Genomic DNA, 527,666 nt, shown 5'->3' with positions numbered 1-527,666 from the left:
ACAAGAGTGATCATTCATCTATAATTGAACCAGAAGAGTCACAGGTATTAAAAATTATGCCAGAGTGGTCATTTATCTAAAATTGAACTAGTAGAGTCACAGGTATCCAAAATCATGACGAATGAGCCGTCGCATGTCTAGTTTTGGTACAAAAACTGAATTGACACACAAAACGGGTATCTCCAGTGGCCATTCCTGGGTTGTTTCGGTGGACCAGAAGAACCAAAGTGGTCATTCATCAATTATTGAACTAGAAGAGTCACAGGTACTCAAAATCATGAAGATTGAGTCGTCGCATGCCTACTTTTTGTACAAAAACTAAAATGTTCCACAATACGGGTATCTCCGGTGGCCATTCCTTGGTTATTTCGGTAGGCCAGAAGAACCAAAGTGGTCATTCATCAATAATTGAATTAGCAGAGTCATTGGTATACAAAATCATAAAGATTGAGTCGTCGCATGCCTAGTTTTGGTACAAAAACTAAAATGTTCCACAATACGGGTATCTCCGGTGGCCATTCACTGGTTATTTCGGTGGGCCAGTGGAGCCAAAGTGGTCATTCATCAATAATTGAAATATCAGAGTCACAGGAATTCAAAATCATGAAGATTAAGCCGTCGCATGCCTACTTTTGGTGCTAAAACTTAGTGGTCCCATATTACGGGTTTCCTGGTGGCCATTCCGGTGCTCCAAAAGGACCAGAATAACCATCCATTCATTCTTTTGGCAAAATATTTCCAAACATAAAAAACGGATATATCATATTTGGACTTTAAATTAAAAATTGGATCCATAAATGAACCTTGATACATTTGATCATGTTTGACATTAGCTGAGTCGACAAAAACATCACAGGGGTTTTAATTTTAACACTGGGGGGCTCATTCATTAATTTCATAACGCTGAAGGGGGTGGGTGAGTATCCTCATGATGTTACGGCCCATATAAAATATATAGATTATTCATACAAAAAGCGTTACAACGGAGTGGGTGGGTGTCGAAAATTACCATTTTTCGCGTTATGAAATATATGAATAAACCCTGGGGTTGTTCCTATCTGACATTTCGAAAGGGACACGGAAAACAAAATACACCCAAAATTTGAATTTGAACCAAGTGGTGTGACAAAAACTAAAAAAAGAATATAAAAAACTATTTTTGGGCTTAAAGGCCCAAACGCAATGATAGCGGAACGGCAACGGAATGCGGTACCGGTTCGCCAGCATGAAGCACACCATCTCGACTGAGCTGACAACGAATAAAATTGAACAAACACTGAGTAGACAAGCTTGTTGTAGTTCATGCTGGCGAACCGGTTCCGCTTTCCGTTGCCGTTCCGCTATCATTGCGTTTGGGCCTTAAGGTGGAGATGAATCGAAGCCAAAGTTCAAATTTTCAAGAGCACGGATCTGGAGAAACATTCGTTTAAGCTGCAAACTTAATCGATTGGTCACTAGCTGGTGGTGACCAATCGATTAGGTTTTCAGCTCAAATGGATGTTTGGTTCTCCAGATCCGTACCCTTGAAAATTTGAACTTTGGCTTCGATTCATCTTCACCTTAAACAATCGAAAAACATTATACAAAAGATGAGTAAACAAATGTTTTTAACCTAAACTTAAGCGTTTGGGGATTGTTCAAATATTACGTAACGCAACAGGGGGAGGGAGGGGGTCTTACCTAGTGTTACGATCCATACAAAAATTGAAAAATTCCCATACAAAAGCAGTTACGTGGGGGAGGGAGGGGGTCCAAAATTGGCAAATTTTGCGTTACGTAATATTTGAATGAACCCTTGGCACTAAAATTGGTATAGGGCTAAATTAGGGCCCTATTCATGGACCGAGTGAGAATAGTATGTACATCGAAGGATAAGTCAATTACCTACTCCAACAGTATCAACATTCCGTCCGACAGGTGAAGCGTACACATGTAATATTTATCGAACGTTGACTGTACCTTAAGGTGAAAATGAATCGAAGCCAAACTTCAGGCTTTCAGGAGCACAAATCTAGAGAGCCAGACAGCAATGCAAGCTGAAAACTTGATCGATTGGTCACTCGCCGATTGTGACCAATCGATCAAGTTTTAAACTTAAACTACTGTCCGATTCTCTTGATTTGTGCTCTTCACCTTAAGTTCTATAGGCATCTTTATCTCAATTTTACAGTGCAATATAAACTATTATACACTAATCCCACACACATGATCCACTTACTACTGATTTGTGGTAGATAGATCTCCCCTTTGCATCTGAGCCCCTCAATTGTAGATGTACCAAAACCGGATTGTTGCACAATAAAATGGTTAAGGTTAGAGGGCGCTTGAATAGAAGAACATTAAAAATAAATTCAAAAATTGTATTGATAGTTACGAATATTTTCGGAACGTGTTATTTCACTTCACACAATCATCAACACTCTTTCATAAATTCCAATGTACGGCGAGCCCGCGAGATTGCGCACTAGCGCCCAAACTGAACTGTCTTTGGAATCATATGTTTTGCCAGGGAAAATCGATAATCCGTGAGGAAAAAAAGATTTCATCACGAGGAGGATGTAAACACGAATCGCTATCCAGAACGGAACAACATATTGTAGCTTTGAAAAATTGAATCAAATCCCGCGAAGTGGAACCATGCAGATGAACGACAGTGGACACGAAACTGACGACCGGTTGGAAGCGCTGTTTTTCGACAATCTGGATAAAAACGGCGACAGTCTTGCCGTGGTGGTGAGTAAGCTTGTTCGAAGTTTTATTCTCAATCATGGAATGCCATCATTGTAACATCTATTTTACAGGACAACCAATCAGATTCCGATGCAGAAAGTGATATCTACTCGAAAATCAACGACTTCGATGTAGTTTTCCACGATCCGAAAGGAAAAAACTCCCATCCGGTGGGGACAGGTGACCTCACGAGGCAGATTCCCAGTAGGGAAGCACAAACAGATGAAGTGTCCACGCAGATAAAAGCAACGACCGGAACGGCTTCTTGCAACAATCGTAGGGTTCTGACCAGCGACAACAGTACCGATTCGTACGCGTCTTCCATAACCAATAGCAATGTTTCCACGCAGGAAGATGAAGCACAGCCCAATCAGAAGCTGACCCAGATTAATACGTGCAAAATTTTGCAACGTAAGCTCGAGCTGAAAGTGGAACGGGCTAAGCGTAACTACCGTCAAATGTATGAAGAGCAGGTAAGATGTGTTTTTCGTCGTTAATGATCAGAATAATAACCATAAATCATTTTCAAGGACTTCAACCACGAAGTGGTACCAAAATCAGCATCGCTCATACCCATTTCTCGACTGCCCATACCGGGGGGTGCCGTAATCGTGCGAGACCTGCACCAACTGTTGGTAGATGTGAATCCGTCCGACGGCAACAGTGACGAGGACGATCTGGAGCCGGTTTCCTTTTTCCCCAAACCGAACCGCAAGATGGCGCAATCGGCGCACACGCGTCAGGAACTGTCCGACACGTTCAGCATACAGGAAATGACGATCGAATCCGACCAGGAGGACCAGGAGCAAGACTTTGAACAATGCCGGAAGTTGTCCAATAGCAAGGGCTACAAGAAAATTCTCAACCGGGGCCTGAGCGGGGAGAACGACTATTTGGACAACGACGCAGAAGATTATGAGGACGATGACGACGACTCGCAGAACCTGGAACTGCTGCCGCCGAACGTGGGCTACAATCTGAAGGAATGGGCACAGCGAACGTTGTGTTGCTTCCGCCGTAACGACTTCATGTCATGAGAGTACAAGTACGAGCTGGTTGCCGCCGGTGGTATCGACAACGGCTGATGGGAAGTTGATGAGGGGAGCAGGGAAAATGGGATAATATCATGGCTTTGACGTAAAATATTAACGAACGTAAATACATTATTCAAAAAGAAACGGAGTTGTTTGAAGAAATCTTTAACGAATATCACAAAATTTGTATGGGTGTATTTAATGCGCGCGCTGAAATTCGGCACTCACGTGGATGCCTCAAGTGTAGTCTACATCTAGGCGCAGTAGTTTCAAACTAGCGAGCAAGTCCACTACACGTGAAACCGTTTTTATGCAGAATTTGTTTGAAAGTTACTCCCACGCACTCCAATATCGCATCATATAAAAATTCAACGGTCATATATTTATATCTATAAATAGACGTTTGAGATGCATAATCAGACTAGGTATTGGTATTTACGAAGACTAAGTCCCCCGAAGACACCTACCCGATTTGATGCAATTGCGCACTTTTATTAGCGTTTCCGCACTTGTAAAAACTTCTGCGATAGTCCAGTTGTGAAAAAATGCGCAATATCGGCATGCCCCTGTATATATACATCACCTGCAACAATTGACAGTACATAGGGTTACCTAAGACAAGACGTGTCAGGTAAAAGTGCAAAAACGAAACCAATTGCCTGTCAAAAAAGACCACTTCTCATTGGTCGTTTTGGCAAAGGCCTACTTTCACATCGTTGAGTTGAATTTCAACAGGGCACTTTGTTGCTATCCAGGCCGTGTTGCTAGTTCATAAATTAGAGTTATCACCAAAAGTTTGAACATTTCGCATAAGATCTTTTTGTTTCAAATCTTTTTAAATCCGATGTCAGGTTTACCGCATATGTTCCTACAAAGCTAAAATAACTACAAAATGCTTATTTGAGAGCAAAATAATGGTATTTTTTCACTTTTCTCTAAAAATATCACCGGTTTTACAAATATACCTGATTTTTTATAAAAGCTAACATCCTCTATTGCATTGAATGAATGAAGCGTGCAAAAAACTACCAAATTATAAGCCTTGATGTTTGAGTTTGTTTAGAAGATTTGATTAAAAAGGATACTGGTAGCACTGGCTTTTGCATCGTCAAGGTTATTGACTGAAAAACAACGGGGCAGTCTTATACACTGAAAACATTCTACAAGCTCGATCAATGTGCTTCACACGTGAATTTTCACTAATTGTTAAACACATCAATCGATGGTATAAACCCAGTCGCTATCGACAATCCGAATTCAAGTGTAAAACACGTTAATTTACAAATTTTCGATAAGTTTGCTGTAGATTTTGTAAGTGATTTCTTGGTGCTCTGATACCAGGCACCCATTATGGGCGCACGGTTTCCCAAAAAATGACATGTTAATAAACATGTCACGCGAGGGTAGCTAATGTTAGTCCTTGTCATGTTAGGCAAACTAGTACTACTAGTGATTGGTATCGCAATAAAATATAGATCGAACTTGTGGATTATTTTTAGTGTAGTTGAGCTGTCACGTCCTGTCCTAGAGGGTTACCAGACGTACTCTTTTTAGAGTACAAGTACTCTTTTTTGCCTTAAAAATTTGTGTACTATTCTTTTTTGCTAAACGGGCTCAAGTGTACTCTTTTTCAGTTATTACTGACGATAATCGTCAAATCAAATAACTGTAGTAACCGAAACTCAACTGATCGGCCAAACTTGAGCCGAACCGACAAATAAATACACTATTGCAAACACCGTCCGTTTGCTACCAAAGTTGTCACCAAACTGATCGAGTTGTTTTCAAAACTGTCTTCTTTTCCACAGTTCTCGTTTCGCCCGATCCGCTTTTCGTTTTCTTTCGCTCGTCGTTTGACATCTCTTGTACACGCTTAGCATAATACAAGTAAAATCGAAATCAATTTACTCTATTGTTTATATTTCAATCTATAACAACTCTATTCGCTTACTCTATTCAATTCACTCTATTTTTTATATTTCAGTCTATAACAACTCTATTCGCCACAATAACCTGTTGAAAAAATCATATCAACTTTTTCCCAGGATAAAAAAGATAATTCACCGTTTTTTTTTGACAAAAACTGGCACACAATCAATCTACTAATTATTTTCAATAGAAAAAAGTCAGTCAAAATTCAAAACCACTTTGTTTCGAATAATTTAATCTTATCGAAGCAACTTGTTTTGTCAAACGCTTTTTAAAGAAACGTCATTTTGACGATGCAATTTTTGATGAACGTGGCAAAAAAGATGTGGGAATGAAAAGATTTCAGTTTGAAGTGTAGTATGGGAATCATAAAAAAACTATTAAATCAATCAAATTCCTTAGTTTCATAATGTTTTAAAAAGTCCTTAATAAAACATAAATCGAAAACAATGCTTGAGGTTCTTTTTACACATTTCACTCTTCTTATTTCTTCTGGTTCCTTCACATACTCAAATTGTTCTACATTTTCTTAAGAATTTTTTCACAAATCTCATTTGAAAGACAATATTATTTAAAAACAATCGAACGACTTTTGGTATAGTAAACATAATAAAAAAAATTGATAGAAAAATTCGATTCACTTAGAGTCAATGTTCAATATAGTAAGAGAGTATGGCATGAGACAAATAAGAGTTAAATTTCGTAAAATATTTGATAAAAACTTGAGAATAGTGTCTCCCTGAAAAACTTAATTTTAATTTATATGTAGGAAAAGTGGCTGTGATTAAAGGCCCAAACGCAATGATAGCGGAACGGCAACAGAAAGCGGAACCGGTTCGCCAGCATGAACTATAGCATGTCTGTCGACTCAGATTTGGTTCACTTTCGTTCGTTCAGTACGGTGTGTTTCATGCTGGCGAACCGGTTTCGCTTTCATTGCGTTTGGGCCTTAAGAACCAAACTTTTTTTTTTGCGAAAAAAAACGTCGAAATTATTAATTAGTAGTACATTTAAAATTTTTCAAGGTAGGCTAAGTGCACTCTTAAGTACTCTTTTACAGAGTTGAAAAAATGTACTCTTTTCAATAAGAGCAAATATGGTAACCCTAACAGTACACAGGATACCTTGGACCCGATCCATCTTACACTAATGTCGAATAGACCATTTCCGTGAAAAAATTTTATTAGCTTATATGCTTTCTGACAATTTACTGAACAAACTTTCCTAAGGAACCGATATGATTTGGAGCCTTTAACTATTAGAATACGATGAAAAACTTGCGGCACTTTAGTTTACCCCTCGGTCCCCTGCAATGTGTTTCACCTCGAAAAAATGCAGACCCCTTTTTCCCCTATTGTATTGCCACCACGTTGTGGTGAATTTAAGATCAGCTGGCATGACCAGATGATTTTTGTTTATGTTTTCATTCATCATAATGGGCTCCGCTGGTTTCGCTCCCCCTTCCTTCACGGTTCCTGAATCACCGCGGAAACCACCTTCACCGCTTCAGCCGAATAAGACCGCACCCGGCGAACACTACACGGTTCTGTGACGCAAGGATTGTAGTCGACAGATGCCTGATCTCTCTGTTTTCTGCCGACGAGGATTGAATAAGCCGGAAGATTCCCGCCTAGAGGCAGCAACAGCCGCGCAAGGAAATTTTGAGCGGCTGTTGCTGCCTCTAGGCGGGAATCTTCCGGCTTATTCAATCCTCGTCGGCAGAAAATAGAGAGATCAGGCATCTCAAAATTTCCTTGCGCGGCTGTTGCTGCCTCAAGGCGGAAATCTTCCGGATCAACATCCAACAGATAGATTCAGGCATTTGCCAGCATGAATAGTAAAAATAGCCTTCTACAGAACCAGCGGTACCGTAACTGTTGGGTGGATAAGAGATTTGTTGTTAGGGGGTGGTTTTGAATTTTGAATATGTGGAGGAAAACATATTTTCCTAAACCTGAATCGGGTTGGAGTTGAAACTGTGATTCAGAACGGGTTGCGCCAGTTCCAACCTGGTTTAAAAACGTTTGTTTGTGTATTTTCAAGTTAGTTTCGTTGGCGCTCCTGTTTGGGCGCCCTGACCGGGATCACGGTCAGTTTGAGCGCGCACCTGATTTGACGTTTCCAAATGTAAACAAGCATCCCAATGCAGGGGTGGAATCGAAAAACTGTTGCAAAATCACCACGCTGATTCCAATAGGGCTGAACAAACTGTGCCGCTTCTCGAATTATTTTTCAAAATGTGGTGAGTATCCATGTTTTCAAAAATTTGTAAGAAAATCAGGAGTGCATATAAACAAAATCTGAAAGCGTTAACATTCATTAAAAATGATTGCCTTTCGAAGAAAAATACAAAAACTGGGGGTTAGATCTGACGGAAATGGTCTATTCGTTTTCGAACCTAGGTTGGAACTGGCGCAACCCGTTCTGAATCACAGTTTCAACCCCAACCTGATTCAGGTTCGACCGAACTACAATTTGCTTGATGTTTGTTTGTTTATGTGTTGATCACCGACCCAGTTCCTAAAAACGAAAACGACATAAGATAAGATCGGACTCCTGGCTTATTTTAGTTGTTCTTCTTTTCATCCATGAGCCCACTTGTAAATTTGGCACCCTTGTGTGTGACGTTAAAACAGTGTTGCCATTTGTATGGATACCGTCTTCCACAAATCACCGTTTCACAAATCAATAATATTTCTTAATTATTATTTATTTTTTAATTGTGATGATTAGGTGAAATATAGTATGACTCAATGATAAAAACGACAAAATTTAAATTCACGACGAAAAACAAGCTATGAGAGGCCATCCAGAGCTGTAATGTAAGGTGCGCGGCGACAAAGCAATACCATGCTAACATACTATTTTTGATTTGCAGTATGCTATGAACGTGGGGCTTCTTAGCCGTGCGATTAGTGTCACCAGGCATTTAGCCACATCGTGCTAAGGAGTGTGGGTTCGATTCCCGCTGCAGACTGGAAAACTTTTCGTGAGGAATGTTCATGCACATAAACGTACTTTTGACCTAACCCAGAACCCAAAATTAACAGTTAACCTTTCAGTCGTCGCGCGGTTAGCTAGCGTCAGAACCACCACGCTGCTGTTGTGAACGAAAAGCGAGGTTTTTTCAACAGTGTTGTACAGAATACAACAGCGCGACGACTGAAGTGTTAAGGTGACACGGGAGACCATGTTATTTTCCCTGTCTTTCGTCTCACTCTAACAATTATTATCAAAACTTTGTGGAAGCAAATCTCAAGTATTAGTGAACTGATGAAGCTGAAAATTTATTAGGTTCTGCACTACATATATACAGCGGGGATTCGATGGTTGGAACACGACTACCTTCCATCTAGCGAATCCGACCCGTTAGTTGGAATAACTGACAGCTGGTGAAAATGATCCAGACTAACGTATCTGGAGAGCAAATCGTCACGAAACGCACATATACATACACATTTGTTCTATATATGGAGACTCCAATGCGACGGTACTCAGACGTCAATGTCAGTTTGACATCTTCTCTTGACATTCAAGTGTTTTTTAGTTGGATTTTTTTCCAACCAGCGAACATCCAACCATCGAGTCATTCCATGTAGCGGACCCCCAACAAGCGAATCCCCACTGTAGAATCATAGTGATACATTTTTCTCATCGATATATGGAGTGATTCTTTGGATTTGCTTCTTGAAATGGATAGGGTGATTATGATGACGTCCCGTGCGGCTTAAAGGCTTTGAACTTCATTTCAATCAGGTTTCGCTTCACTTTTTTGTTTGGTTTACATCATTCGGCTAGTTGACACGAACTTTTATGCACAACCGCAAAAATAACAATCCAACATAGTAATAGACCATTTCCGTGAAAATTTTTTATTTGCTCATAAGCTTTCCTTTAATTTACTGGACCAAGTCTCCCAAGGAACTCATATGTTTTGAAGCCTCTAACTATTGAAAAACAACGAAAAACTGGCGGCACACTTGTTCACCCCACGGTCTCCTAGAAAAACTTATCTCTCCGATGTTTTAAGGAACCCATTTTTCCCCTATGAATTTATCTCCACGTTGTGGTGAATTTTGATCAGCTGTTCCTCCGCGGTCTACACTTTGTTACTCTTCGAATTTGTGCATGGTGACGTCACAAAAACAAATGCTATCTCTGTTGCTCTTTCATCATGGTCAACTAACTATCCTGCTCTTTGACGTTCCCTGCAGGAATTGTTTACGTTTTGTCATAAGGATTTGTCATTCACTGCTGGAATTGTTGACATTATTTTTATTTGAAGTTTGGAGGTTATATCTATCTCCTCCTATTATGCCACTTCCACAGTGGCTGAAATCCCCACATCCATCCCGGAAACCTCATTGTTGGTGCTGTTTATGGCCAGCTATATTAACAGGTTCTTGAACGGAGCCATAAGTTTCATTGCGCCAGCATACACATTTCCGCGTTTTTGCTTTTATCAAACATTTGCCATCATCACAACAAAATCCTTCACGACCAAGATCCTTCATCTCCGTCGCATGAAGCTGCTGTGGTGTTCCGGTTGAATGGTTTTCAACAAGGGTCCTGATCTCTCCTGGTTTTGTGGCCAGTTGAAAAATGGCGATGAAAATTTCACTGCGTGTCAGTATATCGTTTTTGAATCTGATCCCAATCCGGAAGAGTTCCCGTTTCGAAGTTGCAAGAGCTCCTCATTTGATCCGGATTTCGCCTGGGAATCTGTTACGGCGGTCGCAGAACCGGAAACGAGCAGGACTTTTCTCGGAATCCATTTCGAGGACTTACACGGAGCACCACAGCAGCTTCAGGCAACGAGATGAAGGCGATGGTCTTGTAGGATTTCGTAGCTGCATTCCAACGATGATGGTCATTTTTCGGGTAGTCCTTATCATTCCGGAGACGGTTTTAGGCAATGAATAGCAATTTGGTAAACAATAAACTAGAAAAATGGCTACTCATTTTTTTCTATATGGGCGAGCGAGTCAGTTCTGTTGCTTGTGGGAATGATGGGTTTAGACATTTCATCATGTCTACAAACATTCAATGCAGGGGTGTTAATAAACGTTGCGGAAAAATCTCCACTTTGAATGCCCAGAGGGTTGAAACAACTGTGACGCACGACGATTTTTATCTCAAAATGTGGTGAATATCTATGTTTTCAAAAAATTATAAGAAAATCAGGAGTGTATATAAGCAAAATCTGAAAGCGTTAATATTCATTAAAAATGATTGTCTTTCGAAGAAAAATACAAAAGCTATGTGTAAGATCTGACGGAAATGGTCTATTCGGCAACACGGGCAAAACCAAAAAAACGCATCCGATGGTAATTTTCCACACGCAGCCACACACTCGCAAACATCAAAATCAACCAATCAGCGACTGGATCACAAACTGGATCCAATTTTATACTCAGTTGTTCGATCTTTATCTTAGATCGTACAAGCCATTTATGGCAATTTGTCACCTTAAAAAAACATCTCCATCCGCATGTCTATTGAGCTCTCGCTGAGTGGTGTCACGAACACGTGCGCAAATTTGCTGGTTGAAAATACTGCCGTTTGATTTTGCTGGGAACAGCTGATCTTTGTTTATATTTTCCACCAGCACTCTTCAAGTAGTGTTGGTGACATGTAACGTGTATGTACACGAGTGCAGAAACCACTATAGCCTGTGTAATTCTCACAAATTTCTAGTTAATTGTTTTTAGCGTGTGAAGATGTACGACGCACGCAATGTGATGGATTTTACTAAGGTGGCGCAGATGATTGAAGCGTGCAACTAATTCTCTCTTTCATTCTCCCGCTGTTCTTATGCAGCGCAAATAGTGACGATCTTACAAGCCATTTATGGCAATAGACCATTTCCGTGAAATTTGTTTAATGGCTTATATGCTTTCTGTTAATTTACTGAACAAACTTTCCCAAGGAACCCATATGTTTTGAAGCCTCTAACTATTGAAAAACAATGAAAAACTGGTGGCACGACAGTACACCCCATGGTTCCCTACAATTTATTTTTCTCCGATTTTTATCGGACACCTTTTTCTCCTATGATTTTTGTCTCCACGTTGTGGTGAATATATGATCAGCTGATTCGGATCAATCATGACAGATACCTTTGTTTATATTTTCATCCGCCTCTTCCACCGTGGCTGGAATCAACAAAACCATCTTGGTGCTGCTGCTGGCCGTCAATTTTTTAACTTCAGTTCCACCACCGGTATTTAAATATGTAGAAGAGATCCAGCACGACGAAATCTTTCACGACAACGGCTGGTATCCTTTCCATCTCTATCACCTGTGACTGCTGTGGTGCTCCGCTTGAATATGAAAATGTTCCCGCTCTCTTCCGGATTTGTGGTTGGCTGAGGGTAGCGAAGAAATTTTCGCTGAAATCTGGAAGATCGCATCTCTTTAGATTGGTCATCATTCTGTTCGGATCTCTGCATTTTCAATAGGGTAACGACTGTTTATTTTGTTCTCAAACGCTAACAGTTGGCGCCAGCAGCAAAAATTACAGACAACAACCTTTCGAACATTCAGTTTCTCTTACCGGCCGCCGAGCGACGACACTGTTGTTTGTAGTCTCCCACTGATTGACTGTTTAACGATAAACTTGCGACGATCGACGCGCCACCATGTTTCATATAACGAAGGAAATTAGAACTAACTTGGAGGTGATGATTTGGAGGTTATTTGGCAATTTGGAGGTTAAAATCCCCTCCAAACACTAGCGATTTTGCGGTGGGATGTTGACGTTTGATGACGAATTGCGCTACGCTGGATTCTCAAATTTCTCAAACTTTCAACACAAGCGCATGGAAGAATGGTAGTCGGAGAACTGTCAAAACGTATGAAAAATAATGAAAATCGTAAATTGCTTGCAATTAGGAAACTGCATCAAAAAATAGTGATTAGAAATCAAGTGTAAAGTGAATAAATAACTTTTTGTGTTTAGTTCATCTTCCATGGTGCTTTCTTTGCTTCAGGATTTCGTTTTTACTACCATTGAAAAAGAGCCATCTATTGCCTTTTCACTTTTGAATATCGCCCTATTGGAATCGAGTGATCTGAAACAGTATGCTGTCACACGGTGAAATCTTCCCAAGTTTGCCACCGGGAGCGGAACCTTTTTCGAGGACTATTGCAGAGCACGGCAGAGGCTTCCGGCGGGAAGATGAAGGGGATATTTGTTGTGGTCGTGGAGGATAGTCGGGGAGATTTATTAGCGTAGTGAAACGGGGAAGTATGTATACTCGATTGGCCATATGGTTCCGGAACAGTTTGACGACACAAGCAGCAGGTATCAAACGGTATTAATTGCAGCTTCCATTGGAATGCATCAATCTAAACAGTATGCTGACGGACGATAAAATCTTCGTCCCAAGTTTGCTGCCGGGCACAGGGTAGTTGGGGGAGTAGAACCCTTTTCGAGGACTATCGCGGAGCACGGAGAGGTTTCCGGTGGGAAGATGAAGGCATGAAGGTGTTATTTGTTATGGTCGTGGAGGATATTTCGGGGAGATCTATGAGGAAGTTTATGCATACTTCATTGGCCATATGGTTCCGGAACGGTTTGACCACATAAACAGCAGATATCGAACGGTAAGGGAGCGTCCATTTATTACGTAACGCTGAAATTGGAAATGTTTGACCCCCTCCCCCCCTCCGTAACGCTTTTTGTATGAATTTTGTTTTGTAAGAGCCGTAACGCTTGAGCCTACTCCCCCCCTCCCCCTAGAGCGTTACGTAATTTATGGATGCCGCCTAATTGCTATCCGTTGTGAGTCTCAGATTTCTACGAAGTTGTCGGGTCGTCGTGTGCTTGATTTGAAATTGACATTTCGTTAGGTCTACAAACGCTTAACGCAGGGGTGAGATTAAAAGTTGTGGAAAAATCTCCACTTTGTTTACCCACAGGGTTGAAACAACTGTGCCGCACTACTCAAAATGTGGTGAATTCTCAAGTTTTTAAAAATTTATAATAAAATCAGGAGAGCATATAAATTAGATCTGAAAGCGTCAATAATCATTAAAAATAATCGCCTTGCGAAGAAAAATATAAAAATAGGGGGTAAGATCTGACGGAAATGGTCTATTTGTCACCTTAAAAAAACATCTCCATCCGCATGTCTATTGAGCTCTCGCTGAGTGGTGTCACGAACACGTGCGCAAATTTGCTGGTTGAAAATACTGCCGTTTGATTTTGCTGGGAACCGTCGATCTTTGTTTATATTTTCCACCAGCACTCTTCAAGTAGTGTTGGTGACATGTAACGTGTAAGTACACGAGTGCAGAAACCACTGTGTAATTCTCACAAATTTCTAGTTAATTGTTTTTAGCGTGTGAAGATGTACGACGCACGATGCATGTGACTGAGCGTCGCGACGCACCAACTGATCAATCAGTCATTGGCCAACCACGCTGTGTTTAGCATTTTTCAGCAAACAAAATTGCCAACATTGTTGTTTTGTGCTCTTCCAAACAGATAAATTATTCTTCTAAACGTTGAAATATCGGTGTAATTTATCAGTGAATTACAACATTCTATACTGCATTCAGTATGAGCGACTTCGACCCACCACTGGACAGAGCATACGACCCGGAGTATCCCCTGGAAAGTGACGACGATGACGAACGCGATGCAGGTGATTTTACTGCTACAAACCGTTCGCGAATCTCAAACAATTCGCAAGTGCCCCAGAAAAAGAGCCGGTGGTCCAGCCCGGAAGCACGCCCAGCACCGCCGGAGCTGTTCTGCATGAAGACCTACTCCCGAAACGAGCTTTACCCAACCGAGCTGGATCCGGATTGTTACCCGCCCTGGGCGCTTTCTCCCTACTGGCCCGTTTACGTTTCCAATTTCCGGCTGAACAGTTTGGATGAAACGGAAAGGAACGCACAAATTTCAACCTACTTTGCGTGCAAGGGACTTCTCACCAGAATGATCTACATTCGGGAAAACGATGATCCGTTCTTCCGTAACCATCAATCGAAAACCTTGCTTCTGGATATGCTGGTTTACTTCACCTGCAAAGCGGATGCCGATCGTGCAATCCGTTGCTGTGACAGGACAACTTACTACGGACACGTACTGAATGTCTTTCCCGGAAGAGTCCCGGTCTATTTTGATCCGAGCCTAACGGTACGATTCAAAATTCCGAAACAGTACTCCGTTGAGCATACGGAAACCCCTACGGAGCGTGGTTTCAAAGCTCGATATGGACCGGGAATCGTCTCTACGATCGTCAAGCACTCCGAATGTAAACTCTTAGTTGAATTCGAGGCCCGGTACTTGATGAATCTCGCCGTAAGTCAATGTGATTTGTGGATACCGTCTCGCCTGACGGAACCTGTCCGCAAGCAAAGATACCTGGAACAGGACTGCAGGTACGATATGATGTTCCTGTTGCAGGAGAATCCAGGGTTCATCGATATGCTTCCACCGGAGAATGTGTTGCAGGACTTGCTTCACGGGAGATTGCCTCCGGTGAACAAAGATTGGGATGGATGGGCGTTTCCGAAACAACTACCGGATGAAATTTATAACTCAATCTACCGCGATAAGATAGAACGCAAGGAAAGGATGAAGGAAGACGACAGCGTCAAATGGGACGAGGTCCCCGCGAGTCTTGCCGAAGAAGTGGACCGTCAGAAGGAAGTTTTCTTTGGAATTATTCAGCATCAGCAAAAGCCTGAGGAGACATCATCAGAAAGCTCTTCACGCAAAAATCCTCAATTGCTCCACCGTGATGTTGTGGAAAGGAAGCAAAAGGATTTCGAACGGAAGTTCGCCATGATTTGTGTGCCGAATAGAAACAACGCCCGGAACGTGGCCCAAGGAAGACGCATCGAGGAAGGCCCAAGCGAAGCGATCAGCCGTTTAATGCCGGGCTATTTTCAGCAGAAAAAATTCAACGCTAAAAAAACAGAGTTTTTGACCAAAAGGAAAAAACTTCTCACGAAGGAAGGAGTGGTGCGTCGGAACGGATTGTTCTTCGATCTGCTCCGATTGGAAAGGTCGCTCGGAAATATGACAGGCAAGCGCGCTAACTTGCAATGCGATGAACTGAGGACGGGACTCATTGCCACGGTGCACAGTATGGTAAGTGGGCCTTATAATATGTAGGGTAAGGATGGGCAAGATGGATCGGATGTTACAGTAGGTAATTTCCCAGAATGTCAATCCTCAGAATGATCAGAGTACAGCTTGATCGAAAGAGCACATTTTTCTAAGTATAACACATTTTTTTGCGCTTCAAACACTAAATCAGGGAATCATTTAAGATTTATCCGATTTATCTGAAAACACATTTGTTCCAGATTTCACATTTGTTAAAAAAAAGGTTGACTTGGTTTTCGTCAAGCGTTTCCGTATTCAAACAACTTGCTTAGACTCACTTTGGTCTCGAAATATTCAAAGGAATGATTAATAGAAGAAATGAACTCCACATTCTGTACCATTTAATTCCGCTAGAGTTTGTATCCTTTGGCAGATACGCGTATTTCGACCTCAACTGTAAGGTCGTCTTCAGTGTCGTGTACTAGACTTGACCATTTTGAATTTGAATTTTGAGAAAAACTGAGTTAGATAAGCTACAAAAACTAGGTGAGCTGTGTTACCTATTTAGCCTATGAAATGAATGATATTCTAAATCATATTCCATATTACTTTACCCTCTAGAATATTTGTACTTATAAATCAAATACCCTGTGTGTAAAGTTTAGTTTTTCGTTAGTCTTCTTAGGAAGTTTTACCACTTAAACAATAAAAATCTTAATTCAAATAGTAAATTATTCGTGTCCGAATGACAATACACAAATAGCGCTTCAAAAAATCTTACCGCATTGTGGCCCATTGTTTGCCTAAATTGAAACCTACTTTTCATTCTTATTACAGGGACTACAGAAGCGGTTTTCTCAATATTATTCGAATTTTCCAAAAAATCTGGATCTCTTGCACATTGAGGAACCGCTGGATATGCTTACACCCGTTTTCTTGGGCAACTTCTTCACCATCGATCTAAGCCAGAAGTCACGGAATCAACAAGTCAAAGGCTTTTTTGCGGTCAGAGGCCTGTCCGTTTGTATGGTCTACCTCAATGAAAGCGATGAATTTTACAACTCCTACTTGAAGCAGATCAAACTTCTGGACATGTTGGTATATTTCCGTACCAAAGAAGAGGCAGAAAAGGCCATCAAATGTGTTCACGGATTGACATACCATGGACACAAGTTGAGTGTTCTTCCCGGGCGACAGGTTAAATACTACGAACCGAACAGAGCAGTATTTCTTGAGCTAGATGACGACCCAACTATTGCAGAAGGAATGATAGGACAATTTTTAGGCTCCGAAGCACTTCCTATTGAAGACCTCAATAGCGTAATGCGCTATCCTAAGAAAGTCATATTTTTGTTCAACAAAACCAAACAAGGGAAAGCAGTTGCCCAGATCGAATTATCAGCGAAGCTAGTTTCTAAGCCGTTTCCGAAGAAACAACGCTATCTTGAAGCCGACGTGAAAACCGATCTCTTGCGGAAGATTCTCCGCGATGCGGACTTCCTGAACGAACAACCCCAGGACGGCACCGCTCTACGGAGTTTGTTCGCGGTCAAATCATTACCACCGGAAGAGGACGATATCGGTGCAGTGGTTTGGGATGGTGACTATCAGCATCGTAAGGATCTGAACGAACAAGTTGTCAAAGTGCTGGTCGAATGGAAGAAGACTATGAAGAGTGTCGCTGAGTCATCAAAACCTGCTGGACAGTTGATGTAATACCGGTGGTTTGGATAATTTGCACTAATAGTACAAAAGTGAACTTGAAAACCTTGAAATTGTTATACTTGTTAAAGAAATAGTTTTCTTTTTCGTGAAGATGTTTACGTTTATCGTATTTCTTATTAATAAACGACGTGATTTCATAAACGCAGTTGATGTTGGTAATCTCTGTCTTGTGTCCGATTTGAATATGGTCTTCCACAACGTTCTATATTATGAATGTATTCTGCCTCGCGTTGAAAAATGGATTAACCAACGTGCGAGATTTGATTTTGATTGTTCAACTTCGCCGCGTCGCAACTCGATTCTCAATAGTGCGCATAAGGGTTTGTTCATTAATTTCATAACGCGAAATATGCTTATTTTGGACACCCACCCATCCCTTCGTAAGACTTATTCGTATGAATATTATGCAATTTTTGTATGACCTGTAACAATTCACGGACACTCTCCCACCCCCTTCAGCGTTATCATAATTGTGAATGAGCCCTGTAGTGACCAGCCTTCTTATAGAGCCGATTTTCCTTTCAAATCAAAACACACTTTCCCGATCACGTTTTTCTTTAAATTTCAAATGAATTTTAATAAATAACTGACGCACTTGCTCGATCATTATCAAAACACATTTATTCTTCCCGAAATATTGCGGCGCTCATTTTAAATCCACATCCAGCGGAGGCGGTAACGCGCAGAAGATATGCGCGCAATTCAAACGCAACGTAAAAATTCAAGTAGGCTTGGAGTTTTTCGTTCTTCATGGACGCAAATGTTTCAAATTTGCTAAATCTGAAACATTTGGTGATTTTTATTGTCACTGCGACGATATATCGACATTTTCAGATAATCGCATTACGTGGATTTATCTTGCAGAGCACAATACATCAACAAACTGATTCCTCTTTTTCTTTCGTAAACCTATGCCTACTATGATCTGAATAGACCATTTCCGTCAGACCTTACCCCATATTTTTATATTTTTCTTCGAAAGATGACCATTTTTAATGATTATTGGCGTTTCAAGATCTAATTTATATGAAGTCCTTATTTTCTTACAATTTTTTGAAAACTTGGAAATTCACCACTTTTTGATGTCAAAACCACAGACAAACAGACATAACAGCTAGAATAATTATCAATTTAAAACATAGTCACGTGAACATTTATGCCCAATGCTAAACATACTCCATTTTGGCCAACCATGAACTAGGTGGCGGTAGTGAGCAAACGTCAAACTCGAACAAAAGCGATGCGAGCGCCACGGGTGGCCCGTCGGCCAACTACCAAATATTAGAATTGGGAACTATTTTGCTGTGCCATGAAAATAATTAGAGTGTTACGTCTGTTTGTCTGTGTCAAAACTGTCGTGCGGCACAGTTGTTTCAACCCTGTGGGTATACAAAGTGGAGATTTTTCCACAACCTTTAGTCATACCCCTGCGTTGCGTGTTTGTAGACATGATGAAATGTCAATGTCAAATCGGACAATCACGACAATAGGCCTATTCACATGACGTCTCAAATCAGCTGATCGGGAAGCACTTTGACAGTTCTTCTATGAAAATGACAGGCTCGTGTTAGCACCGGTCCTTCACCGATGTAAACAAATGCATAGACGGATCTGTCACATGAAAAGGCCTATCAACAGAAATGGAATAATCCATGTTCTGAATCTACTCAGGTGGAGAAGATCATCGATGCGTGTCATTGTTCATCTCTCTTATTCATCCGCTGTGCTTATGCCGCGCAGATTGTGACGTCACTATTTGTTCTGAATAAGCACAGCGGAAGAATAAAAAAGAGAGCTAGTGGCTCGCATCAATTATATTTGCCACCTGAGTAAACCAGAACATTGCGGAGAAATCAGTCGCAAGCTCAGATGCATATTTGTTATCAAACTGCCACCGGAAAAACAATGAAACTGCCACCGGAAAACAATGAAAAACTGGCGGCACATTAGTTCACCCCTGGGTCCCCTACAAATTATTTCACCTCGAAAAAAAACGCAGGCCCCTTTGTCCCTTATAGCACAGACAAACAGACATAACAGCTAGAACAATTATCAATTTAAAACATAGTCACGTGAACATTTATGCCCAATGCTAAACATACTCCATTTTGGCCAACCATGAACTAGGTGGCGGTAGTGAGCAAACGTCAAACTCGAACAAAAGCGATGCGAGCGCCACGGGTGGCCCGTCGGCCAACTACCAAATATTAGAATTGGGAACTATTTTGCTGTGCGATGAAAATAATTAGAGTGTTACGTCTGTTTGTCTGTGCTTATAGTTTTACCTGTTGTTTGTGGTGGTGGGTTTTTGATCAGCTGGCATGACAGATGATTTTTGTTTACGTTTTCATTCATGATATGGGCACCACATACCACACGATCGTCATCATCGTTTTTGCCGTTTTTTGTTGCTAGTGCTCCGTAAAAATCACCGACAAAATCATGGATAAGTTTTGGCTCACGTCATCAAGGTCCTCAGCCGCACCGGTTCCCAGGGCCAGTAGGCCAGGTGAAGGTGAAATTCTCAGAGAGCAGAACCGTAAAATCATCCGCAACGTCAACAGGTCCAGTACGCGAAGATGGCATCCTGACGCTGCTGGAATCCGAACGTAAAACCAGAAAATTTAGAGAAGTGTACTGAGCTGAGCGGTTTCCGTTTGGAATCAAGACGGGAGAGTGGCTGACTTACGATGTCCGGTCCGATATAGTTCCGGGTTGTGACATTTAGATTGCTGTGTAACAGCAAATCCATAAATCCTATACTAAAAGATGAATAAAGGAAAGAGTATAAGAGCAAGTTTGTTTTTTATTTTGTAGAAATTTTCTTCCAAGGTTCTTCCTCTACTGCGGAATGTTGACCACCGTGACCACCGGATTCATTTTAGTCTTCTCCCGCAACCGTCGAAGCACAGACAAACAGACGTCACACTTTCATCAATGTCCATCGACCACCTTTTTAACGGTCGATTCAAAAATATGGTAGGTGGCCAATCCGCCACCCGCAGCGCTCGCATCGTTTTGCCCGTCGGCCAAACACACCGATTTTAGCATTGGGCGTACATGTCCTCATGACTATGATTTTGATCGAGATTTGTTCTAAGTGTTACGTCTGTTTGTCTGTGGTCGAAGGTTCTACTGAGTCCAAACAGAATAGGGTAACGACTGTTTATTTCGTTCTTAATCGCTAACAGTTGGCGCCAGCGGCAAAAAGTACAGGCAACAACCTTTCGAACATTCAGTTTCTTTCACCGGCCGCCGAGCAACGACACTGTTGTTTGTATTCTTCCCACTGATCACGCTACGCTGGATTCTCAAATTTCTCAAACTTTCAACACAAGCGCATGGAAGAATGGTAGTCGGAGAACTGTCAAAACGTATGGAAAATAATGAAAAACGTAAATTACTTGCAATTTGGAAACTGGATCAAAAAAGTAGTGATTAGAAATCAAATGTAAAGTGAATACATAACTTTTTGTGTTTAGTTCATCTTCCGTAGAGCTTTCATTGCTTCAGGATTTCGTTTTTACTACCACTGAAAAAGAGCCATCTATTGCTTTTTCAGTTTTGAATATCGCCCTATAGACGCCTTGTCTGATCTTTTTCTGCCGACGAAGTTTAAATGATCCGGAAGATTGCTCACTCAAGGCGGGAAGCTTCCGGATCATAAGTCAACAGTTCAATAAGGCATTTGTCGGCATGAGTAGCAAACATAGTGATATTTAAAGTCGTTTATAATGAAAAATAGCTATTACAGTAAGTGTTGGGTGGATGATAGTTTTGTTTTTTTTTTCGGGATTTTGAGTTTGTGGATTGGAATGTTATATATTCCTGTTGGAAGACGACTAAACGCTAAAGTTTAGAGAAAAGGACAAAGTGATTTTTAATGTTCTACATTTGCATGTTTTTCATATTCTTGCACTGATTTCAGGAAAATTGAGATCCGACTAATGAAAATGCTAAGTTAAGTTTAGGAAAGAAAGTTATTTGAGTTTAGTTTCGCTGGTGCTCCTGTTTGTGATGCCCTGACCGGGATCTCAGTCAGTCTGAGCGCAGATCGGATTTGACGTTTCTAAATGTAAATAAACATCCCAATGCAGGGGTGGGATCCAAAATCACCACGATGTATACCCATAGGGTTGAACAAACTGTGCCGCATCTCGTTTTATTTTGCAAAATGTGGTGAGTATACAGGTTTTCAAAAATTTATAACAAAATCAGGAGTGCATATAAACAAAATCTAAAAGCACAGACAAACAGACGTCACACTCTCATCGTTGTCCATCGACCACCTTTTTAACGGTCGATTCAAAAATATGGTAGGTGGCCGATCCGCCACCCGCAGCGCTCGTATCGTTTTTGTTCGTGTTTGACGTTTACACACTACCGCCATCTGTTGGCCCGTCGGCCAAACACACCCATTATAGCATTGGGCGTACATGTCTTAGTGACTATGGTTTTGATTAAAATTTGTTCTAAGTGTTACGTCTGTTTGTCTGTGATTCCAATAAGCACTTTATTTAAAAGTAATAATCTAACAAAGATATATTCTTTGAACTCTATATGATGCGTTGCCGAATATGTTTTAAAACTTTCTTTAGAATCCTTGTTTTCCATATGTGACGGAAAGAGGGGGGAATTTTTTACCCATTTTTGTAAAATCGATGAGGAGTAAATAAAACCCATTTTATGAAGTTCGAGGCAAATGTTGGGCAGAGGTGGACACGGCACAACGGAAGCGAAACACCGAAGAAAAGGAACCGGACTTGGAATGAAACACTTGTGTGAATGAAACGAGATAAACTTTAATAAACGTCTGCTCGGGTTGAATAGTAACGAATGAATGATAATCAACTGTACTTTGCACTGTTGCTTCGTCTTCTCTTTCTCAATGATGCGCTTTTGGCGCGCTCGTTCGACGGTGCAGTGGGTAGCATTCAGGGTTGCCACCTTGGTTACCACTCACCGAATACTGCACGGAGAGGAAACAGCATTGCATATTCCATCACTCCTCCTCAATGCTGATCCTCGCTGCATTCCTCGGAATACCTCCTCCTGACTTCTTGCGCTCCTGCCGTCAGCTCTTGCTATGCCTACAACGTATTCCGACAGATGACTAGGCGGGACACCTCGATTACTCCTCCTGGATCGACGCATGTCTTCAGGATTTTCGTCCGCACTAGAATCTTGAATTTCTTCTTTCACTTGCAACGGATCTTGTTCTCCTGCCGTATTGTCCAAATCAAAATAGTCTTCTTCTTCAGTTTTGTCCAACTCGGATCCTTCGAAATTGTCTACTTCGGTAGGTTGTGCCCCCGAGAACCACTCAACTTCACTACCTTCATTCACTTTCTCCCGTGATGAACACTTCGGATCCTGCATTTCCAAGAATTTCGCATCTCGGCTTATCGTCACCATATCCGTTCCGGTATCTACGAACCGGTAGCCTTTATGCTCCTCCGAATAACCGATGAACGTCAACTTTCTCGCTTTGCTCTCGAACTTGCCACGTTTCACTCCTGGAACATGCACATATGCCGGACATCCGTATGCCTTCAGATGCCCCAGCTCAGGCTTGCGACCACACCATTTCTCATACGGTGTCGTATCTACTGACCGGGACGGAAGCCTGTTCTGCAAGTATGCAGCAGCAACGCAAGCTTCTCCCCAGTAACGCTTGTCCAAACTAGCATCCAATAGCATCGTTGTAGCCATCTCCTGTAGCGATCTGTTCTTCCTTTCCGCCACTCCGTTTTGCTGAGGCGTATACGCAGTCGTATACTGTGCCTTAATACCCTCATCAGCAAAGAATCGTCGCAACTCTTCGTTGGCGTACTCACCACCGCCGTCAGATCTGATCACTCGTGGTTTCCGCCCAAACAAGTTCTCCACGTACCTCACGTATTGCTTTATCTTACCAGCAGCCTCCGATTTCTTCTCCAGAAGATAAACGACCGTGTATCGACTGAAATCGTCGATCATCGTCATCAGAAATCGTTTTCCACCAGGTGTCGTCGTTCGCATTGGACCACAGAGATCTGTGTGGACCAACTCCAAAACACCCTTTGACTTTCTTTCCGCTACTTTCGGAAACGGACTCCGCGACAACTTACCCTCCAAACATGGCTCGCAAGTTTGTCTGATGCCGCAATCCGTGACCTTCACGCCTACGCCCAATTTGCCATCGACAATCTTCGACAATACTGCCGGGTCTCTGTGTCCGAAACGCTTATGCCACTGATGTTGACAATTATGATTGTGCATCTTACCTTCCACTTTCCTTGCGACTTCCGCCAGCTTCAGCTTGTACAGGGATCCAGTCTGCTCTCCGGCAACAACCACCTTACCGCTGACGTCGCAAATGGAACAGCCATCCTTTCGGAATTTCACCACAAATCCTTTCGCGGTTAACTTGTCCACAGATACCAGTCCACTGGTAAGGGAGGGAACATACAACACATCGCGTAACTTTACTTCGATTGTATTTCCATCTCCACCTACACACAACACTACACCATCACCGCATCCAGCTGTGGCAGCAACTTTGCCGTCGGCCAAAATCACATTTGGACCAGCCTTCTCCTCGAACGTCGTGAAAAATTTCTTGTCACTTGTCATGTGGCAGCTCGCTCCACTGTCTATAAACCAGCATTCACGCTGTCCATCATCCGCCACCATGAAGCACACACCGGCACTGCAGGTTTCATTTTTCACTTTCTTCGCATTTTGCCTGCCGCTCGATTTTTCTTCTGGCTTCTTCTCGTCTTCGCCGCTTTTCTGCTTCGCCAGATAAAGCCGGCAATTCCGACGCACATGGCCAGGCTTGTTGCAGAAATAGCACACTCGTTGTGAAACACCACCCACACTTTGCATTGCACTTTTCATCGCTTTCATATCAAACGAATCACCGGATCGTTCCTTCCGCCTCTCGAATTCATCCAGTAGCTTCGATTTTACCAGTTGCATGGTGATATCGGCATCGGCACGACTCTCTAGGGCCGTCACCAATGTTCCGTAGGAGTCGGGCAAGCTGCGCAGAATCATCGCGATCCGCAGCGACTCTTCCAGCGGTTGCCCCGCATTCGACAAACGGTCGAATAAATCTTCCAACACTACTAAATGACACTCGAGATCACCACTTTCCGCGAGATTCACATTGCATAGTTTCTTCAATAAAGACACACGCGACGTGACCGTGTTCTTCTCGTGGTATGCTTTCAACTGTTCCCAGAAAGCTTTCGCACTGTCCGCGTTTTTCACTAAACCGAACTGATTGTCCTCGATACATAAACCGATGGTGGCACGCGCTTTCCGGTCGTCTTTCGTCCACTGATCGGTAACCGGTTCCGGCTTCATATCGCCCACCACATACCAGAGCTCCTCCCTGGTCAGGAGCATCTCCATCCGGAACTTCCAGATCTGCCAGTTGTGGTTGCTCAACCTGGCAAACGCGAATTTGTTCGGCTCCGCCATTTTGTTATCCCAAACTGAATCACCACAGCAGGAAACAAAATCCAATCACACGCGGCGCGAACACCCGAAACAGGAAAACAGTTTCTCACACTTTCTTCCTAAACTATCCGGAAATTAAATTTCGGATTTCCTCTGGGACCATTACCTGTTGGGCAGAGGTGGACACGGCACAACGGAAGCGAAACACCGAAGAAAAGGAACCGGACTTGGAATGAAACACTTGTGTGAATGAAACGAGATAAACTTTAATAAACGTCTGCTCGGGTTGAATAGTAACGAATGAATGATAATCAACTGTACTTTGCACTGTTGCTTCGTCTTCTCTTTCTCAATGATGCGCTTTTGGCGCGCTCGTTCGACGGTGCAGTGGGTAGCATTCAGGGTTGCCACCTTGGTTACCACTCACCGAATACTGCACGGAGAGGAAACAGCATTGCATATTCCATCAGCAAATACCCTTTAATGAGTAAGTTGTCAATACCCATTAAATTAGTTAAACCACTTTTCATTGAAATGGGTATGAAAGTACTCATTACTGGGTACTTCAAAGTAAGCGTGTAAAAACAAACTTTTAACCGTGCACTTCTGTTTGTTGTTTTGTGTTTGACGTTTTTGAGGACTCGCAACAGTAATATCACAATTTCGGTAATTTTTTGTGGAAATTCAAATAAATTTGCCTTTTTTTCGTTCTTAAAAAACGTTAAAACCCCCCTAAAACGTGCCATCATTTCAGACCCAGTATGTGCGACACCGATCCCCCGCCGTGCAATGCGTACAATCCGGAATATCCTCTGGAAAGTGACGATGAGTATGCCGGAAGTGGAAACCCATTTTTTGCTGCGTCTTTTGAAAACATCTCTGATTCGGAAGGTTTAGAGGCCAAAAATGACGATTCAGATCATCCAGACCCAAACCCTGTGCCCAAGGTGTACACGGATTTGTTCTGTGTGAAAGAGTACACTAGAGAAGACTTGTACCCAACGGAACTGGATCCGACATGTTACCCGGCGTGGACGCTTTCGCCCTATTGGCCCGTGTATGTGTCCAACTTCATGCTGAACAGTTTCGACGAACTGGAGAGGAACACCCAAATCGCCACATATTTTGCCAGCAAAGGACTTCTGAGCAGAATGATTTACATATGGTGTAAAGATGAGCCTTATTTCAAAAGGCACCAGAAATGTACTCTGGTTCTGGACATGCTGGTGTACTTTACCAGCAAGGAAGATGCCGATCGAGCGATTCGTTGTTGCGATAAAACAACTTACTACGGACACAGACTCAATGTTATGCCCGGGAGAATTCCGCTGTATTTCGATCCGGAACGAACGATATGTTTCAAAATGGCCAAGAGGGCTATCCATGTTACGGATACATGGGTGGAACTAACCCTTCGCAATCTTGGAATCGAGAACATCGACACCATCGTGAGGCATTCCGATTGTGAGGTGTTTGTGGAGTTTGGTGATGTACACTCAATGAGAAAGGCTGTGTCGGAATCCAAAAAATGGATCCCTTCTCGTTTGACCTGTCCTGTTCGGAAACAACGGTTTCTGGAAGACGATTGCAAATATGACATGATGTTTCTGATCCAGGAAGATCCCTCGTTCCTGGATATGCTTCCCCCTGAGTATGCGCTGAATGATTTACTGAACGGAAAGCTGCCTCCGGTGGTGAGGGATTGGGACAACTGGACGCGTCCAAAAGCTTTCCGGCCAAAGGTGCATGAAACAATCAATCAGAACCGGTTGAAGCGGAAACAACAGTTGATAGACAATGCCAGAGCAAGACAAGAGGCGAAACGCAAAGGGCTACCCGTAGCCCCTAAAGGGCCCAATCACGGGAAGAAAACAAAGTACGAAGTACTCCGTCAGAAGCAAGCCATTCTTGGTATACCTCGCAAAACCGATTGGGGCAGGCAAAATTTCACCAAACTTTCGGAGGATCTGGCTTCCATGAGAATGAAACTTTTGACGAAGGGAGAGGTTGGAACGCTGGCGGTGCGCAATAAGCTGTTCTACGCCATGTTGAAGCAGGAGAAAAAGCTCGGAGGTTTGGTCGATAGGTATCATGACCTGCAATGCGATGCTCTGGAGAATGGTTTGACTGTGGCCATCATCATAGCGGTAAGAATGTGTTTAACCCTTCTTGTATCGATGTTCTCTGGTCAGGCTGGAATTTCAGGGTTCGTTCTTCCGTATAAAAGCAGATATATTCTACGACATTCCAAATTTTTATATTAGGTGAAACTGTCTAATAGGAGCTTAAGAGGCAGGATCCGTCATTGATTTCGGAATTTTCAAAAGCAGTTTTTTCGTTCAAAATCAAGAAAAAAATACAGAAAAATGTGTTCACTGTACTCTACTCTCCTACCGAAACACAGTGGACATATTTTCATAGAATAACTTTTAGTTTTGATCACAAAAACTGCTGCGTCGAACGTTAATGTTCAAGGATCCGTCACGCAATCATCGTCATCATCGAAATTTCAAAAGCAGTTTTTCTGTTCAAAACTAAAAATTATTCGATGTAAATATGTTCACAGAGTTTCGGTTTGATAATAGAATTAATACAATGAACACATTTTCATGTAAAATTTCTTGATTTTGAACGAAAAAACTGTTTTTGTAAATTTCGACATCAATGGCGGATCCTGTCCCCGTTAGGTGTCCAATATGGAAAAAGTAGGCGTTGAGAAACTAATGCTCACAGTTTGAAGCTTATATGATTGAGATGGCTAAGCACGATACAATTTATTTTTTTATTTTCATACAAAAAAATCTTATCATGGAAGGTGAGGGGAATTGTTATGGGCTTAATTCCCAAAAATTGTCTTACGTGATTAATAAACAGCCCCTTATGTAACTTATGAGAGGGTTATAACTCTGCTTCTTGGTATTTGTAGGAATGAGGTCCAATAGGCAGCGCTGTAGCGTACGGTTGCCAAAACGTGTGACTCTTCGGTAAAATTTTGTATGATCCGTATAGAATTAGAACGAAGAAATTCGTAGACATAACCATGGAAACTTCAAACCTAAGAAAACAAAACGAAACCTAACAGGAGTCAAGAGATAAGAGTTTGATTTTTCATAGCAGCCCCAGCACAGACATTTCTCTAAGATCTAAGACATTTTTTTTAGAATTCCGCGTGACATTAAAAGTATTACTGGATGTGTTTTTCCATGATTTACTATAGGACTTCCATCAAAATGTTTCCCTAGGGGATTTCTCCAAGTATTTTGTTTAGGATTTAGGAGCATTCAACCAGGATTTTTCCAAGGAGAACCACGGAAATGGAATTTCTTCAAAAATTATTTCAGAAATCAACTGAATTCTTCCAAAACTTCTTTTAGAAATTTTTCAAGAAAGTCCTAACTCCTCCAAGATTTTATCCACTAATTCATCCATCGATTTACCTGGGACATCCACCGAGATTCCCGGGCAAGAAGTCTTCTAAAATTCAATCAATAACTTTTTCAGAAGTTTTTAGGAATTTCCTCTAAAAAATGTCGTTTAGGATTTATATAAGATTTCAACTACAGTCGACTCTCCACATCTCGATGTTCTACATCTCGATATCTCTCCCTATGTCGATGATTTTTTCGGTTCCTTCAATATGCATACATTTTCACTCTCCATATCTCGATATCCTCCTTATCTCGATATCTCCCTATCTCGATGTGATTTTCGTTCCCAATTTTCTCTCCGTATGTCGATATGCCCACTATCAAAGGCTACTAGACTAGATTTTAGAGATTCAAAACAATTTGCGAAGACGAAATGACATCTGTTTGTTTTTGATTTTCCTGGCAACGGAGTGATTTTCAATCTAGTATTCGTTAAAAATTTGTTCTATGTCTCGATCTCTCCCTATCTCGATGGTCCCTTCGATATCGAGATGTGGAGAGGCGACTGTAGGGATTTATTTAAAGATACCTTCAACAATTACTTCATAGATTCCTTCTACAAAAATCCCTTCAGTAATTCTTTGAGATTTGATTTCTTAAGTAAATATTTTCTCATGAATTCATGAGGTATTATTATGCCAAGAAAATTTTTCTGAAACATAAATCCGTGGGGTATTTTTGAATAAAATCGTAGAGTAAACTCTGATAAAACTTGTGTTAGTTTTATAGTCACCCTTCATGAAGTTTTCGATGATTTCTCATATAATTTGCTCATATAATCGAAAAAAATCTATCGAGTTTCGGAATAGCATTCCACAGTATTTTCTACAGATATTTCTCGAAAAACATTGGACAGAATCTCTAAGGTACCGTGGGGCAAGTGGGTAATGGATTTCGCATAGTTGGGATTCTTCAAATCTTAGAGACTTTAAATTAAAACAAATGAGGTCGTGTATATTTTTTAGCTTGACTCCCACCAAATAAAAGCAGTATGCTGAAATTTATTTTTATGTAAAATTGAAGAAAAAAGTACAGAAAAAGTTTTTGAAAAACGTCTCCTTACGTTTTGAACAATAAATTCAAAAATTAACAGTTATATGTACGATTTTTATTACCTTTAACATTTGTTAAGGCGTCCCAATGAACAATAACATAAGTAACATGTAAACAAAGAAAATTTTATTCTTGTTTCTTGACTGTTCTTCTGTTCAGTTATGTTTGTTGACATGATTCGACAACATTATAACTGCAACATTTCCAATGATAGTTCTTACATCATGGGACAGCAATTGCATTTCTGCTCTGTAGAATTTACACCGCTCGTTATTTGTTAAGAAAATCGGACCCGAAGAGCCGGGAGAAATCAAACGGAATCCTTCAATTAAGTATTTAGAAACTTTTTTATGTGGATACACCTGTATCCCATTTTTTATGTTTTGAACTAGCTTTACATAGACATTCCACGAGATTTCCGTGCGTTGTCTTATATTGGAACTTTCCAATCAACGTCTTCCTTTTAATCGGCTGTCCGAAGTAAACATATTAATATCGTAATATTTGGCAACCTTCTTTCTTAGAGAAGTTCCATTATTTGGCCATGATAATAGCTTTTAACGCTTCAAGTATAGTGTTTCTTGAATTATCAGCACATTCTGTTATTCTATGATAATTGTGAACCTTGTATACTTATAGCTACCTAAAGAGAAAACACAAATTCAATCTCTAATGAGAAACTTTTCACTTGCCCCACATAATTAGAAAATTGACGGTGTTTCAATTTAGTTATTTTTAGGCCTACGTCGAATTAATTCTAAAACTTTTTTTATTGTAATTTAAAACTGTCAGAGGGGACAACTTAGAAGTGGTGCAGAAAATTATTTTCCGCGACTTTTGTCCACTGAAAATATTAAAATAAGATTGCACGCCACCAACTTGTTACGGAGTGATAGTTGACAGGTTAACAATCTTTCGCTCTATTATGCAATAATGGCTGAATAATCTCAGAAATCTCTTACCTATCGTAATGTTCTCAATGGCCTCAAAGTTTTACGCATGAGTTTAAAACGTTAATTCACATATTCAGTTAAATATACCAATTATTTTCACTTACCCCATTTACACACTTGCCCCGCGGTACCTTATAGAAATTTGTCTAGGAATGATCGGAGGTATTATTAGAAAAAATGCTGTAGTAAACAAATATGAAAACATAGATAAACTTTTGAAAAAGGGTTTTTTGAGAAACTTTTTTTTAAATGTTTGGTAAAACTGCAGAAGTAATACTTGGATGAAATGCTGAAAAAAAAAACTGAAAAAAGAGATTTCGAAGAACTCTTCAAGGAATTTTGAAGCATTTCTGGGAGGAAACGTGGATGAATTCTTGAAGTAATCCACATGAACAAGCGGAGGAATTCTTGCAGGGTTTCTTGAAGAAAAAAAATGCCTTAAGCATTTTTTCAAACACTCTGGAATGAATAGTTGTGGATTTCCTCGGAAGAAATTCTGTAGAAATCTTTGGAAGATCTCCTAGAGTAACAACTGGAGAATTAGGTTGAAGGATTAGTGAAAAAAATCTAAGGGAATTCTAGAACAGTTTTGGAAAAAAAAATTAAAGCAATATTTGAGGAAATTATTAGAGGTAGTAGCTTTGGAGTTCTCAAGGATTTCCTGGAGCAAGTTCTGGAGAAATATTTCTAAGTATCTTTTGAAAAATTGCTGGAAGAATTTGTGGGATAGAGATCCTGTAGGAAATAAAATTACTATGATAATTCCTGAAGATTTTCCTCGGGGAATAAATAAGAAAGAGATTTCAGAGTCCATTCTGGCTAGAATAAATACTTTAGAGACCTTCCATTAAAATTAGACTTTTAAGAGACTTGCATTAAAATATAGACCAAGTATCTACCGGTGCTGCCCTTAGGATCATTCATTGGATCAACTTTTTTTTATCATTCATATTAAAAATAAAAATAAACAAATGGACGAACAGTAAAAAATCTGTGAGGAGTAACTGAAGATTCTCGAAAAAATGATTCATCGCGCAGAAACTCCATCAAATATTTTTCTGGAATTTCTTCGACAATTCTGCAAATAAAATCTTTCAAAAGTCGTCATAATCTAAGTATTTTCTTTTGCAATTCCGTTGCAAATCAGCCTACTTTTTATTAACAGAATGGATAACGTAAATGCCTACTTTTCCTACTAATTAAAACAAACGGTGCTGAAAAGTAGCACTTTTCAGTTTTGTTTTCGAAGTTGCCAAACTAATACCTGAGTGCGTCCATATACCATTCCTTAAATTACTTTATTTCTCAATGACGCACAGTGGGACGAAATAAAAAAAAGTGGGACATGTGTGTTTGTGCTGAAACTATTGGTTTTAGCGTTTCGACATGTTCTACAAAGTTTCATCATTTATTGAGTACTTAATTTGGACACTAAAAAAATTTCACTTAAAGTGATATACACTGAGAAAAATAATTAACTTTTTTATTTATTGTCAAAATTGAAAACTGTCTAAGGAAGTATTGTAGGCGACATCATTTCATGAAAGTTTGTCGAAGACGGAAAAGCTCTATCTCCTACACTGACGAAGTTAGGGGGTAAAAATGATGGGTACCCCCTTAAAATTCATATTTTCTCCATAACTTCTAAGTTTGAATTTCTACATTTTTACAATGTTCTACAATGTTTAAGGTGCTGTAAAAATACACATTTTTGCCAAAGACACTAGAGCGCTAGCTCTTTACGTTGAAGATTTACGAACGATTTTCTGATTTTTTCACATCAAATTTAAGTGTGCATATCTTGTAAAGTTGCAAGTAGTAGAAGCTAATTCTAGCATCATGCTGTTCCTCAACCTATTCCCTTTTTATATATGTACGAATAATTGCGGGGTCAAACGGGGCTCATCGCACTTTGTTTAATTGAAAATTGTATTTCCTATAATTAAATATATATTTTTTGTAGTTTTTATTGATGTGGTATAGATTTTAAGTTTTGTTTACATTTTGCTATGGAATTTTTAATGTTTGCCCATTTTAAACTATGATAAAATGTTGTGTTCCTCAGTTTTTGTCAAAATTTGGACAGTTATATTTTTTAAAGTAATGTTTATTTTTCCGTGTATCTGACAGCATTTTTATAAGTGTTTCAAAGTGTTAAATACCGCTATAAGATCATAATCAACTGTTCAACTGATTCAACTGTACAATTTGATTGTATATACTACAATCTTAGTTATAAAAAATAATTGTATTGCACTCCTGATTGATGATTGATGATGATGATTGATGACAGCATTCTATACACTAGAAAAAAATCCAGTAATTTTCACGGAAACAACAACTTTTCCTCTACAGCCATGTCAAATAGAAACTTGAACAATAAACATTATAAATTTGCCGTTCGTAAAATGGGCCAAGAGTTAAATATCATAACAAAACATAAAAAAATAACAGATAGAAAAAAAACAATAATTAATTTAGAAAACATACATTATTTATAGGAAATACAATTTTCAATTAAACAAACTGCGATGAGCCCCGCTTGACCCCGCAATTATTTGTACATATATAAGAAGGGAATAGGTTGAGGAACAGCATGATGCTAGAATTAGCTGCTACTACTTGCAACTTTACAAGATATGCACACTTAAATTTGATGTGATAAAATCAGAAAATCGTTCGTAAATCTTCAACGTGAAGAGCTAGCGCTCTAGTGTCTTTGGCAAAAATGTGTATTTTTACAGCACCTTAAACATTGTAGAACATTGTAAAAATGTAGAAATTCAAATTTAGAAGTTATGGAGAAAATATGAGTTTTAAGGGGGTACCCATCATTTTTACCCCCTAACTTCGTCAGTGTAGGAGATAGAGCTTTTCCGTCTTCGACAAACTTTCATGAAATGATGTCGCCTACAATACTACCTTAGACAGTTTTCATTTTTGACAGTAAATAAAAAAGTTAATTTTTTTTCTCAGTGTATATCACTTTAAGTGAAATTTTTTTCAGTGTCTAAATTAGGTACTCAATAAATGATGAAACTTTGTAGAACATGCCGAAACGCTAAAACCAATAGTTTCAGCACAAACACACATGTCCCACTTTTTTTGATTTCGTCCCGCTGTGTGACGTTATCAATTAGTGATTCTGATTTTACATCCGTAGGATGATCCAAATCCTATTCAGATAAGAGATTCTGGCTTGGAATTGGTTCATCTAGCAGACGTAGAGGAGGCAATCCATTTGCTCTCCAAAAAAGTCGTGATCTTCATGCGATCAATCGTGTAAGCAGTTCGGTACATGAATAATTAAGTGAACAATAAAGTAGACAACTGTGTACGGCATCTTACCTGGTTTGTCGTAGAATGTAGAATATAGCCCAGCGATGAAGGTGTGAAAATTCGTGACAGTGAGATTTGTTTTGTTTTCATTGTGTGGGGCTAAAACTTCACGTTTTATGTATCGTTTTAGCATCTCGGCACATTGAATCGTCGATAGCCGTGTGGTGTACGCTCGGGCCTATCAATCGTAAGGTTTTTGGTTCAATTCCAGGTTGTTGCTTATTTTTTGTTTTCAAATTCTGGTTTCTCGTAAGACGAATTTCAACAAGATTTTTTGACGTGAATTTTCATTAGGAATATTTAAGTATTTTTATAGTCTATTTTCCTGAGTGAGGGAAAGATTGACAATAAATAGAGCAATGAAATTTTGGCATTTTTGTTGCGATGAAGCATTGAGTAAGATGATGCAATGAAGCATTGAATGGTGACCGCCCAACTAACAATTTTAGCGCTATAAGCCAAGATTATTTGCTTTGTGCTGTATAACAGTTGAATTGAAGCAGCGAACGCAGCAAAAAAAAAGCTGTCAAAAATAGAACGATTAGCGTTAATACAGCTGTAACGCAAACGTTTTGCAGCTACAAATCTTAGCTGAATAAATTTCGTCAGTTATCGCTTTTGCTGCTTTCACTAAGCTGTAACTCAACATCGTAAAAGATAGCAACCTAATGATGTGGAATAAAACTCGCCATCATCAATCCGGCTGCTTCTATACAATATGATTTGTTATGCTTCTCAATATATATTTAAGAAGCGCTTTGTCGTTAGTTATACAGCGAGCATACAGCAGTATGCTGTAAAACAACAACTTGTGGCGCATCTACTCAGCTTGTTGGATGTAAACATTGAGTTTGACGTTTCGCACCCTTTTACAGCCTGATGAAGTGGTGTAAGCGTGGCGATGGCATCTTATACGATCATTATAAAATATTGTGTGAACCGTTTTCGATGTAGAACAAAACGGTGTGTTTTCTTTGCCTTTCGATATAGACTGTGGTGGCAACAAGGACAGCGTCGAGACTTGTGGATGCAGAGATCGTGAGTTCGATTCCAAGCGGTGGCAGGGTTACGTTGGGAACATTAAATTTTCAGATACTTATGATATGAATTCCGGAAGCTGTGAAAACAGCTTGAAAATAATATTTAATTGATAATACAGCGAAGCTGTATAAAAATTATTCAACAGTTGCGAAATGGTTGAGAAAGCGCTTTCCGAAGATGTTACACAGCTACTTGTCGTATAACTGTCGAGATAGAGCAATGATCGATATGAACAAGAGCTACCAACACAGCTTAAAAGTAGCTGAGTAGATTCGCCAGATTTGTTGGTAAAAGGATCGCATAGAAGCTTTCGTTCGTATGTACAGCGCCTTTACTCAGCATAAAGCCGTATAAAGAGGGCCTAGAGAATGTTTACATTTGCACTAAATGTTAGTTGGGCGTATATCACCCATTAATGCACATTTCATTGCTACAATAGAACAATGCTACATTGCATTCATAAAATGGAATTAAAGCATTACTGCACGCATATTGCAGAATAAAAGCAATGACGCAATGCACTCGTTGAATTAAAGTTAAAATACGGTAATACCTTAATGTTTGTGGTTACTTGGGTAGGGTCCTTAAATATTTAATGAAATTTTGTTTTTACTTAATAACACGAAAGAGCATGTTACTGCAACTACTTTTGCAATTTTTCCCGCTCAAATAACGACTATATCATATTTAAACTTTAATTTAAAAATTGGGTCCATAAATAAACCTTGACACTTTAGATAATGTTTGACGTTCGATTAGTTGACAAAAACACCACAGGGGATTTAGTTTTAACACTGGGGTTGTTCCTATCTGACAATTAGAAAGAGACACGGAAAACAAAATACATTCAAAGTTTAAAGCAAGGGGTGTGCCAAATCCTTAATAAAACATAAAAAATGTTTTTTTGACTTAAACAAACGAAAAACATTAAAAAAATGAGTAAACATGTGTTTTCGGCCTAAACTTAAGCGTTTGGCACTCAAATTGGGACAGTGTTTTAGGACCCTTTTCATGCATTGAAATGTAGATATTTTAAGTACGCATGAAATCATTTTTTAATTACTTATGCTAAACATTCATTTAACTCATTTTGTCTCGAGTTCGTCAGAAATGAATTGTGCTCTGGAGTTACTGTTTATGTGGAACACAGGGTTTTATTAAAAAAAAAAATACCAGAAAATTAGCCTGAGTTCCTATTTCTTGCTTGTTTTTAAATGTTGCAATCTGCTTTGATTTTTTTCATGATGTTCTGAACTACAACCACGATCTTTTTTTTTGAGAAATCTGTAACAATGTTGTCTGCAATCGAAAATTTTAGCATAGCGTAGACTGACTAAATGTATATATAGAAGAACCATCTCTGAAAATTTATGCCCGGTTTCGATTTTGAACTTACGAGCGGTTTTCAACTACGAAAGATCAAAGATTTTGAATGTATCGTGTTTATTTCAGGGTGAGAATACACGCTTCCCACAGTATCCAACCAATGTGGAAAAGTCTGACGAGCAGGAACCGTTGGACAAGCTGTGGCCCGTCTACGTGGGCAATTTCCCAGTGACCGATGTGGAACCCAAACGGCGTAACCAGCAAGTTTGTGATTTTTTCGCTTCGAAAAGCTACACCGTGAAGATGGTCTACCTGGACGAGAATGACAAATTTTACAATTCCTATCTGAAGCCTGTCAAACTGTTGGACATACTGGTGTACTTTGAGTCCAAGGAAGTGGCCGATAAAGTTATCGAAACATATCACGGCGTAATGCATCGGGGTTCGAAATTGAGCGTGTATCCTGGTCGTTGGAACGTATATTACTACACGAGTCGTACAGTGTATCTTAAAGTGGACAAAGATCCAATCATTGCCGAGCAGGCTATAGAACGAGTTCTACTCAATACTTCCCCGGAAGGCCTACATGGTATCGGTCGCTACCCCAAGAGGGCCTACTTTAGCTTTTGGAAACCTCACCAGCGGAGAGCTGCGGTAGGAAGTGGTTTGAATTTGGTCTTGATTTACAAGTCGAGACCTAAGCAAAGGTTCATAGAACAAGACGTGAAGCCCGATCTGCTGCGTAAGATACTGAACGATCCGGATTTCTTAAACAGTCAACCGAAAGGAGATGATTTGAAGCAGCTGTTTGTTGCCGAATCGGTGCCCCCAGAGGAAGGTGGCGAAATAGTTTGGGTCGGCAATTATCTGCAACGCAAGCAGATGAACGAAAGGATCGGTAGGGTGCTAGCCGAATGGGAAAAGCTACAGTGATTTTTGTGCTACTTCAAGTAAGTTATGATACTGCTTTTTATTTTATTTTCTTTTGTTAATGGATTTTGAATTGAATTCAAAGCAATGCATTTTTACAAGAATGATTTGTAAAAATATGGTTAAATACATTCCGGACATATATGTTGGTTCCTGTTCACTTTTATTTTAGTTTCATTAAAATCCATCGTCATCGGTGAGTATGTAGCGCTAAATACTGTTTTGTGCAACAAGGCTCGTAAATGTCAATCACGAAGAAAAACGATCCATGCGCCTCTGGGTGTGAGGTTTTAACATAGAAAAATTTAAATGGCCGTTTAATGAGTGGTCAATGAACATTTATACAGTGTTATGTCTGTTTGTCTGTGTTATTAGGTTCTTAAAACATGTTTCGTGTGATGTTTGAATCCGTTTGCGGTATTAGAATTTGAATCTTGACAGTAATGTAAGAGGGCTAGTAACAGGACTCTGTTCAGAGACTTGGTCTCTATTTTGATGCAAATCTTTAAAAAGACTCTCTTTTATTAACGAAAATAGTATTTAAAGTCAAGACTAAAGTTTTCCTTCTCCTTACGCTGAAGTCTGATCCGAAAAACCTTATTAGGAAACCAAGGTTAACCGATTAACGCCCAAGGTATCTCACAATTGAAATTTTACTCCGTATTTGTTATTCATAGTTGTATTCCCATAAATTAAATCTCATTTCACTAAACAAAGCAAGTTTATGGTAGGGATCAAAAAAAAACTTTGCAAGTGTGTCGTCCGTACAGGGTGACCAGTGCACCGGGAAATCGGGAAAACCGGGAAAAAGCCGTGAATTTAGAATCACCGGGAGAAACTGGGAAATATACGGGAATTTTAATAATCAAAATTTTGTATACCAAGTAATGTTTCAACCAGCACGATCTAAACTTTAGTGGATTTTTACAAAAGCTTCAGAATTCGAATCCCAAGTTAGTCAATAATGTCAAGAACATATTCTTTATACAAATGTTACTACTTGCTCTAATCCAGTAAATAATTAGCCAGTAAATTAAAAACGTTTAATGAAGAAACATCTTGCAAAAAGTGTTCCATGAAGCATTTTATGTCAAAAACTACAATGCTTGCAATCTTGTAATAGGATCCTAAACTGCCCATAAAAGCATAACTGTCCCATATTGATTTTCGAACCAACACCTTTTTTCATCGCAACATTCATGTTTTAATATGCACTTAACGAGGCATATAAAAATTTATACACTTTGTTTGAAAATGTTGTGGAAAAATATGAACTTGGTGCAGTCCCATATTGAAAATTAAAGGCAAAACAGTATCTATATGAACTTTGAATCCCAATAGCAACTGTAAAACTAGAATCATGTTCAACTTTATATTTTTTACTGTTCAATATTAGCAAATTACGTATTCTGTGGGGTAGAGCTAAATGAATATTGCATTCGAAAATTTAGTAGAAAATTATAAAAATTTGTATGAAAATGCAAACTTTAAACTTTGAGCGCTGTTTTCTCAATGCCTACTAATTCCATATGGGACAGTTATGCCTTTATGGGCAGTAAAGCCCTGTCCCAATTTTAGTACCAAACGCTTAAGTTTAGGCCAAAAACACATGTTTACTCAATTTTTAAATGCTTTTTGTTGGTTTCCAGCCATAAAAGCATTTTTCTGACTTTTGAGATTTTGTCACACCCCTTGCTTTAAACCCAAATTTTGGGTGTATTTTGTTCTCCATGTCCCTTCCGAAATGCCAGATAGGAACTACCCCAGTGTAAAAACTTTGAGCCCCTGAGGCATTTTTGTCGACTACGTTAACGTCAAACATGATCAAAAGTGTCAAGGTTCAAATTTGGACCCATTTTTTAAATTAAAGTAATTATGGCATAACCGTTCTTTGAGCGGGAAAATTTGCCAAAGTGGTTGCAAGAACACGCTCTGTCGTGTTATTTAATAAAAACAAGTTTTTATCAAAAAAATTAGGATCCTATTCACTAAGATCAAATCAAATGCCTTCACAATCTATGATATTCATTGTAGATTTGCCATTCGCTTCTTGTTTGGGCTTGGTAAAAATAGTATAAAATTCTAATCCATTTCAGTTAGACAGTTCAGACGGTTTTTTTTATCAGAAATAATTGCGCTGAGAAAATGTTCTAGATTTGTGGGGATAAAACATAACAAAAAATTCTATGCTGATGACCATGGAACGAAATGTTGAACAGTTGATAAATTAATTTTAATGTCTACCAATCTGTGACCGTTTAAAATTTAAACTATGATTCATTCAAAGATTGGCTCGATCCCATCATATAAACAAGGGTCAAACTTTTTTTAACACTGAACTTTTTCATAACAAATTCCACGATTACTTAAAGTGGCCGTCGTAAAATATCGTTTCATAGATAAAACTGGAATTTAGCAGAATCAGTACAGGCCTAGAAAATTTGAATGCGCAGACAAGTACTGTCCTATTTATAGGACACTGGGCGTTCGGGGCTTCTGTCCTATTTTTAGGACACTGGGCGGATATGGGTTAATAGCTATTTCGACACTACTCGAGCAGTCTACAAGAGGGGCTTTGGTGAGCTCTCTCTAATCCGGCAATGCTGCTTAAAAGTTTTGCGCGTAATCAGATGCGACTTCGAGTAGTTTGAGTCATTCCAGATAGTTCCGTGGCGGGCGTCGGTACCGAATGTTGTTCTCAACGGAAAGTCTTTGGCGCATTTTATCCATCACAAGGTTCTGACGTCGACTGTATCCGAGAAGTGTCGTCCATCAATCAAAACTTGGTCGATTTGTGATTCACTCTGTTGGGGTAATCTCTAGGTTTACCGATTCGGGAGACTGTGCTGGAAGTAGGTACTACGTATGGCCATGTTCTTGGAGGTGGCAAAATCATTGAGTCTAAAGCTGTTTTCGTTCGTAAGCAGGTGAGCGCTGAACTTCCCTAAATTCGGTCTGAATTCCTCCTGGCCACCCTGAGCGTTGAGATCTCCGATAACAATTTTGACATCATGGCTTGGGCAACTGTCGCATTCATGTTTCAGAATGTCAATTGAACTCCCAAGACTATCACCGAAATCACTAAAATTCCCATAATACGCTCCACATTGCCACATGAATTCAATCTAGGCTATTTTGGCTCATCGACACCTCATTTTTTTCAATCCCATAGATTCTTACCACAGTTGTGTGGTTGTAGGATGCCCATTGAAATCTGAAAAATTATAAGATAATCACAAGAATCCAAGGGATGCCAACGGCAACTTAAGCATTTTTACCGGAATCCACAAGTTACCACTGATTTTTTTAAAAAAATCTGACCAAAACTTGAGGATTGCAACTAGAACGCGTTTTCCGATCAACTTACTTTCTAGATAAAGTTAAACTTGAATCGAATTTTCGCGTATTTATATAGTTCTAGTCTGAACCATGATCTTATAAACCGAACAATCCGCTGTTTGATTAAGGTGAAACTCCTTTGAATCCACTAATAACTGTATAAAAGTAGTGGTACACAAAAAATATTCTCCTATTTGTTGGTAATGCAGAAAATAACAATTGATAAGATGTTGTTGCCAGTAATCGCTACTTCAATTTGAGTTTCGACTAAATAAGATTGCTTGATGTCATACGTAACCATTAACGTATCTGACAGCCCTGCAAGCGAGCAGCCGGCGTAAAATTAGAAAAATAAAAAAGGCGAAATGCTGTGATCAAGTGATTGTTTTTAGCACGGTTTGGTGAATTTTTAAGTTGTTTTCATCAGAAATCCACCAATAATTGTTCTTTAATTACCAAGTAGTGAAAGTAAACTGTGTTGGAGGTTCTAAGTTTAGTGAAAGTGGTAAAATTCGGCGAAAAGTGTTCTTCGTTCGCAGGCGGATAAGTGTAAACAATTTTAGCAAAGTTAAACGTCCGCGTTAGAAATTAGCACGGTTCATGAAATTTCCACCAGCTACTAGTGTTAAAACTACGGAAATCGTGAAGCAATAGTGTTCTGATGTCTCGTTAGCAATTTGGGAGTGAACTTAGTGTAGGTAAGTGAAATATTTTGAGAAATAATGTGGACTTCCAGAAATGTGTTTGTATATGTGAGGAAGCCATTTTCACTGCCATGACAGGGATTCCTTCCTATATGTCCTTAACCTCTGCTGCCGACAGGTTCTGCACCCAGAGCTGGTCGGAAGTGAAAAATTGATCCGGATGTGGACGGTGTTGAAAGCGTCTCTGGTGGGTCTCTCTACTGCTGCCGACAGAGCATGTTGTCTTATCTATAGCTATTGTCATCACAATTATCAAAACTAGTCCTAGTTCATTACTGTTCATGATTTGCATTTATTAGTTTCAATTTATTTTACCGTACAGAGAAGCAGCGTAACATCTACCTAGCATAACAGAAGCGACTACTCGCTCATGGCAGATCTTGAATACTTCCAGTTTATTCGTTTCACTATACCAATAAATATGTACACAATGTTCGACTTATGCGGTTTGCTCTATTTCTGGCGAGCATTTTCAACAGATCCTTAAAACAGAAGCCTTATCATTAGATGGAAACTTATAAAACGGAGGAAGGGATCAAAACCCATAAATTTGAGGAGATAACCCAAATAGCGGTTAAATGCATTTACTGGAAAGTTTCGTTTGACTTAGCATAGGATTTTAAACTTAAGAGGACAAAGCTAAAGATTACTAGTAAGACCTAATGAATTTGGTTTTTTAGCGTTTTCTCTCTGCACCATAAGTTAGAAGCGATGAGAGTGTGGAGGTGATGGTATACGATAACGATTGGTTCAACCTAGCAGCTAGGAAAGAATGAAACTCTACGGAGTGAAACCAGTTACATTAGCTTTGGAAATTTCGTTTGTATATTCCACGTAAGCTTGTGTTGAGGACTATTTAACTTAGTTTGGGTACAGGAATTAAATGCTACTGAAGTCTAGAACTAACAGAAAACTACACTGAAAGCAGCAGATTCACACATTCGGTCCATCACTCACATGCAGCCCACAAACAAATTCGTTTCGATTCGATTAACTTCCACCCTTAATGGCGTAGCTGTCCTGCTAGCGTACAAGATTTACAGCAGAATCGTGCATAGTACTTGTGATTACAGAAGCGAGCCTGCACGATCAGCGCGCACTTGGCCAGGAATGGATTGTCCGTGCACCCGGCCGGGATGTACACACCTGTAGTTGGGAAAGAAATTCGATGAGCATCTTATGGAGAGCAAATTTGGTTATCGCGGGACGTACCTTCCACCCGGATGGTGTTTTCCTCGAACGCTTCGGAGTGTTCGTTCCGTGCTAGACATTTGTACGATCCCGAATCCGACGGGAGGGCCCCAAATACGTTCAGTGTGTGGTCGTCTTCGATGTAGATACGGTTGGTGGGTTCCACAATTCGGCCGTCCTTGTACCAATTTACCGTGGGTCGCGGGTAGCCATCGACCTTACAACCGATGGTGATGTTACTGTTAGGGGCAAACTGTGTTCCGTACGGTAGATCTTGACGGGCCGATACCGGTACTAATGGGGAAGAGAACGTTTGAGATTAGTGGGATTATAGAAGTATGAATCGACGCAATTAGTAACATTCGAATGTCGAACAAAGCGTGACAAGTTAAGGCTGACGAAACTTACCTGGTTCAGGGACATACACTGGTGGAGGAGGAGGCGTGTGGACTACCGGTGGAGTTGGGCGAGGATATTGAGGGGGGACAGGCCTAGGTCTGTAGGTAGGAGCGTGAGTAGGACGGGTGTGGACAATGTAGCGGAGATATTTCTCATCTACCGGATCGGCAATTTGGACGGGACCATAAGCCTTCAGCGTTACGGTTCGGGAAATACCCTTACCGGCACCGGAGTAGGCTTGACACACATAGGAACCCAAGTCGGACAGTCGCACACGAGTGAATTGAAGGGAGTAGTCACGATTGATTAGCTTTATTGGCATCATAAAGGTTTCCCTCCACCATGTTACGATTGGTTTCGGATAGCCACCGGCCGGGCAGCGAAGCGACGCCGGTTCATTCAATTCCACCACCTGAGTAGCGTTACTGTCACCCACGATGTAGGCATCCCTCGGGACAGGGTCTGCACGCGTTTTTGTGTCAAAATGTTAAGAGCACGTGCACAATGGAATTTAAGCGTGTGGGTAACAGAACAGTTTAATACACCGCAAAACCAAGCACCAAATTAGTGTAAAGGAAAGCAGAGTCATACAGGAAAAGTAGAAAAGAAATTAGAAATGCAAACATTTGTAAAGTAAGTTTGAAATAGCACAGTTGTAAAAGCCATTCACATGACGTTCGGCAGTCATGTGTAACTTACCGTTGACCTGGAGTTTGACCTCTCTGAACACTGGTTCGCCAACGCCATTATCGGCAATACACACATATGTTCCACTGTCAGTGCGATGTAGCTGAACGATCTGTAGATCCCCGCTCGAAGTCAGTACGAATCGACCTTGGTTGGTGTTCAACTGTAATCAATGAAATCCATTAGCTTCAGTCATTCTTGTACATGGTCACTTCAACTTACGACAACTTCTCCCTTCTTCCAACGTATCGATGGCGGTGGGAATCCAGTAGCGTAGCATCGCAACGTTGCAATGCCGCCCTCCTCTGATTTGATGTCCAGATCTTCGTCGGGTACGGTCTCAAGGCCTGGAGCCGCGGCTTCTCCTGTTGGATAGGACGGAACGGGCTCCGCTGGTGGCTCTACAGGTGGAACACAAACCGTAGCACATCCAGCTTGGCAGCACTTGTTATCACTGCGACAGTCGGCATCCGTTCGGCAAGCATCCTGACAAACCGTTGCGTTAGCCAATCGAGGACATTCGCCTTCTTTGCTGGTAGGTCGACAAATAGCGACAAACGTGGCTCCATCTCGGTAGTCGCTCTGCAGATCCACGGCGCATTCAGTTCCAGCCGGACATCGCACGGCAGCACAAGGCTCTTCGCAAGAGCATCGTTCACAATCGTTGTTTGGATCGTACGATCGGGCAATACCGTAGGGACAATGGATCTGCCGGCACTCCTCGTTGTAGCTCTCGCAAGGATCGACTTCGTTTGCGACTGGAATATTACATAGGGTAGGTTAGAATTCCATGAATCACTGACAGAATTACGGATTAGTCACGAATAGAATAGATTTTGAAAAGGAAATCGATTAGCAATGACCCATCTCCAAGAAACATTTCGACGGAAAACAAGTAGAGAAGGAAGTAGAGGAATACCCAACACGTGGTTGATGGTTGATCATGAGTTTGCCAATGACAGAACGAAGCCGATGCGATGATGAGCGATGATCAGGATCCAAACTTACGCTCCTCGTTGGACCTGGCAATATCAGCGTCGCAATACATGCGACACTGATCGTATGAGTGGAAATTATTTCCATTCCCGTCGCATCCGCTGTAGATGAATGCAAAACAAGTTTCCCGATCCGAGTCGTAGTACCAACGTTTTTGGTAGTTTGTTTCCTCGGAGATACTGCAGAGGCCAATTCGGGGAGGAAGGGTACACAGATCTTGGACGATAATTTCTTTGTTGGGAATATTCGATTATTAATCGCGAGGGTACTTTTTAGTAAATTCAACGGAACTTCGGTTCCGCTGACCCGCCCCTAAATGCTGACGCAAATATAGAACTTCCCTAATACGACGACCAATACTCACCATGCTTATCCACGCAAGTCGATTCGCACTCTTCCGCGGTAGCAAATCGGTTTCCATTGCCTTCGCAGCCGCTGTAGTTGAATGGATGACATGCTCTCGTTCGCGTATCGTAGTAGAATCTCGGAATGGCTTCTTCGCATGGTCCGGCATCCTTGGCATCCTGACAAACATCTGGAAGTGAAAGTTAGCATTCTGGTCAATACTGTTTCACGTGGATTCAATATCAAATGCCTTACCGACTCCTCGATATTCTCCGCATTGCCGTTCACACTGCTCTTGCGATCCAAAACGGTTTCCATTGCCACCTTCTCCGCTATAATAATTCTGTTCGCACAACGAGCGTTCCTTGTTGAACACGTATACGATATCCGGATGGTCTCCGGTGCCGTATTCGTACGGTTCATCGCAAACATTTTCAGTCGGCTGTGCTGGGCGTTCTGGCTCTTGTTCTCGTTCCTGTTCTGGCGGAGGAGCCGGTGCTGTCCTACATTGTCGTTCGCAGTCCTGTTCCGTGTAGAAGTTGTTTGCATTGCCTTGGCATCCACTGAACGTGAATGTGTGACACCGTTGGCTGCGCTGATCGTAGTACCATCGTGTCTCATTTTCTTCACACCGTCCGTAGAATGGTCGCAGTGTACAAGCATCCTCAACACTTCCGCAAGCACTTTCGCATTCGTCGTATCGTTCAAAGTTGTTCTGATTTCCACCACAACCGGTGTACGTAAAGTCCACGCAGATTCCCGAACTGCGGTCATAATGGTACCGGCGTTCGTATTGCTGACAGCTTCGGTCACCGGAGTCCACGTCAAGGAAGCAATACCGACTGTCAAATTCTTCTCTTTGAGTGGGTTGCTCAGGCTGGGCAGGTTCTGGTGCCTTTGCTTCACCCTGGACGCAACGGTTGACACAAGCCTGTTCATCGACAAAGTTGTTTCCGTTTCCGCCGCACCCACCGTAGTAGAACTGTCGGCAGCGAGATTCTTTCGTATCAAAGTACCAGTGGGCAGTATAGTTCTGACATTCTCCAATTTCCGCAGGCAAGAAGCAGACGTCCTTCTCTGGAAAGGATGCATGGGACGAGAGAAAAAAGAAGTTCAAACTTTGGGATCTCCACACAAGCCATTTGCTGAGTTAGTTGTGAATTCAGGCGGTATAATCCAAAACACAGTCAACGATTAGAGGGGTTGGAATAAATACGGGTTAAGAATTTTGGTTCTTCGTCGTTGGAATGTGTAACAATAAATGTCCGAATCGGAAGAATTTTATCGCTACACTTCAGATGGTAGTAGCTTCTTGGCCAGAACAGTCTTTTTCAGTAAGCATAACACATTCCATCCCAAAGCGTGAGGTTACTTCAACGAAAGAAGAACTGCAGCGGCTACTTACCGACCTTCGGTGGACACTGCTCTTCGCACTGGTCCAGCGAGATAAACTGGTTATGATTGCCACCACAACCGGTGTAGTAGAAGGGCATGCATTTATTATCGTCCCTGGCAAAGTGCCAACGGGCCAGCTTGCCATCACAACTGCCAGCCTCCATTGGCATTGTGCAGCTCGCTAGTGGTAGTAGTAGTAGTTATAGCAGTAGTGTTTCAAAGTACAGTTAGAAGTTTTAGGAATATTGCTATTGAACTTAGCCGTGGGATGGTGTTTGTTTTTTTTTGTATTTTATGGCGATAAAATGATCAAGCTCACGAGCTAAAACTATGATTAGGGACACCACAACCATAACCGAAACAGATATACTCATTCCACAGCCATAAGCAAAGTAAACGAGAAAGTACTTACGCTTGTGAACTCCAGGTTTCTTGCAATGGTAGTTGCAGGAACTCTCCGTTGGATAGTTGTTCTTGTTGCCCTTGCAGCCGCCGTAAAGGAATGGTTCGCAAGCATCACGCGCCTTTTCGTAGTACCAACGTGCAAATGTTCCATTGCATGGTCCAGCTTCCATTGGTTGATCGCAAGGTGCTAGAACGGAAACATTCTTTTTCATACCCTGTTCAAAATCACCAAACTATGTTCATTCCATTATACTTACGCATCGCATCGTCAACCACGCAGGTGCCCTTGCATTCTTCAAGCGTTTCGAACCGATTGGCATTACCCAAGCATCCACCGTACGTGAACTGAGCGCACGTGTTCCTATCCGTATCGTAGTACCACATCGGGTAGTATCCAGTGCACGGTCCGGTAATCTTCGGGAGCTGACATCTGTCCTTTCCATCGGGCATTTCGCAAACATTCTTACAGTCTTCAGCTGTGTCGAATCTGTTCTTGTTTCCATCGCATCCACCATACCAGAATCTTCCACAGCCACCGTATTCCACATCGAAGAAGTACTTGACTGTGTAGTTATGACAGGTTCCCATGTCCTTCTTGAGGACGCAAGCCTTCTGCGGGGACTCGGGTACCAGTTCGCAACCTTCAAATTTGTTTCCTTGGGCTTCGTTGACACCATCCGGACAACAACCGTACTTGCTGGTAGCACATGTGCATCCTTCAAAGTTTGGTCCCTGCGCAGCTGTTTGTCCGTCCGAGCAACACTTGAACTCGCTGTACGAGCAGTGGCATCCATGATTGTGTGGTCCCTTGGCGGCAGTGATTCCATCTGGACAGCATCCAAATTGGAACGCATGGCATGGACATCCGGCGAAGTCAGGTCCCTCGGCCTCAGTTTCCTTATCTGGACAACACCCGAATTCAGCATACTGACAGCCGCAACCCATGTTGTCGTGGCCTCTAGCAGACGTCTTATTATCTGGACAGCATCCATATGGCGAATACTCGCATCCGCAGCCTTCCAAACTTGGACCGCGAGCTGGGTTGATATTATCTGGGCAGCAACCATAAGGCGTCTCCAAACAGCATCCCTCCCTGCTCCAACCGTGAGCTGGCGTTTTACCATCCGGGCAACATCCAAACGGCTCTTTGACACATGAAGCACATCCCTCTTCGTTCGGTCCCGTTGCTTCAGTAACATTATCAGGGCAACATCCATAAGTCGAAGCTGCGCATCCAGCTTCCACCGGAGTTTCCGTAACTTCTTCTGCGGGTTTTTCTTCCTCTGGCTCCTTAACTCCTGGACATCCCTTATAATTCGGTCCCTTGGCTTCGGTAACCCCATCAGCACAACAACCATGCTTGCTAAGCACACAACCGGCCACAGTTGTGGTTTCCACTGGGCATCCCTCAAAGTCGTTACCCTCAGACGGGGTAAACTTGTCTGGACAGCAACCGAACAGTGTCTCGGCACATTCCGATTTCGGGCAGCCTCTATTTTTGGGGCCCTTCGCCGGTGATACGCCATCGGGGCAGCAGCCATGTTTGGTTTCCTTGCACGTTTCTGGTACCGGGCATCCCTCATCGAACGGTCCTGCTGCTTTGGTTTTTCCATCCGGACAGCATCCGAACTTGGACTTCGCACAAAGTGGCGTTTTTGGCCTTGGCTTGCATTTTCTTGGTTTCTGTTCCTTCGATATAATCGAGGTGAGTGTATAAGGCGTGCTAGATTCATCGTCAGCATCTCCTCCTTCTCGAACCCAGATATCGAAAGTGCTACTTTCCACATCGGTGCTCGAATCCGTTGACGAATCGCTAACGTCTGTTGAACTTTCAGTAGATGCTTCACTCGATTCGGATGCATCGCTGACTGAGGACACGGTTGAAACAGCTTCAGTACTAGATGACTCTTGCGTAGAAACTGTTTCTTCGGTAACGGTGGATTCCGTTGGACCAGTGGATTGAGTTTCTTCCATAATCGTCGTTGCATCAGATGATTCTGTACTTGAGCCTTGAACGGTTGAGCTAGAAGCATCAGTAGCTTCAGTAACATCAGATGAGTCGGTAATATCAGATGCATCTGTGCTGCCTTCTGCGGCAGGGGTGGAGCTCTCAGTTGAGAAGTCTTCGATGATCTCATCATCCGTTGATAAATCTGTCGACGACTCGGTAGAGGATTCTGCTGTAGTACTCTCAGCTTCAGATGATGCGGCACTTGAGCCGGCGGTAGTTCCCGATGATGTTTCAGTAGTAGATGCATCTGAAGAAGCGGCAGATGACTCAGTTGATGAAGAAGATTCAGTTGTTGAACTGGAATCCGTTGAATCGGATGAGCTGAATGGACTAGAACTTTCAACGGTTGTATCGGATATGCTGCTAACTGATGAACTTTCGGTTGTCGTATCAGCTGAACTGGAGGATGAAGCGCCTTCAGTAGAAGATGCAATACTACTGCCTTCGGTGGCAGCTTCGGTTGAAGCCGATGCTTCAATAGAAACGGCAGTTGTGTCAGAGGCACCAATTCTTGAAGACTCAGTACTAGTTGCTGAAGTTTCCTTAATCGATGATAGCGATTCCAATGTTGGGCCACCCGAAACACTATCTGAAGAAGCAGTTGCTTCCGACGCGTCACTTGACGCATCGACTGCTTCCGTAGTTATCTCTTCATCATCACCTGATCCCTCCCCTGTTGCAGGTGAGACCGATTCTCCGAGACGAACATCAATGTCAAATCCAGATCCTTCAATAGTAGACACATCCGTTGCTGTATCGACTTCAGTTGCGCCAGTTTCAAATCCAGTTGCATCACTCAGCATCATTTCATCGGTCTCAAGCGAAGACTCCGTTGTGAACTGTGTGGATTCCAGATCAACACCGTCAACAAGTGTACTATCATCGGTAACCATTAGAACATCATCAGGCGACTCGGTTGCCTCTTCGTCCTCATCTTCGCACCATTCTTCATCGTCATAATCATCCTCTTCCAATGGCTTGCTTGTCACATCCACCGGAATGATTTCGTCATCTGTGCAGTCGTGACTATTACACGACTCTGTACTCAACTCGATAGTATCCACCTTGCAGTTAGTCTCAGCCACTACACTTCCGTTTGCAATGCATAATACCTTTCTAGACATAAATCCTCCACCACACGCCTTAGAGCAATCCGTCCACGGTCCAGTGAACCATTGTCCGGGACACTCTGCCGGTCCCTCACATTCTCTCTCATTCTCTGGCCTCAATGCCGCATCACACTTATAGTCATCGTCCGCACGCTTCAACGACTGACCGTCGAACACTCCGCATACCACCGATCGCGTTTGTACACCATTACCGCAAACAGCGGAACATTTGCTCCACTGGGACGTAAACCATTGGTACTCGCAAGGAGTTGACTTGCATTCGCGTTTCAGCTCCGGCAATTCACGGTTCGCGCAGAACTTGTTGTCATATACCGTTCCCGACTTGGAAGCGCAGTACACCGTTCGAGTTTCCACCATCGAGCCACACTCTTCGCACTGTCGTTGAATAAGATTATCAGATTCTTTTCGATAGAAATTTGGATGATAGAACTTACCCCACTCCACGACGAAGCGATATAGTCGACGCCTTCGCAAGGTCGCAGCATACAGGTTTGCTTTTCTTCCGGTTTATCGGTAACGCATTCCGAGTCGTCTAACACCGTGATGCGTCCGTCTTCCTTCCGATAGCAGATCACTTTCCGTGATTGTTCGCCTTCGCCGCACAATTTGTTGCACTGGAGAAGAACGTACGTTGAACAGAATGTTCGTCAAACAAAAAAATATGATTAACTTACAGGAGTCCACTTGCTGACGTACCACTCCGGACAGACGGTTCCTCGGTTGCACTCCTGCTCTGTAGCTGGCTTGTTGCCTACGTGTTCTAGACAGACGGCGTCCTCAACCTTTTCCGAAACTCTGGAATCGATATTGCGTGATAGTTTATCGGTGAATCGGCTACAATGTTCGTATACTTACCCTTCAGCGTTTACTTGTTCGCAGTGCACATCTCGAGTTTGCTTGCCTTCGCTTCCGCACGGCATGGAACAATTACTCCATGGTCCTTCACTCCATTGTGGTGGGCATGCTTCCAGTGCACATTTCTGCGACTCGGCCGGTCGTGCCGTTGCGTCGCATAAACCTTCTTCAACTTGTTTCAAAGTCGTTCGACTATTGCAGGTCACGTTCCTGTGCTGAATTCCACCGCCGCAACTTGCCGAACACGGTTCGTATGGCGTGTAGGTCCACGAATAGGTGTCTGGCTCGTCAACTGGCGCGGCCTGGGAGGGTACGCTGTATTCGTAGCTTACCCCGACGTTGCGGTCTTGAGACAGTAAGACCAAATAGACGGCTTCGCTGGTTGGTCCTAGGCAGGTCAACTTATCGGGAGCAGCAAAACCTTGCGGCCTTCGTTCGTAATGCCAATCGCTTCCAGCGAAGTGGATCGCTCGTGGAAAGTCGATACGGTAGTTGCCGTTCAGATGGTAGAAACCCGTCAGGTTTCGAATAGCTAGGTAATTGTTGGATGGGCCGCGTTCGCTAATTGCGACGTTAGTTGCTCCCGATGGGATCAACAAGAGATCGTTGTAGCCAACTTGAAGATTATTGGCGTCCAAAAGTCCAGTAACAGTTTTACAACCACTTCCATCTCCCTGGCAGGTTCGGCACTTGTCCTCTTTGGCGTTGGATCCGAGCATCATGTCACATCCAACTGCTTGACAAGTTCCGTCGACGCAGACATCGAAGGATTCGTCATTACACCGGGTACCATCGGTTACCTTCGCTTTGTGGCGGTAGTAGAATCGCTCCCCAATGGGCATACAGTTGAGCTCGCAAGGGTTCGGAGCTTTCGTGTATGGCACCCACTGGTACCGGTGGTTCTCGAAAGGAACACTGTTGAACTCGGAACATTGCTGCTTCCGGAAGTCCAGTTCGCCTTCCGGACAGTCCTGTGGAAAAAAACAGACACTCATTGATACGTTTTGCGATTCCGTACGACCTGAAAGAATTCAATTTCGTCGAGTGAACCCAAGCATGATAAATTGTCATCATTATTCATGTATTTCGGAGCGGCGAAAGAAGACACTCCATTCGCAAGGAGGCGTCTCCTGACAGCAACAGCAACGGGCCACACGCTTCTTCTCCTAATAAACCAATCTCAGAAATTGTTTCCATTCTTGCCCTGGGCTTGGAGTGTGTGTGTCTGTGCAGTAGGAGTGAATCGCGAGCCCCAGTCTGGTTCTGCAAGCAGCACAATGATGTAATAGAGGGTTCCTTTTGCAACATTGACCAGGAAACGTCGGGATGCCGGTAATGGAATCATTTCTTTTTTGTTGTGCGCTATGCGAAACATACAAGAAAGGGTATGGAACCACTCGAGAAAGTTTTAGTAGCTTTTCTGGGATTCTTGCGGAAATTTTTGTAATTTTTTTTTTGAAGAATATCTTTGCAATTCTTTTGGAAATCCTACTGGGATTCTTCCGGGGATCACTCTGAGATTCTGCTCGAAATCGTTTTGCGATCATTACATGAATTTAGATTTTTTTAGGGAATCGCTCTGTGATTCTTGTGGAAACCCCTTCAGTTTTCTTCCGGGAATGCTTTTGTAATATTTTCAGAAATCTCTCTAGAACTTTTCCGAAAATTTAATTTTGAAGTCGTCTGGAAATCTCTATGGTATTCTTTCGGAAATCCATCTGAAATTCTTTTAGATATCTCTCTGGAGTTCTTACATCATTTTTTTTAGATTCTTCCAGAAATTTTCTTAGGATTCTTCCCGATATCTTTCGAGAATATTCCGGAAACCTTTCCGAGATTCTTCGTTTTGAATTTTCACAAAAATCCCCTTGGAGTTCTTCCCGATACCTTTCGAGGATTCATCCGGAAACCCTTCAGTAATTATTCGTTTGGAATTTTCTAGAAAATCTTCTTGGGATTCTTTCGAAAAACCTTCTCATTTTCTTTCGGAAATCCATCTGAAATTCTTCCGGAAATACCTCTGATATTTTCGAACATTCTGTTGTGATTCTTCCGGAAATTTCTCTGAGATGTTTACGTTAAAGGATTATTCTTGCAATCTCCAGAAATTTCCCATAAATACTTTTAGATATCTCTCTGGAATTCTTACATCATTTTTTTTAGATTCTTCTGGAAACTTTCTTATTATTCTTCCCGATATCTTTCAAGAATATTTCGGAAACCTTTCCGAAATTATTCGTTTTGAATTTTCCCAGAAATCCCCTTGGAATTCTTCCCGATACCTTTCGAAGATTCTTCCGGAAACCCTTCTGTAATTGTTCGTTTGGAATGTTCTAGAAAATCTTCTTGGGATTCTTTCGAAAAACCTTCTCATTTTTTCCGGAAATTATTATTTCGGAAATAGATCTGAAATTCGAGATATCTTCCAAGGATTCTTCTGAATATTTTTATCTTATATTTCAGGAAACTCTTCAAGTCGATCTGCTTCAAAAAATCACTCCAGAATTATTCCAGAAATTACACTAGAATTGTTTGACAAATCCCACTGAGATGCGCTCATAAATCTCCATGGAATTCATCCGGATATCTTTCAAGAATTTTTCTGGAAATCCCTCTGGACGTAGACGACCAACTAACGCAAGACGTTTCATGTTAGACTTTTTATCGCGAGTTCTGATTCCTGAATTTTACTTTCACCCGATTCAAGTCTAGTAACCATTGCTACACTGAGGAAACGGAACGTATGAGGTACATAAGAATTTCTTATGGAATAACGACATAAGAAGTGTTTTGTTCTTCATTCGAGAATCTTATAACATTCCACAACAGACTTATGAATTAACACTCATTACATAGACAGATATAATTCCATAAGAAACTCTTTTTGGATATCAAACGCATTGATCATTGGCATTTATAAGACAATCTAATGGAGTACGATTTTCTTAACAATTTCATACGAAAATCTTATGGATTACGTGGAGAGATGCTAATAACAAAATATTCACGATTGAGATTCATAAGCGCGCGTATGACAATGATTAGTAACACTTGTGAAAAACAGTCGACTTTCTATCAAAAACCACGTAAGAATTGCATACGAAATTCTTTTGGAATAAAGACATAAGAAGCATCTAATGAGACTCATAAGAAAAACTTGTCAACTTCCATCGATCATTGCGTTCATAATACAAATAGGTATAATATCATAAGATACTCTTATAAAGGATCATAGATATCAATTATGGAATTCTTTAGGACCATTATGTATTTAGAGAATCGCTCTTTGAATTTAGGAAAATAAAGATATTCATAAGATCTCTAATGATAACGACAAGAATTTCTTGTGAATATCGGACGTTTTGTGTTTCATAAGAATCTTATGAAAGAGAGAAAACCAGTCAAGAAATCAATTCATCAATTCGTTCTCTTATGAAATTCGTACGCAATTTCTGGCTCAGTGTAGGTGAATCGATCTGCTCCTTTCATTCTTTTCATCCCGCCATTGGCAGCGCATGCTGTTGATTCCATCCGCGTCAGCAAAGCTTTCCCTGGGGTTACCAGGCACCCAGCAAGCGAATTTCAACACATCCACCCGATAACGATGGTAACCCCATTTTCACCGGGAAAACACTTCCGAAGAAGATGAAGATGCACCGCGTCCGTCGTCATTTGTTGAACGACACGTTCATGTTCCTAAAGGGCATCCAAAACAGTCACCTGGTATCGTTGCTTCATGAAGGTATCAACTGCTGAAGTCGTTGTTTTGTTCCACAACCACCCATCAGCGAACCGAACGGTTTATGTCGGTCGGCGTCGACGTTGTTTTGTGTACAACTCCATCGAGTTCCACTATCGCAGGGTTGGTAGCAGATCTGTTTTTGGAGACTTGGACTCTGGTTTAATGCAAATCTCTAAATAGACACTATTGTTAGTTCTCTCAAGTCTCTATTTAATTCGAAACGGTCTCTAAAGTCATTTTTTTCCCCTTATTTTGCTTGCAGTAAATCCTGTTGAAAAACTCTAGAGGTTCCTAATGAAACTCCAGAGACTACTACACGATTGTTCCACGGGTATTTTTTTTAATAATTTCTAACGATATACTCTCAGGGACGTGATCCCAGAAATTCCTCTAGTAATTCCTCCACCTAGTATCCCAGAAATTCTTCCAGCGGTATTTCAAGGGATACCTAGACATTATTTTTTTTTTCAGAATATGCTCCAGGAAATCCTTGCGCACTCCAATGTACCATTTTGACGCAGGACATGTCTTGAAAGATGTAGCGCAATCAAAAGTAAAGCAAGTAACCTAAAACAAAGCTCTTGAAAGAATTCCCTCGGAAGTTCGTAAAAATCACTAAACGAACTCCAGAAGAAATCTTTGGAGTATTATTTAAAGCAATCTTTGGGCAAATTCCTGACTTAATTTTGGGGAAAAAAATCTTATCTTCTAATTATTTTTAGGTTTCTTTTCGTTTTCTTGGTTCCAATTTTGGCTTCTTTTTGCTACTTATTACTATAAAGTTCCAATTTTCAAGTAACTTAGTCGCTACCAGTCCTGCCATCCACAACGTTTTTTCTTCCATCTTTTCGGATGGACTGGGTGGATGGTCCTCCCTCACCATTCAACGGAATGAATCGAAAGCCATTGAATATGTGTCTTTGACATAATAAAATTTATCGACACAATTATTGGCTTTACCCCGGGACCCGGACCCGGTTCCCATCCGGCGGGGACCCGGATTGCATCGTAGTGCACGACGCCGCCCCCTTCGGATGGCTGGGGAGTTTATTCGAAAATTGGATCTGTTAGTGCAGCTACTACCTAGTACTATGGGACGGCTGCAGGGACGGACTCGCGAGCCAATAGACGACGACCGCAAAGGAGGAAGGCCACGTGGGTGGAACAAAACCGGTAACTGATATGCGATTATTTGTTTCCACCGGAAACAGACGATGCGGTGGTTTTGATATGAGGGGAGGTGTTTTTTTCTCTCGTTCGAAAAGCTTTGGTCTATTCTTTGCTAAATTCGCTTTTTTCGCTACTAGGAATGTTAGGTTTGATGGGGCGGGATGGTCTCTTTGGACTGGTTTGGTGGTTCCACCTGGAAGATATTTTTTTCGGTTGCCTATCTCGGTTGGCAGTTTTGTTTTGGTTTGTAAAAGATAACTTTATTTGTTGGATAGGTGCCGAAGCGGTTATTGTTCAGGGTGTTCTAACCTTCTCATATCAGGAAATAGATACACGTTGTAGCTGAACCATCTTGATTTATGTATTTTTCGCGAAGAACAGGAAATTGTTAGGAAATTGCTGAATTATGATACTACTTATCATTGCGGTGAAAATTAATCGAAGCAACACCTCACCCAGACAACCAGAATGCATATATAACGAAATCACCTTTTGCGTTATGCGATGCTTATATGTACAAAGTTTCACGTATAAGATGCTGCGAAAAAGCCTTATACGTACAAAAGTGGAGGCGATATACGTACATATATTGTATGATCAAAAATAACATGCAATGCGAGTGTGTAGATTTTGTTGCGAACTAATCTGTACTCTTATACGACTTGATTTATCATAACAAAAAATATTTGACAGCTGCTACGGATTGATACGACTTACTTTGTATAAGTATACGGGATGAATCGAATTGTACATATGCACTCAAAAAACAGCGTTTAAAGCGAGGAAACTCATTGATGAAACGATTTCACCCACCCTGTAGTGCGGGTGTGATGCAATGTGTATAAATAAACGACTTTTCACGTAAACCGTTATGCGACTGCTGGTTGTCTGGGCAACTTTTCCAGAGTACTGTACAAGTACTGTAACAAGTCTGAGGTATCGGATAGTCAAGTACGCTGAAATTTGTGATTCGATTAGTCATCAGCGAGTAATCGATCAATCAACTTTCAAACTTGAACAGTTGACTTTTGCTCTTTATTTGTGCTCCAGAAAATTCAAGGGTAGACGTTATATGGAAGACTGGCAGAGCTATTACTTCCATGATTAAAATTCAAATATGAGATTAGTAGCTTTAAAAAAACACTGCCGAAGTGAATCAAAAGTGCCAAGAATAGGATCCGGCTCTTTAATTATTTAGGTACTTGTTTTATAACTGCTTTAGATTCCATGTGAATAGAGTTTGATCAAATCTACCTAAAATCTCCTGTACGATGTATCACTTTGAAGATACTACGTTCATCTATAAACAGAAAACTTTTCATGTGGTATAATATCGATAGATCTCCAGTATTCCGTATTCATCCCGCCACAAAGATTCAACATTTCCTAATTGCACCAATCAAAGTCAATCTGCTCGATTCAGTAATTCCCAATCCGATTACGGAATGGTGCGGCCTCGGTCTTTGACTCCGGGGTGGCCTTCACACGGCTTGAACCCCGCAGCAACCGAACCGTCATCGTCGTGCCCAGTCAGTACGGCCTGGGTACATAAAACACATGTTTGCGTTAAATGGTTCTCCTAAATCTCTTTCCGCGCGATGTTCATCACCGGTCCTCTATAGATCAACTATGGGCGTGTGCCTTCTCTGCAGCTGCTGCTGTTGCTGTTACACGATTAGCGCGAACATAAACATTAATCCGAACGCGAAAGTGCTAAAATGGCTCTATAAACATCATCATTTTCCTACGCCGACCCGGGTGCGACCTCCCACCCAACGTGGCCGGTAGGTGGCAAAAGGGTCGGTCGATGTTAACTCTGTGTTTCGCATGGTAGCTCCAGAACTACAATGAATTTCGACGAATTCGAGACTAGTCGAATCACTGAATACTATGCAATAGTTACTAGATACTAGAATATGTATCCCTACTAGTCGAATAGTCAAAAAATTGATTCTATAATAAAACTATTGATACACAATCAATTTACTGTTGAAATACAACTTTTTTGTAACTTATTTCAGAAAATTTTGCCTATTTGCAACTTTGTATGTTCAATTTTTTTTATAAAAACACTTTTTTTTACTGTAAAGAAATAGTCGATTAAAGTCGTGGGAAAGAAAGGGTGAATTCAAAATCGTTTCATATGATGTCACTTTAGGATTCTTAAAGGACGTTATAGTGAATCGTGAATCGTTATTGTTGGTTTGGTAGGAAATTGAAGTTCCTTGAAATCCGGATATCGAAGATCACTGTAACAATAAGAGATGGGGTTGTACAAAACATTAGAAGTCAAAGTACAGTTAGCAGTGAACCTCACTAGTTAAGGTTATACTACTCTTAAGGAAGTGTGAGTGAGTATCAATATCTACACGTCAATCAATAGAGCTTAGTGACATTTGAACTCACGAAAACTCGCATACGCTCGTCATGTACAGTTTGTTTTTGTTTTCCCTCGATTAACTTGCACACGCTTTTCAGACTCATCAAAATACATATGAAAATATTACCCAATTTAAAAAAAATATAACCAGATTTCGGGTGGTTTTCGAGACAGAGTGCATATTACCCTCCGAGTTTCACAAACACATCTACACTAGGGCACCCATACCATTGAGCGTGATAACCACTATACTAAGTTACAGCAGAGGCGCTGTCATCTCGTTGCAGCTTAAATTCATGTCGAAACCGCGGATCTTCAGTGCATCGAAGAGTATGCGAGTACTTCCAATGAAGTTGAGAGATTTGCAGTTCCACGTACCGAGTTTCCAATCGCTATTTCATTTTCGTCGCTGTGGTCTTTGCGGATTGTTCTGGTCCGTATTCGCTCGTTGACGTTCCTGTGCTAGTGTATTTTTACGGTTGGCTTGCAGGACCTGATACCAACCCCCTAGATTTCCGAAAGACCTAAGAGTCCTTCTCTGGCACTCGGACGATGATCAGCCGCCCCTGACATGGGGAACAGACGCTGTTGTGAGCCACTCCTAACATGGAGAACAGACGCTCCAGGTTTGCGTTGCGTTGCGTGGTAACGGAGTATTTCGTAGATTGCATACTAAAACTGTCATGTTAGAAACTTTACAACACTTATTCCAATTGCTTAGCTTAGCTTAGCTTAGCTTAGCTTAGACTGACTACACATATCAATGGTTGCTATTCCGTGATTGACCGAAGTCAGTGAAAATGCACAAAGAATCAACTAGAAGTTCGGCTGGGATTGGCCATAATCTTCTTCAGTGTGCATAATTCAGTGCCTCTATTTATACAGGGTCAATAACGGCGCCGGCCACGTCCTTGCAGTCAGGTGGGATTGGGGGAAGGAATGTTAGTGTGTAACCTTTGCTTTTTGGAGACCGTGTTTGCCTCTGCATCTCCACAAAGGCTACTGGGAGGGATGTTTGTTAATGGGGAGGATCGTTGGGTCATAGGATTCACTTTGATAAGCGATTAGACCATGATAAACAATGATTTGTGAGATATATACATACTTATACGTAAATATAATATTTTCATTTGATATGAACAATTTCTATGTAGAGGAAAATAATGCCGACACTTGAGGTGACGAACCATTCAAAGTTTGTTGAACAAATACCTAAATGTAACATTCCTACAGCTGTCAGGACGAAAGCATGTGTTATTATATTTTACTCATTTGAAAAGAAACAAAAAACTCGATTGGTTGGGACATCATAGAACACTCTTATTATTATGCCGACACTTACAGTGGCGAACCATCCAAAGTTTGTTGAATAAAGTGAACCTTTCGCAAGTCTACACTTGTAGTGTCGAACCATTCAAAGTTTTTTTTAATTACAAAAATAAAGGTATATAAAAGGTGTTCTGAAAAAAAAAATGTTAAACATAAATAAATCATGAATCAGAGTTTGTGTCGACACTCACAGTGACGAACCATCCATAGTTTGTTGATAAATCATATATTTTATAGATTAGAAATAGTAGCATGAAACGAGCTCACCAATTGATCCGTTATCCTTGACTGAGCAGCCACAATCCACTTTCGGCTTCACTCGTTTGCTCGGCTATAAAAAAGCACTCAGGAAAAAAATAAGCGCGCGACCCAAAAAGAATAAAAAAAAACTGTTCGGGCTTTCTTGACGCACTGCCCAGGAGCAAGCGTCAAGGTCGAAGGATCAAACAGAACTAACCGATCGCGGCACTTTTTCAGTTACTCCAACCGAACTCACCGATCACGCCACTTTTTCACTTACGAGACCGACGCGCGACATGTTTGATCCTGCCCTCGTCGCTTGCCCCGGGAAAAGCAAGTGTCAAGGTCGAAAGATCAAACAGAACTAACCGATCGCGGCACTTTTTCACTTACGAGACCGACGCGCGACATGTTTGATCCTGCCCTCGTCGCTCGCCCCGGCAAAAGCAAGTGTCAAGGTCGAAAGATCAAACAGAACTAACCGATCGCGGCACTTTTTCACTTTCTTCAACCGAACTCACCGATCACGCCACTTTTTCACTTACGAGACCGACGCGCGACATGTTTGATCCTGCCCTCGTCGCTCGCCCCGGCAAAAGCAAGTGTCAAGGTCGAAAGATCAAACAGAACTCAACTCTACAGAACTCCTTTACAACACTTATTCCAATTGCTCATGGAAACTATTTTGGATCAAATAGTTATCCAATCGGAAGTCAGAGATGCAAAGACATGATAATTTCCATTGCCAGCCACGCCCATCTTCTCGGTTACGAGGAAAGAAAAGGAAAATGATGATATGACACCCAGGGCAGGCAATCTACACTAGGGCACCCATACCATTGAGCGTGATTACCACTATACTAAGTTACAGCAGAGACGCTGTCATCTCGTTGTAGCTTAAATTCAGGTTTGGCTATCCAGCGTTGCAAATGGGAAAAATAACTGAAATCTTCAATTTAATATCCCATTCTTGTTCCAACAAATTGAGTAGATAAACAGTACTCGGCTGAATAGGGCAGCGAGAACTGAAGAACAAGGATTCCATCGCACAAAGGAAAGGCATCTCGACGAAAGGGTCATAGCTGATGCACAAGATAATATGGACCGAAACGATATGTGAAGATTTTATGCGATGGTGCGCAGCACAATACCGAGCCAGTGCTCACCATGTGCATTGGTCGTGAGAAGTATTTACTGGACAATGAAAGGTGAAAGGAACACTTTCAGTAGTTGTTGAACGGTGCAAATGGAAACTTAGTTGGAATTGTTAGTAAAGACACGTCTGATTGTGAACACGTTTGAACAGGGAATTTTTTTTTTTCTATCTTTATTAACGAGATTTTAGCCCTGGGCTAGTTCATCTCGGGACCAACGGCTTTACTTCCCTTCCGAAGGAAATCGTCACTGAAAATTTTTAGTGACTATCTCGGGGATGGGATTTGATCCCAGGTCCTCGGCGTGAGAGGCGTGTGTTCTAACCACTACACCAGGTCCCTCCCCTTAACTTGAACAGGGAATGATTTATTGGGATATTATAAATTCATGCCTTACTTCAACTCAACGTCCCCCTTAAGCTATAATTTGTTAACTCCTAGCGATGCCCTTGCTTCCAATAACTTTGGGGCTGGTACCGCTTTGGTGAGGATATCTGTCAGTCGATCAATCGAAGCGACATGTTTCAATCGTGTGGTCTTCTTTTCTATCTGCTCTCACACAAAGTGATGCCTTATATCAATATCTTTGCTTCTTGGAGAATATCCCATCTCTTTCTCCACTAGACTGATGGCACTTTTATTGTCGCAGTTGATCAGGAATGGTGACAAGATTCCTTCAAGCTCAGCAATAAAGCATCGCCACCAAAACGCTTATTGAGTCACGGCTGACAGTGCCATATATTTCGCTTCAGTAGTGGAAAGCGCAACATCAGGTTGTTCAGGAACACATATCCGCTTGTAAAGCGCCTTGTGCCCACATCATTTCCCCAATCAGCATCGGTGTAATCTTGAAGTTGATTGGCAGTATTCTTTGCATAAGTGAGGTTCCATGTTTTTGTTCCTTCTAGATACCTCAAGATACGTTTCGCAGTGATCCAGTGAGCTTCATAAAAACCACTCACCAGGTTCACACCACGACAAATATCTGGTAACATTGAGCATGGAACTGCAAACCGACTAACTGCCGAAAATGAATTTTCCTCATTTTATCGCGTTCAGCTTTATTGGTTTGTTACTTCTGATTGGGATCCAAGGGTGTTTGTACCGAACATTCAACCATTTTGCATTTTCCAACAATTCGTTTATAAAGCGTTCTTGAATTCGTTTATATAGCGTTTTCCGATAAATCCTTCTCCTTTGGTAATCTTGATTCCCAGGACTTGCTTTGCCTCTCTTAAGTCCTCCATTCGGCATTTCTTGGCAAGGTCTCGTTTCACAGCTTCGATCATTTCACCGTTGATGGAATAAAAAAATCATCAACGTGTATTGTCACGATTAGAACTTGATCTCCTTCAATGAAATAATAAACACAGGAATCAAATTTTGATCTCTTCAGACCCATTCGTTTTAATTCGCTGTCCAGCTTGAGATTCCAAACGCGGCTGGCCTGTTTCAATCCATAAAGCGCCTTCTTTTTCAACATACACACTCGGTTGTTCCATTTTTCAATCCTTCAGGCTGTTGCATGCAAATTTTCTCGTCTCCTAAATCACCTTGTAAGAACGCGGTAACTGCGTCTATTTGATGAACTTTCATGTCGAACTCTACAGCCATGGCCATCAGATACCGAATTGTTGAATATCGGAAAACAGGTGAATACGTCTCGGTATAATTTACGCCTTTGATTAGAGAACAGCCTTTCATAACCAGTCTCGCCTTGAAACGTTCGATCGATCCATCCGAATTGGTCTTGATTTTATGTACTCATTTATTTCGTAATGCTTTTCGGAGTTCTGTTTGGTCTTTCGACCTTGACGCTTGCTCCTACGGGGGCGAGCGACGAAGGCAGGATCAAACATGTCGCGCGTCGGTCTAGTAAGTGAAAAAGTGGCGTGATCGGTTAGTTCTTTTTGATCCTTTGACCTTGACGCTTGTTGCTGGGCAGTGCGTCAAGAAAGCCAAGTTTTTTTTTTCCTTTTCGGGTCGCGCGCCTTTTTTTTTTCTGAGTGCTTTTATATAGCCGAGCAGACGAGTGAGGCTGAGAGTGGATTGTGGCTGCACAGAGAAGGATAAAGGATCAATTGGTGAGCTCGTTTCATGCTACTATTTCTAATCTATAAAATATGTATGACTGCACATTTTATCGTTACAATTGTGGGACGTAAATATGAATTTTCAACAGACTATGAATTGTTCGTCACTGTGAGTGTCGACACAAACTCTGATTCATGAATTATTTATGTTTCACTTTTTTTTTTAATTTTCAGAACACCCCTTTTTACCTTTATTTTTGTAATTAAAAAAAAACTTTAAATGGTTCGACACTACAAGTGTAGACTTGCGAAAAGTTCACTTTATTCAACAAACTTTGGATGGTTCGCCACTGTAAGTGTCGGCATAAGAATAAGAGTGTTCTATGAAGTGTGTACCAATCAAGTTTTTTGTTTCTTTTCAAATAAGTAAAATATAATAACACATGCTTTCGTCCTGACAGCTGTAGGAATGTTACATTTAGGTATTTGTTCAACAAACTTTGAATGGTTCGTCACCTCAAGTGTCGGCATAATTTCCCACTACATAGAAATTGTTCATATCAAATGAAAATATTATATTTACAAATAAGCATGTATATATCTCACAAATCATTATTTATCATGGTCTAATCGCTTATCAAAGTGAATCCTGTGACCCAACGATCCTTCCCATTAACAAACATCCCTCCCAGTAACCTTTGTGGAGATGCAGAGGCAAACACGGTCTCCAAATAGCAAAGGTTACACACTAACATTCCTTCCTCCAATCCCACCTGACTGCAAGGACGTGGCCGGCGCCGTTATTGACCCTGTATAAATAGAGGCACTGAATTATGCACATTGAAGAAGATTATGGCCAATCCCAGCCAAACTTCTAGTTGATTCTTTGTGCATTTTCACTGACTTCGGTCAATCACGGAATAGCAACCATTGATATGTGTAGTCAATCTAAGCTAAGCTAAGCTAAGCTCATTTATTTCGTAATGCTTTTCGCCCAGCTGGTAATTGCGTCATAATCCACGTACGATTTTGTATCAGCGTTTCATACTCGACGTTCATTGCATCAATCCATTTCTCCCCGCTTCACAATATGTGTTAGACTCTTGCTGTCCTGTGAAATGACAAGCTTCTGAGAATAGGCACTGTAGGTTACCTCATAATCAAAATACTTACCTGGGTGTTGGCGCTCCCTCGCGCTGCGCCTTACTTTCTATCGGTGACACTGAAATTTGCGGAAGGAGCGCAGTAATGCTAGCTGGCTCCACAACGGTTGCATCGAGCTCATCAACGGTCGATTTGCAGCCGTCCATGCTTTCTTCGTCACTTCGATCATTTTCAGCAACTGCTGGTGTTACATTCGGGTTTGAGTCTTTTACACATTTTTGCTCCATGTTATTTACGTGTACTGTTTCTACTTGATCACGATCACTACTACTCATGCTTTCATCGATGATAATCACGTCTCTGCCTATAAATACCTTACCAATCTCCGGATCATACAGGGTAGCCCTTTGAATTCGCTGCATATCCAATGAACAAACTGCAGTAAACTGCAGTTCCAACAGCTTCCGCTCAGAACCGCTTGGTTGATTCGGCATCGAATAATAAAGCCCTAGCTCGATCGGTTCATCCTCTTTGCTAAACCATTTTGTTCGGAATCTTATGGAACTGTTATGTCGTGTAAAATGCCGTGTTCTCGAATGTAACGTTCAAAATTGCTTCCAACATACTCCTTTCCATTTTTTTATTCTCATTTGCTTAACCTACTGAAAGCTCCTCTTCGCCAGCTTGTGCATCACCAGAGAGAATTCAAATGAATTGTTGAAGGTAGTTTTTGGCAGTGCACACCGCATAAAAACAAAGGCGCCACTGTATATGGGATTTAACATTGTGACAGCTTTGCTGTTCTGTCAAACACACAAGGCTACGCTGGCGCTATCTATGCTTTCCATAGCGGCCGAGTGCTAAGGACGATCTTCGGCGGCGTGCAGGAGAACGGCGTGTGGCGGCTAAGGATGAACCACGAGCTCGCTCAACTCTACAGCGAACCCAGTATCGTGAAGGTAGCTAAAGCTGGAAGGATACGCTGGGCAGGGCATGTTGCAAGAATGCCGGACAACAACCCTGTAAAGATGGTGTTCGCCACGAATCCGGTCGGAACAAGAAGGCGTGGGGCGCAGCGAGCTAGGTGGATGGACCAGGTACACCAGGACCTGGAGAGCGTGGGTCTCAGTCGAGGATGGAGAGAAGCGGCCATGAACCGAGGGAATTGGCGAAATATTGTTGGCGAGGCTTTATCAAGATAATTGATGTAAAGCCAAATAAGTAAGTAAGTAAGTAAGTAAGTAAGTAGCGGCCGTTTTGGTTATTTTAATTATCCATTGACAGCTGCTCGTTTTAGTACAGAGTCCGTGTACCTATTCTTCTTTATCGATTGAATCTATGGTCTTATCCACTGGTGTACTAAACTAGCTCGGTCGAAGAATTTTGACACTAGAGCGGGTCCAGATCACGTGGGGACCATACGGGAGCGTGCCCCGCTCAAGTGTCACAATTCTCAGACCGAGCAAATTTAGTACACCGGTGGATTAGACCATGGTCTTATCCACTGGTGTACTAAACTAACTCGGTCGAAGAATTTTGACACTAGAGCGGGTCCAGATCATGTGGGGATCATACGGGAGCGTGCCCCGCTCAAGTGTCACAATTTTCAGACCGAGTGAATTTAGTACACTGGTGGATTAGACCATATGTGGATCTGATCTAAAGTTGCGCCCCTCTTTTACACTCTACCATCGCCAGTAGATGAAAGAGCACGTGGTGTTGGGTATCAGTCCAGAGTAAAGTCCATTGTTCCTTGTCGTTGGTCGATTACCGTGTTATCCGGCATGTTCGCCCAGAAAAGGGTCAAGTTGTCAGTCCACTTTCATACGGCTTTGGAACGGGTGGAGTTCGTGTCGTTTTCATGCGGACTGGCGAAGGCTTTTTTGTTGGGGGAACTGGAAATCAAACCCATGACCATCCGCTTATGAAGCGAACATGCAGCTAACTACGCCACATTGCCCAACTCCTCTTCATTATCGGTCCTAAATAGCTTCAATATCTTACCAGTTTGAGTCTCAACGTATACTTTGAAAACTTGGTAAGCAGCCAGTACTTCTTCCTTCGAATTAAAAAAATTGTATTGGCTTCTTGAACTAGACTATAGTTGATCGGTTCAATACTCAAACAAATTGTAGCCAGATCTCGCAAAGAGGCTTCTTCATCGACCACAGCATCGTCCGTAACATGCACAACATTCCAGTTTCCTTCCCGTATGAGTACCATTTTCACTCCGAACGCCCAGGAGCTGTAGTTCTCTCGTCCTCGAAGTCTCTCCGTAATGGGCAAGGAAACGCTGCTTGTGAATCTCTGGGTTGTTCTGGATCTTTCAACATGAGATCCATCCGGTAATCCGAAGCTACTTTCCCTGGTTGTGAACTGGTTTGAACAGGGAATGATTTATTGGGATAGGAATAGGGGGAAATATAGTTAACGACTGTCCAGTTTTGGACCCACCGACCATTGGAGAGGCTAAGCCTATAAGCAAGCTGAAGAACGTGAAAGCTGCTGGGAAGGACGAAATCCCGATCGAACTTCTCAAGTATAGCAAGCCCAAGTAACATTGGTAGCTGAATAACAGCTTATTCAGCTGAATAAGGTGATATTCAGCTACCAATGTTTCTTGGGAGGTTTACTAATCTATCCATCGAGTATATCTGATGGTATAGAGTAATGAAGTTGGCCTTTCGGTTAGTTGGATGGATTATATGCCCAATCCACAACAAAGGGCACAGACCGTAATGCGAACTGTGAGGGACTATCCTGCTGGATTCGACGTACAAAATACGGTCGTGTATCCTTTTTAACAGACTGAGACCGCTCAAGAAGTCTTTCGTCGATGGATACTAGGTTGGTTTCCGTGATGGCCGCTCGACAATGGACCAGATGTTTACCTTGCGAATGATCTTAGATAAACTTCGAGAGTAGAATTTGCAGACTCATCACCTGTTCATTGAATTCAAGGCAGCGTACCATTTCCTTGAACAGTAATGAGCTGTGACGGATATTGTCTGAACACGGTTTTCCGGCGAAACAAATTAGGCCGATACGTGCAACGCTGGATGGTTGAAATCAGGTGTTTTGATTGCAGACGAGGTGTAAACCTCGTGTGTAACGTTAGACGCACTTTCGAATTACTGTTTAGCATTGATCTGGAGGGTGCTATAAGGAGATCTAGCTTGTGGCACATGGTCCTTAGCTTTTTATAGACACGGTCATGTATGCTCCTTGGCTTTGCAGGCGATATCGACGGAAACCATTACAGATCATAGCAGGAAGCTTTCGTGCCTCTGTAGAGGTGTAATAAGTTTCGATGTGGATACTCTTTCGATCGACCTACTCTGAATCGGATTCAATTCTGAGCCACCCTAACCCAACAGTAACGAATTCAAACACAATCATGATGTCGAGTGTGCAGTGCATTCTTCCACGGCCTATTGTCGCTGCTGTCATCGCGATAGGTGTCGAATTGCTTCGCCTGAAACACACATGAGACCCCCCTCCACAAACGCCCATTGTTAATCGTAAATATTTCAATCTTGAAAATCAAATATTTGCACAACCTCGCGCTTACTCATGGACTGGCACAAAGTACCAGCCGACAGTTCATAGGAAAAAAAGAATCACCTACCTGTATGTTGCAGGAGAAATACTTTCTGCTGCCTCCTCGGCACAGTGGCTGACCATCTGGACTGTGTTCGGGTCGGATTGTGTTACATGGGGCGGATTTGTTGACGGAGGGAAATGGCATATTTTCCGCGAAACAATTTCCCGTGGCGCGTGGAAAGAAAGAGAACAAATATTTAGTCTAAATTCTAACCGGGAGTGAAGGTGCACACGCACACGTGGGGGTTTATTTGAAATATGCTGATTTGCTTTAATTTGCGTAGCTACTTATAAATCAATTTAGTTCGAAAACATTGAATTTACTTTACTTACTAAACACCTTAAGTAGCAGTTCAAGCTTTATTACGGCTTTATAGACACTTGTATGGACTTTGTTCCATTGTAAAACCATGATAAAACCTGAAGTATTACTTGGAATAAGTTTTGTATAACAATGCCAATAGAACTAATCGAGTTCTTTTTTGCGATCTGAAATATTGTCAACACTAATTTTAATATCCTAGACTTGGCGTCAATTGTTTCAGATAATTGGCATTCGACGGGCTGAAAAACCATGCGTCGATGTACCAGTTTCATTCATTCACATGTTGGCATACACCGCTGGTGGTCTGAATTGATAGATGGAATTTAAACAATTTCTACTGTACAATGTCTAGGTTACATAAGCCTTTTTCCGGGTGGAAGATTCACACCCGGTCTGCAACTTATAAGCATAAGCAAACTCTATAAAGTGTGCGTGAGTAAACATATAACTTCAATCTATGGAAAACAAACAAACAATCCCTCAATAGGTTCCCTCGAAATCGGAGATCGGATTACCTCGTGTTGAGACACTCTCGAGTCTGGTGGGCCACTCCGCCACCGCAGCTGCGCGAACATTCCGACGGGGAACTCCACGGTCCCCACTGGTCGTCCGGCGAGTCATCGCCACCCGGAATTATATAGCTCTCCGGTAAGTAGAGATTACTGCCATACTGTCGTTTGTGTCGGCGGAAGCCAAACTGCAATCAGAAGACGTTATCAAACGGTTAAGGATTTATGATGACTTCCTCGTGAGGACGACGAGGACACATGTTGGAAAACCATCTACTTCATCTGAAATCAAAATCGTTACCCCACTTGGGCGCACTGTAGTAACTACCTCCATAATGTTCACAGTACTAATCCTAAAACGAAAACCTTGTTCGGTCGTTACAAAACCGAAACCCTCTCCCAACGGTCCGAGCCTTTTTGGCTGCAGGCGAGGTCACACGGTGCGTGCACGTGGATGGTGGTGTGCATTGATGAGTGGCGTCGATGGGATCAGGACGTTTTCCCATCGAAAAACATTAAAATTGGTTGCGTCGAAGGGTATTATTCTAGCAGGTTATTCGGATTTAGGCCTGAATTTTAATGGAATTTTTACGCCACCTTTGGTTCGCAAAAATACTGGCATAAGTGGTGGAATGGTATTTGCTATGCTGTAAGCTGGACAAAAGCACTCAAAAAATTATACTGACTTCAAATCCGTTCAAAAGATTATAGGCGACCGTTTATTGTCATAAATATTCATCGTTTAACATGGTACATGTTGAATGGCTTTCCCTGAAAGTAAAAGCAATTCTTTGATTACGCTGTTTATAGCGTTGTATCGAATCGTTGATTAATGAATAAAAAGTATCCATAACTGAGCGATCTAGCTGCAACTTTCTCCAAATTTTTCAAATTTATCCGAGTTATTAAAATAGATAAACTTTTGGAATGCAAAGCATAGATCAATTTAATTGAAAAATATCAAAAGAATCTATTAAAGAAGTTCTGAGGCAAAAACTAAAGAAAATTTTTGCAAATATTTGTGGAAAAAATACTGGATAAATCACTGCGGTTTCAAGAAGGCATCCCCACAGAATTCTTGGAATAGTACTTGCAAGAGCCTGCGCGTCAATTTCTTGGAAAAGTGTAGGTGATAGAAAGTCTAATAATTATCAGCTAAAAACAAAGCCACGTTGAAGATGTCTGAGTTATAAGCTGAGATGCAGACTCTGTTCCAGTAAGGACGTAGATAGATAGATATATTTATTTAAGAGCTTTGTAGCACGAGGCTGGTTCACATCTAAAGTAAGTACGTATTGTCAAGAAAAAGAAGAATCTGGTGGAATCCCTGAATGGGGAAAGTACTGGAAGCATTTTACGATAAAAGGATTTCAGGATCATCCTTAAAGTAACTCTTTATGTTGGATATAATTCCTGAAGAGTTTTTGAAGAGATTGTAAAGTTTTGGACTGAATATTGTCCTTCTACATTTCTGTTCCGTAAAGAAATCACGGGAGGTATAAATTAAATTGTTGAAAAATCTATTCGGCGGAAATTTTTACAGAAATACCTTGAGAAATCCAGAAAAAAATCTGTAAGTTTTAGAATGAGCATCTGCAGGAATTATTTGAAAAGTTCTTGGAAGAGTCATTCGAGATATTAGACGACTGAGAAGATTTTTTGAGGTTTTCCTGGAAGAATTTCCGACAAAATATTCCTAGATATCATTGTGCAATTTATAAATAAATATTAAAGGGAATTTATACATCGTATTTTTCAAAATTAGTCTTACCAAGTTCTGGGCTCTAAGAAAATTAACTTCTAGTACAGGCCTGCCCAACCGTTTCGAATCGTGGGCCAAATCTGAGAAACAATACTGTGCGGCGGGCCAAACTGTCCAATTTACAAGCAATTCTAACATTTTCGTAAAATCGAACAAAAGTCAGTCAGTTAAGTAAGTTTTTCTGGAGAAATTCAATAAAAGTAATTGACACAGAGCATCTTGTTCAGGATTATGTGACACACCTTCCCAGGCCTCAGAGATGATCTTGTCCGCGGATTTTGTGAGAATTGTTTTCTGGATAACATTGAAATCTAGCATATAATTGCTTTAAAATGCAGCACAGAGCTCCTTGAGAAGGATGTCCGGGATTTAAAGAATCAATTGATTCATCAGTCACAGAATACTGTCAAAAATCCGGAAAGGCTTCTGTCAGAATTCGAATCTAGATCCTACGTGAGAATCTTGATTTGAACCTAGATTTGGCGAGAAGCCTGCCAAAGGGATCCGTGAGAGTTGTGCTCAGAATTCAGTCTGAATCGCTCCCAACAAGTTCTTTAAAATCATGTACTGGCATCTGTTAGAATGCTGCGCTGTCGTAAGAATCCTACACATAATTCTATAAGAAAACCATTTGGGATTATACGAGATCCCTATCCAGGATTTTGTGAGAAATATGTCCCAAATTCGGCAATAGGCTTGGCTAGGATTCTGTGGAATCATATTAAAGATTCTATGAAAATGTTGTCCAAGTATCCGATAAAAATTATGTCTAAGATTCTTTGAGAATTCTTTTCTAGATTATGTGAATTTCATGTCCAGTTTTCGTGAAAATTTAGCCTATTATTCCGTGAGGCTGTGTTTGACAAAATACATGGAAGGGAAATAGTCCTTTTAATCTATAAAATCAAGTTGAATTTGTTCTGAACTAAGTACAGATCGTTGCAAGCTAGACTGACGTGTAGGTAAAACAATTCTAACAGATATTCAAACTCCAAGTAAAGAGCTAGCGTAAAAAAATCAAACTTAAGTATTAGCATGAAATTTAATCAAATGTTGAAATAATTACCTTTCGTATGGGCCAGTTATGGCCGCACATAGAGTCGCGGACCTACGTTGGACAGCCCTATTCTAGTAGTTTATTTGAAAATATTCAAGAAGAAATTCATAGAAAAATGTTTTTTATCCAGTTAAAATATCGAACAACTTGAGAATGAAGAATAACTTCTGAAATAAAAGTTGATAGAATTGCAAAATGAATGAAATATCCTCGGGTTTTCTACGAATGGAAGAAACTATTCCTACGGGTGTTGAAATTTCCCTTAGAGCAATTAAACCAAACATATTTTTGTTGTTAGCTGAAACTGCACGGAAATAGTGTCAAATCTTACCGAAAAAGTTGCTACTTTTGGTTTATCAGATTTGAATAATCGTGAATAATTAGAGGAATAACACATGTATTTGAAAACAAATATTTCGAGCATCCCTAACAAAAAGGCAAATTTGGTAGGTCGCTGATTTCGACAGCTAAACTTTTAGTGTTTTGGATATGTATGCTAGAGATTTCTGGTATCTTCGACAAAGTATTTTGAAATAAGTTGCACTACATTTTGATCCCTTTGATTTTGATCTAGATTACTTTTAACTGATCTGGATAATTTTTATCTTTTACTGTGAACGCTCTAAGTTTTGAAAACTTCATTCTGCAATGTTGGTTTTGATTTTATTTTTCGATATAAATTTGCTTTTATAGTGTAGTGAATATGTTTGAGCAGGAATATACATTTTTGATCACACACAAAATTTAAATTACTTAGATTAGATTAGAGCAATGACATGTAGTTTTTCAACATTCATTCGATTGCAGTAGTCTAGAGAACATTTTTGATTAGTAATAGAAATTCGAAATTACACTCAAAAATTTGCTTGAAAACTTCAACAATTTCTAGTTTTTAAACTGTGTGCATATAAAACAAATTTCAAAGTAATAACATGTAGTTTTTTTTTGTTTGAGCAGAAATATAAATTTTAGATTACACTCAAAATTACTTTTATTGAAATACCTACGAGAAACCCTAAACTTTCATCGTGTTGGCTTGTGAAACAATGTTCAGAGCAATGGCATGTATTTTTTGTAGCATCAATTCTTTCATAGAAAATTAGTGATTATGTTTAGGCAGAAATAGTGATTTTTGGAAACACTCATTTTTGTTTTTTAACTTCTTAACTACAATATGCTCATGGACGTCTTAGAGATTGCTTAAAATGATAATTTACTCAATCGATTCAAAAATTAGAATTTCTTATAATTTCATTGAAGAAATTAAAATTTAAAATATGATAAAAAAATCATTTTTATTATTTGTTAAAAAAAAATCCAGTTTATGCTAAAAAACTACATGTCATAGCTTTGAAGTTTGATTCATAGGCAAAGAGGTTAAAAAATGATTTCTTGAAGTTTTGAGTGTGATTTTAAATTTCTCTTTCTACTCAAAATGTCCTCTAGACTACTGCAGTCAAATTAATGTAAAAAAGTAAGTGCTTTAAATTTTGATTCAGAAACAAACAGTCAAGAAAAACAGGTTGAATGTTGTTGAGTGTAATCAGAAATTTATAGTTCTGCTCAGACATGTTCTCTGAAATTCTGCAAGCAAATTTGTGTCGATAAAATGTATCATTGAATGTCATGACAGAAAGAAGTTTTTATCCAGGACGTTCCTACTAAGAGATAAAACTGATCTAGATTAGTTATAAGTTATTTAAGCCAAATCCAAAGGAATCAACTTAGTCCAAAAAACTTTGTCGAAGATTTCGAACCTCTAGCACTAAAGGTTTTGGCATGTGAAATCCGCGAATTCTACAAATATGCCTCGTTAAGGATGCTCGAAACACTTTTTTGTCTCAAATGCATTATTTGTTTAGATAACTAGGTTCATTCTTCATTCCGGTTTGAAAAAAAAAAATGAATTATAACATTTGCGGTAAAAATTGACACGATTTTAATGCCGCTTTAGTGTGCGAGTCAAATTTGTACTGGTTTCATTGCTCTAGGAGTAATTTGTACATCCCTAGCAACTTTTTTTTGTCACTGTAATAGACTATCGAATATGCACATGACATACGTGAAATAGTTTTGAAAATCGGTTGAGCAGTTGCTGAGATATGACTGATGGATATTTAAGTAGCAACTGATTTGATTCTAGGGCTCCTAGTGTTAATCTGTCGATTTGAAATGGTTAGTGTAGGTATTTTCGGGAGCAGTACTTTTCTGATCCAAAAATTTAAGTGTTTTATAAGAAGGAGCGAAACTTGTGCTTCAAATAAATCGCAATTAGGTATACCTACGATCATTGGTCGTGTTAAATTGATGCGCGATAACCGATTCAACCATTTGAAGGTATTCCGGCGTAATAGAAATTTTATGTTGTACGTGTTTGATTTATCGCATTGACTTAAAATCCTGTTTAATGTATAGTTTTTTGATCAAGTGTTCTTACATATCAATAGAAACAAAGCATCCAAAAGCAACATAGTTTGGCGGTCGCATCTGAGGACCACGAGGGCTGCATGCATATCTATCTATATAAATAAAAATGGAGTGGTGTTCGTTTGTCACGAAATGGTTTGAGAACGGGTCAACGGATTTACATAAATCTTCCACTGTTTCATTCGACAAGAGATGCGACGTGTTCGTGCGTAGAAAAAGTTGAGAAAAGTCTCAGGAATAATCAGAAAAACGGGAGAAAACTAATCAATCATTTTGTATGAGAGATTACATGTCATTTTTCAAAAGCCTACTTGATGGCTAGACGAAGTTTGCCGGGACCACTAGTTTTTAAATAAATGGTTTTCCTGTGTCCGTCATTGCTACTAATCCTAGGTACTTACCCGCCTTGATTGGGATAAACTAATGTGGTAAACTACAATAAATACTACTATCTGTAAATATCTGAAAAGAAACCAGAAAGAAAACATACAAGAAATTAGAATGAGTTTATCCAACAAGCAAACAACACTTGACACAATCACTTTTAAACTAATTAAAATTTTCGCATTCTTCACAACTTTGATCTGCTCTCGGCTCTCCGGTCTCATCCCCACTAATCCTCCCCTGGCAAGTGGAAATAAGGATTCTTCTGTTGAAGTAAAAACAAACTACTCTGCATTCAACTCTCAGCAGACAAGGGGAAAGTGTCATCCAGGTAAAAGTTGCACTTGGTCGCCTGGTCCGCTCGGATGTGCGGAAAGATTTGCATCCTCACCAACAAGGGATCCAAAACCGCACTTGATCCCAACCGGAAATAAAATAGAAACACACCTTGACGTCCGTCCGAGTCCCGGCACTCCCGGATGGGAAGGCATTGCGGTCCATTTGACCGTACGTTTCGTTCTTAGTCATCCACCTGCCGCCACCACCTTCCCCACCGAAACCGGATAGATCCGTATGCTTTGTGTATTTTAAACATGCCAAAAGCCGAGGATACAAACGGGATTGTTGTACCGACATCCAGAGCTCCATGGACTGATGGCGACCCCGCAGGGAAACCGAGAGGGAGGTAAGTCGAGTCGAGTCGAGTTTTTCAATTATGTCAAGTGCTTTTATTTACGCTACTTTGCCCTAAATAAATTGCTTTCGGTCCAAGTTTCGATGGGTGCTAAAGGTACTATATGGGCTTACTGCGCTCTTCCGAGTAGGAGCAGTCATCAGTTGTGCAGCAACCCTCTCAGACACACAAAAAAAGGAACTTTCCATCCACCCGGTTGGAATCCTCCGGTGTGAAAACAACGCCCGCATCCATCTGTGAGATTCCTGGCTGTCCGTCCGCTCCGTGCCTTCGCCACCTGTTCGGGAGTTGTCAGCATGGGCGTAGCAAAGGGTGGAAAGTGGAAAAGAGTCCACTGCGGATCTTGCAAGGGATCTGCCATGAAATATTCTGAAATTCACCTTCGATTGAACCTTGTTGTTAAGTGATTTGAATAGTGTAGTACAATCAATTAGTATGGTAACAACCATTTGTAGTACTGACGTAGTATACCTATTGTGGAAGATTACGGATATATTTAAAACATTTTGTTCGAATAATTTATCATGATGTACAAGGAAACGATGACCATAACTTAAACAATTTAAAACTGAAGCATAGTGAAGCTTGAGAGTATTTTACAAGAATTGCATTGGTATAGACTGCAGTGGAGTCGGAAGACCATTGGCAACAAACTCCAAAACGTTTTGGATGACTTTTTTTTACTGCAACATTTTGTTTCCACATAATAAAATAGTGTAAAAGGGAAATGTATGTAATTTCTATTCTACTTGACCAGATGTTCTGAAACAACTTTGTCCTAAGTATTTCAAATTCATTCCCATCACTCGTAAAACTACATCAAATAGTGAATTTCATGAAAAAATATTGAGTTGTGCTCAAGAATTCCTTTTGTATCAGAAAAAAATTCCTCCATAAATTCTACTTCATTGGCTTTTTGATTGCTTCCAGAGTTTTCTGAGCACTTCCATCTAGATTTTTGAGGGGGATCCCTGAAAGAAAATCTTCCATGGTTTCCTAGTGCAGATAAATTACAACAAATAACAGTGCTTACAATTCACAGCAGCATTCCTTTAGACAACTCCTGAATTCATCGAAGTATTTTAATGAAATTTATGGATATTTTCGTAAAACATTAAACAAATTCCCTTATTAACTTCATCGAAGATTTTTGAAGTATTTCTGCAAGCGTCTTCAAAGGATTCGACGAGACACAAACCAAAGATATCTACATATACGCATATCTCTACACAGGATTTCCCCAAGAAAGGTGTAATTCTATCCATGAAGTTGATATAATTTTCTAAATTGACGATTCTTAAACACTTTTTCCAGGCGTACCATTTCAGATTCTTTTAGGAATTACGTGAGGCATTACATCATAGATTTCCTTCGGAAGACCCGTGCAGAGAGCTGGATCGGAAGCCAGCATGGAGGAGCGTAAAGTGACTTATCAGCGGGCCAGAGCCGCGTTTAAACGGGAGAGAGCGACAAGTAAATCGAACTGCTGCAAGGAGTTGTGCCGGGAAGCTGACGCAAATCCCTGGGGCAACGCCTATCGAGTAGTAATGGCGAAGATTTAGGGCCCAGTAACACCATCTGAAATGTGCCCCGACTAACTGAAATTGATAGTGGACGGTCCTTTTCCTACGCATGCACCCATCGCGTGACCACCCACACCGTACGCTGACGCAAATGAAAAAAAAAATGCCGGTTTCCAAGTTTCTAACGCCGAGCTGATAACGATTGCGAAAGGATTGAAGCTGAACAAAGCTCTCGGTCAAGATAGTATCCCCAGCGTAGCAGGCCAGCAATCTTGGCGTTCCCAGATATATTTGAAGCAGCGTTGCACAAATGTTTAGCGGAAGGGCAGATAGAAAGTGCAGAAACTGGTGTTGCTGCCAAACCCGGGAAAACTGCCAGGAGATCCTACTTCATATAGACCAATAGGCTTGCTGGATACGCTTGGTAAACTTCTGGGGAAGGTCATACTGACAGGCTGACGATCTACACGGAAGGCGAGAACGGATTGTCGAAAAGGCAGTTCGGATTCCGTAAAAAGACTTCGACGGTGGATGCTATTCGGGCAGCCTTCGGGTGCGCGGAGAAAGCGTCCAAGCAGAAGAGGAGAGGCAATCGATACTGCGCAGTGGTAACAAAAGACGCCAAGAACGCGTTCAACAGTGCCAGTTGGGAGGCTATCGCCGCAGACCTACACAGAATGCGGATCCCCGAATATCTGTGTAAAGTTCTGCAAAGCTACTTTCAGAACCGGGTACTGGTTTACGACACAAACCAGGGACGGATGTCAATTGAAGTAACGGCGGGAGTTCCACAGGGATCCATACTTGGTCCAACATTGTGGAACATGATGTACGATGGAGTGCTAACTTTGATGCTGCCGAATGGAGTCGAGATCGTCGGATTTGAAGATGGCGTCGTTCTTGCGATAACTGGCGAGACTGCGGAGCAGGTGGAGATGCTGACGGCGGAATCGCTAGACACCATTGAATCGTAGATGACTGAAGTCAAGCTGCAGTTGGCTCATCACAAAACGGAGGTGGTGCTGGTCAGCAACTGCAAGGCGGTTCAGCATTTCGAGATCAACGTCGGAGGACACTCAATCTCATCGAAGCGCTCTGTAAAGCACCTTGGTGTAATGGTCGACGACAGGCTAAACTTCAACAGACACGTAGACTATGCATGCGAAAAGGCAGCGAAAGCAGTCAAAACTATAGCTAGGATCATGCCCAACATTGGAGGACCAAGAAGCAGTATGAGGCGTCTTCTGGCGACCGGGCAATCGTCCAACTGAGATACGGAGTGCCGGCTTGGGCTGCAGCGTTGACAACCAAACGCAATCGAGAAAAGCTGGCAGGTACATTCCGGCTCATGGTTATACGGGTGGCGAGTACCTACTACACTATATCATCGGAGACAGTGTGCGTTATCGTCGAAATGATCCCCATCTGTATCACTCTGGTTGAGGACATTGCATGCTACCAGCAAAGGAACACTAGGAATGTTAGGAATACCATCAGATTGGATACAATAGCCAAGTGGCAGCAGGAGTGAAATAAGTCGGAGAAAGGGAGGTGTACCCACAGGCTCATTGCACCGATGATGTCAGAAACCGCAAGCGTCCTAAATCGGGACATCATCGTGCAGAACATGTGCCAGCATGAAAGCTCTTAGAATGCGGTGAACAGGGGGAAAAGGCAGATTATGTGATTGCTGCAAAGGAGATGGCGAAGACCAGAGAGCTCTCCGGGTCGCAATCGGAGTAGGCTAGATCCCCCGTCGGGGACAAGACCGAGTAGCGGGCGTAGCATAGTATCGGTAATAAGTCGTCGGGCGCCTGCAAACCGGAAGTCATCCTCCAACCTGGATTGCAGAACCGACCCTGGCACTTGGCTGACCAATGTCGAGTCGGAGCAGGCTGAGTCCACCGCCGGGGTCTAGCTGAGTAATTCGCGTAGTAGCACTGACATAAGGTAGTCGGGGCGTCTGTGAATCGGAAATTTCCCTCCATCGGAATCGCAGGACCGGCATCTGCTCGGCCAGCTAGGGAATAGATTATCGGCAACCGGAATCTCTGAACCGACCTCGGCAACTGGTCAACCAGGAGAGCTTGAACAGCAATAGAGGAGAACGGGTCGTCGTAGAGCAGCGAGATGCACATGAGCGTCCAGTGGACGTTCAAGGGCTCTGGCGTAAAGTCAGTCCAAAAGAAGAAAGCCCCGGCGTGATTTTCAACCGCCAATTGAGAAAAAACAAGTAATCGCAGAGACACCGTGGAAATGTCGTAATGAGCAGCGTTTTTGACGACATTAAGAACTAGTCAGGGCAAAATTGCCAGTCCATAAGAGCGCCACCAATAAACTAACAATTGAACCGGATACCTGGTATTCAAATTAAATTTAGTCGCCTTTTCGGACTGTATTCTGCAACTTTTCATGCAAAATTATATAATGTTGCATGCAAAAGTTTTGAATAGACACACAAAATGAGAAAGATGTTGAAAAGTAGTCGTTTTGTGAGAACATTATGAATGATGCCTTTAAGGCGTTCACCACCTTCCCCCATAAATAAATTCCTGGCTCCGCCCATGGTAACCAGCTTGCCGAAAAAAGCAGAATAGGCAGTGATACATACACACACATCACTCTCAGGAAGGGTGTTTCTGGTGATACCGGCTCCCAAAGTCCGAAAGACGTTGGATGGAAGTTTTCGAGAGGTTTGCAAAAAACACAGCCGAACAAGAGGTTAAACACTAGTTTCTGCTGGTGGTGAAGTGTGCTTCTCTGGGCAAATGGGATTCAAATTAATTTGAATTGTCGTAACAACGTGTTTTGCTGCTTGGCTCAACCTTTTCTGTTCTGGTTGTGGATCCCAAACATAATTACCATGATGGAGTAGGCCTTGGGGGGAAAGGGTCAGAATGACTCTTACCTTAATTATTTACCAGAAGGTATCTTTGCATGTTAGAAACTTTTTTGCTGATGTTTCACAATATTGAGGGACTAATTTCAAACGGTCTTGCTATATAGAACATTTGTTTTTAGTAAATCAAACTGAAAATAAATCGTTGAGCGCACCACAAACCAGTTGTCCTACAACATTTTCGAAAGTCCATTTTTCGTGCTTCCAAAACATAAACCTAACGAAAAAATTACAGCAAAAAGTTGAAAAGCTGCCTCTATCCACCCTCCGAAAATGACATCACACTCGTCAAAATTTGACCTTAATCTTGGTTCAAGTCCAACGCGTGGGCTGAATCTCGCATCCATTGCTCCAAATAAATCGCACTTGTCGTTCCCTGCCGGTTGAAACCAGTCACAATAATCGTTCACATGTTCATTTTATGGCATTGGCCACCAAAGTTGGGTTTATCTGATACTCTCAATCGGTCGGCGGCCCAGCCAACTTTATTGACAGGAACCGGGCGGATTGTTTACATGCGTTTTCGCACGCATGCCACGACACACAGTCTAATAAATGTAGGCGCTGAGTAATTTGGCACGCGTCCATTCCAAAGTGTCGGGGTTCTGGGTGCCCAAGTATAGTCTACCATGGGGAAACACACGATCGGACAATAAAGTTTACTTTAATATAAGGTCATTAATGATTAGGGTGGTTCAAATACGAAGGATTGGGTAAAGCCGATCCCTTTATTTTATTCTCAGCATTACATCCTCACTGGACTACAAGCTCGGCCATCATCCCCACAGAATTCTGCAATGTTTTTATTTTCTGCAATTTGAAGAGGGATTCCTACATAATTGACATCGTTTAAGCAGTGGAGCAAAAGCTTCAACATTTGCATCAATCTAATGACCATGTTTAAATGCTTTTCTCAAAGTGGTCATATCTGCCATACCATTTTCGTTTGGATTTAATCTAGCCGATCAAGCATTCAAAAAAGTAGAAATATTAGTAGGTTAATGCTTCTACTATTCTAACTTATGCAATGACAGACTCAATAAACGTAGAGCTAACATTCTTCCAGTGGAAACATACAGCCACGAAAATAAAAAGAGCGCTGGAAATAAATTTAGGCTCTAATTGGATGTTGAATCTCCCTCACTAAATCACATTCCATTCATGGACCATACCATTTCTCAATGACAAGGTGAGCAATTCTCCGGTACCGACGCCAACCAAATCGGTTTCCCCGCCTCTATCCACGCTTCTGAATTCCCGGGTTAGACTAAATAATCGTAGATTATTTACTTGGAAAATTAATTTAGGTACCTTCGTTCCCGCCGCACGATGGTTCTCCGGGCGTAATGTTCCTTCATTCCGGAAGACGTGCGTGAGAAACTTGCACGCACATACGGCCTCGAAGCGGAAAATCGGCGGAGATATTTATAGCTCAATGAATTTATGGTCTCCATAATGTTTCGTTTATGAGAGAAGCAATCGGGGGGGATTTCGATTCAGACGCAACTTCACCGAGCACACGTCATAGTTGGGCCAGCTAGCGCACAAATAAGACGACTTTTAATTAGGAAATTATCACATATGCTCAACATTTCACAGCTACCCCCGTTGATTTAGAGGGGGTTACCGGCAGGGCTGGTAGCAGGTCTCTTTTCAGGGACTAGATCTTTATTCCAATGCAAGGCTCCTAATCTCTGTCTATGATGGAAGGATTCTAAAAAGTTAAAAAAAAAATTAAAGAGGTTCCAAGCAGTCTCACGTGACTATTCCACAGGTTCTCCAGAATTTTTTAGAGGAAATGTTCCAAGAATTCTTCTCCATAGGTTTCTGCTCGAACTTGCAAGTAATCTCTCATGAATTCGTCCAGAAATAACTCAAGGGTTCAGATGAATTTCTAAAGAATTTTCTATAAGAAACTCACCAACACTCCACCGCTACTCCTTTAGTCCTTCAAGCAATAGGAAATACTGATATATTTTCCAAGGGTGATCCCAAGATTTCCTCTAGCTATTTTTCAGTTTTTTCCCACCCAGATTTCTCAGAAATTCCTCTTGAAATTCTTAAGATATTTTTGCAAATATTCCTTACATACTTCTCGATGAACTCTTCAAAGATTTTCCCTAGAAGCTCCTGGTCTCCAAGATTCTCTAAAAATTGTTAGAAAATTTCTTTCAGTCTTAAATTTCTCCAAGAATAGCAACTGGAATTCTTAGGATTATATCAGGGATACTTATAAAAATGTTTTTCAGGATCACACAACTTTTTTTTGTCCAACATGTTTTCATTGTTCTCTTATAATTTTTCTTATAATTCTTCACAATGATTCGTGACAGGTTATTTCATAATTACTTCAATGATTTTTGAAAAATTTCCTCGGCAGTTCGCTGGATAGTAACATTCCTGGATAAATGATTTGTAAAAATCTTAAAAGGAATGTCTTGGTCAATTCCTCAATGTATTCTTGAAAAAAATCCTGGACCCTCATTCTTGTATACGGCGGATCCACTTTCGATCGAATCCTATTCGTTCAAATCCATGGCCTACTTAATTTTACTGTCGTAAACGGGAATGCAAATGCTCTTTCGATCGAAAGAGCATTCGAACGTAAACTAGAATAAGTGTAGGTAATACAGTCAACTCTCCCTTACTCGATATTAAAGGGACCATTGGAGGAGATATCGAGTTACAGAACACAAAAGCAGTGCAACTGCGTTCCAAGGGACCATCAAGTTAGCCATGAAAACCACATTTTACTATGGTTCTCTATCTCGATATCGAGATATGAAATATCGAGTAAGGGAGAGTTGACTGTAATCTTAATTAAATCTTGAGCGAAAATTTTGTAGAAATTTCTAGGAATCAGTGAATATAAATAAAATCCCAGAGTTGTATGCAGTTTATTCAAATGATTATAAATGTCATTTTGAAAGACGTTTATAAGTTCTAGAGCGCTACAACAGCTAGTCAACAGAGTATTCGAAAACTGTCGATACAGTCGCCCCATAGTTATGAATACCACACAGATATGGATCAGAGTTGGATTAAGTGGAGAAAATGGAAATAGAGTTGCAATTACGTAGAACCCATTTTACCCACGTGAATCTTCAATCTATAAAGCATTACAACCACCTAAAATTAATGTCTAAGCATATTTTTTTCCGTCCGTAGGAAATGAAACATCAATCGTTGATTCATAAGTATGGGCATTGAAAACCGTACCACAGTTATGAATCAAACATAAGATGATTCCGAAGGAAACGCCAAAACGTATTTTTTCACTAACACATCATTCACTTGCCACGCAGATAAACTGTTGTTATCCAGGTTTTTACGAGCGCTAATAGGTTCGCTTTCTGGTAGGGATCAGTCGATGTGATGTTTGGCTTGGGTCCGTTCAATAGGCCTTTTCACAAGACGTTTCGAATCAGCTAATCTGGGTAGTGTGTGATCCTTTGACCGTGACGCTTGCTCCTGCCGGGGCAGGTGATACGGTCAGTATCGATCATGTTACGTGTATAGTGTAGTGAAAGTGTGTAGTATTTTGCGGTAAGCACAGTGCGGCGACGGGAGAAACAGCGTTACATCCTGGTAAATTCATTCTTTATTATTATTTACTCACCTATTACCCTATGAAACTAAATACGTGCCAGGGTCGAAAATTTAATTTTCGATTCAGGAAGTGTAAAAACATTTCAGATATCCATTTGATATCTGGGTGTTTTTATGCGGGGCTTACTGTATATGAAAATGACCTCAGAATGTGTGTGTATTTACTGCCATTCTTGAAAAGGGTCGTTGGAATTTCAGTAGAGCTATCACCTTTCATCTCCTGGGCTAAAATTGTCTGCAGATATAAAGATATCGAAGGGTATCAATAAATACATGCATACAATTTTCTTCCATAAAAGCACTGCCGGTCAGTGGGAGGTGGATTGTATACACACACACACACACACACGTTTCGAATCAGCTAATCTGGAAGCTCTTTGACAGTTCTTCTATAGAAATGACAGCCTCGTGTTTACACCGTTCCTCTACCGATGTAAACAAATGCATAGACGGACCTGTCACATGAAAAGGCCTATATAAAATGACCCAAGCCAAACGTCAAATCATCTGATCCCTACCAGAAAATGAGCGTGTTTGCGGCAGCCATTAGTGTTGATCCATAAAATAAATCGATTTGATCCATAATAAGGATCCTTTTTTCTCACTGATCTGTGGGATGGACAACGTTTGAAATTTCTGTCAAAAACGACACTTTTTCATAAATAAAAAAGTTTTGAGGTGTATTTACGAGAATAACTATCTTCAGCAGTGTCAGCAAGGTTATTTTGTTTCAAACAGCGTCACCGTAATTTTTAATTATATTTTGTAACATTCATAGAATGTTCATGACTTTGTGAAACGCAAGAAATACTACAATGGCATGTAATGCTGTAATTATTGAGATTAGAACTTTACAACTGCATTTAAGCTTAGTGGTGTATGATAAGCACATTAATTTAGGCGACTTTGCGGAACCATGCGTACACGCAAAAAAAATCGTCGAAATCTTCTTGACGAAAAAGATTACTTTCAAATGTACAAGAAAAGCGGGTGGGATGTACTACAAACGTAGTAATTTTCTTCGAAATTCCATGGTTTTATGCATAGGCGTAGTCAGCTACAATAGTATACTCTTAAAAATAATGGAAATTACTGTGGACGTAATTCATAGTATGACTGAATGACTCATGATGTAAATGATAAAACGACACAAAAATGTGTATGTGAAGATGTATTGAACAAAAAATGTTATATTACACGTTAATGGACACGAAAACGATGTCACTGTGATCGGCATTTCCCGAATCAGATGCTATGGTATTTGAAATGTGATATAAATTCACGTCATTCGGCTCGCTTCTTTTATATGCATCCAAAAGACGTAAAATCACATGATTTTTTCGGAGTGTGTAATTTTTACCACAGTTTTTTTTCCCGTGTATGTTGTTGTCGGTCAATGTGACCCAAGTTATAATCGTTATCCTTTACTTCTTTACATTACAGTTCCACTGAAACGGAGTCTGCTGTTTCGTGGTCTCAGATCATTTCCACAATTATTATCAAAGAAATTAATTTGTTTAAGTTGCCATTTTGTATTTGATCATATAAATTATCAATTTTGAATAGAATGGTCATACAAAGATTTTCGCTTCCAAATTCCATTGGAATGTGGGTAGTAACGTAGGGTATGCTAGTTTGAAAGTAATTAAAAAAAAATGTAAATTGACCTCTTGGAAAATAAATTAAAAAAGTAAATTTTGAAGGACAGTGGTCACACTATTATGGGTCACCTACTATTATGGGTCATTCCCATTTGAAATGCATGCAGAACAGTGTCACTAATGATCGTGACAAGGTGACCCATAATAGTGTGACCACTGGATATCCTATTTCAAAATTTCAGTTGATTTTAATAAGATTTATTTCAAGGTATCCAAAAGGGAGGTTGTCCAATATGTCAGTTTTACCATTCCACCATTTTGAAATGCCGTATCAGTCTATACCAGCCCTGGTTTGCAAGCACGGCAACCCAGTAAATGATTCTCTCTCTTTCCCACTACAGATACTTGCTTCAAAATCTCATTATGGTGGTGTATTTCGCATAGAGTTGGCATAAATTCTTCGTTGCATTCCACGGCGGAAAACACAGCAATCAAATTAATGCCAAAAACTCGTAAAACCGTGGCATATTTTCCGGTTGTTCATCACCTCCGCCCGGTGACAGACCGCGCATCTGGCCAAGCTTACATTTTACATGTCCAGGGAACCATATTAAACCGATCGAGATAAACCCGGTGGCAAAATCTACCCCGTCGTCTGCACGAGTTGTTACTTGCTTGCAACCGAATTACATGTTTCGGAGGGATTTCGGTCCCTGTTCGATGTGTTGACTGCTCTCTCTCTCTCTCTCTCTCTCTGTTGTAACTCCCCGGCAGCACTTTACCGGGCGCCCATTAAACGGTTTATGCAGTTGATTTAATCAGCTCTCGGTTGCCGGTTTTCCTTCCGTCCCCCTCCCCGCAATAGGTTCACGTTGGATTGGTCATGTAAATTTGCTGATTCAATTTTTTCCGTTTTGCCAGGGTAGTCGGTATCAACATTTGGACAGAGACAGAGAAAGATATGATGGGCTGCTTGGGACTCTCCGGTGGGAAATTGCATTATAAAGAGATGCTGCGATTATTGCACTAATTAATGGGGACCCGGATTAAGGTGAAACAGTTTGGAATCAACTTTTAAGATTGCACTGAAACTTCAAACGCACAAATCTCGCGATGAAAGCATCCAACAACAATGTACTTTTTATTTTGGCTTTGTGCACTAGCGGAAAGCTTAAAATAAGAAGATCAGAAACGTTTGCCAACTATTTCTCCAGTTTTGTGCCCTTGAAAACGTGAGTAGGGATACAAGTCGGCCATTTTGCCGGCCATCTTTGGACTCCAAGATGTTTCACCTTAATGGCGTTGGTAAATTCGGTTTTGGAAATTGAGTTGGATTTTTTTTTTAATGTGACAGGAGTTACCAAATATCATCTGATAACAATTCTCTCTAAATATGTGAAAAGAATAAAAAAACAATAATTTAATTACCATGGAATGAACCAGTGTAAGGCTGAAAATCTCAATAATGAAGAAACAAATAACAGTTACTTACAGGATTTTTAATACCGTAATCCGGGGCAACATTATCAAAAAAAAAAAAATCATTGCCTACAGGTAGGCCCTGAGGAGAAGCTTCCAAGCTTCTGAGGAGAAGCTTCCAATCTTATGAGGAGAAGCTTCCAAGCTTCTGAGGAGAAGCTTCCAAGCTTCTGAGGAGAAGCTTCCAAGCTTCTGAGGAGAAGCTTCCAAGCTTCTGAGGAGAAGCTTCCAAGCTTCTGAGGAGAAGCTTCCAAGCTTCTGAGAAGAAGCTTCCAAGCTTCTGAGGAGAAGCTTCCAAGCTTCTGAGGAGAAGCTTCCAAGCTTCTGAGGAGAAGCTTCCAAGCTTCTGAGGAGAAGCTTCCAAGCTTCTGAGGAGAAGCTTCCAAGCTTCTGAGGAGAAGCTTCCAAGCTTCTGAGGAGAAGCTTCCAAGCTTCTGAGGAGAAGCTTCCAAGCTTCTGAGGAGAAGCTTCCAAGCTTCTGAGGAGAAGCTTCCAAGCTTCTGAGGAGAAGCTTCCAAGCTTCTGAGGAGAAGCTTCCAAGCTTCTGAGGAGAAGCTTCCAAGCTTCTGAGGAGAAGCTTCCAAGCTTCTGAGGAGAAGCTTCCAAGCTTCTGAGGAGAAGCTTCCAAGCTTCTGAGGAGAAGCTTCCAAGCTTCTGAGGAGAAGCTTCCAAGCTTCTGAGGAGAAGCTTCCAAGCTTCTGAGGAGAAGCTTCCAAGCTTCTGAGGAGAAGCTTCCAAGCTTCTGAGGAGAAGCTTCCAAGCTTCTGAGGAGAAGCTTCCAAGCTTCTGAGGAGAAGCTTCCAAGCTTCTGAGGAGAAGCTTCCAAGCTTCTGAGGAGAAGCTTCCAAGCTTCTGAGGAGAGGCTTCTAAGCTTCTGAGGAGAAGCTTCCAAGCTTCTGAGGAGAAGCTTCCAAGCTCCTGAGGACAAGCTTCCAAGCTTCTGAGAAGAAGCTTTTAAAGCTGAACAGTGAATACCATCACTGATAGAAAGTAATTTATCGCTGGGGAACCCCTGCTCGAATGCTAATTGGAATTGGATGTTCGAGTGCGAAAATGAGCTGCCCAGTGTGTCGTGTTAAGTGATTTTTTTTTCCCGATGACAGATAATTGATTTCCGAAAAATTACCACCACTGATCAAAGTACGCTGCAGATTGGAACCATCCTCCTTAATGAGCCAAAGGGCCATACGATAATCTTGCCCAATCGAGCTTAGCTGATTTGCCGAAATTGACCAATCCCGGAGATTTACTGATTGCAGCGTAAATCATGCAAACATACGCCGATCCCAATCTGGGCACTGCTGCGGCAATCTAAATTAATTAGAAGGCTAACAATCGGTGGTCCTTGTGGCGGTTGGAAAGAGTTCAACCGGTAAATCGGAGGGGATGGACTAGAAGCTCTGTTTTAATGAAGTACATCTAGTTCAGCGTATTTCAATCATGACCGAATGAAAACTCAAAATTTACAATGGCAAACAATAATTGACAACAAAAATTCACTCGTGGACTAGTTTGGGATCTGGTGTATTTGCGTGTATCGGATGCGTGCCGCGTGTATCAAATTTTAGTATTTATTGCACGAATAACGCAAATGAACCGTTAAATGATGTTTGCTGGAGAGAGGTCCGCCAAGCATCCGAGCAGCAATATGGGTGCAGCTCTACAGCTGCAGCAGCATAGAGGCAAACAGGGGTGTAATTAATAAATTTTGTTTCAACATTGACGATGATGATCAGGATGATAATGACATCGGTAATCGAATGGGAAAAATATTATCATGCCTTAGGAAAAGGCTAGTTTATTGAAAAGTTAAGAAAATAATTTCAAACTAGCAATGACTGGATATAAAGTAGCTGTAACAATTTCGAAAATAGTATTTGAGAATATGTTTCACGCCGAAAAAAACGCAAAAAACAGTAGCAAAAATCGAAAATTAACATTAAGGACTTGAATATTTTCCAAAACCACTGAAAATAAGCATCCATTATTAGAAAATTTTCAAAGAAAAATCAGAAATAGAACTTGAAGTCTTCTAAATTTTTTATTGTCTTCATGGTTTTTATTGACAATTTTTCAATTTTTTGTGTGCTCTCTTCGAATTTTCAAGCGCGTAGTTGAAATTTTTCATTGCGATTTATTTGTTCAGTGTTAATTATTATATATGCCTTGAAATATTATAAATTGTGCAGTGTTAATTTTAATTATTGTAAAATTATATTTTTTTTTACTGCTAGTTTTTATTTTATCATTGCTTTTATATTGATTCATGGTAGAAATTATATATTTTGGGGATTTTTTAATACCGAAAATGTTTAAACTATTAAGTATGTCTTATTATTACATTGACTACTTTTTGATGAATCACAGAAAGCCCTCTTTTTCTAGATGCTGGTTAATTTGGCTGCCGTACTCGAAAGGTTCCTCCCATCCCGTGACTTTCCTCATTTGGGGGCATTGTTCCCCATCACAGTTGATGGCAATTTACTGTACTGCGGAAGGTAGCAATCGTGATTAGACTAACGAATCCGCAGCACCGCACAATGCTCTAATTGTTCGAAATTGTGGCATGTGATTGAACTTTACCCACTGAAGCCTCTCATCATATCCGACTGGTGCCTGCAATTTCCGTTCCAGTTTTGTTGCTGGAGTATATGAATTTTGTTGGCAATTATGTTGCAGTTTTTACAGCTAATCTATTTCAGATGTGCTAGGCTTGTCTAACTAACGAGTTCGGCAAATAGTTGAAGGCCCTGCACGGAATATCTGTCTTTGAATGATTGATACCAACAACTAATTGGAAAATGTGTTATTGACATATTCTCAACAAAACGGTATATTTAAACATCAATCAGTGCATCAATGATATCCAACATCAATAACCAATCAAATTGTAAACGATTTGAACCTAGAGTTTGTTTGCAGGACCTTGTCCTATTTCGAGGCTTCCACTGCATAATCGCAAACGAGCACATCTAACCACATCAGACTTTGACAGGCAAAAAAAGAACTGACATAATTTCACTTTCATCCCAGTCTAATCAACTCCGAGCATCCACACTGGACAAACAGTTATTGAACTGTGTTTATTATTACTACCGCAACAGGGTTTCAGATGAATTTCGCGCACCACGCGGTCTTCCGTCGCTGCTCACAAATAATGTCCATCGGCCCATTTCCCGCTGTGAGGGAGCAACAAGGAACCTATGAGATAGATTCGTGCGTGTGCAGAGTGGTTTTTGGCAAGTAAATGGGAAAATTAATTTAGGTTGCGATCTCCCGCCACCGAAAGTGTTTGACCTGCAATCTTTTCAATTCTATATTCACGATGACATAAGTTATCTATTGGACAACCGACAAAATAATCAATGAATCGACTCAGTTTGACAAAGAAGCATGATGTAAATGTGTGCAACTCATTTCAATTATCCTGATTCACTCAAGCTCTTTATCACAACTACAGGGTGTCCGCAAATTATCCGTACAAACTTTGAAGACATGGCTCTATACAATCAAGCATAATAAATTCAATATTCTTGTATGGTTTTGAACATTGGCTTATAATATTCTTAAGGAGTAAATTTGACACATTTCCGATTTCAAATATTTGCAAAACCAAGCCAAATATATTGAGGTGTCTTAAAAGGAGCCTACAGTTTTTCGAGCTTTATTACGGAAGAAAAATGTCCATAGAACTCACTGGATTTAGAACGTATAATTTTCTATTTCCAGTCTAACTTGAAGCCAATAAACTGTAGGTAACCTCAAATAATAATATGACATTTGGATTCATTTCTTTTACATTTTAGGAATAACACATCTCCGGTATGACTTGCGGCCCTTAGAAAAACCGTCTCAGAAGAATTTGAATTTGCCTATCTCAGTAGCAAGCAATCATTTCGAAATTATTTGAAGTTGTATTTTGTGTTAACATATAGATGTATTATGAAAGGTACATGGACATTGATTTTTCATTGTTATCAATGTGAGAACATCATTCCGATATTTAGCTGTTCGGATAATTTGCGAACACCCTGTAGAATTTCAACGCAAAATTATATCCCATTGCTTGTTATGGCCATTTCAGTACGTCGAACCGGCTCTAGAGGAAGTGGTCAAATATGAAAAAGAACATACCCTTATCATGCGATACATTAAATCGTGCCATTTCCGATACCATGATATGAGCCTAGGCACATGGGCGTAAATAGCCATCAGACTTGAGGGGGGTCACGGCCCCTTCTCATGAGAGATAAAAGTCGTAAAGGATTTAGATAAGTTTACAGTGTTTGTTTTGATAATATTAGTGAACTGATTAAAGTGGCACACTTTCATACAGATCTACCTCTACCAAAACCTAAAAACCGTCTAAAATTGATTGATCAACTTTCCATATTACCAAATGCTTTTATGGAAAAATAGTAAACGTATTCAAAAATCGCTTTTTTCGTGTTATATTTATATTTCCAAGATAACGTATTCAACCCAATCTCAATCAAGGTTCAAGATCAATGTGGAATTCTACCCTCTTGAAGCCGAAAAGCCAAAAAAAAACCTAGCCTTTAAAGAAAAAAAATCGCTTGCTAGTTTGAACATATGGATTATTTTTGCTCGACATTTCATTTCTCTAAGCCACTCGAAACCAATATTTTACCATAGAATTGAATAATACCATTTTTTGTTAGAGTTAAGGACTTCACATCTTAAAGCTGCCTAGCTATCATCATATTGAAGGAGCAAAAATGTTTTTTTTTTTTTTTTTCAAAAAACTGTCGTCATTAAACTTGTATGATTACAGTGTTTTGAAGAAAGCAAAATGGAAGGTATTTTGCTCAAAGATTTTATAATATCAAATTAGAGTAGAGTAGGGCAAAAGTTCAACCTTAGTGGTATAATCATTTTTTTTTTTCATAAGAACGATAGCAGTTGTAAATAAATAAATACCCACAGTGAACCTTCAACATATTTTTTTATAATTTTGCTAATGAAACTTGTATCAACATATTTACCCATTTTTAGTTATAACAGTTTCAAAATTGATTGTCTTAAACGATCTTTTGCCCCACCGGTCGGGCAAGAGTTAGAATCTAGTGTAAGGCAAAAGGTCGCTGGCCACACAATCAGGCAAATTTTGCTAAACTTAAAGATAATATGTGAAAATGGAGTATTTTGTAAATTTCTCCCCGAGTTTATATGTGGGTCGAACTTTTGCTCAGCTGATTCGAACTTTTGCCCCGCTATGGCCCAAACATTGATTCCAAGCATGTATGTAGTAACTAATATACCTCAGATCAACCTGATGATAGAACTAGAAACACCTTTACATAAACAATCGAAGAAGATTTTATCCTTATTTGTTTCCATGCAAAGAAAGTTTGACCAAAAATTACAATTTTTACGTTAAAAAACAACAAATAGTTATGTTTTTTCCAAATCTCGAACCTTTGGCCCACATTACTCTATTGTTCAATTTTGGGTCACTAAAAATCGAAAAAGAAACCTGTTTTCTAAATATAAATGTACGACTGAAAAATACATATTTACTAGAGAAACTTAAAAGTAGATGGAGTACCGTGTACCTTTTAATTCCGCTCCTAAATGCTTATCTTTGACAGATACGCGTAATTCGACTACCACTTGCAGTCTTCTTCAGTGTCAGTTACTCGTATCCACTGTGAGTGGATACGAGTAACTGACACTGAAGAAGACTGCAAGTGGTAGTCGAAATACGCGTATCTGTCAAAGATAAGCATTTAGGAGCGGAATTAAAAGGTACACGGTACTCCATCTACTTTTAAGTTTCTCTATTTGAGATTCTGCTCAGAGGATTCGAACATTCATTAAAGAGGACATATTTACTGAAAAATATAAAAGCTCTTTCTTGAAAAACAATCAATTTTCATACGGGAGACTGACATAGATGTAAGTGAAGGTCTAACAAACGGCTGTGTCGTTGGACTTGGTAAAATAAGGAAACTGAGCCAAGAGAAATTAAAAATTGTTTTTGTGATTTTACATGCATAAAATTCTAATGTTAGTGTAACTTACAGAAAACCGTTTGCAGTTAGTCTTTCTAGATTCTTTCAAACTTGCAATAAAAAAATATACATAAAACAAAGCAGAGGCAAGTTCTATCTAAGTATCGCAACGTCTTTTAATTACTGAAATTTTACATGAATGCAGATGTATTTAAAATAATAAAACAACTCTGAACAGGAATGATGTGGGGATGGACCTGGTGTAGTGATTAGAACACACGCCGAGGACCTGGGATCGAATCCCATCCCCGAGATAATCACTTATGACGTCTACTTACCAGCAATTAATATCTGTTCCTAACGGCTCAGATACAAATTTATCGAATGGCTCCTGAATTTGAATACAAAATATTTTAAAGTTTGTGAAAATATAAACTTGGCTTGATGCATCAATTTTTATTTTTGAGACATTTTTGTTTTGATTTACCATAACTCTCATACCAGAGGCGTCCCGTGAGGAATTTGAACACCTGTGCACTGACTCGTACAAACCGTTTATTTTGAATTATGAATACGAATTTTTCAATTGATTTTTTAAAATGTATTTCAGCTTAAAATGTAATTTCTTATTATTAACACCTTAAAATGTAATTTCCAACACTGTATGCAATCTTGAAGTGTCTGGAAGCTATTATATTTGTTGCTTATTGGACGTATTTTTTGTTTGTTTTCTTCGTTTCAATCACTAGTTGTAAGTTTCAAGAATTTTGGATGATTCCAATATACAATGTTTAGGGAAAAGGAAAATTCTCAAAATTTCGCTGATACCAAGGCGATGAAAGAAAAATTTTGCGTATTAATCGCGGTCACATAGTTTGATAATATTTGACATAAAAATGTATATTTACAGTAAAAATGACCTTCATATGCATAAATTTCAATCATTTGTCGTATTTTGCGAACTGAGATAATAAATTTAATATCATATTATCAAATTTAAAGCAAGAAGAAAGACATTTAACTTGAAATTAAACAATTAGAACATTTTTTATATACGGCTTACAAATAAATAAACCATTCTTATGAGCAAAAATCTGAACTTTTCTGAGATTATCATATAAACCTTCAGAATTCAACTATTTACGCGTTATTTTCCAAGTTTCGCGATGAAGGATAAATTCCGTGGATTTCGTGGCTTTGGCGAAATTCCGAATCTCCATTATTCCTAACGTCGTTATTCTATATAATAATCCTTATTATTTACAGCTTGTCAATTGTATCACGATATCTTAGCTTTTTGACGATGTCCAGCGCTGGTACATCTCTTTGTATACTTTTGTGGATACATCAAAGCTTTCAAGTGAAACGATGACTGACTGTTGAACGCTGAAACCCACTTTACGCCCACCGCAATTTATCAGTTGTCGGTCTGTTGAGCAAGAAAAACTATATTCACACATAGTTTATAAATCAATTCAAAGTCACATGAATTTTATGTATTTAATAAGATAAAACATAATCAATTTGGCCAATATGTTTATAACATATTATAGTATGTTCCAATCAATATTGCGCCTACTATCGCGCGACACCTGGAAGCTCCATGCAACATACATACACACAAAGCATGTATGACGTTGACGCTTTCTCTTCCAACAGCAGACGTCGTGACGCCAGTTGCGCGCGTTTCTCAATTCTTGCAAACCAATGCGAGCGTCATGGGCAATTTCTCTCTCGGGTGCACAAATTGGAGTGAACCAGATTTTACCTATACAACGCCACTGTTGCTCTAGAAATGTCAATACAAATGCACATTCCTGCTGTGTCCACCCAAGCAACCAATAGTTCGGATTGTACTTAAGCAGTGAACTCCATAGTTCACTTTTGGTATAAATATAGTTTCTGTGAAACTTTCTCGCTGATTAAGAGATCACTACGGTTATTAAGTGAACTTGATTCTCAGAAAAGTAACTCATGAACTCATCAACAACTTGAAAGTTCAGAACAAGTTTGAATTGACCTTTTTTTTGTACTTGAAGGTAACAATCAAACTTAAACGAACTTTATGTAAACAATAAAATTCGGTTAATTACTTAAAAAGTGAGCTGATTAAGCCAAAACATACCCTTTTATCCGAACTTTTGGTTGCTTGGGCATACACGCTATTTACGTGCACAAGAAAGACTGCACGGCTGAAATGAACATTCTCTGCAATACGATGGAGACGCATGGCAGTTTGTCTTGTTTGCTTCGCTATTTTCGCTTGCTGGTTGAGCAAGACCAAGGGGGGGGGGGGGGGTTTGTAGAATCAAACGGTTTGTTCACTGAGGGCGATGGACCAGTTGAAGGTGAAGAAATCAAACAACATTTTCAAGCAACTACACATTATGAATGTTGGAAGTATTGAGAATTATAATATATATATATATATATTTAATTTGTTAGTTTGAAATCTTTGACTGTGCAGTGCACCAAGTGCACCTTAGGACGAGACGCCACTGTCTCATACACAAATATTTCCCAGTAACAACAATTCGTTCTAGATAATGGATCACAAAATATCACAGCTTGTTTTAAAATTTGAAGAGACTTTAGTTTTCTAATTGACAATAGAACTGCAAATGAATCGAACCAGGTCTGCCAATTCTAAAACGTTCTTCAATGAATTTCAAATCGGGAAAGGGCGGAAAGGAAACATTATGACAGTATGTGACATTTTACAACTACAATGACCATCCAGAATTGTATATTCACGCAACATGCATTTAACGTGTTTAGTATCATAAGGGCATTTTTGATACTGAACACTAGTTTTAACTATATGATCATTTCTTTTCCATTTTTTTTTCGGGGGGGCCAACCCCATTATTCAGGGGGGCCAGGCCCCCCCCGGCCCCTCCCTATTTACGCCAATGCCTATGCATGCCATAAAACGTTTGACTTTGACTGCCCTGTTTTCAAGTTGCAACAAGACCTGCAGATGGCGGTAGCGTGAAATGTCAAACATGAAGAAAAAGGATGAATGCGCCTCTGGATGTGAGATTCGCCCATAATAAATTTGAAGTGATCGTAAAATGTATGGTCGATGGAAATTTCTCCGGTCTTACATCTGTTTGTCTACGCCGACATTCTACTGAAATCAATCAAAAATTTTACCATGAATTATGCATTGCATTCGCTAGGGTTCTTTTAAAAATGTTCGACAAAGATTTCGCAAAGAATTCGCCGGGGATTCCAAATCAAGTATATTACGCCAGAAATAGGTCAAGTATCTTGGGTGTATAGATGGACAAAACGGCTCATTTTAGTAAACGGATCCGATCCGAATCACTCATTTTAGTGAACCGGATCTTTTGTACGGTTCAGTGGCTCAACGGCTTGCAAAGGAAGAGCGAACCGAGCGAACTGAAAAAAAAGAGCGGTTCACTCCCTGTTGCGCGACATGCGTCGTACCTTTGGTATCTTTAGTTCTCTCATTCTTCGTAAATGTCTCCCCAGAAACTCACCAGAGGGCTCTTTCTCTCTCTATCTCTTATCTGTGTGTATGCAAGTGGACGGGGCAAAATAGTGGTTTGACTGTGTATGCTGAGAGTGCAGAGCTGCAGCAAACTGTATTTGCATGTGTGCCGTGGTCAAGCGTTATAATGAAGCCGAGAAACGAACGAAGGAGAATAGGGAAAAAGAATTGGCTCGTTCTTTTTCCGGATCACTTTTTGTTTGATCGAGCTGATCATAGAACCGACTCTTGCCAAAAAGAACCACGAATCACTCGTTCTTTTGAGTGATCCGGATCTTTTGAATGGTTGCGATTCTTTTTACTTAGGTGGATTAAGTGTAATTGTCGAAAGGACTGCCAAATAGTGAGACGACAAGCTGGAAGAAGCATCCAACATACCTTTGGAAATTTGTTTCGAAACGTAGATAAATGCAAGTTGCATTATGCAACGGTGTCTATTGCAGCCCACAGACGGTTTGACCAACATTGGTTCCACCCCAGGTTGATGCTCATGTTGGTGCTATGTTTCATCGTGTGTGATGCTGCTTGACGAACCAATTATTGTCTATAGGGATGTTGCACAAACATCGACGTCAGCATGCCAAATTGAAGCTTCGACGTTTCATGAGCTGCCGATGCAGTCAGGAATTCTCCCAAAATTCCTTCTTGGATTCCATCAAGAGTTCATTCAGAGATTCCACCTGGAATTCCTCCATAGATTCTATCAGGAGCAGTACAGTCAAATGTCAAAATTTTTGAAAATTTTGTTTATAGCACCTTCCCAAGCGATTTATTGCACCAGCAAATATTGCCAACCGATAGTAATTCGGAAAAAGTCACCAGGAAAAACATTTTCCGATGACTTTTTCCACGGGGAAGGATGATATTAGCAATATTAAATTGCCAAAGCCACATGATATTCATGACATTTAATAGCTCTGATCAGGAGTCCCTCCAGAGATTATATCAGGAATTCCTCGAAGCATCAGAATCCAGTTCTTCTAGGAATTCTATCAGGAGTACCCTTAAGGCTTTCATCAGAGTTCTGAGATTTCACCTAGAATTCCTCTAGAGATTCTATCAGGAGTTCCTCGAGGAAATCCATCAGGATTTCTTCTAGTTATATCATGAAGAATTCCTGTAGGGATTCTATCAGGAGTGCCATCAGGAATCTTATCAGGAATTCCTTCAGGGTTTTTCATCAGGAGTTCCTAAAGGGATTCCATCAGGAGCTCATCTAGGGATTTCACAAGGAGTTCCTCCAATGATTCCGTCAGGGGTTCCTTCAAAAATATCGTTAGGAATTCCTCCAAAGATTCCATCAGAAGTTCATCTAGGGATTCTATCAGGAATACCTTTAGGGGTTTCATCAGAGTTCTGAGATTTCACCTAAAATTCCTCTAGTGATTCTATCAGGAGTTTCTCGAGGAATTCCATCAGGATTTCTTCTAGATATATCATGAGGAATTCCTGTAGGGATTCTATCAGGAGTACCTTTAGGGCTTCCATCAGAGTTCTTCTGGGGAGTTTCTCCAGAGATTGCATGAAGAGTTCCTTCTGAGATTTCAGCTGGAATTCATCAAGATATTCTCTCAGGAGTTCCTCTAGGGCTTATATAAGAAGTTCCTCGAGGAATTTCATCAATATTTCTTCCAGTAACATCATAAAGAGTTCCTCTAGGGTTTCTATCAGGAGTGTCATCAAGAATCTTATCAGGAACTCCTTCAAGGATTCCATCAATAGTTCCTTTAGGGATTCTATCTGGAGTTCCTCTAGAGATTTCATCGGGAGCTCTTCAAGGAAGTGCATCAGAATTTCTTTTAGGGATTCCATAAGGATTTCCTCCAGTGATTCCATCAGGAATTCTTTCAGGAATCTCATCAGTATTTTTTTCAGAGTTGCTATAGAGATTCCATCAGAAGCTCCTCTAGAGATTACATCAAAAGCAGAGATTCCACCTGCAACACCTCCAGGGATTACATCAGAAATTCTTCTAGGGATTACGTTAGGATTACATCAGGAGTTCTTCTAGGTATTTCATCAAAAGTTTCTTCAGAGATTTCATTGGCATTTTCTTTAGATATTCCACCTGGAATTCCTCCAGGGATTCTATAAAAAATTTCTGTTGGGATTCCATCAGCAGTATCCCTGAGTTTTTCAACAGGAGTTCCCAAGGGATTTTATCAGGAGTTCTTATAGGGATTCAATAAGAAATTCCTACAGCGATAACAACAGAAGTTCTTCTAGGAATTACATCAATAGTTCCTCCAGGAATTCCATCACAGATTCCACCTGAAATTCCTACAGGGGTTCTTTTTCTAGGAGTTTCTCTAGGGATTTTATCAGGAGCTCCTTCGGAGATTGTACCTGGAATTCCTCTAAAGATAATATTAGGGGTTCCGCAAAGAATTCCATCAGGATTTCTTCTTGAGATTTTATAAGGAGTTCCACCAGTCATATTATCAGGAATCTCTCCAAAGATTTCATCAAAGATTTTATTAGGAGTTCCTTCAGAGATTACATCAGAAGTCCTTCTAGGGATTACAGCAGGAGTTCCTCCAGGGATCCCATCAGAAATTCTTCTATCAGAAATTTCTCTAGGTTTTCCATCAGGAGTTCCTTCAGAGATTCTACCTGGGATTCATACAGAAATTCTATCAAACGTTTCTCTAATGATTCCATCAGGAATTCCTCCAGGGATCAGAAGAAGAAGTTTTTCCAAGTATTCCATCAGAAGTTTCTCTAGGGATCAGGAGTTCTTCAATAGATTTTATTGGGAGTTTCTGAAGGGATTCCATCGAAAGTTGGGGTTGGTTTGTAATACGTTTCAGATAGTTTTTACGAAAAAAACAGAAATGTGTTTAGTTTCAAATTTCAATTGGTCATTAAGTGTGCTGTTTATCAAATGTGTTTTAAAATTTTTAAATAATAACTATGTTCTTTCAGCGCAAAAAGTTGTTATTTGACCCCCAACCCCCTTGGTTGCGCTCCTGCATTTGATATGTTTGACGGTATACACGCTTATTTAGCTTCAATTGTCCTTTGAAATTTGAGTTTTTGTCAGTTTAGAATTGGCATATTAGCAAGGTGGTGGAAGGATCTGATTTTTGAGCCAGGAAGGCTTTTCAGCTATTATGATTGAGGGAGAGTCCTTTTACATATCAGAACGATTGGCAGTCATTAAATATTTTGGAATCACTCAATTTCACGCAAGTGTTCATTTCGCACCGATACCTTTTTACCGGCCATGTTTTCGGCCCAATTTTCTATCTCACTTTTCTGAAATAAGAGTGAATGAATGAATTGTCTATATTTTCGAGACTTTCAGCCCTTGGCTAGTTCGTCTCTTATTTTGAAATATGATATGATCTATATTAGCATGAATGATTGTACTCGTCGTTTATAAAATTTGAAAACCAGCTGTATAACCTAAAAACATTGACATTTTATGGTCTTCAGCATTTGCTTAATGTGTCCATTAATCCCCTAATTCCACTAATCTGCTGAAGTTTTATTATGTGTCAACCTCGGAACCAAATTTACGCCACAATCGTATCACCCTCGTCAATACCTAAACTCCTTCGTTGCAGGAGATAGAAGGGAGACTCAGTGGCTGATATTGATCGGGATTTCAAAGGTTACGGATTGTGGTGAAGGTATCCACAAAGGGATGAATATGGGCTGTAATGGATAATTAAGGGAAATTGTGTTTCTTCTTTATTCTGTCCAACTGATAGTACTCGTCATTTTTAATACTTTTACTTCCGATATTTCTGGTGCTACGCCTAAACAACTGAGATCCTTGCATATCGAATTCATCTACACTTTGGCCGGGAACAACAGCCTATGCTTCCCCTCTGAAGGAAGACGTGACCAAAAATTCTGTATCTCATCCTTATTCCGATGTTGTGCACATCTAGATACCGAGACCATCGCGCCCAAATCCATCTTCTTCAATATGTCCCTACTTAGACAGAGCTTGTTTCTCAGTTTAGTGTTCTGAAATTAAATTCACAGCTAACAACCGAGAGTTTGCTTTGCTGATAGAAAGTACCAAGAAGAGCAAGCTGCATGAATACTCCTCAGATTTGATTTCCAATAAGGCAAACAGAAGTGGAAATAACATTTGAAATTAGGCCTTAGACTGGAATCTAGTAGGCTATCTTTCAGAAGACAGATCTAGGACCCTGCAGCGCACAAATACTGAGAGCAGGGTTGGGAAAAATCTTGAAATTCACTCTACAGTAGCCAAGCAAAGCCAATCACAGTCAGCGAAGCCAGTGAAACTCACGCCCATCGCTGCTGTAGGCAAATGCCTTGAAAATAGCAAAACGTCCGTTTCTAAGGGCAACCCAGAATTACTGTAGAAAAATGTTCTATTTCCCGCTGCATTTCCCGCATTTGGAGCCTTCAATGACATTCATGATTTAGAAAATTCGTGCACTCAACATAGGCTACTTGATGAGATTCACGTTTTTGGAACTACTGTACTAGAGAGCCACGTGATTTTCGCAAAAATTCAAGCCTACTACTATTACCATTTCCTGCACTGACTGAGAGCACTTCAATATTTTTCTCAGGGTTGCTTCTAGAAATTTTTCCTGGGAGTTTTCAAGAATTAGCCCCAATAATTATACTCCAAGAGCTTTTATTTTGTATCAAAATGCACCTCCATAGATTCACTCAAGAATATCTCCAATGATTTCTTGAGAAACCACTTCCAATTCAATAATTGTCTCAGTAGTATCACTTGGAATTAATTGAAGCATACTTTAAGGGAATTCATCAGAAATTCATCCAATGATTTATACTGGAATTCTTTTAAGAACATCCCTGCAGTAGTTCTGGCTGGTTACTATTTTTAAAAACCGAAAACCTGTATTTTGTGGTATTTCGTTGAGAGTCCCTCAAGCAGCGGTTCCCAACCTTTTCAGCGTCAGCCCCCTTTGATTTTATGTAAATTTCCCACGGCCTCTAGAAAAAATGTGACAAATAATATTGGTAAAGTTTATGAAAAATTCAAGTCAAACCTGTTTTGAAACCATCAAATTGAGTTAATTCAAAATAAGAATCAACGATTTTCTTGACCAGAAAATCTGCTAGAAATTGTCAGAAATTGTACCATGAGATTGAAACACATCACTTTTGAAGCCTGTCAAGAAAGCACGGGAATGGAATCCGTTTAAAAATCATAGGTAGGTAACTACCAGAAAGCATCTCTACAGAATCCTCAAAGTAATCTTCCAGGACCAAAATGAAATCGGTCAGAATCGAACCCTTCCGGCATGGCTTTGCTTTGTAGCCACGGACGTTACCACTTGACTAAGAAAGGTTCCTTTTGGATAGATCCTCTGGAATTTATGAACGTGGGGTTCTCAGACAAATAGTTGGAAATATTCCCCGTAAGTTCATTGAAAGAGTTCCTCGTCCCAATTTAGATAATAGAATCAGTAAAAATTTAAAATCCGGTTTAAATTACATTAACATTGACACGATTTTTTTTCGAGTGTCTCATAATACTGATAAGAGAGACGACGGATAGTGTGCAAAACTGTGTTAAGATGACAGGCGAACTTCCGTTTGAATCCCGCCTGGAAGTACAACAAGGTGAAGGTATGTACCTTCGTAACGCTTGCAGAAAACTAATTTGAGTAGGGTAGAAGCACCGGTTTTGGCCATACGCCAGTTGTAGCCATAGGGGATTATACATCGCTTTACATAGCCAATCAGCATGAAACCTTTTGTGTTCAGTAGATCACATTCACACGATAAAGCTACATTCATTTACTCGTCCAAATTGATTAAAAACATAAGAAAAGCCATTTGTTTCCCTTATAATTTTAACTCGCACACACCTAATTTGGCCACTCTCATGAGAAAGCAATGCGATTGGCCAATTTAGGAACCGAAGTTAAATCTCTGGCCGAAACTGGTTTCGTTGGCCTATATTGACCAACGAGATTTTCAAAGCGAAAAAATGGTTAGAGCTCAGTTTTGATATTTTACACACATAATATGGATTTTTTATTTATTTATTTATTGTACTACGTCTTCAGTTAAAAACTCTACAGACTGATGCTTAGAACTATAAAACATTACGGATGTGACATTTAAAAACATTTTTGGATTGGCCAAAGTCATGTAGATGAGCTATTTTATTGAAATTGCGCCAACAGAGATCTATCGGATTCTTCTTCTTTCTGGCGTTACGTCCCCACTGGGACAGAGCCTGCTTCTCAGCTTAGTGTTCTTATGAGCACTTCCACAGTTATTAACTGAGAGCTTACTATGCCAATGACCATTTTTGCATGCTTATATCGTGTGGCAGGTACGATGATACTTTATGCCCTGGGAAGTCGAGAACATTTCCAACCCGAAAAGATCCTCGACCGGTTGGATTCGAACCCACGACCCTCAGCTTGGTCTTGCTGAATAGCTGCGCGTTTACCGCTACGGCTATCTGGGCCGATCTATCGGATTATTCTCACCGAAAGCTTGCATTTGACATATTTGTAGTATAAATACGGCTTCCCATTTAATTTTTATTGACATTTTCTCTTAGGCTGGCCAAAACCGGTGCTTTTACCTTACAACTATTTGATTTTGCTGGGTGAAATGCAAATGCCTTATTTATCAAAATTGCACTGAAAAAAGTAATGTGTAGCACTTGGTGTAGCAAGCCAGAATGATTTTCTACAAATCCAGTCAATTTGTTTGCTTCGCGAAAAAAATTGAAAAGATGATGCAAAGGTTTTTCGATTGAATTGGAACTTGAACCCGTTATCCTCAGCATGTAGAGTTATCAGGTGAACAAAGAGCAAAGCTATTTATTATAGCTCTCAAACTTCCATAATATTTTGGTTTGAGGTTTTTCATTCCGATCGCCACCTACGCAAAATTATCATTTCTGTGCTAACTTTTAAATGTTTATCCAGATACAAAAACTCTCATGTGAAGTTTCACCGCCATCCATGCTACATGAAATCTCGCGGAACATTACTAAAGGACCTATCTAACATTGAGAGGCTCTCTTTGTTTACTTTCTCTTTCATTAATAACTGAGTCACATTAATCTCTTCTGTTGCGTTTTTTGTATGAAACGCTAGTCAAGGAAATTGACTTTCGATCTATAGTGAAAAACTTCCTAAAATCTTTAGTGTTCCACTGTTATAATCGAAAGAGAACGAGAGAGGAGAGAATCTCTCATTTGTACATAGGTCCTTTAGTAATGTTCCGCGAGAAATGCTTCCAGTAAACAAAAAATATTGACTCTATCCTTCCGAATTTCAATGAAAGTCGCAGCTCGTCATGAATGGGAACAAAGAACAACAATGTTTGCATATATTACCGACCTCTTCCACTCATTAAACTGTTTGTACACAAACGAAGTCAAAGCAAAGTGAAATAACATACAGTTCGGCTTCGGAGTGCCTATAGTCCGTGTCAAAACGAATCACTACAATGAACGCAAACTTTGAAGCTCCGGTTATGAGTTGATTGTTGATGCTGGCTTTGCTGCAAAAACACGAAAATTACACATTTCATACGGAGCGAGTGAAAAGGTTAATGGCAGGGTTTCAATTGATTCATATCTTCTCTACTGCAACCAATGCAATCGATCATTCTTCATCAGTTGATCCATTCATTGCAGACGTGGAGGAAACTCGAAGAGGGCGCAACGATCGCATACGGTTATGGGAAGCTAAATGCAGAACTGCATACTATAGCTTTGAGGGGCTGCAACGCGATGTTCATAAAAAATTAAATAAATATATGGTCTGTCAAACGGCGACTTCTGGTTTTCGTGAAGTACGTGACCCAATTCTCAGCCATCCGGTTTGGGTCGGTAAATTTATGACCATAACACGATGCAATACTTCCGCAACGATGCCAGATGAAAGGTTTTGAGGAGAAAAGGTGGAGTTTTGGAACAAACGAGATTGATTGCAGATTGGGTGGAACCAGCCGGAAATGTGTGATTGTTGTACGAATCATTGGCGTAGCTAGGATTTTTCCGGAAGAGGCCCAGTGGAGTGGCAGTATGTCTGATATCGAGGACCAACTATCCGTCGCAATAATCATGATTCCCACAAATCTTGTAGGTTTCTTGAATTTTAGTTATTTTACCTACTTTTTCTATCAGATATATCATTTTGTCTTGTGTAAAGCACATTCAGCAGATTTATACATTTCTTCTTTTAACTTAGAAAGCTTTCGATGTATGCAAGTTTAAAGTTATCGGTGTTTAGAAAAACTTCCTTCGTAGAATTCCTCCAAAAATCTTTTCATAATACAGGTCGGACTCGATTATCCGGAGTATCAATTTTTTTTTTCACTCCGGATAATCGAATCACTAAAAGAAAAAATAAAATCTACGATGAAAGAACATAAATATTATCTTTTCTCGTTGTTTTATTTATATGATGCAGTGGCGTAGCCAGAAATTATTTCTAGGAAAATATGGGGTTTTTTGAAGACAAATTTATTTTTAGCCACCACACTCAAAAACTCTTTTTCAAACCCCCCTTTTCATACCTACGTCCAAAACTGCCAAACTGTTCATAATTTATATTGCAATACTAAATTATCTCAAATTGATGCACAAAAACTGATAAAAAAGAACATCAAAAAACAAATTCCGGATAATCGAGTCTAAAATTGCGGATAATCGAGTCCGACCCGTACCTTTAACCATAACCTTCATACTTAAAATATTGAAATTTTTGTAAGTATTTCTGAGATACCTTTTTTAGTTCAATTTTATGAAAAAAAAGCAGCTGCCCCCTTAGTTCCCCTGTTCTCAACGCCAATGGCTACAATGTGATGAGATCTCTGACCGCCACACCCGTTCTAGTGAAAGGACCTCATTGTTTTTGTAGAACGATATCCAACAAATCAATAACCCATTGAAACCCTACAAAGATCTTACCCCACTTACCTCATATTGACTGCTGCTAAAGGTGCTATCGTCGTCTATCGAAAGCGTCCATAAAAGTGTCGACGAAGGGGGATGGTGGATGGGCACTGGTTGCCGGCTCGATGTGCCCCCTTTATCATAAAGGCATTTGGTTTTGCGGTCCGAAGAGGTCTCTCGCAGATCTAATCGAATCGATCAGGACTCGTCGTCGACAATCACTCTGCCAGCATTATCTGAAATCAGAACCAAATCGAAAGGAAAACACAACACGGAGTCAGTCGGAGATGAATAAATAAGCAGCCACAATTAGCAACGATACCATCGTTCGGCATTAGTATGTACAGTATTGGACAATACATTTGTAACTTTTTCGAATTTCCATCAAACTAACTTAGACATAACTTACATTTCAACATCATAAATTTGTGTGTGATTTTTCTAATCACGAGTTCAAAGTAATTACGATTTGTTTAAAATGAATTTCTTGACGAAAATTTATAAATCTACAAATTTGCTGAAAATAAAATAAAGCGTTTCCTTCATTTTTTGAATTATTGAAATTGATTAAGAAATTCACTTCAGTCAAACGGTTATTGCTTTTGAGCTCGTGTTTAATAAAGTAACTCAAAAATATAGGTTGAACTTTAACTTATGTGTGAAAAACTGTGAAAATGTTACTCAAATCCAAAGTTGGTTATTTTGTATGGAAAATCGAGAAAGTTGCAAATAATTCGTCAAATACTGTGCATGGATGAAGACGATTACCGTGATGATGGTGATGACGGCGGGTAAGTTTGATGTGAATCGATGAAACGCGAACGATATATCGTATTAAATTTGCATCAATTAATAAATAAACATTGAATGAGCAGCAAATCATCCGGTGCGACATATGCCATACTTGGGTGGAACAGAAGGCATGTGGGTATACCACGAGGAGCGCGAGCTAGAAGCATTAAAGCGAGCCGCGTGGTAAAGTAGATAGCGATGAGTTTCTTTGAGGGAGGGATTGTTTGCGTTGTGGGATAAGATTGTGGGGAGGAGGTTTGGGAATAAGGCAGTCTTAGACGGATTTATCGGTGAAGTTATTACGCTGGAGAGAGTGGTTTTGAATTAGAGATGTCTCTACGGCAACAATACAGTAACTAAACCAAAACATATTTTTCGTTCTCCGTTTTTTTTTCAAAAGCTCTCTCAGTAGAAAATACCCATTGTGCGAAACACTGTTTCAGTTAATTAAAATCTCCAGTAGTTTTGAAGTTTGTACATTCTGGACGTAAAGGTGTCATTTTAGGTTTTGTTCAGTAGCTCCGGTACTTGATTTCAGTATCCAAATTTCAAGGATCAATGATCTTGTGGCACATCAATGTAAATTTTGAGGAAATTCTCAGGATGAGAAGCATTTAACATTTTCGTAGGGGAAGGGGTAGTTAAATTAACGCCTAAAGGCAGTAGCGCAACCAGGATTTGGTTCTAGGAGGGGTTTTTTTAAATTTCAAAATACTTTCTGAGAAGATATTTTTTGATAAAAACAATCGAGTTGATGCATTTAAACATGTATTTTTTCATAGTATTACTAATTAAGAAAAAAATGCAATACAGTAGTGTGATACCCGTCAACTGCTCTTCTTCGGTGTTGAGTTCGAATATGTTTTGAAACTTTTCAACAATGAGAATGGCTTCGAGAATAATCGGGATAAGCAGTATTTTGTAAAAGAAATCATTGCCACTACTGTTGCAGTAGGTCGAAAGTACATCAGCATTACAAAACTAAATTACCTGAAGAAGACTAACAGTCACATCTTACAGAGTTGGAAATCTAGAAAATCGAGTCCAAAGGTCAAAATGAGTTCTGTGATAACACCCTAAAATTTTCAATACGACCATTAATCTTTGTTTTTAGATGACTTTGTAGATAAGCCTATTGCTGTGGGGTTGACCTTTAAAACCCCCCTTGGTTGCGCCACTGCCTTAAGGGTATCATCTTGTTTTTGATAGAAAAATGATAAATTTGATTATTTCTCTCGCACACAATAAAAATAGGGATGTTATCTAAACTGCCCATAAACGCATAATTGTCCCACGTGAATAGGAAATCCAGCAAACATGGGACTGACATGCGTTTATGGGCAGTAAAGCAGCGACATGAATTCAGACTAAAATAGCTAAATTTTCCCATATTTGTATTGTAGCAAGTACGCTTATAAATTCCTCGTTCAATTTAAGACTGTAAATATATATATATGACGCCACCGAAAAACCACTTGGGTCGTGGGCAGTGACCATGGGGAAGTGAACTTCCACTTGACGAAGTTTCTGTCAGGACATGGTTGCTATAGACAGTACCAGCATAGGTTTGGGCACTCAGAATCTCCTGCGTGCCCCAATTGTGCTGGTGTGGAGGAAACAGCGGAGCATGTCATGTTCGATTGCCCCCGTTTCATTGTTGTGACAGGTCGCATGCTCACTACATGCGGAGGGGACACGTCCCCCCGCCAATATAACAGCCGAGCAGTTGGTTTTTTTTTTTCATTATTTCACTAATAATTTATCCATCTTCACTACGTATAATGAGCAGTGAATCAAAGCAAAGCAAGCTGGCTCCGACCGTGTGTCTCAATTTTTGCGGACAGGGATTAAATCAAAAGCAAAATTGTCATGACAATCACAGGGAGCAGCATTGTTGCAAGCTTTCCAACTCGCGATAAATCAGTTATTCGAAACACAAAACCAAATTTGTTTTATGGATGCTGTTCAACAGTATGTCAATGTTTCTCAACACGGAGAAAGTTCTCAAAAATTGTAATGTGAAGCCCAAAAAATCGCATTGCACGTGGTGATCGATCATTGTCATATTCTGTTCAAGTGGTGATAAACTGATGTTGCAACAAGAATATGAGATGACAATGTCTTTGTTGCTGCTTGTTGAATGACAATTGATTCACTAGTAATGAGGTAAATAGTTTTAAAACCGATTACCGAACAGCTCTATATAAGCGTTAATTTAACAAAATTTCATTATTATTTCATTATTTCGTATTAACAATGTTTTGTATTCCAAATTCCTGATATACAAAAAGTGTTTTTGTGAAAATCTAATGAATTCTGAAGAGTATTCAGGAAAAAAGTCGCCAAGATTCCTGGAAAGATTCGATTAAAAGCCTTTCAGTTTAGAATCCAGGAAAGTTTCTGTTAAAAGTCATTGTAGGTTTCCGATGACAGTCATAGAAAGATTCTGATGAGAGTCTTGGAACGATGCTTAAGAGAATCCTGGTGGTATTTTGATGAGAATCGAAGAAGAATCCCGATGAAAATCTTGGGAGGATTGTGATGCAAATCCTTGGTTCCGATGAAATTCCTGAAAAGTTTCTGATAAAAATCCTGCAAGGTTTTGATAAGAATCCCGGTAGGAATATGATAACAATCCAAGAAGGATTATGATTAAAATCCTAGTTTCTGATGAGAATCCTAAAAGGATTATGTAGAGACTCTAGAAGGATCTTTATGGGAATCTTGGAATCCTAGATGGATGCTGATAAGAATTCTTGAAGGTTTTTGAAAATAATTCTGGAAGAATTCCGATGAGAATCTTGGAAGAATTCTGGTGAGAGTTCTGGTAGCATTCTGATGAGGATTTTGAAAAGGATTCTAATGATGATATTATGTTGAGAAAATTGAGATAATTTTGATGATAATCTCGAGAGCATTCTAATGAGATTCTGAGAGCATTCTGATAATAATCCTGATAAGATTCTGAATGTGGAATAGATTCTGTTGAGAATACTGGGAAGCAGGGTTCTGAATTTTCGTACCAATAATGCGAAATCTACGATTTTTCGCACGTAAGGAGAACGATTTTTCATTTCCTCACGTGAGCATCCTTTTTCGCTCACACTTATTTTCCCTAGAGTTACGTTGGAGGATAATCGAGAATCAATCCACTCTGGGGATAATTTCTTTTTCACTCCATCATATTTTCGCTCACCAACTGCTCCCGAGAATTATCACTATGTGGATAAACAAAAACTGGTGCCGGCGACGGGATTCGAACCTAGAACATTGCTAAAAACAACCGCGTGTACGCTATCCATGCTTCCACATTAACTTGACGAAAGCAGTGGTTAATTTGGTGCATAAAAGCAATTGCTGCTCGTTGCGATGTATACAGGAAAAGTTCTCCATGGAATAAAAAAAAAGAGAAAATGAACTTCTCGCAGCTGTGGAAATGTGCAATTACACAGCACAAGAAAAATGACATTTTTGCGTGTCTCAAGGATTAAATTACGTGTCTCTAATAGATTTGGGATTGCTGAATCTGATGCCGTTTTCAGAAATGTCCCTGCACGTCACAATTTTTAGCTACAGGTCGTCAAAATTGTATAAAACACTGGTTTAATTGATGTGTACATGAATTTTAAGGTACGATTCAACAAACTTTTTTGTGATCTAATTCAGCAAGCATGCAAAATAGGACTTCAATTTTCATTTCAGATAAAATTTGGTTGAAATTGCACTATAAAATTTAGATTCAAACAATTTTTACAACATGCTTGCAGTCTCCATAGAAAACTTCCCGTTTCTCTCGTATGACAAAATACAATACTTTTATAAACACCAAACAAATAATTTTTGAGTATCGATAGTATTATGAACTTTTCTGATAAGTATTGTTAAACACCTAAAGCTTGAAATCTATGGCAAATTGAGCAAATAAATTGCCTTACAAGCCTTGCATGCAAGTTGGCTGATATAGTCAAATTTTGCATTTTGAACAGCCAATATCTCAAAAACTAGACGTGCTATGATATTTCTAAAAACGGCATTGGATTCAGCAACCTTCGATTAAGTCAATAGCGGTATTTTGATGTTTGAGACAAAAACGTGTTCCGCATTGTTATCTATTTTCGCTTTGTTTTGTTGACGGGCAAAATCGCAAGGCAGTTTATCGCTGAAAATTGTTGTGATGGATAAATCCATTATCGTGAGAGTGAGTGAAAATTCGGAACCTTGCTGGGAAGATTTTGATGAAAATCTCAAAAGAATTCTAATGCAAAACTTCAGAGGATTCTGAAAATAATTTTGAGAGAGTTTTGATGCGAACATGGAGATGATTCTGATGATAAACCTGGAAAAATGTGAATTCTTGAAATATTAAGATCATAAATTTAAAAGGATAAACATAATAAGGATTCTGTGGTGATCCTGATGAGAATTCCGATAAAATTCTGATAAGAATCCTGAATTTCCTCTCCTCTGATGACAATCCTGAAAGGATTGTGATGAGGATCCTGACATGATTCTGTTGAGATTTCTAAGAGGATGCTGATGAGAGGTCAGGAGATTTTAATGAAAACACTCTAAGGATTCTGATAAAAATCCAGAGAAGATTCTGATGAAAACTCAGATAGGATTTTGATGGTAATCGTGAGAAGATTCATCGAAAACTTCTGAGGGTTCTTAACAGAATCTCATTAATTCTCATTAGAATCAAAACTTAGAAAATAAAGCATTGATTTTCCGAAATTCAAAATCCAAACTATGCTATGAAACCAGATATCCTGCATAGTTATCAAACTATTCAACACACTACAAGTTAACGCCCTATAGGCTTAAAAGTTGCATTTATATGCTGCAAGAAAATTGATCCTTGAAAATAAGAATTTGATCCGGAGCTAGATACCGCTACTGAAGACTGAACAGAACCTCAAATGCCATCTATACGTCCAGAATGTCCTAACTTTACCTTCAATAATTTCATTTAGCTAAAACATTTTTTTTATGTGTCGCATAATGGGTAATATCTAATAATAAAACTTGAATTTTTGAATCAAAAACAGTATCACTGCTGGAATAGAAGCCATTCCCGGTCGTGTATTTATTTGGATTGGATATCCAAATCGTGGTGGATGCATTTAACCGGAAGTTTTGAATGTTTTTGTGTTCCTGTTGCAACATAGTAAAGCAAAACTTACGGACTTACGGAATTTAACTTGCAATGAATCTAGTTTTTGCTTTTAATGGCAAACACTGTTCGTGTTATTAAGTTATCAAGTGCTCTTCAAGATGTTTCTAAGTTCATACTTGTTTTTCTTCTTCTAGAAACCTTTTTTTTATTGATTTGATCTTAACCCAATCTATCAACCTTTGTAGTCAACTGGTAACTCACTTTTAATTCGACTCTAATCTTGTTCTTGTTGTTTTTCAAATTATTCATGAAGCAATTTTTAATCCTTTTTCTTTTTTAATGATTTAAGAGCTGATTGGAAAACATATAATACATACATCGAAAGTCACCTTGACGATAACATTTCTTTGCAAACGATATTTGATATTCAATTCTTGACAATGGTCTCAAAACTTATTCTATTTTTTAGGTTGGGGGGATATTCAACACCACAATGTTAAGTGAAATTAATTATTAATAATCAATAATAATGTATTATAAATGACGGTCTTAACACATTACTCTGATCCGTCTTCATTCATAGCTTTCTAGTGAATTGTAAATTTTCAGATTGAATATCAAATTTTCCTTCATATCTCAAAAGCTGGTATTCCTCAAGGCAGCATTCTGGGGCCAATATTGTACAATATGTTCAAAATTGTCATTTAGTCTAGTTCTGAATCTGCATTTTCGAACTTTCTAGAGAATTGAAATTGCTATAAATTCAGACAAAGACGCACTTAAATCAGTTTTTCTGGACATTTTTTTTTTGCAATTCCTTTATTAGTATTATTCCAAGAATTACATTCATATTTGTTTTATCTAGGTGTTCTGTGTTAGAAAACACTATCATCGTAATACATTCCTAATTAGGCTTTTATTTACATTTTGTTAACAATAGATTACATTTCATTTTCCGTAACAGTTCAGATTTTTTTCAGGTGGGATGATTTAACCTGCTTATAAGAGGAAAATCTAAATAAATGTTCAAATTTTCATTTTACGATCATCCCCATGTAAACGCGATTCTTGTATCAGCAAATCTAGCCCTACCGAATCGCATTGAAATTCTCCATCTCCACGGCAAATTGCACACCTCGGTTCAGCACCCGTTTGAACTTCGATGAATTCTTTGGCGCAAATTAGGTGCCGGAATATTCATGCCCCAGCTAGCTAGTCGCTAATAGTTCAAAGTAAGTTCCGAAGGCGCACATCGTCGAACGGTGAACCTATAAATTACACGTGGGTGTCTAATCTCGGATAACGCCATCTCCTGTAAGACGTTTGTACGGTTTAATGCACATAGATGTAGAGTGCCTTGTTGTAAGGTAAGATGACGACTAAAGACACCTGCTTACATCCAATCGATTTGCTTCCCATTTCGGGGTTTGCTGCCAGGAGGAATATTGTGTTTCGTGTCGAAAGGTGGTGGGCGTTGTATTCTGGTAGGTGTTAACCGAAGGTAAACATTTCGTAGCGTTTGTGTAGCAATTATGCTTACGCTAATTTAGTGGTCCATATGGGCTGGGATGACGGGCGAACCGATGTTGAGTAAGCGCGCTCAGAACAGAACAGTACAATGATCCATTTACATTGGTAGCCGATTGCTGCGGTCAACTGCAATGTTGTAAATCCGTTGGAGGATAGGATTTGAGTCGATTAGGACTCTTTGCAAGCCGTCACACAATTGACCAATACAGATTGTGTTAAAAATATTGGATAACTTTTGGTGACTTGTAGAGGTTGTAGAAATACAGACGAACTAAACTGAATTCTTCATTTACGTGATGGATACGATACGAAGTTGAATTGGAATAAAATTGTGTAGAATCAAAAGGTTTAAAAATAAGACTTGTATACGACACAGCTTGTGTAAAACTATGTCATGTATTAATTTGTCTTGGCCTTCAAGGAACTTCGTGTCTTGTCTAGGAACTGTAACCAGTAATTTTTCGAAGGATTATGAATAAGTTCGATATCGAAATGGGATAATATAATTATATTATACCAAGATTTCAGTACAATGGCTCTTTAGAAAACAGCTCATCAAATCTACAAGTACAACGGAAGACGTTTCAGAGCATTGCGAACAAGAATAATAATTATGTATTTCTCGAAGGATCATGAACATTTACACGGTTCAAACTGCACTGCACTAAATGGAGGAATCACTGTACTCTTTAGGTATCACTCACTTAGCGAGCCAAAGAGAGCTTGAAGGGTGAAACAATTTTCACTTCAATGCTTAGAACGATTTGTCGTAGAGCTTAGCGAATCTTTCGCTAAGCATGATAGAGGAGCGTTTCTTTTGCTTCCTATACTAGACAAATCCTCCCGGCGACAACCATCGACAGGTGCATAAGTCCATTTACCTTCCCTGCTTGATAGAAAGTTAGAAAGCATTCCACTAAGCTACGGTATAAAGCTCTTCTTTCCTTTGCCCATACTCAAGGTAAACAAGTTTGTTTTCGACTCCTTGGTCCTCGACATCCACGATATATCTCGTTATGCGTGATTTTGTTTTTTCCTTGCTGCAAGATATACGGACTTCCTCCCTGACGAGCACCCAGGTGGAAAACACCTTCATGCACCTGACGAAAGCAAAATTGCATCTCCATAATGGCGAAGGCAAGACGAGCCTCTAGAACCCAGACGACAGTGTCCTCGTCCTTGTCGTCGAGATTGTGGATGGAAAATGAGCTTAGCTCGATCTCCGTAGGGCATCCTTCGTGTGGCAAAGGATTGATACCGTGCTACATTTAAAACACATTAAGGAAATTGATAAACAAAATAATATTTTCTAGATGGCAGATTATCCGGGTATATTTTTCACTTTGGCACCATTACTCGGCGGAGGTAAATTCTCCCGTCAGTTGCACGGCAAATACCTCCATGGGAGGAAAGGACAAAAATGCAACGACTAAATCATGGCTTGTATGGCAGCAAGTCTGTGTTTTCCGACTATAGGGTGAAGGACTAGTTGGGCACTTCCAGAATTCACTTTGGCATTAGGGATTTTTTTCGGACAAATTGTTTGAAATTTTGCATAAAGATTCATTTAAATACAATTTTTACAGCACGTCGGACTTAATTTGATTTCAACATATATTTTTGAGCGATTTTTCAATAACAACTTCAAAAGCAATAACGGTTTGATTGAAGCGAAATTTTTGAAAATAAAACAATAATTGACGTTACTCAAAAAGTTTAAGGAACATACCACAATATTCAACAAAGTTGTAGATCTAGACAGGAGCCTTCCGAGCCGAGTGGTTAGAGTCCGCAGCTACAAAGCAAAGCCATGCTGAACGTGCCTGGGTTCGATCCCCGGTCGGCCCAGGACATTTTCGTAAAGGAAATTTCCTTTACTTCCCTGGGCATAGAGTATCATCGTGCCTGCCACAAAAAAAAGTGCCAAGAATAGGCTCCATCGCCCCACGTATGAGGACAGCAAGACGACAACATTCGACGATGGAAAACTAAGAACAACAGGACCTTTTACGGATGGGGTCGATACATGGTGGCAGGAGCGATACAGACCGACTGGCTCTTGCTTTGCTGTGATGGCGGCGTCTGTGCAATGGATGGGATTGAATCTATCGATTCCGGAGGATTTGGCTGTCGTTCAAGAAAGCTACCGATGCGGAATAAATTAGTGGCACCACCAGAGGAGGAGCAACACCACCACCAGCCAGGCAGTGCTTCCGATGGGTTTCGGATGCTTGAAGACACAATTTATCTGGCTTTTTCGAGATTGGATTAAAAAAAGGGACTGCAACAATGTCCGGTTATGTCGTAGAAGGGACTGGCAAATGGTTTATTGAAGAAAAACGCGGGTAAATTAGTGTCTGGGAAGAAGATGAAGTTTATTGATACCGCTCGAATACTAACAAATGTATTGAAAGTATTTATTGTATAGAAAATAAGAATTGTTGTCATAAGCAATGTAAAAGGAGATTTTAGATGTTCGCACTATGCTATAATCTTTTTCAAACCAATAATCAAATACTTTAATGATTGTAGCCTGATAGCGAAAACCTGATCAAGGATCTTCATACTATTTGCGCAAGTTTGCCAAACCTGTGAAATGGATTGTTTCATAGAATTTTGAGGAATTCTTTCTGTACCATCTTAGTTTGGTAGTGTTTATCTGAAACCACAGGCGCATCGTCCGGCCTCTTCAAATGAGCGGCGGCAGCAGTAGAAATCTAAGCGAGCGGTTCTTAACCACCGCAGAAAGCTGATTTCATTTCATTTAAGCAGCCAAAAATTTGTTATATTTTGGTTAAGAAGGTGAATGTAGTTCTGCCCATACCAGTGACATACTTTGCCTTCAGCATTCACAACACGAGCGATCAAACGAACTTACGAAATTGTCAATTGGGTCCTAAAATGTTTAATGAATTCTTGTTTTTATTTAATAATACGAAAGAGCATGTTCTTGCAACTACTTTAGCATTTTTTCTAACTCAAATAACGGCTATAACATTTTTAAACTTCAATTTTAAAAATGATTCCAAATATGAACCTTGACACTTTTGATCATGTTTGACATTCACAGTTTCGACAAAAATGCCACAGGGCATATAGTTTCAACACTGGGGTTGTTCATATCTGACATTTCAGCAGGGACACGGAAAACAAAATATACCCAAAATTTGAGTTTAAACCAAAGGGTGGGACAAAATCTCAAAAATCATAAAAATACGTTTTTTGGACTTAAACAAATGAAAATCATTTAAAAATTGAGTAAACATGTGTTTTTGCCCTAAACTTAAGCGTTTGATACTAAAATTGGGACAGGGCTTTAGGACCCAATTTAATGCAGCTGACCAAGATGGCAGAAAACTGTAGGATTTTGTTTATTTCTATCATTTTTCGTAATGAGAGTTGCTTTCATTATATGTTTGTCACATTCGACATAACAAACAAGATTAAACTATTCTAGTTGTTTATGATTGGACATTTTTGAATTCTATGCAAAATTCATGATACATTAAAATGTCACCGTGTCAGACGACATTCGTTCCACAGTTTTCTATTGTTTCTCGATGTTCATTCTACTGCTCGTGCGGCATGTGAGTGGCAACAGTTACGGATGAATGTAGAGAAGTGAAACGAACGTCGCGAACAGTGTCGAATGTTTACAGAACTTGTCAATACTCAATATGTACCAGGTAGTTGTTTTGCTTAGCCAACGGAAAAGCAGATCAATTCACTCTTCAAGCCCTTCAGTATATGCTTACAGATTGTGCTGGAGCACGATCAACTTCTTCCTTATAAGATAGCCGCTCTAAGAATCCACAACTAGAGGGTTCGAGTTTCAGAATTCCATTTCATGGGCGCTGAAGCCTACATTAAAATTTTCCGCTAGACTAGTTGTTCAAATCAAATTGATTGCCATCCCATTTGCAGGGCTGGAAGCAAGTCACTTTTTAGTGACTTGGACACTATTTTCGACCAGATAACAAAAGTCACTATTTTTGAGATTTGATGATAAAAATCTAAACTTTAGTTCAGCTTTTCAAATTCAAACAGCAAACCAGTAATGTTTAATCGAATTTAATTATTCAAAAGACAAACTTTTTTTTTCTGATCTCACAATTAAAGAATCAAAAATGGAAATCTGGATAATTTAGTTGAAAATTCAACACATGTAAAAATTGGTGTCCGGTCCGGGTCGAAGTATGTTGAGCTGAAGTACGTGAGACCGAAGTTGGTTAGGCCGAATGGGCCATTAGGTCGACATTTTCAAAAACAGGAATCGTACATTTTTCATTCTTTTATTATAGGCTTGTTCATTTTAACTCATTCGGCCTAATGATACGTTCGTCCTTATCACAGTTTGAATTCACATATTTGGTCAGATCAAATTGGAATTCTATAAAATGCAAATTCAAATCAGATGAAATTTATGACTTTATAAACGATTTAGATCATTTATTCCAATTCCAATTCCACGAATACTGCAAATTTATACAATTTGAAATAAATATCCTTATATGATCTCTGGTTAGCTGGGACCTTAATAAACTCCAACGATCGATCGATATCGACAATATCCAATAAGCACTCTTAAAAATAACGAAAATTACTGTGGATGTAGCTTACGTTAGGACTGAATGACTCATGGTGTAAGTGATGGAACGACACAAAACTATAATCTTGAAAATGGTTGTGCTACTTTTCCCCGATTGTCGGTTCCCCGAATAGCCCAGATCCCCGAAAAGTTTTAGCTCTCACAATTGTCATAACTTTTTGGGTTTCAAGGTGGTGAATGGTTCATCTGATATGCACCCTTTTTTACTTGATTGGCGGTTCTTTCTAGTTTCACCATCCTCGGCATTTTTGGCAAGATGTGTTTAGTCGAGAATGACCTGATGGAAATGGGTCATTCGGGAAACTGACATTCGGGGAACTGATATTCGGGGAAATGACATTCGGGGAAACGACGTTCGGGTAAAAGTAGCACAATCCTTGAAAACATATCGAACAAAAAATGTAATTTTACATGTTAAAATGCGCGAAAACGATGGCACTGTGATCGACTTTTTCTGAATCAGACACTTACGTTTTCAAATTCGACATAAATTTACTTCATTCGACTCGTTTTTTTTATGTGCATCCAAAAGACGTGAAATCACCTGGTTTTTGGGAGTGTGTGAAAACACAATGTTGTTCACGATAAAAAAATATTTTTCCCAGCCACAGATTAGTCAATTTTATTTTTGACTTTACCGCAGGAAACATTTTTATTGTTTTCTATTACCGTAAAACGGGGTAACTTTGATAGTTTTTTCGAAGAAAACTTGAATATTTATGCATGCTGATTCAAAGTATTACAATTTATATTTTTAAAACAAGTACTGGTATCCTCACTATCGATTGCAGTTGATAGATTTCCAAAAGATTGATTCTTAATGAAAATATAATTTTTCATATTATCGAAAGTCGGTTTTCTGTTTTGGGATAACTTTGATAATGGAGCATCAATCGAACAAAATTGAATAATAGTTTTCGCTAAGGGTTTTGAGACCGAATTAGAGTTCTACTATAACAAGGCTATCAAGTATAAGTGACGAATTCATTATGACTTCATTAAATAGTGGTCGTAGAACAGATTGTTTGAAAGCATTTCAAAATTGCTAAAATTTTATAAATTTTCCATATTTGCATATAAATCCTCAAATGTACTTGATTCCAACGAAAATAGCTTTAACATGAAGTGTCATACTAATACTTTTTACTTTTGCATTCGTTCTGCTTAACATATTAGCAGGAACTTTGTTATTTCGTTTAGTATGTTGAGAGTCTCGCACTATCAAAGTTACCCGCATTATCAAAGTTACCCCGTTTTACGGTACCGCTGTCCTTGTCAATAGGCCCAAAATGGGTCTCTTACGAAAAAGAAGACGTTTAGGAAATATTGCTCAACGTTAACGGTTCAATTTATCATACAAAGCTTCAAATTTTCTAGTATTTCGGTAGTTACCATTTTTTAATTTGTTGCGAAGACCTATATGCCTTATTTTTCAAATTAGAATTCACAGATTTCATATTTTGCACATCTTACATGAACGTAGTGTAAGATTAGTTTATTGCAAGATGAAGTATATAAGAAAACATTCGTTTTGTATTATAAACGCATCTTAAAATCCTTTTGAACCAGGAATGCTTTTATAGGCAGCGAACCAACATTTTTTCGAATCAATTCATGTTGTTTTTTCTTAGAGCTGGAACAAATAGCTCAAAATAGCTCTCAGTAAGAGCGATCGTTAATTTAGCCTAGAAGAGACATCAATTCTTAAAGTTGTACCCTATCAAGTATCAAAGGAAAAGTCATCAACAAATTGTTAAACTCCTCTTTAGTCCGCTCCTGATGTTTTCTGTTTAAATCATGAATGTATCGCTTTCACTTTGTTGACAGGTGCACTTGTTCAAATTATAAAAAAGTTGTCTCGCCAGTCAAACATTCCAGGAAGCATAAGCCTCTAGCTCTGAGTCCATCTCAAGTGTCTGGAAAACGTCAACCAATCATTAACACACGGTATCGCATCAAGCGTTAGCAGAGCCGGAGCTTGCTTCAAGAGATCTGGGTTTGATGCAAGGGTTCAAGTTTGCCCCTTGGGTTTTACCAACAAGATACCTCAGGACTCAAATTGATGAGCCAGAAGTCCGGCCCTGATCGCAAGTCACGCTGCCATAAATCACCGTCCAATTTTCCAGATTTTTCCCACGTGTCGTCGATGTCATCGCTGTGCATTTTCTTGTTCTCGGCCCGTTGTTGATGACAACGCAAGCAGCCATCAACCCCCTGGGCGGTCTCTGCATCTCCTCCTCAATTCCTATATAACAAGCACCGCCAGAATGCGGTCGTCAATCGTCGGCTGGTTTCGGCATCTCGTTTGGAGGATTTGTCCCTGCCAGAAAGCCAAGTGTGAGTGATGCACTTGAAATTTAATTACTTTTTACGCTCTATGAAATGCAGCACGGTGCGCGCGCAGTAGTCCAGATTTATAAAATAATGGCACAAATTTCGGATTCTTAATATTTTACTCTTTTATTCCATGAGAAGCGTTGTCTAGCATGATTTAGGGTTCCAGACTTCATTTTGGACATAGTTATATTCCTTTGGTTTTTATAAAGTACCGTTTTGATTCACACTAAGTACTGCTTCAAATTCCGGAAACTCTGCTTTGTATAGTAAACATTTTACACGAAATGTTTCAATTTTTGCGGTTCAAAAGTTCTCATTGTCTAGGCTTATTTTAATAACAATTTTCCATAGAAATGTATAAATATTTTTTTGTGCCCAACTACCTTAGACGTCTCTCACATTTCTATTTATTTAAAATTATCCATCTTACGAAATCAAAAGTTCACCCACCATTCAAAAGTTAAGTGTTATGAAGGCTCGATGACACGGAGGAATAATGTAGAATGACTTATTTTATATGCTTTTTTATACTTCACTGAGTTTTAAGTGTCCGCAATATGAATGCAGCTGCATTTTGTGTTCAAAATTACGCGTGATTTCTCAACTAGCTGATATATTAGATGAATATTTAACTTTGTTTTTAAACTCAAAACCATATTCGGAATTTATTTGTCAGCTTTTTGAAAACTCGACCTCTGTGCGCTTCATCGTCTGGCAGATGAGTAGCTCGTAGGGAGACACGCCGACGACAGCGAGTGATTATCACCTACTACTCTCCCTCGCCGGTTGGGTGCGATCGCCTCTCGGCTCTGCTGCTCGCAAATGTTCCGTTTTATATGCATGCGTAATAATGATATGCAAGCATGTTCAAATCCGATGGTCAACAGCAGTAGCAGCAGCAGACGACAACCAGCCAGCCAGCATGTCAGTCGCATCATCGTGGTATTGAACAACGAGCAACATGCAGATTACACGGGCGTAGCCAGGATTTCCATTAGTTGGACGAGTGAACTGGCAAATTTATTTATCGTGTTTTTAGCAAAAACGTTTATCATTGACAGCCTTTAACCCTTTTTTGCTTGAAAATTTGAAGTGGATTCTCAGAAAACTGAGCCTCCTTTTTCACAAAATCAACAATTTCATATTTTTTTATTATGTTTACTGCTTCAAGAATTTCTAAAAAAATCATGGATTCCACCAATTTTTTTTCTAAGAGTTCCACTTATGCCACATCCAGGAATTTCCCAAAAGATTTCTTCAAATATTTTGCATCCATTATGTCAAGAAAACTCCTAACTTTTTTAAGGAATCTCTTATAGTTATTTTTTAAGATTCCTCTTTTTTGTGTTATCGTCAATATGTCATCGGACATCATACTCTTAATGATTTCTTGAGGCCTCTGCAATTAGTATTCCATCAAAGATACCTTAACTGATCTCTTTCCTGTATAGCTTCTCTGAAGATTCCTAATGCAATGTGTCTAGAGATTTTACCCCAAAAAGGAATTGAAAGATGTCTTTGAGAAATCCCCTTTAAATTCTTCTAGAATCTCCGCCTTCCGGGAATACCTTCTGCAGTTCTTTCTGAATCAATCCGTAGACTACATGAAAGTTTCAAATTGCTCATATTTTCTTAGTGGAGAGATATCATGGATTCGGAGCATTTTGTAGAAAGCATTTTTGGGTCATGTACACAGCAAAAAAAAAAAAATTACATTGCACGTAAACTTTTAAGATTGTCATGTAAAATGTGTTATAACTGAATATTCAACGATAAATAATGTTAACTGCCACATTGCATTCAGGAATGCTTGCAATCTTGAGTGGAAATGAAACATTTCATGATATTGTATCCAACATTCGCCAATATTGGAAGCCTTTTTGCATCTTGAAAGTAAAATTGCAAACGAGAATGCTCGGTTTACATGATTATACGCTGAACAATCTGCCAAAAATAATGTACATGGATGGATCGACGGCTTGGTCATTCCATATGCATTGTTTACGATTTATTTTTTAGCGTAAAACCGAGCGGTTTCACTTGCAAAATTCTTTGAGGGAAGTCGTTTTGCGTACAATTATTAGGATTTTGTTAGCAATGTTCGATATAATAGCTGTGTTTGTAGGATTTATCATTGAATAATACATTACAAATTGCTTTACATGATTGAATCTTAAAATACGTGACGTGTTAATCTAAGATTTTTTTGCTGTGTAGAGTAAAAATCACATAAACTTCCATTCAAAACTGTTTTTTTCTGGAATTTGGACTTCAAAACTGTTTTTTTCTGGAAAATGTTTTTAAACAAAAAGTAAAAAAAAACCGTACTTTATGATAAGTTACGATACATCAGGGAATTCAGTAATATAAAACTAACCTTGATTTACTCTAACGCATCCCAAAAATGAAAAAAAAAATATATCCATTATCTACAAAAGTGTATGAATAATTTGGTACAATATAAAGATTACATTTAGTAAATTACACAATTTACAAAATCTTAAAAGACGTGTCAACTACATGAGGTCGGGTATTGGAGGTCATCCAAAACGTTCTGGAATTCGGGTTGTAACGGTGCAACGATTCTACTACAGTATATACAGGGGGTTGTCAAAATAACTGGGACAGGCATGAATTGGGCCATCTTCGGAATGCTGTAACTTTGTCCAAGATTGACCGATTTTAGTTCTTTAAGAAGTACTGAATGGGGATACCGGTGATAATCCCGATTTCAGGATGCAGGTCTTATGTAGTAAAATTATTACTTGTTTTTGGTAAAGAAATTCTGAAGCGATTAGTGCGTACAGTGTTAAGGTTTAATCGCTTCAGAATTATATCTTCTATTTCCATGTGCAGTAAAATTTTGATTTTTCAACTGATGTCTTTGCTAAAAACACGTCATAATTTTACTGCATAAGACAGTGGTTCTCAACCTTTTTGCAGCAGCGATCACCTTAAAACTTCTAAAAACATCCCGCAGGCTCCTAAAATGGATGGTTTTGAAATGAAAGTGTATGCAACTCGTTGCAAAACTCGATTTTTTCAGCACTCGTCGTATTTATCCAACTCGGCGAGCCTCGTTGGATAAATGTACGACTCGTGCTGAAAAAATCGAGTTTTGCAACTAAAGTTTATAGAAGCCTTTCAAAGATCTTATTATGAACCAGCAGATACCCTTGGCAATCACATCCAAAAGTCACGTCTGTAATTTATTAAAAAAAGAATTGAAACTAAGCAATTCGCATAAATTTGCAAGTGGACTGATGTTGCCCGCTTCCCTTCCGTTACTTAAGCCAGCGATTTGGGACTAACCCCTGACTCTCACACAAGATTGACACATCAACTAGCTACGTCCTTGCAGCTGAGCTGAATTTGAAGGTATGTTTAAGTGAACACCTACTTAAGAGAGAAGCAAGAAACTCTACAAATTCTCATACGTGTGTACAAACAGATAATGCAATCTGCTAAATTCATCTGGAGTCCACTAAATTTTCTAAGAAATTTGCCAAGAGTTTCCTAAACATCTACCCGATAGAGCCCGATAGTAACTTCTTAAAAGGATCTTGCAAAAATCAATAAAAAAATCAAGTTGTTAAGAAGTTGTCAATAAAAGTTCTTGCTAGTTTGTTAAAAATATTCACAATAGTACAATGACTTTCTGTTTGAAATGTAAAAGATTCTCAATAAATTTGAAGGGTTTCTTTAGGTATCATAATCTTAGAAATTTTCGCCATGAAATTTACCAAAGAAAGGTTAGATGTCCTAAACTTGCAATAATCTTTTAAGAAGCCAACTGGAGGCTGTTTCAGGGGTTTGTTAAAATTTAGCCAGGAATTCTTCAAAAGTCTTGTCAGATCAAGAATCTTTGCAGTAATATTTTTAGAATCATTACGGCAGATATAAGTCAAAAATCTCTCAAATGATGTTTATAAATTCGAGATGATTTGACCAATGGTATGATATTTTAGAAATAGAAAATTCTTCTCCAATTTATTCAGTTGATAGTGCGCAAAAAACTTGCAAGAAATTTTCCGGGGTCTCGCCAGGAAGCTGGAACAACCTGCCAATAATTTAGCCAAAATTATATCATGAATTTCCTTTGGATACATCTTAGAACGATGTTATGTTCGTTCGCACTTAAAAAAAAAAACATGCACAGTCAGCGAAGTAAAATAGGGCTTGTTATCTCTTATTAGCAGAAAAAATTGGAAGTATTGATCTGTCGTTTATGTATCAATCATGAAAAATTACAATGGCTTCGCGAACACCCTGAGAAGTCGACACGGCCCCCTAGGGGTCCGCGGACCACAGGTTGAGAAACCTTGGCATAAGACATGCTTCCGTAAATCTGGATTATCACCGGTATCCGGTGGTCATATATGATCTACGTGGAAGCACCTCAAAACTAGATTAGTTGACCCATCCAGTATTTTTAAAGAACTAAAATCAGTCAATCGTTGACAAGGTTACAGCATTCCGTATTTGGCCCTATTTTTGTCTGTCCCTATTATTTTGACAATCCCCTACTTATGCATTTTTTGTAAAGTGACAGGTGCGAAGAAGATATTCTGTATTCTGGGAGGTTGAAAAAATGTCCCTCGTGAAAGGATCCTCGACCGGTGGGATCCGAACCCACGACGCTCAGCTTGGTTTTGCTGAATTTCGATTTCGTTCGATCCGTATTAAAAACCCTATAAAAATTTGAAAATCCTCTACAATAGTAATGAACAATTTCCTCAGAAACACTACTTGGAATTCGTTTAATTCAACCCGCAGTTTTTGAAAAAATTCTCCTTGATTCACTACAGATTTTTCTCAGGTTCTCCACCAAGAATTTATCCAGCAATTTCTCTTTAGATATAGCTTGCAATAATTTGTGTAATCCGAAAAGACTTAGAGAATATTTTGAGAAGTTTCCTGTGGGTTCATTTTGAGGTGTGTTACTAGAGATATTCATGAATAAATTACAGTAAAACCTTAAAGGACAAAAGATTGTGTCATTAAAAAAACTCCTGAATCAAATTAAGTATGCTTGGAAGAATGAATGTTCGCATATAACAGTAGTAGTAGAAGTAGAACTTTTTGATAAATTACTGGATTATTTATCTAAGAAACTTCTCTAAATGTTTTTCTCAGGGATTCCTAAAAATGCTTGGAGATGTTCATAGTGAAATTCCTTATAATTTTTTTTTGAATATCTTGAGGAATTATTCCTGCAGACATTCTTCGATTATTTTATGCGATCCGTAAGAATTTCATAATGAAAATTAGGCTAATTTCTGGAAAAATCTCATTAGTTCGTATCCACTCAGCAAATGGAGAAAAAAAAAATATTTCTGCCACCTTTGATAGATTTCCTTTGTCTCCAATGGAATCGTTTAGACGCTAGCTACAGTACTGAACAGAATAAAGTACGCATTGGCCGTTTTTTCCATACAAAATGATCAAGTTTGGAGTCTAAATTCCAGATCAATCGGAACACTAAAAGCTGAGATTCAGATCTCCAAACTTGACCATTTTGTATGGGAAAACGGCCAATGCGTACTTTATTCTGTCCAGTACTGTATATGCAACCCATTAGATATTAGATTTTTTTTCGAAATGTTCACCGGTTTATAGTTATCCTACTCTAGTCACTGTGTCAGATCGTGTAAATGACACCAACTTCCTTTTTCTTCAACATGTACTCCACTAATTGGTATAAATCTGATTCCAATCCAACTTATGCTTATACTTTCGACTGTGAATATCATGAAAGATCTAAATAATATGATTCTCATGTGAGAACTAGATATATCTGATAAGATGTATCCCAAAGAACTGAATAAGGTAAATTCCCTGTAACAAAGTATGAAGAAGTTTCATGTATTTTTAAGTTCCATCAGGACTCCATAGATTATTATATAGCGTATGAATAAGTCTTGAGAGGAATTCCCTTCAGATTCATGGATTTAATTAAATTAGAGGCACTTTCAAAACATACCTCTTTCGAGAGATGCATTCCCATCAAAGATTTATGGGATAGTCCATGGAATGGAGAAATTTTTTGAATAATCTCAGGAATATTATCCAGAATAATATAACACGCAATTCCAGAATAAATTCATAAGGAATTTGTGGAATAAATTTTAGGAAAATTTCTCGCATATCTATTGTGAACTGTTAATTAAACCTTTCCATAATTTATTGTAAGTCACCGTTCACAAATTAAGTTTCACTCTAAGAGGAGGTTGGTGGTAGGCACAAACGATACGATTCATACTATAATTTCATATTTTTTCATACAAAAAAGCGTTACGGAAACAGGGGAAATTGTTAATATTAGTGTTATGTAATGATTGAACACTGCCTAAGATCTCTTCAGAATCGTGATTATATAAAGGTTTTGAGGTATAAATCAAATTGACTCAATTCAAGCATAATTTTTCAAAACGACGTATCTAACAAACGGAACTCGTCGGATGCGAACTGGATATCAACAAGCAGCCAGGCTGCTGTCAAGCTAAACTTTTCATAAAAATCATCTGAGTGTGCATAGGAGTTCGCGATCATTACTGAGTCACGCTAAAAAATGTTATACATTTTATGTGACACTAAAACTGCTAACTTTTGGAGAAACGTTATACGTCTTATTGATGCATAAGTTTTTGAAAACTTTTGTAACATATACTTCCTACTAATGTACGGTTAGAAATTATCTGATCCAGCCAATATATTGGATTTATTTCCTGTATCAAATTGCATAGACTTTGTGTGAAGTATTTTAAGCGTGCACCTCGAAATTGGTTTCCTGCGAGACAAGCAAACAAACAACGGTTAGCACTGGTGGAAAATATTGGGTTCAAATTATTGAATGACCGAAACAATCGAGTCCGTACCCCTCAGCTTGGAACGATTCGAGTTTTGTTTTGAATTAGATAGAAAAAAAAACAACAATTCTCGCGTAACTTATGATCTTACACTAAAATCCATTGGTAACCGTGAGTGCGGCTCGACGATACTGAGCAAACGAATGGATTTACATATTCTTAAATAATGCTACGATGAGGAGGAAATACCCCTCAATATCCCAGTGGTGATAATTTATATCTCGGTCTATAAATTAACTTAACAACAACAAGCTACACACACGGTAATCAACGACTTTTAGGGCGATCTAGTTTTGCGAGAAATAAACCCTTTTGCTTGTCACATACACCATGATGATTCGTTGCTACTTATCATATCTAGATTGTTACATACACCTTGCTTGATGAGTCGGTTGGACAGTTCGTTTTACACTTACGTAACATCAGATACACCGGTATCTGTTTTGAAGTTGCACTTATGCCGGTTTGTAGATTCCCATAAAAACTTGATGAAGTAACTTAATTCATCATATGCTATGTTCAACTACAATGAATATTGATTTTCGAATATTTCTAATTTCAACTCGACTAACAGGTTCAGCGAAGGTACGGTTAGTAACAAATAATAGATGGAGAACGAACATTTATGAGAAATATTGTCTCAAAGAGGATACTAACGATGCCCCTCATCAGTTAGCCGATTCGTCAGCTGTGTAAAATCCGAATCCCTCGATTTCCCTTTCTTTGAGTGAATCTACTGATTTGTGTAGCCGCTGACCGAAATTTATGTTTTGTTTGTGCACAAAAGTCATTCAACTATGAGCGTATGTACGGTGTATTTGCTAGCATCAAAAATTTTGACAGTTGAGTCACTTTGCAAACGTGTAAGTGTATGTGCAAATAGGGCATTATTGAAATTCGTTAATAAAAATCAAGAAATGGTTTTGGGAATACTATTGTAGATTCAATATGTAGATTATGTGTCTATCAGGCACATGCAAAGCAAACATCGATTTGTTTATTATTTTAAAACGTGTGCTTGAAAAATTATACTTGAATTATTTTATATGCTGGATACAATATTTGCAAATTTCAAACACAAGCGATTTTTTGACATGGTCCAGGAGGAGCGGGTTGACGCCCCCTCTCTGCCCCGTCTGACTACTTCCTTGGTACATCATCGGCATAAAATTGTAGTGCACACACCCCTGGCAGAAAAGTGATTTTTTCTCCATCATCACCGTCATCGTGGGATGCATCTCTGCGGTACTGGCTCACCAGATTACCGGGTCGGATTTATATTTATACATTTTTTTCGTTTGTTTTTTGTCACCATGTGACTCCCCCCGTGCGTTTAACAAAGTCACTACCGCGAGAGGAGCATGTGACAAAAAAGCGACAAAACAGGAGGAACACATGTTTCGGTTACACGCGATGCGGAGGTTCATTCATTAATAAAAAGGCAGATGGATGGGGAACGGTGCAGGGAAAGGCATTTCTTACATGTTCTTTTCTCTGTTCTGAGATGTATCTATTACAACACACTCAGAGAGAGAAAAACCAATAATAAATAGATTTCCCCAGCAGGAGATCAATTAAAACATGGAACATGCTTTTCAAAAATCCTCTTATTCTAGATCATTCAGTTATAACAGTCATAACAGCTACATGCAATGAGCAACAATTCGTATGCCTATTATGCATTTTAGTGATGGTACAAGGTAGGTTGTTGGGCCAAAATGGTTTTGGTGGCAAGTGGAGCGGAGTAAGAGGCCAAAGCTGGTTGGGCAATGACGGTCTTGGCGGCAACTACAGGGGCAGCAGCGATCGCTTTGACGGCAACCGATTCACGGCGAACAGCAGCGTTGAATCCGTGGACTGGGTCGGCAGTGTAGTCAACGATACGCTTGGAACCGTCCGGCTCAACCAGCGAGTAAGATCCCTGGACAACATCTCCGCTGCGAGATTCATGCTGTTCCTTCTGGTCTCCGGTTAGGGCGTCGGAGATTCCGTAAGAGAAGGAATACTCTGGATTCGGGTCGTATTCATCAGCCTTGGCCAGTGGGGCAGCCACGAGGGTCTTGGCGATCGGAGCTGCATAAGCCAAAGACGCTGGAGCAGAATAGGAGATCGTTTTGGCCAAGGGAGCAGCAGCTTGATAAGTCGTAACAGCTGGACCGGAGATGACTCCAGCACGTGCTACAGCCACCAAAGCGCAGAAAGTCAGAAACTGCAAAATTGGAAAATTTTCATCAAATCTCCTAAAAATCTTCTTGGTTTTTAATCTCTCCTACCTTGAAAGCCATTCTATTCAATTGCTTGAAGTCGTTATCCACAGTACTAAACGAACAATCAAACTGTACCGAGATCAATTCTCCACGCCCAATTTATATCGTCTGCCGATCATATTGAACAGTCATCTGTTCGCCCCCATCAAAAGTGCTCCACCCGATCCGGACCGACGAGATTCTGCACAAAATTCAATTCCAGAAAAACCTTGACAATTCGGAAAAGTCTGGGGTCCAGTTCTGCCGGTTTCGTTTGCTGGAGCCGGTTTGGGTTTCGTTTTGCTCCTGTTGCCAAGGAGCCCACTCGTTACCGAGAGCTTATGCAATCGCGGTGCAATATTTCAAGTTCACAACGCAGGCAAAACATGGTTCGTAATTGTCGCAAGGTTTCGTTTTTTTTTTTCAGAACGGAGACTTAATATGGGAGGAGTGAGCGAAAGATGGGTGGTGACACACAGATGATCACGGTTCCATCCGACGACATACGACCGAAAGATGTGAAGGAATGGAACAAAAAGTGAAAGTGTTGAACAGATGCTGGACAGGACACGGTCAAACCTACCTCAATCTAAACCGCAATAAAACTTCGGGGAAGCCTGTTTCAAGAGTTGCTTTGGATGGTAGTTGTATAATGGATAATTGATGGGCACTGACATGAACAATGATTTTTGGTTTAATAAAGATAGGACAATTAAAAAACCTTAAGCGAAGACTAGCATTTACGTCGCACTGTTCATGGGTTTTATCACTTAATCAGAATTAATTGGTCAGATTTTGGACCATTTTGAGCTCAGTTGGAACGCTTGTAGCTATGGAGCAATACTATACCGAAGGTTGGCTACTCATGTTTCTAAAATAAGGTTGTTGGACCATTTCAACGCAGCTACCTTCCCAAACAAATCATAGATTTCATAGTTAGAATGGGTGGACACAGACCTCTTCGAGTTTGGCTGATCCTTCAATACGATTCTACCCTATTACCTACTCCGAATGGCACTAAATCAATTGCCATGACACCGATGTACACAGAAGGACACAGCACAGAACAAAGCCTGTTTCTCAGCTTAGTGTTCTCATGAGCACTTCCACAGTTATTAACAGAGAGCTTTCCTTGCCAATTGATAATTTTTGCACTCGTGTATTGGCTAGCACGAAGATACTCTATGTCCAGGGAAGTCGAGGAAATTTCGATTCCGTAAAGATCCTCGACCAGCGGAATTCGAAACCACGAGCATCAGCTGGACCGCTACAGCTTTGTGGCATACATAGGGATTAGTATGATTAAGAGTAATGGAATATTTATGGAAAGGGAATTTCAGATCATGGCGTCCGGGAGAAATTTCTGGTAAATTGTGGAGGAATTTTTATGATACTTTCTGATGAAATCCATGGAAGAATTTCTCAAGGAGTTCTTAGAGAAATCTTTGGAGACATTTTTGGAAGTCCAGAACGAATCTCTGGATATATTTCAGGTAGAATCCCTCGAGGATTTCTTAGGGTAGTTTCTGATAAAATCCCTGCAGGAATTCATCGGAGAATCTCTGTAGGAATTTAATAAGGGCTAGTACAAATCTTTAGAAAAAAAATCAGGTGGAAACCCTGAATAAATATAATATACAGTCGACTCTCCATAACTCGATATTCAAGGGACCATCGACTTATAGAATTATCGAGTTATGGAATGTACCGAAACAAAAAATCATAAAATCGAACGAAAAAATATCTGTATTTCTAATACATAAATGATCACCTCTGTAAGAAAATAACATTATTTTGTTGATTGTACTTTACAAACTATTATTTTAAAACTTTTTTGCGAAATGGTCGAAAAATCACATTATATTGACTGACATTATTTTTTTTTTATTTCCATGTTTTTCAACATGTATTACAATTTGCTAGTATTTTTTCTTCTCCGAACAAGAATTTGATAATGTTTCCTCAAATAAGAATGATTTTAAAATAGATATCGAGTTATGGAGAGAAATTTCCCTCTCACGTGACATCGACTAGTGGAGATATCGAGTTATAGAAATATCGACTTATGGAGAGCACTATGTATGGACATTTGAAGGGACCGAAAAATCCATCGAGTTATAGAGTATATCGAGTTATAGAACATCGAGTTGTGGAGAGTCGACTGTAGATAATATAGAATGATAAACTGGAAAAATCCTTAGAGTAATGCATGAAGTGAATTTCTTGAAAGTATCCCTGGAGAATTCCTGGAGCAAACTCTTAAGAAATCCCTCTAGAACTTCGTGAAGCTATTCCTTACAGAACCCCTGGAGTAATATTTGGTGGAATCCTCGGAGGAATTCCTGGTAGAACCCTTGGAAGGATCTTTGATGAAATATTCATGGAAGAATTTCTGTAGAAATATCTGAAGTTATCCTTGAAAAGATACTCATAGTACAACCTGGAGAAAGCCTTAAAGACATTCTTGCAAGAATTCATGTAACGTATTTCCTGGAGCAATGCTTAGATGAGTCTTTGGAAGGGTTTTTGGAAGAATAGCAGGAGAATTCACTTGAAGAATCTTTGGAGGAATCTCTGGAAGTGTCCTTGCAGTGATTTCTGAAAGAATTCCTTTTTAAGTTCCCGGAGGAATTTTTGAAAAAAATCCTGGATAATTCCCAGTAAATATTTTGCTGGAGGAGTGTATAGAGAAATCACTGGAAGCATTTCTGCAAGAGCTCCTTAAGAAACTTTTCGCTAAACCGCTAAAGAAATCCCAGTAATATCCTGCAGAAATTCCTGGAATAATCTTTAAAAATCTAGAGGAACTCCTGGAAAATTTCCTGAAGAATTTGCTGGACTCTGGTATCGAACAACAATTCTTTTTGGAGGAATCTCTAGCGAAATCCTTAGCGGAATCCCTACAGAAATCGCTGTAGATTATCTTGGAAAAAAATCTGGTCCCTGGAGGAATCTTTAAGGAATTTCTTGTATCACCCCTGGAGGAATCTTTGTTATAGTATCTTGAGAAATTTCTGGAAAAGTTTCTGGACATATTTCGAGAGGAATTCTTTAAGGAACTCTGGACACTCCTGGATTATTTACTGGAGCCCTATATGAACTGGACTCAAAATTTCAATTATTGTAAAAAGATATAATTCGTCAGCGATAAAATATCTTTTTACTTATAGGTGAAACACATATATTATGACTTGTCGAATGATACCGATTGCTTATCGTTTTGGTTCAAATCCCGGACAACTTCAAATTCCGGTATGGGAAAGATTTCATTAAAAAGAGTGCTTCGAGAAGGCCCGAGGAATAGTGTTTTTTTCCTCTCGCTTTCTCTTGCTCGTATGGTTGACAAAATTTGTTGCTGCCCTATCGACGATGGATTGCCAATTGGTGAGCTCGTTTCATGTTTTTGTTTCAGTTAAATAAAATATGTCAATAGATATCTTTATAAGGAAAACTATATGAATGCTACATTATGAATTTATGAAAAAAAAATCAACACAAACACGATTCATATTTTGCTAATACACATACCATTGGTCTTGTTCTGAAATTACAAAATGGAATGATTCGACACAAGAAGTGTAGACGTTTCCATTACAGACTGATAGAGTGCTATCTTGATTCATATTCTAGAACTTATCAAATTAAATCTATATGATATTACTCTTCAAGCCACCCTACCAACAGAAACTTTCTCATGTGTTTATGATGGAGATGCTTAGGTTTTTTTTTGATCTCTAGTAATAATGGATGCCATACTAACAATCATCCCAAGCATGTCCTCTTTTGTATTTGCAAAATGTAAGTACTGTTCGTCACCAGAGGTGTTGACATATTTTATGTTCAGTCTTCAACATTCAGACATGACTTTAAATTGAAACTACATTAATCACAGGGTTGCAAAATGGTGTGGGTTGCAAAATGGTGAGTCGACAACCAGGAAGGAGCGTCCAACATAGCTCTGGTCCTCACAAGCCCCTACCTCACGCTTCCACGGGTCTAACGATGACAAAGACCGCCAGCTAAGGGTTGCGTACTTAGCTGGTAGTGCAACCTGGGCACTGTTGTCCTTCTGACATCAGCTAGAGTGAGGAGGTGCCAGGTGGAAGCTTGGGATTTTTACCCTTTCCAAGCGAAACTCATACATACAGCCGTATGGAATACCACCTTTGGTACTTCCTTCGGGAGGTGGCCGAGCGTCTGGTCCATCTGACCAGGGGCTCAAGCATGGTCTACCTAGGATGTGGCGGGGGTTCATCAGTGGGCTCTGGTGAATCTCTACAAAAAACCACATATCTGTAAGTAACCCTGAACAAGCGACCTGGTACCGCTTTCAAAGTGCCTTAGCCCAACCATTGGAGTGCCAACCGGCACATTAGGATCGATGCCAGTAAGATCCTAATTACGGCATACTGGCTGCAAGGACAAGGACAAGGTCAAGGACTGTATCAACACGACGTTTTAGAGCTGACAATCGCTCTATTCCACTTCCTTAGTAAGAATGGGTGACACTATTCTGAAACGGCAGGTGGGCTAATGGAACGGTTGCCCCCGTCCCGTTAAAACCGTGGCAGGCCTCCTAGTACGTTCAAAGCTCGCCACCTTAGCTGGTGGAAGTAGGCTCAGATGGATATTCCTGACTAGCGTCGATCTGGCTCTGAACCCGGTACCCCATGAAGGACCGTGTCAGCCCTCGCGTGGACCTCACTGCAAGCAAAGGTACCCATGGGATCACAAGGACGACTACTTACGACGGGTGGAGATAGCGGCTTGGAGGGGGGACCCTTAAGCATGGAAGTTAACAACATCAACGTAGGTGAAACAGCGAATCCGTTCGCAAAAAGTGGCTTGCCGAGGTCGCCACCGAAGCAATGCCAACAGCAGGAGCTGGAACAGCAGCAGCTGGAACACCAGCAGAGCGAAGATGAGCTGCACGAGCAGCGAACACGTGCACAGGAGCGGCGGGATAAGTCGCAAAGTGAGCAGGAGCAGCGTGAGAGACAGCAGCAACATCAGCTGCAAAGTGCGTGGAAGTTACCCCCGAGGCAATCGAAGGTGGAAGCGGCGAAAACCGTCGTAGATGAGCTTCGGGAATTCGTCGATAAGAGGCACAACGTGCACAAAGACATTAAGGACCTCGTGGCAAGGATTCAAGGAACCCTCGGATCCGCCGTCAAGGACTGGAGGAAAGTGATGCAGAGGATTGAAGCTGTTGAAACCGAGTTAGCGGCGACCAAAAAGGCCCTGGCAGCTGCGGTAGTGCAGCCGGAAAAAACCGGCATAGCCCCTCGGAAAGACAGCAAGGGGAAAGAAAGGTCAGCGGGAATAGGAACTACGCCAAGTTTCACCCCCAAAAGACATAGGTCGTCACCAGGAGACGAAAGACAGGCTGTATCCAAGAAGCCGAAAAACGTAAATCCAAAACCGGCGGATGAAGTGCTCAGAGGGGGACCTGGCGATATCCCATGGCAAGAGGTCCGGAACAAGAAGAAGAGAGGCAAACAGGAGAGTGCCAGAAAGCAAAGGCCAATCAGGAAGAAGGCAAAATGCGAAGCTGTTGTCGTCAAAACTAGCGAGGACACTTATGCTGAAGTCTTGCGGGCCATGAGGACGGACCCTCAACTAAAGGAGTTTAGTGCCGACGTTCAGAAGATCAGACGCACCCAGACGGGAGACATGCTCATCGAGCTAAAAAAAGACTCGGTGAACAAAAGCTCGACATACAAAGAGCTAACCGAGAGAGTCATGGGCGAAAAGGTGCAGGTGAAAGCCATGTGCCCTGAAGTGACACTCCAATTGCGGGATCTGGATTGGATCACCACCGAAGAGGAAGTGAGGACCGCCATAAAGGAGCAGTGCGATCTGGAAACGGTGCAGATGACAGTACGGCTAAGAAGAGCACCGCTTGGTACACAGGCGGCGTCCATAAAGCTCCCAGTAGACGCAGCCAACAAAGCGCTGGAAGTCGGGAAAATTCGAGTCGGTTGTTCAGTATGTCCACTGAAGATCTCCCAGAGACCGGAGGGATGCTACAGGTGCCTGGAATACGGCCACCTGGCACGGAACTGCGAAGGACCAGACAGAAGTAAGCTCTGTAGATGGTGTGGCGACGAAGGTCACAAGGCGCAAGATTGCAACAATAAGCAAAGGTGCCTGATCTGCAAGGACAAAAGTCGCAACAGACACGCGACGGGAGGCCCTAAGTGTCCGGCCTTCAAGCAAGCGAGAAATTCTAAACCGCAGTGGAGGTAACTCAGCTAAACCTCAACCACTGTGACACAGCGCAACAGCTGCTGTGGAAGTCCGTATCGGAATCGAAGTGCGACGTAGCTATCCTTGCCGAGCCGTATCGAGTACCAGCTGGAAACGGTAACTGGATCGCTGATAAGGCGAAGACAGCGGCAATCTGGACGATGGGGAGGTATCCTATCCAGGAAATAGTGTTCCAGGCGGACGAAGGCTTCGTTATTGCAAAGCTTAACGATGTGTACGTGTGTAGCTGCTACGCACCCCCCCGCTGGACATTGGACCAGTTCAACGAGATGCTGGACGAGCTAACCGATAAGCTAGCCGACCGGAGACCAGTCGTCATCGCTGGCGACTTCAATGCTTGGGCAGTTGAGTGGGGCAGCCGTCTCACCAACCCAAGAGGGCGTAGTCTACTAGAAGCGCTGGCAAGGCTGGACGTAGACTTGGGTAACGAAGGAACAACCAGCACCTACCGTAGAGATGGCCGGGAATCAATAATCGACATCACTTTCTGTAGTCCTGTGTTGACGGGAGGCCTGAACTGGAGAGTCTGCGATGGGTACACTCATAGCGATCATCAGGAGGTCCGGTATAGAATTGGTGGAAGAACACAATGCTCACAGAGAGCGAGTACACCTCATGAGCAGATGTGGAAAACGAAACGTTTTAACGAAGAGCTTTTCGTGGAAGCCCTCAGAAGAGAAGAGCAGGTTCTGAACTTGAGATCGGAGGAGTTAACGGCTGCGATGGTACGAGCATGCGACATTGCCATGCCACGGAAGGTCGAGCCGAAATACAGACGTCGTCCGGTATACTGGTGGAATGAGACACTTGGCAACCTCCGCAAAAGATGTCTCCAAGCCAGGAGACGGATGCAAAGAGCCATAACTGATGGTGAGAGGGAAGAGCGAAGAGTAACATTGAGGGCGGCGAAAGCCGATCTGAAAAGAGAAATTTCGCTGAGCAAGAGAACGTGCTTCAAGGAGTTGTGTCGCGATGCCAATGCAAATCCGTGGGGAGATGCATACAGGGTGGCGATGGCCAAGATCAGTGGTCCAGCCGTACCCGCTGAAACATGCCCAGAGAAGTTGCAGATTATCGTCGACGGGTTGTTCCCACAACACGCGCCAACGGTCTGGCCACCGACACCGTATGGCCAGGAAGGTGAAGAAAGAGCAATCATTACCAATGAGGAGCTCATAGAGGCGGCCAAGAAAATGAAGCCGAAGAAAGCGCCTGGCCCTGATGGTATCCCCAACGTAGCGTTGAAAGCAGCTATCACGGCCAACCCAGATATGTTCCGGACATCACTCCAGATCTGCTTAGATGAGGGACATTTCCCAGCACAGTGGAAAAGGCAAAAACTGGTTCTGCTACCGAAACCGGGTAAGCCCCCCGGTGAACCAGGCTCGTTTCGGCCGATATGTTTGCTTGACACACTCGGAAAGCTGTTGGAGAGGATCATCCTCAATAGACTGATGGCGTTCACTGAGGGAGAGCGTGGACTGTCGGAGTGGCAGTATGGATTCCGGAAAGGAAAGTCAACGGTAGATGCCATCAAAACAGTGATTGACACAGCCGACAAAGCAAGGACAAAAAAACGTAGAGGTAACCGTTACTGTGCTGTCGTGACGATAGATGTGAGAAACGCCTTTAACAGTGCAAGCTGGGAAGCCATTGCTGTGGCGTTACATAAAATGAAGGTTCCGGATTATCTGTGCAAGATACTAGGAAGCTACTTTGAAAACCGGGTCTTGAGCTACAGCACTAGCGAAGGACAGAAGACGAGGTCGGTAAATGCGGGAGTTCCACAGGGCTCTATCCTGGGTCCAACGTTGTGGAATGCTATGTACGACGGAGTGCTGACGCTTAGGCTGCCAACAGGCGTCAAAATCGTTGGATTTGCAGACGACATCACGCTTGTGGTCATTGGTGACTCACTGGAAAGGGTGGAGGTTCTCGCTACAGAAACAGTGGACGCAGTCGAAAACTGGATGTACGAGAAGAAACTGGTGATAGCCCACCAAAAAACGGAGCTGTTTTGTTTATCAGCAATCGAAAAGTGGTGCAGGAGGCTGAGATTACAGTGGGAGAACACACCATAGCCTCAAAGCGGGAGCTAAAACACCTCGGCGTAATGATCGACGATCGGCTGAACTTCAACTGCCATGTCGATTACGCGTGCGAGAAAGCAGCAAGGGCAGTCACGGCGCTGTCCAGGATCATGCCGAATAACTCGGCGATTTGCAGCAGTAAGCGGAGGCTATTGTCTAGCGTGGCTACGTCGATCCTGAGGTACGCTAGCCCGGCGTGGGGAACCGCAATGAAGACGAAGAGGAACCGAGTCAAGCTTAGCAGCACGTATAGGCTGATGGCCATGCGGGTAGCGAGTGCCTACCGAACCATATCTTCGGAGGCAGTATGCGTGATTGCCGGAATGGTCCCTATCGGCTACGTTTTGGAAGAGGATAAGGAGTGCTACGAAGCTAGTAGTACTAGAGAAGCCCGGAAGATTGCCCGAGCCGACACGATGGTGAAATGGCAACGCGAGTGGGATACCGCTGAGAAGGGAAGGTGGACTTATCGCCTTATTCCAAATCTGGCGAAATGGGTGAGCAGATCCCATGGAGAAGTCAACTTCCACTTGACGCAGTTCTTGTCAGGTCACGGATGCTTCAAGAAATATCTGCACAGGTTCGGCCACGCAGAGTCGCCGCTCTGCGCTGAGTGCCCAGTCGTAGAGGAGTCGCCGGAACACGTCATTTTCGAGTGTCCACGTTTTGCTGCGGAACGTAGCGAGATGACAGCGGTCTGCGGTGCTGACGTAACCGTAGACAACGTAGTGGATAGAATGTGTAGCGATGAGGTGATGTGGAACGCGGTGAACATGGCGGTGACGAAAATAATGTCATTGCTTCAGCGGAAGTGGAGGGAGGAACAAGCCGGTGAACCGGAAGTCAGTCTCCAACCGGAATCGCCGAACCGACCTCGGCACCCAACCGGTAGGTAAGCTTGATCCACCGTCGGGGACAAGACCGAGTAGATCGTGGAAAAGCCCCGGAAATTGTAGGCTTCGTGGCCGTGCGGTTAGCGGCGTCAGTCGTTTAGGCATATTGTGCCATGAAGTGTGGGTTCGATTCCCACTCCAGTCGGTGGAAACTTTTCGTCAAACGAAAAATTCATCATTGGGCTACTGGGTGTTTCGTGTTGTCCGTTGCCTAATGTTTGTGATTGTTCAGTCTGTGCAGCCTTGAGCTGAAGACGGTGTAAATTGTCTTGCCAAATTGGTCGTCAGGGCACCTGTGACCCGGAAGTCTTCCACCAACCGGAATCGCAGGATCGACCTTGGCACCTATCCGGGCAGCATCGGTACCGGAAGAACTTCCACCTCCGGGGAAGTCTTCGTCGGGGTAGGGTAGATTCACCGCCGGGGACTATCCGAATAGTGCGCGAGAACCTGGAGTGCTAAATGGCATGCGTCCAGCACCGAGAGAACTTCCTTCGTCAGGGAGTTTCTGGCACCCATGGTATCGTGAGCCGAATGGCTGAATATGGCATGTTTAGATCACAAACTAGGAATACTAACAAATTATTAATGGGAGCCGAAGGGCTCAGCATGGCATGGATTAGGAACTAACAAATTAATGATGGAGCCGAAGGGCTTAATGAAGGGTGCGCGTAGCATGTGTCGCCTCTTCTTCGAAGTAATACCGCAAGGTGGTGCCGGAGAAGAATTCTTTACGGTGACGGTGTACCTAGGAGACTGTTTTTTAGTGGGTAGGCGCCCCATTGCGAATCCCACACAGTGCCAAACCATACACTGTGGCATGAGCATGAACAAATACAGGCCAGTTTTGAGAAGATTTTTTTTAACTCCTAGAGATGCATGAAAAAAAAAAAAAATTAATCACATCACTTACCAAGGTGAATCCAGATTGTGTAAGTTCTTAGTCCTTCCTCGTTAACAAAAACTCCTTTTCGTGACAACCATGAAGATGCAGAGGTATACTCGATCTTTAGTAACAATGTGGATGTCACACTAACATTCCTTCCCTTTCCCCGATGACCGTAAGGACGTGGCTGGCACCGCTATTGACTTTATAATGTTTGGAATTCTCGAAATTGTACTCTGAAGACGATACGCTACTCCCAAGCTCCGTCTGTTGGTTCCTAGTGCAATTCTGATTATTCGGAGTAGCAACTACGACTTGTACGGTCATCAATGCTCATGCTCATGCTCGTGAAAGATTTCATTCAAAATGTTTCAAAATTTGCCGTTGGAAAGTTACCAATTTGAAAGATGTTTTAATAAACATTTTCATTAGCAATCCATGTTGATTTACATCACTCAACTAGTTTTCACGTCTTCCTTACGGCTGAATGCACTTTATTAATAAATTGACTATAATAATTGTGTTTCTCAAGTTCTAAAGTTGTCTGGAATTCGAATCAAAGTGTCCGGAAGAAGAATGATGAAGAGGCCACACGTTGCTATTAATTAGAATTAAATTAAATTGTTGAATCCCAACCCACTATTCAAAATTTTAGTGTTTACGGATTTTAGACAAAATCTTTAAATACTTTTTAGTGAGATCTCTGACAGAAGCCTGATATTTAGTTGCACTCCAAGAATTCTCCAAGTGGCTTATGCTCACGCTTTTCACCTCTGTAACACAACAGATGAAAATTCCATAAAAAAGAGTGCCTTCACAACTCTGCGAGGCATGTTTTGTTCGGGCGGGTCACTCAAGAATTCTTTTGAAGTGTGAGTAAAGGTGAGTATGGCTGCAAGAGGGAAAGTGTGCCAGATAATCTCCTCGCATTTCAATGCACTCTCACTCGGATCGTTTGAGGCTTTATGTTTTGAGGTCAATTTTTACTCCTCAGAAAAACCTCAAAATCGCAGAGGAATTTCTGTCAAGTCTGCATCTAATCCATCAAAACCACTAACATCTCAGGATGAGGAATGTGTGCTCGTGACAACTGGAGTTTCGTGGGGCACGAATGTTTTCAGGGAAGGACTGCATGAGTGTATGGTAAAAGGGTTTTGCAATTTTTCATCCTAAATGGTTTCATCACTTTTTGTCAGGTTAATCCTGCATGAAATAGTTTAGTTCAACACACGGAATTCCGCATTGTATTATTTCGAGTTATTGTGCAACTCGGGAAGCCTCACTGACTGTACATTGTACTGTAGAAATCGTTGTTCTGTTCCATGCTTCGAAGAATACTGTTTCTGAATTCGTTTAATTAAATATTTGCAATTCAGTTTCTATGATTTATTTCTAATTAGAATTCCCAGTCAGATTTATGGTATACTTTGTCATTTTACTTACAGACGAGAATCCAGTTAATTGATTATTTTTCGAACTAACCTGCAAAGAAAGAGAGAAAATTTAAATATTACTAAAAATTCAAAATATTGTGTATTTGAAAGAAAGTTGTTGAAACGATAAAAATAGACCATCATTTAACCAGATTTTCACGTGCGGAATCAAGCCTCCTCTAGATGATTCCAGCCAAGTGCTCCCGGAAAAACCATCATGTTCCCGGAAAGCAAAACTGGTTTCAGCATTGCAAGAAATAACTACCTTCCTACTAAATGTCACGAACCGCATGAGCCGAACGCTAATGGCGCCACTCGCTTTCCGAGTTCCAGAGTTAAGCAACTCAGTTGCAGGCACATCTCAGTGTGGTAACACAATTTTATCGTCTTCCTGTTGAAACAGAAGTCCGAAGTCGTCAAGGTCAGAATTTTCAAGGTTTCGGGATTGAATCTTGAAAGTTTCCTGGAAGAGGGTTGTTGTTAACTTGGATCGATGAGCTGATTGGAGCTTATTGGTTTGAGTATAGTTCAATAATTCAATCAGTGCAGAAGAATATAGTTTCTAACCAAGGCTTTTAAGAAAAGGTTAAAAGCAAGATTAATTCGATTTGCACTTAGAAAGTATTCATTGGACGTCAAGATGGCTTTATTCTCAAGTTGTTATATTTTTAGTAACACATTTATAACAACATTTGTTATATTTTTGACATTGCATTTATAAATTTGTTGCAAATAACATCCGATGTCATAAACAGTAACATAGTTTGCAATAATTTTGTTATTTTGTAACATCCTTGTAACACATTCTGTAATAGATTTGACATAATTGTAACACGGTTTGTTATATTTTAGTTCAATTTGGTGCAAATTTTGTTAGAATTTTTGTTATTATTCTCACAGTTGAAAACCGGAATTTTTGACACACGAAAAACGGATTTTCTTCAAACCTTTAAGTCGGAGCTACGTCGGGCAAGGTGCGCTGGGTAGTCCACCAGATCCGCTGTCCAGCGCACTATGCCCGACGTTAGGTTCAACGCATAGATTTTGAGAAAAATCTATTGTCGCGTGTCGGTGATTCGGTTTCCAACTGGAGTCGCGATATTTTAACTTCTCTAACTCTAATTTCTACACGTGCGATCATTGGTCGCCAATATGTTCGTAGATCACGTTTGAACATTGTTGAAATCGGTCGCATCTAACCCTTATCCTATCCCATAATATATTGCAAGTTCAAATAGCGAAAACAAATCTGAATAATCAACTGAATTGTGTCGAATTAATTAACCATCTGCTGTTTGAGTTGCAATTTTCCGGGGCGTGTGACTCGCACAACCCGTGTGAGTTTCTAAATTCTTAAGTTTATCATCCGTATCCTTTCTGGCATACATTCCCCCGATGTTTGCCATCAACACAACAAAGTCTATGTAAATTCATAAGGGAAGCAAATAATAAAAGTAGATAAATAACATGTTTGCATAAAGACGTGCTCGAGCTACGGCAGGAGTGGAGTAGGTACTTCCACACCGGATCAGGTCACAGAATACCGTTTGGCGTTCCGTCGTTCGTTCACGTGTTCCGGTGTTGCAGCAGCTGAAGCTGCAAGGTGGGGGGACTAGGTGTGAAATGCGCCGTTGGGCAAAACGCGTCACCGTAATATATTCAAAAGGGACAGCATTTCAGTCAAATTCGATCATTTTAAACGATAACCCTATTGTATAGAAATTAGCACCTATTGTGTAGAAATTGACACATCTTACTGTAAAACATTTTTCAATTTTCATCTAAAAAATTAAAAAAAAAATCAAAAACGATTCTGACGACATTGAATTAGTTTTTACCTTAGAGGCGCATATTACCCCATTCTCCCTCAGGTGTCCTTTCGGCTGTTAAATGACGCCGTTGCTCGCATACACACACGTGAGGCGCCTTTCATCGGTTGTATCTCATAGCATGCAAACTTGTTAAATTTATATGTTTGATGAAGGATTAAATATAAGCAAAGCAGCGTACGATGAGCAACGTAACTTCGAAGACATTTCACGGCCCAGCAGCAAGCATCGTCTTCCTTGCGCAAATCGGACGCAACCCCATTCAGCCAGTGTTGGTTGGTGCCATTTGTCATGCCTGGGTGGATTTCACCGTGTATCGTAATGCGCTCAGAGGAAAGGCAAGCACCCACATGCACTGCACACCTATTATGTTCGGTAAGGTGCCTACCTGGGTAGCTTGTCGCAAGGAGATACCTACCATGGTGTGCTTTCGAGCGAAGGAATATCAGTGCTACAAAACATACGTACCTAGTACTCAGTAGTGGCGACGAGGAAAGATAAACATCACAGTACGGAACAGTAAATTGTATTGTCAACAATGGGAGCTTTCGCTGGGACTTCCAGCAGGGTTGAATTTGACGACTTGTAATGTTTTACAAAGCCATTTCGATTATTTCAATAAAACGTGCTCTGTATGGACTATTAAAGCTCTCAAATGGAGGACGGTTCCTCAGTTTATCATTCGCGAAGCATACAGAGATGACTGGATCCCATGAAAATCGTACGCATGCTTTTGATTTCAATCGCGTCTCATTATACCTTTTCATGTATGATACTTGAAAACAGAATTGAAGTTAATATACATGGTGTCCAATACGTTTGAATACACTTTAAAAATGTGTCAAAAAAAAAATGAAAAAAATATTCTTTTTTAAGTTAATTTCTTTTGAAGCAATAAACATTGAGAACCCTTAACTGGGAGGGGGTTGCTTTATGACGAGCTTGAGAATTTTCTATGGTTGACTATCGGATTTAACCCTGCTCAAATATCGGCACAGTATAGCACCGTTTGCAACATAAACCGCAACGGAACGCCAAACAAAGCATATGTGTGACAAGCCGCCTCGCAAAATACTGCGAATCACTCGTCTCCTCATCATCTCGTTAACATCAGTTCCAGAGTGCGAAGTTATGAGTATCGGCCAAGTGTGTGCTGATTTGCCGCTATCGTCTGGAATCGCATACCTTTCGAGAAGAAGCAGCATACCAATAAGTTGCAATGACTCGACTCGACGTCCCCAATCTCAAACGTTTCGGCGGCAGCCAGCCAGTGGTGGTAACCTTACTGAAGGATCCCGCCTGCAAAGGTGTAGATATGATAATGACGGAGGAAATTAGTCCCACATGTCAATTCTGTTGGCGTTGGCGAGTGGATCCTCTTCTGCGCTCAAATTGTATTGCAGTCGGTGCATTTCTCAACTCATCTTCTCTTCCACTATCCCGCGCAGTGGTCCTTCTGTGCGTGCCAATGTTATGAATAATAATTATCGGCATCGTCATCGTCAGTCGTCGACTTTGCTGCAGTTGCGCCAAGGAGATGCATCTTCACACGGAGCGGTGCTCCACGATCCGTTTTTATAAGAAATAAGTCGACCGAAATGCAGGAAGTTATCGTAAGCTTAATTACCGAAAGTATTGCGAAGAAAATTTAAGAAAGTGTTATACCGTTTTCATTCGTGTTACGGACAGCTTCAAATTTCGGACACTTAACTTTACAACACTTCACACAAAATTTTTCAATTTTTGTCGCCAAAAAGTTCTCACTTTCCAAATTTGTTTTAGAAAGCATTTCCGATAGATATCTATGACAATTTTTCACCAAGCTGAGGGTCGTGGGTTCGAATCCCACCAGTCGAGGATCTTTTCGGGTTGGAAATTTTCTCGACTTCCCAGGGCATAGAGTATCTTCGTACCTGCCACACGATATACGCATGCAAAAATGGTCATTGGCATAGTAAGCTCTCAGGTAATAACTGTGGAAGAGCTCATAAGAACACTAAGCTGAGAAGCAGGCTCTGTCCCAGTGGGGACGTAACGCCAGAAAAAAGAAGAAGAATTTATGACAATTTATAATGTCCAGCTGCTTTAGACGCTGTTGTAGTAATTGGGCAATCTTGATTTATGACTTAACTTTTCTATGATTTTCATAACCTGTCCGGGATTTGAATCAAAGTGTTCGAAATATGAGGCAAAGATAAAGAAGCGTCCGGAATAAGAATCATGTAAAGTCTACACATTTCTATTCATTAAAAAATATTACGAAATCAAAATCGTCATAACAGTTCGAAAGTTAAGTGGTCTCAAAACTCAATAACGCGGAGGAATCGTACAGAATAATTTATTTTATATTATTTTCGATGAATTATACTTCACTGAGGTTTGAAGTGTCCGTAATATGATTCAAAACGGTATGTGAGTATTCAAGTTCGCTAAGTTATGCAGATTTATTATTATTAACTATTTTATGAATATAACAAAATAAAATTGGCTCTGTAATGCATTTTAAAGCTTGAGCCTATGAACAATAAGACGAATTCCATGTCAAATCGGTCGGTCACAGAACTCGACCAGTTTCGATTTGGATTAAATTTTGCACATGTTTTTGGTATGAGCATGAGCATGAGCATGATTGACCGCCCGCAGTTGCTACTCCGTTATTGCAAGAACAGCTGTACTTACACAGGGAACCAACAGACACTACTCGGGATCAGTAGCATCCTCAATGTGTAAGTACTGGTGCTCTCATTATTATAATAAACAATACCGGCGCCGGCTGCGTCCGAATGCAGGTCAATTTGGGAATGGGAGGGAAATGTTGACGTGTTACTTGCTTTACAGAAGCCGAGGAGTCCTCTGCACTTCCACAAGAAAACACTTGGGGTTTGGATATGGGAAAGGATTCGTTTTGGTAAACGATAAATATATAATTCGAAATGAATACGTGAGCATATACACGAATGACCGACACTGATAGTGCGATTACTACGCAAACAAGACACGATACTGATTTCGTTACTCGCTCGACAGTAGCATACAACAGGTTCAATGTATCAAACTCTACTGACGCGTTTTTTTTTTTGTTTTTCACCGGCACACTTCGTTTTTTCTTCCGCGCAACGCAAACCGGACACAATGGATCCGGATTCCGTCGCTCGTCCACAAAGGAACATGCAACAGATTCAACGGATCCAACACTACTGACGCGTTTGGTTTTTTTCACCGGCACACTTCGTTTTTTCTTCCGCACAGCGCAAACTGGACACAATGGATCCGGATTCCGTCGCTCGCCCACAAGGAGCATGCAACAGATTCAACGGACCCAACACTCCTCTGCACATGTTTTTGGTATGGTAGAATAAGTGTTTTCCATAGAAAAAATGATCATTTTGACTCAAGTATAACTTTTGAAAATGGCCTACAAATTTTTGCATGCAACTTATTTGAAAAATTCTAACTTTGAAACTGTTGATTTTAGAGAAAAATATTCTATGAAGAACTTGTAGTGAATCGTTTGGACTATAAAAAAATACTCTGAAAAAATATTTTATTTATTTTCATAAAAAAAAAATCAAAAATAAAACTTAAATTTAAAATTACACAAAAACCTCATTTTTATTATTTTTTAAACTTTCACCATAGAATCTTGATAGTAAACAGATGTTTGGGGCAAAGTTTCATGATGGAGAAATGCTCAATTAAAAAGTTTTTCTAAGAACTTTCGGTCGATTTTCAAAATTTTGATTTTTTGTCAAAATAAATTCGTTTTGATGATACAGTAAGCATCTTGAAATGATTCTAAGCCATAATGATTATATGAATAATTCCTCTAGAAGTAGCCATTTTCGAATTATATCAAGTTTAATGCAAATAAGATTGTTTGTTTCTTCATTAATAATAATACGTTTTCGAGAGTAAAGACCATATTTCTTTCCACTTACTTATTTTCCTTGATGATTAGAATAATCGCAATCAAGTTAAATTATATTAAATCTGAAAGAAAAGCCCGAGAAGTGAAAAATGAAGCAGCCAGGATTTCGGTCAGGGAGGGGCGGGTTGTTTTGAAAGTTCATTCTCTAAATGAAAGCAAAAACGATCATTATGCAGAACCTCTGCAAAAAGGTTGCATAAAACATCAAATAATGAAGGACAACAATCCTACTTGTTCATTGATAGCAAGAAAACTAGAGTCAAAAAATGTCAAGAAATTGTGCCCTGATTCCTACGAACTTAGCAGTTTAAAGCCTTTTATGGCTGTTTTTAGCTGTTTTAGGCCTTTTGAAGCCATTTTAAGCCGTTTGAGGCTGTTTTTAGCTTTTTTGAACCGTTTTAAACCATTTTAACCCGTTTTAACACGTTTTAAGTCGATTTAAAACGAACTTATTAGTTTGTTAGCCAATTTTGAACCAAATTACCGTTTCTAGCCGGTTTAAGCCATTTTTGGCCTTTTTTTTTAGCCGTTGTAGGCCTTTCAAAGCTATTTTTAAGCCGTTTATAGCCGTTTTAAGCAATCTTCAGCCATTTCAACCCGTTTTAGAACGAACTTAGCAGTTGGTAAGCCAATTTTAAACCAAATTTCCCGTTTTAAGCCGGTTCAAGCCATTTTTGGCTTTTATTAGCCGTTTTAGGCCTTCTGAAGCCATTTTAAGCCGTCTATAGCGGTTTATAGCTGTTTTATGACAATTTTTAGCACAGCAAAAGAATCTTAAACTTACGTGACACGTAAACTTTTGTGATACTCATGTAAAACGAGTTATAACTCAATATTCGACGATAAATAATCTAAACTGTCTCATTGCATTCGAAAATGCTTGCAATCTTGAATGAAACTAAAATATTTCACGATCTTCTATCCAATATTCGCCAATGTTGCATGCTTTCTTGCATCTAGAAAGTGAAATTGCAAAAAAGAATGCTCGGTTTACATGATTCTACGCTGAATATTCTGTCATGTATAATGCACATGGATGGATCGACGGCTTGTCATTTGATGTGCGTTATTTATGATTGAATTTTCAGCGTGAAAATCATCTAAACCGAGCCGTTTTGCATACAACGTTCTTTAAGAGAAGACGTTTCGTGTTTAATATTAAGGATTTTGCTAGCAATGTTGGATATAATAGATGTGTTTGTAGGTTTTATCATTGAAGCCGTTTTGAGTTGTTTTAACATGTTTTCAGTCGGTTTTAACCGTTTAAATCCATTTTAAGCCGTTTTTAACAAATTTTAACCGTTTCAAGACATTTTGAGCCGTTTTAAAGCATTTTAAGTTACTTTAAGCCGCGTTGAACAATTTTTGACCTTTTTGTTCCGTTTAATGCCGTTTTAAGCCATTTTCCTCTTGTTTTCTTTCAAGAATAACACTCAGGATTCGGCTAGGGATTCATTCAATATTTTTTCAGGAATCAGATCAAATTTGTTTAAAACATTGTTCAAAATTTTATCAATTTTTATTTCTTGGACAATTTGAAGATATTTTTTTAGACATTACTCCTGGAATGGGGGACTGCAGTGGGACTTTGCCATATATATTCCGCAATTCTATCGCAGTTTTTTCATCGAACTCTTTGCAGGAATTTCTTTAGAGATTTTGAACGAAAAAAACATATATGGATATCTCCAAAATGTCTTTCAGGGATATCTTTGAGGAAAACTGTTAAAATCCTTTAACATTTTAAAGAAATACTTGGTAGGTTTCTTTCAGAATTACAGTTTTTTCATCGAACTCTTTGCAGGAATTTCTTTAGAGATTTTGAACGAAAAAAACATATATGGATATCTCCAAAATGTCTTTCAGGGATATCTTTGAGGAAAACTGTTAAAATCCTTTAACATTTTAAAGAAATACTTGGTAGGTTTCTTTCAGAATTAACATCAACAACTACTTTAAAAATCAAGAATTACTCCTAGATCACCATAATTCCTACAGAGCTTCATATAAGAGCTACTCTGTGTATTTCTTTAGGAAATTTTGAGTATCATTTTAACGAATCCTCCCGTTTTTTATCCATATATGGCTACATTATTTCTCCCAAGAGCTCCTGATAATTTCTGGAATTTCTTCTCAAAATACTTCATAAATTCTAAATTGGACTTTGACTCCAAGAAATTATACTGGAAATTTTCTAAGAATATCCCTTGCACAAGTTTATGGAATCCAAGAAGTAGTATCTTAAGAAAATCCCTTTGGATTCTGCAGACTACTTTTTGGTAGTGTTTTTCATACATATAGATTTTCATACAGCATTTAAAATTATAAAAAAAAATCTCAAAGTCGTAAGTAAATTCTATTTCCTCAAGAATTTCTGAAAAATCCATCCACAAATTGCTTCAGGAATTTCTTCTGAAAATACTTCAAACATTATTTCTGTAAGTACTGCGATGCTTCGAAATGCAGGACGCTTCGAAATCCGGACAGTGGCCTTTATCACAGTGCTTCAGGACTGAATTCATCCTAGAATAATCCGTGAAGGAATGTTTGGGAAAATATATTGGGAAAATTCCTAAACAATTTCCAATTATCTGAAGAATTTGGCAAAATTCGTTAATGAAACGCAATCAGCATTGCTTTCGAAACTGCTGGGATATCTTGAAACTGTTCAAGGCAAATTACTGGAAAAATCTTTCCAATTTTTTTTGAAGAATCCCAGTTTTGGACAAAATGTTCCCAGTGTAATTCCTTATTTGGTGTGAATTGTATTTATTCCAGACAGGAACGGAATTTCTGGAAGGATTTCAAAAAGAATTTACAGCTTACTCAGAACAATCTCTTTAAATAATCGCAGGATGTATTTCTTCGAAGATTTTTAGCGAAAATGGATTTTGGAGGATTTTAACTCTCTCGAAATTTTGCCTTCGAAGTCATTGAAGGCAAAATCCCTAGAGAGTTATCTGGATCAATTTTGAAGGAATTGCCTGAGGGATTACAAAAATACAAATAATAAACCTTCTATTAAAGTTTATTACTTCTATTATTACAAAGGATATCTAATGAAAAAAAAACCAAGCGTTGTTAAAAAAAACAAACAAACAAAAAATCTTTGGATGATTAAAATAAATCAAGCGTTGATAAAGGTAACATTTTGGATGAAGAAGAATGAATGAATTAAGAAATTTCCTAAAAATATGGAGAAGAATCAATACTTAAAGGAATTTCAACAAACTTCCCAGTATGTTTTTGCTAGACTTACGGAAACAATTCATTATTCCTTATATTATAAAAAAAATATATGCCAGGATTCCCATAGATGAATTCTTGAAACTGGTTGACAGAATTTCTATGTGAAATATTTGCAGAGATTTTATAGAAATTCTCGAATGGAATCAAAACAAATTCTAGGAAAATTTTAAGTGGCAGATGTAGAAATTCGAGCAACTCCGAAGACCGATTCCTGGAATGGACATTCATTTTAAGATAATTTTACATATGCTTGACCAATATCTCAGCACAATCCATTATGTATTATTGATTGTACCTTCAAATGATGTTTGATAAGATTTTCGACAGAAGTCTGATTTGTAATCGAATCAAAAACGATCATCTTTTATAAATTCAAATAAATATATTCACCAATGTAGCAAGATAGTCAGCTCTCTTTGGCTACGACTATGTTAAGCACTTGAAAACGTGTTTTATGGAGCTCCAGATACGAGTACTTATATTTATTCTACATACTTGAAACATATCGAAGAGTTCGATATTGGACAATTTTTGAATTTATCTTAACTGTCTAATTGCTTCAGAGATCTGATGTTTTAGTTGCGTTTTATTTCCAAAAAATAGGCTGCCTTAAATCTTGAAGTGGAATCTGGAGATCCCGAAAATTTATTCAAGAATGAATTTGATCGGTCCCGTGATCGCACTGAAAATCAATAGGGATCAAGAAATTTTGAACGATCGTGCGTTCCGCTATACATTGTGTTAAAATTGATTTGTTAAAACAAAATGATTTGTTAAAATAAAATTAAAACTTACCCTTCTTCTTCTTGGCATTAACGACCCCACTGGGGCAGAGCCGGCTACTCAGTGTAGAGTTCTTATAGCACTTCCACAGTTATTAACTGAGAGCTTTCTTTGCCAAAGTTGCCATTTTCGCATTCGTAGTTCGTGTAGCAGGTGCGATGATACTCTATGCCCAGGGAAGTCAAGGAAATTTCCATTAAGAAAAGATGCTGGACCAACCGGGAATCGAACTCAGACATCTTCAGCATGGCTTTGCTTTGTGACCGCGGACTCTAACCACTCGGCTAAGGACGGCTCCACTCACACTTAAGTGGCCTATTTTTGTAGTTTTTCGAAATCCAATTATGTAATATTTTAAATACTTGTTCCATTCATAGAATGGAATTTTATCCAAACAAAGAATTGTTTATTTCTTGATAATTTACACGCAAAAGGGTAAAACCCTCAAAAGTTTTGGTGTTATGAAAAAGAATAAATTTGGATAATTCGTCGAAATGATTTTATTTCCATACCATAATTTGGGGCATCATTGATCAGTTTTTTTTAATGTTCCTTTAAAATGTTTTTGTTTTTTGAACATTTTAAGCGATTTATGATTTAGTTATCTTGGGGTAACATCGATTACTCATACTAACAATTTTCGTTAATATTGACCGAATGTGAAGTCCAAACTCTTACAGCTCATTTGCTTTTCGAGATATTTTAAAATTGAAAGCACTTTGGACTGCGGAATACGCCTATATATAAGGGAATCGTCTACATTCAGCATTCTCTTCAGTAATTCGTCTATTTAGCTGAATTGAAGCATGGATTTCGACATCTAATGTTTGTTTTTGAAAAACGGTGAAAATTTCAGGTCAATTGGAGCACTGGAAGTCGAGATCCATTTTGTATGAAAAACATACGAAATGCGTAATTTATTCTATCCTGTGAAATTTCTTACATCAGTATCATTATGGTCGATTCCATTTCAAGTGAAAACAGCGTTTTCCTTATTATAACATTTGTTGAACTGAGAACTGTTGTGAGACATGTATTTAGTGATGCAAATCCTAGTTACAAAAAATTAAAACATAATTACACAAAAATACACCTACTCATTTTTTGCTAATTAAAAATAATTTTATAAGCTTTTGAATGTAAGAATCAGAAACGTTATTAATGCATTGAAAATGTTTCACTAAAAAATGTTGACTCGAACTTTCATGATCACAGGGTACAGTATCTTGCAGTCCGCACCATATCCTGAAGGCATCAAGGAGTACAGTCACTCTATTCGCAGTCTAGCGGATAGGTTTATCGGAGCCAACCGAACATAACAGGTAGAGAGTGCTTGAACCGATGGGCAGTATTATGACCGTAGAGATATTTAAATTAACAAAAAAATAAGAAATGATTCGCATTACAGGAAAAATTATCAAAACTTTATTGGTATTAAAGAAAAGTTAGTATTGTTCAATAATATATGGCGTAATTTGACCTTAATGAAAATCTTCGATAGATCGAGACAAAATATGATTTTGTCATTATTCAAACAAGAAAGTCACTTGAAGGCTTGAACCTTTTGTTGAGATTCCAGCGATTTTAGTGGGAATCTCACGTTGCCAGTTCATGGGATTTTCTCTTTGCTGGACTGTGAATAGAGTGACTATAATCAAGGAGGATTGCATGTTCAGTTAGCTTGAGAACCACTGCCTCTGATGGCTAAGTTTCAATAAGCGCGTAATTCAAATTTTTTTTCCGATATTTTTTATTTTGCAGGCTCCGCACAAAGTTAACAAGCAAATCTCGCGTTGAGTATCATACAGGCGTATCTGGAGTGATCGATTACTCTTCGTAGATTTTCTCTTCGCATTATTACACGAAATTCAATCGATTTTCGAAACATTTTACGAAGCAGTACGATGAAGGATGATAAGTACTTTCTACTCAACCAAAAATATCAGTCGAAAATAATTTCCCGGCCAAGTAATTAGCTAAAGAGAAAGTCGATGAAGAGAAATCGATCACTGCACTTACGTCCTTATGATACTGAACGCGAGAAATATACAAACCAATTTTTATCCGAGGTTGCATGGTATGTTTCTTCAACATTTTGTGATCACAGTAAATGCAGTCAACTTTCCTCTACTCGATATTTTGTATCTCGATATCGAGTTAGAGAACCGTAATAATATTTGGTTTTCATGGTCTCTTGGATCACAGTTGCACTGGGTTTGTGCTCTGTATCTAGATACTTCCCTAATTCGATGGTTTCTCCAATATTGAGTAATGAAGAGTTGACTGTATATTTAATTTCTTTTGAGTTTGTGGTTTATAGCATCATAAGGGTGTAACTTCAAATAGTGAAACACAGGTTTGATAGTTTTTTTTCCTGACAATAACGGTCATGGATACACCGTGCCCTACGCACAAACGAGAAATCATTTACGCTGATGAAGCGTATCGGTTTTGAGAGCTGCCCCGTTTACTTGGGAATGCAAATCGAAGTCGGAGAAGACGACGACAGCTCGTTTGAATGGCAAGTGACTTGGATCGTCTTCACCGTTCGTCCAGGACGAAGACATCGCATCGCCCGTTGTCATCGGAGCAAGAAATCACTGGAGCGAATATGCAAACAAAATTGCATCGGATATGAATTCTCAGAGTTGGGGTGTGTTCGTTAGATGGATACAACAGTAAGCTATAAGTCTGTTTAATTTTCTCCCTTATCAGCGAGTGCATATTTCATAGGGGGTTTACCAATTCCGAAACCACCAATTGGGGAACATTTTTCACAGTTTCCGTTCCGAGGTATGAAATCTTCGATCGAATTTACGATTCGTGGTTTACATCTTCCCGCGAGGAGCACCACCATTTTTCGGAAAGATACATGCGTGTAAGGGGTCTAGATAGCCATAGTAGTTAACGCGCAGCAATTAAGCAAGTTCAAGCTGAGGGACTTGGGTTCGAATCCCGCTTGTCGAAAATCTTCTCGTAAAGGAAATTTTCTCGATTTCCTTGGACAATTGTCAAAGAAAGCTCTCAGTCAATAACTGTGGATGTGCACAAAAGAACACTAAGCTAAGAAACAGGCTCTGTCCCAGTTGGGACGCAACGCTAGAATGAAGAAGAAGACATTCGTGGAAATGAATCGAATTGGGCAGCAAACGAGTGATGATTTATGCACCATGTATAACCGCCCCATTATTATGAAGCGTTGTAGTCGTCGTTGCTTTTCAGTTTTATCTCGACACAGAATGGGCGATCTTCCATTCATCTTTTCAATTTTTGTTTTGATCTGCTCATCTTCTCCGTTTACGTCTGCGACCTCTGGTTTGGATGACGGGTATTAATGACCAATTTGTGCCGCAGTGGCGATCAACGGTTATTCATTCATCGATTGGAGAACGATCATGAATGAAGTGTTTTGATTTGCATTTTACATTGGTCGGTTGAGGTAAGCAATACGTGATGGGAGTGTTAATTAATCGTATCGATTTATAAATGTTTGATTAGGGGGGTTTATTGCACATTCGAAATTGAAAGTTTATTCGATAATTTGAAGTTATGATTCAAAATATTGATTGAATGTTTGTGGTTGACCTATAACAATAACAATCAACTTTAATGCCTTCAATGTGTATTTCGAAAGTTATATTTTTATCTACTATGAGTCCTAGATACTTAGCTTCATTTGATCAACTTATTTAACATCATGACAACATGTTTACTTGAAAGTGTAAAATAGAGAGCTTTACGTTTATATCCGTATATTATAAGTTGAGTTGGGAAAGTACTGGGAAGAATCTTCCATCCATAGGTATAGAGAAAAGTATATTAACACTGATAATAAATCTTCAAGCTGTTTAGGGTAATATTTACCTATAAGTAGATGAAAAACCTAATTTAGTCGAGCCTAGTACACGACACTGCAGACGGCCTTACAGTTGAGGACAAAATACGCGTATCTGTCAAAGGTACAAACTCTAGTGGAATTAAATGGTATAGTACTAAATTCGGGTTTTCACATTCAAAAAAAAAGTACTTGAGTCGCTTGCATAAACGATGTATGTGATATGCTTTATCATAAAAGTGTCTCAATAACACAGCGCAACAAAAATGACATTTTTGCGTGTCTCAAGGATCAAATTATGTGTCTCTAGTAGATTTGAGATTGCTGAATCTGATGCCGTTCTCAGAAATTTCCCATCACGTCACAATTTTAGCTACAGGTCGCCAAAGTTGTATAAAACGTTGGTTTTATTGATGTTTACCTAATATTTGATGTATATTTTATCAAACTTTTTTGTGATCTTATGCACCAAGCATGCAAAGAGGACTTAAACTTTCGTTTTAAATATTTTTTGGTTGAAATTTTACGATTAAATTTAGATTAAATCGATTTTTTCAACATGCTTGCAGCCTCCATACAAAATTATTCGTTTCTCTTATATGGCAAATCACAATACTTTTCTAAACCATCGAAAAATAACTTTTCCGCATCAAAAGTATTATAAACTTTGATGATTAGTATTGTTATACACATAAAGTTTGAATTCTGTGACAAATTAAGCAAATAAATTTCCTTACAAGTGCAAGTTGGCTGAAATAGTCAATTTTTGCATTTTCAACAACCAATATCTCAAAAACTAGACGTGCTATTATATTTCTGTAAACGGCAATGGATTCAGCTATCCTTAATTAAGTGAATAGAGGTATTTTGATGCTGGAGACAAAATCGTGTTACGCAGTGTAACCAACTTTTTATAAACATATGGAATTATTATGATTTTATTCAATCGACTAAAATGAAACCCAATAAAAAAGGTTATATAAAATTTCTTTTTATTAGCAATACAATTCATTTGCCAGCTTATGAACATCCGAGAACAGAACAATCAAATCATTTTTTTCTTCGTAGAAAAAAAAAAGAAAATTCCAATGTCGTGGGTCTCTGTTTGATGATTATTAGAAACAATTTTTCTATTTCCGGATATTGATGGGTCTATGCAGAGGAGCATTAATTCATCAACAGCAATAATGTTTATTCTTGATGACTTTCTGGTATGTTTCATCTGAGTTTCCATGAACAGCCTATTGGTTGCTTCCAATGCTTCTTCGGATAAATTACCGATAGGAAATTCGAAAGCTTCCACCATGTTTGCACCAAGGTGTGCATTGTACTCTGTAGCCAGAACTCGCCTTGGTTTGCATTGTGCATCAGAAGTACAGTTACAGGCATGAAATTTCAATCGTACTTCTTCAGGTAGAGTTTGACTTAGAAGATCTTGGAATTTGGGAAAATAGATTGTTCTACTTGAAGATATCACTCGAAGGATTGTTCCAAAGTTTTTGATGGGATCCAAATTAACTCCTGTTATTTCCGAACTTGTTTTCGGATCTGCAAAAAAACCTTCATTCAGTGTTCCCATTCATTGAACGGTTTGAGAGGCCTTGTTATGCCAGCCAGGGAATGTCTGAAAACTCAGTGCAATGCCAAAAACATGCGTGCCACTCAGAAATTGATTGTGCGTCTCCCATTCTTTGCGAGTAAACTCAAAGCAAGGCGCAGGAGACAATTTGTTTTGGTGCGAGCCAAAGCAAAGCACAATCTCTACTCTTTCAGTCTCTTTCGTGAAGTCACAAAATCCACTCTAGAATATTTCCAACAAAGTATGCTTTGAAAGTGGACAAGCTTAATAAGTGCTTTGCAAAATCTTATTGTTGAGGATCTTGACATATTTGGTAAAGTCAGAAACATAAGGTGGTGACGAATTATGTTCAACGTGTTTAAGAGTTTTGACAGTCACATATTAATGAAATGAATTCAAGTGAATTTGTTTACACGTGTACGAAACGCAAAGAGTGAAAATGAGACAACTCGATACTATGCATCCCGAAGCACATTGCGAGTCAGCACAGCCAGGGTGCAGTCCAGAGAAAAATACTCCTGCACGTCTCTTTCGAATTTTGGGTGCTATCTCGCAGCAGCGCGTGTAGCACCGAAAGAGATTTGAGTCGCACCCAATCCCTGATGCCAGCCTTTGCAGGTGAACTTAAAAACTCTGCATCGTCAATTTTCTGATTGCGCGGAAGTTTAACTGGCTTTGCTAACTAGTCGGAGTTTTGCTTAACGATAATTTTGTATGGTCTTCCAGATTTAGCCCATTTTTGGTTTGTTTTGCTATAATAAAACAATAAAACTGTACATGAAATTCAGTTCATGATTTTTTTCGATTAGGTGAATCGGCAGAATACCACTGCTTGAAGCAATCTTTATTGATGATGGTGGCAACATAACCTAAAAATCATAAAATGACACACAATCGGCAAACATATGCTGGAATAACTTCCAGAATTCAAAATATACTTCAAATTTAATCTTAAAATGGATTTCAGAAAGGTACTTTGAGGTACTTTTTTGTACAGGCTAGAAGAATAAAAGAGTCATTAGCGTAACTTGGACTCCAATCTATAGGGGGCTAGGTTCATTCGATAAAAAATATCTTAAGCAAGGTATAAACTTAGCATGAGAGTTCAAATTTTTTAGGGAGGGCTTGAACTTTTCTAGGGGGGGCTAGCCTAGCCCCCCCATATTTACGCCAATGAAAAGAGTTTAAATTTCTTCTGTATCTTTCTCTACAATTGTTAAAATATATTACAGAAAATTAGATGGAATGACTCCTACTTACTTGATTCAACACGGTTAATAATCATTTTCATTTTGAAAATATAATTGAAATAGGAATTAAGCAAATTGAAAGGGATTGGATTCACACGAAAACAATGAAAAATATATAACGATGGAACAACTTGTCAATACGTGGTCTTTTTGGTTTGTTTTGAAAAGCGCACGAACTCTCTAGTATTTGTACTACACGCTCAAAACATTTGTTAACATCATGGCCTACTCGATTCGGTTGAATATGAAATTAGATTTTTTGGCTTTTGTCCAAAGAACGAAGCACTGTGGCGTAAGCAGGGGTATTTCCATTTGATTTGATGGATGAAAATTAGTTTGAATGAGTACGACTATTATTTACCTGTCAATCATCTTTCTTTGCGATTTGGAAGGAAACCTTGATTCCCCTAATGGAGTTCAAGATCTCCTGTCGAACTCCTCCAAATTCCTAACAACTGACCAAGATAGGCAGCACTCTTTGTTTTCTCACTGGAATCAAAGAGCCCGAGCTAGAGGCTGCTTTGATTTTATGTTCGGAAAATTTTGTCTAAAGCATCGAGCTGATTTCTCATTTAGATGCGATTATCATCATTATCCATTTCACCCTTGGAAAAAAGCGTGTATTCCGGAGAAACGTCCTTTCTTCCATTTTTGCCACGTTTACTGAAAGTTTTAAACCGACTTTTTTGGAAGGATGTTCCTTTTGTTTGTGATTGCAAACATGTTTAGTGGATAAACGAAAGAAGACGTGACCTTCTAAGAGGTTTTTTTCATAACGGTTCCAAGTAGGAATACCACCGCTAGCTTTCTCTAACAGGTACAACGAAAAATCGAAGGTTCAGGTCCAAACATGGATCGAAAAGGGATCAATGGTAGAAAAATTATTATTATTATTATTATTATTATTTGTATATTTCATCCGACTTTTGAGTCTTAATGAATAAAATCTTAGAACTAGTTATAAACATATCGCAAAAGCCTTGTCTTGAATTTCCTGGTCGTAATATTAAAATCGAACAGATGAACAACTTCGTTAAAACACTCCATCATTGATCGCACTGGTTCTTGGGAAGCGTAGTCTCGTCGTCTGAATGGCAATCGAAGAAACTCGGGACGGCGAATGGCGTAGTTTGGAGTATTGAAGCTAATCATTTGAAGCAAGTTCGGCGCATCAATCTCCGCAGCTATTAGTTTAGCTACAAACAGAGCTTTAGCCCGTTTTCTTCTTTGCTCCAATGTTTCAATTCCTATCAGAAGACAGCGACCCTCGTACGGTGGTAGATTTAGTGGATCACTCCATGGCAAGTTTCGTAGTGCAAATCTGATGAACCGTTTTTGAATGGATTCTATACGGGAAGCTACAGTGCTGTGCTAGGGATCCCAAACAATTGAAGCGGTTTCAAGGATTGGTCGAACAAGACTAACGTACAACGATTTGAGCGTGTACGGGTCTCTAAACTCTTTGCTCAATTTGCACATAAACCCTAATTGGCGACGTGCTTTGTCGATGATCTCTTCATGGTGATTCCTGAATGAAAGAGTGGAATCCAGACACACGCCAAGGTCTCGAATAATTTGAGTTCTGTTTAACAACTCTCCGTCGATAGTGTAGTCAAACGACACATGACTCATTTTTCGATGGAAGCTAACAACGAAGCACTTGGAAATACTAAGCTGCATCCTGTTGACACGACACCACGATACGAACTTGTTAAGGAGAGTTTGGAGCTTATGACAGTCTTCTTTACCATTTATCAGAACGTAAAGCTTCAAATCATCTGCATATACCAGGCAGAAGCCGTCTCCAATATGTATAATAGCGTCGTTCATAAACAGCGAGAACAAAAGCGGGCCCAAGTTGCTTCCTTGAGGAACACCAGAACTGCTCACAAACCATCGTGAAATAGAAGATCCTATTTTTACAGCCAGCTTCCTATCGCAGAGGTACGAACGAAGCCATTCAACAAAACTAGGCGAACATCCAAGCTTGCCCAACTTTGCAAGCAATATGTTGTGATCAACCTTGTCAAACGCTGCTTTCAGTTCCGTGTAAATTGCATCTACCTGCCGGCCTTGTTCGATATTCCGTAGACGAAACGAGACGAATTCACTCAAATTTGTTGATACACTTCTTCCTGGATAAAATCCATGCTGGCTCGTAGAGATATAATGTTTCGTCTGGCAATACATGTAATCCGACACAATAATCTCAAATAACTTTGAGCACGCGCAAAGCGACGTAATACCACGATAACACCGTACATCATTTTTACTGTCCTTTTTATGCACCGGAAACATAAACGATGCTTTCCAGCGTGTAGGGAAGGTACAGACTCTCAGTGAAAGATTGAAAAGATGAACTAGAGGCTCCAGTAATTCTTGACTGCATTTTTTCAGGATACACGAGGCAATTCCGTCAGGTCCAGGAAGATATGATGATTTCAACTTCTTCGTCGCTTTCTGCATTGCTTCAATTGAGACTTCGAATGTAGCTACTTCTACACATCCAGCAGGAGTCAATTCCATGGCAGCATCAGTGCTTCCAGAGTTCGAATCAAACATGGAACTAAAAAAAGAAGCGAACAATTCGCATTTGTCCAACGAAGTATTGGCACGTTTTTGATCCAGATACATTGAAGACGGCAAACCAGTTTCTTTGCGTTTGGATTTTACGAAGTTCCAAAAACATTTCGGATTGTGTTTTAAATTCTGTTCTGTGGAGGCAATGTGTTCTTTGTACAATCTGCAATTCAAACTGCGGTATTGGCGACTCGCCAACTGAAATGCCAACTTGTTTGCTGCAGTGCGATTTTTGCGATACAATCTTTTTGCTGTGCTGCAACGCCTTTTCCAACGACGCAGCTCAGTGTTCGACCAAGCTGGCTTTTTCGGAGAACGTCGACGTGGAACGAAAATAGCAAAAGCGTTCTGAAGGATAGTCGTGAATCTTTCAACAGCTTCATTTATAGTCGGACATTCTATGACAACCGCCCAGTCCACTAGCGTCAAGTGTTGGCTCAACCCAATGAAGTCGGTTTTTCGGTAATTCAACGAATTGATGTCAAACTCGTCCTCGAAGGTATTTTGCGAGGGTTCGCAGTTTTCGATGGTACAAGAAAAAGGCTTGTGGCAAATGTCAATTGGAACCAGAGGATCGTCGACTTCCTCAATAGTCAAACCGTTCAACAATTCTTCACTAACGAATAACAAATCCAACGTGAAAAGTTTTATTTTTGTAGCACTGGAAAGTACCGTTTTGGTAGCATTGAAAAGTAATGTTTTAGCACTGAGAAGTGCTATGTTATTGGTAAAGGTAGTTTTAAAAACTTCCGAAAGAGTGTACGATGCGCACTAGCACTGAGAAACACTATTTCAATGGTTTAGATAGTTTCATAACTTTCCTCAGCAAAAATAATTTCTATAAGAACAGCATGAGAGTATGCTACACACTAAAAAATAACTGATATCTGAATAACTGAATATTTATCCCAAGATTGATGGAATTGTCAGATCACCAGGTTGTTTCTGACCTCATAAATATTTTTTTTATTAGCACCAATATGCACAATAAATTTGATCTTGAGCATTACGAGTATCGCATAGCTCGGTCTAGATCAGTCTATGTTGTGAAAAACCATTAAATTTATAACTGTAAAAATTGTAATAAGAACTGTGAATCAAAGTATCCTTGTTGTTGTATTAGAACTTTCAGCTAGGGTGATTAAAAACAGGAAGTGAATAAAAGAGATATAAACAAAATGAAAGTTGAAAAGTAAAAAAGGAGATAATAGAAAAAAAGATGAAAAGGGTTGAGGTAATAAACAAAACAAAGCAGTAAGAAGAGATGTAATCAAGCTTCTAGTGGAGGAACGTTCAGGTATGGTTATGATAGGAAGAGAAGATTACAAAAGTATAAAAAAGAGATGAGAAAAGAGATGGCAACAAGAGAAGAGAGAGAGAGAGAGAGAGAGAGAGAGAGAGAGAGAGAGAGAGAGAGAGAGAGAGAGAGAGAGAGAGAGAGAGAGAGAGAGAGAGAGAGAGAGAGAGAGAGAGAGAGAGAGAGAGAGAGAGAGAGAGTTGGCATGAAAATATAGAATATTGTACCAAATCATGAACGTTAAAACAATAGACGGTTTCACTCATAAGAAAAAAATATATTTTTTCATCATTCAGGTTGCAATAAATTAAGGAACATAACAATCAGTTGCTCAGACATTCAATGAATTAGTGGTACAGGGCTGGGGAAGCATAGCTGGAGTAAGCTGGCTGAGAGATGATGGTCTTGGCGGCCAAAGGAGCGGCATAGCTGGCATAAGCTGGCTGGGAGATGATGGTCTTGGCGGCCAGAGGGGCAGCATAGCTGGCATAAGCTGGCTGCGAGACCAGGGTCTTGGTCACAGCTGGGGCAGCATAGGAGATGGTCTTGGCAACTGGGGCAGCATAAGCGGCATAGGCAGGTTGGGCAACAATGGTCTTGGCAGCAACGACTGGAGCAACAGCCTTGACACCCAAAGGTTCACGACGGACAGCAGCGTTGAATCCGTGGATTGGGTCGGCGGTGTAGTCAACGGTACGCTTGTAACCATCAGCATCAACCAGCGAGTAAGATCCCTGGACAACATCTCCGCTGCGGGATTCGTGCTGTTCCTTCTGGTCACCGGTCAGAGCATCGGAGATTCCGTACGAGTAAGAGTATTCTGGATGTGGGTCGTACTCATCGGCAACAACAGTCTTGGCCAGAGGGGCGGCGACGAGGGTCTTGGTGGCCAGAGGAGCGGCATAGGACACAGTCTTGGCAAGTGGTGCCGAGTAAGCCAGAGAAGCTGGAGCAGCGGCGTAAGACAGAGCTGGAGCAGCAGCGTAGGATAGAGCTGGCCCTGAGATGACTCCAGCACGGGCAACGGCCACCAGGGCGAGGAAGGTCACGAACTGTACCAATCCAAACAAACATTGATTAAAATACATTTTCAATTATAAGTTGATTTAAGAAAACTTACCTTGAATGCCATTGTGCTTAGAAAAGTGTGTTTACTATTCAAAGAGACTGATTGAACTGTGCTTGGAATAAGGATTCCAAATCCTTTTATACTCAAACAATTTTGGTTCACTACACTGGATATCGCCTTATTGCATCAGGTGGAGTTCGTGGAAGGAAATTCGCCAACAAATTCCGTTTAACCTGTTGACCATGCTGCTGTCGATATGTTAACAATCTGGATGAACACACAAAAAAAATCCTCGCCAAAAGTCTCCCGAGTTCAAAACCTTCAAACCGAAATTGCGAAACCTGATAATTTTCGGGGCGGTGCTCTAACTTTCAGAATGTTCCGCATATACAAACCCACAAAACACTTCCGCTCGTTCAGCAACAAGAGGCACACATATCAAGTGACATTTTACATGGAAGGGGCAACAATCCTTCTTCGGCGCATTTTTCACGGGCCAAAGGATAAAACTTAAGCCAAGGTCGTCTCTCCAGCCGACTGAAGTGACATTCACTTTGAGCACGGGAATCGCCAGCGAGTTTCTTCTGCCTCACCTCTGGACTAAAATAGTGCGAAGAGAGACCGAAACCAACGCCATCCGGTTCGGTGGTTGTGCGTTTTTGCTACGTGCACCTCGTTCGCGTTTTTCTCGCAAACATCGGCCCAGCAAAAATGCTACTACTATAAATTGATTGAGACAGTTTTATCCCGACACAGTTCGATCGCAAACAGCAACATCACATCACATTGTTCAGTATGGCTTTCAAGGTATGTGGGAATTGAGAATTTGGTAGCGGAAATAGGATTTTCGCATTGTCATAAATTAAATTAATTTGGATTCCAATTGTTATTTTTCAGTTCGTGACCTTCCTCGCCCTGGTGGCCGTTGCCCGTGCTGGAGTCATCTCAGGACCAGCTCTGTCTTACGCTGCTGCCCCAGCTCTTTCCTATGCTGCCCCAGCCTCTCTGGCTTACTCGGCACCACTTGCCAAGACTGTGTCGTATGCCGCTCCTCTGGCCACCAAGACCCTCGTTGCTGCCCCTCTGGCCAAGACTGTTGTTGCTGATGAGTACGACCCACATCCAGAATACTCCTACTCGTACGGAATCTCCGATGCTCTGACCGGTGACCAGAAGGAACAGCACGAATCCCGCAGCGGAGATGTTGTCCAGGGATCTTACTCGTTGGTTGATGCTGATGGTTACAAGCGCACCGTTGACTACACCGCCGACCCAATCCACGGATTCAACGCTGCTGTCCGTCGTGAACCACTGGGTGTCAAGGCCGTTGCCCCAGTCGTTGCTGCCAAGACCATTGTTGCCCAACCTGCCTATGCCGCTTATGCTGCCCCAGTTGCCAAGACCATCTCCTATGCTGCCCCAGCTGTAACCAAGACCCTGGTCTCGCAACCAGCTTATGCCAGCTATGCCGCTCCTCTGGCCGCCAAGACCATCATCTCTCAGCCAGCTTACACCAGCTACGCTGCCCCAGCCTTGTACCACCACTAAGTCACTTGAACCGGAAGCCATACGAAAGACTGATTGTTGCTTAATTTATGAAAATTTATGACGGATAATGAATAGATGAAAAATCATCCAAAAATCAAGAGGTTGACGTTGTTTTCTTATTCATACGACTGTAATTGGTCTAATGGGACGGAAATGTATAAGTGCGGTTTCGCGCCATAAAAAAACTTTCGCAAAATTGATTGATATTTATGAACATGTGTTCGTTAGGTTTTCAGATCAAACGATTGTACGAACCAGTTCCCAATTTGGTTGTATTGATTGTTTATTCGATTAAGTTGGCTACTCGTTTGACGTGCTTGGCTTCTAATTACGGACATAGTCGAAAATCTACTAAAAATAATTGCAGATTGAAGTTATTTATTTGGTTACCCTTTCGCTAAGCTTTGTGTATTATAGATGTATACATACTTGTTACTGATAACAGTTTCTGCAGAAAGTTGAGCACTTGGAGCATAATCAGAGAACAATGAAGCAGCACGAATTGAAAGAAAAATATGTCCCTGAAGAACTTGCAAAATGTACTGCATTGTATCTATTACTCATTATATTAGAATTACTATTAAACTATTTGGAAAACATGTTAATATTTAATTTAATTATATCATTTTTTTAAGTTTTCAACCAAATTGAAAAACATTCGCTTGAGTTGAAAGATGTTTCAAATGAGATCAAGTATGGGAAGATACTTGGATTCTGAATTTGAATAGAATGGGCGTTGCCGAGACAAAACGACTTTTTGAACCACCTTAATTTGGATGTGCTCTTTACAAGATATCTTGTTGAGATATAACTTGTCCTAAAAAGATAAGCTCAAATGTTTCTAGTTCATCAGTTATCTTGTGAAAACAGTTAGGTTACGTTAGAAAAAAATTTCACCGTCTTCGACGCAGTCCTAACACAATTTTATCAAACAAAAAACGGAAAATTCTTCACTGGACCGCTGATTGCTGCGCGTATCCGTTGCCACGCATCAATCAGTGGACCAGTGAAGATTTTTCTGTGTGACGAAAAGTTTCTTGGGGTGGGAATTGAACCTCCACGCAATAATCCTAAACAACTGACATTGGTTCAACTTGATGACATGCTGAAGGTTTTTCTTTTTCATAAAAATTTACAGTCAATCTTCCATGAGTCGATATTCCTTTACTCGATATTGACTTAAAATCATACTAAATATGACACAAATTTATTTCAAACTGCAATAAAAATCAAGCTTGCCAACGACAATCAAGGCAGACTAGATGAAAATCGCTAGTTTTCTTTTGTTGTGTACCTTCGATCGATTGGGACAAACTTGGAAAAAGGGCCAAAGTTTTCTATGCCTTTATTTTTCGATTTTATTCGAAAAAGTAAAATGATGCGTGTTTGAATACTTTATATTCGATCAAAATGAAAGGTGCTATCGTGACATTACTTTTGAATAAACATGAATAGCTTTTCAAGTGATTTTTGTCACATTTGATGAAATGCAAAAATATGTTTTGATCAAATACGCACTTTTATAAAGTTTGTCCATTGTTCAAGATCTGGGCTCACAGTGACAGTTCGTGACAGCAGAATATCGGCTTACCTTGACGTACATAAATTTCGTATCGGTTTTTCCCTCCCAGGGTAGGACAAATGTTGGCAAATGTTTTGTGCACAGTGAAGCTAAGAAATTGTTTAACCCTGGACTGGAAATTAAGAAAGTTCTACTGCTTCGAAGCGTTCTAACGATATTATCACTAGATTGTTTTGCTCAACAGAAAAAAAAACAACATAATTATTTGAAACTGCCTTAATTTTGTTTCCCATACAATTAGTGTAGAACGAAAAATTGCTGAAAAAACTTCAACGAAGATTTTATCAAAACTAGGTTTTGTCACTGACACCCCTTTGCTTCTAACCTTCTCATATTCATGCCAGTGGTTACCAAAAGACTTAAAAAGCTTTTCTTTTTTACAGGGCGGTAGCGACTGAGCACCTTAAAATAGTAAATTACCCGAGTAGAAGCCAAGTTCTAACAATCAAAACGTGACATTGATTTGATTGACATAAGAGATAAAAGATCTGAAGATACTAACATCCTGGAACTTCTTAACCATAGCAAAGTGAGATGTTTGCAGATTTCGGTCAAATTTTGATGTTTGAATAGCTCACAGCTAATAGTTAGATTTTACAAAAGCTAGACATTATATGTCAATGTTGTTCCAGGACAAAATTTTAGATATCATTTCCAGACCTTTATCTCTTATATCTATCTAGATAGTAGGGGAAGTGGTGGTAAAATGAACAGGGGTGGTAAAATGAACACCGTGCTTTTTATCGAGAAAAAACAAATTTCGATGGATTTTTCTCACGCACGTACGATTTAGAGCATAAATCTGAGTGTTCGAGTTGATACGTAGGTCAATTGAATTAAAAATATCAACGAAAACTAAGATTTTCGAAAACCACGTTTGAAAATTAGAACAGACGTAACTTTTGGCTCGGAAGACTTGAGGTTTTTCGGTGAGGTGAATATCGTTATGATATGATGTCAAATCTGATACCTTAAGAATTGTTTTTGAATGGGTTACAATCATTAATGGATGTATTTTCGGTGCGGCAATAAAAATTTTCAGAAATATTTGTTTTGCTCACGTTTTTTGCATGGTGTTCGTTTTACCACCAACCGCTGTTCATTTTACCCACATAGTGCAGGTAAAATGAACATTTGCATCGCTTTTTGATAGCGTTGAAATTATGTGAAAATTTAGCTATTTTAGTCTGAATCCATGTTGCTGCTATAGATTACATCCCTATTTTTGATGTTGTGCGATAAAACTATAGAAATTTCTCGTTTTTCCATCAGAAACAAGATGATTTCATTAAGGTGTTCATTTTACCACCCCTTCCCCTACCTCTAATAGCTAATCGTTCACGTTTGGCGATGATGATCGGGAATAATGATGGTCAAAATGATTCCCTAGCAAATTGTTCTGTTTGTTGGCGTGAACAGCTACCCATATCGAAATTTGGTATTACTAAGCTTTTTACGCATGCTCGGGTAGAAACCTCTTGAAAGAAAAAAGAGATGAAAAATAGACCTAAAAGGAACCAAAATGAGTCCGAAAATAGACCAAACTGAAATCAAGGAGGTCATTTAGTGATTGTTTCGCAAGAAAATTCTCAGCGAATATTCCTAGGGATTTTCTCCTTGAAACCAATGTTTAGGACACTTCAGGAATTGAACCAGGATTTTTTTCAAAAAGAACCACAGAAATTAATTTCTTTAAAGATTATTTCAGAAATCATCTGAAATCCTCATTTTTTTGAGAAATTGTTCAAGAAAGTACTTACTTTTTTATCATTATTTTAGCCCTGGGCTAGTTCATCTCGAAAACAACGGCTTTAATTCCCTTCCGAAGGAAGTCGTTACTGAAATTTTTAGTGACTTTCTCGGGGATGGGATTCGGGGTCCTCGGCTTGAGAGGCGTGTGTTCTAACCTCTACACTATGTCCGTCCCCCATAAAGTACTTACTTTTCCAAGATGTTATTCAGTGATTCATTCATGGATTTCACTGGGACATCCTCTAAGATTACCGGTCAAAACGTCTTCTAAAATTCAATCGAAAACTTCTCCAGAAATTTCTAAGGACGTTTTTTAACATTTTTTTCAGGGTTTATATAAGATTTCAACTAGGTATTTCTCTAAAGATACCTTCAGCAATTGCTTCAAAGATTCCATTTAAAATTTCTACAGAAATTCATGAAAATCATGTAAACCGAGCTGTTTTGCATGCACCATTCTTCGAGAGAAGACGTTTCGCGTTCATTATTAAGGATTTTGGTAACAATGTTGTATATAATAGATGTGTTTATAGGTTTTATCATTGAATAATACATGAGAAATGGCTTTGCATGATTGAGGCTAAAATTACGTTACGTGAAAATCTAAGATTTTTTTGGTGTGTGCCTAATTCGTTTTAAGGATTAGTGGAAAACATCTGGAGAAAAATTCTAGGATAGTTTTAAGAGAATAAAAAATCAAGGTAGTACCTGAATAAATTACTGGAGGTATAATTTTGGAGTTCTCAAGGATTTCCTGGAACGAATTCTGGGCATATTCTTTTAAGCATCCTTTGAAAAATGCAGGAAGGATTTCTAAGAGAATTTGTAGAGTAATCTCTTGAAGAACTTCTGAAGAGATCCCTGTAGGAGACCCTGAAAGTAGTCTAAATAAATTAACTATGATAGTTCCAGGAGTTATTCTTCTAGGAATCTGAGATGAAATTCTTGAAAAGTTTGTTGAACTCGTTATAGCCTCTGAAGATTTTTATGGAGCCTGTATAATTTTGCATCAGGATTCGATTTGGTAAATTACAAATAGGAATTCAGATTGATTCCGTAGAAAATATGTACTCAGTGTACCTCTGTTGGATGTAGTCTCCACATTCGCAAAGTTTCGATAATTTCTGTAATACTGTTGCCAACCACATGTCAAGTTGGCGTTAAATCCACCCGTTCTATATCACGATTTTTGATTTAGTAAGCTTTAAAGAAAGTTATGGCATATGGTCAAACAAGAGCTGTAGCGGAAGATTAATCTTTCGCGATTTCTCTGAATCAAAGTCAATTCCGTGGCAAATTTTCAAGACATTTTCCTGGGTAGAATAGGAAAGGATAGGGTCGGTTCAACCTCAGTAGACAGTCCCCTATGGTCTTTTACGACCGTTTTGCTATGAATCGTTGCATAATATCTTTTGACGTGTAGGTCCGGAGCTGTTTATCTAAATACAATTGAATCACAGCTCGATTTTGTTTAAAAAATGATTGAAATATATAGTTTCGCTTCAAAATTAACCTCTCTTGCATTTATAGTGTTCCTATAGTAGCACTACCGAGAGATACTATTTTTTTTAAACAAAATAATTGAAGCATTAAGACCTTTTTTACATCAATCGAATGCTTTTGATTCATAATTAATGGAAAACATATAAAAGTTTCGTAAAAACATTATTTTGATTTGTGTTTCTACGCCGTGAAGCTAGTGCTTCTATAAGAACAGACATTGGATATGGTGCTACTATAGGCACTTTCCTATAGTGGTACAAGCGATTTTAATTACGTTCTCGTAGATTTAATATTTTTTCCCACAAAACCAAGATAGAAAGCTTCAGCTGACGTAAAAATATAGGCGCTTGGTTTATGTTTCGATTTTATAGGAATATTTGTTCTTAGCTATGCAGCTATTGGTACACCGACCTTACATAGAAAAATAGGAAATTTTCCATTTTTATGGCTTACATGCTCCTCCTTGTTCCATTGAATTTCCAATACCTGTAAATGAAGAAAAGAAAAAGTGTTATTTTGATTGACTAATTCTCACAGACTAAGTATGCAAAACAACATAGAAAAAAGGCCGGAAAATATTCAATATCAGCAGCTTGAAATAAATTGTAGGTTCAATTCTAGCCAGTTACATAAGCTTTTAGCATAATGTTTTCACAACTACACTTAATGTTGGTTAATTTATTTGTATCTGCTTGTTTTGAACACTTTAAAAAATGACTTTCAATAACAGTAAAATAGAACAATAAAGTCGTTATCATAATCATCGTCATCATCGAAACTTCATGAGCAGCTTTTCTGTTCAAAGCTAGAAATTATGCGATAAAAATATGTTCACTGTGTTTCGGTTGGAGAATAGAATTTTTTTTCTAGTGATTTTTTTTTATTATGAACTAAAAAACTGTACCCGTCAGTATATAGTTGAAGGTTCGTTTCATTTTTGCGCAATAGTATACATACAGTATTATTGCAATAGTTACAATAATTCAAAATTGAAAAATATGAATGCAAAAACTCATTCATGATGTTTATAATGTTTGGATTTTAATAAGCACTTAAATCACATTTGTTTGCAAAATTTACGTTTTTGTTATTGCAACTTCGAAGAGTTTTATGGTTTATGTCATTTTGCAATATTTTGCCTTGCTTAACATGGATGTGGAACAATTGCTCTGAAAAACTCCACAATCAGTTTTCATCTTGACTTCTCATTCTTTTGATTCTATCTTAACGATTTAACATTGCCGTTCAAGAAAGAAAGGTAGACTAGTTCAGTAATATGACTTGCAATTTTCGAAGAATAAAAATAACTACAAGAACCGGTTCAAATTCGACATTCAGTTTCCGAAACGCCAATTGCTTCCCGAATCATGAAAATATCATGAACTTATCACAAATGAAAATTGCATCACCCATCCACCGACCAAGAGCAGCGCAAGAACATTGACCATTCCACACCTCACCGAAAGGTCAGTAATTGGCATATCCGAGCCCAACACACCACACGATACTCTGGATACCGGTTACACTGCAAAGGAATCGTTTCTCAAGTTCACCGCCCAAGTTCACTTTCATCGGTCGTTTACTCCGCACTCGGGAGGTTCAAAACAAGAGCAAGAGCAAACCGATCGCCCCTGTCGAAGAGTATCTAGGTACGCGACAATTTTGGCTAGCCAACCAGGTGCGCTCTCTTGTTTTGACGCTCTCGCGTAAAGCCCTCCGCAGAGACCGCCGAAACCAAAACCATATTTGCGAACAGGATCAGCAGCGCAATCGAATTTCCAAGTCGGGCAGTGTAAACTCAATTTGCTATAAATTGACTGCGCCAATTTTGTCCCGGCACAGTTCGATCGGTTTCATTGCTTAGTGAACAACTCCCAAATACCAACCATGGCCTTCAAGGTGGGTTTTAATGGAACGTGATGGTGTTACATTTAGTTGAATTGTTTATTTTTGGATTATAATTGATGACTAATTCTGTGCATTTTTTGTTCCTTGCAGTTCGTTACCTTCCTCGCCCTGGTGGCCGTTGCCCAAGCTGGAGTCATCTCCGGCCCAGCCCTGACCACCTATGCTGCCGCTCCCGCTCTGTCATATGCTGCCCCAGTAGCAAAGACCATCTCCTACTCTGCTCCCGCTCAATTGGCTTATGCCGCCCCAATTGCCAAGACTGTCTCCTATGCCGCCCCAGCTCCTCTGGCTTATGCTGCTCCAGTTGCCAAGACCCTCGTCGCTGCCCCACTCGCCAAGACCGTTGTCGCCGATGAGTACGACCCCAACCCACAGTACTCCTTCTCGTACGGAATCTCCGATGCTCTGACCGGTGACCAGAAGGAACAGCAGGAATCTCGCAACGGAGATGCCGTCCAGGGATCTTACTCGCTGGTTGATGCTGATGGTTTCAAGCGTACCGTTGAATACACCGCCGACCCAATCCACGGATTCAACGCCGTCGTGCACCGTGAGCCTCTGGCCGTCAAGACCGTTGCCCCAGTTGCCAAGGTCGTTTCCGCTCCAGTTGCTTATGCTGCCCCAGTTGCCAAGACCATCTCCTACGCTGCCCCAGCTGTGACCAAGACCATCGTCTCTCAGCCAGCTTATGCCAGCTATGCCGCTCCTTTGGCCACCAAGACCATCGTGTCGCAGCCAGCTTACACCAGCTACGCTGCCCCAGCCCTGTACCACCACTAAGCAATACTTCCGAGACTGTTATCGACTGTTGAGACTGTGTTCAATTATTTATTAGGAAACTGAAGCAAACAATGAACAAAACATGAAACGAAGTTTACTTGTCTTTTTATTTCATTTGCATAGAAGCGGAAAATCTGAACATAATCATCAGAAATGTCAAATATCTTCATAAGTAACGGAAAAAATGTCTTCACGGTCCAAACTCTTTTTCGGATTTTGACTAAGCTAAGCTAACTAAAGTTTAATTTGTGATAGAAGGTAACTTTACCGAAGTCTTCTACTGCTTCATATTCTTTGAATGTCTGAACGATTTAATGTTTTCAAGCCTTGCAACTTCATGAAGCCGTCAAATAAATTTATGTTGACATTATGCTATCCTTTTATCATTTCTGTTTGTTTGTTTAACTGAAGCAATGGAGCAAAACTCTCGAGTCAATTTGTAATCAATTTTGAACAGGGAATATCTTTGGAACAAACTTTGGTCAATATTGTGGACCAGTTTCAAGTGAAATGTAAAGCATATAGGCTTACTGTACATGTCAATGATGGTTGCTGCTTCGTGATTGATCGGAACTGGTAAGAATTGCATTTCGATCCAAATGAATAAGGGATGAAACTTTCCGCTTATGCTCGAAGCGAATATTTTAGCAGATGTTTTATTATTGATAAATAACGGCACCAGGGCCTTTCTTAGCCGAGTAGTTAGAGTTCGTGGCTACAAAGCAAAGCCAATGTGAAGGTGTCCGGGTTTGATTCCCAGTCCAGGATCTTTTCGTAATGGAAATTTCCTTGACTTCACTGGACATAGATTATCATCGTACCTGCCACACAATAAACGAATACGGAAATAGCAACTTTGGTATAGAAAGCTCTCAGTTGATAACTGTGGAAGTGCTCATAAGAACAAGCTGAGAAGCAGGCTCTGTCCCAGTGAGGTCGTAATGAGAAAAAGACGAGAAGAACAGCCAAGTCCTTACAGTCAGTTGGTATGGGGAAGGAATGTTGGTGTGTAATGATGAGAATACCTCTGCATCTCCACAATTACCACGGGAAGGGTGTTTATTAGTAAGGGATGAAAAAGATCTGGGAGTCTCCTTTGGTTGGTGATGAGATCCTTGGATAAGGAAGAAGAATTTTTCTCGCGAAGTAAAGATGTTGAAGAAAAGAATTAAGAAGACGTATTTTGATAATGTCGAACTATTGGAAAGATGTTTTTAGTAATGAGGAAAGTTATGTGTATTTTAAAATTATATAAAACAGGCTCTGTGCCGATACTTGTAGTGACGAACCATGGTTAGTTTGAAAATTATATAAACGTAACGTTGCCACGAAAAAAAAAATGTTATCATAAGCATGAAACGAGCTCACCAGTTGGTAATCTATCCCAGCTTGGACAGAATATCTTTTCGCACCCGTGAACCAAAACGTGAACCATTGGTACGATTGGTTTTGATTCCGTCGCATCGTTCGAAAAGAACATGTAACATAATCAAAAGACCACATACTACTCTGTGGAAGAGTTTTTCGCTCTTTGCAAGGTTTGTTTTGCTTTAAAACAATTCGTTTCAAGTGTTGCAAATAGAATGATTCGCCACATGTTCTTTTCAGAATGCTTACAGAAATTTCTCGTGAAGATTTGATAACAATGTCTTTTGAAAAACCCTGCAAAAATTACCAGAAAATGTTTTTAGATGTTTTGACAAAAATATGCTTGAAATGTCATATATTTTTTCCTGCTAAAATACCAATCTTGAATAGTTTGCAATCATATTTTTTTTCAAATTTTAAATGAATTGTTTGTAACGTTTTTGAAAATCTGCTCATAAAAGTGTGATGTACTCGATAGATGGCTCCCTTTATGAATTTTGGATGGATGACTTTTTTTTTTAGGAAAACATCCTTACTGAAAATAAGGAAAAAAAATTCTACAGATATTATAAGCTATTTGATCACACAATCAAATTCAAACACAGATAATACTAAGAGAAATTTCTCCATAAATTCTGCCGAAACATTATAGAATTTAATCAGATGATTCATCAGAAACTCCTCCAGAATTTACGCCAACAAATATTCAAAGAATTACAATTTCAGTTGGTCCCAGGAGTAAGCATGACACTACTCTAGGATTTCCGTCGGTTGTTTTCAGACATTATTTTTGCAGATAATTGTTTCTCCTGGTGTACTTTGTCTGACATTTGTCATGGAAATTCCTTCCACAGAAAATACATTAGGTTTTACGTTGGAAATTTCAATCAAAATGTTCAACGAAATTCGAAACAGAAATTTGTTTACAAACTCTACAGAACTAATTTAAAACAATCTTTATAAAGTACAACAATAATTCCCCAGGAGTTCCCACAGGAGCTACCACGAGAATTTCCGCAAATACTCCTATCTAGAGAACCTTTCTTAACCGTACTTAGCCGTATGGTAAAGTCCGCGGCTCCAAAGCAAAGCTATGCTGAAGATGTCTGAGTTCGATTCTCTGTCAGTCCAGATTCTTTTCGTGAATGCAGACTCTGTCACAGTGGTAACTTTAGAAGAATTAGAAGAAAAAAATCATTTTAGCTTCTTCAGATTGCATATAAAAGTGCGTTCATCAAGAATAGTTTCCGTCAAAAAATTTTATAAGATATTGTTATAATTGAGATTGATCTTGAGAGGAATTGTAAAGAACATTTAAGAGGGCAATCCACGAAGAATTAGGAGATTGTGGAAAATTTGTAGAAGGAATTCACCTAACATTATGACGGAAAGCGATATAAGGAGTAAAATTTATAAACATAAGGAGTGAAATGTGCCAAACATCTCCGTAGAAAAACCACCAAGGGCAAAAAATAGAATCTACTTGGATTCTTGCTAGAATCTCCAAAAGAATTTGTGAAATATTTTGGAGTCCATGCCATGTAACTTCCACAGCTCTCTAAAAAAATGAAGAAGAATCTAACAAAGCTTTCGACTCAAAACTGTTAAATGCTAACAATCTTGTCAAGAATTTAACTAGAAATTCTCCAGAAATCTCCTACAAATGTTTTCAAGAATGTGGCAAAAATCTTACCAAAAGTTTCCAGGGCTTATTACCAGAAGTTGACCAAACAGCTCCCTAGAAGACTAAGATTGGGTGGAACTTCTTCCTCATAAGAGGATCTGATTATGTATCTTTTCAACACGGATAAAAATCTGATACCCACACCATGATTTACAAGTGAAATTCATAAACTGGTTAGGTCGTGATATCAGGACGACAAATCATGGTTTCTGGAGTCATACAGTCCAAATGGTGTACTTTCATAAGATGAAAACACACTGAAATGATGATATCTGGGTGCATAATCATGATTTTGGATTCTGATTTCTTCCCGTGAAGACATTGTAAAGTTTCCATTGGGATGATCATTTTGAGAAGAAAAATCTACCAAAAACAGAAATCTGTGAAGTAGCTCTGAAAAAAAAACTGTCTGAATCTTTATTAGAGAATTGTCAAGCATTTTGTCTATAATACGGTAAAAACTTCACCAGTAACTTTCCAAGGGATGTTTCAAGCTATACTCTTCGTATATTCTTGAGAAATTAACCAATTCCTTGGCTCCATTTTTGATGGAAATCTACTCTGAACGAGAGAAAGATTTATTCAAAAATTTTGGTAATTGGAATTATGTACTTCAACAGAAAAGTAACCGCCTATCTCGATGCGTGGAAAATTTCTTGCAAGAAATGGTCAAGAAAAGCATTTTCCTTTGGTCGCAATACGCAGTTGAAAAGAAATGTCATTTCAAATGGAGCGCACTGTACAAAATTTCTTGACCATTTCTTCCGCAGAAATCTTTACTTTTCTTGAGCGGAACAGCATACTAAGCTTAAGCCATGAATCACAATATCAAATAAAAAATCTCTCAAAGAATCAACCAAGGATCTTTAAAGAATCCTCCCAAAAATCTTAAAAGAGATCGACCAGTTTTCTGAAAAGGAATCTATTTTTTTCGATAAATAGCAAAATTCGCATAAAAAATCAGAAATCTATTAAAGCTATCTTACAAAAAAATATATCAGCTTTTTTATCAGAATTTCAAATTATAAGCTCTTAATTCGAATTTTCTGAATTTTAAATTCATGATGTTTGACTTCACAAACAAACCGAATCCTTCACAAATTTCAAATGTATCGAAGCTCTGTGTTTGCTTAGAGTAAAGAATTTGATGATGTTACTGACTTAACTTCGTGCTTTTGGTGGGACCTAGTGGGAAAGCCCATAAACTATTATTGATGTACCTACATAATTCATCATAAAATCGTGCTTCTCAAAATGTGTTAAGGGGTCGTCCATAAACCACGTAGACATTTAAGGGGGAAGGGGAATCTGGCCAATGACCACGGTCCATACAAATTTTAACTTATGTGCATGAACAAATGATCACGAGGGGTGGGTGGGGGTTGAGTGTCTGAAAATTAAAAACAAATGTCCGCGTGGTTAATGGACAGACCCTAAGAAGACACCATTTCGAAGAAATAATGGTATGTTCAAGAATCACATAGTATTTTTTTATTGCGATGCAAAACAATGTTCCAAAGTAAGCTTGAAAACTGGTTCTTACCTGTTAGGAACAATCTTTCATACAGTGACTGCACTGTCAAAGCAAAGGAGCAACACACGTCATAGAGCAAAAAAAAGTGATGGGTCAAACGCGATTCACTATTGTGACCATCTCTAATTATCTAATTAGTAAATAAGTAAGTGCTGCCAATGCTTAGGTATCAACCAATAAAATAATTAAATCAGATCAAGTTCGATCAAGACTTTCGTTCTACCGATTTCAACATGATTTTTCACTATTACATCATCTCAACATCTGGGATGGAGTCAACACTGCAGTGCTAAGCGTGTACGCCAACATTGGTTTCTTGTACTGTTTCTGCACAAGCGAGTGCATTTGCAACAGCTCCAGCCGTTTTTGCATCATCCAGTTTTTGCACGGGTTTAAGCAAAAAGCTTGTGTTTTTAGGGAGCAATTGGGGAGGGATTTCGTCAACGATTTTCGAGGACCAACTCACTTAGTATAAAACTGGCGAATTTTCTTGGATTTATCACAGTTCAATTTGTTCTATTCATTTGAACACAAGCAGCAAGTATCATTTAAAAACGAAATGGCATCCAAGGTGAAACATTTGCCTACACAGGAAATCGAATGATTTATAATAAGTCTTTTTCTATTTTCAGTTTGTGACCTTCCTCGCCCTGGTTGCCGTTGCCCATGCCGGAGTCCTCGCTCCTGTTGGCTACTCGGCTCCTCTAGGATATGCCTCTCCTTTGGCCTCCAAGACTCTTGTCACTGCCCCACTCGCCAAGACCGTTGTCGCTGAACAGTACGACCCCAACCCACAGTACTCCTTCGCGTACGGAGTTTCCGATGGTCTGACCGGCGACCAGAAGTCCCAACAGGAGTCCCGCAGCGGAGATGTCGTCCAAGGATCCTACTCGCTGGTTGATTCTGACGGTTTGAAGCGTACCGTTGACTACGTTGCTGATCCGATCAACGGATTCAATGCTGCTGTTCGTCGTGAACCACTGACCGTTGCTGCCAAGACCATTGTTGCCCAGCCTGCCTACGCTGCTCCAGTTGCCAAGACCATCATCTCTCAGCCAGCTATCGCCAGTTACGCCAGCCCTCTGGCCGCTAGGACCATCGTTTCTCAGCCAGCTCTGGCTTCGTATGCCTCTCCTCTGGCCTCCAAGACCATCCTTTCTCAGCCAGCCTATGCCTCTTCTCTGGCCACCAAGACCATCGTCTCGCAACCAGCTATCGCCTCTTATTCCGCTCCTCTGGCCGCCAAGACCATCATCTCGCAGCCAGCTCTGACCTCCTTTGCCGGTCCACTTGCCGCCAAGACCATCGTTTCGCAACCCGCCCTTGCCAGCTATGCTGCACCAGCTTACTACAACTAAATGATGAGAGTGCTTGCTTGTTATCTGATATTGAATGATGATCGAACCTGAACTGACTAATTTATTTGTAATATATTGTTGAATACTTGCAAACATATCTTATATTGTGTATTGAATTCCCCAAGTAATTGCCTCCTTTTTGTGGATTATTCTTCTCTTAATTCCGTGGTTATAATTTTGGATCATGAGTTTGAATATCGCGACTGACTATTTTCTTGCCACACGTAGAATACCCACAAGAATCATTTCTCGTGTATGCCTGGCTCTATGAAGCTGAAAAGAATCTGAATTGTTATGCTAGAAGATCGAGTGCATTTACATATGAATGCGGCAAACACGCATCTATTCCGCAAGATAACGCTGAGGATCGTGGATTTGGATCCCACCCGTCGAGGATCTTTTCAGGTTGTAAGTTTTCCAGTACATGGTACATCTTTGTGCTTGTCAAAGAAAGCATTCAGCTAATTTTTGTGGAAGGGTTCATAAGAACACTAAGTTAGTAAGCTCTTTCCCCGCTGGAACGTAACGCCAAAATAAAAAGCGGAATTCAAGCAGTAATTTTTTTTACCTTGCTTCCATTTATCATATTACATTCATGAGAATCTTTAGAGACTGTTTAAAAACATGTCTACAGAAATAACCCGCACATCACAAAAATAATTTGTTATGTTCTAAGGAATATAAATCAATTAGATTTGTATCTTTTTCTTTTTGAGTTTTTGAAAAAGTATAGGCTGAATTTATATTATTCTGATTCTAATTCAAGCTAGCTTCAAATTCCGGATATTATACATTTTACACGGAATGTTTCAATATTTGCCGAAAAATGTCAAAGGATCGGTTTCAATAAGTGTAATTCATAGAATGTCCAAGTGCCTAGGACGTCTGTTTAATAGCGTGCTGAGTTCAAATAACGATTCGACTTTTCTAATTACGATTTTCATGAGCTGTCCGGGTTTGAAATCAAAGTGTCCGCTATATGATGGACAAATGAGGAAGCGTCTGAAGTGAGAATACCCATAACTACGTATTAAAACATATTCAAGTTGCAGAAGCGAAATCTTTAACCATCATTCGAAAGTTAAGCGTTTCCTAAACTTGATAAAATTGAGGAATAACACATTATTCATTTTATATGCTGCTTTAAGAGTTATACTACACTGAGATCCCAAGCTTGCTGCTTTGTACACTATATAACTATTCAATGCTGTAGTGCAAAGTATGAGCAAGGATTTTAGTTTTCTACTCAAGAAGCAATAATAACTGCTTTTTCAACCTCAAATATAAAAAAATGAAACAATGTTTTAAATTTTTGGTTATTCTAGGCTATACAGTTAGGTCTTCTATAAGACACTGCCACCCACTTTCCTCCCACGGCAATTTCTCAGCAAATTTTATTAAGATCAATCTATTTTTTTGTTTAAGGCTGGCACATAATATAAGCTTATAAACTGCCAAATTTCACTTAAAAACATTGGATGACAGCTGAGGAATTGCGGTGGGCGTAAAGCGGGCGGTAGCTTTTGCAAGAAAACAAACGAAAAAAAAAACGAAGGGTATGATTTTAAGAAAATCGGATTTATATGTAATCTAATGTGGGTTCACTATGATTTTTTTTTATTTCAGTGATTTTGTTTTTTTATTTACTGAAATTTCTTCCGAGACACTATTATAATAAAATACACCGTTTTTGAGTTACAAACATGAGAATCCTAGATTTTTTTTGATGTGAATTGTAATCTCGGACAACCACTAATACATGTGTGAAGTTTCATTGAGTTCGGAAATGGTAGCGTCTACCCGATTTGCCTTTTGGTATGGAAATTCTCAGATTCTTCAATTAAGATGTTACACGTTAGAAACTGAAGCTAGAAACTGGGAGTCAAAAGCGAACCGCAAGTAGGTTGATGCTAGAAGCTCAATGTCAGTACCTATCAAGAAACTAAATAGTATTAACCAAAAACTAGAAGTTTAAAACTTGAAGGTGGAAACTGAAGGTATGGAAATGTCAGCTAGTAGTAGGATACAAAAAGCTAGAGCTGGGAGCTAGAAGCTAGAAGCATACAGAAGCCAAAAGTTTAAAATTAAGAAGTAGAGAATGGAAACAAAAAACAATTTATCATAATTATTTTCATTATCAATAAATCGCACAAGTGTACCAGTTATGGCCATAGTGTCACATTTCTTAACTTTTCGAAAGTTTTATGGTGAAGATGAATCGAAAACAATCCTCAAAATTACAATAGCACAAATCTGGAGAACCAGGTAACCATTCATGTTGAAAATTTGATCGATTGGTTACCACCAGCGAGTGATAAATCGATTAAATTTGCAGCTCATACGAATCTGTGGTTCTCTAGAATTGATCTCTGGAATATTTGAGGATTGGCTTAGATTCATCTTCACCTTAACATCAAGATATATCCTTTATCTTACTGCTTAAACACACGAAACATTTAAATAATAACGTATGGCGAAATAGGGAACATCTATGGCCATAGCTGGTACACCCACTCTACTTATGAACAGATACAAATAACTATTGGACGTTTCATGCTAGTCAAGTGTCAAGTGTGGTGCTTCCTACAAAATGCAAATTTTCATCACTCCGACAAGTCACTGTGATGAAAAACTAGTTAAATTCAGATAATTGAACCGCGTTCTATTCCTTCAACGTTGGGCAAATATGGCGTCGGAATTTCAATACAAGCGATTGGATGTTTCATTCAATTGTTCAACAATATATTTCAAATAAATAAGTCAGTTCATGTTTGATCATCCTTCAATTTACAGCAAAAGCAGTCTCATCATTCAGTTGTAGTAAGCTGGAGCAGCATAGCTAGCGAGGGTAGGTTGTGAAACGATGGTCTTGGCGGCAAGTGGACCGGCATAGGAGGTCAGAGCTGGCTGCGAGATGATGGTCCTTGTAGCCAGGGAAGAGGCATAGGCTGGCTGAGAAAGGATGGTCTTGGAGGCCAGTGGAGAAGCATAGGAGGTCAGAGCCGGTTGCGAGATAATGTTGGAGGCCAGAGGAGAAGCATAGGAGGTCAGAGTTGGTTGCGAGATGATAGTCTTGGCGGCCAGAGGAGCGGAATAGGAGGCGATAGCTGGTTGCGAGACGATGGTCTTGGTGGCCAGAGAAGTGGCATAGGCTGGCTGAGAAAGGATGGTCCTGGAGGCCAGAGGAGAAGCATAGGAGGTCAGAGATGGCTGAGAAACGATGGTCCTAGCGGCCAGAGGGCTGGCGTAACTGGCGATGGCTGGCTGGGAGATGATGGTCTTGGCAACTGGAGCAGCGTAGGCAGCATAGGCAGGTTGGGCAACAAGGGTCTTGGCAGCAACAACTGGACCAGCAACGGTTAGAGGCTCACGACGAACAGCAGCATTGAATCCGTTGATCGGATCAGCAGTGTAGTCAACAGTACGCTTCAAACCGTCAGAATCCACCAGCGAGTAAGATCCCTGGACGACATCTCCACTGCGGGATTCCTGTTGGGACTTCTGGTCACCGGTCAGACCATCGGAAACTCCGTACGAGAAGGAGTACTGTGGGCTGGAAATAACGGTCTTGGCGAGTGGGGCAGCGATAAGGCTTTGGGTGGCCAAAGGAGCGGCATATCCCAGAGGGGCTGAATATCCAACTGGAGCGATGACTCCGGCACGAGCAACGGCCACCAGGGCAAGGAAGGTCACAAACTAAGAACACAAAACATTTTATTAAAAATCATATAACTTCTTGTGTTGGGCAAAAAACTCACCTTGAATGCCATTTTGTTAAAAAGATACCTGCTGGATGTGATTCAAAGGATAGAAGAAATCGAACTGTGATTAACCCAGAACAATTCACTAGTTTTATACTAAGTCAGTAGGTCCTACAAAACTTTTGCAAAAACATCCCCCAATTGCCCCTTTCATACAATAGACTCGCGTATGCTTTTCACCATTACCCTTGGTAGCGTACGAAAATTGGCTGATGTAAAAACTGTTGCAACTGTTGCAAATAAACTTGCCCAGATCGAAGCGTAAGGAGCCGAAGTTGGCGAGTCCGCTTCTCGATGTTGACTCCGCTCCATAGATAAAGATGATGTAATAGTTTAAATTATGTTGAAATCAGTAGAATGAAAGCCTGGATCGTAAAAATTAGTAAAAATTAGTTTCACTTTTTTCCGTTACAATTTTTTTTTGTTTTTCGTTACAAAAGTTCTTCGGTATTTCGTATGTCTTGAACACATTTTAGACCTCAGTAAAAAAGTATTATTAATAGCAAAGGAAAAATGATTGAAGTTTGTTTTAAAGCGCAAACGTCAGTCTTTTACGTTAGCTTAAAAAATATTTTTCATACTGCTTAAAAAAATCATATGTTTTGTTCTACTGATTTCAACATGATTCGTACTATTACATCATACTGATCCATGGACCATATTATAGTGAGCATACACATCAACATCGGCTCCTTGCGCTTCGTTCTGAGCGATTGAATTTGCAACAGATGCAGTGGTTTTTGCATCAGCCAATTTTCGTACGCCTAACTCTGAAGGGTGAAAAGCAACGCGAGTCTTGTATGAAAGGAGCTATTGGAGACCGTTTTGACAACGGTTTTGCAGGACCAACTGACTTAGTATATAACTGTCGAATCGTTCTGGATTAACCACAGTTCAATTTATTCTATCTCTTGAATCACATCCAGCAGGTATTATTATAACAAAATGGCATTCAAGGTGAGATATTTTTTGCTAACTCTGGGAGTTACATGGTTTTTAACGAGAATTTTTTTGTTTTCAGTTCGTGACCTTCTTCGCCCTGGTGGCCGTTGCCCGTGCCGGAGTCCTCGCTCCAGTTGGCTACTCGGCTCCTCTGGGATATGCCGCTCCTTTGGCCACCCAGAACCTTATCGCTGCCCCACTTGCCAAGACTGTTATTTCCAGCCCACAGTATTCCTTCTCGTACGGAGTTTCCGATGGTCTGACCGGTGACCAGAAGTCCCAGCAAGAATCCCGCAGTGGAGATGTTGTTCAGGGATCTTACTCGCTGGTTGATTCGGATGGTTTGAAGCGTACCGTTGATTACACTGCTGATCCAATCAACGGATTCAATGCTGCTGTTCGTCGTGAACCCTTGACCGTTGCTGCCAAAACCCTTGTTGCCCAGCCTGCCTATGCCGCCTACGCTTCTCCAGTTGCCAAGACCATCATCTCCCAGCCAGCCATCGCCAGTTATGCCGCTCCTCTGGCCGCCAAGACCATCGTTTCTCAACCAGCTCTGGCCTCCTATGCCTCTCCATTGGTCTCCAATACCATTATTTCGCAACCCGCCTTGACTTCCTATGCTGCTGCTCCTCTTGCTACCAAGACCATCCTTTCTCAGCCAGCCTATGCTACTTCTTTGGCCACCAAGACCATCGTCTCGCAACCAGCTCTGGCAACCTATGCCTCTCCTCTGGCCGCTAAGACCCTCATCTCGCAACCAGCTATCGCTTCGTATGCCGGTCCTCTGGCCGCCAAGACCATCGTATCTCAGCCGGCCTACGCCAGCTATGCTGCTCCAGCTTACTACAACTAAGTGATGAGACTGATAATGATGGTGACCTGACCAATATGCTCTGAATATATTGATTGATAACGTGCAAAAATATCCCTTCGATTGTATCAATTTCCGAACCATGTGAGTCATTCTTACTCAACATAAGTGAAGAGGCTATTGCAGAGATAAGTGTCTTGAGTTTTAGTTGAAGACTATGCAATGATTTACAGAAGTTCATTCCGATCAGATCCTTGAATCTCTACCCTTTGTGATTGCTTGCTATCTTGGAATACAGCACAGTGATAACTGGTAACTCTTGTTCATTGGCGGGAAGTTCCTGGAAGACTTATAGATATCACAGTATAGGCTTGTAGACCTGAAGACTGTTTTATGGTCTTGAACTAGTGGAAAAGTTTCCTTGCTTGTAAATCTTGCTTTTAATGTCTAATTTGAATACTTTTCAGCAATAATGTGTGCTGCACATTTGTGTTCATTGAGTTTTTGATTGACTTAGAACATCAATTGGATAACTATTTGTTGTACTATTTGCTTCCATAATCCAGCTGACTATGCTCTGGGTATCGGGTATGGATCCATAACATCCCAAGGACTCATTTCTTCTCTCAGCTAAGCTTTTTTACTTGAAAAATATACTACTTTCAATGAATGTTTAGAGATCGCTATCCATGGGGACTTTTCACGATAGGACTGACAGCTTAAGGTGTACATGCAACCGAAACGGCAGCGTAAACAAAGCATGAGAGTGTTATCGGAGCTTTACATTTTCCTTTGTAATCGAACGGTCCCTCAGATCGTGAAACGTCAAAAGCTTATGGTAAACGAAAAACCAGCTGTCTCGTGGATTGCCTTACAACATTAACTGAAATGGCATCGAATCAAGTGGAAGTGCGCAAACGACTGAAAAGTACCGGATTTAGTGTTTGCAGAACATTTGACCAGTTCTTGACTGTGGATCGGAAGGTTTGAAGTGGAACAAATCGAAAAGTATGCTCCAGAATAATAGATAAGAAGGTGGTTGCAATTATTGAGAAGAGTCCCAGTATTTCTGTGCGAAATTAGGCTCGCAAACTTGGAAAGTCAAAACCATACGTACAAAAAATGAAGCAGAGGCTAGGACTGAAGACATGCAAAGTGACAAAGGTGCCCAACCGTGATAACAACCAAAATTTCACTGCAAAAATTCATAATAAGGAGCTTTACACTAAGTTTTTGCAAAAAAATCTTGTGCAATGAGAAGCAACGATGTTACTTCTGCGAAGTTTTGCGAAAAAGTTTCACGTCTTCTCAGTGAGCATCAGGGCGTCGTGAGTTCGATTCTCACTGAGAAGACGTGTAACTTTTTCGCAACATTTCACATCAATTTGTCCATTTAATCCAATTGCAAAGTTTATGTAATGTTTAGCTTTTCGGTAGTTGTTAAGTCATATGTAGTTGTGATCGAAAATCTAAAAGTTGCGTCTCTACTGGCACTACCGATAAAAATGTGCACGAGATAGAATGTCTGCAATATTCCGATACGCAATACGCTGTGTGGTGGCGCTAGTGATTTCAACGTGTTTCACTTTGAATATACACACATGTTCTCAGAAGATTTTTGTTCTAGCATAAACATCTGTTATCTGTGGGACAACGCTTGCCAAAATGAAATATTATAGATACTACAAATTTAGAAAAGCTATCCTAAAACCAAAACACAGCAAACATATTCAAATAGCACCTTTCTCCAAATTCATGTTAAGTTTTGTGGTTCAGAAATTGACTTCAGCTGCTGGGGTAATATGCACCCCCAGCAAAAACGTCTTCTTAGGATTCTATGAATAATTAGGAAAAATTGAGACATTTTCGAGGTGTTTTTCTACTCAAATCTAATGTTTGAGTCCATGAACTCCGATAATAAGTTTTAACACGAATAGTAGCAATTATGGGAACATAAATCTGTTTGTTATCGTTAAAAAATATTTTGATTCGTCACAAAGAAGCATTCCTTAGATTTAATGTCATTTTTAAGAGCTCATGTTTGTACGATTGAAAATATTTGAAGAAAGTGCAATTTACAATCTCAGTGGTGGAATTCAGGTTAAGTTTTGCGTCTATAAGCCCTCTCGTGGTGTAGGGATAACGCGCCCTATCTAGTGAACAGGGAGTCGTGAGTTCGATTCTCACCAAGAAGACGTGTAACTTTTTCGCAAATTTCACATCAGTTTGTCCACATAATCCAATTGCAAAGTATATGTAATGTTTAGTTTTTCGGTAGGTGTTAAATTTCAGTGGAGATAATATTAACCCTCTAATACCCAACCCCGCCTTTAGACGGGGTACACTTTGGAATTTTGTGTATTTTTTCGTAGCTCGGAAATCAAAATGATTTTATTTTTGGCTTATACCTTGACGCATAACACGCATATCAGAAAAGTTTTTTATGACTTTTGAAACTTTTTTGTATTTTTAGAAATTGTTTGAAAAATAGCATTCTTATATAACCTACAAATGCCTGGGCTTCATTTAACGTGTAATATAAAAAATCGTACCTTTTATATTTTTCTACGATTAACCTATCACAAACGAAGAGCCTGGTGGTATTAAAATCATTTCAAACCTGTTTTTCCGTTAGTTACACGGAAAATGAAATACGCTCCGAAAAAAAATTAAAAATTAAATATTTTTCAAAATACCGTAACAATTAAAATTTTTATTATTGCCAAAAATTAACAACTAGAGAAGGCTTCAAGAAAAAATGAAAAAAGCTAGGGATGTTCAAAAATAAAAATTATAAAAATCAAAAACCAAAATTTAAAAATTTGCGAATAAAAATAAATAAATGCCCAAAACGTGTTTAGAACGATTTTAGATAACGAAAAATAATATTTAAATCGAAAATAAAAATTTGGGTATTAGAGGGTTAATAGAAACTACGGCAGAATCTACTAGATTTTACCAGGAGAAGCACTAAATCCCATCACGTAATTTACATCATGGCTTACCATGATATTCTGGAGAGATCGTTATCTAATGCTTTTCAGAATCCTGTAGAAGGAAACTGTCAGTTACCATGGAAGGTCTTTGCCGGATTTCACCCAAAAACATTGATTGAATGTTTGTAGAATCCTTGATGAATTTCTGGTGAGATCCTCAGGGAATTACCATGAGATCTTGATGCAAACTTAACGAAAGCCTTTTTGTGAAATTTCCAACAAGATTCTTTGCAGACCCTTTCGACCAAGTTTCAAGATCTTTAAAAAAAAAAAAAAACCCAAATTCTAGAGAAAGAAAACGATTAATAATTTTAAGAACTGGAATTGAGTTCTCATCTCTCATTTGATATTAACAAGAGAACATGGTATTGAAATATTGTATTATCTCAAATTTACAACATTCTGTACACTATTCTCTATACAGTTTTTTTTGTTAAATAATTAGTCAATTTTCTCCTCAGGATGATTAATTCTCTTACATTACAAGTCCTCACAACAAAAAATTGAAAAAAATCTTTGAAAACGTATCACTGCGTAATGTTCGGTATTTTAGACAAATCGGAAATTACAGGTTAATTGCGAATATTGCACTCTGTCGTGATTTTAAATATCCAGGAGATGGTCACCCTACTAGTGACAATTTTCAAGCAAAACTTGTAATCACACTGCTATGGAAGAAAAGCGTTAAAGTTTCAAAAATAAATCAATGGGATTACATGCATAATGATAAGAAAAATCTCATCCCCCACCGTTATTTTCACACATTTTTTCCACAACTTGGAGACTAGTAGATCAATTAATTTCAAACAATTTTTTGAGTAAATGTGGTTAGTTGGTCTTACAATTCTTGGATGAGCCATCCCCACTGATCCCTCCCCCTTTTCTAGATAACGGAAAAAGCGTGAACACGATGGGTTCAAAATTGGCTGACATCTCAACATCCAGTGGAGCTAGAAGGATGGTGTCTTCGACAAAGTTATTCAGCAGATCAAGAGCTATCTGGCCCTGAAACATCTGATTGAGAATTCATCCGCTATGTGGCGCTTGTGACAAATTTTCTTCAATCATCTGTATCTCAAAATCCTTATCAGCTAGAAGGTTGTTGTCTTTGCCAAAGCTTTCCAGAATATCAAGGGCTGTCTGTTAGTTTAGAGTCTGAAAAAAGCTGGAAGGTTGGTGGGATTCGTTACTAGAACCACTTACACTGCGGAACACGGTTTTGTCTCAAGCACTAAAATACCGCTATTAACTTAATTAAAGATTGCTGAATCCATTGCCATTTTCGGAAACATCATAGCACGTCTAGTTTTTGAAATATTAGCTGTTAAAAATGCTAAATTTAACTATTTCAGTCAACTTGCATGCAAGTTTGCCAGCTTGTATGGCAATTTATTTGCTTAATATGCCTCGGAACTCAAACTTCATGTTTATAACAATACTTATAAACAAAGTTCATAATACTTCCGATGCTCAAAAGTTATTTTTTGTTAGTTTAGAAAAGTTTTGTATTTTGCCATATAAGAGAAACAAAGAATTTTGTATGGAGACTGTATGCATGTTGAAAAAATCGATTTAATCTAAATTTAACCGTGCAATTTCAACTAAATTATATCTGAAATGAATGTTGAAGTTCTGATTCATCTGATTCAGCAGCCCAAAATCTACTAGAGACACATAATTTGATCTTTGAGACACGCAAAAATGTCATTTTTGTTACGCTGTGTTATTGGATAAATTCTCATTCAGACTTTTTGGCGACTTTTTTCCGTTAGATAGCTCTCAATCTGCTGATAGAGAGAGATTGAAGATAAAGAAGATTGAAGATTTCTTTTCACTAGTGCCACCTAGCGGATGAATTTTCAACCAGTCTCTTTACCGCCAGATAGCCGTGGTTCTGCTGAACAGCTCCGCTAGACCTTCCAGCTGTTAAGGATCTTTAGATACAAACAATTGAAGTAAATTTGTCACTAGCGCCTTCTAGCGGAAAAATTCTCAATCAGGAATGGGATTTGTCCCCAGGACCTCGGTGTTCCAATCAGTATATCAGGTCCGTCAATTTATGGAACGTACGTTGTTTCCTACTTGCATTAGCAAAAGCAAATCTCGTCATCCAGAAAATATTCAAAAATCAATGGAACCATCTTAGTTCCCATGCTGCGAATCTCAGCATAAGATACAATACAAAATAAATACAATGGGACATCAAAATCTTAGTTACTAACCGTGGAAGGGTTCTTAGAACTTCAATCTGGGAAGCAGACTCTATCCTAATCGGGATGCAATCTAAAGAAATCCAAGAAGAGATTCGGATGCTTCCTTATTCTACACTTCCCGTCAAAGCTTGCCTGAAAATATGTTGTTCATCCATTAGGTGCGATCAACTATGATTGAGCATATGAGCGCTACAGCCTATCATTTAGTCGTCAAACTAATGCTTTATGACCTTCAGCATAGTTTTTTTCCTCCGTCGAAGTTCCTTCCAGCAAGAAGTCAACGACTTCAAACGGGAGACACCGACCGACCGAAAATGAGTGATCAGATTAAATCAAGTTTATGCCGCAAGTTCAAACTGATTGTTCGGAATGACTGTGGCTGGACAACTTCATTAGAGCCAAATTAGATTATATGTTTATGATCCCATTTAATCAGCGCTTTTTGTTTGAGAAATTGAAAGTTAGTTTTTCATTTGCTTTATTCTAGCTGGATCGATGTTTTGAGTAAACCATTGATTTTTCAATAAAATTCGTATTATATTCAACAGGCAAATTACTTTAGCTTAAATTTAGATGTTTTGACTATTTGTTCTTAATTGTAAGATCATTTTGAAAATTTTGGAACACAGCTGATCATGTGCTAATAAAGGACTCCAACTGCAATTCCGCTTTTATTTCAACCTGAACGAAATTGTTACATCATACTATATCTTACAAACTGGAGCAAAGTCAATGTTGGTCAGCGACCGCCAACGCCAGCCACTTACGCTGGTGCTGCACTTGAACGAGTTTATTTTCAGCCATGCGAGCTGTTTTTACATCAGCCACTAGCTAAAACAAGAAGGATACTGACTGGCGGAAAACGAAGGAATCAAGTTCATACTAGAGATTGGGGTGGGATTTGGTCGTTACTCGTTGACGATGCTCTAATCGGCATACTTGCTCGCGCAAATTCATTTAGTATAAAACTGTGCGGATGGTTCTTGATTAGACACAGTTCAATTAGTTCTATCGATTAGACAACAACCAACCGCGCAGGTCTCATTTCAACAAAATGGCATTCAAGGTGAGTTTAATTCACGAACATAGGATTTCAAATGATTCTAACTGGGAAATTTTTTATGTTTTCAGTTCGTTACCTTCCTCGCTCTGGTGGCCGTTGCCCGTGCCGGAGTTCTGGCTCCAGTTGCCTACTCGGCTCCTCTGGCTTACGCTACTCCAGTTACCAAGACTTTGGTGGCTGCTCCACTCACCAAGACCATTGTCGCCGATGAGTACGACCCCAACCCACAGTACTCCTACTCGTACGGAATCTCCGATACCCTGACCGGTGACCAGAAGTCCCAGCAGGAATCCCGCAGCGGAGATGTCGTTCAGGGATCTTACTCGCTGGTTGATGCTGATGGTTACAAGCGCACCGTTGACTACACTGCTGATCCGATCCACGGATTCAATGCTGCTGTCCGTCGTGAACCTCTGGCCGTCAAGACCATTACTCCAGTCGTTGCTGCCAAGACCATTGTTGCCCAGCCTGCCTATGCTGCCTATGCTGCCCCAGTTGCCAAGACTGTCTCCTACGCTGCTCCAGCTTTGACCAAGACCATCGTCTCGCAGCCAGCTTATGCCACCTATGCCGCTCCTTTGGCCGCCAAGACCATCATCTCGCAGCCAGCTTATGCCAGCTACGCTGCTCCAGCTTACTATCACTAAGTGGTTCGACTGATTGTTATTTAGAATGAACGTTGATTGACTGTGACCTGCCTAATTTAATGCCAATAGAATATTGAATAGATGGAAAATCATCCAAAAATCAATTCTGTGTATGACTTTGTTTCAAAACTTATTATTCAACAACTCAAGATCCGAATCCCACTGGTCTAGGATGTTTTAATTAAGGAAATTCTCTCGATTCCCAGGGTATATAGTACCTTCTTACTTGTCACAAAATATGCACATGAGAATTTGGTCAACTGGGAAATAAAGTTCTCAGTTAATGCCTGTGGAAATGCTCATTAGAATACTGAGCTGAGAAGCAAGCTCTGTCCCATTTGGGACGTTAAGCCAGAACGAAGGAAAATAATAATGTTCCTTCTTTCTTCTAGAATCACTAACGAGGCCAAATTTTCTACACATCTAATAATTGAATTCTCCTGAAAACCGTACGAAACTAGTTAATGATAGACTTCATTGTTATGCTAGACCACATGGCTACACAAATTTATAAAAAAAAAGTTGAAGGCATTTCTGGTCGGAAACTTGTTGAATAACATTTTAATTATGGTTTTGTAGACGGTTTGTCTATGAACAATTTCTCATTAAATTATAAAGCGATGACTGAACTTGAGAAATTGCATGGGTATAAAAGTTACTCATTTATATCTGACTGCAAAAATCTTTAGCTACATTCCTTTCATTTGATTATTAGGCCACCAGAAGTAACTGTGAAAATTTCGACGGAAGTTTTAAACAAGCTGGCGGTTTGTATGAGAAAATGAACCAAATACATGCAACGGTCGATAAATTTGGAAGTTTTTGACCTCAAAATTCGACAATCAATAGAGTTTGCAACATATTGGAAGTATTGTCGTAAAAATTCGTGGAAGAAGATGAAGATGAAGGATATAAAAACTATTTGGATAAGGTTGTTTTCAAAAAGAACTATCTTTCAGGAGTGGTTGGAATCATGGATTATTCATGAAAGGAGGCATGGAGAGCTGAGGAAATTAAGACTATTTGGCAAAGGTAGAATGCAGCGGAATTGACAGTTGTTTGCAATCGACGAGCGGTTCTGCATTGGATCCGTTATTCATTCAACATGAATACAATCCCATTACGTATGAAAAGTTTTTTGAGAACTCCGTTTTTCTTTAGTTTAATTACAGCCGTTCTAATATCCCTGGCATGTTGAGTGAGATTTTTATTCAAGAACACCTTCTGAGCACTATCGAAGCCCAGATGACGTAGCGACAAATTTCTCGTTCCAAGAAAACGTCCGTGGAACGCATCTCTTGCATCTTTGAATGCAAACTGGCAAACAATTGGTGGAGTGGCACTGACTGGAATTGGAGGTCGCATCAATCGTTTGTGGGTCGATCCACATCGTTGTAACCCAGGATTGCGGCTAGCTTGTAGAACGACTCCATCAGATTTTTGTTTAAAGCATAGGGAATACCAGAGATAATAAGATCACTGGCATTCTCGAAACGATCCAACCTTTGGGTAGTATTTTCCATCTCCGCACAAACCTCCGTAATTGCCATCGAAAGATTGTTGATGCTCGTCGTACATTCAGCTTTCAAAGCAAATAGCATGTACTCTGCTGCGGAAATCCTACTTTCGAGTTTGGAATTGCTGGCCTCAATTTTAGCTTCAATCTTTGCATAAGAAGCGGAGAACATTTGTTGGATTTTTCCGAGTATATCGCAATCAGAATCCTGGTCATCCCTTGGTCATTTGTTATTGTTCCCTTTGCTGCACACAGACGATGTAGAAACCGATCGAGTGAACGATGGAACTGTTTTTGCTGATTTGTTTTGGTTTATAACGCAATAGCTTTTGTTAAATTCCGAAGTTAAACAACGAAAGCAAAAAGATAATTTTCCGAAGGGGTCTAGCTTGGAACGCTATCGTTGATCGCTATGAAAAAATAACTCTTAGCAGACGATCGCCAATGATATCCAGCAAATTTAAAGGTAAAATATCAAATCACTGTTTCGTTCACCGTATCATGCGCACTGGGTGATTCAAGGCGGAACGGGAGCAGGATATAATTTACTAAAAAATGGACCACTTTCACAGTCACGCTAAGGCGTTCATCCTTTCAGAAAGTAACCCATTATTTGAATTAACCTCTTACTCGAATTAACTTCTAGTCGGGTTCCTCAGAAAAAAGGCATGTTATGCTCAAACTTCCGGTTTGATGCAGTCTGTTCGACTATAGCGCCATTTATGGCCGAAAAGGTTTTCGAACAAGATTGTAAAAAAACAAAACGTCGAATTATTTATTCTTTCGAAATAGAATCATTCTTGCAACAAATTTTCGTTACCTTCCAATTCTTTTTTCGACCTTTTGACGTTTAAGGTGAAAGTTCATTGAGCACGTAAACATAATGTTGCCACCCACTCAAGCCACCCGCTAAAGCACCCTCTCGAGCCACCCAACAAGGTGGAGCACAATGTTATGTGCGTCGGCCAAAAATAAGTCATCATGTTCCATGTATACCTCCACCCACAGAATTATGTAGGCAGTATTACTAGCACACGTTTCATACAAGAGTATTATTGTTGGTATGAATTCATCAACAACTTCATAAAAGCTCAAAATCACAATTTATTACATTTGGTAGTGAAAACATGTTTTTTGACCAGAATTATAAGCATTTTTCACACCATGCGTGTGTTGTTTACTTTTTTGGCAGTTTTCTCCTCTCTTCTCTCGCTTCTCACGGACGGAGAAAGTTGCCATCAATATGCATTTGAATTCTACAGTCAATTGTACTGTATAATATAAAATATTTATTTTTGCTGTTAAATTGTGTCGTACATTGTTTTTCTCACGTATAAAAATGTTTTGCAACACTTGTGACATTGTACACCTTTTGAGTGTTATGAAATTGTAAAATACGTGGTTGTAGCAAGTGTATGAATATACAAAAAGTTTTAATTCCAAACATAAAAACTGACATCACTTCCAATCAGTGAGAGCGGCGCATCCGATTCATAAACAATGTTGGCTCAGTGAATTCGCGTTCCGGTGCTGTTTTCGAGCACAAATTGACTAATATAAGTGATTTATTGCTCCCAAGAGCATTGTGCCCGAAAAATCAAAGTGTTTCAATTATTGCATTAGATTTTTGAAGTGCTACGGTAAGTAGAAATACGATTAACAGTGAGTTTTAGAACGGGCACCGAAAAGCCAGCAAACAGTATCTCGGTGCGTGAAGAAGAAGTGATTCGGTAGTGCGTGGTATTTTACAACACAAATCACAGCAATAACTACGTGTTTGCATTAAAATACCGGTTATTTATGAAAAATACATTATGGAATGCTTTCAGTTAAGAAACCACTCCTCTACAATAAGGTTAGTAACTTCAAATAATCATTTTTGTAATCGCTCTCGAAAACACTGTGAGAAGCGTGGGAGGAGGGAGCGGAAAGTGAAGGGGGAAGTAAGGTGCTATATTAGAGGCCATTTTGGTACTCATGGAGATATGTCCTTAAGCATTTGACGTTTTGGCACTCGACATTTTGTCTTTCGACGTTTTGTCAACCAAACCGACCGAAAATGTAAATTGAACAGCTACTTTTAATTTTTTTTTCTTGTTTTTTTTAGCTATGTTCTTTTTTACTTTTTTACTAAATTAGTTGTCCTCAGCTTAGCTAACTGTTCGGGCTACTTTGGTTCTGTTCTGCTAGTAACGAACGGCACAGTAGAATCGCTACACATACGTGTGTATCCGTTGTGTGATTTAAACTTGTACGCAAGTTACACAGTGCAAGTTGTATGTCATACACGGAGCCACAAATCAACCCAACTATGACTTCTTTTGACGCAATGGATCAATAAAATAACCAAAACGGCCGCTATGGATAGCACAGATAGCGCCACCGTAGCCTTGTGTGTTTGACAGAACAGCAATGCTGTCACAATGTTAAATCCCATTTACAGTGGCGCCTTTGTTTTGATGCGGTGAGCACTTGCAAAAACTACCTTCAATGATCCATTCGGCTTTTTCGTGGGATAACCCAAAATTTGGGTGAACACGGGAAAAAATCTGATTTCCAAATCATGATTTACAAGTCATGAAATTTATAATTTGGTTAGTTAATGATATCAGGACCAGGGCTGTTAAATGTAATGAATTTCACGTGACTTTGACATTCGCATATTGGTAATATCATCGCTCCTAGTGGAAAAAGTCATCGGAAAATGTTTTCCCCTGTGACTTTTTCTAAATTACTATTGGTTGACAATATTTCCTGATGCAATGTTTTGCATGCGAGGGTGCTTTAAGCATTTTAATTTTTCCAAAATTTTGACATTTAACACCACTGATCAGGACCACAAATCATGGTTCCTGGAGCCATAATCATGATTCCTCATAAGCGTAACATCCAGCGTGACAACACTAAACGGGGTGCATTGCATAATTTAATTCGTTTCGATCACCTTATTGTCAACAAAGTAAAGTGGTAGTGTGGTATGGTACGGGACTCTCAATCCGAAGGTTCTTGGTTTGAATCTCACTCCAGCTTTTTATTTTATTTTTTATGTTGTCGGTCGGTCATAAACGGATGCGCGGCTCATGATTTTAGGCATGCAATCCGCAACAAAAACATAACGCTAGTGTTGTGTTACGGCAATTTGACTCATGATATCATGAGTCCAAATCATGGTGTATTTTCATAAGCTGAAAACACTCTGGAATCATGATATCATGAGTCACAATCTTGTTTTTGGATTCTGATTTTTACCCGTGTAGCTATCGTTAGGTAGTTCTCCTTTGACAACAGCGAAAAAAACAACACAGTGCAGCGTTAGCTTTCGAAGTCTTCGTAGTGGGTTAAAACAACTTGATGTTTGGTAAACTGGAAAGAACCAAAATTTGGCTTATTCCATTGAACTTCGACAATGGGTCGGTGCGTCTCGCTCTGACAACATTGCTGTTGCGAGAGGCAAAACAACCCAACCGTGGGTAAAAATCAAATGCAGCTTACCCAAATTTGAGTAAAAAGAACTTATTTTTTGGGTAGTCTGGTTCCTCCGTGTATGCTACGACGAAACGTCGAATGAATGTTGTTGTTTTTGATCATTGTTTAGTATCCGTACTTTGTTGACGTCTGAACGAAACTAGAAGTGTAAGTGATTTGTAAAGTATTTTTAAGACGACTGTTGAAGAACATACAGTTTTAGTTACGAGGATCTGCCAATTACAATACTGGAGAATAACCTCAGACGCATGGTTCAAGCCGCAAGACATGGTAGAAGTATTTTGAAGAAATATAAAAAGCTGAAGTTAAAGTACCGTTTTGATTCATATTATGGACACTTAAGGCCTCAATGAAGTATAACCCATCAGAAAGGATAACATGTTTTTGAAAAATATTATCAAAGATTCATTAGCTAAATCATTTATCGGCGTGAATATGAAAATTTATTCACTTTGGCGTGAAGTGAAAAGCATCGACAGAGGCAGAATCGCGCAGGCTACGGATGTTATTTGCTAAATGTCGTTCGGGGAAACGACATTCGGAGATTGACATCAACATCTAGTTGAATTCTTGTGAACCCTCTGGCAATTCGCTGAAAAAATACTGGTGAAGATCCTTTTCGATTTACAGTCGAAGCTTGTTATAACGACATCGCAAGGGACCGTCGTAATAGAGCAAACTAGTTATAGAGAATGGATATAACATCAACATCATTTTCAAGGGACCGGAAAATGTCGCTATAGAAAGGTTATGTCGATATAAAATTTGTCGTAATAACGAGCTTCTACTTTATTTGTAGAAGCATTTCGTGATCAAACGTCAACATCCCACCGCAAAATCGCTAGTGTTTGGAGGTGATTTCAACCTCCAACTTGCCAAATAACCTACAAGTTAGTTCTAATAGCCTCCGTTGTATGAAATATGGTGGCGCATCGATCGTCGCAAGTTTATCGTTAAACAGTCAATTAGCGGATCTTGACAATGTTCATACACGATTTTTTGTGGCTTTCTTGATCGATTTTTTCACATTTCATACAATCTCTAATTAAATAAGATTAGATTGTGAGGTTGTTTCGATATCAACATCAAATGTATGTTGAGATTTTATTTCCACACAAATGCTGTCGCATTGAGTGACAGCAATCCACGAATTGGGCACAAAATATCCAACAGAAAACAATCGTATCGAGTATATTTCTGCTTGAATGGGTTCCCTCCTACAAACCAGAACCGCTATGCTACAGCATACCCCATGTGGCACATCACATGAGCCCCCTGGTTCGGTTACTATGATGACCTTCAGCATATTTCCCATTTGCTTCAGTCAGTCATTCATCCAAAGGCGAAGTCAACGACATCAGCACCTGGCAGCCAACGATCAAGCTGCTGGACAATTCGCTAAGCCCATTCAAAACAAGTTCACGCACCAAACCAATACCTAGTAATAACTCAATTATACTTCTACGGGCCCGGAACAGCAGCTTCATTACGAACATCTCACCTGAGGAGGTCCCCCACTGGGTAGGGTTCAAAAGCTTTTGGAAGCGTATTTTCGGTAGATGTAAATCAGTAATATACATTCTTAACGTTCTTGTTTCCTTTGCTCCTGAGTTTATGGCTCATTAGAAACGTCGTTAATGAGATAAACAAGGATAATAATCAGCAGTAAAATAGTTTGATTAGCTTATCTGACATGTGGTAGCTGGTCCAGAGGTGCAACATGCTGAGAAAGAGTAGCCATTGTCCGATCGAAATAATTTTATTAGCTTGATCTTGACTTTCATTTTCATTGTACATATTCAAACCTGATTTTAAATGTTACATCATTACATCTGCGGCAGAGTCAATGTTGGTCAGTGACCGCCAGCCAACGCCACTTGATTTCTTGCGCTTGACGGTTCGGTCGGGTGTAGGTATTTTTAAACCAAGCGTGTCGTTTTTGCGCCAACCAATTTCCGCACGTGATTTCTGCGCAGAAAAGGATCAAGGCGGAAAGCGAAAGAATCCAGTTTGTGAGGGAGGGGATCCGTTGTGGTGAGATTTGGACGGAGTCGTCGCCGGCTATGAAGAGCAATTTGTTAGGACAAATTCGTTCAGTATAAAACAGGTGAACTGTTCTGGATAAGGCACAGTTCGATTGGTTCTATTGCTTTGACAACACCAAACCAGATAATTTTAGCAAAATGGCATTCAAGGTAAGTTGATTTGCAAATGTCATACGGGATCGCATGCATCTTACGAAATGTGACTTTTTTTCAGTTCGTGACCTTCCTCGCCCTGGTGGCCGTTGCCCGTGCCGGAGTCATCTCAGGACCAGCTCTATCTTACGCCGCTGCTCCAGCTTTGGCATACGCTGCCCCAGCTCCTCTGGCGTACTCTGCACCAATTGCCAAGACTGTGTCGTATGCCGCTCCTTTGGCCACCAAGACCCTCATTGCTGCCCCACTCACCAAGACCGTTGTCGCTGATGAGTACGACCCACATCCAGAATACTCCTACTCGTACGGAATCTCCGATGCCCTGACCGGTGACCAGAAGTCCCAGCAGGAATCCCGCAGCGGAGATGTTGTCCAGGGATCTTACTCGCTGGTTGATGCTGATGGTTACAAGCGCACCGTCGACTACACTGCTGATCCGATCCACGGATTCAACGCTGCTGTCCGTCGCGAACCTTTGGCCGTCAAGACCATTGCCCCAGTCGTTGCTGCCAAGACCATTGTTGCCCAGCCTGCCTATGCCGCTTATGCTGCCCCAGTTGCCAAGACCATCTCGTATGCTGCTCCAGTTGCCAAGACTATCTCCTACGCCGCTCCAGCTGTGACCAAGACCATCGTCTCGCAGCCAGCTTATGCCAGCTATGCCGCTCCTTTGGCCACCAAGACCATCGTTTCGCAGCCAGCCTATGCCAGCTACGCTGCCCCAGCTTACTATCACTAAGTGATGAGACTGACTGTTACTTAGAATGAGTGTTGATAAAATGTGACCTGCCTAATTTATTGCCAAAAGAGTTATGAATAGATGATATATCATCCAAAAATCAAATTACTTTCGATGTCATGTTTATTCATTTATCCGAAATTCTGATCAATTATACTTCCAATATATGTATTATATCTAGCCATCAATGCCATAGAGTTCAATCGATTGCATGTTGATCATGATTGTTTAGACGAAATAACCGGATGCTTCAATCATGTTCATGTTTCCACTAAATCAGTGTCCAGATAATGCTTCCTATTGAACAGCCTCATATCATACGAAACGTGAATAACCATTATTATTATGCTTAGCATTTCAACCCCTTCCATGGAGTTATAATAATCGCTCTAGCAATTTTTCCCCATAAGTCGAATCCGTACGGTGGAGTCATTGACATCGAACACGCAGGAGACATTGAAAAAATCTCACAAAACAAGTTTACGCAACAACTTTAAACAAAAACATCTGCTCGTAAATCAAACGTAACGCAAAATCAGAACAAAATTCAGATTTGCTATCAAAACATGAAAGTATTAGCTGTTTCATGAAAGATCAAGGCTTTAGAACAATTTTGATTTGATCTCTTCATCCAGATGGTTTGAAGACTGAAACAAGATTTGTAGATTTATTTAATTTGTAAATAGAATTTGAAGAAATTAAGTCTTTTTCAATAAGCATAAAAAGCCAGAAAATCTGTTTCTGGAAGACGAATCAAATTTATCTACAATTATAATAATGCCGAATTTATTGGGTCTCTAGTAAAAGGAGGATTTCTTCAGCTGCTGAAATTCCTTTTGAGAAGCTAACAAATGAAAATCCATCCGAAGATTGGAACAACAATATGTCTTAAGAAATGAGCTTAGGAAAAAGTTAAATATTAGTATACTACGTTATAATGTTTTACCCGCACTTAGTTATTAGTCAACTACCGTGATAGAATTGGTATAGAATAAGGACCACGTTTCTGATAAGACGGAAGTCAAATATTTTTATAAACAACTCAACTCAGCCCAGAATAGTATGTCATAGCTATCACAGTATATGTAATACACAATAGTTCTTTCCCTTGCCAAAAATAATGACAGTACTCAAATATTGATAATCTAATATCCTAAATCAAAAGTATTTGCTAACTGGGAATAGTTGATTACATTTGACATCCCTTATAATCTAATCAATTCTTGGTTGAAATAACAGTGATAAAGAACTGCACGATGAGCTATTACGACATTTCAAATTCCTACGCTGATCGTTAATCAAATCCATTTCTTGCGTGAAATCACCCATTGGAATCATTTTCGATATGACAATGCTAGCAAACTTCTGACAATGCAGTAAACATGATATTCATTTGTCCTTCCGTATAGGTCAGAATATTCGTCGTCAATATGTATGGTCCTTGTCTCATTACATTTCTGCCACTGTTTATTAATTCTGGCAACATCATCATGGTCTTGCTGGTGGAACGTATTTGTATGATCACAATATAGAAAGCTGTGTAAATATTTATACAACTATATTCATAATTTTCTCAAACATCGCTCACACACGCACATTTTGCATTAGCTATGGGAATTTAAAAACACCTAAGACCTTGCCTATCTTTGCAGTCCACACAGAAGTTGTGAAATAAAAATCTTTCCAACATAATCATCATTTGTACTGAAAACTTCAATCAGCCATATCTCAACAACAGTACAAACCATTTTCAAAATTATTTAACGTGTCTCATGTCCGTATTCCATAGCTCAGTACCATTGGGGGAAATTGTTCCCTCATTTTCATTGTTCAAATTTACCCTAGAGTAATTAAACCAATATTTTTTTTCATACACCAAAGCGGCATGAGAATCGTGTCAGATTTTACCGCAAATGTTATAATTTAGGGTTTCTCAAACCAAAATGATCCTTGATATCTAGATAAATAATGCATGTTAAGCAAAACATATATTTCGAGCATCCCTTAATAGGCATATTTGTTTAAATCGCGGATTTCGCATGCCAAAACGTTTAGTGTTCTTGATATGCATGCTAGAGGTTTGGAATCTTCGACAAAGTATTTTGGAATAAGATTCACTACATTTTGAACTCTTTGGATTTGATCTAGATAACTTATAACTCGTCTAGATTAGTTTTCTCTCTTGAAAGGAAAGTCCTAGTGAAAAATTGCCTTCCGTCAGGTTGTTCAATGGGACTTTTTTGACATTTTTCGACACAAATTTTCTTGTAGAATTGCAGAGAACATGCTTTATCTGGAATATACATTTTTCTTCACACCAAAAATTTAAATCACTGGGAGGAACTGAGAAATACCCCTTTCTCTTAATTGTTTGCCTATGAATCAAAATTCAATGCAATTGCAAGTCAGTTTTTCGATATTAATTTGTTTGCAGCAGTCCAGAGAACATGTTTGAGTAATAATAGTGATTACACTCAAAATTTATTTTGATTAAAAAACTTTAAGAGTTCCCAGTTTTTAACCTGTTCGCACATAAATCAAAATAATTTGGATTACACTCAATTTTTTGTACCAAAAATCTACGAAAAACGCTTAAGTATCCTCCTGTTTGCCTCTAAAGCAATGGCATGTAATTTTTGCGCTATGAATTTGCTTTTGGGAATTGAGTGAATACGTTTGGGCATAAATAGTAATTTTTGGATACTCTCGAAATTTTTTTTGCTTAATATCTACGAAAATACCTATTTCATTATACCTTTTTTCCTTTAAGGCGAAGTAGGCCGTCATTGAAATTTGTACTTGACATTACCTGTAAATCCAAATTTGAAGATTCGACATGTAGTTTTTAAGCATAAATTTTATTGTAGAAAACCATTGAACATGTTCAAATAGCAATAAGAATGATTGAAAACACTCAAAATTCGTTTAATATAAAACAATGAAAAAAAAACTTAATCGAAATTTATTAGAGAAACTTTGAAGTAGATGGAGTACCGTGTACCTTTTAATTCCGCTCCTAAATGCTTATCTTTGACAGATACGCGTATTTCGACTACCACTTGCAGTCTTTTTCAGTGTCAGTTACTCGTATCCACTGTGGATACGAGTAACTGACACTGAAGAAGACTGCAAGTGGTAGTCGAAATACGCGTATCTGTCAAAGATAAGCATTTAGGAGCGGAATTAAAAGGTACACGGTACTCCATCTACTTTAAAGTTTCTCTATTTGAGATTCTGCTCAGAGGATTCGAACATTCATTAAAGAGTCGAAATTTATTGCTTCTTCTTCTTCTTTCTGGCGTTACGTCCCAACTGGGACAAAGCCTGCTTCTCAGATTAGTGTTCTTATGAGCACTTCCACAGTTATTAACTGAGAGCTTTCTTTGCTGATTGACCATTTTTGCATGTGTATATCGTGTGGCAGGTACGAAGATACTCTATGCCCTGGGAATCGAGAAAACTTCCTTTACGAAAAGATCTTCGACCAGCGGAATTTGAACCCACGACCCTCAGCATGGTCATGCTGAATAGCTGCGCGTTTACCGCTACGGCTATCTGGGCCGTTTTCGTTTTTTTTCAAGTAAAACACATTTTTGATTAAATTTGGATTTCTACTCAAACAAATTCGCAAGTCTTTTATAATCAAATTTGTGACAAAAACTACATATCACCGCTTTTAATTTGGAAATATAGGCGAACAGGTTTGAAATTATGGATTTGCGTAGTATTTTAATTAAAAGTAAATCAGATTGTAATCAAACTTGTTTTTTTTTGCTTCTAAACATGCTCACTGGGCTTTCACAACTGAATACATGTCGAACAAAATCTGTATGCTATCGGCTTAGTGCTTGATTAATAGGTCAACAGGTTTGAAATATTGGTTTTAGATAAGACGAATTTTTAGTTTAATCTATTTTTTTTCTTCCAAACTTGTCAAATGAATATTTAAAACAATCAACAAATGCCATATTTTTTCGCTTGGCTTGGTGTTGCATTGTTGAATTTATGCAAAAGAGCGTACCAGGTAAAACTAGGAAGTGTCTTTAACTTAATAGGTCTATTGCTCAGTGGGATATACTGTCGATTTTGAAATATTTGGAGTGTACGTTGATTTTGAATAGTATTTGGTTTCATTGCTGTAAGAATTATGAAAGTCGCTCACCTAAACGGATATGCATTATCAAAGTTAGGAATTGATTGAACTTTGTTGGTATAACAGCAGTTTTCTTAGTTGCTTTCAGTTGATAACATTTTGAGTGTAATCAAAAATACGAATGCGAAAATAGCAACTTTGGCAAAGAAAGCTCTCAGCTAATAACCGTGGAAGTGCTCGTAAGAACACTAAGCTGAGAAGCAGGCCCTGTCCCAGTGAGGACGTTAATGCCAAGAAGAAGAAGAACACGATTCCCGCAGATAGTCACTTATGACGTGTAATCGAGGGAATTAAAAGCCGCTGGTCCCGAGATGAATTAGCCAAGGGCTAAAAATCTAGTTAATGAAGATAGAAATAGAAAATATTATTCACGATTATACTAATCTGAGAAACTCAAAATAATCACTTTTTCAGTAAGATCTGACACGATTCGGTTGAGCCGTCGATGAAATATAGCTGATCATCCATATCGACGTTTTTGATCCCGGGGCTCCGCGTTACATTTCTGATCGCGGGACTACTAGTATTAATAAAACAGTAATCGGTGTGTATCGTTCAACTACTATTTTACGATGTTATGAATATATAAGATCTCAAAAAACGCTTCTAGTAGAAGAACTAAATAGTGTTTTTTCCACAGATTCCTTTTCAAAGTTAAACATTATTTTTCATCTTACAAAAATCCTTATTTTTAGAAGAAAATTGTATGTTGGTATCCTTTACTGTTCTATTGAAGGTAGAGCTTCAAAACCATTAATTATTTTTCACCAATTTCTGACATAAAGTACTCTAGTGATTTAGCCATTTATTACCAAATTTGCTGAAATGTCATCTTTTTACTTCCAGCAAAAAAGTACAGTAAAAAGCTTTTTCTTAGCACAGAACTTTCTGATCTCTAAGTTTATCATACATTCTGTCAGTCAAACCTGAATGATACATCATACACTAGACCTATTCATTATTTCAAAAATGTCTGGAAACTCCCCAGTCAACCAATACTTTAATTTTACAAGTCGAAATGAACTTCTGGTCAAAATTTCAGTCAATTTGGAATAAATTTAGGTGTGCTTCAAATCAATTTTGTGTTTTTGGGCTATTTTCAAGCTTTAAAAAATCATAACTACCGAAAGGAACACCAAACCTTATCGGAAATACCTCTACACAGTAGTTTATCGAATTCTGTGAACTTTTGTCGAATACGGTTTTATTATTGGAACAAGTTTTAACATAGTTTGGTTGAGATTTGTGTCTCGAGGTTCTTGAAAATCTCTATTTTTGGGGAGTGTTTTCTCGGGAAAGCATACCTGTATGAAAACTTCAGATTTTAAATTTCCAGACATGATGACTATGCACATCTAGAAGTGAATCCCGTTCAAAGTTACCATTTATCTTACGAAAACAAATTGTAAAAAATAGATAATTATGAAGCAGATTTGTAAAACCGCTGTGAGTGATCCAAAAGCACCACCGTGAGCTTCAAAGAACATAAAAAATGAACACGTCAGCACTGCCTTTTCTCAGTCAATGATGATGATTGTTTTCAAATCGTTCTAAATGGTCAGTGAAATGCGATCGAAACAATCATTAATTGGAAAGAAAAAGCAATGCTAACTTGTTCAATTCATTCATTCGTCGATACATGTGCCACGCACGATTTAACCACAGACAAACAGACGTCACACTCTCATCGATGTCCATCGACCAACTTTTTAACGATCGATTCGAACATATGGTAAGTGGTCAATCGACCACCCGCAGCGCTCGCGTCGTTTTTGTTCGTGTTTGACGTTTACACACTACCGCCATCTGTTGGTCCATCGGCCAACTACAGTGTTTTTAGCATTGGGCGTACATGTTTTCGCGACTATGATTTTGATCACGATTTGTTCGAAGTGTTACGTCTGTTTCTCTGTGATTTAACTTTCATCAGGTTGCGATGCTGTGCTCGATCTTTGTGCATTTTCTGTAATTTATTGCCTCAAGCAACGTGTAAGCAGTTGATGGTCAATGAATTCATAGGTTTATTATGTTTGATTTCCGTTGACTAGGGCTTGAAGAAATAATCTCAATGTGTGTTTTCTATACCATATATATTGAGAAAACTGTGATTTCTGGGTACTGTGGCGAACAAATCTGGATTAAACAATGTTTAAACTCAATTTAATCTTATTAGCGTCTTCGACAAACTTTAACAGAATAAAATTAGCTTTCAAATAGTGGTAATTGCAAATGGTTTTGATTTTTCACATGCCAGATATGATTTTTCAAACATTGAAATAAGCCCAAAAACACATTTTTAACTTGAAGCATACCGTAATATTTATCAAATGAGCTGAAAATTTGACCAGACGATGTTCTTAGCATGAGAATTCAGAATACTACTTGACCGGAAGATTTACAGAGATTTTTTCAAATATGAACAGGTCTAATCATACACCATACCATCTGGATCTAGAAATCAATCATTAATGGTCGAAAACCGACAACGGTACCGGCTACCTATCGAGTGCTCGAGTTCGTTCGATCGCAGTTTCAACCATGGCAACCGTCTTTGCATCATCCATTTTTTGCGCGCGCTTTCTGCTCTAGAAGGATAAGAGCGGAAAACGATTGGATCAAGTTTGTGCGAAGTTATGGTGGGATTTAGCCGTCGTCGTCGACGTTGAGGACGTCGATGGAGAGAATTCGTTGGTTCAAACTCATTCAGTATAAAACGGCCAAATTGTTCTTGATTAGGCACAGTTTGATTAGTTCTATTCATTTGACAACAACGCAGGAAATCATTTCAACAAAATGGCATTCAAGGTGAGTTTATAAGCAAACTCGAGTCATCATAGTACGATTCTAAAAGAAAATTTTCTGTTTTTAGTTCGTGACCTTCCTCGCCCTGGTGGCCGTTGCCCGTGCCGGAATTCTGGCTCCAGTTGCCTACTCGGCTCCTCTGGCTTACGCCACTCCAGTTACCAAGACTCTTGTAGCTGCTCCACTCACCAAGACCATTGTCGCCGATGAGTACGACCCCAACCCGCAGTACTCCTACTCGTACGGAATCTCCGATGCCCTGACCGGAGACCAGAAGTCCCAGCAGGAATCCCGCAGCGGAGATGTCGTCCAGGGATCTTACTCGTTGATCGATGCTGATGGTTACAAACGCACCGTTGACTACACTGCTGATCCGATCCACGGATTTAACGCTGCTGTCCGTCGTGAACCTCTGGCCATCAAGACCGTTGCCCCAGTCGTTGCTGCCAAGACCATTGTTGCCCAGCCTGCCTATGCCGCTTATGCTGCCCCAGTGGCCAAGACCATCTCGTATGCTGCCCCAGTTGCCAAGACTATCTCCTACGCCGCCCCAGCTGTGACCAAGACCATCGTTTCGCAGCCAGCCTATGCCAGCTACGCTGCCCCAGCTTACTATCACTAAGTCATTAGACTGATTGTTACTTAGAATGAATGTTGATAGATTGTGACCTGCCAAATTTATTGCCAAAAGAGTATTGAATAGATGAAATTTCATCCAAAAATCTAATTATTATCGCTGCCATTCATTAATTTATCCGAAACATTATCCATGTAATTCTTCCACACCTAACATATGTCGTCTGCCTGACCATGAACATCATAGCACTCAATCGGTTGCGTAATCAACTATGATCTGTTTTGTACATATAACAAATGATTGTAATTTTTATCGCAAAAGAGGTCTTTTCTAGCTGGATTTTTTTTTCTATTTTACAGGGCGTAGAGTATCATTACCACATACATAAATAATCAATTAGAGAAAAAAACCTCGTAGTTAACAATAGTTAAAGCCCTTATCAAATACTAACGTTAGAAGCAGGTTTGGTAGTTGGAACGTGTTGAACAAAAACCGTAGAATCCATATTTGTGAAAATGGAGTGGTATTTGTATGTCACGTAATGATTGGGGAACGGCACAACCGAAACCAATATTCTTTCATTGTTGTCTTCTTTAAGGGTTCCGACGTGTTCATGTGAAGAACAACTTTAGGAAAGTTTTCGGAAAAATCAGTTTGACGGGAGCGAATTAATACATCATTATGTATGGGATGTTTCATGGCATTTTTCAAGAGCCTACTTGATAGCAAGACGAAGATTGCCGAGAACACTAGCATGGAATAGTAGAGCAGAAGCAACTCTTTTGGCGATTGCGTTAATTGTAATCATGGTGGATTAAACACTGGTCAATAAAGCAAATCAGCATGAATCATTTTGAGATTAGTAAAAATCATTCATATGATATAGCTACATTCATTTACTCGACTCCACGAGACACTAATTAAAACCTCTATAATATAAAATAATAATAATTTACTCGACTGAATTTATTCAAAAACTAATGTAAACAATAAATTTGGTATACCGTGTTTAACCATAGTATTTATAACTTGGCCGATTTAGGAACCGAAGTTGAAAATGTGGCTGAAACTGGTTCTGCTGGCCTATATTGACCATCGAGATATGCAATACAGATTAAGACCGTTTTACGCAAAAGCCGATAAAGCAAAACTTTTGAAAGTGTACACATTAGTCCACTTGTCATTAAAAAAAAGATTCCTTAGAAATTGAACGATCTTTTTTTTTTTAATTTCTTTATTAGTATCATTCCAAACATTGTTTCTTATATCTAGGTGTTCTGTGTTATTAGACAACACTATCATCCTAATTTGGTAAAACAAATCTAAGATTTTATTAACATTTTGTTAATAACATATTACGTTTCATTTGCCGTAGCAGTTCAGATTTTTTACAGGTGAGTTGATTTCACCTGCTTATAAGATAAAAAAAACGCTTTGAATATACTTAACCTAACTTAACCTAAAAATATAACGCATTAATCGTGGCAATAGAAGATTGTAACGATTTTTGCCTGAAATTATTGATTATTTTATCTCACATTTTTTCCAATGTTTCAACATTGGATATTCTATGTAACTCATTGGTACTATACCAGGGAGGAAGCCACAGAATCATTTTCAAAATTTTATTTTGAATTCTCTGCAGAGCTTTCTTCCTGGTATTACAACAGTTAGTCCATATTGGTACAGCATACAACATGGCTGGCCTGAAAATTTGTTTGAATATCAAAAGCTTGTTCTTAAGACAAAGTTTTGATTTTCTTTTAATAAGGGGATAGAGACATTTTACATATTTGTTACATTTGGCTTGAATGCCCTCAATGTGATTTTTGAAAGTTAAATTCTTATCTAGCATGAGCCCTAGATACTTAACTTCATCTGACGAATTTATTGGAACCCTTCTCATCGTGACAACATGTCTACTTGAAGGTTTCAAAAAAAAAAAAAAAAAACTGAACAATCACTTCTGCTGAAGCTTCAATGGCTTATTAATACTCAGACGCCGAGAATTTCCTATTTTGGAAATTGCCTGATTGTAGTGTGACTGAACGTCACCAAAACCATCACGTTGATGCTGTGCACGAAAAGCTTGGCTTTTCCACCTGTACAAAATGCAACAGTGTGTCATGACCACTGAAGCACAGAAAAATGAACGTAACACAGTGCTGTTCTGAATAATAGCAGAGCATGTCGATTTCCATACAAAATGCTTAACTTTGGCATGCTCTTTGTATTGTCTACAATCGAACTGAAATTTTCTCCACAGTGTATGATTCAATTTTGCTTTTAAACAATTTCAAATATTTCTGAGCCTTTGCCGAAAAGTGAGATAAGGTACAGTGGGGGAAGTGTATCAGTGGGGTAAGTGGATCATTTGTCCATATTAAGCTTAAATACTTGAATATGTTGAATGTTTTTGCACCATTGCTTCGTTTTAGGTTATATTTTTACACCCACACTAATACTATTACAAAACTGGTACTACACGTACACTAACACAAGTAAACTTGTGAGCCGCAAAAATTGATTTATTTTGAAATTGTTTTCTATCAATCAAAAATCTATTGTATCTCTGTCTAAAATCGAATACTATTAGTTTTTTCAACACATGGTGAGCATTTCAGTTCTAATTTAATGAATCACAATAAAAAATATGAGATTTTTATGAATAAATACAAATATATTGGACATGGTACACTTACCCCTAGTTTTTAATGGGGTGGGGTAAGTGGATCAAGTATTATTATCATTTGTTGACACACTGTTTACGAGAATTTGAATAAGTTTCAATATCCGCAAATGTTGTTTTCCTTTAACTTTTCTCATTCCTAGCTTACATTTGTCAAATTGACTATAAAAAAATTGAATTAATCCACCTAACAGTTTATTTTTAATCTTTCTGGTATAAAACATATAAAAGAATGAATATTGCAATATTTAAACCAAAACTTTACGTGGTTTATCTAAGCTGAGTTGCAAAAGACCAAAATATTTGTTTCTTTCAATTGAATGCCCAATGCCGTACCTTATTTGACCATATAAATTGTTCTAGATATATGATACAATTATATTCATCAATAGAATAAAAATATTTCAGTTTTTTAATCAAAAATAAATGTAACTTATGTTTTTAAACTATAAGTGTTTTTCGAAAACATCGTTTGGAATACCCCTGCAATACTTCTGTATAGCTTATGTGTATAAATGGATGAATTTCCTCCAAATTATACTAGCCACAATGTTTTTTTGTTTGAATTAGTGTGAACTAAAGTAAAATATTTTAAATATTATTTTGATAAAATAAAAATATTTTTTTAATTTTTAGACTATCAAAATGTAATATTACTAGCACTATTAACAAGAACGAAAGCAATATCATTCACACTATACATAATTATACCATACTAGTTTTGAGAAAAGATTTTTTTGTTTGGTGATCCACTTACCCCACCATGGTGGGGCAAGTGGATCATTTGGGGCAAATTTTCAAGTCGCTCATACTCAATACATAACAATCAGAAAAATCGAAACAAGAAACGATTTGAAGCACATTAGTCCCTCATGTGTTATCCACAGAAAAAAAAATTGAATTACATTTTTCACGTTAGCTGTACATAACAATGAAGTTGACTGTTGATTTTTCTGTATCCACTTACCCCACGGTACCTTACTAGTTGAAATTGTTCGAAATAATAGCAGTGTCAAAAACATCAAAATCTGACTGATATTGACCTCTTTAATTGTATACCACTTATTATCGGAACAACACACAGACTGAAGTGTTTAAAGTATTTGCACAACCAAAATTTTGAAATCAAAACTGCAAACTGCCCATATAACGGTATCTTGACCGTCTCTGGTTCTAGCGTTTCCTTTGAGCGAATAGAGAGTGATAGAAGAAAGTGAAAGATACAACTACAAAGTACGAGGAAAGGAACGGACCTGGTATTGACCCCATGACCTTCAGCTTATGAAGCCATTAGACTACCAACTCTGTTCGGCAGGAGCTGAGAAAAACATAAAATTTTGTAATTACAAAATTGAAATTTGTAGTTCTTTGGAAAATAGGTTTTCGATGCATGGGAAAACATCGGTAATAATGTATTGTTATTCTCAGAAAACGAATCCATTATGATTCACAAGGGGAGCGCCTGAGCGTTGAGTCCATTATCGGTGAACGATCATAAAAGCGGGACCTTTGAAGCTTAGTTAATTCCTTGAGATGTTCAACATTAGCGCTACGGTTGGTCAACTGAACACATACACTGTCACAGTTTCGTAGACTCCCCTGCCCCCAAATGATAGACGTCAGTTTTGAACTCATGACTCCTTACAGTATTTTTACTTCAATTGGCTAAACGATGGTTGATAGGAAATATTTAAGTTGAATGTTACGTTGTTTCGTGTGAAATTTAAGGCATCATAAAGTTTGGTAACTAAGAATGAAAGATTCTTTCATAGGTTGTAATTTGAAAGACCTTGAACACATTATTTGGCTGCAAGCTGATTTCAGTCAATTGATATTGTATTTCATCAAAACTTAAATGACACCAACATACATCATGAACATTTAGATCAATCATTTGATCAAAATGAATCAATCGAAGGAAAATCAACATCGATCGAATATCAACAACGGAACCGGCTTCATATATTTTTGCTCGAGTACGTTTGCATACAGTTTCAACTATACGAGCCGTCTTTGCGTCAGCTGATTATTGCTTGTGATTTCTGCTCTAAAAGGATAAGAGTGGAAAACGAACGAATCAAGTTTGTGTGGGGTGGGATTTCGTCGACGTTTGCCGAAGCAGTTGGTGTTGGATCAAATCCATTCTGTATAAAACGGCCAAATTGTTCTTGACTAGGCACAGTTTGATTAGTTCTATTCATTTGACAACATCGCAAGATATCATTAAAAAAATGGCATTCAAGGTGAGTTAACTAGCAAATTCGAGTGATCATAGTACGAATCTAAGTGAAAATTTTCTGTTATCAGTTCGTTACCTTCCTCGCTCTGGTGGCCGTTGCCCGTGCCGGAGTTCTGGCTCCAGTTGCCTACTCTGCTCCTCTGGCTTACGCCACTCCAGTTACTAAGACTTTGGTAGCTGCCCCAGTCACCAAGACCATTGTCGCCGATGAGTACGACCCCAACCCACAGTACTCCTACTCGTACGGAATCTCCGATGCCGTGACCGGTGACCAGAAGTCCCAACAGGAATCCCGCAACGGAGATGTCGTCCAGGGATCTTACTCGCTGGTTGATGCTGATGGTTACAAGCGCACCGTCGACTACACTGCTGATCCAATCCACGGATTCAACGCTGCTGTCCGTCGTGAACCTCTGGCCGTGAAGACCGTTGCTCCAGTCGTTGCTGCCAAGACCATCGTTGCCCAGCCTGCCTATGCTGCCTACGCCGCCCCAGTTGCCAAGACCATCTCGTATGCTGCTCCAGCTGTGACCAAGACCATTGTTTCGCAACCAGCCTATGCCACCTATGCCGCGCCTTTGGCCACCAAGACCATCGTTTCGCAGCCAGCCTATGCTAGCTACGCTGCCCCAGCTTACTATCACTAAGTCATTAGACTGATTGTTACTTAGAATGACTGTTGATAGATTGTGACCTGCCTTATTTATTGCCAAAAGAGTATTGAATAGATGAAATTTCATCCAAAAATGTAATTATTATCGCCACTATTTGTTTATTTATCCGAAATATTGTATAAACACACACAATACACCTGATCAATATCAAGAAACTCAATTGGTTTCATACTTGATTATAATATGATTTGTTCATGTTGCATTTGATACCAAATTTTTTATCTTTTTGAGCATAGTAATCGATACTGAATGGTGTAAATAATGGATTGCGTAGGATACTATGCTTACCTTAATTGGAGTTGAAATTTTGAAAATTTCCGTCCGTTTTGAAGTTTTTTTTGAAGTAAGAGCTTTTTTAAGAAGGTAGTAGATCTCTTCTCAAAGGCGAGATGAGTCTTCTTTTACAGAAGCCGGAAATATCTCGCAGTAGTAGTACAACATCTTGTTGAAGAAGCTGGAAACATTTCCTTATACTAAGAATTTGGAAAATCCTTTGACCGAATTCAAAAATATGTTTTTTTATAAGAAAAATCTCATCCTAGGACTAAACATATTACTTGTTAAATTTTTAAGAAATAGATTAATAAGTTTATAAAAATCCATTTTCATAAGTTGAAAAAAAAACGGTTTGTCTTCTTTTTCGAAGCATAAAAAATCTTCTTCTAGAGGATGATATAGTCTTCCAATAAGCTATAAAAAGTAATTATATTCAAAAGCTGACGAATTCAGAACGAGGGAAACTATTTATTCATTGACTGGAAAATTCATCAATTGGAAATTTTACGAATTTTTGTATTGCCGCTGAATATTGTTGGAACGGTTGGTGAATTCTTCTGCCTAAAAGTATGACACACCTTGTAAAAGTTTGGACAAAATATTTTTATTTATAATGGAAAACTTAAGCAAATTTCTATTTCATCAAAATATTTTAAAAGCATACAGAAAATATTCAAAAATAAGTATTTCAAATATTCGTATGATAAACTCATCAAATCTTTTTGAAATACTTATCTCTGAATATTTTCTCATCATTAATCATTGATTTTTTTCCTCATTAGCTTAATGGCTTCTTAGGAATTCAAATGGATGTTGAAATAATTTTATACAAGTTTTTTTTTTAAATTCCGAACAATAAGGATGACTAGAAACGCTTTCTCCTCAACGATTGTTTGAATGATTGCCAGATTCATGATTAGGGTTTGCATGAAATTGCTGAACAGTAAAGTGAGAATATACGGGCAAAATAGTTAAATTTGTTTACCTGTATTGTTTATATTTTTACTGTGACCAAATCCTGTTTGATTTTACGAAAATGTAGATGTAGATTGTGTACTATGAAATTCTGCTATGTTTGAACAAGCCTTATTTAGTCTCTACTCTTCTATTTGGTGCAAGGAATGCATTCGGAGATGTCGGTATTCGAGAATATTTTGTGTGATTTCTATCAATTTTGTTTGAGTGTAGGGTAGGTGTACCAGTTAGGGACATGACTTGTATTTTTTTTTTAAATTTGTATGTGTTGTAGTAGTTAGATTTAAGACAAATCTTAATGTTAATACATTCAAAAATATTTGAAATGTGAAAGTTATCAACATTTTATATATGTCCAGATATGGAACCACTATTTCCAAAACTGGAACACTATCCCTATAGCATTCAACACGTATATAATTTTGTTAAAATATCATGAAATTGAACTATTGAATAAATTCGCAGAGCAAAACTTAAGCAAACCTGATGGCTACTCACACACATACATGTTTACATTGCACTTAAAAATAATATGGGAAAGCAATGTTTTCTTTTACATCATTGAGTCATGATAAAAGTGGTCATTTGATTCCACGTGGTTATTTAAACAATTTCCTTCCAAAAGCAATACTGGTAAAAAATTACGCCATTTTGTCTACTTTTTCTCTTACAATTATTGGTGAAATTATATTTGAAGTATAATGTTATTGAGAGATGCCAATGAAATTAAAAGAGAATTTTTAATCTAAGCCTCGAAAAAGGTTCCACGCAAAAAAAAAAAAATGTTTTCCTATTTTTCTCTGGCCATATGAAAAGCAATTTTCTCTTAAAAATCATCAAAATTGTACAAGATAATCTCCAACATTCTTTAGGAAATTCTCCTGAACAGAATATTTGAAATATTTTGTATAAGCTCAAGCTGTTATTCAATGTATTCTAAATGTTTTCATATGCTTCAGTTTTATCATAACAGTTTTTGAGGATTTCAATGACGATTTCTTACAAAAGGCGCTATAGATTTTCAATAAAAATACTCCTTGAAACTTTGTTGGTTTGTTTCACGTACAGTCGTTTAAGAAGCGCACAACTAAGAGTTTTCCAAACCACTCTAGAGTACTATGAGATCACGCTATGGCTTTATAACAGTTGCGGGAAACGTGCAGCTAATCATTTAAACCGGGCTGAGGGTTGAAGGTTTTGTTCATGATGGCCCAAAAGGGAAATTTTTTGAGTTGGTAAATTATTTTTCCTTCACAGGTCATCTTCACCACACGTTGAATATTGATAATCGATTGACAAAATAAGCTTATAATAAGTTTATAATTTTGAAAGTGTTTATTGAACCACTGAATCACAGATACAACAACTATAACAATTTGCGATTGAAATAAAAAGCATTACCGCCAAATACTACTCGTACTCTAATTAGTTAACCAGATAGTGTTATTGCGTAAATGTCAAAGCGAACAAGATCGCAACCATATGTGTTGTATGTTAACGAAACGGGTGGTCAAATCACGACTTACCGCATTTTAACACCAATCTATTAAAAGTCGACTAATGGAAAATAAGTTGAGTGTTGCGGCTGCTTGTCTTTGGCTGGAATGTTCAAGGACCATACTATTCAGGAATTGAGATTGCTTCCTACCAAAAGCTGTAATGGATTCTTTCAAAAGCTGGAATTCTAATGACCTTAAACACATAATTTGTCCACAACATAATTTCAGTAAGGGGCCTTCCTTAGCCTAGTAGTAACGTCCGCGGCTACATAGCAAAGCTATGCGGAAGGTGTTTGGGTTGGATTCCCAGGATCTTTTCGTAATGGAAATTTGCTTGACTTCCCTAAGCATAGAATATCAACGTACTTGCCACATGGCATACGAATGCTAAAAAGGCACTTAGACCACTAAGCCCAGAAGCAGGCTAAGGCCCAGTTGGGGCGCAACGCCAGAAACAAGAAAGAAATAGATGATATCAGTAAACTTTGATACTCTTGTATTTCATCCAGGATTCAAATGACACCTACATACATCACGAACGTTAGGATTAAGATCAACATTGATCGAATGTCTACAACGAAACCGGATTCATGTTTTAGCTTGAGTATGTATGAATACAATTTTTACTATACCAGCCGTCTTTGCATCAGCTGATTTTTGCAATTTATTTCTGCTCTTGAAGGATAAGAGCGGAAAACGAACGGATCAAGTTTGTGTGGGGTGGGATTTCATCGTCGTTCGCCGAAGCAGTTGTCGTTGGATCAAATCCATTCAGTATAAAACGGAGAAATTGTTCTTGATTAGGCACAGTTTGATTAGTTCTATTGATTTGACAACACCGCTGGACACATTTCTACAAAATGGCATTCAAGGTGAGGTTACTAGCTAACTCGAGTGATCATTGTATAATTCTAAATGTAAATTTTCCGTTTTCAGTTTGTTACCTTCCTCGCTCTGGTGGCCGTTGCCCGTGCCGGAGTTCTGGCTCCAGTTGCCTACTCGGCTCCTCTGGCTTACGCCACTCCAGTTACCAAGACTCTTGTAGCTGCTCCACTCACCAAGACCGTTGTCGCCGACGAGTACGACCCCAACCCACAGTACTCCTACTCGTACGGAATCTCCGACGCCCTGACCGGTGACCAGAAGTCCCAGCAGGAATCCCGCAGCGGAGATGTCGTTCAGGGATCTTACTCGCTGGTTGATGCTGATGGTTACAAGCGCACCGTTGACTACACTGCTGATCCGATCCACGGATTCAATGCTGCTGTCCGTCGTGAACCTCTGGCCGTCAAGACCATTGCTCCAGTTGTTGCTGCCAAGACCATTGTTGCCCAGCCTGCCTATGCTGCCTACGCTGCCCCAGTTGCCAAGACCATCTCATATGCTGCTCCAGTTGCCAAGACTATCTCGTATGCTGCTCCAGTTGCCAAGACTATTTCCTACGCCACTCCAGCTGTGACCAAGACCATTGTTTCGCAGCCAGCTTATGCCACATATGCCGCTCCATTGGCCACCAAGACCATCGTTTCGCAGCCAGCCTATGCCAGCTACGCTGCTCCAGCTTACTATCATTAAGTGGTGTCAGACTGATTGTTGCTTAGAATGAATGTTGATTGATTGTGACCTGCCTAATTTATTGCCAAAAGAGTATTGAATAGATGAAATGTCATCCAAAAATTAATCCGGTGTATGAACTGACGAATATGAACTTCCGAAAGCATGAATAATTTAACTTTTGAAAAGCGGAAAGAAAATCTACAGAAATTAGATTACCCTCTTTCACATTCTTATTTTGAACTTACGCTTCCTTCATTCCAAAATTTGAGCTTGAGATCCCCTTTCTACGCTCTGCATATGACGTTTACGCTGCTGTTTTTATCGCAACTTTTTGGAGACCTCTTTTAAGACATTTGCGGATAGTTCCGTATAAACTTCTACGGAGACTTCAAATTCAATCATATTCAGTGTTAGAGCATTGCAATAAAAATAAGCGTAATGGATCACTTAGTAGTGTTCGGTCTTCTCAACTTAGACAGCATAAGCCCTTCTTAGTTTGTATGGGAATTGATATGGGAGAAGGAAGAGTTTCTCTCTCGCAGATAGAACCATTTGACGATTTTTTGCTGTTATGTTATGGGCCGGGAAGGCATCCGTCGTTTTTTTTTTATAATCACTATTTGAGTTTAAAAATAACTCTCTATTTCGTGTTAAACAAACCCAACAAAGTAAAAAATCTAACGAACCCAAACAAGCAAGAAGATGCTATGTAAACAGCAATCAACAATGCACAAGTGCGGAACAACACTCACTTGAAAAGCCTTCCCAAAATATCTCATTCACAATTCTAATTTGTCAGTCAAGCCCCCACAAAAGCAAAACAAAAAAACTATACTTGGAGCCCATCGCACGCGCCCGAAGAACCAAGCAACGCGCTCGTTGGTGCTCCTCCATTCAAGTGCATTGCCATCCAGTTCGGGGCGAGCGTATTTCATCATCCATAATCCATCAGTGTCAAAAACCAAACTATACAATATGTCGCTGCGCTACTGATTACTAGCTGGCTGGCAGCAGCAGCCGCCAAAAAACAGCTGAACTTCACGCATTCCACGGCGATCACTTTTTTTTTCGCTGTCCACTCATGCTTGCAGAGTGTAGATCACTGCGAATGGTGCAAAGCAGCTACCGGTAAGTAGGTAGTCACCGTAATTCGGGGAGTAGTTGATCAGTGGGGAAAAGTTGATCACTATGATACTTCTGTATCCACGTGTACATTAGAGCGATTTAAAATTTAAAAATGTTTAAAAATTCAATCTCCCATATCTTTCTTACTATCCTTAACGTTCTGTGAAATTTTCAGCTTTTTCGGTGGCGATTAAAAGGCAATGTAGGTTTATTCATTGTTTCTCAACCTTGATAACAATGAAAAAACGGCTCGCTGTGAGATGTTCGTTTTAGCGTGTTTTTAAAAGGTCGGGGGTCCGCGGACCCCCGGTTGAGAAACGTGGATGTAAGGAAATTACCATGGAGAAATTTGAAAAATTTACCAAACTCGTATTATAAGTACAAGCGTAGCATCCCATAGTGAAAACTCATTTTTCGAATCTTTAGATTTTTTAAGCTGTTTGCAGGGCTATAATCCCATATTCATACGTATCAGCCCAGCAAATGGAGAAAAGTTCAGATTGCTGCCATTTTGTCAATTCTTGACAGACTAACTTCGTTTTAGTTCGAATGGAATCGCATGGATTTATAGTTTTAATCATCACTGTAATTTTAGGAAAAGTCCACTGGTAGAAAGTTATTCCGTCGGGTCACTGGGTCAAGTCGGGTAAAAATGGTCCCAACTTCATTTTACTCAACAGTTGTACTCAACATAACTAAATTAGTCACTGAGGCCGAATTTGGCCTTGGATATTGTTCCGGTTATATATGGAACCTCTCTAGAGCCAACCGAAAATAGGCCAATTTTATGTTTCTTCTTATTCGTCGCAATTTGGGAGTTAAATATCATAATTTGCAAAAGCTAACTCAGACATGGTCGTGGGAAATCATTTGAAGAATATTCGGCCACCTAGATGACAGGTCCAGCGACTTAGTTGTAAACCAGGTTTATTCCCAAGTAGCACACCATGTCATTAATAAATCACAGCAATTTGTGTGTAACAAACTCAAAGAAAATGACAAAGCCAATGTAACGAAATATTTAACAGCTATGTAACGAAAAAAGCGCAGGAGGTGGAGCCAATATGTAACAAGTAAAGAAAATTATAACTAATCACATATGTAATTCATATGTGACTAGTTATAATTTGCTTCACTCGTTTAAATTGCTACAACTGTGCAACAGACAAACACCGCAAGTTAATTGCAGAATCCTGGACAAAATTTTACCAAACTACATGCCGTTAAATTTAATGTTAGCCAAACAACATATTTACAAAAGAAAAACAAAATAAAAAAGGGAATTTTAAGCCATTTAATTATTTTAAGCCTCTTCATATTTATTTTCATACTTAATTTACCGCAACTTTTAATGCGATTCAATATTTACCGTGATATTTTATATGATACTTTGGAAAAATACATGTGCCTCGAAAATATAAGCATTTTCTCCTGACATTTTTGAAATATTAATCGTCGGTGCATGCAATATATTCACGATACTGATCTCTTTTCGATTCACCATCCACCATCTCACTTGCACTACCTTCTAAAAGATTTAAGCATAGGTACGCATTCATCAATCCTGATTACATTGCTTATAATTAAAATAAGTTATAGTAGAAAGTATCAAAAAATCATTTTTTTAAGTTTTCGAAAATGTTCAACGTTAGATGCTTGATATTCAAGAATAATGCAGATTAGTCATATGCAATCTTCAAATAATTGTAGATATACAGAAATTTATGACCAGTAGTGCATAGAAATAAATCAAATCACTGTCTAGTTTCATATTAGTCACTCGTGATTGAAGGTCATGTTTTGACTTATATTAAATTTATTTGCAACCATTCATAGAGTTTCTTTGTCACCAACTTCATACTGCTTCAGGTTACATATAAACGAGTAAGATGCGTTGTAACGACAAAGTAACTTTTTGTGCATTCTGAAAGAAGTACCAAAACGTGATGCACAGTGGGAATCATAATAAAAAAAACCTTATCATAATAAATATTAAATATTGTTTTGTATGAGTATTTTTATTGTCTGAATGTTCAAAACATATTAATACTCTCGTGATTAGAGACCTTAAAGAGAATTATATTTTATCCTTTTATTTTCCTTGAAAATTGTTTGCACAATTTGATCATATAAACTTCCAACGGGTACTTTGTAATAAAAAAAAATGATGAATGATAAGTCCATGGTTCATCATTAAGAAATAATATTCTGTCCAATAAGAAGGATAGTTTAACCCATTGTGCAATACAATAACATAATTGTTACATTATTGTTGCAGTTATGTCAAAAAAGTTAGCAGGCAACCTCGACAGTCTTTTCTGAGATATATGCTGCAACGCAGCTGTAACTTTCTTTGTTGACTGTTTACTAGGTGTTGTTTGTTTAGTCTTGTTCTAAATTTATGGTAAAAAGTAATCTTCAAATTAACAAATGAAGAAAATTAAATTGGTTGTGAATTTTAATAGATGAACGCTTTAAAATATATGGAAAAGGCTCTGTGTTGTCCGCAAGTGTCGTGCGTGTAATCGTCTGAAAACCGAGTGTAATGAGTGATCTTTGTCATCAGTATTGAAACCATTTCGACCCAGAAATTCAATGGTATGCCGTAAGTAAACATATACACAGCGTAACAAAAATGACACTTTTGCGTGTCTCAAGAATCAAATTATGTGTCTCTAGTAGATTTGGGGTTGCTGAATATGGTGCCATTCTCAGAAATGTTCCAGCACGTCACAATTTTTAGCTACAGGTCGCCAAAGTTGTATAAAACACTGGTTTTATTAATGTTTACATGAAAATTAAAGTACAATTTATCAAACTTTTTTGTAATCTAATCCACTAAACATGCAAAATAGAACTTGAACTTTAATTTCAGACATAATTTGATTGGAATTGCGCGATAAAATTTGAAAAAAAACGATTTTTTCAACATGCTTGCAGTCTCCATACAAAATTCTTCGTTTCTTCTCTATGGCAAAATACAACAATTCTCTAAACCATCAAAAAATAACTTTTCCGCATCGAAAGTATCACAAACTTTGATGATAAGTATTGTTATACACATAAAGTTTGAATTCTGTGGCAAATTAAGCCAATATATTACCTTACAAGCTGGCAAACTTGCATGCAAGTTAGCTAAACTAGTCTTTTTTTGCATTTTCAACAGCCAATATCTCAAAAACTAGACGTGCTATGATATTTCTGAAAACGGCAATGGATTCAGCAACCCTTAATTAAATGAATAGCGGTATTCTGGTGCTGGAGACAAAAACGTGTTCCGCAGTGATATCTTTATGTTAGAGAGATTTTAACGTTCTATACCATTCGTTTTATGATATGATTGTTTATTGGTTTTAATATGTTTCCTACATCTAAAGCGACATACAATTTTTAAAATCATCTAAAGGTTCAGTCGCGGTATAACTATTTTGCAATTATTGATTTTCTTGTAACAGTGTCAATAACTGCACAGTAACATAGAACTTCATCGAATTTCTACAATGTTACTGAAGGACCGCTTTGAAACTGCTTTATGATTCACATTTTTCTAAGGTTTTTCGTAACAGAATGACAACACTATTGTAACGAAGTGAAATTCTATATGTTTCTCTGCATCATAAGTGTAATTCCTATGTAATTCAATTTTTTTTTTTTCTATTTTTCTTATTCACTGGACAAGTTACAAGTGCTACTTGGGTTACAAAATGGGAAAATTTCAAGCTTAAGGAATATGGTCAACTATTCTACTAATCTAGGTGGCCAATAGCTTTAAAACGATCTTATTCGATCAAGTTCGAGCTACTTTTTCAAAATAATAATGTTTAGTTCCTAAATTTGCCAGTTTAATAGAAAAATAAAATTGGCCTAATTGGCCTACTGTTTTTGCAATTTCTCTTCAAAATAGGTTGTTTTTTATCACGCCAATCTGTCATGAAACGGTCTACTTTCCACAGAGTAATGCAGTATTGTAATATTAATTACACAAATGAAATTAGTTGCGTAATTTACATTACGCAATGCCTTTTCAACATTACGCATTAATATTAAACATCGCGAGTGTGTGATTTTTGTTATGTGTTGGTATGCACTCGGGGGCTGCTTTGTGCTGCGAACTTTTCCACCACTGCTTTACACTCGAAAACTTTTAGTTATGATTTTCATGCCACTTGATGGTGCATACAAATACGTCGTTGATGTAGTGCTTCATTCAAAGGGCAAGTATCCACTTCCCCTGTTAAAACTACAAGCTTGGTGAAATTATCCTAACATATTCTAGGCGATTCACAAGGTTGATGCGTTGGCGAGATGGACCGTGATCGGTCTTAGCCGTCTAATTTGACATCCCAAAGAAAAAAAAAAGGTTGATGCGCACAGCTTCTTGAAATTGGTAAACTGCAAATGTATAAGTTATGATCCAGTTGCATATACTTAAAAAACATGATTTCCAGACATTTGTACGATGCACAGATAGCTTCCAAATAATCAATGTTTTAGGAATTAAAACAAAAAGGTTTGCGTTTGCAGGAGTTCCAACTTGAATAATATGAAGATATTATCAGCTTCAGTTTGAACAAAAACTGATTGAATTGAAGGAAAAGATCAACGTTATTGACCAATTTGATTGTATTATTTATTGACGACAATAATAATAATTTGAGCAATAACGTTGATCTTTTCAAAATGATAATATTTTGCTGTTGGCAAAATATAGTTTCATTTACAAAACTCAAGTACCTTAACACCCCATTTTGTGGTTCCATAAAAAATCACTCATTTTCATGATTATCTCATAAATCTGTCATAGGATCGTCATCAGTGTTATTGGCTTTTGATATACAAATCTGTTACACTTTTAACGGGAAATTTATTTTATTGACTCAAATATAAAAGAAAACATCCCCCAGGAATTCATTTAGAATTTCTTCAACGAAATTTTTCATCAGATATTCCATCAAATCCAGTAAGATTATATTCTGAAAATTCCGCAAAGTAGCCATACAAGTTTTTTATCGGAATTTTATATGAAACTAGTCTTTGTATTACTTTGAAAAAATTTCACTTATTCCGCGAGAAATAATTTCACGAGCTTCAACAAACAACAAAATCAGTCAGAAAATCTTGAAAAATCTGTCACTTATTGCTCAATTGCTATGCTTATGTTTAATTTTTAGATTTAAACCTTCTAGTTCTACGTTCATGATGACGACCCGCTGTCAAAAAGTTCAATTTTTATTGAATAATACAAAAGGATTAGCCTCAAAAGATACACCGGTCTTAGGTTTCATGGAAACTTTAAAAGAGTTCTGCCAGACACGGCTTCAATTTTTTTCCAAATGCTCCATTGGAAAATCCACCAAAACGTTTCTCTAAAAATCCTTGAACAAAAAATATTATATATTTTATTACTGTATTACTGAAGCTGCATTTCAATTTTTTCTGAAAGCGATATAACACATATGCAAATTTTTTCAGTGTTTTTAAGATGAAATTAGGACCTCTTATTCTAAATTTCTAGATACAGTTTCTCAGCAATGCAGCAAGAAACTGCTCCAAGGCCTCAATATCGGGCAAAGTTCATTAAAATATACCCTTACAGTTTTTTTTGCATGATAATGTGTTGGCAATGTACGGGGTTGGTAGTCTAATAGCTATCTCTTTTGTTTCTTAAGCAGAAGGTCATGGGTTCAATCCCAGGCCCGTTCCTTTTTCATAATTGTAACATTCTTCCTAACAGCTATCTTTCTGTATCTTTCTGCGTCATTCTTGACAATGACATCAAACATATTTAGTTCTATTTATCGCTAGAATTGGATAAATCGACTCAACCGCTTACCACAGTGGTATCCTCACGATCTAATACCCCATCAATCACTAACAAAACATTCCTACTTCCAAATTAGCTATGGGAAATGCAGTAGAGTCTCTGGTTTCTTAGTAATGACCATCTAATCAACACTCCTTTTTCCCCTCGATGGACATGAGGACGTGGCTTGCGTCGTCAATTTAGAAATGCAAGGATGATGTGATTGTACATTGAAGATGGTAAATAGCTAAAACCCAAGCTCTCCTTTTGAATGCTTCTTTGTGTAATACCACTGTCCTGATTGTTCACGGAGTAGCAACTACGAAGTGTGTATCCCATCAGTTGATCGTTTGATCATTAATCGATCGAATGTTCATGACATTCCTCGAAAAAACTTAGAGAAATCAATACTTTTGCAGGTGCTTCTAAAACTCATAATAATTCAAAAGGATTCGCTGTTAATTCTACAAAAATAGATGCTGTGTTTAGATAAAAAGCAATTTCTTCAATAATTTTGCCCTTGATTGTACCAGTAATTTCATCAATTGCTCTTCAAAATCCACCATCAGAAACTTCTTGTACAGTAAGAATACTACATACCTTCAGCAATGTTGAAAATTCTTTCCGTGATTATGTAGTTGGTCCTTTAGCTGTTTTTTTTAATGAAAGATTAAAATTAGCATTTCTTGAGATTTCTACGGGATTTATTTTAGGTTTTCAAAAATGTCATCAAAAATCACATTATAAATTTACTTTGATCCTGAATTTGAGCATTAGACATAATGGCAAGATTTTTCTCAACACTATTAATGAACTGAACTATTAATACTTTTGGTAATTTTGTGAAGAATCTTTGAAAATATTGAACAAAAAAAAAACTCCTCTACCAAATTTTTTTCAAGGAATTTTCAATAATTTTGAATCCTGTTTTTATTTACTATTGGAATTCGTTTAGAAGTTATTTTTCGATACTTTTCCAGAAACAGCGTCGAATCATGGAATCGTACGAACATTTACTTAGATTTTTCTCTAGAAAGACCAATCAATTTTCTGTTCGTTTGCACATCTGACATCATTTTCTTCATTATTCTGAGGAAATCTTTTTATTTTTATTTAAAACCCAGGGAGATCTTTTTACGTTTTGTTGGGCAATTCTTTAGATACAACCTTAGATAATTTTATGAAAAAAGCTTTGGATTCTTTTCAACTTTTTAAGGGTTTGGTTTTTTGAATTAGTATCTGAATAAATCTCTTGCTTAAGAATCTTGAATCAAATGGACGAATTATGTAAAAACAAAATTCCTTATGTATTTTCAGATACAAATTTTCAAGAATATTTTGAATTAATTGCGAAACACTTTATAGAAACGCTCTTGCTGTATTTCTATTGTTAAATCAGGAAGAATCCTGTTAGAATCGATAAGGGATAATAAAAATATATATACTTGTTAAAAATTGTAGAAAAATCTTTGAGAAGTGCTAAAGCAAACTTCCGATGAATTTCCTGAGAAAAGTTTGGAAACATTTCTAGTACTTCTTCCAAAGTTTTTTTTTTATTCCAAGTGTGAACAATCGTAGGCAATATTTACAACATTAATTTAAAAAAAAAATCAACAGGAATTATTTGAAAAAAAAAAAACCTTGGATATTCTAATTCTAAATAAAAAATAAAAATCTCATTTAATAAATCTTGTAGAAATCATTGTAGACATTTTCGGATAATACTCTACAAGTATTGGAGGGAAATTTTTGAATGGTTTTTTTGGACATATTCATGGTTGAAAATCTAAAATATAGGATATATAAATATAGGAGGAATTTTAGTAAAATCCCTGAAAGAGTAAAACTAATGTAACCTGTGGAGACTAATGTAACCCATATAAACTGTGGGAAGATTCTCTGCAAGAACAAATGATGGATTTGTATGAGATTTTAGAATAATCATGGAGCTAGAAAATTATAGGAGTGACCCATTTCACTTAAAGACGTTTCGCATAAAGCATGTATGAAAAGAACAGGTAGAATTTCCAAATGTTCTTATGCGAAACGTTTTTATGCGAATCGTCTTTATGTGAAATGGACTACCTTCGAAAAATATACAAACGTTTCTGAATATAAACATGCAAACACCAATTATTTTTGAAAATTCCTGAAAATTCCGTCTTTCCGGACCTGGTGTAGCGGTTAGAATACAGACCTCTCACGCCGAGAACCTGGAGTCGAATCCCATCTCCGGAGATAGTCACTTATAACGTAATGGTTGCAGTGACGACTTCTTTGGAAAGGAAGTTAAGTCGTTGGTCCCGAGATAAACTAACCCAGGACTTAAAATCTCGCCAATAAAAAAAATCCTATACTATTCCTAGTGGAACCCTAGAATATACAATCGCACTTTTCATGGATTTCTGAGTTAGGTCTTTCTTGGAGGGTATCTTTTAAGAAAGAAAGTTTGAAATTTACCATGAAGAAATTGGAAATTTATGAAAACTGCTGACCGAACATCGAAACAAAATTATAAACAATTCTCAATAATCGTGTTTATTGCATTAGATTGTATCTCTAATATTACGATACGCTAGGGCTCGCTATGCCTCCTCCAGGAAAAGCTACGCCAATGCCCCTTTTATTCTCACACTTGATTGAGAAAAATAGAGTTTTTGGAAATGTTTGATGAACTGTTGAAGTATTGAAGGGCTCATCAAATGACATGATTCAAACAAGCTGTCTCATAAATATCATGTAGGTATGCTTTTGAACTTAGTTTAGAATTTCCATAGACATTAATATTTAGAGAAATATAAATGTTTTTTTTTCATGAGCAGGTTACAACTTTCAGAGAAAGACGTTTAATGAGATTTATTCTGTAAATAATGAAGTTCAATTTTAAAATTTACTAGCTTTCCAACAAGTTGTAAGATTTTTGAGACTTGATTCAGATTTAGTGACACCAAATTATTTAAGAGGGTAGCACATATTTATCATTTTGGAAAACTATTACAGTGATTGATTAATCTACTTCTCCCCGGAATCAAAAAGTTACCTTTTCGATTTTTATAAATGGTTTTTGATATTATCACAATTTGTCAAAAAAAATCACGTAATTGATTCGATAATAATTATGTCGGTACAGGTTATAAAAATATTATAATTATTATTATTATTTATTATAGAGGTTTGACCTAATGTAATTCGCCTCTGAGGTTTTGGAAAATATTTTGACGATTATACATGCATATCACCAAAAGTTATAGCACATAATCGTTTGAAAGTGATCAACTTCACCCCATAATACGGTACGTAGCGCAGTGCAACAGATTTAGAGTGCACCTCTCTATTGGGTGTATCGTTCCAGCTTCCCGCCTTTGAACGCACGCTCGCGATTGACGTTTGGACCAGTTTACCCAAAACGCGAAGCAGGCACGCTCAGTCAACCACCCAAAAATTGAATGAAATGAGTGATTAGTGTAAATTAAAATTGACACCGCGCGGTTCGTGGTAGAAGGTGAGCAAAAAATTGAAAAGATTTAAAGTAGTCTTGTGTGTTTGAGCCAGGCCGACTGACTGTTGACGCCCTTACACGGATTTGAACTCGGCTGACTTCGTCACGTGCGGTTCAAGAACGCGCTAGCAAGGAAGAAACAAGAGAAGGAGACGGATACCAAACCGGAAAATCTAAATCGCGACGCGATCTAAAATTTTCGGGTGCACCACTTGGTATAAATTGGCCGAAATCGTTTGATTAGGACACAGTTCAATCGATTGTCTAGTGCCGTGAACAACTACTACAACCCCTTTTACCAACCAAAATGGCATTCAAGGTGCGTTTGCGAGGAAGAAACCGGTCGAGTGTGACAGTTTGGGACTCTGAAGTGCCGTTTTGAAAGATGGAGAAGTGATTGGTGTTTAATGGCTGTTCTTTGTGTTTTTTGTTACAGTTCTTGTCCTTCTTCGCCCTGGTGGCCGTTGCCAGTGCCGGAGTTGTTCCAGTTGGCTACTCGGCTCCTCTGACTTATGCCGCTCCAGTTGCCACCAAGGTGCTGGCTGCTCCAGTTGTACACAAGACCGTTGTCGCCGATGAGTACGACCCCAACCCACAGTACTCCTTCAGCTACGGAATCTCCGATGCCCTGACCGGTGACCAGAAGGAACAGCACGAATCCCGCAACGGAGATGCCGTCCAGGGATCTTACTCGCTGGTTGATGCCGATGGTTTCAAGCGCACCGTTGAGTACACCGCCGACCCAATCCACGGATTCAACGCTGTCGTTCACCGTGAACCTCTGGCCGTCAAGACCGTCACTCCAGTCCACAAGGTCGTTGCCGCTGCCCCAGTTGCCTACGCTGCTCCAGTCCACAAGGTCGTTGCTGCTGCTCCACTTGCCTACGCCGCCCCTGTCACCAAGTACGTCGCTCAGCCAACTGTCTACGCCGCCCCAGCTCTGACCAAGACTGTCGTTGCTCACCAGCCAGCCTTCGGAGCTTATGCCTACCATCACTAAGTCAACCGATACTGAACCTGTCACCAATTTACCTGATGATCCCCTTTGTACATAACGTGTAAATTACTGTACGATTAAACACCAAAAAATGCACATAAAAAAGCACAACTATCGTTTTTTCGGGTGGAACGAACTTCCTGCTCCTCAATGAACCTTAAGAAAAAATCCTTTCTATTTCGCAGTCCCCCAGTTGAATGCCAACAGTAGTTGATGGTTTCCAACCGAAGAACCAGTTCTACGGGCAAGGCAATAACCATAATCCATCAAAATGGCTAAAACTGCGACGAGTTCTGTTTTTTTTTTCAATCCATACAGATTGCTTGATTGACTCGCTGCTATGGGTTTGCTTCCGAGTGCCATATAAATAATGACGATCAGAAGCATGGCCGCAAAATAGGGGCTAGGGTCGAAGTCTGCCGCGTCGGGTACTTATTAATAAATGCAATCAAGTGGCTGTAAAATGTGAGTGCGAAAAAATGCGATTTCATTGCCCAAGAGGTGCAGCGCTGCCGGGCTGTGACGGACGTTTTTAATTCGACGGAATGTTGATTTTTTGTTTGTTTTCCATCGTTCTGGATTGATTTGATTGATGAAATTGTTACCTGCAAAGAGAGAAAAAAAGCATAAACCTCATTAGTGCATTAATAGCATGAAATTTATTGGAAAAAGAGTGTTTATTAGTTGGAGGAAGTGTAATTATGAACATCTAAGCGATCAAAGATTTCGAGTGCAACATTGTGAGGCGTGAGAGGCATGTATCCTAATAACTGCACCAGCTCCGTCGCCAATCGAGGTTGGGATTTCTTCTTTCCTTCACATTAGATTCCAGTATTGATATGAAACACTTCCAATTTATCAAAAATACTTAACAATATTTCCTAATAAATCCACCACGTTATTGTTTGTACCATTTCTTTCGGGATCATATCGAAGAAACCTCCCATGAGCTTTTGCATGAAGTTTCCACGAATTCTTCCTCAAGAAATGGTATTTCATCTCAGATATTTCCAAGAACTTTTCTATGTATTTCTGTAGGAAACATACAGATATAGGGTGTCGGTACCAATGGTTGTAATGTACCAGTAGATTGGACTATGGAATAAAACGAACATTTTTCGATAAAAACGACATGTGCTATTTTTTTGTGAATAGATAGACTCTAGTTTAGTCGATTTGCCAAATTTCAGCTTTTTATTTTATCAAAAAGTCGTATAAATAATAAAGTTTATGCAAAAAATTTGCTCCCTTGCACCAATAGTGGCCGTCGTGTTCCAGTAGTGGTTCAACGGATGGAAGCAGTTTTTAAAATGGATGTATAAAAATGAAAAAAGCCCTAGAGATGATCTTTATGCTTCATTCGAAAGATATTAATTGCTGTTCCGAGGGAAAAATGTTAAACCTATTTAAAAATTTACCATTTTGTTTAAAATTCCTTGTTTCATTCCCGAACGTCTACTACTGGAGCACTAGCACAACTACTGGAACACGTGTACCAATAGTGGCTCAAGTGATTTTATGTTAAAAAATTAGTTTTATCATTCTATTTATATTTTTCCCATATAGTAGAGGTTGAAGTCTTTCTGTTAACGCCAAAAGATCTTGGTTAAGGCTTTTCGTTATTTTGTTATGATTTTTATAGCTTAGGTAGTCCACTAATGGCACCGTCACCCTACTTTACATATTATTTCAATGATTTTTTTCAGCCATGGATTCAAAAGTATTTTGTTGATTTCCTCATTTCTTCAGCAATGTCTCCAAAAGAATTTGCTTTAAGATCCGCACTTCACTCCATAGTGCCATGTTTTAATTCAATAACTCCAGGATTTTTTTTCAACTCCAGAAATATAGCTGATGGTGCCTTTTGAAATTTCTCTTACATTTCTCATTCGAAACATACACTCAAAAAATCATCTTCGATACCTACAAGAAAGTTTCACTAAATCTTCCAATATTATTCCAGTTGTTCTTCTAAGGAGATCCTCAAGATACTTCTACAAGAAATGAGGGAAATCATTTTGAACTCCTGTCATCCTTCCCTCTTCTCCTCGGATTTCTTCAGATTGGTTTTAACTGAATTCTAAAAGTGATTGAGTTGCGGTTTCAACAAGAACTACTCTAGAATTTCTTACAAAACATGCTTTCCAAGATTTAAGGAATCAAAAATTCCATTAATTTTTATAAATAATTCAAAAAATCTTTTATCAGAATTCTTTTAGAGATTTTATATAATAAAAAAAACCGGCCCTGACACTTAGAATTTATAAAAGGCCTCTTACGTACAAAAGTAGAGGCGATATATGTGCATTTATGATGCAAGTTCGCATCTAATGCGAATGCATAGATTTCATTGAGAATTAATCTGTAATCTGTAATGCGACTTAATTTATGATAACAAAATTGATTTGACAGCTGCTACGGAGTAATTCGACTTACATTGTACGTGTATAAGGAACAGATGAACTCAGAAAATAATGTTTTGTACGAGAAAACTCAATAATCGAACGATTTTATTAACCGCGTTATTATGGGTGTGATGTTATTCGCAGAAGTAAACGATTGTTTATATTCTCATATAGCTTCTGGTTGTCTGGAAGTGTCTTTCAAGTAATTTTTGAAGAATTGTTGAATTTTTCGATAAATTCCGAAGCTTTGAGCCTTAAAGTTATATTTGAAGCAAATCCTGATTTGATATATAGGATGGTTGGACGACATTTCCCACAATCTTATTCTCCTGAGAAACCCATTCCCCAGAATCGGGTTTATTCAGTTTTTTTTTTCCATCGGTCAAATGTACCTATTGAATTGATCCGAATTCTCAGAAGCTTTGAATCCCGGACACCGACGTCAATACACCCAAACTATTATTTCGTCAAAATCATTATTATGGATCTCATGCGAAAGAAATCGGAATTGAGTTCTAAAAATAAACATTCTGAAAGGCACTTCCCTTGTGTCAGACAAATCATCTAAGGGGCCGTCCGTGAACCACTTGGTCATCTATGAAGGGATACATACAAATACAAACTTCAAATCAGCTACGGCCCATACAAATTTCAAATCGTTTGTATGGACACAACATCACGAAGGGGAAGGAGGTTGTCTTGGAAATCCAAAATAGATGACTAGGCCAGACCCAACCAAAATTTTAAGGGGAAAACGCTGTTTAACAATCTCACAAGTTTTCAACATGGTTGTGCTACTTTTCCTCGAATGTAATTTTCAAAAATGTCAGCTCTCTGAATGAACCATTTCCCCGGAAACCCGGAAACCATTTGCCCGAATGACTTGTTTCACCGAAAAGTTATACAGTTCAAACAAGTGCAAGAATAGGGACAGGGTGCTGAACTATAAAGAATGATAAGCAATCCATAAAGGATTATAGATGTTATAGATTATAAGGTAATCCTCAACTTAACACATCTTGCCAAAAATGCCGTCGGAGAAACTCGAAAGAATCGCCAATCAAGTAAAAAACGGTACATATCAGATGACCGATTCGTTTACCACCAAAAGTTATAATAATTAGGAAAACGGCGTATTCGGGGAACTGGCGTTCGAGGAAACGACATTCGGGGAAACGACATTCGAGGAAATGTAGCATATTCGAACAAACAAAAATGTTTAACCTAAGAAAAATAAAATTTGGTTTTCTCCGGATTTTCTAGATATTTGTGTTTACTATTCACTATTTACTATTCATCTGGTTTTTAACAGCCTAAAAATCTCATATTATTATTTTTCTTGGGAATGTCCCATTCTGGGAAATGGCGTTCTAGGAAATGTCATTTTGGGGAATGAGTTTCTGGAAAATGTCGCATAATCTATAGGACATATTACAATAACCACAAACAAGGTAAATCTTCTGGAGTAACCTGTGCAACAGTTTCTGTTAGATACTGGAGTTGTCATATGATGATTTTCTGGACGAATATTTGGGAGCCTTAGGATATGACACGGGATCTATAAGAGATAGAAGATATTTACAAACAATGACAAAATTTGTTGCCGAATTTGATTGTACATTGATAATTCCTAGAAATCTTCCATTTTTTCTCTTCAGGTGATTACAAAGTTTATTTTAAATCAGAAATTAATGCAATAACATCTTTAAGAATTTCAACAAATTTTTTCCACAACAGAAACAGAAAATTCTCCTTTAGAGTATCTGTTCTGATTTTTCATGGATTTCTACTCAAAAATATCTGTATAATTTTACAGTAATTTCTCCAAACATTATTTATAATCATTGCAGGATTTCCTTTTTTTAACATCCTTGAGTTAATCCACGCATTACTTCAGTTCCGTATTACTCATGGAGCTAATCGAAAGATCTGTCTAAGATTTTTTTTCTGAAACTATCTCCAGGAAACCCCATAAAAACTTCTGAGTATCCTTTCTCAGTTTCCGCTAGGTTTTGGTTCAATCTCCCGAGGTATTATTCTGCGGCTCCTCCAAAAACTACTGTAGAGCTGATAATTGAAAATGCTTTTCAGGATTCAAAGATTCAGTGATTTTCATAAACAATTTAAAAAAAATCTCATTAGCAGTGAATCAATTGTCAACCAATAGCTTGCAACAAAGGCAACAATCTTAGTTAACTACAGTTAATCACAACTTGAACAGAAAATGACATGCACGCTCACCGCGTGCTTAGCGATTGCCAGGCTCTGTGTTTGTCATGACAATTTATCTTGAAATTTTATCCCTATCTGCCAAAGTTGGGACAAATGATTGTGAGCGCGCTTGCTGTGTTATTTGTTTTGTGTTTTGGATCTTTCAATTAAAGTTTCTTCAATAGTTCTTCCATATTCATAGATTGTTTATGATAAAGAACCTAAGTGTCTTCCAAGTCGTTCTTGAGGAATTTCTGAATATATTTTTTTCCGGAAAATTCACACGTTTTGTTCTTTGAAGGTGTATTTGAAGGAAATGCTGAATTTATATCTAGAGTCATTCATGGGAAAATCCCAAACTATCCAAATATCAGAACCTGTGCAATAGTTGCTGTAAGAAACTAGAGATGTTGTATGATGATATCCTGGACGAGTACTTGGTAGATATTTCTTGAGATCAATGCATCGATTGGTAAATTACGTAACGCTCTAGGGGGTGGGGGAGTAGGTTCAAGCATTACGGTTCATACAAAAATTTGATTTTTTTCATACATAAAGCGTTACGAAGGGAATGGAGGGGTCAAAAATTTTCAATTTCGGCGTTACGTTATTAATGGATGCTGCCGTGTGCACAATCAAATTATAGTTAAAATCGCTTATAGTAATTTATATTAAAACTATATTACACCCCAACCTCTTTTCACGACCGTTATCGGGGGGTCGTAAAAAAAATTGGTCGTAAAAAATCAGGGTTATAATCATGTTTTTTTAAAAATGCAACGTCTAGATGTGGAAATACTGATCCGATATATTTGGCAAAGTTGAAGCATGGATTGAGATCTTTCCAAAAGGGCCATTCAAGTTTTCATATTCTGGTAATAGATGGAAACACTGCTCGGTTGTTATAAAAAAAAGCCCATAAAATTGGGGTGTTATATGCAGATAACAATAAATTTAAAAGATAACGATACCGAATGTTCACCAAAGTTGAAGGAAGTCGGACAAAGCGCAAATGTTCATGGGCTGGCAACAATGTTTTAGAAGAATTAAGAAACCATAAAACTTGAGCGGAATAGAAAAATAGAATGCTTAGCAACATAGCAATACTTTTCAACTGTAATCCAGTTTTTCGTGAAGGGTTCAACATTTTGTCGTAGCTGCCAAAATTGCTCAAGTAAAATTCCGCCACCAGGCACTGCTAGTGCGCATGATTTTTTTTTTTGTATTGCGGATATCTCAGGATCCTGACCACTTAGAAAGATAGCGTTTTCGGCAAAGTTATTCAGTAGCTCAAGGGCTATTATTATTATTCTAACTAAGATTAAATATCAGGATCCTGACCACTTAAAAGAATGGTGGTTAAGTTGTTCAGTAGCTCAAGGGCATTATTCTAGTCAACAGATTCGAGATTTTTACATCAGGCAGTGCTAGTGTGCATGATTTTTTTTTATTTTGTTGATATCACTGGATCCTGACCACTTAGAAAGATGGCTTCTTCGGCAAAGTTGCCCAGTATCGCATACTCATTTTTTACCAGCTACTGAACAACTTTTCTGAAGACGCCATCGCTCTAAGTGGTCAGGAGACTGAGATATTCGCAAAATGAAATGTTTCATGCTTACTAGCGCTGCCTGGGGGCAAAATCTCTAATTTCATGGCTCAAACAATAATAGTCCTTAAGTTACTGAGCAACTTTGGCGAAGACGCCATCTTTCTAAGTGGTCAGGATGCTAAAATAACTGCAGAACAAAAGTTTAATGCTCACTAGCGCCGCCTGGCGGCAAAATCTCCAATTTCATGGCTTAAACAATGATAGTCCTTGAGCTACTGAACAACTTTGCTCAAGATGCCATCTTTCTAAGTGGTCAACATCCTGAGATAACCTCAAAACAAATGTTTAATTCTCACTAGCGCCGCTTGGTGACAAAATTCCGCATTTCAATGACCACCGCATGTTAGCCTTTAATCAACTGAACTATTTTACTGAACATCATGACTCTCTATTTGAATTATTCTTTAAGATATTGATAATTAATAAAAACGGTCGTTAATCTGAACTTAAAAAAGTAAAAAAGTGGTCGTAAAAAGAACCATCTTAAAAAGAAAGGTCGTAGAAAGAGGTTGGAGTGTATCGATGAGATTTTTCGCTCAAACATAATTGTAATCGGAAGTCATTAGCCAGCACTAGCACATCAGTCTCGTCACAAATTTGGTGTACTGTTTTCTCAAATGTACCATTTTCCCAAAAAAAAAAAAAATCGTGATGTATTTTTTGCAATTTCTCATCGTAGTAGGCTGTTTTTCATCCCGCTATTCTGTCATGGAACGGTCTACTTTCCCGCACTGAAGTATGCAGTGCGGGAATAGTCATTACACAACGGAAACCAATGCTGTAATGATTAATTACGCAACGCTTTCTCATTACCCAACTGTTTTGAGTTGCGTAATGAGTCATAACAAAACAATTTTTCAGAAATTGTGAAATAATGGAGAATGCATTCCGATATAATTTCTGATACCATTTTAATAGGCTGTTTTTCCTCACGCCAAACTGTCATGAAACGCCCTATTTTCCTGCACTGAAGTATGCAGTGTGGGAATAGTCATTACGCAACTTAATTCAGTGCTGTAATGGTTCATTACGCAATGCTTTTTCACTGTTTTGAGTTGCGTAATGAATCATTACACAACAATTTTTCAGAAATTGTAAAATATTGGCGCAATGCATTTTTGATACCCTCTAGTGGTCTTCTACGGAATTGCAAAAAAAAAAATGTAGGTAACTCGTTGCAGAACTCGATTTTTACAGTCGTAATTATTCAACTCGGCAAGCCTCGTAGGATGAATTTACAACTCGTGCTGCAAAAATCATCATTCTGCAACTTGTTCCGTAAACTACTATTACATACTGTAAGCTTTTCATGATTCGGCCGCGATAAAGTATTCAACGCAAGGTATTTTTAAGGGAGGTACATTAATCTAAGTAGTCATACGATGTGTGGTGAAGTACAAAGGAGGAGGGGGGGGGGGTGCTGGCTGGGAGTGACAGTTGGCTATCTGGCTAGCTGTTTGGAACAGTTTTGCGATGCATTAGGATAATCGATTTTTTTTCACAATACCGTAATCCGGGGTAACATTGATCGCACTACTTGTAAAAAGTTTGAACCAACATTTATTGATGAAATTTTTCCAATGCATGAATGGTGATTCTCTTTATTCTATTCACGAGCTAATTAAAATTAAGATTTTTGCGAAAATTGAGTTGCGTTCATGCGTAAATTTTTCAACTATTGGAAACGATGATTTTCTAAATTATGGATGACAAGATCAAAGAAAACATGCAACACATGCATTTTCAAATGAAATTTCAAAGAAATATCCGAAAATATGATCAATGTTACCCCGGATTACGGTACTTAGTTGTTTTTTTCATTATATTTTGTATGACATAAGTATAGTAAGTCCATTGCGCTTTATTATGTTGGACGAAATAAGGTGCAAAGGGTAAGAAATATCAAGAAAAATTATATTTTTTTATCATTTTATCAGAAAGTTTTGGAATTTTGAAATATCATTTTAAAATCGCATTGAACACAATTTGTACCTATTGGTGCCGTAAAACGGCTTATGATTTAAGATGGCGAATACTTGTACTATGACGAATACCGGTTTAAATACCCTATCTCATCTGTCGTTGTTCGATTCAACTCATTTATAAGTGAACCATTCATTGGAAGCGATTTTAAAACTTCCTGAATAGAGTTTATACTCCAATGATTGAACACAATTTGGAAATTGTCTTTGAATAAAACTTTCGGAGAAATGGTATATTCGGGAAAACAGTATATTCATGGAAATTGTTTTCGAGAGAAAATCCTTTGTGGAAATGTCGTACAATCGTCCTATGATAATTTTAATCCAACCCTTAAATATAAAAATAATGAAATTTTTGAAAATAAAATAATTTTAAATAATTTCTTAATAATTAAAAAAACATTTATCCTCTATTTGTGAAAATACTAAAAAAAAATATCAACTTTCAAAATCTCGTTCTTAGACAGGAAGCATATGTATCCAGTTTTCCCAAAGCCCTTCTGTGCAAATAAGTCCATCTCCTGAAGTTCACCGCGCGCTCGAGAGCAACCGCTGTCTTCCCGAGTGTTGATCTCAAGCAGTCCCCATCAAGGCCACTCATTCACATAGGCATAGGCAAGGTAGGCCGGAACAGAGAAAAAACGCAAAAGGTCACTATGCAGCGCACTGACCACAACGTTGTTGGATCGATCGATCGATCGACGGGATGGCACGATCGAAGTGGATGCGAGGCAGGCGGACGAGTGCAAAAACTATAACTGGGCCACTGCTGGTGGAATTCGCTCGCGCAAAAGGTTCACCCATTCCGAGCTCAGAGACACCCGATGACCCATACGCACTCGCACACGGACTTGGATTAATTCACCGCGTGCGTGTTAGGGGTATGAGATATGTGTTCAAAGTGTTCCCAATAAATTCAAAACAATTTACAGAGGTTCTCAGGAATTACAAAGAGGATTCCAGAAGTTATTGAAAATTCATAAAGGTTTTCTAGGGGTTTCCAAGAGGTTTTCGATAAGTTCTCAGGGGCTCTCAAATTGTTTTTAAAATTTTAAAACCGGTTCCAAGTGGTTCCAGAGTTGCTCAGGGGGTTTCAAAAGACGACCCATGAGATATTAAGGGGTTTTTAGAGATAATCAAAAAGTTCTCAAGACGTTTCTGAGATTTTCATAATTTAATGAAGGGATGCGCCTAAATTCTAAAGCAATTCTGCAAACTCTACTGTTATTCGTTTATTCTGCTGAATTGCACATACTTGTGAAAAATTTGAAATCGTAGCCGGTTTATGCAATTCCATTTTTAGTAAAATCGTTTCTCTGCTTGCTTATATCATTTTAATTTTTTATAATATTTCGTTTGCAATTAAAAAATATCGACGAAATATTCTCATATTGACGAAACGAATGGAAAATGGAATACATAAATTTAGCCTCATTAATTTTCGTGGAACTCCGCGAAATTTCATTTCGAACGCTATTCAACGGAATCGTTAGAAATATCGCATCCCCTTAGCGCTAGGAAAGACTAAAAAGGGAACCCGACCCAGCTATGACGAGATGTCTCTGCGACAGCGGCAGCGACGGTAGGCTTGCGATGTGAAAAAGTGAACGACCTTCTTGAGGTATCATTCGATCGTTGCGTTTACCAGAGACACTCTGTAGATTTTATTTTATAGCTCAACGCTGTGTGCCATTCACGTTGCCTTTAGGGCGGTGGCAACGGCAGAAGCATGACGGATGGTGCCGTTTATGGATTCTGAGTATTGTGGTTAAGAATGACCCCGCAGTCTGTTGCTTGTGCTCAATCTTCTTTGGCTCCGATTTGCACACGCTAGTTGGATGAGGTTGCAGATTGGCTTGTGCGTTTGGGGTCACAGGTTGAACCATAAAGACAAGTGGTGCGAGGTCATGGTGCTTGGATGCTTGCTATGAAGAAATGATGCACTGAACTGAGAAGCAGACTCTGTCCCAGTGGGAACGAAATGCAAAGAAGAAGAAGACAAAGAAAAAAGACAATATTTTTTCCAAATAATTTTTGTGTTTATTAAATAATTTAGTCAGTCATTAATGTGGTCAACAGTCTACAGTCGATAACAGTTCCGAGATGTTTAGTGGTACAGAGCTGGGGAGGAGTAGCTGGTGTAGGCTGGCTGCGAAACGATGGTCTTGGTGGCCAGAGGAGCGGCATAGCTGGCATAAGCTGGCTGAGAGACCAGGGTCTTGGTCACAGCTGGGGCGGCGTAGGAGATGGTCTTGGCAACTGGGGCAGCATAAGCGACTGGAGCGGCAACAACCTTGGCAACTGGGGCAACAGTCTTGACGGCCAGAGGCTCACGGTGGACGACGGCGTTGAATCCGTGGATTGGGTCGGCGGTGTATTCAACGGTGCGCTTGAAGCCATCGGCATCAACCAGCGAGTAAGATCCCTGGACGGCATCTCCGTTGCGGGATTCGTGCTGTTCCTTCTGGTCTCCGGTCACGGCATCGGAGATTCCGTAGCTGTAAGAGTACTGTGGGTTGGGGTCGTACTCATCGGCGACAACGGTCTTGTCAAGAGGAGCAGCAACGAGGGTCTTGGTGGCCAAAGGAGCGGCATAGGAGACAGTCTTGGCGAGAGGAGCAGCATAGGTCAGGGCTGGGGCAGCAGCGTAGGACAGAGCTGGGCTGGAGATGACTCCGGCTTGGGCAACGGCCACCAGGGCGAGGAAGGTTACGAACTATAAAAGAACACAAAATATCGATTGTTTTCAAACTGATCGAACAACTCCTTATCTCACTAGAACAAACCTTGAAAGCCATTTTTGTCGGGAATGGAGTAGATGATGTGCACTAAGCAATGAAACTGGTCGAACTGTGCAGAAGTGGAGAACGTTTCGCAATTTATAGGGTCGAGCCAAATTTCTACTGGCCGAAGCTCAAAATAGACAACCTCGAATGCAACGGGTTTCGGAACTTTCGAACCAGAACCAGAGTGACCTTCATTTCCTTCGCGTTTTATATCCTTTCCTTATGGTATGATTGCAGTGCAGCCCCGGGTGCAGCAAAAAGAGCGAGATTTTCGGTTTGGGTGTGGACGACCACCGCAAGTTAACTGGATTGAACTGGTTTTTCGACAAAACTCGATTCGGATTACTGACCTAAGATAACACTGCAAGGAGCAAGGATTGGAGCAGGCATGCAAGGCAGTTATGCTTTTGGTGTTTTATATTCGGTCATTTTTCATCTAATAATGGGCTATAATGAAAGCCAATTAAGTTTGTTCAGTTTTAACAGTTGCTTAATAAGTCTTATTGCGTATCGAATTTTGCCAAATGCTTACAACATTAAGATTTGTAATTACAGTCGACTCTCCATAACTCGATATTCAAGGGACCATCGACTTATAGAATTATCGAGTTATAGAATGTACCGAAACAAAAAATCACAAAATCGAAGGAACAAATTTCTGTATTTCTAATATATAATAGATCACCTCTGTAAGAAAATAATATTATTTTGTTTATTGTACTTTACAAACTATTATTTGAAAACTTTTTTCGAAATGCTCAAAAAATCACTTTATTTTGACTGACAATATTTTTTTTTTATTTTCATGTTTTTCAACTTTTATTACAACTTGCAAGTGTTTTTTTCATCTCCAAACAAGAACTAGATCACGTTTCCCCAAATAAGAAAGATTTTAAAATAGATATCGAGTTATGGAGAGAAATTTCCCTTAAAATCGCATAATACTGAACGCACTACATACGATTCGAGTAGACCACAATTTGAAATCGATGTATCTCAAAATCCAGATAATTTCGAAACATGGGGCCTTCCTTAGCCAAGTGGATAGAGTCCGCGGCTACAAAGCAAAGCCATGCTAAAGGTGTCTGGGTTCAATTCCCGGTCGGTCCAGGATCTTTTCGTAATGTAAATTTCCTTGACTTCCCTGGGCATAAAATATAATCGTACCTACCACACGATATACGAATGCGAAAAAGGCAACTTTGGCATAGAAAGCTCTCAGTTAATAACTGTGGAAGTGCTAGTGCGCATCGTACCTTCGTGCTGTGCGTACACGAATTCTCTCTGCTCTTGGAAGTTTTCTTAAAAACTACCTAAAGCAATAAAACAGTACTTTTCAGTGCTACAAAAACAGTACTTTTCAGTGCTAAAATTCAAAACAGTACTTTTCAGTGCTACTTAAACAGTACTTTTCAGTACTATTTTTTCTACTATTGATCGCTTTACGATCCTTGTTTGGACCCGTGCCTTCGATTTTTCGTTGGACCCGTTGGCGAAAGCTAGCGGTGGTAATCCTTCTTGGACACCGTCTTGGGAAAAAAACCTCTCGAAGGTCACGTCTTCTTATTCACTTAACATGGTTGCAACAACAAATAAAAGGAAGGGTGAATCTCTGAATTCACAACTTCCTTCCAAAAAAGTGGGATTTAAAACTGTCACTAAACGTGGCAAGAATGGAAGAAAGGACGTTTCTCCGGAATGCGAACTTTCTTCCAAGGGTGAAATGAATAATTGTATTGAAATGAGCAATCAGTTCGATGCTCTAGACAAATTTTCCGAACACCAAATCGAAGCAGCCTCTAGCCCAGGCTCTTTGATTCAAGTGAGGAAGCAAAGAGTGCCGCCTATCGTGGTCAGTTGTTCCGAATTTGCGGGATTTAGGGAGGAGATCTTGAACTCCATTAGGGGAATCAAGGTTTCCTTCCAAATCGCAAAGAAGGGAGACTGTCGCGTTTTGTCGGAAACTCTTAATGATCGCGAACTTCTTCTCAAACATCTTGAAGAGAAGAAGCACAAGTTTTTTTTACTTATGACGACAAAACTGAACGTTTGTTCAAAGTTGTCTTAAAAGGTCTCTCAAGTGACTATAAGTCACCTGAAGAGATCAAAAATGGAATAAATGATTTACTTGGATTTTCACCAGTTCAAGTAATCATTATGAAAAAGAGAACCCAATCTGGCATTGTTCGGAATGGACTTTCTCAAGAATTTTATTTAGTTCACTTTAACAAAAAAGAACTAAATAATATAAAAGCTTTAGAAAAAGCAAAACTTTTGTTTGATGTCCGTGTGACATGGGAACATTTCCAGAAACCTGGAGGAAATTACCAGAACCCCACTCAGTGCCGTCGGTGCCAAAAGTGGGGTCATGGTACAAAAAATTGTCGCATGGATGCTAAATGCATGATTTGTGGAGGTTCTTCTCACGCCAAAGACGTCTGTCCAGTGAAGGAAGATACCACCAAATTCATATGCTGTAATTGCGGGGCTAACCATAAGTCCAATTTTTGGAATTGTCCTTCACGCAAAAGGGTCATTGAGGCTCGTGCCAGGCAGATGAAAGATAATATCCGTTACGATAACGGTCGTTTCCGGCATTTGCCTGGTAGAGTATCGAACAATGCTCATTTTTCAGTTAACAATCGCTTGATCATGAATCATACCCATCAGGAAGATCATAATCATGCTCTTTCACAAACAAATTTTAATCCGTCGGGTAGCCGTTCGAATCTTTCAATTTCGAATGTATCTACCCACGGAAAATCCTTTGCCGATATCGTAGCAGGAAATTCGAACTCCTCCCCTGTTCGATCCATGGGTACCCATTCTACTTGTTTCAAATCAAATGGAAAAAACCCTACCGCCACAGGTAACTCCTACCCCGCTTCTTCGTCTACCGGAAATTCTAATGGGAAATCTCATGACATGTCTGCCTCTGATTTTAATTTTCTAACTGAACAATTGAATCTAATGGTTGATGCAATGTTCAAAGCCACCACTATGACTGAAGCAGTCCAAGTAGGTGTAAAATTTACAAATTCAAATTGTTATTGGATTACGTTTTTCTAATGGATCCAAATAATAATTTAAATATTTTAAATTGGAATGCTCGTTCTCTGAATGGTAAAGAGGACGAGCTGTTTAATTTTATTACGGTCAATAACGTGCATATAGCAGTTATTACCGAAACGTATTTAAAACCTGGATCTAAACTCAAAAGAGATCCTAACTTTTTTGTTTATCGTAATGATCGACTTGATGGGGCATGTGGGGGAGTTGCAATCATCATTCATAGGCGTATCAAACATCAACTGTTTTCGTCATTTGAAACTAAAGTTTTTGAAACTTGGTGTCATTGGTGACTTTAATGCCAAACATCGGTCATGGAATAATTCTCAAAGTAATTCCAACCGCAGAATCTTATTTGATGAGTGCTCTTCAGGATATTTCTCAATTAAATACCCTGATAGCCCCACATGTTTTTCCTCTTCTAGAAATCCATCTACGATTGATTTGGTCTTAACCGACTCTAGTCATCTTTGTAGCCAACTTATTACTCATGCTGATTTTGATTCTGATCATGTCCCTGTTACATTTCAAATATCCCAAGAAGCGATTCTCAATCCTATCAGCTCCACTTTCAATTATTTACGAGCCGACTGGAATATATATAAAACGTATGTTGACTCTAATCTTGATGTTAACATTTCTTTAGAAACTAAACTTGATATTGACAATGCTCTTGAAACTTTAACAAATTCCATTGTTGAAGCCCGTAGCATTGCAATTCCAAAATGTGAAGTAAAATTTGAATCCGTGATTATAGACAATGATCATAAACTCTTGAACCGTCTTAAAAACGTGAGTAGAAGGCAATTTCAACGCACTCGCGATCCTGCTATGAAAATTATATGGCAGGATTTGCAGAAAGAAATCAAGAAACGTTTTGCTCAATTAAGAAACAAAAATTTTGAAAGTAAAATTTCTCAATTGGACCCTGGCTCTAAGCCCTTTTGGAAATTATCTAAAATCTTGAAAAAACCTCAGAAGCCAATACCGGCATTGAAAGAGGAAAACAAATAATTACTAACTAGTTGCGAAAAAGCTCAAAAACTTGCTATGCAGTTTGAAAGTGCGCACAATTTTAATTTAGGACTTACTAGTCCAATTGAAAATCAAGTTACTCAGGAGTTCGAAAATATTCTCAATCAAGAGAACGTTTTCGAAAAAAAAATTCAAAAACATGAAAGCTCCTGGCGATGATGGAATTTTCTACATCCTCATCAAGAAACTTCCAGAAAGTAGCTTATCATTTCTAGTTGATATGTTTAACAAATGTTTTCAATTAGCATATTTTCCTGACAAATGGAAAAATGCTAAGGTTGTTCCAATTTTAAAACCAGACAAAAATCCTGCAGAAGCTTCTAGCTATCGTCCAATCAGTTTGCTTTCCTCCATCAGTAAACTTTTTTAAAAGCTTATTTTGAACAGAATGATGGCCCACATCAACGAAAATTCAATTTTTGCCAATGAACAGTTCGGATTCCGCCATGGACATTCGACCACTCATCAACTTTTACGTGTAACAAATTTGATCCGTTCCAACAAATCTGAAGGCTATTCTACTGGTCTTGCTCTTCTAGACATAGAAAAAGCATTCGACAGTGTTTGGCATGAAGGTTTGATTGTAAAATTAAAAAACTTTAATTTTCCAGCATACATTGTTAGAATAATTCAAAGTTATCTGTCAAATCGTACACTTCAGGTTAATTATCAGAACTCCAGATCTGAAAGACTTCCTGTAAGAGCTGGGGTTCCTCAAGGCAGCATTTTGGGACCAATATTATACAATATTTTCACATCTGACTTACCTGAGTTACCTCAGGGATGTCAAAAATCTTTGTTTGCGGATGACACAGGCCTCTCCGCCAAAGGACGAAGCCTGCGTGTCATCTGTAGTCGATTGCAAAAAAGTTTGGATATTTTTTCTTCATACTTGCAAAAATGGATGATTTCTCCTAATGCTTCCAAAACTCAACTAATAATATTCCCACATAAACCAAAAGCTCTTTATTTGAAACCTTCAAGTAGACATGTTGTCACTATGAGAGGGGTTCCAATAAATTGGTCAGATGAAGTTAAGTATCTAGGGCTCATGCTAGATAAGAATTTAACTTTCAAAAATCACATTGAGGGCATTCAAGCCAAATGTAATAAATATGTAAAATGTCTCTATCCCCTTATTAATAGAAAATCAAAACTTTGTCTTAAGAACAAGCTTTTGATATTCAAACAAATTTTCAGGCCAGCCATGTTGTATGCTGTACCAATATGGACAAGCTGTTGTAATACCAGGAAGAAAGCTCTGCAGAGAATTCAAAATAAAATTTTGAAAATGATTCTGAGACTTCCTCCCTGGTATAGTACCAATGAGTTACATAGAATATCCAATGTTGAAACATTGGAACAAATGTCAAATAAAATAATCAATAATTTCAGGCAAAAATCGTTGCCACGATTAATGCGTTATATGTTTAGGTTAAATTAGGTTAAGTATATTCAAAGCGTTTTTTTTCTCTTATAAGCAGGTGAAATCAACTCACCTGTAAAAAATCTGAACTGCTACGGCAAATGAAATGTTATATGTTGTTAACAAAATGTTAATGAAATCTTAAATTTGTTTTACCAAATTAGGATGATAGTGTTGTCTAATAACACAGAACACCTAGATATAAGAAATGAATGTAATGTTTGGAATGATACTAATAAAGAAATTAAAAAAAAAAAAAAAAACTGTGGAAGTGCTCATAAGAACACTAAGCTGAGAAGCAGGCTCTGTCCCAGTGGGGACGTTAATGCCAAGAAGAAGAAGAAGGGGTCTTCAGTAACGTTGTTCTAGAGGTAAAGCACTATCTGATGGTACCTCATTCAATTCGGAATTTGACCGCTAGGTGGCACTAGTGGGCATGGAACTTTTACTTTTATTTCAGGATCCAGACCATTTAGAAGGATGGCATCTTTAGCAAAGTTGTTCAGTAGGTTAAGCGCTATCATTGATCGAGCAAGTTCATTCAAAATTTTACCACCAGGTGGCGCTAGTGAACATGAATCATTTGTTTTGCGAATCCTCCGGGTCCTGACCTTTTGGAAAGATGGCATCTTCGACAAAGTTGATGCGTAGCTCAAGGGCTATCATTATTTTAGCTAAATCCGAACTTCAAGGATTAAACAAAGAAAGCATTTGAGCTACTGAACAACTTTGCCGAAGATGTCATCTTTCTAAGTGGTCAAGATCCTGAGATCAGAAAAACAAATTTTTCGTGCTCACTTAAGAACACAAAATTAAGAATCAAATAACTCGGTAAATGATTGCCCTTGAGCTGCTGAACAACTTTGCCGAAGACGCCATCTTTCTAAGTAGTCAGGCCCCTGGGATATTCGCAAAACCAAGGGTGTTGTACAAAGTACAACGCGCGACTACTCGCGTTACAAAAATTCGCGCGACAACCGAAAGGCTAAAACTATTTTTTCTACAATTTATGCAATCTTTATTCTTCCAAGATAGTGGACAGCATTTTTTATAAAAAAAAGCATACGGGCACTATCGAAAAATTGTCATTGAATTCTATAAGGGAAGATTCAAATATAACGTACATCGTTTTTTTCGTAATTTCAAGACCTCCTACCCCCTCTGTCATGCTTTTTCCACTACCTTATACATTCATTGTCACATTTAAATAGACCCCCTCTTTCTCCCGAATGATTGACGTCATTTATGAATGAGCCCTCAGAAAACTGTTCAAAAATATAGAGATTTTATTCACGAGTTTTCTCAGGAATTTGACAAAACATTATTTGTAGTTAACAACTTGTACAAAGCCCATCGTGAAAACAATACAAAAACTTTCGAAGCTTTCTATCTGAGAACGCCTCAGTTATTCCACCAAATCTATAACGTATTCTTGTCATAATTTTGGGACGACACAAACTATATTTACAGTTCGGGTAGAAATTTCTTGCGATTTCTTTCAAAAACAACTCAGAGAACTTTATCAGAAATTTCACTTATAGCTTAAACTATTTTACCTGAAACTCTTCTTGAAGTTTCGTCAAGAATGTCCTTGAAACTTTTGCAAGTGATTTAAATATAATTAATCGTGATAAAAATTGTCTATGAATCTCGCCAGGAATTTCTCCAATTATTGCAAACAAAATTTCACCAGAACGTTCAATAAGAATCGCATCAATAAGTCCTGCTAAACCCTTTCATAGATTTACGCGTGAAATATGTCAAGGAATAGTACTTGCATTATTGTATGATTCCGTCAGAAAATAATCTTTCAATTTTTATTGAAATTATTTTTTTCTAATACTGCTAGAAATTCTTCCACAAAATACGCTAACGCTGCTTCAAAAGCCTCATCAAACATTATTCCACGAATTTCATTGGAAACTCTTGAAAATAACATATTCTCATATCTGGATGATTCCTTTGGAAATTCTATACAGTATTAAACCTCAGCTGCCTTTCCCTTTTTGACTGAACTTTTGCTCTTCATATTGACCAGCCTCGCCAGAATTGTTCCTCTTATTATTTGAGGGATTTCTTCTAAAAGTCAGAATTGATTTGCTAACAAAAACCAAACAAAATCTTCAAATAATTTCAATTCCGTGGAACCCAACTCCATTTCACGAATCATTTCAGAGATTCTTGCAGGATCGATTGGTTCACCCAGACAACCATTCGAGAATACTCATTCTAATCTGCCTTCGCGGAGTTTTACAACAATAGTGTTTTCAGTGTGCCATCATTTTTATTCTGATATCCCTCATAATGAGATACGGCGATAAATACTCTTCGTGAAGATTCTATAAAAAAATATAAAAATATAACTAGGAGTCTCCAAAATTTCTCTAGAAAACGTTTCCAATAGTTTTTCAACGGATGTCTTGAAATTTTCACAGTAGAGTCGTAAGTATAGTATGTAATGGTTGTATAGTTTTCTGTAATTAATCTCAGGGATTGAATACTGAGAAATTTGAGAGTAGTATTTTTTGATGAGACGATTGATGAAATTCTGAATTACGCTCCTTTGTTGGTGTGACCACTAATTTTAAAAAGAATAATTATACATTTTAAAACAGTGGAGCATGTTCAAATGTTTTCAATGACACGTTGCAGTTACATGCCACGAAAGTATTTCAGAATTAACTGATTTTCCATAGGCTCAAGCGTTATAATGCACTGCGGAGCCAATTTTGTATTATTATTATTATTATTCATAAAATATTGTTACAGCCCAACTAGCTATCCCCTTGGATGTTCTGGTATATTTTGTACTGCCACTGAAATTAAACACCTTTTGCTGAGTAATGCATTATTGTCCAAGCTATGGCACTCTAGATCATTTTCAATATTTTTGTTATCATGTATGTTGTAGGTTATGGCCTTCAGTCTATTATGCTCAAAAACGGATTTTACGTTTTCATCCGACGTTTCGGACACATTTATTGTGCCAATAAATGTTTCCGAAACGTCGGATGAAAACGTAAAATCCGTTTTTGAGCATAATAGACTGAAGGCCATAACCTACAACATAATCATCACAGTCGTATCCCCGAGAAAGTTATCATGTATGGCCAGGCTACATTTTGCTCATCTAGATCTGTTAGAGGGGGGAAACTTGTACGCTCACAACAATTGTGAATCAGCATTCGATGTTTATTGAATAATCCGTGGCTGAGAGAGTGGAGAGAACGTTGGCTATAGCCAAATGCACATCTTCCATTTGACAGCTCTTGTTCTTTTCTTGTTTACTGTGAAGCTCTACTAACACCTCATCATTGCTTTTGGGGTGAACTGAGGTTGGTTGTTCCGTTAACGTAAGAGCATAAATTCGCTTTCCTCTTTACCCAGGCAACGAAGAGCTGTCTGGAAATGCTCTTCCGTGTACTGAGAAAGGGGAACAATCTCTTTCTCTTTGAAGCACTGAGCTTGTCAAAACAAACTTTTTACGACTGTGGGAAAGAAATTAAGCAAACACAAACGTGTAAACTCTTCATCCCGCAGAGTAAGTACGCTCAGTTTGTATGTGGGTAATACCACTTTTGTGGGTACCTACGTTTTGATATAAAACATGTACCAATGAGTTACATGGGAAATAATTCAAATCTTGAGTACATGGGTTCACCAAACTATCCAGGATATTATGCTACAAAAACTAATCTGATTACATTATGAAATTGGCTCCACATTGCATTTTAGCGCTTGAGCTAATGAAAAATCAGTTAATTGTGAAAAATTTTTACGGAATGTAAGTGCAATGTGTTATTGAAATCATTTGAACATACTTTACAGTATTATAATATATTATACTTAATCTTTATACTTCATTAATATATTTAAAATTAGTGGTTTCATTGGTTTCACCTCCAAAAGGGATTAACTCTAAATCGCTCGATCTCATTCAATACTCCGCCTATAAGTATCGATTAACTAAACCAACAAATTTTGAATCAATCAATGAATTAAAGGTACAGTGATACCTCCATGAGTCGATGTTTCATGACTCGATATCGACTCATGGAACCATACTAAAAGCATAATTTCATGGTTACTATGATGGTCCCTAGAAGCAGCTTTCCAAAGAATTGCTGTTCCATGACTCGATATTTCCATGAGTCGATGGTCCCTTCAATATCGACTCATGGAGGTTTCACTGTATTTTCTTCTGATAATCACGGCCAATGAAAACCCATTGATATACATATCTCAGATTTCCTTTAGATATGACCTTCTGAAATCAAAAGGGCGGAATTTCAAAACGGGCGCTACGATTTTTTTTTGCTTATTTTGCCCAGACATGCAGCATAGCTACAGAAAACGTCTGATGAGCAGAAATTTGATGGAGATTTTTTTCTGAAATGTTTTTCTTCGCTTGCTTTGATTGTGCTTCAAAATCAAATGAAAACGAATTCTGCAATGCCTGTTTTCCATACAAATCTTTATCTCAAATTTAATCAAATCCAAGAATAAAGATGCATCGAAGCCATGTCACATATTTTCAAGAACACAAATCTGGTAAAGCAAATTTGATGGATTAATCAGCTCCCGCTATAGGCACCACGCTTCAGAAGATTTGAGGTTCGGCCTCGACTAATGTTAGCCATTCAAAGTTAGGAATCAATTTCAAAGATTGCACTTAAACTTCAAAGGCACAAACCTCGCGAAGAAAGCGTTCAACAACAGTGCATTTTTTGTTTTGGCTTTGTGCACTAGCAGAAAGCTAAAAAAAAGAAACTCAGAAACATTTGCCAAATATTTTTCCAGTCTAGTGCCTCAAGTCGGCTATTGTGGCAGCCATCTCTGAATTCCGAGATGTTTCACTTTAATGGTTCTAGAGAATGTTGGGAAAGTTTTTGACAAGACCCATGGGAATTTAGAGGAATCGCTTTTACAATTCTTAGGAACACCTGCGCACCTCTTGCGAAACCACGAGAATCTGTTGAAAACTACTGAGAAACCTTTGGGATTCTCTAGATTGAAAGCTCCAACCCCTGGAACATATGGAAACCCATGAATTGCTTTTGGTAAATTCTGAATTGACGAGTTGGTATGTTAACCTCGTCTTGTCCAAAGACGCTGTATTTGTAATGAGTATTTTTTTCTCCTTCCTTGTCTCCTTAGTCCTTATTGATCATTCTCTGGTAGTTGCTGGTCGATTTAAATCACTAGTTAAATTGACTCCCAGTTACTTAAGCGATTTGCACGTCTCATATTCCTTTCCGTTCATACCTTCAAACGTTTATACCTTCAAATGACTTATTATCAGAAATAGAATGATTTAAACCATCCTTTGTTTTATAGAATAATTTAAATTCATCATCGTACTGATCTCGTTCGGATAAATATTAAACTCCCACGATTTTGGGATCCAGTTTTAAAACCATCAAGCGAACCAAGGAAAGCACGATAAATCACACAGAGATCCAGTTCCACACCCGTTTGTCCAGCAGCCGATTCTCGACACCAAGGTCATAAAAATTCAGGAGCAAACCACAACAGTAGCAGCTTGTTGTTATACGTACAAGAAAGTCGAGGTATACCGACAAAATTACACTGAAACAAAAACGCCTCCATTCCAGCAGCGTTGTTGTTTGGCAAGGTCAGGAAAGTGGTTTCACTGTGTTAAGGTATAGGACAGCTGCTCTGCATCGGATGCTGAGTGCGCGTGGAGTACGGGACGTACGATTTTCGATGCCTGTCTCCGTCCGGTGTTGAGTCGGAGACTCCCACCGAAGGCAGCGAAGGATTGCAGGGTAGATGAACCTACAGTGGACCCGCGCATCATAACAATTTGTTTGACAATTCAGAGGTGTCACTCATGGAGCACGGCACTCGAACGGACACGAAACTGTCGCATGGACACCGTAGTCGCTGCGTTTAAACATTGCATCAGCGATAAATTTTGATCTTATTTAATTGAATGCAAAAAGACTTCGGCGAAGACCGAGCCGAAGACGAAGAAGTGGTACCACGCACGCGTATGCCGCATGCCGACCGACGACAGTAGGTTAACGTTGACTGCTTACCGGGTGGTTGACGTTTGGGGACACATTCATATGTGATTTTATTTTCGCTTTTACTTTCGCACCTCAGCGGAGTATGTACAACTTAAACCTATGCGCCGCCGTTTCATGTTACAAGATTATTTCTTTTGCTATTTTTAAAAAAATCGCACTCAAAGCCTAATTCGCTGCTGACAAGTAATTTCTCGGCCTATCTTGATGCATGAAAAATTTCTGCAAGGAATCGATCAAGAATGCGCTTTTTTTCTGATCGCAGTACGAAGTTGAAAAGAAATGTCAGTTCAAATGGGAGTCGCTGTAGAAAATTTCTGCAAGGAATCGGCGAGAAATTTCTTTAGCGCTTCCTTTTCAGTAGCAAATCAGGCTTTATAATAATAGTATATTAAAAAGTGGTTCATAAGCAACTCTTTATTGATTTCTCTAAGAATTCCCTCTGTTATTTCTCTATGCATACCTTCCAAAGATTCTAAAAAAAAAGTTTTGATGAAAAACTGAATCTATTTCTTTAATGTAGTCATCATATTTAGTCAAACTTAATAACGAATTTCTTTTTCATTTATTTTTTTAACCGCTTTCCGAGTAAGCTGTTGAGCAATGTATAAAATATTATTTTTATAAATTTTGAATTATGTGAAATATTATTACTTGATCGCCCATAGTGCGATATACACCGCCGCAGATTTAATTGTTTTGGGCGCACAACTCTATTATTGCTGTTCCGAGTGCAAATTGCGTTTGGCTACAACAAAGCGGAGGCTTGAGTCCTTCGCCGTCCGGAGCGTGGCAGGTTCGACCTAATTGAATCGATCACACTTAGAGCCACCCGGGTGCCAATTTTGAGTCATAAGTCTGGCCTCCTATGTGATTGCCTTTTTCGTGGAATTTGTTCCAATAAGCTGACGCAATTTGCAGTTGACTGAACGACGACGACGACGGGAGCCGGGTCGTATGGATTAATTCTGCACGCCAAACACGTGCATCATCACGGGCGTAGCCAGGAGAAGAGAGGAAAGTCTAGATGCACGATACGAATGTGCATGCATTCGATGACGTGCTATACATTAAAAGGCATCATCAAGGCAGATGATAAGTATAGCACACGATCGGAAGTCAGTCAATTGGTGCAACTGACACGTGCTCCGTGATGCTCGTTAGGATTGACTCTCGGATTTCGCTTTGCATTGGGAAATGGGAGAGAGCCTGCCTTTGCGCTGCAAATGATACACACATAAATTGTAATTTATTATTGTCGCTTGCGATCGCATTTCGTTTGAAAGCAATTGGATTTCAGAAGTGAAATATAATATTTTTGTGGTTTATTTTAAAGTTCAATGACACTGACATAAACTTCAATTTTTTATCCGTCCATGCGAAAACTAGGCCAGGTTCGTCGCCTACGCCTGCAAGTCTCTCTCTATGTAATACAACCAACCAGTCAGCAAATCCATAAACTAGTGCGATCCCTAATGTCAAGGTCGTTGTCGCTGTTGATCCACGTACAAGTCCACGGCGACATACCTGAACTCGGTCAATCCAAGACCTGGCACCGTGCTGAGCGTTGATCAAGCCGATCACGACGACGACAACGATGATCATCGTCGTCACTACCTATTGTCGCTTTTATGTTTTTATCGCGATCTTCGTCTCCGAGCTGGAAACATTTTTTAAACTACGTATACCAGGCGAGGTATTAACTCTTCTGCTCGAACTTAGCGTGCGTGAGTCAAATGCAAAGGCCAAGGTCGCATCGCAGGACGACCACTGAAATATAGTGCAAATTCAGTGCGACCTGTGTGTAACGAGCGCCGAGGAAGTAAGGGTAAGCGATATCGCGAATGATTCCGTCAAAAATCATTCGAAACGAAATTCCACGGAATCCGATAAGGCGAAATTTTTGTTTAATGATTTCATTTATTTTTGTCAAACTGAAAAAAATCATCAACATGTTTCGGGAACAAACGGAATTTCGCAAAAGCTCGAGATAGGTGTTTGACAAACAAATGAATCGAAGGGAAGAGGAGTTTTTGAGCCCATTTGAGAAAGAGCTAAAAAATGTCTCTACTTCAATGGACATTTCTTGTTTAAAACAAACAGCCTTCCTTTTCTAACCTACCTTCTAAAGGTTCTCAGTAGTTTTCTTTACATAAAGATTCCAAGCATATGCAATCCATTTAGTTACATTTACCTCCAATCTTTTATGACAAGAAAAAAAAACTTTAAAAACGTTCTGTTGGGAATTTTGTAAGTAAATGAATATCCGAATGTACCCAAAAAACACGCGAAACATTTCAAAGAGACGCTTTCCAAAACTGATCACGAATATGTTCCAATGAAATCATCTGTATCTTATCTAGTTCTAGTTCCGTTGCATATGAATATCAAAAGCTCATAAAATTTCATTGGCGTTCCAATGAATTTGCATTTCACCCCGTGTGTGACGTGAAACATTATTGAAACTACGAGATTTGCTGCAAATGTCCTCTGCAATCACCAATGAAGTAAAGTTCGATGTGTTCAGTTAATTGTCAAACGAACTGTTGCAAATGTTGCGTGTAGTTGCATTCAACTACGTGTGTGGTAATTAAAAGTTTGTTTGTTTCAATCCAGTTGCAGTATAGTTGCGTTGCACCATACGAAACATGTAACAACGAAAACATGTTCTAGCAACACTTTGTTTGTTTAAATAGAGTTTATCGCATGTTGTGAGAAAATTTTTGCAAAAACTTTTGTTTATTTGAGGCGATGTGGTTTGCCTTACTATTGTTCAAAGAGCTGGTACAGTAGTGAGTAGAGGAAAAGATCAATTATCATGAGGTCAAAAGTTCAATACTCGTTTATATTTTTGTTTTCATTTTTTTTTCTCTTAAGTATTTTATAACAAATAAGTAGTTTCATTATAACAAAAATATGTTGCGGACAGACTTTGCTTTTTGTGCTTTCTGTATTGATATTCAATCCATTTGTGTAGGAGATATTTTCAATAATTGACATTTCTTATTAGTTACAAGAGACACTTTTACCCATGATTTGAAACAGTTTGTAGCCTAAGTAGTACTATACCTCTAAATTCCAACCTTCAACAGATTAACGTATTTGAACCACTAAGGTTTGTGGTTTACTAGACTCTACAAGGAAATTTCCAATTTGTTGCCTTTTTCATACCTACCAAATTCGAGACATGAGAAAATTTTCATTTTTTTGGCTTTTTTTTTTCATACGTATCAAAAATAAGATAGCCAACTATGTCCGGATCACGAAGTATAACACCAGTTGCAGAACATAGCCAACAAAAATATCCGAAGTGGATAAAAGTTCAAAAATAATCGAGATTTTGATATCGTTAAGCTGTTTTAGAACTCCACAGCAATTCTTGAAGGATTTCTGAAAACTAAAAAAAAACTACCAAAGATTTTCAGGAAAACCCCTAGAAACCAACAACAAGTTGGTTTCCCAGACAACCAGAAATCGCATGAAAGTTCACGTAATAACTCGTTTATTCATACTAATTACATCAAACTCGTAAAACACCTTAGATAAACTCGTCAGATTGATGAGTTTCCTCGCTTAAAACACTTTTTTTCTGAGTTCATTTGTACATTTTGCTTCGTCCCGTACACTCATACAAAGTAAGTCGAATCAATCCGTAACAGCTGTCAAATCAACAATTATTATCATATGTTAAGTCGCATAAGATCACAGGTTAGTTCGGTAGAATATGTATACACTCGCAATGTATGTTATTATTCATCACATAATAAATGTACGCATACCGCCTCCACTTTTGTACGTAGAAGGCCTTTTCGCGACATCCTATAAGTGAAATTTTGCACATACAAAGCCTCCAGGTGATTTCGTTATACGTACATTTTGGTTGTCTGGGTTCTAAGCGGTTTCCAGAGATTACCAATAGCCTTTGGACTGTACGAATTTCTTCGGAGTGCTTAAGGAGGCAGAATCCGTCATCAATTTCAGAATTTTCAAAAGCAGTTTTTTCGTTCAAAATCAAGAAAATTGACTGGAAAATGCGTTCACTGTACTCAATTCTCCAACCGCAACACAGTGAACACATTTTCATCGAATAATTTTCAGTTTTGAACAGAAAATCTGCTTTTGAAGTTTCGATGATGACGATGATTACGATGACGGAGCGTTGATCGTTAAGATGTTTACAAGAGTTATCCAGGGATTCCAAAAGTTCCCAGGGGGTTCCAAGAAACTGCCCAAATGTTTCCAGGGATTCAGAGTGGAGGTTTAAATGTTCCTAGTGAATTCAATGAAATTTGTAAGAGGCACCAAGAAATTTCCAGTGGTTTCAAATGGGTAATTTAAGTTCTCCAGAAGCTCCCATTGCAGGTGATTATTAAAGTGCTATCAGGAAGTTCTTAAGAGTACTGTAGTCTTTTCCAGCATTTGAAATGATTAACAACATGTTCGCTGTTCGTCGAAATAGCTTATCGTGGTCCAATTTCAATGTCAATTTTGATGGTTTTGTAGAGGAAAGCCTGAGTAGCCCTCAGGAAACATTGAGAACATCTCCGAATCCCATGATAATTTTTAAGAAACCCTATAGAGACCTCTGAAACCTTATAGGATCCACTTTGAGAATGCTTTGGAAACATCTGGAAACCTCTGAAACTCCTTTTGGAAGTCAATGAAAACTCTTGGGTATTTTTTACTAGCCCATAAAAGCGCTTAGGTAACCCCTGTTTTTTTCTCTATGTATACTTGAATCCGTTGGGTACATTTTCCAAAATCTCATATTACGAACTAATTTACTTTTAAACCTTAAAAGGCGTGGACGAATTTGTTTCACGTTTTTGATCATATCTTTTGACTCAATAGACCAATTCACAAAATTTTAACGGTATTGTGAAGGGGATTAGTCGCACCGTCATATGCATCCACTAGGATTTAGATACCGATGGCCAATCCGGATACATGGCCGGAAATGTAGTGTACACCTCCTTTTTCACGAGTGATTCTTGGTAAAATGTTATTAGATTTCGAATGTATTAATGGGATCGTATATTAAAATAGTATGTATAAAGTCTAACGATTGCATATGGACCCTTTGAACCACAATAATCACTTGACCTTCTGACATGTTCAGATATAGGGGGCGTAACATTAAAAACGCGATTTTTTTGAAATTCGAATTTCAATACCGGAGCTACGGCACAAAACTTAAAATGGTTTCTATACGTCCATAAAAATTGAAATTCACCTACAACAGTTTGAATATGCTGAAACAGTGCTTCTCTTAAGTTTTGAATAATGATAATTTTCTAATGGTGAAACTTGACCATTTTAAACCAAAAAATGGGGTTCTTAAATTAGACGTAAAATGATCAAAAGTATTCAATATGACCAGATTTGCTTTCAATGGTCGTCTTTTGTCGAGTAAATCTGGTTTCTATGGAAAACAAAATTAGATTTGGGTCGGTTCTCCAAAATCGCATTATGAGAGTTCTGGCCTCCGATATATGAACATGTCAAATGGTCAAGTAATCATTGTGATACAAAAATGGTCCACATGCGATTGATAGACTTAATACGTACTATATTCATATACGTTGACATAAATACATTCGAAATATTTTGAAATTTCATCAAGAATCACTCTTGGAATAGAAAGAGTACACTATATTTTCGGCCATGTATCCGGATTGGCCACCGGTAACCAAATCCTGGTGGATGCATATGAAGGTGCAACTAATCCCCTACACAATCCTGTTAAAATTTTGAGAATTGGTCTAATGAGTCAAAAGATATGATAGAAAACGTAAAACAAAGTCGTCCATGCCTTTTGAGGGTTAATCTCCCGTAGGGGTACCGGGGGCAGTACGAACACCCGGGGCAGAATGGATACCTCTTGTATATCTGCAAATGCGAATAATTTACACTTTATATGCGAACAATAATTCAATAATTATTATTGTTGTATTTGAAGATTGTTTATTAAACTAATATTAAAATATTTTCTGCTGTTAGGGTAAAATGGACATCGGTGACAGATTAGAGCTGAAACTTTCAATAGAAAGAAAGATATCTCCAAAGACAAAACTAATCTGATACATTCAATGTTAAATGCAATGATTACGATGTGAAACCACAAATCGGTTGAAAATCATCAACTGTGAATAAAACTATCCTGGAAGCAACATTGAAGGCAACCAAAAATGGCGTCGATTAGCTTAAACCGTTTTTAGTGGCACAGTGATCTATCATTACAGTTGCATGAGTGTGTAATTCTTTATTAGAAGTCCTTTCAATGATCTTGAGAAAAAATTCCTATAAATGTTAAGATGTTCATACTGCCTCACAGAGGTATTCCTCAGGGTGTTCATACTGCCCCGCATCCCCCTATTGATATTTTGGTGTACAAAAATGAGAATTGTGTACTACGAAAAACGATATAAAAAAAGTTTTCTCAATCCTTTCGCGGAAATAAACACTACACAACTAAAGACAAAACATAAATTTTACGGGATAGAATTTCGTCTCTTTTAGGTTATTGAACCCCCTGAGCAGAATCTCAATAATGAAAATCAATAAAGTAGATTTGGGTATGGTATCTTTCAATTCCGCTCTAATTGATAATTTTTTGACACACACGTGTATTTCGACAACCGGTTGCAGTCTTCTTCAGTGTTTTTTTTTCCTAATTTTCGTTTCGTTTTGTCGTATCAAGATACACGAAACATTTCTCGCGTAACTTTTTAAAGGAACTATCAAACGTCGAGAAGCTCTCTATGTTTACTTTCAACAACTGAGCCACATTCAAAGGCCTAGTTGAAGCCCAAGCAGAAAGTTCTTTTTTGTTGTGTCGGCCTCGGACATTTACATTCGGTTTATTCTCCACGTGTTTTACTTGGAAGTGCTTAGTTGAAGCCCAATCAAAAAGTTCAAAGAAAAGTTTTTTTTTCTTAGTTTTTTTGTTTAAGTTTCACACATTTTGAGTGCTTCTCAATTACGCCCAAGCAATCGATTTCGGGTTTTCGCATCGCCAGAGTGTTTTTTTGTGCGATGAGCATGCTGATTAAAGTAGATTACGGCTACTCAGTCAAGGATGGATGATCAATTTGGTGAGCTCTTTTCATGCTTTTATTTTGAATATACAATATATCATGAAACATATTATGTAACAGTTTGTCACTACCCAAGTAACCAATAAGCATTTGAAAGAGCATTTGATCTGCATTATATTCGTCTACACAGCATGATGTTAAATGCTCACTAAACTTATATCTGCTGGTAGTGCTGCTTCAATGCAGGTTTTGGCGAAATAACGGGCTCTCCAAGTGCTACACCTTCAGAAACAGTTTAATGACTGTCAAAAAAGCGTAACGCCTTGGTGTTGAAAAAATGAAACAAAAACAAATTTCACCTTCCGCTCGCTCTCTTTCATTTCTCACCGTTGTCATCACCCTCACAGTTTTTGTTGTTGTGTTGATTTTTTGGTAATCCATCTATGATTAGATTCAATCTCCTGATCCGGGGATAATGGTCTGTGAGTTGGACTGTGCTGTGCCGTGTTCCAGAATACGCTACAGATGGTGCAATGACGAGCACTGATTTAATGGCCTATTTAAAGAATGTTTCATACATAGATTGCAGTATGAGGTTGAAAATTTCCCTCTGTAGCATAAACGAGTATCATATCCTTCAGGTGAAATACGACGCATTTGTTCTTGGAACAAGAGAGATTGTAGATTTGTCGGAATTTAGTCATTAATGTCATACGATCAAATAATCTTTAAATCAAAACGTCTGCCTAGTTGAGTTTTGATTCTATCAAAGCGTATCCCCCATCTGCATTTACTTTGGTGCAAATCTTCGCATATTTGAGCAAGCGGTCCGAGTGAGAAAACATCAATTCAAACAGATTCTAGTTGGTACTCTCCTAAACAACCAAAGCGTATGTGAGATGGAATATGTTGCCAAATTTTGCAACATATCGTTTGTTTCTTTCTCTTAGCATTTGCGTAGCATGTAAATAGCATCTAGATTTCCTCGATCTGAAAACAGGACAAGCAGTGAAAATGCTGATTAACAGATGTCAGATCTTAAATAGCAATGCATCTGCTTGTTGAACACAGCTAAGCAAACCAATTGCTTGTATAAGGCAACCAGCAGTTCAAATGCTGTAAGCAGCTTACTGTACGACTTATTTCAATGCTTGGTGGTTACCTGGGTATTAGTGTTGACATAAATTCTTGTACATGTTTTACATAACATGTTTCGTTTCGTCATTACCAGTTCAAGAAATTTCATGCATCGGTTCGTTTGTATTGACTTGCTATAAATGCATATCGCATACCCTTACGAGGAAGACGATTAAATTACATAACATCCCCCACAGTCAAGTGAAACCGAACCATGTGATCTGCTTTACACTTGCTCCGTTTAATTTTCGTTGATTATCGCCGCAGGACCGCACTTGGAAATTGCGTTGCATGGCGTATAGGTTAGCTCTGTTATCCAGTCCCATATAATGAACGGAGCAACGGACGAAATCGTCGTCGATTGGTGGTGGTTTGCGCGTAAAGTTGAGGGTGATCTCGAATGTTAAGCCGATATGATTTACTGGCACGCAAACCTTGCGATAACAGACAGCTTGCGGTACAAAATGTTCCGATATTTTAGGTTTTAAGCGGTGATGGTGATGAAATAACGTTTGCTCCGAGATAGCAGTTAGATTTGATTGATTATAATTGAATTGAATTATTAGACAACGGAAAATTGTTTTGAACTTTGTGTAAGGTGGAATTAGGTTTATGTGACCCAGTACCTATTGGTGTCGTGTCTGAGATTGCGAAGACCTGTTGGCGAAAGTGAACAATGTCTTGGGAAGATATCTCTTAGAAGGTCACTTCTGAATATTTACTGAACTGATTGTGGTGAAATCACACAAAGAATGTGTGAATAAACGCTTATTTCCCTAAAAGTGGTTTTAAAACTTTTGCTGAACGTGCGAAGAAGGCTTATTTTCGAAATGTGTGCTTCATTCGAAGGGTCATACGGTATTTTTTTGAAAATTAGACCAAAATGAGCAATCAGTCTGGCGTTTTAATAAAATATTCCGAGAATTGTATCGAAGCAGCCTCCAGCCCCTGCTGTTCGATTCAAGTGAGGAAGCAATCGACATCGACGTCTGTTTAAGCCCAAACATGGATACCCCAATAACGTTACAGTACACTCGAACACAAGTGCGTGAGAATGTTAACAAAGTAATTTTAGCATATGGATAAACAATAAAGCACAATTTATCTAGACAAATATTGCACATATTATTACAAATAATCATGATGACTTGATTTTCCTCAATAATTTAATTCAAAACCACACCCAGTAAGCTTCGTGAGACGCCGTTTGCTATTTTCAGAATATACGTATAAAACTGTCACACTAAAATCAGATTAATTCTATACTTAACGTTATCTCCACCAAAATCCCATACGCCGAACCAACCTCTATAAAAAGCAAAATACACAAAAAAATCCATCTCTCCACCGCAACTCCTCATCCTGCAGCTCACACTGCAATTTCGTTTCCGCGCAGCGTTCCAAGATAAGTAGTTATGTACCTATGTAGACACAACGCCACCGGCATCCAACCGGCAGCATCGCGTCGCGCCGGTTCGATCATAAGCGGTGAGAAAAAAAACTATGCGTTCACCTTTTTCGTAGGCTTCGTGTGTTTATAGTGCTCTTTAATAGTGCTCTGCCCCATCAACTATATACCTTAGCTTACTACTAAGAATGTTGCTAACCCGAGCAGAAGCTGATTTCAAAATTTTATTAAAATGATAAGGAGTGTATCAAAAAGTAGTCGCAAACATTCAAAACGGTATATCTCAGAACATAGTTTATCTTTTTAAAAGCTTGTTTCACGCAAATCTTCATCATGTTATCAAATTTTGAAGCAACTAAAAAAATATTGAATAATATGCAGTCTTAATATAAATACAACAAGGTTTATGAAGCATAGAAAATAAAATCTTGCACAAAATTACATTTTTGAAGTGTCTTCTGAAGGTTCGATGATTTTTATTGAACAAAATGTATATCAAACAAAATAGGTTGAAAAGCTTATTCTATCGGAAGATATGTTAACTTCACACAGCACGTAAAACGAATTTCAAAAAAAAAAAAAATTATTGTTCTAAGAAATTATTGGAATAACGTCGGTTTTAGAAAGTCACTTTTGTATAATCAACTTTTGAAACTCTGTCATATATAGTGTCAATTATATAAAGTACAATTTTTTGCTTACGTTACTTCATAAATATGCAAAGAAACTTTTCCAATCAAAAAACAAATTTTTATTCGTTACAATCGTTCGATATTACCATTAACGTGTAGAAAGAGAAAAATCAAAAAACAAGGTCCTTAAAAATCGAATTTTTTTCGATTTTTGTATTTGTTCTCAAACACTCGTTTATGTACTTTTCGAAATGTTTTTCACACTATGTCATGAGTATTGAAACACAGAATATATTAGCATGAACAAGAACCGTTTTTTCTTAAAATTTAACACATTTATTAACATATCCTTTTATTTTCAGAGGTGTGCAAGATTTTTATCGACATCTGTTAGTAATTTGCAAAATTATCATACAAAATGCCACTTTATTGAAACAATATCACTGCATCGTTATTTTTAAATACATTGTAAAGCATTTCTGATCAAAAAATTGTTTGTAGGTTGAACCCAATATTTTTGAGACTGTTTTGAATGTTTGCGACTACTTTTCGATACACTCATTATCAGGTTTCGTTTTTTTTGTAACATAATAATACTAGTTTCTGATAACGATTCTCTGGCTTTGAATTTCACTTCAAAATTTTATACCACTTTGATATTTTTTAATCAAAGTTGAAGATCGATCCGTTCATCAAACAAAAAATATAAGTTAATTGAAATAAAAATAGAAAAAGTTTATTTTCCGTTACGCTTTGTATTTTTCAGAAAGTACATGTAATGGAAGTGGAAGTGAATGGAGTCACAATATCTTTGCTCTTGAAATAAACGAATTGGAGTTGAATTATGAATAGAAAAAATAAACTAAATTATATTTATAATTATGTTAATCTACTTAAGTGTTATGTACAACCTCCCAATTTTCCAATTTTCCATACCAGAATATAGAAAATATTGTGAGATAAAATTGAAACCAGTACTGCATATGCTACAGTAATGTAAAATCTAACAATATTTTTTTTTTGTAAGGCACTGCGTGCTCGTGGCCACTACTGTGCCGGAATCGGTTGATCTGTAGCTTCTTAACCGATACAGATCTATTTTTAACTATGGAGAGACCTCGTACGCTCACAACAATTATGAGTCAGCATTCGATGTTGGTTGAATAATCCGTGGCTGAGAGAGTGGAGAGAAACGTTGGCTCTATCCAAACGCACATCTTCCATTTGATAGCTCTAGCTTACTGTGAGGCTCTGCAAACACATTATCATTGCTTTTGAGATGAACTGAGGTTGGTTTCTCCGTCAACGCAAGAGCATGATTTTGCTTTCCTCTTTGCCATTTTGGGCAAAGAGCTACAAAGAGACAACGAAGAGCTGTCTGGAAGTGCTCTTCCCCGAACTGAGAAATGGAAAAAAATGCTCTCCCTCTAACTGAGAAAAGGAGAAAATGATCTCTTTCTCTTTTAAGCACTGAGGTTGTCAAAACAAACTCTTTATCACAGTGGGAATGAAAATAAGCAAAGACAATCGTGTAAACTCTTCATCCCGCAGATCAAGTACGCTCAGTTTGTGTGTGGGTAAAATCGCTTCTCTTTTGTAGTTGATCATTAAAAGGGGGAGAAAGAGGATAAGTCAAGAGCAAGGAAGAAGCCTGCTCCTACTCTTTTACTCTCACACCGAGCAGGTAGGAGAGAGCTCTGCTGTTTGTGAGGCTAGTTGCCTGCGAAAAGGGTCAGTTTGTCTCAGTCTCCATCTGATACTGACGGAGGATGGATGTGCTCCCCAAAGCACGGTCCTCCGTGAGGCGTCTTCTGGTGGCTGGACGGGTTTTTTTTGTGGAGGGGCTGGGAATCGAACCCATGACCTTCCGCTTATGAAGCGAAAGCGTAACCTCAAGGCTATAGACCGCCTCAATCTAACAATCAATATTATGAAGATAACTGATCTAATTAATGGTAAGAAACTCAAATCAATATTTAAAATGATACCTTAGCCTCCAATAAACACATTTCTGTAGACGATCCTAGCATTTTATTTTTCTATAATCGATCTGGAACCGTTTTTTTCATTCGTAATATTACGCATACATTAATTGCAAAAATTTGGACCATGGACTACCCGACATTACTGATCCGGTCAGTTATTTTGCATGACATAATTGCTAGCTTAAAAATATTTTTGTGTACTATGTTCTACTAAGTTCTCAATTTCGTAGATTCTCGCGTTTTTTGTTTTTTTTTTCATAACTCTTTATACATACAATAACGCACAAATGCTACCTGTTCATGGGAAATAATCGAAACATCTTTTAGCAAAAAGTTATTCAATATCGGCGGATAGACATAGAGATATGTTTGCCAAATTGAGTGTACTTGTGGTAACATTATGCTAAACTCACAATTTCTATTCTGTACACGGACGCATTACCAATTATACTACAGCTACGCTATGGTAGACTGAAGTATTTGGCTAATGACCATTGTAGCATCTCCAAGCTCCACAATCACTTTAGTCTAATATACCACACCTATCCCTCACCATATCTCTATCTGTCGGTATCGAATGCAGTTGGTGTAAATAGCTTTCCCCTAAAAGTTAAAATAGCAGACTACAATATCTACATAAAAGTAATTCGATGATTCAAAATAATTTAACCATCGCAAGGTTTAATGTTAATGTTTAAGGTTGTGTAAGTAACTTGTAAAGTAGCACAACTTTTTAAAGAATAGTAAGCATCATCAACTCCCAGCATTTGCAGATTAAAAAAAAAACTGTAGATTGAGACCCGATTCCCATATATTCCCGATTATTTACCATGAGCTAAGGTGATACGGTCCAAAAATTGTTCAATTTCAGCTTAACGTACTTCTTTCAATTTTGCATTTAAAAAATTTGAACACCTGTAAAATTTTGCTCCTATTTTGATTTTTAAATTCACTCTTCAGTTGTCAGAAGGCTGTCCAAGCAAGAAGAGCAGCGTATCAAAATTTTGCTCGCGATTCGCGAATTTTTCGTGCGAGTAGAGCGGATTAGCAAAATCGTTAAAAATTGTGTTTGGGGAACGTTTGTCAACAGCCAGGAAGCTTGGATCAGGGGAAAATCGAAAACTAGAAGCCGATGTGACGACAAAGAGAGTAGCCGGTAGTTTCAAGCGGAACCTCAACCTCTCTCTCTCTCCGAGATGCCGCATATTAGCTGGGTGAGTCATCTACAACCGTGCACCGAGCCAAAAAACGAGCCGGACTGTAGACTTACAAGAAGGTAGTGACTCCAAATCCAAGAATAAGCAAAACACGACGACCAAAGCGCGATCTCAGAGGCTGTACACGACAATGCTGACGAAGTTTGACTGCGTTGTAATGGTCGACGAAACCTACGTCAAAGCCGGGCACAAGCAGCTTCCGAGACAGAAGTTTTATACAGCAAAAGGAAGAGGAAGGTACCAGATATGTTCAAGCATATGAAACTGTCGAAGCTCGCAAAGAAATATCTGTGGCTCGAAAAGCAGCATTTTCTTAGCAACCGGGACTGTCAACCAATAAAGTGAAAGAGTGTTTGAATTAACGTCTGCTGCCTTTCCTGAAACCGATGGTCCTTTATGGGCATCAAACGTGGACGATGTGCGAGAAGGACCTGCAAGCACTCGGAGTCTTCGAACGTCGGCTGCTTGGGACGATATTCGGCGGTATGCACGAGAACGGTGTGTGGCGGCGAAGAAGGAACCACGAGCTCACCCAGCGCTAAGGCGAACATAGCATCCTAAAGGTAGCAAAAGCTGGAAGAATGCCGGGGCATGTTGTAAGAAAGCCGAACAACAACCCTGCAAAAATGGTGTTCGCTTCCAATCCGACAGGTACAAGAACGCGAGGAGCACAGTGGACACGGTGAGCTGACCAGGTGCTGCAAGATCTCGCGAGTGTGGGCCTTTCTTGAAGAATCACGGTTGTTCCGTACTATTTTGACCGGATTTGGCATCATGCCATTACGGTAAAAAGGTCAATGAGTGATACGCCGCCAAGAACGTGCACGTGATTCTCAAGGACAAGAACCCTCCCAACTCGCTAGAGCTCCGCCCAAATGTGAAATATTTGGCTATTGTCAAGCGGAACATGAAGAAGACCAAACAAAAAAAAAAACTGCTAGTGACGAAGGCAAACTGGCGTTCTGCGGCAAAGAAGCTGGACAAAGTGGCTGTACAAATGTACTTCGAAAAATAAAATTTCTTATATATGCAGACGACATGAAGCTCTTCATGGAAGTAAGTAATTCTAGCGAAGCAGAAGAATTTCAGAATGACATTAACTTATTCTTCACTTGGTGCCAAAAAAGTTTACTTCAGCTCAATATCAAAAAATGTAATTCAATAGCATTTAGTCGAAAATATGTAACACCACCAATTGAAGTATTTTTAGGAAATCAAGTAGTGCAGAAGTGTAAAATTGTAAGGGATTTGGGCGTAATCCTAGACTCTAAACTCACTTTTGTAGAACATTATAATTCCATAATAAACAAAGCAAACAGCATGCTTGGCTTCATTAAGAGGTTCAGCAACAATTTTCAAGACCCATATACTATTAAACTATTGTATACTACATATGTAAGACCAATTTTGGAATACTGTCATCTAGTATGGAACCCGTATCATGTCGTACACGAAGAACGCATAGAATCAGTACAGAAGCAATTCCTTTTATACGCCCTTCGGAAATTGAATTGTACTGTACTGCCACTTCCGTCGTATGAAGCACGCTGCATGCTCATCAACTTGGAAACACTTAAGCAACGCCGGGAATTCGCAATGATTCTCTTTATAAACAACATTATTTCGAACCGTGTAGACTCTGCTGCACTTCTTTCTCAACTAAACTTCTACACACCCTCTCGGCATTTAAGAACAAGAAAATTATTTTCAGAAAAATCATGCAGAACGCATTATGCTCAAAACGGACCAATAAACCGTATGATGCGTCAGTATAATGTACATTGCGAATTCATTGGCATTACTATGTCAAAAGAGCAGCTTAAAACACAGCTAAAGAACAATAGAAGTAATCCATAGCATGTAAGAAAGTATTGTAATTATTGTATGTAGTCTACCTATGCTTGACGAAATAAATAAATAAATAAATAAATAAAATCTAATGACAGGGGTCAAGCGATAGGCTTGTCAATTCGGATTTGGAAAAGTGGAAGCGTAACTAAATATTTTTCCTGAATTATATACTATTTGAACTTGAAAAATAAATATAATTTGATTTTTGAAATGAACGATTTTACCAATTTACAAGCTTTCTCCCTTAACCAAATTTTGACTGTATCACCCTCTAGTCTACATACCGGAGAAGAAATCTGTGTTCAAACAAAAGAGCAGCAGAAATCTCGTTCTCCCTATTGTTGTTTCAGACGGGTTCTCGGAGAAAACAGAAAACCTATATTTAAGTATTGTTATACAGCCATTCCATGAAAAACCGATCTAGTGGGTCTCCGAATTCCGTGAAAATTTGCTATTTTGTCCCTTATCTGAAATAATATTCTAAGGTTTGGATTTTGAGTTGTTTTATCTCCATTGTTCATTCTCTTCGCTTCCTGACAACTTGAGACCTTAAGCTCTCATTCCATAAAAAAAGATTGGAAATCGGTTGAGCTGTTCAAAAGTTATGATTTTTTTTAAACATTACAAATCTAATGCGCTGAGATCTACAGTATGTGCCGATGAAAAATGACTGATTTTTTATTTTCAAAAAAATATATCTCAAAAACTAAAAAACATACATCGCTGAAAATTTGACATTTTACGTAAAATTTTCTGAACTTTTAAGAAAAAAAATGAGAGCAGCAATAGCCCCTTTGGTCTCGAGGCCTTCAAAACACGAAAAAACGGAAACTATTGAGTTTTTTCATGTAAAAAACACAATTTTTGTGAAATTTTATATTTTTCCCAAAAAGTCAAAATTTTTAGCCTTCATTTCGTCCAAAAAGATTGAAAATCGGTCAAACGGTTCAAAAGTTATAATTTTTTTTTAAATAAAAATTTTGCAAAATCGCGATTTTTCACCCTATTTCGGAAATGGTCACCCTAATCAAAAAATCCAAAAATACGTTTATCCTTATTTCGGATAAGGAACAAAATAGCAAATTTGCATGGAATTCGAAGACCCACTAGATCGGTTTTTCATGGAATGGCTGTATACTTACTTTTGAGTTATTTTTCTCACCCTATTTCATTCGCTCCTTTCATAGTTGTCAGGAAGCGAAGAGAATGAACAATGGAGATAGAACAACTCAAAATCCAAACCTTAAAATATTACCCCAAATTTAAGTAAGTGGCACAGTACTGAAAGTTGAGTGATTCGATCTACTGGTTGAGTGAAATTAACTTAGCCAGTATATATTTTTTAGTTGGATGTAAATGGCAACAACTTCCACCCCATAAACTCAGTATAAGATTAACGCACAATCCCCCTGAATTGAATGGGATGTGGGATCATTTTCATCGTACAGTAAAACTAACCAAACACTTAAATTCGGTGCTTGCTTTCACTGAACTTTTACTTTTTTCGTCAAAATCTCAAAATTTCCGAAAACTCTGTTAATTTACTCAGTATACCAAGTTTCAGTAGAAGGTGAAAAATAATACTGATGGCCAATGATTTTCAGTAAAACAACTGAATGTTCAGTATGTTTTTGTGTTTTATAGATAAAAAAGTAACGAACAAGACAATCTCGAATAAGTGTTTGAGACTAATCCATTTGCAAGACACAACAAAATATTTTGAATAAGTTTTCACAAACAAAATGTTTAGAACTACTACTATTTAGAACTTCCCTGTATTTGAAATATGAATCATCTAACTATGTTGCTAAATCCGTTGTCACTCTTATAAATTTTCTAACACGCCAGCAGCGTACATACAAAATTCGTCGTTTCTTGCATATGACCAGATACGAAATTCCTCTAAATAATCAAAATCTAATTTTTAAGTAACTAAAGTATTACAAACATCGTAGATTTATGTTCCGTAGTAGCTAAAAACTGATTTCCGTAGAAAATTAAGCGTATAAATCATCATACAAGCTGGGGAACTTGCATGCAAGTTGATTAACCCCTCTACCGGCAGCTTCATTTTTTACCGCTAAAAAAATATCCAAATCGCGATAACTTTTTTGTTTCTCGATATTTTTGCGCCATTTTTTCACAAGATCTCAAAAAACTCTTCTAGTTTAAGAATGCGTGACGATATTATTCATTGGTGATCTGGTTTAGAAGATATTCCGATGTTTCTTGGGGGTCCGACATTCTAGATATAAAATACCTTTGGCGGCCATTTTGTTTTCGGTCAATTTATCAAAAATAAAATAAAATGTGTACTATGCAATGCCAGGTAATGAGAAGCTACTATGAAAAAATCATACATATCGGTTCAGTATTCCTGGAGAAATCTGGAAATGACGATATGAGGTTTTTTAGAGTTTTCAAGATCTTTATTTGTTCAGTGTGGTACCAGAAACATAAATGCTCATTACTCAAAGACGGCTGCATCAAATTGCTTTATTTTTTCACTACATACTCGTATTGATGTATCATTCCGTGGAGTGAACATCCAAATACGATAAAAAATCTGTAGCCTGAGATATTTACGTGGGTTATGGCAACGCGTCGATCCCCCAAGAAATTTCGGAATATCTATGGATCCAGATGTGCAAATATCAATATCGACACACATTCTCGAACTAGAAGAGTTTTGAATGCTTGTGATAAAATGGTGTAAAAATATCCAGAAATCAAAAAGTTATCGCGATTTGAGTATTTTTTAGCGGTAGAGGAGTTAAATTCAATAAATCATGTCACTTTTACAGTCAATATTTCATTAGCTAGACACACCATGACATTTTAAAAACTCCAACTCAGTAACCTAAAATTTAGTAAATAGAGGTATTTTGGCGCTTGAGACAAAAACCTGTTCCGCAGTGTTACATAAACTCTAACAATAATCTGTCTTATGGTGGAGTTAGGAGTTGCTAAACCTTGATATTTCATAACAATGATTCAATCACAAAATATAATCTATTGGAAATTGAACATCAACAAAGTATCAACATTATTAAATCGGTATGTAATTTGTTCATCACAATGCACTATGGGCTAGGGACGCAATTTGGCTGGACAAAATCGATTACTGTCTTGTGTGTCTTCGACAATGTTTTTGTAACAACGAGGACCATCTACTGAAATAACAATCTAACCATTTACTATGACGTTCTAGAGACTTGGCATGTTGGGTAAAGTTGTTCATTTTGATAAAATAAATATCTCTCTCCAAGACTTAAAAACTAGCGAATAAATTTTACTAATATGACGCTTTAAAACCAAAAAAAAAATACCAAAACAACCAGATACAGTAAAATTTTCATGAATAGGTTTTGATGGGACCATCGACTTAAATAAATAGCGAGTTATCGATTTTGTCCCTCCAGATTGCATCCCTGGCCCATAGTGCAAAGGTTACTAGTTTTGATTTTATTGTTCGATTTGGCGAAATAGATGTAACGATCAACTAATAGATATATTTTTTATGGTTTAATGAACATTTAAAAAAAAAAATATAAGTTTTCAGTTTTATATTCGCTATCAAAATTTGTTATCATTCTTTTTATTTCAATACAATCTTGATCTCATATAACGTTGTTTTTAACTCGATCACAATATTACATTATTGAGTGATCGTATACAATGATATCGAAATTTGTTTTCAATCAGTTTCCATCCCCTGCTCGGGAAGGCGTACCATTTCTTGTGAAAAAAAAACAAAAAGAAGAAACATCCCGGCGGCGTGGCGTTTCTTTGACACCGAGAGACATGGTGATGGATGCTGGAAGGAGGGCTGTCTGTGGACCTTCTGTGGCTGCTAGCACAGCGTGTCGTGGACAATGAATGATTCGCTTATGATGATCGGGCAACGCAAAGCCGGCAACATCGTGTGATGCTGTTTTTGGTTCAGGTGATCTTATTGCAACAGGGGAGGCATTTTTTCGAGAACGTCCCCGTCGTCGTCTCCTCTCAAGTACATAGTGTAAAGCCTGAAGTTACTCCTTGGCCGAGTGCCAATCAAGCCAGTATAAATTGGCCGCCGAGGCTTGATTACGGCACAGTTCAATCGATTGTTTAGTGCTGTGAACAACTACTTCTTCCGATCATCGAAACATGGCTTTCAAGGTACGTTGAAGCGTCCTGGCCTGGCGTGAAGTGGAACTCTTCTAGTGATACTTGGTGTTTCTTGTAGAGGATTCTGGTTTTGTTTGTAACATAGTGCTACAATGTGGATTGTTCTTGTATTTTGCAGTTCCTGACCTTCTGCGCCCTGGTGGCCGTTGCCCGCGCTGGAGTCATCGCTCCGGCTGCCGTGGCTTACACTGCTCCAATTGCCAAGACTGTGGCTTATGCTGCCCCAGCTGCCCATGTAGCCTATGCTGCGCCAGCTGCCCACGTGGCTTATGCTGCCCCTGTTGCCAAGACCATTGTCGCCGCCCCAGTTGCCAAGACTGTCGTTGCTGCTGACGAATACGACCCACATCCAGAGTACTCCTACAGCTACGGAATCTCCGATGCCCTGACCGGTGACCAGAAGTCCCAGCAGGAATCTCGTCACGGAGATGCCGTCCAGGGATCTTACTCGCTGGTTGATGCCGATGGCTTCAAGCGTACCGTTGAATACACCGCCGATCCCGTCAACGGATTCAACGCTGTCGTCCACCGTGAACCTCTGGTCAAGACCGTCGCTGCTGCCCCAGTTGCTAAGGTTGTTGCTGCTGCCCCAGTTGCCTATGCCGCTCCAGTTGCCAAGACCATCTCCTACGCGGCCCCAGCTGTGACCAAGACCATTGTCTCTGCCCCCGCCGTCACCAAGACCATCGTGTCCCAGCCGGCTGTGGCTTATGCTGCCCCAGCTTACGCATACCACCACTAAACGATCAAGACTGTCAAGAAGTACAAGTAGCACCAGCCAAGGGAACCCCGTTTATGATTTCACATTTGCATTTTGAAACCCCAGGCGAGTTCAGCCCCGTTCTCGCCGACCTGTAAAAATTGAACACTGCAACTATTTATTTTTTTGTTTAAAATACATTAATCAATGAAACGTAACCTCTCTGTCTGTCAACTTGTTCTCTAATTCCCCCTTTTCAAAATATAATCTAAACTCCTTAAACCCACATACTTAAACGGGGGGACCAATTAGCGTGGAGCGACCGTGAAGGTCATGGTTGAACGTGCAAAAATTCTGCACACAACCCGACGAAGACTGACAGGCCGGTCACGAACCGAGGCGAGCCTCATTTGTTGCAAATTTGTTGCTTCTGGTTCAGGTGAAAGGGATCCGCACGGCTTCACAATGTCGCGCTGCCGAAGTGTGCGGTCTCAGCATTGGGCGCGAGTCATCAGTCAGTGTCTTTGGCATTTGGGTGTTGCTGGCTGGGGGTTCGTTGGTTCGTGGGAATCAATTTGTCACAGCGATGAAATCACTCGGTTAGTTGTTAGCTTTTTTTCTTTGGCACCTTTTGCTAGGTGTTTTCGAGTTTGAATGACTGCGTGGATATTGTCCTAAACTATTTTATGGCAAATATTTGACGAATATTTCTTTTTAGTTTTGGCATTACGTCCCAGCTGAGAACTATACCTGTTTTTGGCTCAGTATTTTCAAACATTGCTTCAGTATTTAATATCAAGAGGTTTGAAGGTTTGTTACCGTCTTCTTCTTCTTTTTGGCATAACGTACCCACTGGGACAGATCCTGCTTCTCAAATCTTCACTGAAGGTGCCAATCGAGAATCGAGCCCAGACACCTTTTGCATGCCTTTGCTTTGTAGCAAAGTATATCGACAAGCAAAATACGGAGACGGTAGTTTTTATTTGCTCACGGTAGTAGAAAAATGTTCAATCCGAAAACTTTATTTGTTAGCTTCATCGATACATGTTGATTAAATCAATCACCGAAAGAATGCTTGGCAAATAAGTTGAAAAAACATGAAACAATAACTTCAAGCATGACTTAGTCTTATTTGATTTAAAATCACTCGAGTGGATTTTGTTGACGATCACGAATACTGAGAGTAAAGAATATTTTTCGATAAAAAAATATGGGCTATTCCACAAAAAGAAGCTGAAGCATATGCAAACCTGTAATCGATCAACAGGGGCCTACCTTAGGCGAGTGGTTAGAGTCCGCGGCTACAATGCAAAGGCATGCTGAAGGTGTCTGTGTTCGATTTCCAGTCGGTCTTTTCTTAAGGGAAATTTCCTTGACTTCCCTAAGGCATAATGATGATACCTGCCACACGACATACGAATGAGAAAATAGCAACTTTGGAAAAGAAAGCTGTTAGTTAATGACTGTGGAAGTGCTTATTAAAGCTGAGAAGCAGGCTTTGTCCCAGTAAGGACATAATTCCAAGAATAGGAAAGCAGAAGAATCCATCACTATTGGCAATAATTGAGTCCCTGAGGAAGGTTCCAAACGGACCGAAACGTTGGACAAAATAAAATAACAGTTTTTAATTTTGTAAAGACTGAAAAGCCAATCTATTATCAACTACGATTTTCTGGCCAGATTTGGCATCGTGCCATTGTTTGAAAGAGGTTTTGGAGTGGTACAAGGCTAAGGAGGTCAACTTCGTGCCAAAGAATCTCAACCCCCCCCAACGCACCAGAATTGCGACCAATTGAATGGTACTGGGCCAGCACTTCGGAAGCATCCTAAGGAAGTGATATCGGAGTAAGATTGATTACATAAACTGATAGAGACCAATGAAGTACTGATTTAACCGAAATAAATTTGACAATTTTTGAATTTCAAAGGAAAACATGACAAAAAGTTGTGAAATAGTGATCAATTTGCCCCCGGATTACGGTACCACATAAAAAAGTTGGTCCAAGTGTTGTACAGGAACTTACCAGTAGCGTGAAGATAAAAGTTCGTCCATTTGGTCATGGAAATTGAAATTGAATAAAACAAACATGGGAAAATATTAATAAAATGTTTTATTTTACTCCGTGAAAGTTTCAAGATGATTGATCGAACGTGCAAATTTTGCCAAATATTTGTGTGTGTCGCAATTTGATTCCGTACACCCTTTAAAAACGCTCAAAAAATAATGTCATATGTTGGACAATACATTTTGTCGTTGCTATATAATTGATCATCCATAGCTGTATATTATTGCAAGCGAAAAAATCTATGGTTCAACGTATGATGGACTATGGAGCATTTTATTTTTTATGGAACAATGTCGGCTGCTGCTCCAAGCACGATGTACATTTATGGCAAAATCTAATGATGTTTATGATGCAATTATATGTTTTAAAGAATCAATGCAGGTATAATAATGGTTACATTTAAGAATTTCAATCGAACATGTTCATTTTCTTATAATGCATTTTTACTCAACTCCCTCAATGACTCATAACAAAGTTATGTTGATAAATTAGATGGCAATTCACTCTTTAAGCTAAAACAACTTCTTGAGAGTGGAACAAAAGTAATACAGTCAACTCTCCCTTATTCGATATTGAAGGGACCATCGAGTTAGGGAGGTATCGAATTACAGAACACAAAACCAGTGTAACTGCGATCCAAGGGACCATCGAGGTAGTAATGAAAACCAACTTTTACTATGGATCTCTAACTCGATTTCGAGATACGGAATATCGAGTAAGGGAGAATTAACTGTATTATGTTTTATTTTGTTGCATATCATTTGCGTCGTATATGTTGCGTAAAATCACATTTGAATAATAATAATAAAATAGATGGAATAAAGTTGTTTCATACGTGTAATCGTATTAAATGGACTGTAATAACATTCACTTTTGCTGTAATGTTACAATCCCAAACATTTTTTTTCGAATCTTTACTTCCTAGTTAAAGACACTTAGTGCTATGAAGCTTACATAACGATTAAGCGATTCGCCTACAGGGCTCTATGAAACTTGTACTAGAAAACATATTAGAATCACGTTTGTGCTGCCACTGGAATCTCGAGATTAGCGATTCTCTACCTTCGTTTTGAGTTGTTAAGCGTCCAATGCTTACCTGAAAGAAAGAATAGAATAGAACAGTTAGTTTAGTTTGTGACAGAAAAGTTAATGATTCATGTTTTTTATATAACGCTGAACGAAACTGACAAATATATCTACAACACCATATTCAAACTAGAAACAACTAATTTTGAACACGACGCATTTGGAGGTTTTGATTCACTTTGATATGAGAGCTTTCTATATGCAATGATGATAAAAATTGAAAACAATAAGGATGTTAGACTAATAGGGTATCCGTATATGCAGATCTGAGTCTATGCGGATTGCATAGGTATCGAGAGTAAGGTTATTTGCAGTACAGTTTCATTTTGGTTAACGTGTTATCAGATTAATAGGTAGTAATGCCGGCCAATTTTTTTTTTAATTTTGCAGAAATATGCGCTCACATGCTAAAACTATTGATGCAAAGTTTGGGCTCAATAGCTATTTGAAAACGAAGAGATCAAAGTTGCCGAAAACACAACAAGTCACCATAGTTGACAACAGAATTTTCAAAATCTATCAACTTGCAAACAGTTAATGTAAAATTAGCGTAAAGTATTCAACTGTTCAATAAAATTTCGTTTTATTACATCGCGGAACATTGTTTTGTCTCAAGAACCTACGTGTCGCTATTTACTCAATTTCAAGGTGCTGAATCTATTGCTGTTTCAAAAATAACATAGCACGTCAAGTTTTTCAGATATTGCCTGTTGAAAATGTAGAATTTGAAGAGTTCAGCTCCTTGCATGCAAATTCATCAGCTTGTATGACATTTTGTATAGAGTATGAAAGCGTGTTGTGAAGTCGATTTAATTTAATAGCGGAATTAAAACCAATTTATGTATTGTATGAAATTGGATGTCTCGATTTGCAAGCTTGATGGATTAACTTACTAAAAGTTTGATAAATCACACCTTCCATTTTATGTAACCATCGATATACCCAGTTCTGTATACTACTTTGACGACATGTAGCACAAAATTGTGACGTGTGAACATTACTGCACATTACTGAACATTACTGAGAATGGTATTAGATTTAGCAACCCCTAATTTACGAAAGACATATAATTTGATATTTGAGACACGCGAAAATGTTATTTTTGTAACGCAGTGTTCTATAACAGATCTTGACCTTTGCAATCAATGTTGATACAAACCTTCGTTATGGTATTTCTCTCATCTTCGCTTCTGTAACAAGGTCAACACATGTTGCAGTTTTACATATGCTCATTGCGAAACGATTCAATTCAATCGCGAAAAAAAACATGGTTACGCGTTGACGCTCGGTGTCCAAAGTGCATGACCACCATGTTTCACCGATTTGTTGACCGACCAACTAAGAAGTGGCAGACAATGATGTTTTCATTCGGGGAAAGGGAAAAGGGAACGTACATAACGATGATGATGATGATGAACAGTATAAAAAAATACGCGCTCTTCCACGTTTTGCGTTCTACAAAGGGTGTATATGATAAAATCGCGTGCTACAGATTCTGTCTTTTCAAAAAAAAAATATTGCAATTTAGATTAAACTTTTGTTCATTCGAGAACATTGAAACGTACGTTTGCCTTTTTGTAGGTGGCAAAGATTTGTCGTGACCACCCTTTATGCGCTCTTTGTGTCGGCAGAACTTTTCTGTTCATGTTTTCGACGAACGTTGCAACGAACATGGGGAGGACTGGGTCATAAAATTGCATTTCCCGCCTTTCAGTTATTTAGTTGTCCGGTTGAAACTATCCTCCTTGATTGTACTGCTCGTTAGTTTATTTTTTTTTTTTAATTTAAGGACAGTCATATAAATTAATTTTCCCAGTAAAAACTTGGTCAATCCCGAAGGTATCCTCGTTTTTTGTATTAACAAATTCAAAACTTATACTTTAGTTACAAAAACAAGGAAAACTTCAATTCTCAAGTAAATAGAGCAAAATTCTTTAAAAGGAGATAAATTTTCGTTTCAGCACGTGCTGATTGCAATTTTGTTTTGCTCCTGAAATTAGCTCATACGCGCACGAGTCATCTCTTTCGAGTTGATTTGCTGAAATTCCGTTTGATTGTGACGTCCAAATGGAACGATAAAGGGAAAATGTCGAATGCTCCATAATCACTCTTTTCACCAGAACTCATCCCAGCCGGGAGCTTTTAATTTGGATGATTCGCAGTTTCAATTCGCGGCGGTAAAATTTGGCCATTTCCTCTTTTCTGTGTGTAATTTTATGGATTGTAAAAAAGCGGAACATTTTGGTGCTCTCGCAAATGATAAGACAGCCTAATGTCTCTGCGTGACGCCAGTGAGACATAACAATACGATGAACGTTGCAGACGCCAAGATATTGCTTAGATGTCGCTTTCAACGGCTTAGAAGACGATGAAGCATAATATTTTCAACTCATAAAAAATATTCTAAGGAAGGTCAATCTTCAAATCGAATAAGCCAACCTTGACAACAAAGTGCTCACTATCTAGTCGAAGGCTCCATTCGTCATTGCACAGGATGTCTTCCGGTTGGATGTCCTGCATCTCGCATATGCTCACTCGCCCTCCGGCGGCACAAATTAGATTACCAATTTCATTAACAATAACAATAAATATAAACCTAGAGAGAGTACATCCTGGCGAGAATGGCGAAACAAGTTTGGCCTTTTGTGACAGAGCAACAGAATCAGCAGAAATAAACGAGACCCGTTTAGATGCTTTTACAGGGTGGGTTTCTAGAAAAATTGTGTTGTTTGTCGGAATAAGCTCAACGGCTTTAGGACATATGGTCGAGGGAACATTTGGTCGAATGGCTTTTAGTCGAAAGGAAATTTGGTCGTTTGGTTGAATGACTTTGACTTGAACATTTCGTCAAAAAAGTATTTTGTTATGGTTGATCGAAAAATCGTTAAGTTCAACAGATATAAAACTAAACTAGGTTTTTTGCACATTGGATGATAATAATTTCATTTTTAGATAGATAATGATTCATCAGAAGTCAATAGCGAAGATATCAACATGATGATTATTAACTACTAGTTGACCTGGCAAACGTTGTATTGCCAACCAGTAGGCCGTTTTATGATTCTATGAAGACTCCCGTACAAAGTGACAGCTTTATTTTCATTAGCTTTTTCGAGTTTTCCTGGTGAATTTCATAAGCTTTCAGTTCATACGATCACGTCGGAAATTTTGGCGAACGAAACAAAGGAAGAATCATTCATATCTGTTGACCCGTTCTCAAGTTTTTTCATGACATACAAACACCATTCCATTTTTATATATATAGATGATTTAAAACGTGTTTAGTATATATACTAGGGTCTAGATAGTATAAATGTTTTTATTCATCAGCTATATTTGGATTGGAAAACGCGACGTTTTATTTTACCCGATTTTGTATAACTTCAAAAGAAAATGGTTCTATTTATTGTTCAACGTAGGAGAAACAATGATCTGCCGAGTTTATTGTTCTTTGAATTGAATGAATGAATTGTCTTTATTTACGAGATTTTCAGCCCTTGGATTGTTCTTTGAAAATATCATCAAGTTTTGGAAATATTCCCTTTGAAATATTTTCGTCGCTGAATTTACTATACTTTCAAAATGTCATCGTTCATCATACATTACTGTTGATCTTTATCCATAAATAACTTCCAATGTGAGTGCTCGGAAGCTTTGTACCAGGTCCGTCCCTCTCGGGTTCAGATTGGGTACTGCTTTAGTCTCTTGGTATTGCAAAACGTACCCAAATCTAACGGAACGCAATACACTTTTCACGGCATTCTAGGTTTGGCTCTATTACCTTCTGTGCCATAAAATTTGGGCAACTGCAAGGGACATCGAGGTCCTAATTTCGTCTTTGTTTATACCGTACAGCGTACGACCAATATCTCAAAAACCGTGAAAAACATGTTTTTTTAACTTGAACCAACAGAAACATTCAAAATTCAGTTAACATGTATTTCTGGCTTAAACTTCAGCGTTTGATAGTAAAATTGGCACACGGCTTTGGAACCCTATTGTCTGCATTTAATGCACTTTAATACGTAGAATAAAAGGGACAATTTTGAGAGTTTCCGTTCATCACGATTCATCCGACTCACAGAATAAGCCTGAATGAGAAAAATTACATCAAGTAACGTTATCAACGCAAGGGGTTAATCAATTTTGTCGAGGAATCTGGGTAATCGACTGGAATCCCAAAATATCACTCGAACAAACTGGTGGCTTGAAATTTGTTCAAAAAATTCCAGTACACCAAGGCAGATTTCTTGTACTCCATCATGTTGTTCTAGCATATGCAACCTCTAGTGATAGCATCTACCATACATACTTTTTTTCAATGATTACACTGTGTATTAACGACACAATGTTGCTGTAAAATAATTTAAAAAAAGCCTATTCGAATGAATGTCTTTTTGACCAAAACTATTAAATTATTTTTGATGAAATGTTCGACTAAACGTAATTCGACCAAAAGTCGAATGACTAGATGTCATCCGACTAGATGCCATTCGACTAAATGCCGTACGGCATGTCATAGATTCTTGTAAGAACATGCAGCACTATGAGAGTATGATAACTGCATGACGGATTGGTAGTCCTAGAAAAAGAATAAACAGGACTGTGAAAAGGCAACCTAAGTGGTTTCCTGCACAGTACCAAAAAATAATGTGATTTACGTCTTTTGGGATGCACATAAAAGAAGCGAGCCAAATGACGTAAAGTTGTGTCCAATTCCAAATACGTTAGTGTCTAATTCGGGAAATGTCGATCACAGTTCCATCGTTTTCGTGTCCTTTAACAAGTAAAATTACATTTTTTGTTCAATACATCTTCAAGGACACGTTTTTGTGTCATTCCATCACTTACATCATGTGTCATTCAGTCATAACCAGAATTACGTCCAGAGTAATTTTCATTATTTTTAAGAGTGTGAATTCCGCGAAACAACAAGGAAAAAAGTGCCGACACCTTCTGTGAACCCTCCTTGAGCTGACTATAGCTGCCGGTGATGAACCGTGAGTTACAGTCATTTCTACGACCCTACGATACCCACATTTTTATTTTAGATATCAAAATCAGTTTTTAAAATAGACTTGAGCCCGTTTTGTGTAACGATTTATTTTGATCAACTTATGTAGCGACTTTGCTTTTTGATTTGTCGTATTTCAACTTATGATCATCACTACACTATCACTTTCCACTACCTAAACTAGTTTTCAAATTTAAAAACATACCTGAATGTTTTAGAAATCATAAAAATGAGAATCACTATTCAAACTATTTACCAAAAACAAAATCAATCTGATTTATTAAAGGTTACTTCATCTAAAAGTGGGGTTGGGTAATAGATGTTTAAAGGTTAGTTCCGAAAATTCTCCAATGAGTTTTAGATGAAATCGTTAGAAACTTCATTCATGGATTCCTTCCGTAAATTTCTGTTGAATTTTGAGCTCCAAAAATTCTTCAAACTCTTTGAAGCATCCAACGAAATTATGAAGGAATATCTGTTAGGCTTATATTGGAAAACCAAGCCAAGAAACTCAAGTAAATGCTCGAGATATTTTTCGTAAATATAAATAGGAGAATTCCTGGGAAAATAAATCGAATACCTTATTCCATAATTTTTGAGAAATAATTGGAATTTCTAAAGAATTCTTTCAAAACACATCTGATCAGAAATATTACTGTAATCTTTGTAAGAAATCGTAGTGCAAGTTCTGATTCAGCTAGGAGATCAGTTATTCTCCCATATAATGGTCCAAAAATGGATGTATAGATACACGAGTAGAGGCAGGGAAAAATCTCCATTCAGAAGAATGTTTTACGAAAAAACTTTAAAGTCAAGTCTATGAATGACAAGATACTCCCGATAATTGGGATCGAAGGGCCTGACCGTAATCTTCAAGGATGAAGTTCTGATTTCACTAACTTATTCACTTCATTCGAGTGCCTTGATTATTATATTTTTTTTTCAACAAGGGATGGGAACTCATTGATGCATCTTTAAGGTATCAGGTATCAGAAGGCCGGCTCCAGAGGCACGTTCCCTGCCAAATAAGGAGATTTGTGAAATCGCCATATTAGAGCTCATTTCATCATCTTCCCGATGGGAAAGGAAAGGGAAGGGAAAGATGGGAGGAAATACGGGTGGGGTCCCTTGAAGAGGGAAAATCGCATAAGGGAAATGGGAGCATGTAGCTCCATATCACATTTGTATAAACAGCGCGCTTATACGGGCACTGCATAGCTCATGAGCGTAAAGAAAGCCTACATCTCATTACCACAGCGTGTTAAGAATAACAGAATGTCCTGAAGATGCAGGCTTATGAAATCAGTTTCGCTTAACAAGTGTTAATCAAATAATTGGAATCAAAGTTGCGCGAAAATTGGACAGTTATATGTATATCAGATGATACGATGTTCCATAATAAGAATCCCAAGTATTACACACAAATGTGTCAGTTGAGTCGGCAGTGGCCAGTCAACGCTCTGAACAAGAGACTGCAATTCTGCTTTGACAGATTTGTTCACTTGTACTGAGCTGCCGTCAAGAATTCATCTGAATCTTCACCAAGCATTTCGAAATCCAAATAGCTGACTTAAGGCCAATGAAGTTACATCATGCTCCATTGCGAGCTAGCTGACTGAATTCAGTTCCTCAATTTGAGTTCGACATGCGATAACAAGCTTCGACCTTGAGTTGGCCGAAGTAAGAGCTTTTATAGCAAACTGCAATATCTGAAGAAAAATTTTGACTTTACCAATTACGTGCTGTTGAAGTGCTGATTGCTGTCACACACAAGAGCAAATATTTCCGCCTGAAAAACGGTACAGTGTCTACAAACTGAGTTAAGCTGATTCAGCCTTAGTTCACGAGAATATATACCTGCACCAGCTCTACCTTCAAGAAGGGAGCCATCAGAGTAACACAATAAATTGTGTGATTTACTTCCCAAATACCAGACGTCCACTCTTCCCGTGAAGGGAATTGTGTGTTAAATGACAAGCGATTGTGAGATCTCTTGAAGCAAGTACCAATTTGTCCCAATTCACCGAAAGCGGAAACAACGAAGTGTGTAGATCTACGATTCACTGGGGTTTTCTTCAGTAGTTTCAATATCCATAAACGGTAAGAGCAAGAAAGAGTTTCTTGTTTAAGATGTATGTGTAGAGGTGCCACGTCGAAAAGTGCCTCGAGTTCTGCCGTGCACTCAGGCAAATGGACTATCGATAAACATAGGAACCTCTTATGAAAATTCGCCACAAGATATCGGGTTGAAATTCATGAATTTGCCTTATGAAACCAGAATTTGAAAACAAAAAACGTTTACGCGGCAACCTGGAATCGAACCAAGAACATTGCGATCGACAGGCCCGAGCGTATACCACGCGTCTATCGACGCCTTGAAGTGGAGTGATGCTAAAACGATACATAATGCGTTCGTATTGCAATAATCGTTCCACCTTTCATAAGGCAAAATGTATGAAATTCGATAGTCGCTGCGTGTGGGAATCGTAGCGAACACACTAGATATCTCCATCAAGCACATGCTGTGGAGATGGCCCAATTTTGATTGGATAGTTCTCACTTCGCCCTTTCGCTACCACACAAGACATCCAAATGCCAGTATTGGTCGAACAACAGTTGTGTAAGTCCATTTGATATACTTGTTTTTAAGGCCCCAAGTTTCACCAAAGGTTCGCCGGCATTGACCGAAGGCCATGCAAGCTTTTTTGACGATTATAAAAATCGAATGTACATCGGGTTTTTTCTCGTTAAAATTCAGTATTTAGGTTATATTCTTATAATCAGAAGGTTTTAAAATATTCCATCGGTGAAATTTTTATTTTTTCCACTTTCTAGCTATTTTTATTCTAAAACATTTGCAAATCCAGTGTTTCTGCACATTTTAGCCCATACAAAATGTATGGAAAAAATTTCAGCGATGGAATCTTTTAAAACCTTCCGATTATGAAAATATAGACCAAATACTGATGTCTAGCGAGAAAAAATTCGATGTACATTCGATTTTTATATTCGTCTGGTTCAGACATAGCGTGAATCTAGAATGACTCCGACATACTTTACCTGATCAGTCACATTAATATGCCAAAAACACGTAAAGGTCAAATTCCATCGCGATTTCATTTTCCGTAAAAAGAACAATAGCTGTTTTGTGCGGGATAACCGAAATGCCATATTTGCGACACGTACTCTCGACTACCTGGAGAGCAGTTTGCATCAGGTCGAAAAAGGTGCTTATGCGCATACCAACTTTTAAAGCTAGATAGTCGTTGGCAAATTCATAAGTTTGAAAACCGCTATTACTGAGTTGCCTCAAAAGCGTATCTGCTACGAGGTTCCATAAAAGTGGTGATAAAGCTACCCCTTGGAATCATCCGCAAACACTCATTTAAATGAAAACAGTTTAACGTTTTACTGATTGCAAAATATCAATTCTTAGAACAAATGTATGGTGACCAGCCTTCTGACGTTTCAATTTTCAATATCCCACCCTGTATCCTCCATGGGAAGTGCAAGACAAAACTCGCTGCACTTCACCATACAAACCTAGGGAAAACAACAACAACAACAGGAACAACGAAACTCGAATAACTTAATTTTATATCTCTTTGCCTCAATTACCGGGCGACAAGAGGGCAAAAGCTAAGCAGCTCGACACACAACAACGCAAGTCAAGAGCCGAGTTCCGAAGAAATGTACCACTACTGGTGGAGGATCCTTCTTCCGAGGTGTCAAGCTATATAGGTACAGGTGAGCTCCGGCAACAGTTGGCTTTCCCAAGACATTCGACTCCGGTTGCGAGTTTGCTGTAAAACTGAAAATTGGTTTTATGTTCAAAGTTTAATTCAATCAAAACTAGAGTGGTTTCTGCGGTTGGTTTACAGCGAGCGGTATTGTCAGGAGCATCGTTCGAGATGGCGGAACGATGTTGCTGCAGTTCAAGGTTACATAGGAATTCTTCAAATTCACATGTCCAAATCTATCGACATAGTCGCTGTGGGATGGAAAAAAATGATCGCTTTGTCCAGCCTCACTATAGGACTGAATCCAATATTGGTTGGTCATCATCTCTAGCGCTCTGAACATGCTTGCTAGAAGTTTGATGTCTTCGGCAAATTATTTTTAGTGCTTCAGAGTTCTTTTTTTCGATAGTAAGGGGTCATGCACAAATTACGTAACGCTCCGAGGGGGGGGGTGGTCAAGCCAAGCGTGACAAGTCTTACAAAAATTTTGGAGGACTCATACAAAAAACGTGACAAAGAGGGGGGGGGTCAAAAAAGTTGAAAATTAGCGTGACATAATTTGTGTACCATCCCTAAATAGTATCTAGATAACTTACAGCTTAGTTCTATCTTTCCATATAGTCTTCCTAATTAAAAACTTTATTGTACATTGAAATGTCTTAAAACTTTTGTGAATATCGCAATTTGTCATGTAAAGAAATGTTATCATTGTTGTTTCTGACCGATTTTCACACGGAAACAGTTTTCTGCAAATATTTCCTTCCTATCTCCAAAATTTTTATTTCTTCCTATTCACAAAATTCTTATATCACAAACTGTTTGATTCGAAATTTCAGTATATTTTTTTTTTAATTTAGCAGTAAAAGATAGACAATAATCCTCTAGGAAACATCCCCAGAGCGCTAGAGGTTTTGGCCAACCAATGTAGGTTACTGCCCCATAGTGAGCCACCGGCGTCTAATAGATATTATGAGAATCGCCACCCTGGGGGCAAAACCATCTTTAGAGGGAAGCACTGTTTTGCAGACCTCATCGACTGCTATGGCCATAAAGCATTGCTGCTAACGGTGACGTTTGAGGCCGTGTGGAAGTTTTTGCAAACTGACCGTGACTTTGCCATCGAGGGGAAGTGGGACCAATTGCTCGGTGTCCGAATTACGAGTGGTTTTTATCGATTTTCTTACGCTCAAGAGAAGAATTTTAAAAATTTGTTACAAATAGCACATGCCATATATCTAGCCAAACTTCTTATATACGGCAATTGTAGAACTTAAAGGCTCAAAAGCGTTATGCCACACGTGCTAGTTTATCCATCGGTGCACTATCCACCATTTTCCCTACATGTAGTAGACCGGGGCTAGCTCGTCAACCTTTTTTCTCTTCGGCTACATCTCTTCCACCCAGCTCCACTCGTGATCGTGTATGGACTGTACAAGAGCATACCTACTAGAGAGCAAGTGTGGTCCAACAGCGATTGTCAAGGTCGGAACGATCGCAGAGATCGATTTCAATCGGACCACGGTGCGGAGGTGAGAGACATGGGCTGAGAGCATAGTCACGTGACTAGGAGTGCGGTGCTGTCTAGTTAGCTTCGGGGCGTGTGAGAGGGGCTAACTCAAAGTGGATTTAACTGATCGAGATGTGTTGGGTTTATAATTAAAACTGACTGAGGGATTGGGTGGTTTAGTTTAACGGAATCAAGCCTGAGAGTAAGATGTGGTTATGGTATAAGTCATTGGCCGTGATGAACATTTGACAGTGGGCGATTGTTTCCGGCTTCCGGATCGGATGCCTGCTTGTGTGTACTACATACGGTTTACGACGTTTACTTATCTCTCCGTATGTCGATTTTTTTTTTTCTAGTTCATTTATTTGAGGCTCAATCGCGTTTAACGCTTTACGGAGCCGAAATTCATTTTTTGTATTGTTTACAAATCATTCACTTTTTTGTACTAAGATTAGTATGGGAAGGAGCCAGGGTACTCGTGGCAACTCGAGGTTAATGGTCACATTTTTTGGAAGGAAGGACATGGTGAGGATTGGGTTTAGGGTTTTCTGCAGCACATCCGGGAGGTATATCGTGGTATCGCGATTAACGTGTAGTGGCGTTGGTACCAATTTCTTGCCGGTATTCGTCTGCCGGATGGCCAGGATCCTCAATCCAACATACAAGGGACAAAACACAGAAAAAAAACTGGAGAAGAGAACACAGAAGAATTAAACTTTTATACTGGACAAGCGAAGAAAATCGTAAATTGCGACCATATAAATTAGATCGCGGGTGCCCAACACATCTCTAACTGGAACATAGGGTTGTCTACCTCGGGCCGCAAGGGTATCCAAAAGTTGCGCTCTGGAGGCGTCCATATCCGGGCATTTCCAAACTACATGATCGATGTCATCATAACCTGAACCACACCTATTACAAATATTGCTCAGCGCGAGGTTAATTCTGTGCAAATGTGTACCTAGCGAGTAATGGTTGGACATAAGTCTTGACATCACGCGAATGAAATCTCGAGTTACATCCAAACCTTTCCACCACGCTCGCAAGGAAACTTTAGGAATTATGGAATGTAACCACCGTCCCAGTTGGCCATTTAGCCAATCGCTTTGCCAACCGTGAAGAGAACTTTGACGTACTAAATGAAAAAAATCATCGTGTGAAATTCTTCTATCATAAATCTCACCTTCCTCAGCGCCCACCTTTGCGAGAGAGTCCGCCTTCTCATTGCCATAAATTAAGCAATGGGAGGGGACCCATACAAAGGTAATCTTATATGATCTTTCGACCAGTGCACACATCTGCTCTCTTATTTTTGTAAGAAAGTAAGATGCATGCTTTACAGGTTTCATCGATCGAAGTGCCTCAATAGAACTGTGGCTATCCGAAAAGATGAAGAAGTGGTCTGCGGGCATGTTTGAGATCATCCCCAAAGCGAAGTTGATTGCTGCCAGCTCAGCAACATAAACCGTGCAAGGTTCCTGAAGTTTTCGGAAGGCGGAAGAGTTTTCATTGAAGACACCGAAGCCAGTGGATCCATTGATGCGGGACCCGTCAGTGAAATATCTCCTGTAGGAATCGACATTCTGATACTTTGCGTTAAAAATACGTGGAATCGTTATACATCGAAGTTGATCTGGGATTCCATGAATAGCTTGTTTCATGGACAGATCGTATTCAACAGAGGAACTGTCATTGGTGAAGTGTACACGTGGAGCGTTATAACATGGAAGACTTATGTCAGATGACATGTAGTAGAGATAAACTCTCATGAATTTTGACCGAGTATTCAGTTTGAGCATTTCTTCGAAGTTTTCGATAACGAGTGTGTTGCTCACCCCACACTTAATAAGTATTCTTAGCGAGAGCTCCCAGAATCGGTTCTGTAGTGGTAAAACCCCTGCCAGCACCTCCAGGCTCGCATTGTGAGTCGAATGCATACAACCTAAGGCGATACGCAAACAACGATATTGAATTCGTTCCAATTTAATAAGGTGGCTGTTTGCTGCTGAGAGAAAACAGAAAGAGCCATACTCTAGAACAGAGAGAATTGTTGTTTTATAGAGTTTTATGAGGTCTTCCGGGTGAGCACCCCACCATGTTCCGGTAATTGTTCGTAGAAAATTGATCCTTTGTTGGCATTTTTCCGTTAAATACCTAGTATGGGTTCGCCAAGTGCCTTTTGAATCAAACCAGACCCCAAGGTATTTTGAAGTCAAAGACTGGTCGATGTCTGTTCCCAATAGCTTAAGCTTTAGTTGGGCTGGATTCCGCTTCCTAGAAAATACAACCAGTTGAGTTTTTTGCGGCGCAAACTCGATCCCTAAATTTCTAGCCCAAGTGGATAGATTATCAAGGGAATTTTGCAATGGTCTTTGCAAGATTTCCGCTCGTGGGCCCTTCATAGAGACCACAGCATCATCTGCAAGTTGTCTAAGCGTGCATGGTTCTTCCAAACAGTTGTCAATATCTTTAACATAAAAATTATAAAGCAAGGGACTTAGACATGAGCCTTGGGGAAGACCCATATAGCTAATTCTGGAAGTTGTCAGTTGACCGAGAGTGAAGCACATGTGTTTTTCTGACAACAAATTGTACAAGAAATTATTTAACATTCCAGGTAGTCCACTATTGTGCAGGCTTTCTGACAATATTTCTATGGAAACTGAATCAAAAGCGCCCTTAATGTCCAAGAAAACCGAAGCCAATTGCTCCTTGTCTGCAAAGGCTAGTTGAATATCTGATGAAAGCAACGCTAAACAATCGTTTGTTCCTTTGCCCTTACGAAAGCCAAATTGTGTACTGGAAAGCATGTTGTTTGATTCGACCCAGTGATCGAGTCGGGATAGGATCATTTTTTCTAACAATTTCCTTAAACATGATAACATAGCGATCGGGCGGTACGAATTATGATCAGACGCTGGTTTCCCAGGCTTTTGAATAGCTATTACTTTGACCTGTCTCCATTCAGGTGGAACAATGTTGTGCTCCATGAATGAGTTGAACAAGTCAAGCAACCGTCTTTTAGCGATATCGGGGAGATTTTTAAGAAGATTGAACTTAATCATATCGCGTCCCGGAGAGGAGTTGTTTGATGAAAGAAGAGCCATAGAAAATTCCAGCATAGTGAATGGTCTGTCCAACGCATCGTCTCTCTGGGTTTCCCAAAAAGGCGGATGAGCTGGAACTGAGTCTGGACAGACCTTTTTTGCGAAGTTGAATATCCAACGATTGGAGTATTCGTCACTCTCATTTGAGGATGAGCGGTTTCGCATGTTGCGAGCCACTCTCCAAAGCGTCGTCATTGAAGTTTCTCGTGAGAGGCCATCGATGAAACGTCGCCAATAGCTACGCTTCTTCGCTTTAATAAGATTCTTCAGTCTTTTTTCGAGCTTCGAGTACTCTAAATAAAGTTCTGAGGTACCATATCTACGAAAAGCTTTAAAGGCATTAGATTTTTCTCGATACAACTGAGTGCATTCATCATCCCAACCAGGTGTGGCTGGTCGTCTTTTGAAGGATGCACTTGGAACTCGTTGCTTTTGGGATTCTAATGCACTTTTATAAATCAATTCTGTTAGGAATCGATACTCATCCAACGGTGGGAGAGTGTTGAATGATTCGATACCGAAAGTTACCGCTGATGCAAATTTTTGCCAATCTATATTCCTAGTGAGGTCAAAAGGAACCTGAATTGACTGTTCTGACCTTTCACAATTATTTTTGATAGAGGTTATTATGGGCAAGTGATCACTACCATGGGGATCATCGATAACCTTCCACATGCAATCGAATGATAGTGAACTTGAACCCAGAGACAGGTCAAGGCGGCTTTCTTTGCCGTCGGATGAAATACGTGTCACTTCACCTGTGTTCAAAATGTTCAAGTTGAAATCGTCGCATAAGTCATAGAAAATAGCCGCTCTATAATCATCATAAGATTCGCCCCATCCAGTACCATGGGAGTTCATATCACCCAGTATTAAAATCGGGAATGAGAGCATGGAAACTGCATTCCAAAGATGACGGCGGTTTATTGAAACTCTTGGAGGAATATAAACAGAAGCTACGCAAAGATCTTTACCCTTTACGTTTATTTGGCAAGCAACGATTTCTATGCCTGGATGAGTCGGAATGGGGATTCTGTAGAATGAATGGCACTTTTTGATCCCTAAAAGCACACCCCCGTAATTATCATCTCGATCCTGGCGTATAATGTTAAAGTCGTAGAAGTTAAGATCATCTTCAGAAGAAAGCCATGTTTCACAGAGTGCAAATATATCACAATCGGAATTGTGAAGCAAAAACTTAAATGTGTCTAATTTAGGTTTTAGACTATGACAGTTCCACTGTAGCACTGTGATCATATCATGTACCTCACTTGATGAATTATCCATCGAAAGATATGATCGAAGCAAGGAGGGGCCACGAGATAGTCAATTCCCTGAGATATTCTTCTATTGCGGGGAGAAAAAGTTCGAGTATGCCTCTGAATGAGTCTGAAACTCCGAGAGCATTACATATGCGATCCACAAGGGCCGTAAAAGTTATCAGTCCTCGCTTAGCCCGGGCCGTTTTCGAGGAAGAGCGAGGGACTTCAGTAGCATTTCTTTTGCTTTCTTGTCTAGAGCTTCTTTTCGAAGTGTATTTTATCTGTGGAGGCGGGGGCGGCAGATCTTTGCTGCAACACGGAACGGAAGCATCAAAGACCTGTTTCTTCGGGTTTTTCAAATTTGCCCCACCTCCTTTGGAATTAGGCAAACTTCTGAGGGAAGATTTCAATACCTTACGGCGCAGTCCCGGAGAAGATGGAGACTTTCTTTTACCGGGTGCGTGTACCTCCGAAGAATCTCCCCCATCGGTTTCGTCGTCGTTCGCTTCATCGGAAGACAACTCTTGAAAAGAGTTACCAACTGGGATGGCTGATGAAGACTCTTTTGCAGGCGGATTCAAAGCTTTCACCATTTCCGCATACGTCTTCTTGGAGCGCTTCACAATTGAGCGACTCTCATTTCGAATGCGCTTTTTGTATGCCGGGCATTTCTGCAAGTCATGCAGATCCTTGCTACAGTAGCTGCATTTTTCAGCTTCCTGTGTGCAAGCATCTTCTGAATGAGCTTGGTTGCATTTGCCACAACGGGGCTTGTTGTCGCAAAAGCTAGCACTGTGGCCAAGCTGCTTGCAGTTGGTACAATTGAATACCTTCGGCACGTAAAGACGCACTGGGTAAAAAACACTATCAATGCAAACAAATTTCGGGAGGACGGAACCAGGAAAAGTCACTCGAAACGAGGCTGACGGCGAAAAAACTTTCTTATTTCCTTCCATGGAAACTGATTGCAACTGTTTGCAATCCAGTATAGCCACATCAGGAATTGACCGGTTATCAAAAACACCTTTGCCAGTCTTAATGTCTTCACATGTCAGACTCGCGTCGATGATTTTCCCTTCCACCTCGACTTCTCGTGCCGGAATATAGGTAAAGTATTCCACAGCAAAAGCCTCATGCTGAGCAATCTCGTTCGCTGCTTTGTAACTAGGTGCAGTTACACGCAGCTTGGATTGCTTCACTTGGTGAATAACGGTCCCTGGATATTTACGCGTCAGCTCTCGAGAGATCGAGAGCACATTCAAAATCTTATTTTTGCGCCGGAAATAGACAACCCAAGGCCCAGCCGAAGACGGTTGGTAAAACCGCGTTCGAGCAACGAGATCTTTTGGAGGCGTATTGCCTCCATCCGAATCGTCCATGCGGGATAAAAATCAACCGCAACCAAATAAAAAAAAAATAATAAAAATAATAATAATAAAAAAAAACAAAACAAAAATATGCAGAAAAAAAATTAACCTATCAGTGGACTATTTTGTACACACCTCCCCTAAATGAGCAAAGCAAAATTACAAAGGAAAAAAAAAAGAAAAAAAAACTTAACCAATCAGTGGGCTATTTTGTACCCAACTCCCCAATTCGGTCGAAAGAATCGCACCGGGAGAGAGACAGAGGAGAAGCGAAAACAACCTTGAACTCAGCACTGTTTGTTCGGAGAAGTAAAAGCAATTCAATAGATATCCAAATTGATACTTATCCGTATACAGCAGCTCGTCCACGCACCGTAGGTAGCAGAACCGATTTGCCTTCTGCCTTGTTGATGCTCTTGGTGCGGGGAGAAAAAAATCAATCACCGTTGATGCAGTTGGTGATGACTTTCCTTATGGTGGAACGATGCTAGTTTCACTAGCTCGCTTCCTTCGCGAAGCGCGATCGCCTAAGCACACAATTGCACTAATTTAATATTGATTGTGAGCACAAATTGAACCAAAAACCCACGCGGGCGGTGGGAGAAAAAGGCCTAAAATACTTTGCAAGAGTGCCGTGCGATGAGACCGGGAATCAGTCAACCGACTCGTACAAGCGCTAAGCAAGGAATGACGTATGTCGATTTGTTTATTAGAAAAAGATACTAGACCAGATTTTCATGATCCAATAGTAGTTTACGGAACAAGTTGCAGAATGACGAGTTACGTACAACATTTTTTGCAATTTCGTAGAAAACCACTTGAGGGTACACTATAACCTCAATTTACGAACTAGATCGGGGGTGCGTAAATTGAGTTGGTGCGTAAATTTAATCAGTGCGTAAAACGAGGGAGCTCAGTTCGTAAAACGAGGTTTTGCCGTTCGGAGTCTACTTGTATGATATTGATTTATATTATTTATAAAAAATGTGTTCTTTTAGTATCATTAACATATTATTAATACATTTGGTTCTTAATTAGGCTAGAATGTGTGCAAAATAAGGTCTTCCAAGAACTCTTTAGAGTTTGGGCATGTGATTCAACATGAGTTAACGGAGATCAATTTATCATTTCTATGTAGAAGAATGTCTCACAATACTGGACCCTAGAAGATTGTTATATTTTTAAGAAGCGTTTGTATTGTCAGATCCAAGTTTTGGTAACTATGTGAGTACAACAGGTGTCCAAGTTCATCCAAAAACTTCCTGGAATATATACCTGTAATATACTGGCATATTTAGCGATTATATTTTTAAGAAGCGTTTGTATTGTCAGATCCAAGTTTTGGTAACTATGTGAGTACAACAGGTGTCCAAGTTCATCCAAAAACTTCCTGGAATATATACCTGTAATATACTGGCATATTTAGCGATCCTTTGATGTTTTTTTTTTATATGGCACAGGCCCTTATCTATTCATATTAGTAAAATGGGTATTTTTATATTTTGTGCCGATGTTGAATATAGGCCTTGGGATCAACGACCAAAATAAGAGATTAGAGGTAAGTTTTCAAATACCCCACAGGTCCCTAACCATTCCTGTGAGTAAACTGTGAATTGTATTGATTTGTATGGATGTCCTAGGTCCTGCAAGATCTATATCGAATATAGGTCTTAGGATCTACAAGCGTAACTAATTATCAATACATGCTTTTTTGATATGGCACAGGCCTTTATCTATATGTAGCAGAAAATGAGTTTTGTCATAATTTGTACCGATATCCAAATCCTCCAAAGACTTCATTGAATATAGGCCTTTGAATCTACAAACGTGATCAATGGTCTATAGATAGTTTTTTCAATATGGCACAGTCTCTTAACCATTTATTTAAGTCATCGGAATATTTTATTGACCATTCCTGTAGGTGAACGGTGTATTGAATTAATAAGTGCGGATGTACTTCGCCTTAATGTAGGCAAATGGATCAATGTACTGATCTGTACTGATGTTTATGAATTTACTTCGTTAAACAAGTAACGTCAATTGAATTTGCGTAAAAACAGACTTCGTTAATTGATGTTTTGGTGAATTGAATTTAAAAATGGCGTCAGACATCGATTTTCGTCAACAATTTTCTCCAAACGTAGGTCGCCATCTTGGATTTCAAAATGGCGTCGGACATCGACTTTCGTCATCCCCTTGTCGTGCCCGTTCCGAAAATTCCCATATTGCATGAATTTTCTAACGATTCTCTCCAACCGGAGGTCGCAATTTTGGATTCCAAAATGGCATCGGACATCGATTTTCGTCATCCCCTCGTTGTGCCCGTTCCGAAAATACTCATGTTACATGAGTTTCCAACGATTTTTCCAAAAAAAGGGACGTAAATTGAGTTCGTTTCGTAAAAAAGTGACTTAAATTGAGGAAGCGTTAAAAAAGACTTCGTAAATTGAGGTTTTAGTGTATCAGAAATTATATCGGAATGCATTCACCGTCATTTTACAATTTCTGAAAAAATGTTGTGTAACGATTAATTACGCAACTCAAAACAATTGCGTAATGAGAAAGCGTTGCGTAATAGATCAGTACATCACTGGTTTCAGTGGCGTTATGACTATTCCCGCATTGCATACTTCAGTGCAGGAAAGTAGGCCGTTTCATGACAGATTGGCGTAATGAAAAACAGCCTATTACGATAAGAAATTGCAAAAAATAATTGAAGGCAGCACGGGACGTCATCATAATCACCCTATCCATTTGAAGAAGCAAATCCCAAAAACCACTACATATATCGATGCGAAAAATGTATCACTATGATTCTATATATGTAGTGCACAAAACAATACGTTTTCAGCACCATCGGTTCACTAAAACTCGAGATTTGCTTTCACAAAGTTTTGATGATAATTGTTAGAGTGAGACAAAAGACAGGGAAAATAACACGGTCTCCCGTGTCGCTTAAAAGACGCCAAACGACGACTTCCTCGTTATTATTTTCTCTCTCTCCCTGACTACGGATTTCAATCTAGTATTCATTAAAATATATTTTTTGTCTGGATCTCTCACTATCAGGGCTGGGAATGGTAATAGTAGTAGGCTTGACTTTTGCGAACATCACGTAAATCTTCTCACTACACTGCCGTGAATCGCAAGTCAGTCCCATCTGCATTTTCGTCAAAATTGAGCTAAGTTCAGTTTTCAACATATCTTCCAATGCTCTTTCAGCTGCACTAATGAGATAATAAGTTTTGTTCAGAAATAACTAGAGAAAACAGCAAGTCAAGTTGTCCCATAACAAAAAGTAACCGCATATCAGTCCCACTGCTGATTTCCGCACCGTGTAACACAAAAATGAGCCGTTTTTTGTTCATCTTTATAAATTTCTCGGAAAGGTATCGTAGTGAAAAGTAAATTGTGATAGTTTCATGAAATTTTGAACATTTTCCAATTCTCTGGAATTTAATGAATATTTGCATGGAAAGTGACTTGCGATTCACGGCAGTACAGTAGTTCAAAATTGTGCATCTCATCAAGTAGCCTATGTTGGGTACATACATTTTCTAAATCAGTAGTGTCATTGAAGGCTGTAAATGCGGGAATTGCAGCGGGAAATAGAACAGTTCTCTACAGTAGTTTTGGGTTCCCCTTAGAAACGGGTGGTTTGCTATTTCAAGGCATTTTGCATACTGTAGCGATAGTCGTGAGTTTCACTGGCCCCGCTGACTGTGATTTGCTACGCTAGCCTACTGTAATGTGAATCTAAGATTTTATCCCAACTCTGCTCCCTATTCCGTTAGTTCCTTCAATATCAAGATGTGGAGAGTTGACTGTATATGTAAAAGTATACTGATGAAGGGCATATTATGATATTATAGCATAATTAGCTGGTTAGCTGTTTAAAATTACTATGTGATATTTTTCTATGATGTACGATGTAAAATTGAAACAAGCAATCGAATAATATCCATGAAACTAAACTCAAAGCTAATTAAAATAATAAGATTGTTCAAAATATTTGCTCCTTTGCAATTAAAATGGTGAATTAGTACTCATAGTGAAGGGTTGCATAAGAAATTGATGGATTGCGCCACTAAAGGAACTATGTTTAGAACATATCTCCACTAAAGAAACAGTGTTCATATTTTTAGAGCGATGATTTTAGCAAGAAAATTCTAAATCAATCGTGATTTTCATACACTTGAATGATAAAAGAATTCGAAATCTATTGTACGTTACAACCACATATATCATGGTTTTATCAGCATCTCTAAGCTGTTTTCCCTCAGGTGCACCATTAATAGTACATATGCCCTACTCAATATCTACTTAATAACTTACTTAGCTCTTGAAAACCTATAACAATGTTTGTTATGCACTCAGTTTTATTATTCTTCTGTCTGTTAATTTGCAAGTGTTATGCTTAGAAATCTAAGGCATTAAGTTGTTTCGTATTTGCCTCTTATTCCCTCTATATGAAGAGCACACTATGGTGTAATTAATTTAAATATGTACTATGATGTGGTTTGTTTGTCTTGCTATTCTGCACGGGAGAAAACCCATTTTTTTATGTTTATAATTACCTAGAAGATATGATGACAAACCAAAAGGTCCAGAAGAACCGATAGAATTACCTGAAAATAAAAATAAAAATATATATATTAGAGTATTTCTGATAAAGGTTATTGCCTCTATTACGAAATATTGAATAACATTTTTAACAATGCATCAAGCTCTCTTGATGTGCGCACACAAATTCTTTCTGCTGACGGAAGTTTTAAAAACACACAACCACAGTAGTTTTCAGTTCTTTAAGCCCTCCTAGAAACCGGAGCCTGGTGCGGACTGCACCCACCGCACCCCCTAGCTACGCCACACAAGTCTTCAATTTTTCATTAGGCCCGTTGATTGAAGCAACATTTTGAAAGTGATGGTAATACCTCTGGGAAATATCTCTTAAAATGTCCCTTCACTGAAGATAATTGCTACTACGTACACATAGAAGGGTGAATCACAACTGCCTTCCAAGAAAAGTGGGTTTAAAAACTGTCGCAAACAATTCTACTGGTGTAATGAGTAATCTTTTGGTTTTCAATATGGTTGAGATCCGTAACAATTCAAATAAGTAAACGGAGCTTCATGGACCAAATTGACAAATCAATAGTAAAAATAAACATAGTACTGTATGAATAAATTCCGAGGATCTAGGTCCCCCATGGACTCCTTGGAATATAGGCCAAATGATCTACAAGCGTGTGTAGTCGTATATTGATGGTTTTTAATAATGACATAGACTCTTTGCTGTTCTTCCAACTCTCCTCCTTGACTCTGTTTCTGATCTTCTAACGATTCCATCGAATACAGGCCTTTTAATCTACAAACGTAAACAGTGGTCTAGTCTACAGTTCCTAAAAAAAATCACATAAGTAAATGGAATATTGATTTGATTTATACCGATGTTCTTGATCCTAATAGGACTCCATGCACTACAGGCCTTGAGATCTACAAACGTAAGCAGTTGTACCTATACCCGAGCAGAGAAAAATAACTACTGAATACCAAATTGAGGTATTCCATACCAGACAATTTCCAATACCTAATACCTGAATGAGGTATGAATGAGCCCTGCATAAGAGGTAAAATACCTCAAATAATACCTTCTGCATATTCTACAAATACCAAGCTGATAATTAGATCAGGTATTGTAATACCTCAACAATACTTGATGGATTTTCATATAAAAGTGAAATTTTTCAATGATAGTTCAATACCTCCAGCAGACCTCAATAGCTGTTCAATACCTCAATGAAGTAATTTTAATCGTTTTAAAGATTTTTTTCAATACCATTATAATACCAAATTGAGGTATTGACAACTGAACAATACCTAATTTTGGTATGATACCAAAAAATGGTATGCATAAGTTCTTGGGGAGTTATTTGTTCCTCCTCGGGTATAGATCGTTTTTAATTATGCTAAAGATGTTTTACCCTACATGTAAATGCTTGTTGAACCCAAATATTCATCCAGCGCATTGAGTCTACTGGACGTGTACTGCTTATGAAACCAAAAGTTGTTATGCTAATTCATCTAGATCTTTACATAAGTTCTTGGGTGGATTAGAACTGTTGTTAGCTTCGCAATTAAATTCTCCAAATATATCATGGATATATAGTAATTCTTAAATATGTAATAAACTCTGCTCGTAGGTTTGATGACTTATACAGATTGTCCACATTGTATTTTTTCCGCCACACTCTATTTGAATTTCATGACTTCATTCAGCTTACTTCATCAAATTATTTGGAGCACGTACTGCATCACAATGTGTCACTATGTCACTTATTAGATGTGTAGATTTAAAGGCCTACATCCAGAAAGTTCTTGGATAGCTCATCACAATACATTACATTACAATAATACAAGCATACTACAATACTTCAACAAAAGCAACAAATTTTTCTGAACTTTTTTGCATATGCAAAGCTTTATAGATCACGCTTGTAGATTTGGAGAATAAATTCCAGAGTAGTTTGAAGTTTAGGATTAATTGAATTTGCATTTAAAAGATTTCGTAAATCGAGGATTTAGTGTGTCTGCGAAACATGCGCTACCTTTTAACCCATATCCGCCCAGCATTCCTGACGGATTGCCTTCATTGTAGCTCGAATGGCATCGTCTGGATGTCTAGTTTTTCGAGGATCATTGAAATTTGAGGAAATGTCCACCGGTCCGGAGGTATTCCGGTAGGTCACTGGGTTAGATCGGGTGAAAATGGCCTCACTGGAATAGCTCCGGACTGGCGAACATTTCTAAAAATTATAACAACCCTCGAAATACAATACATCTATACGATCCCATTCAAACTAGAACAAAGGCAATCCATTAAGAATTTTAGAAATGGCATGAATTTGTAATTGTTTTGGTAGGAACGTTTTAAGGGTGAAATGGTTAATGTTGGAAATTGTATTGAAATGAACAATTAGCTCGATACTTCACAAGCAATCATTTGAGTTTTATGTATTACTTCCAGGATGCTATAAACCAATACCGATATTACCATGATCAAAAAAATTTTTGCCTTCTAAGCACCCACAAAAATCTAGTTGAAGAAGAAGTCAAGTGTGATGTGTCTTATTTCTTTGTAGTAGAAGTTGAAATCTTTATGGTATCTGTCAAATCGTACACTTCAGGTTAATTATCAGAAATCCAAGTCCTCAAGTCAGCATTCTAGGACCAATTTTGTAAAACTTTTTTAACATCTGACTTACTTGACTAGCATCATGTCAAAATTCTTTGCATGTGTTTGACACAGGCCTCTTTGGCAAAGGGTGACTCCTGCGTGTAATTTGCAGTAGATTGCAAAAATGATTAGTGTTTTTTTTCTTAATACATGCAAAAACCGAAAAATTCTCCTAATGGGTCCAATTAAGTTTCCAGCTTTTTAATCGTTCTTCTTGGCATATCTCAGTTGGGACAAAGCATGCATTGCATACCTTGCAGTGGACTTAAGAAGGTCCCCAACATGCAATCACAATTGATTGCGTATTGAGCAATCGCTCAGCATCAGCTCAAAGGCATTATTGTTGCACCAGCAACAGGTAAAGGACAAATATCCAAAATTGAACATTTCCAAACAATTTTATATCTACAAATAAAATTCGTGCGCCTTCCCTCCTCCCGCCGATTGTCGAACAACAACAAACGAGCGCAGGAAAGCAATCCGAACCACCACGCTCCGATGATGGTTGCCGTCTTGGGTCGTGATGAGCCGCGTACCATGGTGACATCTCGAACCCGCAATCCAAAAGCACACAAAGCGGTTTGCGTTTCGCGATGCGGTGCGTTGTTAGCATAACCCCGAACAAATAGTGAACATAATCATAAACAGGGTACCTAATGTATGCTGGGTGCGATGACGACGGCAACGACGACGACAATAACGTGTGGTTGCGATGATTGGCTTTTCGCCTCTCCTCTGTCGCCACCACCCGTGACGTCGAAGCATTGAATGTACACGGTGTGTCTGAAACCGTTATCGAAGAAAAAATTACCATGCTGTACCTACGAAAGATTATGTATCCGACTAAAGGCCAAAGTTCGACTTTATTTTTTTTTATGTATTTATTGTCCAGTATTTACAAATTATAGTTTATATAAAACTTAAAGTCATCTAAATTACGTTGATTTTCATTGAAATCAACCATGTAATTTATCATTATGCTAAGTGATTTTACAAAGTGTTGTCTTGTTTGTCTGTTGATTTGATGTAATACCGCATACAGCCATTCTTGCGCGTCCAAACTTGCTACACGACGATCTATTGTGATGAAGTTCCGCATGTAGGACCAAATTTGCCTATTGACTCCACATTGGAAGAGATGATGTATCACTGTTTCGATTTCGCCTGGACATCGGTCACACCCTGGGTTATCTTTTCTGCCCCTATTGAAAAGCATTTCGTTGGTCTAAATTTTACGATGCATGACAGCCAGCCATGTGGCTCGTTGATCTGATGTTAATATTTTGCTGTGCAGATTGCTGAATACTTTTTTCCAATCTCTATGGGTATTTTCTCTAATAAACATTGGATCCTTCAAACGTGAAAGATAAAACTGGTAGATGACATTGGAGGATACTGAAGCTGTTACCGTGTCCGGAAGGAAAGCAGTCTCCTTCACAAAAGTCCGAACATGCTCGAACTTCCTTGGTATTCCTCCGATGTTCGGCGGACTCACATTGTGCTCTTAAAAGCTCCACATAAAGGGAAGCTCTGTTGCCATTGACGTAGTTCTATTCACAAGCAATGCTCTTGCCTTAATTTCTGGTGAATGTAGATTCAAACCACCTCGATTCTTAGGAAGCCGAAGCGATTCAAAAGCAATACGAGTCCATGGCTTTCCGTACCACAGAAAAGATCCGATTCTTGAGATAAACTTTCCAGAATATTTTTAGGTAGAGGTAGTATGGAAGCGATGTACCATAATTTTGAGGTTATGTGAGTATTTATCAAAATTACTTTCTGTACGAGATTCAAGTTTCTTGTATTGTTCAACCACAATCGAGCTTGAAAACCACGCAGTACTTTACTCCAGTTTTGCTCTACAATGTCCGTCATATTTTCTGCAAACGTTACTCCTAGTATACTAACTTTTTCTTCAACTTGAAGCCATTCAGTTTGCGGTGCAAGTTGTACAATACCGGACATCATCGCTGCGGACATGCTTTTGTTCAAAACTGCGCCTGATGTTCTTCCAAAATTTAAAATAACTGCTATTACTGCACAGAGCTGCTGTTCACTTTCAATGAACATTGAAAGATCATCGGCATAAGCGTTTAAGATAGCATTGGGAAACATCACAGTAAGTTTGTCCAGGAGAGGTTGAAGATGAATAACAAACAGGATCATAGAAAGTGTCGCACATACCTTTGTATTTTAATTTCCTGGGACAGAGTTCCATTGACCAATACTCTAGAGTAGCTGCTCCCATAACAGCCTATCAGAAGATTTACCAATCTGTCATTGAAGTTCATTTTACGCATTGTGTACATCAAAAATGTATGGTCAAATCTGTCGAACGCATGATCGAAATCAAATGCTACCAATAGAGAATTTAGCCGGTGCTCGTTCAGTTCGCAAAGTCGATCCAGGATCCTTGCAGTTGCTTCAAATATGTTCCTCCATCCATTAGAACATTTTTGCTTATCAGATAGAACAAGAGGAAGAAGAGGTATCATTGATGATTCTTAAAAAAAAAGTTTGTAGTCAAAATTTAATAACGAAATCAGGCGATAACTTTTAATGCAGTCATCACCGCCTTTTGTTTCGCACCAAAACTATCACGCCATCAAAAAATTTTTTTGGTGCTCTGCCTGCCAGCACATCGTTGACAACAAGCGTTACTTCCCTCTGAATGATGTTCCAAGCTCTTTGGAAAAACTCCTTGGGAAGCCCATCGACACCAGGTGGCTTTCACGAGGAACTACATTTAATCGCCTGCAGTACTTCATCCGATGATATTTGGTCCATAATGTTGAGATTTATATGGTTGTCTTCAGGTATTTTCCGCACCGGGTTGAAACTCTCATCGATAACCGAGTTCGATGTCGTGTAGAGGTTTTCAAAAAAGCTGTGAACAGTGTGCTGAATATCAGTAGGATCCTCTATCACGCCATTCTCCGTTGCAAGTTTCCTTATCGTTCTTTCACATTTGCGCTTTTTTTGCATTGGCGATGTGAAAAATGGATGTGTTCTCACCACCTATGTAGACTTCATTTCGCTGTCGACGTGCCTTGAAGTGATTCCTTTGATGAGAAAGCATAAGTGCTTTCAAATGATTGATGGCACGGAACTGATCACGGTTTCCGTGGTATGTACTGTAAGCGTTATTCAGCATTGCATAGTACATTTCCGTAGTGTCGTAGAAAATGCGATTTTTCTGTGCCGTTTTCCATTTTAGGAACGTAATCAACTTGGGCTTCAAAAAGTTTATCCACCAGGAGATCCATCTCGGGAAATTTCGGCGTATCTCCATTTGATGCTGAGCCCTCCACGACAAGTGTATCTTCAAGAAGATCGCCATGCAATCGCCATATTCCGCGACCTGGTGCAGTCCCTAATGTTGGTAGGACCATGCGTACAACATATGCTTTATGGTCGGAAAACGGAGTAGATGTGAAATACGCAGTTCGCAGATGGCTAGATATATTGCTGGATACAAGTATTCTGTCTATGCGAGAGGCAGAATCTGGTCGAATCAGTGAAAACTTTACACGTCCACGGTGTAGGATTTCCCAACTATCTTTCAAGTCGCTTGCTTGCATAAGTCTTCTGAACATAGGGCTATGGGAGTTATTCCCAGTGGCATCGACTAAATTGACTACGGAGTTAAAATCGCCACCCATGACAACTAAACCCGTGGCGTTTTCTATGTAGTATGGAAGTATGCTGTTGAAGAAATTTTCTCGAGTCCCTCTATTCTGAGAAACCGGGGGGCGTACACATTTATGAATGTAGTACCGTTGATTCGTAGACCAATGATTCTCGCATCTCTGCTTTTTTGGACATTGGTGTATGCAAAAAATGTTCTAATCGCTATCGCTGTACCTCTTCGACGTTCATCAATGTTTACGACGATGTTGAAGCCAGGCAGTTGTAGGTTAGTTACGGCTAGGGTAAGTGTTCCCTTAGTTGTGGGTGATCCTATAGTTGCGGTAGAGCCGTTTTCACTGATTTTATTACATTAGCCACAGAACCGATACTTCCAATCGACGTATTGACTTGTTGATACACGAAATAGTTTAAAAGAGCGTTCGAATTGCTTTAAAACTGATGAAATATCACTAAAATTGCTAAAACTTTTCTTACTTGTACCAATAGTTGCGGTAAAGTGTTCCTATAGTGGAGGATCCCATAAGAAAACAACGGATACCTCAACTATAGGAACACAAATTAAAAATATACCGCAACTAAAGGAACAGTGTACCAATAGTGGAGGTATTACTTTTCACTGACATGCCGTGGAGTACTACGATGAAATCATTTTTCTCATTAAGTCAATGGTCGTTACTTCCCGTTACAACATTAACATGTACATTAATTGCGCTTCTTGAACTCAGGCGGTTAAATGAAGTTCAATCGTGCTTAATACCTCCACTATTGGTACATCTACCCTATCTCTTGTAGAAAAACTATATCGGCATCACAGGATCTTGTGAATGACGCCAGAACTGCCAGCTTCGCCTCGCTGCTGATTCCATTCATGTTGATGGTGGCTACCCGAGCAAAGCTTGAGATCAAATTGAAAACTAATTTTGATTTTGTACTATCGCGGATTTTGATAACTCAGTTTGTTGTCATTTTGGTCGTTTTAACGGTTAAAATATCAAAACTGAGAGCAGAAAAATGTTCCCATGAAATCAAATTGAAAGCTCTTTTTGCTGTCAGTGAAAGCAAATTGAAAACAGTTTCTGCTGTCATTGAAAGCAAATTGAGAACTTGCTGAGATATACATATTTTCGATTGATATTGAAACGTGGCTGCGACTAGATAAATGCTTTATTTTTATATTCTCGTAGTATTTAAACATGTAGCACGAATAAATTTATAATTAAATAAAAAGAAAATATAAGTAAAAATTTAAAATGATAGCAGAATGAAAACAAAATATGATATCGAATATTTCATTGATAAATTGATATCAAATTATGATATCAACTTGATGCTGAAAACAATATATGTTTTCAACTTGCTTTCATTTTGATGTTGGACTTTGTTCGGGTATTTTATAGCTTTGTAACTCAGTCATCGTATCGAAGAGGGATGTACGATCCTGCGAACAGTGAAATTCCATGCTCAATGTGTGCAGTATCCGAAAAAGCTTCGGCAAGACATACACTAGTGTAATTTTTGCCTACCTTAGAAAAAAATAGTAATCGCCGATCTGTTTCAAAACATATCGTAGAAGTGGTAGATAGTCGGTCCATGATGCTATTGGAATGTGTGTTTGTAGAGATGATAATGGTATACATTGTTGCTTCGAAGGTTGTACTGTACAGATGCTAATGTTTCCTACTTTTTGAGTACGCTCGTGTGTCGATTCTATCTAAGCGTACCTCCGATCGGGATTGCCTTTTTTCGGTATTCTTGTTGTCATCTACAAGCGGAGATCCAGAACGTTTGACATTGGGGATTGTTTTTTTGTTGTTTGCTTCGTGTGTTCAGACGATCAGATGAACTATGAGACTTGGCCTGCCGATCATTCACATTCTCGTCTGCCGTAGCAAAAGCATTTGAAGCCTCTACAGCCGCATCGTTCTCTACACCAGGCAGTTGAGGAAAATCCTGCTCCATTTGTTCCGTCGAAGAAAGGGAAATCTCACTCGCCAACGACGCGTTGGACGTATGCGTTGGTGCATCCTTGGTCAAATCAGCGATGCTGGAAGTGCTAGCCATGGGAGAAATGTCTCCATCCATTTGGTTGCTGGAAATATTCCGGATACCTTTCAATGCCTCGGCCATAGTTAGTCGCTCGTTCACCGATACACTCAGAGATTTGGCGTATTCTGAGCAGCTTTGTGTGTAGTGAACGTTTCTTTGGCAGTGTTTACGAGTGGCGGCCTGCCCCTTGTAAGTCACCCGGCTCATCTCACTGTCCACTGTTACATACGATGGAATGGGATTCCTTAGCTTCATCCGAAGAACTCTTATCCCGTTAGGAACTCCTGGGAAGAAATCCTTCCATGTCTCATCTCGAATCGAAAGAACTTCTCCATACTCCAGCATTCGTTGTGCAACTTGTCTGTTGGTGACTCGATGACGGAGGTCATGAATCCTAACCTCAACTGCTCCATCTTCCATTGACAGTGGTATTTCGTACTGTTTGCCACCATACTCAACCTGATGCTTAAGATTGTGGTCGTGAACCATTTCTTGTGCCAATTAAACAGAATCTGTACCAACAAAGACTCGACCATTGCTAATTTGTAGGTGCTTGATGTGCGAGATATCGAAGCCTAGCTTCGATGTGATGAAGTCGGATATGTCCGAATACTTCACTTTTGTCGGCACAACCCTGAAGTTGATGACGAAGGTACGGTCTACTGATGAGGACATTTCTGTACGGGCTGGTTCCAGTAACGGAATATTGGAAGGGTTTGGTGTCAACGGACCAAGTCCGTAGAATTATAGCACAAATCAAAAATAAACCGACGACTGCTGCTACACGGCGTGTGTGATCAAAACAACAGCCCGATGTATACTAATTGAATAATCAAATTTCAAGAGGGGACGGACCAGCCTATCAGGCCAAAGACCTTGGATCGAATCCCAACCCAGAGATAGTCACTTATGACGATATAGTGATAGTGGCAACTTTCTTTGGAACGGAAGTAGTTGGTTCCGACATGAACTAGCTCAAAATCTGTTGTCTATAACGAACTTTTGCCCAACGAAATTATAACGAAAAGTATTTTTAATACAGTGTATCCATAAGGTAATGCTTGCGGAAAAATATACATAAAGTTTTGATCAAATATAAACCCATATTGGGGTTATATTACACTACACAAAATTAAAACTTTTCATCAAAACTAAGATATTAAATTAAATTTGGTGCACGTTGAATATCGCACAGAATGGAAATTTTCTCAAACATGAAAATTTATCTTTAAAATAACCTTGAATCTTCAGAACATCATAACTTCTTCTTCCCTCGTGAAACACTTTCGAATTCACGAAGATGATGCTAGGATAACATATATTTCGAATGGTGGATGTAAAATTGATAGTCATTTATTTTCGTCAATAACTCTTTTAGGCGCCCCGTGGTATGTACTTTTCTGGCGAAATTTTTCAATCAACCAATCCACCGTTCGTTCGGGCGTTTTGTTGGCGTGTGTTTCGGTTGATAAGGTGTTTGTTTTCGGTTTGGTTAGGTGAGCCCCGGGAGGATTGTTTGTTTATTGACACACGACTCGCGTTTAGCTGATTTGATCGAAGTTTAAATAAGGTATCATCACTAATCGCGCGCGCAGTTCATTGATTTGTGCAATGGCACTAGCGATGGGCGATTTTGAATCGATGTTCCGAAAATCGATTTTCTCGTTCCGATTAATCGATTTTTTGAATCGATGTTTAGAGCACTCAAAATCGAGTGAATCGATTTTCTTCATTCGATTTTTGTTTCAATTCGTATGGTAGAAATTGATAAGATTTTTTAACGAATTGATGACGCATAAGCCTAGTTTTGCATCCGCCTTGAAGTGTTTGATACATAATTTTCAAATTCAAATGTTATTCATTTTAAGAAATTTTAAAAATCGTATGTAAATTCATTTGGTCTTATTTGTAGAGCATATTTTGTTAATTTTTCATATGAGCTTGAAAATCGAATCGATTCAGAAACATCGATTCGAATGATTCGATTAAAACGGTGAATCGATTCCACGTATCGAATTTGAATCGATTCAGTAACATCGATGTTCTGGTCAAATTCGCCCAACGCTAAATGGCACCGCTTCTCAGCGGACAAATAAGGCGGTTTTGACTTCATTCATAAATTATGAATCGGAATGAGGAGCCGAGCCTCGATGAATTTGTGTTGTGCGATTGATCCATCTGTGGTGAGATTTAAATATTCTTAAGTAATACATATTTGTCAATCGACTAATTGCTAGATGAAGCGGAATAAGCTGCCATAGCCAGAATATTTGCTCAATAAATCAGAATCAGAAGAGTGTGACTAAGAAGTCAAATAAAATATTGCCATACCGAAACGTTTCTTAGGAACAAGAAAAGTTAAAACGATCAATCCTTAACGGGTACTTTTCAATGTTCGGTTTGATTTTACCCAACACAAACGGTTCGGTTCCAACAGGTTTCCACAACATATCACTATCCAACGCCTTGACATAAAAGACCGGGAGCTAGAGTTTGTAAGGCGACACGTCCCGCATCATACAGGGGCAAGCTAATGGACCTTTCCCATCGATTCTGCTTCTTTAAGGTAAAAAGCGGTAAAAGGCCAATCTAAGATAAGAGCTCTTCGAAACCGTGATGGTGTTCGAATCGATGGCGCAAAGTATTCCGGATTGGTGAGGGGAAAAATTGTTTCCCAATTTTAAGCCACTCTAACGATGCTTCTTGGAAACGCGCTTTGGCTTTGATGTTTAGCACACGTCTGGAAATCTCAACGCGAGCGTTCCTTCGTTTAAGATGTTTACCAATATTGTGGTCGTTTTGGATACCACACGAGCATCATCAAAGCTGTTTATGAATCACAATTTATGATCAAACGTCGTTTGGTTTTCGCCTTGTTACCTTAGAAAATTTTTCAATCAGACGGTATAACGAACTGTGCGTTTAGCACTGAGAGGTTGATGTACATATTGTACACTTTTCTTCGGATGAATCTTCCAAGAAACATAGAGTGTTTCGGGGCAAAAGCTCGCAGTGGGTATTTTCAAGCACACGAGAAAGAAACCCTGACAACACTGTATGGGCATGACACCTTATTTGGTCATCTTCTTACAAATATAAACATAAACAATTCTATCGAGTTATGACGAAGTTATAAATGAAGTTATATTTGAGGCCATTAGAACTAATATTTAAGTACTTTTAGTAAAAGGCAGTGTCCCAAAGGTACGCAGCAACCAGATTTTCTAACCAAAGCCATCAAAATATCTACTTCGATTTAGTATATAAATAGAAGAAAACTACTTGGAATGGTGCAAAAGAAATACTCATAATATTTTGAGTAGAGTGCGAACCTTTACCCCATATTACTCTATTCATTTTCGGTGAACCACAGCAACATATCTTCAAGAAAATGATTCATAAACATGAGAAATTAATTCGCTTGTTATTTTGAAAAATATTTTCGCATATCGATTCCGTATGCACCATCCATCCGTTAAGATAAATGTTCTCACCACCTTCGATCTTCCATTCCAAGTCATCAGGGATCGTCCTCTTCGACAAAGTACACAACAAGTCATCGCACAACCATCCAGATGAGCAGAGCATGTCCCTCTAAGGGGGAACTCCCACATCACCCAATGCAATTGCACATCGCACCGGGCAATTATTGTAATCTTCATATAACACTTATTATTCATTCATTATTATCCTCTTACGGTCCGGGTCCGACCACCACCGTCGAGAGCAGTGATGGTACCGTGATACGAGGTAACTTTGATAGTACGGAAAACTCTGATAGTGGGCAATGATGTCAAACAGTAGTTTGGTTGCGGATTCTAAGAAAACAATCTTTGAAACAAAATGCAGAAATATTCAGATTTCCTTTCAAAATACTATCAAAGTTACCCCGTTTCACTTTACCATTTTTCATCGTGTGCAAGATGCCAGTTGCCTCATCATCATCGTCATCGGTGGCGATGCGAACGGATGGTGGATGTGCATTGCACATACGTTGTATGTTGCATCTTGTAGCATGAAATAAGCATTCCTAGCCTGGGAGGGGCTCTAGAATGGCAGCGATAATAGTTGATAAATTGATCAATCACCGCACAACAGAATGAACAACTTGATTGCAGATGTAGGTTAAGCAGTGGTCCACAATTTACTGGCCGACAGAATAGATTAATCAATATTGAACTGATCAATACAGTTGGATTGTAAGGATTCAAACATTTTGATATTTTGTCTGTAGTCTGTAGAATGTAAAATTATACTTAATTTTGAACTTCTCATCCATCACGGCCAGGATCTCATAAAAACCCACCGCAAACTGCTAAGAAGGAAACATATGCGTGATGCAATGTTTCGAAAGGTTTGTTTTAGAAAGAGTATTGCATGAATGTTCTTATCAAAGTCTAAGTATTAAAGAATTAAATAGTTTTATTATTCATGTGAATCTTGGCCGCTATATTCTAGTGAAACAATAATCTCTTTTTGTTCCCACTATTGCCATAATTGGTACTATAGCGAAGATTGGAACTTCTATCCCTTAGCATTTCTAAATGCAGAGCAAAAAGCGTATATGAAAGTGACATCGTATAAGAACTTACAAGCCATTAATATCAATAGAAACTAGCTCAAAAATCATTATTTACATTGCTTACTTCTTAAGTGTCATTAAGTAAATCCCAATAAGAAGTTTACAGTTTCATTCGTACCAGCCAAATGTCGCCTCTAAATGGAGCCCCTTGATGACACCGGTTAATAGTCCATAAAATCGCGATAACCAAAAGCACGAACCCGATTAGGACGTTATTCTATCGTAACTTTTATGGAGCACCTTCTGCGTAACGTTTATGCCACGCCGCTGCACCACCCCGCGAAAGAACATGAGACGTCGGGAATCGTGCCGATTGTGGCGCTTCTTGGGATCATTGCCAGCCAGCAGCCCCCAGAATATAAAAGGTAATAAAAAGGGAGTTTTGATATCCGACCGATACACACTAGGGCGGTTCAAATTATAATGAAGTTTCCTGACTAGTCTATCAGAATACCTTGTCATTATACCTGGAAACATTCCTGGAAATAGTCATTTAAAACATTATCAAAATACTACTTTTTTTTATTATTTGTGAGAACCATAAGTCTTATGTATTGTCTTGTCTCACGTCGCGTCTTCTGAATTATCGAAATACCTTGGATCATTGGATGAAATCCAGGAAGAACACAGGTAGTAATTTTGGAAAAAATGCGGAAGGATATTGTGGATAATTATATATTCCTAATGGCAGAAATTCTACCATGAAACAAGAATACCGTAAAACGGGGTAACTTTGATAGTTTTTTCGAATAAAACTTGAATATTTAGACATGTTGATTCAAAGAGTTATAATTTATATTTTTAAAACAAGTACTGGTATCCTCACTATCGATTGCAGTTGATAGATTGCCAAAAGATTTATTCTGATTGAATATATAATTTTTCATACAATCGAAAGTCGTTTTTTTGTTTTGGGGTAACTTTGATAATGGAGTATAATCGAACAAAATTAAATCAATTACGGAACATTTGTAGGGCGTTGCATACCTCTAGGCGTTTAACGCTATATGGAAATTTCTGATCAAATTTACAAAAATGGTCCCTATTTGTAAAAATTGTTTTCGCTAAGAGATTTGAGGCCAAATTCATGTTTTAATATTACTAGGCTGTCAAGGATAAGCGAAGAACTCATTATGACTTCATCAATTAATGATCATAGAACAGATTGTTTGTAAGCGTTTAAAAAATGCTAAAATCTTATAAACTTTTAATATTTGCATATAAATCCTCAAATGTACTTGATTCCAACGAAAACAGCTTTGACATGAAGTATCATTCTAATACTCTTTAGTTTTGCATTCGTTTTGCTTAACTGATTAACAGAAACTTTGTTATTTCGTTAAGTATGTCGTGGGTCTCGCACTATCAAAGTTACCCGCATTATCAAAGTTACCCCGTTTTACGGTACCTGAAAGAAATCATAAAGTTACGCAAAGAAAAATCACTGGAGAAATTCTTAAAACTTAAAATTTTCAAAGAACTCCTGACGGATTTTTTAAAGAAATTCAAAGAGAAGGAACTTTACGAAAAATGTGTTGAAGACTTCCTGAACAAATACAACAACATGGAAAACTCCCAAAGCGATGCTCAGAGGAATTAAAGCGGGAAATTCAAAAGTAGTTCTTGGAGAAATCCTTGAAGGAACTTTCAAAGGAACCTCAGGAACTCAGAAACTTCTGAAGAATTATAGGAGTAACAGCTTGTAGATTTCTTTGCAGATTCTCTGTAAGTGTAACATCTGGTAGGGAATCGGGTTCTTAACTGTAATTAAAGATTAATAGCTGAGACTGTTGTTGTACCGTATTGATTCATATTACGGACAGCTTCTAATTCCGGACACTCTACTTTGTATGGGAAACATTTCACGCGAAATGTTTCAATTTTTGCTGTTCAAAAGTTCTCAATTTCAAGGCTCGTTTTAGTAAACTTTTTCCATAAATATCTTTGAAAATTTATAATGCCCAACTACCTTAGATGTCTCTTTGGTGGTTTAACGATTTCGAATGATGATTTGACTGTTTCATTAATGATTATCATGAGCTGTCCGGAATTCGATTCAAAGTGTCCGGAATATGAGGCAAAAGTGAGGAAGCGTCATGAAAAGGCCACACATTTTGATTTATTTAAAATTATTGAAGTTGCGGAAGTGTATTCTTCACCCACCGTTCGAAAGTAAAGGGCTTCCGACGCTCGATAGCGTAAAGGAATCATACAGAATGATTTATTTTGTATGATGTATGCTGGGTTATATTTCCCTGAGTCCTTAAGTGTCCGTAATATGAATCAAAACGGTATTTCCAGGCGTATTACAACAGAACGTGGTTGAACCGAACTGAAATTAAAGACTGCTTTCGCTAAGGATCGATCTCTAAAAAAAATGTCTTCGTCGCCCCTCGATAGTCGCTCGTCACACGAGCTTTTTCGTCTTTATCCGGTCCAACTATGAGTTTTTCGAAGCGTTCAAGGTCAGCCGGATTCCTTTACCATCGTAACTCATAGCTTCCGACAAACAAATAGCCTTTTTTTATTTCATCGTGTACATCGCTATAATTTATAAAAAGCCTCTAGCTTGAATTATTTCGCCAGAATGATTTCGCCCGAAGTGGCTCAATTTATTTAATTATTTGCATTGTACTGACGTGAGTAAAAGTATATGGATCTGTGACTACGACGGCATGCAGCTAACTGTCCGGCGTCCTACAACTCAGAACTGTGAGTTTCTATATATTTCATTTAGCGACTCTCAAAACTGGTGGATATTTTGTGTAATCGAGGTAACGGTCTATTTATGATAAATTTCCTGGAGGAAACTAGACGGATTCCTGGAAAAATCCCTGCAGGAATATCTGGAAGAAAAACTTGAGAAGTGCTTGAAAGTACACATGGAACATTTTCTGAAGAAATTTACAATATATGGAGGAATTTATAGAGGATTGTTTGAAGTAAATCCTGATAGAATCGATTAAATATTGCTTGGGGAATTCTCTTGAAGAATCTGAAGGGAATTCAGAAAAACGTTTTTAAGGTATCCTTGGAAGTATTAGTAAAGGAATTCGTGGAGAAGTTCCTGTGATCCTGTGAAATCCTGGAGTATTAAGAGACAAATTAAAAAAAAAAAAAAAATTGAAGACATCCAGGAGCGGTATCTGGAGAGAGCAAATTAATGGAGAAATATTGCTGTGTGCGTTTGAAATGCAAATATCAAATGCGGGAACACCTAATGCGGTAAGATTTTTCACAAGAAATGCGATGTCAAAGATAGATTTTTCTTGCTAGGGCGGCGGTGATTTATGTTATCGTTGCTAGGTATCCTTTATTTTATGTTACCGCATTTGAAGGACGTTTACTCAACATTTGCATCTCAAATGCAAACAGCAATATAAACAGAAACCCATGAAAGCATTTTTTGTTGAAATTTCTGAAGGAATCATTGGATGCATTCTTAGATGAGTCCCTGGTGCTATTCCTGGAGCAATGCCAGATGGAATTCTCAAAAGAATCCATGGAAAAATCCTGTTGGAATTCCTGGTGCATCTCCTGAGAAAACTAGGAAAGAACTAAAATCAGGGTAAATTATCAGACCAAACCTTGGAAGAATTACTAAAAGAAACCTTGGCGAATTTCCTGGAAAATACATTATAGAATCCCTGGTGAAATTTTCAGAGGAAAACCTGGTAGAAATTCTACAGGAATATCTGTTGGAACTTCTGGAGGTATCCCTGGTACAATTGGTCGATGTTCAGACAGACTGAAAAAAAATGCTTTTCAAGGTTTCAGGAAATCAGGCATTCCTAACACCCAAACATTCGCATTAATGATAAATCTTATCTATTTGATGATACATGAGTATAAAAATAGCATCGATAAAATCAAAATTGATAGAGTCCTTAACGTATCTTCAAAACGCAAAAAATCATGTAGTCTGGTATGTCTGCACACCGACCAATTGACAGTGAAACCCTTATGTGAATTGCTGTAGGAACCTTTGAGCAGCTTCCTGGGAGACTACCTTGTGGGATTCCTGAAAAAATCTCTGGCAGTTCTCCTGCAAGAATTCTTGAAGGAATTACTAGCGGGATTTCTGAAGGAATTACTGGCGGAATTTCTGAAGGAATTTTTGGCGGAATTCCTGAAAAAATAACTGGCAGAACTTTTGAACTCCTAAATTTCTGAAAGAATCCTAGGTGCAATTTCTGGAAGAACCCATGATGAAATTGCTGGGAAAATTGGAGCTCCTGAGGATACGGGAAGAATTACTATAATTAATATATGTGCATTTAGCCGAGTAGTTAGAGTCCTCGGCTACAATGCAAAGCCATGTTGAAGGTGGCTTGGTTCGATTCCTGGTCGGTCCAGGATCTTTTCGTATTTCCCTGGGCATAAAGTATCATCGTACCTACCACACGGTATACCTACGAATGCGAAAAATGGCAACTTGGCAAAGAAAGCTCTCAGTTAATAACTGTGGAAGTTCTAATTGAACATTGAGCTGAGGACAGGCTCTGTCCAAGTGAGGACGTAATGTCAAGAAAAAGAAGAAGGATTTGGCAACCGAAAAAAATCTCTTAATTTATTTACCGTTGAAATTTCCCTAGAGCAATTCTTTGAAAAATTTAAGGGATTAAGGGAATTCTGTGCAGGAATCCCTGAAAAAATGCTGGAACAAAGAGAATCCCTTCGAGATTTCATAGAAAAATCCACGGACAATTCATGGAAAAGTCTCAAAATATCTGAAAATATCTGAAATATGTTATGGTGAAATTTTTGAAGAAATTCTCTGAAAGATTTACTGCATCCCCTGGACGAGTTTTCGAAAAAAAAACATTGAATTATTTCCAGTTCAAATGTTCATTAAGAAATTCGTTGAGAAATCCCTGAAGGAGCTTCTTGAGCAAGCTCTAGGTCAAATTTTCAAAAGAATTTCCGGAGGAATCATCAGAAAAATTGCATAAACTTTTCCTAAAGGAATCTTTTGTGGAACTCTGAAAAAATATCATGGAGATTTCTAGAAATTGAATTCAGACACCTTTCCAGGTTAAAACTGTGAATGAATGACTGAAATGCAAGCATTTCTGGGGAGTTTCTGAAGGAAATCAATGGAAGAAGTCCTTTGAGAATTCTTTGAAGAAATCTTCGGAAGAATTTATGGTGGTTACTTCAGAGGAATTTCAGAGAAATATCTGAAATATTTCTTGGACAAATCTTTTAAGGATATCCTTGGGAGAAAGTACTTTAATCTCTGGAGATTTTTTCGAAAATATCTCTGAATATATATGAATATATTACCTGAGGAAATATTACTAGAGAAATTCGTTTAGAAATATCTGAAGGAGCTCTTGAAGGTATTCCTGAGGGAATCATTAGAGAAATTTCCTGGAGGAATTCTTTGAGAAATATCTGGATGAGTCTCTGGAAGAACCTGTTAAGAAATTTCTGGAAATATCTGAATTATTTCTGGGTGAAATCTTGAAAAGAATTACAGAAATCATTGGAGAAGTTTTCGAAAAAAATCTCTGAATTATTTCGTGGCGAAATTTCCCTGCAGACATTTCTTGACAAATCTCTGAAGGATTTTCTCGAGTAATACTGTAGAGATATCCCTGGAGAATTTGCATGATGAATTTCTGAAGGAAAGCTTGGTGAATTCCTAGAGAAATCTTCATGAGAATTTTCGGAAGAATTCCTGGGTGAATCTTTGGTAGAATAACATTCTCTGGAGGTATTCCGAGTGGGTTATGTTTCAATTATTTCTTGTTCAATTCTTTGAAGAAAGCCTCGAAGGAACTACTGGAACACCCGGAACAGTTCTCAAAAATATCCTTTATTCCGTGGCAAAATGGTCTTAAAAAAATCTCGAGATATCTTTAAAGTAGATTTTGGAGAAATTCCTGAGGGAATACCTGGAAGATTCTCTTTAGGGATCCTTGGACAAATTGAAGAAGAAAATCTTGGACGAATCCCTGGTATAATTCTAGAGGAATTCCAGGTGGAATTCTCGAAAGAATCCTTGGAGAAATTTTGGGAAAAATCTGACGAGGTCAAATCTATAAAAGAAAGAAATCCCTGGAGGAGCTTTCAAAAAAATCTCTGAATTATTAGGCGATGAAATATAACTAGAGCAATTCCTTGAAAACCTACTGAAGCAATTTCATGACGAATTCCTGGAGGAATTATGTGGAAAAATCCCTGTAATCTCAGGAGTATTTTTTTTCGAAAAAATCTCTGAATGGTGAACCCCTAGAGGAATCTACGCGGGAATTTTCGGAAGAAATCCTGGATGAAACTTTGGTATAATTTCTGGAAAATTCTCTGGTGGTATTCCGGGTGGGTTATATTTAAATTATTTATTGTTGAATTCTCTGAAGAAAGCCTTGAAGGAATTACTGGAATACCCGGAGAAGTTCTCGAATATCTTCAATTCCCTGGCAAAATGTTCTAAGAAAAAAAAATCTTCAATATATTTGAAGTGGATTTTAAAAAAAATCTGAGGGAATCTCTGGAAAATTTTCTGGAGTAACCCCTGCAAGACCATTTTCAGGAATCCCTGGACAAATTGAAGAAGTAAATCTTGGAAAAGTCACTAGCGTAATTTTAGAGAAATTCCAGGAGGAATTCTCGAAATAATTGTTGGGTAAATTCCGGGAAAATATCTTAATTATGTCAAGGTGAAATCAATGAAAGAATTACTGAAATTCCTGGAGGAGTTCTCGAAAATATCTCTGAATTATTAATTGGTGAAATTTACCTATAGCAATCCGTTGAAAAATTGCTGAAGGAGTTTCATGACGAATTCCTGGAGGAATTCTGTGGAAAAATCCTTCGGGAAATTGCAGAACTCTCTGATGGAAGCCTGGAGGAGTTTTTGGAAAAATTTCTGAAGAAATATGCGGAAAAATCGAAATGGAGTTTATGGAGCAATCCTTGCAGAAAATTCTGGAAAGTATCTGAATTATGTCTGAAATATCTTTGAAAGAAATATTGAAATCTTTGGAGGAATTTTCGAAAGAATCTCTGAAATATTTGGCGGCGAAATTTTATGAGACAAATTCCTTGGAAGTCCCTGAATAATATTCTAGAGCAATTGCTAGAGAAATTGGTGAATAAATTCCTGGAGAGATCCCTGGTAGAACCCTGGAGGATTCACTGTGGGAATCCTCGGGAGAATTCTTGGTTGAATCTGCAGAGACATTTCTGGAGAAGTCTCTGCGAGTATCCCTTGAGGTAACACTGAAGTACTTAAAGAAGTTTTCAAAAATATCCCTGAAATATTCCCAGGCAATATATCCCTAGAAAAAATCCTAGAAAAATTCCTGAGGGAAACGATGGGCAAATTCCTTATAAAATCTAAGCAGGATTCTCATGAGGAATCCCTAGTGGGGTTCTTTGTGGAAGAAATTTTTGGAGGAATCCCTGGCGGAGCTCTGGAGGATTTCCAGGCGTAGTTTTCGTAGAAATCCCCGGAGGACTCCGTAGAGAAATTTCTGGAAAATATCTTGGTGAAATTTTTGAAGGAACTACTGAAATACTTGGAAGAGTTTTTGATACAAAAAATTTCTGAATTATTTCGTGGTGAATTTATTCAACACAAATTCCTTGAAAAAATCGCCGTAAAAATACTTTAAAGAGTTTCTGGAAAAAAATCTCTGAACTATTTATTGCCCGTATAATATCTCTTAAGAAATTTCCTGGCAAAATTTTGGAGAAATGCGTTTTTACTCTGATATGGTTCATATCCACTCTTTCCAGTTAATGTTGATATGGTGGAAAAACAAAACATTCCTATCGCCCAATGAATTTTGATCTCGAGCATGCAAGATTTCAAACTTTGGAATTTAAAATCATGAATGCACATCAGAATACGAAATACGAAAAATCCTCAATGCACGTTATAGTATGTTGCAATTTTTTTTTTTATTTGCTTCACCATCAGGCAAAGGAGAGCTGATTTTAAAATAATGAGAAATATATTTAAAAAAAAATGGAATTTAGATCAAACTGCGGTAGAAGCGGGTGGAATTTTCGGTGGTATATTTGTTGGAATTATTATACAATTGGACAAAAAAAAATATCACCTGTCAAAACGACCTAATAAGGATCATCTCCAACCAGTGATCCACATCTCTGGCATGGACTACATTTGAAATATCTACAGAAATCTATAATTTTTCGTAACCAACTGCGACTTTTGATATGTATTCCCGAAAATAACTTTATTCTGCAGTGCCAGGGAGGTAATTTTGCTTTGTACAGGGTCACCATGATTTTGAACGCTTTTTCATTCTGAAAAATGATCCTTAGGTGGTCCATAACTGCGGGGTGACTGTATTTATATCTTAAGAGATGTCAAAATAGCTGGAGCTGGAACTTTCATTATTTATTTTGTTACTTGATCCGCCCTAATACACACACCCATTCCTCAAACAGTGAATGATTCATTCCAGACCTCGCTGCTTGATCGTTTGTCGGAATCAATTAGGCAGTCGACTAAATTAGGCGCCGGGAAACGGGCAACCACACGGGAAGATTAATCATCTCTACTCTATAAAATAAAGTTACACAAAATCGGGTTCTTCTGAACCAACACGCCAAATTTGTAATGTAAAAAATCGAAAAATTTTCTCATATTTCACAACAGCGAAAAATGGTGACAATTGCGAAGCTTCTTTGCGCAAAAGAAGAAGTGTTCAGCCTAGAAGCAGTTTTTCGGATTTTTTTTTGAAATAACACACATGATTTGGTCCAGAAAAGCTCTTTTCTTATGCGAGCCGAACTCAATTTTGAATACCTTCGTTTGAGCGTGGCGTGCCAGGTAGCGTGGCGGATGGCGAATAGGTGAGGGCGGCGGTGAGAGATGGTGGACTGTAAATTATGATTCTCTTCGTGGAGATGATTCGGCTTGTGTGCTAATCCATAGAACAGGGCAAAGCGGATTGGATACCTACTTATGCTGGAGAAGATGGGAGTTGCCAATCGGATTGGCGGATTTCACACGTTGCGATTAGACTGATTTCATTTTTCATGCTCTTAATTAGTGATCTGGGAAGAACGAAGTTCATCAAATGGCATTAGCTTTGTTGGAGTATCGTATCAGATTGGAAGCGGCGTGGATGAAGGAGAAATGTTTCTTGTGCCAGAGTGCTTGTTTTTCGACGGAGCAGTTCACTTGATTAAATCCTGTAATAGATTTGTATCGGAGCGTAATCTCATAAGCTCCGAAGTTCGGTGCTATAATGGAACACTCTCGAGCAGCTCTTCTTGCTCGAGCACTGCGACAACGAACGACAGAGATTTGAAATTATTGCTTTTCCGTCTTAATGGCATATGACATGAACAGTGATGTGTATAGGAGCAGTACGCATTCTAGTCATCCCGAATCCTGAGACGATTCTTTTCAAAATATTGAAGGGTTTTCTTCAGAATCCTGAGAGGATTCTCTTCAGATTTGTGAAAGGATTCTCTTCAGAACCCTGACAGGATTTTCTTCAGAATCCTGAGAGGATTCTCTTTAGAATCCGGGGAGGATAATCTTTACTATCCAGAGAGGGTTCTCTTCTGAATCCTGAGAGGATTCTCATCTGAATCCTGAGAGGATTCTCATCTGAATCCTGAGAGGATTCTGAAGAGGATCCTGAGAGAATTATCTTCACAATCCTGAGGGGAATTCCTTCAGAATCCTGAGAATATCCTCCAGAATCCTGGGAGGATTCTCTCCAGAATTCTCAGAGTCCTCTTCAGAATCCTAAGAGAATTCTCTCTAGAATAATGAAAGGATTCCTGAGATGATTCTCTCCAGAATCTTGAGAGGATTCTCTTCAGAATGCTGAGAGGATTCTCCTCAGAATCCTGAGAGGATTCTCCTCAGAATCCTGAGAGAATTCTCCTCAGAATCCTGAGAGGATTCTCCTCAAATTCCTGATATAATTCTCTACTGAACCCTGAGAACATCCTCTTCACAATCCTGAGAAGATTCTCTCCAGAACCCTGAGAGGATTCTCTTCAAAATCCAGAGAGAATTCTCTCCAGAATCCTGAGAGGATTCTCTCTCGAATCCTAAAAGGATTCTCTCCCGAATCCTGAGAGGATTCTCTCCAGAATCCTGAGAGGATTCTCTTCATAGTCTTGAGAGAATTCTATTCAGTATTATGAAGTTCTGTTCAGAACCCTGAGCCCCTTCAATCTAAACCCGAACCCGCCTATGGCGCATAGCCCATGGTCCATGTAGCAGCATGTCACTTAGCAACAAGCTGTACACGATGATTCCAGCAAGTCGACGATATGTGTGTAAGTGCATTTGGCTAAAAGCGGATTTAGTCCATTTTCAGCACGGGAGGACAAAAACCCTGCAGAAACAATGCACACAAAAGTGCACATTGACAAAAAAGAGTCTTCCCTCTGGATCCCCGGTAAATGCATTTTACTTCGCACTGACATTGCTGGGGCCTGTTCTTTGACCGGGCTGAAGACAAGAGTGAAATGCATAAAAAAAAGTCAGCGCCATCATCACCGCCCAGTAACGTGCCATTGCGGAAATTGATGGTGTACGACCGCTTAGCTGCCGCCGTCGTATACCAGAATCACTCGAGGAGCAATCCGGGATGAGCATCTGTGTATGAGCAAGATTTCTGATGAAGCGAGACGAGAGCAGGGGTCGAACTATGCCAGTAATAAAGTGCAAATTATACAGTGCAATTGGACAGAGATGAAACAGTCCCGCAAAAAAGTGAACTGCTATCAAATGCATAATTAACTGTTTCCACCCATCATTTCAGCAGCACTTACAATTGGTTCGCGTTGGCTTGCAGTGATGGTTTTTACTCGACGCTGAAACCTCTAATTTTTGTTCCGAACAGTACCGTGTCTATTGTGGGTGACAGGGATGATAGCGACTCTGTGTCTTGAAAACAAGAACTTTGGAGACGTTTTGCGTAAAAAAATTGAGTATGAAATCTTATTGGAACCAGATGATAAGATTTTGATTTGCCCTAGTATGTAGTACCAGACATCAATCTAAGAATATTTCTAAGAATTTTGTTGCTGGGAATTACTTGTGTCAATACGACAAATATTACTGCTCGTATTACTATATGTATAACACTCAGGCAAAAATACTATGAATATTCATTATTTCCCCTTATGTTTATTAGCCACAAGAAATCGGTAAGTATTTCATTGATTCACCTTATGAATTGATCTGAATCATTCCAATGTGGTGTCTTGCTTATTTCATAGAATTTAAATAAAAATTTAAGAATTTCTTCTATCAGCAGTATAAACTTCATTACTTTTTATGTCACATATTATTATTTGATTATTCGTTTTTATATTCAGTTGACAATACATTCCATTCAGAGTATTTACAGGAAGTTCAATGCGTTCTACTACTTAACTTTAGAAAAATGATTAGCTAGCCTGTGGAAATCAAATGTCCAACTATTTTGCCGTATTGCGAGCATCACAGTAATACGCAGCAAAGTATTATTGCACATCGAGCTTTTTTCTGTTATAAGCAGGTGAAATCAACTCACCTGTAAAAAGTCTGAACTGCTACGGCAAATGAAATGTAATGTGTTGTTAACAAAATGTTAATAAAATCACAGAACTCCTAGATATAAGAAATCAATGTAATGTTTGAAATGATACTAATAAAGAAAAACAAATAAACATCGAGCTGCGACGTGGCGCGGAATAAAAATTCGATTTTCACACGTTGGTTACAATTTTCTAATGCAAAACAAATTGGGAATGTAATTATTCGGTCTACAATATTTTGTTGACGTAAACTCGACTATTACTCTCCGTTTATTACAATCTCAATTTCCATTTTCGATTTGAAATGTTTTGGATCCCCGCGGTTGTACATTGCTGAACTTCCTTTCTGGACTTCTGAAAAAAGTTGATGCAGTATGTTGGATCTCCACGATGGCGGTGATTTCGAGCTGCAATTTTCATAATAATAACCTTATGAGTTTTTCACATTAGTAACAGCTATGTGAATCGCAAGGCGTCCTGATGAATTTGATATACGGCATTTAAGTTTAACTAACTTCGCAATTATGGTTTTCATCGAGCTAATATGAAATTCATAATAGCCTTATGAAGTATGTTTTCATTAATGGAATGACTAATGAAAGCAATGGGAATCAGAAGGCGCGTAATGAAATTTGTAAACATTTATTATGTTGACCTATATTTTCAATTATTATTATCATTCCAAAGGTAAGCAATCCATATTAGCCTTTTGAAATCGGCTTCTATGGATTTTTCAATGCTTCATAAGGCAAAATTTATGGAATTCGTTGATTAATTTGCCTGAGTGAACGTCATGATTATCTCCAGGAATTTTACCCGAATTGTATTCAGGTATTTGTCCTCTTGAGAAAACCTCTTTCAGATATTTCTTAAAAGATTATTTCAGGAGTTTATTTAGTAATTTTTAACAGCCTTCCTTCAAGAATTTCGTTTTAGATAACTTCAAGAACTCAACCTGATCTTTTTATAGCATAAATAGTCTAAGACTTTCCAGCAAAAAATCCTTCAAAGATTCTTTCAGAAATTTTGCAAGAAAATCCTTGGGACAAACTCCTGCAGCAATCGTTGAAAGATCTCCAAGAGTAACAACTGGAGAAATCGGCGATAGAATTAATGGAAAAATATCTAGACTATTGCGGAATAGTTCTTTAAAGACTATAGAATTCAACAAAAGAGTTCACTGCAAGCAGAATAAGGAAAATAAGAGACTTTTGGGACCGTTTTGATTAAAATAGAGACCTTCTATAAAAATAGAGAATTTTTAAAGACTTGCATTGAAATAGTGACCAAATCTCTGCTACCAGCCCTGTAGACTGTGTGTGTGAGGCAAACGAGACTCGGAACTCGACTCCCTTCCATTCCTCCAACCATCCTGCTCTGTTCCGTGGTTGTTCTGCCACCTACCCCCAAGGGGGACAACTTCCCCGGCAAAGAACGTAATCCCATCAGAGTGCGAAAAACTATTTCCCTCTCCCTCACGTTTCCCTCACCTCACCAGAGTGAGCAGAATCTGATCGCCGACAACCGAGGGTATGTAATTATATCAATTTTCAAGCTTTATGTGGTGCCGGGATAATATTCGACGAGAAAACTGGCTTTTACACCGATTGGGAGAGCGGTATTGTTGGGAAGGATGATAAAAGCCAGTTCCGGGCGGCGGCGACGGCTAAGGGGAGGTTGGTAGTTTCCATACCGCTTGAATATCGAACATTACACCGATCGAGCTCGTTATTATCGGCAATCAATTTCTCACCCACTTTTGTGTGTTTTACGTTGGTTCGTAGGCATGATTCGATGTCACACCATTATAATCCCGTGTTGGAAACAGGAGCAGGAGAGGTGCAATGCTTTACGAGCTGCAAGCGAATTCATGGAGGAGATAATTGAATCCTCCTGAGCAGTGGCGATTAGATCCTTTGTCATATCTGAGTGGAAAATTGCTAGTGATTATAGATTTGGAAAATTGGTAGTGATTATGAGTTTTGCTCTTGATTCACTGTCGATTCACTATCGACTCTTATTCCCTCACTCACTCATTCTTAGCTTAACCTCTACGTACACTCAATTCACTTCCGTCTCATTCTAGAATCATACTTGACTCATTTCTTCTTCTTTTTTTTTCTTCTTGGCATTACGTCCTCACTGGGACAGAGCCTGCTTCTCAGCTTAGTGATCAATCAGCACTTCCACAGTTATTAGCTTGGGTTGCAAAATGGTGAGTCGACAACCTGAAACATAGCCGTCCAACATAGCTCTGGTCCACACAAGCCCCTACCTCACGCTTCCACGGGTCTAACGATGACAAAGATCGCCAACTAAGGGTTGCGTACTTAGCTGGTAGTGCAACCTGGGCACTGTTGTCCTTTTGACATCAGCTAGAGCAGTGCTTCCCAAACTTTTTCAACTTTCGCCCCCTTGAGGCCAACATTTATCTGGAATCGCCCCCCTGATATGTGATTTCAATATTTTATGTATTTGACTCGCATTTCGATATCCACAGATTCACAGAATATGTACATTTAAAAATATTTTCATAAATATCGATATCCCAAAATTATTAGGAATGATTTACTAGATTGCAATTCATAATACCAATTTTAACAATATATTACGTGCATTACAGGCTACTGAATCAGTTTTTGATACAAGTTCAGCCCTGTTTTATTTGAATGAAATATATGCATAAGCGCCAACTTGTGACGTAGATGGGGAATGATTCGTCAATGGTGATTACCATCACTGATTACATACTGATTTACTTTTATTTATAAAATCACTGCAATAATTTTCAGAAATTGTGAATAATGAATGTTTGACGTTTCTTGGAACAATTTTTCTTTCGTTCAACCTAAAAACACTGAACAAATATATGAAAATCCAGAATGTTTTTCAACTCATATTTCAATGCAATATATAAAATGTGTATTTTTTCTAACACCAAGAAAATGTTGCTTCTAAAATGATTTGTTCCATGAGAAATGATAAGAAAGAGTGCAACCGAATCTTCTTTTTTTCTGTAAAAAAGATAGATGCCTATAAAACAAATATTAGCTTCCCAACCTCACCGTTCCCACATAAAAAAATCCTTATATAAAATATTGGGTGTTTGCCAAAAAATCTAAAAAATCTCAGATACATGTTTTTACATCCAAAATTTGTTGTGTACGAAATGTTATCTGTGGCTAATCATCCGACCTTGTGAAAATTTCAGATACCGACCATTCTTAAAACTTACATGATATTAAAAAACCTGAATGCATGTGTTTGACAATTATTAAGTGTAGTCTATCATAATATTAAAATGACCCTGATTAGAGATATACCGATCCAAGGTAAAATATTCCTGGAATTAGTTAAGTTTGGAATTGATTAACTTTCTGATGTGTGTCCTAAAAAAATTATGAGTTATTATTTTCAAATGCTCCCGTGTTAGCCTTTTCGCCCCCTTTCTGAATTTTTCGCCCCCCAAATTCTATTTTACAAATTTTCGCCCCCTTGAGCCTGAAAATCGCCCCCAGGGGGGCGAATTCGCCCACTTTGGGAATCACTGAGCTAGAGTGACGGGGTGCCAGGTGGGAGCTTGGGATTATTGCCTACTCCGAAAGCGAAAGCCATCCATACAGTCGTACGGACTACCACCTTTAGTACTTCCTCCGGGAGGTGGCCGAGCGTCTGGTCCATCTGACCAGGGGCTCAAGCATGGTTTACTTAGGATGTGGCGGGGGTTCATCGGTGGGCTCTGGTGAATCTCTACAAAAAAAAACCACATATCTGCAAGTAGCCCTGAACAAGCGACCTGGTACCGCTTTCAAAGTACCTTTGCCCTCTGGAATGCCAACCGGCAGATCAGGATGGATGCCAGTAAAATCCTGATTATGGTATACTGGCCGCAACCAATATGGATACGATTACGGAATACGTATAGACACCGACGATGCAGAGATGACAGCCGTGCTATTCCACTTCCCAAGTAAGGATGGATGACACCTCCCCGAAACGGCGAGTGGGCTAATAGTGCGGTTGCCCCGTCCCGTTAAAACTTTGGCAAGCCTCCGAGTACGTTCCAAATCCGCCACCTTAGCTGGTGGAAGTAGGCACAGTTGAACGTTTCCTGTCTTGCGCTGATCTGACTCTGAACACGGTACCCCATGAAGGATCGTGTCAACCTTAGCATGGCTCTTAATGCTTGCAAAGATCACCATGGGATCACGAAGGCGACTACTTACGACGGAGGAAGAAAGCGGCTTGGAGGGGTGACCAAACAAAAATGGAGAACATCTCAGACAATACCGTAATGGAGGTTGAAGTATCAGAGGGTGAGAACGCAAACGCGTTCGCGAGAAGCGAAAAGCTACAATGTTCGCCAGTAACACAGCAGGAGACACCAGCAAGTAGCAGCAGGGCGTTGCAAGGTGAGAATTCTAGACTCCAAGTAGGTCTAGGGTTTCGAAGCCCATCGTTCACACCGAAATCGAGCAACAGCATTTGCCAGGAAGGCCTAATGGGGAATTCGAGGTTAATGGAGACCAAAAAGAAGGTCAATGAACTCTACGATTACATGAAGGACAGGACTAATGTGCATCACAAGATTAGAGATCTAGTAACGAGCATAAAATCCACCATAAACGCAGCGAAAAACAAACAGAAAGCGCTAAAAGGCAGCCGAAAAAGCACTACAAAATGCTAAGGAACAAACAGTGGCTGACAAGCCTAAAACCCCTAAGGCACATGCTAACAAGCCATCGAAGAAGCGTGATAGAGACTCGCCAGGAAAAGAAACGGGCTCGAAAAAAAAACTGAAAAACCAGCAGGGTAACTACCTGTTGAACGGAACATAAGGTGATGAAGAATGGCAAACCGTCAGAAGCCAAAAGAACAGAGGGAAGCAACATGGCGAAGGAAGAGAAAAGAAAAAGGAGGGTACGAAGAAAGAGACTAGCCGCCCACGGCGTGAGTGGTCGAAGGAGGACGCCATACTAGTTAAGGCAAACGACCAAACCACGTACGCAGCGATTCTTCGTAAGCTCAGAGAGGATCCGAAGATAAAAGACCTCGGAGAAAACGTGGTCAGAACGAGGCGTACTCAGAGAGGAGAAATGCTCTTCGAGCTGAAGAACGATCCAGTGATCAATAGCTCGGCCTACCAGGAGTTAATTGCTGAGTCGTTGGCCAACGAGGCAAGCGTAAAAGCCTTAACTCAGGAGGCAATGGTTGAGTGCAGATACCTGGACGAGATCACATCCAATTATGATCTGCTAAAGAGTTGCGATCACAGTGTGACATTTGACGCTCGATGAATTCAGGCGGATGTTAGAGGAATTAACCGATGAGCTTGTCGGTCGGAAGCCAGTACTAATTGGAGAAGTCTTCAATGCATGGGCCGTGGAGTGAGCTAGCAGGGTAACCAATGCCAGGGGTTACAGCCTGCAGGATGCCCTGACAAAGCTAGATCTCCAGCTGTGCAATGAAGGTACCGTTAGCACATTTAGGAAAAACGAACGAGCATCGATCATCGATCTTACATGGTGTAGCCCAGTGCTTCCCAAACTTTTTCAACTTTCGCCCCCTTGAGGCCAATATTTATTTGGAATCGCCCCCCTGAAACGTGATTCAAATATTTCAATTAAGCGTTGTGCGTAAACAATGTCCCAGACTCGCATAGCTATAGAATCATAATATAATTTCTATTGTGTATATTTGAAAATATTCTCTTAAATACCAATAACCCACAGTAATTAGGAATCAATTTTCGATACAAGTTCGGCTCAATTTCACCTATTCAAATGTAATGCATGCATGGGCTCCAACTTATAACGAAGCTGGGGGCGAAGCTCTTCAAAACTGATCCAAATGTAATGTTTTCCGAGCAAACGCACTTCTTTTCATATAAATGTGTCATATTTGTGTGAATTGCATTGATTTTGTTTGCAATTTTGCGTTTTTGGAGAGTCTCGCCCTCCCCCAAAATACGCTACAAGTTGGTGCGTATATGTAATATGATTCAAAATATATGATTTCATAGTATTTTTTCATAACCTGCTTCATATCTTCTATTTCTAAAGTTGCTGCAATTACCAACACCAAGAAAATTTCAGATTTTTTTGGACGTTCTGCAGATTCAAATTCGACGTATCTCTGATATATCTTCAAATCCTTTTTTTAATAGAGTGTTTTTTGTCCTCCGCATCAAGTGGTTTTACCGTTGTATCCCGATTTTTATCCGCTAAATTTTTCAAGATTTGTTCCTCAAATGATTTGTATCACAAGAACTGATAAGAATGAGTGCAATCGAAACATAAAAATTGCTGCTGTATTTTTTTCTCCGTAAAAAGCTGGATGCCATTACAGGAAGGTAATATTTCCTATCCTTAAAGGTCCCGGCAAAAAATTCTCATATGATATATTGGGTATTTATCAAAAATTCTCATATGATATATTGGGTATTTATCAAAAATGTGAACTAATCATTCCGATCTCGGGAATTCTCAAATACCGACAAATTTTTGAAACTCACATGATATTTAAAAAACCTAAATGCATAGCACAAATATTTTGTGTTTGACATTCATCGAGTTTTGTATATCATAATTTTAAAATTACCATGATTAGAGATATAACGATCTAGGGATCTAAGGTCCTGGAAATAGTTAAGCTTAGAGATGTGTGTCCTCCAAAGGTTATGAGTTATTATTTCCAAATGCTCTTGGGTTAGCTTTTTCGCCCCCTTTCTGAATTTTTCGCCCCCCAAATTCTGTTTTACAAATTTTCGCCCCCTTTTGCCTGAAAATCGCCCCCAGGGGGGCGAATTCGCCCACTTTGGGAATCACTGTAGCCCATTGCTGGCGGGCAACATGAACTGGAGAACCACAACTATCGTACAGCAGTGGAAGACGGAGGCCTTCGACAAGGACCTTTTCGTCGAAGCACTTCGTGTAGACAGCGATATCCCGGATCTCGTTGCGGTGGAGCTGACAAGGGCGATGGTCAGGGCGTGTGACATAACAATGCCAAGAAAACGGAGGCCATCAAACAACCGGCGTCCCGTATACTGGTGGAACGAGGCACTCTGCACTCTTCGCGCCGCTTGTCTGAAAGCGAGGAGATGATATTAGAGAGCGAGGTACGAGGAAGTCCGAGAACAGCGAAGAATTGTGTTCCAGCAAGGCAGAACGGCTTTCAAACGAGGGATTAAGCTGAGCAAGTCCAACTGCTTCAAAGAGCTGTGCCGAGCAGCTGATGCTAATCCTTGGGGGAATGCTTACCGAGTAATAATGGCGAAAATCAACCAACGTGACACTCAAAGCAGCGGTCCTTGCGTATCCAGATATGGTAAGGACGGTTATGCAGAAATGCCTGGACAAAGGTCAATTCCCAGAAATATGGAAAATTCAGAAACTGGTACTGTTGCCGAAGCCAGGAAAACCGCCCGGGGATCCAGAATCATACAGGCCTATATGTTTACTGGATACACTCGGTAAACTCTCGGAACGGGTGATGAAATGCACATAGAGTGAGAACGGACTATCAGAAAGGCAGTTTGGATTTCGGAAAGGAAGGTCGACGGTGGGCGCAATTCGGACAGTACTCGAGAAGGCCGAGAAAGCGTTGAAACAAAAGCGTAGAAGTGATCGTTACTGCGCCGTGGTCACGATAGATGTGAAGAACGCGTTCAACAGCGCCAGTTAGGAGGCGGCTATCGCTACAGCGCTGTATGACATGCGGATTCCTGACTATCTGTGCTGGATTCTGCAAAGCTACTTCGAGAATCGGGTGTTTGTGTATGCAACCGACGCTGGCCGAAAGGAGTTAAGGGGGGTGGGGTGTTCCGACGCTGTGGAATGGGATGTACGACAGGGTCCTATTATTGGAGTTACCCATGGGTGTCGAGATCGTCAGCTTTGCTGATGACATCGTCCTAATAGTAATAGGCCGAAACGCTGGAGGAAGTGGAAGTGCTAGCCACGGAGGCAATTGGCACAGTCGAGAAATGGATGAATGGAGTTAAGCTAAAGATAGCCCACCACAAAACGGAGGTGCTATTAGTCAGCAATTCGCAAAGCGGTTCAACACGCTGAGATTACCGTCGGGAGACATGTCATAGAATCACAGCGGTCGCGCAGACATCTGGGCATGATGATAGACGATCGGCTAAACTTCAACAGCCACGTCGACTATGCATGTGAGAAGGCGGCTAAGACGACCAACGCACTAACAAAGGGTCATGCCGAACGCTCATGGCCCGAGAAGCAGTAGGAGGCGTCTTCTGACTAGCGTATCATCGTCGGTACTGAGATATGGAGTTCCAGCATGAGGTGGAGCAATGCAAACCAAGCGCAATCGGAACAAGCTCAACAGCACGTTCCGGCTCATGGCCATGAGAGTAGTAAGCGCATACAGAACAATATCATCGGAGGCAGTATGTGTGATTCTGAGTTGCATCACCCTGGGAGAAGACATCGAGTGTTATCAGCAGAGAGGCACTAGACAGGTGAGGAAATTGGCGAAGATCAAGGTCAAGTAGCAGCATGAATGGGATGCCTCTGAGAAAGGTATGTGGAGCCATAGACTCATCTCGAATGTGTCGACCTGGGTAAACAGGGAGCATGTGCGAAGTGAACTTCCACCTGACACAAAACCTGCCAGGTCACGGTTGCTTCAAAACGTATTCGCATCGGTTCGGCCAAGCGCTGTCGCCGTCTCGTGTTTAATGAGAGAGATGAAATGCCGGAAAACGTGGTCTTCGACTGCCCGAGGTTCAATACGGAACGAAGCAAGGTGGTGGCTGCTTTTGGACAGGACTTCAATGCACACAGAATTTTAAATAAAATTGTAAGCGATCCTGACATTTGAATCTGGCAAATCATATGGTGATGGAACGTCTATCTAGTAGTCGGTGACAACCTCCGACGCTGGGTTGAAGTCAGGAGCAGAAGGAAGCGAGAAGCGGAGGAAGATAAAAAAGCAGTCTGCTCAATATGCAAGAGCAAACCGCTGGCAGACTGCGCAGAATGCATGAGTACAGAGCGGGAAAACGTCAAGAGCGTAATAGAAGTGTAGATGCTCTGGTGAGTCAAAAATCAACTAACACGTTACGTTATCCTAGTGTTCACAAGATGTCAGAGTGTCTAGTTCAAGTTGTGCAGGTGGGTGTTTTCGAAAGAGAAGGTTGATTTGAATATTTATCACCATTTTCGGGGATTTTTAGCATTTAAACACGCTTACAGACGATTCTCATGACATTACGACAAGTTTTATTGGATTGTACTGAAATTAAATGCAAGACAATAATAATGTACAGTCAAACCTCCATGAGTCGATATTGAAGGGACCATCGACTCATGGAAATATCGAGTCATGGAACAGCTATTCTTTGGAAAGCTGTTTGAAGGGACCATCATAGTAACCATGATTTTATGTTTTTAGTATGGTTCTATGAGTCGATATCGAGTAATGGAACATCGACTCATGGAGGGATGACTGTATAATGTTCCTATTAGGATGGTCCATTCCTTTATGGAAAAAATCAACTTGAAAAAATCTCATGTTAGTTACACCCCAAATTAGTTCATTTGGATCCCCAGAAGCAGCTCTAAAAATAAGAGTGGAATCCGTCAACTCAAACTCGTTCAGCCCCTCCTTAGAGTTGATGGATTCCGGGTTAATTTTCACAGTAGCTTCTTGCTTTGGAGGATGTAACTTAAGATATGTGTAGTTTGATTAATACAGGCCACCCTAGTGCTCACATGCTTTAATATTTTGTAGCCCTTCCGCTTTGTTGCAAATCTTCTAAAGATTTCATTAAAGAGAAGCGGGCTTATCATGTGTAATTCGGTTTCATTATTCTTAATAAGACGAAGACAATAAACCTAGGAAGAACAGACAATGTTCAAAAGAATGGAGAATATGCTATGAAAGAAACACAACAAATTACATCGATTTGTTTTGAGAATATAACACATATTATATGTTATAATAACACTAGTACAAATCACTTTTTTAAATACAATCAGAAAAAAACAGCCATTTTTTAAAGAAGGCAGAATAATCTATGAAAACAACCAAATACTTTATTTTTCCAACAGCTTGGGCCAAAATTAATTATAAAACATGGTATATCATTCTTCTGAGAATGTTTTGGGATATCCTAGTAACTCTTTGTCAATCATTTGGGAATCTTAAGCAGTTCCTGAAAACTGCACAAGATCCCCTAGGATTCTTTTAAACATTCTTTGGGAACTACTGGACCTCTAAGGACCACTTGAGTACCTTTATGAAAGTCTTTTGAATCCCTTTTGGGAGTTTCAAAAAGGGTTTCTGAAATGTATTAATGCTACGGAAGCCGAGAAAACCTCTGTTACCTGAATTTTTAAAGAAGTAAAATGGAAATAGTTTTGGTTTGCAAATATATGTTATATGCCTTTTACATAAAAGTCTTGTAATGACAGCAACTTCAGGGCATTTCTTGTAATTCTAATTATTGCCTCTGTTAATTCTCCAAATTCTCACTCAATATCAAAAACTTTTTCTCTCCATAAAGTCTACATTCATTATGGACGACGCTAACGAACGTTTATCTCTGCGACTACCCTTTACTAATAAAGACATTAAATAGTTCCAAGTGTAAAGTAAATCCTTATGTTTACTGGCATGAATGCAATCATTGTGAATATATACTGTTAAAAAAGTCTATATATTTTCAGAAACTAGAAGCTGTTAATATTATTGCCATACAGATTCATTTTTTATATCTTCATGCTGCAAAATTCCTAACTTATTTGGACTGTTTCAATTCAATGGAAAATCTAAAATTTCAGTTAAATCATGCAGTGAAATATTTTTGCTCATGATCATGCCTATTTACACACCACTCATCAGCATTCCAAGGAAAAATAATTTCCCCTTGCTACTGTTTGAACATCAATCGTTATTCCGTTTGCCGCTTGTGCCAAATCAAACATCCTAAAATGTACGCAGATTGAAATTTCACACTTCACAGGAATCGATTGAGACGGCTTTTTTCTCGCACTCTCGGCAGCGTGCAGTACCTACCCATCTACTGCCACATAATTGAAATTCAGTGGTTTTCCGAGTGTGTTCTTTGAATTTGCACCAAACCAACCAATCCCAAACGTCGTTATCAAGCGACAAACATCCCCATTTCCCGCGTCAAGAGATATGTGTGTATACATATCGAAAAATCCGTTCAGCCCTCGCAAACATTAAAATTCAGAATTCACACCCGAGCGGTGAGCGAAGGAAAAACATTTCACGTCAATCGAGAAAGTATAATTTATTCATATCGTGTATCAAATGTCACAAATTTCCCTTCTCTTTGATTTCTGAGGAGCTGATTTGTCGGGGTGGTGACGACGTCTGGATTTTTCTTGTGCCTCCCACTCCGCACTCTCGTGTGACAATCCCATCACGATAAAAGCAACTTGTGATGTGTGTTTGCTGGGCTGGATTTGCTAGGGCAAAAAGTTTTTGCGATAGTAAGAAATTAAAAATGGAACATAGAAAATTAATACCTACTCCATGATAAATGAAGGTATTTCTTTCATGTCAATCGTGAGTTCGATTATCACTGAGAAGACGTGAAACTTTCTCACAAATTACACTTATTTTTTCCATTTAATCCAAATGCAAAGTATACGTGATAAGTGTACAATTTTTCACCTAAAATCGAAAAATTCCTAGTATTACCGGTACCACTTCAGAAAACTTAATTATTCATAGAACTTGTCACAAATTGTAATGGTGGATAGCTGCTTTTATTGCGGAGCTTTCACTTTTTTTTATTGATGCATTAAACAGGCTGCCGTTTGCTCGGTAAAAGTCGAAGCCCGGGCTGCAGCCAGCGTGGGAAAACTGGTGGTCTGGTCGACGACAGCAGCAGCAGCAGTAAGTTCAATCAGTTTTACACACAGACGTGCGAGACGTGTTTCGATAGCTTTGCGGTAACAGAAGGAAAATCGGAAAACTCATATATCTTCATATTTGATCGACACACGGCTCGATGCCAATAGCGGCGCAAAGTGGCAGGCGAACGTTTGTGCACAGACAAACAGACGTGACACGGACGGAATTTCCATCGATCACACCAGAGGCGCGTGCACCGTTTTCCTTCATGTGTGACGTTTCACACTAGAGCCTCCTGTAGCCTTTGTCGCAAATAACCGTGTTTCGTGCAACGTGCCCATCAGATGATGATGACGACGGATTAAAAAGGAAATTGTTCTAACAATAACATCTGTTTTCCTTTGGTTTGTGTGTGCCAGTGCAAAGCACAGAGATTTTCCGGCATAATCAAACGAGGAACGCTGGCAAATCCAAGCGAAGGCAGGGCAGATCAAGGGGTAAGCCACGTAATTCGCACCCTTTGGCAGGTGCGAGATGGATGAGTGTTTGTGGCAGGAGCAGCAGCCTCCGGGAAAGCTGCCAGGAAATAAACACTTCCGGGGCCTTAACCCCACCTATCAATAGAGGTTGCGACAAAGTCGTCACAAATCTCAATCGACGGTGGTGGCGGTGGGCGGCCAAAATTGGATCGAATGGTGGCAAATCTCAAGGAATCTGATTGCGTGAAATGGCACTTTGGTGCTTACAGGTTGCGTTGATTTGTCGACGACAGGCAGCCACACCCTCACCGCAAATCAGGCTCTGGTAACATATTGGCATCCTCTTTGTCGGAGTTGAACGATTTGTGAGGATGAAAGACGGCATATGCGGAAAGGATAATGTATGGATTCTATTCATGGGGTTTATCATGAAAGAAATTGAAAAAGGGTTTAGAGGCACAATTGTAACAAATACATCTGCTTACATTTTGACGGATTGGTTTGAAATGGCTGACGAATTGGGGTTATGCAATTCTAGAGGATTAAGTCATGGAGTTAGGGTTTTACCTGTGGAGAATAATTTGTATACGACCCAAAAACAAAGACAAGGAATCTAAAACATCCAGAGGGATGCTCTGAATGCTAGTGACTACACTTTGATTTTCTTCAGAGGTTTTCCATCAATGCTTTAACCGATTCCTCCTTTTAACTGTGGCAGATCTTAGTAAGATTCCTACTGGAAAGAAACTCCACTAAAATGTATTCCCTTTTTTCAAATTATCCAAAAGAATTTCTTACCGAAGCTTCCACGCATTTTTTCAGTTATTATTCAAGTCAATTTTATACCAATTCGTTCAAGAATTCAGCCACGGTTATTCCTAGGAATTATTGCAAAATTTCCTTTAGGATTTTTTCCAAGAAAACAACTAAACACTTATTAAGAAATTGCGCAATAAGACCTCTTAAAGTGCCTACAGAAATTTCCGAATAGCGTCAGCATTTCATCCGAGTACTTCCTGTGTCATTCCTCATATAAAAGACTATGAATTTCTTAAAAGTTTGTTCATGGTTCCATAGCAGTGAATATTTCAGTAAATTCCTCGATAGTTTTTCACTTATATCTTCATTTCATTTTTGCTTAAAAAAAACCTCGCCATTTGATACAGAGATTCGATTAGATATTTTTCCAATCTAGTTATCTAGATAATCCTCTAGAAAATTTTCAAGTTGATATTATTCCGATGATCATCGAGTTCATTAAGAATTTCTTGGTGTTTCATCAGAAATTGATTTCGGATTGTCTTTATTACTCCAGGATTTTTTCAGCAATTTCTCCATTATTTCCATGGAAAATATCTATGATAATTCCTCGCAGACACTCCTTGAAGAAGTTCTAAATGATTTTTTGTGGATTTTTAATCAACACTCCTTGAAGAAGTTCTAAATGATTTTTTGTGGATTTTTCATTAAGTTCCCAAAGAATTTTTGAGGAAGTCCTGAGAAAAAATGTTAGGAAGTACCTTCAAGAAATTCCTAAATGAACATAAAAACATCTTTGGAGTAATAAGTGAAGGAGTCTCTGAGCAAATAGCTGAATTATTTATTATAATTAATTATTTTATCTCAGCTACAGCTACAGCTACAGACACAGAGTTTGTTACAAGTAGAGTCGTATGTGGTCTGAATCCGTTACATGTTCCTGCGGGGTGAGAGACGGAATCTAGATCAATCGTATTCAGTTCACGTTGTTCGAGTGCAAAAGATATTTGTGTTCAGTCGAGAATGCTTTGTCAACTGGCGGGCTCATTTCATGCTTGCGATACACAAACCTTTCTCTTTTTGATAATAATAAAAATAACCTTTGAATAATTCGACATTACAAATGTCGACGTACTTTTTTGATCTTCTACCAATATCATTTCACCGCGAGATAACAATGCAAAACTAATTTTAAGTAAAAGTCATCCTCCAGTGCGCATCATACCTTCGTGATGTACGTACACGAATGCTCTATGCTCTTGGAGGTTTTTTAAAAACTACCTAAAGCAATAAAACTTACTTTTCAATGCTACAAAAACAGTAATTTTCAGTGCTGAAATTAAAAACGGTACTTTTCGGTGCTACTAAAACAGTACTTTTCAGTACTATTTTTTCTACTATTGATCCCTTTACGATCCTTATTTGGACCCGTGCCTTCGATTTTTCGTTGGACCCGTTGGCGAAAGCTAGCGATGGTAATCCTTCTTGGACACCGTCTTGGGAAAAAACCTCTTAGGAGATCTCGTCTTCTCTCGTTTATTCACTAAACATGGTTGCAACTACAAACAAAAGGAATGGTGAATCTCTGAATTCACAACTTCCTTCCAAAAAGTGGGATTTAAAACTGTTACTAAAAGTGGCAAGAATGGAAAAAAGGACGTTTCTCCGGAATGCGAACTTTCTTCCAAGGGTGATATGGATAATGTTGATAATTCCATCGAAATGAGCAATCAGTTCGATGCTCTAGACAAATTTTCTGAACACCAAATCGAAGCAGTCTTTAGCCCAGGCTCTTTGATTCAAGTGAGGAAGCAAAGAGTGCCGCCTATCGTGATCAGTTGTTCCGAAATTGGGGAATTCAGACAGAAGATCTTGAACTTCATTAGGGGAATCAAGGTTTCCTTCCAAATCGCAAAGAAAGAAGACTGTCGCGTTTTGCCGGAAACTTCTAAATATCGCGAACTTCTTCACAAACATCTTGAAGAGAAGAAGCACCATTTTTTTTACTTATGACGACAAAACTGAACGTTTTTTCAAAGTCGTCTTGAAAGGTCTCTCAAGTGACTATAAGTCAGCTGAAGAGATCAAATTGACTTGGATTTTCCCCAGTGATCATTGTGAAAAATAGAACCCAATCTTCGGAAAGGGCTTTCTCAATGTCTCATGTCTCCGTGTAACATGCTCTCGATTCCCAGGGCATAGAGTACCTGCCACACGATATACACATGCAAAAATGGTCAATCGGCAAAGAAAGCTCTCAGTTAATAACTGTGGAAGTGCCCATAAGAACACTAATCTGAAGAGCAGGTTTTGTCCCAGTTGGGACGTAACGCCAGAAAGAAGATGAAGTGTTACATGGGAACATTTCCAGAAACCTGGAGGAAATTTTCAGAACCCCACTCATTTCCGTCGGTGCCAAAAGTGGGGTCAAGGTACAAAACATTGCCGCATGGATGCTAAATACATGATTTGCGGAGGGTCTTCTCACGTTAAGGACATCTGTCCAGTGAAGGAAGATACCGATAAGTTCATATGCGCAAATTGCGGGGGCAATCATTAGTCTAATTTTTGGGCTTGGCGTAGGCGAGTCGTCGAGGCTCGTGCCAGGCAGATAAACGGTAATATCCGTTACGATAACGGTCGTTTCCAGAATTTCCCTGGTAGAGTGTCGAACAATGCTCATTTTTCAGTTAACGATCGCTTGATTAGGAATCATACCCATCAGGTAGATCATAATCATGCTCATTCACAAACTAATTTAAATCTGTTGGGTAGCCGTTCGAATTTTTTAATTTCGAATGTAACTACCCAAGGAAAATTCTTTGCTGATATCGTAGCAGATAATTTGAACTCCTTCCCTATTCATATTTTGAGAACCCACTCTACTTGTTTCGATTAAAATGAAAAAAAACCCCTGTCGTCACAGGAAACTTCTACTCCGCCTCTTCGTCTACCGAAAATTCTAATGGGAAATCATCAAATGTACTCACTTCAAGTGATATGTCTGCCTCTGATTTTAATTTTCTAACTGAACAATTGAATCTAATGATTGATGCAATGTTCAAAGCCACCACTATGACTGAAGAAGTCCAAGTAGGTGTAAAATTTACAAATCAAATTGTTATTGGATTACGTTTTTTCTAATGGATCCAAATAATAATTTAAATATTTTAAATTGTAATGCTCGTTGGTAAAGAGGACGAGCTGTTTAATTTTCTTACAGTTAATAACGTGCATATAGCAGTTATTACCGAAACGTATTTGAAACATGGATCTAAACTCAAAAGAGATCCTAACTTTTTTGATTATCGTAATGATCGACTTGATGGGGCATGTGGGGGAGTTGCAATCATCATTCATAGGAGTATAAAACATCAACTGTTTTCGTCATTTGAAACTTTAGGTGTTTCTGTTGAAATACAGTTTGGTAAATATACTCTCGTAGTTGCCTATTTGCCTTTTCAATGCTCTGGACAGCAAGTTAATTTGCTCCCAACTGACTTGCGAAAATTGACTCGCAATAAGTCAACAATTTTTGTCATTGGTGACTTTAATGCCAAACATCGGTCATGGAATAATTCTCAAAGTAATTCCAATGACAGAATTTTAATTGCTGAAAGCTCTTCAGGATATTTCTCAATTCAATACCCTGTTAGACCTACTTATTTTTCCTCTTCTTGAAACCCTTCCACGATTGATTTGGTCTTAACAGACTCTAGTCTTCTTTGTAGCCAACTGATTTTGATTCTGATCATGTTCCTGTTACATTTCAAATATCCCATGAAGCGATTCTCAATCCTATCAGCTCCACTTTCAATTATTTTCGAGTCGACTGGAATATATATGAAACATATAGTAATCTTGATGTTTACATTTCTTTGCAAACAAAACATGATATTGATAATGTTCTTGGAACTTTAACATATTCCATTGTGGAAGCCAGGGGCATTGTAATACCAAAATGTGAAGTAAAATTCTAATCCGTGATTGTAAACGATGATCCTAAACTCTTGATCTCCATTTCTCCATTGGACCCTGGCTCTAAGCTCAGAAAACCATCTTAAATTAAAAAAAAACTTCTCAATCAAGAGAACATTTTCGAAAATTCCTGGAAGACTGATTTGGAAGAAGTGAGAACTATTATTAAAAAAATCAAAAATATGAAAGCTCCTGGTGATGATGGAATTTTCTACATCCTCATCAAGAAACTTCCAGAGAGTAGCTTATTGTTCCTAGTTGATATATTTAACAAATGTTTCATTTGGCTTACATAAAAAGGTCATTTTGAACAGAATGATGGTCCACATCAACGAAAATTCAATTTTTGCCAATGTTCGGATTCCGCCATGAACATTAGACCACTCATCAACTTTTACATGTAACAAATTTGATCTGTTCCAACAAATCTGAAGGCTATTCTGCTGGTCTTGCTCTTCTAGACATAGAAAAAGCATTCGACAGTTTTTGGCATGAAGGCTTAAAAGTGAAATTAAAAAAAACTTTAGTTTTCAAATATACAAAGTTATCTGTCAAATCGTACTCTTCATGTAAATTATCAGAACTCCAAATCTGAAAGACTTCCTGTAAGAACTGGTGTTCTTCAAGGCAGCATTTTGGGACCAACATTGTACAATATTTTCACATCTGACTTACAGAGTTACCTCAGGGATGTCAAAATCCTTGTTTGTGGATGATTCAGGCCTCTCCGCCAAAGGACGAAGTCTGCGTGCCATCTATAGTAGATTGCAAAAAAGTTTGGATATTTTTTCTTCATACTACAAAAATGGAAGATTTTTCCTAATGCTTCAAAAACACAACTTCACATAAACCAAAAGCTCTTCATATGAGACCTTCAAGTAGACATGTTGTCACGATGAGAGGGGTTCCAATAAATTGGTCAGATGAAGTTAAGTGTCTAGGGCTCATGCTAGATAAACATTTAATTTTCAAAAATTACATTGAGGGCATTTAAAAAAAAGACAAAAAAGACAATTTACACCGTCTTCAGCCATAGGCTGCACAGACTGAACGATCACTAACATTAGGCAACGGACAACACGAAACACCCAGTAGCCCAGTGATGAATTTCTCGTTTGACGAAAAGTTTTCACTGACTGGAGCGGGAATCGAACCCACACCTCGTGGCACAATACGCCTAGACGACTGACGCCGCTAACCGCAAGGCCACGAAGCCCAAGAAAGCCAAATGCCAAATGTAACAAATATATATAAAATCAAATTCAGTTCACCAAAAAACGGCGGAGCGCCTAAGCTTATAAGTGATGCGCCCGTGTAGCAAATAGTGAGTCATCGGTTCGATCCCCACCGGCGGCCCTAAATTTCTTCTTGCAATGTCTTCTTCGACTTGTACGTTAAGCTGTGTACACATGAACGAGTAATTGGACAAGAAACAAATGTTTTCTACTGATAAAGCGAGCAATGTAAGTCCTCATATCATGATTATAAAAATCTGACTGCATGCTCTGTGAGTTTATTGTAGTTGTTAGTAAAATAATAAAAAAAAGAATAAGAGATGATTCCCCATCAAATCCGAAACACCCATCATCGCGGCGTGCGTACCTGAACCAAATGGGTCCAAACTGGTCGCCGATGTCCAGCGGGACAACATCATCCGGCGCCGAACGTGTTTACAAGACCAATAATTCTATTTTATTGCAACTGTTCTACATTTATTGTTCCTCATTCCAGAACACGACTGCTGGCCGCGAGAATGAGTCGCACAATGCTCCGTAGGCAGGCATGCTGCTGGTTGGGGAAATTCGTTCGTCGTTTGAGAACCTGATTTGTATAATGATGATGGCTATGCAATACATTCGTAAAACATGCGTCCATCCGTCTCTGGGTCCGATAGCTTTATGCAACGGTGACGGAATGCTGAATTGCATTCGGCAGTAACGCCTCAGAGCATCGACACGCGGAGGCCGTTAAACAAACTTCATCTTCCATCCCGACCGGAGACCGCACGGTGGTCCAGATTCACAAATATATGCTCATAAACAAGCATTCTCTGTGTTTGATAAGTTTAGATCATGACAAGTGTTGTGGAGCATGTTTCAGGGTTGTAGATCCCGTTTTTGGTTTTCATAGAATCAAATGTTATCAAAATACCTGCTTCCCTACATTTTGAGGCTATCAACTTTCTCATAAGACGAATGTTTGAGTAAAATTAGGCTTAGGGGTTCTCTCTAATCGGTTCCCTCGACTTAAAATAGAATCTGAGCAATATATTTTCACATTGAGCGATTGGTAAGATACGAGATACTTTTGAAGCAAAAATTAAAGTTTTTTGGACATAGGTGCTATTTAGTATCGAAACACGGAGAAAAACAATTTTTTTATTGTTTTGGTATTCTCCTAACCATCTGATATTGTAGATAAATATTTGACTTTGTTTTTCAATTGAAGACATATTTGGAAATTAGCTTTTTGACAGCTCTTTAGCAAACTGGACCTCTGTAAACCAGTGGTCGAAGCGATGCATTGAATGTTGCGCAGATTTATTGCAGTGTGCGGAAAAGTGTTTGCAAATACGAACCAGAAATGGCCAACAGTTGTCATAGCCATGTGGGTTTATGACCGCGGCTAGGAACTGCGACTTGCGAGGCGGAGTACCGTTCCAAACTTAACCTGATTCACTGCCAAGAAGTGAAATGGCCACGAGATGCAATCATGGAGAATGCAAAATTTACCTGAAAATAAAGGAAAAGAAAAATGTGTTACTGTTTTTGCTAAATTTAATGTGTATCAAAAATAGTTCTGATCATATAAACCACCACACACGTGGTTTACGGTCGCATGCCAATTGAAACGTTTTTCCATGCCATCAATCCACCATGGAACAAGTTTCAAAACCAATAAATTAACCAGACACTTAACCAACCAACGCACCGCACTCGATAGCATGCACGAACCATCGAGTAATTCGGAAGAGCGGTTGCCTCACTCAGAGCAAACACAGAAAAACTAATCATCCCTTACTGTCTGTAGCGCATACACTGATTCTCGCTCTACTTCTTCAGCACTTACCATGTGGAAAGAAGATTCCCACCGATAAGCTGAAGCTGAACGCAAACAAGCCCAGAGAACGTCGACCACCCGCCGAGACCAGAGCCGAAAGTGATAAAACCATTTTCTATATCCTTTCGACACGTCATTTTTTCTCACCCACTATCGTCGTCTCTCCTCAACCACAGTTCTTGCCTGCCACAAGAAGACAGTCATCAGCATCATCATCAGCATCGCAAACGTCCAGAGATCCCCAGATCCCTTATCAGCACGATGTCTTCCCGCTGATATTGGAGAACGACTCACAACCCCTTCGCCTTCATCTCCGTGAATACGAGTAAGCCACACTCCGAAGTCGTGCTTTTCTATTTTGCATAGAAAAACGATTTCCGTGCCGTTGTGGAGTCTCGAGGTATGATCATATTTTATCGCACTAAAATGTCTCTGTCCGGGCTCACGATTGGGAGCTTTTCGTTTGCGGTAAAAACAATACCCCGACACCGTCGATTATGGAACAACCTGGGACCGACGAATGCCGTCTTTTGCCGTGTCTTTCTGAAGATGGGGTAATGTCCCTCTTGTGGCAGAATAGAAGATACGAACGTGAGTGGGTGCAGAGGAAACTCAAGGTGCGATTAAGATAAATTATACTGAATGGTTGATTCTAAGACGATTCGATGAACATTGGCGCTTCAGAGCGACCCAGGACGGAGATGAGCAACAGATGATAAGAGCCATCAATAGGTGTTTAGTTGGCCCTTGAGATTTATGTTATAACTGTGCTTGTAATTTGATGTTATTTCTTAATTGGGCTATTTGATATGTCATAGAATATGTTGGGTCTGAAGATTCGTGATATGAGTATTATCGATTAAATTGAACAAATCTCGCATTACGCAGTGTCTCTGCTGTGATAGATTTCACTCATTAATTTTCTATTTTAACTGTTATGCGAAATTCAGAAAAATATTGATAGATTTTAAAATGAAGGATGAAGAAAGGTCATAAAAACTTCCTTATGAAATAAGAATAACATTAGAAACACTACCAGTCTATATTATTAATGTTCTTCACAAATTCTTTCAACTAATCAATAAAATACTTCACAAAATGTTCTTCAACAAATTTGGCAGATATATTTTCGTTCGTAGTACAATTCATCCCGAACTTCATCCAGACACTGAACTGACTGCTGCGCAGACTTCTGAGGAGACTTCGACAAAGACTTCTGAGAAAACTTCTGTTGAGACTTCTTTAAGAACTTTTGTGGGGCACCTGTGGTAACCTTTATGAAGATTTTATTTTTAGACAAGTTTAGTCCATAAAGATAGTTTTGAAATAATTCTGGTAAAATTTGTGTGTATACACATAAAACTGGATGGGTAATTATGTGATAACATCTGTGAAGACCTATGTAGAGATTCATGAGAGGATTGTTTTGAGAATACTGTGTGAGAGGATTCTTTTGAGAATTCTGTTCTGAAAATCCGGTTTCTGTACAGCATCTTGAAAAGGTTCTGTTCAGAATCCTCAATGGAATATGTTCAGAATCATTAGAAGATTCTTTGAGGAATCCTGAGAGGCTTGTAATCAGAATCTGAGAGGATTATTTATAAAATTCTAAGAGGATAATCTACAATATACTGAGAGGATTCTCTTCAGAATCCAGAGAAAATTCTCCTCAGATTCAAAAAAAGAGTTTTCTTCAAAATCCTGAGAATTCTGCTCAGGTCGCTTAGAGAGTTCTGTTCAGAATCCTGAGAGGATTCTCTTCAGAATCATGAGAGGATTCTCTTCGGAATCCTGAGAGAATTTTCTTGAGGATCCCAAGAGGATTCTCTTCAGAATCCTGAGAGGATTCTCTTCAGAATCCAGAGAGGATTCTCTTCAGAATCCTGAGAGGATTCTCTTCAGAATCCTGAGAGGATTCTCTTCAGAATCCTGAATCCTGAGAGGATTCTCTTCAGAATCCTGAGAGGATTCTCTTCAGAATCCTGAGAGGATTCTCTTCAGAATCCTGAGAGGATTCTCTTCAGAATCCTGAGAGGATTCTCTTCAGAATCCTGAGAGGATTCTCTTCAGAATCCTGAGAGGATTCTCTTCAGAATCCTGAGAGGATTCTCTTCAGAATCCTGAGAGGATTCTCTTCAGAATCCTGAGAGGATTCTCTTCAGAATCCTGAGAGGATTCTCTTCAGAATCCTGAGAGGATTCTCTTCAGAATCCTGAGAGGATTCTCTTCAGAATCCTGAGAGGATTCTTCAATCCTGAGGTTCTTCAGAATCCTGAGAGGATTCTCTTCAGAATCCTGAGAGGATTCTCTTCAGAATCCTGAGAGGATTCTCTTCAGAATCCTGAGAGGATTCTCTTCAGAATCCTGAGAGGATTCTCTTCAGAATCCTGAGAGGATTCTCTTCAGAATCCTGAGAGGATTCTCTTCAGAATCCTGAGAGGATTCTCTTCAGAATCCTGAGAGGATTCTCTTCAGAATCCTGAGAGGATTCTCTTCAGAATCCTGAGAGGATTTTCAATCCTGAGAGGATTCTCTCAGAATCCTGAGAGGATTCTCTTCAGAATCCTGAGAGGATTCTCTTCAGAATCCTGAGAGGATTCTCTTCAGAATCCTGAGAGGATTCTCTTCAGAATCCTGAGAGGATTCTCTTCAGAATCCTGAGAGGATTCTCTTCAGAATCCTGAGAGGATTCTCTTCAGAATCCTGAGAGGATTCTCTTTCAGAATCCTGAGGATTTTCAGAACTGAGAGGATTCTCTTCAGAATCCTGAGAGGATTCTCTTCAGAATCCTGAGAGGATTCTCTTCAGAATCCTGAGAGGATTCTCTTCAAAATCCTGAGAGGATTCTCTTCAGAATCCTGAGAGGATTCTCTTCAGAATCCTGAGAGGATTCTCTTCAGAATCCTGAGAGGATTCTCTTCAGAATCCTGAGAGGAAACTCTTCAGAATCCTGAGAGGATTCTCTTCAGAATCCTGAGAGGATTCTCTTAGAATTCTGAGAGGATTCTCTCAGAATCCTGAGAGGATTCTCCTCAGAATCCTGAGAGGATTCTCCTCAGAATCCTGAGAGGATTCTCTTAAGAATCCTGAGAGGATTCCCTTCAGAATCTCCTGAGAGGATTCTCCTCAGAATCCTGAGAGGATTCTCCTCAGAATCCTGAGAGGATTCTCCTCAGAATCCTGAGAGGATTCTCCTCAAAATCCTGAGAGGATTCTCCTCAGAATCCTGAGAGGATTCTCTTCAGAATCCTGAGAGGATTCTCTTCAGAATCCTGAGAGGATTCTCTTCAGAATTCTGAGAGGCTTCTCTTCAGAATCTTGAGAGGATTCTCTTCAGAATCCTGAGAGGATTCTCTTCAGAATCCTGAGAGGATTCTCTTCAAAATCCTGAGAGGATTCTCTTCAGAATCCTGAGAGGATTCTCTTCAGAATCCTGAGATGATACTCTTCAGAATCCTGAGAGGATTCTCTTCAGAATCCTGAGAGGATTCTCTTAAGAATCCTGAGAGGATTCTCTTCAGAATCCTGAGAGGATTCTCCTCAGAATCCTGAGAGGATTCTCCTCAGAATCCTGAGAGGATTCTCCTTCAGAATCCTGAGAGGATTCCCTTCAGAATCCTGAGAGGATTCTCCTCAGAATCCTGAGAGGATTCTCCTCAGAATCCTGAGAGGATTCTCCTCAGAATCCTGAGAGGATTCTCCTAGAATCCTGAGAGGATTCTCCTGAGAGGATTCTCTTCAGAATCCTGAGAGGATTCTCTTCAGAATCCTGAGAGGATTCTCTTCAGAATCCTGAGAGAATTCTCTTCAGAATCCTGAGAGGATTCTCTTCAGAATGCTGAGAGGATTCTCTTCAGAATGCCTGAGAGGATTCTCTTCAGAATCCTGAGAGGATCTCTTCAGAATCCTGAGAGGATTCTCTTCAGAATCCTGAGAGGATTCTCTTCAGAATCCTGAGAGGATTCTCTTCAGAATCCTGAGAGGATTCTCTTCAGAATCCTGAGAGGATTCTCTTCAGAATCCTGAGAGGATTCTCTTCAGAATCCTGAGAGGATTCTCTTTAGAATCCTGAGAGGATTCTCTTCAGAATCCTGAGAGGATTCTCTCAGAATCCTGAGAGGATTCTCTTCAGAATCCTGAGAGGATTCTCTTCAGAATCCTGAGAGGATTCTCTTCAGAATCCTGAGAGGATTCTCTTCAGAATCCTGAGAGGATTCTCTTCAGAATCCTGAGAGGATTCTCTTCAGAATCCTGAGAGGATTCTCTTCAGAATCCTGAGAGGATTCTCTTCAGAATCCTGAGAGGATTCTCTTCAGAATCCTGAGAGGATTCTCTTCAGAATCCTGAGAGGATTCTCTTCAGAATCCTGAGAGGATTCTCTTCAGAATCCTGAGAGGATTCAACTGAGAGGATTCTCTTCAGAATCCTGAGAGGATTCTCTTCAGAATCCTGAGAGGATTCTCTTCAGAATCCTGAGAGGATTCTCTTCAGAATCCTGAGAGGATTCTCTTCAGAATCCTGAGAGGATTCTCTTCAGAATCCTGAGAGGATTCTCTTCAGAATCCTGAGAGGATTCTCTTCAGAATCCTGAGAGGATTCTCTTCAGAATCCTGAGAGGATTCTTTCAGAATCCTGAGAGGATTCTCTTCAGAATCCTGAGAGGATTCTCTTCAGAATCCTGAGAGGATTCTCTTCAGAATCCTGAGAGGATTCTCTTCAAAATCCTGAGAGGATTCTCTTCAGAATCCTGAGAGGATTCTCTTCAGAATCCTGAGAGGATTCTCTTCAGAATCCTGAGATGAAACTCTTCAGAATCCTGAGAGGATTCTCTTCAGAATCCTGAGAGGATTCTCTTAAGAATTCTGAGAGGATTCTCTTCAGAATCCTGAGAGGATTCTCCTCAGAATCCTGAGAGGATTCTCCTCAGAATCCTGAGAGGATTCTCTTAAGAATCCTGAGAGGATTCCCTTCAGAATCCTGAGAGGATTCTCCTCAGAATCCTGAGAGGATTCTCCTCAGAATCCTGAGAGGATTCTCCTCAGAATCCTGAGAGGATTCTCCTCAAAATCCTGAGAGGATTCTCCTCAGAATCCTGAGAGGATTCTCCTCAGAATCCTGAGAGGATTCTCTTCAGAATCCTGAGAGGATTCTCTTCAGAATCCTGAGAGGATTCTCTTCAGAATTCTGAGAGGCTTCTCTTCAGAATCTTGAGAGGATTCTCTTCAGAATCCTGAGAGGATTCTCTTCAGAATCCTGAGAGGATTCTCTTCAAAATCCTGAGAGGATTCTCTTCAGAATCCTGATAGGATTCTCTTCAGAATCCTGAGATGATACTCTTCAGAATCCTGAGAGGATTCTCTTCAGAATCCTGAGAGGATTCTCTTAAGAATCCTGAGAGGATTCTCTTCAGAATCCTGAGAGGATTCTCCTCAGAATCCTGAGAGGATTCTCCTCAGAATCCTGAGAGGATTCTCTTAAGAATCCTGAGAGGATTCCCTTCAGAATCCTGAGAGGATTCTCCTCAGAATCCTGAGAGGATTCTCCTCAGAATCCTGAGAGGATTCTCCTCAGAATCCTGAGAGGATTCTCCTGAGAGGATTCTCTTCAGAATCCTGAGAGGATTCTCTTCAGAATCCTGAGAGGATTCTCTTCAGAATCCTGAGAGGATTCTCTTCAGAATCCTGAGAGGATTCTCTTCAGAATCCTGAGAGGATTCTCTTCAGAATCCTGAGAGGATTCTCTTCAGAATCCTGAGAGGATTCTCTTCAGAATCCTGAGAGGATTCTCTTCAGAATCCTGAGAGGATTCTCTTCAGAATCCTGAGAGGATTCTCTTCAGAATCCTGAGAGGATTCTCTTCAGAATCCTGAGAGGATTCTCTTCAGAATCCTGAGAGGATTCTCTTCAGAATCCTGAGAGGATTCTCTTCAGAATCCTGAGAGGATTCTCTTCAGAATCCTGAGAGGATTCTCTTCAGAATCCTGAGAGGATTCTCTCCAGAATCATGAGAGGATTCTCTTCAGAATCCTGAGAAGATTCTCCTCAGAATCCTGAGAGGATTCTCTTCAGAATCCTGAATCCTGATTCTCTTCAGAATCCTGAGAGGATTCTCTTCAGAATCCTGAGAGGATTCTCTTCAGAATCCTGAGAGGATTCTCTTCAGAATCCTGAGAGGATTCTCTTCAGAATCCTGAGAGGATTCTCTTCAGAATCCTGAGAGGATTCTCTTCAGAATCCTGAGAGGATTCTCTTCAGAATCCTGAGAGGATTCTCTTCAGAATCCTGAGAGGATTCTCTTCAGAATCCTGAGAGGATTCTCTTCAGAATCCTGAGAGGATTCTCTTCAGAATCCTGAGAGGATTCTCTTCAGAATCCTGAGAGGATTCTCTTCAGAATCCTGAGAGGATTCTCTTCAGAATCCTGAGAGGATTCTCTTCAGAATCCTGAGAGGATTCTCTTCAGAATCCTGAGAGGATTCTCTTTAGAATCCTGAGAGGATTCTCTTCAGAATCCTGCGAGGATTCTCTTCATAATCCTGAGAGGATTCTCTTCAGAATCCTGAGAGGATTCTCTTCAGAATCCTGAGATGAAACTCTTCAGAATCCTGAGAGGATTCTCTTCAGAATCCTGAGAGGATTCTCTTAAGAATCCTGAGAGGATTCTCTTAAGAATCCTGAGAGGATTCTCTTCAGAATCCTGAGAGGATTCTCCTCAGAATCCTGAGAGGATTCTCCTCAGAATCCTGAGAGGATTCTCCTCAGAATCCTGAGAGGATTCTCTTAAGAATCCTGAGAGGATTCCCTTCAGAATCCTGAGAGGATTCTCCTCAGAATCCTGAGAGGATTCTCCTCAGAATCCTGAGAGGATTCTCCTCAAAATCCTGAGAGGATTCTCCTCAGAATCCTGAGAGGATTCTCTTCAGAATCCTGAGAGGATTCTCTTCAGAATCCTGAGAGGATTCTCTTCAGAATCCTGAGAGGATTCTCTTCAGAATCCTGAGAGGATTCTCTTCAGAATTCTGAGAGGCTTCTCTTCAGAATCTTGAGAGGATTCTCTTCAGAATCCTGAGAGGATTCTCTTCAGAATCCTGAGAGGATTCTCTTCAAAATCCTGAGAGGATTCTCTTCAGAATCCTGAGAGGATTCTCTTCAGAATCCTGAGAGGATTCTCTTAAGAATCCTGAGAGGATTCTCTTCAGAATCCTGAGAGGATTCTCCTCAGAATCCTGAGAGGATTCTCCTCAGAATCCTGAGAGGATTCTCTTAAGAATCCTGAGAGGATTCCCTTCAGAATCCTGAGAGGATTCTCCTCAGAATCCTGAGAGGATTCTCCTCAGAATCCTGAGAGGATTCTCCTCAGAATCCTGAGAGGATTCTCCTCAGAATCCTGAGAGGATTCTCCTGAGAGGATTCTCTTCAGAATCCTGAGAGGATTCTCTTCAGAATCCTGAGAGGATTCTCTTCAGAATCCTGAGAGAATTCTCTTCAGAATCCTGAGAGGATTCTCTTCAGAATCCTGAGAGGATTCTCTTTAGAATCCTGAGAGGATTCTCTTCAGAATCCTGAGAGGATTCTTCAGATCTAGGATTCCTTCAGAATCCTGAGAGGATTCTCTTCAGAATCCTGAGAGGATTCTCTTCAGAATCCTGAGAGGATTCTCTTCAGAATCCTGAGAGGATTCTCTTCAGAATCCTGAGAGGATTCTCTTCAGAATCCTGAGAGGATTCTCTTCAGAATCCTGAGAGGATTCTCTTCAGAATCCTGAGAGGATTCTCTTCAGAATCCTGAGAGGATTCTCTTCAGAATCCTGAGAGGATTCTCTTCAGAATCCTGAGAGGATTCTCTTCAGAATCCTGAGAGGATTCTCTTCAGAATCCTGAGAGGATTCTCTTCAGAATCCTGAGAGGATTCTCTTCAGAATCCTGAGAGGATTCTCTTCAGAATCCTGAGAGGATTCTCTTCAGAATCCTGAGAGGATTCTCTTCAGAATCCTGAGAGGATTCTCTTCAGAATCCTGAGAGGATTCTCTTCAGAATCCTGAGAGGATTCTCTTCAGAATCCTGAGAGGATTCTCTTCAGAATCCTGAGAGGATTCTCTTCAGAATCCTGAGAGGATTCTCTTCAGAATCCTGAGAGGATTCTCTTCAGAATCCTGAGAGGATTCTCTTCAGAATCCTGAGAGGATTCTCTTCAGAATCCTGAGAGGATTCTCTTCAGAATCCTGAGAGGATTCTCTTCAGAATCCTGAGAGGATTCTCTTCAGAATCCTGAGAGGATTCTCTTCAGAATCCTGAGAGGATTCTCTTCAGAATCCTGAGAGGATTCTCTTCAGAATCCTGAGAGGATTCTCTTCAGAATCCTGAGAGGGATTCTCTTCAGAATCCTGAGAGGATTCTCTTCAGAATCCTGAGAGGATTCTCTTCAGAATCATGAGAGGATTCTCTTCAGAATCCTGAGAAGATTCTCCTCAGAATCCTGAGAGGATTCTCTTCAGAATCCTGAATCTGATTCTCTTCAGAATCCTGAGAGGATTCTCTTCAGAATCCTGATGAGGATTCTCTTCAGAATCCTGAAGAGGATTCTCTTCAGAATCCTGAAGAGGATTCTCTTCAGAATCCTGAGAGGATTCTCTTCAGAATCCTGAGAGGATTCTCTTCAGAATCCTGAGAGGATTCTCTTCAGAATCCTGAGAGGATTCTCTTCAGAATCCTGAGAGGATTCTCTTCAGAATCCTGAGAGGATTCTCTTCAGAATCCTGAGAGGATTCTCTTCAGAATCCTGAGAGGATTCTCTTCAGAATCCTGAGAGGATTCTCTTCAGAATCCTGAGAGGATTCTCTTCAGAATCCTGAGAGGATTCTCTTTAGAATCCTGAGAGGATTCTCTTCAGAATCCTGCGAGGATTCTCTTCATAATCCTGAGAGGATTCTCTTCAGAATCCTGAGAGGATTCTCTTCAGAATCCTGAGAGGATTCTCTTCAGAATCCTGAGAGGATTCTCTCCAGGATCCTGAATTTTCTTCAAAATCCTCAAAGGATTCTTTTTAAAATCCTCAGAGGATTCTCTTTAAAATTCTCAGAGGATTCTCTTCAGAATCCTGAGAGGATTCTCTTCAGAATCCTGAGAGGATTCTCTTCAGAATCCTGAGAGGATTCTCTTCAGAATCCTGAGAGGATTCTCTTCAGAATCCTGAGAGGATTCTCTTCAGAATCCTGAGAGGATTCTCTTCATAATCCTGTTATGATTCTCTTTATTATGCTCGTCATTGGCGCTAGCGTCCATATATTTCTGCATTTTTTTCCAAATTCTTTTTAACTTCTTTAGAACTCCATCTCGAATTTCTTTGAACATTTTTGAAAAATCTGTCTTACAAATTTTTTCAACTGTTTCTTAGAGAATTCCATCAGTAAACCATTCAGATTCCTGGGAGAATTCCATCAAATTTTCTTCAAAGGACATTCCTCGATTTTTAAATGTGTGTTCCAAGCATCCCTCAATGAAATATTTCTAGACACCTTTCAGAGATTATTGTACGTTTATTATTTTATTTATTTGGCTTTCAATCAATTATCTTGATAAAGCCTCGCCAACAATATTTCGCCAATTCACTCGGTTCATGGCCGCTTCTCTCCATCCTCGACTGTGACCCACGCTCTCCATGTCCTGGTGCACCTGGTCAATCTACCTAGCTCTCTGCGCCCCACGCCTTCTTGTTCCGACCGGATTCGTAGCAAACACCATCTTTACAGGGTTGTTGTCCTGCATTCTTGTAACATGCCCTGCCCAGCGTATCCCTCCAGCTTTAGCTACCTTCACGATACTGGGTTCGCCGTAGAGTTGAGCGAGCTTGTGGTTCATCCTTCGCCGCCACACGCCGTTCTCCTGCACGCCGCCGAAGATCGTCCTTAGCACTCGGCGTTCGAAAACCCCAAGAGCTTGCAAGTCCTCCTCGAGCATAGTCCACATCTCATGCCCATAGAGGACTACCGGTCTTATGAGCGTTTTGTGCATCGTGCATTTGGTGCGGGGGTGAATCTTTCTTTACCGCAATTTCTTCTGGAGCACATAGTATTTCCCGACTAACATTGTTGTCAGCCGTCAACAAGGATCCGAGGTAGACGAACTCGTCCACCACCTCGAAGGTTTCCCTGTCTATCGTAACACTGCTTCCTAGGCGGGCCCTGTCACGCTCAGTTCCGCAAACCAGCATGTACTTTGTTTTCGAGATTATTGTACGTCCCAGACAACCAGAAATCGCATAAAAGTTTACGTTATAACTCGTTTATTCATACTATTTACATCAAACCCTCAAAACACCCTGGATGAAATCGTCAGTTTGATAAGTTTCCTCGCATAAAACGATGTTTCTCTGAGTTCATTTGTACATTTTGTTTCCTTCCGCACACTTGTACAAAATAAGTCGAATCAATCCGTAGCAGCTGTCAAATCAACATTTGTTATCATAAGTAGCGTCGCATTAGATCACAGGTTAGTTCGGTAGAATATTTCTACACTCGCATTGTATGTTATTATTCATCACATAATATATGCACGTATATCGCCTCCACTTTTGTACGTAGAAGGCCTTTTCGCGACATCTAATAAGTGAAATTGTGCACATACACGGCCTCCAGGTGATTTCTTTACGTACATATTGGTTGTCTGGGGCATTTCTCAATTATCTGTCATGAAATACTCATTTTTTTTCAGGATTTCCGCTAGAAGTGTTCCAATGAATATCTGGAATTTCGCTAAGTATGGTCCTTGTGCTCTTCCTAAGTTTTCTTAGATATCTCCATGAGTTTCCACGATGATAATTTCTACAAAAACTTCTACAGGGATTCAACACTTTTTTTTTTCAGGATTTACTGCATAGATTTTTCCAAGAATCCAAACATTATGATTTTTGGGATTGTTACAATGATTCCAATATAATTCCAGATGTGCAAATACTACGAGTTCAAAAGCTGTATAAGCATCAAACGAAAAGCCAAAAGCTTAAAGGTTTCTACAGTGATTCACGGAAAAGTTATCACCATTTTAGAAATTCATCAGTGTTATCATTTTGGTCCACTTGGAACCACAATCCAGATTGAACTCAACTAGATAACAGCACAGAACCCATTTTAATTAACACATCAAACCAACCCCGCTGATAATCTCTGTCCACTCATTCGCTTTCATCATTCGTCATCTTCACCCCGCCCACCCTCATTGTCTCGAACATTTTCTCCCCACTTGATACTATATTGCTTTACAAACCACTCTCGGTAGAGGATTAAAACGATTGCCTTATTCTCCCTTCTTTTCCCAGCTCATACACAGAACCCAGTAGATCCTTATCAGTCCCAGTTCAGGCAACTGTTGTACCATGAAAGCAGCTTCCAGCGGATTATCCACACTCATCATCGGCTCACTTCGCCCTCCAGCCCTTGATCTTGATCCACTCACTCGAAGAAACCAAGCCAGCCGCAAATCGGTAAGCAAAAGAAACACCAAGGAACCGATTTCCGATGAACCGGGGTGCGATAATTCGATAAGCTCTCCGGGTCGACCAATTACGAATAATGAATGAGCGGAACATTGACTGCGACTCTATGCGCTATGGATCGAATCGGGAAAGAAGAGATTTCCAAGACAAGATAGCAGCACAACCGAAATCAAGATTCAAAATCACTTAATTTCGCTCTCTGTCTCTCTCTTTCTCTTGGTGAAGGTGATAATTGAAACGACTACCCCCATTTGTCACCCCAGGCAATGAACAACCACTATCGCTACCATTTGAAGCAGACACTTTTACTAATAGCACTTGATAAAAACACTACAAAACTTGAAGGGGCCACCTGAGTAGGGATGGAGGCGGGGCGGAAGGTGCTAATTGCTTTCCTTTGAATGAAACTTTCGCCACGCTACCTTTTTGTCGCTTGCTGGCAAACGGTAGGGCTTACCGGTTGGGCGGGTGTCGATTGTGCCAGCTTTCCTGAGGAATTATGTTCATGTGTTTCGATTCAAACTGTTGCGCGTGTAGAACAATGAGCTTCACGGATAAAGGAAGCTGGGTGCCTCTGTCTGAGCTGAACGATACAATCTGCGGTGCGCATACTTTACGGTTCATTGAGCGTGTACAGTACGTAGTTGGTGATGTACTTTTCATAACCTGGGATGACGTTTTGGCTGCTGTGTAGGAGGGTTGTGGGGAAAAAGGAATAAATGATTTTGATATACAGTTTTATTGAACTCAGATACTCAAACATTTTGTTCGAAATTCGTTCGAGATATCTGACTTGCGCCGATCCGGATCAGAACACAGTACCTGATGAAGAACTATGTCAACCCTAGCATAGCCTCCTTGCTAGCAAAGATAACCAATGGATTCACAAAAACAATGGGAAATCCATAAAACCTAATTTCCAATTCCGATAAAAATCAATAACTGCTTAATGAGACCTCCGATTTGAAAACGGTCTTCTACCTTGTTCAGACTACGGAGATGTACTATGATACAAGCATACGTGATATACCTAACTGTATCACGATAACTATATTCAAACTGGATATTATGGTGATATTGTTTTACAGATGGTGTTAATGGTGTTACTTCTCCCTCTTCTTAACTAAGATCACTGTTTTGCCAAAATCCTACATCTGCGGCCGGCCCCTTCAAACTTTCCAACGTTTGCTTAACATGTAGTGGTATCCGCAGAAGTTCCTCCGGAAAATGTTTCAGAAATTCCTTCAACATTGAATTCCTTGCATTCCTCCGAGACTTAATTCTTCAATTCCTTCGGGTGTTCCTCTAGGAATTCCTCCGGAAGCTCTTCTAAAAATCGTCCTTGTTGTAGTTTCTCCAGAAGTTCCATTAGGGGTTTCTATGGAAGTTCCTGCCGGAGTTCCTATGAAAATTTGCTTGGGAGTTACTCCTAAAATTTCCATAGGAGTAAATCCAGAAGGTCCTGTAGGAGTTCTTCTGGAAATTACTGTTGAAGTTCCTCTGGACGTTCCTGCAGAAGTTCCTGTAGCAGTTCCTCCGGAAGTGCCTGTAGGAGTTCCTCCGGAAGTTCCTGTATCTACTAGTTCCTCCGAAAGTTTATGGAGGAGTTCCTTAGAAACTAATTGTTTGTATTTTGTATTTGTATTTGTTTATTTAATCAAACTGACTACTTTAAGTCTTATTGAATATCTAAATCTAAATAAAAATATTTCATCACACAGTAACACATACAAAGTTCTATTCTACTTTCTTTTATCATATCTAATATCAATTCAAATTTTAAAACAGAAGTACAATTTACAACAATTGAACATCAACAAATTTACATTATCAATCATACATATTTTAACAAATTTACATTATCAATCACACATAGTTTAACAAACAAATTCAGTTCAAATAGGTCTCCATGTGTCGTTATTCTTATTGATGAACTCTCTGAATCTGACATTCTTTGGCCATATAGAAGGATCCAGTGCACGAGATTTCTTTGAACGACGCATAATCCACGTGAGAATTCCGCATGTGAGAATTCCAATTCGATGTCAATTTTATTACATCTATGCACTCGGGTTCTACAGTACCAAGAGAACGAACAACCAATGCATGAACATCCCACGTTGTAACACTCACATCGATATTAGATAGAAACAAAGAGAAGTCATCAGCCGTAGTAGTAGTTCTTCGATGATTCCCATTGCTGAATTCATAACATGTTCGTCCGTCCCGTTCGAGATTGCAAGTGATGAGACCGGAGTAGAGTGATGCGGTGTGATACAATTAGAAGAGGGATCAGGTACAAGCTTGGACAAAGTCTGTAAAATATCCGCAACCGTACTTTTCAGCTCTTTCACTTCAGTTTCAATTGTTTGTGCCCAATTAAAATCGTTACGACAGTATGATCCGACATTATCCCTCATCATTTGGAATTGGCGTAAACATAAGTCACACATCCAGATCACATTCCCTGACAAAACGTGCAATATATCTTCACTTAAGTTCACACATTTCGCATGAAAAAAGCAGGCGCACTCTCCTTCGCACACAGTGAAAAGATCATTATACACATCGATTTCTCGAGAGCATTTCTTGCAGATTTTTTCTCCCGCCATTGTGCAAACGAAATATCACTGCAATTCACTGTTTCAGAGTCAAAATAAAAACGTTGATTTTTACAGTTCTAGACACTGATTTGAAAATCCAGTACGTGCGAATGAGGAAATGAGTGAATCTGTTCGATTGATTGCACTATGATCAATTTTCACAACATCTGCACATAAGCATTTCTAAATAAATTCAGAACGACTGCCGTTAAATCCACACGCTACAACAATACACAAACTTGTTGGAGTTGCTGCGGAAGTTTCTGTATGAATTCTATAGGAAAATCTTGTTGGAGTTCTTGCAAAAGTTCCTGTAGGAGTTCCTCCGGAAGTTACTGCAAAAGTTCTTGTATGAGTTCCCCGGGGAGCTCCTGTAGGAGTTCCTCCGGAAGTACCTGAGGGACTTTCACTGGAAGTTCCTACAGAAGTACACGTAGAAGTTCCTGTAGAAGTTTCTGTGTTAATTCCTCCAGATGTTTCTGTAGGAGTGCTTAATGAAGTTCTTGTTGGGTTCCTGTGGAAGGTCCTGTAGTAGTTCCTTCAGAAGTTCATGTAGTATTCCTCTAGAAATTACTAATGAAGTTCCTCCGGAAGTAACTGCATAAGTTCGTGTAGGAGTTCCCCTCGAAGCTCATATAGAATTTCCTCCGAAAGCACCTGTAGGAGTTCCTCCGGAAGTATCGGGAGTTTCACTGAAGTTCGTTCAGAATTTTCTGCAAAAGTTCATGTGGAAGTTTCTGTAGGAGAAGGAGTTTCTCTGGAAGTTCCTTCCACGAATAAATCCTAGAGAAACATCCGGAGAAAAAAATCCAATAGAAACTTCCGAAGACCTCCTAGGGAGACTTCAGGATAAACTCCTAGAAGAACATCTAGGGGAACTTCCCTGGGAATTTTAGAGGATCTTTCGAGAGAAATTCTAAAACGACTCACGGAAAAACTCCTAGAGGAACTCCTAGTACAACGTCCAGAGAAATTTGCAGTGGATCTTCTGAAGGAATTTCCGTACAAGGTATTGAAAGAAGTCCTAGCGAAACTACCGATGAAGCTCCTAGGATAAATTTGGGCGCATTTCCTAGGGGGCTTCCGGAGAAATTGCAGAATAAAAACTTCCTAAGACGATCCCAAAGGAATTGTTGGATTTTTTGCAAGAGCTTTTGGAGGAATCTCGGGAGAAACTTTTACAGGAATTGCAGAATTCCAGGAATAACTTCCGAAGATAATCCGAGAAACTTCAAAATTCAAGTGTGCTTAGATATTTTTCATTCTTCAAGGACGCGAATGCTTCAAACTTGCTAAATCTAGCATTATCAGCATAGTACTAACGCTAATTTATGAGCATAGTATTCACCAGAGCGGATTTAAATAAGAGTGGCTTCAAAGTCAAAATTCAAACAGCGGCGAACTGTTATTTTCATACAAATCTGCATTCCCATCGAGCAGGAGACCTGTCAAAACTGAAACATGACGTCACTCTTATTTACAGGCACTCTAGTACTAACCATCTATGGCACACACACTGGGGCAGATCGTTGCTTTCAACGGCCAAAAACTCTGGATATGCAAAGTATTTTGGAATAGTTTGTGCTACATTTTGACTCTTTCGGTTTTGATCTAAATAAGTTTAAACTGATTTAGATCAGTTTTATCTTTTGATAGGAGCGTCGCAGTAAAAAAACTTTGTTCTGCAAAATTATTCATAAAGACATGACACTTCAGCAAAAACAGACAAAAAATCTATTTTGACCATTTTTTGTACCATTTAAAAATATTTTGTCATCATGTTTTTAAAGTTTAACAACAACGAAGTAAATTTACATCATTTACTAGCAAAATTTTCAAATTGTTAAGCAAAAACAGTCAAAAAATAGTGTTTGACAAAATCTTGGATAACTCATGAAGCGGCAGATGGCGGCAACTATTTTTTTATCTGTGACTAGTCAAGAACATTAGTTTCATTGTCGCGAAGAAAATAAAATGGAGCGCGTGGGTTTTTTTTTATTGAGTTTTGATGAAAATATTTGTATTCGATTTGATTTTAAAGCATCTCTATCCCTTAATTTTCAGTAATTTATGTTTTTTTTTTCTCTAAGTCTGTTGATTCTCTAGATCTGAGAACAGAATTAATGAATAACCTCACATTTCAATCCACCTTTTGAAAAAACTATCCTCAAATTGTACTAGCAAAAAAACTCCAAGCTTTCTTTCTTCGCGACAACGAAACTAATGTTCTTGACTTGTCGTAGGCTGAAAATTAGCTGCCGCCATCTTCCGCTTCATGAGTTATCCAGGATTTTTCAAAACACTGTTTTTGGAGTATTTTTACTAAAAGTATCATTAAATCTGAAAATGCTTAGTGCTTTGGAAAGCCCAAGCAAGACGGTTCGTTTTGCTGTGCGCGCCGAGAAGTTTTGCTGTTCGCGCCGAGAAGTTTTGCTGTTCGTACTGTGTGAGTGCGAAAGAGATTCATGTTCAGTCGAGAATGGATTACCAACTGGTGAGCTCGTTTCATGCTTTAGATAATTCTCAAACGAACTATGGATGGTTTGTTACTACAAGTGTCGACATTTTTCCTATTTTATATCAGTAATAATATATACATATATTTTTATCTTTTCTCCATTATTAGAAACTTCTTTTGAATGGTTCGACATTAGATTTAACCAAAAGCTTCTCGAGAACAAATACAAAACTAGCTTTAAGTATAAGTCGTATTTTTCCTCCTTATCCATGGATCTCATCACCGACCAAAGGTGACTCCTACATTTCACTAAAAAACACCCTTCCCGTGGTTATTTTGAAGATGCAGAGGTATTCTCGGCCTCTATCTGCAACAATCATTAAACCCTAATATTCCTTCCCCATCCCAGCTGACTGTAAGGACTTGGCCGGCTCCGCTATTGATCAATGATATTGGATCTGCTAAAATCAAACTTCGAGATTAAGCGGAAACTCCCATTCCTCATTTATTTGGTTCGTAGTGCAATTCTTAGCAGTTCCGATCAATCACGGATCACCATTGACATGTACAGTCAGTCTATGCTATGCTTAAATCTGAAAATTTTGCTTGTAAATGATGTAAATTTACATCGTTATTGTTATTTTTTGAATCTAGATTTTTAACATTTATTTGAAATCTGAGTAGCAATCGACTGAGCCAAGCCACATATCGATTCAAATTTCCTTCCACCTCTCTGTGTGTCTTACTTCTTATTAACATTAGAGGTATTCGCTTAAACTCGCGTAAAGAAAATTTCAGCGTATCTTCAGCAATGAATTATTTCAAATGAAAAATATCCCTTAGTACAACGTCCAGAGAAATTTGTAGTGGATCTTCTGAAGGAATTTCCGTACAAGGTATTAAAAGAAGTCCTAGTGAAACTACCGATGAAGCTCCTAGGATAAATTTGGGCGCATTTCCTAGGGGCTTCCGGATGAATTGCAGAATAACCTCTTGGAGAAATTCCAGGAGAAACTTCCTTAGACGATCTCAAAGGAATTGTTGAATTTTTTGCAAGAGCTTCTAGAGGAATCTCGGGAGAAACTTCTACAGAAATTGCAGAACTCCAGGAATAACTTCCGAAGATAATCCGAGAAACTTCAAAATTCAAGTGTGCTTGGATATGCTTCAAACTTGCTATATCTAGCAGTATCGGCATAGTACTAACGCTAATTTATGAGCATAGTATTCACCAGAGCGGATTTAAATAAAAGTAGCTTCAAAGTCAAAACTGAAACAGCGGCGAACTGTTATTTTTATACAAATCTGCGTTCCCATCGAGCAGGAGACCTGTCAAAACTGAAACATGACGTCACTCTTATTTACAGGCACCCTTGTACTAACCATCTATGGCACACACACTGGGGCAGATCGTTGCTTTCGACGGCCAAAAACTCTGGATATGCAAAGTATTTTGGAATAGTTTGTACTACATTTTGACTCCTTCGGTTTTGATCTAAATAAGTTTAAACTGATTTAGATCAGTTTTATCTTTTGATAGGAGCGTCGCAGTAAAAAACTTTGTTCTGCAAAATTGTTCATTAAGACATTTTGAAATTTCTTCCAAAGACACTTGCGCTCTATGCATGACTATGACACTTCAGCAAAAACAGACAAAAAATCTATTTTGACCATTTTTTTTACCATTTAAAAATATTTTGTCATCATGTTTTTGAAGTTTAACAACGACGAAGTAAATTTACATCATTTAATAGTAAAATTTTCAAATTGTAAAGTAAAAACAGTCAAAAAATAGTGTATTTTTACTAAAAGTATCATTAAATCTGAAAATGCTTAGTGCCTTGGAAAGCACAAGCAAGACGGTTCGTTTTGCTGATCGCGCCGAGAAGTTCTGCTGTTCATGCTGTGTGAGTGCGAAAAGATATTCATGTTCAGTCGAGAATGGATTACCAACTGGTGAGCTCGTTTCATGCTTTAGATAATTTTCAAACGAACTATGTATGGTTTGTTACTACAAGTGTCGGCTTTATTCCTATTTCATATCAATAATAATATATACATACATTCTTATCTTTTCTCCATTATTAGAATCTTCTTTTGAATGGTTCGACATTAGAGATGTTGACGTATTTTTTGAAGATTTAACCAAAAATTTCTCGAGAAAAAAATACAAAACTAGCTTTAAGTATAAGTCGTATTTTACCTCCTTATCCATGGATCGCATCACCGACCAAAGGTGACTCCTAGATTTCACTAAAAAAAACACCCTTCCCGTGGTTATTGTAAAGATGCAGAGGTATTCTCGGTCTCTAGATGCAACAATCATTAAACCCTAATATTCCTTCCCCATCCCAACTGACTGTAAGGACTTGGCCGGCTCCGCTATTGATCAATGATATTGGATCTGCTAAAATCAAACTTCGAGATTAAGCGGAAACTCCCATTCCTCATTTGTTTGGTTCGTAGTGCAATTCTTAGCAGTTCCGATCAATCACGGATCACCATTGACATGTACAGTCAGTCTATGCTATGCTTAAATCTGAAAATTTTGCTTGTAAATGATGTAAATTTACATCGTTATTGTTATTTTTTGAATCTAGATTTTTAACATTTATTTGAAATCTGAGTAGCAATCGACTGAGCCAAGCCACATATCGATTCAAATTTCCTTCCACCTCTCTGTGTGTCTTACTTCTTATTAACATTAGAGGTATTCGCTTAAACTCGCGTAAAGAAAATTTCAGCGTATCTTCAGCAATGAATTATTTCAAATGAAAAATATCCCTTAGTACAACGTCCAGAGAAATTTGTAGTGGATCTTCTGAAGGAATTTCCGTACAAGGTATTAAAAGAAGTCCTAGTGAAACTACCGATGAAGCTCCTAGGATAAATTTGGGCGCATTTCCTAGGGGCTTCCGGATGAATTGCAGAATAACCTCTTGGAGAAATTCCAGGAGAAACTTCCTTAGACGATCTCAAAGGAATTGTTGAATTTTTTGCAAGAGCTTCTAGAGGAATCTCGGGAGAAACTTCTACAGAAATTGCAGAACTCCAGGAATAACTTCCGAAGATAATCCGAGAAACTTCAAAATTCAAGTGTGCTTGGATATGCTTCAAACTTGCTATATCTAGCAGTATCGGCATAGTACTAACGCTAATTTATGAGCATAGTATTCACCAGAGCGGATTTAAATAAAAGTAGCTTCAAAGTCAAAACTGAAACAGCGGCGAACTGTTATTTTTATACAAATCTGCGTTCCCATCGAGCAGGAGACCTGTCAAAACTGAAACATGACGTCACTCTTATTTACAGGCACCCTTGTACTAACCATCTATGGCACACACACTGGGGCAGATCGTTGCTTTCGACGGCCAAAAACTCTGGATATGCAAAGTATTTTGGAATAGTTTGTACTACATTTTGACTCCTTCGGTTTTGATCTAAATAAGTTTAAACTGATTTAGATCAGTTTTATCTTTTGATAGGAGCGTCGCAGTAAAAAACTTTGTTCTGCAAAATTGTTCATTAAGACATTTTGAAATTTCTTCCAAAGACACTTGCGCTCTATGCATGACTATGACACTTCAGCAAAAACAGACAAAAAATCTATTTTGACCATTTTTTTACCATTTAAAAATATTTTGTCATCATGTTTTTGAAGTTTAACAACGACGAAGTAAATTTACATCATTTAATATTAAAATTTTCAAATTGTAAAGTAAAAACAGTCAAAAAATAGTGTATTTTTACTAAAAGTATCATTAAATCTGAAAATGCTTAGTGCCTTGGAAAGCACAAGCAAGACGGTTCGTTTTGCTGATCGCGCCGAGAAGTTCTGCTGTTCATGCTGTGTGAGTGCGAAAAGATATTCATGTTCAGTCGAGAATGGATTACCAACTGGTGAGCTCGTTTCATGCTTTAGATAATTTTCAAACGAACTATGTATGGTTTGTTACTACAAGTGTCGGCTTTATTCCTATTTCATATCAATAATAATATATACATACATTCTTATCTTTTCTCCATTATTAGAATCTTCTTTTGAATGGTTCGACATTAGAGATGTTGACGTATTTTTTGAAGATTTAACCAAAAATTTCTCGAGAAAAAAATACAAAACTAGCTCTAAGTATAAGTCGTATTTTACCTCCTTATCCATGGATCGCATCACCGACCAAAGGTGACTCCTAGATTTCACTAAAAAAAACACCCTTCCCGTGGTTATTGTAAAGATGCAGAGGTATTCTCGGTCTCTAGATGCAACAATCATTAAACCCTAATATTCCTTCCCCATCCCAACTGACTGTAAGGACTTGGCCGGCTCCGCTATTGATCAATGATATTGGATCTGCTAAAATCAAACTTCGAGATTAAGCGGAAACTCCCATTCCTCATTTGTTTGGTTCGTAGTGCAATTCTTAGCAGTTCCGATCAATCACGGATCACCATTGACATGTACAGTCAGTCTATGCTATGCTTAAATCTGAAAATTTTGCTTGTAAATGATGTAAATTTACATCGTTATTGTTATTTTTTGAATCTAGATTTTTAACATTTATTTGAAATCTGAGTAGCAATCGACTGAGCCAAGCCACATATCGATTAAAATTTCCTTCCACCTCTCTGTGTGTCTTACTTCTTATTAACATTAGAGGTATTCGCCTAAACTCGCGTAAAGAAAATTTCAGCGTATCTTCAGCAATGAATTATTTCAAATGAAAAATATCCCTTATAATGTCATATGAATAAATTATTTAAATTCGATTTGGCAGTGCCAAGCATGTAAAATCACACATATTTTAAATTATCAACAGAAACAATTATTCAAAATAAAAACGAATTAACAAATAAATATTGTGAAGGCCAGCTCAATTAAAATACAGCAGTGTCTTAAACGACCGATTTTGCTCCTACGGCTGGTTTTGTACTAAACTGTGTAATTTGTAGTGAAAATAAAGTCTAACATTACTAAAACGGATCGTGTATCTTTCATCTACGCAAGTTAAGGCTCATGCCAGTTCTAAATGTCAAAACATCTGATCAATGCCTCTCGAATTTCCAAAGCAATTCCCAATAAAGGACGTTACATATCATCGCGTTGATGGAATACACGCCGATTAACGTTCAACAATCCGTCATCGTAATCATCGTCATCATCGAATCTTCAAAAGCAGTTTTTCTGTTCGAAACTAAAAATTATTCTATGAAAATGTGTTCACAGTGTTTCGGTTGGAGAATAGGATGCAGTGAACACATTTTCCTGTACATTTTCTTGATTTTGAACGTAAAAACTGCTTTCGAAAATTCCGAAATCAATGACGGATCCTGCCCGCTTAAAAACATTTAACCCAATAACGGTTATCACGCTTCAGTATCCCCTGCAGGCTCATATTCGCTGAATTTATAAACTACAAGTGTCATTCCAGTTCCATACGTTATGAGGTTTAATGTGCACAATTCAACTATTTTGAGACCAGTTTAAGTTTGATAATTATACGTGGACGTTTCTATATGTGCTGTACAACATCTAGTACTTTAAGGTGGTTATAGAACGAAACCACACCTCAAATTTTCAAGAGCGCAAGACTTGAGAACCAAACAGCGTTCTGCGTTGAACGTTTATCCCATTGGTCATCACCCGCGAGTAATTTGATTGATTTTCAACGCGAACTGTTGTCAGATTTCCCAGTCTTGTGCACTTGAAATATCAATGTTTGGCTTCGTTTTATAATCACCTTAAAGATTATCTTTCTGTCTTGCAATTGCTGTTTCTTTAGCTCTCAACTTTAGGGTGAAGTAGGCCGTCATTGAAATGTGTACGCGTCGTTGATGATCGTTGCTAATTCATCTCACGATTTCTAATCAAAGAAAATGATTGCACTGCCACAGCTGAAAAAGTAGCAGCATACTGTCTGCATGTAAGCGCGTACAGTGATACTTTTTCAAGTCAATATAAACTATCAAGCCTGAGTTTTATTACTTTGAAATGCAAGCTGAAAAGTCCAGAGGGATGGCATCATAGTTTTTCACTATGGTATTTGACAGGTCATGTTGTGCCTTCTTATCGGGAGCATAAATTTATACTCCAGTTGAAATTCTCACGCACACTCATGTAAATGTTGAATGTTTACCTTCCGTATGAGTGAAAATGGTACAAAATGCGCCAAACAAGACAAAAATTGCGCAAAGCTGGTATGTGAGAATGTGCATTGAAAGTCTTCGGTTTACTTATCAGTGGTTTAATCCGCGTTCGCAATGGCATTTAGCCATCTATCCCGCGCATCGATATTGGTTGGAAACTTGTGATGCGAAATGTTATCATCGTGATAATTGTTCTTATGATTATGAGAATCGACACCGAAAGAAGGAAACAACACTTCATTGTGGTTTTTATGATAATATATATATGAAACTTACTTTTATTTTAAACCGCGAGCTACGCTATGGAAATAATAACGAACAATATGCAAAAATTTTGTGTGCCTAGGTTCATTTTCCCACATTAACACCAGCTGCATTGCTTATAGCGTAATAGTATTGGTGAGCACTGCTTGCATTCGATAAGAGGCAACAAAATATGGACACCATATCGGCCCCCTGGAAAAGTCATCATTGTTACCAAAACGAATGACGGGCTACTAAGCCTTAATATTCTTAGCAAACAAAATTGCATAATGCTTGTTTGTTATTCTCATATTGACAATTGTCATAGGTACCATAGCATTCTTAGATTGATAGACTGTGGATTTTTAACGCTCCGAAATGTTTCATTGTCAGTTTACGCAATACTCTGAAATATTTAAGATAGTCAAACTACGCAGCGGTTTACGCAATTAAGTGAATCCTCCTAATATGTAAAACCTCTTTACATATTCTCTGAAGGATTTCATTTCAATCAGATGCCGTAAAACTTCTATAATTTTCTAAATTTTAAGAAATTCTCTCGACGACCGCATAAAATCGAGAACGTGAACAAAGTGTTTCATCCGTCCGAATTTAAGGAAAATCAACATATTTAATTATGCTCGAAGTTCTAAATTATCTAGTTAAACATTTTATTATAACGTTGAAGTGCTGTATTTTGACCACTCACTATATCACAGTGAGCCGTAAGCAGTGAGATGAATCAAAAGTATTTACGGCAGATTAAAAAATAAGTATGAAGAATATAGGTAACGATAAGTTATAATTTTATTACATTTATCCTAAAAAACGATCAAGATTTTTTTTTAAATTCATTACACAATGCGCAAGCCGTCTTGGGAAAAAATAATTTACCATTGGTTTGTATCAGCATCATTCATTGCAATACTGGGAAAAATTCAGGTTTCTTCTTCTTTCTGGCATTACGTCCCAACTGGGACAGAGCCTGCTTCTCAGCTTAGTGTTCTTATGATCACTTCCACAGTTATTAACTGAGAGCTTACTGTGCCAATGACCATTTTTACATGCGTATATCGTGTGGCAAGTACGAAGATACTCTATGCCCTGGAAAGTCGAGAAAATTTTCAACTCGAAAAGATCCTCGACCGGTGGGATTCGAACTCATAACCCACTCAACGTTTTCAAAAAAGGCAGTGTGCATCATAGTCGCCATCATTACGCCCGTTGGGCTCATCATCATGGAAAAATGCTTCATCAAAAGGTAGGTAGGTACCTCAAGAGTCCAGAACGCGTGTAAAGAGACAACGCACAGAGGTTGGCAGCAAGAACGGGATAACTCTGCTATGGACCAATGCACGAGTTCACAAATTTGACGTTTGAGCGGTGCCGAATTCACTGGTTACCATGGCCACATAAATAACACGGCACCGCTAAAACGTCAAATAATGAACTCTTGCATAGGTCCATGGACTGGAAGAAAAGAATCCTGGAGAAGTGAACTTCCATTTGACGTAAATTTGTCGGGACATGGTTGCTGTAGGAAACAGCTACACAGGATCGGGTACGCAGAATCTCATACGTGCCCCCTGGACACATGTTCACTAAGTTTTAAATCGAATTATCTCGTAGTATATCATGCTTCAAGGATCCTTATCAAACAATATATCAAACCATATTATATCAAGTGCTCGAACTCCACTCTCACAATTCTTCAACGGAAACAACCCTTCACCAGGCGGAAGCATATAAATTCCCAAACGATGAGGACATTCTGCAAGCTCAAAATCTGCCTGCAGAAGAAAATCAAAACCGGTGGTGGTGGTAACTGGTGGGGATGCTACACGAAGCAACTGTTTTCAGAACAAAAGATGTTTGCTTCATGGGATGTTTCAACGTTGCCGTAGTCGTGTACTGGTGGAGAGTTGTTCGCTGTTGCCGAGCGAAAGTCTTTTGTACGACACTGGAGATGCTGGTTTTTGTGCGCTGATTTCGCGAAATTACTCCGCTCCTGCGCTTCCAACAGTGAGGGGCAACAATAGCCCTCACCAGAATCACCAGAGGTAGAAGGTAGAATGCATTTTCGTAGCTGCCACATTCGAATGGTGCGCAAATTTTGCCCGATCTTCATCATCATCATCATCATCATCATCAGCATGAATCTGGATGTTTGTTGGCCAGGTTAATAAATGTATGTTTTAACGTGAAACGTCATTTTTGTGCAACTCACGTTTTATGTTGTGGGGGGTCATTGTATCAAAGACCTCATATCAGAGTGATGGGAAGCTGCTATATGTAACACGAGGCGACGACCTCCACAGTAAGAGATAATTTTGTAATTTGCTCCATTGAATTTCACTTTGAAGATGTTTCATTGCTGAAATGTTCCATTAATCACCATTTTAAGGTCAATCATCATTTTCGCATGGAATCTTCGATTCCATTGGGGAGGCGTGTTTTAAAAATGAAGAAAATTGGGAAACGAATGCCTCCGTCTGTTCAACTCGAACAAAAAACGACGAGTAAAACATAAATCAATTAAAACATAATTTTAACGAGAGTTCGAGAGCTGTAAAATCACGAATGGCACGTCTGCTCATACAATTCCCAAACACGTATGCTTAATTAAATTTCAATCACCATTTTTTCGGCGTCTGCCTCCATGACGAACTTTGAGGTGCGTTGATGGGGAAATGGAACGCATGTTTTTTTTTCGGCCTATAGCGTACCTTACTAATTGCTAATGAGATTACGGACACTTTCGGTGCGAAAGGTGAAACGAGTATGTATTGATTGTCAACAAATTGAAGCAAGTTTTCAATTTGGCTTGCCAATTGGTGGCAAAAACTATCCAATTATTCGTCTTCTTGGCATTAAGTCCTCACTGGGACAGAGCCTGCTTCTCAGCTTAGTGTTCTTATGAGCACTTCCAAAGTTAATAACTGAGTGCTTTTTTAGCCAAACTTGCCCTTTTCGCATCCGTATATCGTGTGACAGGCACGATGATACTCTATGCCGGAAAAGTCAAGGAAATTTACTTTACGAAAAGATCCTGGACCAACCGGGAAGCGATTCCAGACACCTTCACCATGGCTTTGCTGTGTAACCGCAGACTCTAACCACTCGGCTAAGGAAGGTTCCCATTTCAATAGATGTACAAATACGGAATTGGGTCAATTTTAGATCTAAATTTAATACTTCATATTTACATCAAAGATTGAAGTATATGAATGTCGAACAATAGCAAAAATCGATATAATCTTCTATTGCCACGATTATTGCGCTATATACTTAGGATAAGTTAGATTAAGTAAATTGAAAGCGTGTTTTTTTCTCTTATAAACAGGTGAAATCAACAGACCTGTAAAAAATCTGAACTGCTACGGCAATTGAAATGTAATATGTTGTTGACAAAATGTTAATAAAATCTTAAATTTGTTTTACCAAATTAGGATGATAGTGTTGTCTAATAACACAGAACACCTAGAGATAATAAATGAATGTAATGTTTGGAATGAAACTAATAAAAAAAATTAAAAAAAAATGTCGGACTGTAGATGACCCATATGATTTATTATTGAAAAAGTTTTTGACATTTGATATACAATTTTATAGCCCACATCAATTTGATGTGAAAACTGTACCCTATACGAAAATGAGTTTAAGTCTGTGTATCAAATCATTTCAAATCTCAACGCTGAAAATCGTTTTGCAAAACAACAAACTAAAACTTTAAGATTCACACACTTTTTCGTGTCATTAATCACCGAAAAGAACACTTGCGTTTCCTGTTCTAGGTTCGGTCCACCACCGTCAATGTCACCATCTGGCCGTGGAACAACAACGCACTTCATTCTCACGCAGCCAGTCAACCAGTCCGTTCTAAAAACCTCGAGACTTCGTCTCCTAGGTCTGCGGAATGCAGATGAGGTCATTTCACCGACTGGTGGTGGCACTAAACAGCACCCAGAGTAGAACACCACAACTAACCATTTCTCAAATTCCAAACCAAATTAGTTGGTTCTTACATTTTGTGTCGCTCGGTCTGTACACGTTGGTTGTGTGACCATATGCGCGCATATATATGCAAGAAGGGACAATTTTTGTCCCATCCCATGGATGGGTCGGGACTGGCGTTTAGAAAGTAGGGGAGAGTCGACAATGATGGTACTAGATGAATATTTCCAATCGGGCAAATGGGCTATCAAAATACATCAATGCCTTATAAGAATTCATCTCAAGTAATTTTATTGTATTCTATAAGTTTGGTAAAAATATAATCAGAATCTGAAATATCTCTGCAAATATTAAAAATATTGGTTTAAAATTGATTAAAAATTTTAAACCAATATTTAAAAAAAAATTTTTGTTTTCAAAATTGTTGTTTCTTTATTGAGAAAATCAGTTTTTTTTTTTTTTGCGGATTCCGCCATATAATTTTTATAGCAGATTCGCGAATGCGTTGAAATTGCCGTCTCCTCACGTTTGTAAGGGTTCCGGGTAATTTGGCCGAATGCCATTTGGCCAAAAAGTTTATGTGGCTGAATGCCGTTAGGCCGAAGTTTTAACTATAGCTATAGCTATAACTATAGCTATATATAGGATGCATGCAACTGTAATAAATTTCAAAGCTGAATTTCAATGAACTTATTGAGCTTATGCTCAAAGAATAATGAATCATCATTGATTTACAAATAATTAGTTCCTTAGTGTTAGTTCAAGAAACAATCATTGCTGAAAAAAGAACATTCTAAATCCAAGCAATTTTTCACTTCTCTACTAGCGGTAATAGCAGCCAGCATTCTGTTTGTAGTCAGCTTCGGACAGTAACTAAAACGATTCACGACTAATTCATCCTTCTGCACGATCGGTTTGCTTCGATCTCTTGAATCGTATTAAGTAAATATTTTTTTATTTCTAGAAACCACTAGTTTTGGCTTTTTTAATACCACCGTTCCACCGTTGCAATCCTAATCATGGAGGAGAATAACATCTTGCCTAAGTGAACCCTTGAGCTATAAAATATTATATTAGTTGTATTATAAGTCTTAATTCTAATAACTTTCATAAATATTTCTCTCTTGAAAGAACAGCCTATAATCAAAGGAAGGAGAAATCTCTTTTAAAAACGTGAACAAGTGTAATGCAAATAATCTTTTTATCAGCATAATTATGAAGAACTGTCGATGATTTAAAGAAGGAAAAATTCTCAATCAAGATATAAGCTAAGTTATTGTCAATTGTAAGAAAATCCTATGTTCAAAAAAATCACTTGAAATCCTAGCACACCGTTGGTAACCCAGAAACAAATAAACCAACAACTTGAAGTCTTGACGCGATATGGGGAGCTTACTTCGTCTTGAACTAATGGGTCGATTTTATCATTCCTTTATTGACAAACATGAAGTTCCGTCACAAAAAAAAAAAATTGCCTATCAGTTATTGGGCCATACTTATGAATCCTACACATCGGTCTTGCTGGGTAGTGCTTCGTGAAGCCCAAGCAGGACAGTTCGGTTTTGCGTCGTTCGATAGATTTAGCTCACAGTTTCGCGCATGTTTTCGTCGCCGGATATTTTTTGTTTTTTTTTTGTTTTTTCCTGTTTTGGAGCGTCTTGCTGGGTAGTGCTTCGTGAAGCCCAAGCAGGACAGTTCGGTTTTGCGTCGTCCAATAGATTTAGCTCACAGTTTCGCGCATGTTTTCGTCGCCGGAGATTTTTTTTCTTCTGTTTTGGAGCGTCTTGCTGGGTAGTGCTTCGTGAAGCCCAAGCAGGACCGTTTTTACATTCAGAAATGGAATAGTGAAAAGTGAAAAATGAAAAAGTGATTTGTTTGATTTGTGTCCTCAGTACTGTTGGTTTTTGGCCGCCCGAAGTTCACCGAACCATCCGGAAGTGACATGCAGCACATAAATTTAGAGAATCAATCCGGTGAGTTTGTTCCAGTATGATACTTTTTCTTTTGTGAGCCTTCCGGATCGTTTTTGTTCGCGTCGTGGAACTTCTGATCGTTTCTTGAACGGAAAATGTTATTTTCGGAGTTTGATAATTATGTTCAGATTGCGCATTCTGTCCGGGCGGGTGTAACGCAACTAACAATCGGTTGTGGATGCTTTTTAACTGTTCGATGACCCTGGAGGGATCGATCCTGCTTTTCGTATAATTTTGAGCAGAAAAATCGACTGTGTCCTAGGGTGTTTAGTTCGAACGCGCTTCCTTTCGTTTTTCGATTATCTAAAAATACAGTACCACCCAGTACAGTTTTTCAATGAGCACAGTACAGTTTTTCAATAGGCGTGATTTTTTTTTTTACGCGTATCGTTACACAATCCGATGACCCTGGAGGGATCGGTTTTGCTTTTTACTGGTTGTTGAGCAAAAATATTACTGCACAATCGACAAGCATTTCGCGAAATACTATTTATACTATAAATAAGCTATTGTTTTCTCTTTTGATTGCCGGCATTCAAAAGATTAATTTGAAAACGCTTAAACAACAAATATTTATGGTCTATCGCCAGCTTTCTAGGCGAATCCTGACAATATACCTTCCCCAACCTCCAACTCCGTAGCACTTATGAGGGTGTCGCTGAGTCGGTGGCCTCTCATTAAGTAAGTGCTACATCAACATTTCCTTCCCCTATCCCAAGTTACGGTAAAGATGGGCGTGGCCGGGAATAGCGATATTCATGCTTTTAGTATTCTTGTTTATGATTTGAACAAGGTATACTCCCCTGCCTTGTTCTTGAAAGTAGTCAGGATGAGATTATTAAAAAGAAACATGAATGTTGCTAGTATCCAATCTACGAAGTATACCGTAACTACGCTAACGCTAACGCTAACGCATACTTATGAATCCTACACATCAACGTTGTAGCAATTTGAATTAGTTTTGTTCGTAATTCGGCCAAACGGCATTCGGCCAAACAGTATTTGGTCAAATGGCTGGACACCGTTTTTAAGACGGATCAAGAGTTTAGGATCTCTATATTTATTTATTTATTGTCGTCAAACATGTTTGTAGATATAATGACGGATTCAAATTTTACTTCACATTTTGGTATTGCAATGCCTCTTGCTTCAACAATGGAATTACAGTGAGGACCCGATTTTGTCAACCCCGTCGATGAAGTTTAGGCTGACAAAATGGGAAATCTGTCAAAATCGGATCATTTTAATTTGTTCCTGTTTTTTTTTTGAATTTTAACGTGTTACATGGTTACATGGACTTTTAAGGGGGCGATGGACATGGGCGCAGCCAGGTTTTTTTTTATCAGGGCCTCCCCTTCCTTACATTGGCAATATCGATTCTTAACACTTCATGGAAATGTATAATGATCGTTTTGGAGTGGAAATCGTGTCACTCCAAAACGATCATTATACAATTCCTCTGCATCCTTTTTACATGAAAGATAAAACTTTGCAAGATATCCACCCTATTTTTTCATAGTAAGCAAAGTGAAGTTCTTAACGCGTCTTTTTTCAATGTTGAGTGACGGGTCTATTTAAAGTCTTGGAAATTTACCTATTGCAAAAAAAATCTGAAGATTCGATTCATCGGAGTCTCTTTGATTGGCAATTTTACCCTGACCCATAAGAAAAACGGAATCAACCTGAGTTCCTAGTTATACATGATCGTTAAATTATCTATGAATTTCTCCCGGAATACCAAAATTCCTAAAAAGAGCTTCATATTAAAATTCCTCTAATGTTATAGAAACTCCTTCGAAATAGCATGAATAATTGCCTCGAAGCTCTTCTTGAATTCTTTTGAGTATAATTCAAAGAATTTTTCATCCGGAGATTTCCACATATTTTTTTTCCAAATTATTTTAAAACTCATCCAAAAGCGTTTTGAACATTTTTTCATGAATTTGACCTTGAATTATTGTAAAGATATTAATAACAGTATGAAACCAAGAAATTTTCTTTAGCCTACATGGATTTTTGGTGTGTTCTTAGCGCAGAAGTATTCATTAATTACATTACATGAAGTCCTGAATAAATCTTTGAAATTATTCCTATACCTATGATGATTAAATGCCTCAAAATGTTCTTGGTGAAATTCCTGAAAATGCCGTAAGATGATTCCTGTAGGAATCCGTCGATAGAGCATAGACATTCTTAAAAAAACCCGAAGGGAAATTGGATGAGTTTTTGAAGGAATCTTTAAAACAGATTTTAGAGACATATCGGAATTATAAAAAAAAATTTCGAATCCTAGGTCAAACTTCATGAAAAATATCCTAAGAAAGCTTCAACAAAACGTTTATTTCAAGGGATCTTTTAAATAATTTATGAAGTTATTGTAGGCACAATCTCAATAAAATTTCAAGAAGCAAATTTTGAAGGAATATCTCGAGACAAACTGAAGAAACAATGGAAGAATTTTTCAAGGAGTAAAAGACGATAGTTATTCAAGTAATTCCTTAAAAAAAATAAGTCTATAGGAATTTTTGATTTATAGAATGATTTTACGAATAATTGAAGAAACACGTTTAAAAAATATCAAGAGGAATATAAATAAAATCCCTACACGAATTCCTGGAAAAACCGAGGAGCATTCTTTAATAACTCCATTGATAATATTCTGCTGCCAATATATTTACCGAAACTCAAACAATTTTTGGCAAGATGTTTTCAAAAAGGCTGATTGTTTGGTGGACGCCATAAGTTTGACAATCTATCATGATGTTATTTTTGTAAAAATACGAGCACTGAAGACAATCTTTGAATAATTCAAACACGAGATTATTTCCCGTAATAAAAGGCATTGCCATCGCCCCCTCTGGCTACGCCCATGTGTGCAAGACATCAAACATCATCATTAATTTTAATGTAAACGTGGTAAAACATGACGAAAACAATTTTATGACAAATTTAAAATAGGCTGACAAAATCGGGGGTAGAAAAAATCGGGTCAGTACTGTAGTTGAAGTTTCGAGAGCATTGTCAATATCAAGTTTTGCAAAGAAATGCATACATCAAGATTACTATCGATATATTCCAGATGGCTCGTCAATAACACTGCGTAACACGTTTTTGTCTCCTGCACCAAAATACCGGTCGCTGAATCCATTGCCGTTTTCAGAAATATCATAGCACGTCTAGTTTTTGAGATATTGGTTGTTGAAAATGCAAAAATTGACTATTTCAGCCAACTTGCATGCAAGTTTACTAGCTTGTAAGGCAATTCTTTTGCTTAATTTTCCACAGAACTCAAACTTTACGTGTTTAGTTTACAATACTTTCGATGCGGAAAAGTTAACTTTTGATGGTTTAGAGAATTATTGTATTTTGCTATATAAGAGAAACGAAGAGTTTTATATGGAGACTGCAAGCATGTTGAAAATATCGATTAAATCCTAAATTAATCGTGCAATTTCAATCAAATTATATCTGAAATGAAAGTTTAAGTTCTGTTTTGCATGCTTGGTGGATAAGATTACAAAAAAGCTTGATAAATTATACTTTAAATTTCATGTAAACATCAATAAAACCAGTCCATGACCGATGTTTGGCATTAAAGTCACCAATGACAAAAAAATGACTTATTGCGAGACAATTCCCGCAAGCCAGTTTCCAGCAAATTAACTTGCTACCCAGGTTAAGTCACCAGTCACCGTGCGGGCTCCATTCACCGTGCACATATACAAATTCCTACAAAATATTCATACAATGTTCACAAATTATTCTTTTGTCAGCAAAATAAGATAAAACTAATAAAATGAAGTAGTTTTTGTCACAAAGCATTTTGAAAAACCTAGTTTATGTAGTCAAAATCATGTGAAATCTGTTTGATAATGAGATTTTTCAACACTCTTAGTAGAAACGCCAAAAATTACCATTTTTCATTATAACGTTAGAGTGTGAAATTTTTCAAAATTTCAACAAGTTTACACTGTGGATACTATTAGTTAGATGTAGGGAAAGTGTACCAGTTATGGCTATAGTGGTTCCCTATTTGATCATATGTGTTTGCTCAAAAACTTTCACATATTCAATATTTTTGAATGTGTTCCCGAGGAGGAACAAATAACTCCCCAATAACTTATGCATACCAGTTTTTGGTATCATACCAAAATTAGGTATTGTTCAGTTGTCAATACCTCAATTTGGTATTATAATGGTATTGAAAAAAATCTTTAAAACAATTAAAAATACTTCATTGAGGTATTAAACAGCTATTGAGGTCTGCTGGAGGTATTGAACTACAATTGAAAAATTTCATTTTTATATGAAAATCCATCAAGTATTATTGAGGTATTACAATACCTGATCTAGTTATCAGTTTGGTGTTCGTAGAATATGCTTGAGATATTATTTGAGGTATTTTACCTCTTATGCAGGGCTAATTCATACCTCATTCAGGTATTTAGTATTGGAAATCATCTGGTATGGAATACCTCAATTTGGTATTCAGTAGTTATTTTCTTCTGCTCGGGTTAACATCAAGATATATTTGATATAAAACTACTTAAACACACATAATGATTAAAAATGTGACGATATTCAAATTATCACGTATGGCAAAATAGGGACCATTATGTAAATGGACCCTTTTCAATATGTATGGTTCCCATTACCGTGCATTACTCTAAAAAGCTTGAAATTATTCGGTAATATTAAATTTATTGTTATGTCGTGATTAAAAAACTTCATATTGAGTGTTTGAGTGAGTATGAAATGGTTTGGACAATACAGTCAAACCTCCTATAACAATTTTAATGAAAAAATATTTATTTAGTAAATTTTTAAACGTTTTATGGTTTTTATTATAAATGAAGATTTTGATATTCCTAAAAATGAGTGCGCACACTACTAGCAACATAGTTGCTCCATTACCAACGTTTCTTCAAGATACAAAATTAAATCATGACGAAAACTATATGACGGTGAATGGGGCACTAGTGTGCACGGTAAATGGTGACATAGCACGGTACGAGGCGACCTTAACATTACATTCTCAAACATATTTTTAGAGTATTTTTTGTTATCCAACACTAGTTTTATATTTTTTCCTGAATTTTTATATAATTGCACGCTACGTAGTGGTATTCTAGTACGCATCAAATTATTTGGCAAAGTTATACAATTTATTGAAGTGCAAATTTTTCTTGAATGCACGGTGAATGGTAGCTTGACGGTACATTGATAAGGCAAATAGGCAGCTATGAAAGTATATTTACCAAGCTGTGTTTAAACAGGAACACCCAAAGTTTCAAAAACTTTAGTTTCAAATGACGAAAACAGTTGATGTTTAATACGCTCATGAATGATGATAGCAACTCCACCACATGCTCCACCCAGTCAATCATTACGATAAACAAAAAAGTTTGGATCTCTTTAGAGTTTATATCCAGATTTCAAATAAGTTTCGGTAATAATTGCTATATGTATGTAATTAGCTGTTAGAAAATCAAGGCCCAAAATTTGCGCTGAGATAGCGTGTTCCATTATCGACCACTCTCCCATCGCCTTTTCAAACGCTCTTGCCATCCCGCGGGAAGGGACACCAGAAATGGGACACCGAGTTCGGGCGGGGACCTTTCGGGGAAACCTTCAGACTTTTTCACTACACTACAGAGACAGCCCAAATGGGATAGGTCGGGACAAATTTCGCTTTCCGGACCATTAGTTTTTCGCTGCATCGCTGCCTTTTGACTGCAAGCACATTTTCGCTTGCTTATGCTGTGTGCTGTATGGTAAGATGGGGCAAAAGTTGGAGTGTGGCAAAAACTTATTTAAAAGATTTCTAGTTCAATTGCAACAAATGTTATAAATGTCATTGTGTCTCGAATGCTTTACAAATCAAAGACTTTCACTTCAAATGTCATATAAATTGATAAATATTTAGAAAAGTTATTACTTTTTCTGATATTAGAGGTGTAAATTGCTATTCCCACCGGTGGGGCAATAAATGTTTTCACATAACTTTGTTTAGCAAAATTGTAGCCAATATATTGAGAATCCTTAATAATTACACAATAATCCATAGTAATACTTATGTCTTCTTAACTGTTACTGTTTTTCTGAACTTTCACCTCACGTTACCCTATGGTGGTCGTCGTTCATTATCCGATCGTTCCCGACTCGAGGTTAATATGGGTGTTTCTAACTTTGGTTGCTGCAAATTTTGAACTTGGCTGGTGGAACTGGGAAGATGGGTGGCGGCAGTTTCGTGGGGAGAAAACCGTGAGGTCGGACCCGGTGGTTGTGATTATTAAAGCATTACGTCGCGCCACATTTTTTATGCTTTGTTTATGCTATTTACTTGCGCCGGGGTTCTGGCGGAGGTTTGCGGCTAATGCTTGCTTGACTTTTTGCCCGAACTGAAGATGGTTGGAGAATTTCTGCCGAGAGCAACATGTATCCAATTTTGGGCCCAACGATGCTGATGTTCTTTTTTTGCATATTCCTGGGGAAGTGACGCGTGGGATTTCGTGTATGGTGGAATGATGATTTAATAGTTTTATTTTGAGTAAAGTGAGATGCTGCTCAGTCAGAGAATTTTTCCATTAACACAAGTGATGTCCAAAAGAATGTATTTTTGTTTCACTTTTTACTTACTTTTATTCCTACTCTTCATCAACCAAAAATCCCAACAAAAAATTATCAGAAAATGGACCTACTTCTAGCAACATGTTTTCCTCTGATTGTGAATTTATTACTGAACAATTGAATTAAATGATTGATGCAATGTTCAAAACAACCACAATGGCTAAAGCAGTTCATGTTGGTGTAAAATTTTGAAATAAAAATGTTGTTGGGTGACGTTCTCCTAACCGAGCTCGTTCTTTGGAGGGTAAAGAGGACGAGCTGTTTTATTTTCTAACGGATAGTTACATACACATAGCAGTTTTAACTGAAACTTATTTGAAGCCTGGATCCAAACTCTAAAGAGATCCAAACTTTTTTGTTTATCGTAATGATCAACTGGATTGAGCATGTGGTGGAGTTGCTATCATCATTCATAGGCGTATAAAACAACTTTTTTGCCATTTGAAACCAAAATTTTTGATATTTTGGGTGTTTCAACAGAGTTTGGTAAATATACTTTCTTAATTGCTCATTTGCCATTTCAACGAACTGGGTGACAATTTGCTTCTAACAGACTTGCGGAAATTGATTCGCAATAAGTCAAAAAAAAATGTCGTTGGTCAATCATCCGCGATGCAATTCCAGCGGTAGATTTTTTTTTTTGTTAGTGCTTTTCAGGATATTTCTCAATTCGATACCCTGATAGTACTACTTGGTTTTCTCTTCTAGAAACTCTTCAACGATTGATTTGATCTTAAATGACTCTGATCATGTCCCTGTGACATTTCAATCGTATCTCAATCTCAGCGATTCTCAATCCTATCAGCTCAAATTCAATTATTTTCGAGTCGACTGGATAATAATTTAGATATTAACATTACTTCGCAAACAAAAAAATCATATTGATAATGCTCTCGAAACTTTAACAAATTCCATTGCAGAAGCAAGGGGCGTTGCAATACCAAAATGTGAAGTAAAATTAGAATCCGTGATTACATATGCTTGCGGTAGAGGGGTTTGATAAAATTCTCAAATTTACACAAAAAATAATAAACGCTTTGTTGGAATTTTATTGTTTTCATACTCTTCATGAAACCAGCCATAAAGCACAAAAGAATTGAAGGCCACGAGTCTTTAAATCAATATTTTCCTTTCAGCACATCTCTGCCTCCAATAATTACGTAAGGATTTCTCAAACGAGCGCTTCCGCCAGCTACCGTCGTTCCACAAACAAAATCTCAAGAGCACTTGTCACCAAAACCATCACCAGCACCAAAGACAAACAGAATCTACCCAATCCATCATTCAATGGCCAAATCATCACCCTCATTAGCCCATTCAAAGCGTGTGTGGTCACGGTTTATTGAATGCTGTTGATAGCTGCTAATCCGCGTTGGCACTTGCAGCGAAACAGCTTGCCATCAATATCGGGCTTTACCCCATTCTTCCGTGACAACCAAAATCTCTTAATGTCACAATAGTCAGAAGAAATAAATGGAATTGGCCAAAACTAGTATTAATCAAGAAATTATTCAATATTTTGTGCTAGATATTTGGTTTCTGTACTGTTGTTTTTACTTCAAAATGATTTTTTTTTTCTTTATTTTTTTTACTTTGGCCATTTTGACGACATAAAAGTTGAAACATTTATAATTTTAGTACAGCTCCAATGAAGGATCATTGTTTCATAGTAATCAGAAACACAAAAATCATTTTTATCAGTTTTGGCCAGCTCTTCATGGAAACCCAACCACAGTGCACGCAATGCAAACATTTGTCAACCGATTTTTGTAAATTGTGCTTTTGATGGTATTTTCATCATGACATTAGGCCATAAATAGAAATTCACTGCTCGCCTTGCCGCCGCGGAAATGTTGTTGGTATGATCGATGGACATGGCTTGTATTTGCCATGCACCTCAAGCCTGAAGCGTGAAGCATCGGCACCGCTCGCTAACGAGCATCCAATGATTCGGTAAACAAATCTCGCGCTTAACGTTCCGCGAAAAGCGGATAAAAAATGAGATTTTAGTTAGAACTCGTTACCTGACGAAACGATGTGAGTAACCACCCGGCAGGAGTGCGAGTGCTAATTGAGATGTTGCAGTGATTTCATTTTTACCTGAGTTTTTTCTGAGGCAGAGCTACTCAGCGGCTCATCTATCCCAGTGGTTCTCAGATAAGAGCATAATGCGGAACAAATCAAGATTATCAATCAGGGCCACATAAATAAAATCAAATTGTTATTACAACGGATAGTGCTATAAATATCGTTACTACATTTTACTATTAATTTTTTTTTATTTCTCAACAAAAACCCAAAAATATTGAGATGCTGTTGAATTCATGATGAGATCCTGAGAAATTCTAGCAAATTTCTAGAGAGATTTCATTGAAATCTGGGAATTTCAAGTAGATTTCTGGGATTCCAAGCAGAGTTTAGAAAATTTCCTTCAGGAATGCTTCCAAAAGTTCCTACAGGAATTCTTCCAAGAGGTCCTTCAGGAATTCCTCCAGGAGTACATCCTATAACTCCTCTAGGAGTATCTCTAGGGATTACTTCAAAAGTTCTTTAAGGAATTTCCCAGGATGTTCCTTCAGGAATTCCTCCTGGAGTTCCTTCAGGAAATCCTCCAGCAGGCATTGCTTCAGGAATTCCTCATCTAGGAGTTCCTTCGGGAATTCTTCCAGGAGTTTCTTGAAGAACTCCTCAAGGAGTATCTCTAAAGTAACTCCTATAGCAGTTCAATCAAGAATGTCTCTAAGGAATGTCTCTAAGAGCATCTTCAGAAATTCATGCATAAGTTCCATCAGGAGTATTTTCAAAAATTGCTTCAAGAGTTTCTTGGAGAATCCCTCCACAAGCTTTTCTATTAATTCACCCAGGCGTTCCTTCAGGAATTCTATTAGGAGTATCTTCCAAAATCTTCCGGGAGTTCCTTTACAAATTCCTCCAGAAGATCCTTCAGGAATTTCTCCAGGACGTCCTACAGGAGCTGCTTCATGCCTTCCTTCAGGAATTCTACCAAGATTTTTTTCAGGAATTCTTCCAGGACTATCTCCAGGAATTCATCCAGGAGTGCTTTCAGTTATACCTCCAGGAGTTCCTCCAAGAATTCCTCTAGAAGTTTCTCCAGGGATTAATCCAGGAGTTCTTCAAGGAATTTCTACAGGAGTTCCTTAAGGAATTCCTCCAGGAGTTCCTCCAGGAGTTCCTTCAGGAATTCCTCCTATAATTCCTTCAGGAAATCCTCCAGTAGTTTCTTCAGGCATTCCTTCAGGAGTTCCTTCTTGAATTCCTCAAGGAGTATCTTCAGGAATTCATTTATAAGTTCTTTCAGGAATTCCTCCAGAAGTTCCTTGAAGAAATCCTCAAGGAGTATCTTCAAGAATTCCTCCAGGACTTTCTTCAGGAACTCCTATAGCAGTACTTTCAGGAATTCATCTAAGAGTACCTTCAGAAATTCATCCAGGAGTTCCGTCAGGAATTCCTTCAGGAGTATTTTCAGGAATTCCTCCAGGAGTTCCTCCAGGAGTTCCTTCAGGAATTCCTCCTATAGTTCCTTCAGGAAATCCTCCAGTAGTTTCTTCAGGCATTCCTTCAGGAGTTCCTTCTTGAATTCCTCAAGGAGTATCTTCAGGAATTCATTTATAAGTTCTTTCAGGAATTCCTCCAAAAGTTCCTTGAAGAATTCCTCAAGGAGTATCTCAAAGATTTCCTCCAGGAGTTTCTTCAGGAACTCCTATAGCAGTACTTTCAGGAATTCCTCTAGGAGTATCTGCAAAAATTAATCCAGGAGTTCCGTCGGAAATAACTTCAGAAGTATTTTCAAAAATTGCTCCAAGAGTTTCTTGGAGAATCCCTCCAAAAGCTCCGTCAGGAATTCATCCACGAGTTCCTTCAGGAGTATCTTCAAGAATTCCTCCAGGATTCTGTTCAGCAGTTCCTTTACAAATTCCTTCAGAAGTTCCTTCAGGAATTCCTCCAGGAGTTCCTTCAGTAATATCTCCAGGAGGTCTTTCAGGATTTAATCTAAGCATTTTTTCAGAAGTATTTCCAGAGATTCTTCCAGAGGCTCCTCCGGGGATTTCACTAGGATTTCCTTCAGGTAGAAATCCAAAATTTCGGAAGAATCTCAGTTGTTATTATTGGATGAATTCCTGAAAGAGCAAGTAAAAAAAATCTCCAGATACATTACTGGAAAACCAATAGAGGAATGCGTGGAAAATTACATGAAAGAATCATTGGAATAATTCTTGGAGAAATTCTTATAGTGAATTTAAAAAAAAAATCCTCATAATATTTCAGGAAAATCTCTTGAGTAATCCCTAGAAGAAAGGGATCCGAAGATCAATGCTTTGAAGAATCCCTTGAGCAATCCTGGAATATCTTGTATAAAATCCTTGAGAAATCCCTGAATAAACTCCCGTAGGAAGCCTTGAAGTCTTGGAAGAATCCTTTTCGTGACACAAAAGGGATTCAATCAGTCATTCCGCAATTTGTTTCTCAGGAAACTTCCCCAGGGATTGCTCTAAATAGTTCTCCGAGAAACCATCTAAATATGTCATAAGGCATTTCTCTAAGGTCTTCTGGAGGATTTCTTTATGTAATCTTGGAGCATTCCTGGATAAATTTTAAGAAGAATCCCTTGACGAATAATAGGAGGAATCTCTGAAAGAATATGTGGAAAAAATCCCTAAACGAACTGACAAATCCCAAGACGAATTCCTGTAGGAACTTCTGAAGGAATCGTTAGAAGAACTTATGTTGGAATCCCTGGAAGGGATTTTGATAAATAGTCCTGGAAATATTTCCGAAAAAATCTCTAGTGTAATTACTGGAAGAATTTCTGTATGAATCCGTGAATGGATGCTTGGAGGTATTTCTTGATCCAGGAATATCCTAAAGGAATCCCTGTAGGAGGCATTCCTAGGGGAAGAAGTCCCTGGAGAATATGCTCTAGGAGTTTCTGGAGGAAACTTTGAAGGAACTTCAACAAGGTTACCTGGATGAATTACTGAATTTTGCAAAAATCATTGGAGTTATGACTGGGAAACTTTCAGGAAGTATCTCTGAAAGAAATCCTGGAAAAAAATACCGAAAAAATCTCTTTAGGTGTTTCAGGAGGAATCACTGGATGCATCGTTGGAGGAAATACCTGCAGTCAACCATGGAGGAGGAAATTTCTAAAGGATATCCTGGATGAATCCTTGGAGTAATTCCAGGAGGAATACCTTTAGGCAATGCTGAAATTTCAGGAGGAATTCTGAAAGGAACCATTGAAGGAGTTAGTAAGCAAACCTCTAAAGGAATTACTAGAAAAACTCCTGGAGGTATCGCCGACGCACTTCTTGTAGGAATCCCTGGAGGATTTCCCTTAATATATTCTGTAGAATTTCCCAAAAGATGTCAAAAGGGAATCCCTGAGGGAATTCCTGAAAGAATTCCTTGGGGAAGTCCTGAAGAAATTCCTGGAGTAAGTCCTGAAGGAATCCCTGAGAGAATCACTAAAGGGACTCACAATTAGACGAACCCCTGAAGGGACTCCTGGAGGAAATCCTGAAGGGACTGCTGAAAGAATCCTTGAAGGGACTGCTTTATGGGATCTGAAGGGTTTCCTTGAATCCACAAAGGGATTCCTTGGAATTATTCCAGGAACACCTGGAGGTATTTTCGAAGAAATCAAAAAAAAAATCCTAGGAGGAATTTTCAGAGGAATCCAAGGAGGAGTTCTTGGAGAGATCTCCAGATAAATTCTAATAGGAATGCCCAGAGAAATTTCAAGATGAATCCATGTAGAAATTGCTTGAACTTCCGGAAGAATCTCCGTATACAAATTATTGTTGGAATCCTTAAATTGACAAAATCCTCCAAAGATTTATTTGAGATTTCCTCCAGCGAAACTTCAGGAATTCCTAAACAAACTCCTTATAGATTCTTTTTCTGCGATTTAACCAGGAATTCCTCTAGAAATTCCCAAAGAGATCGCTCAATAAATCCCTCTCAAAAAAAATACTACAGAGATTCCCTTAGAAAATGCTACCAGGAATTCCTCCTATCAAAAATCATCCAGGGATTCTTCTAGTGTGTTCCCAAGGAACTACTCCCCAGTTTTCGCCCGAAAATCCTTCAGTGATAAACCCAAACATAACCCAAAACGGAATTGCTACAAGGAATCCTACACGATTTTCTCCAGAAATTTCTGCTTAAATTCCTTCAGAAATACATGCAGAGATTTACTCCAGGAATCCTCACAGTGATTGTTGCCAAAATCTCTCCAAAGATTCATCAAGGAATTACTTCAGGGATTCTTCCAAGAATTCATTCAAGGATTCTACCAGAAAGCCTTCAGGGACACCATAAGAAAAATTGCAAAAGAAGAATTCACCAAAACTTCCTCCACGGGATTCCATCAAGATTGTTTTACAGATTCAGCTGGTAAATTTTTGAAAGGCTCGACCAGGTCATCCTCCGGGAATTCTTCTAGGGAATCCTCAATGATTTCTTTTAAAAATTTCTCTAGTGGTTCCTTCAATGATTCTTCCTGGAATTCCTGAAGGGACCCTAAGAGGCATTCATTCTACGGTTTATTCAAGAATTACTTCAACAATCTACCGGAAATTCCTCCAAGGGTACAATTGTTTCCAGGATAATTTCCAAGGAATCCACCATTAATTACCTTCGAGAATCCTGAAACTCCATTAGGGATTGCTTTAAAAGTTTTTCCGGAGATGCATGTATTTCAGTGGTTTCTTTGGTGGTTCCTTCAAGAAATGTTCAAGAAATTGCTCCATGGATTTTTCCAGAAATTTTCCAAAAGATTCGCCCAGATTGCTTAATTCTCTGGATGAATCATCTTTTGGAATGTCGTAGAAGCTTTCTGAATGAATATCTAGAGTATAGATAGGAAGAATTTTCATTTCTTCGTGGAATTCTTATTAGATTCCCTCGCGTAAATATTGATAGTTTTTCATTAAAAAAAATTTTGTTGAATCTTTGGAAATTTGTTGGTTGGCTGGAGAAATTTTTGATAATCCCTGAACAAATTCTAAGAAGAGAAGTTCTAGTAAAACCCTTGGCAGTATTTTCTGGTAGAACCTCTGACGAAATTCTGGAGGACTTTTCTGGTGAAAACTCTGGTGATATTCCCAGTGTTAACCCTGGAAGAACTCCCGGGGAAATTCCTTGAAAAACTTCTCTCTCGAAAAATAACTAGTGAAATAATAAGAGAAACTGGTGAAGTCCCTGAAGGAATTAGTGGTAGAATCTTTATGGGGAATTGAAGTCAAATCCTTTCAGAAATTTGTTGTGAGAAATTTTGGTGAAATCCTTGGAGAACTTATTCAGCATGTTTTGGAAGAATCTCCGGAGTTTCTGAAAGATTTTTTAGTGGACTCCCTATAAGAATTTCAGCTGAAATCCTTGCAGGTTATCCTAATTGAAATCCTAGAGAATTACCTGGGCGAGTTTCAGATGAAGTACATGGAGGAAGCTCTGGTGGGATCCTTAAAGAAAATCTTGGAGAATTTAAGTAGGTGATTTTTAGTTCAGATCCATAGAAAAAAATCCTAACAGAAATTTTGAAGGTACCACTGAAGAAATTCTTAGAGGACTCCCCATAGGAATTCCTTCATGAATCCCAGGAGGCACTCTTGATGGAGTCTCTGGTGGATATACTGGTGGTACCCCAATTGCTGGTAAAATCATTTTGAGAAATTTCTGGTAAAATCTCCGGAATAATTCCTGATAACCCTCACGAATCCCTGGAGCTATTCCACGAGGATTTTTTTTTAAATTTCTGGAGGAATCCCTTGAAGATTACAGGATTAAATCCTTAAGAAATTTCAGGACGAATCCCTTGATGAATTCCGTGAGGAATCTCTTGAAAATATTTGGTAAAAACCCTAGATAAATTCCAGATAACCCTCTGGAAACATTGGAGATATTCCGGTGGGAATTCCGAGAAGATTCTTTTTAGGAATTGCGAGATCAATTTCTTGAGGAATTTCTACAGGCATCCCTTTATTAATTCCGGGAGAAATCCCATGAGGAATTCCGAGAGCAATCCGACAAGGAATTTCTGGAGGACTCCCTTCTGATGGAATCCCAGACGGTGTTCATGATGGAATCCCAGGAGCATTCCATAATGAAATGTTAAAAGTATTCCTAATGGAATCTTAGAATTATTCTCTATGGAAAGGCTTTTGAAGAAATCCCTGCAGAAACACCTAATGAAATCTATAGTAGAACTTCTGATGAAATCCCTAGAGAAACTTCTGAAGGAATCCTTGGAAGAACTTCTGATGTAATCCCTGGAGGAACCTTCAAGGACGGGATCCCTATGGGAACTCCTGATGAATTCCCTGGATTCCTGATGATATGCCCTGTGAAACTCTATGAGAACTCCTGGTGGAATTTCTTGAGGAATCCTGATACTATCTCTAGAGGAATTCCAGGTAAAATCTCCGAAAGAACTCCTTAAGGAACCCCTGGAGGAACTTCTAGAAGAACCCCTGCAGGGATTCCAGGTGAAATCTCTGAAGGATCTCCTGATGAAATCCCTGGAGGAACTCCTGATGTAATCCCTAGAAAAACTTTCAATGTATTCCCTGGAGGAACTCCTATTGGAATCCCTGGAGGAACCTCTTATGGAAACCCTGGAAGAACTTCTATTGGGATTCCAAGTGGAATCTCTGAAGGAACTCCTGATGTAATCCCTAGAAGAACTTCTGATGTAATATCTGGAGGAACTCCTAATATGATCCCTGAAGCAATTCCAGGTAAAATCTCTGGAGAAATTTCTGCTGAACTCTCTAGACAAACTCTAAGTATTTTTCTAACAGTTCTACTAATGGTACATTGAATTGCTCAACAAATTTCTTCTTTAATTACTTCCAAAATTTCTTTAGGGATTGTTTCAGGTAAACTATCAATATTTATTTCAGGAATCAATTCATAATTATTTCAAGTATTTCTTCTAAATTGGGAAATCGTCAATATCTTTAGATATTACTCACATGTTCCAGAAAACTAAAATCCATGATTCCATTGAAGAAACTTCATTACAGATTTTTATTGAAATATATACAATTAAGGATTCCTCCAAAAGTTCTATCAGAGATATCTTTGAGAAAAACTATGAAATTGTTTTTATATTTTTAACGCTTTCAGGAAAGCCAACAAGTATTTTTTTTAAGCATAGCATTTGCAGAAAATTTTAGAATTCAAACAGCAACATCTTGAGCATTTTTTTTTTAATTCTGCACAATAGTTTTTATAGGTTTCCGCAAAACCGTGCCGCTGGGAGGAAACGTAAGTTGAGCACCACTGACCCATCCGGAGGAAACCAGGTCAGATGCGGTCGGTGATGGGCCCTTCAACACCCTTTCGGTCAACAATCGAACCACATACCGCCCCGGGTAAAAGAAAGTGTTTGTGAAATTTGAAACCGATTGGCCCTTCTGCAAAGGGACTCCAGCAGCTAGTTAGTACCCATGGCACATATAGCGAGAGGTGCGCGCAGTTGCACACCTTTCTGTTTACCAAAGTGGTTAACCCTAGCCTAGGTACCTACGTGTTTCCTAACTACATTAGCCGAGAAGCGGCTGCTGTCGGGTGAGATGTGAAGTTGCGCGAAAACGAAAATCTATCGATGTGAAACAAGACGGCAGAATGATCGCCACTTGAAGCATGAATAACTTCATTTATAAACACATTCACGTCCTGGTTTCGGTGGAAATCCAGCCAATTTCCGTGACCTGTGCAGGAGCCGATGTCCGCTCTGGGAACCACAATGTGTAGCATCTTCCCAGTAGAGTTAACGGATGGTATGTGCGTTTGGGGATCCCAAAACGAATGGATTTTCGCATTTTTGCCTCATTCCTGTGTTGTGGCAAAAGGGGCAAGAGCACAGTGAACCTTTTTATTTATTTTTTAAATTGAGTTCCAGTGGATCAAGCAAAACCGCAAAGAAGCGGCACAAGTCTCCACCATGTGGTTTTCGTTTGGGCTTCTGCATTCCGCACTATATGGGTTTAAATTTGGGTACAATTCCACTTCCTGGAAGAGTTGAATGTGGTGGCAAATCATGAACGTGATTCGCACTTCCTTGGAAGATGAAAAATATTTCAAAATTTGAGTTTTTTTACTTTAATTCACGCAAGTCAATATCGACCGACCCATTGTCTATTCGTTTATGCTTTTTTTCTAATAACTTTGATCAAATATGTATGTACCATATAAGAGTTATTACAAAAAGCGCAAAGAGCAACAATTTTTTCAACCCATTTAAGGTGACGATGAAACGAAGCAATCAATTGAGGAAGATTATTCTTGCCTAAGTTTGGCTAAACGGTAGGATAGTTATTTGAAAAAGTTGAGAGTCAAAAAATTTATGAAAAGTAGCATTTTTGTAAGAATTTTGCTCTATGAAAACTAAAATACGATATATTTGCTCAAAACAGGATCTGCAACCCTGAAACGTGTACCACAACACTTGCCATACTCAAAACATGTCAAATATTGAGAATACGTAATTTTAGCCAAGAATTTTTGAATCCGAAACACTGTGCGATGTAGGCATTCAAGGTTATTGTATCTTTAAGGTAATAGTATTCGGTGTTATGGAAATCGGAGTAATGGTACATTCTGATTCATGGTATTCATGTCAATTGCCTTCAGGGTAATGAAACTCAGAGCTATATAGTAGAATCGATTTACTATCTTTTTAAATAATGGGTCAGGTCAGTTCAGTAGAATAAGGTGCTGTTCGAAACAATAGCATCATATATCAATTTTCATATAAATGTCAACACTGACATGCTCCAGTTTTGTTGCTTTATAAGTAATTAAGGTGATATTTTCTCCATAAAATTAAAAATATGTTCAATCTGAAGAAGAATTGAAGTGTTGAAATTTAGGAACTCAATGAAAGAAAAAAAAACTCAAATTAAAAAAAAAACTGCTTTTATTTAGATTAATCGATTTCGAATCACTTTCGTGATAAGGGCTGAGAAAATTTTGGAATTTTGACCCAAAAATTGACTCTGACAATAATATTGTATGCATCCAATACATATTCTTAAAAACGCCCAAAAATAAATGCATTGGGCGTTTTTCTAAGGATGCACTCCAGAGACCCATCTATACATTAGTTGGAAATTTTTCAAAAGGTTTTTTCAATGAAATGATTCTTGGTTGCTTGGTTCGCGACATCACTTGTTCCAGGGAGCTCTTGCAAATATTCCTTCTATTATCATTTCAAGTATTTATCTGGATTTTTTATGGGCATTTTAAAAGCATTCATTAAAGAATTCCACTATTGATATCTACACGAATTTACCTGCTAATTCCACAAAACTTTCCTTCAGGTATTGTTCAACGAAAACTGAGAACATTAATGAGATTTTTTAGGGATTGCTTCAGATATTCTTCCTGCTAAAACATTTCCAGCACATACTGCTACAACTACTGTGACTACTAGACTGTCTTAATCATTCCTGAAAAAACGCTTCAGAATCCTGAGAAATTCAATTCAGTTTTAATAATTTATTTGAAAATAGAATGAGTACCCGATGTTCAAGTAATTCCTTTTAAAATTGTTTTGTTATTTTTTTTTGAAAATTCTATTGAAAATTGAAAATTATATCAAACGAAGTTCAAACGCTTCTTTCAGAATAATTAACCCGTTTCAGTCCAGGTGGAGAATTTAATTTCAAAAAATCGAATGCACACAATTTTCAACCAATTTTTCTGGAAATTTCAGGAATGATGCATCTGCATATCTGTTTTTGATGCATTTGCACATTTTCTTTTTAAGTTACACAGGATTGATTATAATTGACTCATAATCGAGAAACCTGATTTTACAAAATAATATTGCTCAACTTGCACTACACTTATTCGGCTATTTTGTCGACAATTATAAAAAAAACATTTTTGAAATTTTTGGAATTTTTATTGTTTTAACAAGCGTTGGAGCAAACAAAGTTTAGAGACCTTATTCCTTGTTTTTTTGTTTGCTGTAAATATAACAAAGTTTTTTAATGTAAATAGTACATTGGATTCGACAGATTTACGGCGGGTTATATGATCAAATCATCTTCAACGCCATGCACATGAGCTGTGATTTTGCATCAAAAACTCATGCGTGAGTTTTGCGAAGCAGATCTCAAATGAGATTACTCTCACAGGAGAACTCAATGAATGAGATTTGAGTGTAAGCCTTTCGACACTGCCCATCAAATTTCGAAAAAAATTTCTACTGATTATTTTATTTGAACGGTCTTCCATGGATTCCACCAGGGAATCGTCATCTGTATCTTTCAGAAATTCTCCGAAGATTTTTTTTAAAGAGATACTCCAACATGCCTTGCCGACATGCCTCAAAGAATTTTAATGATTTTTTTTTTCAGATATCACTGAATGAATCCTTGAAATACTGTCAGGAACAAGGATTTTCTGTTGAATCCCTAAAAAAACATAGGAGGATTCTTTGCTTTTTGTATAACTGCCGGAGAAACTACTTGGGGTGTTGTTGAACTATTTTTTAAAGAAACCATTGATTGGAATTTATAAGAAACCCATAGAGTAATTGGAAAATCTCTTTAAAAAAATTAAGAGAAGTTTCTGTAAAAAAAATAGTTTAAAAAATAGCTGGATACCTGCAGGAATTAACATAGAAAGGTTTAGAGAAATTCCTTAAAAAAATGTTTTTCGGGAGTTATTATTGGAAGTGGCTTATGGAAAAAAGGTCGAAAGACAAAACGTCAAAAGGACAAAAGGTTGAGAGACAAAAGGTTGAATGGACGTAAGGTCAACAATTATAAGTCTTTCGACCCTTTGTCATAGATTCTTGAAAACCATCTGCAGATAAAGATCTATGTTTATGAAATCCCTGAAATTTTTTTTCGAAATATGTTAAACTGACTTACGAGCTAATTCAATAACCAATCAGTTATTTGACCAGAGTAAGGAGAAATGGGGATATTTGCATAAATATCCATGGAAAATGCTTATTTAAACGAGCCTTGAAAGTAAGTATTTTTAAACGCCTTGAAAGTGATAATTTTAAAACTTGAAGCTGTTCTTAATATTTATCTAAACGGTTTCGCAAACTCCTTGAGAAGTCTTTAGGAATACTTTTCTCAGGAATATTTAGAATCATTTTCTATCGATTTTTTGGAAAAAAAAAAAAATCTTGGGAAATTCAGCCCTGTCGTCGTAAACTTTGAGCTTCTTAGTCGTCCCTTTTTGAGGGGGGCGTTGCTATAGCCCAGAGGGCGCTTCTATTCCCAGGCGTTAATGATGTCGGCTCATAAGAAATATCACAAATATTTTAATATATAGGGATCAACTGTGGTGGAGGTTATGTTGCAATGGGCTTTCGACTTTCAGTTTATGTAGATCATAAACGAAAATCCAAAAAACCCTTGGCAACATTTTAATATATAAAAATTCCAAATATCACAAATACTTTAATATACATTACTAACGAACGAAAACCAAAATGCATTTGCACGTATTTAGTTTGTGTTACATTTCTATTGAAATATGGAACGAAGAGATCAAGTACATGGGCTTAAACATTATTTAGTTGAAAAGTTTGCTGATGTAGAAAGTGAATGTTATTTTGTCCTAGTATCAATTGAATCTACCTTAACAATACCTACTGTATATGCTATGTGACTATTTCCTAGAGTCATACTATAACGATGTACCATTCAAATAGAAATCATAATCCATGAAATAAACTTTGTCTTGTAGAACATATCACTCAGTGTAAAAGGAATCATCTAGTGCCAATCTAAAAGCCACATAGAACCGTTTTTGTGTCTCTCTCAAATTTAATTTTTTTTTTAAGTTCCAGGGAATATATGAGAAGAAGATACGAGAAGAAATACATAGAATTTATCAAAAACTGAGCTTTTTTGCCAACTGTCAAGCTATGGTCCAGCAATTTGAGTCAACCTCAATGCTTCTCCTCTAGTTTTATAAAATTTAGGCAAAATACGACGCAAACTGTAATTCTAATTATATATGCCGAAGGTAACCTCGTTTCAGCGATTATTACTCAACGATAACTCGGAACATTTTTAACGAAATATTAAGCGTATTCTCAGTCATGTCAGACCAGAAAAAAAAATGTAGACTTGACTATAATGCGAAGAAAAGTTTTAAAGTTAAACATAAATAAATCAATACCTGAGATTCGATGTTTCGAATGTTTGATAATGTTTGTACGTAAAGTAATATATGAAGCATACTTAGAGAAATATATGATATTTTTTTTTAAATGAATCAAATAATTAAGTTTATTAAGATTTTCTTGAGTTTTCCAAAAGCAGAACATCTAGAAAATTTGAACTATTTTTTTACATAAAGAAGAAGTGTTCGATTTTCAGCCAAATACCGTTTTGATTCATATTACGGACACTTAAGGACTCAGGGAAATATAACCCAGCATAGAGCATACAAAATAAATCATTCTGTATGATTCCGCTATCGAGCGTCAGAAGCCCTTTTATTTCGAACGGTGGGTGAAGAATACGCTTCCGCAACTTCAATAATTTTAAATAAATCAAAATGTGTGGCCTTTTCATGATTCTTATTCCGGACGCTTCCTCACATTTGCCTCATATTCCGAACACTTTGAATCGAATTCCGGACAGATCATGATAATCATTAATGGAACAGTCAAATCATCAATCGAAATCGTTAAACCACCAAAGAGACATCTAAGTTAGTTGGGCATTATAAATTTGCAAAGATATTTATGGAAAAAGTTTACTAAAACGAGGCTTGAAATTGAGAACTTTTGAACAGCAAAAATTGAAACATTTCGCGTGAAATGTTTCCCATACAAAGTAGAATGTCCGGAATTTGAAGCTGTCCGTAATATGAATCAGAACGGTATATGGCTTAAATTGCAAATAAAATATCGCTGTTAAGGTGATAACAATATGGAAAAAAGTCAACAATTTCTCTGGTTTTCAATATATTTCGCATTGGTTTTATCTTCTGTACCGTTTTGCATCAAATTGCTGGACGCTTTCAAAGCCGGACACCTTGAACATTTTCTTATTTTTTGCCATGTTTAAGAAAGTGCAACTGTAATGTTAACACTCAGTTCGATTCTTTGATTTTAAATGATTATTGTGAATGTCAACGTATCGCAGTAGGCTTCAAAATCATAAACACTAAAATAAAAATAAACTGCGTGTGAAATCGTCATTCGATTTTCCACCTGATAAACAATTTCTTAAGGTTGGTGCTCGGATATGTGCTCGAAGTTTTCATAGTCAACATATGTTTCTGTGTTGACTAACAAGAGGAAAAAAGTATGTTTTTGTTGTCAGCTAGTGAAATTTTACGGTATTCATATGAACATTTCTTTATTAACGGTTAACTTCAAGTGTCCGGATTACGAAGCATGATTTCCAGCTGCTTCAAAAGCCGGACATCCGAGAATGTGAATTAAAATGTGCCTCTTTTTTAATCATAATGATCAAAATGGACAATTGAAGATTGTAAAAATGATTAAAAGTACATTCGGAAAAAAAAACTAAATTGTTACCTTCCGTTTCGGAAAAAATAATTTGAAAAGAATATGTCTCGTTAAGTTTCAGATGTCGCACGTCACTGAATCTCATGCGGCGATAGAAGAGAGTTGTGTGATTTGTCTTTGTTTTTCACATCAGTTTTGACTGTTTAATGGTCAATACTGAAAGCTGGTGATATAACCTTAAAAGTGATATAACCTTATAAAATGCTAAAAATTCTATTTGAATGAAATACTTACAAAATCTTTGAGTTTTTAATTAAATATGAGTGTCCGGAATCCGAAGCAAATGTGTCCGGAATTTGAATCAGCTCGAAAGCGATGTCCGGATTTCGAAGCAAGACAAACAATGGAACTTTTTTTATTTTAGGTAGTGAGATATTCCTCAAACATTGTATTTTTCTTTGCACAGCAACAAAAATTGAACTATGTACGGTGTGGAAAATTTCCACTGGAAATATTTGATAGCTTCAAGATATACAAGAATTTGCTTATGAAATTCAAGTATGAAGTTGCACTGCCTCTTAGGTGTCCGGATTTCGAAGCAAAACGGTATTTTTTTCGAAAGATATATTAGTGAATCTTGGAATTTAGAAGTATCAATTACAGATGGTTTTCAAACCTATTTCATCAAATTTGAAAACACAAAAATGCTGCTCGTTGTGCATATTTGATTATGAAATTTATCTCTATCACATGAAAATTATTGGTCCAGAAAAAATGGGTATTAACTGACTGTCATAAGCACATATAAGTTGAAGATTCTTTCATTTTTAAACTATACCATATTTCGTCAAACTTCGAGAGTAGTCTTGGACTTCTTAATGCTCACGTGATTTTATCGAAGGATTTCTCGAGATAATTTAACCAACATTTTCATTAACAATACCAAATATTAGGGATCAAGCACATACATCCATAGTGATATCCATTAAATTAAGGGATCCCATTTCACAACTCAGGGTAGTGAACGGACCAGTCTTCTGATACGCACACTGAAAACTATTCTTGCACCTTCATGAACTGCATCACTTCTCGAAGAGACAAAACATTCGGAAAAATGGCATTCGAGGAAAAGGGTTATTCTGGAAACTGTCATTCGCGGAAAGGACATTCGAGGAAAAGTGGCACAATCGTTTGATAAATAGTAAGGGCAAACTATAGATATTATACACAACATATAAAAGGGCAAACTATAGATATTGTACACAACATATAAAAAGGAAAGAACCAAACACTACTCTTCACTTGATATACATTAGTTAAGGTCACAAAGCAAACAAAATTTAATTGGTTATCTACAGGGCGTTAAGTTGCAGTTTATCTACGTGAAACAAGGTGTAATCACTTCAGGGCGTTGATACAGATTAAAAAAATTGATTGATTTTTACGGGGCGTTACGATTCAATTTATTAATGTGGACTAAGGTTAAATTACTGCAGGATATTGATAGAGCTTGGAATTTTCAATTAATGTCATACAGGGCGTTGAGATGTACCTGATCATCAAAGAATAAGTCAGTCACTCCAGTCAAATTACTGCAGGGCGTTGATACTGCTAAGAAATTTCAATTGATTTTCAACAGGGCGTAAATATGCTCCAGATCAATATGGAATTCAGTCAAATCACTTCAGACCGTTGATATAGCTTGATCGATTGATGTTATACAAAGCGTTAAGATGTTTCTGAACTACGTGAAAGAAGGCCAAATTACTCCAGGGCGTTGCTAAAGCTTGGAATTTTTAATTTATGTCCTACAGGGTGTTGGGATGTACCTGATCTACATAGAATGAGGTCAAAATACTCCAGGGCGTTGATACAGCTTGGAATTTTCAATGGAAACAGAGCATTAAGTTGCACCTGATCTACGTAAGACAACAAGGTCAAAATACAAGGAAAATAGATATCGAACAGGGTGTTAACATAAAGTTGATTTACATGACACGAGTCCAAATTACTTCAGGACGATGATACAGCATGGAATTTTCAATTGATGTCCTACAGGGCGTTAATATGCACCTTATCTAAGAGCTACGTGAGGCAAGGTCAAATTACTCCAGGGCATCAATACAGATTGGAATGTTCAATCGATACAGGGAATTGAGGTGCACCTGATCTACGTAAGACAAGGTCAAATTAGAGGAGGGCGTTTATATATTTTGACAATTGTCCCACAGGGCGTTCAAATGCAACGTATTTACATGGGACAAGGTCAAATCACTCTAGGGCGTTAATAAATCTTGGAATATTCGATTGATGTCATACAGGGCGTCAAGATGCACTTGATTTACATGGGATGAAGTCAAATTAATCCAGGGCGTTTATGCAGCTTGAAATTTTTAAATAATGTCCCACAGGGTCGTAAAATGCAGCTGATCTATATGAGACAAGTTTAAATTACTCTAGGGCGTCAATACAGATTGGAGTTTTCAATCGATGCAGGGCATTGAGGTGCACCATATCTACGTATGACAAGGTAAAATTATCAAGGGCATTTATACATCTTGACATTTGTCCCTTAGGCGTTAAGATGCATCTGATTTACATGGCATGAGTCCAAATTCCTCTAGGGCGTTGATAATGCTCGGACCATTCAAGTGATGTGGTGCGTAAAGATGCACTTGGTCTACATAAGGTGAGGTCAAGTTACTCCAAGGCGTTGAAAAAGCTTGAAAGTTTAATTGATTTCATACAGGGCGTTAGGATGTTACGGCTCTATATGGGACAAATTACTCCAGGGCGTTGATACTGCTTGGAGTTTTCGATTTTGATATATGTGGAATAAGGTCAAATTATTCTAAGGCGTTGATAATGCCTGGAATTTCCATTCGATGTGGTGAAATTACTCTAGGGCGTTGATACAGCTCGTAAATTTCGATTGATTTTCTACAGGGCGGTGATATGCTCATGATATATATGAAATTCTATGCAAATAGGTTTAAATTACTCCAGGGCGTTGGTAAGTACCGGTTGAAAATTTCGATTGATATCTTATGGGGCGTTAGATTGTTGTTGATTTCATACATTATTTTTTATGTCTTCGGGTGAAAAATTCTAAAAAAAAATCTGAGAAAAGCTTCTTAGTCGTCGACTAAGCGCGACTAAGCAGGACGACAGGGCTGGGGAAATTCCTTCAAACAAAGCGCCAAGTAAGTCCTAAAACAGCTTTAAAAATTTATGAGTCAAATCCAATCAGAGTACTACCACAAAAATCTCTCAATAACATATGTTCAGTGGAATGCCTGGAGCAATTTCTGACAAATTTCAAGAGTTGAATTAATCCCTGTTAGATTTTTTGGAAATTATTGGAGCTGACCTGAGAGGAAATCCTGAATATTGATTCCGGTAGGAGTCCTTGAAATAATCCTTGGTAAAATATTCAACAATAAACATTATGAAATCTAAAGACGTTTCTAGAGAACTAACTCGACGTTGGATGAGTTTTAGAAGAGATTTTTCGTGCTTTAAAAAATCATGTAAGTGATTTTAGTAAATTTAGGAAGCAATCGCCAAACCATTTTTATTGCATATACCTTCAAGAACTTTTCAAAGGATATCTAGAGATATTCCTAGAGATCTTAGCAAATGTTTTTAAAACAATTCTTAAACAGGCGTTTTTTAATGCTTTTGTTTTAATTTTACAAATACATTGGAATTAATTGATAGATCAGATTCTACCATGGAGAAATTCCTGAAAATCTACTTAGATGAATTGTTAGAGATTCCCCGGCGAAACAATTCTAGAAAATTCTTTGGAATGATTCTTGGAGACATTTTTAGAAGCATCTACGGAAAATACCTTTCAAATGATTGATTGGAGCCGTTGATGGTTGTCTTCGGGTAATTGCAGAAGAGTTCTGTAACATTCTCCAGAGGAACCCCAAAATTTTTATCTGGGGCAAAAATGCAGGCTTCCGTCGAAGTTCAATCAAGGAATGAGGAATACATTTTCACTTGTAACTTGCCAAGTATATAACAATAGAGAAGGGATGCCCAACGTATGCCCGCGGACCACATTTGGCCCGTGGCCTTTTTTTCTGCGGCCCATGAAGGGTTTGAAGATTCTTCTAATATTAAGTCCGGCAGGATAGTACCAACTTGAAGTCAAAACATACCAAGGCTGAGTTTTAGTTTTCATTTTAGTTTGAAGCTCATATTTTAGCTCAGTAACTATTTAAAACATTTTACGAATCTTCATATATACTTAAATTGAATGGCTTAATTTCCAATCTTTAAATTGCCTAGAAATCTGTAGCTGGATTTTTAGCACTGTCGAACGGAGTTTCAGTAACGGTTCTAGTGGTTCTGCATATTAATATGATTTGAAAGAAATTGATTTGAAATTCATTCTTCTTACTGACGAAAGAAATTCATTATAAGAAGTTATATTGTTAAATTTTTTACAACATTTTTTTTTCTACCATGACTTCCTTAAATATTCTATAAATGAAACGTTACTATCGAAGACTAAATTTTCAAACACAATTTTACTGATTCATAGGCTAATATTCTCACAGAATCCTAATAAAGGATTTTATCAACGCCCAAGATTGATTTATGCGGTATGATGAAAAAAAACAGACGGATTCTGAAAATGTCTTCCACGAATAATATTGGCACAGAATCTTCAACACTAATTCAAAGATTCCCAGCCAGCCATTTGGTAAAATTCTGGTCAAGATTACTATAGTATCCTAGGTATGATAGTGACAGATTCACAGGCGAATTTATAAAAGAATTATGAACAGTTTTTTTTTATTAAATCCAGAACAGCAAGCCCAAAGAATTCAAGGCAAGATTTCAAAATGAATATTGGGCAGGATTCTGAAGGAATTTTAGGCACAATTCTTGAAATCTTGGACAGATTTCTTATTTGCTGCTGTGCAAGATATTCACAAAGGCTTAATCAGGTTTTTGACACATTTCTCATTATACTAATTGGGGTTCTGGCAGAATTCTGAGCATGATTCATATAAAATCCTTAGTATTTTTCCCTCAGGGTTTAAAAAATCCATGATAAATGCTTCAAAATTCCTGGGTAAAATTATTGAAAGATTTCAAAAAAAAAGTCTCTTACAATATCTGGCAGGATGCTTAGCATCAATTATCTGGTTTTCGATTTCTCATTTCTCAAAAAAAAAAGTCCTTCATTTACCGACTTTTGCTAGATCTCATGAGTGTATTACATAATATGGCTCGCCACAAAAAAAATATTTCTGCCATTTGTCCCGCAGTTCAAAATGGTTGGGCAGGGCTACAATAAAGCCACCGAAATTTCGGAAGAAACCTTAAAAATCAAACAAGCAATACACAAAGGTTCTTATCAGGAATCCAATAATGGTTGCCAGAGTATTTTAACAAAGACGCCTAGAATTCAAACAAGTGTAGGAAGCCTACAAAAAATATGTAGTATACTTCAAGGATTATAATTGAGATCGATGGACATTTCCAAAAGATATCTTGCCAAGTATAGAACCAGTAATCCTTTAAGAAAAATAAGCAATAATTTCCAACATTTATAATTTTTTTTGTCGATTGTAAACATAAATTTGGATGACAAATCCTGGTTATTCACCAATGGTATTCATCTTCATTTTGTAGTAAAATTGTTGTTCAAGATTGACTTCGGAGTGAAATTTAAGATTTGATGTAAACTTCAATCATCATGAATTGTTGAACAAATCGAAAGAAACTCAATGAAATTCTGAAGAAAAATATAAATAAAAAGAATTTCGGTTAAGTGCTTTGAAACCGGTTAATAATAAAGTGATAAAGTGTAACCTCAAATTCAATTACTAATCTACTTCTTCGATTTAAATACTGTAGTTCTTGTTTATGGGTAAATACTTAAATTAAAATTAGGCAGCGAAACGATCGGAATTTCATTTAAAATTTATCATCGTTTTTTATGCTGAAAAAAGTATTTGCAAAGAGCTCTAAACAAATTATTTGCATACCTTTTAGAATCGCCGAAGATAAAAAAGAATCACCGTAAGCAGCAACACCACAACGAAGTATCCGATGCAAGTCCCTTCGGTTGTTAACGATATCCAAAAATTCAATTTTCAATTCACTATGCCTTTGGGCAATCGAGGCTTCTTCCACGCAGGTTCAAGCCAAAGAATATCCTTGCACAGAAACTTTGGCGCTTCACAATCCGCTTTCGCTTGCACTTAACCAGGCACCACGGTGTAGGTTTTAGAGATAAATTACACTCGGCTCGTTTTTTTACTGCTTTGATCCTGTTTCCACTACACACACTGGCATTAGCTTGCGAAATGATAGTAATTTTCCATTTACGATGAATCCAGCTTCGATTAGAAACGGCAACTCCTTTCTTATTTTCTGGTTTGTAATTTTCGATTTAATCTCTTCGCTATGCTTCGATTATTCAATTTCGTTTTGCACAATTTTTCGTTGTTTTTTATTTGTATGAATCTCAGCACGGCTTGATGAATTTTATCTTCAATCCTGAAAGGCACTCTTTTTTTCATAAAATATCTTCCTTGGAATTGAAATAAAACCACTTGATCCTCAAATCACAATTCATTAATTGGCACTGTGTCGCAATCTTTCCAAAAATTAATGGCACTTAAAAGAATTCTTTTCGCACAAGGCACCTCCAAATCCATGAAGTTTCTCCCAACAGGACGAAAATCCTTTTCCCTCACAGCTTACTTTCTCCTCCAGGAAAGAAGGTAGGAAACACGGTTTAGAACAGTTCCGGCCGCACTATCAACGATTAGTGACGGTTTAGATTTTCTTTTCCCCGAACTGAGTTGCTATCCTTTCGGCAGACAGCGATCGACTGACTGACCATTAACTAAATGGTCCAACTAAATAATGAATGTGTATATTATGTTATTAATACATATCAGAAGGCGAAAAAAAGCCCAGCAAACGGCTCGCGGCGCGCGAAGATGAGATGTGTGTAATTATGTGTGTGCATATGCGACGACTGCGAAGACGTCGACGATGCTTCTGACGAGGAGGTCTCCGCCGTTATGCAGTCAAAGAAGCTCCCAGCAGGCAAGCCAATAAGTCCTCCTGTTGTTCCCTATCCCAAACCCATTCGTCTCAAAGACCCAGGCCAGCCAGCAGCACTCTCTCTATCGCTTACACACTTACTTACTTTCGTCCAGTCGAGATATGCGCCGCGAGCTGCTTCCAGAGATTTTTGAGCATGCGGCGCAGCGCACAGCTTTGGGCCAAAACCGCCTCGTCTAAGCATGGCACGGTGCTGTCCAGAACGTTATCATCAGAAAAACATTTGACAAGAATCCGTGCTCACCAATCGTTTTCTATGACTAAGCTGCATACCGGAACAAAATTTAAATTGAAAATTATCATAGGTTTCTGGGTTTGAATACTATCGGTCGAGTTTTTTTTTTTTTGAGGTTCAACATTTTTCTACTTCCCTGGAAAAAGAGAATCTTCGTACCTCCGATGTACCAACAGAAATATTAGTAGTAGAACGCTAGTGGCGCTGTTGTCACAAAACTGATATAACTGATTATTACCTTTAATTGTTAGTTTTCATTGATTGATCGATTCCACACAATAGAGGATAATTTGTTTTTGCCTTTGACACTTTGAGGTCCGGTGCTCACGCTGTCACTTCGCAGCACAAACTAGATGTTGGTCACACGTACAGCAGCGACATTAGCATTCTTAGGTTAATGCCTCTACTGATATACCGCACGATTTATACATGCAAACATGGTAAATTTGCAAGGAAACCCTCAGTTAATAATTGTGGAAGTGTTCATAAGCGATGAGAACACACTTAAATTATTTTACGGATTCCTGTGAAATATCTACAGCTGAACAGTTCGGTGAAATAAATTATCGGAGTACGGTAAATTTTTACAGTATTCGGTAAAAAATCACCGTAATCTGTAAAATTTCGACGGAATTACGGTGTTTATTTTACCGAACTGTTCAGCTGTTGAGATTACTGTGAAATTCACGGAACTCCGGTAAAATGAGCCTAGTGTGAAGCAAGTCCTGTCCCTGTTGGTACGATAAAAAAAAGAAGAGGAAAAACTTGTTTCGAAATTACGCCCTTCGGATGGTGTCACATAAAATAGCATGTCTTGTTCGGACGGGACACTCAAGAGTTCATTTGAAGTGTGAGTAAAGGTGAGCATCACAACAAAAGAGAAAGAGTGAGTACCTGAAAAAAATCCTCGCATTTTTTCGCAATCTCATTCGAATCGCTTGAGGATCTGTTTAGAAAATTTTGAGTTCAGTTTTTATTCCTCAGAAAAACGGCAAAATCACCTCATTTTTGCATCGCAGAGAAGTTTCTATCAAGCCTGGGTAGATGTTATATTTGAAAGCTGTGTTGGAGGCGGGATACACCGCCCTGAATTTACGTTCTCCAGATCTAGGCCATCTTACTTCCTGAATAGCAGCCACGCTCACACCAACATTCTGCAATACGTAAATAACGCCCAGGTAACCAATAAGCCGTATATTGGACCAAAATGTTGTTTTACGGCTGATATAATGCTAATAAGCCGTTAAATAGCACTATATAAGCCGTATATGGGGGGTTGGGCCCGATATACGGCACCTGGGCGTTGGTGTGGCTGCCACCTTAGGTATAGGCTCAGCCGCTGGATGCCAAAACAGACGCTGCTTGAGCCGCACCTCCTTGGTTGACAGACGCTCGAAATTCACCTCTTCACTCTAGCTGATGTCAGAAGGACAATAGTGTCCAGGCTGTACAGTACTACCAGCTAAAAACGCAACCCTTAGCTGGCGGCCTCACCCATGTAACCACTAGCCCGCAAATTCGCCTTTTTGGCCTTATAGGGCTGTTATACGGCTAGTCAGTTGTATAATAGCACTATATTGGCACACACGGCGAATTAAAGTGCTATTTAATTAAGTACTTAGGTATTCAACTTCGACCCGTGGAAGCGTATGGTAGAGACATGTGAGGACCAGAGCTATGTTAGACGCTCCTTCCTGGCTGTTGACTCACCATTTCACAATCTCTGTTAATTCTATCGTTGAGAAATAAACGAACGCAGCCAAACCTTTAGAAAGTTGAAGTTTTTTTTTTAATCCATTAATTCGATACAAAATTCGTCAACCCTCAAACACCGCGCTGATGATGCATACGAAGAGCAAGGATTTTCCACCTGTTTGCGTAAGAAGCAAAACAGCCTGAACACTGAAAGGTTAATATGATTAAAACTAAAAGAAAGACCGTTCTTGGGTTATCAAAATTGTTCAACAAAGTTGCTTGTATTGGATAGAAGTAGAGATGGGCAAAGTAATAAATAATAATAATAAAAGGAAAAGTGATCCGTAGCTCTTTTTTGGCGAGAGCCGGATCATCTGATCAGCACGGATTAGATAAAAAGTGGCCCGGGAAAAAGGACAAATTGATTCTTTCCCCTACACGGAGTAAGAGAAGCACTTAAAAGTGAGTTGATTTCACTTGATTCGGGAGTTTTGTGCGTTAACCTTATTTTGAGTTGATGAGGTAGAAGTTGTTTTCATTTGCAGCCATGCGAAAAAATTCCTACTGACCAAGTTCTTTTCACTCAACCTGCAGATCAAATAAATCAACTTCCAGTACCATGCCACTCACTTAAATTTGAAGTAACGCACAAAGGTTCGGTTATTAGTTGTTTCGCTCTTGGCTCTCTGACAACAATAGAAGAAGCCAATGAAGTAGGGAGAGAAAAATAACTTAAAATTAAGTTAAAAAATACTCAAATATGTGTTTTCCGTTTTGTCCGTGTATTCTCCTTCGTTGGTTTTTCGGCTTTATTCTAATGCTTGACACGTGCCTTGCTTTGCGCGGCACTGCACTCATGCAAACACCGTTTTCTGCAGCTTCGCATTCACTGCCAAACAACAAATTTACCCCTGCCCATTTGCATACAGGCAAAGCGGTTTATGGACAAAGGGTCGAAAGGACAAAAGGTCGAAAGACAAAAGGTCGAAAGAACAAAAAATCGAAAACGATTTGCTTGGTGGGAAATTTATCCTTCTTCGAAAAAAGATTTTCGACCTTTTGTCCCTCCTGTTTTTCTCTTCGACCTTTTGTCATAGATTTAGGCAAAGCACATTTTGCTTGTCCCTTTTGGTTCGGGTAGGAAAAAACGGCCGAGTATATCATGAGCTTCCGGGGCACATTTGTACGAAGAATGAGAGAGCAAAAGATCCGAAAGGTACGACGCATGTCGTGCAACAGGGAGTGAACCGCTCTTTTTCCGTTTGCTCGGTTCAGTTCGCTCTTTCTTTGCAAGCCACTGAGCCGTTCCGAAGATCCGGTTCATTATAATGAGTGATTCGGATTGGATCCGCTCACTAAAATGAGCCGTTTTTTCCATCTCTCAACAGAAGCATATTTTTGTGGATGACCGATATGCTAAAGCATGAAGGTTTATTAATTATGACTAAAATATGTGACAAATTGCCATTTTGCACAAGTTTTAACACTATAACACTGCAAAAAAGTGAGAATACTGTCACGACATGTACACAAAAGCTATGAATTTTGATGTGAAGAACTTTTCGTCCGAAGGTTGCACCGATAAATTCCAAACATGTTAGAAAAAAATAAAAAAGGTGTGACTCCAAATTTTGAACTAATCTTCCACAGACCAAAAAGGGTTTTGCTAATAAAGGTGTGTTTTTTTCAAGAACTGCATCCACAATTGTGTTTACATTTTGTGTTGCACTGTGCTAGAGGGTGTCCACGATGAAATTGCCACACTATGAAATTGCTCTAACTTTTTAACCGTTGGGTAGAATTTCATGAAATTTGGGGTGGATTTAGTTCATAGTGCATTATTTACATCCTGCAAGTCCTGTGATCAAAACTCGCGGAAATGGAGTCGAGAGAACAGCTCGTGCGTGATAAAATCTTGGGCATTCATCACGAGAACAAGTATCTCTCGCATCGTTCCATCGCTAAAACGTTGGGAATCGCAAATTCCACGGTGTCGCGAGTGATTGAGCAGTTCGAGGAACGATTGATCACCGATCGGAAGCCCAGAAGTGAAGGAAAAAGTATTCCGTACAACACCAAAAATCACAACCGCAGAGTTGGGGCCTTCAACCGAAAACCGAACGCCTCCGTTTGGGATGTGGCTAAGAACCTGCACCTAAGCAGAAGTTTTATCCAGAAGGCCAAAACTAAGGCTGGGCTCCGAGCATTCAAGGTACTAATCGCGACGAGAAGCAGAACAAGTTCGCCAAAATCCGTGCCAGGAAGTTATACCTCAACATGCTGACGAAAGTTGAATGCTGCATTATGGACGACAAAACATATGTGAAGGCCAACTGCAAACAGATCCCCGGCAACCTGTTTTTCACGGCCAAGGACAAGTCCGCATTCAGAAGATGTCCAAATTTGCGAAGAAATTCGTAGTTTGGCAAGCCATTTGCACGTGCGGGAAGCGGAGTGCACCTTTCGTGACCCAAGACACGATGAACGGACAGGTGTACGTGAAAGAGTGCCTCCAGAAGCGGCTGCTTCCTCTCCTGAAAGCCCACAACGTCCCAACAATCTTCTGGCCGGATTTGGCCTCATGCCACTACTCCAAGGACGTGCTGAAGTGGTATGCGGACAATAAGGTCAATTTCGTGCCGAAAATGTTCAACCCTCCCTACACTTCGAAGCTCCGTCCCATCGAGAAGTACTGGGCGATTATGAAGCAGCACCTTCTTAAACGACCTAAGGTAGTGAAGACAGTCGAGGAATTGAAGAAAGTATGGGTTTACATGCAAAAACGGGTTGATTCACAGGTTGTGCAGAATCTTATGGCCGGAGTTAAGGCCAAGGTGCGGGCATTTGCGTAAAGGCTGTAAATAAAATACGAGTAAAATGGTAAAATGAAGTTCAATAGTTATTTTTCAATCCCTGAAAATTTGGTGGCAATCGGATGAAAACTCTAATTTTGCGAATCAATTTTGTGTGTGGCAATTTCATCGTGGACACCCTTTATTATATATTTGTTACTTTTTTTTGATTTGATATTTTTTTTCAGCTGGCTACACTTGCCAAACTGACATGAGTATGATTTTTGCAATGCTCAATGGTTTAAGTTTATTTCAATTATTTTTTCAAGCATGACTATTTCAATATAATGTTGATGTCTTGTAAAATGAACGGCATGTATTAACAGGGTTGGTGACTGACCCACGATTCATTTTTTTTTTTGTTTATGCGTGTCCGTGTTTCCAAATTCGAACTTTAAAGTTTTCATAATCGAACCGTGCCTAAGACGAACCATTCCAAAATCGAACGGGCAGTGTATGTTTAATAACTGATATTTAATTTACCTGTCCATTTCTAAAAGAAAACTATTAATCAGAGTGTCATGTTTCTCATCTATACCTAAATGAGCTAGTGTGCCATGCGATATTTCATATCGTAGCTAACAGATTATATAAGACACGAGATGCGGATACGTACAAAATATATCTTAATGGGTGAGCCTCATGAGACATCTCGTGAGGGTCGTCACATGCGCTTACTAGGAGTAGGGGAAGACGGGGTAAGACCGCCCGCCTAAGCAATTTAATTCATATATCAAAATCAATTATCAATAAATCCTCTTTCGACGCAGCATGTTATTTTTTCAAGCCTTCAGCATTATCAATAAATATCACTGGTGTTGTATTTGTAAAAAATATTAATTTCTTGAAGCTTGAAAAAGTGATGTCTTATCACGATTATTTTTTAGGGCTGTTTAGGGCACGTCACGAGTTAATCATCAATGTTAACTTCCTTTTCCCGATCAGCCTAGATAGCCGCGTAGTGTCGGTAGCGGTTGTTTCAATTGGCTAAGAATTAACACTACGGACTGCCGGTGGTAAAAGTCCACCTCACAGGTGACCCCTAATTCATGCGGCTTTAAGCTTACCGTGCCTAAGAATGAATGGTTAGGGGGGTCTAAATAAAACCTAACCGCAAACGGAGCCTGTGGAGCACCAAGGCGCCCTCTACAGTATTATGCCCTTCCTGTGCTACCCGGAGCAATGGTGCAGGTGATCTTGTGTTTCTTCGAGATAATCGGCTACCCTTCTTCAGTCTCAAGCCTGAGACTAAATAAGGGTGGGATTATTAATACGTTGTGATTTAGTTTAAATTTTCACCTTTATGGTTTCGCATTATGCGTTTTACACATAATAACGCCTTTTAAGAGATACCGATTTGGTTTTTTCGCTGCTGGTCTTTTTCTTGCTGAGATTGCGAAAAGCTTAATCCTGCCTAGTTTGGGTAGTGGCTACGGTTAGGATAGCTTCGTTAGACCAATCTTCAGCATAAAATATCAGTAACGATCAATCTTTGTAGACTCATGCAAATGATACAGCTCAAGTGACACTAGTTCATAAACCTTATTTTTATGAACTTTTATCTAGGTAACCTTGTGGACCCAGTTTTTGCTACTTTCAGAAACATGAAATGGCAAACTCGCGTGACGTGCCTCGTGCATTCGTGCTTGTAAATAGCGCTGACGTTGCTACACTCATTTCTGAGTGAACAACCAGAGATGTATGTGCTGTCACAATTGATATTTCTGTTGGTGACCGCAATCCAGGTTTTTACGAGCGCTAATGGCTGCCGAAACAGGCTCGCTTTCTGGTAGGAATCAGTCGATTTGACGTTTGGCTTGGGACCGTTCAATATAAAACGACCCAAGCCAAACGTCAAATCGACTGATCCCTACCAGAAAGCGAGCCTGTTTGCGGTAGCCATTAGCGCTTTTAAAAAGCTGGATAGGAAAGGGATCATTCAAATATTACGTAACGCGACAGGGGAAGGGAGGGGGTCTTACATAGTGTTACGGTCCATACACAAATTTAGAATTGTCCATAAGAAAGCTGTTATGTGCGGGTGGGAGGGGATCTGAAATAGCAAAATTTTGCGTAACGTAATATTTGAATGAACCCAAATACGTCTTTTGTTTGTGGTGTATTTACCACATGATTAACCATCCCCAATGGATGATTTCAAACGAGTTGTCGTTCACTGCCTATGGAAAGGCCTTCTGCTGATTGTGGGTAGTGATGCTGATACTGATCACAACATCTGGAGCAGCTCAGATATCAATTTGAGAAGTTCCAGTCTGATGGAATGCTCAAGTAGTTCAAATCTTGGATTGGAACCCAACCTTCATGGTATCTGCTAGAGAAGAAGTGTTAAACATAATGCTCTGCTCGGACAGAATCAGTCACGAGTTGACGAATTGGCATGTATCAGATTATGAATCATTATCTAATCATCGCTACATCTCTATATGAACATATGAATGTAAATTCACAGTCTTTGCATTTGTTATACTCCTCAAACTGGGAACTGGGAAATTCCATGGATTCTCTCCGTCCATTAGAAATCCTAGTGATTTGGATGTTTCCACTTCCGGTGAATTGGGACACAATTGTCCTTGCTTCGAGTGATCTCACAATTGCTTGTCACTTTGCTTATGGGAAATGTTCCTCACAACTCCCTTCGCGGGACGAGTGGACGTCTGGCTTTTTGTAAAGGAATATGTCAGATAGTCAGGCTGCTTTGAAAGCTCTTGCTCGGCCAACTCAGGGTCAAAGCTTGTTATCGGTCGTCGAACTCAATTTGAGGAGCTAAATTCAATGAACTCTGTAAACCTTGTAAAGGTGTAATTGTGCTATTCTTCCATTGCTGGGAATGAATTGGCTAATGAATTAGCTCGCAATGGAACATCGCATGACTTCATTGGCCCTCAGGCAGCTATTCCAATTTCAAAATGCTGGGTGAAGCTTCCGAAATTCTCGGTCGGCAACTCAGCACAAGCAATATCGGAATAATTTTGAGTCATGTAGTCAAACACAATTACATTACTGAACCATCCCAAAGGCTAAGTATTTAACAAATATGTCAAAGCAGAATTGCAGTCTCTTGGTTACAACCTTGACTGGCCACTGCCGACTCAACTATCACATGGAAAATATTCAGTTGAAACATTTGTTTGTGATAGTTGTGATTCCGATCATGGAACTTCTTATCAACTGATATGTAGCTGTAACCTATTTGATAATGCATCTGTATCAAAAGAACATCGGAAAAATTAGAACTGATGGAGTCTTTAACGTATCTTAAGAACGCCAAAATGTCATCTAGTCCGGTCTGTCTGAACAGCGATCATGAATATTCGCTAAAGTAGTAGCAAGAACACGCTCTATCATGTTATTAATTGAAAACAAGATTATATCAAACATTTTAGGACCCTATTGTTACTATAATTACAGTTTGTCAGCGAAAATGTTTGAATACGATAAACGATATTGGAATGTCTCTTTAATTTATTTGAATTTTGTCGATGTTCTAATTTGGAACTCTACCCAGAGGTTACAAATAACTAAGTAAATAAACTTTGTACTAAGTTTCGATGTGTAGATTGCTTCTGATCATCACGGTCAATGAAACCCCGTAGAAATATATCTGACTTTTTTGAATTCTTGCATGAATTCTTGATGATGTACAAAAGAGCGTAGCTTCAATACGGGCTTTACAATATTTGAAAATTTTGCCCAGTCATGTGGTTTAGCCATAGAATACGACTGGTTTGATAAAGATTTGTGAAGATGAATGTTGATTTTTTTTCTGATAAAAACGGTCTGGGGAGCACCTTGCATGAAAGAGTTAGAACCACGCTGTCCCGAGACTGGATGCGCAGAGAGAAACAGTGTGGGGTGGGCTTAGGAGAGTTTGGTCCGGCAGAGATGCTGCACTATCGTCACTATCATACGGCGCGCCGCCGGTTGAGCCATGCTTTAGTAGTGTGCGACTGGGAGAGAAAGCTTATCTCGGTGCGGTCGTCGAGTTGCTTGAGGATGGCTGGAGAGAGGGCTTTCTTGCGAAGCAGTCGTCGGAGATGAAAAATCGAAACAATCGGTGGAAAATGGAGATGTTGAACCGCTTACGCTAGTATTGACGTACGTCTGTCGCTTCGTTTTAAACGTTGATTGAGTAGGGAAAACTGAAGATAAATTCAAAGTTTTAGTTTGTACACGGTGATTTAGTTCTGTTTCACGATAGTGTTATTAAGGATAATCTTAGAAAGCACAGTTAGATCGAGGGCAACCCAATCTCGTAGGTGATATTCCTGAAGGCGGAGCTCAACAATGGACGAACAATGCAAAAAGTGTTCCTTAGACATCGATATGATGAAGGGTCTTTACACCGTATGTGAAGGAAGCTGTGCACGAAAGTTTCATGCATCGTGCGTCAATGTCAGTGAAGCAGACTTATGTGTGCTGTCCAAAAACATTATTTGGATGTGCGATGATTGCATGTTGGAATTTTGCAGAGCCAGAGATCGCATTCCAAATTCCAAACCTACACCGTCTGATTCGATCTCAACTGAACTGGAGGAAATTAAGTCTCAAATTGCGACAATAAACAGTGTGGTTGCCAAATTAACTCCTATTGCACCGTTCGACTCAACACATCGTCACTCTACCCCGAATGGATCACCGAAATCATTAGATAATACGAATGCGTGTTCGACATACCACTATCCTAGGCACAGTCCCGAAGATTCTTTTGCACTGCTTTTAACGAACATCGATAAGCGCGTGACAGAAAAAGAAATTGTTTGCTTGGTATCTGAATCGCTTTGTGCTCCGCAACCCGAATGTATGGATGTGACCAAATTAGTATCGAACTGGAAAAATTGTGAAGATCTGGACTACATTTCTTTCAAAATTGTTCTGCACAATCGATGGAAACTATCTGCTATGGAGGCGTCCACTTGGCCACGAGAAGTGAAATTCAGAGAGTTTACACGCAAGAAGAATGCCACATGGAAACCGATTTCTTTGAGAAACTTAACTGTGTAGTGCTATGTCATATTGTGTGAAGTCTAATTCATGAAGATATATTGTCGTTTTGTTTTTCTTTTGATATGTACCGATTATTTGTTGTTTAATTCGTGTGTAAGGATTAGGAAATTTTTGTTGTCAATTCATGTGGTTGTTACAAGCATTAGTTTAAGCATAATCAGTCTGTACAGTTTTTACTGAAGATGAAGAAATAAATAAATAAAATTGTGTCTGCATTCCGTGCTGGGCTGTACAGGGATTAACAACAGAGTGGATTCAGGCATATATGAAGGATAAGGATGGTTGTTCTGAAGATGAATGAACGTTTTTTTATGAGATGTTTAAACAAAAATTGAGCAAAGCATCGAGTGTAGGTAATGATTGATTCAAAGATTTTGATCGGAAGTCAATATGATTGATTAATGGTATATTTTCACTGGTATTTTAGTCTTAGCCATAGTTCAAAGTTGACGTAGTGATTAAAACATTCCTGATGTTATAGACTAAAAATCAGATGACGATTATATATGATACAAAAACATATCGGGTCAAACATTCTCACGTTTTTTTCTGAACACATGGTATTGTTTATTATATTTTAAGGCAAAACAGTGCCTTTGTCATAGAAAACTCTTATAGAGGATATCATGACAAAATTCTTGTAAGCGTACCAAGACTTGCAATGGACTCGTTTAAATATCCCTAACGGATGATTGGCAGATAATATTGCCATTCCTATTTTAGAGATTTTACAACTAAGCTGTGGAGAATCTTCAAATAATCCACCAATACATTTCGTTTTAAATCCTTTAAAGATCTCCTAAAGTAAACGTTAAGAATTGTCTACAATTTTTCCAGAAATTTTCCAAGGGTCTTATGAGGAATGTTAATTTCGCGGGTGACCGAGGCGATAAAACCAAAATGTTGTGGCTTTGTAGCAGTCTCATGGTTCTTACAATATTTAACTTTAAAAATGCATGTATGCAGTGAAAATATCCTTTATACACAAGTTCAAATTTCACGAAATTTCTTGCTTTTTTTAAACAAATTGAGATAATTAGGGTAATATTATATTGTCAATACAAAACAGAACAAGCAATCAAAAAAGACGTCCAACTTGAAACTAACTTTCACTCAGGCCTATATGGGTTTATTTCGTTAAATTTTACTGAAATTCTGAATATCAACCATTGCAACAAATAACAGTCAACATACATCAATCGACCTTTCATTGCTTTTCCTAAGCAGCAACAGCTTATTTGCGTTTCATTTATTTTTATTTAGCATTTGTTGTTTCTGTATTTTATACCGTCACAAATACTACCAATCGATCTGCAATGCATAATTCTTTCCAACTCTCCCGAGTTTAACTCTCACCGTTGATCGTTTAAATGCCGCTAGTTCGATATCTATAGACTTTAATCCCAATCCCACGAATCGAAAGGGGCCTCCACATGGCATTCCAGAACCGTTTTATCCACCCGGGAAGAGAAAGATTGAGCATTAATCTCGCTCTCAGCAGAACCGGGCCAACGAGCGCAAGCGGACTATCTAAGGCTAATCAGTGTTGCACCGCCAACAGGGCCGATGCACAAGGCACATGTCTTGAGTTGTATGTCCGCGATTTTCAGAATCTCTAAACCGGCTTTCACGACTGCATCAGACGTCCACCACAAAGACTTTTGAATGGGATAAGACTACTAAGAAAACTGAGCTGCAATCGTCTGTCTGGCTGATTCACTTGCGGATTGTACGCTCCCAGACATGGCCAGAAACCTGGAGACTGCCCAAGCCCAAGTGCTAAACGACTTACAAGTGTCCGGCTGGATGCGCGAACAACCGAACAGGATGGGAGCGTCTTCCTCGCGAAACGATGGGAATGCTAATTGCTGATGGTTGTACCTCTGTCAAAATGTTGAACGTTTGGATACATTATTTCTTTTAGTGGATGTGCGTTCCATGCTTCCAGCAATCAACTGTACGAAAATTCGACTTCAATTCATTTCAATTCGGCTTACTCAACACACATAACTTAGGTAAGCTTCCTGAGCTGGCCAGGCCATGGCCATCCAGCCCGTAAATCGACAAACATCAAGTCCCAAATGGCTACCGAGAAGATTTATCCGTAATGAAGTTTTACTGCCAAAAACTCTCTTAAAATTCTTTTCTCCAAATAAACGAAAACAGAACGGGTTGGTGGACGGGGCGAAAGTCGAAGCGCTGCACGGAGGAATAACTAGCACAAGATTGTGGTCATAATTTCAAATTTGAAAAATTGAGGTACGCTTCCTCTTCTTTTTACGATCATAATAGTGGGATCGTAAAATGAATTGGTCGTAAAAAATAAGGTAATAATGTTTTTTTAATGCAACGTTTAGATTTGAAAATACAGGGTAGGTGTACTAGTTATGGCCATAGTGGTTCCCTATTTCGCCAAATATGCTAAACTATTTATTTTATTTTATTTTTTATTTATTTTGTGTGTTTTAGTAGTAAGATATCAATTACATCTTGATGTTAAAACAGGCGTTGAAAGAGTTCGAAATGTCATGTATGGCCAAATAGGGAATCACTATGACCATAACGTGTAGCTGGCAACACTGTTTAAAAAGAATCAAAGAAAATTGCTAATCCTAAAAAATCTACAAGATAGGAATAAACTTCCACTGTATTCCAATTTTTCAATAAGGTTTTAAAATTGTTTGGTACTGTTCATGTAAAATCGATTATACTCAAAGTATCAAATTTTCTGCAGGTTATTTAAGTCGATTCTTAAGCAGACTTCTTAAGCAAAAGTATGCATTTTGCATTATACATTGCGTTTGGGAAAGAGAAAACCCGATCATTTTTGACGCTGGTAACACTTCTCAAATGAAACTTAAATGAGCATCAGGGCTTATGCAATTTTATCAATCTGAAGGTTTTGTTGAATATCTTGAATACGGTAAAAGATTGCACGGTACTGTCTTCTAATGCTTTTCTAGGTCACGAGATCAATCCCAGGCCCGTCCCTTTCCTCGTTCTTTGTAGTTTTATCTTTCACATGCTTCTACCTTCCACTCTTAATACATCATCGTTGATCTATCACAGTTCATAGCATTTGTTAGAACCGAAGACGGAACAAAAAGATTTCCGCGCGCTTCCATTCTTCTATCATTCTAGCACACCTTTTTTTACACCTGCCAACCAAACACCCCTACACCTTCCCGCATGAGCTGGCGTAAATGCAGGGGTATATCCGGTCTACTGTGGGAGCCAGTCTAATGCATCATCGATTCCTTCACCCTCATTGCCCATTGCACGATGACATCATCAGAAAATTGCTCTCTTTCCCTCCTTCGGGAAATCTGAAAACAACGGTACCAGTACCTGTCAAAGTTGGCAGGTACTGGCACCATTGTTTTCAAGCTTTGTTGAAGAGCGAAAGAGAGAGAATTGCGCCGTGAAATGCCTAATTGGTCTGTTTGTGGTCTGTGCGTGGCAGGCGCCCAGAGGTCCAGATTAAAACAATCGTGAAAAAAATTACGCACTCTCAATATTTGACAAGTTTTGATCATGGCAAGTGTTGTGGAACAAGTTTTAGGTGTGCAAATTCTATTTTGAGCATATTCACTATTAGTTGGTTCTCATGTAACCAAATTTTAACAAAATTGCGGTTTTCCATGAACCGCATATTTTTTTTTAACTTTTCCACAAAACGAATGTTTTGGCAAACTTAGGCAAAAGCTTCTTTCTTCAATCGATTCTTCGAACTTAAGAAAACATTTGGGCAAGATATCTCCACAGAGAGTGGCGGGTGCAATTAGTGTGATATGAGGAAGCTGCCATTTTTTTTTACATACTTGCAACAACACTGCACTATGGGCCAGGGACGCAATCTGGCGGGACAAAATTAATAACTCGGCAACGAAGCGTTTCCGGTATTTGGTGTCTTCGGCAAAGTTTTTTGTAACAACGAGGACCATCTACTGACATAAACGGATAGTTCGTAAATCGTCCGCATAGTTGGCGCCACAATCTAACTTTTTACTTTGAAGTTCTAGAGACTTGGCATGTTCGGTAAAGTTGTTCATTTTGATAAAATAAACAACTCTCTCGAAGACGTCAAAATTCCACAGCCTACTGTTTTCGAGTCATTGGCGAAATTAGAGAAAATTAGTGAAAAAACGTTTTTTTTCACCGAATTTGACATTTTTCCTAAGAACCATGTCATATAATATTTTTTGCTGATAAATATACAACGAACGCAAGCTCTGGTGGAAAAAAAATAATAATACGACGCATAAAACCTAAGAAATTATGAAAAAACCTGAAAAATAGAGCAATTTTTGAACCTTAATATCTCCAAAAGCGCAAAAAATCGCAAGCTCAAATTTTCAGGCAACATAGAGCAATACTTGATGAAACGGATGTCAAAATTCCAGAGAGATATATTTTGGTGTTTTTGAGATTTTTTTTATTTATTTTACGGTTTCCTTTCCATTACGCGAATAATATTTTCGTAGCAAATATTTAAGTGTATTTTTAAACTATCGGAAAAATATATGTTATTATTTCATGAAATTATTATATCTGCTATTTGGATTTCATCTCGAATTCGTTGTCGCAGTTTTCCGCAAGCTCAAAATTTAAGCAAATCCGGTGATTAAACACATATTTAAGGTTAAATAACCTAACAGTTCTCAAAATCGAAGGAATCTCCAAATTGATACCTTTGATCTGTATTCTCTGTTTCGAAACATCCAAGAATCAACGCTCTTTCCGCTTTAAAACAAATCTACAAGCTCCGGACAAGAGATAATGCGCTCTGAAATTTTAGAGATATTGACATGAATATGCTTTAAAATTTGATTTTCCGTGTTAAAAGTAACACATTCACAAAATAAATTGCTCACCTCGAACCATGATGACAGCAGTTAACTGACACATGATGAAGTCTTTCATGGCATACTATATCATTTAAATTATTGAAGAAAAACAATTATGTACCCAGTTTTAATCTACACTTTCATCTACATTACTCGATATCAACTCAAGGAACTGCTCTTAAACTGAATTTCATGGCTACTATGATGGCTTTTTTAAACAGTTTTCTGAAAGTTTTTGTTCCACGACTCGTTATTTCTTGAAGTCGATTAGAATCAGAATTCAGATTACTCATGAAAATTAACTGTATTGGAGAAATATAATCATTGTAAAAAATATGATAGATCTCAAAAACACCAAAATATACCTCTCTGGAATTTTGACATCCGTTTCACCAAGTATTGCTCTATGTTGCCTGAAAATTTGAGCTTGCGATTTTTTGCGCTTTTGGAGATATTAAGGTTCAAAAATTGCTCTATTTTTCAGGTTTTTTAATAATTTCTTAATTTTTATGCACCGTATTCTTAAATTTTTTCCACCAGAGCTTGCGTTTGTTATATATTTATCAGCAAAAAATATTATATGACAACGGTTCTTAGGAAAAATGTCAAATTCGGTGAAAAAAATCGTTTTTTCACTAATTTTCTCTAATTTCGGCAATAACTCGAAAACAGTAGGCTGTGGAATTTTGACGTCTTCGAGAGAGTTGTTTATTTTATCAAAATGAACAACTTTACCGAACATGCCAAGTCTCTAGAACGTCACAGTAAAAAGTTAGATTGTGGCGCCACCTATGCGGACGATTTACGAACTATTTGTTTATGTCAGTAGATAGTCCTCGTTGTAACAAAAAACTTTGCCGAAGACACCAAATACCGGAAACGCTTCGTTACCGAGTTATTAATTTTGTCCCGCCAGATTGCGTCCCTGTCCCATAGTGCACTGCGGTACACGTTTTAGTCTCAAACATCAAAATACCGCTATTAAGGGTCGCTGAATTCATTGTACGCCTATTTTTAGAGATAATGACTGTTTAAAGCGTAAAATTTGACTATTTCAGTCAACTTGCATGTAAGTTTGCCAGCTTGTATAGCAATTTATTCACTTAATTTGCCACATAATTCAAACTTCATGTGATCAACAATGTTCATAATACTTTCGATACTCAAAAGTTATTTTTTGATGGATTCAAAAAGTATTGTATTTTGCCATGTATGGAGACTGCAAGCATGTTGGGAAAATCGATTTTATCTAAATTTAATCATGCATTTTCTACCAAATCATATCAGAAATGAATGTTATAGTCACATTTTGCATGCTCAGTGGATTGGATCACAAAAAAGTTGGATAAATCATACTTTAAATGTCATACTTTTTTCATGCAATCAATGAAAACAGTGTTTTATACAATTTTGGCGACCTGTGGCTAAAAATTTTTAAGTGCTGGAACTTTTCTGAAAACGACATCAGATTCAGCAACCTCAAATCTACTAGAGACACATTATTTGATTACCCCAAATTTAATTTCTCCGAGTGTCATTGAATCTATGACAGGAGGTCGAAAGACAAAAGGTTGAAAGGACAAAAGGTCGAAGAACAAGAAAGGCGGGACAAAAAGTCGAAAATCTTTTTAAAAAAAGGGAAAAATTCCCACCTAGCAAATCAATTTCGACCTTTTGTCCTTTCAACCTTTTGTCTTTCGACCTTGTGTCCTTTCGACGTCTTGTCTTTCGACCTTTTGTCCATAAGCCGCTTTCATCATTGTTAATTTCATTGTATTTCATACCCTGCTACTCATAACCGAAAACTTAAGTCCGAAAGAATTCTTTGACGTCAACTATTTCGATATACAACATGAATCCTCTGAATCATGAGTTCAATGCTTCACCAAACTATCCAGATTATTCTTGTATAAAAACTAATTTGGTTACATGATGAAATTGGCTCCGTAATGCCCTATACCGCTTGAGCCTATGAAAAATCAGTCAATTGTGAAAGACTTTGACGGCATGTAAGTGAAATGTGTCATTGAAATCATTTGAACATGTTTACCGGTATTAGAATGCCTAATTAATCTATTAAAAATTAGTGATTTAAATAGTTACACTTCAAAAAGGGCGTAACTCAAAATTTCAACGATCTTCTCATTCAAAACTCCACCCAAGAGGTAACAAATAACTGAAAACACCTACTTTAGATGAAATGTTGATGGTTTATTTCTTCTGATAATCACGGCCAATAAAAATCTGTTTAAATATCCCTGATTTCCTTTGAATTAGTAGACTTATACAGTTAAAGCATAGCATAGCATAGCATAGACTGACTGTACATGTCAATGGTTGCTACTCCGTGATTGATCGGAACTTGTGAGAATTGCACTACGATCCAAATGAATAAGGAATGGGAGTTTCCGCTTACTCTCGAAGTGCAATTTTAGCAGATCTAATATTGTTGATCAAAATTACATGTATATATTTTAAATTATATGAAACAGGAATAATGCCGACACTTTTAGTGACGAACCATACATAGGGCCGTATGAATAAAATGTAGTAAAGTTGAGTTTACTACATTCTCGGTAGTAAACGCTATATGTGGAACACGAGTGGAACATGTTTGTGTCATTTTCCTTTCTACACCTTTCAAACATACTACAAACAACGCATTGCTATGAATAAAGGTAGCATTTACTACAAAGCTACTGGTAGTTAGCTTCAGAGGTTGCTACACATGCTTTGAGATTGCGGAATTGAATGGAATAATTTACTTTTGAGTAAAAATCATGGGAAAACGATATGAGTTTTGATATTTCGAAAGGTATTTTGAGTTTTGCTTAGGAATTCTGAGGTAACGAAAACATTCAACAATGTAATTTGAAATTTTATTTGTAAACTCTGACATCTCAGATTTCCTTTTGAATTCCGGAATTCCTGTAGGAACTTTGGGATTCCGATAGGGATGTCGGATTTTTTGTGATAATTCTGGAAGTTTAAATACCATTCTAGGAATATTGCGGCAACGTTGCTGAACAGCGATCGGAAACGCGAGGCACGATGAATTTTCGTAGGCATCAAAACAGAATTTGCGAATAAACACGAACAACCGTTCGGGCGCTTCATTCGTTCGTGTTTCATTTTCGGATCGCTGTTTCTCCCGACGCTATCATCGGGTGATTTTCTATCGCTAGGTAATGTGAACGGTACGATCCATGCTGCCTGATCTTCGCGAAGAACAGGAAAATATTCACTTCGATCATCTTCATGCAGGATCGCAACAAGCTGGTGCGCCATGAAAGGCTTGTTTATCATGCGCGTGGTCTATTGATTTATTAATTTGAAAAAGAAAATTGATATACATGTACCTACTTTGGTTTATTTAAACGGTAGAAAACCTACAATCGAAATCTTCCAGACCTCTCATGTTTTTTTCAATAATGTTTGGGTAAATTTAATTAAACTCAACAACAAAATAACAAGAGCATTTTTTGTTGTAATAGTTATTGAAAGTGTCAAAATCAGTACATTTTGCGATTCGTATACATGCCATCGATTTTATGTTGCAATTGTACCTAAACATTACCAGAAAATTGTTGCGCAATTAGCTCAATAGCGGTCGCTCTCGAAGCCATAGCCAGCAGCACCTAGCCACGCTCGTGCTGTGCACTTCAAGCGTGTTTTTGTTGGTCTGCATGTACTCAGTACACCATGTAACCAGCAGAGTGTTTGCTTGACTTTACGAGAAGAAGCAACCTTGCAATGAATCACGAGAATGAACAGCGCGTGGATAAATGAATCGTACGAGTGGGAAGGCTTCGCGAGCCACTTATCGGTGTGTTCATTTTGGTTCTTCGGCGTTGCATCCGTTCGCTTTTTTCGATGCTCTTCGTGACGCAAAAATGAAAAATGAATTTTGGTGAATATTGGATCGCGAAGATGCGTCCATCACCGTTCGCGAAGAAGATCCATCGCAACCCTGTATTGCGGAAATATTAGGAATCTGTTAAAAACTCTAGAATTGGGGTGGGAATGGGATTCCGAATATTAATCTCTTGGAATTCTGTGGGTATCTTTGAGACGGTATTTTTGTAAGAATCTATGAGATTGCGGTGGGATTCCTGCGAATTATTGTGTGAATATTTGTAATTCTGAAAACCAATCTTCGTAATTATTGTAAAAACCTTTAAGATTCCGTTGATCTCCAGTTCCGTTGGAATTTCAAAGCAAAGCTTTAATATAAACGATTTGAATGTCGGTAAATATTTTATAGATTTCAATGGGATTTTTTGTGAAATCGACAAGAATTTTGATAATTTCAAAGGGAACCATGGTGTTTTAGGGGAGATCCTCATTGAATTCTAACGACTACCAATGGAATCACTACAATTCCCATAAAAATCTCGACATTCCAAGTTCTAGACATTCCAAGGATACTATCAGAAACCCCCCAAAATAACGAGAATATCGCAGAAACACTTAGAACTTCCGAAATTCAACATGCTGTTAAGAAAACACACGGGGAGCATCAAAATTCTACCGCAATTTCACCAGAATCTCAGTACTGGTGCTAGAAAATATGTGGTTCCAAATTTAATAGCTGTAATCTCAAGATTTCTTTATAGATGTTAAGCTAGTATTTAAAAAATCATCAATCACTGGCGTTGGCGAAGGCCGAAAACCACCCAGAAAATTTTTTGATGTACCATCATCATAAAATCATAGACATAAAGAGAATACCAGACTAATCGCAAAATTACACTACAAATTTTGTCAAATAACAGCACCTTCATGATTTGTGCAAATTGTCGCGTAATCGATTAGATTCCATGCATTTTCTTCATATGCATGATTGTATTAATTTTAGGCGTCACTCTGAATAGATTGTTCTTTACGTGCAGAATCGCTCTGCACTCTGAATGGAAATTTCTTAACGTGCAGCTTCAGTCACTGCTCATGTTCGAAAGTAGTAAGTACTACATGTTCGAAAAGTTTTTTATTCATACCAAAAGTGTAGTAAACTTTGTGGATTTTGTTTTTGAGTAGATGCTACATGTAGTAAAGTTCAAAGTTTTTTATTCATACCACCCATAGTTTGATTGAAAATTATTTATGAGTATAACTGTGCATTTTTGTCTCGAGATGGTAGAAGTTCTACAAAATACGTCACCATTCACAATGTCGAATAATTCAAAAGATATATTTAATAATGTCAAAAAGAGAAAAATCTATGTTTATTGAAATTGTATAAAAAAAGCATAATGCCGACACTTATAGTGACGAACCATACAAAGTTTGTTTTAATATTACATAAAAGTTACGCTTCCAAGAAAAAATGTGTTATCGTAAGCATGAAACGAACTCACCAGTTGGTAATCCATCCTCAACTGAACACAAATAGCTCACATAGTGCGAACAGCAAAACTTCTTGCTTGGGCCTTCCCAAACACCTACCCAGCAAGACGAGCGGAAACAGGGAAAAAAGAAGTTCTCCGTCGACGAAAACACGCGCAAAACCGTGAGCAAAACCTCTCAGACGACGCAAAATCGAAACGTCCTGCTTGGGCTTTACGAAGCACTCTGAATTTGTAGACTTGTACAGTTAGAAGAGCGTAACTTCAAAACGGGCCCTACGACTTTTGTTAAATTTCGTTCAGACATGCAGTTTAGCTATAGAAAACAACTGGTGAGCACAGATTTGATGGAGATTTATTTCTGATAACAACGATCAGAGGAGCACCGTGACTTATGCTAAGACTAAAATTGCGCAAGTTTTAATGAAGATAAAAACTTGAGTTTTAAATTAAGAACTAAGGTTTTTGGACATGTACACGAAGAAAAACGATTATCTTTTGAAATTTTTGTTTGTGTTTCATTAAGTGTTCATAAACTGAAAAAAAAATCCGTTCACAAATCAATGAACAGCTGTCATGAACTCGAGAACAAGCAAAAATACACCGTGAACCAGATCATATTTAGAAGAATGTATTGCTTAGTTCCGAGAACGTTCATGCTAACGTGACGGTAGTTCACTATGTATTTTTGACAGTTCACGTTCTCCGGTATGGTGGTAGTTCATTTGGCATAAAGTCGTTTGGCATAAAGCCGTTTGGCATAAAGTCGTTTGGCATAATGGTCATTTGGCATAAAGTCGTTTGGCATAATGGTCGTTTGGCATAATAGTCGTTTGGCATAATGAGTCTGAAACCAAGAATTTAATAAGATGACATTCGTTTTTATGTATCAATTGAATCTTTCTGGTGGCATCAGGCTTGTTTTGGAGACGATTGAAACAAAATGACACTTTATTCAACAATCATATGCTCTTGAATAAACTAAAGCATATTAGGAAAGTTATTGTCAATAGTATGTTATTACTTATGCAGAAATTACCCTTCTGTCAAATATTAATGCTTCTTTTGAGTTTCGCTATTGGAATATTTTTTTACACTGAAGATTTTTATATATTTGATATATACTTCTTTCAAACATTCTGTGTTTTTTCTAAACATGATGTTACCATAACTATAGGTATAAAGAGTGTTGATTTAAAATTTAAATAAATTTCACCTTCTTTTATACATAGGCTGTTCTTTGGAGTTATATTGTAGATAATTTTTGTTTTCAACTGACAGAAGGGCGGCAATCGATAACATTGATCTGCTCAAGTTGTTGGCGAAAAGAGAAATCGATTACTGCAGTCACTTCGATGGGCTGTGCTACTATTCCCCGAATGTCGTTATCCTGAACGTAAGTTCTCCGAATGCCAGTTCCCTGAATATCCCGTTTCCCCGATTAGTCCACGTCCCCGAAAAGTTTTTGGCACTCATAATTGTCGTAACTTTATACATTTCAGGGTGGTAAACGAACTATCCATCTAATATGCACCCTTCTTTATTTAATTGGCAGTTCTTTCGAGTTTTACCGTCCTCTGCATTTTTGCCAACATGTGTATAGCCAAGAATGACTGAATACCTCCTTCTTTTGATTGCTTAGCGTTCTTTCCCGTTCACTATCCAGCCACTGAAGACTATTATAGCTTCTATTTAGATTTCACCACTTTTCGGGAAAACCGCTGATCCTGAACGCAATTTTTGATGTCTTTTCGTTGTATTATGCCGCGATTATTTTTGGCGTCCAACCTTCTATTGGTTTAATCATAAATTTTGCCTTCTTATAAAAATAGGCTGTTCTTTATATTTATACTGTTTTAAATTTTTATTATTTAGTATCCATTTTTATATTTTGCTACATTATCAATTCTTGAATGATGATTACTTTAGAACCTGCCAATATTCAACATATTTTTTTCGTTCAAAAGTTTTGCCACACATATTTTTTTTTTAATGTGTTGTTCATTTGAGTTATGCTGTGGGAATATTTTTTTGCGTTAGAGCCTCAAACATTTTAAACGAAAAATTATCTGCTCTCGTATATAGGCTACTTTTGCATTATGCTGTAATAATAGGTCTTTGGATTAGGGTTTCAAATATTTTGAAAAAAAAAATCCCTTCTTTTATCAAGTGTTACATCCAAACTGGGACAGGGCTTAATCTGCTGCGAAGTATTCTATGAGCGAAATATTCTAATGCGAACTTTCTTTGCCAATTTAATATGTTCAAATATGTATATCGCAACAAGCTCAAAGATAATCTATGTTCTGAGATGTAGGAAAAATTATCATTCCGAAAAGATCTTCCACCAGACCCGTTACGAGCTTTATTTAATTATGCTCTCTTATATCACAACAATAGTTAACATTAATAGCTTGGAAAATTTTTGAACGTGCACCATGCTTATTGAAAACCTACTAAATATTTTTGCTGTGGGCTCGGTGGTGTTGATCTCGGTAAAAGATTCAAAACTGCCGCTATTCATTCTAAGTCATTCATTATGCCAAACGACCAGTATGCCAAATGACCATTATGTCAAACGGCCGTTATGCCAAACGACTTTATGCCAAACGGCTTTATGCCAAACGACCTTATGCCAAACGACTTTATGCCAAACGGGATACAATCCTCCGGTATTATTTTTTAAAGTGTGTCAAGAAATCTTATTATTGGCTTTTGAAGACTGCTAACTCGATAATAGAAAATTATGGCTTCTCAGTCTCGACAAAATTAAAATACTGCTGTTTTATCTTGTTCAATGTTTCGATCTGATTAGGACCTTCTTAAAGGACACAGAAATATTATATTTTAATTCATTTAGACAATACATTTTGTACTAATGTTAAACATTTTTCGTCAGGTGCGATTCAGTGGAACATCTTACTGTCCAGCATGAATCGGATCTATTTGAACATATATAACTTTTAAACTGACAAATTTCTAGCAACAATCCGTTTCGTATACTCATTAAATAATCTTTTATAATCCCTGGAGAAGGTCCCAAAAAGACCGAAACCTTGGATAAGATAAAATAGTAGTATTTTGATTTTGTCGAGGCTGATTTCTCATCATTCAAGCCAGTTCATTTGAAGCTTTGTTACCAAGCGGCGCTAGTGAGTATGAAACTTTCGTTTTGCTGTTATCTCAGGATTCTGACTTGTTCTTTGAAACAAGGTATTTTCCGAAAGTTCAATAGCTGATGGTTTGTCATTATTTCACCCAGTAATTCGAAATTTCACCAACAGGCGGCGCTAGTGAGTATGAAACTTTTGTTTTGCAAATATCTCAAAATTCTGACTACTTAGGAAGATGGATTCTTCGGCAAAAATGTCCAATACATCAAGCCATGTCATTATTCCGTCTAGTAGGTTTGGAGTTTTGCCGCCACTTCCAAATTGTATGAACATGAAACTTTAGTTTTTACCAGTAGGTGGAGCTAGTGAGTGTGAAATTTTTTGTGGTTATTTTTACATAAAATGATATATTTAGTTGGAAACGGATTAGTAATTGCACGTGGAAGTCAATATTTCCAATCCTGCAACAAGAATGTTAACTGTACATTAAGCCTATTTTCTCATTCAAATTTCAATGCTGAATCTTAGTTTGTATCAATGTGGAAGTTAAAAAATCTTTTGTTGATTCTTGAAATTTGAAGAATTGATTTTTTATTCAAGATACATACAAATCAATTCATTATCCTATTATAAAAGGCTTTAATAAATCTACATGCCATAATTTCACACGAATTTCAATTATGGTTGATTCGTTGAATCGAAGCAAAACCTCATTTCTTCATTCTCACCTCAAGCAACAGGGTGCACCATCTTTTATGTCGGTATGTAGGCATTGAATAACTTTGACATTAATTAACCGATCGGCTTGGTTGAACATGTTTTGAAAACATCAATTCAATGCAATTTTTACCACGAAACCAACGCGCCAAAGTAGTGACGCTTTAAAATAAACATATTATTGAAGTTATGCTTAATCATCTTTCATATTCATGAAAGTATCGTGATCAGCAGGCATCATCTGGCGGCATTAATAAGCAAAAATGGCACATTTTAGAAACGAAAAATCACTTCGAGATTCATGAAAATAAAAACTGTTTTGGTTAGCGTTTTTTTTTTCAAACTGTACGAAACAGTCAATGGCAATCAATATCTTCGGATATGGACTCATCATGTCTGTCCACAAATACGTGAAAAAGGTCTTGGCAGTTACTGGCTTCAATAAAACGGCGCTCCAATTCTCACTGATAATCAAATTTTTCAATTTCTGCAGCAAAAATACCATGAACAGCTTAAATAAAAAATAAATGACATTTGATTTGAATTTGGGATCCTGATTTGAATCCCTCTGACATAATTGTATTGAATCCTCTACTTCAGTGGTGGAAAAATGAACACCACCTAGAAAAAAAAAATCAATGAATTTTTTAGATTTATTTTTTTTATTTTTTATTGCGCCAGAACAATTAAGACCATAGATCAAAGTGTTCGGGCTGATACGGAGGTCAATTGAAGTGAAAATATCAACGAAAAGTAAGGTTTAAAAAAAACACGTTTAAAATTAGAACTGATGTAACTTTTTGCTCGAAGGTCTTGAGGTTTTTCAGTGAGGTGAATATCGTTAGGATATGATGTCAAATCTGGTACCTATAGATTTCTTTTTGAACGGGTTACAATCATTACCCACATAGTACAAGTAAAATAACCCTTTCCAATGTTTTTATGCTAGCGATATAAATATGTGAAAATTTAGCTAATGAATTCAGCCACTTGATTGATGTTGTTTTCATGAAATAGTCCAAATAAATTGCAAAGGTACAGATTAGATAAAAATCCCTCAAATGAAAAAGTTGATTGAATTATCATAAAGTTATCAAGTATTCTCGTACACGGAAACGGGATACAACTTAATTTTAGGTTGTTTCAACGCAATTCCGTAGTTGATCCCAATTGCTCAATTTTGGCTAAATTTCCAAGGTCCCTACTAGGTAGTTAGCCTTGAATTCCATTAGAAAAATATACTAAATTTTGGGTTGATTAACCGCAAAATTTAGTTCTTCCAATTCAAACATAAGGAAAATTTCATTTACTTAAATTTGGCCTATTGGGCCAAAGTACCTCCATTGAGTAGACACGGACACCGTCTTCAGCCATTTAGCTGCACAGACTGTAACTAAACACTAGACAACGGACAAGCATGCTCCAGTGGCACAGCCGAGACACATTCCTGACGAAAAGTTTCGACGGATGAAGCGGGAATCGAACCCACACCCCATGACATGAAGCGATTACTGCCTGGCGACACTAACCACCCAGCCACGAAGCCGAGAGATACAGCTCTCTTTGTTTTTGACAACATTCATAAAGAAGAAAAAGAATACCGAAAGATTTTGGGTTGAAAGCATAATCGATATACTTTATTTTGGGATAAGCAAACATAAAATTTAAGTTTTTTTATTCGTGTACTGACGTAGAAGATGGTACTCCCTGTAAAATCGTTTTTAGTCATATAATATGTATATTTTTAGTCATATATAATATATAATATAAGGGGTATAAGGATTGAGGATGATTGATCCAAACGACTCCTGTGTGCACTGCTCTGTGTCTTCCACAATCGCAGCGAAAGCGAACGCCAACATCCAACGGGCCGGTCCAAGAACGAAGAGACGTGAGTTAATGTAAACTGTAGTTTTCATTTTCATTATGTATTATAAACAAGCATATCGATAAAAATAATACCACAGCATCGGTTCGCATGCCACACGACTCCGCGGGTAGGGAGGGAATGGAAAAGGGCACATAGCAACGTGAGAGAGAGTAGGTACGTGAGGCAAGTTCTTTGGAGTTCTGCATCTGCCCGGTCGTACATAAAAGTAAAAGTGTGTAGAACGCCTCATCTGGAGGAAGAAGAGTAAGGAAAACGCAGATCCCTCATTGCATATAGAGCACTAATGCTGCCGCCACCAGCTCTTGACACGACTTAATGCTGAGAAAATCTGTGTTACAAGTGCTAAATACACAGCAAAAAAAGTTGTTGAATATTACATCGAAACCGCTGCAACCAAGTCATTCCCTCGGTCGTGTCATATTACACAGCCCGACGTACTCGCGAGCTATTGGTGTAATAAACACGACCGATGTAATTTTTCCGATGTAATAATTTCAACGTACATAATACGATGTAATCGACGCTATGTAATATGAAAGCTATGTAATCTAAGCAATTGAAAAGAAAAAAAGTAATCTCAAATTCTGTTCAATGGTTGATTAAATTGCTTTTTTATCCTTTTTCGATCTTAAATCATATTTATGATTTAAAATCGAGTTTTTCGCTTGCAGATTGAGTTATTTAGTATTGTAATTTTGGAATTGTTAAAAGCAATTTAATCAACCATTGAAGAGAATTTAATAGGAGAAAGATAAAATATGTTTGAAACAAAAAATATCAGTACAGTCATTTAAATCATCAATTATTTTATTGCATCATTTATAACATTTTTGTTGCATTGAATAGTTTTTCAAATGATGGAGCAGAATGGCCGGGAAGCTTCAACAGAGCCCGTTCATGTTTTCGCACCGATCTAAAAAAAGGAAAGAAAATACCGAATTATTATATAAGTACATATTTAGGATTTTAGTATTCTACATTAACGGATCGACAAGTCTATAGTAAATATTCGAGGAAGTATTGTTAGGTGAAACGGAAGTTTTATTCGAATATTTCACAGAAATGTCATTTTGATTTAGGAAAATTCCTAAATGCAAAGGTTTCAACTAATTCGCTTCAGGAAATTCTCCTACCATAACTTCGCCTGACATTTTAGAAATTCTGAAACAGTTTTCTCATCTAATAATTTTTGAGGAATTTTTCTTCTGGTCATACTGTTGAAATTTCAACCGAGATCCCTCTGAGGTTTTCAAGTTTATTTTCGTTAGATAAGCGCTTCGAACTTACCTGCTTTGCTCTTGTCCACAATGGATCAGCAGAAATTTTCTCGTTTTATTTTGTATGGGGAAAGGCTTCCAGTTTCTTGTAAATGAAAGCAATAATCGAAAAATTATTTGGTATGCGTGATAGTCACTATCACTTCGTACATCCAGTACCAAATATGTTTTCATAAATAGTTCCCAATTTTGAAAAATAATTCGTTAGATGCATTTCGCCATACAAATATTTTTCGTGTTACCTTTTAGCGATTTTTCGTGCATAGACACTAGTGCATGTGCGTTACTCTTACTTACCCATTCCACCATGAATTCCACTACAGATTCCTCTTGAAGTTCAAATAATTGTATTAGGTGATTTGCACAATGCAGTAAGATTTTCCAAACTAGATATTGAAAGGACCATCGAGTAAAGGTGGTGCCGAGACACATAACACACATTTTTAAAATGTTTGAACTTTACATTATTTTAATCAATTGCTTTCATAAAAGTAATTTCACAACTAAAATATGTATTTTAAATATAATTCTTAGAATAAACCCTCGAGGATTTTTTATGCAATTCGAGGAAGAAACTGTGATTGGATTTTTAAAGAAATTCTTACGAAAATAGCTGTAAAAATAAACCTAACAAATCTGACTTATGACCTTCTTGAGAAATTTACTTTTATAAAGTTTTGACACATCTCAGCAAAAATTGCTTAGCACTTTCAATCCCTTTTAAATAAATAAAAATAATTCAAAATACAAATTCAATTGAAGAAAATACTGGATTTTCAGCCCACTGCTGATGTATTGCAAAAGGAAATGGTGGGTGTCTTGGGAAAATCTCTTAACGAATTTCTAAAATAATCTGCTTTGCGTATTTTTTTATAGAATTTCAGTATTGGAAAATCCCATACTCTCTTAAAAAACAAGTTACACAAAATCGATCTCTTCTGGGCCAATACACCGTGTGTGTTATTTTCTAACATTCTGATAATCGATGTTTGCTGAATTTTGCTTTTTTAACTTCACAACGAACAAAGATGCTTAGTATTGCAGAGCTTCTTTATGTGTCATATACTTTGCAAAATAGAAGAAGAAATAATCCCAGGAGCAGTTTTTTTTTCAGAATTTGTAATGAGTTCGTCTACTTAATATTAGGATTACCTAACGTGTGGAAATCAATTTTCCACTTACTTTGTCGTGTTGCTGCTTGATTTACAATAATAGCAAAGTACTATTGCATATCGAGTTGTGACACGACGAAGAATAAAAATCTGATTTTCACACGTTGGTCAAGCCATTTTCTAAAGCAAAACAGATTAATGAAATATGCAATAGAATTGAACCATTGTTCTCCTTTTATTAATTCATATTTCTGTCATTTTTTATTATTTTTTTCTTTTTATATTTTCCGATCTCCACAATTGTTCATTGTCGTACTTCCTTCTGGAGACTTCTAAAGAAGCTGCCGCATTATGTGGGATGTAAACGATGGTGATGATTTTGTTCCGATCTCACTCAGTTCTAGCGAAATGCTATCTGAAAATTTAATTTCGTATTAATAATTAGCAATTTATTACCTTTCATTATCATTCAAACGGTATGAAATCCATTCTAGCCTTATGTGTTCGAGTTCTATAGATATTTTAATGCTTTATAAGGCGGCGTCCATTTATTACGTAACGCTAAAATTGGAAATTTTTGACCCCCTCCCCCCCCCCCTCCGTAACGCTTTTTGTATGAAAAATTTTAAATTTTTGTATGAGCCGTAACACTTGAGCCTACACCCCCCTCCCCCTTGAGCGTTACGTAATTTGTGGATGCCGCCTAAGGGAAAATTTATGAAATTCGTTTTGCCTGAGTGCAGGGAATCCACTCAAAATCAGTGTTCAAATCCCGGATTTTTTCCAGATGTCCAAAAGTTTAAAACCGGATTATCGTAGTTCTACAACTAAATATTTTTTAGACATTTTAGTGGAAAATTTTGATATATGATTTTCAAATTATTTGGGTTTAAACTATAGATTCTGAACCAATGTTTTCAAATATTTTTTTTACCGATCAAAAAATCTATGTAGTTTAATAACATCAGAATACCATTTCATTTTTATGCTATAAATTGTCAAATATTGAAAATATTAGCAATACCATTGCATGCATAAATGTTGAATTATACATAATAGAGGTTCATTAGAATCTAATCACTAATTCTTAGAATGCTTGTTTTTGAATATCAAATATTAGTTAATACAAAACTTTGGCAACTTTTTCGCTGTCATACAAAATGCTCAATTTTTTAGGACTTAATGTAAGAACTTTATGAATAAAAAATAAAGAAAATTTTAAAATACTGTGGATTATAATCGTTTTAAATTTTGAAATAGTTCTGAATAAACAGATATAAAACAATGATTGAGAATATAAAAGACCTAGAGATGTTTTATGCAAACTATCATGAATTGTCAGAACTAGCTGAAGTTACTCTTAGACCAGGTTTTTGTATTTTAGATGTACCGTAAAACGGAGCGAATAGAAAAAGTGGGGCGAATAGAAACATGGCGATCTACAGTTAGAATAGTCACATTTCTGTAATTATAAACTTTAAAAACCTACTGAAATATATTTTCCTCCATTAGTTCAATAGCAACAGAGTAGCGATAGCCCATTTTCAAATAAAAAAAATACATTTATTATAAAAAATAATAAGAAGAAAATATCAAAATCCCAACCATTTTTGACATCTTGAAACATTCGCCATTTTTGTCGATTTCCAAAATGAATAAAAATTGAAATTGTTTTTGATAATTTTATTTTTTTTCTTCACTAAGTAAATACATTTTGATATTTCATCAAGATGCACTTGAAAAAGTGGTCATTGTTTCATTTCAATGGAAAAAGTATTGATATTTACTGAACAGTGTTTCTATTCGTCCCATTTCGGGATGAATAGAAACATACAACATTTCCATAAATATTTGGATATTACAATTATTATTTTTCAACAGCAGTTGGGGTCTCAGCTAAGGAAGACGTGACCCATATTTGATGCTAATAAAATTGGTTTTTATCCACACGGTTCAAGTTGTAGACATTGAAACATGTCGGAGAGTGTTTCTATTCGCCCCATTTGGCGGTATCAATTTGACAAAAAATAATACATTTAACTTTGGAATTCGTTCATGAAAATATTTGGTATGGTCAAATAACCCTCTTCTTCTTTCTGGCGTGACGTCTCAACTGGGGCTGAGCTTGTTTCTCAGCTTAGCCACGAAAATCAAGAATGTTTATCAAATGATCTGAAAGTGCCTTAAATCATCGAATTCAGATATGAAGAAATAGTCTATTTGATCTTAACAAAAAAAAAAATATCCTTTCCCTTAAATGGGATTCAGAAGTTCTGGAGAGCGTTTTGTATGTTTTCTTTGGAGAAATCAGGGCTGGTAAAATTAAAAATAAGAACTTTATAAACCTCTTTCTTGAAAAAAAAACAAAAAAAAAGAGAAAGCACGAGATGAGATTCCTATGTTGAACAGAATTTTTTTTAAGTTTAATTTCAAGTCCCTATTTGGAATTTCTCATGACATTACGACAAGTAGAACAGCTCGATTTACTATAGATTTCTTTCACATATTACTCCGCAGATCTCTTCAGGAGTTTGTTTTGAAATTTGTCACAAACTTTCTAAGTAATAGAGGTTCCATGAATTTCGTTTTTATACCTTTGAAAATTCAATCTGAATTTTTTCTAAGGATAATCACATCAGGAATCATCCATCAAAAAATATTCCATTGATTTCCCTAGGACTTTCTCCAGCTGCTCTGAAAGCTTCAAGAATTGAAAGTTCCTTCATGAATGTCTCCATTTTTTATTTAATTTTTTTTTAATGAAGCCTTCAAATATTGTTTCATCCAGCGAAAGATCAAGGAAATTTTTTAGATCATGAGAAAATAAAAAAAATGCGTTGAATTTTGAAAACAAAAGTGTGTGAGTTCCAAGTACGCCTTGATGGATTTCTACTAGTATCTCTGGAAGACTTTCTAATTTTTTGATAAAATTCTTAATAAAATATTTTAACAACATATAATTAAGATTGAGTAGTTTCATTTGACAAAATATTTGAGAATTGTTTGAATCGCAGCAACAATATTTTATGATATGCTGGAGACAACCCAAGAGATGTTTCCGGAGGAACTTAATGAGGAATCGTTTGTCAAATAAATCGAGGAATTCTTGGAAACATTTATAATAGATATCATTAAATAATTTTTGAAGCAATTCCTGAGAGTAATAGTGGATGAATATTTGAAAAATCCTTATGAAAATGCCTGTAATAAATGAAAAAATCGGCTTAGGAGTTATTGTAGGATTTTGTGAAAAAATGTCGAAACGACTTTTTCCAAAAACTCTGGAATAAACTTTTGTGGAGGCGATGGAGTGCTCTAGGTTTTTAGACCAAATTCTGAAGAAATTTCTCTCAGCATCCATTGAAAAATCGCTGGTAGCATCTCTGGAGTATCTGGAAGTATTGAAGAAGTAATCACTGGAGAAATTACTAGGATTATTGAAGTATTCCTCGCGAGATCTAAGAATAATATCAATAAGAACTTGTGGAATAGTTGCTTAATAGTTTTTGGAGTTTCTAGAATTTTGCGTTAGCATTCACTGCAAGTATATTAAAAAAGTGACTTTAGAGATATTTTTTATTGAAATAGAGACATTAGAGACCATTACCGAAAATAGAGATTTACATTAAAATAATGACCAAGACTTCAAAAGAAAATTTTCTTACTTGAAAAATCTGCTATTTGTCGTGCCTGTTGTAATTTTCCCTACGAAGTTTATTATTTTTATATAATAGACGAAAAAAACTTGTATTTACTTTTTTTAATTTTTTTTTAATGTTTTCAACTTATTGTCTGCTCATGAACAACACCCATCTGGAGCTGTAGTTTCTTTTACCAATTTGGCAATCTTAAAATTCCCTGTCTAAACATGTTTTATATTGAATAATTAAAAATCGTTGAAAGGACTGAACATGTTAAGTAGTGTTTTGATAGCGGCGCAGCCGAAACAAATTTTGATTGAAGTGTCATAAAAACGACATATTCTACCATCTATTACTGTTTCAAAATAATTTCCCTGAGTGTAGCTGAAATTCTCTGAGAATTCCAATTTTTTTCCAGGTTTAAATAAATCCCCTGATAATTCAAGGTTTTCCAGGTTTTTCCAGGTAGTAGACACCCTGAACTGTCAATCAATCTTCTATTTGAACTAAAAATATGATGTAGGGGAAAATGGGGCAGTTTGGCCACCTTAAGGAAAAGCCGATAAAAGTGCTGAAATTCACGGATAAATTATTGATTTTTCAAAATTTGGCATTTTTCGAGTCGATTTTTTACTGATGGGGCGATATGAGCACCCCATTTTTGATTGCAGAATAATCTCATATAATCTAAAAAATTAATTATGTTGTTACTACACTTGAAAGTTATTAGTATTTATAAATACTCCGTACAAGAAGATATAATTTTTTAAGAACATTCTAACAGTCAAACATCATCATTCTGAAATGATGATATTTAAAAGAGTAATTTGGGGCAATATGGGCAGTTTTTTCCAATATCATTTATTTATTTCTCTTCGAGTTTTGAGCACTGACTTGTATCATGCCTATTGCTTCATTTCCTCATATGCTTTGGGGTTGCATGTTATTTCAGATGAAATTTCCAGAATTTATGCAGTTTTCAAGGGGTGTTCATTTCACCCCATTGACCAAACCGCCTCGACTATCCCTAATCTTTCGCAGAATACTCGATAAAAAAGGTTGATATAAGCCCCTATACATAGGAACTTATAGAAGAACTTATGAAGAATTCCTGGATGATTTTCTGGAAACTGCTAGAAGAATTTATAAAGTATTTTGCAGTGAAATACTTCTTGGAGAACCTCCTGAAACTTGGAGAAACCTATAGAATCTCCTGAAGAAATACTGGGGGAATTCCTGAAGGAACTCTTCGAGGAATTCTTGAAGGAATTTCTGGATAAATATTTGAAGAAACTTTCAGGAATTTCAGAGGAATGGTAGCATGGGAGTTGTATTCCTGTGGCAATTTTCCTAGTAATTTTTGAGAGAAATGCTGGTGGAATTCCTGACAGAAATCCTGGTGATACACCATGGAGGACCTTGGAGTTCTGTTTCAAAGGTGGAATACCTATAGAAACTTTGAGAAGAACTCTAGAGGAATTTATGAATGAACTTATAGTGGAATTCCTGACGGAAATCCTAGTGGAATCTGTTGGAATCGCGATACTGTCGCACCTAGGTAGAAGAGCATTTGAGCGCGTCGGTTGAGAAGCATGCGTCATCGTAGGTAAAAGTATGGAAGATTCGTTGAGAGAGGTATGATATTTGTGTATGGTGTTGAATTGTAAATGTATACCCGGTTTGAATAAAGCGAATGCTGATTGAGGTATCAGTCAGTATCTGTCTGGGTGATAGGTACAACTTCTGCAACAACCTTCTTTCTACCTATATGATTTTCAATCGGTTTTGGACGGGCCAGCCTCGCTAGGATCTGCGTGGTCTCAGCGGAACAGCTTCTCAACAGAATCCTTGGAGGAACTCCTGGGGGCATTCCTGGAGAAATTCTCGAAGGAACTTCTGGATGAATTCCTGAATGAACCCCTAATGGAATTACTGGATAAACTCCTGGACAAATTTCTAGGGAACTCCTAGATGAATTCCGAAAGGTATTATCAAAGCAACTTCTAATTCCTTGAAGTATTCCTGGATCCCGCGTAAATTTTTTGGGGAAGTCCTGGAGGAATTTCTAGAGTTATTTCTTTGACAGTTCCTGTAGGAACTACTGGTCGATTTCTTGATGAAATTCGTGTAAAAATTAATGAAAAAAACTTGGTGGAATTGCTTAAATTTCTGATGGAACTCATGATAGAATTTCTGAAGGAATCCCTTCCAAGGGGAACTCTTGTAGAAATCCATGAATAAATCTTTTGGTGGAATCCACAGGGAAATCCTGGAGGAATTCCTTATTTAATTCGTGAAGCATCTTATAACTCTTCGGTATATTTTCGAAAAAAAAAAGTCCTAGAAGAATTACTGAAGGACCTCCGAGACGCATTCTTGAAGGAACTACTTCTCAAAATTCTTCGAAAACATTCTACAAACATTTTTTTTTTTTTTTAATTATGGTGGATTTTGATGGCTAACTCGATGGTCCCTTGGATCGCATTGATTTCGTGTTCTGTAACTCGACACCTCCCTAACTCGATGGTCCCTTCAACAGTCACTATTGATATTATCAAGGCCAGAATTCACAGTGAGTGAAAAACTTTATAGTACTAGAACACCATAGGAGACCGCTAAACATTACCTAATCATAGAATGGCTTTTTGCTCTATTAAATTAAGTAGATACTCTATGCTCTTATCCGCAACCCGGAATTCCTTAGGATATTCCCGGAGAAGTCCTGGAGGCACTCCCTCAAGAATTTCTTGAGGAACACCTGGAGGAATCCCGAAACGAACTCCGAGGGAATTTCTAACGGAACTCCGAGATGAATTCCTCGAGGTACTTCTGAAGAAAATCCTGGAGAGATTACTGTACGAACTCCGGAAGAAATTACTTGAGGAACTAGGGTAAGAAACTTCTGGATGCATTTAATCAAAATTTCTGCTGGATTTTTTAGAGTATTTTCTAGAGAATTTTTTTAAGGAACTCCTAATTCCCTTCATTGGCATTAAAATCTTGAAGATACTCTTGAAGGAACGCCTGGAGAAATTGCTGAAAGAAATATTTGAGAAGTTCTTGGAGGAATCCCTGAAGGAACCACTGAAGTAAAGTCTGAATGGACTCGTAATGGAATTATTGAAGGAATCTTTGAAGGTTCTGATATATTTCCAGTGTTGCAATAAATAACACAAAGAAATTAAACTGAAAACTTCACTAAGTAGGCTTCAAGTGTGGAATTAGGAATCGTATTTCCGACTAATATTAAACCAATCACATGCGATCAAGAAATAGCTTGATTGCGAATCGCTGCATAGAGGGATCTATGTGGTGACCGGCCGAAACAACGTAAGCTCCCGCCAAACCATCTCCGATTGACCGTTGTTTCGACCGATCACCACGATAGTTCGGAAGAAAGGGAAACATTTAATGTTCCCTCCGGACACGACACCTCCCAAAACAGCAAATCTTACCTTACCAATAAGCAGTCGCATTTAAACTTTGATGTTCATTTTGAAAGCCAAGTCAGCTCGATTGAAGGGAATATAGCAAAGTCCCCCCGAGCCGCACGGTGAGGCTTCCTGCTCAGATACTCGCCCAGGATTTCGCACACCAGCTGTTCAGCTTCCGTTTGGATCTGCTGCTGATTGCGCTTCTGTTGGTTCTCGCGGTCGATGATCCGGGGCCCGGGTCACGGGCGTTTCTGCGCCGCGGACGAGGGACATTATCCAGTCGTGATTCTCCTTGGCGATCTCCTGCTCCAGCTGTTCGATTCTCTCATCCTTGGGCTGAAGCACGTGCAGCGGTTCCTTGTACTCGTTGGCATGAACCTTCAACCGCTCGAAGCATTCGTCCTTGAAGGCCTTCGTGAGCAGCGACAGCGTTTCTTCGAATTCCTTCTCTTTCTGTTTGAGCCGCTGGCAGACTTCGTCGTGCTGTTTCTGCAGTCGGGCGGTGATCGTTCCGTGATCCTGCTGAAGCACCGACAGCTTCTTCTCGGTCAAGTCCTTGTGCGCGAAGAATGATCGGGGCCACGGATTTCTGCTGCGGTTTGACGGTTGTTCCGGACATGATTTCGTACTCGTGATCGAGCAGCTATTGCGCCAGCTGACTCATGTCGGTACTGGTCTTGCTCAGCACAGTTCGGATGTTCTGCGAAGGACCCAGATCGCCTTGTTCGTAGACTTACGTGATATTTCCTGGAGAAATTTCTGAGGCCACTCCTGGGGGAATTTTTGATGAAACTTCTGGATGACGTCCTGGGGGATCTTCTGAAAAAAAAATCCTAAAACAACTTCTGAAGGAATTTTTAATTTGTGTCAACTTACCTTTGAATCAAGTTAGGTATTATAATAAAGCCGGAACTATTAATAATTACAAATAAAAGAAGCGATCGCGGACGCGCGTGGAAGCCGCCATGACACTTCGACCGAAACCACCGAGCAGTGTCAGTGGGCAGTGTTGCGAGACTGATTATTGTATTCGTATCGCATGCGAAAAAGCATTGAGTTTGTGTAATATCACTAAAGTATGTCGGAATGACTTGGTTGCAGCTGTTTCTGTGTAATATTTATATATTTCAGATGTGAATATTACACAAGTTCAATGTGATGAAAAATTGTAAAGTTTTTTCAGTGTAATTTAGTAGCGATGTAATATAACATCAAGAAGATGTTATTTTGCACTTGAAACAAGCGGTTACGTCGAATTATTATTACATCGGCATGAATTACGTCGATGCAAATTACATTATTTTTTGCTGTGTACACTTTCTTCCCGCGCGAAAGTCATGGTATAGAACAAGTATTGGCTGTGAACAGAATGCAGTTGCGACAGTCGATGGGTGGTGGGATAGGAAAAATTAATGCTCAATCAGCGGGATACTTAAAAGAGCGCACAGAAGCCACTACTGTTGACTGTGGTCTACTTTCTTCGTGGGATTCGAACGGGAACGCAAAAAACGATACGACCAATGCTGGGGTTGCCACCGAGAGCATTATTCATGATTGCATACGAGGAACACTGTTGCATCACCAATTTGTGTTTGGGTGTGGATGAGGTGATGAGTCGGGCTAGCATCGATTGAGATTTTCGAGAAAACTGTGGCATGTCGTTGAAATATCAATACTACAAACGCTATTTCTAAAATAGACATTTGGCATAATTATATACCTTCTTTAAATTCTTCCTATTCATATATGGAACTATTTTATGCAAAACGTCCGCTATACTTAATACCATTAGAAGTCGTTATGCGACAGTGAGGAATTTCTCTGCGAAAGACACGAGACAACTTCTATTGACAACGATAATTTTCAGCACTGACGTTAATGACGTCCCATGGAATGGATCTCATCGCCAAAATTGTATTCAAGTAATACATCTATTCACGAGCTTTCGGTGGAAACCAGAAAGCGAACGAATCCGTGTGTTGATAATAAAGAGGATGTTTTTCAAATCAATCAACAACGAACGATATTATTGACTTGTAAGAGGGTGATTGACTTGTAAGAGCCTAGATCAGGCCTGTGGAGAGTGCCCAAAACATGGTGTTGAGATAACCATCGACAATGCAAATTATGGTTTGTGACATTCGCTACTGCTGGAGAGATGGCAATCAGTATTACTTACTTCGTACTAAAGGATATCCGAAAAAAACCTGGCGACATCCGAATGACAAACCTTGCTCACAAATATACCTTGTGCTGTTTAATGATCGACGATTCACTGTTGTTATAGCTGTCAGGACCTTTCGAGGCCCTTGTATCGACTCGGACCGTTATGATAATGGCCGGTTCAACATAGAGTGATACTGGTATAGGACAGCGTTTAGTCATTCTAAGTTATTTTAAGGTGAAGATGAATCGAAGCCAAACTTGAAATTTTCAAGAGCACAAATCTGGAGAACCAAACATCCGTGTAAGCTGAAAATTTAATCGATTGGTCACTAGCTGGTGGTGATCGATCGATTAGGTTTTCAACTCAAACGGGTGTTCCGTTTTCCAGATTTGTGCTCTTGAGAATTTGAGGTTTGGCTTCGATTCATCTTCACCTTAAGCTGAAAACCTAATCGTTTGGTCACCACCAGCTAGTGACCAATCGATTAAGTTTTCAGCATAAACGGATGTTTGGTTCTCCAGATCCGTGCTCTTGAATATTTGAGGTTTGGCTTCGATTCATCTTCACCTTAAGGCCGTTTTAAGCCATTTTAAGTAAATTCATACCTTTTCAAACCGGGCTTAAGCAATGACCGGAGGAGGGTAAATAACAATAATTAAACAATTTCACTGATCAATTGAGACCGTTTCAAACAGTTTTAGGCTGTTTTAAGCCGTTTCAAGCCATTTTATGTAGTTTTAAGCTATTTCAAGCCGTTTCAAGCCATATCAAGCCACTTTCAGTTACTATAAATTATTGTAAGACGTTTCCAGCTATTTTAAGCCGTTTTAAGCCATTTTAAGCCGTTCTAAGTAATTTTAAGTTTTTCTAAGCCGTTTTAAGCCTTTTTAAGCTGTTTTGAGCTGTTTAAGGCTCAAGATTCCATCATTCAATCATTAGCCATAATGAAAAATGAAAAACCAGTTTTTTCGTTCAAATTTAAACAAATCCTGATGACAATCTATCATTGCATTATAGATAGCGAGTGTAATGCAATGATACATTTTCATGAACATTGCTTCTAGTTTGAGCAAAACAACTGGTTTTAAAAGTTTGTAAAACGATGATGGTTATTTGCCTCTTAAAGACGTTCAAAGCCGTTTTAAGCTGTGTCAATCTGTTTTAAGTCATTTTCAGACATTTTAAGCCGTTTTTTCGATTATCGATTTTTGATATTCGATTATCGATTGGATTTTGGATTCTGGATTTTGAATTTTGGATTTTAGATTTTGGATTTTGGATTTTGGATTTTGGATTTTCGATTTTGGATTTTGGATTTTGGATTTTGGATTTTGGATTTTGGATTTTGGATTTTGGATTTTGGATTTTGGATTTTGGATTTTGGATTTTGGATTTTGGATTTTGGATTTTGGATTTTGGATTTTGGATTTTGGATTTTGGATTTTGGATTTTGGATTTTGGATTTTGGATTTTGGATTTTGGATTTTGGATTTTGGATTTTGGATTTTGGATTTTGGATTTTGGATTTTGGATTTTGGATTTTGGATTTTGGATTTTGGATTTTGGATTTTGGATTTTGGATTTTGGATTTTGGATTTTGGATTTTGGATTTTGGATTTTGGATTTTGGATTTTGGATTTTGGATTTTGGATTTTGGATTTTGGATTTTGGATTTTGGATTTTGGATTTTGGATTTTGGATTTTGGATTTTGGATTTTGGATTTTGGATTTTGGATTTTGGATTTTGGATTTTGGATTTTGGATTTTGGATTTTGGATTTTGGATTTTGGATTTTGGATTTTGGATTTTGGATTTTGGATTTGGATTTTGGATTTTGGATTTTGGATTTTGGATTTTGGATTTTGGATTTTGGATTTTGGATTTGGATTTTGGATTTTGGATTTTGGATTTTGGATTTTGGATTTTGGATTTTGGATTTTGGATTTTGGATTTTGGATTTTGGATTTTGGATTTTGGATTTTGGATTTTGGATTTTGGATTTGGATTTTGGATTTTGGATTTTGGATTTTGGATTTTGGATTTTGGATTTTGGATTTTGGATTTTGGATTTTGGATTTTGGATTTTGGATTTTGGATTTTGGATTTTGGATTTTGGATTAACAAAACCCTCGTCTCGTTTGCAAAACAAGTTTGATTCTCTAATCGTATTACATGTACATCTATAGATCTTCCAACAATGAGCCAAGTACAGGTCGGACTCGATTATCCGAATACTCGATTATCCGGGATTCGATTATCCTGAATTTTAGACTCGATTATCCGGAATTTGGTTTTTGATGTTCTTGCATTTCAATTTTAATGCATAAATCTGAGATAATTTGGCATTGCAATATACAATAAGAATAGTTTTGCAGTTTTGAACGTATTTAAGAAAAATGGGGGTTTGAAAAAGTGTTTTTGTATGTATGCCGATCAAAAAATTTATTTTTTCTTGTATAGACCCCTACTGTTCCTAGAAATAATTTCTGGCTATGCCAACGCATCATATAAATAAAACAACGAAAACAGATAATATTTAAGTTCTTTTATCGAAGATTTCATTTTTTTCTTAGTGATTTGATTATCCGGAGTGAAAAAAAAATCGATACTCCGGATAATCGAGTCCGACCTGTATTACGAAATCAACTCGTCACTGACTATCGTTTTAGTCGTTAAGCCATTTGAGGCCGTTGAAAGCCGTTTCAAGCTGTTTGGAGTCGGGGATGGGTTTTGATCCCAGGTCTTCGTCATGAGAGGCGTGATCTAACTAATACATCAGGTTCGACCTCATTTTAAGCTGTTTAAAGCCGTTAAAAGCCATGTTAAACCGTTTGAGGTTGTTTTAAGCCGTTTCAAGCCATTTTATGCCGTTATTTTAACGTTTCAAGCAGATCAAAGTCATTTTAAGTCATATTAAGCGGTTTTAAAGCATTTCAAGCTAAACCATTTTAAGCCAACTTGAGCTATATAGAGCCGTTCTAAACAATTTACATTTGTTTCAAACTGTTTCAAGCTGGTTTGAGTAATTTTAAGCTGTTTTATGCCGTTTTTAAGCTGATGTAAGCCGTTTTCAGCTGTTTAAGCCGTTCTATACAATTTTAAGCTATTTTAAGTTCTTTTAAATCGTTTCAAGCCATGCCGTTTTCAGATGTTTCAAGCCATTTTAAGTTGTTTTATGCCGTTTTAGCGGTTTAAAGCTGTTTTAAGTCGTTTTACCATTTCAATCCGTTTCAAGCCGTTTTAAGCTATTTAATGCCATTTTAAGTCAATTTAAAGCCTTTTTGGGCCATTTCAAGCCGTTTTAAGCTACTCAAATTTATTGTAAGACGTTTCAAGCCGTTTTAAAACATTTTAAGCTGTTTAAAACCGTTTCAAGCCGTTTAAAACCGTTTCAAGCCGTTTAAGCTGTCCTGAGCCGTTTTTTGGCTGTTTTCAACCCTTTTTGAAACGTTTTAAGCCGTTTAAAGCCGTTTAGCAGAATTCTTTCAGAATCCTGTGCAGGACTCTCTCAAATCTTGAACAGGATTCTCTCAGAACTTTGAGCAACATTCTGCACAGGATTCTCTTAGAGAGGAGAATCCTGTGCAGCATTCTTGGAGAATCTTGTGCACGATTCTGGGAGAACCCTGTTCAAAATTCTGGAAGAATCCTGTTCAGGATTCTGGGACACTTCTCTTCAGGATTCTAAGAGTATCATGTTCAAGATTCTGAAAAAAATCCTGTTCAAGATTCTGGGAGAATCCTGTTCAGGATTGTGGGCCGTTTGAACCCGTTCCTGAACACGATACTGAAATGGATTTTCCCAGAATCTTGATCAAGATTTTCTCAGAATCTTGAACAGGATTTTCTTAGAATCCTGAAAAGAGTCTCTCTCCTGTTCAGGATTCTGAAAGAATCCTGCTCGAGATTCTGAGAGGATCCTGCTGCCTGTGCAGAATTCTTGAAAAATCCTGTCCAGAATTCTGGGAGAATCCTTTTCTTGATTCTGAGAAAGTCCTGTTTATCAATCATTGCAGGATCGTATCAAATTCTTACGAGATGGACGCAACCCACGTCATCATCCCCCAAAATTGAGCGCGAACTAACTTTTCGTGATTGATATGTAGCTATTCCCCCGAGATGGATAGTGGAGCATTGGACTGAAATGTCAGCTGTTGAAGAAGATCAACCTCAGCAGAACAACGTTCTACACAAATCGCGATCTTTTTTGTTGGAAAAAAATACGCTTTTGCCCAATGGTTCATACAAGTACAGGTAGCATTTTGAAAAAGGCATATAATTCTCTTAATACCAAACGTCCGCTCATAAAATTATGCGAAACGTCTATATACGAAACGTACCACCCATTCCTCCCCGCTATGGCACACTTTTGATATGGAATCTTAGAAAATGTGTCACGACACGTCACGTTTTGCTAAATGCCCTCCCCCCAATAGCGAGACATATTTCATGCACGTCCACTAAGTTCCTTGCATAATGCATTTATCACAAATTCTAATGGATCAAGTACAGAGTATGTGATGGATGTTCTCGAGTATAGGATTGGAGTGAGAATAGTTTTAATAATTATAAATAATGTCTTTATTATTCTTTGTCACTTTTTATGTTCATTGCAAAAATAGGTTTTATATACCCCACAAGTCTTAGTTTTAGTTTAAGATTTAGTATTCTAGACAGAGTATCATTAAAGCTCATAAGTAGTCATCAAACGTGATTAGCCTCAAGATCAACATTTCCACACCGTTTCCTACTTTGATACATGTTTTAAAGATAGTTCATACGAAACGATATCTTCGTTATTTCAAAATTTCAAAACAACCGATTGGACAATTCATGGCGCTAAACCAACCACCGCTTCATCGTTAACTCGTTGCCAGCACTTTCGATAGCTCCCCTCCGAAACTCACAGACCATTAAACAATGCCATAAATCCTCATCTGCGTTCCCACCAATAATGCAACAAATCAGAAAACCTCTCCAACTCGATAATAGCTCATATGTGGCAATCGCACCACTTTTCCCCCCGTAAGCGATGGGAAAATTTCCATTTTATCTCAATTAAATTTCACCATTTCCACTCGAATGTGTTCTAAGCTATTCCGACGACCGAAGCATATTTGGGTCTGTTTCGCCCGGAGTTCATCCATCCAGCTTGCAACAGAAAAATAAAACATCACCACCACCTACACAGACACTCGAGTTGCATCTTTCCCTTGCCACACTGGGATGGCGATGCAGTTGCAGTCCATGAGTTCAATTCACTGGAATCGGTCTAAATTTGATTATTACCATAGAGTTCCATTCACAACGCAGTACACAAACACAAGTTGCAGTCTATGGGAAGAATCCAACGGGTCGTCACATGTGTCGAACAGCGGTTGCTGCTGGAGAATGAAGGAAACTGGGACCGGGACCCAGAACTAAATTTCCACTTCCCCGTTTTCGTTGTATGTTTAGATAAAAATTATAACAACTCTCGCTTGTATGTTGCACTGGACTGGTCTGCTGCACTAGTGCCATCCGGACGTGGAACAGCATCAACATCTACGCCAACAGCAACAAACACACGCTGCCGGAGGGAGATGATGGATGTCCAGACACAGAACTTGAAAAATGAGAACTGGAGCAAGCACGTGGAAGGAATTAATTTTCCGCCACTTTTTGTACCGCGGTTCAATCGTGAATTTGCTCGCGCTTCAACTGCCATTGGTAGACTGGAACTAGACTACAACTGGCTGAAATGGCAAACGGTCGTTGATGTCGTCCTCTGTTCTAGGGCGCAAAAGATTCAAATGTCATCCCTGGCGGCCGCGGCCCGATGGAGTCATCCTCCAGCCTAGGTCTTAATGGCTAACAACCTAACAACGGCAAATCAGTTTGCCTTTTTTCGCTGTCTGTCCTGTGCGCTATATTACTGGGCCCTCTCGGAATCGTCGAAAGCGAAACGATATATGGTGCGAAACCGGCGACATTAGGTCCCGAACATTACACCACACACAAACAGACGTGGCACAGATTAAATTTGTATCGATCACGCACTAAACGATCATTTCAAATTTTCTGTGTTCTATTTCTCACACCAGAGGCGCGAGCATCGTTTTCCTACGTGTCGCACTAGCGCCTTCTAAAGGACACGTTATCGTATTTCGTGAAACAAAGTGATGTATTTGAAAGAAAATTCTTCTAATTTTCACATCTGTTTGCTTGTGATTCTATAGTTCCCCATGGCCAGCCATCCGCCGTACAGTTGACTGCGGCTCATATCCAAACAAGAAGGCAACGCGAAACCCGGGGTGTGATATATATGTCAATCGGGATCTAAGCTTGGCATAAACCACTGTTTGCCGATAGGATACGCAAGTGGGGTAAGATATGGGGAGGTGCTATAGTTCAGTTTCTGATTATCTGCGTGTTCAGCAATCATTGGCACTTTATGGCCAAGGGAAACCAATGTATCAATAAAATCTTGATTGTGTAAGGTGTGAGCACCAAACGGATGGCAATCAGAGGATTGTTAGCAGTGTGTCATAGTATCACTGAAATGACGGAATTAATTGGATGATATTATGCCATTAAAGGTTGCTGACATCAGCGCCGGGTCGAGGGAATGGGAAAAACAGATGAGTCGTTATTAGGTATGGGGATTGGCATATGCAGTCCTAGTAAAATGTCAACGGTTGGGTGGGATACTATACGAAGCTTAAAATAGAGAAAAGCCATAAGAAAAAACAAATTGTATTGACAGATTGGCTCAATGTTTTGCCCTGGAGAGTAAGCTCAGTAACGGTCCAACCTTTGCATAAAATCTCCGCAAATCATTCCAGTTTATGCTATATTGTGCAATTGCACTTTCTTGGTGCTTTTTTCGTAATGCCGCCCACAGACGCTCAGACGGTTTGACCAACATTGACTCCGCCCCCAAGTTAGTCAAACCGACTTATGTTGATACAACCGTTTGAAAGACTGTCAAGGTTGGTTGCAGCAATACGATATTTCTTCGCATGTTTTTAGACTTGCCGAGAGTCTAGTTAATATGTGATTATTATTTTTTCGAATGCTGTGGCTGTGAGGGAGAATCTTTTCGCGATTTTCTGGCAATAATCGCTGTAAGGAAGAGAAGAACTTTCAACATTTATGTACCGGAAGAAATAAATATTTATGAGGAATTCCAGTTATAATTCGTACGAAATATTCCGGTAAAACTCAGAAATCATAACGGGTCTCTTTCGGGAAATATTCTGAGCAGTCATTGATATGGGAATGGCCAAGGGATTTTTTTTTTTCAAACATTCTATCCAGAATCTTTTAGTCGTTTCCTCTAGTTATACTGCATTGAAGTTTGTCCAGGAATCCATAAGCTATACTAAGGATTCCACCAAAAGCTCTTCCTGAGATTCTTCCACGAATTTTATCAATAATTCCTTTGGAAATTTATCCACAGATTCAACCAGAAATTTCTCCGGGGAACATTCTTCAGGTATACCCTCAGGTGGAATTTTTCCAAGGATTCCTTTAGAGGTTTGTGGATTTCAACCACTGATTCCTTCAAAGATCTGTTCAAAATATCGCAAGGAATTTCTTCAGGACTAACTCCAAGGCTGCCTCCTAGTATTCCCAGATTGTTATAACAATTTTTTCAAAGATTTTTTCAGGAATTTCTCTAGAAGTGAGTTCCAAAGATTCCATCACGCGTTACCCAGGAATTGCATCACGAATTCTTTCAGATACTTCTCAAGGGATTTCTCAAAAAAAAAAATCATCACCAGAAATTCCCCCAAGGACTTGACCAGGACTTTTTTAGGGGCTTGGAGGTATTCCTGCTAATCAAGTTTTGATGATTTGTTTTTGCAGTATTTCTCTTGATATCTTTGAAGGCTTTCTGATGGAACTCTTGGAGGAATTGTTGGTGGAATCCTTGGAGGAACTTGATGAAACCTTGGATAAACTGTGGGTACAGATACATAGAAATGCTTGAAGTTTCGCTGGAGGAATTCTTAAATAAATCTATGGAGGATTTTTTGGTGGAATTCTTGAAGGAAGTATTGGATGAACTACTAGATGAATCTCTTGGGAAGTATTTGTATAGATCCCTGGAGAAGTCTGTTGAAAAATTGGTAGAAAGAATCGCTAAAGAAATTCCTGGTGGATTTTCTGATGTAACTCCTTGAGGAATTTGAGGAGGAGTCCTAGGAGCAAGCCCTTAAACAAGTCCTGGTGAAATCCTTGGGGGAATTTCTGGTGATGTTTTTTTTTTTGAGAAATCCCTTGAGAAGTATCTGAAAGAATTTGTAATGCGATTCCTGGGTAACGCGTGATGGAATCCTGGGAATGAACTTCTAGAGAAATTTCTGAAGAAATCTTTGAAAAATAAATAAAAATTGGAACAATCTGGAGGATTTCTAGGAGGCAGCCTTGAAGTTAGCCCTGAAGAAATTCCTTGAGATTTTTTGGACAGATCTTTGAAGGAATCAGTGGAACACGTGTTTGTCTCCAGCATCAAAATACCTCTATTTACTCAATTAAGGGTTGCTAAATCCATTTCCGTTTACAGAAATATCATAGCACGTCTAGTTTTTGAGATATTGGTTGTTGAAAATGCAAAAATTGACTATTTCAGAAAAGTATTGTATTTTGCCATATAAGAGAAACGAAGAATTTTGTATGGAGACTGCAAGCATGTTGAAAAAGATCGGTTTAATCTAAATTTGATCGTGAAATTTCAACCAAAATATATCTAAAACAAAAGTTTAAGTCCTCTTTTGCATGCTTGGTGGATAAGATCACAAAAAAGTTTGATAAAATACGCTTCAAATTTTTGGGTAACATCAATAAAATCAATGTTTTATACAACTTTGGCGACCTGTAGCTAAAAATTGTGACGTGCTGGGAAATTTCTGTGAACGGCATCAGATTCAGCAACCCCAAATCTACTAGAGACACATAATTTTATTCTTGAGACACGCAAACATGTCATTTTTGTTGCGCTGTGTAATTTGTAGAGGAACCTCTAAAGAAATTCTTGGAAAAATTCCACCTGAAGAATGTTCCCCGCAGAAATTTCTAGTTGAATCTGTGAATAAATTTCTAAAAAAATCGTGGTAGAATACCAGGAAGACCTTTTGGTGGAATCCTTAGTATAGCTTATGGATTCCTGGAAAAACTTCAATGCAGAATAACTAGAGGAAACGACAAAAAAATTCTGGATAGAATGTTTGAAAAAAAAAATCCCTAGGCCATTCCCACATCAATGACTGCTCAGAATATTTTCCGAAGAGACCCGTTATGATTTCTGAGTTTTACCGGAATATTTCGTACGAATTATGACTGGAATTCATCCTTAATATTTATTTCTTCCGGAACTTAAATGTTGAAAGTTCTTCTCATCCTTACTGCGATTATTGCCAGAAAATCGCAAAAAGATTCTCCCTCACAGCCACAGCATTCGAAAAAATAACAATCACATATTCACTAGACTCTCGGCAAGTCTAAAAACATGCGAAGAAATATCGTGTTGCTGCAACCAACCTTGACAGTCGGTCAAACGGTTGTATCAACATAAGTCGGTTTGACTAAATTGGGGGTGGAGTCAATGTTGGTCAAACCGTCTGAGCGTCTGTGGGCTGCAATACGGTCAAACATAGCATCAATATGAGCATCAACCTAGGGGGCGGAGTCAATGTTGGTCAAACCGTCTGAGCGTCTGTGGGGTGCATAATGATATGAATGAATTCCTGATTTCAGAAGCAATCTATGAAGGAATACTTGGGATTCCTGGTGAAATTCTTGGGAAACCTGTGGAACCCTCAACTCCTGGTTTTATTCTTGAAGCAATTCGTATAGCACTTGATCGAAAACAGCCTGAAGGAGATATTTCTGGATGGAAATACCAGGGAATTGCTGAAGGAATTTTTGTAGGAATTCTTTGAGAAATTTCTGCAAAATCTATGAAGTACTTTATGGATGAATCGTGTAGGAATCTCTGAAGGAATTTGGCTTAAAATTGTTAAGGAGTCCTTGGAAGATTTTTGTGAGAATTTGTTGTAGAATTTCTAGAATTTCCCTGTAGTACTTGGTTTAATTATTCGACATGTAAAGCAGAAAAACTTTTAAGGAAGTTGTTTGTGAATTTTTTAAAGAATATGTGGAGGATTCTCCTGTTTTTGTTTCCCTGGTGGATTATTAAAAAAAGCCCTAGAAAATTTTGCAGGATCCCAGAAGAAATTTCTGCTAGAATCTTCAAAAGAATTTCTGGAGGTATCCCTGAAGGAATTTCAGGCGAAATCTCTTTTGGATTTTCTAGAACAATTCTTAGAAGAATATCTCGAGAAATCTTATATCTCATGTACTGCCCATAACTGCATATTTGTCACGTTCGACATTTTTGACAATTTCGAGTTAATACCGGGGAGAGTCATCAAATGATAAATACTTTCGATCATAGATTTGAGGTGAGATTGTTCTAGTAAATTCGAAAAAAAATACCAACTTGTTTTGTCACATTGGTAATAGCAATCGCATATCAGTCACATTGAGATTATATATGAGCAGCATGATGTAGTAGCATTGAAATTTCCATCAGAACTATTTTCTGACTATTCAGCCAGTGTATGATATGAGTTGTACAAAATTTCAGCCTAAAATAAGCACTTTTGAGTTCTTGGTAATTTTTAGAAATTTAAGTTTCCTCGCATACGAAATGCAAACTTGGTATTTCATTTACTCAATTCCTACTTTTGTCGAATGTTACAAATATGCAGTTATGGGCAGTGTAGTAATCCATGGTGGGATTTCTGGATGAAACGCTGAAGGAATCCCTGGTGGATTTTCTGGATAAATTCCTGGAGGAATTTAGGAAGATTTTCTTAAGGAAGAATACCTTCAGTAATTTGTTGAGGCTTTTTTATAGAAATTTTTGGAGCAAATTCTGATGTAACTATCTGAAGAATACCCTGGTGAAATTTTTGGAGATACCCTTGGAAGAAAGTTCTGGGAAAACCTTTGTGGAATTTCTTTGATGAATCCCTGGTGAAATTTGAAGAATTTCTGACAGATTTTTTGTGGAATTGCTGAAAAACTATCTGATGTTAATTTCTGACTTTATCCGTGTAGGATTTTCTGGAGTAATCCCTGGTGAAATTATTAAATGAATTCTTGAAAGAATCTTTCGATGAGTTTCTGTATAGCGATTCGTGAAGGATTCCATTTATAATAAATTCCTAAAAGAATCGCTGAGGAAAATCGTGGAGAGGATATTGTGGAGTACTTTATTTAGACAATCTTAGTAACATCGCAATATTCAATAATAAATTCCACTATTGGATTATTATTAGATATTGGATATTAGATCCAAGTGGGGTAAAGAATTTCCACTTGGTTACTTTCTTGTTTTGTCACTTTATAAACCCTATCAGCCTAATTGTCTGAACCCAGCTCCCTACATGTTTCCAATGATCAAACACCGGTGTTTGATGATGAGCCGCAATAATAATTGCATGCCAAATTTTTCAAGAGTCACTATTTGATTGCAATCTGATGTCTTCTCCTGCTGCATCACATTCACGGAACAATCGAAAACATCTTCTATTCCGGATAGTTCGGGATGCATAATCACATCTGCACTATACGAGCAGCAATCATTCGAAATATGGTAAACAATGTTGGTGCAACAAAATCTGGCAGTTCATCAAGCGGTCGCACGAACATAACTTGGTTTGACTAACTTAGGGGCGGAGTCCCGGAGGAAATCTGAAGGGCTTTCCAAAGAAACTCCTAGAGGAATTCCAGACGAATTCCTGAAGGAACACCCGGGGGATATGATGGACGTTTCGCATAATGGACATTTGCCATAATGAGAATTATATGCCTTCTTTGAAATGCACATGCTCTTGTATCAAACTGCTGTATGCGAAACGTCCATAATGCCAAACGTCCTTATGCGAAACGTCTTTATGCGAAATGGGTCACTCTCAATCATGAACAATATCTGAAGGAATTACCTGAAGGTGTAGCTCCGAAGGACTTCCCGGATGAACTCTGAAGGAATTCCTGGAGGACCTCCAAAGGAATTCCTGGAAAAAGTCCGAAGGATTTGGTGGAGGTACCCCGGAATATTTTTTAGAGAATCCTATGGAATTTTTCTATGGGAAATTTCCTATGAAAGAAATCCTCAAGAAACTCTGAAGAAAATTTTAGAGGAACTCCGAATGAATTCCTAGAGGAGTCCAAAGGATCGCCCGGCAAAAGTTTTGAAAGAATTTCTGTAGGAATTTGTAGAGGAATTTCGAAAGAAGTTCTAGAGAAACTCCGAAAAAAATCCTAAAAAAAAAACTAGAGGAACTTTGGATGATTCGGTGGGGAATTCCAAAGCGATTATTAGAGGAGCTCCGGAAGTGTTTCTGTAGGAACTCCAAGATAATTGCTTTTAAAAAAAAGGAAACTGCAATGTTAAGTGCCCACTTATTTTACTTTTCGAAGGAAGTACCACACTAAACAACGGACTAGCATGCATCGGTCAATGGCACAGTCGGAAAACATTCCTCACGAAAGTTTTTCTTGGCCTGAAGCGGGAATCGAATCCACACTTCTTATCACGATGCGGCTAAATGCCTGGTGACACTAACCGCACGATTACGAAGACTGCTTGAGAAACTCCAGAGAAAATACGAAGAAATTCTCGGTGGAGCTCTAAAAGAACTACCAAGTAAATCCGGAAGAATTTATGGAAGAACTTCGGAGCAATTCACGGTGGATCTCCGGAGGCGAGTAATGATGGAAGAAATCCAGAGGAACTCCAAAAGAATTTCTGGCAGATAGAAATTCCTGGAGGAACTCCTGAGGGATTCCAGGAGGAAATCCCCGGAGGTGCTTCTGGAGGAAATCTCTGGAGCGATTTCTGGAGGAAAGCCTGGAAAATTCTCTGGATGAAATCCTTGGTGTAGTTGGTATTGGGAATCCCCTGAGGAATACCTGGAGAAAATCCCCGGAGATGTTCATGGGGGAAATCCCCGGAAGAATTCTTAGAAAAGTTCTAAGTTCTGAAAAGAGTTTTTAGAGGAATTCCTCGCCCAAATCCTCGAAAGAATTTCTGAAGGAAATCACCAGAGCAATTTCTGGACGAAATCACCGGAGTGATTCCTGGAAGAAAGCTCTGGGATAATTTCTGGACGAAATACCCGAAGGAGTTGATGGGGGATATCTCCGGAGGAATCCTTCAAACTTTCGGAGGAAAAAGCAAATTCCCGGATAAATTCCTGGAAGAAATCTCCGGAGAAATTCCTACTGCAAATCCCCAAAGAAATTTCTGAAGGAAATCTCTGGAAAAACCCCGGAGGTATTTTTTATAAAATCCCGAAGAAAGAAAATTTCCAGATAAATTCTATAAAAAAAAAATCCCCGAAGGAATTTTTGAAGAAAATCCTGGAAGAATTTCTGGACGAAATCCCCAAATAAAATCTTGGATAAAATCTCCGGAAAAATTGCTAATCCCCTAAGGAATTCCTGAAAAAATCCCCAGAATAGTTCTTGGGAGATATCCTTGAAATTCTCGAAGGGATTCCTAGCGGTAATCTCCGGAGAAATTCCTGATGCGCATTCCAGAGAATTTCCTGAAGGAGATTTCCCGATGAATTCTCTGAAAAAAAAAAACTCCGGAGGAATTTCTCAATGAAATCCCCAGAAGAAATCCCCGCAAGAATTGATTTTGGAAATCCTCTGAGAAATTTCTGCAAAAATATACACGGAGGAGTTGTTGGGGGAAATCTTTAGAGGGATTGTTAGGAATAGTCTCTGGATGAAATCCCTGGAGGAAATCTTGGAGCAAATCCCCAAAGAGATCCCTGGAGGAAATCTCCGGAGGTGCTTCTGGAGGATATCACTGGAGAATTTCCTGGAGGAAATTCTTAAAGGAAATCTCCGGAGAAATTCCTAGTGAAAATCTCCAAATAATTTCTGGAAAAAATCCCCGCATCGGGGAATATCTCCGGAAGAATCCTTAAAATTCCCGGAGTAATTCCTCCGGAGAAACACCTGGTGCAAATCCCCAGTGAAATTCCTGGAGGAAATCTTCGGATGAATTCTATGAAAAAAAAAAATCCCCGTGAAAATTTCTGGATAATATCTTTATATAAATTCCTAGACGAATTCCCCGCAAGAATCGCTTTTGAAAATCCCCTGAGAATTTCCTGGAGACAATCCCAGGAGGAGTTCTTGAAGGAATTCTTGGGAATAATCTCCGAAGGAATTTCTGGAGGAAAACATCGGAGGTTCTTGGGGGAAATCTCCGGAGGAATTTGTTTTGGAAATCCCCTGAGAATTTCCTGAAGCAAATCCCTGGAAGAATTCTTGAAGCAAATTCCCGGAGGGTTTCCTGCAGAAAAGCTCTGGAGGTGCTGCTCAAGGGATTTCTGAAGGGAAGCTTGGAGGAATTTCTGGATGAAATCCCCGGGAGAATTGCTTTTAAAAATCCCCTGAGGAATTCCTGGGGAAAATCTCCGGAGAGTTCAAAGGAAAAAAATATCCTCTGGAGAAAATAGCCAGAGAAGTTTCTGGAGGTATTCCTCGACCGAATCTCCGGAAGAATTTCTAAAGGAAATTACCGGAGCAACTCGTGGAGGAAAACCCTGGGGTTATTTTCTGGAAGATATCCCAATAGAAATTCCTGGAGAAAATCTCCAAAGGAGTTCTTGGGGGAAATTTTCAGAAAAATCTATGAAATTTCTGGAGAAATCGCTGGCGGAAATACCTGCTGGAAATCCTCAAAGAAAATTCTGGAGCAAATATCCAGATGAACTCTCTGAAAAAATACCCGGAAGATTTTTTTAAAGAAATTCCCGGAAGAATTTCTGGACGAAATTCCCAGAGGAATTCTTTGGGTTCGATACCCGGTCGGTCAAATATCTTTTCGTAATAATAATTTCCTTGACTTCCCATCGTAGCCGCCACACGATATACGAATGCGAATATGGCAACTTTGGCAAAGAAAGCTCTCAGTTAACAACTGTGGAAATAAGCATTGAACACCAAGCTGAGAGGCAGGCTCTGTCCCAGCGAAGACGTAATGCCAAGAAGAATAATAAGAAGATGAGCTTCGAGACATTTTTGTTACTAAAACCAGTAAAATTTTCACCAAATTTACCGAAATCGTTTATTTGTTTTGTAGTAAACCCCCAAAACACTCAGGCTGCCGACCGCCATCCATCGCTATCGTCGTTCACATTCTTCCAACTATACTGCTCGCGGAACCGTAAAAGAACAAGAACTCTCCCAGTCATCCTTTTCCGAACCATAAAGCAAAACAAATCAAAATCGAAACTCTAACCCCCGCACTGCACTCACGATTATGCTTTTGCCGTGGTACTCGTTGCCCTGCATATGGCCACAGAATGCAACTGGCGGCAATGCAACCAATAACGGGTGTCATGCATATTGGAGTCATATTTCCAGCGCAGCTTATCTTTCGGTTTTGAGCCTTTTTGCCGGCGCGGCGATGAGAAGTTTCGGGTTTTGTTTTTACACACTGCTTTTGAATATATTTTGACTCTTCAAAAGAAGTGTCTCCGATCCGGAGGCGTCTTCTCCGGGTAGCTTTTCGGAGAAACTTGGCTGCTAGCAGATAAGGGTATGCGATATTTCGGATGATTCCGTTGGATAGTGTTCGGAGCGGAATTTCCTGAGGATGTCTCGAAAGTTCCTTGGAAGCCTCTTAACTCGTAAATACCCAGAACGATCTTACTTTTCTAAAATGTTTGGACGATTTCCTAACATTTATAGGTACAACTTTCTATAAAAACAAGGGGAATAGTTGTGCTAAAGAATACATAGTATCTACCTCCTCTGCCAAAAATAAGTGGTTTATTCATTATGTTTGGAAACTATTCAATTAATGTCTATTGTTTACAAATATTAAGAAATGTATGTAAATGGTTTCTACTGATCACAGATAAGCAATACACATAATTATTCATTCAAGTTTTGACCTAAGAGTTATACTAAGGCCTTGAGTTATACTAAGTGCCTTACTTGTAAGCTTATAATTCAAATTCAGATAAATTAAAACAAATTTATTACGAGGTTAGTTTGCGAAATAGATTTCCTAAAGGATTCTAACACACAGCTAAAAATATGTTGTAAATTTAAGTTTATTTTCATGCACATATTTGGAGCATCAAAATAAACCTAAATTTCAACGACCAATCTATTATGTTTCAATTGAACTCACTTTGATTTTACACGATCTGGTAACATTCAAGCATTTTAAGCTGAAAATTAAATGTATATACATATAGGTTTACATAATGCTGTAACAATACATGAATTTGGTTTATTTTTACAGTACTCTTCAGTTTACACTACATTGACATTTAAACATTTTTATCTGTGCAGGATTGCCACAGTATGCTTACAGAATTCACAATGAATAACCACCGATTTCGCACATAATTTCCCCATGATGTTCATAGAAACCGCAACAGATTTCCATACAATTCTCGCTATTCCCGAAATATTTCTACACAATTCGCATTTCATTCCTAAAGGTTTCACACAAAGTTCACAGAGAATTCTCACATGATTCTTATGGGAGTTTTACATATTTCCTAAAGTATTTCCAAAGAATTCGCTCAGGAATATTAAATGCTTGTTCCATAACTCTCACAAAATTCCCTCCGAACTCACAACTCACAAGAATCCCGGAATTTTTGTAAAGCTCTCAATGTGTTGTTTGCTAACTTTTTTCGCAGTATTTCCACAATATTTGCACAGTATTTCAACAAAATGCTTACAGTATACGCATTTAACCATTCCTAATGGAATACCAGAAGTTTCAATGGAATACCAGTATCCACACTAGAGTAACAGAATCTTCACTGCAATTCCAGGATCGACACTGGAATCCTAAAATCAATACTAGAAATCCAGCATTCAAACTGTAATCCCAGGAACCCATGATTATCACTAAAATCTCATGTTTCACACAGGTTTTTCAAAATCCTTATTGAAATTTCAGAATCCACACTAGAATTCCACGACCCACGTTACAATCCCAGGATCCAAACTCAAATACCAGGATTTACACTGGAATCCCAATATTCATATCCACACTGGAATCCTAAGATTCACACTAGTACTCTATGATTCACAATTCAGTCCCAGAACCCCACTGCAATACAACGAACTACACTAGAATCACAGTATCCACAAAAAAACCTATTGTAGATCCTAGATTTTTTATGTGGATGCAATAACATAATCAACACTAAATCCTCATACGAACCACGCGAACGCCATTCGGAACCCCCGAGAAATAGTTTATCCAAACATAGTTTTGGATGGAAAGTACCTTGCCGTACTGTTGCAAATTTTTAGTGATGAGCGAATCAGGCATCTGCGAGTTCTCTGCAGAGCTTTCTTCCTGGTATTACAACAGCTAGTCCATATTGGTACAGCATACAACATGGCTGGCCTGAAAATTTGTTTGAATATCAAAAGCTTGTCTTAAGACAAAGTTTTGATTTTCTATTAATAAGGGGATAGAGACATTTTACATATTTATTACATTTGGCTTGAATGCCCTCAATGTGATTTTACTCCCTGTTAGTTATTTATTCAACCTTACAGTTCATTAGAACTATCATTCATTTTCGTCCTAATGACCCTTTCGGCCTAACGACCCTTTAGGCCTAACGGCCTTCGGCCTACCGACATTCTGCCTAACGGGATAGAACACACTGGTACAGAGCCAGCTTCTCAGCTTAGTAATCAATGAGCACTTCCACAGTAAATAACTCATATCCCGTACAAATGAAATAAAAAAAAAACGTTCGAAATACTGCCATTTCGGTCTGGATGTCTACGGTCATCTATATTTTTGAATAAATTTAGCTGTCTGGAGTTATTTCAGTGGATTCGAGACCCAGTGCGATTCGAGAAAAAAAATGACCCAAACACCTACCAAAACACTAAAACCAGCTTTGGCCTAGGTGGATTGATCATACTTTTTACAGTGAAATCTCCACGAGTCGATATTCCGTGAGTCACTATCGAATCATAGAACCAGACTAAATACCAAATTTCATGGTTACAATGATGATCCCTCAAACAGGTTTTCAAAGCATTTCTGTTGCATTTAGCGTTGGGCAAATTTGACCAGAACATCGATGTTACTGAATCGATTCGAATTAATTGTGTCACATCGATTCACCGATTTAATCGAATCCTTTGAATCGATGTTTTTACAAAACCAAGCGCTCAAAATAAAATCAAATGCAATAGCATTTTATTTTTAAATTCCATCAATTAGATAGTTTTTGAAACCTAAAACTATCTATTATACTGTTCAAAACAGATTCAAAATTAGGTTTATGGTGCACTAAATTCTAATAAATGTCATGGTTTTGAATCGAAACAAAAAATCGAATGCAAAAAGTCGATACACTCGATTTTGAGTACTCCTAATATCGATTCAAAAAATCGATTAACCCGTAGGCTACGGGATTGACATACAAAATTCAAATTGCTCATATTTGAGCAGAACTCCATATTTTTCAATGAAATCTTGAGGATTGTTTCACCATTAATTGTAGTTTCAAAAATGATGGGGGGGTTAGGCTCCGAAGTATTATGAACAAAGTTATTCCAGTACATCTCTGGGTCAGGTAGGGTAAAAATCACATAAACTTTCTTTTAGAACTCATTTATCATTTGGAAACGAAATGTTTTCATACAAAATGTGAACAGACCCGTTATTTGTAATAAATTACGAAGGCTCAGGATGTTTTTATGGTGAAATTTAAACAGATTTTTCTAATGTTCTGTACATCACGCAACTATTCAAATGTGAAAGTTGTTATGGCATTTGAACGAAAAAAGTATTTAGTTTTAAATACGAAATCCAGTTTGGTAGAAATCTATGCTTAAGGGGGGAAAGTGTGCCACCTATTTGGTAAACGAAAATTGTTGAAGTAACATCTATGAAAATGTAAAAATCATCTACAAAATCATAATAATAAACCAAAACGAGGCACCGGTAGTAGTTTCTGAAGTGTGGAATAGGGATGGCTGAGAGTTTTGCTCCGAAAGTTAATTTTTCGCCAAATATTCTCCAAACACAGCATTTTTTGGCGACTCAAGTGCTTTTTCACTCCTCTATATCAAGATTTTACCGTTTTACATGCTGATGTAGTGTAATATTATACAAATTCGCGAGAAATTAACGCTTTATTTCATTCAAACCATTGAAATTTTACTATGTTCTACTAAAATCCCAAATTTCTGTTTAGTCAAATGAACAGTAATTTTATCAGTAATAAGGCTGGTACAAATATTAATTTTCTTTTCTGTCCGAGACCACTTGGAAGGTACGAGGGGGGGATAAAAATAAATAAGGAACAAAAAAATAAAAATGAAAAATAAGTTATTTTTTCGAATTTTTATTTTTAACGATACTTGTTAAACTTTTTTCAATCGTCATCTGGATCATTATTTTACCTGTTTTTTTTTATTTTAAAAATTTAAAAAAAAACCTAACTGATATCAAAAATATGATGAATCTTTTTTTTTCTCCCCTTCAAAATTGTCGGATTTTTGAAGGGGGGGGGGGTTGACATAAAAGAAAATTAATATTTGTATCAGCCTAATCTGATGTAACCATTTCACTTTTTGAAAATTTTAATGAACAATTTTTACAGAAGTTTCATCCTGTTGTTCAGTTGCAAGAAAAATATATACTAATTTATCAGGATTCACACTGAAATAGAGGAATTCACCTTGAAATATACTGGTATCCCATGATCCACACTGAAATCTTGTGACCTCCACTACAATAACAGGATCTTCACGGAAATTCTACGATCCATATTACAATCCCAGGATCCACACTGAAATACCAGGACTAACACTGGAGTTCCAGGATCCACACTGGAGTTCCAGGATTCACACTAGAATCCTAGAATCCACATAAAATCCCAGGATCCACACTGAAATCTTATGATCTACACTACAATCCCAAGATTCACACTGTTCAAAGTATCCACACCAAAATGCTACGATTAAAACTAAAATCCTAGGGTTCACCGTGGAGTCAAATGATTCACACTGGAATTCTAGGATCCACACTGGAATCTGAAAATAGACACTGGAATTCCGCGATCAACACTGCAAAGTGTAACAAGTCTGATAAATGGAAGCAGCGAGCGAGAGCCCCAAAGAGAGAGCGATGATAAAATCCATTTTTCTCGCTTGTTTACCGTTGGGGATAGGGTTTTTTCTTTACTGGCACTATAAACAATCTTCGAACTTCCAATAGCAATAGTGTCCCCCAGGCTTGGAGCATGTTTAGAGGGGTTTTATCATGCACTACTATCCCCCCAATCTGATCAAAGTTGTAGCAGTATACGGTAAACAGTCTCTCATAATGTGCAGCATGTTATGATAGTTACAGAGAGCGATACGTGAGAGATTTTCTCAATTTTCTCAGGATTCAATCCCTGGTATAGGATTCATCAATACGTTTTTGCAAGCCTTTCGCAAAAAGGAATAAAGACGAATAGGGTTCCGTTCTACTTCGTCGTAAGAGCTATAATTCGTCGTATCAAACTTAAAATGTTCCACTACGGTGGATATTACAACTTACCTGCAACACAGATTCATTTTGCAAGTGTATTTTTGTGAAAGCTGTCATGGATAAATGTACGCAAAAAATGCAATAAAACTGCTGTATTTCATTAAATAACTTCAGTTCAATTATCCACTTTTCACTTTTTCACCGAAATCGCATGAACGAACACGATTTGAGAGAAATGCTTAACGATCACTACCAGTCACCCCACTTTGTGATACAAGTTTCTTCCCGCCCCTCTGTGTGACTTACTTCGCCGGGAACTTATCTTCACCATGGAAAACCTTCGTACTTCTTCACTGAAAGATTTCATTCCAATCACACGCCGTAAAAGTTCTATAATTCACGAAATATTATGAAATTTCCTCACCGACCGCGTAAAATTGAGAATGTAAACAAAGTTCAATCCGTCGTACTGAGAATAAAAAGCTTGTGCGTATCAATGTATGCGCGATGCTCGACGTAAAAATACGGTTCCTTCGATTGTGTTGTTTTTGCTGCACTGTGAGCAAATGCCATAATTGTACGGTTAAAAGAAATTGTGCTCATATGTTCGGGCTGAATTTGGATGACGATCAATGAATTTTAAAAGAAATTAGTATATTCCATCATGATGAAGGAATGAAGGGAGATACCCGTAGATCTATATATTCTAGTAAAACTTTTTATTATAGCGTTGATATATTGTGTTTGACCACCCACTATATCACTGTGAGCCGTAAGTTGTGAGACGAATCTAGAAACTGATTGCGATATCAAAATCTTATCGTACAATGCTAAAGTCGTTTTAAGAAAGAATCGTTTGGCATCAATCTGTATCAGCATCATTCACTGAAATACTGGGAAAAATTCAGTTCTCACTGATCAATACTTAATACGATGGATACTAGCACACCACCCTAAATATCGTAAAATATATCCTACAGAACAAACCCTAAATTCGTATATTCGTAAAACATTCTCGTATTTGGTTTCATTTCGTCTACACCAGTGCTAGAAACTCTGTGTATCGTTTTATTTCAAATCGACTTGGAGAAACTGCATATAGCATACCCTTACTAGCAACCAGTACTAAACTCGAACGGGACTTTTCGGTGGGATCGCACTTAGAACAGAGATCTGCAAATGTTTTGGGTTATATCAACCAGAGCGAATGTGCCGGTTTCCTTCGAGCAGGATTCAAAGGACAAGAGTTAACACTCAATATCATTTCTTAGAATGACTTCTCAAACAGCCCTTCCTGTACATCGCCTTAACATGGTAATCGAAGCTATTATCTGTTTGACACTATTAAAACGTTTGAGAACCCCTGCTTAGGGAAGAAAATCAGTGGCAATCGGTGGTATCTTCTCGGTGGGTGCCGAGTTTGAAAGAAAACAATCATAAGCAAATGAATATTTTATGCGCCCTGATGGGAAATAGAGTGACATACAGAGGCGAAACCAGGCATGGAGGAGCGCACATGTGTGTGCTTGGTTTCGGTTCGTTGGTGATTTTTGGTAATGCTGTTTTTTTTTGTTACGAAAAGGAAAAAAATCCCGGCATCCGAGAGAAGGATGGCGTTTATAATGCCATAAAGGAATCTCGAAGCATACCCATTTACTTCGGGGCACGAAGTATAAATTCCATTTTATTCAATTTGAGGTCTCCGTAAGTATGCAAAGCTGGCTCCCAACCAAGCAAAGTGAATTTTCGAGGAGCAAAGGATTAGGGGCGGCAATTTGAAACAATGTCTCGTTGTCTTGTGGTTGTCGTGTCGATGTTGTTTTCGGGCGAAAGTTGTTTTGGCTTTTCCCTGCTATACTTTTTGCCACTGGGTTCTCGATTGGTGTCGTACACGATGTCCCTGTCGAGAAGAATCATGATGGGCAAGGCTCCTGTCTTGTAAAAGTTACAGACCACAGAAACGTTGCCAACGAGAAGTATGATTGAATGGCAAGCTGTGCGGTGTCAGTGTGGGAGTAATTTGATACATTTTCTCTGGCCAGTTCTAGGAAGTCATCTCGTCGTCTCGAACCAATTCTACAAAGGGTGATAGAGTGTGATGGTTGAATTCAGCGGAAGCGACCAAATCTGCACGGTTTTCTAATCAAACAAAATTAGAACGGAACACACCGAGCCAGTTTATCTCTAAACTTGTTCTTTTTTCGGGAAAGATTTTTGGAACTGTTGCTCGGTCTGTTTCTTTGTCAGACGCAGGACGTAATAGTCTATTTTTAGGTCACCCCAGACGACGCTAACGGGGGTGATATGTTGTATGTACTTTCTTAACAATATGCTGGAGATGCTGTAATCAGCAAACGAATGTGTGGGCTTTGCTAGCTTCTGCGGCGTACAGGAAGTCGATATTGATAACACGAGTTGCAAGAGGGAACCTTGTACCACAAAACCCGATACTTGGGCCGCTGAACAACGGACAGTTTGCCATGTGCTTGGAGAAACATTCCATTCATAAAGGCGAACAATCTTGATAATTGTGTAACAATGTCTCAAGAAAAAACAAGAGTTCCGATGTCTTAAAGTTATGAATGAATACGACGTAATAAGTGTGATGTAATTTGAAATGTTAGAATTGCTTCTGAAACGTCGAAGCATCTGAACAACCTACGAAAAATCCCTTCGTATTATTCATTCTACTATTTTTGCAAAACAAAATTGCTGCAGAATTCCAAATTGATATACTGAAGCCCGGAGTCAAATTGATCACTGGTGCGATTTTGATCAGGTCGGTACCAAATAGCAATTCCTTTCAAGGATGCTGAATTGCTCGTTGGCATCAGCGTCGTGGAAATCTCAAACTCTCATATATCATCACGGTTTCAGGTAACGATGTGTTTTGCTGATTACTGTAAAATGGTGTAACATTGACTATTGTTTTTTTTATGTAAATCAGATTAGCTCTTCATTGAGTTTTGATGATTTTTATTTTATATTCTTCAACCTGTATATGCCTGAGTGAAGGCAAAAATATTAATGCTTAACGGATGCCAATATTTTTGTCAGTATACTCGCACATTTATCTCGTTTCTAAAAGTGGCCAGTGGAACTCGCAGTGGAGGGGGCAAATTATTGGAAAAATATAAACATAACGAGGGGTCTTCCTTAGCCGAGTGTTTAGAGTCCGCGACTACAAAGCACAGCCATGCTGAAGGTGTCTGGATTCGATTTCCTTGACTTCTCTGGACATAGAGTATAATCGTACCTGCAACACGATATACGAATGCGAAAATGGAAAGTTTGGCAAAGAAAGCTCTCAGTTAATAACTGCGGAGTAGACTGGCCCTTAAACAAAAAAGTTGTAAAACTCAACGGGGCACCCCCTAGATATGAGCTTTAGGGTAAGCAAAACGCTCTCTCAAAATGTCAACTCAATTGGTTGCTCCACCAGCTGGCGCATTCGATTTGAAGTTTGTATGGGATATTTGTCTCAAATATATTGAAAATTGATCCTATATCACTGTTTCGTTCCGTATACTAATTGTTCGCGTTCAAATAAGCCCAGAATGACAAATACACTAGTTGATACCCTAATGAACATAATTGCAGAAGGTTTTATCTAGATTTAATCTTATTTTCATTACTCTTTCAGTTGTTGAGAGTTAGGCTTAGATCAGCACTCCCGTACAGTCACTTATATGCATGCGACATGTGCCTCAGCTCCTCCAGCGTCATAGGTGGCTATGATGCGCTTAGTAGCTACCTCCAAGCTATGTTGAAGAAATACAAGCAGTATTGCATGATATACTTCACATGGTTTAAACACCAACTTTATTAATTTTGATCATGGTACATTCTTCTACAATATTGTTCGATATGGTATCAAGTAGTGTTTTTGACATTCTGGGTCCAATTGAACGCGATCATCAATTTTCCTGAACCAAACAGTAGATGATGTGCTGTTGCTCATATGTTTGAGCTGAATATCCTATATTAACTTCAATTCAAAAGCGCCAGCTCATGGAACGACCAAATGAGCTGAATTTTTCAGAAAGGCTTCCTCTAACCCCAAGAAATAATCCTGGGGGTGCTCCGTGGAATCATACAACTTTATTTTTCTTCCATACTGAGCTGGGCCAGTCTACTGCGGAGGTGCTCATAAGAACACTAAGCTCAGAAGCAGGCTCTGTCCGAGTGAGGACGTAATGCCAAGAACAAGAAGAAGAAGATCTAAACATAAACATTTTGTAGAATCCCTTGGCAGCATTTTTGGTGAAATTTCTGAAGGAATCACTTGTTGTAAAATGGAGGACTCCTTGGTGCTATTCCTGGAGCAATAGGGCGATATTCAAAACTGAAAAGGCAATAGATGGCTCTTTTTCAGTGGTAGTAAAATCGAAATCCTGAAGCAGAGAAAGCACCATGGCAGATGAACTAAACACAAAAAGTTATGTATTTACTTTACACTTGATTTCTTATCAAGGATGGAAAAAAATCGTTTCTAGCAACAAACAACACGGTATTCGAACGGTCTAAGAGGGCCGTCGTTCTTAAAGCAGCATGATTTCAACACCTCACCACGCACGCATTGTACCGACATATGGAGCACCCGATGCATTGTTTGTCGTGGGACAAAGAGTTTATCGGATATTGTTACAAGTAGCGATCAACTTGAATAATTTGCGCTATAATTTTTCGCTAAAACCATGCCTGAATGATTTTATAATGACAAACAATATATCCGAAGGGAAATCAACAGATAAAACTGGAACAATCCTCGGAAAAATAAAACTATGACTCGCGAACACTTAATCGCTTACACACATGCAGAACTATACATTATTCGCGGAGCGAAGTTTGTTGTGATACCCTAACGACAAAAGGTTAAACTCAACTAATAATATTCCCACATAAACCAAATGCTCTTTATTTGAAACCTTCAAGTAGACATGTTGTCACGATGAGAGGGGTTGCAATAAATTGGTCAGATGAAGTTAAGTATCTAGGGCTCATGCTAGATAAGAATTTAACTTTCAAAAATCACATTGAGGGCATTCAAGCTAAATGTAACAAATATGTAAAATGTCTCTATCCCCTTATTAATAGAAAATCAAAACTTTGTCTTAAGAACAAGCTTTTGATATTCAAACAAATTTTCAGGCCAGCCATGTTGTATGCTGTACCAATATGGACTAGCTGTTGTAATACCAGGAAGAAAGCTCTGCAGAGAATTCAAAATAAAATTTTGAAAATGATTCTGAGGCTTCCTCCCTGGTGTAGTAGGGGAAGTCAGGGTAAAACCGACACTGTGGGTAAGATCGACACCCTTTGATTTTTCATGTTTTGAGCAGATTTTCATACAGTTTCCACCACGCTCTATCTTAACTTGTGAAATGTTGTGTTTCCAATGACATTACAACTTACGCTACCAATAAACTGCCAAAATAAACAACAAAATCATGTTGGATAACATAGAAGCAACAGCAGTTGCAATATTTGGCTGTTATTCTTTAACTATTTCGCATGTGAAATTTTTTAAATGTCATTATTTGTTCTGCGTCTACATCATCATTTACTATTATTACGTTGATACAACATGAAGGAGAAATTATTTGTTGGTTTTACGACAGCTGAAAACGCTATTGAAAAATAAATGTCCACTCGGGGTAAGATCGACACTTTCATTTGGGGTAAAATCGACACCTTTCTTTGCTTCATAATCTAATTTCAGGGAGTCTTTCTAATCGGAGGACTATCTCTGTAGTTTATGTGAGTCTTTATTTTTGAATTCCAGTGAAGTTCATGGATGGCGAACTTGTTAACATGTAAAATATGACACTATGTGACTTGTTACAAACTATCATTAAGTATTAAAAAAATATTTTTATGTTATCACGTTTCAACTTCTTTGATGAAGCTTGAAGAAAAATTTCTCATTTAAAATTGAAGAATTAACAGAATTTGAAATAATTTCACATAAATTAATCTTATTATTTATTTACAAACCATGAGGTTCGACAGTTTTTATTATCTAAAAATAATTACGCTTTTCTGTTTTGTAAAAATAAAACAGTATTTATTTTCACAACTAATTATTCGCTACAACTTTATCTACGTAAACATTACATGAACACAAATTAATAATATCCATGTGTATTCACCCCAACTTTATAATCTTAGCATGGAACATTTGAAATTTTCACATTTATTTAGTGGATCTTTGGCCTCTCCTCAATAATTTACGTAATATGTGTATGATCCTTCAGAGGAAGGGGTCATAAATGTCGAAAGTCATGTTTAAAGCATTCTTTTGAATATGAAATGTGATGGTGATGTTTACAACGTATAAATTTTACTCAAAGTGCATGTGTCGGTTTTACCCCAACAGGGTGTCGATCTTACCCGCACTCTCAATTGTCTCACCTAAAAATGATGCAATATCAATTTGATTTAAATCACTATATAACCTTAATATATCATCCAGCGATTGCAAGGATTGATAGATTTATAACCAATATGTGATTCTACAACAATTTTGGGTTCGTTTAACAAGCTAAAGTACATAAATTTTATCAATAAGCTTAGGGTGTCGGTTTTACCCCGAATTCCCCTACCAATGAGTTACATAGAATATCCAATGTTGAAACATTGGAACAAGTAAACAAATAAAATAAATCATAATTTCAGGCAAAAATCGTTACAATCTTCTATTGCCACGATTAATGCGTTATATGTTTAGGTTAAGTTAGGTAAAGTATATTAAAAACGTTTTTTTTTCTCTTATAAACAGGTGAAATCAACTCACCTGTAAAAAAATCTGAACTGCTACGGCAAATGAAATGTAATATGTTGTTAACAAAATGTTAATGAAATCTTAGATTTGTGTTACCAAATTAGGATGATAGTGTTGTCTTATAACACAGAACACCTAGATATAAGAAATAATGAATGTAATGTTTGGAATGATACTAATAAAGAAACTAAAAAAAAACGACAAAAGGTTAATCGTTGTTGCTTCTTCTTCTTCTTTCTGGCGTTACGTCCCAACTGGGACAAAGCCTGCTTCTCAGATTAGTGTTCTTATGAGCACTTCCACAGTTATTAACTGAGAGCTTTCTTTGCCGATTGACCATTTTTGCATGTGTATATCGTGTGGCAGGTACGAAGATACTCTATGCCCTGGGAATCCAGAAAATTTCCTTTGCGAAAAGATCCTCGACCAGCGGGATTCGAACCCACGACCCTCAGCATGTTCATGCTGAATAGCTGCGCGTTTACCGCTACGGCTATCTGGGACCCAATCGTTGTTGCTATGATCGCCCGATAAAGAACAACCGCGATGCATCGTGGATTTTGTCATTATCACTACTTTTTCGATCCAGTTTCCTAATTGCAAGTATTTTACGATTTTCATTATTTTCCATACGTTTTGACAGTTCTCCGACTACCATTCTTCCATGCGCTTGTGTTGAAAGTTTGAGAAACTTGAGAATCCAGCGTAGCGCGATTAGTGAATGGAATAGAAACATCAGTGTCGCCGCTCGGCGGCCGGTAAAAGAAACTGAATGTTCGAAAGGTTGTTGTCTGTAATTTTTGCCTGTGGCGCCAACTGTTAGCGTTTGAGAACAAAATAAACAGTCATTACTTTATTACTGGCAAAATAATGGAGGTATTGCTGGTGGAGTTTCTGAAAAAACCGCAGATGTAATTTCTGGAAGAATCCATGATGAAATCGCTGGAAAAATTTCTGTTGAACTCCTGAGGTTATTGATGGGATTACTGAAGTTATCACCGGTGGGTTTGGCAAAATACCACGGTCCATACATTTTTCAGTAGAATTATATGACTAGATATAAATGGAACTTCGGAAAAAATATCTGATAGAACACTAAGAGAAATTTTAGAAAAAAGGGACGAAGAATTCCTGAAAAAATACAGTAGACAACTCTGTGAAAGAACGTTCTCTGGAGGAATCATCGAAGAAATTTTTGAGTGATTGTGGAGTGTTTAGTGACGGAATCCCTGGCAAAATTACTGATGACTCTGGGAGAAATTCCAGGGGTAGTTCTCGGAGGTAATTCTATAGGAATTTGTGAAATATGTCTGAATTTGGTGAAATCTTTGAAAAAAAGTCTCGAAAGAAATATGGTTTCTTTCTGCGGACTCTAAAATATGTTTTTATTAAAAAAAAACATATAAAACACTTCAAAAACTAAAAACTCATAATCTTCCAGCTATCGGAGTCTAGCAACAGATATTACCTTCGACTGTGGACATTGCGTAGACTCCAACACGTAGTACTACGTCGTAGTAGTTATGGGAGATTCCAAACGGGCTAGTTTCCCTGAAGATGGTGAATTGAACACGTAAAACATATATTTGTCGTTCACAATTGTACACTAAACATGGATTTATTTTACACTATATACAGTTTCTACAAGTATCCGATTAAAACTTTTAACATTTAACACTTAAGTGTGCTACAGTCCATGTCGACCCTGTCGTGGTTTCCTGTGCACTGAGTAGCCTAGAAGTACCTTTCGTCTGTTACCTCTGTGGTGAGAGTGATAAATTTCTTTTCCATGGGGATGATGGGGTGAGGTGGAGCCATTCAGTTTTTATTGAGATTATAGCCTGGGATATTAGCTTGACTCACTCCCAAACGCCAGCCATTTGCTTACATTCGACGGCTATTACTTTCACACTAATTACAGTCCCTACATACATTACATACAAACATATCTTTTACATACATACATATTTTGTTTTCGTTAATTGTTAGGGGTGGATTTAAGCTTATTTATAATAGAGTTGCACGCTGTTTTGAAATTTGCGAAATCTTTTTGAATGTTAATAACATTTTCATCACCCTTTATCTTTATGTAAGGGTGATGATTTTATCTTATCTTTATGTAAGGCATGATGCATCAATACCCGGACACTTAAGCAGCGGCAAATGTTCAAATACTATTTTCAACGAGGATTATGGGTAGAAAATAGAAGTTCTGTTACTAAATGAACAATTTCTAATCCAATTTTGATATAGATAATAAATTTTACCTTAAAAGATACGATTTATTGCGAAAATCGTTCAAATAATGAAGCATGTCTTGTCCTTAAATCCGGACACCTGAAGTAAGTGTTGTCTTCAAACCCGGACACTATTGAATCGATTTCCAGACGATTGTTTAAAGTTGAATTATTAGCACAAAATTCACGAAAATAGTTCAGTTTAAATCACTTCACTAACAATATAAATGAAACACATAATCACAAGATAATCATTCGACCTGCGTTTGTCAACACTTCTACCGAATAAACTTGCGATGCGATAAAAAGACGCCCGGACGGAGCGGCTTATTTGTTTTACATATTTAATAATTATTTTTCAAAGATAACAAGATAACAAATATTAGCAAAATAGTCAGGAGTACCATTAATAGTGATTATGATTAAAAAGTGGTAGAATAACATTTAATTTTTCGTTTAAATAATGAACTTTGTCAGAGTGTCCAGATATTAGTACCATCTGGATTTTGATTCATCGCGGTAGCTGATCGTAACTTTGTCAAGATTTTTTGTCTTGACGAAATCGAAAACATGTCCTTCTTCTACAGCGTGTTGTGTCCAGGCTTCTTCCTTGCCTCAATTGCACTAAACGAATAAAAGAAAAAAACAAATTATGAGTCTTGATATCTGAATTTGTTCACAAGATTTGCTTAAAAAGAATACTGGCAGCACTGGCTTTTGTATCGTCAAGGTTATCGACTGAAAAACAACGGGGCGGTCTTAGTCGAGCTGTCACGTCCTGTTCTAGGTATCCACGAGCTCTACCTCTGGTGAAAATTTCATGCAAATCGGAGAACCTCCGGCCCAAATTGTCCGATAATAAAAAAAAAATCCCCGTTTGCCTTCCAGCTAGTGGCAGCATCAGAAATTATCCGACGATTGATAATAGGGTCCTTAAGTCCTGTCCCAATTTTATTGCCAAACGCTTAAGTTTAGGCCAAAAACACATGTTTACTCAATTTTCTAATGTTTTCCGTTGGTTTAAGCCCAAAAAACATTTTTTTAGATTTTGTCACATCCTTTGGCTTAAACTCAAATTTTGGGTGTATTTTGTTTTCCGTGTCCCTTACAAAATGTCAGATAGGAACAACCCCAGTGGTCGAACTAAAACCCCTGTGGTGTTTTTGTCGACTAAGCGAACGTCAAACATGATCAAAAGTGTCAAGGTTAATTTATGGACCAAATTTTTAAATAAAAGTTTAAACATGATATAGCCATTATTTGAGCGGGAAAAATTGCTAAAGTAGTTACAGTAACATGCTCTTTCGTGTTATTAAATAAAAACAAGATTTCATTAAAAATTTTAGGATTCAATTGGAAAATGATCGAGCATATAGCATGCTAGTAGTAAGTAAGCATGCATATTTCAGATGTCACCCGTCGACTCCCATAGTAATCTAGTCACATAGAGTGACAACTGTCAATAAACTCGAGTGACAGAGCCGAGTCGAGCGAAATTTTTGGTCGACAGTGACTCCAGTCGAGTCGTTTTTGATCGACTCGACTTATAAAATAGGGCCCTTAATCGTCAACAACAAAAATGTTCATCATCACAAAGCTTGCTTTGATTAAACCAGAGGCGTCCCGTGAGGAATTTGATCACAGGTAATCTGATTTGCACAAACCGTTAAACTCAATTTCGAATAAGAATTTTGCAATTGAGTTTTAAAATGTATTTCGGTATAAAAATGGTTCACTTTAAAATACAATTTCCAATACTGGACGCAATCTTCAAGTGTCTTAAGGTTATTATGTTTTGTACTTATTGAACGTTTTCATTTTTATTTTCTTCGTTTTATTCACTTGTGGTTAGTTTTAGGCATTTTGGTTGATACGATGCAAGCCAGAAAGACGTCCAGCTTAAAACTAAACGATTTTAACATTTTTGATAAAACCTCGACTTGTTTTGCAATGAAGGCCAAATTTCGTGGATTTTGAAGCTTCCGCGAAAATGCGAATTATCTTCTATTTTTATTATTCATTATCACTAACAAAGTTGTTCTAAATGATAATTCTTGTAATTTACAGAATTTTCAAGTGCACAAAACTGGAGAATCTGAACTGCTAGCTTGCTGGTGGTGACCAATGGGATAAATTTTCAACGCAGAGCGCTGTTTGGTTCTCAAGTTTTGTGCTCTTGAAAATTTGAGGTGTGGCTTCGTTCTATAAACACCTTAAGGCCTTTATGTTAAATGATGATTGACTGTTGAACGCTGAAACACACTTTACGCCCACCGCAATTTATCAGCTGTCGGTCCGTGGAGCAAGAAAAGCTATATTCTCACATATTTTGCAAATCATTTGGTCGGTGTTTAGACAGACCGGACTAGATAAAATTTTAACGTTCTAAAAATACGTCAAAGACTCCATAAATTCTTATTTTTGCGATACTATTTTGAAACAGATGTATCGTCAAATAGACAAGTTCCATTATTACAGAAAATAATGTAAATGTTTTGATATTTAGAATACTTATTCGGGAAATCTGAAAACAATGGTGCCAGTACCTGTCAACTTTGACAGGTATTGGCACCGTTGTTTTCAGATTTCCCGAAGGAGAGAAAGAGAGCGATTTTCTGATGACGTCACCGTGCAATGGGCAATTCATACGCATGTATGGCGTTGTCGCTTTCTCTTCCAACAGCAGACGTCGTGACGCCAGTTGCGCGCGCTTTCTCGATTCTCGCAAACCGCGCCATGGGCAATTTCTCTTTCTGGTGCACAAAGTGGAGTGCACCAGAGTTTACCTATACAACGCCACTGTTGGTCTAGAAATGCCAATACAAATGCTCATTCCTGCAGTGTTCATACGAATCTATGACAAAAGGTCGAAAGACAAAAGGTCGAAAGGACAAAAGGTCGAAGAACAAAAAAGAAGGAACAATAGGTCGAAAATCTTTTTAAGAAGGAAAAATTTCCCACCATGCAAATAGTTTTCGACCTTTTGTCCTTTCGACCTTTTGTCTTTCGGCCTTTTGCCCTTTCGACCTTTTGTCTTTCGACGTTTTGTCCATAAACCTTTCAAGCAACTGCATATTATGAATGTTGCAAATATTGGGAATTAGAATGTATATTTTTATTATAACACAGCGCACAGTGGCGGTCCTTCATAAAAAAGTCGGACAAAACCTCAAATACGTCTCAAATTACTTGATAATGGTTATCTATTAATTATCTTGGATAGCTGATATCATCCCGTTGGAAATAACAGTCAAATTGAAAATTCGATTTTCTAGTGAAATTCGTCCAAATTAAGTTTTTTCATTCAATCGTATAAAAAGGCTATTACTACAATTTTTGTTGTTGTAATGCAGAAGTTTGTGCATAATCCTGAACTAGAGGTACAAATTTAACTTCCTTTTAGTAATTTCACTAAAATTTCAAACGAATTATGACAAATCATAAAGATTTGAATGATGAAATCGATAAATTATAATGAAAAATGAAAATGGAATTTTCACCTCTAGGGGCAAAAAGGGGCAAGAAAAACTATTGCACGTTTGAAAGTATGGATGATTTGCTGCTTCATAGTGAGTGACTCATTTTCCCGAAACACTTCACATAAAACGTACGAAGTTTTGAAAATTCAATAAAATTTTGGAGAAAGATTGTTTGAAACTATTGTTGTTATAAACAATAACTTGATATGTTAAAATCTATATAACTATAGCCAAAACTAAGGCTTATAACTACGCTTTCGAATGGAACCTATTGAGCTTAAATCGGTTATGATTTCGTTGAGATACAGCTGTTTGCAGTTTGCTAGGTGAATCATAGTTAATGAATTTCGAGCAGTCCAATTTTGCTGACTTTCCCACACTTACGATGCTGCCAAAAATCGAAAACAGAACAGATCAATCTCAACTTTTGAGAAATTGTCGCTCAATAGTATAGAAGTCTATAAAAAATATTGACGAGTGATTTTGAGAACATGAATTTTTGAGGTTTTGTCCGGCCATGCGCCACTGTGCAGCGTAACAAAAATAACATTTTTGCGTATCTCAAGGATCAAATGATATGTCTCTAGTAGATTTGGGGTTGCTGAATCTGATGTCATTCTCAGAATTGTTCCAGCACATCACAATTTTTAGCTACAGGTCGCCAAAGTTGTATAAAACACTGTTTTTATTGATGTTTACATAAAATTTAAGGTATAATTTATCAAACATTTTTGTGATCGAATCCACTGAGCATGCGAAATAGGACTTCAACTTACAGTTTAGATATAATTTGATTGAAATTGCACGGTTAAATTTAGATTAAACTGATTTTTTCAAAATGCTTGCTGTCTCCACATAAAATTCGTCGTTTTTCTTATATTGGAAAATACAATACTTTTTTAAAGCATAAAAAATAACTTTTCAGCATCAAAAACATTATAAACTTTGTTGATATGTATTGATATACACATGCAGTTTGAATTCTGAGGCAAATTAAGCAAATAAATTACCTTACAAGCTGGCAAACTTGCATGCAAGTTGGCTAAGCAGTCATTTTTTGCATTTTAACAGCCAATATCTCAGAAACTAGACGTGCTATGATATTTTTGAAAACGGCGATGGATTCAGCAACCCTTAATTGAGTGAATGGTGGTATTTTGGTTTGAGAAAAAAACGTGTTCCGCAGTGTAATCTTCGACTGTGCAGTGCACCAAGTGCACCTTAGGACGAGACGCCACTGGATTAAACAATAAAAACTATAGTGTAGGCAAGAAATGTCAAAAGGGAGATTTGCAATTTATGGCAAGCTAAGCGAAATTTGAAAATGTTTGGCGATCTCCCATATATTCATAAGCAGTGCTGGGAATGGTAATAGTAGTAGGCTTGAGTTTCGAGAAAATCACGTGGCTCTCTCACTACAGTAGCCAAAAATTTGTGAATCTCCTCTAGTAGCCTATTTTTGGTGCGTGAATTTTCTAAATCTGTAGTGTCATCATAGGTTGTAAATGCGGGAAATGCAGCGGGAAATAGAACATTTTTCTACAGTAATTCTGGGTTGCCCTTAGCAACGGATGTTTTGCAATTATCGAGGCTTTTGCCTACAGCAGCGATGAGCGTGAGTATCACTGGCTTCGCTGACTGTGATTTGCTTTGCTTGGCTACTGTAGAGTGAATTTCAGGATTTTTCCCAACCCTGTTCATAAGTATGTGTGCTATTATTCAGCTTCATATGGGATTATAGCCCTGCAAACATCTACAAAAATTCCAAACAAAATGGGCTCAAAAGTGATTTGTTCCTTTAGCAACATCCTGCATTAAGGTTTGAAGAATGAGATTTCACTATGGGATGGTAATTTATTACTTACATTACAGGACCAACGTGTTTGCAACATTTTTCAAAATTTCTGAAACCTACATTGACGCTGGGCCACCTTTAAATCACCACCGAAAATGCTGAAAATTTTACAGAAAACTATCTTTATGGTAAAGATGGTAAGGAAGATATGGGAGGTTGGTTTTTAAAACTTTTTTTAAATTTCTAACCGCCCTAATGCTGAGTTTTTAAAACAAACATCAATAATTAGGGGGCTAAACTTTAATATTGTAGAGTAAGATGGGGCAAAAGTTCGACCTTAGTGGTATAATCAAAATTTCAAAATAAACAATAGCAGTTGAAAACAAATTAATACCACTCAGTGAAACTTCAACTTACACGGAGCCGCAAATTAACCCAACTTTGACTTCTTTTGATGCACTTCGGCTCTTCCGTGGGATAACCCAAATTTGGGTTAACTGATATATACCTATCATTAGGTTGTTTCCCTTTGACAGCGGCAAAATAAACAACTCAGTGCAAACAAATCTACTCAGCGTTAGCTTTCGAAGTCTTCGTGATGGGTTAAAACAACTTAACGTTAGGTAAACTTGAAAGAGCCCAAATTTGGCTTATTCCATTGAACTTCGACGCTGGGTCGGTGCGTCTCTCTCTGTTTTTGACAACATTGCTGTTGCGAGAGAGGCAAAACAACCCAACCGTGGGTAAAAACTAAATGCAATTTACCCAAAGTTGAGTAAAAAGAACTTATTTTTTGGGTAGTCTGATTTCTCCGTGTATTGGCTACAATTTTGCTGAACAAACTTGTGTCAAAATATTCACCCATTTTTTAGTTATAACAATTTCAAAATTGATTGTCCTAAACGAACTTTTGCTCCACCAGTGAAGAAAGAGTTCTAATCTAGTGTGGGACAAAAGTTCGCTGGCCTTCTATGACAGGCATACTTTATACCAGCCATAAAATTATGTTTACAAAGAAATATACACTTAATTTTCAACAAAAAAAATTGCCAAAAACAGGGTTAACTGTAATATACCCAAAAATAGCAGATTTTCGTAAAAAATAGTGAAAATGTGAAATTTTAGTGACATTTTTTGCATGATCATCTTAAAGAGAAACTCTTTTCCCACTCGAACTTTTGCCCCACTTTACTCTATATGTATATCACATCGTATAGATGGCTCAGACTCAGAATAACTTAAGGCTGTTGTATTTCTTGTCTAAGAACACTAATGTAGCGTATTTTTTTAATTAAAACACACACCTTCCCATAGGCAACTGTATTACTTTCGACTAACAGGTTCAACAGACCAACCCAACCCACAGACACCTAAACTGCAAGGAAAACCAAGTAAAGGCACAAGCCGAACGGCCTATATAATTTACTTGCTAACATAAACCTAATCTAGACGGTCGTACTATACGTTTTGTCCATTTTCCTTCTCTTGTCTGTCTGGCCAGACCGAATCCAACCGAAAGTGATGCATCATTCGCGGTTTCTTGTGTTCTCTATCGCAGTAAATCCATTCAATATCGTTCGGAGTATTTAAAGGTCTTTCAACAGTTTGATTCTGTGCGCATCTCTCCATTCACGGTGGTGGCCATCGACATGATTCAATAACAAATCGCGAAGTGGATCATTCTGTTTCCCATCCCTTTTGCGCCCATGTGATTCTCAAAACATCGATTCTTGTCCAAATAAACGAAGAAAAAGAACCTCGCAACAAACTAGTTCATCACTTTCGATTTGCCGTGGTCGGGCCAAGTTTGATCTTCGCGAACGATGACGAAAGGCCGGCGAGAACGAACAGCATCACGCAAAGAAAGATTGATGTGATCGGAGCATCACTCAAGGGGCCTTCCTTAGCCTAGCGGTAAAGTTTGCGGCTTCAAAGCAATGCCATGCTGAATGTGTTTGGGTTCGATTCTCGGTCGGTCCAGGGACTTTCTTTCAATGGAAATATTCTTTGACTTCCCTGTTCATATACACACTACGAAAAAATCATGTGATTTTACGTCTTTTGTATGCACATAAAAGAAGCGAGCCGAATGACGTGAATTTATGTCATATTTCAAATACCAGAGCGTCTGATTCGGGAAATGCTGATCATAGTGACATCGTTTTCGTGTCCTTTAACGTGTAAAATTGCATATTTTTCTCAATACATCTTCAAGGACACATTTTTATGTCGCTTTATCATCTACATCATGTGCCATTCAGTCATACTATAAATGACATCCATAGTAATTTCCATTATTTTTAAGAGTGTAGTATCCACAAGTATCCGTACCTGTCACACGATATACGAATGCGAAAATGGCAACTTAGGCAAAAAAAAAGCTCTCAGGTAATAACTGTGGAAGTCCCATTGAACACGAAGCTGAGAAGCAGGCTCTATCCAAGTGGGAACGTAATGCCAAGAAGCATCACTCAAGTCTTCCAACGACCCAGCGGAGAGCGGCGAAGAAATCGGTAAATTTGTTTGCAGAAATAGCTGACGGCATTCCAGGCAACAATCGAGTTGAACTCCACTGGCTGGACAAAGGCTGATGCACATCACATGCAATCGACCGATCCCGATGGAACGCGACGACGAGGATCTTTTATCGTTCTGAAGCCCGAAGCTATGCGCGCCTAATTTGCCCTCACGTGAGGGCATTAAATCGAAAACATGCTATCATTAGAGGATTTTGCAAGGAAAAGCGAATCAAAACGACCCATGATGATTTTTTCTCAGTTAAACATTTTCAAATTGTTTTTTGATTGTTTGGTTTTGGAGAGGAGAAATTTGCCGAAATGAACATCACTTTCGAGCACGATCAAGTCACGGATGGTCAAAATGAGAACATTCGGGGGTGTACAAAAACGCATGCAATCTAGAAACGGAACTTACGAGTCTGATAAGAGCAGCATATAATGAACCATTTGGAGGAAGGAACAAACCAGTTCAATTTGATAAAAAATACTTAAGTTTCAGAAATCATCGCAGCACAGAAACATAAAGAAATTGGTTACAAAGTAGTAGTCGATTCTAATACAGAAACATTTTCCGGGTCCACTTTCTAAGCTCACTATCATTCGAACGCAGGGTGTTGAAGAGTAACGCCTACGCAACATACGAGAGGCCGGACGCGAATAACGTGCGGGATTTTGCACTTTCCGGCCACGCGTTTTTTAGAGGAAATCGATGCGTGTCGCCAAGCGCAAATTGTGTCAAGTTAAGTGGCGTGCGGTTACTCACGGAGACGGAGCGTGGCTATTAAACTGATAAAACTCTTTTGTACAGCTATAGAGTAATGAAATGGATGGAAGCCGTCAACCACAATGAAATATTTGATACTTTTAGTGAATGATGGGGTTGATTCAGTGTCCGAAAATTTGATACTGTTGCTCGATCTGGAATGGATTACCTGCTTTGCTCTTTCCTAAAGTTGATCAGCAGAAGTTTTCTCGTTTCATTTTGTATGGGGAAAGGCATCTAACTTCAAATGTCTCGTAAATGAAAGCATTAATCGAAAAAATATTTGGTAGACGTGATAGTCATTATCATCACGTATAACCGGTACTAAATATTTTTTCGAAAATAGTTCTCAATTTTGAGAAATAATTTGTTAGATGCATTAAGCCATACAAATATTTTTTGCGTTACCTTTTAGCGATTTTTCGTGCATAGACATTAGCGCATGTGCGTTAATATGTGGCGAGTAGGGAATCAGGAGGGGGGGTTTTGAAAAAAATATTTGGTACCGGTTGTACGTGATGATAATGACTATCACGTCTACCAAATATTTTTTTCGATTAATGCTTTCATTTACGAAAAAATTGAAGTTAGATGCCTTTCCCCATATAAAATGAAACGAGAAAACTTCGGCTGATCAACTGTGGACAAGAACAAAGCAGGTAATCCATTGACACTTTTTTGTGTTTGTCGACGTTCATTCTAAAGCTCGTGCAGCACGGAGAAAAAAAAAATGGTAGAGACAAACAAATCTTAGTTTGTTTTGAACAAAATTTCACTTTGAATTTTGCACAAACAAAATATTAGTTTGATTCTGTTACCTGTGTTTGTTGAAACAAACTAAAATTCAAAGTAATTTGTTCAGAGATCTTCCTGTTAAATTCAACTAATATATATTTGCAACAACCAATGAATTGGTTATTCCATTTTGACGGTTCTTGAAACAAATCAGAACATTTGTTGTTTCAAACAAATCGATCAATTTGAATGTACCAAAATTTAGATTGAATCAACAAACAATGTTAGTTGAATCAAACAACGGGTTTGTTAAAATTCGCTTTCCCCATTTTTCGTTGTTTTTCAGTTACAATTTATTAAAAAAAAACTATATTATATTTTATCAATTTTTATTTGATTTACATTATATTTTTTCAAAATGTATTCAGCAGAATTTGCAATTACGCCAAGGCGCTAGAGTCTGGGCACGAAAAAGTCTATGTTGCTAGTGTCTTTGCAGGAATCGTCATCTGAAATGTACATCGAATAAAGTAGATATAATATTTTCCTATCAAAGAAAAGCAAAATAAATAACCCACCTTGTCCATACTTCTGAAACTGTAGAAAAAGCCACGATTCCTAGACGTTCATGTTGATTGAGGTGATGAAAAATGGCCATGAAAAAATTGTGTCACAGATCCCTTCGGTTATCTTTCGGTTCCGACCAGCAGTGCAATACTGTTCATTGGGGAATATAATGATACAATTAAAATTTTGGTTTGCTGATCAACAATTACTTACATGAGGGTTTTCTTTTTTCAGAGCAGCACGTGCTAAAGTATAAAACTAGCCGAGCAAGAACAAAACAATCAGGAAATAAAATGGAAACCTGCTTTGTACAATCAAACTAAAATTTGAGATCAATTTAATCATCGTTTTGGTTTGTTTTTTGGCCAAATAAATTATCAATTTATTTCAACGCAATGTTGTTATTGATTTAATCCAGAATTTCAGTTCAAATTTAACAACTCTAATAAAATGAGATTTTGTCAAAACAAACCGAACTTTTGTTGAAATAAATCAATAACTTAGTTTGAAACAAGCAAAATTTTTGTTGATGTGACCAATGTTTTATATAAAAATCACCTAAGTTTTCAGTTTGTTTCAAACTTAAAGCATAATTTTGAAACAAAAAATCATTAGTTAGAAACAACTAAATTGCAGGTTTGAAAATCAACCAAAATTTGGTTGTTTCAAACTATACTGATTTTTCTCCGTGTGTGACTGCTGACCATGGCAACGAAACGAACGTCGCGCAAAGTGTCGAATGTTTACAGCAGTGATTCTAACCATGTATGTAGAAAAAATCATGCTCCACCATCATCATCTGATGAGCATTATTTTATGTACAAGACCTGCAGATGGCGATGTGTGAAACGTCAAATGCGAAGAAAAAGAATTTAAGATCTCCTGTTTATAATTCTGTCACAAGCTGAAATGATGGAAAAATAAAAGAAAATTTTATGAAAATCTCTGTCTTTGTCTCGCCGTCCGATAACATTGAGTGAAGCATCTATGTAAAAGTCACGCGACACCTTCCATTTATTATGACGAAAAAAAGTGGCCTTCAAAGACGGTATCCAAGAAGAACTACCACCGCTAGCTTTCGCTAATGGGTCCAACAAAACATCGAAGGCACGTGTCAACACAAGTCGTCTTTTTGTCCGTGCTAGAAAATTGATTTTACTGCATATTTGGTTCTGCCACGTACATAGGGTTTCAATGCTAGTAATGAACCCCTTAGTAGCTGAAATTCATTCTTGACGCTCTTCCGCAATGATATCTCAGACGGATACAGGGTGATGTGCTAATATCCATCGTATTAAGCATTCATCAATGAGAACTGCAATTTTCCCAGTATTGCAGTGACTGATTCTGATACAAACCGATGCTAAACAATTCTTTTTCAAAACGGCTTCAGCATTGTACAATAAGATTTTGATAAATCTTGATCTCTTTTTGGAAATAATGCAAAGAAAATGCATCTTGCCGTATTCTCAATCCGTCGTATCGTTTTCATTTCTGTCGCAATCAGTTTCCAGATTCGTCTCACAACTTACGGCTCACTGTGATATAGTGAGTGGTCAAAACACAAAATATCAATGCTAGAATAAAATGTTTTACTAGAATATATAGATTAACGGGCATCTCCCTCCATTCCTTCAGCATGATGGAATATACTAATTTCGTATAACATTCATTGATCGTCATCAAAATTCAGCCCAAATTTATGAACACAATTCTCTCAAAATCTGAGATAATGCCCTAAAAGGCGTTGGTAACCACGTGTGCAGGGATTGAATCCTGAGAAAATTGAGAGAATCTCTCACGTATCGCTCTCTGTAACTATCATAACATGCTGCACATTATGAGAGACTGTTTATCGTATACTGCTACAAGTTTGATCAGATTGGGGGGATAGTAGTGCATGATAAAACCCCTCTACTGCTCCAAGCCTGAGGGACACTGTTGTTATTGGAAGTTCGTGGATTGTTTATCGTGCCAGTAAAGAAAAACACCTATCCCCAACGGTAAACAAGCGAGAAAAATGGATTTTATCATCGCTCTCTCGTTGGGGCTCTCGCTCGCTGCTTCCATTTATCAGATTTGTTACACCTTGCGATACAATGACGATCGTGGACCGCAACAGATGGGATGTTTTTCTTTGCTTGTTTTGATCGTGCTTCATTCTCAATTGAGAGCGAATTCTGCATCGCCTGCACGTGTGTGATTCGTTGTTTCTGAGCAAATGAATTAATCAACATTCAAACTAACACCACTGACAGGTAGAGAATGATCCTTTCTTTACCATAGCGTTGTTAAATAACGTGTAACTGTATTCAAATTATGTTCAAACAGTTATGGCATTTGCTCACAGTGCAGCGAAAACAACACAATCAAAGGAAGCGTATTTTTACGTCGCATCGCGCACACATTGATGCCACAAGCTTTTTTTTCTCGGTACGACGGTGTGAACTCTGTTTACATTCTCAATTTTACGCGGTCGTTGAGGAAATTTCATAAAATTTCGTGAATTATAGAGCTTTTACGGCGTGTGATTAGAATGAAGTCCTTCAGTGAAGAAGTACGAAGGTTTTCCATGGTGAAAATAAGTGCCCGGCGAAGTAAGTCATGCAGGAGGGTGGGAAGAAATTTGTATCACAAAGTGGTGTGACTGGATTCGATCGTTAAGCATTTCTCTCAAATCGTGTTCGTCCATGCAATTTCGGTGAAAAAGTGAAAAGTGGATAATTAAACTGAAGTTATTTAACAAAATACAGTAGTTTTATTGCATTTTTGGTGTGCAAGTGTACAAACCATGACAGCTTTCACAAAAATACACTTTGAAAATGAATCTATGTTGCAGGTAAGTTTGAATATCCGCCGTAGTGGAACATTTTAAGTTTGATACGACGAATAATAGCGTTTGTGGAGTCTAACAACAAGTTCAATGTCTTTACTTCATAGTACGCCTATGAAACATACAAAATCAATTTTTTCAGCGAAATATACATTTGGAAAACTGTTGTCCGAATGCCTTGTTTACAAAATTGACGTTTCATATTATGGACCCTCCATTTAATTCCCATGTATTCCGGCTCGCTGCCGACGTGCCTATTATGGACCCACCTGGAAATGCGTATTATGGACCCTCTTGTGTGGTTTCATTTACAAAATAGTTCATATATCTGTATTTATTTATTTATTTATTTATTATCGTCAATCAAAGTAGACTACATGTTAACACTTAAATCTATATACTGCTATATCTTACAGAGTTAAAGTATATTCTTAGGTTACTACGCGACATTGTTAAGTCTATTGTTTCGCAATGTTGATTATATAAACTCATCATTCGATTTAGAGGAGAAAATTTTGCATAATTAGTACGACGGTGATTAATAAAAAACAAGTTACGATTCCTCAATTGCCGGGAAGGAGTATAAAAATTTAAACTGTTTACTAGGTTAGGAGAATCAATACGATGCGAAACAATATCGTTCACGAATGAAACCATAGCGAATTCGCGGGGCTTTTTCAATGTCTGAATATCAATGAGCATGCATCTTGATTCATAAGATGGAAGAGGGAAGGATGTCCAGCCCAATTTACGAAGAGCATATAACAGAAATTGCTTTTGAACTGATTCAAGACGTTCTTCATGCGTCTTCATAAAAGGAGACCATACAATACTACAATACTCTAATATAGACCTCACGTAAGCGACGTACAAAGTTTTAATAGTGTATGGATCATTAAAGTTAGAACCAAAGCGTTTGATAAAACCAAGCATATTTGTTGCTTTATGTATAATGGTGTTGTAATGATCGATAAAAGTGAGTTTTGAGTCTAAAATTACGCCTAAATCTCTGACCCTATCGCATTTTTCAACGATTTGATTTCCTAAAACTACAGTTGTTTCTTCTGTGTTTCGCTTTCTGCTAAAAGTAATTAAATTACATTTTTTAACATTTAACTGAAGTAGGCTTTTACTACACCATTCATCAAAAATAGATATTTCACTCAGATAGATGTCAATGTCGTTAGCATACTTGATTTCCATGAATAACTTCATATCGTCGGCATAGATAAGAATATTTATATGCTTAAGAATGTAGGAAATATCATTTACATATAATATGAAAAGAAGAGGTCCTAGATGTGAGCCTTGAGGAACTCCTGATGTAACTTGGATAGGATTCGATTTTTTACCCTTATATCTCACTATTTGTTGCCGATTTGTTAAATATGATTGTATCCAGTTTAAAGATGGTTTATCAAATCCTATTTTTTCTAACTTGAAGAGTAACATAGAGATATCAATGCGGTCAAATGCTTTGCTGAAATCAGTATACAGAGCCTCTACATAGTTACCATTGTCCATAGCATTCAAAGTATAATTGGTGAATTCTAGTAAATTTGTAGAAGTGGAACGGCCTTTAAAAAATCCATGTTGTGCATTTGTAATTCTGTTCCTTAATTGCCCAAACAATTTTCTATTAACAATGGATTCAAAGAGCTTTGGAATACAGGAAATTATAGCAATTCCACGATAATTACGAATATCAGTTTTTTTCCCTGATTTGTAAATAGGTACTAAGAATGATTTCTTCCAGATTTTAGGAAATTTGCCGGATTTTAGTGACATATTGAACAGCCAAAACAAAGGAGATGTTAATTCAACAGCAAGCTTCTTCATAAATACTGGAGGGATTTCATCAGGTCCTGCACTTTTTGTGGTATCCAATCCTTTCAAGCCTGATAAGATGTCTTGTACACTTATCTGGTGCACACTAATGTCATTTGAGGGGGCAGCATTTTTGAAAAAGGAGTCGTAAGCATGTTTGTTGGCATGATCAGGTGGAAAGTACACTGATGCAAATACATGTTTTTCGTTTTCTATATTTACTTTCACCCAAACATGTTCAAACTCTTTGAATTTCGAAGAACAAATAATTTCAGAATTAAATTTTGAAGAGACTGCAATGAGGACCCCTCCTCCTGATTTTCTTTGTGACATAAGAAAATCGCGATCGTCTCTAAAAACGTTATAATCACATCCGAAAACTTCTTCGCTTTTTATAGATTCGTCCCAACTTGTTTCTGTGCCTAATATGATCGAAAAAGATGACGCTAATATGTTTTTATGGATTTGCTTGATTTTTGAAGATCTCTCATACGATTGAAATTCTGACAATAAACAAGAGCCTCGGAAGCTTTTGGAAGGTCTACATCATGCCTTGCATTATCAGATTCATTTAAGTGTTCATCATTTAAATTTATACAATTCCTATCACAACTCGAATGGTTGCCGCAGTCATTTGAGCCTTCGTCATAGCCTAAATTATTAGCAATACATTCATTGCGTGTTAAGATACTAATATTACCTTCCTCTGTGAAGTGCGTCAATTCTGGCAAAAACACTGGCAGGAGCACCTTCCATTCAAACGTGCTGGTGCGGCATTTGTTCGGTGTGGCGTATTCGGTTGTCTGTCGCTAGGGTACGGGTTCAGCACTTCTCCTCTCTGGAATGCTATGGTTGGACGATACGAAGTGGGAGGTGGTCTCGAAAATCTTTCCTTCGCTGCTGCTAGTAATTCTCTGTCTAGAAGAGGAGTATTTGTTCTGAAGTCAATATCTCCTGCGGCATTAGTATTGCTACGGTTGTAACAGTTCCTACTGGTATTTCTCTGATGGATGATGGAACATCTGTTGTAGCTCGGCTCATTGTAGTTTCTTCCATTAACGGTGGTTGGACGCGGGTGACTTTTATTCATATATTTACTCCTTGCGAATTGTTGTGTGTTTTGTGGCAATCTGTTTCGCCTTTTACGTTTTTGCTTGGCCTTTTCAGCCAGTTTTTGCTGCCGCTCGCGATGCATTTTGCGCGCATCATATGAAGTCCAATCGGCCTTCCATATTTTTTTGTCACCTAATAAACGCCATCCTGAAGTATCTTCGGACTTTTCCATTTCAACTTCTAAACTAGGATACGCCTCATGTGTCAACGGTTCAATGCTTTTTGTAGACAATATGTTTGCTGACCATGCTTTCAGCTCGTCGACAATATCCACAAATAAATTTGGGTTCATACTTGCAGACGTTGTGGCGGCCATGTCCAATTGCAGCTGATTTATTTGACATAGATCGTCATTTATGTTCCGCAGCTCAGTGGATACATCGGACTTAAATGATGTTAACGTATTTGTCAAATAATCATTGTTTTTCTGGGCAACTATGTCAAGAACCGTCGTTATTTATTTTTTTATAGTTGCAACGCTTCCAGCCAAGCTACTTGACTTGTTAATAATAGCCAGCTCATTTTTTATTGCAGACATCAGAATCTCAAGTCCTTCAAAAGCTTCGTTGATTATGCTTGGTTTTTCATTATTTAAATTGAAGCGATGCAACACTTCTGTATTAGCATGGAGCTGCTCTGTTAGAAGTTTATGCTCTTCATTCAGCTTTTTTATGTCCAATTTTGCTTGTACGAGTTCTTGGCAAGACTCACAGCAAGGCAAAACATATGAGGTGAAGTCAATCAATTTTCTATCTTTCCTCCTCAATGAACTCCGCTGCACCGTAACACCGATACACGCGGCGTGGAATTTACGTGGACACCCCGCACATGTCCACAATACCGAGTCGGCAGAAGCGTCCAAAGCACAAATTTCGCAGTTCATGACGTACGCAAAAAATAGAATAATTCTAGAAAGATTCGCGAACTAGGCGAAACTGACAAAATGTACACAATTTAAGAAAATATAGCGTTGAAATTGTAGCTTGATTGTCTATTCACTGCACTTGAACTTTTCCCCTATCTATAATTTAACTATTCGAAAAACGCAAATTTGTAGAAGACGAAACTTCACCTCATGCAAAACAACACACTTTATTGATTACGCCTGTGTTTTTGTTTATCAAAGTGATGGGCGCATCTGAAATCGAAATCAAAACACGGCGAGAGTAAACGGCGACACTGCAAACAAAAAGTAAACAAGGCGTACATGGCGGGCTTAATTGAAACCAGAATGTAAACACGGCGCAAAAGTAATAGGCGACACTGAAAATAATATCGATTACAGGCTCATAACATTGGGCGATACTGGCATTCTCGAGTACGTTTTAGGCGAAACCTTTAAAGATTTTTTGAGTACGAAATAGCTAGGGGAATTGTTGGAGATGTGTGTGGTATTGATGAGGATTTTAAAACTAGGTATATGAAATATGTTTTAAAGTGAAAAGGTTAAAGTTTGAATATATTTTCTCCAATTGGGATTTAGAATTGCACATGAGAATTTCATTGGTTATTTTCTCATTGTTATTGATTTGTCAGATAGGCCCTAATCGCGAATTCCTCTAGAATTAAAACAAAATCGAGTCGCGCGCGGGTTTCAGCAAATAAAAAACACGTCTACTTTGATTGACGATTAAAATGCGCCTCAAACCAAATATTTTGTCTGAAACTGCTGACTAACAATGCCATCGAAGTTCCCCCGGTGGATTTTTATAGAAATAAGGTTGCTTCGAATGTTAATTTTATGTTTTTCTGTAGGGGGTCCATAATACGCAAAGGGTCCATAACCGGCATTGACTCCCTATTTCAAAAAGCAGTTTTGATCTGTTAGGGTCTATGTACCAATAGCCGCATAGCTAAGAACAAATATTCGTATAAAATCGATAAATAACGCTAGCGTCATTATTTTTACATCATCTGAAAGCTTTTAATCTTGGTTTTGTGGGAAAAATATGAAAACTGCGAGAAGTCATATGTTTGCATTTATTATCGCTTGTGCCACTATAGGAATACATGTGCCTATAGTAGCACTATTTCTAATTTCTGTTCCTATAGTAGCACTAGCATCTCGGCGTTGGCAAAATACTAATCAAAAACGTATTTTTACAAAGCTTTTATATTTTTCCTTGAAAGTGTGGATCAAAAGCTTTCGTTTGATGTAAAAAAAGTAGTTAATTCATTAATTATTTCGTATAATAAAAAATAGTTTCGCTCAGTAGTGCTACTATAGGAACAATAGGTTAACTATAGGCGCAAGGGAGCTCAAATTTTAAGCAAAACTAATTATTTCGATCATTTTTTGAACAAAATCAAGCTGTGTATCAATGGTACTTAGATAAATAGCTCCTGACCTTCATGTCAAAAAATATTTTGAAAAGATTCATAGCAAAACGGCCGTAAAAAGCCACTAGTGCGACTATAGGGGACTGTCCACTAAGGGAACACTGATCCTACCTTGCTCAAAAGAGTTTGAAAACCTTAGAACAGAACAAAAAGTTCATATAGGACTTTTATGATATTATTCTTGTTTTTCGGTAATCCAGTATTGGTACCATCACCCTACTTGATTGCATTTACGTTTCAATACATGCGTAAAAAAATATTTAAAATTTAATTAATGTATGAATTAATAATAAACGACACAAAAATTGATTCCACTAAAGTTTCAGTAACGTTTTGAGAGTGCTGCAAAAATTTATACCAGCTTTAAACGCTTGCAGCGATTTAGGCGTAACTGCTGCTATTATGCAACACTCCTAACATTTTCCAGTTAGCAACTAAGTTAGTTTTTTAGTTGATAACATAATCACTGAGTAGAAATTCTCAAGGTGTGCTCACTTGAACACTGACAAATTTCCACTTAGATTCTAAGTTACCCGTGAATTCAAACCAGGGGGGGTATACGCAACGAGGTTCGCCTACCGTTCATGTTTTGTGGGTGTATTTTTTTAGCTCACAACGCTGCTAGGCATCCCGCTTTTTGAGTGTTGAAATGCATCAGCATTTGCTGCCTGGCATGGCCCGCGTTTCGACCTGTGCTGTTTGAGTCGGCCCGCATGAGAGATGATGCTGTTTGGGACGGCCCGCCCGAGAGATGATTGTTAGGTGAGCTTTGTTTGTAGTTGACAGCCGTACACCCACCCTGATTCAAACACGACTATATAAGGAACCGTGGGGCAGGTGGGTAATGGAATTTGTATAGTTGAGATTCGCCAATTTCTAAAGACTAAGTAGAAATAAATGAGGTCGTGCATATTTTTTAGCTTGACTCCCACCAAATTTAAACGGTGTGCTGAAATTGATTTTTATGTAAAATAAAAGAAAAAAAAATACAGACAAAGTTTTTAGAATATGTATTTCTACTTTTCACTTGTCCCACAAGGGGGGCAAATGAAAAGTGTGTCATTTTGAACAGTAAATTGAAAAACAAACAGTTATATTTACGATTTCTATTAACTTGAACATTTGTTAAGGAGCCCCCATGAACAATCACATTGTCAATTCAATTTTCTTCTGGTAAGTTAGCTTTGTTTAAGTCATTCGACAACATTAGAACTTTATTTTCAATGTTAGTTATTACATGATGGGTCAGCAATTGCATTTATGTTGAGTGAAATTTCTACCGGTCATAATTTGTATTTAAGAATGTCGCAAATGACGTTGAATAACTCCTTCAACAAAGTATTTAGAACCTTTCTATACCCCATTTTTATGATCAGAACTAGCCATACATCGGCATTCCACGGGATTTCCGTGTTTTCTTGCTGTAGAACTTTCAAATCAACGTCTTCCTTCAAATCGGCTGGCCTCGGCTGTCAGAAGTAGACTCATTGATTTCGTAATGTTTGGCAACCTGTTTTAGAGAAGTTTCATGATTTCTAATAGCTAAGTTAAGTATTTCTTGAATTATTAGCACGTTCTGTTCTTCTATGATAAATGCGAACCTGGTTTATTTATAGCTACCTAAAGAGCAAACACAAATTCAATCTCTAATAATAAACTTTTCACTTGCCCGATTAGAGAATTGACGCGGCATCAATTTAGTAATTTTTAAGTAAGGTATCGTGGGGTAAGTGGATACAGAAAAATCAATAGTTAACTTCATTGTTATGTACAGCTAACGTGAGTAACGTAACTCAAACTTTTTTCTGTGGATAACAAATAAGAGACTATTATACTTCAAATCGTCATTTATTTCGATTTTTCTGATTGTTATGTATTGAGTATGGGAGACTTAAAAATCCACTGGGAGACTCAAATGATCCACTTGCCGCACCATGGTGGGGTAAGTGGATCACCATTAAGAAAAAATCTGTTCTCGAAACAAATGTAGTGTGATTATGTTTAATAAGAATGATATTACCCTCGTTCTTGTTATTAGTGCTAGTAATGTTACATTTTAATACTTTAAAATTAAAAAGTATCTTTATTTTATCTTTATTTAATCAAGATATAATAAAAAGTATGTATGAATTAGTTCATACCTGGGAGGGAGGCACCGATACTACACACGAAATATAGAACAAAGTTTGTTTGAACTGCAAGATAACTCCAGCTTGCCAACAACAATCAAGGCAGGCTTGGGGAAATTCGCTAGTTTTCTTTTGTTGTGTACTTTCGACCTTTCCTGACAAACATGGAAAAAGGGCCACAGTTTTCTATGCACCAAATATTAATTTTCATTGGAAAAAGTAAAACCATGCGTTTTTTAATACTTTATATTCAATCAGTTGAAAGGTGCTCACGTGACATTACTTGCATTATGTGCATGAATTGATTTTCATTCAATTTTTGTCACTTTTGATGAAATGCGAAAATGTGTTTTAATCAGTTACGCGCTTTTTCCATGTTAGTCCAATGTTTAAGATCTGGGCTCACAGTGACAGTTCGTGACAGCGGAATCCCGGCTCACTATGACGTACAGAAATTTTGTATTGGTTTCTCCCTCCCAGGTTCATACTATTGCAATTTCAGAGAAAACTTTCCGTTTTATGGTTCAACGGAAAGCTACCGCAGTTGTCACATCACTGATTTGCACTGGTGAATCATCAGTAGGCTTCAACGATACCTTGGATACCGTCTTGATGATTGTTGTTTGTTGGTGTTTTTCATAGCGCTTCCTTTTCAAGCATACTATGATTGAATATTGTTTGCATCAATGATAGAATGATTTCGAAGCCTGCGGTAGAACTTTGACAGCTGCGGTAGAACTCGGCGGCTACCGCAAAACGGAAAATTTTCTAACCAACCGTAATAATTTGAACAAAAAAAAAACATTGTTACTAGAAAAATTTGGAGAAAATTCATCCATTTATACGCATAAGTTATACAGAAGTATTGTAGAATTATTTCTAACGACATTTTCGAAAAACACTCTTGGTTTAAAATATTAGTTAAGGTACCGTGGGGCAAGTGGGTAATGGATTTCGCATAGATGGGGTTCTTCAAATCCTAGAGACTTTAAATTAAAACAAATGAGGTCGTGTTTATTTTTTAACTAGACTCCCACCAAATATAAGCAGTATGCTGAAATTTATTTTTATGTAAAATTGTGGAAAAAAGTACAAAAAAAGTTTTTGAAAAACGTCTCCTTACTGGGGCAAGTGAAAAGTTCATCGTTTTGAACAATAAATTCAAAAACTAACAGTTATATTCCCGATTTTTATTACCTTTAACATGTGTTAAGGCATCCCAATGAACAATAACATAAGTAACATGTAAACAAAGAAAATTTTATTCTTGTTACTTGAATTTTCTTCTGTTCAGTTATGTTTGTTGAAATGATTCGACAACATTATAACTGCAACATTTCCAATGTTAGTTCTTATATCATGGGACAGCAATTACATTTCTGCTCTGTAGAATTTACACCGCTCGTTATTTGTTAAGAACATTGACGTCGGATGACTCTTCGGGAGAAATCAAACGGAATTCTTCGATAAAGTATTTAGAAACTTTTTTATGTGGATATACCTATACCCCATTTTGTATGTTTTGAACTAGCTTTACATAGACATTCCACAAGATTTTCGTGCGTTCTCTTGTATTGGAACTTTTCAATCAACGTCTTCCTTTTAATCGGCTGTCCAAAGTAAACATATTAATATCGTAATATTTGGCAACCTTCTTTTTTAGAGAAGTTCCGTGGTTTGGCCATGAAGCTATTATAATGCTATGAGTATAGTGTTTATTGAATTATCAGCACATTCTATTTTCTATGATAATTGCGAACCTTGTATACTTATAGCTACCTGAAGAAAAAACACAAATTCAATCTCTAATGAGAAACTTTTCACTTGCCCCACGTGATTAGAAAATTGACGGTGTTTCAATTTAGTTATTTTTAGGTCTATGTCGAATAAATTCTAAACCTTTTTTTATTGTAGTTTAATACTATCAGAGGGAACAACTTAGAAGTGGTACAGAAAATTATTATCCGCAACTTTTTTCCGCTGAAAATATTAAAATAAGATTGCACGCCGCCAACTTGTTACGGAGTGATAGTTGACAGGTTAACAATCTTTCGCCCTATTATGCAATAATGGCTGAATAATCTCAGAAATCTCTTACCTATCGTAATGTTCTCAATGGCCTCAAAGGTTTACGCAAGAGTTTAAAACGATAATTCATATATTCAGGTAAATTTACCAATTATTTTCACTTACCCCACTTACCCACATGCCCCGCGGTACCTTACATTTACTTTTGAATACCAAACTGAAATCCTTCTATTTTATTTATGAATATATGTTTATCATCTGTCTAGAACAATTTATTCGGTCAAATAAGGTACGATACTATGCTTTCGATTGGAAAATTAGTATATTTTGCTCTTTTACAACTAAGCTTAGGTGAATCACAAAAAGTTTAAATTTTGAAATTATTATTTTTTTTTTTTTTTATACCAGAAAGGTTAAAAAAGCTTTCAGGTGGATTAATTCAAATTATCTATGGTCAATTTGACAAATTCAAACTGGGAACGGAACAAAATAAAGAAAAAAAAAACATTGTCGGATATTAAAGCTTATTAAAATTCACGTAAGCAGTCTGCCAATCTATATATAAATAAAAATGGAATGGTGTTTGTATGTCACGAAATGGCATTTGAACGGGTCAAAGGATTTGCATAATTCTTTCACTGTTGTATTCAACAGGGGATGCGACGTGTTCGTGCGGGGAAAAAGTCTAGGAAAGTTTTCGAAATAGTCAGGAAAACGGGAGAAAATTAATCTACCGTTTTGCGTGCAAGGTTTCATGACATTTTTGAACAGCCTACTTGATGGCAAGACGAAGTTTGCCGGGACCACTAGTAGATGATAATTATGCTTGATCCACTTACCCCACCCCATTAAAAAGTAGGGGTAAGTGTACCATGTCCAATATATTTGTATTTAATTACATAAATTACATATTTTACATTGTGAATCATTCAAGTAGAACTGAAAGGTAAGCATGTGTCGAAAAAAATAATAGAATTCTATTTTAGACAGAGATACAATGGATTTTTGATTGATGGAAAACAATTTTCAAATTAATTACTTTTTGCAGCTAACAAGTTTGCTTGTGTTAGTGTACGTGTAGTAACAGTTTTGCAATAGTATCAGTGTGGGCGTAAGAATATAACCTAAAAAGAAGCAATGGTGCGAAAACTTTCAACATATTCAAGTATTTATGCTTTATATTGACAAATGATCCACTTACCCCACTGATACACTTCCCCCACTGTACCTTATACGTGGAATTAACTCTAAAACTTTTGTGATATTATTTTGAAGCTGTCAGAGAGGACAACTTAGAAGTGACACACAAAATTATTTTCATCAACTTTTTCCACTGATTATCTATCTTCTTCTATATAAATAAAAATGGAATGGTGTTTGTATGTCACGAGTGTGCTTGAGAACGGGTCAATGGATTTACATAATTCTTTCACAGTTGCATTTGTGCAGGAATCCGACGTGTTTGTGCGTAGAAAAACTTTAGGTAGGGTAGATGTACCAATAGTGGAGGTACTAAGGACGATTGAACTTCATTAAACCGCCTAAATTCAAGAAGCGCAATGTAATGTACAAGCAATTTGAACGCTCTTTGCGACTATTCCGTGTATCAACAAGCCAATACGTCGATTGGCAGTGTGGTTAATGTAATAAAATCAGTGAAAACGGCACTACCGCAACTATAGGAACACCCACAACTAATGGAACACTTACCCTAAGTCTCCAGAATAGTCGAAAAAACGGAAGAAAACTAATCTGTCTTGCATGGGAGATGGTATGGCATTTTTCAACAGCCTACTTGATGGCAAGACGAAGTTTGCCGGGTCCACAGGGGTCCATTAGTATTAAAATAAGATTGCATGCCGCCAACTTGTCACGGAGTAGGGGAAAAGCACCAATTTTCGACCCAGCACTAATTTTCGACCCATTCATACGATTTTGGCCTACTTTGTATGAAAATCCGAAAATTGGCACAGAATTCTTGTGGGTCGAAATTTAGTGCTTTTCCCCTAATAGTTGAAAGGTTAACAATCTTTCGCTCTATTATGCAATAATGGTTGAAAAATCTCAGAAATTTCATACCTATCGTAATGTTCTGAATAGCCTCTAAGATTTACACAAGAGTTTAAAACACATTTAGCAAAACATACAAATGATTTTCACTTACCTCATTTACCCATTTGCCCCGCGGTACCTTTATGCAGTGTAACATAAATAATAGTCATGATTTCTGTGTGCTATTTTTCGCGCCGGATGCAGCTATGTTGCCTGTTCACAAATATAAACGAGCACTGTTGAAGAATTTCCGATTGGATAGGAATCAATAATTAATCACTGAGACGTCTGATTTGCGGTCTTCGGAGGATTTGTAGCTTACAACTGTAACCAAACCTAACCATTAAGAGCACATGGGCAACCACTTTTACCGATTTAATGGATTGCTTACTTTTGTCGAAAAGTCTTTTCCTCAAAATCATAGTTTTGTTATTAACACCCCTTTGTTTCTAATCCACTCAAATGTTTTAAACACTGTTGTTTTGTATGTACACACGTTTGTTATGCGTGCTTACGGTTTACGTTTGTGAACTAAGCGTAACTAAACAAAGTTGTTTCTTCTTTCATAATATCGACTTCGTTCTTGATTGAGGAGGATTCGACTGAAGAATAAGGAATAAGATCCATATTTGATAGTAATTTCAATGCCATGTTCTTCAAGTTAAAAGAAATATTTTTGGAACGTTTTTGTCTTTTTGCGTTATAAATTTTGGAATTTGATTGTCCATTGCAATGAAAAATGAATCTAATAGAAACTAATTTATAGAAGGGACGTGATATACAACAAAACCTTTGCAACTTATAAACCAATAAGCAACTGCGATCAGTGTCACTTTATTAATATACTTTCCTTAACACACTTTTTCTAGAAGCCCGGATCCCAGTCCGTTTCCTGAGGCACCTTGTTGATCTTGTAACACACCACCGTATCGCCTGCCTTCACCTCGATGTCCTGATCCACCAACCGCAGTCCGCATTCCACGTCTTTTTTAACTGTGTCCACCTCGTTCTTGAGGTGTCTCATCGAATCCAGTTGCAGCTCATGGGCCACGATTTCCCCATTCCGGACCAACTTGAATTTGGATGTTTTCTTGAGCATACCCTTCGTACACCGACAGCCCAAAACGGTCACCTTCTTTCGTCCTTCGTTGATGTCGAACAGTTGTAGAATGTTTGCCTCCCCCACCGTTTCTTCCTCATCCACCAGAGGTAGTTTGGAGTTGATTTCTTTTTTCAGATCATCTACTAGTCGGTAGATAATGTTCACCGGTCGAATCTCCACATCCTTAACCTTTTCTGGAACGTTTACAGAAAATGCATAGACTACGGCTTTGAAAAGCCGGGCGAGCTCTATATCTCCTTGACTGACATCGCCCACACCATAGTGGACAACGTCTAACCGGCAGTTTTCGTTTCCGTCGTACGTCTCCAGGACGTCCAGAATGGCCTCCACCGATCCATGCACGTCACCTTTGATGACCACGTTCACCCGGGGGGTCGGATCGTCCGGAGCAGATTCCTTCGGACGCGGTCCTTTGTTTCGCCTCCGATAGAATCCAGCTAACCGCTGTTGTTCCCTTTCTGCTTTGTACTTTTCATCGTGTTCCATTTGCTTCAACATGATAGCATCCTTGTCGCTTTCGGCCTTTTCCAGCTTGGCTTGAGCCTCCCGCCATCGCATTACCGAATGGGCAACTTTCTCGGATTCTACCTCCAAGATCACCTCCCCTGCAGATGGCAGTTCGCGCCAACCAAGAATTTCAACGGGCATCCCGGGTGTGACTTCGGATACTGGCTGTCCAGCGTGATCGAATAATCCTCGGACCCGGGCCCAAGCCAGCCCGCTAACCAAAACACTTCCCTTTCGGAGGGTCCCTCGAGTGACGATTGCGGTAGATAGCTTTCCTCGACGGGAATCCACTTTCGATTCAACTACAACTCCTTCCATCGGGCCAACATATTCTCCCTTCAAACCCATCAGAGTGGCTTGTGTGCTGACCGCTTCGGTTAGTTCCTCCAGGTTGGTGCCTTGCAAGGCGGAGACGCCTAAAATACAAATAATATGAACAAATGGTTCAAGTAATAGACAGGGCTGGTAGTGACCGACTGCCTTAAATACATTCTTCTTGGCATTACACTGAGACAAAGCCTGCTTCTTAGCTTAGAGTTCAATGAACACTTCCGCAGTTATTAACTGAGAGCTTTCTTTTGCCAAAGTTGCCATTTTTAAATTCGTGTAGCAAGTACGATGATACTTCATGCCCAGGGAAGCCAAGGACGTTTCCATTACGAAAAGATCCTGGACCGACCGGGTATAGAACCCAGACATCTTCAGCATGGCTTTGCTTTGTAGCTGCGGACTCTAACCACTCGGCTAAGGAAGGCCCAAAAAAGAGACCTGCTACCAACCCTGAATCAGCGATAAATATGACCTACCAACGGCAATTGTATCTCCTCCGAATCCTTCAAGGGCAATTCCGTTCTGCGCCAATTCCTTTTTGACTCGATCCGGATTTGACCCAGGTTTGTCGATCTTATTAATAGCCACAATGATAGGAACATTAGCCTCTTTCGCCAGATACAAAACCTCTTTGGTTTGTTCCATGACTCCATCGTCGGCCGCCACGACAAGCACAATGATATCGGTCAGATTGGCACCCCGGGCCCTCATCGCACTGAAAGCAGCGTGTCCAGGCGTATCCAAAAACGTCACTCGCTCGCCATTGTCCAGCTCTACCGTGAAAGCTCCGATATGTTGTGTGATACCACCGGCTTCACTGGCCGCCACCGAAGCCCCTCGCAGTGAGTCCAAAAGGGTCGTCTTTCCATGGTCCACATGCCCCATCACTGTTACCACCGGTGGCCGTTCCTGCAAATTCTCCGGCGGTGGGGGCGGCCTCGGTAAAACATCGCGATCCTTGACCTCCTCCTTGCTGGCGATCGTCGGAGCGGCCACAATTTTCATCTTCAGCCCACATTTGGTCACGATTTCCTTGATGATTTTCTGATCTTCCAGGCGAGCCTCCGGATCGATGTTTCCCGCTCCTTTCACGTACAGCATAACCTCTTGGATGTGCTCAAGATCCAACTCGCAGGATTTGGCCAACTCCGCAACGGTCATATTGCGCCAAACGTCCACCACTCCGCTGGTTTGAATTTTGTTTTTCTTCTTCGCAGCAAACTCTATCACGCGGGGCGCTTTCTATAATCAAAATGTAGAACGTAAAGATTAAATCCTATTTTTTGTGATTTTCGATTGGCATTTGAGTTATTAAACTTGATTGATGTTTAACGAACTGCATGAAAGATACCTACCCTTTCTTCGGCAGTTTTCCGTCGTTTTTGATTGCAGGCACTCGCATGGAAGAACCGTTGCTGCTCGATACAGGCTCCCTGTAAAGCGGCGCCCCTTCGCCAGAGAAGCGCTTTCGATTGTACGATTTCATTGGTGGCTAACCTTGGGATAAAAGGGAAATGTGGGTCAATCATTTTCTTGCACCGTTGACGACTAGCATACCTCTTGATCACTGAGCAAAAATGATACATTGGCAGTTTTTGGGACAGAGAATGGAATAATTATCTTGTTTTCACTTATTTCTGCGATTTTTACACAAAAATTCACTTTTATTTGCAACTGTTATGTGATTTTGTTTTGGTTGGTGTAGAAAAACAACACATTTTGACGTTTCTTGCCGGGCGTGCGAAGCACGAGACACCAAAATCAGCTGTTGCAAGGTTGGTCAAAAACAAGAGGTCGTCCCGTGGTGAGTAGTGCATATGGCTGCGTACTTTTCAAAAGCTCTCAGTAAATGCCATCTATCGGCAAAAAATATGCACAGCTTTACGTACGTGAGCTTTGAGAAGACATCTAACGGCGAAAATAGTGTTCTTGCAGTTGCACTTTTCTTCGAACGCTGATAAATTTCCACCCAGTGCGTGGATTTTTTCCACTCAAGAACGACATTGACGAAAGCACCGAACAAAACCATGCTGTATTAAGGCCGCACGGGACGTCATCATAATCACCCTATCCATTTCAAGAAGCAAATCTCAAGAACATATATAAAATCATAGTGATACATTTTCGCATCGATATATGGAGTATCGATGCGAAAATGTATCACTATGATTTTATATATGTAGTGCACAACCCGATAAATTTTCAGCTTCATCGGTTCACTAAAACTCGAGATTTGCTTCCACAAAATTTTGATGATTATTGTTAGAGTGAGACGAAAGATAGGAAAAATAACACGGTCTCCCGTGTCCGTGTGTGTAAGGGGACAATTGGTCCATCTCAAGTTCTAGTGATACAGATTTAAAATACAGATATTTTGCTCCACGATACAGAAATACAGATAATTCAAGGAAAAAATACAGATTTTAATGTGGCAACCCTGGTAGCAGATCTCTTTTTTGGGCTTTCCTTAGCCGAGTGGTTAGAGTCCGCGGCTACAAAGCAAAGCCATGCTGAAGATATCTGGTTTCGATTCCCGGTCGGTCCAGGATCTTTTCGTAATGGAATTCCTTGGCTTCCCTTGGCATAAAGTATCATCGTACCTGCCACACGAATTTGAAAATGGCATCTCAGTTAATAACTGCGGAAGTGTTCATTGAACTCTAAGCTAAGAAGCAGGCTTTGTCCCAGTGTAATGCCAAGAAGAAGAAGATATTTCTAAAGTCCATGTTTTTAAGGCCATCACTACTAGCCCTGTCTATTACTTGAACCATTTTTTCATTTTATTTGTATTTTAGGCGTCTACGATGATTACGATGACGGAGCGTTGAACGTGAAATCATGAGAAGGGGCACAATCCGTTCATTGTATCAGCCACGTTAATACAGCATGGTTTTGTTCGGTGGTTTCGTCAATGTCGTCAATGACGGATCCTGCCCCCTTCAATGGCAGTAATTGGTAGAAATACGAACCACAGATAATGAAAGATTATTGATCACTAGCGAATATGAATCTGTGGAATCCTATATTTCCGATTCTTTCACACACTTATAAGTTATTCCGGAATCCCCGGAACGCGCCCGTTAACATCCAACTGTCACTCAACACTCTAACCCCAGAGTCTATGAATAGGGTCCTAAAGCCCTGTCTCAATTTTAGTACCAAACGCTTAAGTTTAGGGCAGAAACACTCAATTTTTAAATGATTTTCATTGGTTACAAAAAGTAAGTACAAAAAACATTTTTTTTATGATTTTTGAGATTTTGTCACACCCTTTGGTTTAAACTCAAATGTTGGGTATACAGGTATGTTCCGTTTTTATCACGTTCCGATTTTGTCACGCTCCGATTTTGTCACGTTCCGATTTCGTCAACAAATTATTCCGTTTTTATCAACACACAAAAATTGATTTTTTTAAATTTTCAAAATGTTTTGCATTTGAACTAAATACTTATTTTGAAGCAATTGAAATGCTTTCTAATAGCCTCAGAGTTGAATTTTCGACATTTTGTTAATATTGAGCATCTACGATGCATGGTAGATGTCAAGCCATATACGATTAAATAAGGTCATATACGATTAAATAAGGTTGACTCCTTTTTATGCAATTATTCAATTGGAGTTTTCTAACTTAGCAAGGTCTATTGGATAAGATTGGCCCATCTTTCAACAACCGAGAGTTGCTCTGGCCACGTCCTAGCAACAACTGGAATTCGTATTTAGTTGAATACGTACTTAAGACAGTTGCAGAGAGCTCTCCTTTTTCTTATATAACTTGAAATAAAATAATTTTCTATGTAAATTTGATAGACATATATACTCCCCTCCCCCTATGGTATGATTTTTTGTATGAAAATAAAAAATAATTTGTATGGCACTTGGGATATCTCAAATCCCCCTGTCTCCCCCCATAACCTATTACATGATTAATGGACGATCCCATATATGTTCAGTTCTTTTTGATAAGGGATGCATTAGGGAATGAACTCAAGAATGTTTGGGCAACGACAAGAGACATGATCAAGTTTATTTTATTCTTGATAAGACTGTCGACCTTGTTATATTTTGGACATTATCTTCTATCTCTCAAACTCGAAAGCATTGCACAAATTATAGCAAACAGCAATTGATTAGATCCTGTTCCAAGAAGATCCTGTTTGTAGAAGGTTTTGTTGCCATCCTAAATTTGCTGGAATCTTGATCTTTGAGCAGACCATGAACCCCTTCCCCAAATGAAGACTGAAAGGTTAATTAGGAGTCTTATACCAACAGCCATACGCTTATTCAGAAAACTTTACAAAAAAGTTTCTTACCAAAAAGTTCTTATTTGATGAAACTTGTTCTAGAGTTTGTACACTTTTGTGTTTTTGATGAACTACCCATAACTGCATATTTGTCACATACGACTTTTTGACAATTTCGAGTTAATACCGGGGAGAGTCATCAAGTGATAAATACTTTCGATCAACTTACTGAAATCTGTGAGATTGTTCTAGAAAATTTGAAAAAAATACCAAGTTGTTTTGTCACATTGGTAATTGTAGCCGCATAACAGTCACATTGAGATTATACATCAGCCTCGTAATGCAGTAGCAACGAAATTTCTATCAGAATTATATTCTGACTATTGACCCAATCTGCGATATGAGATGTACACAATTTCAGCCTCAAATAAGCACTTTTGAATCCTCAGTGATGTTTTGAAATTTTAGTTCCCTCCCATACTGCAATAAAATCAAACTTAGTATTACATTTACTCAATGCCTACTTTTGTCGAATGTTACAAATATGCAGTTATGGGCAGTGAACTTCTATGTAAATAACAATGGAATGGTGTTTGAACGTCACGAAATGCCTTAAGAACGGTCTGATAGACTTACATGATTATTTCACTATTGCATTGGTCAAGTGTTCTGACGTGTTCGAGTGAAAGAAACGATTTGGAAAATTATCGGGAATAACTGATAAAACACCTGGGAACTAATCTGTCGTTTTGTATGGGAGATTGCATGTCATTTTCAGCAGCTTACTTGATGGCAAAACAAAGCTTGACGGGACCACTAGTATTCAATATCATTTTTACTCAACAAAAACCTAGAACTTTAGATCATTATATGACGAAGCCACAGCTCTAATTTTCAAGAGCACACACCTTACGGTTAGTTATTGCCAGTCTATTAGTGATCTAACGTAAAGCTAAAAGGCGATGGTGGTGCTGTCCTGGATTGGCGATTAGTGCATCCTTGTCGAAATTGGTAGTAATAACTTTAGAAGAAAGATCACCACTATCATTTTACTGTTAAATTTGGAAATTCAAAGCACAGTAAACCGTAAGTATTCATTTCAATTTGCAAAACTTTCACAACATAACTCCACATTTAATCATCAATCGGATGTGACCAAAAATGCAAAAAATGTACCTTGGCAAAAAAGCTCTCAGTTGACAACTGCGAAAGTGTTCATGATTCAGATGAGAAGAAGGCTCTGTCTCAGTTGGGATGTAATGCCATAGAGAAGAAAAAGAAGAAGAATAAGCAGAAGGATGAGGATGAACAGTAGAAAAAGAAGTTGTTTCTTGTTTTATGTTTCTTATAAAAAACAGCAATTATCTTGCCCCACTTCCTTGTAGTTATTTTTACAAATATGGCGTACCTTGTGATGCAAAGGGCATTTATGTGATTATCGTTTTCAATATTCTATATTACATTTATTGAAATTCAAACTAAGAAAACTTAAACTATTATTGATTTATTACAAAATCATATTGATTGATAGGAGTCCGCAATCAACTTTCAATACGAATCTATAAGAATGAACCATCTAAATGCTCCTCAGCTCCTCAACATCAATACTGTGCATTTATATGATGAAAATGTGTATTGTTTTGACATAACCGCAATTTTCATTTCAAATTTGCCAAAAATTTTGTCTAAGAAAATTATTCCGTTTTTGTCACGGTTCCGTTTTTGTCAACTGAAAATCGGTGATCGTGTTGATAAAAACGGAACATACCTGTATTTTGTTTTCCGTGTCCCTTCCGAAATGTCGGATAGGAACAACCCCAGTGTTAAAACTATATGCCCTGTGGCATTTTTGTCGAAAAAGTGAATGTCAAACAAGATCACAAGTGTCAAGCACAGACAAACAGACGTAACACTTAGAACAAATCGCGATTAAAATCATAGTCGCGAGAACATGTACGCCCAATGCTAAAATGACTGTGTTTGTCCGATGAGCCAATAGGTGGCGGTAGTGTGTAAACGTCAAACACGAACGAAAACGATGCCAGCGCTGTGGGCGGTGGGTTGGCAACCTATCATATATTTGAATCGACAGTTAAAAAGGTGGTCGATGGACATCGATGAGAGTGTGACGTCTGTTTGTCTGTGTGTCAAGGTTCATATTTGGAACCATTTTTAAAATTGAAGTTTAAAAATGTTATAGCCGTTATTTGAGCTGGAAAACTTGCTAAAGTAGTTGCAATAACATGCTCTTTCGTATTATTAAATAAAAACAAGAATTCATTGAAAATTTTAGGACCCAATTGATAGTTGCGCAAAGAGAACTGGCAACAAGTTCCCCAATCACAAATCATTTAATTATTCTGGCCACCTACTTTACTGTGTATGCTTTCCAGTGACTTCACTCAAATGCACTCTCAATTCGAATGTTTGTTTCCAAAGTAGCAAAGAACAAAATAGAAATTGATCTCTGGTTTTGTAATTATAAAGTAATCACAATTAAGTGTTTAGTAGAGAATTGGAACAACACGTACAATAAACACCATGAACTCAAAAAAATGATCTATTTTTGGTTTCCTCGCGACGAGCAACTGTAAAAAGAAGTGATTTTTATTTTTTGCCGTTTGCCGCCCACTGGACTGCCGACTGCCGCCCACTGGACTGAAAACAGCCGCAACTGTAGCGTAAGTCTGGGTTGAATAACTATTAGATAGTTTTCAAACTAACTCATTTGGAATAGTTTATTAAATTTCAGTTGCATTTCAACTATGAAACGAATTTATATATTTCCAATGATGGAGGGAGATTAGAATCTATATACTATACTCTCATACTTTCATTAACGTTACATTACAACCCTAAAGGATTTAATACATCAATGATAGACCCTAAAGAGCAATTATTTCGTTACATCATTGTTGGCGTAGGACAATGATCGGCAACCCTGCCTTCAGGATGTAAATACGCCCGTCTATAATTTATAGACTAGATATACTTCAGTTGCTTGTCATATCATTCTACCTGTCATTTTGTAAAGAAAGCATTGATCGAACAACATTGTTATAAAGTTTTTCCTGAATTTATTACTATATTTTTATAAATAGTTGCAGCCTGAAAATCACTAAAGGTATACGATACAATAATACGATTGAGCAATTATTCTAATTTGGCTTAGTAATTCTAATATAGAACCCGACCTACGTGGCGGAACAGCGGATTGAATTTATTGGCCAATTAGCTTGCAAGGCCCACTGAAATAGTAAGTAAGATTGTAGGAGTAAAAATTGATATTAATGGATTTATAACTGTAGTTTTGAAGCGGAATATACGACTATCAAAATCAGTGAGACGACCTTTTATTTGTTGGCCAACAATCATCATATAACAGCGCAACTTTAAACGTAGCTTTGTTTCAAGCTTCTTTTCTTTTTATTTCGTCACGATAACGATACTCCTCTCGCCCCAAAACGTGTTTGTTTATTTTGCTCGATAGGTAGACGATTTGACGGTTCAATAGGTAGACTTGGTTTCAGTCTTCGCGCAACTCTCCATTCATAGACTCTGTCTAACCCAGTGGTTCTCAACCTTTTTATAGATGCGACCCCCTTAGAAGTTTTACAAACATCCCGCGGACCCCAAAAATGGATCTTCTTCAAATCAATGTTTATGCAATTTTTTTTAAAGAAATACTTGCCACTAGGTAAGTACACTAAAAATAACGTTTTTAGTCAACCCTAACATGCAAAAATCTGCTATAATTCTCTAAGAAGTTTTTGTTTGGGCTTTAAATTAAGAGTTCTCCAAATATCTTTCCAATAATCCGAAATCAATTTTTTTGAAAGGATCGTGTTTAAATCATACAAAAAGTGATGCAGATATGGACGTAGAAAAAAGCACTAACATGGGGGTTTAGCTCGGAACAATTACCTAAAAGCCTTCCTTAAAATGCACAGAAAAATGTGTTGCAAAACATAAGTCTAGTAACTTTCAGAAAACCTTCCGCTGAAGTGAGTTCAAAGTGCTGGGAAAAAAATACATCTCTGTGATTGGAAACACTCCAACAAAAAATCGCACTAGCAATTGGACAAAAATATTCATAAGGATTAATCAACGATTTCCTGGAGATTTTTACATACAAATTTTCACAAGATTTGGAAGTATCCCGAAGAATGCGAAATCCACGAAAAATTTGCAGAACAATTTGTATTGTAAGGAATCTACCAAGCACCACTTTTAGATGCTGTAGACCAGCTATCGGTCTTGGGAAAAAATCTTTTGAATTTCTCCAGGAACTCTTAGAAAACTTTATTATATATCCGTCAAGAATATTTGCAGAAATTCGCAGAAGATAACAATAGAGATAGATTGCAGAAGATTCCGCGAGTGGTTTTGATGGGAACACTGATGGGAATTTAAAATTTCTCTAATCCTGCTGATAACTGACAGGGTCACAAAGCATTTTTTTTGAAGATTTTGTAAGAAAGCTGGCAAGATTTCAACTGCAAATGGCAGTTTGTGAAAAAAAGTGTCTATTTCGGAAATGAAACGGTTAATTCTGCACGCGCTCTGCTGGGCAGTGTTTTGTCAAAGCCCACGCAGAAGGTAAAGACGCATAGAAGCCGAACCTTAAGTTTTCAGGAGCACCGGTCTGGAGAGCGGATCGGGCTGAGGGCTTGATCGAATGGTCACTAGCTGGTGGTTACCAATCGTTAAGATTTTCAGCTTAAACTACTGACAACCAGACTTTTGTGCTCTTGAGTGTTTGAGATTTACCTCCCCCCACTAACAAAACTCCTACCCATCACAACCATGGAGATGCAGATGTGATCCCGGTCCATTATTTCCCTTCCCCGATAACCGTAAGTATATACGTGGCCGGCGCCGTTATTGACTTCTTAATGTTTGGAGTTCTCGAAAGAATACATTGAAGATTGAAAGCTACATCTCTTAGTTCCTTGTGCAACTTCGATTATTTTGGTCAATTATGGAGTAGCAACTACAAATTTTACGGTCATCAATACTTATACTACTTAGGCGGCATCCACAAATTACGTAACGCTCTAGGGGGAGGGGGGAGTAGGCTCAAGCGTTACGACTCATACAAAAATTTGAAATTTTTCATACAAAAAGCGTTACGGAGGGGGGGGAAGGGGTCGAAAATTTCCAATTTTAGCGTTACGTAATTAATGGACGCTGCCTTATGAAATCTGACAAGAATTCAACCGCAAATATTCCAAACTTTCCTATGGATGTCTCTAAAAATAATTTCAAAAATATAGAGATAAACATATTTCATATACATAGCAAAAGTTTGTAAAGGTTGAAAAAAGCTCTCTTGTAACAAACTGACTAGGAGATTCCTCACATTCATTCATTATCAAGAAAAAACAAATTCTAGTTCTCAATGGCTTCGCGGACCCCCTAGAGAGTTGTCACGGCCCCCCAGGGGTCCGCGGACCACCGGTTGAGAAACACTGGTCTAACCCAAGCTATCGACATCGACGGGAACACCATCTTCTATGACTACAGAGGGCTCGATAGGCTTGTCAGATGGATCGGGCCCGGGACATCCTGTCAACTGCAAATCGCTGCAGTTGATATATGGCATTTCGATAGGCTGCTCTAATTTGAGAACCAGGCAATCCATGCGATTATCTGTTTTTTTTTGTTTACGATAAGCTTTTGACGTTTCACGATCGGAGTGACCGCAGAAAATTGTATCTCTACTTGGACCGATTAAATTTTTACCAGAAGCATTCATTGTTGAAACCCTTGATAAAATCCATAAATGCCAAAGAGATTTTGCGAGCAATTTGTTCATGATTTCGTAAAAAAATCCAAGGGTATTCTCGTGAAAAAGTGAAAAGAAATTTCAGCGGCAAAATTTTCATCAATTCTAATATTATTCTCCACGTTCCTTCAACAATTCAAAGACTCATTTCTTCTTCAACATGATTTTTATTTAAAAAAAAAAATGCTTGCGATGAAGATGCAGCGAAGACAAAACTCGAAGAACCGTTTGCTCTGGAAATTTGATTGATTGGTCACAATCAGCGAGTGGCCGCTGAGTTAGGGTTACCATCCGTTCTGATTTAGCAGGACATGTTCTGATTTTGAGCTTCTTTTGAGGTGTCCTGATTTATTTTTCATATTTCAAGTTCTGTCCGGCTTTTTTCTTCTTGGCGAACAACATGATATGCCAGCGGTATTTTGAATTGTGAAAAGCTATCCTAATGCTAAAAAATAGCAAGAATATGGTTTAAAAACCGACTACAGCGACATAGAAATGTTGGGATGCGTTTCATACTGAATCACAACACCATCACGTTCAGTCGATGTTTGACGATTCTGATGTTGTAAATAGATTTCTTTGGGCTTCTACTCACATAAAAGCTATTACTTTTGGTGTATTTCAACAGATTTTTTTCGCTATCAGATTGTTGGAGATTTTCTTATCGTTTATCCATATTTTTGGGCCTCAAATAAATCGACATTAATTTTCTTGAGGGCTTATCTGCATTCATCGATTCTCTTCATCGTTGCTCACTTTGCATTATTTCAGAAAACTGATTCTCTTTTCATAATATGTTTTCGAGTTGTTGGATAATGAATCACATCATCTTGATTAATGAACAAAAGAAAAATTACAGATTTATTTAATTTTGCGTAATTATTAGCGAAAGAGAGAATCGATGAAGCGAAATCGTTCATGATGGATAAGCTCTAATGAAGGAATTGTGTCTAAATATTATATGAGAAAACTTATACGATTGCTGCCATCATAGAAGATGTTCTCAAAAAGCCTAATCTGCATTTTCAGTTGACTTTTTTTTTATGCGTATTTCCACTGGGACCATTTGGTTGATCTTTCAGTGGACTTAATAACATGCCTAAATCTACAAAATTAAATCAGGAGAGCACGACCGGCTATTAGGTATCTCGTTTCTGAAAAGATTCTTAACGAATGTCTCTTAGAATCCTGCTGAAAAATCTGTCGGTTTCCTGTAAACATCTTTGCCAAATCTTTCTCAAAAACTTTATTTGATTGTTTGGAGCACCTTTCATGAATTTATAGCGTGATCTTTGGCGAGTTATCACGAGATCTCAATGAAAACTTAATGGAAGCTTGTTTCTTAAACTTTTATAAAGATTCTTAGCAGATGCTTTGTGAAACCTTGATTCAAAGATTTCAAGCGGCATTATCTTGAATGATCTGTACAGGGTGATTACTATTTCCTGTCAGTAAAATAAATAATCATAGAAAAAAGATGGTTGCATGAATTTTAATTACCAGTGCATATCCAGTTTTGGGCATTCATAACATTTGTCTTCACTATACATAGATAACATATTTATTATTTACCTTAAGTTCCAGCCACATGCGTTGTTTCAGAAGCATTACAGTTAACACGCACGTTATTCAAAAGCATCTATTTTTACCAAAGTTATCCCAAGTAACCATTGAGCACGATAATGCGGCAAGGTAACAGCACAGACAAACAGACGTAACATTGACGAAATTTCCATCGACCAGTCATTTAACGATGATTTCAAATTCGCTATGTTACAAATCTCACAACCAGAGGCGGGCGCATCGTTTTTATTCGTGTTTGACGTTTCACACTACCGCCATCTACCGGTCTTGTGGCACGAAACATCTTTTCGTGCAACATGCCCACCAGATGATGATGGTGTAAACTGGGCGATGTATTTTGAATAAATTTGTTCTAAGTGTTACGGCTGTTTGTCTGTGGTAACAGCATTATATGCGCATATAGGGTAATCATTTGATGCATGTCAGTTTTATAAACGCATATAATGCTATTATAATGCCAGAAAAGGCGAAATAGCGTGCCATTGTAGTGCCAAGATATAACCGTGCTTCTCTGCACCACTAATGCTGATATAAGACCACGTGAGAAACGTCAGTTGTTTTCGCCAGGTTTTTAGGGCGAATATTTTGTGCTTTCGCGTACGCAGCAAAAATGCTTTCGCGTATACGGCCAAGCAACTGGTACACGAGGTAAATAAATGAATGAATGGAAACGGAAACCTCTAATAGTATGCAACAAATTTAATAAAATGATACAGATAGTACTACTCCGTATCAGACGTTTTGGTAGTTTTAATCCTTTCGAGGACTTGCAATTGCCGCATTTTGATCCTCGTTTTATGATGATGAAATTCCTCATTTTGCGTCTCGAACCTGTGACACCCGTATTGTTGAGTTGTTGTCCTGCTCCTTTGCTCCTACGGCCACATAAGATGAATAGTATTGGAAAGAAAAGTGACCAATATAAACCATCACTTTTCCCCGTCATAAAACCTGCAATTGTAGTAGTGAGAAGATTTATGTTTGACTCCCTCTTACCACTATATGCAAACACAAAGCACGTGGTATATCTGTCAAAACGCTGGATGGTATTTAAACATGCCCTGTATTCGAATATAAAGCCAATATAGTGCTTATTTAATGCCTGTATGCATCAGGCGTAGAAGCATTAATGATGCTGTAATAGGGTTTCTATGCAGCGGAAGTGCTGTTATAAGGTGTGTAAGCATTTGTGGTGCTATTATAATGCATGTACGCATCTATAATGCTGATTAAGGGCTTATTATTAGTGCTTTTGGTTACTTGGGATAATTAAGAATTTATACTTATGCTCATAGCCGCTTATTAGAAGTACCTCGAGATCTTTGTAATCGCTGCTGTTAGGAATATGAAGCATGTTCAGAATTTGAGATAAAATGGAATTTGCACACGAGAATTTTAAAATGTTCTGATTTTGAATCTCCAGGATATGGTCACCCTACGCTGAGTTAAATTCTCAGCTCAAACGGTTGTCTGCCGTATGGTTTGGTGGCGTCCCCATAAAATGATTATGGATGAGTTTTAAAAAATTAGGTTTAACACGTTGGACGTTGGTTTAAACATTGTTTGGTCGGAGACATTCAATAGTTTTACAAATTCATTCAAAAGCCTATAATAGTTTTACAAATTCATTCAAAAACATGAAGTAAATGACAATGATTAAATAACTGGTAATCTTGCTTAAATTTGTTGAAAGCAATAAAATAACGGAATTGCCAAATTTGGAAATTTGAAATACTTAGACGATGCATAGCTCAATCGCAGCATGATCCAACGCGACACGATTTCAAATTAAGCTTGAAGCATAATGCCGGCCAGATGTATCCATTACAATTTTTATTAGTATATTTTTCCATTTGCTCTCAAAATGCAAAGCATCTTCTCTTTTCACACGCTCTCATAAGCAAATGCTATGCAATGCTTAAACACTTCATTTTTTTTTTTGCACGCTCTCGAAGAGCAACGCTGTACAACGCACAAGTCCCTTCTCCCTTCCTACGCTCTCGAAGAGCTACGCCGTGAAATGCATCAGCCTCTTTTTCATACGTACGCTCTCGAAGAGCACCAGCCTCTTTTCTTTGTACGGTATCGAAGAGCAATGCTGTGCAATGCACCAGCCTCTTTTTCCTTTATACGCTCTCGAAGAGCAACGCTGTGCTGCAATGCACCAGCCACTTTGGTTATTATTATTATTAGCTTTATTAGGGAGATTTTCAGCCCGTGGCGCCACTTTGGTTTTTCTATCCCTTCATGAGAGAACAAAAATTAACAGTCCTTGTTTTTTTCTACATGCAATGTTAGAAAATGACAATCCAATCATGTGAAGAAATCGATACCTTTGATAGTTTTTTTTTTCTTTATACCAGGCCTACTACAAAGCCACCATGTCAAGCGAAACAAATTTGCGTGTTATTTCATAAACACAATATTGTTTTGTCCCTTTTGACGTTTTGGGATTCATCATTGCACACAACCGGTACCAAATATTGTTTCAAAAACATTTCCCATTTTTGAGAAATAATTCGTTAGATGCTTTTCGCCATACACATATTTTTCGCGTTGCCTGTTGGCGATTTTTCGTGCATAGACACTAGCGCATGTGCGTTACTATGTGGTAGGTTATAGGCCCATATTGTGCCTCATTCACAAACGAAATATCAGCTTCATCCGATTGAAAACGTCAGCGTCTTTTAGGAGACCTAACTGTAGGTCTTAATTAACATATAGATTTTGATGGAAGCTATTGCCGATTTCCTCGAAATATGTTCAAATATCAAATGTTAAAGTTCCTTGCACATTTTTGAAATTAGACATGCATGTCTGTTATCTGTGCATCACGCAACTCATGACAGAACTCCCCTTTTCAACTGCTTTCGAATGACGGCGGCAGCGGCGGCGGTGCTTTTCTTCCCTGTTTGTGCAGTAATATTTTTCAAAATCAATAAGCAAACAACTTTGAAGAAGTGTACCCGCGTGCGCCACACTTCGTTCCCTTTTCCGCCGCCATATGAATGCATTTAATGGCGATTATGAAATATTTGCGAAATGCACTTTTGCACAAATGTTGACACACTTTCTCGGCTGGTCTTCACACTTCCATAGCCATTTTCATCGCCGACCCAGCAGGCCCAGACGGGTACTTTTGCCCCATGTCCTAATCACAGACAAATAGACAAAACACTTGGTAGACCTGTATATGGCGAGAGTGTGAAACGTTAAACAAGGAGAAAAATGATGCACGCGCCTTTGTTTGTGAGGTTTGAAACATTTGAAATCGAATGGAAACTTCGTCAGTGTTGCGTCTGTTCCCTGATGATGAATCCATTTTTGAGGTTATGGATGATGATGAACGCGCGTCGGTCGATGGCCGCGTGATTATTTGTGGGTTTAGTAGAAGGTATCGAGGCAAGGGCCCATGCATCAAACCAGCAAGAGACATAAGAGGAAGAGTTGGCAAAAGGCGTTGCAGCGAAAATAAAAATGCATTCATCGCCAAATGGTAGATAAATGGACGCGCGCGGTCTGTTAGCAGGATCGATGAATTTGCCAGTCGGGATGGATGGCGATGGTGACGGAGGTTTCTTTTGATGTATGGATATTTTTTCCTTTGGCTTTGATGGCAGTCGAGGCGGCTTTTTGTGCAACGTGGAAAAATGCGTTGGCCAGAGCTGTCGACCGGGGTTCGGGAGGGGCGACGTCCTTAGCTGGTAATGACGACAGTGCTTATGTATTTTTTTGTTTTGAGAGTTGTGAATGCAAATAATTTGCACTCTCTGTGAGTTGCATGATGCATGATTCAATTTTGAGTTCAGTTTGAAGGCATTGTCATCCAATGATTGTTGATTGGTAGATCAAACATTTGAAATTTGAGGCTAAACATTCTACAAACTTTCCTAGAGATATTTTGAAGCTCCATAAAAAAATTGTTATGAGTTGAAGGGTGTATGGACGAAAGGTCGAAAGACAAAAGGTTGAAGTAATCTGCGCTTAATCGACAATGAGCATGAACCCGGAGTTGCTAGTTTGTTGTTGCAAGATCAGCTGTACATACACAGGGATTCAACAGATGCTACTTAGGATTAGTAGCATCTTCAATGGGTGAGTACTGGTGCTCTGTGTTCAAACTAATAATAACGGCGTCGGCTGCGTCCGAATGCAGGTCAATTTAGGGATGGGAGAGAAATGCTTTATGTAAGCCGTTGAGTTCTCTGCACTTCTACAAGAAAACACTGGTAGTTTGGATTTGGGAAAGGATTCGATTTAGTGAAATTCGCTATGTTACAAATTCGAAAAATCATTTCAAATTCGCAATGTTACAAATTTCGCAACCAGAGGCGCGCGCATCGTTTTTCTTCGCGTTTTATGTTTTACACTAACACCATTTGCTGGTCTTGTTGCACAAAACAGTATTTAGTGCAACATGCTCAGCAGATGATGATGGTGTAAACTAGGCGATGGATTTTGAAGAAGTTTGTTCAAAGTATTACGACTGTTTATCTGTGGATATAATTTGAAATTAATACGGGAGCACAAATATTGATAACCGTCAATCTTTTCGTAACTGCCTGCATCTTCATCTTAAGGAAAATCCACATATTTCATCATGCAATGAAAATCGAGAGGGATACCCGAAGATCTAAAAACTAAGTTATACTTTTACTATAAAGTTGAAATGGTGTATTTTGACCACTCTCTAGATTCACAGAGAACAGACGTTCATCTTTAATCGTCAGCATGTTTAAAACTTTGTACTGGTAATTTCAAAGTATGTTGTTATGCTCCTGTTACGCAGCGCCGTCATCAGATTAGATTGGCTTCAGTTTTGTTGCTGCCGTCATAAAAACAAGCCACTTGTCACTAGAGTTGCTTTGTATGCTAATTTATTTTGACGTTCCTAGTGCCATCATCTTGCCGAAAAGGGTTTGTAAGTCAAGCTGTCTGCGTTGGCGGCGCTGATGATTGTTTCAAAACTTTACACATGCTTTTGGTGGAAGTTTGTTCGAACCTCCATGTCTGTTCTCTGTGAGCAGAGAGCCCTTAGTTGTGAGATGAATCAGAACTGATTACGACCGATATGAAAATGGATACGACAAATGTAGGCAGCGGTAAATAATAATTTTAAGGCATTCTTTCCAATAAACGGACAAAATTTAAAAAAAAATGTACAATGCGAAAGCCGTGCATGAAAGATTAGTTTGGCATTGCAAATGATCTGAGATAAATTCCGGGAGTATAACTTGAATATCCACCAGCTGTTTATTGATCTCACGGCAGCGAGCGATTCAGTGAAAAGAAATGAGTTGTGACTGATAATGTCTGAACATGGTTTTCCGGCGAAACTAATTAGGCTGATACGTGCCACGCCGCACGGTTCGAAATCAAGTGTTCGGATTGCTGATGAGGTGTCAAGCTCGTTTGTGACGTTAGACGGATTGAAACAGGGAGACGCACTTTCAAATTTATGTTCAACATTGTACTCGAGGGTGTTATTAGGAGATCTAGCGTGCAGAAAAAAACGGCACTATTATCACATGGTCGCATATGCTGATATCGACCTTATTGGAATCAATCGCAAGTCAGTTGAGGGGTTCGTGACTCTGAAGAGGGAGATAGCGAGGATAGGCCTAGCAAACCATTATTTTTACCAAAACGAAGTACATGTGCTGAGGTAGTGTTCAATGAGGATGTGTTCGAAGTTGTTGGAGAATTTCTTTACCTTGGAACGACATGTGACAATGACTTTTCCCGTGAAATGAAAAGACGTGTTGCGGCTGCAAAAGGGCCTTTTACGAATTACGTAATCAGCTTGTGATTCGAAACTTACAAACAGAAACATTTGCTTTTGCTTTTGCTTCTGCAAACCTTGAGCGTCTGTACTCCATGTTAGGAGCGGCTCACAACAGCTTCTGTTCCCCATGTCAGGGGCGGCTGATCATCGTCCGAGTGTCAGAGAAGGACTCTAAGCTAAACTGCGCACTATGGCCCTCCGAACATTTAGGGGGTTGGTGTAAGGCCCTGAAAGCCAGCCGTAAAAAAATCAAGCAACGAATAATCAAAGAGAGAATACGAACCGGGACAATCGGCGAAGACCACAGCGACGTAAAGGGACTAGCGATTGGCAGATCGGTACGTGGAACTGTAAATCTCTCAACTTCATCGGGAGCACACGCATACTTGCCGACGTGCTGAAGGACCGCGGATTCGGCATTGTAGCGTTGCAGGAAGTGTGTTGGAAGGGATCAATGGTGCGAACGTTTAGAGGTAACCATACCATCTACCAGAGCTGCGGCAACACACAAGAGCTGGGAACAGCTTTTATAGTGATGGGTGATATGCAGAGGCGCGTGATCGGGTGGTGGCCGATCAATGAGAGAATATGCAAGTTGAGGATCAAAGGCCGGTTCTTCAACTTCAGCATAATAAACGTGCACAGCCCTCACTGAAGATGATAAAGACGCTTTTTACGCGCAGCTCGAACGGGAGTACGACAGCTGCCCAAGCCACGACGTCAAAATCATCATAGGAGATCTAAACGCTCAGGTTGGCCAGGAGGAGGAGTTCAGACCGACGATTGGAAATTTCAGCGCCCACCGGCTGACGAACGAAAACGGCCTACGACTAATTGATTTTGCCGCCTCCAAGAATATGGCCATTCGTAGCACCTACTTCCAGCACAGCCTTCCATACCGGTACACCTGGAGATCACCACAGCAGACAGAATCGCAAATCGACCACGTTCTGATTGATGGTCGGCACTTCTCCGACATTATCGACGTCAGGACCTATCGTGGTGCTAACATCGACTCTGACAACTATCTGGTGATGATTAAACTGCGCACAAAACTCTCCGTCGTTAACAACGTACGGTACCGACGGCCGCCCGGTATGACCTAGAGCCTCTCAAGCAACCGGATGTCGCAGCGGCATACTCTCAGCACCTCGAGGCTGCATTACCGGAAGAGGGTGAGCTGGACGAAGCCCCTCTTGAGGACTGCTGGAGAACAGTAAAAGCAGCCATCAACGATGCAGCTGAGAGCAACGTTGGGTACGTGGGACGGAGTCGACGAAACGATTGGTTCGACGAGGAGTGCCAGGAGGTTTTGGATGAGAAGAATGCAGCGCGGGCGGTCATGCTGCAGCAAGGGACCCGGCAGAACGTGAAACGCTATAAATGGAAACGGCAACAGCAGACCTGCCTCTTTCGGGAGAAAAAACGCCGCCTGGAGGAGACAGAGTGCGAAGAGATGGAACAGCTGTGCCGGTCTCAAGAAACGCGTGAGTTCTATCAGAAGCTCAACGCATCCCGCAACGCGAGCCGAGATGTGCAAGGATAAGGATGGGAGCATTCTGACGGACGAGCGTGAGGTGATCGAAAGGTGGAAGCAGCACTTCGACGAGCACCTGAATGGCGCTGAGAGCACAGGCAATGAAGGACGGGACAACGGAGGAAATGCCTTCGTCAGTACTGCGGAAGATGGAAACCAACCAGCCCCCACTTTGAGGGAGGTTAAGGATGCCATTCACCAGCTCAAGAACAATAAAGCAGCTGGTAAGGATGGTATCGGAGCTGAACTCATAAAGATGGGTCCGGAGAGGCTGGCCATTTGTTTGCACCGGCTGATAGGCACAATCTGGGAATCAGAACAGCTACCGGAGGAGTGAAAGGAAGGGGTAATATTCCCCATCTACAAGAAAGGCGTTAGTTAGATTGTGAGAACTTTCGAGCGATCACCATTCTAAATGCGGCCTACAAAGTATTATCCCAGATCATCTTCCGTCGTTTGTTACCTGTAGTAAACGAGTTCGTGGGAAGTTATCAAGCCAGCTTCGTTGATGGCCGATCGGCAACGGACCAGATCTTTACTGTACGGCAAATCCTCCAAAAATGTCGTGAATACCAGGTCCCAACGCATCACCCTTTCATCGATTTCAAGGCGGCATACGACAGTATCGACCGCGTCGAGCTATGAAAAATCATGGACGAGAACAGCTTTCCCGGGAAGCTCACGAGACTGATAAGAGCGACGATGGAGGGTGTGCAAAATTGTGTGAAGGTTTCAGGCGAACACTCCAGTTCGTTTGTATCCCACCGGGGACTACGACAAGGTGATGGACTTTCGTGCCTGTTGTTCAATATTGCGCTAGAAGGTGTTATGTGGAGAGCCGGGCTTAACAGCCGGGGTACGATTTTTACGAGATCCAGTCAATTTGTTTGCTTCGCGGATGATATGGACATCGTCGGCCGAACATTTGAAAAGGTGGCAGACCTGTACACCCGCCTGAAACGCGAGGCAGCAAAAGTTGGACTGGTGGTGAATGCGGCCAAGACAAAGTACATGCTAGCTGGTGGGGCCGAGCGCGACAGGGCTCGCCTAGGTAGCAGTGTTACGATAGACGGGGATACGTTCGAGGTGGTCGACGAGTTCGTCTACCTTGGATCCGGCGGACAATAACGTTGGCCGTGAAATACGGAGGCGCATCATCAGTGGAAGTCGGGCCTACTATGGCCTCCAGAAGAAGCTGCGGTCAAAAAAGATTCACGCCCGCACCAAATGTACCATGTACAAAACGCTCATAAAGCCGGTAGTCCTCTACGGGCATGAAACGTGGACGATGCTCGAGGAGGACCTGCAAGCAGTCGGAGTCTTCGAACGTCGGGTGCTTAGGACGATCTTCGGCGGTGTGCAGGAGAACGGTGTGGGGCGGCGAAGGATGAACCACGAGTTCGCCCAACTCTACGGCGAACCCAGTATCCAGAAGGTGGCCAAAGCTGGAAGGATACGATGGGCAGAATATGTTGCAAGAATGCCGGACAGCAACCCTGCAAAGATGGTGTTCGCTTCAGATCCGGTTGGTACAAGAAGGCGTGGAGCGCAGCGAGCTAGGTGGGCGAATCAAGTGCGTATCGATTTGGCAAGCGTGGGGCAGAACCGAGGATGGAGAGATGCGGCCACGAACCGAGTATTGTGGCGTGAAATTGTTGATTCAGTGTTATCTGTGTAGATGTTGACCTTCGGGCTGTCGCGCTGTTGTACTTTGTAGAACAGTTGTGATTTATATGCTATCATTTTGCAAAAAAGATATCTATCGACACCAAACCAAAATGTATTCCTCAAGAATCTTCTTAAGAACAATACTCGACAGCTTTTATTTACAGTATGACCCTTTATAATACGATAAAATCAATAAATGTACATGGAAGTCGCGTAATAATTAACGCACTATGTACGATTCGAGGAAACCACAGTTTGAAATCGTCATATCTCGAAATCCAGATAATATAGAAATTTGGGATCTTGAGTAAAGTTGTTCTGGAGGTGAAGCGCTATCTCATGGTACCTCATTTAATTCGGAATTTGACCGCTAGGTGGCACTAGTGGGCATGGAAGTTCTACTTTTGTTTTGCAGATTTTTCAGGATCCTGACCATTTAGAAGGATGTCGTCTTCAGCAAAGTTGTTTAGTAAGTTAAGGACTATCATTTTTCGAGCAAGTTGATTCAAAATTTTGCCACTAGGCGGAGCTAGTGAGCATGAACCTTTTGTTTGCAGATATCTCGTGAGTCTGATCACTTAGCTACTGATCAATTTTGCCGAAGACGTCATCTATCTAAGTGGTCAGACTCCTGAGATATTCGCAAAACCAAGGGTGTTGTACAAAGTACAACGCGCGACTACTCGCATTACAAAAATTCGCGCGACGACCGAAAGGTTAACTAAATAAATGAAATGAATTGGTGGCGTCGCTTAAATGTGTAACATGCATTAGAAATATAAAATACTGCAGGCTGTGGTAGACTGGACATGAAGTTCGCATTCTGGAGGATCTTCGAGCAGAAAGCTAGGAAGAAGCCATGATAATCCACCCAACATGTGGCCTTTTTCAGTTAAAGAAAATCCAACAGAGAAGCCTTCTCAACTCAGCGTTAATTTAACGCAAAGGCTAGAAATGGGTTACATGCATGCCCTGATTCGCTACTCGCCACACCGTAACGCACATGCGCTAGTGTCTATGCACGAAAAATCGCTAACAGGTAACGCGAAAAATATTTGTATGGCGAAATGCATCTAATGAGCTATTTCTCAAAATTGGGAACCATTTTCAAAAAAAAAAAAAAAATTGATATCGGTTGTGCATAATGATTATGGCTATCACGCCTACCAAAATTTTTTTCGATTAAATCTTCCATTGACAAGATATTTGAAGTTAGATGCCTTTCCTCATATAAAATTAAATGAGAAAACTTCTGCTGATCAACTGTGGATATGAGCAAAGCAGGTAATCCATTGTTGCCCATAAAATTAAGTACAGTAGCCCCACGCAGTTGAATCACCCACAATCAGCTGATTTTAGAAGACAAAATTATTATCAAACTTATCACAAAACATCACAGAATCATTTTTACTGATAAGCAACACATAGTGTTCAGCCATTTCAAGGTTTTTTATCTCAGTTAAAAAGCTCTTGATCGCGGTATGAATCAATAATATTACTAAATTCTTTTTGTAGCTATTTGGGCTTTATTTCGGCCAACTTTGTAAGCCATGTGGCTATTAAGGTGAAGATGAAACGAAGCCAAACTTCAAATTTTCAAAAGCACAAATCTGGAGAACCGAATACCCGTTTGAGCTGAAAACCTTATCGATTGGTCACCACCAGCTAGTGACCATTCGATTAAGTTTTAAGCTTAAACGGATGTTCGGTTCTCCAGATTTGTGCTCTGGAAAATTTGAGGTTTGGCTTCGATTCATCTTCACCTTAACGCTTAGCTAGAAACGACGTTTTAGGGGTCTATTTTGTAATTCGAGCGAATTCATGTGACTCGTCTGAAGTCATTGTCGATCAAAGTAAGCATGCATATTTCAGATGTCACCCGTCGACTCCCATAGTAATCCAGTCACATAGAGTGACAACTGTCGATAAACTCGAGTGACAGAGCCAAGTCGAGCGAAATTTTTGGTCGACAGTGACTCCAGTCGAGTCGTTTTTGATCGACTCGACTTATAAAATAGGGCCCTTAAAGTTTGTTTCAAAGATTTTTTGTGAGAGATTAGGCCCCAGACAACATTTACAGATTCAATAAACATAGCTATGAGAGATAAATGCGTATTTAAACGGATTTGGCAAAGTTTTTTGAGTAAAATACTTGATCAATAAATTGTGGGAAATATACACACCAGTCACAGTTTATGAATCAGCGTTCAAACTACTAGTGCTTAGTATTTTTGAAAATGATTCTTAGTTTCAAATAATTTCCAATATAAAATTTTGTGGATTGGGACCAGTGTATGTGCATGAATCTCATTGTGAACATAACGAAAGATTTCTCGCGGAACGACGACAGCTCAGTTCAAGATCTTCACCGCTTGTCGTCATATCAACCACATTGCGTCAAAATACCGCAAAGTCTCCATATTCCACACATAAGAGAAGGTAGGTACACGAAAAGCATTTTCCCTTCCCTTGCGCGGTCGGTCGGTGACAAATATTTATTTTTGAATAAAGTTAGGAAAATCAATAAAAGAAGGACCCATCCCCGTGTTTGGCTTGTTATTTTTCTGCCTGTTTTTCGCCATCTTGCATCTTCATCTGCAACTTTTTGTGGTGCGGGGGTTGGGATAGGTGCCGCAGCAGATGCACGCAGGTAAAATCGTCACGTAAGTGGCATACCCATTTTAAAGCGAGCTTTGAACAACAATCGAAGCGTCGACTTGGTTTGTGATTTTGGTGGAAAAAGTGCGTTTTTCTGTCTTATATTTTCTGTTATGTTTCGGTGCGGCCAATTTAGACGTCTCTTCGTCGAAGGTGGTTTGTTGGTGGTGCTTTCGGGTATTACCCGGTTGGTGTTCAAGAGCCTGAAGTTGAGAGGAAGATATTGGAGATGAAAGGCTGTCCGTGCCGCGCGCGCCCTCAGAGTCCATTAGCAACCGGCTCAGGTTGAGCCTTGAGCGAGGGAGGTGTGGAGGAGGTCATAAACGACAACCGAGAAAGATGAAAAAAGGATGAAACTGAAGTGGAGGTGTGTACCCTTTAAGAAATGGATCTTTTGTCATAATCACGCAGTAATTCAATTTGGTCTGAGCAAATATTGACACCGGGCTTGTGGGTGGTCCATTTTCGGTTTTGTCGTTGCCGTCGCCATAGATTTCGTTTTTTCGGCCGGTAAAGGCGATCCCCAGCCGATTGAGGATGAAGCGATGATAGTTGAGGTGAGGAAATCGTTCGAAATGGTTCGGTAGACTTGTCGTCAATGCGAAGATGCTGAGAGGTTGCTTCTTGTACTGCCATCCGGTGTGATCCACTTGAAGCTTTGGTTTTGATGGTATGAACACGGAGATGGGTTGTCTTCGACGGCGAATAGCACAACATTCATGGAAGCATATTGAATTTAGGGTTTTAATCGACTTCGTCGCATGCGCTATTATTTGTGGCATAAAACTTGCAATGTTTCACTACGGTGGATATTCGAACTTACCCGCAACCCGTAACGCACATGGGCTAGTGTCTATGCACGAAAAATCGCTCAAGGTAACGCGATTTAGATATTTCTCAAAATTGGGAACAATTTTCGAAAAAAATATTTGGTACCGGCTATATGTAATCATAATGACTATCACGCCTACCAAATATTTCTTCGATTCATGCTTTCACTTACGACTAATTTGAAGTTAGATGCTTTTCCCCATACAAAATAAATCGGGAAAACTTCTGCTGATCAACAGTGAACGAGAGAAAAGCAGGTAATCCATTATCCACTTACTTAAGTTCAAATTTAACTTGATATAATGTGTGTACCTTCCCCTATTAAATTTTGAGAAACTGCGCGGTACATGAAATGGCTCAAATAAATTGCCGTGGCGATGAAGGCGCAAAAATTCAGCAAGACAAAGCTGAGGGTTGTAGGTTCGAATCCCATTGGTCGAAGCTCTTTTCGGGTTGAACATTTTTCTCGACTTTCCAGAGCATCGAGAATCTTCGTACGAATGCAAAAATAATTAATTGGCAAAGAAAGCTCTCTGTTAATAACTGGGTAAGTTCTCATAGGAACACTAAGCTGAGAAACAGGCTTTGTCATAGCTGGGACGTAATGCCAGAAAGAAGTAGAATAAGTAAGAAGTTAAAGTCTTTATTTCATCTTTACGTGTATGCTTGTAGTGAATTTATTATAACATTGCATTTTCATCAGCTCACGTGCAATTAAATTTATCTCAAAGTCATTTATCTGACAGTCATTTATCTGACCCATCAAAACAGATTTTCACCTTTTCCCCACTCCCAATGTCTATAGCAGTCTCGTTTTGTTATCTTCATGGTCTCGCCAACCCTCTTCGCAGATCGAGACAACATCCCTCCTCTATCCATCTGACGACAATCCCAATCCCAAACGCCCAAGCCCGCGTCAGCAACCAGCTAGTGTGGAGAGTAAAATATAAACGGCCATGTTTGTTTATTTAGCTCCGCCTTATTCTTTCTTCGCATCGCATCATCTCCCAAATGAGCGCGCGGCATGCGAGATGTGGTTGTTGTTGTTGTTGGTTTTGTCGCTGCTAACGATAACTTCTTCGCTTTGTACTGGTACCAGATCCGATGGTAATGATAGTGGCAGATGTTTTCTCCGGGTGTGCGGCTTAGTTGATGATGTTAATACGTTTTTTCTTCTAGGTATATGTTGGTATTCAACAGATTTTGTAATTATTTTTATTGTCGAGAATAAGTTGCTGATAGTTTCGTTTATTCATTGTTAAAAAAAAAGATTATTGAAATCATCCCTCGTTGCTCAATGATCCTGATGCTAACCTATATCAATCAATTCTTTCATTAAACGACATTCACATTGGGAAATAACTGTATCAAAGCCATACCTCGAACTTTCAAGAGCACAAAAATCCATAGAACCAGACAATCATTTATAACGAAAATTTAACTTACGGGTCACTCGCTGGTGGTGGCCAATGCGTTAATTTTTCAGCATACTCTGCAGTGCACTGTTGTCTGGTTCTTTAGATTTGTGCTCTTGAAAATTCGAGGTTTGGCTTCGATGCATCTTCACCTTAATAGATGATTGGTAACAATATATCATCCACCGTCGCGTATTCCAATTGTATCCATTTTTATTCTGACAAAAATAATTACAGAATCTTCTGGAAAAAGTCCCTTTAGATACCCTACATCCTGGGCATGGAGTTTCATCGTGTCTGTCACACGATATAAATACGTTTGCCTAAACATATTTAGGCAGAGATAGCTCTCAGCCAATAACTGTGGAGAGATCTTAGAACAATTAGCTGATAAGCAGGCTTTGTCCCAGTGGGGACGTAGGGCAAGAAAAAAAGAAGAAGAAGTTTGTGCAACACATTACACACGCCATTTAACAATTTCCTGTTAAATTTTCAGCTCGGATCGCTGAATTATTCAGAAAAATTTTAGATCTTCAACTGACAATTTTCAGCAACGTTTTGCTGAGATTCCAAAAATTGTACTGAAATTTCAGCAATTTGTATTTCTGTGGAATTCAGCTCGGAAAATTCCAGTGAAATATTGTTGAATAAGTTTATTGTACACTACTTATGCTAGTTTTTGCAAGCGTGTTTACAACTAAAGTTTAAACAAAACTTTGCTCTGCATTGCACAACTCAATAAAAATGTAAATTTAAAATAAGACCAAACATCACACAAAATGCATACTTCCGTCTCTTCTAGTGACGCTAGAAAAAAAGTTTTCAAAGCGGAATGAAAAGGGACAAGGAGAATAGAATGTCACCGTGAATGCACATATTTACGCAAAACATATGGACAAATAAACATTAAATACACCTTTATCCATTACATTTTTGCCATTCTTCGCTCTCCAACCACGCTTTGCGGAAGGTAGGTACCGTGTTCTAGAATAAGTATAGAATAACAGAAACGACATTGGACTCTGTCTGTTCTTTGTGATTCCGCTTGTCACAAGAAAAACCAAACTTCAGAGATACATAGAGTAAAGTGGGGCAGAAGTTTGTTTTGAGATTTTAATTCCCAGATCTAAACACCTGGAAACCGTTTTTGGCTTATAATGAGGCGAAAGCTCGAGCCGCATATTACTTCATGAAAAAACTTGCACATTGCATCGCGTAAAATATATGGACTGTGACGAACTAAAGATGGAAGATTCAAACAATGTTATTGAAGGTTACACTGCGGAACACGTTTTTGTCTCCAGCACCAAAATACCGCTATTCACTTAATTAAGGGTTGCTGAATCCATTGCCGTTTTCAGAAATATCATAGCACGTCTAGTTTTTGAGATATTGACTGTTGAAAATGCAAAAAATGACTATTTCAGCCAACTTGCATGCAAGTTTGCCAGCTTGTAAGGTAATATATTGGCTTTATTTGCCACAGAATTCAAACTTTATGTGTATAACAATACTTATCATCAAAGTTTGTATTACTTTCGATACGGAAAAGTTATTTTTTGATGGTTTAGAGAATTGTTGTATTTTGCCATATAGAAGAAACGAAGAATTTTGTATGGAGACTGCAAGCATGTTGAAAAAATCGGTTTAATCGAAATTTAATCGCGCAATTTCAATCAAATTATGTCTGAAATGAAAGTTCAAGTTCATTTTTGCATGTTTGGTGGATTAGATTACAAAAAAGTATGATAAATTGTACTTTAAATTTCATGTAAACATTAATAAAACCAGTGTTTTATACAATTTTGGCGACCTGTAGCTAAAAATTGTGACGTGCTGGAACATTTCTGAGAATGGCACCAGATTCAGCAACCCCAAATCTACTAGAGACACATAATTTGATCCTTGAGACACGCAAAAATGTCATTTTTGTTACGCAGTGTTATCTAATGCTATTGCATCACTTTACATTTGTTCCGGTTAATATCAACAGTAGGGCGATTCAAATTTTTTAAATGTTTGAAAATCCAATCTCCCATATGCTCATTACCATCCTTACCATTAAAATAAGGTTCTGTGAAATTTTCAGCTTTCTAGATGGTGATTTTAAGGTGGCCCAAAGACAACGTAGGTTTATATGGAAATTACTATGGAGAAATTTTGAGAACTAATCCAAACACGCTAGTACTGTAATGTAAGTAGAAACTTATTATCCCATATTGAAAACAAATTCTTCAAATTCTTAATGAAGGATGTTGCTGAAGAAACAAATTCATTTTGAGCTAATTTTGTTTGGGATTTTTGTACATGTATGCAGGGCTATAATCCTATATTAAGCTAAATAACAGCAAACAAACTCAAGAATATCTTTTCTGCTATCAGTCGGATTGAATTTCTCTCTTCAGCAAATTTCTTTATTATGGTTTGAAGAATGAGTTTTTACTATGGGATAATTAGTTTGTACTTACATTACAGGGCTAGAGTGTTTGGAACATTTCTCAAAATTTCTCCATAGTAATTTCCATATAAACCCACATTGTCTTTGGGCCACCTTTAAATCACCACCTAGGAAGCTGAAAATTTCACAGAACTTTATTTTAATGGTAAGGATGGTAAGGAACATATGGGAGATTGGATTTTCAAACATTTTTAAATTTTGAACTGCCCTAATCAACAGTCTCAAAAAAAAAAATGTGAAACGTGTAAATAAAGCATTTTTTGCAATTTCGTTGTATATCAGCCTACTTTTTAACAAGAAATTGATCCATATAACGGCCTATTTTTCCTACCAAAACACTGTTGCTGAAAAGTGCTACTTTTCAGCACTAATAACGGTATCGAAAAGTAGCACATTTCAACACTATTTTTGGTGCTGTCAAATTAATATCTGATTGCCTCTATATGTCGAATTCGGATCGTCCAACGGATAGGTAATAGAGTCAGAAGCTAGTTGATTGAGATGGATTCTGTGTTGGTATCCCGAGCAAAGTTGAATAGCAAAATGATAACAAATCTTGTTACCTGGTTATCATCATTTGATAACTGATTTTGTTATCACCTTGGCTGAATTAATAGCCTGCATAACAAACATGAGAACTCACATTTGTTTGTAAAATAACAAAGTAATAGTAAAGTATGTTATCACTGGGTTCAAGTTGATAACAAAAAACCCATTATCATATATTTTTTTAAATTTTATGGTCAGGAATTTTATTTATCAATGAAAAAATTTGAAAAATGAGTGTCTTGGATTAAACTTGCGCTTCAAATAATTTTACAAACTATTGTATGACGAAAAGTCAACTTCTTTTAATAAAACACGCTTTATACAAATGTTATGGGAAAGATGTGTGATAACATATATTGTTATCAACCTGTTAACAAAAATGTCGGCCACGGATACAGTGATAACAAAATCATTGATAATATAATATCAAAATTATAACAGCGACAATAAAAGTTGTTATCATTTTGATATCATCCTGTTATCCCACTTTGCTCGGGATGGGTCGTCTTATGGACGTAGAGTTTGTTAGTTCACTCTACAAAAAGCCGGGAGCGTGCGGTTCGTGCAGGCAATTCAGCACAAAATAATAATTTTAATATTGTGGGAAAATTGTATACCGGGTACCCCCGTTGGTTTGACCACATTTAATTTGAACACTTTTTAATCTGTACCCCGCTAATTTGCACATCGTTCAGATTAAATATGGTTCAAACGTCATTTAGCTCATGGAACGGAGTGAAGTGAGATGGAACGCTGTGGAACGGAACGCAGAATCAAAACAAAACAGTGAAAGAGGTAACCAGAAACACGTTTCTAGGGTGACTAGATGTTCAAATTAAAAATGAATCCCGATGGTTTGCATGAGGTACCGTTCATATTTGCGGGGTTGCACGGTACAGCGACTTACCTGGTCAGTCATCAGAAATGGAATCGGCCATGAAAGTGTGAAAATATATGATTTAAGGGGCTGTTTGGGCACGTCAGGAGTTAATCATCAATGTTAACTTCCTTTTCCCGATCAGCCTAGATAGCCGTGTAGTGTCGGTAGCAGTTGTTTCAATTGGCTAAGAATTAACACTACAGACTGCCTGTTCCGGTGGTAAAAGTCCTTACAGGTGACCCTAATTCATGCGGCTTTAAACTTACCGTGCCTAAGAATGAATGGGTCTAAATAAAACTTAACCGCGAACGGAGCCTGTGGAGTACCAGGGCGCCCTCTACAGTATTATGCCCTTCCTGTGCTACCCGGAGCAATGGTGCAGGTGACCTTGTGTTTCTCCGAGATAATCGGCTGCCCTTCTTCAGTCTCAAGCTTGAGGCTAAATAAGGGTGGGATTATTAATACGTTGTAATTTAGTTTAAATTTTCAACTCTATGGTTTCGCATTATGCATATTTCACAGTGTGGTCTGTTCTTTTCGCCTTTGGCGACATTTTTTTTCACTGCTGGTCTTTTTCGTTCTGAGATTGCGAAACGCTTAATCCTGCCTTGTTTAGGTAGTGGCACGGTTAGGATAGTTTAGTTAGACCAATCTTCAGCATAAAATATCAGCAACAATAAATCTTTGTAGACTCATGCAAATGGTACAGTTCAAATGGCGCAAAAACCTTACTTTTATGATCTTTTATCTAGGTAACCTTGTGGACCCAGTTTTTGTTACTTTCATAAACATGAAATGGCAAACTCGCGTACTATACCTCGTGCATGCGTGCTCGTTAATAGCGCTGACGTTGCTACACTCATTTCTGAGCTAACAACCAGAGATGTATGTGCTGTCACAATTGATATTTTTGTATGTGACCTCAATAGGAAATACGTCTTTCATTTTGTGGTGTATTTACCACATGATGAACCATCCCCAATGGATGATTTCAAAATAGTTGTCGTTCACTGCCTATGAAAAGGCCTTCTGCTGATTTGTGGGTAGTGATGCTGATACTCATCACATCATCTGGAGCAGCTCAGATATCAATTTGTGAAGCTCCAGTCTGATTGAATGCTTAAGTAGTTCAAAATTTGGATTACTTACTTTAGGGAATCGCCCAACCATCACGGTATTGGCTAGCGAAAAAGTGTTAGACATAATGCTCTGCTTGAACAGAATCAGTCACGAGTTGACGAATTGGCATGTATCAGATGATGAATCACTGATCATCGCTACATCTCTATATGAACATATATATGTAAATTCGCAGACTTTGCATTTGTTATACTCCACAAACTGGGAATTGGTTGTGACCAAATTCTATGAATTTTCTCCGTCCATTGGAAATCCTAGTGATTTGAATGTTTCCACTTCCGGTGAATTGGGACACAATTGTCCTTGCTTCGAGTGAATCCCACAATTGCTTGTCACTTTGTTCCTCACAACTCCCTTCGCGGGACGAGTTGACGTCTGGCTATTTGAAAAGGAATATGTTAGATAGTCAGGCTACTTTTAAAGCTCTTGCTTAGGCCAACTCAAGGTCTAAGATTGTTATCGCACGTCGAACTCAATTTGAGGAACTGAATTCAGTGAACTCTGTAAAACTTATATGGGTCCTATTGCTATTCTTCCATTGCTGGGAATGAATTGGCTTATGAATTAGCTCGCAATGGAGCATCGCATGACTTCATTGGCTCTCAGGCAGCTATTCCAATTTCGAAGTGCTGGGTGAAGCTTCAGAAATTCTTGGGCGGCAACTCAGCACCAGCAATATTGGAATAATTTTGAGTCATATCGTCAAACAAAATTGTACATCACTGAGCCATCCCAAAGGTGGCTAAGTATTTAACAAATCTATCAAAGCAGAATTGCAGTCTCTTGGTTACAACCATGACTGGCCACTGCTGACTCAACTATCACATGGCAAATATTCAGTGTGTTGATACATTTGTGTGTGATAGTTGTGATTCCGAATATGGAACTTCTTATCACCTGATATGTAACTATCCAATCTTCGCGTAATTGCGATTCCAATTACTTGGTTAACATTTTAAGTGAAACTGATTTAAGAAACCTGAATCTTCAAGACATTCTGTTATTCTTAACCCGCTATGGTAATGAGCTATAGGCTCTCTTTACGCTCATGCGTTTTGCAGTGCCCTATTTAGGGCGCTGTTTGAACCCATTGTGGTATGGAGCTCCATGCTCTCAATTCGCTTATGCGATTTTCCCTCTTCAAGGGACCCCACTCCTATTTCCTCCCATCTTTCCCTTCCCTTTCCTCTCCCAGCGGGTAGATGATGAAATAGGCTCAAATATGGAGATGGCACAAATCTCCCAAATGGCGGGGAACGTGCCTCTGGAGCCGGCCTTCTGATACCTGATACCTGATTGTTAGTTCACTCTACAAAAAGCCGGGAGCGTGCGGTTCGTGCAGGCAATTCAGCACAAAATAATAATTTTAATATTGTGGGAAAATTGTATACAGCGACTTACCTGGTCAGTCATCAGAAATGGAATCGGCCATGAAAGTGTGAAAATATATGATTCCATTCCACAGCCATCAGCGTTGTGATAAACTCAAATTCTCATAACTCACTCCTGATATTGTTCATGCGTGAGTTGTCAACCACGCAACTCAGCAGTCAAGAAATCATGCATCATGCATTAGTTGACTCATCTGTTTGGTTCATTGCCTCGTATTTCCACTGTTTTGTCGCACAAAGCCATTATTTCTTGTTATTATGGTAGATTTATAATATTCCTTTCTAACGTAAACAATAACATTCAGCTTTCAAGAGTTTTTGACGGGTTTTATAACTCAATCATTTGAGACGGCTTGAGTGTGATTGAGTGATTTTGCATGGAAATATCAAGCGTGAGATTTACGAAACAGATCTCCAACGAGTTTGCTTTCGCGGGAGAGCTAATTGATTGAGATTTGAGTGTGAGTCTATCGACACTGTACCTGATTTGCAGGAAGCGATTTACGTTCGATGCTTTGAGATATTTATTGGAGTTTGGAAACTTCACAGCTCATTTTATCAATGCCTACTTTTTACAGATGGGACTGACTTGCGATTCACGGCAGTACAGAGACCTCTACTTGTTCTTATATAACATGACATCATAGAATGTTCGATGTGAATGTGATAGTTATATATATGTTCAGTCAATGTTCAGTCCTTTGTTATAATGGATGAACCTGCGATTTCTCTCAAGAATGTTAGGGCAACAGCAAGGGACCTCATCGAGTTTTTTTTTATTTTATCTTTGAAAAGACTATCGACCCTGTCATATTTTGGACATTCTCTTTTAACTCTCAAACTCGATAGCATTTCAAAGATTATAGTAAACAGCCATACATAAGGCGTTGATTAAAAAAGTAGGGAAAGAAGTCCAGCAAAACTTAGCATTTTTTGTTTTGAAAATTTTGGAATCTTCATACAATAAGTTTTCATCGAGGACGAGCTAGGATGGAAATCTAGTGATCATGACAAAATAAATGATGCATCGCGGTTGTTCTTTATCGTGCGATCATAGCAACAACGATTAATCATTAGTCGTCAAGTCCTAACAACAAACCCCACTCCGCGAAAAATGAATCGCTCGGCATGTGTGCTAACGATCAATTGCTCGCAAACCAAAGTCATAACTTTTGGGGGATTTTTACGTTTTTATTCCGCGATATGCCTTGTGGTATGTCATTTAAGATTCGAAAGTCAATCGGGTATAGTTTGGGTGAAAAATTATGCCGTGAACGCGTTCTAATTTATGTTAATCGCGGCTTGTTACAACATCCGACAAACAGTTTGTCCCGCGACAAACAGTTCATCGGATGCTCCATTTATCCTTACTATGCGCGCGTGATGAGCTGTTCAAATCATTCTTCTGCAAGAGCAACGGCCCTCTTCGACCATTCAAATACTATGTTGTTAGTCGCTAGAGGTGATTTTTTTCCATCCTTGAGGACGAGGGAGAAGAGTTGAAAAAGGCTGACAATTTGACAAACTATTGATACTGGACGAACTCATGTCATGCACGTTCTCATCCCAAATTTGCTGGAATTCTGATTTGTTAGCAGACACGCACCTATTCTCCACATAGAGAGTTAATTAAAAGTGTTAGACCAATATTAAACGATGTTGTGATCACCAATAAGGAACAACGTCTTGACAGAGATACTAAAAAAGTCTATGAAAAATAACCTACGCCTTCATACCCAGACAACCAAAATGAACGTATAACGAAATCACCTGGAGGCTTTGTATGTGCAACATGTCACTTATAAGATGTCGCGAAAAGGCCTTCTACGTACAAAAGTGGAGGCAATATACGTGCATATATTATGTGATGAATGATAGCATACAATGCGAGTGTATAAATTTTCTACCGAACTAACCTGTGATCTTATGCGACTTAACTCATGATAACAAATGTTGATTTGACATCTGCGACGGATTGATTCGACTTACTTCGTACGAGTGTACGGGATTGAACAAAATGTACAAATGAACCCCGAAACAAAGCGTTTTATGCGAGGAAACTCATCGATCTGACGATTTTATCCACCGTGATTTGCGGGTTTGATGTGATTTGCATGAATAAACGAGTTATTACGTGAACTTTTTTGCGACTTCTGGTTGTCTGGGTAGAGTTGCATATATAGCCCCCACGTCATATTTAAAGCATAAAGCACAATAAAAATCATTAATATTGGCAAGAGTACACTCAGTAGAATAGTAAATGATTCATACAATTTGTTCATAAAATAAGGATTTTTGGTATTTCAAAAATTTTGTTTAAAATGGAAGTAAATTTGAATTTTTTGATTTGACTCGATATTTCAATGAGTCAACTCATGGAGGTTTGATTGTATCACTTACCTCAACACATAGTCCAAGTTGCATAGGTTGTTCATGATATACGAATGAAAACAGAAAATTTATATCCCACTACTGCCCTACTGTTTCTTAAATTTCCCAAACAAACAGTCTACTTTAAAACATCATGCTACATTTCAGTTCAATCGCCTCTTTTAACAACATTTAGATTTTTAGTTAGAATTTAGATTGGGTTATCACAAAATCACAAGAAAACTAGCGGCAAAGTCTTTAAAATCGCGAAAACTACATCTAAATCAAAAGTTGGAACTCGTCAACGTCAATCGTCAACCGCCCGGTAACTCATAACTACTCTCGTGTTGTACAGTGTATGATAATCCACTTCGGTACAGTTGAACTTTTCGGTTGCCAGTATTATTTTGCGGCATTTTTAATGGAACATGAATAAAAGCGCTAATTTTGTGTACATATTCAATCACAACTTGGAGATTTTTCCTGTGATAATCAATATTGTATCGTATTTTATCGCCTCCATAAACATGACGATATAACATAACAAAACGAGTAAAACTTGCATGCATAGCTGTCTTTTGGTACCACTGGCAATCAGCTAGCACATGTAAACAAGTGCATCAAAAATCTGCACAGCTTGTGTATTACTTCTGTCAGATGCCGCGAGACTTAAAACATTTTGCAAAGGAATCAATATTCCATCTTTTTTGAGAGGAGAAAGAATTTTAACCGTGCATTAAAAAATATCCGCATTTTAAAAATTTTATGACTTTTCCAAATAATATATAGAGGCAATTACAATACATCCATATATCATGAGAATATTCTGAATTAAAATTGAACACATGTGCATTCATCACTAGATTTTACTCATACATACAAATGGATAACCAAATGTTATTAGCACCTTAACTTTGTAGAACAGCTTTTCTTGAGTTTTTGGAAAAACTTTATCGTTTTTTAACCAGAAGCATTTTTTTTATTTTATATTTTCGAAACATCATAGAATAGTAATTGAACGATGCGCAGAAAACGGATTACGATTGCTGATAAGATTCCGGCATGTCAAAGAACAGTAAACTATAAATATTCATTTGAGTTTGCAAAACATTCGCACAGTGGCGATTTCCCTCAAATCTACCTTTGCTACGAACTGAAAGCCATAACATTTCACAAAAAATGCGTTTCTATTCAGTAAATAATGGTTCAAATAGTTGATTTTGATCGTTTATCATTCGCATTAGGTAGTAAAATTGTCAAAATATCAATTTATAATATCGTAGAACAGGTAGACAGTGAGGTTACCAGACGCCCAGCTTTAACAATTGCAAATTGAGTGTGGCGACAAATGCAAAAAAAAATATAAAAGGCAAAAGCGCTCTCAATTAATAATTGCAGAAATATTTATGGGAACACTAAACTAAGAAGAAAGCTATTTATCAGTTGGGGTGTAATGCCGTAAAAAGAAGAAGAAAAACCGGAAGGGTAAAGGTCTTCACCAAAAGTAAAAAAAGTTGTTATTTTTTTGTTAAAAACATCAGCTTGTACCACATCCTTGTACCTATTTTTACAAATATTACCCATCTCCTGTTACAAAGTTCAATTCTGTTTTTATTGTTTTAATATTCAGCCAAACCATGATAAAACGATCTAGTGGCTCACCGAAACCCATGAAAATTTGCTATTTTGTTCCTTATCCGAAATAAGCATACACGTGTTTTTGCATTTTTTGATTAGGGTGACCATTTCTAAAATAGGTCCAAAATTACCAGAAAAATCTCCACTTTGCAAAATTTTTATTTTTTATAAATCATAACTTTTGAACCGCTTGACCGATTTTCAATTGAAAATTGTTGTTCTACATGAAAAATAACGTTTTTTCGTGTTTTGAAGGCCTCTGGACCAAAGGGGCTGTTGCTGTTCTCTTTTTTTTCTTGAAAGTTCAAAAAAATTCACCAATTTTCAATCTTTTTTTTATGGAATTAAAGCTTAATATTTCAACTTTTCAGAAAAAAATATGAAACTCTGAGAAAAAAAAACATTTAAATATATAAAACTAGAATTTTGGGCATTTTTTCAGTTTCTTGGGTTGTTTTTCGGTTCTGGGACCAAAGAGGGTATTACTGTTCTAATTTTTTCAGAAAATTTTACGTATACCCTCAAATTTCCAGCGATGTGTGTTCTCTAGTTTTTGAGATATAATTTTTTGAAATTAAAAAATCAGGTTATCCATAATGATAGAATATTTAAAATTCAAGTGAACTTTGATGGAGTTTTAGGAAATTCATAAATAAACGGAAGAAGGTTAAAATAGGCAGGGACAAGATCAGTAAACAAAAACAATTCTAACACAAATTCGATGTATTTTATTTTTATCATATATTTTTCTCACTGTAAGCAAGCAATAAATTTATTATAGTTTAACACTTTTTTCTTCTTCAGAGAAAGAAAATCGTTTTATAATAATATAATATTCATTCTCAGGCTTAAAGCAATGGTATGATTGGGTTCCCGATATTTGCTTGACACGGGAATAACGAACTAGTCCATAAATAAAGTTCATTGGCTGTTGTAATATGCTGACCCTGCAGGCTTACTTTTGTAGCATTCCGTTTTAAAACTTCACCTAAAGCATCGCAGTGTCCTTGAAAATTTGAGAGTATACGTAAAATTTTCTAAAATTTCTAGAAAAAATGAGAACAGTAATACCCTGAGAAACCGAAAAAAACCCCAAATAAACTTAAAAAGCCTAAAAAACTAGAATTTTTTATATATTTTAATGTAAAAAAATATTTTTTTTTCTGAGAAATTTAAATCTTAAGCTTTTATTCCATAAGAAAAGATTGAGCTGTTCAAAAGATATGATTTGTTTTTAAATAAAAAGTCAAATGCCCTAGGACCTACAGAGTGTGCCGATGAAAAATGACTGGTTTTTTATTTTCAAAAAAATATATCTCAAAAACTAAAAAACATACATCGCTGAAGATGTGCCATTAAGGTGAAGATGAATCAATTTTCTTGGACGAAATGAAAGCTAAAGATTTTGACTTTTCAAGAAGAAATTAAAATTCTACAAAAATCGGGACCAAAAGGGCTATTGCTGTTCTAATTTTTTCTTGAAAGTTCAGAAAATTTTACGTTTAAGGTGAAGATGAATCGAAGCCAAAGTTCAAATTTTCAAGAGCACGGATCTGGTGACCAAACATCCGTTTGAGCTGAAAACTTAATCGATTGGTCACTAGCTGGTGGTGACCAATCGATTAGGTTTTCAGCTCAAACGGATGTTTGGTTCTCCAAATCCGTTCTCTTGAAAATTTGAACTTTGGCTTCGATTCATCTTCACCTTAAACGTAAAATTTTCTGAACTTTCAAGAAAAAATTAGAACAGCAATAGCCCTTTTGGTCCCGATTTTTGTAGAATTTTAATTTCTTCTTGAAAAGTCAAAATCTTTAGCTTTCATTTCGTCCAAGAAAATTGAAAATCGAAGATTTATTGAAAATCGGTCAAGCGGTTCAAAAGTTATGATAGGTATTTAAAAAACATATTTTTTTTTTTTGCAAAGTCGCGATTTTTCTGGTCACCCTATTTAGCTCCTAGCCTATACCCTATATTTTTTAGAACTAAATAGCAAATTTTCACGGATTTCGGTGACCCACTAGATCAGTTTTTCATGGAATGGATGTATTACACTTTTTATTTTTCGATATTCTGATCAAAAAAACTTAAACCATCAATGATTTATGCCAGAATCATTGGTGTCTGCAAAAAAAAATCCATTACTTCCAAACAGCTCCTTAAATAAATATGTGCATCTATGTGGCGAAAATATGTATTATCCTGTCAGAGCTGAAATTTTCTTTTCAAATTTGTAAAATATTTGTCCATTTTTGTCAACTGAAAATAGTCGATCGTGTTGATAAAAACGGAACATACTGTATTTAAAATCTACTCTTGATGAGTGCAAGAATTGAATGTGTGAAAATCAGATTTTAATCTGCACTAGTCTCGAAATGGCAGTATGGTGAAGTCGTGTCCATACTTTCTGGGGCTCTATGTAGGCTAATCTTTCTTCGTTTCAACTCATTTGGCCTAATGATCGACTCAGCGTAACGAACTTTGCCCTAACATACTTCGGACTAATGACCCAATACCAGTTTAAATCATTGCCTTTCATATAATCTATGGCTTATATGAAAGGCAATGATTTAAACTGGTATTGGGTCATTAGTCCGAAGTATGTTAGGGCAAAGTTCGATACGTTAGTTTCCATTTGACGTGAAATCACAGAGAAATGATTTTTGTATGTTGTTTAGGTGGTGACCCCAAACTTTTGTACGGGAGTGTAAAACGTATAAAGTAACGGGAAGCAGGGGTCAAAAATCAGGATTTTTGTGTCCAAGTTAGGGTGTCAATAATTTCACTTTGTCAGAAAACTTGGGGGCTCAAAATTTTCGATGCAAAACACTCAGGCAATGTTTTTTGTCCTATAGTGGACTCCGAGGAATCTGCAAAGTATATAAGGTACCGTGGGGTAAGTGGATACAGAAAAATCAATAGTCAACTTCATTGTTATGTACAGCTAACGTGAATAATGCTATTCAAACTTTTTTCTGTGGATAATAAATGAGGGACTAATATACTTCGAATTGTCATTTATTTCGATTTTTCTGATTGTTATGTATTGAATATGAGGGACTTAAAATTTTTCGCCAAATGATCCACTTGCCCCACCATGGTGGGGTAAGTGGATCACCAATAAAAAAAAGTCTGTACTCAAAACAAATGTGGTGTAAGTATATATAGAGTGAGAATGATATTATTCTCGTTCTTGTTATTAGTGGTGGTAATGTTACATTATAATACTTTAAAATTGAAAAGTATTTTTATTTAATCAAAATATAATGAAAAATATGTTTACATCCGTTCACACAAATTCGAATAAAAAAACATTGTAACTACAATAATTTGGTGAAACTTCATCCATCATCATTCACATAACAAATAAGTTATACAGAAGTATTGTAGGATTATTCCTAACGATGTTTTCAAAAAACACTCGCATTTTAAACATATAAGTTACGTTTACTTTTGAATAACAGAATGATTCCATTCAATCCTATTCAATTTATGAATATATTTGTATCATTTGTCTACAACCATTTATATGGTCAAATAAGGTACGATAATATGCTTTCATTTGGAAAATTATTATATTTTGCTCTTTTGTAACTCAGCTTAGATAAACCACGAAAAGTTTCGTGCGAATTTTGAAATTTTTATTCTTTTATATTTTTTGTATCAAAAAAGGTTGAAAAAAACTTTAAGGTGAATGAATTCAAATTTTCTATGGTAAATTTGACAAATTAAGGCTGGGAATGGAAGAAATTAAAGGAAAACAACATTTGCGAATATTAGAACTTATTAAAATTCTCGTATTTAAGCAGTCTTTTAATAAACGTCAATAATACTTGATCCACTTACCCCACCCCATGAAGTAAGGGTAAGGGTTAGTGTACCATGTACAATATATCTGTATTTATTTATAAAAATCATATATTTTTCATAGTGATTCATTCAATTAGAACTGAAATGCTCACCATGTGTCGAAAAAATAATAGTATTCGATTTTAGACAGAAATGTATTGGATTTCTGATTGATGGAAAACAATTTTCAAATAATTATTTTTTGCAATCAACAAGCTTGCTCATGTTAGTATACGTGTAGTACTAGTTTTGCAATAGTATCAGTGTGGGCGTAAGAATATAACCTAAAACGAAGCAATGGTGTGAAAACATTCAACATATTCAAGTATTTATGCTTAATATTGACGAATATATATTATAGTAAATAATGGGCTTAACGAAATTTTGCTGAATTAGGAATATTTTATTGGCATTAGTCACGAAAATCGGACGTTTTTAAATATCAATGGGGTAACATCCAATCGTCATTTCTCAGAGTACCCTCCATAGAAAGTATGATTGTTACAGGTTGAGCCCCCAAGTTTTCTGACAAAGTGAAATTATGGGACAGTCTTGTGCACACAAATAAGGAGTGTTGCCGCAAACATTCGGAAAAGTTGTCGCAAACATTCAAAACAGTCTCAAAAATATTGGGTTGAACCCACAAACAATTTTTTGATCACAAATACTTCACAATGTATTTAAAAATTATGATACAGTGATATTGTTTCAATAAAGTGGCATTTTGTATGATAATTTTTCAAATTACTAACAGATGACGATGAAAATCTTGCACACCTCTGAAAACCATTTGATTTGAGCTTGAGCTTGAGCTTGAGCTTGAGCTTGAGCTTGAGCTTGATTGGTCGCCCGTGGATGCACTCCAGTATCGCCAGATCAGCTGCACTTACACAAGGACCCAATCGAATGACTGCTTGGGACTAACAGGCATCCTCAGTGTATAAGTGCTGGTGATCTTCTATTTTTAGGCAACAATGGCACCTGCCACGTCAGAATGCAGACCAATGAGGGGAAGGGGGAGGAATTGATGATGCATTGAACTGACTCCCACGTAGACCGTATATTCCACTGCATCCACGTCAGTTCATGCGGGAGTGTATGGA

At 38.4% G+C, this 527,666-nt stretch overlaps 20 protein-coding genes and 1 long non-coding RNA gene across 33 annotated transcripts; 15 read left to right on the top strand and 6 right to left on the bottom strand.

Annotated features, from left to right (window-relative positions):
* Positions 1-2,485: 2,485 nt before the first annotated feature.
* Positions 2,486-3,908, top strand: LOC5579481. The gene is made up of 3 exons (XM_001647728.2): positions 2,486-2,733; positions 2,802-3,203; positions 3,261-3,908. Exons 1-3 carry the CDS (start codon positions 2,638-2,640, stop codon positions 3,765-3,767), a joined length of 1,005 nt encoding a protein of 334 aa, XP_001647778.2. The 5' UTR covers positions 2,486-2,637; the 3' UTR covers positions 3,768-3,908.
* Positions 3,909-14,095: 10,187 nt separating this feature from the next.
* Positions 14,096-17,629, top strand: LOC5572405. The gene is made up of 2 exons (XM_021837892.1): positions 14,096-15,801; positions 16,597-17,629. The coding sequence occupies exons 1-2, from the start codon at positions 14,260-14,262 to the stop codon at positions 17,473-17,475; spliced, it is 2,421 nt and encodes an 806-aa protein (XP_021693584.1). The 5' UTR covers positions 14,096-14,259; the 3' UTR covers positions 17,476-17,629.
* Positions 17,630-25,515: 7,886 nt separating this feature from the next.
* On the top strand, positions 25,516-37,163 carry LOC5572408. The gene is made up of 3 exons (XM_021837891.1): positions 25,516-25,599; positions 25,688-27,080; positions 36,200-37,163. Exons 2-3 carry the CDS (start codon positions 25,695-25,697, stop codon positions 37,004-37,006), a joined length of 2,193 nt encoding a protein of 730 aa, XP_021693583.1. The 5' UTR covers positions 25,516-25,599; positions 25,688-25,694; the 3' UTR covers positions 37,007-37,163.
* A 4,151-nt stretch (positions 37,164-41,314) lies between these two features.
* LOC5572409 (papilin) lies at positions 41,315-393,636 on the bottom strand. 5 transcript variants are annotated; one of them, XM_021837871.1, is made up of 19 exons: positions 392,625-393,634; positions 103,894-104,105; positions 73,697-73,757; positions 68,056-68,237; positions 67,241-67,301; positions 50,461-51,431; positions 50,280-50,400; positions 50,040-50,219; positions 46,722-49,980; positions 46,472-46,651; positions 46,070-46,240; positions 44,920-45,741; positions 44,684-44,854; positions 44,332-44,550; positions 43,546-44,081; positions 43,336-43,486; positions 42,646-43,098; positions 42,259-42,531; positions 41,315-42,192 (listed from the first exon to the last, which is right to left on the bottom strand). In XM_021837871.1, exons 2-19 carry the CDS (start codon positions 103,896-103,898, stop codon positions 42,050-42,052), a joined length of 7,959 nt encoding a protein of 2,652 aa, XP_021693563.1. In that variant the 5' UTR covers positions 103,899-104,105; positions 392,625-393,634; the 3' UTR covers positions 41,315-42,049. The 5 variants fall into 5 exon arrangements, with proteins under 5 accessions (XP_021693563.1, XP_021693566.1, XP_021693564.1 ...); XM_021837874.1 differs by lacking the exon at positions 42,646-43,098 and having other exon boundaries at positions 392,625-393,636; XM_021837872.1 differs by lacking the exon at positions 46,070-46,240.
* Positions 126,696-127,469, bottom strand: LOC5572410 (cuticle protein). Its single transcript, XM_001660309.2, has 2 exons — positions 127,396-127,469; positions 126,696-127,331 (listed from the first exon to the last, which is right to left on the bottom strand). The coding sequence occupies exons 1-2, from the start codon at positions 127,405-127,407 to the stop codon at positions 126,807-126,809; spliced, it is 537 nt and encodes a 178-aa protein (XP_001660359.1). The 5' UTR covers positions 127,408-127,469; the 3' UTR covers positions 126,696-126,806.
* Positions 159,526-160,551, bottom strand: LOC5567555 (larval cuticle protein A3A). Its single transcript, XM_001657496.2, has 2 exons — positions 160,391-160,551; positions 159,526-160,322 (listed from the first exon to the last, which is right to left on the bottom strand). The coding sequence occupies exons 1-2, from the start codon at positions 160,400-160,402 to the stop codon at positions 159,618-159,620; spliced, it is 717 nt and encodes a 238-aa protein (XP_001657546.2). The 5' UTR covers positions 160,403-160,551; the 3' UTR covers positions 159,526-159,617.
* Positions 161,017-161,985, top strand: LOC5572411 (larval cuticle protein A3A). The gene is made up of 2 exons (XM_001660308.2): positions 161,017-161,146; positions 161,237-161,985. The coding sequence occupies exons 1-2, from the start codon at positions 161,135-161,137 to the stop codon at positions 161,885-161,887; spliced, it is 663 nt and encodes a 220-aa protein (XP_001660358.1). The 5' UTR covers positions 161,017-161,134; the 3' UTR covers positions 161,888-161,985.
* Positions 161,120-203,413, top strand: LOC5572417 (cuticle protein). 4 transcript variants are annotated; one of them, XM_021837889.1, is made up of 2 exons: positions 161,120-161,146; positions 202,754-203,413. In XM_021837889.1, exons 1-2 carry the CDS (start codon positions 161,135-161,137, stop codon positions 203,306-203,308), a joined length of 567 nt encoding a protein of 188 aa, XP_021693581.1. In that variant the 5' UTR covers positions 161,120-161,134; the 3' UTR covers positions 203,309-203,413. The 4 variants fall into 4 exon arrangements, with proteins under 4 accessions (XP_021693581.1, XP_021693580.1, XP_021693578.1 ...); XM_021837888.1 differs by lacking the exon at positions 161,120-161,146 and adding an exon at positions 187,109-187,148; XM_021837886.1 differs by lacking the exon at positions 161,120-161,146 and adding an exon at positions 194,907-194,989.
* Positions 168,514-169,504, top strand: LOC5572412 (larval cuticle protein A3A). The gene is made up of 2 exons (XM_001660307.2): positions 168,514-168,623; positions 168,723-169,504. The coding sequence occupies exons 1-2, from the start codon at positions 168,612-168,614 to the stop codon at positions 169,410-169,412; spliced, it is 702 nt and encodes a 233-aa protein (XP_001660357.1). The 5' UTR covers positions 168,514-168,611; the 3' UTR covers positions 169,413-169,504.
* LOC5572413 (cuticle protein) lies at positions 174,514-175,449 on the top strand. Its single transcript, XM_001660306.2, has 2 exons — positions 174,514-174,569; positions 174,631-175,449. Exons 1-2 carry the CDS (start codon positions 174,558-174,560, stop codon positions 175,354-175,356), a joined length of 738 nt encoding a protein of 245 aa, XP_001660356.1. The 5' UTR covers positions 174,514-174,557; the 3' UTR covers positions 175,357-175,449.
* LOC5572414 (cuticle protein) lies at positions 178,083-179,193 on the bottom strand. Its single transcript, XM_001660305.2, has 2 exons — positions 179,115-179,193; positions 178,083-179,052 (listed from the first exon to the last, which is right to left on the bottom strand). The coding sequence occupies exons 1-2, from the start codon at positions 179,124-179,126 to the stop codon at positions 178,168-178,170; spliced, it is 897 nt and encodes a 298-aa protein (XP_001660355.2). The 5' UTR covers positions 179,127-179,193; the 3' UTR covers positions 178,083-178,167.
* LOC5572415 (cuticle protein) lies at positions 180,007-180,976 on the top strand. Its single transcript, XM_001660304.2, has 2 exons — positions 180,007-180,074; positions 180,139-180,976. The coding sequence occupies exons 1-2, from the start codon at positions 180,063-180,065 to the stop codon at positions 180,913-180,915; spliced, it is 789 nt and encodes a 262-aa protein (XP_001660354.2). The 5' UTR covers positions 180,007-180,062; the 3' UTR covers positions 180,916-180,976.
* On the top strand, positions 187,027-187,896 carry LOC5572416 (cuticle protein). Its single transcript, XM_001660303.2, has 2 exons — positions 187,027-187,148; positions 187,214-187,896. Exons 1-2 carry the CDS (start codon positions 187,137-187,139, stop codon positions 187,790-187,792), a joined length of 591 nt encoding a protein of 196 aa, XP_001660353.1. The 5' UTR covers positions 187,027-187,136; the 3' UTR covers positions 187,793-187,896.
* On the top strand, positions 187,058-208,943 carry LOC5572418 (cuticle protein). Of its 3 annotated transcripts, none has more exons than XM_021837884.1 (2): positions 187,058-187,148; positions 208,260-208,943. In XM_021837884.1, the coding sequence occupies exons 1-2, from the start codon at positions 187,137-187,139 to the stop codon at positions 208,836-208,838; spliced, it is 591 nt and encodes a 196-aa protein (XP_021693576.1). In that variant the 5' UTR covers positions 187,058-187,136; the 3' UTR covers positions 208,839-208,943. The 3 variants fall into 3 exon arrangements, with proteins under 3 accessions (XP_021693576.1, XP_021693577.1, XP_001660351.1); XM_021837885.1 differs by lacking the exon at positions 187,058-187,148 and adding an exon at positions 202,659-202,689; XM_001660301.2 differs by lacking the exon at positions 187,058-187,148 and adding an exon at positions 208,098-208,195.
* LOC110674133 (cuticle protein-like) lies at positions 187,122-195,836 on the top strand. Of its 2 annotated transcripts, none has more exons than XM_021837878.1 (2): positions 187,122-187,148; positions 195,054-195,836. In XM_021837878.1, the coding sequence occupies exons 1-2, from the start codon at positions 187,137-187,139 to the stop codon at positions 195,729-195,731; spliced, it is 690 nt and encodes a 229-aa protein (XP_021693570.1). In that variant the 5' UTR covers positions 187,122-187,136; the 3' UTR covers positions 195,732-195,836. The 2 variants fall into 2 exon arrangements, with proteins under 2 accessions (XP_021693570.1, XP_021693569.1); XM_021837877.1 differs by lacking the exon at positions 187,122-187,148 and adding an exon at positions 194,891-194,989.
* LOC5572419 (cuticle protein) lies at positions 208,118-213,296 on the top strand. 3 transcript variants are annotated; one of them, XM_021837881.1, is made up of 3 exons: positions 212,330-212,487; positions 212,552-213,008; positions 213,039-213,296. In XM_021837881.1, the coding sequence occupies exons 1-3, from the start codon at positions 212,476-212,478 to the stop codon at positions 213,188-213,190; spliced, it is 621 nt and encodes a 206-aa protein (XP_021693573.1). In that variant the 5' UTR covers positions 212,330-212,475; the 3' UTR covers positions 213,191-213,296. The 3 variants fall into 3 exon arrangements, with proteins under 3 accessions (XP_021693572.1, XP_021693573.1, XP_001660350.1); XM_021837880.1 differs by lacking the exon at positions 212,330-212,487 and adding an exon at positions 208,118-208,195 and having other exon boundaries at positions 212,552-213,296; XM_001660300.2 differs by having other exon boundaries at positions 212,331-212,487; positions 212,552-213,296.
* LOC5572420 (larval cuticle protein A2B) lies at positions 223,764-224,704 on the top strand. The gene is made up of 2 exons (XM_001660299.2): positions 223,764-223,918; positions 224,036-224,704. Exons 1-2 carry the CDS (start codon positions 223,907-223,909, stop codon positions 224,597-224,599), a joined length of 576 nt encoding a protein of 191 aa, XP_001660349.1. The 5' UTR covers positions 223,764-223,906; the 3' UTR covers positions 224,600-224,704.
* Positions 234,824-235,773, bottom strand: LOC5572421 (cuticle protein). The gene is made up of 2 exons (XM_021837882.1): positions 235,593-235,773; positions 234,824-235,522 (listed from the first exon to the last, which is right to left on the bottom strand). The coding sequence occupies exons 1-2, from the start codon at positions 235,602-235,604 to the stop codon at positions 234,914-234,916; spliced, it is 621 nt and encodes a 206-aa protein (XP_021693574.1). The 5' UTR covers positions 235,605-235,773; the 3' UTR covers positions 234,824-234,913.
* On the top strand, positions 266,448-267,527 carry LOC5566417 (larval cuticle protein A2B). The gene is made up of 2 exons (XM_001650759.2): positions 266,448-266,600; positions 266,728-267,527. The coding sequence occupies exons 1-2, from the start codon at positions 266,589-266,591 to the stop codon at positions 267,349-267,351; spliced, it is 636 nt and encodes a 211-aa protein (XP_001650809.1). The 5' UTR covers positions 266,448-266,588; the 3' UTR covers positions 267,352-267,527.
* Positions 393,637-485,622: 91,986 nt separating the features above from the next.
* Positions 485,623-488,523, bottom strand: LOC5577397 (translation initiation factor IF-2, mitochondrial). Its single transcript, XM_001656421.2, has 4 exons — positions 488,341-488,523; positions 488,139-488,280; positions 487,260-488,025; positions 485,623-486,869 (listed from the first exon to the last, which is right to left on the bottom strand). Exons 1-4 carry the CDS (start codon positions 488,367-488,369, stop codon positions 485,689-485,691), a joined length of 2,118 nt encoding a protein of 705 aa, XP_001656471.2. The 5' UTR covers positions 488,370-488,523; the 3' UTR covers positions 485,623-485,688.
* A 5,608-nt stretch (positions 488,524-494,131) lies between these two features.
* LOC110674677 lies at positions 494,132-494,353 on the top strand. Its single transcript, XR_002499088.1, has 3 exons — positions 494,132-494,148; positions 494,211-494,280; positions 494,333-494,353. It is a non-coding gene; the product is annotated as an uncharacterized LOC110674677 (long non-coding RNA).
* The last annotated feature ends 33,313 nt before the right edge of the window (positions 494,354-527,666 follow it).

Source organism: Aedes aegypti, chromosome 1 (assembly GCF_002204515.2).
Source record: "Aedes aegypti strain LVP_AGWG chromosome 1, AaegL5.0 Primary Assembly, whole genome shotgun sequence".
In the NCBI taxonomy this organism is placed as follows: Eukaryota; Metazoa; Arthropoda; class Insecta; order Diptera; family Culicidae; genus Aedes; species Aedes aegypti.
This window is presented reverse-complemented; position numbering and strand designations above follow the sequence as displayed.

Bases quoted from the DNA above. Each gene is read 5' to 3' on its own strand.
- LOC5579481 (XM_001647728.2), top strand. From the start codon at position 2,638: ATGCAGATGAACGACAGTGGACACGAAACTGACGACCGGTTGGAAGCG. The intron at 2,734-2,801 runs GTGAGTAAGCTT...TCTATTTTACAG, and splicing joins GCGACAGTCTTGCCGTGGTG to GACAACCAATCAGATTCCGA. The intron at 3,204-3,260 runs GTAAGATGTGTT...ATCATTTTCAAG, and splicing joins GTCAAATGTATGAAGAGCAG to GACTTCAACCACGAAGTGGT.
- LOC5572409 (XM_021837871.1), bottom strand. The intron at 68,238-73,696 runs GTAAGTACCTAG...TTCTGATTGCAG, and splicing joins GTTTATCCCAATCAAGGCGG to TTTGGCTTCCGCCGACACAA. The intron at 43,099-43,335 runs GTAAGTTACACA...AAACGCGTGCAG, and splicing joins GGTCAAACTCCAGGTCAACG to ACCCTGTCCCGAGGGATGCC.
- LOC5572408 (XM_021837891.1), top strand. From the start codon at position 25,695: ATGTGCGACACCGATCCCCCGCCGTGCAATGCGTACAATCCGGAATAT. The intron at 27,081-36,199 runs GTAAGAATGTGT...TGTTTATTTCAG, and splicing joins CTGTGGCCATCATCATAGCG to GGTGAGAATACACGCTTCCC.
- LOC5577397 (XM_001656421.2), bottom strand. From the start codon at position 488,369: ATGTATCATTTTTGCTCAGTGATCAAGAG. The intron at 488,281-488,340 runs GTATGCTAGTCG...TTTTATCCCAAG, and splicing joins TTTTGCTCAGTGATCAAGAG to GTTAGCCACCAATGAAATCG. The intron at 486,870-487,259 runs GTAGGTCATATT...TTTGTATTTTAG, and splicing joins AGGAGATACAATTGCCGTTG to GCGTCTCCGCCTTGCAAGGC.
- LOC5572405 (XM_021837892.1), top strand. From the start codon at position 14,260: ATGAGCGACTTCGACCCACCACTGGACAGAGCATACGACCCGGAGTAT. The intron at 15,802-16,596 runs GTAAGTGGGCCT...TTCTTATTACAG, and splicing joins TTGCCACGGTGCACAGTATG to GGACTACAGAAGCGGTTTTC.